Consider the following 540,898-nt stretch of genomic DNA (forward strand, 5'->3'; position numbering starts at 1 on the left):
TATGGAGCCCGAGAGGAAAGAATGGATGAGAAGCATCTCCAACAGCTCAAGGGTGACTTTTGCTAAAGGTCAAGGACGGTGGTGGGATTGGTGTACCAGTGCGCTTCCAGCAGGAGTGAGGATGGAGAAGGGGAAAGAGTTGATGCCAGGGGGAGTGCCCTATGTCAGAAGCAAAGCTGATGCAGTCGCCAAAGTGACCAGGGAGCCCCACAGTAGCCAGGCCTCACTGCAGAGAGTACCACGCTGGCTCCTAGCACAAGGTGATCCTAGAGGCAGACAAAAGAGCAGTGAGCCCTGCTAAAAACTACACAATTGAAAGGGAAAATTATATTAAAAAAACAGAGACAAACACAAGGCTGGATGTTCAGGAACCTGAGCAGACATCCCAACAAAATGTCCGGGTCCTTTGTGCAGTATCCAGCACTGAGTCAGGTCTTATATTCAGAATCCATTCCTAGAGACAGAGATGCCAGGCATCAGCAAGGAGGGCCCTCATCACCACAGCAAGTGCAGAAGTCCTTCTGGCCTTGGAAGCCACACGGTCATTGACTGGGGTAAGTGTACACTTGGCAGAGAAGCCACTCCCACATTCATAGGACCTAGAGTGGGACTGTCATCATGTCCAGCAGTCTGAAACATCATCATGGCCCGCCTGTTATTACTGTGATGCCTGAGATCTGTGTAAGGAATACACATCTGTCCCACGTCCTGCCCACAGGAGTGTCACCCATTCACTGGTCCTCATAGTGCTCATTTCACATCCACTGCATTTGCATATGAATGAAAAATCTTCACAGTTCGTAAGTTACTGTGCCTGCCGTGAGGGCTACCATAGAAGCGATTTCCAAGTTCACACTTCTGACACTGACCTTCATCCCCCAATAGTACGTGTAAAGAATATCATATCCTGGAGAAAATGACAGAGTACCAACCTACAACCCTCCAGGGCTGCAGGAGTGTCATCCCTATCCTATCTCCATTTAATTCCCAGTGTGGCCCATAGATTTCTATAATTGTACATATGACATTTCAGGCTCTGCAGACCATGATTTTTTGATACAACTGCTGTCCTAGCACAAAAGCAGTCACAGACGACTGGTGACTGATGACCTGCTTCTTGGGCAGATGACCCAGCAGAACCTGTGACGTCAGAGGTATCTGTCTGTGGTCGGATAGGTGGTATGTGCCGAATATGGCATTTTACTTGGAGGTTCACAACACAGACCCTTTATGTCCTGAAGCAAGGCCATGAGATTTGCAATGGGGAATACGACACCATTTAAATATGGCTCCTGGTATGGTCCTGGGGGCTGGTGGAGGTGAGGCCTCTGGTCATGAAATGTCAGCGTTGTCCATCATGATCTGGGCTCACCAACCCTTAATCAGTTCAGATAGACCAGCCATCAGATTATTAAAGAGATATTGTGGTTTGGCATTAGAAGGGCCAGAGGCAACAAATAAGAGAGAGCAGCAGGTGGCTTAGGCCTGACATCAGAATTGTTGTAGGACCACTATTCTCCAGGGCCTGCCCCCGTGGCTCAGCAGTAAGGAATCTGCTTGCAGTGTCGGAGCTGGAGTAGATGTGGGATCTAACCCTGAGTGAGAGAAGATCCCGTGGAGGAGAGCATAGCAACCCACTCCAGTGTTCTTGCCTGGAGAATCTCTTGGACAGAGGACCTTCGTGGGCTATAGTCCATAGGATCATAAAGAGTTGGACATGACTGAAGCGACTTAGCATGCACACCCTACTCTACTCATGCCAGAGGCTTCATGCAGTGTCCCCGATATCTCCATGGACCATGGAAACCGTTCTAGAGTAGAGGGAGTCAGGGGACATTAGCCCATATCTGCTGGACCCACACTCCTTTCACATTCACACCACCCAGAACATACAAGGCCGGACAGAGCAAGTTTTTGGTTCACCAACAGGCAGCTAAGGCATCCTTGCACTAGGCCCTAAGGGATGAGTCATCTATTACTATTACTATTACTATTACTATTACTATTACTATTACTATTACAGGGCAGTCACATTGTTCTTTTTTTTTTTTTTTGAGGTTGTCTTTGCCTGCTCTTGTAGCACAAATGTGGAGATGTAGAATGCACACAGACACCAAATGGCCAACAGTGTTACTCTCTGTCTTTTGAAGAAAAGGTTCTCCAACTCCTGCCTTAAATAATAGCGATTATAGACCACTGTCTTCATAGTCTCAGGGAATATGAATGTGGGACTGAAGGGTAGAAGTGGGGGTGCCCATTCCCACCCTTGTGCCCTGTGTCACACACTTTGGGAAACTCTTCTCCCATCTCTCCAGCTGGATGTCCTGGGGGCCAGGCTGGGAGGCTTCTGCTGGGGTGAATTCTCAGGCAAGAGGGTAGGGTGCCAGTTGACAGAGGGCAGGTTTAGGATCCCTTCACAGATGGGAAGTTCCTGGAGGCCCTGAGCTTCTTGGGATGGGAAGGGATATGGAAAAAAATAGTGTTGTAACCAAGCAGGACTCTAAGGAGGCTTCTTGGGTAGACTCCAGCCATCTCCCTGACCCCACCTCCTGCAGCGACCCCCCCCACCCCACTTCCTGCCCAAGTGGCGGACTCCACCTAGACCTTTGCCCATCTACCCGCCCCCCCCCGCCCCCCGCACCGGGCCCTCTGCCGCCCAGGCCCGCCCAACGCAACTGGTCAGACTCCACCCAGCCTTCCCCTGAACCCCGTGGGTTCTGTCCCTCGGGAGTGGCCCCCACCTGTCCTGCACTAGCTCCAGTGGCTCCAAATTCCGGAGAGGCGGCCCGCGGATTGGAGCAGCATTTCTTGCTGCTGCCCGGGCTCCCATTTCTCCCAGCTTCCCTGCCCTTTATGCTGTGATTCCTTTTTCACCCAGATCATGTCTTTTACATGCCAGGGCGGGGAGGGGTGCCGGGGCGGGGGACGAGGGATGGCAACAAGCTGGGGAGTGGGGGCGGGGAGCAGGAGCCCAGCGGGAAAGAGACACGCGGAGGTCTAAAAGCAGGGAGGGGGTCCCCGCTCGACGTTCCCGGAACCCCTGCGGACACCCTCATCCCTCTTGGGGTCTTAAGGCCCCGTGTCCGCTCCCCGCAGGTTAATCCATGAACTCACCGCCTCGTGTCGGGCAGACCGGAGAGCCAGGAGTAGAAGCAGGGCAGACAAACTAAGAGGTGCTTCGGGGTCAGTGGTCCAATCCATCACCATGTGGAAAGTGCTTTGGTCTGACTTCGCGGGGAGATCAGAGCTATTTATATTGAGAGCCCGCCCCGCCCTTCCACTCTCCGCCCGCCCTCCCGTCCACTCCCGCCGGTTCCCCGCCGTGTCACTGCCCCGCCGTGTCACCTCCCCGCCCTCCTCAGGTGACGCCTGGACGGTCCAGGGGAGCCAGGCGCTTCCTTCTCCAGCGTCTGGCGTCCAAAGCCTCGCATGGCCCCACCCAGCCGCCCCCTCCTGACTCACTCCTTGCTCCTCCGAGTCCTTCTCGCCCCTCAACCTTCCTCCCCATTCCCGCCTGTCTTCCTGCGGTGGTGGTTTACTGGCTCAGTCGTGCCCGACTCTTGTGACCCCGAGGACGGTAGCCCGCCTGGCTCCTCTAACCATGGGGATTCTCCAGGCGAGAATACTTCAGTGGGTCGCCATGCCCTCCTCCTTGGGATCTTCCTGACCCTGGGATCGAAGCTGGATCTCCTACGTTGCAGGCAGAACTTTACCGACTGAGGTAGGAGGGAAGCCCTGCTTTTTTTTTTTTTTTTTTTAAAGACTCAAGATTTTCACGCCATCCACCACCCCTCAACCATCTCCACCAAAGAATTCTGCGGATCTCTTGAAAGGGCCTGAAGAGAGCCCTTAACGGCAGTGTCATCAGCAATATGTTTTCTAGTACTTTCTGCCCCCAGAGTAGTCCTAGACCTTTTGTGGGCCAAAGTAAACTGCTCATTAGAAAGAGTTTGAGGACTGAGGCCAGAACCTGAATTTGCAGGTTCCTCGTGGAGACCGGGATCCAGCGCTGCCACCGCGCGCCCCCTGGCGGTCTCTTCAGGCCGCTCGTTCTACACTGGTAGCCTGTGTCAGACAGGCCTGAAAGACTTCACTTTCACTTTTCACTTTCGTGAATTGGAGAAGGAAATGGCAACCCACTCCAGTGTTCTTGCCTGGAGAATCCCAGGGACGGGGGAGCCTGGTGGGCTGCCGTCTATGCGATAGCACAGAGTCGGATACGACTGAAGTGACTTAGCAGCAGCCTGTGTGATCCATTTTATTCCCCCTCATAATTTACCTTTATGCAGCATCCAGCCAGCACTGAATATCTCACTTTCACATCTCAGGGCTATCCGCTGATGAAGAGTGAGATGATCCATCACTCTCTGGGACTGACAAGACCTCCTAATTCTTGGGAAGTGGTCTATCTATGACATAGTGATCTATCAATGACATTGAGAGGTCGACGTCTGTGACAGAGGGATCCATCTCTCTGTTATCACGGGGCTCTCGGCTTTTGCTAGCTTCAGGGGTGACTGAGCCCTGACCTTGGAAGGTCGCGCTGACACTTCAGCACGGGCAGTGCTCCATTTCATGTCTTGTCACTGAGTGAGGCTGGCTTCCCTATTTATAGATATGGAAATGGATGCAAGCAGAATATTAAGGAAGTAGCAAGAGCAATCAGGTGGAGTTTCATGTTCTTGGAAGGATGTTCATTGTTGACACTCATTAAAATCACCTCCCGGTTGATTTCACTCCCATCTGGGGCTACTCTGTGTCTGGGGGTGGCCAGGCCTGTCCAGAGTGGCCCGTCGTCTCCTATGTGGCTGTCCTGACCAGGGCTCTAACGCTGTCCTTTCATCTTTCTCTTGCTCTCCTAATCACTTGCCTCTTTACCAGCCTCCTCCACTGGGGATATGTGGTCCCCATGTTACCTCTTGCCAGAGATTAAACCCAGGGTCCTGTCCCCCAGGCCTATGCATGAGAATTTTCCCCTGACACATTGATCACCTAAACCCACTAAATTGGTGCCCCACCCAAGCCTGAGTCCTGTCCTCCTCCCAGCCCCCATGTATCTCTTGTCCCCAAATTGATACACACCAGGCTCTTGGCCTCCTTAATCAGTAGAAATCAATCAGAGGCCAGACAATAGAAATTAATCAAATTTCTTAATGAAGAGAAATTGAGGCAAGGCTTTATTGGGGCGACTACTGCAGCAGAGGGGAGTGAGAACAAATGACAGTTTCCTTGGGTGCCCACTCCCCGAGGGGGTGGGGCGAGCTGGTTCCTTCTATGGGGTGAGGGGAGGGGTGTGTCCAGGGGTCAGTCAGAGGGGTGGCTAGGTGACTGGCTGAACCCTTAATAAGTGTTGTTGTGTTCCGGGGGCATGTGAGGCATCCTGCTTTTGCTCTGGGCTCTTCAAAAGTGGCAGTTGGGTTTTTCATCTCTTTGTATCCTTTTTCCAGAATTTGCTTCAACTACTCACTAAGCTTAGGCGGCTGTGACCGGTGCACTAAGCACGGCCGAGAGGACATACCCCATGTCCGAGGTCAGGGGCAGTGGTCAAGAGTGCCAGGCTGCGACAGCACAGGAACGGCCGGGAGGAGCTACCCCACGTCCAAGGTCAGGGGCGGCGGCCAGGAAAAGCAACCCCACGTCCAAGGAGCAGTGGCTGGGTGGGCACAGGAGGGCCTAGAGGAGCTATCCCAAGTTGAAGGTCACAAAGGGCGGCGGTGAGGAGATATCCTTCATCCAAGGTAAGGAGCAGCGGCTGCGCTTTGCTGGAGCAGCCATGAAGAAATACCCCATGCCCAAGGTAAGAGAAACTCAAGTAAGATGATAGGTGTTCCAAGAGGGCATCAGAGGGCAGACACACTGAAACCATACTCACAGAAAACTAGCCAATCTAATCAGACTAGGACCACAGCCTTGTCTAACTCAATGAAACTAAGCCATGCCCCCAGGGCAACCCAAGATAGGCGGGTCATGGTGGAGAGGTCTGACAGAATGTGGTCCACTGGAGAAGGGAATGGCAAACCACTTCAGTATTCTTGACTTGAGAACCCCATGTACAATATGAAAAGGCAAAATGATAGGATAATGAAAGAGGAACTCCCCAGGTCAGTAGGTGTCCAATAAGCTACTGGAGATCAGTGGAGAAATAACTCCAGAAAGAGTGAAGGGATGGAGCCAATGCAAAAACAACACCTAGCTGTGGATGTGACTGGTGATAGAAGCAAGGTCCGATGCTATAAAGAGCAATATTGCATAGGAACCTAGAATGTCAGGTCCATGAGTCGAGGCAAATTGGAAGTGGTCAGACAAGAGATGGCAAGAGTGAACATCAACATTCTAGGAATCAGCAAACTAAAATGGACTGGAATGGGTGAATTTAACTCAGATGACCATTATATCTACTACTGTGGGCAGGAATCCCTCTAAGAAATGGAGTAGCCATCATGGTCAACAAAAGAGTCCGAAATGCAGTACTTGGATGCAATCTCAAAAATGATAGAATGATCTCTGTTTCCAAGGCAAACCATTCAATATCACAGTAATCCAAGCCTATGCCCCAACCAGTAACACTGAAGAAGCTGAAGTTGAACGGTTCTATGAAGACCTACAAGACCTTTTAGAACTAACACCCAAAAAGATGTCCTTTTCAGTATAGGGGACTGGAATGCAAAAGTAGGAAGTCAAGAAACACCTGGAGTAACAGTGCAGCCACCTTGTCATCATAACAGGAAGGCAGGCTCCAAATTCCTGGGTCTCATCTCTTGCCTCTAAAGTGAACCCAGGAAAACAAAGGCAGCCAAGGAAAGACTGACTCCTCAGGACAACAGAGCACCTGCCGTGCTTCCTGGGAGCACCGTCTCCTGCAGAAAAGAAAGAGGCCTTGGTCCAGGAGGCTGAGGAACTCCTCTCACTTTCCTGGGCCTGCCCCTCCCCAGCCCCCCCGGCCCCGCCCTCACTGAGGGGCTCCTATGTCCTCCACCCTCACCCCCACCCCAGGCCCAGCAGCTTCTTGTCACCTCCTCCTTCCTTCCTGCATCACAGAGTCACCCCAGGCCTTGACACCCCCTGCTCAGGCTCAGGACTGGAGCCAGTGAGGAATCAATCTGCTCCCTTTACTCAGGTCCGAATCCTCCCCGAAGGGGGCCTAAAGGACCAGGGAGCAGATCCCCAGAGGAGGGGCCTTGCTTCCTGACAGCCTCGGGGGGCTGCAGGGAAACCTCCTTCCTTCGCACCCCTCAAGCCTCTGAGCAGCACACACAGCTCTCAGGACCAGGGTCCCTGCCTCCCATCTCTTCCTGGTCCTGCCCAGCTGGGAGCCTCCACCCCAGCTCAGGCCCACCATCCCCAGACACCTCTGCTCAAGGCAGGGCTGCTCAGTGATGGAGCTCTGGGTCCCCAGGAGGCTGGTGACGTGCAGGCCACAGGCTGAGTCAGAGCGGCTGCTGCTCCAGGAACACAGGCCAGGCCTCAGCCCTTCCCACAGTCTCCGCTGTGGGGCTCCTGACTTGCCTGCTTGACCCATGCCACTGCCTGTGAGAACGGGCCTTTGGAGTTGGGTATGCAAAGGCCTTCCCACCCCTTCCTCCTGGGATGGGAGCCCGGCCCCTCTCATCTTGGCCCCTGGGTAGGTCCCCTCTTCACTGACACAGCATGTGGAGCCCCCATGCTGCTCTCAACTCCCCTTAGTCCTGCCCTCGCCCTGAGTGCCTGCTGTTCTCACACCACCTACCCTGGGCCCTGCCAGCCAGCAGTCTGTGCTCAGCCAGGGGTCTTGGCTAAACCCTTTTAACTTCCAGCAGGCCCCCAGCCACCCCCCACTTTCCACTGTCATCTGACAGTGAGGACCTTTCAGTACGGAGGCCTGAGCTTGTCTGAGTTCTTGCTCTCAGGTTATATGAGGCCTTGTTCACCTGCTCATTTGCAGGATGAGGAGGTTCAGTGAGGGGCAGGGCTTGGCTGGGATTTCCCTCCCCGTCTTCACGCCAGGCCCCATGCCCCTGCTTTCCCTCTGAATTCTGCCCTCAGTACCTCTTCTCGTCAAGGATCCAGGCTACGATGCTTATTATGACGAAAACGGCGAGAACCACAAGGATGATCTTGGTTATGTGGTTGCTGGCTGGGGCCGTGGGCTGCACTGTAGTGGGGACTGTGGTCGATGGTGCTGCAAGGAGTGTAAGAGTGAAACCCTTGTCCAGACCCTAAACTCAGCAGACCTCCTCACCCTCCTCACTCAGTACCCCTACTGTGCAGACAGCTTGCACCCATCACATAGAGGCCCCTATGATAGATCCTCAGGCGAGATGGGGAAGGGAGGAGCCCAGTCTTCATGAGGCTCTGACAGCTAATGGGGGAGCAAGGTTTCCAACACAGCCACTCAGTCCTGCTGTGACATCAGAGACGGTGACCTGAGGATGCAGTCCTAGGGAGCTGACAGCAGAGGCGGTATTGACAGATTTCCTGAAGTAGTATAGGTGACATTTGAAAGAAGATTCTGGAAAGAGGGTACAGTGAGAAATAAATCCCAGAAATCAAAGAGATGTCTACACGTTTGGGGTCAGCAAAAATCCATGTTCAGTCTTCCAAGGCCTGTGCTGTGAGGAGAGACATCAGGAGTGGAAGAGGAAGGAGGATGACAGAGCGTCCCCGGGCTATTGCTCTCCAAGAACAACTCACCTCTGATGGATCACATTCTCAAACACACACACACACACACACACACACACACACACACGGGAGTGGGTACATGTCACCATGAGAGGACGACCACTTTCTCCTACTCTTCTCACTTACCTGAGGTCTTTAACATTTTCTCCCAGCGCACCAAGAAAGCCTGAAGCCAGGCCGGACAGTCTCCCATCGAGACCATCCTGAAGAAGTCGGTCACAGCCCTGTCATTCTCCCATTTCTCTTTCATCCACCTCCCTCCAGGATGAACCACTGTGCAGTGTCCATTCTCCGAGTCAAAGAGGAGGCACAGTTGTCCATTGAAGCCAAACTCCCTGGATGCACTGGTGTGTCCATTGTCTTCACGCCAGCATGTCATCCTGGCCTGCAGGATCAGAGGGCCTGATCTCACTGAAGGAAAGAAAGAGCTCAGCCTCTGGGCTTGAAAGATTCTTACCCACCTGGGTCCACCTCCCCTGGCCCCAGCTAATCTGGCCCTGGTCTCTCCTGCAACAGCTGCTCTTTCCATTGGACTACTAGGGAAGGACAGTATCCAATTTTTTTTTTTAACCGGAAAACAGTGGATGCAGCTAAGCCCCCAGTCTACTGCTCCTGCATTTGGATTTTCTAACTCACCCTTGTCTGTGTGATTCTCCGGTGTACCATCAGGCATCTGCCCCTGGAGCAAGTCTCCAGTGTCTCTGAGTGTGACAGTCTGTGCTTCCCAGGCGCTCATATTTTTCACTTCCTCTCCCAATGGACTCATGTACTTGATCTGAGCTGTACCACAGTCATAGGAGAGAAAGACCTTTTGGTCAACTTCTCCTTGAACCTCACACCATAGCTGATTATCTCTGGGCCGAGGATCGATGGTGAAATTATAGGAAAGAGAATGAGGGTCTGTGAAGGCAAAACACAGTGAGGGTGAGGTTGGGGAAAAAAAGACCCTGAGGCCCCTTCCCCCAGCTATGTGAGAGCGGAGTAAAGTGCAGGGCAAGCTGACAGAGCAATGACATCCCACAACACACACCATACAGCCAGTGCCCCTCCTCTCCTTGTGGAGAAGGAGGAGTCCCCTGCCTGGCAAAGATCACACATCCTGGGTGTGTCCCCTTGTCCACCAGGTCCATTCCCAGCATCATAACCTTTCCAGAGACGTGCCAGGATGCTATGCAGGAAAAGTCTAGATGACAGAGGACTGTCAGAATCTAACCACAGGTCCTGTGAGAGATGGGGAGCCTGTGGGGATGGTCCTGAGGAAGCAGGATCACAGGGAGAAGGGCAAAGAGGCGACGGGTTAGCACACAACCCCAAGTTGGAGAAGGAAGAGTTAATAATTACGGGTCACAGGACTTAGCAAGGCTGGAGAGATGCTGCTGATCTCCCAAAGGATGGGTCTCAGAAGCCTGGAGAAAGGCCTGGCCCACATGGCATGAAAGAGAAAGTCCAGAACTTCCGAGGCAGGTGGTAGAGGAGGGGATCCAAGGCTCACAGAAGTGAATCTGCCAGGGCAGACATGATATGAAAGGGCAGGAAAGTGTCCAGGCCACCAGGCACCATGGGAAAGCCTGATGGAGTCTATGGAGCTAGAGAGGAAAGCGTGCATGAAAAGCATCTCCAGCAGCTCAAGGCTGACTTTTGTAGAAATCAGGAATAGTGGTAGGAGACCGTGTTGCCATGGGCTTCCAGCAGGAACAGGATGGAAAATGGGGAAAAATCAGATTCCAGGTGGAGCGTTGTATGTCAGGAGCAAAGTTGGTACAATGGTCAAAGTGATTAGTGAAAGTCGCTAGCCATGTCTGACTCTTGTGACCCCCATGGACTATACAGTCCATGGAATTCCACAGGCCAGAATACTGTGGTGGGTAGCCTTTCCCTTCTCCAGAGGATCTTCCCAATTCAGGGATCGAACCCAGGTCTCCTGCATTGCAGGCGGATTCTTTACCAGCTGGGACACAAGGGAAGCCCGAGAATACCGGAGTGGGTAGCCTATCCCTTCTCCAGCGGATCTTCCCGACCCAGGAATCAAACTGGGGCCTCCTGTGTTGCAGGCTGATTCTTTACCAACTGAGCTATCAGGGAAGCTGAAAGTGATTAGAGAGTCCCAATGCCAGCCAGGGCCTGACTGCCGAGAGCACAATGCTGGCTCAGAGCACAGGGTGATCTAGAGGCAGAGAGATGGCCAGTGCACCTGGATGCAAACTGCTTGACTGAGAGACAGAAACCAAGGAGAGACAAACACAAGACCGGATGATCAGCAGGCTGAAAGCGGCCATCCCTCCCAAACACCCCTACCAAAATTCCCAGGACTGAGCCACTTCTCAGAGGCATCACCAGAGAAAGGAGCCACATCCAGGTGAGGAGGGCCCTTTCATCACCACAGCAAGCGCAGAAGTCCTTCCATTCTCTCCCGATGAGCCACATGGTTATTTACTGGGGTAAGTCAGTCCAATACTTTGGCCACCTGATGCGAAGAATTGACTCATTGGAAAAGACCCTGATGCTGGGAAGGATTGAAGGCCAAAGGAGAAGCGGACGACAGAGGATGAGATGGCTGGATGGCGTCACCGACATGAAGGACATGAGTTTGAGTAAGCTCTGGGAGTTGGTGATGTACAGGGAAGCTTGGCGGGCAGCAGTTCATGGGGTCGCAAAGAGTCGGACACCACTGAGCGACTGAAGTGAGCTGGAACTACTCCCACGTTCAAATGGAACCCATTGTGTTACTAACGCCATGCACAGGACTGTGGCATGATCATGGCCCACATGCTGTGAAGTGATGCTCCAAGGACCAGGCAATTAATAGACACTTGTCCCAGGTCCTGCTAACAGTGCTTATCTCTGGGTCCACAGATCCACTCAGTGTCCATTGCACATGTCCTGGACTTCTGACATGAATGGACAGTCTGTGTTGTTAGTAAACTACCATGGGTGAGGGTACCATAGTCGTGAATTCCACATTCACTCTTCTGACCCTGACTCCCCATCTCCTGATAGTATGTGTAAACAACATCATCTCCTGGAGGAAATCATGGAAACGAGTAGCAACCTACAGTCACCCTAGGCCTGCAGAGCTCTGGTCCCTATCTTATCTCCACTGAATTACCACTGAGGTCCTAGGTCTCCTCTGATGGTACATATGAAACATTTCAGGCTTCACAGACCCTAAGTCTCTGCTGCAACTGCTGTCCTGGCACAAATATAGTCACAACTGATGAATGATGAGTGTGGCTGGACCTGCTTCTTGGGCAGATGACCCAACAGAACTGGTGATGTCATAGCTATCTGTGTTTGGAAAGGTGCTACATGCTGTATGAGGCATTTTACTTGGAGGCTCACAACAGACTCCTAGTGTCCTGAGGAAAGGACACACCACTTGCAGTGAGAAAGCCCATACCATTCAGTGTGGCTCCTGGTATGGTCCTGCGGCCTGGCTGAGATGAGGCCTCTGGTCATGGAATGTCAGAGTTGCCCGTCATGATCTGGGTTCACCAACCCCTAACCATTAGTTCAGAAGGCCAGCCATCATAGGATAGAAGTGATTATGTGGCTTGGCATAACCAGGGCCACAGGGAACAAATAAGATGTACCAGCAGGGGACCTAGGCCTGACACCAGAGTTGATACAGGGACACTATCCCCTGATCACATCTGTGACTTCATGCAGTGTCCCCTACGGCTCCTTGAACCAAGGAAGCCAGTCTACAGCAGAGGGGGTGCATTAGCCCCTAACAGCCAGATCCACACTCCTATCACAGTCCCACCACCAGAAGCTACAAGGCAGGACAGGGTACGTTTCTGGTTCATAAACAGACAACTGAGGCAGCTCTTGGATGATTCTCTAGGGGATGGGTCACTCATTACTGGGGTCCGAAAGCAGGACCGTGGACAAGTCTGGTACTCAGTTGATTTACACATTATATTTGGCTCCTGCTGCTCCACCTACGTGGAAGCTCCTTTTCCACCCACAGACAGATACCAAATTGCCTAAAGAGACCTCGAGATTTACTTTCTTCCAGAGAAAAACATGTGTCAACACCTACCTTAATCAATAACCATTATAGGCTGCTGCTGTCCCAATTCCTAGACACTATGAATGTGGGACCAAAGGGTAGAAGGGGGGATGCCCAGCCTCACCCTTGAGCCCTGTGTCACATTCTGGGAAACCCTGTTCCCGTCCCTCCTAAGTTAGGTCCTGGGCACCAGGTCGGGGGGTTTTGCTGGGTGAGTTATCAGACAGAGGGATAAGATGCCAGTTGAGAGAGGGCATGTCTAGACTCTCTTCAAGAGACAGGAAGCTACTGGAGGCCCTGGGCTTCTTCGGGCCATGGAAAAATGGGTAATAAATGGTCTTGTAACCAAAAGGGCCCTAGGGAGCCTGAGTGGGAAAGACCACCCCCATGCTATCTGTCTGCCTCTTGTTTGTAGAAAAGTTTTAGTCAGCCAGGCCTCCTGTGAGTCTCAAATGGTGGTTTAAGAGTTAAGGATTAAAACATGTGAAGATGGAGAAAGGAATACTCTTTAGGCTGGGAAACTGGTTACAATTTAGACTGTGAGCAGCCACATAGCAGTGTCATGAAATTCCCAGTTCCATGAAAGATAAAAAAGAGCTGACACAAGCCTCAAGTTGTTTCTACAGGAAGCAGACCTCCAGCACATCAAAACTGCTGGCTGCAAGCATGCAGACCCCCAGACTGGTTGAAACCATAAGCTTGGTGATGCTCAAACGTTCGCCTTGTGCCAACCAACCTGACTGTCCTCAAGATGCTGATGCACCCTGCAGCAGCCACCTCTGCCCCCTTTCTAACCTGGAAACTTGGAGGCGGTCTGAGGACATTAGGTCACTATTTTCCCGGGGCTCCTGAGCAAACCAACTTGTCCTTTTTCACCACTTGTTACCTTCACCAGTGGTACGATGTGGGTCATAACCAGCTTCAACTAGTAACAGCCTGAGCTGTCTGGGAGGAGCTTTAACTCCAGGGAGGCACTGATCAGAGGCTAGGCACTGAGCGCTTTCCTCATGATGCATATGTAATTAAAAAAAATTGAATTCTTTAATTTTTTCAAGTGTTTTAAAAAATCCATTTTATACTTAAGCCAGCCTTGAAGATAAGCACAAAATCTGTTTACTTTTTTTGTGTGTGTGTGCAACACAACTCGGGCACCCATTCTGTGCATAGCACTGTTCTAGGTCCAGTAAAAGGGATTCGTAACCTTAAACCATGATTGCACCTTCTGGAATGGTGTTATCCTCCATTTCCAGAAAGTAAAAATAAATAAAATCACCATTGTTTATTATTGACCTGCCCCAAATCCACTTCTGGCTCTCAGAACTGCTGCTGTTGCTGCTGCTGCTACTAAATCGCTTTAGTTGTGTCTGATGTTGTGCGACCCCATAGATGGCAGCCCACCAGACTCCCCCATCCTTGGGATTCTTCAGGCAAGAATACTGGAGTGGGTTGCCATGACCTTCTCCAATGCATGAAAGTGAAAAGTGAAAGTGAAGTCTCCCAGTTGTGTCCAATTCTTAGCGATCCCGTGGACTGCAGCCTACCAGGCTCCTCCATCCATGGGATTTTCCAGGCAAGAGTACTGGAGCCGGGTGCCATATGCTAAGATCTGCCAAATTTAAGATGTTTCAATGAATTCCGCTCCTACTTTCCCCCAAGTAAGAAGGCGGAACTCTTTATTAAAAAAAAATTTTAAAGGCAATTTTTCATGAAAGAGTAGTTTCTGTTTCTGTTGTATTTTTCTGTGTTTTTCCTTCTAGTTTTTAAGTTTTCTTCCTCCAACACTGCCTTTTCCTGTACAAGGCAACAGCATTTTTTCATCTTTCTTTCCCTAAGATGAAGTATTTTATCTTATAGACAATAATTACCAAGACTAGTGATAAATATTAAAAAAGAAAAAAAAGAAGAAGAAGAAGACAAAGAAAGAAACTTAAGGGTTTCCCTGGTGGTTCAGCAGGTAATGAATCCACATGCAATGCAGGAGACCTCAGTTCAATTCCTGGGTCAGAAAGATCCCTTGGAAAATCGAGTACTCCAGTATTCTTGAGCTTCCCTGGTGCCTTAGATGGTAAAGAATCCACCTGCAATGTGGAAGACCTGGGTTCGATCCCTAGGTTGGGAAGATCCCCTAGAGAAGAGAAAGGCTACCCATTCCAGTATTCAACCCTGGAGAATTCCATGGACTGTATAGTCCACAGGGTTGCAAATAGTTGGACATGACTGAGTAACTAAGCCCGGCACATTCAAGGGTGAATCAACTACGTTACTTTGATGAAGTACAACCTAAAAGACACTTGGCACTAAGTAGTCCAAGTATTTGTGTTGAAACAGTTTTAAAAAACTATTTATTTATAACACTGTTTAAAAATTTCTTGGTCAAAAAATTTATACAAACATTTTCAGTTCAACCTAATGAAAGTGATATCTAGAAAATATTCCACATCATTAAGTCTGTCTTAGGAAGTTTAGATGCTATGGCTTTCCTAAGGCACAGTGTTCTGGAGGACAATGTGCTTTTGTGGTGCTGGGTGATATATGTGACTGGCTGGCTCCAAGAGGGCCTCAGCAGGCACCTTTCCCCTGATGTTGGGGGACTGTGAGAGGACAGTCAGACACAGGCCTCCAGGGCGGCATGGAGCTCTGTGAGACACTGGGCCAGCTGCTGGAACTGGGCTTCTCCTCCAAATCTAAGGCCCAGCACAAGCCATCACAGCAAATGGTTCATCAGGACAGTTGATTGGCTGGGATATTTGATAACCTTCCATATCTCTAAAGAGTCGACATCCGTGTAGGGTGTTTGACCCAGAGCCATGAACTCCTACAGTATCACACTGAAGGCCCACACATCACTAGCACTGGAGAACTAAAATAAGTTATTTTTTTAATCTCTCTCTTTTTTTTTTTGTTTTGGTTGTATTGGGTCTTAGTTGTGGCACTTGAGATCTTTTTGCAGCATGAAGACTCTTAGTTGCAACATGCTGACTTCTTAGTTGTAGCATGTGGGATCCAGTTCCCCGACCGAGGATAGAACCGGGCCCCTTCACTGGGAGTGTGGCGTCTTAGCGACTGGATCACCAGGGAAGTCTGGAGACCTCATTCTTAATCAGATGTTCATGAGCCATCCATCGATCCCACTTTTTCATTGTCCCCCACACAGTAAGAGTCCATGGGGAGGGAACAAGACTCTGGAGAGGAGCTATCTGCACTCTTAACTTGAGGCTGTCATCAATGGCAGAGCTCCTAGCAGCCAGGTCTTTGTGGAGGACTTCTCTTCTGACCAGGTAATCCATTCCACAGGCAATCTGACCTTGTGGACCAGGTCCTGTTGAGAAACTGCCTGCGGATTATTGGCCTCTACTAATTTATGCTGCAGGCTCCCCTGGTAGCACAGACAGTAAAGAATCTGCCTGCAATTCAGAAGACCTGAGTTTGATCCCTGGGTCGGAAAGATCACCTGGAGAAGGGAATGGCCACCCACCCCATTATTCTTGCCCGAAGAATTCCTCGGACAGAAGAGCTTGGCAGCCTACAGTCCATGGGGTGGCAAGAGTTGGACAGGACTGACTGACTAATACACACAGACACACAATTTGCAATGCTGTGAAAACTATTTACGATTCTCCCAATTCATGTAAGGCAATATCACCTGCGGTTTTCTCTTTCTTCTATACACATAAGGGAAATAAGAGGAAGATTTCTGTGAAGATCTCATAGCATGCAGCATTCAGTAAGTATCATTGTCACCTGAATTTCAGAAGCTTAATCTCTGTTTTTACAATCGATTGCTGTTCTTTATTTGGATCTTTTTCATCTACATAAATCCCATGGAAAATACGCCCTAAACTACCTTCTTGGAGTATATCCTCTCCATGGATAGAGTTATCCTCTCCTTGGACATTTCGATATCCTTCACCTTCGCTCTGGCCTCCAAAAGAGTGGCACTTCTCAAAACACTCCTCTGCCCAGCTGCAAGGTAGGATAACGGGATGGAAGTACCACTGTTGGGTGTGTCTCCTCTCAGATACTGAGTCATCTGGGACATGGCTGAGACCACCTTTGGGAACTACTGGACACTGATGCTGTCTTGCAGTTCAATTCTTGTCATACTATGAAGGTGCAAAACAGTTAATATTATTACTACAAGAAATATAACTGCACGGCAAACCCCTGCTCTGATATAAAACACATGGGTAGAAGTAGCTGGAGCTGCATGAACAGGATCATAAACAGTTCTGCTAGTGGCATTGTCTAAGACCGAAGTTTTTTTGTAGCACATTTTCCTTCCTTTCAGATTTTTGAAGAAGGGAAGATTCTGAAGAATTTACTGTCAAGTTGAGCTGCGTTTAGTATCATAACCTCATCATCTACTTTGCAGAAAAGGAAAGCTAGAGCCAATATAGTGTGTGGAAATCCCCCCACCACGTGCCCCTCACACGCCCCAACCCTACCAAGCAGAAATGCTGACCCGGGACAGGTCCACGAAATCGTCTACTTGGAAACCTGCTTATATTCAACTTAGACTCTGCAGACCAAGGAAAGACAGGACATCTGTTTCGCTGGGTTAAAGGATAGACGTAGTGCCCAACAAGGCCACTTCTCTACTAAAAAGTTCTGCATCTAGACCACTGAGCCTAGGCACCAGGTCCCTGCTCAGGAAGAGGCTCGCACCGGCCCTGGGATCGCGGGTGAGGCCCGGGAGCTGGGGGTGGAGCGCGGGGCCAGTGGTGGAGCCAGAAGCGATGGCTGGGACAGGAGCACTCAAGCACGTTTAAGCCGGGAGTGCGCGCCGCCGCCGCTGGGCACCCGGGTCCGTTCCGCATTGATAACTTACGGCCGGGAAAGAGCGCTGGTCCTTCAAGGGCCGGGAGATGGAGGGAACAGAAGGGTCTCTGTTACACAGGTCGGGGCGGGAGGGTGTGCTTTTCGGGGCGGGTCTGGGTCTCTTCTCCGCGGGATGGCCGACTGGTCCCAAACGGCCCGGCTCCACGGCTCCCACTTCCCAGGGGCGGTCTGGACCCTTGGGGGGTTTCAACCCTATATCCTGCCGCGTCCCGGCCCCCTCTTCTCCCAGCGTCACTTCCCAAATTCCCGGCATTACTACTTCATCCAAGTCACCCCTGTTCTGGCCCGGAGAGCCGGCAAGAAGCCGGGAGGAGACTCCGAGGACTAAATGGGCCAGGGAAGGGAAGGAGGTGGGGGCGGCGGCGCCACCCTGTAAAAAGTTTCGCGAAACCCTACGGACACCGCCCCCATCCCCTTCCCGGCTCATAACCCATCCAACCTCCTCGCCTTCCCCCGCCACGGCCTGCGCAGGGTCATCCCCGCACTCACCGCTGGACGTTCCGCTCAACAAGACCATCGAAAGCAAAACGAGGAAACCAAGACTGGTCTTGGAGCTATCCATCTATCCCTTTGCCACCTGGATCCCAATTTTTCAGGAGCGCGAGGCTGCCAAGGCAGAACCCGCGCTCCTCTCCCGCTAGCCCACAGCTGCACTCTGGACCTCGGCTCCTGCCAGGACTGCCTGGCCCGCCCCTCCGCCCTCAGGCCCCGCCCCAGGTTTCCTAGCAGTAACCACTAGGAACCCCCTCTCCGGGGGCTGGGCGGTGCTCTCTTAACAGCTCACTCCCTCACTAGCCAGGCTTCCCTGGGTACTCGGCCGCCCACTTGCTTACGCGGTGCGCCAACTTGCAATGGTGATAGGAGACGTCTAGTTCTTGCTGCTGAAGCTGAAACGCCAATACTTTGGCCACCTGATAAGAAGAACTGACTCACTGGAAAAGACCCTGATGCTGGGAAGGATTGAAGACGGTAGAAGGGGACGAGAGAGGATGGTTGGAAGGCATCACCGACTCCATGGACATGAGTTTGAGTAAAATCCGGGAGTTGGTGATGGGCTTGCAGTCCATGGGGTCGTAGAGTTGTACACGACTGAGCAACTGAACTCTTGTTTCTCACCTTGTTCCTTCTCAGTCTTAAGTCTCTTGTTCCTTATCAGATCGGGGGCACTCAGGCCAGTCATCTGAGTTGGGAGGAGACAAGGAACAAAAGAAAATTCTTGTTCAGGCCACTGGGTCGGGTCAGTCAGCGGACAAGCTTGTCCCTAAGTACCTGAATGGTCAGGGCATCAGTTGCAGTGAGGAAGTCCCACCAGAGTCGCCATCTATTACAGAAAGGGGGACTTCTTGCAGGGTCTGAGAGTGGGCTTTTGTCTAACACTGAGAAGTGAATTGTTCCAGGAGACACGCATGCTGACAAGGCAAGAGGCTTTTTGGGAAGGGGCTACAGGGCGGAGAGCAGCAGGGTAAGGGAACCCAGGAGAACTGCTCTGCCACATGGCTTGTAGTCTCAGGGTCTTTGGTGATGGAGTTAGTTTCTGGGTCATCTCTGGCCAATCATTCTGATTCAGGTCGTCCCTGGTGTCAGAAATGTGCTCTGGTGAGCTTTATTGATATTTCTGAGAGTTTATTTGTATAGTGCTTACATTCCCTTAACCCAATTAAATCCAGCTCAGTTACAAATTCATTTTCATGTAAAGACAGAACCAGAGATCTCCTTGTTTACTGCTTCGGTTTTTAAAATGCTATTTTTTCCCCCTCACTCTGGGGGACCACAGATGGATCAGATGGTTCCTGAGAACCCAGGCGAAAGACTTACATTTTGGAAGGGAGAAATGGAAGCTCCCTTTTTTGTTTGCTTTGTTTTTAAAGCCTTCCAAAATGATTGTGAACAGTGACTGCAGCCATGAAATTAAAAGATGCTTGCTCCTTGGAAGAAAAGCTATGATAAAACTATACAGCATATTAAAAAGCAGAGACATCACTTTCCTAACAAAAGTACCTATAGTTAAAGCAACGTGAGAATTGGCTGAGAACTGAAGAATTGATGCTTTTGAGCTGTGCTGTTGGGCAAGACTTGAGAGTCCCTTGGTCAGCAAGGAAATCAAACCAATCAGTCCTAAAGGAAATCAGTCCTGAATATTCATTGGAAGGACTGATGCTGAAGTTGAAGCTCCAGTACATTGGCTACCTGATGCGAAGAGATGACTCATTGGAAAAGACCTGGGAAAGATGCTGGGGAAGATTGAAGGCAAGAGGAGGAGACGACAGGGGATGAGATGGTTGGATGACATCACTGACTCAATGGACATGAGTGTGAGCAAGCTCCAGGAGATGGTGAAGGACAAGGAAGCCTGGTTTGCTGCAGTCCATGGGGTCACAAAGAGTCAGACATGGCTGAGTGACTGAACAACAAGTAATCCATGCCCACAATTGTAGCAGAGCTTTGCAGGAGCAATTGGACAGAGAAAAGTACATAAAACAAAGATGCCTTTAAATGCATTGACTGAGAGAACCTCCCAATGACAGAAAATTAACAAATAAGAAACAAAGAGAGGATCTTTACTGGGAAGTGGCCTCTGGGGCACTTTGTCCAGCCCAGCCCAACTCATCTCTCAACTGGCCCTTCTGCAAGGGGGCCAGTGGGAACCTCAAGCCTGAGGTGGGAACACAAAGCAAACAAGTGGTGGTGAAAAAGATGACCCAGCAGGGAGTCTCTTGGATGCAAAAGGATAGGAGTGTAGGTATGAGGACCAAGGGGGAACAAAAGGGAGGCACAGAAAAGACTGAGAAACGGAAGGGAGCCATTGTTTTTTCAGCCCCTGCACCTGCGGGTGTCTATTTATTCAGGCACCAACCTGCAGGCTTCCAGAAAGGGCCAGTGAGGGAGGGAGCACCCTGTCCACTGCCCACTGGGGTGATCAAGCCCAGAAACCAGCCCCTTGAATATCGGCTGTGGGCCTGCAGCCCAGAGGTGGGATTCTCACCCACGCGTAAACCAGCATATAGAGAAATCTGCCAGTTCACTGAGTTCCCAACGGAACTTCTCTTGGCGGCAGGAAAATAGAAGTGAAAATATCGGTATGATCAGATGTGCAGCCACTATCTAATAAGAGGTTTGAACCTCTATCATTCTCACAATCTCCTATGAGGCAGAGCCTGCTGGACCAAGACCTGCAGGGTATGAGGTGGGTCTCTCCCACCAGCTTGTCACCCATCAAAGTGAGCCATTGATCAGAGGGAGCTTTGTCTCCTAAGTTGAGAGGAGTGATGCTGTTCTTGCCGAGGTCCACTCTCTCAGAAGGATAGGGCAGAGAGAGAAAAGGAGAGAGAGAGAAGTGGAGACATAACAGATGAGGGAAAGAGACAAAGGGTGAGGGGGAGCATGATGGCTTAATGAGGGCCCTGAGGCCCCCAGGGGCCAGGAAGTCAGACCAATCAAACTGGTGACTCTGAGCCGAGGTTCAGGTGGCCACCTGTCACCACGGGGAAATTGCACCCCGAGGTCACAGAGATGCCCAGATGCTCTGGCAGAAAGGGGACAGTAGCCCTTCATGGTTGCCACAGAGCATGTTAGCGACCAGGCTTCTTGGCCTCCTTAATCAATCAGTTCATTCAGTTCACTTCACTCAGTCGCTCAGTCGTGTCCAACTCTTTGTGACCCCATGGACTGCAGCATGCCAGGCCTTCCTGTCCATCACCAACTCCCAGTGTTTACTCAAACTCATGCCCATTGAGTCAATGATGCCACAGGGGCAGGGGCTCTGGATTCGGCAGACTTGGGTATGGCTGGGTGCTGCAGACATGGGTATGGCATAAGTCCTCTTGGTGGAGGTCGCCATTAACCCCGCCAAAATGCTGCCAGAACATACACAGGACTGGTGAAATAAACTCTTGGAGGGCACACACAGAACCTTAATCTATAAAAGTGGATAAAAGGCCAGATAAGAAATCCAGGTGAAGCTTCCCTGGGACACGTGCTGCAGTGTGAGGGCTCAAGCACCAGCAACGGGTCTCCTTGCTCATTCCCTTGAGGGGGGGCAGTGGGGGGTGGGCTGGCCCCTTATATGGGGTGAGGGTAGGGGCAGGCCAAGGGTTAGGACCTGAGGGATGGCTTAGGTGGTCTGCCGACCGTTACGGCAGTGCCCTGTGCAGGGATCATACCGTGTACCCTGCTTTTCCAGTTGGGTTTTTTATCTTTTCATTCATAATTAACCCCAACTTGGCATGCATACAGTTATTTTCAGTCCCTTATAATGTCTTTGTATTTTGTTGCTGGAGGAGATCATTGTCCAGGTGCAAGCACTAGAGCAAAGGTCCACAGATCCCAGGTTTCAAGTCCTGGCAGATCTCACTGGTGGTGTGGACATGTTTCTCATCCGCGCTTTCCTCTCGGGCTCCGTGGAGTCCATCAGGCTCTCCCATGGAGCTGGTGGACTGCACACGTTCCTGCCCTTTCATACCGTGTCCGCCCCGGCAGATTCACTTCTCTGAACCTTGGATCCCCTCCTCTCCCACCTGCCTCAGAAGTTCTGGACTTTCTGTTTCATGCCAGGTGGGCCAGGCCTTTCTCCAGGCTTCCAAGACCCATCCTAGTGGGAGATCAGCAGCATCTCCTTGGCCTTGCTAAGTCCTGTGACCCCCTAATTGTCAACTCTCCCTTCTCCAGCTTTGGGTTCTGTTCTCATTCTCCCCCACTGTGATCCTGCTTCCTCAGGAGCAGCCCCCAAAGGCTCCCCATCACTCCTCAGGACACTCGGAGACATTCTCACAGTCCTCTGTGTTTAGGCCTCTCCTTCTGAGCTGGCCTGGCCCACCTCTGGAAAAAATTGTGTCAGTTCATGCTAGGTGTGGAGCTTTTGAACAAAGTGGAGATAGGCATATCCAGGACGGTGTGGTTTTTTGTGTGATCAAGGCTTCCTCCTCTTCCTTAGCCAGTAACTGGGGTGTGTTTAGGGTGGAGGGTGGCAGGTGGGGCCGTCCTGCTCTGTCAGCCAGCCCTGCAGCCCTACTCTGCTCTCACATAACTGGGGGAGGAGGCCTATAGGTTTTTTTCTCCCAACCTTACCCTCACTATGTTTGCCTTCACACATGCTCACTCTCTTTCCTATAATTTCACCATCAGTCCTCAGCCCAGATCTGGACAGCCATGGTGTGAGGTTCAAGGCCAGGTGGATGGAAAGGTTTTTCTCTCCTATGACTGTGGTTTTGCTACCATCACGTTCATCAGTCCCCTGGGAGAATTCTGGAGTTGAGGTCCCTATCATTTTCTGAAAATCAGAGGGGAGCCTGGTTGATATATCCCCTAAAAATGTCTTAGAGATGATCGTCCTAAACAGGACTAACACTAACAACAAGGACCAAAAGGGACGATAATGACACGCTCTCTTGATTCCTGATGTCTATTTTTATCTTATGTTCTTTCTTCATTTGCATGGACCTGAACTCTTGAATTTGTATGGTTTCTGTGCTAGGGGAGTTTCCCTTTCAGTTCAGTTCAGTTCAGTTCAGTCGCTCAGTCGTGTCCGATTCTTTGTGACCCCATGAATTGCAGCACGCCAAGCCTCCCTGTCCACAACCAACTCCCGGAGTTCACTCAGACTTGCATTCATCGAGTCAGTGATGCCATCCGGCCATCTCATCCTCGGTCATCCACTTCTTCTCCTGCCCCAAAATCCCTCCCAGCATCAAAGTCTTTTCCAGTGAGTCAACTCTTCGCATGAGGTGGCTAAAGTACTGGAGTTTCAGCTTTAGCATCATTCCTTTCAAATAAATCCCAGGGTTGATCTCCAGTAGAATGGACTGGGTGGATCTCCTTGCAGTCCAAAGGACTCTCAAGAGTCTTCTCCAACACCACAGTTCAAAAGCATCAATTCTTTGCCACTCAGCCTTCTTCACAGTCCAACTCTCACATCCATATATGACTACTGGAAAAACCATAGCCTTGACTAGACAGACCTTAGTCGGCAAAGTAATGTCTCTGCTTTTGAATATGCTATCTAGTTTGGACATAACTTTTCTTCCAAGATGTAAGCATGTTTTAAGTTCATGGCTGCAATCACCATCTTCAGTGATCTTGGAGCCCCCCAAAAATAAAGTCTGACACTGTTTCCACTGTTTCTCCATCTATTTCCCATAGAGTGATTGGACCGGCTGCCATGATCTTCGTTTTCTGAATGTTGAGCTTTAAGCCAACTCTTTCACTCTCCTCTTTTACTTTCATCAAGAGGCTTTTTAGTTCATCTTCACTTTCTGCTATAAGGGTGGTGTCATCTGCATATCTGAGGTTATTGATATTTCTCCTGGCAATCTTGATTCCAGCTTGTGTTTCTCCCAGTCCAGTGTTTCTCATGATGTACTCTGCATATAAGTTAAATAAGCAGGGTGACAATATACAGCCTTGACGTACTCCTTTTCCTATTTGGAACAAGTCTGTTGTTCCATCTCTAGTTCTAACTGTTGCTTCCTGGCCTGCATAGAGATTTCTCAAGAGGCAGGTCAGGTGGTCTGTATTCCCATCTCTTTCAGAATTTTCCACAGTCTCTTGAGATCCACACAGTCAATGGCTTTGGCATAGTCAATAAAGCAGAAATAGATGTTTATCTGGTACTCTCTTGCTTTTTCCATGATGCAGCCGATGTTGGCAATTTGATCTCTGGTTCCTCTGCCTTTTCTAAAACCAGCTTGAACATCAGGAAGTTTATGGTTCATGTATTGCTGAAGCCTGGCTTGGAGAATTTTGAGCATCACTTTAGTAGCGTGTGAGATGAGTGCAATTGTGCGGTAGTTTGAGCATTCTTTGGCATTGCCTTTCTTTGGGATTGGAATGAAAACTGACCCTTTAGAGTCCTGGGGCCACTGCTGAGTTTTCCAAATTTGCTGGCATATTGAGTGCAGCACTTTCACAGCATCATCTTTCAGGATTTGAAATAGCTCAACTGGAATTCCATCACCTCCACTAGCTTTGTTCGTTCGTAGTGATGCTTTCTAAGGTCCACTTGAGTTCGCATTCCAAGATATCTGGCTCTAGGTGAGTGATCACACCATCGTGATTATCCGGTTCGTGAAGATCCTTTTTGTACAGTTCTTCTGTGTATTCTTGCCACCTCTTCATAATATCTCCTGCTTCTGTTAGGTCCATACCATTTCTGTCCTTTATCGAGTCCATCTTTGCATGAAAGCTTCCCTTGGTATCTCTAATTTTCTTGAAGAGACTTCTAGTCTTTCCCATTCTGTTGTTTTCCTCTATTTCTTTGCATTGATCAGTGAAGAAGGCTTTCTTATCTCTTCCTGCTATTTTTTAGAACTCTGCATTCAGGTGCTCATATCTTTCCTTTTCTCCTTGGCTTTTTGCTTCTCTTCTTTTCACAGCTATTTGTAAGGTCTCCCCAGACAGCCATTTTGCTTTTCTGCATTTCTTTTCCATGGGGATGGTCTTGATCCCTGTCTCCTGTACAATGTCACGAACCTCATTCCATAGTTCATCAGGCACTCTGTCTATCAGATCTAGGCCCTTAAATCTATTTCTCAATTCCACTGTGTAATAATAAGGGATTTGATTGAGGTCATACCTGAATGGTCTAGCAGTTTTTCCTGCTTTCTTCAATTTAAGTCTGAATTTGGCAATAAGGAGTTCATGATCTGAGCCACAGTCGATTCCTGGTGTTGTTTTTGTTGACTGTATAGAGCTTCTCCATCTTTGGCTGCAAAGAATATAATCAATCTTATTTCGGTGTTGACCACCTGGTGATGTCCATATATAGAGTCTTCTCTTGTGTTGTTGGAAGAGGGTGTTTGCTATGACCAGTGCATTTTCTTGGCAAAACTCTATTAGTCTTTGCCCTGCTTCATTCCGCATTCCAAGGCCAAATTTGCCTGTTACTCCAGGTCTTTCTTGACTTCCTACTTTTGCATTCCAGTCCCCTATAATGAAAAGGACATCTTTTTTGGGTGTTAGTTCTAAAAGGTCTTGTAGGTCTTCATAGAACCATTTAACTTCAGCTTCTTCAGCATTACTGGTTGGGGCATAGACTTGGATAACTGTCATATTGAATGGTTTACCTTGGAAATTAACAGAGATCATTCTGTCGTTCTTGAGATTGCATCCGAGTACTGCATTTCGGATTCTTTTGTTGACCATGATGGCTACTCCATTTCTTCTGAGGGATTCCTGCCTGCAGTAGGAGATATAATGGTCATCTGAGTTAAATTCACCCATTCCCATCCATTTTAGTTCGCTGATTCCTAGAATGTCGATGTTCACCCTTGCCATCTCTTGTTTGACCACTTCCAATTTGCCTTGATTCATGGTCCTGACATTCCAGGTTCCTATGCAATATTTCTGTTTACAGCATCGGACCTTGCTTCTATCACCAGTCACATCCACAATTGGGTATTGTTTTTGCTTTGGCTCCATCCCTTCATTCTTTCTGGAGTTATTTCTCCACTGATCTCCAGTAGCATATTGGGCACCTAATGACCTGGGGAGTTCTTCTTTCGGTATCCTATCATTTTGCCTTTTCCTACTGTTCATGGGGTTCTCAAGGCAAGAATACTGAAGTGGCTTGCCATTCCCTTCTCCAGTGGACCATATTCTGTCAGACCTCTCCACCATGACCCGCCCGTCTTGAGTTGCCCCACAGGCATGGCTTGGTTTCATTGAGTTAGACAAGGCTGTGGTCCTAGTGTGATTAGATTGACTAGTTTTGTGTGAGTATGGTTTCAGTTTGTCTGCCCTCTGATGCCCTCTTGCAACACCTACCATCTTACTTGGGTTTCTCTTACCTTGGGCATGGGGTATCTTTTCACGCCTGCTCCAGCAAAGCACAGCCACTGCTCCTACCATGGACGAGAGGTATCTCCTTACCGCTGCCGTTCCTGACCTTCAACGTGGGATAGCTCCTCTAGTGGTGGGTGCTCATCCACCACTCTTTGGGTTGCCCCTCCCAGCCGCCGGCCCTGGCCTTGGGCTTGGGGTGGCTCCTCAGGGTCACTGCTCCTGACCTCGGACATGGGGTGTTTCCTCCTGGCCACCACTGGCCTTGGATGCTGGGTAAGGGGGCTTCCCTGGTGGTCCAGTGGTAAAGACTCCATGCTTAGACTCTAGTGGTGGGGGTTCGATCCCTGGTTAAGGAACAAGACCCTACATGCCTCATGGCACAGCCAAAAAATAAAAATGATGCATCTTAATTTCTATCCGGGGAAACTGAATTTTAAACCTTACCCTTTAAATATAAAAACTAAAAAATTAATACAGTCCATTAAAGAAAATGCAGCAATATTCATTAAATTAGAAGTTCAAGGTGACACGGGGAAACAGAATACAGATTCAAAGGCAGAAAAGACCGTTCGTTGCTGAAGTGCACGATGAAGTGTTTGAGGCAAATGTTGTATTGTCTTCAAGTCTGAAATGCATCAAGAAATAAGATATATTGATCTTATGAAGATACAAACCCTCTAGCACCATGATCTTGGACTTCCTCCCTACAGAACTGTAGAAAAACCTATGTTTGTTGTGTAAGCCATCCAGTCTGTGGTCCTTTGTATGGCAGGACCAGCCGACTAGTATAGGCTCCTGTGCTGTGCTGTGCCTAGTTGCTGAGTCCTGTCTGACTCTTTGCGACTCCACATACTATAGCCGTCCAGGCTGCTCTGTCCACAGGGATTCTCCAGGCAAGAATACTGGAGTGAGTTGCCAGGCCCTCCTCCAAGGGATCTTCCCAACCCTAGGGTTGAACTTGAGTTTCTCACATTGCTGGTGGATACTTTTACCATCTGATCTACAAGGGAAGCCCAAGAATACTGGAGTGAGTAGTCCATCCCTTCTCAAGGGGATCTTCTCAACCCAGGAATCAAACCAGGGTCTCCTGCCTTGCAGGTGGATTCTTTACCAGCTGAGCTACTTGGGAGCAAAATATAGGCTCCTACCCTCCTACAGAGACTGGGAGATGCCAGCACGATATCCTTTAATACTTCACATTCAAAGAGATGGCTCCCAAGGCCCACACTCTAGAGGCTGCAGGCCATAACTACCGAACCCAATACTGTGACTACTGAACCCCACATGCCAAAGGCCAGTGCTCCACAGTAAGAGAAGCCACCTCAGTGAGAAGCCCATGCACCACCACTAGAGAGGAGCCCCTGCTAGCTGCAGCAGGAGAAAGCCTGCACGCAGAAACATAGACCCAGGGCAACAACAACAACAACAACCAACTCTGTAAACAGATGCCACTCCGGTATTCTTCCCTGGGAAATTTCATGGACATAGGAGCCTAGCTAGCTACAGTCCATGAAGTCTCAAAGAGTTGGACATGACTTAGGGACTAAACAGCAGCAACAGCAGCAAAGGAAGTTATACATTATTAGATAATACACAGTAGGAAAGCTCATGTCACATAGACTGGAAAGTCAATATCCCTCACTGATTCCTTTTCCACCAGGTGTATAGCTTCTCTTAGTTTCTCATTCTTCCTTTCATCTGGGTGGGCTTGGTCATAGAGTATGCTAGCACATTTAAGTATTAAATGGCCTTAATAAGTCACCTTAAGAGAAAGAAAGAAACAGATGGCTCCCAGGGCCTTGAGAAAAGAGTCCTGAGTTGTAAAACTGGTAAAAGAAAAAAATGACAATGACAGTATTTTGAAATAGAATGTTCTCAGAAAAAGGAAGTCAGAGGCCTAGAGCCTGGAATGAGTTCAAGCTTCATCTCATGTTTAGTGCAGCAAAAAGAAATATTAAGGTTACCCTGGTCACACTTCTCAAAATAAAGGCAATGGAAACCACACAGCAACTTGCCTAAGGAAGAAAAAGTCCTCAATAGTCAGGATAAAGGAGGTCAAACCAAAGTCTCCAGAATGTCAGTGAGATACAAAGACCAGCAAGTGATCACGATGATGATGATGATAAAAATAAAAGGTGAGTTTCATTCTGATATTTTCACAGACAAAAAATGTGGGTTAAACTTAATTTCTGTGTTAGAATAGAGGGATATTCCTCTATTATAAAACAGTAATAATGATAGAAATATTGTAATATTCCTCTATCATAAAACAGGAATATCCTGTTCCCTGACAATATTTCAGCCCATAATTTTACCATATATTGATGATCCTGGACTGGTAACATTTTCATTAACACTAGAAAACAAGCAGTAACTGAATATGTATTCATTCAATAAATATTTATTGGACTCTTGCTGAGAAGTAGGAACTTGGCAGGCACAGAGACAGCAGCTGCCCCTGTTGACCATCTCCTCACACAGTGTGGCCAGGATCTCTCTCTGTGTCAACCACACTCTTCCTCTGAACCATGGAGCACAGTAATTGAGTTCAGTGACTCTTTCCTCAATTCATCCCACAAGGATGACATGTAACCAGAACCGTTTTTAGATGTCTGGATGAGAAGTTAATTCACTACACACTGTGAAATTAACTCCATACAGCAGTTCTTCCAATTAACTAGATTGATGAAATCAGATGGAAGGGGGTTCAGTTATTCTGAGAAGTCATTTTCTGGGTGTTGAGTATAGACCATGGGAAAGTTTATGACCGGGGAGTCCAAGCCAGAATTCCCTCTTCTCCTCCTGCTTCTGTCACACCTGAGACAGGCTGGGACCTGGACTAAGGTCTCATCAAGCATCAAAATGTAAAGATACTATAAAGGGAGCAAAAGCGCTGCATTCATGCACAGTTGGGACAGTTATGAGCAACAAGATACAAAATGATCAAGCCCCAACTGCCACTACTGAGGTGTTGGGAGGAAAGGCAAGGTAGTGAGTATAAGCCGACATGCAACAGCACCAACGGGGTGGGCAGACCACCTAAGCCATCCCTCCTGCCTCACCCACGGATCCACCCCCACCCTCACCCCACATAAGGGACCAGCGTGTCCCCCTCAGGATCAAGCAAAGGAACTTGTTTCCCTTCCCTCGAACTGTAGCAAGAATTCCAATGAAACAGAGTGGGACCCTATGGTCCTTGCCCCACCATGTCCTCAGCCTGCCTTTTGTCCATGGAAAAGCTCTAGCCACACACTAAGATTAATCAGAGAAGTGAGAAAATGAAGAAACTAAGGAAAATAGTCAAAGGAGACCAAATAAGAATAATGTAGTCATTAAGTATCGTCAAGGACTTTGAGGTCCTTCTCAAGGGCTATTGATAATATTCTGAGCTCTATCCTGTGAGCTGTCTTATAGATACATAAATTCCCACCTGTTGGAAGAAATTAGCTACATGATGACCAGACTGTAGCCATGATTTAAGCTGCCACAATTCCAAGAATTGTCCTCAAGGAGATGAGAACAAGCCAACCATGGAACCAAAAATTAATTGAACTTGAAACAATCAAGATGACTTTGGTCAGACCATCCACGACCATTTGGAGATGACTGTCAGAGCTGACTGTGCTCTTTCTGTATGAAGCCCCCTCCCTCTGTCTATAAAAGTTCTTGCCCACTGATTGTCAGTTGAGGGGAGTCAGCCTTTGGACAGATGTCCATCCTTCCCACAGCCCCCTCACCTCCATATGTTGTTTAGTCGCTAAGTGTGTGATTCTTTGTGACCCCATGGACTGTAGCCTGCCAGACTCCTCTGTCCATGGGATTTTCCAGGCAAGAATACTGGGGTGGGTTGCTATTTCCTTCTGCAACGAATCTTTCTGAGGCAGGGATTGAACCCACACCTCCTGCACTGATGGGTGAATTCTGGGCAGACTCTTTACCACCAATCCACCATGAAACTCCTCTACCCCGGTCCCCTCTGCCATTGCTGGCATCCAAAATAAGGCAAACTTTCCTTTCCATCAACATGACCTCTTTAATGGCTTTTGAGCAGGAAGCAGCCAGACCCTAGTTTCAGGAACACCAATAAAACCTAGCTTGGATTTCTCGTCTGGCCTCATCAAATTCTATTGATTAAATATCTCAGAGGAGCTACCCCACGTCCAATGTAAGGAGAGTGGCTATGCATTGCTGGAGCAGCCGTGAAGAGATACCCCACATCCAAGGTAAGAGAAACCCAAGTGAGACAGTAGGCACTGTAAGAGGGCATCCGAGGTCAGACAGACGGAAACCACAATCAGATAACTAGCCAATCTGATCACGTGAACCACAGCCTTGTATTACTCAATGAAACCAAGCCATGCCATGTGGGACCACCCAAGACGGATGGGTCATGGTGGAGAGGTCTGACAGAATATGGTCCACTGGAGAAGGGAATGGCAAGCCACTTCAGTATTCTTGCCTTGAGAACCCCATGAACAGTATGAAAAGGCAAAAAGACAGGATACTGAAAGATGAACTCCTCAGGTTGGTAGGTGCCCGATATGCTACTGGTGATCAGTGGAGAAATAACTCCAGAAAGAATGAAGGGATGGAGACAAAGCAAAAACAACACCCAGTTGTGGATGCGACTGGTGATAGAAGCAAGGTCTGATGCTATAAAGAGCAATATTGAATAGGAACCTGGAATGTCAGGACCATGAATCAAGGCAAATTGAAGTGGTCAAACAGGAGGTGACAAGAGTGAACATCAACATTCTTGAAATCAGCGAACTAAGATGGACTGGAATGGGTGAATTTAACTCAGATGACCATTATATCTACTACTGTGGGCAGGAATCCCTCAGAAGAAATGGAGTAGCCATCATGGTCAACAAAAGAGACTGAAATGCAGTACTTGGATGCAATCTCAAAAATGACTTGGCTTCCTGGACTTACTTCTCATTATCTGGTTCAGCGGGACTCCTGGCAGTGAGTCCGGGATGAACCTGCCATGGGGCGCATGGAAGTTGGGTGAGTTACAACCTGAATGGGGGTGGTGGTGTGCACGGGGGCTCGTGAAACTTCTTGCAGGGAGGCGTCGCAGTCCTCTCCTCTTTCCCTTCCCCTGGGTCCTTTACTCCTCAGTGGCTCCCCTGGCCTACTTGCTGGCTCTCCAGGCCAGAACAGGGGTGCCTTGGTGAAGCAGTAATGAGGGGAGTTTGGGAGGTGACGCTAGGAGAAGAGGGGGCCAGAACGCTACAGGAAATGCTGCTGAGGCCCCCAGGGCTCTGCCCGGCCCCGGGAAGTGGGAGTCCTGGAGCCCGGGGAAGGGACCCAGAGCTGCCCTGAAAACCTCAAGCCCATGATCTGCTCTTCTGAGCCTTCGCAGCTGCCTGGCTCCTGTCCTCTGTCTCAGCCGCTGCTCTCCAGAGCGAGGCTTCAGCAATACATGAACCATGAACTTCCAGATGTTCAAGCTGGTGTTAGGAAAGGCAGAGGACCCAGAGATTCAATTGCCAACATCCACTGCATCATCGAAAAAGCAAAAGAGTTCCAGAAAAACATCTATTTCTGCTTTATTGACTATGCCAAAGCCTTTGACTGTATGGAACACAATAAACTGTGGAAAATTCTGAAGGAGATGGGAAAGCAGACCACCTGACCTGCCTCTTGAGAAACCTATATGCAGGTCAGGAAGCAACAGTTAGAACTGGACATGGAACAACAGACTGATTCCAAATACGAAAAGGAGTATGTCAAGGCTGTAAATCGTCACCCTGCGTATTTAACTTATATGCAGAGTACATCATGAGAAACACTGGGCTGGAGGAAGCACAAGCTGGAATCAAGATTGCCAGGAGAACTATCAATAACCTCAGATATGCAGATGACACCACCCTTATGGCAGAAAGTGAAGAAGAATTAAAGATTCTCTTTGATGAAAGTGAAAGAGGAGAGTGAAAAAGTCGGCTTAAAGCTCAACATTCAGAAAACTAAGATCATGGCATCTGGCTCCATCACTTCATGGCAAATAGATGGGGAAACAATGGAAACAGTGGCTGATTTTGTTTTTCTAGGCTCCAAAATCACTGCAGATGGTGATTGCAGCCATGAAATTAAAAGACTCCTTGGAAGGAAAGTTATGACCAACCGAGACAACATATTAAGAAGCAGAGACATTACTTTGTTAACAAAGGTCCATCTAGTCAAGGCCTTGGTTTTTCCAGTAGTCATGTATGGACATGAGAGTTGGACTATAAAGAAAGCTGAGTGGCAAAGAATTGATGCTTTTGAACTGTGGTGTTGGAGAAGACTGTTGAGAGTCCCTTGGACTGCAAAGAGATCCAACCAGTCCATCCTAAAGGAGATCAGTCCTCGGTGTTCATCGAAAGGACTGATGTTGAAGCTGAAACTTCAATAATTTGGCCACCTGATGTGAAGAGCTGAATCGTTTGAGAAGACCCTGATGCTGAGAAAGATTGAGAGCAGGAGGAGAAGGGGAGGACAGAGGATGAGATGGTTAGATGGCATCACCAACTCAATGGACATGGGTTTGGGTGGACTCAGGAGTCGGTGATGGACAGGGAGGCCTAGCGTGGTGTAGTTCATGGGGTCGCAAAGAGTCAGACACGACTGAGCGACTGAACTGAATTGATGATCTGTGCACATAGCTCCTTGTGGTCCCTTCGTATTACTGATGAACTGAAGTAGGTTCCTTCCCTACTGCTCTCTGCCCTTAAAGGACCACCAGGTCCCTTCTCTACTGCTTTCTGGTCCCTTCTTACTAATGCTGAAGGCAAGTAGGTAATTTCCCTACTGTTCTCTGGTCCCTTCTTACTAATGCTGAAGGCAAGTAGGTAATTTCTCTACTGTTCTCTGGTCCCTTCTTACTACTGCTGAGGGAAGTAGGCCCCTTCCCTGCTTCTCTCGGCCCTTGAAGGACCAGCACGTCACTTCCCTACTGCTCTCTGGTTCCATCTCGTTACTGCTGAAGGGAAGTAGATCCCCTCCTTTCTGATCTTTGGGCCTTTCTTACTACTGCTTAAGGGAAGTAGGTCCCTTAACCCAAATTGCTATTTCAAACTATTTCAGCATGTAATCAATATAAATATAAAATCAATATAAAATTCATAATGGGATACTGGACATTTTTTGTACCAAGTCTTCAAAATCTGGCATGCATTTTACAGTTACAATATCCCAAGTCAGACTTGCCACATTTCAAGTGCTCAAGAGCCAAATGTGGCTAGAAACTACTTACTGTTTTAGATTTTAGAACTATCAGGCAGGAATTTAAAATAGCCATACTTAGCATGTTTAAGGGTCTAAAAAAGATGGAAATTCAATGTAGCACTAGAAATTATATACACTTGATATATGGAATAACCTATGACTGTAAAACTGAGTAACTAAAATTAGGAATTCAATACATGCATCTAATAGCAGGTTATACATGGCTGAAGAGAAAATTAGTAAACTGGAAGGTAATTAAAAAGAAATGATCTGGAATGAGGTACAAAAAGTCCAAAGGGTGAAAAAATACAGAAGAAAGAGTAAGAGACATGGCAGACACGATGAAGTTTACCCCACATTTCCCTGGAATCCCAAAGGAAGAGGTAAAAGAAAACAAGGAAAAAGTCATATTTGAAGAGATGATGGCTCAGAATTTTTTTAAACTAATTTGAAGTCTGTTGTCAATTTGATTGTCTTTCCTTTACAGATAGCCTATATTTTATCAATAGTCACTTTTAATTTTTTCTCCTTTTTCTCTTTTAAGATCTTAAAGATATTTTGAAATTTCACTAGGGTACATCTAGTAATTAATTTATTCATGTGTATCTTTCTTGGGGTTTGTTGTTTCCAGAAATTGAGAATTAACGTCTTTCATAAGAATCTGGGAAATTCCTAGCTCTTTGAAAATTTCCTCTCCCTCATTTTTTTCCTTTCTGCTTTTGAAAGTCCTGTTAGATGTAGGTTGGCTCTCTTATTGTATAGCTTTCTCTTATATCTCTCTCTCGGTTTCAGAATGAAACTCTCTGCTGAATTTTGATTAATTTCTTCAGATCAATCATCTAGTTCATGGATTCTTTATGCTGCTTTGTCTAAAACGCTGGTTCACCGGAGCAGTGAGTTTTAACCATATATATATAATGGTTCCTACTGAGTTGGATAGACTTGTTTCACTTACTGTGCTTTGAGTCTTGATGCAATTTCTAAGTTTAAGCCATGAGGTTTTCTTTGGCTGGCCTTTATCTATGGGTAATGTCAGCAGCCTACTTGAGACTGTGTTCTTCTGGAGGAGTATTAGTTTAGTCCTGTAGACACACATGGATCTTTGCTAGCAGGAATCATTTTTATGTTAGTTTTGTGACCTGGAGATCCCTTGATGGGTCAGGCAGAGTAAATTCTAACCCTAAAACCAGGTAAAGACAGCCTATAGCTATTAATTCTCAGCAGAGGGTTTCTCGTTTGTTTTACACAGATCTCTCGGGCGAAGATAGAGAAGTATGCCTGCTGTCCCCTTTTACTGTTGTCTCTCTGTGGCCCTGAGATGTCTTTCTAAATCATCTTTTCACTCTCAGCTTTATACGGTGTCCCAGATGCAACTCCTCACCTTGATAAAGCCCATAGGCTGGTGCCTAGATAGGAGTGAAATCTAAACGCTTAGCATCCTGAGGCCAAGAACCTTCACCTCCTTTCTGTGCCCTTCCACCATCCTCTGGAAATCCCCTCCCCCCAACTTGGCTAACCACACTGTCTTTCAATTCTCTTTTCTTGTTTGGCCCTCACAAATTTCCCTCCCATGTAAACTCAGCTGTCCTTTAAGAAGGAGTTATGTGTCCCTCTTGCTTTGGAGACTCAGAACCAAAACTGTAAACTGAAAATATCTCAACTCTCAGTTAAAGGTGAATATTTCATCATGAATCTTACCCCATTAGAACACACAGGAATGGTTCTCATGTGTTCTTATTCAGCTTAAACTTCTAGAGAATAAAATCTAATCTGACTTCACTGTTGCAACATAAACATTAGAAGTTTCTCTATATATTTCCATTTTCCCATCTCGCCATCTGAGCAAGTAGTTTTCTGGGTTCTTTCCCTCCAGGGAGATTCACAGCAACGTGAAAAAGACTCCCTTCCCTCCACCCCAACCCCCACCCCTACCAAAATCCTAAACCCTGAGAGAAAGTCTTAGATGGTGTCTTCAAGAACTATCAAGAGAAGGTCCCCCCACCCCCAACTGGAGAGAGCCAATGGAGATGGCGATAAACCACTCAAGGAATCCTGGGCAAGTGTTCTTCACATGAGTAACAGCTGGGCACCATCTGAAACCTTCTGATGACTTAGAGCATTCTGTCTCATATTTCCTCTCCTTTTATTTTTACTTCTCCTTCTCCTCTCTTATTCCAGGGCATTACTTAACTGCTCACGCCGGGACCCAATCCATTCTCTTTCCCACCAATGGTTATGGAACAAATGAGTAAACCTGCCTTTGTGAGACAGAGAAGGCAATGGCACCCCACTCCAGTACTCTTGCCTGGAAAATCGCATGGATGGAGGAGCTTGGTAGGCTGCAGTCCATGGGGTCGCTGAGGGTCAGTCACGACTGAGGGACTTTACTTTCAACTTTCCCTTTCATGCATTGGAGAAGGAAACGGCAAGCCACTCCAGTGTTCTTGCCTGGAGAATCCCAGGGATGGGGGAGCCTGGTGGGCTGCCATCTATGGGGTCGCACAGAGTCGGACACGACTGAAGCGACTTAGAAGCAGCCAAAGCCTTTGTGAGAAAATGAGCATGACTTGCTGTAAATTCAGCCAAGGAGTGCCAGTGACCAGATTCATGTTCTCCACGAGAAGAAGCAGAGAAGCTAAGTACTATCTCGCAAAGACGAATCTTATGGCTCAGAAGGGAGACCAAAGGAGTCCTTTCCAAAAGAGAGAGAAGTGAAGGAGAATTCAAATTACCGTGGGTAGATAGGAGCTTTTCAAAGGAGTCTTTGAGAAATCAAGCACACTCCTTTGAGATAAGCTTTACTTTTATGAAAAGACAAAAAATATTTTGATAGTAATTAAAATGGATGGCATCCTGACAGGAACAAATTTCAGGCATTCAATATTGTGGGGAAAAAATAAGAGAAAATGTCTTACATAATACATAAAAACATCAGAAAAAAATGGAAAACAAAATTACTATCTGATTTGTTAAATATTAAAATAAGTGCAATTACGTGTTTAGCACATACCTGCTAATAAGGCAAAACATGTTCATGAAAAGCATATGTCACTAGCTTTCCATTTTATACCTTTTTTCCCCTGGATAAATATTACTGTCTCCCACTGACAATTTTCATTCATTATTGTAGAAATCAGTTTAAACAACATTTAAATGTTGTTCATCTTTGTTGCTATTCCTTGTTCCTTGTTTGTTAGTTCATCATGGGGAAGATGGGCTTCAGCCAAAATGTTTTGTAAAAGATGATCTGAAACTGATTGTAGCAGAAAAAATAACATGTGCTTTTCTCACTTCTGCTACTGTATCACGTGGTATCTGGTAGCTAAAACTGACAGCTAATTATGTAGTTTCAAGGTAAAAAGAAAAAAAATTCTCATATTACAAGGAAATGTCTAACCATCCAATGAAGTAACTGTGTAGTATGGATTTTCACTGCTCGCTTGTATTCATAGAGGCACAATCCTCCCAGTTCATCTTTTCCTATTGTGCAACTCTATGTTAAATGCAAAACTAATGATTTCTCCTCAACAGCAAAGTGTTACTATAATTCACGCTGTTTAGATATATTCTAAATTGTATTTTAAGTTATTTCAAACTGTTCATTAAGCTTCTCTGAGAGTCTTCAAACTATCTAGTGTATCTGATTTAATTTGGTTGAGTTCAGTTTTTAAAGGGTGCTGTATTCTACAATGTGACTTTTTAAATTTTTTTTTGTTTTTTTAGTAATCTATTTTTTCTTCCATTTTTGAGATATAATTGATGTACAAAAACATATACGATTAAGGTATACAAGATAATGCTTTGACTTATATACACCATAAAATGATTACCACAAGTTTTGTAAATATCCATCACTTCATTTAGATACAAAAGAAAAAAAACATTTTTTACTTGTGATGAGAATTCTTAAGATTTACCCACTTAAGAAATTTAACATATAACATTGTTGTTCAGTCGCTAAGTCATGTCTGACTCTTTGAGACCCCATGTACTGCAGCCCACCAGGCTTCCCTGTCCTTCACTATCTCCCGAAGTTTGCTCAAGTTCATGTCCATTGAGTCAGTGATACCATCCAACCATCTCATCCTCTGATGAGATATATCATACATACAGCAGTGTTAATTTCGTTTACTATACTGTATATTACACCCCTAGTGATTACTTACCTTATAATTGGAAGTTTGTACCTTTTGGCTAACTTCATTCAATTCCCCCTCTCCCAGCACTTCCACCCCGACCCCGCCTCTGGTAAACACAAACCTAATCTCTTTTTCTGAGGCTGTTATTTGTGTTTGAAATATAACTGACATACAACACTATGTTAGTTCCTGGCATACAGCATAGTGATTAAATTTTTCTATGTATTTCAAAATGATCACCGTAAGTCAGTAAATCGAGCTACTTTCTGTCACCATGCACAGATGTTAAACTTGACTGACTATGTTCCCCACATTGTACTTTTCATGCCCTTGCCTCATTTATTTTGTAACTGCAGGTCTGTTCCTCTTAATCTCCATCCCCTACTTCTTTCTCCCTCCACCCACCCTGACAACCACTTGTTTGTTCTTTGTATCTATGATTCTGTTCATTTGTTTTGTTTTTTAGGTTCCACATGCAAAGGCATACAATATTTGTCTTTCTCTGTCTGACTTATTCCCCTTAGCTTCCCTGAGAGCTCAGTTGGTGAAGAATCCGTCTGCAATGCAGGAGACCCCAGTTCGAGTCCTGGGTCCGGAAGATTCACTGGAGAAGGGATAGGCTACCCACTCCAGTATTCTTGGACCACCCTAATGGCTCAGCTGGTAAAGAATCCACCTGCAATGCGGGAGACCTGGGTTCAATCCCTGGGTTGGGAAGATCCCCTGGAGAAGGGAAAGGCTACACGCTCCAGTATTCTGGCCTGGAGAATTCCATGGACTATATGGTTCAGACACGACCGAGCAAAGAGTCAGACACGACCGAGCGACTTTCACTTTCACTTTCATGGTCCATCCATGTTGTCACCAACGGCTGTGGCTTTTTTAGGGGGTGGGGGCCCACACCATGCAGCATGTAGTACTTGCCTCGCCAGGGACCGAACCCATGCCCCTGCATTGGAAACATGGAGTCTTAATCCCTGGACCACCAAGGAAGTCCATATTTTTTAAAGTCTATAATCAACGTAAGTGTTTCCAGTGACTAAAAGTGAGTGGGCAGTTCATTAAAATATCTATCATACTTGTAATAAATATAGTATTATGTGGACTAATTTTATGAATCTCATAAACTATAAACACCATAGTAAGTGGAAGTGACTTCTAGTTCTGGCATGCACTTAAAAGATGCTTACTCCTGGGAAGGAAAGCTATGACCAACCTAGATAGCATATTAAAAAGCAGAGACATCACTTTGCCAACAAAGGTCTGTCTAGTCAAGGCTATGGTTTTCCAGTGATCATGTATGGATGTTAGAGTTGGACTGTGAAGAAAGCTGAGCACTGAAGAATTGATGCTTTTGAACTGTGGTGTTGGAATTGACTCTGGAGAGTCCCTTGGACAGCAAGGAGATCCAACCAGTCCATTCTAAAGGAGATAAGTCCTGGATGTTCTTTGGAAGGAATGATGCTAAAGCTGAAACTCCAATACTTTGGCCACCTCGTGCAAAGAGTTGACTCGTTGGAAAAGTCTCTGATGCTGGGAGGAATTTGGGGCAGGAGGAGAAGGGGACGACAGAGGATGAGATGGCTGGATTGCATCACCGACTCGATGGACATGCGTTTGAGTGAAGTCTGGGAGTTGGTGATGGACAAGGAGGCCTGGTGTGCTACAATTCATGCGGTCACAAACAGTCGGACACGACTGAGCGACTGAACTGAACTGAACTGAACTGAAGCACTATATAAATAAACTGTCAGAAATATCAATAAAACTCACCAGAACACATTTCTGACACCAGGAAGTTCCCTGAGTAAGAATGATTAGCCAGAGATGACCCAGAAACTAACTCCATCACCAGAGAACCTGAGTCTACAAGCCATGTGGCAGAGCAGTTCTCCTGGGTTCCCTTACCCTGCTGCTCTCCACCTTGTAGCCCCTTCCCAAAAAAGCCCCTTGCTTTGTCAGCATGGAACAATTCACTTCTCAGTGTTAGACAAAAGCCCATTCTCAGACCCTGCAAGGAGTCTCCCTTTCTGTAACAGATGGCAACTCTGGTGGGGTTTCTTCACTATGACCGATGCCCTGATCATTCAGGTACTTAGGGACAAGCTTGTCCACTGACTGACCCGACCCAGTGGCCTAAACAAGTATTTTCTTTTCTCCTTTGTCTCCCCCCAACTCCGACGACTGGTCTGAGTGCCCCGATCTGATAAGGAACAAGTTAAGGAAGAAGGATCATTGAAAAAGCAAGAGAGTTCCAGAAAAACATCTACTTCTTCTTTCTTGACTATGCCAAAGCCTTTGACTGTGTGGATCACAACAAACTGTGGAAAATTCTTCAAGAGGTGGGAATACCAGAGCACCTGACCTGCCTCTTGAGAAATCTGTATGGAGGTCAGGAAGAAACAGTTAGAACTGGACATGGAACAACAGAGTGGTTCCAGTTTGGGAAAGGAGTAAATCAAGGCTATATATTATGACCCTGCTTATTTATCTTATATGCAGAGTATATCATGAGAAATGCTGGGCTGGAGGAAGCACAAACTGGAATCAAGATTGCTGGGAGAAATATCAATAACCTCAGATATGCAGATGACACCACCCTTATGGCAGAAAGTGAAGAAGAACTCTTGATGAAAGTGAAAGAGGAGAGTGAACAAGTTGGCTTAAAGCTCAACATGGCATCTGGTCCCATCACTTCATGCAAATGGATGGGGAAACATTGGAAACAGTAAGAGACTTTATATTCTTGGACTCCAGAAATTACTGCAGATGGTGACTGCAGCCATGAAATTAAAAAAACTCTTGCTCCTTGGAAGAAAAGTTACGACCAACCTAGACAGCATATTAAAAACCAGAGACATTACTTTGCCAACAAACATCTGTCTAGTCAAAGCTATGATTTTTCCAATAGTCATGTATGGATGTGAGGGTTGAACTGTAAAGAAAGCTGAGTGCCATAGAATTGATGCTTTTGATCTGCGGTGTTGAACAAGACTCTTGGTGCAAGGAGATCCAACCAGTCCATCCTAGAGGAAATCAGTCCTGAATATTCGTTGGAAGGACTGATGTTGAAGCTGAAACTCCAATCCTTTGGCCACCTGATGCAAAGAATCGATTCATTGGAAAAGACCCTGATGCTGGGAAAGACTGAAGGCGGCAGGAGAAGGGGACAACAGAGGATGAGATGGTTGCATGGCATCAGCGACTCAGTGGACATGAGTTTGAGTAAACTGCAGGAGGTGGTGATGGACAGGGAGGCCTGGCGAGCTGCAGTCCATCGGGTCGCAAAGAGTTGGACACGACTGAGCGACTGAACTGAATTGAAGGAACAAGGGCGTGGAGGTCTCCTGTAACCAGTGCACGTTGGCGCCCAGGGTAAACAGGCGGGTAGGCTGGTTTACAGGAAGGCAAGCCTGTGAGTGAGGGAGCTGACGAGAGTGCCCAGCCCAGACCCTGGCGAGAAGCCTCCATGGAGAAACCTGGGCGGGGCCTGTCGGCGGAGGGACCGCCCAGGCAGTCAGCGCAGAGGCGGAGGTCCAGACCGCAGCTGCCGCCTAGCGGAAGAAGATCACAGGTTCTGACTTGGCAGCCTCGCACTCTTGCAAAATTGGGATCCAGGTGGCAAAGGGAGAGATGGGTGATTCCAAGAGCAGTCTTGTCTTCCTCGTTTTGCTTCTGATTGTCTTGTTCAGCGGGACGTCCAGCGGTGAGTTCCGGGATGAACCTGCAGGGGAACGCGAGGAGGTTGGATGGGTTCTGACCCGGAAAGGGGATGGGGATGGTGTCCGTGGGGGTTCGCGAAACTTCTTGCATGGTGTCGCCGCCGCTGCCTCCTCTTTCCTTCCCTCGGCCCCTTTTCTCCTCGGAGGCTCCTCCCGGCTTCTTGCCGGCTCTAAGGGCCAGAACAGGGGTGCCTTGGGTGAAATAGTAATGCAGGGAGTTTGGAAGGTGACTCTGGGAGAAGCGGGCGGCCGGGACGCGGCAGGAAATGCGGTGAACCGCCCCCACCCCCACCCCCCCCCCCACCCCCCCCCCCACCCCCACCCCCCCCCCCACCCCCACCCCCACCCCCAAGGGTCCAGCCCGCCCCTGCAAAGTGGGAGCCCTGGAGCCGGGCGGTTTGGGACCAGTCGGCCTTCCCGGGGAGAAGGGACCCAGATCCACCCCACAAAGCACGCCCTCCCGCCCCGACCTGTGCAACAGAGACCCTTCTGGTCCCTCCATCTGCCGGCCCTTGAAGGACCCGCGCTCTTTCCCGGGGGTAAGTTATAAACGCAGAGCGGACCCGGGTGCCCAGGCGGCGGCGGTGGCCGCGCGCTCCTGGCTTAAACGTGCTTGAGTTGCTCTTGTCCAAGCCGCAGCTGCTGGCTCCACCCTGGTCTCTGGGCTCCATGGCGCGGCTCCAACCGTGTTCCCTGGGGTCCACCCCCGGCCCCAGGGCTCCACCCCTGGACCCCGAGGCTCCGCTGCGCTACTCCCCGGGTAATCCCCGGGCTCCAAGGCGCAGCTCCTTCCCCGTTCCTGGGCTCCCCTGCTCGGCTCCACCCCGGACCCGGTCGGTGCGAGCCTCTTCCTGTGCAGGGATCATGTGCGCTGGCCCATTGGTCTAGATGCAGAACTTTTTTAATAATAGCCAGGACATGAAAACAACCTAGATGTGCATCAGCAGATGAATGGATAAGAAAGCAGTGGTACATATACACAATGGAGTATTATTCAGCCATTAAAAAGAATACATTTGAATCAGTTCTAATGAGATGGATGAAACTGGAGCCGATTATACAGAGTGAAGTAAGCCAGAAAGAAAAACACCAATACAGTATACTGACACATATACATGGAATTTAGAAAGATGGTAATGATGGCCCTGTATGCGAGACAGCAAAAGAGACATGGATGTATAGAACGGACTTTTAGACTCTGAGGGAGAGGGAGAGGGTGGGATGATTTGGGAGAATGGCATTGAAACATGTATACAATCATGTAAGAAACGAAGCACCAGCCTATGTTCGATACATGATACAGGATGCTTGGGGCTGGTGCATGAGGATGATCCAGAGAGATGATATGAGGTGGGAGGTGGGAGGGGGATTCAGGATTGTGAGCTCATATACACCCGTGGTGGATTCATGTCAATGTATGGCTAAACCAATACCGTATTGTAAAGTAAAATAAAATAAAAATAAATTTAAAAAAAGAGAGAGACAGAATTGATCTTGTTGGGCACTACGTCTATCCTTTAACCTGTTCTTACCCAGAGAAACAGATGTCCTGCCTTTCACGTGGCCTGCAGAGTCCAAGTTGAATATAAGCAGGTTTCCAAGTAGACAATTTCGTGGACCTTCCCCAGGCCAGCATTTCTGCTTGGGGGTGGGGGTGCGAGGGGCACGGGGTGGGGGGATTTCCAGGCCCTGTATCAGTGATTTGGCTCTAGCTTTCCTTCTCTGCAAAGTAGATGATGAGGTTCTGATACTAAATGCAGTGCTGCACTGACAGTGTTAGTCTGTCAACTGTCAGTATTAGTATTGACCGTAAGTTCTTCAAAAACTTCCCTTCTTCAAAAATTTGAAAGGAAGGAAAATGTGCTACGAAATGTGGCTTGTGCTGGGCCTTAGATTCGGAGGAGAAGCCCAGTTCCAGCAGCTGGCCCAGTGTCTCACAGGGCTCCATGCAGCCCTGGGGGCCTGTGTCTGACGGTCCTCTCACAGTCCCCCAGCGTCAGGGGGAAGGTGCCTGCTGAGGTCCCCTTGGAGCCAGGCAGCCACATACATCACCCAGCACCGCAGAAGCACACTGTCTTCCAGAACACTGTGCCTTAGGAAAGCCATAGCATCTGAACTTTCTAAGACAGACTTAGTGACGTGGAATATTTTCTAGATATCACCTTCATTAGGTTAATCTGAAAATGTTTGTATAACTTTTGTGACCAAGAAATTTTTAAACAATGTTATAAAATAAATAGTTTTTAAGATTGTTAGAACTGGACATGGAACAACAGACTGGATCCAAATAGGAAAAGGAGTACGTCAAGGCTGTATATTGTCATCCTGCTTATTTAACTTCTATGCAGAGTACATCATGAGAAACGCTGGGCTGGAAGAAGCACAAGCTGGAATCAAGATTGCTGGGAGAAATATCAATAACCTCAGATGTGCAGATGATACCACCCTTACGGCAGAAAGTGAAGAGGAACTAAAAAGCCTCTTGATGAATGTGAAAGAAGAGAGTGCAAAGTTGGCTTAAAGCTCAACATTCAGAAAAGGAAGATCATGGCATCTGGTCCCATCACTACATGGGAAATAGATGGGGAAACAGTGGAAACAGTGTCAGACTTTATTTTTGGGGGGCTCCAAAATCACTGCAGATGGTGATTGCAGCCATGAAATTAAAAGACGCTTACTCCTTGGAAGAAAAGTTATGACCAACCTAGATGCTGCTGCTAAATCACTTCAGTCATGTCCAACTCTATGCGACCCCATAGACGGCAGCCCACCATGCTCCCCCATCCCTGGGACTCTCCAGGCAAGAACACTGTAGTGGGTTGCCATTTCCTTCTCCAACGCATGAAAGTGAAAAGTGAAACGGAAGTCGCTTGGTCGTGTCCGACTCTTCGCGACCCTGTGGACTGTAGCCTACCAGGCTCCTCCATCCATGGGATTTTCCAGGCAAGAGTACTGGAGTGGTGTGCCATCGCCTTCTCCAATGACCAACCTAGATAGCATATTGAAAAGCAGAGACATTACTTTGCCAACAAAGGTCCATCTTGTCAAGGCTATGGTTTATCCAGTAGTCATGTATGGATGTGAGAGTTGGACTGTGAAGAAGGCTGAGCGCTGAAGAATTGATGCTTTTGAACTGTGGTGTTGGAGAAGACTCTTGAGAGTCCCTTGGACTGCAAGGCGATCCAACCAATCCATTCTGAAGGAGATCAGCCCTGGGATTTCTTTGGAAGGAAGGATGCTAAAGCTGAAACTCCAGTACTTTGGCCACCTCATGCGAAGAGTTGACTCATTGGAAAAGACTCTGATGCTGGGAGGGATTGGGGGCAGGAAGAGAAGGGGACGACCGAGGATGAGATGGCTGGATGGCATCACTGACTTGATGGGCGTGAGTCTGAGTGAACTCTGGGAGTTGGTGATGGACAGGGAGGCCTGGCGGGCTGTGATTCATGGGGTCGCAAGGAGTCGGACATGACTGAGCGACTGAACTGAACTGAAGATTGTTTCAACCCAAATACTTGGAGTAGCTTAGGGCCAAGTGCTTTTTAGTTTCTAGTTCATCAGAGTAATGTAGTTGATTCATCCTTGAATGTGCCGTGAGTAGTTGCTGACTCCTGTCTGACTCTTTGCGATGCCATGGACTTAAACAGTCCATGGAATTCTCCAGGGTTGAATACTGGAGTGGATAGCCTTTCCCGTCTCTAGGGGATCTTCCCAACCCAGGGACCGAACCCAGGTCTCCCACATTGCAGGTGGATTCTTTAACATCTAAGGCACCGGGGAATCTCAAGAGTACCGCAGTGGGTAGCCTCTCCATTTTCCAGGGGATCTTTCTGACCCAGGAACTGAGCTGGGGTCTCCTGCATTGCAGGTGGATTCATTACCTGCTGAGCCACCAGGGAAACCCTTACGTTTCTTCTCTTCCTTTCTTTTTTTAAAAAATATTTATCACTAGTCTTGGGAATTATTTGTCTATAAGATGAAATACTTTGTCTTAGGAAAAAAAAATGAAAAGATGCTCTCGCCTTGTACAAGAAAAAGCAGTGTTGGAGGAAGAAAACTTAAAAGCCAGAAGGAAAAAAAAGAAAAATACAATAGAAACATAAACTACTCTTTCATGGAAAGTTGCCTTTTTAAATTTTTTTTAATGCAGAGGAGTTCTGCCTTCTTACTTTGGGGAAAGTAGGAGAGGAATTTACTGAAACATCTTAAATTTGGCAGATCCTATCATTTCTCAGTGCCAGAAGTGGTTTTGGGTCAGGTCAATAGTAAATAATCCCTTTTACTATGCACAGAATGGGTGCCTGAGTTGTGTTGTGTAGAAAAAAAAAAGTAAACAGATTTTGTGCTTATCTTCAAGGCTGGCTTAAGTATAAAATGGATTTTTTTAAACATTTGAAAAAATTAAAGAATTCAATTTATTTTTTAAAAAAAATTACATATGCATCATGAGGAAGGCGCTCAATGCCTAGCCACTGATCAGTGCCTCCCTGGAGTCAAAGCTCCTCCCAGACAGCTCAGGCTGTTACTAGTTGAAGCTGGTTATGACCCAGATCCAACCACCTATGAAAGTAACAAGTTGTTGAAAAGGACAAGCTGGTTTGTCCAGGAGCCCTGGGAAAATAGTGGCCTAATGTCTTCAGACCGCCTCCAAGTTTCCAGGTTAGAAAGGGGGCAGAGGTGGCTGCTGTAGGGCACATCAGCATCTTGAACACAGTCAGGTTGGTTGGCAAAAGGCAAATGTTTGAGCACCACCAAGCTTATGGTTTCAACCAGTCTGGGGGTCTGCATGCTTGCAGCCAGCAGTTTTTATGTGCTGGGGGTCTGCTTCCTGTAGAAGCAACTTGAGGCTTGTGTCAGCTCTTTGTAATCTTTCAGGGAACTGGGAATTTCATGACACTGCTCTGTGGCTGCCCACAGTCTAAATTGTTACCAGTTTCCCAGCCTAAGGAGTATTCCTTTCTCCATCTTCACATGTTCTAACCCTTAACTCTGAAATCACCATTTGAGATTCACAGGAGGCCTGGCTGACTAAAACTTTTCTACAAACAGGAGGCAGACAGATACCATGGGGGCGGGTCTTTCCCACTAAGGTGCCCTAGGGCCCTTTTGGTTACAAGACCATTTATTACCCATTTTTCCATGATCCCAAGAAGCTCAGGGCCTCCAACAGCTTCATGCCCTCTCTCAACTGGCATCTTATCCCTTTTTCTGATAACTCACACAGCAAAACCCCTGACCTGGCCCCCAGGGCCCAGGAGGGACGGGAACAGGGTTTCCCAGAGTGTGACACAGGGCTCGAGGGTGAGGCTGGGCATCCCCATACCTACCCTTTGGTCCCACATTCATAGTGTCTAGGAATTGGGACAGTAGCAGCCTATAATGGTTATTGATTAAAGTAGGAGTTGACAAATTTTTTTTCTACAGAAGAAAGTAAATCTCAAGGTCTCTTTAGGCAGTTTGGTATCTGTATCTGGGTGCAAAAGGAGCTTCCACGTTTGTGGAACAGCAGAAGCCAAATATAATGTGTACATCAACTGAGAACCAGACTTGTCCACTGTCCTGGTTTCTGACCCCAATAATGAGTGATCCATTCCCTAGAGAATCATCCAAGAGCTGCCTCAGTTGTCTGTTTACGAACCAGAAACTTACCCTGTCCTGCCTTGTAGCTTCTGGTGGTGGGACTGATAGGAGTGTGGATCTGGCTGTTATGGACTAATGCACCCCCTTGCTGTAGATGGCTTCCTTGGTTTAAGGAGCCGTAGGGGACACTGCATGAAGCCACAGATGTGATCAGGGGATAGTGGCCCTGTATCAACGCTGGTGTCAGGCCTAGGTCCCCTGCTGGTGCATCTTATTTGTTCCCTGTGGCCCTGGTTATGCCAAGCCACATAATCACTTCTATACTATGACGGCTGGCCTATCTGAACTAATGGTTAGGGGTTGATGAACCCAGATCATGATGGGCAACTCTGACATTCCATGACCAGAGGCCTCTTCTCTGCCAGGCCGCAGGACCATACCAGGAGCCACACTGAATGGTATGGGCTTTCTCACTGCAAGTGGTGTGTCCTTTCTTCAGGACACTAGGAGTCTGTTGTGAGCCTCCAAGTAAAATGCCACATACAGCATGTAGCACCTTTCTGAACACAGATAGCTATGATGTCACCGGTTCTGTTGGGTCATCTGCCCAAGAAGCAGGTCCAGCCACACTCATCATTCATCAATTGTGACTGCTTTTGTGCCAGGACAGCAGTTGCAGCAGAGACCTAGTGTCTGCAAAGCCTGAAATGTTTCATATGTACCACTAGAGGAAACCTAGGACCTCAGTGGTAATTCAGTGGAGATAAGATAGGGACCACAGCTCTGCAGGCCTAGGGTGACTGTAGGTTGCTACTCGTTTCCATGATTTCCTCCAGGAGATGATGTTGTTTACACGTACTATCAGGGGATGGGGAGTCAGGGTCAGAAGAGTGAATGTGGAATTCACGACTATGGTACCCTCACCCATGGTAGTTTACTAACAACACAGACTGTCCATTCATGTCAGAAGTCCAGGACATGTGCAATGGACACTGAGTGGATCTGTGGGCCAGAGATAAGCACTGTTAGCAGGACCTGGGCCAGGTGTCTATTAAATGCCTGGTCCTCGGAGCATCACTTCACAGCACGGGGGCCATGATCATGCTACCGTTCCTGTGCATGATGTTAGCAACACACTGGGTCCCATATGAATGTGGGAGTAGTTCCAGCTCACTTCACTCACTCAGCCATGTCTGACTCTTTTTGACCCCATGGACTGCAGCCTTCCAGTCTTCCTTGTCCATCACCAACTCCCAGAGCTTACTCAAACTCATGTCCATCATGTCGGTGATGCCATCCAACCATCTCATCCTGTGTCGTCCACTTCTCCTCTGGCCTTTAATCTTTCCCAGCATCAGGGTCTTTTCTGATGAGTCAGTTCTTCGCATCAGGTGGCCAAAGTACTGGACTTACTTACCCCAGTAAATAACCATGTGGCTCATCGGGAGAGAATGGAAGGACTTCTGCACTTGCTGTGGTGATGAAAGGGCCCTCCTCACTGGGACGTGGCTTCTTTCTCTGGTGATGCCTTCTGAGAAGTAGCTCAGTTCTGGAAATTTTGCTAGGGGTGTTTGGAAGGGATGGCTGCTTTCAGCCTGCTGATCATCCAGTCTTGTTTTTGTCTTCGCTTGTTTTCTGTCAATCAAGCAGTTTGCATCCAGGTTCACTGGCCATCTCTGTGCCTCTAGATGACCCTGTGCTTTGAGCCAGCATTGTGCTCTCAGCAGTCAGGCCCTGGCTGGCATTGGGCCTCTCTAGTCACTTTCAGCTTCCCTGATAGCCCAGTTGGTAAATAATCCACCTGCAACACAGGAGACCCCAGTGTGATTCCTGGGTCGGGAAGATCCGCTGGAGAAGGGATAGGCTACCCACTCCGGTATTCTTGGGCTTCCCTTGTGGCTCAGCTGGTAAAATCCACCTGCCATGCGGGAGACCTGGGTTCGATCCCTGAATTGGGAAGATCCTTTGGAGAAGGGAAAGGCTACCGACCACAATATTCTGGCCTAGAGAATTCCATGGACTGTATAGTCCATGGGGGTCACAAGAGTCAGACACGACTAGCGACTTTCACTAATCATTTTGACCATTGTACCAACTTTGCTCCTAACATACAACACTCCACCTGGAATCTGATTTTTCCCCATTTTCCATCCTGTTCCTGCTGGAAGCCCACGGGAACACGGTCTCCTACCACTAACCCTGATTTCCACAAAAGTCATCCTTGAGCTGTTGGAGATGCTTCTCATCCACGCTTTCCTCTCGGGCTCCATAGACTCCATCAGGCTTTCCCATGGTGCCTGGTGGCCTGGACACTTTCCTGCCCTTTCATTCTATGTCTGCCCTGGCAGATTCACTTCTCTGAGCCTTCATTCCCCTCCTCTACCACCTGCCTCAGAAGTTCTGGACTTTCTCTTTCATAGCATGTGGGCCAGGCTTTTCTCCAGGCTTCCCAGACCCATCCTAGTGGGAGATCAGCAGTGTCTCCACAGCCTTGCTAAGTCCTGTGACCCCTAATTGTGAACTCTTCCTTCTCCAACTTGGGGTTCTGTGCTCACCTGTCACCTCTTTGCCCCTCTCCCTGTGATCCTGCTTCCTCCGGGGCATCCCCACAGGCTCCCCATCTCTCACAGGACCCGGGGTTAGATTCTGACAGTCCTCTGTCATCTAGGCTTTTCCTGCATAGCAGCCTGGCACGTCTCTGAAAGGTTATGATGCTGGGATCGGACCTGGTGGACAAGGGGACACACCCAGGATGTGTGAAATTTGCCAGGCAAGGGACTCCTCCTTCTCCACAAGGAGAGGAGGGGCACTGGCTGTATGGTGTGTGTTGTGGGGTGTCATTGCTCTGTCCGCCCAGCCCTGCACTTTACTCCGCTCTCACATAACTGGGGGAAGGGGCCTCAGGGTCTTTTTCCCCAACCTCACCCTCACTGTGTTTTGCCTTCACAGACGCTCATTCTCTTTCCTATAATTTCACCATTGATCCTCAGCCCAGAGATGGTCAGCCATGGTGTGAGGTTCAAGGAGAAGTTGATCAAAAGGTCTTTCTCTCCTATGACTGTGGTACAGCTAAGATCAACTACCTTAGTCCATTGGGAGAGGAAGTGAAAAGAATGAGCGCCTGGGAGACACAGACTCACACACTCAGAGACACTGGAGACCTGCTCCAGGAGCAGATGCCTGATGTTACACTGGAGAAACACACAGACAAGGGTGAGCTGGAAAATCCAAATGCAGGAGCAGTAGACTGGGGGCTTATCTGCATCCACTGTTTTCCGGTTAAAAAAAAAAGAATTGAATATTGTCCTTCCCTAGTAGTCCAGTGGAAAGAGCAGCTGTTGCAGGAGAGACCAGGGCCAGATTAGCTGGGCCCAGGGGAGGTGGACACAGGTGGGTAAGAATCTGTCAAGCCCAGAGGCTGAGCTCTTTCTTTCCTTCAGTGGGATCAGGCCCTCTGACCCTGCAGGCCAGGATGACATGCTGGCATGAAGACAATGGACACACCAGTGCATTCTGGGAGTCTGGCTTCAATGGACAACTGTGCCTCCTCTTTGATTTGGAAAATGGACACTGGACAATGGTTCATCCTGGAGGGAGACAGATGAGAGAGAAGTGGGAGAATGACGGGGCTGTGATGGACTTCTTCAAGAAGGTCTCCATGGGAGACTGTCGGGCCTGGCTTCAGGCTTTCTTGGTGCGCTGGGAGAAAATGCTGAAGACCTCAGGTAAGTGAGAAGAGTAGGAGAAAGTGGTCGTCCTCTCATGGTGACATGGACCCACTCCCGTGTGGGGTGTGTGTCTGTGTGTGTACGTGTGTGTGTGTGTGTGTGTGTGTGTGTGTGTGTGTTAGAATGTGATCTGTCTGAGGTGAGTTGTTCCTGGGGGAGCAATGGCCCGGGGACGCTCTGTCATCCTTCCTCTTCCACTCCTGATGTCTCTCCTAAGAGCATAGGTCTTTGGAAGACTGAACAGGAATTTTTGCTCATCCCAAACCTGTAGACATCTTTTGGATTTCTGGAATTTATTTCTCACTGTACCCTCTTTCCATAATCTTCTTTCAAATGTCACCAGTCCTTCTTCTGGAAATCTGTCAATACTGCCTCTGCTGTCAGCTCCTGAGGACTGCATCCTCAGGTCACCATCTCTGATGTCACAGCGGGACTGAGTGGCTGTGTTGGAAACCTTGCTCCCCCATTAGCTGTCAGAGCCCCCTGAGGACTGGGCTCCTCCCTTCCCCCGGTCTCGCCTGAGGATCTATCACAGGGGCCTCCATGTGAGGGGTGCCAGCTGTCTGCATAGTAGGTGTACTGAGTCAGGGGGGCGAGGAGGCATCTGCTGAGTTTAGGGTCTGGACAAGGGCTTCACTCTTACTCTCCTTGCAGCACCACCGACCACAGTCCCCGCTACAGTGCAGCCCACGGCCCCAGCCAGCAACCGCATAACCGAGATCATCCTTGTGGTTCTCGCCATATTTGTCATACTAAGCATCATAGCCTGGATCCTTTTCAAGAAGAGGTACTGAGGGCAAAATTCAGAGGGAAGTCAGGGGCACGGAGCCTGGTGTGAGGACAGGGAGGGAAATCCCAGCCAAGCCCTGCCCCTCACCGAACCTCCTCATCCTGTAAATGAGCAGGTGAACAAGGCCTCATATAACCTGAGAGCAAGAACTCAGACAAGCTCAGGCCTCAGTTCTGAAAGGTCCTCACTGTCAGAGGACAGTGGGAAGTAGGGGGGCAGCTGAGGGCCTGTTGGAAGTTAAAAGGGTTTAGCCAAGTCCCCTGAATGAGCACAGACTGCTGGCTGGCAGGGCCCAGGGTAGGTGGTGTGAGAACAGCAGGCACTTGGGGAGGGCAGGACTCCCGGGGGCTGAGAGCAGCGTGGGGGCTCCACTTGATGTGTCAGCGGGGAGGGGACCCACCCAGGGGCCAAGATGAGAGGGACTGGGCTCTCATCCCAGGAGGAAGGGGTGGGAAGGCCTTTGCAGACCCAACTCCAAAGGCCTGTTCTCACAGGAAATGGCATGGGTCAAGCAGGCAAGGCAGGAGCCCCACAGCAGAGACTGGGTGAAGGGCTGAGGCCAGGCTTGTGCTCCTGGAGCAGCTGCAGTTGTGACTCAGCCTGCACGTCAGCAGCCTCCTCTGGGGACCCAGAGCCCCATCACTGAGCAGCCCTGCCTCGAGCAGAGGTGACAGGATGGGTGGGCCTGAGCTGGGGTGGAGGCGCCCAGCCTGGGGGACCAGGAAGAGATGGGGGCAGGGACCCTGGTCCTGAGAACTGTGTGTGCTGCTGGCTCCGAGGCTGGAGGCGAGCAAAGGAAGGAGGTTTGCCTGCAGCCCCCCAAGGCTGTCAGGAAGCAAGGGCCCTTCTCTAGGGACCTGCTCCCTGGTCCTTTAGGCCCCCCTCGGGGAGGATCCGGACCTGAGTAAAGGGATTAATTCCTCACTGGCTCCAGTCCTGAGCCTGAGCAGGGGGTGTCAGGGCCTGGGGTGACTGTGATGCAGGAAGGAAGGAGGAGGTGACAAGAAGCTGCTGGGCCTGGGGTGGGGGTGGGGGTGGAGGACATAGGAGCCCCTCAGTGAGGGCGGGGCTGGAGTGGGGGGTGTGGAGGGGCAGTCCCAGGAAAGTGACAGGAGTTCCTCAGCCCCCTGGACCAAGGCCTCTTTCTTTTCTGCAGGAGACAGTGCTTCCAGGAAGCCTGAGAGGTGCTCTCTCTGCCTTTCTCCTGCTCTTCACTTTACATCCAGGACATCAGACCCCATGAATCCTCAGTGTTTTCCAGTTACGATGACACAGTAGATGAATCATCTCATGGGCTTTATCACATTTGACGAAATCCTACACAGCATCTTTAAAAAAAAAAAAAAAACAGGAACAATTTATTTCGCCACTTTCTCCTGGTGCTAAGTGATGGAATTTCTACACTGAAATGTTCAAGTACTCGAAGAAATCTCCACAAACAGGACATTTTTCATCGTCTTCTAGTTTGTGGATAATTAGACTCTGCCTTGTGACCTCGTTCTTGCAGATGATATTGCAAGAAAAATACCATCAGCTATTACAGGACTCAGGGATTCTTTCTGTGGCTGGAGAAATCACCTCAGCCTATTTTCAATAGAAGAGAGTTTTATTCATGACTATTTCGCTTAATAATCTATTATGCTGAAAGTGAAAGTGTTAGTCGCTCAGTTGTGTCTGACTCTTTGTGACCCCGTGGACTATAGTTTGCCAGGCTCCTCTGTCCATGGGATTCTCCAGGCAAGAACACTAAAGTGGGTTGCTGTTTCCTTCTCCATGGGACCTCTCTAACTCAGGGATTGAACCCGCGTCTCCTGTGTCTCCTGCGTTGACAGGTGGATTCTTTACCATCTGAGCCACTGGGGAAGCCTGTTTATTATGCTAGTGCTATTTAAATCAGCATCTCAGGACTCCAGAAAACTTGAAGTATGTAAGAGTTTTGTTTTCTAACCCACGAGAGAGGTCAATGTGTCACCATTTCTCCGTCTTATGGGATTCAGTGCACCTGGTGATTCTGAGGAAACAGGGTCTGAGAGGACACACGCAGCTCTGCTCACAGCAGCCGGAACCTAGAAGCCACCTAAATGTCCACCCACAGGTGAATGGATAAAGAAGATGTGGGACATATACACAGGGCAGTATTACTCAGCCATCAGAAAGAATGAGATAATGCCAAATGCAGCAACATGGATGGACCTGGAGATTGTCATATTGAACAACATAAGTCAGACAGGGAAGCAGAAGCACCTGTTGATGTCCTTTATACTCAGAATCAAAAAAGTCATGATGTAAGTCCTCTTACTTACAAAACAGAAAGAGACTCACAGACTTAGAGAATGAATTTATGGTTGCCAGCGGGAAAGGATGAGGGGAAAGGAATAGTTAGCGAGTCTGGGATCAATATGTACACACTGGTTTATTTAAAATGGATAACCAGCAAGGACCTACTGTATAGCACATAGAGCTCTTCTCAATGTTATGTGGCAGCCTGGGTGGGGTTGGGAGGGGAGCTGGGGAAGAATAGATGCATGTATGGAAGTGAAAGTGAAAGAAGGTTAGTTACACAGTCATGTCCGACTCTTTGGGATCCCATGGACTGTCAGCTGCCAGCTCCTCTGTTCATGGAAATCTCCAGGCAAGGGAGTACTGGAATGGGTTGCCATTTTCTTCTCCAGGGGATCTTCACTACCCGGGGATCGAACCCGGGTCTCTTGCATTGCAGGCAAATTCTTTAGCGACTGAGCCACCAGAGAAGATAGAGACATGTAAGTAAGTAAGTGTTCGTCGCTCAGTCATGCCGGACTCTTTGTAACCCCATGGATTGCAGCCCACCAGACTCCTCTGTCCATGAGATTTTCCAGGCAAGGATACTGGAGTGGGTTGCCATTTCCTTCTCCAGGGAATCTTCTCAACCCAGGGATTGAACCTGGGTTTCCTGCACTGCAGGCAGATTCTTTACTGACTGAGCTACAAGGGAAGCCCTGTATGTGTGTGTTAAATCCCTAGCCTAGCTTCTTTGTGCTGCTCATTCAGGACACCTGCACTCCTCTCTGGTTGTATATTTCCACCTTGCTTCCGTCTTAAATAAACTATTTCTGTATGTCTCCAGTAATAACTTTGGTATCTGTTTTTATAGCTTTTGCCTCCTTGAAACATTCTTGCTTTCAAAGATGGTAAGAGCCAAGGGAACTTTGCATCTCACCCCTGGTGTTTCAGTTCAGTCAGTTCAGTTTAGTCGCTAGTCGTGTCCGACTCTTTGCAACCCCATGAATCGCAGCACACCAGGCCTCCCTGTCCATCACCAACTCCCAGAGTTCACTCAGACTCACGTCCATCGAGTCCGTGATGCCATCCAGCCATCTCATCCTCGGTCGTCCTCTTCTCCTCCTGCCCCCAATCCTCCCAGCATCAGAGTCTTTTCAAATGAGTCAACTCTTTACATGAGGTGGCCAAAGTACTGGAGCTTCAGCTTTAGCATCATTCCTTCCAAAGAAATCCCAGGGCTGATCTCCTTTAGAATGGACTGGTTGGATCTCCTTGCAGTCCAAGGGACTCTCAAGAGTCTTCTCCAACACCACAGTTCAAAAGCATCAATTCTTTGGTGCTCAGCCTTCTTCACAGTCCAACTCTCACATCCATACATGACCACAGGGAATAGTGTCTAGAATTCCTCATTTTACACCAAGCTACGCAGGTTCAATTCCTGGGCAGGAAATTAAGATCCCTCTTTAGCACCGCTCACTGCAGTCCCTCTAGATCAATAATAAGGAAATATACATCTTATATTACTACACCTTATATTAAGGTGTAAATATGCACCTTAAATATACAGGTAGAGGGGCTTCACAATTTTGTCATGGGAGATTTCGCCTCTGCCAAGAGTTAAAAAAAAAAAAAAAAGGAGAAAGTCCTTCCAAAGTTAACCCGGTTCCTTCCCTTTCTGGGCCCTTTAATGGCTATTGTTGTTCTTTCTAGTCCTTGTTTATTTAACCTTTTGATTGACTTTGTGTCTGTAGGATCTACCGGTTTGAAATAACACTCCTGGTGGCTCAAGGACTACAGCCCCTTCCAGTGGAGGGTGGCCCAGATCCATGTAGGTCCTTGTGAGGGACTTCTGCACCTTGAGGGGAGGCTCAGTTCAGTGGTCTCTGTCCAATAGGGAGAAGTTTTGATAGAAGAAAGCTTCAGCCCCTTAACCCTTAAGAATACGGGTGTAGACCCCTCAGTGGGTAATGAGACAGGTTGGGACAGTTTGCTGCAGTGAGTGTACCGGGACCAAAGTCACATTAAGCATCAAAATACAAAGAAATTGTAAGGGGCTAAAAATAATTGCATGCATGTATAATTGGGGAAAATAATCAACAACAAGATACAAAAAGACTAAAAACCGAAGGCGATTTCAGAGCAACCAGGAGCAAAAGCAGGGTACTGGTCACGATTCCTGCACACAGCACCACCAAGGGGGAACAAATCACCCAGCTCACCCCCTCTGGCCTGGACCCAGGACCTACCCCCATCCTCATCTCATTTGCGGGACCGGCTCCCCTACCCTCTGGAGCCAGCAAGGGAACATGTTATTTGTTTTTGCTCCCTCATGAGTCCCAGTAAAGCTTTTCTCCCCCTGAATTTGTGTCTGGCCTTTTACCAACTTCTATTGATCGAGTCCAGGAGCCCTAGTCAGGGCGAGGGAGGGCTTTTGCTGAAGGTCAGGATGCTGCTCTGAGATGGTGTCTCCAGTGGGCTTCCAGCAGAAACAGGGGTTGAACGCATGCAGATCCCAGGTGGGGATGCACCGTGTCAGGAACAAAGCAGGCGCAATGGTTGATATGAGTAGAGAGATGGGACGGCTGCCAGGTCCTGACTGCAGAGTATGACGCTGGTTCCCAGCACAGGGCGATCGTAGAGGCAAACACCCAGATGGGCGGCCAACCTAGACACAAACTGCACGACTGAAAGGAATGAGACAGGGAATGCCCTGGGGCTCCACTGGTTAGGACTCCAGGCTTTCACTGCCAGGTGCCCGGTTTGATCACTGGTCAGGGAGCTAAGATCCCAAAAGCCAGGCAGCTGACCAAAAAACAAAAAACCCAAGAAACGAAAAGAAAATAGAACACAAGCTGGATGATCAGGACGCTGAAAACAGCCATCGCAACAGCTTGTCTGGATACTTTGCCCAGTTTCTAGAACTGAGCCAGTTATCAGAACCGAGAAGCCGTTACCTGAGAGAGATGCAGTTTCCAGCAGGCGGGCCCTCATCACCATGGCGAGGACAGTGCAGCAGTCCTCTGGCCTTCCCCATCCCTGGGAGCCATGTGGCCATTGACCCAGGTAAGTGCCCACTGGGAAGCAGAAGCCACCCCACATTCCTGTGGACCCAGGGCATGACTCACATCATGTCCAGGGACCTGAAGCATCATCACAGCCCCGCTGTTATTAATGTGATGCATGAGATGCAGGGTGCTGAATACATAACCGCCCTGCATCCTGCTTACAGGGGTCTCACGGTGTGTGAAGACCCACACAGTGGTTATTTCACATTCTCCAGATTTGAACCAGTGATGGAAAAGTCTCTGAGGTTAGGAATGGGGTGAAGGCTGCCATAGTTGAGAAGTATGAGTACATTCTCATATTGCCTTTCCTTTGCTACAAACAGAATGTTGCAAGAACACCTTTTTCTTGGTAAAATGACAGAGATTAGTGAACAATCGTAACCTGAAAGCATGCAGGGCTGTGATCCCTTCACATCTCCTTTTTATATCTGCCTGGTCTAAAGCATTTCTATCAATGTCTGGACACTAAATATTTCAGGATTTGCAGACCAGAGGCCTCTGCAACTGCTGAACTCAGCTGTGGAAGGTGTTCATGGAAAGGACATGAAGGAAGGAGTGTGGTGGGATCTGCCACTGGGACCCTAGGACCCTGCGGCACCCGTGACACAGAAGTCCATCAGTGGGGAAATTGTGCCAGGGGTAACCTGCCTGCCTGCTAAGCCACTTCAGTCATGTCTGACTCTGCGACCCTATGGACTGTAGCCCACCAGGTCCCTCTGTCCATGGGATTCTCCAGGCAAGAATACCAGTGTGGGTTGCCATGCCCTCACCCAGGGACAGCTTGTGACATCCTAATCAGAGCATCACAACCCAGCCCCTCAGGGTCAGAGGCACGACCACCCCACTTGAGTGAGGAAAGCCTAACATTTAAACATGGCCACTGATATGGTCCTGAGTCTGGTAGAGAAGGGACCTCCGGTCTTGATGAACTGGGCTCATCCACTTGGTAGTTATTACCGAGAGGCCAGCTGTCATAGGATAGAAGTGATCGTGTGGTTTGGCATAAGCAGGGCCACAAGGAGCAAAAAGATGACCAGCAGGGGACCAAGACCTGACACCAGAACTGTTGTACCTCCCAATCCTTTGCTCACCTCTGTGGTTACACAGGGTCCCCGTGGCCCCTTGGACCCAGGAAGCCACTCTAGAGCAGAGGAGGGGGACATTAGCCTGTAACTGCAGGACACACCCTCCTATCACATTCCCACCACCAGAGGCTACAAGGCAGGACAGGGCAGGGTTGGGATTTATAAACAGGCAGCCAAGGCAGCCGCTGGATAATTCCCCAGGTGATGAGTCGCCCAGTGCTGGGGTTCGCAAACCAGGGCAGTGGTCAGAGGGGTTCCTTTGGTTTTTCACGTTGTCTTTGCCTGTTGTCGCACCACAAACCTGGACGTGCACAGAGACAGACACCAAAAGGCCTGAAGAGACAGATTTGTCTTCTGTAGAAGAGTTCCCCAGCTCCTGTCTTAACCAATAACCATTACAGGCTGCCATCTGCACAGCCTGTGGTCGATATGAATGTGGAACCAAAGGGCAGAAGTGGGGGTGCCCTTCTTCACCCTCAGGCCCCATGTCACACTTTGGAAGAATGGGCTCCCATCCCTCTTGGGGACCAGGCTGGGAGGCTTTTGTTGGGGTGAGTCCTCAGGCAAGGGGATAAGATGTCAGTGGTGGAGAGTGTGATTCATGTCCCTTCACATGTGGGAACGTATTGGAGGCCCTGGGCCTCTCGGGATGCAAAGTTGTAGAATGAACTTAGTGAGCTGCGGGGGAGGAGCTGTGGCCACTAAGGGGATGTGTCTGGGGAAGGGAGAGCCCGGGCGGCATGGGTGGTTCATGGGTGGTAAAGTGGCCTGGGAGTCAAGGGCAGGGTGTCGTGTGGAGGAGAAGGGTTTGTGTGGACAGATGATATCAGTGGTGTGCGCTTTACAGGGGGTGTCCAGGTTCCTCCCCACAGGAAGGTCGCCTGTCCCAGCCCTACCATGTGGGCTCCCACTCTTGGAGGCATGGCTGAGGGGCTAGGAGCTTAGGGATAGTAGTGTTTCCTGCCATGCTCTCCTTGTCCTCTCGCCTCCCCACCTCCCATTGTCTGAGCATCACTGTTTCAACCAGTTTGCCCTTTTGCTGGCCTGAAAGTGGCCAATCAGCCCAGCAGCTGCCAACAAGGAAAGGAACTCACCTAAGGACTGAGGAGGAGGAGGCAGAGGCAACCCCATGCCCGTGGGCTCTCTAACCAAGGCAGCTCGGGTCCCGCTCTCTGGTTATAATGCATCATCCCCACCCTCTTCCAGCAGGTTCACCGGGAGCTCCCCACCTTGTGCTTTGTGGACACAGTTGGGCAGCAGAAGCAGGACCAGGAAACACAACTGAAGTTGGTGCCTACAGCCCTTGCCACCTGGAGCCCCGGGGTGACCCACCCTTGGGGAGGAGCCTGGTTGGCCAGTGGAGAAGGGAATGAGTCCCCAGAGTCCTCCCACTGGAGTCTCTCCTGGGGGCTCCCACCAGGCTCCCCACACCCTCTGTGGGACTGATGTTCCTCAAAATTTCATTGATCTGTCCTTCCCCTTTCTTCTATCCATCCCCTTCTCTGGATCCCTGTGTTCCTTGTGTTTTTTTTAGCAGCACTAACACCTGATAAGGGGCTTCCCAGGTGGCTGAGTGGTAAAGAATCCGCCTGGCAATGTGGGAGATGTCTGTTCCATCCCTGGATGGAGAAGATTCCCTGGAGGAGGAAATGGCAACACACTCCAATATTCTTGCCTGAGGAAATCCCATGGACAGAGGAGGCTACAGTCATACAGTCCACAGGATCACAGAGATACGACTTAGTGACTAAACAATAACAATTCCTGAGACAGGGTTTGGCGAGTCTTCAGCATATACACACTTGGGGCCACCTGCATGATCTCCTCAGGTCCTAAATGAATGTTCAGCCTCTATTCATTCCCATAGGTAGCGTTTCCCATTTACAAATGTGTAAGTTGAGGCATGGCAAGATGAAGAAACTAGCACAGTCAGAATTTTGTCCAGATTCCTGTTTCTGGAGGTATCTATAGTCCACATCCATGAGCCTGCCTCAGGTATTAATTGCAACCTCCCCAGCCCTCCACCTCTGACCTCAAGCCTGGGGATCTGGAGTGAGCCCTGGGGTCAGGGGCAGGCATGGGGTGAGTCTGGGTGCCCAGGTCCCTAGGGCCTGTGCTCCTCACACGGGGCCAACCCAACCCATCTCTGGCGGCAGCCTCTGACTTCCTCCTGTTCTTCCAGTCCTTCCTCCCTGTGGTCTGAGTCTACCAGGGGCTTCCGGGTTGCCTCCTCCAGTTGACTCAACCCAGGCTACCAGCCCTTCATAAGGGAGTCTCTCGCCATGCAGCTCACCTGGCCCCACCAAGCTCTTACCCCACCAAACCCAGAGTCCTGCCCACCCTTGTGGGTCTCTTGTCCACCAACCAGCCTCCCAGAACAGGTCCATCCCACACAGAGACTCTAGTGGGTCAGTTGAGAACCTTCTTGTTTCCTTTGCACCTGTTGATTCACAGAGTTTGCTGCTCTCTGTGGGCGGCAGCTGGGTGACCCCAAAGTAGAGCATGGTGCCGGACTGGGTGTGAGTCAGGGCTTCTTCCAGATAAGCCTGAGTGTGGCAATGCGGTCACACAACTCATCAGGATCCCAGGGACCTGCAGTGATTGTCTTAGCCTGGGCTGGTGTCACATGGAGCTGGGGCAGAGCTGAGAGATTGACTAGAGCCAAGCTTTGGCTTCTCCCTATACCCCACGCCCAAGGTAAGAGAAACACAAGATGGTAGGTGTTGTAAGAGGGTATCAGAGGACAAACACACTAAAACCATATTCACAGAAAACAAGTCAATCTAATCACACTAGGACCACAGCCTTGTCTAACTCAATGAAACTAAGCCATGCCCACGGGGCAACCCAAAACGGGTGGGTAATGGTGGAGAGGTCTGACAGAATGCGGTCCACTGGAGAAGGGAATGGCAAGCCACTTCAGTATTCTTGCCTTGAGAACCCCATGAACAGTATCAAAAGGCAAAATGATAGGATACCGAAAGAGGAACTCCCCAGGTCATTAGGTGCCCAATATGCTACTGGAGATCAGTGGAGAAATAACTCCAGAAAGAATGAAGGGATGGAGCCAAAGCAAAAACAATACCCAGCTGTGGATGTGACTGGTGATAGAAGCAAGGTCCGATGCTGTTAAGAGCAATATTGCAAGGGAACCTGGAATGTCAGGTCCATGAATCAAGGCAAATTGGAAGAGGTCAGACAAGAGATGGCAAGAGTGAACGTCGACATTCTAAGAATCAGCGAACTAAAATGGACTGGAATGGGTGAATTTAACTCAGATGACCACTATATCTACTACCGTGGGCAGGAATCTCTCAGAAGAAGTGGAGTAGCCATCATGGTCAACAAAAGAGTCCGAAATGCAGTACTTGGATGTAATCTCAAAAACGATAGAATGATCTCTGTTCATTTCCAAGGCAAACCATTCAATATCACAGTAATCCAAGTCTATGCCCCAAACAGTAACGCTGAAGAAGCTGAAGTTGAACGGTTTTATGAAGACGTACAAGATCTTTTAGAACTAACACCCAAAAAAGATGTCCTTTTCATTATAGGGGACTGGAATGCAAAAGTAGGAAGTCAAGAAACACCCGGAGTAACAGGCAAATTTGGCCTTGGAATGCAGAATGAAGCAGGGCAAAGACTAATAGAGTTTTGCCAAGAGAATGCACTGGTCATAGCAAACACCCTCTTCCAACAACACAAGAGAAGACTCTACACATGGACATCACTAGATGGTCAACACCGAAATCAGATTGATTATATTCTATGCAGCCAAAGATGGAGAAGCTCTATACAATCAACAAAAACAAGACCAGGAGCTGACTGTGGCTCAGATCATGAACTCCTTATTGCCAAATTCAGACTTAAATTGAAGAAAGTAGGGAAAATCGCTGGAACATTCAGGTATGACCTAAATCAAATCCCTTATGATTATACAGTGGAAGTGAGAAATAGGTTTAAGGGCCTAGATCTGATAGATAGAGTGCCTGATGAACTATGGAATGAGGTTCGTGACGTTGTACAGGAGACAAGGATCAAGACCATCCCCGTGGAAAAGAAATGCAAAAAAGCAAAATGGCTGTCTGGGAAGGCCTTACAAATAGCTGTGAAAAGAAGAGAGCCGAAAAACAAAGGAGAAAAGGGAAGATATGAGCATCTGAATGCAGAGTTTCAAAGAATAGCAAGAAGAGATAAGAAAGCTTTCCTCAGCGATCAATGCAAAGAAATAAAGGAAAAGAACAGAATGGGAAAGACTAGAGATCTCTTCAAGAAAATGAGAGATACCAAGGGAACATTTCATGCAAAGATGGGCTCGATAAAGGACAGAAATGGCTGGACCTAACAGAAGCAGAAGATATTAAGAAGAGGTGGCAAGAATACATAGAAAAACTATACAAAAAAGATCTTCACGACCTGGATAATTACAGTGGTGTGATCACTCACCTTGAGCCAGACATCCTGGAATGGGAAGTCAAGTGGGCCTTAGGAAGCATCACTACAAACAAAGCTAGTGCAGGTGATGGAATTCCAGTGGAGCTCTTTCAAATCCTGAAAGATGATGCTGTGAAAGTGCTGCACTCAATATGCCAGCAAATTTGGAATACTCAGCAGTGGCCACAGGACTGGAAAGGTCAGTTTTCATTCCAATCCCAAAGAAAGGCAATGCCAAAGAATGCTCAAACTACCACACAATTGCACTCATCACACATGCTAGTAAAGTAATGCTCAAAATTCTCCAAGCCAGGCTTCAGCAATATATGAACCGTGAACTTCCAGATGTTCAAGCTGGATTTAGAAAAGGCAGAGGAACCAGAGATCAAATTGCCAACATCTGCTGGATCATGGAAAAAGCAAGAGAGTTCCAGAAAAACATCTGTTTCTTCTTTCTTGACTATGCCAAAGCCTTTGACTGTGTGGATCACAATAAACTGTGGAAAATTCTGAAAGAGATGGGAATACCAGACCACCTGACCTGCCTCTTGAGAAACCTATATGCAGGTCAGGAAGCAACAGTTAGAACTGGACATGGAACAACAGACTGGTTCCAAATACGAAAAGGAGTCCATCAAGGCTGTATATTGTCACCCTGCTTATTTAACTGATATGCAGAGTACATCATGAGAAACACTGGACTGGAAGAAGCACAGCGGGAATCAAGATTGCAGGGAGAAATATCAATAACCTCAGATATGCAGATGACACCTCCCTTATGGCAAAAAGTGAAGAGGAACTACAAAGCCTCTTGATGACAGTGAAAGAGGAGACTGAAAAAGTTGGCTTAAAGCTCAACATTCAGAAAATGAAGATCATGGCATCCAGTCCCATCACTTCATGGAAAATAGATAGGGAAATAGTGGAAATAGTGTCAGATTTATTTCTGGGAGCTCCAAAATCACTTCACATGGTGACTGCAGCCATGAAATTCCAGGACGCTTACTCCTTGGAAGAAAAGTTATGACCAACCTAGACAGCATATTCAAAAGCAGGGACATTACTTTGCCGACTAAGGTCCGTCTAGTCAAGGCTATGGTTTTTCCAGTGGTCATGTATGGATGTGAGAGTTGGACTGTGAAGAAGACTGAGCACTGAAGACTTGATGCTTTTGAACTGTGGTGTTGGAGAAGACTCTTGAGAGTCCCTTGGACTGCAAGGAGATCCAACCAGTCCATTCTGAAGGAGATCAGCCCCAGGATTTCTTTGGAAGGAAGGATGCTAAAGCTGAAGCTCCAGCACTTTGCCCACCTCATGCGAAGAGTTGACTTATTGGAAAAGACTCTGATGCTAGGAGGGTTTGGGGGCAGGAGGAGAAGGGGACGACAGAGGATGAGATGGCTGGATGGCATCACTGACTCGATGGCTGTGAGTCTGAGTGAACTCCGGGGTTTGGTGATGGACAGGAAGACCTGGCGTGCTGCGATTCATGGGGTCGCAAAGATTCGGACATGACTGAGTGACTGAACTGAACTGAACTGAACAGAGGGGACCAGATGCCATGATCTTCGTTTTCTGAATATGATCTTTAAGCCAACTATTTTCACTCTCCTCTTTCACTGTCATCAAGAGGCTTTGTAGTTCCTCTTCACTTTCTTCCATAAGAGTGGTGTCACCTGAATATCTGAGGTTATTGATATTTCTCCCGGCAATCTTGATTCCAGCTTGTGCTTTTTCCAGCCCAGTGTTTCTCATGATGTACTCTGCAAAGAAGTTCAATAAGCAGAGTGACAATTTACAGCCTTGACGGACTTCTTTTCCTATTTGGAACCAGTCTGTTGTCCATGTCCAGATCTAACTGTTGCTTTCTGACCTCTATATAGGTTTCTCAAGAGGCAGGTCAGGTGGTCTGGTATTCCCATCTCTTTCAGAATTTTCCACAGTTTATTGTGATCCACACAGTCAAAGGCTTTGGCATAGTCAAGAAAGAAGAAATAGATGTTTTCCTGGAACTCTCTTGCTTTTTCCATGATCCAGCAGATGTTGGCAAATTGATCTCTGGTTCCTCTGCTTTTTCTAAAACCAGCTTGAACATCTGGAAGTTCATGGTTTATGTATTCCTGAAGCCTGGCTCAGGAGCTGGGCGGCTGCCACAAGGGACAGGAGCCAGGCGGCTGCGACGGTGCAGATGGGCAGATCATGGGATTCTGGTTTTCAGGGCGGCTCTGGGTCCCCTCCCACTTTCCAGGGCCGGGCTGAGCCCTGGGGGCCTCAACAGCATTTCCTGTAGCGTTCTGGCCCCTGCTTCTACTGTCACCTCCCAAACTCTGGCGTTACTGCTTCACCAAGGCACCCCTGTTCTGGCCCGGAGAGCCCGCAAGTAGCCCGGGGGAGCCACAGGGGAGTAAAGGACCCAGGGGAGGGAAAAGAGGAGAGGGCGGCTGCGCAACCCCGGAGGACGTTTGGAACCCCCGCGCACCCAACTTCCCCGCGCCCCCCAGCAGCTTCATTCCGGAACTCACCACTGGGAGTCCCGCTGAACCAGACAATGAGAAGCAAGTCCAGGAAGCCAAAACGGGTCTCAGGGCTACCAATCTCTCCCTTTGCCTCTGGATCTCGATTTTGCAGGCGTGGAGGATGCCAGGTCAGAGGTCTGCCTCTGGGGAGGCAGACACTGCACTTCTGGCACTGCCGCCATTGCTCCACTGGGACTCCCCGCCCCAGATAAGGCCGTGCAGTCATTAACCTGTGGCTTCCCCAGCCTGCTAGTTGGAAGCCAGGGTGTCGCCACTTCCTCCTCTTACCACTTGTTGGAGGCGTTTCGTGGCCTGATAGCCAGAATATTTCTAGTTAGATCATTTTGTCATTTTGGTCTCCCTAATTAATAGAAATTGATCAGAGGTCAGGGAAGAATTTCTGGCAAGAAGGTCATGGAGGGGAGAGTTCAGGGCTTCCTACTTCCCCATCTTGAGCTTGCCTTGGGTGATCACTGACCTTTTCATTGTATTGAGTTTCCTTAGGGTTTTCCATGGAGAAGGCAATGGAGCCCCATTCCAGTACTCTTGCCTGGAAAATCCCATGGACGGAGGAGCCTGGTGGGCTGCAGTCCATGGCGTCGCTAAGAGTTTTCCATACCATCTTATGAAAACTTGAAGGAACTTTTCAGCCAACCCAGTTATTGTTTCCAGTGCCAGTTCAGGTGGCAGACTTAATTGATAAACGTCGTCTGTGTCCTGACCGTTCCACCGACCTGCCCTTCTCTCATCCCTCTCCCTCTCCTCCGGCTTCTTGAGTCCCAGAGACACAACCGTATTGAAATTAGGCCAGTTCATCACTCTTCAAGTTTGCTTCGGTCCCATTTGTTTATTTTCCCTTCAAAATTTCAATGCCAGTGCATTTTGAAGAAGGATCCTGTGTAATTCTACAGGTTGTTTGCCCCTCCTTTTTTTTTTTTTGTAGAATTGTACAACTTTGAAAATTACATAAGTTATAATGATCCAATATTATTTGTCATTCAAAAACAAAACAAAACAACTTTCTCTTACTCCCAGCAACCATCCAGGGGAATTTAAGTTCCTGAAAGAAGGCCAATTCAAGATGGCTTCTACTCTGGTAGAAACAGAAAACAAAAATGAGAAAAAGCAATAAAACAATGGATCCTCATCAAACTTATATACTTGTGCACAGCAAAGGAAACCATAAACAAAACAAAAAAAGGCAAACTACAGACTGGGAGAAAAGATTTGCAAATGATGCAGCTGACAAGGGCTTAATTTCCAAAATATATGAAAAGCTCTTACAACTCAATAATAAAAACAGGGAACCCAGTCAAAGAATGGGCAGAAGATCTAAATAGACGTTTCTCCAAAGAAGGCATACACATGGCCAATAGGCATGTGAAAAGAGGCTCAATATCAATATTTATTATTTGGAATTAATTAATTTAAAAATCTTACTTTATATTGATTGGAGTATATAGTTGATTAAAAGTGTGTGTTAGTTTCAGGTGTACAGCAAAGTGATTCAATTAAGCATGTACATGTATCTATTTTTTTACAAATTCTTTTCCCATTTATGTAATTATGGAATATTGAGCAGAGTCCCCTATGCCACACAATAAGTGCTTGTTATCTATTTTAAGTATAGTAGTGTGTATATGTCAATCCTAAACTCCCAGTTTATCTCTTTCCATCACCTATCACCTCTGGATATAAGCCCAGGAGTGGGATTGCTGTATCATATGGTAGCTCTGAACCTGCCTGCAATGCAGAAGACCTGGGTTTAATCCCTGGGTCAGGTTCTGACCCAGATGGTAGGAGCCATTTGACTTTTTAATAAGTAGGATAGGCGTGTTATAAGGAAAGTGAGTAGGGCACAAGAGACCCTGACGCAGCAGCTTAGAGATGTTGAGTTTTAATCCCTGTTGATGTATTAGGGAAATAGGATATTGAGGTTGATTGGGAAACTTTGTTGAATCTTTTAGACAAATATAAATGGGAGTATGGTGGGAGGCGATGGAGGGGTTATCAGTATCCCAGATTATAGGGTTTATAGATGAGGAAGGTAGTGGGGGAGGTGAAGAAATAGTAGGTTTGAGAAGCAGTAGCCAGGCCATCTCAGGAGAAAGATTTGGAACAGTGAGGAAAGCCTTGAATTTGGAGAGTAGATCGCTTCCAAGGATTGGAGTGGGGCAATTTGGGAGTACGAGGAAAGAATGAGAGAATGGGGTATTTTGAAGTGTGCAAGGCAGAGGCTTGGTAATCTGTGGTGTAGGCGCTAAACCGTCAGAGATCTGAAAGACTTTAGTTTTTCTGGAATAAGCAGGTGTGGCAGAACAGGTGGCCCCTGTGTTGATAAGAAAAGAGATCAGCTTCCTTGCCACTGTGAGATACCCTGGACTCCGTAAAGGTGATGAGAGTTGGGGCCTGGGGTCCTGGGTACCTTCAGACTTCAGCGGCCAGTCCGAGGAGCCTGGGCAGAGCTGGGTCTGAGGACTCCTGGTCAGGACCAGGAGATGTCTGGATCCCTAGAGAGGCATTAGGGCATTAGGGATTAGTGTCCCTTGAGAGTCCCTTGGACAGCAAGGAGATCTAACCGGTCCATCCTAAAGGAAATCAATCCTGAACACTCATTGGAAGGACTGATGCTGAAGCTGAAGCTCCAATACTTTGGTCACCTGATGCCTTTTTTAGCTTTTTTTGAATGTCTGGGGATGATTGGGAAATAAAATGGGTATTCAGGACAACAGTACCTTCTTTTGAACTTGGATCTAATTTTGTATATTTTTGTAGGGACAGAATTCTAGCTAGGTTAACAGAACAATGCCTTCTGTTAATCTAGGTAGAATTTGTGCTGCACTTTCATCTGGTCTTTGAGTTATTTCTCTGAGTTTATCAAAGTTAACAGCCTTATGTCCTGCTTTTTGGAGGGCTGTAGTAAGGCAAGTCACCATGTGATTATAGGCTGTTCACCCAAGACGCCTTGCCTGGTAGGCCCAATCAAAGTTGTCCCTGGTTGGTAGTTAGGTCTACAGGTATAGTACCATCAGTTTGATGTATTTCATGGGCATGAGCCTGAAAAGCTTGACAGACTTGTTCTTTCTCTTCTGGGAGGAGGGTAGAAGAGAGTATAATGAAAATATCATGCCAGCTCAAGTCATAAGACTGGGTGAGGTATTTAAATTATTTTAAATAAAAGTGTCCCTTGAGAGTCTCTTGGACAGCAAGAAAATCTAACCAGTTCATCCTAAAGGAAATCAATCCTGAACATTCATTGGAAGGACTGATGTTGAAGCTGAAGCTCCAATACTTTGGTCACCTGATGCAAAGAACTGACTTATTGGAAAAGACCCTGATGCTGGGAAAGATTGAAGGCAGAAGGATAAGGGGACGACAGAGGATGAGATGGTTGGATGGCATCACTGACTCGATGGACATGAGTCTGAGTGAGCTCCAGGAGTTGGTGATGGACTCCCGGATTTCCCGATGGGAAGCCAGGCGTGCTGCAGTCCATGGGGTCTCAAAGAGTCAGACATGACTGAGCGACTGAACTGAACTGAAACAAGTGTCAGGGTCAGAGGAAAAAGAACCAAGATGTTTCTTGATTTGAGATAAATCGGAGAGGGAGAATGAGACGTGTACCCAAACAATGCCTTCTGTACCAGCCACCTCTACTAAGGGAAGGAGGGGAGCAGTAGAGATTCAGGGTCCTGTTTCTTTAAGGCCCTTTGCAGCCAAGTGTGAGGAGGGGATTTAGGGAGGTCGGGATGGGACTTGAGACTCAGGTAGCAGGGTGGATCAAAGCCCCAGAGCCCCTTCCAAACAGGCTTGGAGGGAGGGTGAGAAGTGGTGGTAGCCTGCACCTGAGAGCAAGAGGAGAGGGGGAACCTAAGGTGGGGGTTGGGGAACTGGGTCTGCTACAGTGGGATTAGAGGCGATTGGAGGTGCACTGTGGTCAGAAGGCTCAAAAGAAGAGGAGGAAAAATCCGAACAGGGATCAGGAGATATAGTATTGGGGGGATGTGGCCCAGGATGGCCTAAAAGTATCTGAGGAGTACAACAGGAAGTACAGAGAGGACCAAGGGTGGAAAGCAAAGAAAGCCTGAACATAAGGGATCTCTGACCACTTGCCATTGCGGCGGCCAAAGTTATAGAGGTCCCGTAAAGTACTGGAACGGAGAGTTCCGTTTTCTGGCCATTGGAACCTAATATCCAGTTGAGATTGTGACCAGACAGTGTTAGGGTGATAAGTGAGTTGCATTGGCCTTATCTCTCCTTGAAAACCCAAGGTTTTTAGGTTTTGGAGAAGGCAGCCTAAAGGGGTAGATTTTGTAGGTTGGGACTGAGAATTTCCCATTATAGACGAATAGGGAGGGAGGGCAAACTGGGGCGAGAGAAAAACGAGGAGAAAGGTCCCAGAGAAAAGGCATACCCACTCTCACGGGCTTCTCAGACAGCCAGACAGCGTCAGGGTCTACAGTGAAATCAGTTCAGTCACTCAGTCGTATCCGACTCTTTGCGACCTGATGGACTGCAGCACGCCAGGCTTCCCTATCCATCACCAACTCCCGGAGTTTATTCAAACTCATGTCCATCGAATCCATGATGCCATCCAACCACCTCCTCCTCTGTCATCCCCTTCTCCTCCTGCCTTTAATCTTTCCCAGCATCAGGGTATTTTCTAATGAGTCAGTTCTTCATATCAGGTGGCCAAAGGATTGGAGTTTCAGCTTCAGCATCAGTCCTTCCAATGAATATTCAGGATTGATTTCCTTTACGATGGACTGGTTAGATCTCCTTGCAGTCCAAGGGACTCTCAAGAGTCTTCTCCAACACCACACAACAGTTCAAAAGCACCAGTTCTTCAGTGCTCAGCATTTTATTTTTTTGAAATGGGCATCCCCTATTTCAAAGTGAGACCAGGTCCCAAAGGCTGAGGGGATCCTCTGCCTAGCTCTAGGGCTTCAAAAACCAGACCAGAGAAAGAGGATCCCAGAGAGCAGGAATTCACTCACTCCTGCAGCTGATGAAATTAGAGCCTGTGTGTGGATGTCAGTCCAGGAAGGCTAGTGGAGAGTCCCATCCTGGGGACTCCCTTCAGTTTCTTAGCGAGGTCCAAGGGAGGGAAGCACCAAAGGTGGGCTCAGGAGAGGAGCGCACCTAGCCGCACTGGGTCTTCCCTCCCATGTTTCAGCACCAGAAATGTAAGGCAAGCGCGATGAAAAAGAGTGAGCCAGGCATTCAAGCAGAGAAAGATTTATTATAGGAGGAAAGAAAGAAAGTGACTGGCTAGAGAGAGAAACCAGTGCTCTCTTTTTTACAGCCAACCCTTCTCATACCCTATTAATGGGAAATTGTGCCCTGGAGGAAGGGGGCCTCAGTTTGTCTTTAGCCTACAGCTGCGGTCTTATGGTCACTTAGTTGAAGGGGTCTCAGGGTCGGGTGGTCACGTAGTCTTGAGAAACTGGCACCAGCAGGGAAAACAGGATATCTCCTTAAGGAAGGTCCAGTCTGCCCCCCAGGGCAATGTGGCCACTGTGACTTCATCCCTTGATTGTCAGGTCACCACAATGGGCCATATATTAACAATACGCTATGAGCCCCTTGCGAACTGTAACATGTGCAATGTTTTTTCTAAGTTGGATCCCACCACAGAGGCCTATAGGTACATGTTCACACTTTTTATGGGGGGCCTCCCTTTTTGACCTCCAAGAAGCCTTCCTGCACATGTGCACACAGGGAAGTCTTCCTTAACCTCAGGAGTGGGCACCTCATCTCTGCTTCAGCAGAGCTCAACTTTTGCCACTAACTTTGTCCTTGGAGTGAGGACAAAGCTTGAATGTTATTCCACCTGACAAATACCAGGTGTCCAGCCCAGGGGCCCACTGTTGCCTCCCTCACCAGAACCCGGTTTGGTGCCACTTCTGGGGATCCACCCCTAACAGAAGCACAGGACGTGGAAGGGCAGGAGGGGCTGCGGCTTCAGGCCTGGCCTCCCATCCCTGTGTCCTTAGGTGAAGCTGAGGCTCTTGCCTCTGCCTTGTCTCTGGAGCATGGCTGCACGATGCTTTTTCTCTCTCCTGGAATTGGTCATTGTTCTGCAGAGCTGGGTCCCCTCAGCCAAAGAGGAGGGAACTCTGTCTTGGTGAAGGAAGAAGATGAGTCTTTCTCATCCTTCCCTCAATCTTCTGAGCCAGGTGCTTGGGGCTTTGCCTGTTTCTTTCTTCGTGTGTGTGTGTGTCTGTCTGTCTGATTTCCAGTTGTGTTTAGAGGAGCCTGTAGATTAGCCAGGAGGTACCAGGGAAGTGTCCCCTCCCAGTGTTTGAGAGAGAGCCTAGCCCTCTGTCAACAGAAATCACCAAGAAACAATTTATAATAAGAATAGAAAAGAGTTCTGTTGGAGCCAAACGAACAACTAGCCCAGCAGCCAGCTTTCAGATTACTCTGAGAGAATGCTCCAGAGAAGCAGGGTTTTCTGCACAGTCTTATATCTCGTCAGAACAAAGAACATTAAAGAAGTGAGGCTTATATTTCTCCAATGATTCAAGAAAGAACAGACCAGCATGTACACATCCAGTCGGTACAGCCTTGGCCCCTGGGAAGGGCGACTTACCCTCAAAGAAGGACGAGCATTGGAATCCCAGGAGGAAGGGCATTTAATTCTTCATTTTTAGCATGGACATTCTTTCCTTCTGGTCAGGGTGTCCTTTTCCCTAGTAATTAAAGCAGACGTACAGTGTGTGTTTGATAGGCCACAAACAGGCTGTTTTAACTAACATAAAATTCAGGTAAACTCATGTATAAGCCAGAATGACTTCCCTATATCCCAATATGTGAACATCTCTTTCATCACTGCTCTGGAATCTTGCCTCTTAGACCCCAAGGTAGACCCCTCCTGGCACTGCACCTTTCTCTGGATCTTCTGGAAAGCAGACCCTTGGTTTATAACTCCTGCCTCTAGTCTTCCTCTTCACTCTGCCTGTTGCTGTGTCCTGCCTTCTTCCCCAGGAGGCCTCTGGCCACTCTGCGCCCCGTGTTCATTTACCACGTTTTCCAGGATGTTCTGCCTCTTCACTATCTGCTGAACGTCCTGTGTGTCCAGACAGACTGTGAGCCTTTGGAGGATACATGTGTTAGTAGCTCAGGCATGTCTGATTCTTTCAACCCCACTGACTGTAGCCCAGCAGGGATTTTCCAGGTAAGAATACTCATGTGGGTTGCCATTTCCTTCTCCAGGGGATCTTCCCAACCCAGGGATCCAACTCGCGCCTCCTACATTGCAGGCAGATTCCTTATTGCTGAGCCACCTGGAAGCCCTGGCGGAGGACAGACCCTGTCTTGCACTGTCATAATTTTCTCCACACCCCACCTCATGCTCTGCTTATAGTAGCTGCTCCCCCAACGTCTGACCGTGGGAATGCACCTGGCACCCGTGAACACACAGTCAGTGATCTGCAGAATTTGCCATTTTTTGTGAACCTCAGAGAGTCAGAGGAGTTAGGGCTGAGGATTTGGGGGCTGAGACCACTGGGACCCAGAATGGAGGCCCCTCCCACTGGTGGCCCAGCCCTTCAGAGGTTTCCTTGTGGTCTCAGGGACACTGGGGACATAAAGCATCCTTTTCTCCCCACCCAGCGCTCACCTGAGTGTTCCTTTCTCAGCTGCTCACTCTCTGGACTACCTTTTCACTCTCCATACTCATTCCAAACCTGGACAGCCCTGCTTAACTTACATGTTCCCCCTTCTCTTACTTTTCTCCTGATATTCAATAAATAAGATGCATTCAGCTCATAAATCCAGACGGTAGCCCAGGTTTGAGAAGAAGATTTCAAGATGGGATTAACTTACAGGAATTTCATTGAAAAAAAAAACCCTGTGAGAGAAAAGGAGGAAGATTGAGGAGGCTGGAGAACCATTCAGATGGACGCAGTTCTGACCCAAAATGAAGGAGAGAGGGGCAGGAGGCAGGGTGGTGGCATCCCACACTGCCATGTCGTCTGGGGAAAGTTCCATAAGGCTCTCGAGAAATCCATGTCCCCCAGGAAGGGGCCTGCCTCAGCCCCCCAAGACTAGCAGGCTTACTTCTTGGCTGGGAGCAGACATGGGGAGAATGACCTTGACACAAACACGGCGATGGACTTCAGAGCTCAGCTTGGGGCTTGCGGTCAAGGAAGCACACTGTAGTTCAAGACCTAAGGTACACCTCAAGTCTGACAAGCAAAAGCCAGACAAAGTGCTCAGCTTGAGAAAGAATGAGTCTTTTGTAAATACTGGGGTGTTTCCCTGCTGGCTCAGTGGTAAAGAATCTGCCTGTCAATGCAGCAGACAGGGGTTCGTTGCCTGATCCAGGAAGGTTCCAGTGCCGCAGGGCAACTAAGCCTTTGTGCCACAACTATTGCTCTAGAGCCCGGGAACCACAACTCCTGAGACCACGTGGTTCAGCTACTGAGCCCTCGCACCTTGGAGCAGTGCACCACAGCAAGAGGAGCCACTGCAAGGAGAAGTCTGCGTACCACAACTGAAGAGTAGCCCCGGCTCTCCATCACTAGAGAAAATCTCTCCATAACTAGAGAAAAGCCTTCACAGCAACGAAGACCCAGCACAGCCACGACTAAATCAATAGATACATAAAATTATTTTATAAAATATTCGTATTGTAGGGGAGGAAAAATAATTTCCCCTCCATCCCTCTGAGTTCTAGGCTCTAATAAAAGATGGATTAACAAGAGAAAAAGAAACAAAAGTTTCAGTTCAGTTCCGTGGCTTGTGTCTGCCTCTTTGCAGACACATGGACTGCAGCACGCCAGGCTTCCCTGTCTATCACCAACTCCCAGAATTTACTCAAACTCATGTCCATCGAGTCAGTGATGCCACCCAACCACCTCATCCTCTGTTGTCCCCTTCTCCTGCCTTCAATCTTTCCCAGCATCAGGGTCTTTTCCAATGAGTCAGTTCTTTGCATCAGGTGGCTAAGTTTATTAACATGTATACCTCATGTATATATGGGAGATACCCACGGAAAAATGAGTATCTCCTTAGAATTCAGAGTTAAATACTACCTTTAATTGTACAGCACAGGGAATAGAGTCAATATTTTATAACTATAAGCAGAGAATAACATGTTAACATTGTGAATCACTGCGCTGTATACCTGAAACTTATATAATAGATAGCTCAATACCACAATCCAAAAAAATTTTAATAAATAATAAAAAGCAGTTTATATCATACACACACAAAATATCACATTAATAAGGAAATGAGAGAGGAGAGGGATGTAGGCTTAGGGGAGATAAAAGATGTTTAAGAAAGTGAGAAATGGAATATATTCTGCCATATCAGCAAATGAGGATGCTATAGTCACCAGTGATTGCTCAGCCTTCCTATGAGAGCTGGTGAGCCCTAAGGGCACTCAGGAAGAACACCTACGATCTAGCAGCCCTCAGGCTGCAGCCGTTATTTAAGGGGCTAGAAAAATTCACATTGAGATATCTGACCACCAGTTATTTGGGGCAAGAGTTAGGCCAAGGGGCCTGACCATCTTGGCTCAACCCCACTCTGGGGATCCCAGAGCTTTTTATATAAAACTAGATAAAATGGACAGGGAACAAAAGAGAAAAAAAATTCCAATACGCTTCCCCTGTGGCTCAGTGGTAAAGTATCTGCCTGTAATGCAGGTGACATAGGTTTGAACGCTGGGTCAGGATGATCCTCTGGAGAAGGAAACGGCAACCCACTCCAGTATTCTTGCCTGGGAAATCCATGGACAGAGGAGCCTGGTGGGCTACAGTCCATGGAGTCACAAAAAGTCAGATGCGACTGAGCTACTGAACAACAATAACGATAGAAACTAAAGTTAAAAGGTATACAAGCTAATGGAATTTAGATAAGAGTATATAAAATTGGTATATCTAAATGGATTTATAGAAAATGGTTAAATCTCTTGTTTAACTATACTATGAGATAGACATGTTTCACTGGAGAATAGTTCTCCTGCGTGGTATTATAAGACAAGAGATATAGATTGCCACCCAGGAGATAATAACTAAACATACTAACCAATAATGTTACCTGAGCCACACAAGAAAGGAAAAAAAAACAAAACAAAACTGGGAACTAACATACTAGGACTAATAAAAATAGTGATTTTGCTTTGGGTGTAATTTGTAAACTCAAAAGTATCTTTGCTAAATATTTTATATAAACCTTTGAAGGCATGGTAAATTAAACTCTAAAGTTCTAAAACAGACAATTAGTAAAAGAAATTTCAGTTTTGTTAAAGATCTTGTCACTGATTTTAATATCTTTAGGTGACAGAACTGTTCTTTAGAAAACTATAAAAGCAACTGGCTTTCTCTTAGAAATCTCTTACAAACCAAAGTGTAAATACAAGCCCCAAGGACTGAGACTGAGCCTAATTAGCTCCATCAGACAAGAGTTGAAACCAAGGGAAAAAGTGGCAGCTTTAAAATTAAAAGCGCTGGGAATGTTCTGTTAACCAAACCGCACAGATAGCAAAGCCTTAGTCATCTGAGCAAACAATGTTAATGTATTTCAGCTGTTCTTTGTAAACGAATAACTTTATATTATAATACCCGATTCATGGTTAAGCTTTTAAGTGAAGCTATGAGATCTCTGGTTTTGCCTGTATATTTCTGTGTACACATTATACATGTGAGATATCTCTATTTCTAAAAAGTTTTATCAAAATTCGATTTATAAAGAACTATTTAATTTCAATAAAAAGCACTTACATTTAAAGACAGTGGCTAAAGTAACTTTCAGGTTCATGTAAACTGGCAAATATTCAATATTAAGTTGATATCTGGTATTAATGTTTGTTTATCTAATTGATATAGACATCTCAAGAGTCATCAAAATTATGTAACTCCTTATTGTACCTAGATTTAATACATAAGACCTTACTAGATCTGTTATAAGAAAAATAACTTGATATTATGAAATCTGAAAGTAAATGTAAATGAGATAAAAACATTGGGATAAACTCTTTAAAATGATTAAATTTTAGAAATGTCTACCTAAAATAATCTTTCTAGATATTTGATAACTGAGTCTGAGCAAGCTCCAGGAGTTGGTGATGGACAGGAAAGCCTGGCATGCTGCAGTCCAGGGGGTCGCAAAGAGTCGGACACAACTGAGCAACTGAAATGACTGACTGGCTGAAAGTCCTAGAACTGTGCTAATTTAAGTGATCCAAGTTTATTAAATAAAATATACTGAAACATCAATTACTAAATAGAAAAACTAAAGGTATTTAGAAATATCAAAAAATGTTGCTATCACATCGAGATGTTCTCTATAAGAGAACAAAAGTTTTAAAACCTTATCACTGGTGTTTATGATAACCAATCTATAAAATGCCAATGTAAAAGACAGTCCATTGCTTAATTCTTAGCTTTTACTAAAAACTAAGGTTTTAAGTGTTGAGGATTCTAATTTAAACATGTCACTAAAGCTACAAGGAATAATACAGTAACATTTCAGTATATAGTAAGAAGTAAAATATATGTTTTCAGTTAAAAAAGATATGAGAAATGAGATTATATTTTATGCAGGAAAAAAATTAGCTGGTTGATCATATTTAGATGGAAAAATGAGAGACAGGATGAATACAGAAAGTGATGAGAGATTATGCAAAGGAAGCCTGAGGAGGAAAAATTTTATACATAGTTAGGATGAACAACACTTAAGTGCTAAGTGAAGTCGCTCAGTCGTGTCCGACTCTTTGCGACCCCATGGACTGTAGCCTACCAGGCTTTTCTGTCTATGGGATTTTCCAGGCAAGAATATTGGAGTGGGTTACCATTTCCTTCTCCAGGAGATCTTCCCAACCCAGGGACTGAACCCGGGTCTCCCGCATTGTAGGCAGATGCTTTACCATCTGAGCCTTGAAGCTAACTAAATGGATTTTGTTAAGTAAGGTAACACAAGACTGGAATTTGATTTCTCTTTCTGTTAAAAGTGCTCCTGTTTGAAAACAAATTGCATGAGTTTCTGTGCCCTTTGGTGAGCCATATTTACTGTTTTTGTGACTTTGGTGAAGTGAATAAGTACTGTTTCAGTGACCTATGATCCTGTTGTCTTTTAAAACTTTTTTTTAATATTTCTAACAAACTTCCCAAATAGTAAAATCTAACTAAAACTCCTTTAGCCTCCAGCTGACTCAGAGATGCTTCAAAAAAATCTCTGAGACATCTCAGAGAAAAATACTAAATTAAGTTTATTTTTAATTCAAAAACATTGTCAAGTTATTGAAGGTAAACTTTAGGTTGTATTGTATTGATAAATGTCATTGATATAGATATTCAAAAATTTATCCCTAACATCTGATATGTCCTGATATAATATTATCAGTCATAATTCTAGTTATTATCCTAAAAGGTTATATGTTACAGAAATATCCAAGTTTCCTGCTAATTACATTGTATTCAAAGTTTTAACTATACTATTTTAAATTTGTCTTTCATAGAGTTTTATAATTTTATATTGCTTGTACAAAATAAAGATTTTCAAAAAGACTCATAAAAAGAACCTGTTTAAACAAATGTCAGTTTCTGATAGCTTTTAGGTAATGCCACTAAACTGGATAATAAATGACACACTATAATAGAAAACTTGACTAATTCCTGCAGATCGATAGGAGTTAAGTACATGAGACTAAATAGATAAATATAATTTATAACTTTGATTTTAGAAAACATACTAACTTGAATCTGTCTTCCAGTAAACCTTTTTCTCTGATACTGTCCCAAGTTGATATATTAAGCCTTTGTAAACAAAGATGAAACATTTAACTTTTTCTCTCTACCTGATACTGGCAAAATTTGGATTCTCTAGCTGGCTCTCCTATGGATTTGATGGTTTATTACAACTGGATGACAACTAGTGATACTAATCTTGGTTTTAATTTATTTTTCATTTTCAAATTGTTTATGCCTGTGTCTCTACTACACTATGACTCTGTCAATGTTGCTATTAACAGCTGCTGCTGCTGCTGCTAAGCCACTTCAGTCGTGTCCAACTCTGTGTGACCTCACATAAGGCAGCCCACCAGGCTCCCCCGTCCCTGGGATTCTCCAGGCAAGAACACTGGAGTGGGTTGCCATTCTGCAATGTGTGAAAGTGAAGACGCTCAGTCGTATCCGACCCTCAGCGACTCCACAGACTGCAGCCTTCCAGGCTCCTCCATCCATTGGATTTTCCAGGCAAGAGTACTGGAGTGGGGTGCCATTGCCTTCTCCAGCTATTAACAGTTACATTACTTATATTCTATTTTATAAGACTGTTGTCTCTTAGAGTGTATAACCAGGCTTCCAACAAATGTAACAGTGGCTTAAAACAATTAATCAAATATTTAGTTCTGTATATGATCAATAATTATAATAGTGTGACTCTAGGTATGGGAAAAGAAAGGAAGAGAACTATCTCCTGGATCACAATAGGTTAAAAGACAGAGGACCCAGGAAATCTTTCATTCTCTATCAATGGGTCTAATCCAGAAACTAACACCTGGAGCGATATATCAACGAAAACCTTCACCTGACCTGGGATGAGCCTCCCAGCACCGTGGGACCAAAATTGGTCACGAAATGTCTCCCAAATATCGGTCGAATTTCTGACCAAGGGAAAGGACTGGAAAATGGAATATTTCCTGTTATGTCAGTAAAGGATGTCACAGTCATCAGCGATTCCGGCCCTCCAGAGCACTCAGGAGGGAAAAGAACACCTGTGTGATATGGCAGGAATCAGGCTGCAGCCACTTGCTACTGGGAGCCCTGAGGAACTTGGAGGGTGAAAACACAGACAAGTGGCCTCAGAGAGCTGAGATGCGTATGAAAGCAATGATTTCAGTGAGCCCAAACTCTTGCATCTTCCCATATATAGGAAAGCACTAAATTCCCTAACTTGAGATATCTGGTTTTCTTTAATTCACAAAAATACTTTTGATGTTCAGACTACCTGCCCTCTGTTGCAAACTTCTACATCACCTGAGTCCTCCCCGCTGCCTTCTTGGAAGAGTTCTCTCAAGGCTACTTGAGATGCTACCTCCGGGATTTATGTCTTAAAAAATTCCACCAAAGAAAACACAGCTCTCAACTTTTAGGTTGTGACTATTTTTTAAGTCAACAATGGTCAATTGGTTTTCAAGTCATGGGCAAAGAAGAGTGTTTTCAGCAAAAGGTGCTGGGGCAACTGGAGAGTCACATATACAAAACTAACTCAAATTGGATCATAGACATACATTGAAGAGATAAAACTATGAAAGTCTTAGAAGAAAAGATGAGTGAATTTTTGCCTTTGCATTTGACAAAACTCTTCTTAAATACAATACTAGCCACAAATGACAACAGAAAAAAAAAAAGACTTTTTCAATATTTTTCTTTAAAAATTGCCTTTTAAAGGATACCATGAAGAAAGTGAAAAAATGAGAGAAGATATTTGCAAGTCTTGTGTCTGGTAGGGCTTCCAGGTGGCTCATTGGTAAAGAATCCACATGCCCACGCAGGAGACACAAGTTCGATCCTGGATCAGGAAGATTCCCTGGAGGAGGACACAGCAAGTCACTCCAGTATTCTTGCCTGGCAAATCCCATGGATAGGGGAGCCTGACAGTCTACAGTCCACAGCATCACAAAGAGTCAAACACAATCGAGCGGCTGAACACAAGAACGAGCTCACATATATCTGGTAAGTGACCGACATCAGAATAGATAAAGAACTCACTCCATAATGGGTGTGCTCTCCGGACAAGCTCCCAGGGAGGACCCATGGCAGATGATCTAAAAAGTGCTGAGGAACCACAACGGATGAAAGGACACGCTGTCACATCTTACATCATTCTAGCCTCAAAATAACTTTACCATGAAAAACTAACTTTTGTGTTTTTGTTATAAACAAGTGGACTAGAACATTTCATTTAAGTCATAAACAAGTAGAACAACTTCATTTAAGTCAAAAGCAAGTGGATTTGAAATCAGATCAAACCAATACACAACAGACATTCCGTGTGGGAGGCAGTGTGAAGGGAGGGGTGCTGGGGAAGACCGTGTTCCTCGGACCCTGGAGGTTCAAGGTGAGCGTGGAACCACTGTTGGGGAGGAGCAGAGAGGGACTGTCCCTAGGAGTGGGGTGGTGCCCTGCACCCTCTAACTTGTCCCAGACTTGATCACAGACCATCTAGAAGGGCGGTGGGAGTAACTGCTGCCATGTATTTTATTTAGCTCATCTATTTCAGTTCAGTTCAGTCACTCAGTCATGTCCGACTCTTTGCGACCCCATGAACCGCAGCACACCAGGCCTCCCTGTCCATCACCAACTCCCAGAGTCCACCCAAACCATGTCCATTGAGTCGGTGATGCCATCCAACCATCTCATCCTCTGTTGTCCCCTTCTCCTCCTGCCCTCAATCTTTCCCAGCATCAGGGTCTTTTCTAATGAGCCAGCTCTTCACATCAGGTGCCCAAAATATTGGAGTTTCAGCTTCAACATCAGTCCTACCAATGAATACCCAGGACTGAACTCCTTTAGGATGGACTGGCTGGATTCCCTTGCTGTCCAAGGGACTCTCGAGACTCTTCTCCAACACCACAGTTCAAAAGCATCAATTCTTCTGCACTCAGCTTTCTTTCTAGTCCAACTCTCACATCCATACATGACCACTGGAAAAACCATAGCCTTGACTTGACTGACCTCTGTTGACAAAGTAATGTCTCTGCTTTTTAACATGCTGTCTAGGTTGGTCATAACTTTCCTTCCAAGGAGTAAGCGTCTTTTAATTTCACTTCTGCAATCACCATCTGCAGTGATTTTGGAGCCCAGAAAAATAAAGTCAGCCATTGTTTCCACTGTTTCCCTATCTATGTGCCATGAAGTGATGGGACCAGATGCCATGATCTTAGTTTTCTGAATGTCAAGCCAACTTTCTCACTCTCCTCTTTCACTTTCATCAAGAGGCTCTTTAGTTCTTCTTCACTTTCTTCCATAAAGGTGGTGTCATCTGCATATATGAGGTTATTGATATTTCTCCTGGCAATCTTGATTCCAGCTTGGGCTTCCTTCTAGCCCAGCGTTTCTCATGATGTACTCTGCATATAAGTTAAATAAGCAGGGTGACAATATACAGCCTTGATGTACTCCTTTTCCTATTTGAAACCAGTCTGTTGTTCTATGTCCAGTCCTAATTGAGCTGCCCTTATAAGGAATGCCATCTATGAAGGACTGACTTGGGGCAGCTGGTCAGGTGGCCAGGAAACACGGGATAGGATGGTAGAGAAGAGAGGGGCGGAGCCTGAGCGCCTGGAAACTCGCCGGGGCAGGACCGAGAAGTCGCCCTTGGCTCCTTAGCCTGCCTCCGTTCCAGGTCCTGGGTCCCCGAAATCACAGCGGCGGCGCCCAACTGACAACCGGAAAGAGCCTGGTCATCACCCCCAACCCTGGGCACTTCCTTACAGAGACTCACTCACCTGCCGGGCGGGCCTCCCGGGGCGCCGTCCCCCGACCGCCTCAGCTGGGCTCGGGGCCCCTCTTCCGCGCCCTCCCGGCGTCCGCGCTCCAGCGACGCCTCTCCGAACGCCGCCGGCCGAGCTTCCCCCGAGCCGGGGCCACGGGGCGTCGGGCTGAGATTCGAAAGGGCGAGTCACACTGAAAACCCCAAAACGAAACCCCGAGGAGAGTTTCGGAACTTTTGTGGTTGCGAACTCCAACCTCAACCTGAGCGAAACCTGACCTTGGCTGAACCGGCAGGCGAGGACCGCGCCCCGCTGATCGCAGGAGCCGGGTGCGGAGAGTACGAACCCTTGACGGGTCCCCACAAATGTTCTGTCTTCTCTTGCCACCCTGAAGCCACCAACCTGGAGCCCGCGGGGTTGAGCCACCTGCGCGGCGGATGTCGTGCTGAAGACGGGTAGCGCAGGGGAGGGAGCTGGGATAGGCGGGAGGGGGCCGCTGCTGCTGCTTGACTCGGGAAAATCCGTCAGTGTTTTACGGTGAGCTTGCTTCTCCGGGTCTCTAGGAGGATTTTGCCAACTTGCAGGTGAGCAAATGATAATAAATTCCCGGCTGTTCTGGAGCTCGGCTCCAACAGGCCTATTGGACCCTGTTGTACACCCTCCTCCGATATGGCAGACCTGGTGGGGTCGGCCGCTGCTAGTTTGATTAACAGAAGGGAATGACAACCCACTCCAGTATTCTTGCCTGGAGAATCCCATGGACAGAGTAGCCTGGCAGGCTCTACAGTCCATGGGGTCGCAAAGAGTCGGACACGACTGAGTGACTACCATGTAGGGAATCGTAATCATTACAGAGAAAGTTTGAAAGGTTAGGATGGGAAGTGGATGTAGGAGAAAAGAAGGGATAACTGAGCAGGAGATGGCAGCGGCAGTGGCGGTGGGGTGTAGGTAAGGGAGGAAGTGAGTTCAAAGAAAGATCAGAGCAGGAAGTGGTTCAGGGAATGAGCAGAAGAGCCAGCAAAAGGTGGGCTTTGCTTGCTCACACAGGAAGGGGCGTTTTGGAGGGAGGATAGTTATTCAAAGTGAATTTGGCTTTGTAATGTCATGACTATTTTTTTTAATGAGTAATTACATTTGAAACTTAAGAAATACTTCCTGGGTATAAGTGTTATTTTTCTTGTTTTTCAGCAGGGCTTCCTCAGTCTAGGACTGAAGACTTTGGGCGGTGCCAGGAGACAGAGGTATAGACACAGCCCAGGCTACCTTTTGCTGGTCACTCTCCTAAAGCTGCAGGGAGGAATGTCAGTGGCTCACACCGCAGGTCATCTTTTGCTGACACTGCTGCTGACAGAAGCCAGGAAGACTCTGGGCAGTGAGTGTCCTGGATCTGGGGCTCTGATCGGGGAAGAGGGGGACATGAGAAAATGGGGAGGGAAGGGGCTCCACCCTGGTGGGCACCTGTCCACCTGCTCTTAGGACAGGGTGTGGTTTAGCTGGACTGGCTGCCCAGGAGGGGACACCCTGCCTTCCGGGACCCCACCCAAGGCATGGTGCCTGGGCCTGTGCTCCTGTAGCAGCGTTCCCTCTCCTGGCAAGCCCCACCTCCTACTCCAGTAAGACTTTCCTGATGACCAGGGGCCCATCGTGAATGCGGCATGTGCCCTATGGCATCCTGCTCCCCATTCTGTCGAAAGTCTTGTCTGTTCAGATAGATTTGAAGTCTCTAGAAACCAGACACTGTCTTCTGTTTTTGCTGCCTCACAAGCTGGCATGTGCATACTTAGTCACTTGCTGCTGCTGCTGCTGCTGCTAAGTGGCTTCAGTCGTGTCCAACTCGGCGACCCCATAGACGGCAGCCCACCAGGCTCTCCCATCCCTGGGATTCTCTAGGCAAGAATACTGGAGTGGGTTGCCATTTCCTTCTCCAATGCATAAAAGTAAAAAGTCAAAGTAAAGTCGCTCAGTCGTGTCTGGCTCTTCGCGACCCCATGGACTGCAGCCTACCAGGCTCCTCCGTCCATGGGTGTGTCCAACTCTTTGCCAGCCTATGCACTCTGTAGGCACCTCTGTCCATTCTCCAGGCAAGAATATTGGAGTGGATTGCCATTTCCTTCTCCAGGGATCAATCCTGGGTCTCCTGCATTGCAGGCAGATTATTTACTTCCTGAGCCACCATATATCAGATAAATCTTCCTGCTAATAGTATATGGACGGAAAAGATCCATGGTGGCACCAAAGTGTTTAACTAAAGCTCAGACAGTTAAAGGAGAGGCAGGACTGAAGATGCAGCAGAGGAGGGGGTCTGGGATAGAGACCCCTCCCTCTGCAACCAGGCCCTGGAGGAGTAAACTCCCAGACACACCTGTGGTTTTCTCTCACAGATGCCCACTCTCTGTGCCTTGACCTCACTATCAAATCTCAGTCCAGACCTGGCCAGCCCTGGTGTCGAGTCCAGGCCTCCCTGGACACAAAGCCTTTCCCCAGTATGACAGTGACAGCAACAAGGTCAAACCTTTGGGTTTCCTGGGGAAGGAGGTAAACGACACGAAAGTGTGGACCGAATTGAGCCAAACACTGGCAGAAGCAGGAAAAGAGCTCAAGATGGTCCTGCCTGTCACCAAACTGGACAAAAAGGAGACAAGGGGTAAGTATGGGAAGGGGGTGGAGAGCTGGAGATAGCAAGAGAGAGTGCATGCAAGGTGGAGATTCCTGTGAAAGGACTGAACACGATCCAGCCTTAGAGACCCGCTGGACATGATGGGTAAGAGGGGGAGGTCATGGTCAGAAGATCACAGGCCCCTAGATGTGCAGACGCATTTGAGTGACTGGGGAGGAGGGACTGTGGAGAGTCCAGAAAGATTCATTGTGTGTGGGGGGCGCAGATCCTCCCATCCTGCAGGTAAAAATGTGCTGTCAACGCGAAGCTGAGCAATGCTCTGGTGCATCCTTGCACTTCAGCCTCAATGGATGGACAGTCCTCCTCCTTGACACCATGAGCGTAACCTGGACAGTCATCAATCCTGGAGCCACAAGCATCAAGGAGGAGTGGGAGAACAACCAGGAACTGGCAGAGTATTTCAGGAAGATCTCAACAGGAGACTGCAGCTATTGGCTTAGGGAATTCCTGGAACACTGGGAGAACATGCTGCTCCCAGAGCCCACAGGTAACTGAGTGGGGTGTGTGTGTGGGGGGGGGGGTGGCAGCTCTCTTCAAAGGTCTAGAGCCTTCATGTGTGGATGTGAGCACATATGTGTGTGTAATTGAAAATATGGTGGATGGATGGAGTGACTGATCTCTTGGTGGACTTCCTGTCTGGAGAGTCAGTCATGGGCATAGCGCAGAACTTGCCAGCATCCTCCTGTCCCAGCCCACCTCCCTCAGCACAGGAGCCCCCTTCCCCATTAACCAATGACCCAGACCCCAGGCACTGCACGATGGTCCCCAAATCTATATATGCATTATGTTTCCAGGCCTTCTCTCCCTCCTGTCATACTGGTCCTTTAACCAGCTCCAGTGTCACTTAATGAAGCCCTTATCCCTTCCCAGAGAGAATTAAGTGCTGCCAATTGTGTCCTCCTCAAAAAGGACTCCTCACAGTAAACATGTCCACCTGAAAGACAATCAGATGGACATTTACAGTCTCAGTGACTCAGACGGTAAAGAATCTGCCTGCAAGGCAGGAGACCCAGGTTCGATCCCTGGGTTGGGAAGATCCCCTGGAGTAGGAAATGGTAACCCACTCCAGTATTCTTGCCCGGGGAATCCCATGGACAGAGGAGCCTGGCTGGCTACAGTCCATGAGCTCTCAAAAGAGTCGGACATGACTGAGTGACTAACACAACTCAGGATAAATATTAGCTCCACAAAGACAGAGCACAAGCCCATTAATCTTTCCATACCCACACCTGAAGAGTGCCTTCACATGAGTCAGTAACTATATGGGGAACAGGTGCTAAGGACAACAGGTGCTGAGGAAGGTGTATTCTTAGATCTGACAAGGCTTTTGCTTTTTCATTTTAGAACCACTAATAATGGCCCCAGATATCAGCCAGTCTGCATCCATCCGATTGGTCGCTTGCATTATCCTATTGATCATCACCCAGTTAGTTCTAATTGCTTCATCGTCATGAATCTTATGAAGAAATCAGGGACCACAGCAGGTGAGAAGCCAGCCGGCCTCTGGCTCCTAGGCAGGCATGTTCTGGTCAGGACTTGGGAGAGGTGAGCCTCGGGTCTCACCAAGCCCCTGTCCACTGGACCCATCTTTACCAAGATGATGTTCCGTCTTTGTCTTGGGCCCACGCACTTCCCTGTAGGGTCGGGAACCACCCTGTTGTTGGGGTAGAAGAGGCTGGTGTGGGCAGCAGGACCGTGCAGTGGGAGTGGGGATGAAGACAAGTGTCTTCTCTTTTGGGGGCCTCGGGTACGAGATGTCAATGTGGTGGGGTGGGGTGTTGTCCTGAGATGTTACTCAGGCTTTCCCAGCCCTTTGATGAAAAAAACCTTTTGTTCTCTGATGATAGCACTATCTAGCTGAAATTTCCCCCAGTGTTCTAACAGCTATTCCATCATTTGGATGTTTCTCCTGGACTATGAGAAGGTACAATGTTAACCCAACTCTGGGTGGCAAACACTGACCCTTGATGACAGTCTGGCTGTTGATCTAATATACTACCTTCTACTCAGAGTGGGGTTTAACAAGAAGCTAAAGAAGCTTATGCTTAAGAATTCCTTCACTTTCCACGGCTGTTGATGGGCCCCTAAGATGTATTGACTTGGTCGTTTTGAGGATTTGCAAAAGTCAAATATTTGCTCACAATCAGTTAAGACTTCCAGTTCTATTCTTTCCATCAGACTTCCCTTCATGTGGGGTGGAATTGGGACGGGGGGCAGTGTTGGAATTTTTTTAATTCTGTTAAGAAGATAATGCATTAGGGATATACTTCTGTGATTTAATGAGACATAATTTATGTGTTCACACTCACTTTCATGTATAGTTAAGTTACCACATGCTTTTATGGGCTGAATGTTCTTAATTCATGTGATAAAATCCTCACCTCCAGGAAGACTTGTTGAAACCACTCAGTCGGTGGTGTGTGGTTATAGTCTGTGTTGTGACACAATAGGAAGTATACGTTTGGTCAGAGTCCTGGTTCCTGGAGCAGAGTTTCTAAAACCCACATTTTGGTATCATATTTGGTGTTCTGAGTGTAGAAAAATAGCTTTTCTTTAGAGACCTAGCAGATTAATACATATGCAGAAACCACAGTCAAGTGCTAACTGCCTAGATGTCATGACACAAAAGTATGAGGCTACCAGTTGATTTATCATGTAGATTAATATGCATATTAAGATACTAACAGTTAATGCATAAAGATGTATCCAGGACAGAAGAAAGGATAAAGTGTGATATAGCCAGAAATGGAACACTATAACGCAATCAATAAAGAATGAATTACTGCAGTAAAAACATAGATGCCTCATAAAAAGGATTTGAGAGGCAAGTGCTGGATACAAAAGAATAGATACGCTGTGGTACTCCTATTTGTTGTGTTACATGATTGTGCAGTTTAACTGAATTATCTTTTTAAGACGTATTTATTTTTGGTCATGCTGGGTCTTCAGTGCTGTGTGTGGGCTTTCTCTACTTGCTGCTCTCTAGTTACGGTACAAAAGCAGCTCACTGTGATGACTTTTCTTGTAGCAGAGCGCAGGCTCTAGGCTGCGGGCTTCAGTAGTTGGGGCACACAGGCTCAGCAGTTGAGGCTCCCAGGCTCCAGAGCACAGCCTCAGTATTTGTGGCCCATGAGCTTAGCTGTTTCACAGCATGTGGGATCTTCCCGGACAGGGATTGAACTCGTGTCTCTTGCATTGGCAGGCAGATTCATTACCAATGCGCCACCAGGGAAGCCCCTAATCAAATTATTAAAAAGACATTCTAAGCTTGCTTCTAAATCACATCTCCATAATTTATGGATGAAGATTAGATGTTCCATGACTTGCAACCAGGAAATTATGCATACTGGAAAAGATATTATTTAAAGGACTATCCACAACCTAGATGGACCCTTATCAGGTGCTCTAAACCAGCTCATGCACAACAAAACTGTAGAGAATTAGCTCTTGGATGAATATTTTCCACTTAGAAAGGGCGACTGTACTGAACTGGCTAACAGAGAACACTGCTGACCTCAGAAACACCTAAAAACAATGCTCAAACACAGAGGATGTTTGAGCTCATACATTCATACCAGGATGAGAAGAAGACAACATCAGAAAAAATTTTAACCTTTCAGTTTTCACTAATGTCTAGACAAACGAAGTTTTCTCCTGTCAGGAATATATTTGGTGATGCGGAGAATTCAATTATACACTGTACCTTTTTTGCCCAATGAGAATCACATGAATGTTTATTGAAACTCCTTTATTTTAGGGGCCCAAATGTGGTAAAGTCCTACCATTAGGTGAAGGAGACCTCACCTGGAAATAGGGTGTGTGCAGATGTAATCCAACCAAGGTGAGGTCAGCGTAGATTAGGTTGGGCTCTAATCCAAAGACTAGTGCCTTTATCAGAAAGCATGCCTTTAAAGAAATGTAGGCATGCAAAGAAGAGATGTGCCGGGAGCCAGCGTGAGGAATCCTGCCCATGGCAAAGGTCATGAGAAAGGAAGCCAGACATATGAAAAGGTGTGATCTGGCTTCAGGGGTTCCACCTAGGTTTTCCTGAACATCTACCCCCCAAAACCAGAGTCTGCCTGTGCTTTCCACTCTTCTGACATATCGGAGGGCCATCCCTGATCATCTTCCTCTCAAAGGAATTAACTTAGGGCTCCAGTTAACAGTCTCCTGCATATAAAAAGAATGTCTGGGTTTAAACCCCTATGATGGCTTTCTAATTTACCTGACCAGTCTGCCCAGACTTTTACAACTTGTGATTGTTTACGGTCCCTAACCGCGAGAGGCACAAAGCTTAAAGCATCTAAAGATACAGAGCCTTTTCTAAAGAGCTAAAAACTATATTGGTGATGGGTTTCACTGTTGAGTCAATCACTGCTGCCAGGCCTCCATATTCTTTATCTTTTAGGCACCTGAAGGATGTTAATCCATGTAATTGGGATATAGAAAAAGGAATATAGTAGTTTTGATGTTAGCAACACTAGACTTTTGAGTTAAGTACTTTTCTCTTTGTTATAAATCACTGTACTTCTTTCATTGTTATAAACTGTTGTGTCCTTGCTATGTAAGAATGTAACTTTATTTAGTGCTTTCTGAGAGTGGCACCAGACTTTGGGAAGAACAACACAAATAAGTCTTCTGGTTGACAGACCCTTATCAGAAAAGGGCCGTAAAGTGTTAACTGGCCCTCTGGCCAGAAGATGATGTAAATCACCTAAGACTTGTGTGTACAACTAGGTATACAGAGAGAAAGCCTGGTCTCGATAAGAGTCAGGGCTGCTGACGCTGCATAATTTTGTATTATCCATTGATCTCTATGTACAATCAAAAGTATAAAAGGCCTTTCCGGACAATAGAGGAGGGGCCAGTCACTGGAAAGTCTGGTTTCCCCTGTGTCTTCTTTACTCTATTTTCTGGCTGAATTCCCATCTGGGGCATGGAGGCTCGCCATGTCTACTTACTTGTCCTGGCTTCTAAGATCCACGAGAGAGGGAGCCCAAGGCGGGGCACCCTCTGCTATTCAAACGGGTGCTGGTGGCCTAACGTAGATGGTGCAAACCTCTTGTCCTGAGGTTTTATTAGTTCTCTGTGTAAACCAAGTTATTCAGCCTCTTTTCTCCACTAAATTTTCCTACTATACTATTTCTTCCTAACCTCTTTTTATATTTCTAAACAAGTTTTTCCTCGCCTACTCCGTTCCTGCTTCGAATTACCCTGGATCCACCAGGGCTAGACCCCAGCAGAGATGGATATAGGAAAACAAGACACACGAGTGTCATGGAAGGACAGAAGTAGACACTGGAGCTACGCAATGCCAAGTGTTTCTGGCAACCACCAGTGCTGTGCATAGTACCTCAGTCATGTCTGACTCTTTGTGACCCCATGGACTGCAGCCCACCAGGTTCCTCTGTCCATGGGGATTGTCCAAGCAAGAATACTGAAGTGGGTTGCCATGTCCTTCTCCATGCAACCACCAGTAGTCAGGAAGAGAAAAGATGGAGCCTCCCTTAGAGCCTTCAGAGAGGGCCCTACTGACAGCTTGATTTCAGACTTCTAACCCTCACAATCTTGAAAGAATACATTTTGGTTGTTTCAAGCCATAGAGTTTGTGGTCATTTTTATGAAGACTTCACTGTCCTGACCAGCTTGTGGGGGCTTAGGCTGCATTCCCAGCACAAAGGGAACTGGTGAGCAAGAAGGAAGGCAGGAGAGTGGTTTTAGAAAAAAGCCAAGAAACAGACCCAGGGATGTCTAGAAATGTGACACCTAGTAGACGAGGAAAGAAATACCAGCGAAGGGTATGCTGATCAATAGATGACAGTGGGAGAACAGACTAATCCTGTAGCTAAAAGATGATTTCTATTCAGCACAACACACAAACATTCATTTTAGGTTGACTAATGCATGAAGGTGACTGTTCGTGGGGGCTTGGGGCTGTATGCCTGCTGGAGCACATTTGCTGAATAGTTTCAGATATGGGGCTGGGCCATTAAAAAGGAGATGGCACGTTTCCAGGTAGGACCCAGGCAGAGACCTAAAATTCCTGCTTGGCCCTGGGGCGGAGTCCTGGCAGCCAGCCACTTCCCAGGACCATGCTGAGCTGTGTGTGGCTTTGTGGCAGCTGCAAGGCCCAGTATCTTGGGGAGAACTCGTCAGTGTGACTCTGTGTGTGTGTGTGAGAGAGAGAGACAGAGAGAGGGTATACGTGAGAGGAGGAGGGCAGAAGAGAAGAGTGGCTGTGTTAATTGCTCGGTCCTGTCTGCCTCTTTGCGACCCTGTACCCTGTAGCTTATTTAACTTCTATGCAGACTACATCATGAGAAACACTGGACTGGAAGAAGCACAGCGGGAATCAAGATTGCCGGGAGAAATATCAATAACCTCAGATATGCAGATGACACCACCCTTATGGCAGAAAGAGAAGAGGAACTAAAAAGCCTCTCGATGAAAGTAAAAGAGGAGAGTGAAAAAGTTGGCTTAAAGCTCAACATTCAGAAAATGAAGATCATGGCATCCGGTCCCATCACTCCATGGGAAATAGATGGAGAAACAGTGGAAAGAGTGTCAGACTTTATTTTTGGGGGCTCCAAAATCACTGCAGATGGTGATTGCAGCCATGAAATTAAAAAGCCCTTACTCCTTGGAAGAAAAGTTATGACCAACCTAGATAGCATATTCAAAAGCAGAGACATTACTTTGCCGACTAAGGTCCGTCTAGTCAAGGCTATGGTTTTCCAGTGGTCATGTATGGATGTGAGAGTTGGACTGTGAAGAAGACTGAGCGCTGAAGACTTGATGCTTTTGAACTGTGGTGTTGGAGAAGACTCTTGAGAGTCCCTTGGACTGCAAGGAGATCCAACCAGTCCATTCTGAAGGAGATCAGCCCCAGGATTTCTTTGGAAGGAATGATGCTAAAGCTGAAGCTCCAGTACTTTGGCCACCTCATGCGAAGAGTTGACTCATTGGAAAAGACTTTGATGCTGGGAGGGATTGGGGGCAGGAGGAGGAGGGGACGACAGAGGATGAGATGGCTGGATGGCATCACTGACTCGACGGACGCGAGTCTGAGTGAACTCCAGGACCTGGTGATGGACAGGGAGGCCTGGCGTTCTGCGATTCATGGGATCGCAAAGAGTTGGACGTGACTGAGCAACTGAACTGAACTGGGTCCTCTGTCCATGGGATTCCCCAGGCAAGAATACTGCAGTGGGTTGCCATTTCCTACTTAGGCGTGTGTGGGGCAGTGACACTAATTGTGATAGAAAGGTGAATGTGAAGAGAGTGAGGGAGTGCTGGAAAGAGTGTGTTGGATGTGTGGGCAGCAGCCACAACTAGTGTGTGAGAATATTGGGAACCTTGGTGTGTGTGTGTGTGTGACTGTGGACAGGCGAGCCTGGGACAGAAGGGGCGTGGACAGTGTGCGTATGCAGAGGGCCCAGAGAGGGGTGCCCTGGGGGACCCAGAGAGGAGAAAGACAGTGAAGGGAAATGGCCGTGAGGGGAAAGTTTCTGGATGGCAGTGGAAGTAGATGGCAGCCTTCAGTGTGGAATTTGTGTGAAGCAGTGTGTACAAACAGTGTGAGGAAGCCAGGGTCCCTGTGGGAAGGGAACGTGGTGTGACTTTGCAGAGCGTGGAGAGCCAGTGGGGCAGGCAAGCAGGCACTTGTGTGTGAAATAAAGTGTGGGGGTGGGGGATGGGGTGTGCACAGAGGGAAGAGGGTGTGAGGAGACCTGCATGGAAAGTTTCAGGAAGGGAGACGTGCACAAGGGTGGAAGGCGTATAAGTGAGAGGCATGGAGCCTAGGTGGGGAACACGTGTATGTGAGGGGCTGTGTGGGAGGCTGGAGAGTCAGGCTGGGCTGTGGGTGATGGAGGGCAGTGTGGACGGTGAGGGGGCTTGTGTGTGTAACTGTGGGGGCTGAAGTGTGGGAAGACAGGTGTGCATGGAGAGTGTGGGGTGAGCAGTGTGTCAGGACTGTTGCTGAAGGGGCCTCAGTGGTGACCGGCTCCCCAGGTTCTCCTTTCTCTGGGCCTGGACCCTCTAGCCTGGACCCCGAGGTTCCAAGGGAACCAAAAACTGGCAGGGACAGGGAAAAAGCTGATACCCTCTTTCATTTACTGTCTTTTTTTAGCTTGAAACACCACACAAGAATATCTGCCTTGTGACCGGTGTCAACTGGGGTCACCTGCCTTCACCAGCTGACGCCTCCCCCAGGCCCAGGGGCTGAACTGCCTTCCCACCCTCAGTTTCTAGTCAGCCTGGGGCTTCCCTGATAGCTCAGTTGGTAAAGAATCCACCTGCAATGCAGGAGACCCGGTTCGATTCCTGGGTCAGGAGGATCCCCTGGAGAAGGGAAAGGCTACCCACTCCAGTATTCTGGCCTGGAGAATTCCATGGACTGTATAGTTGGACCCGACTGAGTGCCTTTCACTTTGGAGCCTCTGAGCAATAGGATTCCCTTCAATCCCCTCCTGCCTACTAAGCTCAGGGGGAGGGACTCGTGTGGGGGGCACAACAGGTAGAGGAGGGGACCTAACCCTCTCCACCGTGCCCCTCCCAGCTCTCCAGGCCCAGACCCCTCACTGTCCCCCAACTCCTTCCTCCCCACCTCACCCTTCTCCCCACCTTCCCTCATTTCTTAAGCTCATCACAGGTGTTCCCAGCTCTCTCCAGCAGCTCAGGTGGGAAGCCAGGAGCCTGCATGGCAAGACCCCTGGACCCACCCTTAGACACTCACGGCACGTGTGTCCTGGACTCTGTCCAGAGGGAGCAGAAGCAGCTTCGACAGAAAAGTGGGGACTTGGGAGCCTGAGGTGTGACCTTGGAGACTACTCCCCAGCAGCTTTTAAATACAACCTACCCTTCCTCCCCTGCCCTGCTCCTCCCTCTCCCTTTCCCTCGCCAACCCAAACACACTCCATCCCACCCCTCCTGCACCACCCCTTGGCCCCCATCCAGGAAACCCTAGAGCCAATGCCCACTTGCCAAGTCCTCCCTGCTGTCCTGAGGAGGTCGCCCTAATACTTACCACTACTTTCCACAGGATGGTTCGTTTTTTCAGCTAGGTTGTTAACTGCGGGATACAAACAGGGTCACATTTTTTTTTTTTTTCACATGTCCTGCCCTTGGCACTCTCCTTTCCACATAACTGATTCCTCTCCCCAATGTGTGTTACGGCTGCTGTACTGGCATACGCATGTACCCTGGGGAAGTCCTCAGGCACAGTCTCTACACAACATCAAGGGTTAAATTGAGACACCAGTAAGTCTGGGGTCCTCTCTGCCTGTCCTGCCTTTCAGGGGACTTGAAACCCATGTCTTAGACACCAGGCTTTTAAGAGCTCCCTTCCTCCCTGTCTTAGTCCCATGGGATTGCTATAGCAAGTAACCATACACTGGGTGGCTTACAAACGACAGGAAAGTTTTCCCCAGGGTTCTGGAATCTGGCAAGTCCAAGATCAAGGCACTGGAAGATGTCTGGTTCACAGAGGGCTGTCTTCTCATGGTGCACTCACCTTGTGGAAGGGTGGAGGGAACACAGGGTCATTTTCTATAATGGTTCTCACCCATTATTTTGACTGTGTGGATCACAACAAACTCTGCTAAATTCTTAAAGAGATGGGAATACCAGACCACCTTACCTGCCTCCTGAGAAATCTGCATGCAGGTCAAGAAGCAGCAGTTAGAACCAGACATGGAACAACAGACTGGTTCCAAATTGGGAAAGGAGTACATCAAAGCTGTATATTGTCACCCTGCTTATTTAACTTATATGCAGAGTACATCACGCTACGTGCTGGGCTGGATGAAGAATAAGCTGGAATCAAGACTGTCAGAAGAAATAGAACCTCAGATACACAGATAGCACCACTATTATAGTAGAAAGCAAAGAGGAACAAAAGAGCCTCTTGATGAAAGTGAAAGAGAAGAGTGAAAAAGCTGGCTTAAACCCAACATTCAGGAAATAAAGATCATGGTATCTGGTCCCATCACTTCATGGCAAATAGATGGGGAAACAATGGAAACAGTGACAGACTATTTCCTGGGCCTCCAAACTCACTGCAAATGGTGACTGTAGCTTTGAAATCAAAAGATGCTTGCTCCTTGGAAGAAAAGCTATGACCAACCTAGACAGCATATTAAACAGCAAAGACATTATTTGGTGACAAAGGTTCATCTAGTCAAGGCTATGGTTTTTCCAGTAGTCATGTATAGGTGTGAGAGTTGGACCATAAAGAAAGCTGAGTGCCAAAGAATTGATGCTTTTGAACTGTGGTGTTGGAGAACAGTCTTGAAAGTCCCTTGGACTGCAAGAAGATCCAACCAGTCAATCCTAAAAGAAATTAGTCCTGATTATTCATTGGAAAGAATGATGCTAAAACTGAAGTTTTAATGCTTTGGCCACCTGATGTGAAGAACTGACTCACTGGAAAAGACTCTGATGCTGGGAATGATTGAAGGCAGGAGGAGAAGCGGACGACAGAGGATGAGATGGTCAAAAAGCATCACCAACTCAATGGACATGAGTTTGACCAAGCTCCAAGAGCTGGTGATGGAAAGGGAAGCGTGGCATGCTGCAGTCCACGAGGTCACAAAGACTCAGACATGACTGAGAGACTGAACTGAGCTGAACTGAACCCACCAATCACTTCCCACACACCTATCTTCCCATCACATTCAGGGCCAAAGTTGCAACAGACGAATTTTGTGGGGCACATGAAGAGTGAGTCAGCACTCCCCATGCCAGCTGGCACCTGAGTTTCCTCACAGACCCTTAACTTGGCTACAACTTCATTGTCACTCCAGCCCTGATGTGAGGTGGAGGCTCCACGAGGGCAGTGGAGAAACAGACTTTCCTTCATTATGACAGTAACAGGCCCAAACCCTTGCTTCTCTTGGAGGAGAATTAACGCCTTGAAGGCCTGCTCAGAACAGACCCAGACCCTGGGATAGACATGAGGCAAGGACTCAGAACCTGAGGCTGTTCAGCTGGAGAATTGTGGGCCCAGGGTAAGAGGTGGGAACCATGGCCTAGACACCATCAGGGGAAGGAGAATGTGTGTGTGCTTAGTAGCTCAGTCGTGTTCAGCTCTTTGTGACCCCATGGACTGTGGCCCACCAGGCTCCTCTGTCTATGGGATTATCCAGGCTGGAATACTGGAGAGGGTTGCCATGCCCTCCTCCAGGGGATCTTCCTAACACAGGGACTGAACCCAGGTCTCCCGCATAGCAGGCAGATTCTTTACAGTCTGAGCTATTTAGAAGCAACTTAAATGACAATCGACAAATGAATGGATAAAGAAGATGTGGCAGGGGCTTTCTGGTGGGCCAGTGATAGGAATTCGCCTGCCAATGCAGGGGACACAGGTTTGATCCCTGGTCAGGGACGATCCCACATGCCACAGGACGACTAAACCCATGTGCTTTGGAAGCCCAAGCAAAGTAGAACCAGTGCTTTGCAACAAGAGAAGCCACTGCAATGAGAGGCCTATGCAACCAACCCTGCTCTGTCTCCTAAAGTCTGTCCTTGTTGCCCAGTAGGTGCCCTGGATCCTGGGGCTGAGACGCTTTAGCCTTTACTGCTCATTCTCTGACATTTATTCTCCTTCCCCCTTCAAGGAACCTCACACTGGTCAGCATGGCCATATTGAAAAGTCTATGAGTTTGAGTAGGCTCCAGGACTTGGTGATGGACAGGGAAGCCTGGTGTGCTGCAGTCCATGGGCTCACAAAAATTCGGACACGACTGAGTGACTGAACTGAACTGAACTGAACAAACAATAAATGCTGGAGAGACTGTGGAGAAAAGGGAACCCTCCCACACTGTTGGTGGGAATGTAAATTGATACACGCACTATGGAGAATGGTATGGAGATTCCTTTCAAAACTAAAAACAGAGCTACCATGTGGTGGTGATTTAGTTGCTAAGTCGTGTCCGACTTTTTGCCACCTGAGGGACTGTTGCCTTCCAGGCTCTTCCATCCATGGAATTCTTCAGGCAAGAATCCTGGAGTGGGTTGCCATTTCCTTCTCCAGGGGATCTTCCTGATCCAGGAATTAAACCCAGGTCTCCTGCATTGCAGGCAGGTTCAGAGCTACCATATGATTCAGAAGTCCCACTCCCTGGCATATATCCAGAGGTGAAAGGTGATGGAGAGAGACAAACTGTGAGTTTAGGATTGACATATACACCCTACTGTACTTAAAATAGATAACCAGCAAGGACTTGTGTGGCATAGGGCACTCTGCTCCATATTCTGTAATAACATAAATGGGAAAAGAATGTGTGAAAAAATAGTTACATGTATATGTATAACTGAATCATTTTGCTGTACACCTGAAACTAACACACATTTTTCATCAACTGCTGCTGCTAAGTCGCTTCAGTCGTGTCCGACTCTGTGTGACCCCATAGACGGCAGCCCACCAGGCTCCCCCATCCTTGGGATTCTCCAGGCAAGAACACTGGAGTGGGTTGCCATTTCCTTCTCCAGTGCATGAAAGTGAAAAGGGAAAGTGAAGTCGCTCAGTCGTGTCTGACTCTTCTTGACCCCATGGACTGCAGCCTACCAGGCTCCTCCATCCATGGGATTTCCCAGGCAGGAGTACTGGAGTGGGGTGCCATTGCCTTCTCCATTCATCAACTATATACTCCAATATACAATAAAAATTTGTAATTAATTAAAATAAAAATATTGATATTGAGCATCTTCTCACATGCCTATGGGCCATGTGTAAGCCTTCTTTGGAGAAATGTCTATTCAGACCTTCTGCCCATTCTTTGATTGGGTTCCCTGTCTTTATTATTGAGTTGTAACAGCTTTTCGTATATTTTGGAAATTAAGCCCTTTTCAGCTGCATCCTTTGCAAATCTTTTCTCCCAGTCTGTAGTTTGCCTTTTTTGTTTTGTCTATGGTTTCCTTTGCTGTGCAAAAGTATATAAGTTTGATGAGGACCTATTTCTTTATTGCTTTCCCTCATCTTTTTGTTTTCTGTTTTATATAAATTTCAAAGGTTGTACAAGTATACAGGAAAAAAAAATGAGGGGCAAGCAACCTGTAGAATTACACAGAATCCTTCTTCAAAATGCACTGGTATTGAAATTGTGGAGAAAGAAACAAATGGGACCGAAGCAAACTTGCAGAGTGATGAGCTGGCCTAATTTCAATACTGCTGTGTCTCTGGGACTCAGGAAGCCGGAGGAGAGGGACAGGGATGAGAGAAGGGCAGGTCAGTGGAACAGTCAGAACATAGTCAACATTTATCAATTAAGTTTGCCACCTGAACTGGCACCGGAAACAGTAACTGGATTGGCAGAGAAGTTCCTTCAGGTCTTCATAAGATGGTATGGAAAAGCCTAAAGAAACTCAATACAATGAAGAGGTCAGTGATCATCCAAGGCAAGCTCAAGATGGGGAAGCAGGAAGCCCTGAGCTCACCCCTCCATGACCTTCTTGCCAGAAATTCTTCCCTGACCTCTGATCAATTTCTATTAATTAGACAGACCAAAATGACAAAATGATCTAACTAGGAAGATTCTGGCTGTCAGCCCAAGCACCGCTCAAGTACAGCTCCGAGGAGTGGGAAGAGGAGGGAGTGGCAGCAGCCCTGGCTTCTGGGCAGCGTCCAGTGCCTACAGCGCAGGCAGAGCCCTAGGGCGGCGCCTCCGCGCCGGGAACGCCGGCTGCCACAGACGTGCTGAGCTGCCACAGACGTGCTGAGCGTGCCTCGGAGGAAAGGACCCGCTTCTCTCACCCGGCATCCTTCCCTCCTGCAAAACTGGGATCCAGGTGGCAAAGGGAGAGATGGGTGGCCCTGAGACCCGCCTTGGCTTCCTGTTGCTGCTTCTGATTGTCCGGTTCAGTTCGGGGATGAAGCTGTGGGAGGGCTCAGGGAAGTTGGATGAGTTACGACCTGAACAGGGGTGGTGGTGTGCGCGGGGGTTCGGGCCCCTTTGCTCCTCGGTAGCTCCCCCAAGCTACTTGCCTGCTCTCTTGGGCAGAACAGGGGTGCCTTGGGTGAAGCAGTAATGCGGGGAGTTTGAGAGGTCCAGAACGCTACAGAAAATGCTGTTGAGGCCCCCCAGGGCCCAGCCCGCCCCTTGGGAGTCCTGGAGCCCGGGCGGGCTGGGACCCGTCGGCCTCCCCGCGGGGAAGGGACCAAGAGCCGCAAGCTCGAGATGTGTGCGCAGAGCCCCTTCTGGTCCCTACTGCTCTCGGCCCTTAAAGGACCAGCGCTCTTTATCACCGATCAGTTAACACCTGCAGGACGGCCAGGGCGAGGAAAGCTCGGCAGCCCTCAGGGGCTCCGGCTGGGGTGGGCGGCAACGGGCAGCCGAGCTTCTCCTGGGCGCTGGAGGCGGGAGCTCCGAGCCAGACGGATGTGCTGGCCTGTCTCCCGCGGACACGAGTCCCAAAGGCCGCCGCTGGTACCGCTCGGGTCTGCTAGGCTGCCTGCGGCCCGGCGCCCCTGCCCTGGAACTCCCACGCACTGTATCAGTGTTTGGGCTCCAGCTGTCCTGTTCTGGCAAAGTAGATTCTGAAGTTATGATACTAAATGCAGCTCAACTTGACAGTAACTTCAAAAAGCTTCACATCTTAGAGTTGAAACGAAGGAAAAGTTGCCATCCAGAAATTGAGGAAAGAAAACTTCAGCATTGGACAAAACGACGAGCAGAAGAACCCATTTATGATCCTGTACAGGCAGCTCCAGCCGTGTCTGCACGTGTGTTTTATATCAGCCTAGGGATCTGCTGTCCAGTTATGTTTCTTGCAGTACTAGTATTAGCTGTTTTGCATCTTCATCGTATGAAAAGGATTGAACTGGAAGATAGCATCAGCGCCAGCAGTAGTTCCCAAGGACTGTCTCAGTCCCAGTCATTCCCACATGTCTCAGTATGTGGGAGGCAACACACCCAACAGTACAACTCCCATCTCCAGTTATCCGACCCTCTGGGTAGAGGAGGAGGACTTGAGAAGTGTCGCTCTTTTGGAGGCCAGAGCTAAGGTGAATGATATCAAAATATCTTTCCAGAGAGGGGAACTCAAAAGATGTACTCTAAGGAGGTACCTTCTGATATACTTTCCATGGGGTTTATGTAGATGAAAAAGATTCAGATAAAGAACAACAAGCATTTGTAAAAACAGTTAGAGATCGAGCTTCTGAAATTCAGGGGACAACAATGCTTCCTGAAAGTTGTGAGCTATGAGATCTTCATCACAGAAATCTTCCTATTACCCATGTGTGAACAGAAGAATGGGAAAAGCCCATGGTGGATTGCCTTACATGAACTGGGGGTATCTTAAATTGTTCTTATGACAGTGCAAATATGTAGAGGCCAATACTCAGCAGGAAACTTCTCAACAAAACCTAGTTCACATGGCTGCTCAGATTACCTGTGGAATGAGCTACCTGGTCAGAAAGAAGTCATCCACAAAGACCTGGCAGCTAGGAGCTCTATGATTGATGACAACTTCAAGTTAAGAGCAAAGCCAATCCCTCTCCAAGTCTTGTTCCCCATGGACTCTCACTGAGGAACAACAAAAACATGGGATCGATGGATGGCTTTTGAAATTCCGGTTAAAAATAAGTTCTCCAGCCTCCCCTGGTGATCCAGTGGCTAAGACTCCATAATTCCCAATGCAGGGGCCTGGGGTCGATCTCTGGTCAGGGAACTGAATCCTGCATGCCACAACTAAGAACTTAGCATGCTGCTACTAAAAGGGCCCATGTGTTTATGACTCTGGCCAAATGCCCTTCAGTGGACGTCTACTCATTTGATGTGGCCCAGTACCTGAAAGAGGGTTACCAAATAGCCCAGACTATCAACTGTCCTGATGAAATATTTGCTGTGATGGCTTGTGCTGGGCCTTCGATCCAGAGGAGAGGTGGAGTTCCAGCAAAGGGCATGGTGTCTCACAGGGTTCCATGAGGCCCTGGGGGCCTGTGTCTGACTCTCCTCTCAGTCCCCCAGCGTCAGGAGGAAGGTGCCTGTCAAGGCCCACTTGGAGCCAGCCAGTCACATACATCACCCAGTACCACAGAAGCACATTTATCTTCCAGAACACCATGCCTTAGGAATGCTTTAGCATCTCAACTTCCTAAGACAGACTTAATGATGTGGAATACTTTCTCAATATTACTTTTATTAGGTTTAACTGAAAAAGTTTGTGTAAATGTTTTACACATAGTTGCCTTAGAGGTATAGGTACATTTTTACAAAATAGTTTTTAAAATTGTTTAAACACACATATTTGAACTAACAATCTTACTACCAACTGCTTTTTATTTTCTTAACTTCTACAAGGTAATGCAGTTGATTCACCTTTAAAGTTTTGCTTTCTTTCACTAGTCTTGGGAATGATTTATCTTCAACATGGAGTACTTTTTCTTAGGAAAATAAAAACCGTCCTGCAGCTATGGGCTAACGCCCCCGCTCCTTTATTACAGAGTAGCTATCTTGGTCCAAAGTGCCACAGAGGAATCCACAGGTGTGAGCAGAGGATAGTGGCCATATAACAATTCTAGTGAAACATCTAGGCCAGCTGCTGGTGCATCTTATTTGTTCCTTGTGGCCCTGCTTATGCCAAAACACATAACCACTTCTATCCTATGACGGCTGGCCTAGCTGAACTAATGACTAGCGGTTGATGAGCACACACCACAGTGGGCAACCCCAGTCCATGACCAGAGGCCTCATCTCTGCCAGGCCCCAGGCCTACACCAGGAGCCACATTTAAATGGTGTGACTTTCCCCACTGCAAGTGGCGTGACCTAGCTTCAGGACACTCGGGGTCTGTGTTGTGAGCTTTCAGGTAGAAAATGGCACATAGCAGCTTTCTGACCACAGATACTCTGACATCACCAGTTCTGCTGGGTCATCTGCCCAAGAAGCAGCTCCAGCCATGCTCATTCTTTGCCAACTGTGACTGCTTTTGTGCTGGGACAGCAAGTTGTAGCAGAGACCTAAGGTCTGCGAAGCCTCAAATATTTCTTCTATACCATTACAGGAAACCTAAGGCCACAGTGGCATTAAACGGAGATAGGATAGGGACCACACCCCTGCAGCCCTCGAGTGGTTGTAGACTGGTACTTGTCTCTGTATTTCCTCCAGGATATTGTGTACACATACTATTGGCTGATGGGGAGGTAGGGTATGAAGTTTGAATCTGGAATTCACTAATATGGTAGATTTCATCCCACGATAATTTACTAGCTACTCAGGTCTCCATGCCCGTCACAAGTCCAGGATATGTGAAATGACTGCTGTGAGGTCTGTGGACCCAGTGATAACCACTGTAAGCAGAATCTGAGGCTGCTGTCCATTGATGGCCTGGTACTCCAAGCATCGCTTCAAAACTTGGGGAACCATGATGATGCTACGGTTCCTGTGCACTAGAAACACACTAGTGCAATGTGAATGTGAGAGTAGTTTCTGCTTCTGCAGGTTCACTTACCCCAGTAAATAACCATGTGGCTCTTTGGGAAAGAATGGAAGGACTTTTGCACTAGATGTGGTGATGAAAGGGCCCTGCTCTTTAGAACGTGGCTTCTATCTTTGGTGGCTCAGATCCAGAAAATGGGCCTGGATCAGGATGGCTGCCTTTGGCTTTCTGATCATCCAGCCTTGTGTTCTGTCTCTCTTTAATTCTTTCAATGGTACAGTTTGTATCTAGGTTCCTGCCCATCTGTTTGCCTTTAGGATCACCCTGTGCTATGAGCCAGCATCATGTTCTCTGCAGTCAGGCCCTGGCTGGCACTGAGACTCCCTAATCACTTTGACCGCTGCACCTACTTTTCTGCTGCCCTAGAGCACCCCCACCTGGAATCTGATTTTTCCACAACTTCCATCCCTGTTCCTGATAGAAGCCCACAGGAACATAGTCTCCTCCCACCATCCCTGACCTTCTGCAAAAGTCATCCTTGAGCTATTGGAGATGCTTCTCATCCGTGCTTTCCTCTCGGGCTCCATAGAGTCCATCAGGCTTTCCCATGGTGCTGGTGGATTGCACACTCTCCTGCCCTTTCATACTGTGTCTGCCCTGGCAGATTCACTTCTCTGAGCCTTGGATCCCCTCCTATACCACCTACCTAGGAAGTTCTGGATGTTCTCTCATGCCATGTGGGCCAGGCCTTTCTCCAGGCTTCCAATACCCATTCTAGTGGGAGATCAACATGTCTCCCCAGCCTTGCTAAACCCGGTGACCCATAATTATAAACTCCCCCTTCCTCAGCTTTGCATTCTGTGCTCATCCTCCCCCACTGTGATCCTGCTTCCTCGGGAGCAGCCCCCAAAGCTCCCCATTTCTTCTCAGGACACTCGGAGACATTCTCATAGTCCTCTGTGTTTAGGCCTCTCCTTCTGAGCTGGCCTGGCACACCTCTGGAAAAAATTGTGTCAGTTCATGCTAGGTATGGAGCTTTTGAACAGAGTGGACATAGGCATATCTAGGGCTATGTGATTTTTTTGCCTGATCAAAGCTACCTCCTCTTCCTCAGCCAGTAACTAGGGTGTGTTTGGGGTAGGGGGCACAGACAGGGCCGTCCTGCTCTGTCAGGCAGCCCTAGAGGTTTACTCCACTCTCAGATAACTGGGGGAGGAGGCCTATGCGTCTTTTTCTCCCAACCTCACCCTCACTGTTTTGCCTTCACACATGCTCACTCTCTTTCCTATAATTTCACCATCAGTCCTCAGCCCAGACCTGGACAGCCATGGTGTGAGGTTCAAGGCCAGGTGGACGGAGAGGTTTTTCTCTCCTATGACTGTGGTCTTGCTAATATCAAGTTCATGAGTCCTGTGAGAGAATTCTGGAGCTGAGGTCCCTATCATTTTCTGAAACTTAGAGGGGAGCCTGGTTGATAAATCCCCTAAAAATGTAATGGAGATGATCATCCTAAACAGGACTAACACTAACAACAACAACCAAAAGGGATGGTAATGAAAGGCTGTCTTGATTCCCGATGTCTATTTTTATCTTATGTTCTTTCTTCATTTCCATCCATGGAGCAGAGCTCTTCAATTTGTACTATTTATGCAGTTGGGGAGGCTCCCTTTAGTGATCATTTATCTCTTACTGAGATAAAAGGTAAATATAAAATATATTTATAATATATATATTATATATATATATATATATATATATATATAAATGGTGGATCGGGGGGCTTCCCTGGTGGTCCAGTGGTAAAGACTCCATGCTTAGACTGCTAGGGGTAGGAGTTTGATCCCTGGTTAAGGAACAAGACCCTACATGCCTCATGGCACAGCCAGAAAATAAAAATGATGCATCTTAATTTCTATCCGGGGAAACTAAATTTTAAACCTTAACCTTTAAATATTAAAACTAAAAAATTAATACAGTCCATTAAAGAAAATGCAGCAGTATTCATTACATTAGAAGTTCAGGGTGACATGGGGAAATAGAGTACAGCTTCAAAGGCAGAAAAGACCATTAGTTACTGAACTACATGATGAAGTGTTTGAGGCAAATGTGGTATTGTCTTCAAGTTTGAAATGCATCAAAAAATAAGATACATTGATCTTATGAAGACACAAACCCTCCAGCACCATGATCTTGGACTTCCTCCCTACAGAACTGCAGAAAAACCTGTGTTTGTTGTGTAAGCCATCCAGCCTGTGGTCCTTTGTATGGCAGGACCAGCTGACTAGTATAGGCTCCTGTGCTGTGCTGTGCCTAATTGCTCAGTCCTGTCTGACTCTTTGTGACTCCACGTACTATAGCCCTCCAGGCTCCTCTGTCCACAGGGATCCTCCAGGCAAGAATACTGGAGTGAGTTGCCAGGCCCTCCTCCAAGGGATCTTCCCAACCCAGGAATTGAACCAGGGTCTCCTGCCTTGCAGGTGGATTCTTTACCAGCTGAGCTACTTGGGAGCCAAATATGGGCTCCTACCCTCCTACAGTGACTGGGAGATGCCAGCACTATCTCCTTTGATACTTCAGATTCAAAGAGATGGCTCCCAAGGCCCACACTTGCCAGGCTTCCCTGTCCTTCACCAACTCCCAGAGGTTGCTCAAACTCATGTCCATCAAGTCAAACTAGAGTCCATCGAGTCCCGGCGTGAGTTATAGAAGTCCAAATACTGAAGGAGCTGCATCCATTGTTTATGGGTAAAAAATTCAATTGGGTATTGGTCCTTTCCTAGTAGTCCAGTGGAAGGAGCAGGTCTTGGAGGAGAGAACAGGGCCAGATTACCTGGGCCCAGGGGAGATGGACATGGTGAGGCAAAGAATTTGTCTGAATTCTGCCCTTAGTACCTGAGCTCTTTCATTTCCTTGGTGGGGTCAGACTCTCTGACCCTGAAGGGCAGGATGACGTGCTGGTGTGAAGAGGATGGACGCATCAGTGGATCCTGGCAGTTCGGCTTCAATGGAGAAATGTGCCTCCGCTTTGATTCAGAGAATGGGCACTGGACAGTGGATCATTCTGGAGGGAGGTTGATTAAAGAGAAGTGGAAGGACAGAGCTGTGACCGACTTCTTCAAGAAGGTCTCCAAGGAGACTGTCGGGCCTGGCTTCGGGAGTTTATGGTGCGCTGGGAAAAAATGTTGAAGACCTCGGGTAAGTGAGATGAGTATAAAGAAATGGTAGTCCACTCAAAGTGGTATGGACCCACCCTGTGTGTGCGTGTGTGCGTGTGTGTGCCTCTGTGTCTGTGTGTGTTTTGGCAAAGTGATCCATTTACAGTGAGCTGTTCCTGAAATGGATGGCCGTAGAGAGTGTCATACTGAGTGATCTAAGTCAGAAAGAGAAGGAGAAATACCATATGACATGCCTTATATGTGGAATCTAAACAGAAATAGTACAAGAAAACTTACAAAACAGAAAGAGACTCACAGACTTAGAAAACAAGCTTATGGTTACCCAGGGGAAGGGATAGTTAGGGACACTGGGAAGGTCATGTACACACCGCTATATGTAAATGGGTAACCAACAAGCTCCCATGGTATAGCACATGGAACTCTACTCAGTGTTATGTGCCAGCCTGGATGGGAGAGGGGTTTAGGGGACAAGGGGTAAATGTATGTGTATGGCTGAATCCCTTCGCTGTTCACCTGAAACTACCATAGCATCGTTACTGACTATACCCCAATTAACAATGTTTTGGACGTGAATAAAAATAAAATAGAAGAATTGTAAAAAAATAAATTTAAAAAGTGAGTTGTTCCTGGGAGAACAATGATCCGGGATGCTCTGTCATCCTCCTTCCTCTTCCACCTCCTGACGTCTCTCCTCACAGCACAGGCGTTTGGATCACTGAACGTAGATTTTTGCTGATCCAAATCCTGTAGACCTCTTTTTGATTTCTGGGATTTATTTCTCACTGTACCCTCTTTCCAGAATCTTCTTCTAAATGTCACCAGTCCTTCCTCTGGAAATCTGTCAGTACCACCTCTGCTGTAGCTCCTGAGGACTCCATCCTCAGGTCACCGTCTCTGATGTCGCAGCAGGACTGAGTGGCTGTGTTGGAAAACTTGCTCCCCCATTAGCTGTCAGAGCCTCGTGAGGACTGGGCTCCTCCCTTCCCCTCATCTCGCCTGGGGACCTATCACGGGGGCCTCCATGTGATGGGTGCCAGCTGTCTGCACAGTAGGGGTACTGAGTCAGGGGGGTGAGGAGGCATCTGCCGAGCTTGGGTTCTGGACAAGGGCTTCACTCTTACTATCCTTGCAGCATCACCGACCACAGTCCCCGCTACAGTGCAGCCCTCGGCCCCAGCCAGCAACCACATAACCGAGATCGTTCTTCTCTGTTTTCGTTATAATAAGCTTCGTAGCCTCAATCAAGAACAGGTACTGAGGGCAGAATTCAGAGGGAAGGCAGGGGCACAGGGCCTGGCGTGAGGCTGGGGAAGGTGAATCCCAGCCAACCCCTGCCCCTCACTGAACCTCCTCATCCTGGAAATAAGCCGGTGAATAAGACCCCATAACACCTGAGAGCAGAACTCAGACCAGCTCAGCCCTGAGTTCTGAGAGGTCCTCACTGTCAGGTGACATTGTGGAAAGGGAGGTGCCTTCACTAGGCTGAGGGCCCACTGATGCTTAAAGGGTTTAGCCAAGTCCCCTGACTGAGCACAGACTGCTGGCTGGCAGGGCCCAGGGTACGTGGTGTGAGAACAGCAGGCACTCAGGGTGAGGGCAGGGCTCCCGGGGGCTAAGAGCAGCATGGGGGCTCCACATGATGTGTCAGCGGGGAGGGGACCCACCCAGGGCCCAAGATGAGAGGGGCCGGGCTCTCATCCCAGAGAAAGGGGTGGGAAGGCCTTTGCAGACCCAAGTCCAAAGGCCCGTTCTCACAGGAAATGGCGTGGGTCAAGCAGGGAAGGCAGGAGCCCCACAGCAGAGACTGGGGCAAGGGCTGAGGCCAGGCCTGTGCTCCTGGAGCAGCAACAGTTGTGACTCAGCCTGTGGCCTGCATGTCCAGCCTCTGGGGACCCAGAGCCCCATCACTGAGCCGCCCTGCCTTGAGCAGAGGTGCCTGGGGATGGGTGGGCCTGAGCTGGGGTGGAGGCGCCCAGCTGGGGGGACCAGGAAGAGATGGGGGCAGGGACCTTGGTCCTGAGAACTGTGTGTGCTGCTCCGAGGATGGAGCAGCGCGAAGGAAGGAGGTTTCCGTGCAGCCCCCCAAGGCTGTCCGGAAGCAAGGCCCCTCCTCTGGGGACCTGCTCCCTGGTCCTTTAGGCCCCACTCGGGGAGGATCCGGACCTGAGTAAAGGAGCAGATTGATTCCTCACTGGCTCCAGTGCTGAGCCTGAGCAGGGGGTGTCAGGGCCTGGGGTGACTCTGTGGTGCAGGAAGGAAGGAGGAGGTGACAAGAAGCTGCTGGGCCTGGGGTGGGGGTGGAGGACATAGGAGCCCCTCAGTGAGGGTGGGGCTGCGGAGGCTGGGAAGGGGCCACCCCAGGAAAGTGACAGGAGTTCCTCAGCCTCCTGGACCAACACCTGTTTCTTTTCTGCAGGAGGCGGTGCTCCCAGGAAGCCTGACAGGGGCTCTGTCGGCCTCAGGACTCAGTCTTTGCTTGGCTGCCTTTGTTCTCCTGCTGTTCACCTTAGAGCCAGGAGATCAGACCTTAGGAATCCCAAGTCTGTCTGTCAGTTATGACGACACGGTGGCTGCACCATCTCGAGTCTCTTGTCGCATCTGATGAGCATCCTCCTCAACATCTTTACTTTTTTCACATCTCCTTTCCCACTTTCTCTTGGTGTTGAGTGATGCAGTCTCTGCACTGATACTTTCAACTACTTGAACATGAGATCACCACAAACATAACACTTTCAACCTTCTGGTTTTCGGAAAATTGGACTTCTGCCTGCATCATGACCTTATTCTTAAAAATGATGATATTGGTGGAAAAATACATCTGCTATTACAGGACTCAGGGTTTTGTTTCTTTATCCAGAGAAACAACTTCATTATATTTTCAAAGGGATACATTTTTACATTGACTGGTTCCCTTCATAATTTATTACCCTATTGGTGCTTTGTCGTGTTCGACTCTGCGACCCCATGGACTATAGGCCACTAGGCTCCTCTGTCCATGGGATTTCCCAAGCAAGAATACTGCAGTGAGTTGCTATTTCATCTCCAGGGCATCTTGCTTATCCACGGATCAAACTTACATCGCCTGTGTCTCCTGTACCTCATTCGTTGGCAGGCTGATTCTTTACCACAAGTACCACCTGGGAAGCCTTTATAGAGATTCTTAAATCAACATCGCTATACTGCAGAAAAGTTAAGTACTTCATGCCTGTTTTCTTATCCAGGAGAAAAGTCATTAGTTCAGTTCAGTCACTCAGTCATGTCCGACTATTTGTGACCCCATGAATTGCAGCATGCCAGGCCTCCCTGTCCATCACCATCTCCCGGAGTTCACTCAGACTCACGTCCATCGAGTCAGTGATGCCATCCAGCCATCTCATCCTCTGTTGTCCCCTTCTCCTCCTGCCCCCAATCCCTCCCAGCATCAGAGTCTTTTCCAATGAGTCAACTCTTCGCATGAGGTGGCCAAAGTACTGGAGCTTCAGCTTTAACATCATTCCTTCCAAAGAAATCCCAGGGCTGATCTCCTTCAGAATGGACTGGTTGGATCTCCTTGCAGTCCAAGGGACTCTCAAGAGTCTTCTCCAACACCACAGTTCAAAAGCATCAATTTTTAGGCGCTCAGCCTTCTTCACAGTCCAACTCTCACATCCATACATGACTACTGGAAAAACCATAGCCTTGACTAGATGGACCTTAGTCGGCAAAGTAATGTCTCTGCTTTTGAATTTGCTATCTAGGTTGGTCATAACTTTTCTTCCAAGGAGTAAGTTTCTTTTAATTACATGGCTGCAGTCACCATCTGCAGTGATTTTGAAGCCCAAAGAAATAAAGTCTGCCACTGTTTCCACTATTTCCCTGTCTATTTCCCATGAAGTGATGGCACCGGATGCCATGATCTTTGTTTTCTGAATGTTGAGCTTGAAGCCAACTTTTTCACTCTCCTCTATTACTTTCATCAAGAGGCTTTTTAGTTCCTCTTCACTTTCTGCCATAAGGGTGGTGTCTTGGTATTTCCCATTCCTCCACATTCTATAAATAAAACCAATGATAATGCTTTATTTCTTGTGGAAACAGAGAAGTTAAGGATCATTCTTAAACTAACATGCAGTCCACCTGTGAAGTGATCCTTAAATTTTCTGGATTTTTTAATGTATATTTCACTGTATCCCAAAAGTAGGTCATGTGTTCACCCTACTATGCAGCCATCCAAGTGTTAGTTCCAGGCTGGGAAACATAGACTAAAAGCCATGTAGATAGAGGCCACCTCAGAGATACTGTGGGCTGGGTTCCAGACGAGGGCAATAAAGTAAATTTAACAATAAAGGGAATCACACAAAATTTTTCATTTCCACTGCACATAATATTGTGTTGACATGGAAGTCTGTTAAGTGTGCAATACCTTCATGTCTAAATAAACAATGTCCAGACCTTAATACACAACACTTCGTTTCTAAAATAAAATATGTTGAGCATCATCTGAGCCTCCAGTGAGTCACCATGTTTTTGCTGGTGGAGGGTCCTGTCTCAGTGTCTGTAGCTACTGACTAATCAGGGTGGTGGTTGCTGAGGGTTTCGGTGGGTAGCACAATTTCTGAAAATAAGACAACAGTGAAATTTGCCACATCACTTGACTCTTCCTTTCACAGAAGGATTCTCTGAGCAGCAATGCTCTTTGACAGCGTTTTACCCATAGTAGAGCTTCTTTCAAAACTGGAGGTAATTCTCTCAAATCCTCCTCCTGCCTTTTCAACTCAATTTATTCTAAACTTAAAAGACTCTAAATCCTTTGTTGTCATTTCAACAATCTTCACAGAATCTTCACCAGGAGTAGATTTTATATCAAGAAGCCACTTTGTTTGCTCATCCATTAGAGTCAACTCTCATTTACTCCAATTTTATCATTAGATTGCAACAATCAGTCCCGTCTTTACATTAGGCTCCACTTTAATTCTAACTCTCTTGCTATTTTCACCACATCTATAGCTACTTCTTCAAAAGTGAACTCTTGAACCCCTCAAAGTCATCTAAGAAGGTTAAAATCAACTTCTTCTAAATTTCTATTAATGTTGAAATTTCAACCTCTGTTCATGAATCACGAATGTTTTGAGTGGAACCTGTAATCTTGAATTCACTTTAGAAAGTTTTCAATTGACTTTGCCCAGATCCATCAGAGGAATCATTATTTGCGGCAGCTATAGCCTTACAGAAACTATTTCCTAAATGCCACGACTTGAACGCCGTGACTACTCCTTGATCCGTGGGCTAGAGAACGGATGCTGTGTTAGCAGGTGTGAAAACAACGTGAATCTCATTGCACTTCTCCATCAAGGTCCTTGGGTGCTTTCTCAGTGAGCAGTGATATCTTGAAGGGAATCCTTTTTTGGGAGCACTAGGTCTCCATAGTGCATTTACTATTTTTGGTAATCGGTGTTGTAAACAGAGATGCTCTCATCTCGACTGTGTTGTTCCGTTTGCAGAGCACAGGCAGAGCAGATTAGGCATAATTCTGAAAGTCACTAGGATTTTTGAAGGTAAGTGAGGCTTGGCTTCAAGTCATCAGCTGCATTAGGCCCTAATAAGAGAGTCAGCCTAGCCTTTGAATCTTTGAAGCCAGGCACTGAGTTCTCCTTGCTAGCCATGCAAGTCCTCGGGGGCATCTTCTTCCAATAGAACACTCTTTTCTCTACACTGGAAAGCTCTAATTTAGGATTGCCATCTTCAGAGATTATTTTATTAGATCTTCTGGATAAATTACTGCAGCTTCGGCATCAACCCTCTCTATTCTACTCTGCACTTTGTGTTACAAAGATGGCTTCTTTCTTTAAAACTCATGAACCAACCTCTACCGGCTTTCAACTCTTTTTTGTGTAGCTTCCTCACCTCCTTCAGCCTTCATAGACTTGAAACGAGCTAGGGCCTTGCTCTGGATTAGGCTTTGGCCTAAGGCAGTGTTGTGATCTTTCCTCCAGTCCACTGAAAGTTTCTCCATATCAGCAGTAAGGCTGTTTTGGCATCTTCTCCTTTGTGTGTTCACTTTGATTTCCTTTAAGAACATTTCTTTGCATTCACAACTTAACTATTAGGGGGAAGAGGCCTCGTTTCTGGCCCATCTTGGCTTTGACATGCCTTCTTCAAAAGCTTAACCATTTCTATTTTTGGATTTAAAGTGAGAGAGGCGTGATTCTTCCTGTCAATGGGACATGTAGAGGTAATGTTATTAATTGGCCTCATTTCAATATTGCTGTGTCTCAGGGACTCAGGAGTCTCAGGAGAGAGATGGACAGGTCAACGGAGCAGTCAGGACACACACACATATCGGATGGCAATGTGCCCATGGTTCCTGGCGCCTCAAAACAATCACAATACTAACATGAAAGATCATTGATCACACAAAGGCAAAATCTAGATGGCCAAGTAGGACGCCCTGAGCTCCACTCTCCCATGAACACACCAAAACTACAACCACGTACAAAACAGCTCTCTTTCCTAGAAAATGACCTGCAGCCAGCAGAACATCCCCTCTACAACCAGCATAGAGAAAGAACCACGCTGAGAAGGGCAGGAGCAGAAAAGAAGGGACCTAGTCAGGACCCTTTGGCCAGGTACTTTCCAACAGAGGGGTCATCACAAACTGGAGCATTCTGCCTAAGGAGCAGGAGGTTTTGGCCCTACATCAGGCACCCCAGCACTGGTGCAGTGCTGTGAGAACCAGCCCCACGTCCCTACTCCCTCACTAATGATTTAGAAACCAAGAGGGTTTATGATCTGGAGCACTGGAGGACTGTGGGAAATGGAGACTCCACTCTTAGGGACGATGGACACAGAATTACTTGCTTCCTGTCCCAGCAGAGTCAGCAGATTGCAAAGTGTCTGGTGCTCTGGCCAGCATTTGGAGACCATGCCTAGCAGTGGCTGGGGCTCACAGTCAACAGAGCTCCAGACAGGAGCCTCCCCGCAACCCATCCCCAGAACACGCACACATACATACACACACAGGCACATGGGGAGAAGCCAAAGCTTGGCTCTAGCCAAACTCTCAGCTCTGCCCCACCTCCATGTGATGCCAGCCCAGGCTAAGACAATCACTGCAGGTCCCAGCGATCCTGATGAGTTGTGTGACTGCATTGCCACACGAAGGCTTATCTGGTAGAAGCCCTGACTTGCATCCGTCCGGCACAAGGCTCTACCTTGGGGTCACCCAGCTGCCGCCCACGGAGAGCAGCAAACTCTGTGAATCAGCAGCTGCAAAGGAGACAAGAAGGTTCTCACTAGAATCTCTGTGTGGGACGGACCTGTGCTGGGAGGCTGGTTGGAGGACAAGAGACCCACAAGTGTGGGCAGGACTCAGGGTTGGGTGGGACAAGAGCTTGGTGGGGCCAGGTGAGCTACGTGGGGAGAGACTCCCTTATGAAAGGCTGGGGGCGACAGCTTGGGTTGAATCCCCTGGAGGAGGCAACCCGGAAGCCCCTGGTAGACTCAGACCACAGGGAGGAAGGACTGGGAGGACAGGAGGAAGTCAGAGGTTGCCGTCAGAGTTGGGCCGGGTCAGCCCTGGGTGAGGAGCACAGGCCCCAGGGACCTGGGCACGCAGACTCACCCCGTGCATGCCCCTGACCGCCGGCCTCACTCCAGATCCCCAGGTGTGAGGTCAGAGGTGGAGGGCTGGGGAGGTTGCAATTAGTACCGGAAGCAGTTTCATGGATGTGGACTACAGATACCTCCAGAAACAGGAATCTGGACAAAATTCTGACTGTGCTGGTTTCCTCATCTTGCCGTGCCTCAACTTACACATTTGTCAATGGGAAACGCTACCTACGGGAATGAACAGAGGCTGAACATTCATTTAGGACCTGAGGAGATCATGCAGGTGGCCCCGAGTGTGTATATGCTGAGGACTCGCCAACCCCTGTCTCAGGAGTTGTTGTTTAGTCACTAAGTCGTATTTCTGTGATCCTGTGGACTGTATGCCTCTAGCCTCCTCTGTCCATGGGATTTCCTCAGGCAAGAATATTGGAGTGTGTTGCCATTTCCTCCTCCAGGGGATCTTCCCCATCCAGGGATGGAACAGACATCTCCCACATTGACAGGAGGATTCTTTACCGCTGAGCCACCTGGGAAGACCCTTATCAGGTGTTGTGAAGTCACTCAGTCCTGTCCAACTCTTTGTGACCCTATGAACTGTACCCTATCAGTCTCCTCGGTCCGTGGGATTTTCCAGGCAAGAGTGCTGGAGTGGATTGCCATTTCCTTCTCCAGGGGATCTTCCTGACCCAGGAATCGAATCCAGGTCTCCTGCATTGCAGGCAGACGCTTTACCACAGAGCCACCAGGGAAGTCCCTATCAGGTGTTAGTGCTGCTAAAAAAACACAAGGAACCCAGGGATCCAGAGAAGGGGATGCATAGAGGAAACGTGAGGAACAGATCATTGAAATTTTGAGGAACATCAGTCCCACAGAGGGTGTGGGGAGCCTGGGGGGAGCCCCCAGGAGAGACTCCAGTGGGAGGACTCTGGGGACTGATTCCCTTCTCCACTGGCCAACCAGGCTCCTCCCCAAGGGTGGGTCACCCAGGGCTGCAGGTGGCAAGGGCTGCTGGCACCAACTTCAGTCGTGCTTCCTGGTCCTGCTTCTGCTGCCCAACTGTGCCCACGAAGCACAGGGTGGTGAGCTCCTGGTGAACCTGCTGGGAGAGGGCGGGGATGATGCATTATAACCAGAGAGCGGGACCAGAGCTGCCTTGATTAGAGAGCCCACGGGTGCGGTGTTGCCTCCGCCTCCTCCTCCTCAATCCTTAGGTGAGATCCTTCCTTGTAGGCACCTGCTGGGCTGGTTGGCCACTTTCAGGCCAGGTAAATGGCAAACTGGTTGAAATAGCAATGCTCAGACAATGGGAGGTGGGAAGGCGAGAAGACAAGGAGAGCATGGCAGGAAACACGGCCATCCCTAAGCTCCCAGTCCCTCAGCCATGCCTCTAGGAGTGGGAACCCCCATAGCAGGGCGGGACAGGCAATCTTCCTGTGGGGAGGAACCCAGACACCCCCTGAAAAGCACACACCATTCATCTCATCTGTTTACATAAACCCTTCTCCACACGACACCCTGCCTTTGACTCCCAGGCCTGTTTACCAGCCATGAACCACCTATGCCGCCCAAGCTCTCCCTTCTCTAGACATATCCCCTTAGTGGCCACAGCTCCTCCTCCGCAGCTCACTAAGTTCATTCCACATCTCTGCATCCCGAGAAGCCCAGGGCCTCCAATGCCTTCCCACATGTGAAGGGACATGAATCACACTCTCCACTACTGACATCTTATCTCCTTGCCTGAGAACTCACCCCAACAAAAGCCTCCCAGCCTGGTCCCCAGAGGGACAGGAGCCCATTCTTCCAAAGTGTGACATGGGGGCCTCAGGGTGAGGAGGGGCACCCCCACTTCTACCCTTTGGTCCCACATTCATATCGTCCACAGACTGTGGAGATGGCAGCCTGTAATGGTTATTGATTAAGACAGGAGCTGGGGAAATCTACAGAAGACAAATCTGTTCGCCTCTTCAGGCCTTTTGGCATCTGTCTCTGTGCACCTCCAGGTCTGTGGTGCGAAAACAGGCAAAGACAACGTGAAAAACCAAAGGAACCCCTCTGACCACGGCCCTGGTTTGTGAACCCCAGCACTGGGCAACTCATCACCTGGGGAATTATCCAGTGGCTGCCTCTGCTGCCTGTTTATGAATCCCAACCCTGCGCTGTCTGCCTTGTGGCCTCTAGTGGTGGGAATGTGATAGGAGGGTGGGTCCTGCAGTTACAGGATAACGCCCCCCTCCTCTGCTGCAGAGTGGCTTCCTCAGTCTAAGGGGCCACGGGCACCCTGTGAAGCCACAGAGGTGAGCAGAGAACAGGGAGGTACCACAGTTCTGGTGTCAGGTCTCGGTCCCCTGCTGCTCATCTTACTTGTCCCCTGTGGCCCTGCTTATGCCAAACCACACGATCACTTCTATCCTATGACAGCTGACCTCTCAGTAACGATTACCGAGTGGATGAGCCCAGTTCATCAAGACCGGAGGTCCCTTCTCTACCAGACTCAGGACCATATCAGTAGCCATGTTTAAATGTTAAACTTTCCTCACTCAAGTGGCGTGGTCGTGCCTCTGACCCTGTGGGGCTGGGCTGTGATGCTCTGATTAGGATGTCACAAGCTGTCCCTGGGGGAGGGCATGGCAACCCACACTGGTATTCTTGCCCAGAGAATCCCATGGACAGAGGGACCTGGTGGGCTACAGTCCATGGGGTCTCAAAGAGTCAGACATGACTGAAGTGACTTAGCAGGCAGGCAGGTTACCCCTGGCACGATTTCCCCCGCTGATGGACTTCTGTGTCATGGGTGCTACAGGGTCCTAGGGTCCCAGTGGCAGATCCCGCCATACTCCTTCCTTCATGTCCTTTCCATGAACACCTTCCACACCTGAGTTGAGCTGTTGCAGAGGCCTCTGGTCTGCAAATCCTAAAATATTTAGTGTCCGGCCATGATAGAAATGCTTTAGACCAGGCAGATGTAAAAAGGAGATGTGAAGGGATCATAGCCCTGCATGCTTTCAGGTTATGATTATTCACTAATCTCTGTCATTTTACCCAGAAAAGGGTGGTCTTGCAACATTCTGTTTGCAGCAAAGGAAAGGCAATATGAGAATATACTCGTACTTCTCAACTATGGCAGCCTTCACCCCATTCCTAACTACAGAGACTTTTCCATCACTGGTTCAAATCTGGAGAATGTGAAATAACCACTGTGTGGGTCTTCACACACCGTGATACCCCTGTAAGCAGCATGCAGGATGGTTATGTACTCAGCACCCTGCATCTCATGCATCACATTAATCACAGCGGGGCTGCGATGATGCTTCAGATCCCTGGACATGATGTGAGTCACACCCTAGGTCCATAGGAATGTGGGGTGGCTTCTGCTTCCCAGTGGGTACTTACCTGAGTCAATGGCCATGTGGCTCCCAGGGATGGGGAAGGCCAGAGGACTGCTGCACTGCGCTTGCCATGGTGATGAGGGCCCGCCTGCTGGAAACTGCATCTCTCTCAGGTAACGGCTTCTCGGTTCTGATAACTGGCTCAGCTCTAGAAATTGGGCAAAGTATCCAGACAAGCTGTTGCCATGGCTGCTTTCAGCGTCCTGATCATCCAGCTTGTGTTCTATTTTCTTTTCGTTTCTTGGGTTTTTTGTTTTTTGGTCAGCTGCCTGGCTTTTGGGATCTTAGCTCCCTGACCAGTGATCAAACTGGGCACCTGTCAGTGAAACCCGGAGTCCTAACCAGTGGAGCCCCAGGGCATTCCCTGTCTCATCCCTTTCAGTCATGCAGTTTGTGTCCAGGTTGGCCGCCCATTTGGGTGTTTGCCTCTAGGATCGCCCTGTGCTGGGAACCAGCGTCATACTCTACAGTCAGGACCTGGAAGCCGTCCCATCTCTCTACTCATATCAACCATTGCTCCTGCTTTGTTCCTGACACGGCACATCCCCACCTGGAATCTGCATATGTTCAACCCCTGTTTCTGCTGGGAGCCCACTGGAGACACCATCTCCGAGCAGCATCCTGACCTTCAGCAAAAGCCCTCCTGTGTTACCGACCTGGGCTCCTGGACTCGATCAATAGAAGTTGGTAAAAGGCCAGACACAAATTCAGGGGGGAAAAAAGCTTTATTGGGACTCATGAGGGAGCAAAAACAAGTAACATGTTCCCTTGCTGGCTCCAGAGGGTGGGGGAGCTGTTCCCACCTATGAGATGAGGGTGTGGGTAGGTCCTGGGTCCAGGCCAGAGGGGTGAGCTGGGTGTTTGTTCCCCCTATGTGGTGCTGTGTGCAGGAATCATGACCAGTGCCCTGCTTTTGCTCCCGGCTGCTCTGAAATCCCCTTGGGTTTTTGATCTATTTGTATCTCGTTGTTGATCATTTTTCCCAACTGCACATGCATGCAATTATTTTTAGCCCCTTATAATTTCTTTGTATTGTGATGCTTGATGTGACTTTTGTCCAGGTACACTCACTGCACCAAACTGTCCCAGCCTGTCTCATTACCTACTGAGGGGTTCTACACCCTTATTCTTAACAGTTAAGGTGCCAAAGCTTTCTTCTATCAAAACTTCTCCCTGCTGGACAGGGACCACTGAACTGAGCCTCCCCTCAAGGTGCAGAAGTCCCTCACAAGGACCTACATGGATCGGGGCCACCCTCCACTGGAACGGGCTATATTCCTTGAGCCACCAGGAGTGTTATTTCAAACTGGTAGATCCTACAGACACAAAGTCAATCAAAGGTTTAAATAAACAAGGACTAGAAAGGAAAGAACAACAATAGCCATTAAAGGGCCTAGAAAGGGAAGGACCCGGGTTAACTTTGGAAGGACTTTCTCTTTTTTTTAAACTCTTGGCAGAGGCAAAATCTCCCATGACAAAATTGTGAAGCCCCTCTACCTGTATATTTAAGGTGCATATTTACACCTTAATATAAGGTGTAGTACTATAAGGTGTATATTTCCTTAATATTGATCTAGAGGGACCACAGTGAGCGGTGCTAAAGAGGGATCTTAGTTTCCTGCCCAGGAATTGAACCTGGGTAGCTTGGTGTAAAATGAGGAATTCTAGACACTATTCCCTGTGGTCATGTATGGATGTGAGAGTTGGACTGTGAAGAAGGCTGAGCGCCAAAGAATTGATGCTTTTGAACTGTGGTGTTGGAGAAGAGTCTTGACAGTCCCTTGGACTGCAAGGAGATCCAACCAGTCCATTCTGAAGGAGATCAACCCTGGGATTTCTTGAAGCTCCAGTACTTTGGCCACCTCATGCGAAGAGGTGACTCGTTTGAAAAGACTTTGATGCTGGGAGGGATTGGGGGCAGGAGGAGAAGGGGACGACCCAGGATGAGATGGCTGGATGGCATCACAGACTTGATGGACGTGAGTCTGAGTGAACTCCGGGAAATGGTGATAGACAGGGAGACCTGGCGTGCTGCGATTCATGGGGTCGCAAAGAGTCGGACACGACTGAGCAACTGAACTGAACTGACTGAACTGAAACACCAGGGGCGAGATGCAAAGTTCCCTTGGCTCTTACCATCTTTGAAAGCAAGAATGTTCCAAGGAGGCAAAAGCTGTAAAAACAGATACCAAAGTTATTCCTGGGGACATACAGAAATAGTTTGTTTATTTAAGATGGAAGCAAGGTGGAAATATACACCCAGAGAGGAGTGCAGGTGTCCTGAAAGAGCAGCACAAAGAAGCTAGTCTAGGGATTTCACACACACATACAGGGCTTCCCTTGTAGCTCAGTCAGTAAAGAATCTGCCTGCAGTGCAGGAGACCCGGGTTTGATCCCTGGGTTGGGAAGATCCCCTGGAGAAGGAAATGGCAACCCACTCCAGTATCCTTGCCTGGAAAATCTCATGGACAGAGGAGTCTGGTGGGCTGCAGTCCATGGGGTTGCAAAGAGTCGGGCATGACTGAGCGACTAACACTTACTTACTTACATGTCTCTATCTTCCCTGGTGGCTCAGTTGCTAAAGAATTTGCGAATTTGCCTGCAATGCAAGAGCCTCGGGTTCGATCCCCAGGTCGTGAAGATCCCCTGGAGAAGAAAATGGCAACCCATTCCAGTACTCCTTTGCCTGGAGATTTCCATGAACAGAGGAGCTGGCAGCTGACAGTCCATGGGATCCCAAAGAGTCGGACATAACTGTGTAACTAACCTTCTTTCACTTTCACTTCCATACACGCATCTATTCTTCCCCAGCTCCCCTCCCATCCCCACCCAGGCTGCCACATCACATTGAGCAGAGCTCTATGTGCTATACAGTAGGTCCTTGCTGGTTATCCATTTTAAATAAATCAGTGTGTACATGTTGATACCAGACTCTCTAACTATTCCTTTCCCCTCATCCTTTCCTGCTGGCAACCATAAATTCATTCTCTAAGTCTGTGAGTTTCTTTCTGATTTGTAAATAAGAGCACTTGTATCACGACTTTTTTTTTTTTATTGCCTTTCTTAGGTACTTTTTTTTTTTTTTTAGTTTTTTATTTTTTAAATTTTAAAATCTTTAATTCTTACATGCATTCCCAAACATGAACCCCCTCCCACCTCCCTCCCCATAACATCTTTCTGGGTCATCCCCATGCACCAGCCCCAAGCATGCTGCATCCTGCGTCAGACATAGACTGGCGATTCAATTCACATGATAGTATACATGTTAGAATGTCATTCTCCCAAATCATCCCACCCTCTCCCCCTCCCTCTGAGTCCAAAAGTCCGTTGTACACATCTGTGTCTCTTTCCCTGTCTTGCATACAGGGTCGTCATTGCCATCCTCCTAAATTCCATATATATGTGTTAGTATACTGTATTGGTGTTTTTCTTTCTGGCTTACTTCACTCTGTATAATCGGCTCCAGTTTCATCTATCTCATCAGAACTGATTCAAATGAATTCTTTTTAATGGCTGAGTAATACGCCATTGTGTATATGTACCACAGCTTTCTTATCCATTCATCTGCTGATGGACATCTAGGTTGTTTCCATGTCCTGGCTATTATAAACAGTGCTGCGATGAACATTGGGGTACATGTGTCTCTTTCAATTCTGGTTTCCTAGGTGTGTATGCCCAGCAGTGGGATTGCTGGGTCATAAGGTAGTTCTATTTGCAATTTTTTAAGGAATCTCCACACTGTTCTCCATAGTGGCTGTACTAGTTTGCATTCTCACCAACAGTGTAGGAGGGTTCCCTTTTCTCCACACCCTCTCCAGCATTTATTGCTTGCAGATTTTTGGATCACAGCCATTCTGACTGGTGTGAAGTGGTCCCTCATTGTGGTTTTGATTTGCATTTCTCTAATAATGAGTGATGTTGAGCATCTTTTCATGTGTTTGTTAGCCATCCGTAAGTCTTCTTTGGAGAAATGTCTATTTAGTTCTTTGGCCCATTTTTTGATTGGGTCATTTATTTTTCTGGAATTGAGCTGCATAAGTTGCTTGTATATTTTTGAGATTAGTTGTTTGTCAGTTGCTTCATTTGCTATTATTTTCTCCCATTCAGACGGCTGTCTTTTCACCTTGCTTATAGTTTCCTTTGTTGTGCAGAAGCTTTTAATTTTAATTAGATCCCATTTGTTTATTTTTGCTTTTATTTCCAGAATTCTGGGAGGTGGATCATAGAGGATCCTGCTGTGATTTATGTCGGAGAGTGTTTTGCCTATGTTCTCCTCTAGGAGTTTTATAGTTTCTGATCTTACATTTAGATCTTTAATCCATTTTGAGTTTATTTTTGTGTGCGGTGTAAGAAAGTGATCTAGTTTCATTCTTTTACAAGTGGTTGACCAGTTTTCCCAGCACCACTTGTTAAAGAGATTGTCTTTACTCCATTGTATATTCTTGCCTCCTTTGTCAAAGATAAGGTGTCCATATGTGTGTGGATTTATCTCTGGGCTTTCTATTTTGTTCCATTGATCTATATGTCTGTCTTTGTGCCAGTACCATACTGTCTTGATGACTGTGGCTTTGTAGTAGAGCCTGAAGTCAGGCAAGTTGATTCCTCCAGTTCCATTCTTCTTTCTCAAGATTGCTTTGGCTATTCGAGGTTTTTTGTATTTCCATACAAATCTTGAAATTATTTGTTCTAGTTCTGTGAAAAATGTGGCTGGTAGCTTGATAGGGATTGCATTGAATTTGTAAATTGCTTTGGGTAGTATACTCATTTTCACTATATTGATTCTTCCGATCCATGAACATGGTATATTTCTCCATCTATTAGTGTCCTCTTTGATTTCTTTCATCAGTGTTTTATAGTTTTCTATATCTAGGTCTTTAGTTTCTTTAGGTAGATATATTCCTACGTATTTTATTCTTTTCGTTGCAATGGTGAATGGAATTGTTTCCTTAATTTCTTTTTCTACTTTCTCATCATTCGTGTAAAGGAATGCAAGGGATTTCTGTGTGTTGATTTTATATCCTGCAACTTTACTATATTCATTGATGAGCTCTAGTAATTTTCTGGTGGAGTCTTTAGGGTTTTCCATGTAGAGGATCATGTCTATCACAACTTTTTTGATTCTGAGTATAAAGGATGTCAACAGATGCCTCTGCCTCTCTGTCTGACTTATGTTGTTCAATATGACAATCTCCAGGGCCATGCACATTGCTGCATATGGCATTATTTCTTTCTTTCTGATGGCTGAGTAATACTGCCCTGTGTATATGTCCCACATCTTCTTTATCCATTCGCCTGTGGGTAGATGGTTAGGTGGCTACTAGGTTCCGGCTGCTGTGAGCAGAGCTGCGTGTGTCCTCTCAGACCCTGTTTCCTCAGAATCACCAGGTGCAATGAATCCCATAAGACGGAGAAATGGTGACACATCATGACCTCTCTCGTGGGTTAGAAAACAAAACTCTCACATACTTCAAGCTTTCTGGAGTCCTGAGATGCTGATTTAAATAGCACTAGCATAATAAACAGGCTTCCCCAGTGGCTCAGATGGTAAAGAATCTGCCTGCCAACGCAGGAGACACAGGAGACGCAGGTTCAATCCCTGAGCTGGAGAGGTCCCCTGGAGAAGGAAACAGCAACCCACTTCAGTGTTCTTGCTGGAGAATCCCATGGACAGAGGAGCCTGGCGGGCTACAGTCCAGGGGGTCACAAAGAGTTGGACACGATTGAGCGACTAACACTTTCACTTTCAGCATAATAAATTATTAAGGGAAATAGTCATAAATAAAACTTTCTTCTGTTGAAAATAGGCTGAGGTGATTTCTCCAGACACAGAAAGAATCCCTGAGTCCTCTAATAGCAGATGGTATTTTTTTTGCAATATCATCTGCAAGAACGAGGTCATGAGGCAGAGTATAATTATCCACAAACTAGAAGACGATGAAAAATGTCCTGTTTGTGGATATTTCTTCAAGTACTTGAACATTTCAGTTTAGAAATTCCATCACTTAGCACCAGGAGAAGGTGGCTAAATAAATTGTTTCTGTGTTTTTTTTTTAGAAATGCTGTGTAGGATTTTGTCAAATGTGATAAAGCCCATGAAATGATGCATCTACTGTGACATCGTATCTGGAAAACAGACTCAGGATTCATGGGGTCTGATCTCCTGGATCTAAAGTGAAGAGCAGGAGAAAGGCAGATAGAGCACCTGCCATGCTTCCTGGGAGCACCGTCTCCTGCAGAAAAGAAAGAGGCCTTGGTCCAGGAGGCTGAGGAACTCCTCTCACTTTCCTGGGGCGGCCCCTCCCCAGGCCCCCTCCAGCCCTGCCCTCACTGAGGGGCTCCTATGTCCTCCATCCCCACCCCAGGCCCAGCAGCTTCTTGTCAGCTCCTCCTTCCTTCCTGCACAGTCACCCCAGGCCCTGACACCCCCTGCTCAGGCTCAGGACTGGAGCCAGTGAGGAATCAATCTGCTCCCTTTACTCAGGTCCAGATCCTCCCCAAGGGGGGCCTAAAGGACCAGGAAGCAGGTCCCCGGAGGAGGGGCCTTGCTTCCTGACAGCCTTGGGGGCTGCAGGGAAACCTCCTTCCTTCACTCCCCTCCAGCCTCTGAGCCAGCAGCTGACAGCTCTAGGGACCAGAGTCTCTGCCCCCATCTCTTCCTGGTCCCTCCCCGCTATGCACCTCCACCCCACCTCAGACCCACCCATCCGCAGGCACCTCTGCTCAATGCAGAGCCGCTCAGTGATGGAGGCTCTGGGTCCCCAGGAGGCTGGGGTCGTGCAGGCCACACTGAGTCAGACCTGTTGCTGCTCCAGGAGCACAGGCCTGGCCTCACCCCTTGCCCCAGTCTCTGCTGTGGGGCTCCTGCCTTGCCTGCTTGACCCACACCACTTCCTGTGAGAACAGGCCTTTGGAGTTGGGTCTGCAATTATTGCTCTTGGGTGATATGGGGTCTTATTCACCTGCTCATTTCTAGGGTGAAGAGGTTCAGTGAGGGGCAGGGGTTGGCTGGGATTCACCTTCCCCGGCCTCACACCAGGCCCTGTGCCCCTGCCTTCCCTCTGAATTCTGCCCTCAGTACCTGCTCCTGAAAAGGACTCAGCCCAGGAAGACAGTTATGGCGAAGGGGAGGAGCACGGGGAGGATCCAGGTGATGTGCTTGATGGCTGTGGCCGAGGACTTCACTGTAGGAGGGCCCGTGGTTGGTGATGCTGCAAGGAGAATAAGGGTGAAGCCCTTGTCCAGACCCCAAACTCGGCAGATGCCGCCTCAGTCCCCCTGACCCAGGTACCCCTACTATGCAGCCTGCTTGCACCCACACGTGGAAGCCCTTGTGACAGGTCCTCAGGCGAGATGGGAGGGAGGGAGGAGCCCAGTCTCCATGGGACTCTGCAGCTAATGGGGAAGCAAGATTTCCAACAGAGTCACTCAGTCCTGCTGTGACATCAGAGATGGTGACATCAGGATGGAGTCCTCAGGAGCTGACAACAGAGGTGCTATTGACAGATTTCCAGGAGGATTGGTGACATTTAAAAGAAGGTTCTGGAAAGAGGGAATGGTAAGAAGGAGACTGGAATCATAGAGATGCTCTCATGTTTAGGATCAGTGAGAATCTGTGTCCAACAGTACAAAGGCCTGAGCTGTGAGGAGAGATGCCAGGAGGTGGAAGAGGAAGGAGGGTGACAGAGAATCCCCGGGCCATTGTTCTCCCAGGACAGCTCACCTCTGACGGGTCATTTCACACACACACACACACACACACACACACACACACACACACACACACAGAGGGGTGGGTCCATGTCACCATGAGAGAACTACCACTTTCTCCTACTCTTCTCACTTACCCGAGGTCTTCAACATTTTCTCCCAGCACACCATAAAATCCTGAAGCCAGGCCCGACAGTCTCCCATGGAGACTGTCCTGAAGAAGTCCGTCACAGCCCTGTCGTTCTCCCATTTCTGTTTCATCCGCCTCCCTTTAGAATGAACCATTGTCCAGAATCCATTCTTCGAATCAAAGAGGAGGCACAGTTGTCCACTGAAGCCAAACTCCCAGGATGCACTGGTGTGTCCATTGCCTTCACGCCAGCATGTCATCCTGGCCTGCAGGGTCAGAGGGCCTGACCCTACCGAAGAAAAGACAGAGCTCAGCCTCTGCACTTGACAGATTCTTTGCCCCACCTGGGTCCACCTCCCCTGGGCCCAGCTAATCTGGCCCTGGTCTCTCCTGCAACATCTGCTCTTTCCATTGGACTACTAGGGAAGGACAATACCCTTTCTTTTTTTTTTAACCCAAAAACAGTGGATGCAGCTAAGCCCCCAGTCTACTCCTCCTGCATTTGGATTTTCCAACTCACCCTTGTCTGTGTGTTTCTCTGGTGTAACGTCAGGCATCTGCCCCTTGAGCAGGTCTCCAGTGTCTCTGAGTGTGTCAGTCTGTGTTTCCCAGGCGCTCATACTTTTCACTTCCTCTCCCAGTGGACCAAGGTACTTGATCTGAGCTCTACCACAGTCATAGGAGAGAAAGATCTTTTGATCAACATCTCCTTGAACCTCACACCATGGCTGATCATCTCTGGGGTGAGGATCAATGGTGAAATTATAGGAAAGAAAACGAGCATCTGTGAAGGCAAAACACAGTGAGGGTGAGGATGGGGAAGAAAGACCCTGAGGCCCTTCCCCCAGTTATGTGAGAGCGGAGTAAAGTGCAAGCGGGCTGACAGAGCAATGACACCCCACAACACACACCATACAGCCAGTGCCCCTCCTCTCCTTGTGAAGAAGGAGGAGTCCCCTGCCTGGCAAATTTCACACATCCTGGCTGTGTCCCCTTGTCCACCAGGTCTGTTCCCAGCATCATAACCTTTGCAGAGATGTGCCAGGCTGCCTGCAGGAAAAGTCTAGATGACAGAGCACTGTCAGAATCTAACCCCGTGTCCTGTGAGAGATGGGGAGCCTGTGGGGATGCCCCTGAGGAAGCAGGATCACAGGGAGAGTGGCAAAGAGGTGACGGCTGAACACAGAACCCAAGTCGGAGAAGGAAGAGTTAATAATTACGGGTCACAGGACTTAGCAAGGCTGGGGAGAAGCTGCTGATCTCCCATTAGGATGGGTTTTGGAAGCCTGGAGAAAGGCCTGGCCCACATGGCATGAAAGAGAAAATCCAGAACTTCCAAGGCAGGTGGTAGAGGAGGGGATCAAAGGCTCAGGGAAGTGAATCTGCCAGGGCAGACACAGTATGAAAGGGCAGGAAAGGCCACCAGGCACCATGGGAAAGCCTGATGGAGTCTATGCATCTAGAGAGGAAAGCGTGGATGGGAACCATCTCCAATAGCTCATGGTTGACTTTTCTGGAAATCAGGGATAGTGATAGGAGACTGTGTACCTGTGGGCTTCCGACTGGAACAGGGATGGAAAATGGGGAAAGATCAGATTCCAGGTGGAGTGTTGTATGGCAGGAGTAAAGCTGGTACAACAGTCAATGTGATTAGTGAAAGTCGCTCAGTCATGCATGACTCTTGTGACCCCTATGGACTATACATTCTCCAGGCCAGAATACTGCGGTGGGTAGCCTTTCCCTTCTCCAGAGGATCTTCCCAATTCAGGGATCGAACCCAGGTCTCCTGCATCGCAGGTGGATTCTTTACCAGCTGAGAAACAAGGGAAGACCAAGGATACTGGAGTGGGTAGCCTACCCCTTCTCCAGCGGATCTTCCCGACGCAGGAATCAAACTGCGGTCTCCTGTGTTGCAGGCGGATTCTTTACCAACTGAGCTATCAGGGAAGCTGAAAGTGATTAGAGAGTCCCAATGTCTGCCAGGGCCTGACTGCAGAGAGCACAATGCTGGCTCAGAGCACAGGGTGATCTAGAGGCAGAGAGATGGTCAGTGAACCTGGATGCAAACTGCTTGAACGACAGACAGAAAACAAGGAGAGACAAACACAAGACTGGATGATCAGCAGGCTGAAAGCAGCCATCCGTCCCAAACATCCCTACCAAAATTTCCAGAACTGAGCCACTTCTCAGAAGGCATCACCAGAGAAAGAAGCCACATCCCAGTGAGGAGGGCCCTTTCATCACCACAACAAGTGCAGAAGTCCTTCCATTCTCTCCCAATAAGCCACATGGTTATTTACTGGGGTCAGTCCAATACTTTGGCCACCTGATGCGAAGAACTGACTCATTGGAAAAGACCTTGATGCTGGGAAGGATTGAAGGCCAGGGAAGAAGCAGACGACAGAGGATGAGATGGCTGGATGGCATCACCGACACGATGGACATGAGTTTGAGTAAGCTCTGGGAGTTGGTGATGGACAGGGAAGCCTGGCAGGCTGCAGTCCATGGGGTCACAAAGAGTCGGACACCACTGAGCGAATGAACTGAACTGGAACTGCAGAAGGAGAAACTATTCCCACATTCATATGGGACCCAGGGTGTTGCTAACACCACGCACAGGATTGTAGCATGATCATGGCCCCCGTGCTGTGAGGTGATGCTCCGAGGACCAGGCAATTAATAGACACCTGTCCCAGGTCCTGCTAACAGTGCTTATCTCTGGGTCCACAGATCCACTCAGTGTCCATTGCACATGTCCTGGACTTCTGACATGAATGGACAGTCTGTGTTAGTAAACTACCATGGGTGAGGGTACCATAGTCGTGAATTCCACATTCACTCTTCTGACCCTGACTCCCCATCCCCTGATAGTACGTGTAAACAACATCATCTCCTGGAGGAAATTATGGAAACGAGTACCAACCTACAGTCTCCCTAGGCCTGCAGAGCTCTGGTCCCTATCTTATCTCCACTGAATTACCACTGAGGTCCTAGGTTTCCTCTAATGGTATATATGAAACATTTCAGGCTTCACAGACCCTAAGTCTCTTCTGCAACTACTGTCCTGGCACAAAAGCAGTCACAATTGATGAATGATGAGTGTGGCTGGACCTGCTTCTTGGGCAGATGACCCAACAGAACTGGTGACGTCATAGCTATCTGTGTTTGGAAAGGTGCTACATGCTGTATGTGGCATTTTACTTGGAGGCTCACAACACAGACTCCTAGTGTCCTGAAGAAAGGACACACCACTTGCAGTGAGAAAGCCCATACCATTTAGTGTGGCTCCTGGTATGGTTCTGCGGCCTGGCAGAGAAGAGGCCTCTGGTCATGGAATGTCAGAGTTGCCCAGCATGATCTGGGTTCACCAACTCCTAACCAGTAGTTCAGATAGCCAGCCATCATAGGATAGAAGTGATTATGTGGCTTGGCATAAGCAGGGCCACAGGGAACAAATCAGATGTACCAGCAGGGGACCTAGGCCTGACACCAGAGTTGATACAGGGCCACTATCCCCTGATCACATCTGTGACTTCATGCAGTGTCCCCTACGGATCCTTGAACCAAGGAAGCCAGTCTACAGCAAGGGGGTGCATTAGCCCATAACAGGCAGATCCACACTCCTATCACAGTCCCATCACCAGAAGCTACAAGGCAGAACACGGTTTGTTTCTGGTTCATAAACAGACAACTGAGGCAGCTCTTGGATGATTCTCTAGGGGATGGGTCACTCATTACTCGGGTCACAAACCAGGACAGTGAACAAGTCTGGTTCTCAGTTGATTTACACATTATATTTGGCTCCTGCTGCTCCACAAACGCGGAAGCTCCTTTTGCACCCAGATACAGATACCAAATTGCCTAAAGAGACCTTGAGATTTACTTTCTTCTGTAGAAAAAAGTCTGTCAACTCCTATCTTAATCAATAACCATTATAGGCTGCTGCTGTCCCAATTCCTAGACACTATGAATATGGGACCAAAGGGTAGAAGTGGGGATGCCCAGCCTCCCCCTCGAGCCCTGTGTCACACTCTGGGAAACCCTGTTCCCATCCCTCCTAAGTTAGGTCCTGGGGGCCAGGTCGGGGGGTTTTGCTGGGTGAGTTATCAGACAGAGGGATAAGATGCCAGTTGAGAGAGGGCATGTTTAGACTTTCTTCAAGAGACAGGAAGCTGTTGGAGACCCTGGGCTTCTTGGGATCATGGAAAAATGAGTAATAAATGGTCTTGTAACCAAAAGGGCCCTAGGGCACCTTAGTGGGAAAGACCACCCCCCATGGTCCCTGCCTGCCTCTCGTTTGTAGAAAAGTTTTAGTCAGCCAGGCCTCCTGTGAGTCTCAAATGGTGGTTTAAGAGTTAAGAATTAGAACATGTGAAGATGGAGAAAGAAATACTCCTTAGGTTGGGAAACGTAACAATTTAGACTGTGAGCAGCCACAGAGCAGTGTCATGAAATTTCCGGTTCCCTGAAAGATAACAAAGAGCTGAGCAGACCCCAGCACATAAAAACTGCGGGCTGCAAGCACACAGACCCCCAGACTGGTTGAAACCATAAGCTTGTGGTGCTCAAACATTCGCCTTGTGCCAACCATTCTGACTGTGCTCAGGCTGATGTGCCCTGCAGCAGCCACCTCTGCCCCCTTTCTAACCTGGAAACTTGGAGGCGGTCTGAGGACATTAGGTCACTATTTCCTCAGGGCTCCTGGACAAACCATCTTCTCCTTTTCCACCACTTGTTAACTTCACCAGTGGTAGGATCTGGGTCATAACCAGCTTCAATTAGTAACAGCCTGAGCTGTCTGGGAGGAGCTTTGACTCCAGGGAGGCGCTGATCAGTCGCTAGGCATTGAACACCTTCCTCATGATGCATATGTAATTTTTTTTTTTTAATAATTGAATTCTTTAATTTTTCAAGTGTTTAAAAAATCCGTTTTATACTTAAGCCAGCCTTGAAGATAAGCACAAAATCTGTTTACTTTTTTTTTTTTTTTTTAATGAAACACAACTCGGGCACCCATTCTGTGCAGAGCACTGTTCTAGGCGCAGTAAAAGGGATTCTTAACCCTAAACCATGACTGCACCTTCTGGAATTGAGTTATCCTCCTTTTCCAGAAAGTAAAAATAAATAAAATCACCATTGTTTACTATTGACCTGCCCCAAATCCACTTCTGGCTCTGAGAACTGCTGCTGCTACTGCTGCTGCTGCTTCTAAGTCGCTTCAGTCAGGTCCGACTCTGTACGATCCCATAGACGGCAGCCCACCAGGCTCCCCCATCCCTGGGATGCTCCAGGCAAGAATACTGGAGTGGGTTGCCATGTGCTTCTCCAATGCATGAAAGTGAAAAGTGAAAGTGAAGTCTCCCAGTCATGTCTGACTCTTAGCGACCCCATGGACTGCAGCCTACCAGGCTCCTCTGTTCATGGGATTTTCCAGGCAAGAGTACTGGAGCGGGGTGCCATATGCTTGGATCTGCCAAATTTAAGATGTTTCAGTGAATTCCTCTCCTACTTTCCCCAAAGTAAGAAGGCAGAACTCCTCTTCATGAAAAAAAATATAATATATTTAAAATGCACTTTTTCATGAAATAGTAGTTTCTGTTTCTATTGTATTTTTCTCTTTTTTTCCTTCTAGCTTTTAAGGTTTCTTCCTCCAACACTGCCTTTTCCTGTACAAGGCAACAGCATTTTTTCATTTTTCTTTTCCTAAGACAAAGTATTTTATCTTATAGACAAATAATTCCCAAGACTCGTAATAAATATTTAAAAAAGAAGAAGAAGCAAGAAACTTAAGGGTTTCCCTGGTGGCTCAGCAGGTAATGAATCCACCTGCAATGCAGGAGACTCCAGCTCAATTCCTGGGTCAGAAAGATCCTTTGGAAAATGGGGAGGCTACCCACTCCAGTATTCTTGAGCTTCCCTGGTGCCTTAGATGGTAAAGAATCCACCTGTAATGAGGAAGACCTGGGTTCAGTCCCTGGGTTGGGAAGATCCCTTAGAGAAGGGAAAGGCTGCCCATTCCAGTATTCAGCCCTGGAGAATTCCACGCACTGTATCGTCCATGGGGTTGCAAATAGTAGGACACAACTGAGCAACTAAGCCCGGCACATTCAAGCGTGAATCAACTACATTACTTTGATGAAGTAAAAACTAAAAAGCACTTGACACTAAGCTAGTCCAAGTATTTGTGTTGGAACAGTTTTAAAAACTATTTATTTTATAATACTGTTTAAAAATTTCTTGGTCAAAAAATGTATACAAACATTTTCAGCTCAACCTAATGAAAGTGATATCTAGAAAATATCCCACATCACTAAGACTGTCTTAGAAAGTTCAGATGCTATGGCATTCCTAAGGCACAGTGTTCTGGAAGACAATGTGCTTCTGTGGTGCTGGGTGATGTATGTGACTGCCTGGCTTCAGTGGACCTCAGCAGGCACCTTTCCCCTGACGCTGGGGGAGTGTGAGAGGACAGTCAGACACAGGCCCCCAGGGCTGCATGGAACCCTGTGAGACACTGGGCCAGCTGCTGGAACTGGGCTTCTCCTCCGAATCTGAGGCCCAGCACAAGCCATCACACAAATGGTTCATCAGGACAGTTGATAGGCTGGGGTATTTGATAACCTTTCATATCTTTAAAGAGTCGACATCCGTGTAGGGTGTTTGACCCAGAGCTATGAACTCCTACAGTATCACTCTGAAGGCCCACACATCACTAGCACTGGAGAACTAAAAAAATTATTTTTTTAATATCTTTTTTTTTTTTTTGGGTTGTATTGGGTCTTAGTTGTGGCACTTGGGATCTTTTTGCAGCATGAAGACTCTTAGTTGCAACATGCTGACTTCTTAGTTGTAGCATGTGGGATCCAGTTCCCCGACCAAGGATCGAACCGGGCCCCTTCACTGGGAGTGTGGAAACTTGGCAACTGGATCACCAGGGAAGTCTGGAGACCTCATTTGTAACCAAATATTCATGAGCCATCCATCGATCCCACGTTTTCATTGTCCCCCACACAGTGAGAGTCCATGGGGAACAAGATTGTGGAGAGCGGCTATCTGTACTCTTAACCTGAGGCTATCATCAATGGCAGAGCTCCTAGCAGCCGGGTCTTTGTGGAGGACTTCTCTTCTGACCAGGTAATCCATTCCACAGGCAATCTGACCTTATGGACCAGGTCCTGTTGAGAAATTGCCTGCGGATTATTGGCCTCTACTAATTTGTGCTTCAGGCTCCCCTGGTGGCTCAGACAGTAAAGAATCTGCCTGCAATTCAGGAGACCGGAGTTTCATCCCTGGGTCGGAAAGATCACCTGGAGAAGGGTATGGCCACCCACTCCATTATTCTTGCCTGAGGAATTCATCGGACAGAAGAGCTTGGCGGGCTACAGGCCATGGGGTGGCAAGAGTCGGACAGGACTTACTGGCTAATACACACACAGACACACAATTTGCAATGCTGTGAAAACTATTTATGATTCTCCCAATTCATGTAAGGCAATATAACCAGGGGTTTTCTCTATCTTATATACACACAAGGGAAATAGGAGGAAGATTTCTGTGATGAAGATCTCATAGCATGCAACGTTCAGTGAGAATCATTGTCACCTGAATTTCAGAAGCTTAATCTCTGTTTTTACAAATGATTGCTGTTCTTTATCTGGATCTTTTTCATCTACATAAATCCCATGGAAAATATGCCCTAAACTACCTTCTTGGAGTACATCCTCTCCGTGGATAGAGTTATCCTCTCCTTGGATATTCCAATATCCTTCACCTTGGCTCTGGCCTCCAAAAGAGTGGCACTTCTCAAAACACTCCTCTGCCCAGCCACAAGGCAGGATAACGGGATGGAAGTACCACTGTTGGGTGTGTCTCCTCTCAGATACTGAGTCATCTGGGACATGGCTGAGACAACTTTTAGAAACTACTGGACACTGATGCTGTCTTCGAGTTCAATTCTTGTCATACTATGAAGGTGAAAAACAGCTAATATTATTACTACAGGAAATATAACTGCATGGCAAACCCCTGCGCTGATATAAAACACAAGGGTAGAAGTAGCTGGAGCTGCATGAACAGGATCATAAATAGTTCTGCTAGTGGCTTTGTCTAAGACCGAAGTTTTTTGTAGCACATTTTCCTTCCTTTCAAATTTCTGAAGAAGGGAAGTTTTTGAAGAATTTACTGTCAAGTTGAGCTTCATTTAGTATTATAATCTCATCATCTACTTTGCAGAAAAGGAAAGCTAGAGCCAATATAGTGCGTGGAAATCCGTCCCCACCCCCCCCCGTGCCCCTCGCACACCCCACCCCCACCAAGCAGAAATGCTGACCCGGGGCAGGTCCACGAAATTGTCTACTTGGAAACCTGCTTATATTCAACTTGGACTCTGCAGGTCAAGTGAAACGCAGGACATCTGTTTCGCCGGGTTAAAGGATAGACGTAGTGCCCAACAAGGCCACTTCTCTACTAAAAAGTTCTGCATCTAGACCAATGAGCCAGGGCACCTGGTCCCTGCTCAGGAAGAGACTCGCACCGGCCCCGGGGTCGAGGGTGAGGCCCGGGAGCTGTGGGTGGAGCCCGGGGCCAGGGGTGGAGCCCTGGGGCCGGGGGCGGAGCCGTGACGCACAGCCCGGGGGCCGGGGGTGGAGCCAGAAGCCACCGCTCTGACAGGAGAGAGCACTCAAGCACGTTTAAGCCGGGAGTGCGCCGCCGCCGCCTCCTGGGCACTCGGGTCCGTTCCGCATTGATAACTTACGGCCGGGAAAGAGCGCTGGTCCCTCAAGGGCTGGGAAATGGAGGGAACAGAAGGTCTCTGTTGCACAGGTCGGGGCTGGAGGGTGTGCTTTCCGGGGCGGGTCTGGGTCTCTTCTCCGCGGGATGGCCGACTGGTCCCAAACGGCCCGGCTCCAGCGCTCCCACTTCCCAGGGGCGGGCTGGACCCTTGGGGGGTTTCAACCCTATTTCCTGCCGCGTCCCGACCCCTCTTCTCCCAGCGTCACTTCCCAAATTCCCGGCATTACTACTTCATCCAAGTCACCCCTGTTTTGGCCCGGAGAGCCGGCAAGAAGCCGGGAGGAGCCTCCGAGGACTAAATGGGCCAGGGAAGGGAAAGAGGTGGGGGCGGCGGCGCCACCCTTTGAAAAGTTTCGTGAAACCCCGCGGACACCGCCCCCATCCCCTTCCCGGCTCATAACCCATCCAACCTCCTCGCGTTCCCCCGCCACGCCCCGCGCAGGGTCATCCCCGAACTCACCGCTGGACGTTCCGCTGAACAAGACCATCGAAAGCAAAACGAGGCTGGTCTTGGATCCACCCATCTCTCCCTTTGCCACCTGGATCCCAATTTTTCAGGAGTGCGAGGCTGCCAAGGCAGAACCCGCGCTCCTCTCCCGCTAGCCCACAGCTGCACTCTGGACCTCGGCTCCTGCCAGGACTGCCTGGCCCGCCCCTCCGCCCTCAGGCCCCGCCCCAGGTTTCCTAGCAGTAACCACTAGGAACCCCCGCGCCGCCGGGGCTGGGTGGGGCATCCTAACAGCTCACTCCCTCCGTAGCCCGGCTTCCCTGTGTAGTCGCCCGCCCACTTGCTTACGCGGTGCGCCAACTCTCAATGGTCAACAGGAGACCGCCTAGTTCTTGTTGCTGAAGCTGAAAGGCCAATACTTTGGCCACCTGATGCGAAGAACTGACTCACTGGAAAAGACCCTGATACTGGGAAGGATTAAAGACGGTAGGAGAAGGGGACAACAGAGGATGAGATGATTGGAAGGCATCACCGACTCGATGGACATGAGTTTGAGTAACATCCGAGAGTTGGTGATGGGCTTGCAGTCCATGGGGTCGCAAAGAGTGGGAGACGACTGAGCCACTGAACTTAAGGCTCTTGTTTCTCACCTTGTCCCTTATCAGTCTTAAGTCTCTTGTTCCTTATCAGATCGGGGGAACTCAGGCCAGTCGTCTGAGTTGGGAGGAGACAAGGAACAAAAGAAAATTCTTGTTCGGGCCACTGGGTCGGGTCAGTCAGCGGACAAGCTTGTCCCTAAGTACCTGAATGGTCAGGGCATCAGTCGCAGTGAGGAAATCCCACCAGAGTCGCCATCTGTTGCAGAAAGGGGGACTCCTTGCAGGGTCTGAGAGTGGGCTTTTGTCTAACATTGGGAAATTAATGGTTCCAGGAGACACGCATGCTGACAAGGCAAGAGGCTTTTTTGGGAAGGGTCTACAGGGTGGAGAGCAGCAGGGTAAGGGACCCCAGGAGTACTGCTCTGCCATATGGCTTGTAGTCTCAGGGTCTCTGGTGATGGAGTTAGTTTCTGGGTCATCTCTGGTCAATCATACTGACTCAGGGTCGTCCCTGGTGTCAGAAATGTGTTCTGGTGAGGTGTATTGATATTTCTGAGAGTTTATTTATATAGTGCCTACTTTCCCTTAACCCAATTAAATCCAGCTCAGTTACAAATTCATTTTCATGTAAAGACGGAACCAGAGATCTCCTTGTTTTACTGCTTCAGTTTTTAAAATGCTATTTTTTCCCCCTCCCTCTGGGGGACCACAGACGGATCAGATGGTTCCTGAGAACCCAGGCGAAAGACTTACATTTTGGAAGGGAGAAATGGAAGCTCCCTTTTTAGTTTGTTTTGTTTTTAAAGCCTTCCAAAATGATTGTGAACAGTGACTGCAGCCATGAAATTAAAAGATGCTTGCTCCTTGGAAGAAAAGCTATGATAAACCTAGACAGCATATTAAAAAGCAGAGACATCACTTTCCCAACAAAAGTCCCTATAGTCAAAGCTATGGCTTTTTCAGTAGTCATGTATGGATGTGAGAGCTGGACCATAAGAAGGCTGAGAACTGAAGAACTGATGCTTTTGAGCTGTGGTATTGGGGAAGACTCTTGAAAGTCCCTTGGACAGCAAGGAAATCAAACCAGTCAATCCTAAAGGAAATCAGTCCTGAATATTCATTGTAAGGACTGATGCTGAAGTTGAAGCTCCAATACTTTGGCCACCTGATGTGAAGAGATGACTCATTGGAAAAGACCTGGGAAAGATGCTGGGAAAGATTGAAGGCAGGAGGAGAAGGGGATGACAGGGGATGAGATCGTTGGATGGTATCACTGATTCAATGGACATGAGTGTGAGCAAGCTCCAGGAGATGGTGAAGGACAAGGAAGCCTAGTTCTTGCAGTCCATGGGGTCACAAAGAGTCAGACATGACTGAGTGACTGAACAACAAGTAACCCATGCCCACAATTGTAGCAGAGCTTTGCACAAGCAATTAGACACACAAAAGTACATAAAACAAAGATGCTTTTAAATTCACTGACTGACAGAACCTCCCAATGACAGAAAATTAACAAACAAGAAACAAAGAGAGGGTCTTACTGGGACGTGGCCTCTGGGGCACTTTGTCCAGCCCAGCCCAACTCATCTCTCAACTGGCCCTTCCACAAGGGGGCCAGTGGGAACCTCAAGCCTGAGGTGGGAACACAAAGCAAACAAGTGGTGGTGAAAAAGGTGACCCATCAGGGAGTCTCTTGGATGCAAAAGGACAGGAGTGTAGGTATGAGGACCAAGGGGGAGCAAAAGGGAGGTGGCACAGAAAAGACTGAAAAACAGAAGGGTGCCATTGCCGTTTCAGCCCCTGCACCTGCGGGTGTCTATTTATTTAGGCACCAACCTGCAGGCTTCCAGAAAGGGCCAGTGAGGGAGGGAGCACCCTGTCCACTGCCCACTGGGGTGATCAAGCCCAGAAACCAGCCCCTTGTACATTGGCTGTGGGCCTGCAGCCCAGAGGTGGGATTCTCACCCACATGTAAACCAGCATATAGAGAAATCTGCCAGTTCACTGAGTTCCCAACGGGACTTCTCTTAGTGGCAAGAAAATAGAAGTGAGAATATCGGTATGATCAGACGTCCAACCACTACCTAATAAGAGGTTTGAACTTATATCATTCTCACAAATCTCCTATGAGGCAGAACCTGCTGGAACAAGACCTGCAGGGTATGAGGTGGGTCTCTCCCACCACCTTGTCATCCATCAAAGTGAGCCACTGACAGCCAGAGAGAGCTTTCTGTCCTAAGTTGAGAGGAGTGATGCTGTCCTTGCCGAGGTCCATTCTCTCAGAAGGTTAAGACAGAGAGAGGAGAAGTGGAGAGATAATAGATGATGGAAAGGGACAAAGGGTGAGGGGGAGCGAGATGCCTGAGTGAGCACCCCGAGGCCCCCAGGGGCCAGGGAGGCAGACCAACGAAACCGGTGACTCTGAGCCGAGGTCCAGGCGCCACTTGTCACCACAGGGAAGTTGCACCCCGAGGTCACAGAGATGCCCAGATGCTCTGGCAGAAACGGGACAGTAGCCCTTTGTGGTTGCCACAGAGTATGTTAGCAACAAGGCTTCTTGGCCTTCTTAATCAATCAGTTCATTCAGTTCAGTTCATTCAGTCGCTCAATTGTGTCCGACTCTTTGTGACCCCATGGACCGAAGCACACCAGCCCTCCCTGTCCATCACCAACTCCCAGTGTTTACTCAAACTCATGCCCATTGAGTCAGTGATGCTGCAGGGGCAGGGGCTCTGGGTTCAGCAGACTTGGGTATGGCTGGGTGCTGCAGACATGGGTATGGCATAAGTCTTCTTGGTGGAGGTCGCCATTAACCCCACCAAGGAGCTGCCAGAACATACACAGGACTGGGGAAATAGACTCTTGGAGGGCAGGAACAGAGCCTTAATCGATAGAGGTGGATAAGAGGCCAGATAAGAAATCCAGGCGAGGCTTCCCTGGGACACGTGCTGCAGTGTGAGGGCGCGAGCACCAGCAAGAGGTCTCCTTGCTCATTCCCTTCGTGGGGGCAGGGGCGGGCAGGCTGTCCCCTTATATGGGGTGAGGGTAGGGGCAGGCCAAGGGTTAGGACCTGAGGGATGGCCTAGGTGCTCTGCCCATCGTTGTAGTAGTGCCCTGTGCAGGGATCATAGCCTGTACCCTGCTTTTCCAGTTGGGTTTTTTGTCTTTTCATTCATAATTAACCCCAACTTGGCATGCATACAGTTATTTTCAGTCCCTTATAATGTCTTTGCATTTTGTTGCTGGAGGAGATTATTGTCCAGGTGCAAGCACTCGAGCAAAGGTCCACAGATCCCAGGGTTCAAGTCCTGGCGGATCTCACTTGCACTGTTGGACATGTTTCTTACCGTGCTTTCCTCTCGGGCTCCATGGAGTCCATCAGGCTTTCCCATGGAGCTAATGGACTACACAGTTTCCTGACCTTTCATACCATGTCCGCCCTGGCAGATTCACTTCTAGGAGCCTTGGATCCCCTCCTCTACCACCTGCCTCGGAAGTTCTGGACTTTCTCTCATGCTGTGTGGGCCAGGCCTTTCTCCAGGCTTCCAAGACCCATCCTAGTGGAAGGTCAGCAGCATCTCCTCGGCCTTGCTAAGCCCAGTGACCTGTAATTAAAAACTCTTCCTTCTCCAGCTTTGGCTTCTGTGCTCATCCTTCCCCACTGTGATCCTCCTTCCTCAGGAGCAGCCCCCAAAGGCTCCCCATCTCTCCTCAGGACACTCGGAGACATTCTCACAGTCCTCTGTGTTTAGGCCTCTCCTTCTGAGCTGGCCTGGCCCACCTCTGGAAAAAATTGTGTCAGTTCATGCTAGGTATGGAGCTTTTGAACAGAGTGGAGATAGGCATATCCAGGACTGTGTGGGTTCTTTGCCTGATCAAGGCTTCCTCCTCTTCCTCAGCCAGTAACTAGGGTGTGTTTGGGGTAGGGGGCGCAGACAGGGCCGTCCTGCTCTGTCAGCCAGCCCTGCAGCCCTACTCCGCTCTCGCATAACTGGGGGAGGAGGCCTATGGGTCTTTTTCTCCAAGCCTCACCCTCACTGTTTTGCCTTCACACATGCTCACTCTCTTTCCTATAATTTCACCATCAGTCCTCAGCCCAGACCTGGACAGACATGCTTTGAGGTTCAAGTCCAGGTGGATGGAAAGATTTTTCTCTCCTATGACTGTGGTCTTGCTAACATCACGTTCATGAGTCCTGTGGGAGAATTCTGGAGCTGAGGTCCCTATCGTTTTCCGAGAATTAGAGGGGAGCCTGGTTGATAAATCCCCTAAATGTACTGGAGATGATCATTCTGAACAGGACTAACACTAACAACATCAACCAAAAGGGACAGTAATGAAAGGCTGTCTTGATTCCTGATGTCTATTTTTATCTTATGTTCTTTCTTTATTTCCATCCATGGACCGGAGCTCTTCAATTTGTACTATTTATGCAGTTGGGGAGGCTCCCTTTAGTGATCACTTATCTCTTACTGAGATAAAAGGTAAATATAAAATATATTTATAATATCTATATTATAAATATATATTTATATACATATGTATGTATATATTAAAATGGTGGATCGGGGGGCTTCCCTGGTGGCCCAGTGGTAAAGACTCCATGCTTAGACTGCTAGGGGTAGGGGTTTCCTGGTTAAGGAACAAGACCCTACATGCCTCATGGCACAACCAAAAAATAAAAATGGTGCATCTTAATTTCTATCTGGGGAAACTAAAATTTAAACCTTAACCTTTAAATATCAAAACTAAAAAATTAATACAGTCCATTAAAGAAAATGCAGCAATATTCATTACATTAGAAGTTCAAGGTGACATGGGGAAACAGAGTACAGATTCAAAGGCAGAAAAGACCATTCGTTACTGAACTACATGATAAAGTGTTTGAGGCAAATGTTGTATTGTCTTCAAGTTTGAAATGCATCGAAAAATAAGATACATTGACCTTAGGAAGATACAAACCCTCCTGCACCATGATCTTGGACTTCCTCCCTACAGAACTGTAGAAAAACCTGTGTTTGTTGTGTAAGCCATCCAGTCTGTGGTCCTCTGTATAGCAGGACCAGCTGACTAGTATAGGCTCCTGTGCTGTGCTGTGCCTAGTTGCTCATTACTGTCTGACTCTTTGTGACTCCACATACTATAGCCCTCCAGGCTCCTCTGTCCACAGGGATTCTCCAGGCAAGAATACTGGAGTGAGTTGCCAGGCCTTCCTCCAAGGGATCTTCCCAACCCAAGGATTGAACCTGGGTCTCTCACATTGCAGGTAGATTCTTTTACCATCTGATCCACAAGGGAAGCCCAGGAATACTGGAGTGGGTAGTCTATCCCTTCTCCCAGGGATCTTCCCAACCCAGGAATCGAACCAGGGTCTCCTACCTTGCAGGTAGATTCTTTACCAGCTGAGCTACTTGGGAGCAAAATATAGGCTCCTACCCTCCTACAGAGACTGGGAGATGCCAGCACTATCTCCTTTAATACTTCAGATTCAAAGAGATGGCTCCCAAGGCCCATGCTCTAGAGCCTGCAGGCCATAACTGCCAAACCCAATACCATGACCACTGAACCCCACGTGCCTCAGGCCAGTGATCCACAGCAAGAGAAGCCACCTCAGTGAGAAGCCCAAGCACTGCCACTAGAGAGGAGCCCCTGCCAGCTGCAGCTGGAGAAAGCCTGCATGTAGAAACATAGGCACAGGGCAACCAAAAACAAAAATCTGTAAACAGATGCCACTCCGGTATTCTTCCCTGGGAAATCCCATGGACATAGGAGCCTGGCTGGCTACAGTCCATGTGGTCTCAAAGAGTTGGATATGACTTAGGGACTAAACAGCAACAAAGGAAGTTATACCTTATCAGATAATACCCTGTAGAAAAGCTCATGTCACACAGACTGGCAAATTAGTATCCTTCACTGATTCCTTTTCCACTTGGTGTATAGCTTGTCTTAGTTTCTCACTCTTCCTTTCATCTGGGTGGGGTTGGTTGTAGAGTGTGCTAGCACATCTAAGTAAGCAATGGCCTTAATAAGTCACCTTAAGAAAAAGAAAGAAAGAGATGGCTCCCAGGGCCTGGAGAAAACAGGCCTGAGTTTTAAAACCGGTAAGAGAAAAAAGTGACAAGATTTTGAAATAAAATGTTCTAAGAAAAGGGAAGTCAGAGGCCTAGAGTCTGGAATGAGCTCAAGCTTCATCTCAAGTTACAGTTCAGTTCAATCACCCAGTCATGTGACTCTGCGACCCCATGAATCGCAACATGCCAGGCCTCCCTGTCCATCACCAACTCCCAGAGTTCACTCACTCACGTCCATCGAGTCAGTGATGCCATCCAGCCATCTCATCCTCGGTCGTCCCCTTCTCCTCCTGCCCCGAATCCCTCCCAGCATCAGAGTCTTTTCCAATGAGTCAACTCTTCACATGAGGTGGCCAAAGTACTGGAGTTTCAGCTTTAGCATCATTCCTTTCAAAAAACACAGGACTGATCTCCTTCAGAATGGACTGGTTGGATCTCCTTGCAGTCCAAGGGACTCTCAAGAGTCTTCTCCAACACCACAGTTCAAAAGCATCAGTTCTTTGGCACTCAGCTTTCTTCACAGTCCAGCTCTCACATCCATACATGACTACTGGAAAAACCACAGCTTCACTAGACAACTTTTGTTGGCAAAGTAATATCTCTGCTTTTCAGTATGCTATCTAGGTTGCTCATGACTATCCTCCCAAGGAGTAAGCATCTTTTAATACCATGTGCTTGGTTACAACACTATTTTTTCCGTATCCTTCCCCATCCCAAGAACCTCATGGCCTCCAACAACTTCCCATCTGTGAAGGGATCCTGAATCTGCTCTCTGTCAACTGGCACCCTATCCTCTTGCCTGAGAATTCACCCCAGCAGAAGCCTCCCACCCTGGCCCCCAGGACATAAAGCAGGAGAGATGGGAGAAGAGTTTCCCAAAGTGTGTGACACAGGGCATGAGGGTGAGCACGGGCACCCCCACTTCTACCCTTCGGTCCCACATTCAATTTCCTGAGACTATGAATACAGTGGCCTAAAATAGCTATTATTTAAGACAGGAGTTGGAGAACCTTTTCTTCAAAAGACAGAGAGTAACACTGTTGGTCTTGACAGGCCATTTGGTGTCTCTGTGCATTCTACATCTCCACATTTGTGCTACAAGAGCAGGCAAAGATGACCTGAAAAAACCTTAAGAACCATGTGACTGCCCTGGGCCACAAAACAGTAACAGATGACTCATCCCCTAGGGACTAGTGCAAGGGATGCCTTAGCTGCCTGTTGGTGAACCAAAAACTTGCTCTGTCCTACCTTGTAGGTTCTGGGTGGTGTGAATGTGAAAGGATTGTGGGTCCAGCAGATATGGGCTAATGTCCCCTGACCCCTCTGCTCTAGAGTGGTTTCCATGGTCCATGAAGATATAAGGGACACTGCACGAAGCCTCAGGCATGCGCAGAGAATAGTGTGTGCATGCCTAGTCGTTGCGGTCATGTCCAACTCTTTATGATCCTATGGAAGATAGCCCATGAGGGTCCAGGCAAGAACACTGGACTAGGTTGCCATGCTCTCTTCCATGGGATCTCCTCTCACTCAGGGATAGATCCCACCTGTACCCCAGCTCCAACATTGCAAGAGGATCTCTTACCACTGAGCCACGGGGGCAGGCCCTGGAGACAGTGGTCCTACAACAATTCTGATGTCAGGCCTAAACCACCTGCTGCTCTCACTTATTTGTTGCCTCTGGCCCTACTTATGTCAAACCACAATATTGCTTTAATCCTCTGATGGCTGGTCTGTCTGAACTAATGATTAGGGTTTGATGAGCCCAGATCATGATAGACAATGTTGACATTTCCTGACCAGAGGCCTCACCTCCACCAGCCCCCAGGACCATACCAGGAGCCACATTTAAGTGGTGTAGTAGTCCTCACTGCAAATCACATCGCCTTGCTTCAGGGCATAAAGGGTCTGTGTTGTGAACCTCCAAGTAAAATGCCATATTCGGCACTAGCACCTTTCCCACCACAGATACCTCTGACGTCACAGGTTCTGCTGGCTCATCTGCCCAAGAAGCAGGTCATCATTCACCACTCATCTGTGACTGCTTTTGTGCTAGGATAGCAGTTGTAACAGAAAACTATGGTCTGCAGAGCCTGAATATGTCATATGTACAATTATAGAAATTTATGGCCACACTGGGAATTAAATGGAGATAGGATTGGGACGACACTCCTGCAGCCCTGGAGGGTTGTAGGTTGGTACTCCTCTCTGTCATTTTCTCCAGAATACGATATTGCTTACATGTACTATTGGGGGATGAAGGTCAGTGTCAGAAGTGTGAACTTGTAATTCGCTTCTATGGTAGCCCTCACCACACGGTAATTTACTAACTGTGAAGATTTTTCATTCATATGCAAATGCAGTGGATGTGAAATGAGCACTATGAGGACCAGTGAATGGGTGACACTCCTGTGGGCAGGACGTGGGACAGATGTGTATTTCTTACACAGATCTCAGGCACCACAGTGATAACAGGTGGGCCATGACGATGTTTCAGACTGCTGGACATGATGACAGTCCCACTCTAGGTCCTTATGAATGTGGGGGTGGCTTCTATGCCAAGTGTACACTTACCCCAGTCAATGACTGTGTGGCTTCCAAGGCCAGAAGGACTTCTGCACTTGCTGTGGTGATTAAGAGGGCCCTCCTTGCTGATGCCTGGCATCTCTGTCTCTAGGAATGGATTCTGAATATAAGACCTGACTCAGTGCTGGATACAGCACAAAGGATCTGGACATTTTGTTGGGATGTCTGCACTCAGCGTCCTGAACATCCAGCCTTGTGTTTGTCTCTGTTTTTTTTATATAATTTTTCCTTTCAACTGTGTAGTTTTTAACCGGGCTCACTGCTCATCTGTCTGCCTCTAGGATCGCCCTGTGCTAGGAGCCAGCGTGGTACTCTCTGCAGTGAGGCCTGGCTACAGGGGGCTCTCTTGTCCCCTTGGCCCCTGCATCTGCTTTGTTTCTGATAGGACATTCCCCTGGGCAACAGCTCTTTCCCCTTCTCCATCCTCACTCCTGCTGGAAGCGCACAGGAACACCAGTCCCACCACCGACCCTGACCCTCAGCAAAAGTCACCCTGGAGCTGTTGGAGATGCTTCTCATCCGTTCTTTCCTCTCGGGCTCCATAGAACCTGGGGGACTGCACACTTTCCTGCCCTTTCATACCGTGTCCACCCTGGCACTTTCACTTCTCTGAGCCTTTGATTCCCTCCTCGACCACCTGCCTCGGAAGTTCTGGATTTTCTCTTTCATGCCATGTGGGCCAGGCCTTCTCCAGGATCCCAAGACCCATCAAAGTGGTAGATCAGCAGCATCTCCCTGGCCTTGCTCAATCCTGTGACCCCAATTGTGAATTCTCCTTTCTGCAGCTTTGGGTTCTGTGTGGGCCTTATGAGCAGAGTAGAGATAGTGTTATGTGGTTCCTCCACTTGCTCAGCCTATAGGTGGTGTTGGAGGGCAGGGGGGGTCTTCCTGCTCTACCAACCCAGCCCTGCAGCTTTCCTCTGCTCTCACATAAGTGGGGGGAGGAGGTAATGGGTCTTCTTCTCCAAAACCTGCCCTCACCTGTGTTTTCCTTCACAGATGCTCACTCCTTTTGCTACAACTTCCCCGTCGATCCTCAGCCCAGTCCTGGAGAGCCGTGGTGTGTGGTTCAAGGCCAGGTAGATGGGAATGCTTTTCTCTCCTATGACTGTGCTGGCGCCATGATCCAATCCACAAGTCCATTGGGAGAGGAGGTGAAAACTATGAACACTTGGGAAACACAGAGAGAAACACTCAGAGACATCGGGGACTTCCTCAAGGGGCAACTGCCTGACATTATACTGGAGAAAGACACTTCCAGAGGTGAGTTCAATTCAGTTCAGTTCAGTCACTCAGTCGTGTCCCACTCTTTGCAACCCCATGGACTGCAGCATGCCAGGCTTCCCTGTCCTTCACCAACTCCCAGAAGTTTCTCTAACTCATTTCCATCAAGTCAAACTCATGTCCATTGAGTCCAGAGGTGAGTTAGGAAGTCCAAATACTGAAGGAGCTGCATTCATTGTTTATGGATAAAAAATTCAACTGGGTATTGGTCCTTTCCTAGTAGTCCAATGGAAGGAGCAGGCCTTGGAGGAGAGAACAGGGCCAGATTACATGGGCCCAGGAGAGGTGGACACGGTGAGGCAAAGAATTCGTCAAGTCCAGAGCCTGAGCTCTTTCATTTCCTAAGTGGGGTCAGACCCTCTGACCCTGCAGGGCAGGATGATGTGCTGGTGTGAAGAGGATGGACGCATCAGTGGATCCTGGCAGTTCAGCTTCAATGGAGAAATGTGCCTCCGCTTTGATTCAGAGAATGGGCACTGGACAGTGGATCATTCTGGAGGGAGGCGGATTAAAGAGAAGTGTGAGAAGGACAGAGCTGTGACCGACTTCTTCAAGAAGGTCTCCATGGAGACTGTCGGGCCTGGCCTCAGGAGTTTATGGTGCGCTGGGAGAAAATATTGAAGACCTCGGGTAAGTGAGAAGAGTATAAAGAAATGGTAGTCCACTCAAGGTGATATGGACCCACCCTGTGTGTGTGCATATGTGTGTCTGTGTATGTGTGTGTTTTGGCAAAGTGATCCATCCTAGCTGTCCCTGAAATGGATGGCCCTATAGAGTGTCATACTGAGTGATCTAAGTCAGAAAGAGAAGGAGAAATATCATATGACATGCCTTATATGTGGAATCTAAAAAGAAATAGTACAAGAAAACTTACAAAACAAAAAGGACTCACAGACTTAGAAAACAAGCTTATGGTTACCCGGGGGAAGGGATAGTTAGGGACTCTGGGAAGGTCATGTACACACCGCTATATGTAAATGGATAACCATCAAGCTCCCACGGTATAGCACACGGAACTCTCCTCAGTGGTATGTGCCAGCCTGGATGGGAGAGGGATTTAGGGAAGAAGGGGTACATGTATATCTATGGCTGAATCCCTTCACTGTTCACCTGAAACTATCATAACATTGTTAATGGCTATACCCCAATTAACAATGTTTTTGGAGTGAATAAAAATAAAAAATGAATGTAAAAAAATAAATTTAAAAAGTGAGTTGTTCCTGGGAGAACAATGATCCGGGATGCTCTGTCATCCTCCTTCCTCTTCCACCTCCTGACATCTCTTCTGACAGCACAGGCATTTGGAAGACTGAATGTAGATTTTTGCTGATTCAAATCCTGTAGACAACTTTTTGATTTCTGGGATTTATTTCTCACTGTACCCTCTTTCCAGAATCTTCTTCTAAATGTCACCAATCCTTCTTCTGGAAATCTGCCAATACCACATCTGCTGAGTCAGGTCACCGTCTCTTATGTCGCAGCAGGACTGAGTGGCTGTGTTGGGAACCTAGCTCCACCATCAGCTGTCAGAACCCCGTGAGGACTCGGCTCCTCCCTCCCCCTCGTCCGGCCTGAGGATCTATCACAGGGGCCTCCATGTGATGGGTGCCAGCTGTCTGCATAGTAGGGGTACTGAGTCAGGGGGGCGGGAGGCATCTGCCGAGTTTGGGGTCTGGACAAGGGCTTCACTCTTACTCTCCTTGCAGCATCACCAACCACAGGACCCTCTACCGTGCAGCCCACGGCCGCAGCCATCAAGCACATCACCTGGATCCTCCCTGTAGTCCTCACCAGTTTCATCATAACTGTCTTCCTGGGCTGAGTCCTCTCCAGGAACAGGTACTGAGGGCAAAATTCAGAGGGAAGGCAGGGGCACAGGGTCTGGTGTGAAGCCAGGAAAGATGAATCCCAGCCAACCCCTGCCCCTCACTGAACCACCTCATCCTGGAAATGAGCAGGGGGATAAGACCCCATATCACGTGACAGCAGAACTCAGACAAGCTCAGCCCTGAGTTCTGAGAGGTCCCCACTGTCAGGTGACATTGTGAAAAGGGAGGGGCCTTCACTAGGCTGAGGGCCTACTGATGCTTAAAGGGTTTAGCCAAGTCCCCTGACTGAGCACAGACTGTTGGCTGGCAGGGCCCAGGGTAGGTGGTGTGAGAACAGCAGGCACTCAGGGTGAGGGTAGGACTCCCGGGGGCTGAGAGCAGCATGGGGGCTCCACGTGATGTGTCAGCGGGGAGGGGACCCACCCAGGGGCCAAGATGAGAGGGGCCGGGCTCTCATCCCAGGAGGAAGGGGTGGGAAGGCCTTTGCAGACCCAACTCCAAAGGCCTGTTCTCACAGGAAGTGGCTTGGGTCAAGCAGGCAAGGCAGGAGCCCCACAGCAGAGACTGGGGCAAGGGTTGAGGCCAGGCCTGTGCTCCTGGAGCAGCTGCAGTGGTGACTTAGCCTGCATGTCAGCAGCCTCCTGGGGACCCAGAGCCTCCATCACTGAGTGGTCCTGCCTTGAGCAGAGATGCCTGGGGATGGTGGGCCTGAGCTGGTGTGGAGGCACCCAGCTGGGAGGATCAGGAAGAGAACTGAGAACTGTGTGTGCTGCTCAGAGGCTGGAGGGGTGCGAAGGAAGGAGTTTGCCTGCAGTCCCCCAAGGCTGTCAGGAAGCAAGGCACCTCCTCTGGGGACCTGCTCCCTGGTCCTTTAGGCCCCGCTCAGAGGGGATCCAGACCTGAGTAAAGGGAGCCGGTTGATTCCTCACTGGCTCCAGTCCTGAGCCTGAGCAGGGAGTGTCTGGGCCTGCCCTGACTCTGTGATGCAGGAAGGAAGGAGGAGGTGACAAGGAGCTGCTGGGCCTGAGGTGGGGGTGGGGGTGGAGACATAAAAGCCCCTCAGTGAGGGCGGAGCTGGAGGAGGGGCTGGTGAGGGGCAGCCCCAGGAAAGTGACAGGAGTTCCTCAGCCTCCTGGACCAACACCTCTTTCTTTTCTGCAGGAGATGGTGCTCCCAGGAAGCCACTGTTTCCCCTGTTTCACCATCTATTTCCCATGAAGTGACGTGGCTAGCTGCCATGATTTTCGTTTTCTGAATGTTGAGCTTTAAGCCAACTTTTTCACTCTCTTCCTTCACTTTCATCAAGAGGCTTTTTAATTCCTCTTCACTTTCTGCCATAACGGTGGTGTCATCTGCATATCTGAGGTTATTGATATTTTTCCCGGCAGTCTTGATTCCATATTGTGCTTCTTTCAGCCCAGAGTTTCTCATAATGTTCTCTGCATAGAAGTTAAACAAGCAGAGTGACAATTTACAGCCTTGACGTACTCCTTTTCCTATTTGGAACCAGTCTGTTGTTCCATGTCCAGTTCTCACTGTTGCTTCCTGACCTGCATACAGATTTCTCAAGAGACAGGTCAGGTGGTCTGGTATTCCCATCTCTCTCAGAATTTTCCAGAGTTTATTATGATCCACACAGTCAAAGGCTTTGGCATAGTCAATAAAGCAGAGATTGATGTTTTTCTGAAACTTTCTTGCTTTTTCAGTGATGCAGCAGATGTTGGCAATTTAATCTATGGTTCCTCTGCCTTTTCTAAAACCAGCTTGAACATCTGGAAGTTCATGGTTCATGTATTGCTGAAGCCTGGCTTGGAGAATTTTGAGCATTACTTTACTAGCATGTGAGATGAGTGCAATTGTGTGGTAGTTTGAGCATTCTTTGGCATTGCCTTTCTTTGTGACTGGAATGAAAACTGACCTTTTCCAGTCCTGTGGCCACTGCTGAGTTTTCCAAATTTGCTGGCATATTGAGTGCAGCACTTTCACAGCATCATCTTTCAGGATTTGAAACAGCTCAACTGGAATTCCATCACCTCCACTAGCTTTGTTCGTAGCGATGCTTTCTAAGGCCCCCTTGACTTCACATTCCAGGATGTCTGGCTCTAGATGAGTGATCACACCATCGGGATTATCTTGGTCATGAAGATCTCTTTTGTACTGATCTTCTGTGTATTCTTGCCACCTCTTCTTAATATCTTCTGCTTTTGTTAGGTCCATAACATTTCTGTCCTTTATTGTGCCCATCTTTGCATGAAATGTTCCCTTGGTATCTCTAATTTTCTTGAAGAGATCTCTAGTCTTTCCCATTCTGTTCTTTTCCTCTATTTCTTTCTTTGCATTGATTGTTTTCTTATCTCTCCTTGTTATTCTTTGGAACTCTGCATTCAGATGCTTATATCTTTCCTCTTCTCCTTTGCTTTTTGCTTCTCTTCTTTTGGCAGCTATTTGTAAGGCCTCCTCAGACAGCCATTTTGCTTTTTTGCATTTCTTTTCCATGAAGATGCTCTTGATCCCTATCTCCTGTACAATGTCATGAACCTCCGTCCATAGTTCATCAGGCACTCTATCAGATCTAATCCCTTAAATCTATTTCTCACTTCCACTGTATAATCATAAGGGATTTGATGTAGTGTATAGCATGGTTTATAATACTGTTCAATTGACCCTTGAACAACACTGGTTTGAACTCTGTGGGTCCACTTGAACTCAGATTATTTTCAGTAAATGCAGTACTACCCAATCTGTCATTGGTTGATTCCGGAGTTGGTTGAATTCTCCAATGGGGACCCATGGATACAGAGGGCTGCCTACGGGACCCAGGCATCAGAGGACTGAGGTATCCTAAGTGGCTCTGGAACCAATCCCCAGCAGACACCTAGGGACAACTGGAATGTATCAATATATTGGAAAATTGCTAAGAGTGTAGATCTTAGACGTTTTCACCAAAAGGATAAAAAATATTGTAACTATGGGTGTGGTGATGGTTGTTACCTAGACGGTTATGGTTTTCAACTTCACAATATATACAAATACCAAATGATTATATAACATGGAGGGAGAATGAGAGCAGAAGTCCTGACGTGCAAGATTTCTCATGTGCGCCTGTCACCTCAGTCATTTCCAGCTCTTTGCAACCCTTCGGGCTGTAACCTGCCGGCTCCTCTCCATGGGGTTCTCCCGGCAAGAACACTCGAGTGGGTTGCCATTTCCTCCTCCAAGGGATCTTCCTGACCCAGGGATCAAACCCACATCTCTCAGGTCTCCTGCATGGGCAGGTGGGTTCTTCACCACGAGCACCACCTAGGAAGCCCAAGATTTCTCATGGAAACAAACGATTTAAGGAAAAGTTAGATCAGCTTTCCCCCAGACTGGAACTCTCAGACACTCCTCACGAACTTTTGGTATTTATAGGCTAAATGTCCCTTTGCCATGAGGAAGACATGGCAGCCCACTCCACCCCATGGGGCCTCAAAGAGTCGGACACCACTGAAGCAACTTAGTACCCTCTGCCATGGTGACTTCACACATTCTCAGGACAAGCACCCAGTGGTGCCCCAGGACAGATGATCTGGAAAGTGATTATGAGCCGCAACAGAGGAAATGGCACTCTGACACATCTTACATGAACCAAAACCACAAGAGAGAGAGTGTGGGAGGCAGTGTGAAGTGAGGGGTGCGTGTAGGCTGGGGAAGACCTGTATGCCTGGGACCCTGGAAGCTCAAGGTGAATAAGAGGGCAACTCTGGGTGAGTGGCAGTGAGGGACTGTGGCTAGAGAGGCTGGTGGTGCCCTTTGCCCTCTGACTTGTCCCAGCCTTGATCATAGACCTCCAAGAAGGTTGGTGAGATTAGTGAGATGGGAGGTGGGGAGGGACAGCTAGAGAGTAAACTAGCTGTCCGGGGTCGTGTACTTATGTGTGTGTTTCATCTGTTTATTTAGCTGGACTTATCATAACCCCATCAAAGAGGGACTGCAGTGTGGCTGCAGTAAAAATGTCTGTTTAGTGTTTAGGAAGCATGGGTGCGGGGAGGGGTTAGGGGGGCAAATTCCTAAAATAGCAGAGTTGAAGTAGTTGGGGAGAAGAAGCTGGAATTCTAGGAAATAGGGGGCACAAGCGACTGGGATACACGCTAGGCTTCTGAGTCCTGACACAGACGATTGGCAAGGCACAGTGTAAGCTCCTTGGGACCACCCTCTAAGTGTTAGTAGGGAATTCACTACTCCTTCAGGTACACATCTTCAGGTACAGACAAAAAAAGAGAGAGAGAGAACAGTCTCCAGTCACGTACATGAAGTCCAGTCCGTCCAGTTTCGCCAGAGGCCAGAACCGCGTGGTCACCACGCATGCTGGGCTGAGACCTCCTCGCGGGGCTCCGCGGCCCGGGCGCTCCCGCCTCTCCACGGGGCTGTCCGTTCCCCGCCCCGGGCCCCTCTTTGTCACCGACTGAACGCAGCCGACAGAGCCCTGGCCAAGTCGGGGCCGCGCGTTGCGACGGGCGAGAGCGATTCAAGCTGGAATCTCCGTTTCGGATTTCTCTTGGGATTTCGAACACCGACCATCTCAACCTGCGACCTCGGACGGAGCGGGCAGGCGAGGACCGCGCCCCGCCGATCACAGGCGTTCTACCCGGGAGCCGGGTGAGGAGGGAGGAGTGGGCGACGAGTGAGACCCCAGGGCGGGCCTTCCCACCGAGGGCTCCGTCTTCTCCCGCCACCCGGAAGGCACCACCCCTGAGACCACGGAGTTGAGCCACTTGCGCGGTGGATGCTCGGGGCCACGGGAGGGGGTGGGGACGAAGAGGGCTGCGGGGGGGAGATGCGAAGGCTGGGGGGAACTATCCGGAAGGAGAGTTTGCGGACTGCTGGTTGATAAGAAAGGACTGAGATTCCCACAGCTCCGCTTTCAGCTTTCAGCTTGCTGCTCAAGTGGTCTTAGGAGTTGGCAGAATGCCAAGTTAGGGCACTTCATTTATTGCTATAGTTATTTAGTTACAGCGTCCAGGCCTTTCTGGAGTTTTGGCTCCAACTCCTTGTACACACGCCTTCCATTGATCACATGCGGTCGCCTGCGGCCAGTCTGATTAACGCTGGAGTGCACTGGATGAGAGTGAATTTTGATCACTGAAGAAAAAGTCCGCCAGGTTAGGATGGAGAAGGAAGTTGGGGGGCGGGGGGAGGGATGCAGAATGACTGAGCAGAAGATGGAAAAAGAAGCAAAAGAGGCAGCTGGGGGTCGGGGGTCGGGGGTCGGGTGGGGCAGCTGTTATTGGAAGGAGGGGAGAAGCCAACACTACCCGGAGCATTTTGTTCACAAAAGTTAAGGGGTCTTCAAGGGTGGGGTATTAAAGTGAATTTTGCTTTTTAATGTCGCCGCTGTTTTTTCTGGTTGTTTTTGCTGTTTTTAATGAATTTGGATACTTGCAAGATACTTCCTTGGTATACTTGTTCTTTGCATTGTTTTTCAACAAGGCTTCCTCAGTCTCGGACTGAAGACTTTGGGCAGCGGGCAGAGGTATAGACACCCTCCAGGCTACAATTTGCCCCTTACTCTCCTAAAACTGCTGGAAGGAGTGTCTCTAGCTCACACTGCAGGCCGTCTTTTACTGATACTGCTGCTGATAGAACCCAGGAAGACTGGGCAGTGAGTGTCCTGGGACCTGGGGTTCTGGCAGGGGAAGTGGAGCATGGGAGGAGGGGAAAGGAAGGGGCTCCACCCTGGTGGGGGCCTGTCCCCCTGCTCTTAGGATGGTGAGGGTGTGGTTTAGCTGGACTGGCTGCCCAGGAGGTGACACCCAGTGTGCAGGGACTCCAGCCCAAGACTCCTGTAGCAGCTTTCCCTCTCCTGGCAAACCCCACCTCCTACTGCAGTAAAACCTTCCTGATGACCAGGGGCCCATCATGAATGTAGCCTGTGTTCTGGGGCCTTTTTTTTTTTTCCATTCCTGTTGAAAGTCCTGTTTGTTCAGATGGATTTTTAAGTCACTAGAAGGCAGAGATTGTCTTGTTTTTGCTGCCTCAGATGTTGGTACATGATGGTAAAAATATGTCAGATAAATCTTCCTGCTAACAATATTGGACCCAAGGGATCCAGGTGGCATCAAAGAGATTAAACCTCAGACAGTTAAAGGTGAGGCAGGACTGAGAATGCAGCAGAGGGAGGGGGTCTGGGATAGAGACCCCTCCCTCTGCAACCAGGCCCTGGAGGGGAATCTCCCAGCCATACCTGTGGTTTTCTCTCACAGACGCCCACCCTCTGTGCCTTGACCTCACTGTCAAATCTCAGTCCAGACCTGGCCAGCTCTGGTGCCAAGTCCAGGGCTCCATGGACACAAAGCCTTTCCTCCAGTATGACAGTGACAGCAACAAGGTCAAACCTTTGGGTTTCCTGGGGAAGGAGGTAAACGACACGAAAGTGTGGACTGAATTGAGCGAAACACTGGCAGAAGCAGGAAAAGAGCTCAGGACGGTCCTGCCTGTCACCAAACTGAACAAAAAGGAGATGAATGGTAAGTATGGGAAGGGGGTGGGGAGCTGGAGACAGCAAGAGAAAGAGTGCACGCAAGGAGGAGATTCCTGTGAAAGGACTGAACACGATCCAGCTTTAGAGACCCGGTGGACCTGATGGGTAAGAGGGGGAAGTCATGGTCGGAAGATCACAGGTCCCTAGATGTGCAGACACACTTGAGTGACTGGGGAGGAGGGACTGTGGAGAGTCCAGGATGATTACTTGTGTGTGTGGGGTGCAGGTCCTCCCTCCCTGCAGGTCAGCCTGTGTTGTCAGTGTGAAGCCGAGCAATGCTCTGGTGCATCCTTGCACTTCAGCCTCAATGGATGGACAGCCCTCCTCCTTGACACCATGAGCATAACCTGGACAGTCATCGATGCTGGCGCCACAGGCATCAAGGAGGAGTGGGAGAACAACCAGGAACTGGCAGAGTATTTCAGGACCATCTCAACAGGAGACTGCAGCTACTGGCTTAGGGAATTCCTGAAACACTGGGAGAACATGCTGCTCCCAGAGCCCACAGGTAACTGAGCGGGGTGTGGGGGAGGTGGCAGCTCTCTTCAAAGGTCTAGAGCCTTTATGTGTGGATGTGAGCACATATGTGTGTGTAATTGAAAATATGATGGATGGATGGAGTGACTGATCTCTTGGTGGACTTCCTGTCTGGAGAGTCAGTGATGGGCATAGCACAGAACTTGCCAGCATCCTCCTGTCCCAGCCCACCTCCCTCAGCACAGGAGCCCCCTTCCTCATTAACCAATGACCCAGTTCCCTAGCCGTGCTAAATGGCCCCCAGATTTATATACATATTGTGTTTCCATACCTTCTCTCCTTCCTGTTGTCCTGATCCTTTAACCTGCTCAAATGTCACTTAGAGAAGCCCTCACCCCTCCCCAGACCTAATTAAGCACTTCTCCAGCTGTGTTCTCCCTAAAAAGGACTCCCCACAGTAAACGTGTCCACCTGCAAGATTATCAAATAGTCTCCCTCAGTAGAAATATGAGCTCTGTTATGAGGACAGAGCCCAACTCCATTCCTCTTTCTAGCCCAATGGCTTCACATAATGAGCCAGCATCTATGTTACATGGACAGGTGCTGTCTGGGGACAGCAGATGCTGAGGAAAGTGGATTCTTAGATATGACAAAGCTTGTGCTTTTTTGTTTTACAACCGCTCACAAAGGCCCCCAATAACCAGCCTGCATCTATCCCGTTAACTAAATACATCCTCCTATTGATCATCATCTTCACCTGCCTAATTGTCATCATCATCAAGAAATGTATGAAGAAATCAGGGACCACGGCAGGTGAGAATCAGGCTGGCCTCTGGTTCCTGGGCAGGTTTGTTCTGGTCAGGACTTGGGAGAGGTGAGCCACAGGTCTCACCCAAGCCCCTGTCTACTGGCACCTAGAAGGATGCTCTTTCGTAGTCAGGGGCCCCCACACTTCCTGGTAGGTCTAAAATTACTCAGTTGTTGTGGTAGAAGAGGCTGTGCAGGCAGCAAACCCAGTTTCCCTCCTGTGGCAGGGAGGGGAGAGGCAGGGTCTAAACTTCAAAAGGCTGGGGTGGGGTGTTGTCTTCTTGAGATCACACCTACCGTTTCCCAGTTCTTTCATGAAAAAAATGTTTCCTTTCTGACAATACCATGATTCAGTTCAACAGTTTACCTAATGTTCTAACAGCTCTTCATTCCATCATCTGATGTTTCTTCCATTGACCATGAGAAGGTGGAAATGTTAGATGAGCCCTTGGATGAAGAAACTGATCCTTATGGACAGTCTGGCTGCCAATCTAGTATATTCTCTTCTACTCGGAGGTGTTTTTACCAAGAAGCTAAAGAACTCCTGACTTTCCATGGCTGTTGATCGGCCCTTACCATGTATTGACTTAGTCATGTTGAAGAATTTGCTAAGTAAGATGCTTGCTCATAATCAGAGTATCAGCTTTACCTGATGCTTTTCCATGAGTTCCCTCCATGTTAGGCGGAATTGGAGTGTTTGTTGGCACTTTTAAACTCCATTAAGAGGAAAATGCGGAGAAGGCAGTGGCACCCCACTGCAGTACTCTTGCCTGGAAAATCCCATGGACGGAGGAGCCTGGTAGGCTGCAGTCCGTGGGGTAGCGAAGAGTCGGACATGACTGAGCGACTTCACTTTCACTTTCCACTTTCATGCATTGGAGAAGGAAATGGCAACCCACTCCTGTGTTCTTGCCTGGAGAATCCCAGGGACGGGGGAGCCTGGTGGGCTGCCGTCTATGGGGTCGCATAGAGTCGGACACGACTGACGCGACTTAGTAGCAACAGCAGCAGCAAGAGGAAAATGAGTTGGGAATAAATATGTGTGGTTTAATGAGATATACGTTATGTGTTCTCACTTTTATGTACAGTTAAGTTACTTCATGCTTTTATGGCCAAAATTGTATTCCCCTGAATTCATGTGTTAAAACCCTAAACCCCCAGGACCTCAGAATATGACCATATTTAATAACAAGGCCTTTATATAAATAATGTTAAAATTAGGCCATTAGGGTCTACCCCTAATCCAATCTGATTGGTATTCTTGTAAGAAAATGGAGCAGACCTGGTATGTTACATGGAGGGTCATGTGAAGACACAGGGAAGAGAGGTCCATCTTCAAGCTGAGAGAGTCAATTCCTAGGCAGGTTGATAAGAATTCCAGGGTCCCTGAGGAGGAAAAAGGGGTCTGGAGCTCTAAAGAAGGAGATAGGGGTCTGGAATTCCCAAGGAGGAGGAAAGGACGATTTTTTTTTTTTTACATTCCTTAATAAGGACAGAGGATGAGATGGTTGGATGGCATCACTGACTCAATTCAGGAGTTGGTGATGGACAGGGGTATCTCCTCACAGCCACTTCAGTGCCTATCGTCTTACTGGGGTTTCTCTGACCTTGTGCATGGGGTATCTCCACACGGCCAGTCCAGCAAAGCGCAGCCACCGCTCCTGACCTTGGACATGGAGTACCTATTCACGGCTGCTCCAGCACCAAGCAGCCACCACTCACCCAACATTGCTGGGAGAAATATCAATAACTTCAGATATGCAGATGACACCACCCTTATGGAAGAAAGTGAAGAAGAACTAAAGAGCCTCTTGATGAAAGTGAAAGAGGAGAGTGAAATGGTTGGCTTAAAGCTCAATGTTCAGGAAACAAAGATCACAGCATTGCAGTCCCATCACTTCATGGGAAATAGATGGGGAAACAGTGGCAGACTTTATTTTAAGGTGCTCCAAAATCACTGCAGCCATGAAATAAAAAGACTCTTACTTCACTCCTTGGAAGAAAAGTTATGACCAACCTAGACAGCATGTTAAAAAGTAGAGACGTTACCTTGCCAACAAAGGTCTGTCTAGTCAAGGCTATGGTTTTTCCAGTGGTCATGTATGGATGTGAGAGTTGAACTATAAAGAAAGCAGAGCACCGAAGAATTGATGCTTTTGAACTGTGGTGCTGGAGAGGAATCTTGAGAGTCCCTTGGACTGCAAGGAGATCTGACCAGTCCATCCTAAAGGAGACCAGTCCTGGGTGTTCATTGGAAGGACTGATGTTGAAGCTGAAACTCCAATCCTTTGGCCACCTGATGTGAAGAGCTGACTCATTTGAAAGACCCTGATGCTGGGAAAGATTGAAGGCAGGAGGAGAAGGGGACGACAGAGGATGACATGGTTGGATGGCATCACCGACTCAATGGACATGAGTTTGAGTAAACTCTGGGAGTTGGTGATGGACAGGGAGGCCTGGCGTGCTGCAGTTCATGGGGTCACAAAGAGTTGGACACGACTGAGCAACTGAACTGACTGACTGGCCATTTGTTGAGATTTGTGCACTAAACTATAGGGGTGTCACATTTCAACAAAAAATTAATATCTCAGTTTTCACTAATATCTAGACAAATTGGAAGTTTTCTCCTGTCTGGAATAAAATCAGTTAAATCGGTTATAAAGATGTTGTACATTTTTCTTTTCTGATGAGAATCACAAATTTTTATTAAAACTCCTGTATATCAAGGATACAAATTATTTCAGACTTCTATTTCCCACAGCTGCAAAAGAATAAATTTTGATTGTTTTAAGCTGTTGAGTCTGGTAATTTTTATGAAAGGACTTAACTTCCAACCCAGCCAGCATTGGCTTGAGCTACATCCCTAACACCAAAGGTAGTTGGTGAGTCATAATGCAGACAGGAGACCAGTTTTAGAAAAGAGCAAAGAAATAGACCCAGGGATGTCTAGAAACTTGACGTCTAGTAAGTGTGGCAAGAAATGCCAGTGAAGGGTGTGCTGATCAGTACACAGGAAAGGGATAACTGGTTGATGATGTAAATAAGAAGGAATTTCTATTTGACACAATATACAAAAACTAATTTTAGGTTGATTAATACATGAATATGACTATTCGTGGGGTCTCAGGGCTGTACGCTAGTAGGAGTGTATTTGGTGAGTTCCTTTAGGTGTGGGGCTAGAGCAGCAAAAGAGAGAAAGCACTGTTTTGGGTAGGATCCAGGTTGTTGTTGAGTCACTTAGTCCTGTCTGACTCTTTGTGACCCCATGGACTGCAGCACGCCAGCCTTCCCTGCCCTCTGCTATCTTCTAGAGTTTGCTCAAACTCAGGTCCATTGAGTCAGTGATGCCATCCAACCATCTCATCCTCTGTTGCCCCACCCTCAATCTTTCCCAGCATCAGGGTCTTTTGCAATGAGTCAGTTCTTTGTATCAGGTGGCCAAAGTATTGGAGCTTCAGCTTCAGCGTCAGTCCTTCCAATGAATATCCAGGGTTGATTTAGTTTAGGACTGACTGGTAGAGACCTAAAATTCCTGGCTCAGCCCTGGGACAGAGTCCTGGCAGCCAGCTTTCTCCCCAGAACCACCCCGAGCTCTGTGTGGGCTCTGAGACTGCTGCAGGGCCCCCTGTCTTGGGGGAGGACTCATCAGACTATGAGTGTGTGTGTGTGTGTGTGTGTGTGTGTGTGTGTGTGTGTGAGATAGAAAGGGGGTTGTGCCTGAGAGAAGGGCAGAAGAGAGGAGTGTGTGTGGCGGTGACACACTTATTTGTGATGAGGAGGGTAAGTGTGAGGAGAGTGAGGGGCCACTGGGGAGAGTGTGTTGGGTGTGAGGGGAGCAACTACAACTCATTAGTATGTCAGGACGTTGGGTGTTTGATGGTGTGTGTGTGTGTGTGTGTGTGTGTGTGTGTGTGTGTGTGTGTGACTGTGGACAGCTGAGCCTGGGACAGAAGGGGAGTGGACAATATGTGTATGCAGAGGGCCAGGAGGGGGGTGCCCTGGGGGCCCCAGAGAGGAGAGAGACAGTGAAGGGAAATGCCCTGTGAGGGGGAATTTTCTGGATGGCAGTGGATGTAGATGGGAGCCTTCTGTGTGGAATTTGTGTGAAGCAGTGTGTACAGACAGTGTGAGGAAGCCAGGGTCCCTGTGGGAGGGGAGCCCAGCGTGTCTTGGGAGAGAGTGGAGAGTGTGGAGGGCAGGCAAGCAGGCACTTGTGTGTGAAAGAGAGTGTGTGGTGGAGGGTGGGGGTGTGCAAAGCGGGGAGAGGGTGTGAGGAGACCTGCCTGGAAAATTTCTCGAGGGCTTCTGTGCACAAGGGTGGAAGGAGTATAAGTGAGAAGCACGGAGTGTATGAGGGGTGTGTGAGTGGGTGGAGCTGGAGAGTCAGGGTGGAGTGTGGGTGACGGAGGGCAGTGTGCAGTATGAGGGGGCTGGTGTCTGTGAGGGTGGGGGCTGGAAGAAGAAACATGGATGGGGAGTATGGGGCCAAGGTGGGTGATGGCTGTTGTTGGAGCGGTTGCCATAACAACTGACTTCCTATGACTGGCCTTTCCTTGGCCTGGACTTTGGAATAAATTAACAGGCTTATTCCTGGCCTGGACCTGGAACTGAAGTTGTAGGGAGCCAAAATGGGCAGGGATAGTAAAGAAACTGACACCCCCTTGTCACTTCCTTTCAATCTTTTTTTCTTTTAGCTTGGAAATGCCACACAAGAATAGCTGACTCGGGACAGGTGTCAGCTGGGGTCATCAGCCTTCACCTGCTGACGCCTCCCCCAGGCCCAGGGGCTGAGCTGCATTCCCTCCTTCAGGTTCCAATCAGCCTGGAGCCTCTGCGCAACTGTCTTCCCTTCAGTCCCCTCCTGCCTACAAAGCTCACGGGGAGGGACTCCTGGGGGTGCAACAGGTGGGAGTGGGGACACCAAGGGAAGTGGAGTTTTGTGTGTGAAGAGAAGAGTGTGAGACACTGAATGGAGGTGGGGAAGAGGTCAAGAGGTGTTGGTGACAAGGGATGGGCAGTGTGGGGCAAAGACTGGAGGTGGAAATGACCCAGAAGGAAGAGGGGGTAGTGGGGAGGGGCGGGGCGCGAACCCTCTACCACTAGCACTCTGCTGTGCCCCTCTCCAGGCTGGGTCCCCCTCACTGTCCCCTAATCGCTCCCTAGTCCTTTCTTCTCCCTTCACCTTCCTCCTCCCCTTCCTGTCTTTCCTCTTACCACCCCCCACCCCATCGCAGATTGTCCCAGCTTTCCCCCAGGTCTGTCCAGCAGCTCAGGCAGGAAGCTAGGAACCTGCACAGAGAGACCCACCTCCCTCACCGGGCCCACCCTTAGATACCCACGGCCACATGTGTCCTGAACTCTTTCTAGCAGCAGGAGAAGCAGTTTCAGGGGAAACAGGGCTCAGGAGCCTGAGCCAAGTTCCTGGGAAACACTCCACCCCACCCACAGCATTGACTCCAGGAATTCTCTACTTCCAGAGTCTTCTACTCCTGGCATCCTCCCAGGCCCCATACAAGGACTTTATCTTGACAAGAGGCCACCCTACAACTGATCATATCATGTTTACTTCCCACCAGAAGGTTTTTGTTTTTTCAGCTCAGTGGTTAACTGCGGGACTCAGGAGGGGCTTTCTGTCTCTTGAGTCACTTGGCACTCTCCTCTTCACAAGGCTGACCCCCTCCCCAATATGTGTTAAGGCTACTGTAGTGGCATCAGCATGTTCCCTGGGGAAGTCCTCAGCCATCCATGTGGAGGTGTCTACAGCACATCAGGGGTTAAATGGAGACACCAGTGAGGATGGGGGAAGGGGAGGGAGGCTGTAAGGGAACCAAAAAAGGGCAGGGACAGGGAAGAAACTGACACCCTCTGTCATTTCCTGTCAATCTTTTTCTTCTTTTAGCCTGGAAATGCCACACAATAGCTGCCTGGGGACAGGTGCCAGCTGGGGTCACCTGCCTTTACCTACTGATGCCTCCCCCAGGCCCAGGGGCTGAACTGCTTTCCCTCCCTCAGTTTCTAGTCAGAAAATAGTGGCTACATGTGGTAGAGGAGCAGAACATTTGCAAAGAACTAATATTTTTATTAATACCTGATGCTGGGAAAGAAGGAGGGCAGAAACAGAAGAAGGCATCAGAGGATGAGATGGCTGGATGGCACCATCGATGCAATGGACATGAACTTGGGCAAACTTCAGGAGATGGTGAGGGACAGGGAGGCCTGGCTGCAGTCCATGGGGTCACAAAGAGTCAGTCATGACTGAGTGACTAAACAACAACAGTATTTTTATTGGTGGTTTGGCAGTAAAGAATCTGCCTACTATGCAGGAGACATGTATATGAGACACTGGTTCGATCCCTGGGTCGGGAAGATCCCCTGGAGAAGGAAATGTCAACCCACTGCAGTATTCTTGCTGGGGAATCCCGTGGACAGAGGAACCTGGTGGACTGTAGTCCTTGGGGTCACAAAGAGTCAGACACCACTTAGTGGCTAAACAACAACAAAATATTTTTATTAAACTGAAGACAACAGCATCTGGGAACAACATCCGCTCAGAATAGAGGCGAAGACGAGGATTTTTATCTTCTATTTCTTTTTCAACAATATCACACACCTCCACCATCCACTTTATGGTGGAGTCATAAACTCCACTGGGTCATCGCAGCAAGCCTCTCTCACCTGATTTCAGTTTGGTCACAGTCATTATTAGGAGGGCAGCCGGTACTCTGGGTGAAGACAGGGGGGCAGGCAAGGGAGGGACCCCTGCCTGCTGGAGAGTATGACCTCATTTAAGAATCAAGACTTTTTTTTCCTTTCTCTAGATTGGGCTGGTTGGCTCCTGTTATCTGACAGTTGATTCCATTCATTCCATCTTCTTAATTCTTTTACACCTGGAGGTCTTCACCTTTCTCTAAGCTCTTCTACCTAGGTTCTTAAGCCTGAACTCTTCCTACCATCTAGCTCACAGGTTTTTTCTCTGTCTGCTTCAACTCCACAACATGAGTGTAGACCCAGCCTGCTTGGCCCCAAAGCATCCAATTCCAGGGACTCTTCACCAATGTCTGAAATTTCTGGGCCTGAAGGAAACCAGGTGTCCTTGCAAGAGTCATCTGCTGAGACCCTTGACAAGGAGACTGGACAGTCCTGATTCTTCCACAAGCTCCAGAGTAAAACTATTGCCCATACCTGCCGAGAAAAGTGCACTGAAGAAGGAAGAGAAGGTCCCAGGTAAGAAAGAGAAGATCAGAACCATGTTCAATCAGACCCAGGTGTCTGTGCTCAACGACAGACTTCAGAGGCAGGAATCAGCCTCCAGCAGATGCAAGAACTTTCCAATATCCTGAAACTTAGCTACAACAGGTGAAGCCCTGATTCCAGAACCAGAAAAACAACTGACCGAGTAAAAGTGACTCTGTGACTCAGGGCCACAGAATTCCTGGGTTTCTGTTTCTGGCACAGGCCTGCTTGGTGACCTCTTCTGGAAACCTGCCTATACGGAGTGAACGGACCTAGGATATCCCACCTGGGAGCAGCCAAAGCTGAAACAGTTGGTCTTGAAGCAACCACCCCAGAAAGAGTCAGAGCTGGTATCCCCAAGCCTGGAAGAGCCAGAGTTGGAACAATCAATTCAACAAACATATCGAGGAATTCCTGCCGCCCCAGATCCAGGGCCAGCAAAACTGTCCTGTCAGCGATTTGGAAGGCACTTTGGAGACTGCTGGAGAAAGCTATAATGTAACATAGCAAACTGCTAAGCATATGAGTTCCCAGCAGCAAATCATGGATTTATCCAAAAATTACTCTATAAATGCAGAGTGATGGTTTTTATAGATAGCTATATTATTCTATCTTTAATATGAGCAGTGACTGTATTCTCTAGAATTTTTCTTCTTTTAGAATTTTGTACCTTTCTACCTTGGAGCTTCCCAGGTGACTCAGTGGTAAAGAACCCATCTGCCAGTGCAGGAGACACCAGTTCAAGCCCTCGGTTGGGAAGAGAGGAATGGAAACCCACTCCAGTAATCTTGCCTGGAAAATCCCATGGACAGAAGAGCCTACCAGACTACAGTCCATGCAGTCGCAAAAGAGTTGGACAGGACTTAATAATTAACGTGCACAAGAGACAACTCTACACATGGACATCACCAGATGGTCAATACCAAAATCAGATTGATTATATTCTTTGCAGCTGAAGATGGAGAAGCTCTATACAGTCAGCAAAAACAACACCAGGAGCTGATTGTCGCTCAGATCATGAACTTCTTACTGCAAAATTCAGACTGAAACTGAAGAAAGTAGGAAAAACCACTAGACCATTCAGGGATGACCTAAATCAAATCCCTTACGATCACACAGTGGAGGTGGCAAATAGATTCAAGGGATTAGATCTGATAGACAGAGTGCCTGAAGAACTGTGGACGGAAGTTCAACATATTGTATAGGAGGCAGGGATCAAAATCATCCCCAAGAAGAAGAAATCCAAAAAGGCAAAATGGTTGTCTGAGGAGGCCTTACAAATAGCTGAGGAAAGAAATGAAAGGCAAAGAAGAAAAGAAAAGATATATCCACCTGAGTGCAGAGTTCCAAAAAATAGCAAAGAGAGATAAGAAAGCCTTCATAACTGATCAATGCAAAGAAATAGAGGAAAACAATAGAATGGGAAAGACTAGAGGTCTCTTTAAGAAAATTAGAGATGCCAAGGAAACATTTCATGTAAAGATAGGCACAATAAAGTACAGAAATGGTATGGACCTAACAGAAGCAGAAGATATTAAGGAGAGGTGGCAAGAATACACAGAAGAAATATACAAAAAAGATCTTCACGACCCAGATAACCACGATGGTGTGATCACTCACCTAGAGCCAGACATCCTGGAATGTGAAGTCAAGTGGGCCTTAGGAAGCATCGCTACAAACAAAGCTAGTGGAGGTGACAGAATTCCAGATGAGATATTTCAAATCTAAAAGAGGATGTTGTCAAAGTCAGCTCAGTTCAGCTCAGTCACGCAGTCATGTCCAACTCTTTGCAACCCCATGGACCACAGCACTCCAGGCCTCCCTGCTGCTGCTAAGTCATTTCAGTCGTGTCCAACTCTGTGTGACCCCATAGACGGCAGCCCACCAGGCTCCCCCATCCCTGGGATTCTCCAGGCAAGAATACTGGAGTGGGTTGCCATTTCCTTCTCCAACGGATGAAAGTGAAAAGTGAAAGGGAAGTCACTCAGTCGTGTCTGACTCTTAGCGACCCCATGGACTGCAGCCTACCAGGCTCCTCCATCCATGGGATTTTCTAGGCAAGAGTACTGGAGTGGGATGATATTGCCTTCTCTGCCAGGCCTCCCTATCCATCACCAACTCCCAGAGTTTACTCCAACTCATGTCCATTGAGTCAGTGATGCCATTCAACCATCTCATCCTCTGTCATCCCCTTCTCCTCCTGCCTTCAATCTTTCCCAGCATCAGGGTCTTTTCTAATGAGTCAGTTCTTTGCATCAGGTGGCCAAATTATTGGAGTTGTCAAAGTACTGAACTCAATATGCCAGCAATTTGGGAAACTCAGCCATGGCCACACTGGAAAAGGTCAGTTTTCATTCCAATCCCAAAGAAAGGAAATGCTAAAGAATATTCAAACTATCACACCATTGCACTCATTTCACACACTAGCAAAGTAATGCTCAAAATTCTCCAAGCCAGGCTTCAATGGTACGTGAACTGTGAACTCCCAGATGTTCAAACTGGATTTAGAAAAGGCAGAGGAACCAGAGATTAAATTGCCAACATCTGCTGGATTATAGAAAAATGAAGAAAATTCCAGAAAAACATCTACTTGTGCTTCACTGACTATACCAAAGCCTTTGACTGTGTGGATCACAACAAACTGTGGAAAATTTTTAAACAGATGGGAATACCAGACCACTTGACCTGCCTCCTGAGAAATCTGTATGTAGGTCAAGAAGAAACAGTTAGAACCAGACATGGAACAATCGACTGGTTCCAGATTGGGAAAGGAGTTAGTCAAGGATGTATATTGTCACCCTGCTTATTTAACTTCTATGCAGAGTACATCATGCAAAATACTGGGCTCAGTGAAGCACAAGCTGGAATCAAGATTTCTGGGAGAAATAACAATCACCTCAGATATGCAGATGACACCACCCTTATGGCAGAAAGTGAAGAACTAAAAAGCCTCTTGATGGAAGTGAAAGAGGAGAGTGAAAAAGCTGTCTTAAAACTAAGCATTCAGAAAACAAAGATCATGGCATCTGGTCCCATCACTTCATGGCAAATAGATGGGGAGGCAATGGAAACAGTATCAGACTTTATTTTTCTGGGCTCCAAAATCACTGCAGATGGTGATTGCAGCCATGAAGTTAAAAGATTGAAGAAAAGCTCCTTGAAGAAAAGCTATAACCAACTTAGACAGCATATTAAAATGCAGAGACATTACTTTGCCAACAAAGGTCCATCTAGTCAAAGCTACGGTTTTTCTAGTAGTCATGTATGGATGTGGAAGTTGGACTATGAAGAAGGCTGAGCAGTGAAGAATTGATGCTTTTGAACTGTGGTGTTGGAGAAGACTCTTGAGAGTCCCTTGGACTGCAAGGAGATCAAACCACTCAATCCTGAAGGAAATCAGTCCTGAATATTCATTGGAAGGACTGATGGTGAAGCTGAAGCTCCAGCACTTTGTCCACCTGATTCAAAGAACTGATTCATTGGAAAAGACCCTGATGCTGGGAAAGACTGAACGCAGGAGGAAAAGGGGATGACAGAGGATGAGATGATTGGATGGCTTTACCGACTCAGTAGACATGAGTTTGGGCAAGCTCTGGGAGTTGGTGATGGACAGGGAAGCCTGGCATGCTGCAGTCCATGGGGTCGCAAAGAGTTGGACGTGACTGAGCGACTGAACTGAACTGAGCCAGCAAGTAAACAAAAACAACCTCTCTACCTTGTGTGCCAATTGTGTGCCTTTTGTATCAATTTGGGAGGGGTGGGAATTGTGGGGAGGGTATGACTGGAGTCCAATCAAAGGGATTTCAGAAGCTTTCAGACATGATAAAAAGTGTCTGGCTATGGATAGCTAAATTATAACACCATCTTTGGGAATCTCTAGGATCTAGAATCTAACCTCAAGAACAGGGAGCAAAAGAACAAAGATGTGTGACAAAGGATTATTCATATTTTCTGAGAGTGAGAGGCTTTCCTTGTTAAGAATTTCAGTTGTTAAGATGAAGGGCTAAGATACCATGTACTTCACTGTTGTTTCCTCTGTCCTGTTTGGCTATTTTACTACAACCTCTTATTTGTTCATTACTAATTTTTATAGAAAGAAGTTTTGTATTTTGCCACATCATAATAGATGTTTGACTAAAGAGGAAGTCAGGGATTGTTAATTTGTGCCAAGACCTAAGTTCAAAGCAATATTCATTTGACTGGCAGATACATGGATTTTGTGCCAAGCATCATGTTTAATGAAGCAGATAATCGAAACAGAAAGCACTGATTGATTGTACCACATGAAATCACTGAGCCAGCACTGTTTAGTCTTGTAATTCAAGCAGATTTGAGTGTGACTTTAAAAAAATCAGAATATCGTTGCTACCACCTGGCTTTTCATTTATACTTTAGATGCATGAGTAAAAGGAAAAATTCTTAGAAGAGATTAAAGTAGAATTTTTTAAAAGATAACATGTCTGATGTTTACAAAATTTTTGGCTCTAAACAACTGCGTGTGATGAATTGACAATGAATTTGAGGAAATGATTAAATGGTGAACGAGAGCCTGAAAACTTTTGGGAAAATAGCCACATAAAGTGGTAAAACCCAGGAAACTCCAAATTTAGCTCTCCAGCACTGAGCTGCGCCCAGTTACCATTTCCTACAACCTTGTCATTGCTTTGGGTTAAGTTCAGCTGTGAGACATGCAAGGGACAGCTAATTCCGGAAGATGCGTTAGGGGCAGGAAGGACAGGAGCACCTCGTCTAAAGTGTCAAGCGAGATGTGTGGTGTGCTGTCACCAGTCGCGTCTGACTCTTTCGACCCCGTGGACTGTAGCCCACCAGACTCCTCTGTCCAGGGGATTCTCCAGGTAAGAATACTGCAGTGGGTTGCCATTTCCTTCTCTAGGGTCATGCTAGATACTGGAGAAGCAAGAAACAAGTAAGAGGAGGGAGAAAGGTGGGGGGGAATAGAAAATAAAGCAGAAGAGAGACAGATTTCTGATATTCATCACTTGATTTGCTTTTGGAAATAAGTCATTTACAGCAATGCCATTTGTTTCTGATGTCTGTGCCCAATCAGTATCAAAAGGTAAAAAATTAAGGCAGAGGATAGTAAAAATCCACAACCACCAAGGAATCAAAGGAAGTCTTTAAAACTGTAATGTCTTTTTTTTTAAAGACCGGAAATTTTGATTGCAAAATTAAAAGAATTTTATTTTTAAACCTAGTTTAAGCAATAGAGAAATACATAATGAAGTGAGTATATTAAATAGTGAACAATTTAGTATATATTCCTACAAGTGTTTCAATATGTGTAATATGGGTGGTATTTGTATGTCAATTTTAATGGAGTATTAATACACTGTAACAGGATTATACCTACATTCTCTTCTGAACCTTTTATCCACTTGCCATTACATTTTTCAGCCTCTTTGCATGTCAAAATTTAGAAACAACTATTCAAGAACATTCCGCTTCCCTATTTTCCTTATTAAATGTATTAGCCAAGATTGAGATGGTTTCTTCCTCAAATATTCTCTGTCAAAACATTTCTGATAATGAAGAAAAGAATGAAATTCAAGTAGTTGAACCAGGGAAAGATCAAGTTTTTTGTTTTTTTCTAACATCTCAATAAACTGAGGAAAATTCTGAAAGAGATGGGAATACCAGACCACCTGACCTGCCTCTTGAGAAACCTGTATGCAGGTCAGGAAGCAACAGTTAGAACTGGACATGGAACAACAGACTGGTTCCAAATAGGAAAAGGAGTACATCAAGGCTGTATATTGTCACCCTGCTTATTTAACTTCTATGCAGAGTACATCATGAGAAATGCTGGGCTGGAGGAAGCACAAGCTGGAATCAAGATTGCCGGGAGAAATATCAATCACCTCAGATATGCAGATGACACCACCCTTATGTCAGAAAGTGAAGAAGAACTAAAGGGCCTCTTGATGAAAGTGAAAGGGGAGAGTGAAAAATTTGGCTTAAAGCTCAACATTCAGAAAACTAAGATCATGGCATCCGGTCCCATCACTTCATGGCAAATAGATGGGGAAACACTGTCAGACTTTATTTGTCTGAGCTCCAAAATCACTGCAGATGGTGACTGCAGCCATGAAATTCTAAGACGCTTACTCCTTGGAAGGAAAGTTATGACCAACCAAGACAGTATATTGAAAAGCAGAAACATTGCTTTGTCAACAAAGGTCCCTCTAGTCAAAGATGTGGTTTTTCCAGTGGTTGTGTGTGGATGTGGGAGTTGGACTATAAAGAAAGCTAAGTGCTAAAGAATTGATGCTTTTGAACTGTGGTGTTGGAGAAGACTCTTGAGAGTCCCTTGGACTGCAAGGAGATCCAACCAGTCCATCCTAAAGGAGATCAGTCCTAGGTGTTCATTGGAAGGACTGATGTTGAAGCTGAAACTGCAATCCTTTGGCCACCTGATGTGAAGAGCTGACTCATTTGAAAAGACCCTGATGCTGGGAAAGATTGAAGGCAGGAGGAAAAGGGGATGACAGAGGATGAGATGCTTAGATGGCATCACCGACTCAATGGACATGAGTTTGGGTGGACTCTGGGAGTTGGTGATGGACATGGAGGCCTGGCATGCTGCGGTTCATGGGGTCCCAAAGAGTCAGACACAACTGAGTGACTGGACTGAACTGAGGACATTCTGCTAAGTGAAATAAGACAGTCACAAAAAGACAAATACTGTGTTATTCCACATATACAAGATTCTTAGAGTAGACAAAATACTAGGACAGAAAGTAGAATGGTGGTTTTCATGGGTCAAGGAGAAGGTGAAATGGGGAGTTAATGTTTGATGGGCACAGAGTTACAGTTTTGCAATGATAAGGTCTATGGAGGAAGATGGTGGTGATGAATACACAACAATGTGAAAGCATTTAATATCACTGGAGTGTACACTTTAAAATATTTAATAGCGAAGATGGGATTTCCCTGTTGGTACAGTGGGTAAGAATCCACCTGCAAATGCAGGGGACATGGGTTCTGTCCCCGGTCCAGGAAGATTCCATGTGCTGCAGAGCAACTAAGCCCATGCGCCACAACTCTTGAGGCTGCATGCCACAACTGCTGAAGCTGGCATGCTTTAGAGCCCTCACATGGCAACTATTGAAGCCTTTGTGCCTAGAGCCTGTTCTCCACAATAAAAGAAGCCACTTCTATGGGAAGCCCGTAGCCCGTGCACTACAACAAATGTTCACCACATCTAGAGAAAGCCAGTGTGCAGCAACCAAGACCCAGTATAGCCAAAAATAAATTAAGTCATTAACTTAAAAAATTAGCTAAGATGGTAGATTCTGCTATGTGTATTTTATCACACACAAAACAGTTAAGGGGGCACAATTCTGGCTCATCACTGGTCCTACTTTCCTGGCAGCAGGCCTCAACCCTGACCCTTCCTGCACCTGGTTTCTGCTCTGAGTCAACTGGTTTACAGCAGGAGCAGCCACAGAGAGGCCATACCCGGGCAATGATGACCTGGGTGTTTGCCACTGGGCTGGTAAAAAGGATGGGGGCAGCTCTAAGTGCCAACAACGAGGATCTGAAAACGTGGACCTGGGACATTGCCTAAAGCTGGAAGACCCCTCATCCTGGTGTGCGTTGCCCAATAGGTCGCCCTGCTCTCCAGAGCCTGAGAAAGGGTACAAGCTTGTGTGCTGACACTTCACCAGAACTCCCCAAAACTTTCGGCAGGGACTGGAATTAACTCTTGATGGAATGGAAGAGATGGTACAAGCCAGTGAACAGAAAGGTGATGGGAAAACAAAAGAGGCAACCCTCTCCACAGAGAGGTGAAGAGTCCAACTCTGGGCTGAAAACCTGTGTGACCTTTCTGGCCAGCCTCACGTGGAGAGCTGCCCTCCTCACCCCAGACTGCTGACAGCTGGGCACTGCAGTCTCTCTCAGGGCCTGGACCTGAGAGATGTTCACACTCCTCACACTTTCTTCCTTCCTAGTCTCATTTTCTGAGGCCCTGGGCCAAGGTTCTCTTGTGGTGCCTCTGCTAAGGCCTCCATAAGAGAAGAGAATGGAGAAAGCTTGAAGACCCCTGTCCCCACTCGGACTCAGGCCCAGGTCTCTTTACACTGAGTTCTTCCCCTACCCCCACCTCAGGGTCCATAAAGCTGCTGAGCCTTTTGCTCTGGGCTCTCTGATCAGGGAGGCGGGCTCTACGCAGGCCATCCCATTGGGGAAAGTGAATGAGAGCTGCACTTCCTCTGGGTTCAGACTCTGGCCTGTGTTCTCACAGTAAGGGTGTTAATTTAGGTGTCTCTCAGCTCAGCTGAGCTCCTTATAAGGAGTGGTGGGTGTGGTCAGGGATCAGGAGAGCCTGGGGACTGAGCTAATCTTGGTCAGATCCTTGTTGCCTCAGCTTTGACCGATGTCAACAGGAGACATCAAGTAGGTGGTGTGAGTCACTGTGTGGATTGCCTCAGCTTCAAGACAACAGGAAGCAACACGCAGCCTGGTATGAGCCACGTGTGCCCCAGTAGCTGAGGGTTTTGCCTGCAGTCACTGCTCTCCCCCTCACCCTCACCCTGGACCAAGAGGAAGTGCCCACCCCAAGCCCGTGACAGAGGGCGCCACCAGGCAGGCTGCCACTGGGCTGTCATAGCTGCTCCGCTGGGCTCACCCACAGCCTCTGGGGTGTCCAGAGAGATTTCTCCCTGAACTACCCCCAACTTCACTCTCTCTCTGCGGACGCTCCTCCACACTCATCTGCAGCGGTGACTCCACTTCCTACTGTCCTAAGTGTCATATTGTCTTACAGAGGCGCAAAGCACGGAGGTGAAACAAAACTCAAGCCACAGCCAGAGCTGCCCACCCCTCCCCTCATGACTCCTTTCCGACTGGTGAGCTGGGTGAGTGGGCAGCCTCACTTCACCTCAGTTTCTTCCTCAGTCGCTCAGGGAGAGAAGCAGGACCACTCTCACCAAGGAGTGAGGAAAAAGTGAGGTCACATTTGCCAAGCCCTGGGTGCCCAAGAGCGGGCTTCCCTGATAGCTCAGTTGGTAGAGAATCTGCCTGCAATGCAGGAGATCCTGGTTCACTTCCTGGGTCGGGATGATCCGCTGGAGAAGAGATAGGCTACCCACTCCAGTATTCTCAGGCTTCCCTTGTGGCTCAGCTGGTGAAGAATCCGCCTGCAATGCAGGAGACCTGGGTTCAATCCCTGGGTTGCCAAGATCTAGGAGAAGGGAAAGACTACCCACTCCAGTATTCTGGCCTGGAGAATTCCATGGACTGTATAGTCCACGGGGTTGCAAAGAGTCAGACACGACTTTCGGTTTCACTTGGTGCCCAAGAGATGCTCAACAAATATCAGCTCTCCTCATTGACTGAAGAAGCTTCAGTTATTTTTAAACTCTCCAGGATCCCCCAGAGAGAAGCCCTCTACTCCCTTCTGACTAGAGAATCCCAAATCTCTCCCTTTGCAGAAATGCTGACTTCCTTTTCTTAAGCAATTTTTTTCTTTATTCACCTGGGCCCTTTTTCTTCTTGATGGACTCAGAATACTTTATTATAAACATCATATTTACAAACACTAAATATGCACATGGTAACACAGTGCACTGTTTGTGCTAATAGTAGCTTATATTTTATTTTATTTTTAATTTAAAAATGTTACTGAAGTATAGTTGATTTATAATCTTTTGTTAGTTTCAGGTATACAGCAAAGTGATTCAGTTATATATTATACATACATATATATAACATATAGATTATTACAAAACATCAGGCATAGTTCCCTGTGGTATATAGTAAGTCCTTGTTGTTTATCTATTTTATGTATAGTAGTGTGTATATGTAGTAGCTTCTATTTTAAATGCAAACTCTGAGCTCCACATAAAGGAGACAAGGAAATTTCTTTTTCTTTTTTTGGTTGCGCCTTGTGGTTTGTGGGATCTCAGTTACCTAACCACGGTTTGAACCCAAGCCATGGCAGGGAAAGCCTGGGATCCTAACTACTAGGTCAGCTGGAAACTCTGGAAATATATATATATATACTTTTTAGCTAGACTCAGATTTAATAAATTAATAAATTATTTACTCAAAAAAGAATAAGTTGGTGACAAATTCACACTCAAGTAGTTTTGACTGTTATGGGGAAGTAAGTAGCCTATCATTTGAAACCCAAGCAGCAAACATAGCATACACATAGGCTACACACATTTTGCTGTTTGTTAAATACATAGGCATATAGATAAATATGTTTACATCCTTCAGTAAGCTGTAAGAGCACAAAACTAGAGAACAAATCTTTCCTATATTCAACTTATTTGACCTGAAAATAATATACTTTCCATCTTTCAACATATATTCTAATTTCTTACCTTGCCTTAGAAAGTAAATGTACACAGTTCAACCTGTATTATTTCCATGCTAAATACTAGTTGCATGCATTTATTAAACAGGAGCATCCTTATGAGGGGATTTATGAATTTGTTCTGGGACAGAAAATGAGAACCAGATAGTGATTTCATCACCTTAAACTGAATTCCTTAGCATCCCCTCATGACGACATATGGCAAATCTTTAACCATAAAGTACATTCTGAGCCTTGTGTAGTTCAAAGTGCTAGGACAAAATCATACCATTCTCACTACCTTTGAAAATAAACAGAATTCTTATACTTACCTTAGATCTTGTTTGAACATCCCATTCAATTTATTGGAATTTTTAAAATGCTGCATTACAAATGTAATATCGAATGAAGAAAACAAGTTAAATCTTATTGAAAGCAATTATCAGTCTAAAAGCATCAGTGAAAAACTAAAATGGTACTTTTAGTCAAGGCATGAAATACACATAAAATCTAGCTATTTTCCTATTATTCTTTGAGCACTTTCAAGTTGGAAAATACATTACAAAAGACTGAAAGATTCTGCTAAGTTTACTCATTGAGTACTTTTGACACTGAAAATAAGAGAAAGATTAATACCACAGTTTTAACCACTGGGACAGAAGAATCATTAAATGATAGGATTGAGGACTTCTCTGGCGGCGCAGCAGTTAAAATCCACCTGCCAATGCAGGGGACACGGGTTTGATCCCTGGTCCAGGAAGATCCCACGTGCAGTGGGGCAACTAAACCTGTATGCCACAACTACTGAAGCCCTGTCTCCCAGATCCCACGCTCTGCAACAAGATAAATCACCACAGTGAGAAGCCAGCACACAGCTAGAGGGTAGCCACTGCTTCTCACAACTAAAGAAAGCTGGCACGCAACAATAACGATCCAGTGTAGCCGTAAATAAATAAATAAAATGAAATTTTTTTACGGAATTTTTTTTTATTTGGGATTTTTTATTTTATTATTTATTTATTTATTTATTTATTTTTAATTGGAGGCTGATTACTTTACAATATTGTGGGGGGGGGGGTTTGCCATATATTGACCTGAATCAGCCATGGGTATACATGTGTTCCCCATCCTGACCCTCCCTCCCACCTCCCTCCCCATCCCATCCCTCAGGGTCATCCCAGTGCACCAGCCCTGAGCACCCTATCTCATGCATCAAACCTGGACTGGCGATCTGTTTCACATATGATAATAGACATGTTTCAATGCTACTCTCTCAAATCATCCCACCCTCACCTTCGCCCACAGAGTCCAAAAGTCTGTTCTTTACATCTGTGTCTCTTTTGCTGCCTCGCATATAGGGTCATCATTACCATCTTTCTAAATTCATGCTTGTACCTCAAGACCTCTGCACCTCAGTAACGGCACCTGGGCACCCAGGACCCAGCTGGACCCTAACAGTTTCTCCTGACCCACAGTCCATGGGCTCAGTTTCTGTGCATTGCGGGAAATTAAGTTGTGGTAACTGCAGGCTTTGTACATGGAGGGAAGAAAACATCAGACATTGAGAGAAACAGGAATTCTGTGTTCAGAGGGGTGGAGATGCAAGACCACCTGGCCTGGAAGGAAAGTAGCCTCTGGGGACCAACTGCCCTGGGCTGAGGGTCTCTGACCTTGGATCCCGGCCCTCTTTCTGGCCCTGGCGATGCTCCCTGCCCTGCCCATAAGTGACATATCTCACATGCCAAAGCTCCCTGGTACTTTTCCTCAGGCCACTGTGAAGTAGGCTTCTGTTGTTTGCAACTCAGAGACTCTGATTTTTTTTTTTTTTCTGGCTGCGCTGTGTCTTCACCGATGTGTGTGAGCTTTCTCTACGTGCAGTGAGTGGGGGCTACTCTCTGATTTGGGCTTCTCATGTTGGCGGCCTCTCTTGTTGCAGAGCACCATTCCTACTGTGCTCAGGCTTCAGTAGTTGTGGCGAATGGCCTTAGCTGCTCTGTGGCAAGTGGGATCTTCCCGGACCAGGAATTGAACCCATGTCCCCTGCAATGGCAGGTGGATTCTTAACCATTGGACCACCAGGGAAGTCCAATCCACAGAGATTTTACCATGACAAATCCCATCACCAAGTGACGATATATACAAGTCTGTGCAGAGAATCCAAGGAGGAGGCCAGGGAGGTGCCCAAGGAAGCTGCTGGGATGAGAAAGTTGTCAGGCAGCCCCTGCTTTCACTCTCTCGGGACTGCGTGTCCCCCATGCTCTACAGGTGCCCCCTGCACCCCCTCAGCTGAGCAGCTTCTCTGCTCCATCACCCCACACAGGACTATGTGCACACACACACCCCTCGCCCAGCTGGCCTCCCAGCTTCACTTCCCTCACTGATTCCATTGTTCCTAGATTCTCTGTCCTTGGGAGACAGTGTTGATTGCTGGGCTCAGGCCAGGAATTCATTATGGTTCCATCAGCACTGGACGAGGTGGATCACCTGGGAGCTGGGGCTCCAGGCAGGTGGACAGAGCAGACGCTGTGAAGGGGGTGAGGACGGGGATGACCTTAATAACATGACTGCTGGGCCGGCAGGTTGTAGGGGGTTCAGGCTTCAGCTAGTTGCACATCTTCTAATCTTGGGGAAGCTCCCTTATTTCTCTGGGACCTGGTTTTTTCCTGTAAACTTAAAAGGTAGAACAAGAAATCATAATAATTATTATTTATTGAGCATCTTCCATGTGCCAGGTGCCCTTGTAAAGATTTTACATGCACTAGTTTCACTTGTTTATTGCCTGTAAAGCATGTAAGACAGTCACTAGAATGACAACCTCGTTCCAACCTTCAATAAGCTGATGGATAATGTGCAACTCTCAATTTGCTGGACTTTTACCTTTAATGATCTTATAAAACAGAGAAACGTCTCCATCTATTCAGATCACAGTCCTGACATTTGTATCCTCACATAAAATTTCTTCTGTCCATTCATAAAGTTTTGATGTTTAGGCTTTCAAATCAAAGCTATCTTATTTCCAAAATAATGGAAATGAGTTTATTTATTTTACAAATTATAATTTATAAATATATTTATAACTGACAAATAAATTACTTCCTTTATTATAGTTCAGTCACTCAGTCATGTCCAACTCTTTGCAACCCCAAGGACTGCAGCACGCCAGGCCTCCCTGTCCAGCACCAACTCCCAGAGTTTACTCAGACTCATGTCCATTGAGTCGGTGATGCCATCCAACCATCTCATCCTCTGTTGTCCCCTTTTCCTCCTACCTTCAGTCTTGCCCAGCATTAGCATCTTTTCAAATGAGTCAGTTCTTTGATTCAGGTGGCCAAAGTATTGGAGTTTCAGCTTCAGCATCAGTCCTTCCAATGACTATTCAGGACTGATTTCCTTTGTTACAAGTCATAGCAAAAAATTCAGTCAATACAAAGCCTTATAAAGTAAGAAAGTGAACACTGGCTTCACTCACTTCTCTTTTTGACTTACTTCACTCCTCTTTTTGACTTATTTCACTCTGTCTGACAGACTCCAGGTCCATCCACATCTCAAAAATGATCCAATTTTGTTCCTTTAAATGGCTAAACAATATTCCCTTATATATATGTACCACATCTTCAAATTCATCTGTCAATGGACACTTAGGTTGTTTCCACATACTGACATATAGCTGATTCACTTTGCTGTGTATCAGAAACTAACACAATATTGTAAAGCAATTATACTTCAAGAAAAAAAAAGGTAAAACATAAAATAAAATCATGTCTTCTCCCTGCTACTAGAAAAAAAAAAAAAAAAACTAATGATTTAAAAGAATTCCTTTGTTTATCTCCAAGGGTGTACTGAAGAGTGCACCTGGAGTCAAAGGCAATAAATTATTAACTGACAAAAATATTTTTTTAATTAAAAAAAAATAATAATAAGCCCAGCTTGCTTGGACCAGAATGCCCGCCCAGAAGTGAAGGCTGGTGAGGGAGGCGCTAGGCCCCTCTGGGGCACCGCCTTCTTCCCACAGCTACCTTCAGTTCAGTTCAGTCACTCAGTCTAGTCTGATTCTTTGCGACCTCATGAACCGAAGCACGCCAGGCCTCCCTGTCCATCACCAACTTCTGGAGTCCACCCAAACCCATGTCCATTGAGTCAGTGATGCCATCCAGCCATCTCATCCTCTGTCGTCCCCTTTTCCTTCTGCCCCCAATCCCTCCCAGCATCAGAGTCTTTTCCAATGAGTCAGCTCTTCCTATCAGGTGGCCAAAGTACTGGAGTGTCAGCTTCAGCATCAGTCCTTCCAATGAACACCCAGGACTGATCTCCTTTAGGGTGGACTGGTTGGATCTCCTTGAAATCCAAGGGACTCTCAAGAGTCTTCTCCAACACCACAGTTCAAAAGCATCAATTTTTCGGTGCTCAGCTTTCTTTATAGTCCAACTCTCACATCCATACATGATCACTGGAAAAACCATAGCCTTGACTAGACAGACTTCTGTTGGCAAAGTAATATCTTTGCTCTTGAATATGCTGTCTAGGTTGGTCATAACTTTCCTTCGAAGGAGTAAGCGTCTTTGAATTTCATGGCTGCAATCACCATCTGCAGTGATTTTGGAGTCCAGAAAGATAAAGTCAGCCATTGTTTCCACTGTTTCCCATCTATTTCCCATGAAGTGATGGGACCGGATGCCATGATCTTAGTTTTCTGAATGTTGAGCTTTAAACCAACTTTTTCACACTCTTCTTTCACTTTCATCAAGAGGCGTTTTAGTTCTTCTCTTTCTGCCATAAGGGTGGTGTCATCTGCATATCTGACAGCTACCTTCCCTGCCCACACACACACACACACACACACACACACACACCAAACAGAAGCGAATATGGGCGGGCCCGAGCTTGCGGGGTGCGGGCCCGGAGGGGCGGTGTTGGGCGGGGCTTGACATGCCCCACTTCCCGCGGCCGCTGTTCACCTCCGGGTGCTGTTCCCGTAGACGCACCCTCCTTCTCGCCGATCTGCCCCCGGCTCCTGGCAGAGAGTCGCAGTCTCGCCCGGGCTTCCAGGAAGGGACGAGGAGTGGTGCCAAGGCGGCGGGCCGGCTATGCCTCCAGCCGCTACGATTCCCGCCGGCGACCGCCCGCCTGCGGCCTCGGGGACGCAGCGGGGCCCCGGGGAGGCCGCGCTTTGAGGTCCCCGGGGCCTAGCGCCCGCCGCGATCGCGCCGTAGAACCCCGGGGCCGGCGCTCTCCCGTCTTCCGTCCCCCTCGCACTCTGACGGCCAGCGTCGCCTCGCTTCCTCCGCCGCCGCCCGCCATGGCCTCCGCCGCCCGGGGCGCGGGCTCGGGGCGCAGGCGCCCGCCGCCGCGTTGGGCACTGCCCGGCCTGTTGCTGCTGTGCTTGTGGCTGCCCGGTGGTCGCGCGGCCGGCTCGCCCTCCGCGCCGCTGTCCGAGCTGCATGCGCAGCTCTCGGGGGTGGAGCAGCTGCTGGAGGAGTTCCGCGGACAGCTGCAGCAGGAAAGGCCGCAGGAGGAGCTGGAACTCGAGCTGCGCGCGGGCGGCGACCCCCAGGAAGGCTGCCCGGGCCCCGGGGGCGGCGGCTACAGGGCCAGGCCCGACGCCATCATCCGCACCAAGGACTCGATCGCGGCCGGCGCCAGCTTCTTGAGCGCGCCGGCGGCCGTGAGGGACTGGCGGCAGTGCCTGCAGGCTTGCTGCCTCGAGCCACACTGCTCCGTGGCCGTGGTGGAGCTGCCCCGGCGGCCCGCGCCCCCAGCCGCCGCGCTCGGCTGCTACCTCTTTAACTGCACCTGGCGCGGCCGCAGCGTCTGCAAGTTTGCGCTGCACCGAGGTTACAGCAGCTACAGCCTCAGCCGCGCCCCAGAGGGCGAGCAGGAAGGCCTGGAAGCCGGTGGCCTGGCCCTCGCCCGGGCCTCACCTCCCCTGGGTAAGCACGCCATCCGAGGCCCGGGCCTGGTCGCTTGGGCCCTGCTGTCGCTTTCCTTGTACCTGCTGGTGGCTGTGTCTGGGAGACCTGCCTAGCAGGACCGCTGGGCCCTCCTCAGTCAAGTCAGAAATAAAACATCTGGCTTTGATGTCTCAGTCCTAGGGATGGTTTTTGAGAAACCCCCAGTAGATTGGGTGGAAGCGGACATGGTGGACTGCTTCTGGAATTCTTCTAAGCTTAGGGAGGAATGCTGATCCGAAAGGATTCACAGAAATTCGATTTAATGGAAGAGAAAAGTTCAGGGGGGAAAGTCTATTTTAGTCTCAGATTCTTACAAGATATGGTCTGTGTCAAGTAATTACAAGAGCAAAATCTAATTAGATGCCAGATTGCTCATAGCACACCCTTATCTCTTAGGTTGGCTCTCAGGGTCCATGATTCCACCTAAAGTTGCTTTCATCAGACAAAATTCGGAAGGGAATAGGTAAGGTTATTTTGAAGTGGGTCTAACTCTTTCCTATGAACTATGGTTCTTTTTTTTAAGGAGTGGGGAGAAAAGGAACTCGATTAATTGAAAATGAAGTTTAAAGCACCTCTCTTTTGAAGAGGAGCTAAAAAGGATGCTTTTCGTTTGATGGTTTTTATTCTGGGGATGATCAGAATGAGAATTAAGACCCAAACAGGAGGCAAAAAAAAAAAAAAAGTGGCAGTTGGAGATAAGATCTCAGGAACTGAAACCTTGATTGGGCCTGCTTGTGTTCAGCTGAGTGTGTTTGATTGCGCTCTGTTGCTGTTTGGTTTATGATGTCGCAAGAGTGGAACCATAACAAGACTAGAGGGGCGTAGCCTCAGCCACTTTGGAAATCTGGAGTCTCCATGACCTTTAGGTCCAAAGAGAATGGTCTGGAAATCTGTGTCCACAATGGCCCATCTCCCTTCCCACCTCCAGTGGAATAAACATCCAAGGTCACCCGAGATTTCTAGGCCTTGAGGCACACACTGCAAAGGACCCCAAAGTTTTCTCCCTAAAGTGGAGGCAGGAGGCACTTTCACATGCGTCCCTCAGCCTACTCATGGCTGTTAGACACACATCTTTCCTCTGCCCAAGCAGGGACTCAAAAATAAATCCCAGCACCAATGAAACAAAATCCCTTTCCCTTCTCACTGCACAACTGGAGGAAACCAGCATTGCCAAATGGAGCTTTCTTATAAGCCAGTGGAAACAGAAAGGAAAGTGGAAACAAGGAAAGAATATATCCGCCATGGGGGGTCGGGGGGAGGGACTTTAGTTTATTGTAGAAGTTTCTGGATCATTTTTTCTTCTACTCCTTTTTTTGACCTTCCTTTCTCTGGGCGGGGGGTGGGGGGAGTTTGTCTAGTAATTCACTTTGGAGATGCTCAAGAGTACACCCAGATGACCACTGGGCTTGGTCCTTATCCAGGAAAAGAGCCGCCCTGCTCACAAGTTCTTTGGATCCCAGGAATAGGGACACATGGAAGGGTGCTGCTTGGCCCAAATGCCCTCATTCTGTCTGCAGAGAGGGCAAAGGTCACTCTACCCGAGTGTCTTGTTTTTCCTACCTAGATCCTTAACCTCCTGAAGTTCCCTGTGCTTCTGAGACTAAGTGGTTCCTTCATGAATGTTTTTTTGTTTTTCTGAAGCTGTGAGCACAAGTAGTTTAAGGCTAAAGAAGCATAAAAATGGTTTAGAATTTTACAGAAAATGTTTTAGGGTCCATTTGAGGTGAATACAAGGACCATGAAAAAAGGGCAGGGGGCCAGGTGGGATTGCATGGTACACATTTTTAGCGGACCCCATCAGCCCTGTTTGTTGTTATAGCAGACCCCCTCAGCCCTGTTGTTTGTGGACATGTATTGAGTTTGATAAGTGGTACTGCTATAAGCTCCTTAGACACGTGAACTCACTCTGTCCTCACAAATCTGTCCTTTCCAAATCTAGGTTCTCTCATAATCCCCAGGGTACTCGAAGGCTTGGTGAGAGAAAGTAACCTGCCCAAAGGTCCCATAGCACCTGCTTTGTGGAGCTATGCATTGTAAGTTGTGAGCTGTGCTGTGTGAGTTGTTAGCTGTGTTATGTGAGTTGTGAACTATGTTGTGTGAGTTGTGACCTGTGTTGTGTGAGTTGTGAGCTGTGTTGTGTGAGTTGTGACCTGTGTTTTGTGGAGCTGTGAGCTGTTATGTGAGCTGTGAGCTGTGCTCTATGAGTCGTGAGCTGTGCTCTGTGAGTTGTGGAGCTGTATTCCGGGGCAACTTGAATGCTTTCTCCAACAGCATCAGGACACCTGGAAGCAGAGATGCCCTCAGTACAGTTTCCAGGGTGAGACTGACTAAGCAGCTACCTGGGATGATGGGAGGAGGTGGGAAGGAGTGGAGTATGCTGGAGAGAGAGGTGTGCTGAACTGACGCAATCTGCCTGCAGTCGTGTGCAAAGGGCAGGGCAGGGGGCTTGCAGTCCTGAGTCCTGAATTTGAGAGCCGGCTCTTCTCCATGAGGTTCCCTGCTCATCCTCTTAGGACTTGAGTGCTGGCCTTGCCTTCCAGCTGGGCTGTCATGAGGATCAAGGGTGCACATACTTTGTGAATTAGAAAGGCGGTTCCCACTTACCTGATGTCACTATGGGAGCTTGGCTGTATTGTGTGGCTGACTGGAGGACCTGGGGGGGGGGTCTATGTTTTCTGATGAAAGTGAGGAGCAGCAGGAAGGAGGGAGTGGAGCAGTTAGGACCTCAGAGGACCCAGAGAATACAGTCTCCAAGAGCTCAAGGGCCAGCACCCTTATGCTCTTTCCACTGGATATTCAGCCTGAAAACCAGGATCTCTGGGCAAACGCTGGGTAATCTGAGAAGTCAGGCTTGCATCTGTATTAGGGAAGTCAGTGTTGGACAGCACTCTGCCATCCCCTCTGTAAACCCATGCGTAGCCACCCCAGGCCTCTCTCTCATCTACTCCAAGAGCAAAGGAAAGAACTGACCTGGGAAGGTTCAAAGCTCATCCCTCCGTGAGTGCCTGACCTATTGCATGCTTCTCACATTTTCAACCTCTCCCTTTTGTGTTACAAATAAATATCACAAAAGAGTTGCAAATAATCATGTAATACTATTGAGATAACCAGTGGGAATACATTGAGACCTGCAACTCTGATCACACAGAAATTCCAAATGAGTTAAAGAATTAAATAATTTTTTAAAAAATTAGGCCATAGGTTACTCCATACATAGAAGATTTGAAGAAAATAAATCCACTATTACACATCTGGGGGGAAGATAACTTTCTAATCGATTAAAGAGATCACGAAGAGAAAGGATGTAGTATACACATGTTTTGAAAAACTTCATTATGTCAAGAAACAAAAGAAATTGCAAATAGAAGTTTGGGAAGATATGAGACCAGTGTATTTATTATATTAATAGTAAGCTTATGTGAATCAGGAGCTTCTCTGGTAGCTCAGCTGATAAAGAATCCATCTGCAATGCAGGAGATCTGGTTATGTGAATTAATAGGAAAAACAAAAAGAAGTAGGCAAAGGATATGAACAGTTTCCAGAAGAGGATATTTAATTGATAAACATGGAAAAATGTTCAACCTTAGAAGCAAGCAGAGAAATGCAGATAATACCAGCTTACTGTTCCCAGGTGGCACTAGTGGTAAAGAACCCGCCTGCCAATGCAGGAGACCTTAGAGACTCTTTCAGTCCCTGGGTCAGGAGGATCCCCTGGCGGAGGGCATGGCAACCCACTCCAGTATTCTTGCCTGGAGGATCCCATGAACAGAGGAGCCTGGCAGAGTATAAGTCCAGAGGGTCACGAAGAGTCAGACAACTAAAGCGACTTAGCACACACACATGCGCTGTTATTACACCGGCAATAATACGTTTACTGAAGAGTTACACTGGTATGCATGTGGAGAACTTCTAATCATACATGGTCACTGAAAGTGTACATTGAAATGTCTCTTTTGGAAATCAGTCAAGAAAGATATCAGAGAACCTTAAAATATTCATTCTCCTGAGATATGTTTTAAGGAAAATGATCCATGCTAAAGAAAAGTATGAGCAAAAAAATTATTGTGGCATTATGTATGATGATGAAGAAAACTGGTAACAAAGTAACGTCCAGTGGTAGGGGCTAGGGACTTAAAATGGCAACTGTGAAGTTTATACAGTGATGCAAGCAATGGTAGGATATATGAATAAATATCAATAAGTAAGAATATATCAATAAGTTAGGTTAAATTCAGGATGTAACTTTATATTTACTGTAAATAGAATATATGTGAGTGCTCCCAAAATATAGTGGGTTACGTGGAGCCTTTCAGTTAGACAGATCTGAGCTGACATCTCAATTGACAAATTTATCACTTGTGTGGTCTTAGGCAACTAAGTTAGCCAATCTGACCTAGTTTCCTCAGAGACTTGTGAAAATTGGGTGAATTTATGGCTCAAAAATGCTTCATGTGATGTCTGGTACAAAGAAATCACCCAATAAACAGTAGTTGTTACTTATTATTGGGTTTCCCTGGTGACTCAGTGATAAAGAATCTGCCTGCAATGCAGAAGACCCGGGTTCAATCCCTAGGTGGGGAAGGTACTCTGGAGAATGGAATGGCTGCCCACTCCAGTATTCCTGCCTGGGAAATCCCATGGACAGAGGAGCCCGGCGGGCTATGGTCCACAGGGTGGTAAAGAGTTGGACGCAACCGACTAGCTAAACACCAGCATCACCAACATTAATTGCTATTATTGGCAGCTCCGATGGGACCAACAATACACACCAAAAAGGAAGACAATCATATTGCGGTTGTAAATAACTTTATCCTGACATGTTGCAATTAAGAAAAATGCACTATGAAGAAAAAAGGTCACAAAAGCAAACAAACAGAAAAATCAAGATGGACTTTGACCTTTAATATCTAAGCCTCTTCTCTTGGTCTGGCTGGCCCCACTTCCATATCCTCAGCCTTGACTATTGGTGCCCATGCAATAAGACCCAGATTCCTCTTTCTTGTCAATAAGGCGTTGTTCAGAGCAACATATAGAAAATCAGAGTAGTTAATATACCTCTCTGCGTAAAGTGCCACCTTGATATGCTCCATCAAGATGGATGTGAGTTTTATTTCATCTCTGTGGATCATACCAAATATGCTTAATCTTCAAAAGAAATCAGTGTTTCCAGAGTACTTCACGCTGGCTTATTTCATTTTTATAACAAAAACTCAAAGTGACATTTAAGCTTGTTCTTCATTAAGTCAAAATTTTTCTTGAATGACGGCACACTCCTTTCCTCTTTTTGTTGTCATTTGCTTATTTTTAAGACCTGTTTCTGGCTTAAGTCGCCTAAGCCAAATCGCTCTGGGTTGTTTTATTTTTAAGATGTTATTTACTTGTGTGTTTATTTATGGTCGTATCAGCTCTTCACTGCTGCATGCGGGCTTTCTCTGGTTTCAGTGCGCGGGCCTCTCATTGTGGCGGCTTCTCTTGTTGCAGAGCTCGGGCTCTCAGGCTCTAGGGCTCAGTAGTTGTGGTGTATGAGCTTAGTTGCCCCACTGCTTGTGGGATCTTAGTTTCCAGACTAGGGATCGAACCTGTGTCCCCTTCCATGGCAAGCGGATTTTTTAACCACTGGACCACCAGGGAAGTCCCAGCTCTGACTTATTTTTAAATACATTATACAGTGTAATTTGCCTGGACTTAAACTGAGGAGGAAATACAGTTCTATTATTTCTGATACAAGGACCAATTTAGAGGATATGAAGATTTTACTGTGTTCATAAACCATATCTTTAAGCTTCCCTAAAGAAAAGTAAATGACTACAGTGATTTTTTTTTTCTTCCAGGAGGGCCAGGATTAGGTTTATAATATATGCAATATTTCCGAGCTTATCTGATTTTTCCATCTTAAGTATTTTTGGTTAAATCTTTGAGGGCCTAGGACTTCCCTGGCAGTCTGGGGGTTAGGATTCCACTCTTCTTCCGGTTCCCCAGTGGGCGAGTGTTCAATCCCGGTTGGGGAACTAAGATCCCACAAGCTTTGCAGCAAGGCACAAAAGATTCCAGAATTGTAATGTAGTAAACCATTGTGTGGAAAGTGATGAACCTTCCAGAAGCAAAGGAAAGTTCTCTATAGAACTAAAAGTGGGCCTATTAGTAAAGCAGTTGTCATCTCTCTGCTTCCCTGGGAGAAGCAGAATAAAGTCATCAGGCACTGGCTCTTTGCTCAAGGGGTAAAAACCAGACCAATTGTCTTCTAAGGCAGGGGTTGCTTATGTGGCATAATTTGAGTACTAGTCCTCATTGTTTTAAATGACTGTAAAAAATGGGACTCATTTTCTCAATAGGAATATGTACCCTTAGGCAACAGCAAGTGTGCTGATTCCTTGTGTTAGTCGCTGAGTCGTGTTCAGCTCTTTGTGATCCCATGAATTGCCACATGCCATCCATGCGTGCGATGGTGGGATGTCCTCCACTATCTCCTGGAGTGTGCTCAAACTAATGTCCATTGAGTCAGTGTAACTATCTAACCATCTCATCCTCTACTGTCCCCTTCTCCTCCTGCCCTCAACCTTTCCTAGCATCAGGGTCTTTGTCAGTGAGTCAGCTCTTTGCATCAAGTGGCCAAAGTATTGGAGCTTCAGCTTCTGCATCAGTCCTTCCAATGAACATTCAAGGTTGATTTCCTTTCGGGTTTACTGGTTTGATCTCCTTGCAGTCTGAGAAAATAATAGGATTACTGCTAGCTTCAAATGTCAGGCTGTTGCAGAAACCAGTACTTGAGAAACCAAGCACCACACTTGGAGAGCTGGAGAAGTCAGGTTTATTACACCAGCGGGCCCAGAGGAGTTAACACTCTAAGCTCTGAGCCCGGAACAAAGGGATTACAGAGTTTTTATAGACAGACTGTAGTGGGCAACACTAGCTATTAATAGGCTGGTTTAAACTAAGGGATTTCTCATGTGGGGGAACAGTGGTCAAGATGGGGAGGGGGATGCCTGACCTGGACAGGCATGATTAAGCAGGTTTGCAGGGGCTGAGTGATTGCAAAGAGCAGAACAAGGGTGAGCGAGATAAGCTCCAGTTCCTAGTATTGCAAGTCCCCATTTTCTGAGACTATGTGACCTACGTGATCTAGACTTTGCAAGGGGCAAGCTGAGTTACAGAGGCAGGAGAAGGAGGTTATGTAAAACTTTAACTTTTCCTCTTCAAGGCAGTGGGTATCTGGATTGGCCCTTAGAACTTTGCTTGGGGGGCAACTTCAGCTGTGCAGAAAGAGAGCACTGTCTTAGCAACATCATTCAAAATAAGTTAAGGAAGTCCAGCCCAAAATTCAGATCAAGTTTTGGTGCTAGAGGAGGAAGGAGATAGTGGAATAGTGGATGCCAAGAAGGATGTATTACAAAAGCCTGCAGAGTTGTTTCTTCCCAGGTAAATTACTAAGTTTTGGGGACTTCCCTGGTGGCCCAGTGGTTAGGACTTCACCTTCCAGTGCTTGGGAGGTGGGGGGGCGGTGTGCAGGTTTGACCCTTGGTGGGGGATCTAAGTCCCACAAGCCTCATGGCTAAAAAACCAAAACATGAAACGGAAGAAATACTGTAATAAATTCAACGAAGACTTTAACAATGGTCCACATCAAAAAAGAAATTACTAAGCTTCATCAAAATACCTGTGCATTTGCAAAAGTTTCCTAATAAGACGCTTAAATCAAGTAAAATACCCACAATTCTGCTCTTAAGAATGTGTTCTGTATCTGATGGCTTCTATCAACCATCCCTTGGAGCAGCTGTCCATCATGTTTAATATTTAGTGGACACAGTGAGAATTACCATGAAGGAGAAAAGCTAAATATCAATACACACTTGTTCGCTATTAATATTTTAGGATATCTCAAATTCTGTGTCAGCTTCCCTTATAAAAACTAGTAAGAAGCTGTGAACCTCTTCTGTTTTCCTAGATGAAAATTGGATTCCAAGAATTTCTGTGTGAATTTTATGTGAATCCAAGAACTTGCCTTAACTTTCCAGGTTTAATTTATTGCAACGAAAATAAGAAAATAACTTTCAGTTGCTATACATCCTCTTGGCAAAAATACCTCTCATAATAAATGAGAAAAAATAGGGAATCATTTGTCCTATGAATTATTTCTTTTCTTTCACAGAAAAGGACGAGTCTCCACTCAGCAAGGCTGGGCAGGATGTGGTTTTGCATCTGCCCACAGATGGTGTGAATCTGGACGGCCAAGAAAGCACAGATGACCACGCCATCGTCCAGTATGAGTGGACACTGCTGCAAGGTGACCCGACAGTGGACATGAAGGTAATTCATGTTGTAATTGTAAAGAAAACTAATGTTTCAGCAAAATGATCTTTCTACTTACGTTCCCCCAATGTCTGTAAATTGGCAGAAGTGTAAAATGGAGAAAGCATAAAAATGGTTGTTGAAAAAGTGTCTTATTATATCAATTTACTTTTCTTCTGAGAAAACTGTGATCCTGACCATGTGTTTTGTTCTTATTTTATATTTTTGGCCACACCGTTCAGCTTGTAGGATCTTAGCTTCCCAACCAGGGATAGAACCCAGGCCCTTGGCAGTGAGTGCATGGAGTCCTCAGCCCTGGACCACCAGGGAGGACCCTGGCCGTGTGTTTTAAAGCTTACCTTCTTTCTTGCCTTTTTCTCAACTTCTCCAGAGCACATAAAAGCTTCAAGGGGGAAGACTCATGCTTTGTTTTGTTGACTCGGATTGAAAAATGTTTTTAAAACATTTAAGAAATGTTAAAAGCATTATGTATTTTCCTTTCTTCTTTGTTTCAGTTCAGAGCCCAAGTAGAAAATATGAAAAATACAAAAGCGCATAGAGAGGAAAATAACAACAAAATGAACTTACTCTTTACATGATCCAGAAAGCAAGCTTCTCACTTAGCATTAGGCCTGCCTGAGTTAGTTGAGTTAATTAAGTGAGGAGAGTTTGACATCAAGGCCTCCTATCAAGTGCTCCTCACTGATTTTCATATGGTTTACCTGGGCTGGAATTGCAGCCGATGGGAATCAGCCTCTTGTCCAGTGCCTACCTACACTCAATTAAGATGTAACTGACATGCAACATTATATCAGTTTCAGATGTAGTACATCATGACTTGATATACATATATATTGTGCAATGATCATCACAGTAAGTCTAGTTAACATCTGTCACCACACAAAGTTACAATTTTTTTTTCTTGTGGTAACAACTGTTATGATTTACTCTGAATCTTCAGTTCAGTTCAGTTCAGTTGCTCAGTCATGTCCAACTCTTTCAGTTCAGTTCAATTCAGTCACTCAGTTGTGTCTGACTCTTTGCGACCCCATGAATAGCAGCACACCAGGCCTCCCTGTCCATCACCAACTCCCGGAGTTCACTCAGACTCACGTCCATCGAGTCCGTGATGCCGTCCAGCCATCCCATCCTCTGTCGTCCCCTTCTCCTCCTGCCCCCAATCCCTCCCAGCATCAGAGCCTTTTCCAATGAGTCAACTCTTTGCATGAGGTGGCCAAAGTACTGGAGTTTCAGCTTTAACATCATTCCTTCCAAAGAAATCCCAGGGCTGATCTCCTTCAGAATAGACTGGTTGGCTCTCCTTGCAGTCCAAGGGCCTCTCAAGAGTCTTCTCCAACACCACAGTTCAAAAGCATCAATTCTTCGGCACTCAGCTTTCTTCACAGTCCAACTCTCATATCCATACATGACTACTGGAAAAACCATAGCCTTGACTAGACAGACCTTTGTCAGCAACTTTCAAATAAGAGACAGTGTTATTGACTAAAATCACCATGCTGTACATTACATCCCATGGCTTTTTTATTTTATGACTGGAAATCTGTACCTTTTGACTCCTTTCACCTAGCCCTGCCCCCTGCCTCTGGCAACCACCAGTCTGTTCACTGTATCTCTGAGCTTGGTTTGGGGTTTTTTGCTTGTTTGTTTGTTTTAGATTCCATGTAAGTGTGAGATCATACAGCATTTAATTTTTCTGTCTGGTTTGTTTCACTTGCCATAATGACTTCAAGGACCATCCATGTTGTTGCAAATGGCAAGACTTCCTTCTTTTTGTACACCATATTTTCATTTTGCTCTTATCAGTTGATGGACGTTTAGGCTGTTTCCATATCTTGGCTATCATAATAACACGGCAGTGAACATGGGGTGCATATATCTTTTTAAAATTTTATTTATTTTCTTTTTGGCTGCTCTGGGTCTTCCTTGCTGTGCGCGGGCTTTCTTCAGTTGTGGTGAGCAGGGGCTACTCTCTAGTTTCAGCGCAAGGGTGCTCACTGCAGGGGCTTCTCTTGTTGTGGAGCACAAGCTCTAGAGTACTCGGCTCGGCTTCAGTAGTTGCGGTGTGGGCTCAGTTTGTGGCCCCATGGCACATGGAATCTTCCTGAACCGAGGATTGAACCCATGTCCCCTGCATGGCAGGCAGATTCTTAACCACTGGAACACCAGGGAAGTCCTGTATGTCTTTTCAAGTTAGCGTTTTTGTTTCCTTCAGATAAATACCCAGACGTTGAATTGCTGTATCAACAGAGTCTTCAGTCCTTAGGAAAGTGGCTTTTTATTAACCCTGCTGGGCCTCTTTGTAGATAAGAGTATTTCCTGGCTTAGGCAGATAAACTTCATCCAAATCACTCCAGTCAGAGAAGGTGGAGAAAAATCTGGGTTGGTTTGCCAGGGCTACCATAGCAGAGTATCACAGGCTGGATGGCTTAAACAATGCATTTCTCAAGTCCTGGAGGCTGGAAGTCCAAGGTCAAGGTGTCAGCAGGTCTGCCATCTTCTAAGGCCTCTCTCCTTGGCTTGCAGGTGGCTGTCTTCTCCTTCCTTCATCTTCACAGGCTCTTCCCACTGTGAGGAAATACTGATTTCTCTTCTCTTGGAATGAAAACAAGAACAGTAATCAGCTAGTCCCTTAAGACTGATTTAAGCACGTTGATTTAGCCAAAGACTATACAGTCGTAGAACTGGATCAGACCTTCAACCAGCATCTTACCCAGTCCCCTATCCATACAAGAGCCTCTGCTTTCACCTCCCTTCTAGTGGTCATGCAACCTGCCTGGTATTTCCAGAGATGAAAGCTCACTAGTTCGCATCATGTCCTGTGACATCTTGAATCAGCTCTCATTACTGGGCCAATAGGATGTGCCTCCCGGTTACTTCTGTGCATCTATGTTGGGTCTTCCTTTTGGAAAAGCACTGAACACATCTTTTTATTCTATGCAGCAGCAATTAAAGTTCGTTTTGTTTTTTTTAATGAATGTCACCACTGAAAATGGTCTTCTCAGAACTCAACGCTCCCAGTTCTTACGATGTTCCTCATTTGAATTGGCTCCTAGACTGTCCACCATCCAGCCTTTTTTAGATTTTCTCAGGTTCATCCTCGCCCTTCTTAAGATCTGAACCCCCTAGTTGAAACCCATACTTAAACTGTGGTTCTTCCTGACAGACTATTACCTCCTGTGATCCAGACATTGTCTCACTTCTATTAATGAAGATTCATTTACATAAACCATTTTAGTATCTGCTTCTCACTATAGGTTCGTGTTGAGCTTTCCATCAAAAACTATAAATATGCATGCTGAGTCATGTCCAACTCTTTGTGACACCACCGACTGTTACCCGCCAGGCTCCTCTATCCATGGGGTTTTCCAAGCAAATGCTGGAGTGGGTTGCCGTTTCCTTCTCCAGGGTAGGTTCATGTTGAGCTTTCCATTAGAAGGAATACGCAAAGCCTGCTTCATCTTTCCACACAAATTTCCATCTTGAGGTCTCCCCCATTCTGTGTTTGTGTAATTGATTTATTTGAACCTGACTGCAAGGCCATATGTTTACCTTTTTATACTTAAGTGTAGTTTTCAGCTACAACAGAAATAATTTTTGAACTTTGAGTATCATCCATTATATTGGGCTTGGCAAAAAAGTTTGTTCATGTATGGCTGAGTCCCTTCACTGTTCACCTGAAACCAGCACATTGTTAACTGGCTATATATCCAAATACAAAACTTAAAGTTTAAAAAAAATTTTTTTGTTTGGGTTTTTCTATAAGATGTTAAACCTGATGAAAAACTCAAATGAACATTTTGCCAACCCAATGTTTATTATTCCTCTGTGCATTGTGTCAGCTGCAAAATTAATACATTTTTACTGAAATTTCTGAGAATTAAGATTGATCAATCTTAATTTATTTAAGATTGATAAATCTTAAGCCTTAAAGAGGGCTTCCCTGGTAGCTCAGACAATAAAGAATCTGCCTGCAGTGCAGGAGACCCCCGTTCAATCCCTGGGTCAGGAAGATCCCCTGGAGAAGGGAAGGACAACCCACTCCCACATTCTTGCCTGGAGAATTCCATGGACAGACCATGGGGTCGCAGAATTGTACACAGCTGAGCGACTAACACTTTCACTTTTACTTCCAAGATTGATCAGAAAAGGATCATGAACAAGCCACTGATCAGACCTCTATGAGAGTTCCCTTGAGGTGGATGCTGACTATTAACTGGCACTCATGGATATATTTGTTCAAGCAATTGCAAATCTGTCTCTATGATCACCTAGATTTTCATAGTTGATATGAAAAGCTTTATTCTGTAGATTATGAATTGTGTGTATGAATGCCAAGTAAAAATAATGCTTATGATTCAGTATTAAATTTACTGAAGGTGTTTATAAAGAAGTAACAAAATTAGGCATTTAAGGCTGACTAAAGAGGAAAACGTGTGGGGCTTCCCTGGCAGTCCAGTGGTTAAGACTCTGCACTTCCACTGCAGGAGGTGGGGATTCCATCTCTGGTCAGAAGAACTAAGGAAAGAAAAAAGAGGAAATTGTGGACAATTCCCCAGCCAAGTTATAACAGTGATAGCACATAGACCTAAAACTCTAAAGCCACCATCTAATAACAAAGCCTGCAAGAGAGGAGCTATTTGCTCTCAAACTGCAACTGTCTTATAGTGGTTATTTATAATTATTTATAAATAATTATATATATTATATATACAAACATATATTGTATATATTATATAATTATATTTTATACATTATATTAATATATAAGTATATTTATAATTGTATATTTATATAAATATATTATATAATTATATACACTATAATATATATAATCACCATATATATAATTATATAATATATATAATAGTATATATTTATATATATACTATAATATATATAAATATATATTCGTGAGACATTCACGAATGCCCTCAAAGTTAACTCAACTCTCATTGGTCAGGCTTTCCACTGAGTGCCTATCCCAACCCCTTCTCGTGCCCTCCCTCCCTCTCTTCACCATCTGCAGAATTCTCACCCCTTTTCTCATCTTCCATGTACGATAGTCAATCCTCGCTTTGTTTTGCAATACTTTAAGACTAGTTTCTAGGACCTGTCCTTTCACATCCAAATCACCCATTCAGGTCTCAAAAAAACAAAAATAAATGAGGTTCTCCATCTTAAGAAGAATTATGCTGCCACCTTAATTATGATCAAATTAATAGCTAACCTTCTCAGCTATTCTCAGCACTTTAAATTGACTAAGCATAAGGAAAACTCGTGTTCTTATGGAAAAGCTCATATGGTTTCCTCATTTATGAAGGAAATGAGTAAGAGAGATGACTGGCCATGACCAAGAGGATCTGTTTGTTTTGCTTTGTGCTTTGACTGACCCTGCGGCTTTCAGGATCTTAGCTGCCTGACCAGGGATTAGACCCAGGCCACAGCAGTGAATGTGCCAAGCCCTAACCACCAGACCACTAGGGAATTCCCAAGAGGTTTCTGAATTTAAAGTTACATATTTTCTGCTTTCTAACAGGATATTCTACATCCATTTAACTGAATATTATTCTACAACACATTCTTAAATGTAAGAAGACACTTTTTTTAGATAGTCCATTATATGTTGCTGAGTTTCATGATTATTTAATGTAATACATTAAATCTGAAGTCACAATGTAAAATATGATACAGAGTATGACAGTGTTCAAGGAGATTTGAAATTCATAAATCTGTAGATTGATTTCCATTCATCAGATGTGGAAAATTGAGCTAAGCTGTCTTAAAATACCATGTGTGAAAGTGTTAGTCGCTCAGTCATGTCTGACTCTTTGTGACCCCATGGACTGTAGTCCGCCAGGCTCCTCTGTCCATGGGGATTCTTCAGGAAGAATACTGGAGTGGGTTGCCTTTCTCTTCTCCAGGGAATCTTCCCCACCCACGTCTCCTGCATTGGAGGTGGAGCCACATGTAACGGAAGCCTACTAAAGGATGGATGTTATTTACACTGATAACGTCATTATTAACTTAAAACCAATTGCACACTGGTGTGTCTGCTATAAATAATTACTTTTTACAAACAGGTAGGTGTATTATCTACACTGAAACATGTTTGGGAAGTGGAAATAATAATTACACCAGGACCACAGAGATCGACTGAGACTGTCTTGAGCAAACAGATACATGGGTCCCTCTTGATAAAACTCAAGTTTCATAAGACTGAATGATTAGTCTCCTAATTAATCTCATTTTTAGATCCCCTTAAATGGATTTAAATAGGGTTTTAAAACTGAGGCTTAGAGAAAAGGTTTTCTGGGAAAGGAACATAAATAGAAAAATATTGACTTTTTGTCCTAGGGGAAAGAGAACGCCAAATAAATGTCGAATTTCAAATTGTCTTCTGTCTTAAGTAGGAGATGTTTTGTGGTTTACCCCTCCTCAGTCAGATTCCCTGGGATATAATCTGGGTCAATACTGAAAATGACTACAAAAGGAAAGAATCATATATGTTAAGGACAACATTAAAAAACATATTGAAAGACTTTCTAAACATTTAGTTAGCAGGGTTTTCAAGGCAGCCTGGGTTGTTTAACTAATACACAAAGTTCCAGAGAACCCATGTGATCTTTGAAGAGTAAAGGCTATTAATAACTATATCTGTCTTCTGTTTTTCATTTATGTTTGTTGATAACAGGTCAAGAAAATATATAAAATCTATACTATCACAACAGAATTTATAAGGATTATGAAGGATTTCTTTAGAATTATTTTCAATGAGGGACAGAGTGATGAGTGGATAGGGATTTCAGTCATTTGTATGCTACCAGGATTTCTCCCCCTTCCTCTTTCCCTCCCCTCCCTCCTCTCTTCCTTCTTCCATTTCTTCTTCCTTCTGTCCTTCCTCTTCCTTCTCATCTTTATTTCTTCCTTTCTTAATATTCTTTCCCTTTACCTCCTGAAGCCTAGAACTATACTTTGTACTCACTAGGATGCTGCTGCTGCTGCTGCTGCTAAGTCACTTCAGTCGTATCCAACTCTGTGTGACTCCACCAGGCTCCCCCGTCCCTGGGATTCTCCAGCCAAGAACACTGGAGTGGACTGCCATTTCCTTCTCCAATCACTAGGATGCTAACACTCGCTAATTGATTGGCTCTTTTAAAAAAAGAAAAAAACGATTGACTATTTTGCTAACCTTTTAACCCTCAAATTTTTATCATCCTTCCTAGCAAGATCAGCATTGTTCCACACTCTGGCCTCACACGGATGTTAGGAAGGGCCACTAAGAGCTATCAAACAATTACTTTGCATCTCATCAAAGGAGATCCTAGACACATATCACCTATTGTTTTTTCTTGGCTACTGAACAATATCTAGTCTTCATGAAATAAACTGTAAATCCCTTTAATAAAAGTTATCCTAGATATTCTAGGCCATGGGGTAGGGGTAGAGGAGCGAGGGGGAGTAGACTCTTTCTAAATTTTAAAAAGAGAAATGATATTAATAAATAACTGAGAAAGCTTCCTATCACATTTCAACTATTTCTTTCCTCCCTCAGTGAGTCAGTTTAACAGTGAATGAAAGAAAAAGTCTAACGCAGCCTCTGCTTGGCTTTGGTTTTTGAATCCTTGATTCACCACTTCCCTGTGCCAGATGGGATAACAAAAGGCCTCTTTCAAGGTATTATCATGGCATGAACAGGGACACCCTTCCATGGCCCAAGACTGGGCTCTTGTCTAACACTCGGGCACAAATGTTCCAAGGAGACACAGGTGCTGACAAAGTAAAAGAACTCACTGGGAAGAGGTGCCCGGGTGGAGAACAGCAGGATAAGGGGACCCAGGAGAACTGCTCTGCCACTTGGCTCACAGTCTTGGCCTTTACGGTGATGGGATTAGTTTCCAGGTTGTCTCTGACCAATCATTCTGACTCAACGTCCTTCCTGGTAGCGCACACATTGCTCAGCCAAGATGGATTCTAGCGAGAAGGATTCTGGGAGGTTGGTAGGACATAGTGGTAAAGAACCTGCCTGCCAATGCAGGAGACAGAAAGAGACACTGCAACCCCCTCTAGTATTGTTGCCTGGAGAATCCCATGGACAGAGGAGTATGTCAGGCTGCCGTCCATGGGGTCACGCAGAGTTGGAGACAACTGAAGCTACAGTGCACACACACACATGCACACACGCACACGCACACACACACGTGCGCACACACACACGCACACACACGGTAGGACATACAGACTGGCATCTGCTCCCTTCTTCTGACCTTTGCTGAAGTCTTTCAGTTGGAGGTAGTTCAATAGGTTCCACGCTCCTTACTACTGTAGGGTAACTCATGCAAGTGGTTCCTGTCGAACGTGGCCAGAGTGAGTGGGCGGTTTCAGTCAGTGGTTCTCCTAACATTATTACTGTGATGAAAGGATGAAATGCAAATAAGACCCCTGGAACAGTGAGCAGCACAGAGTAAACAGTCAAAAAGCATGTTATTCTATTTATTCCGAGATCATCTTTCCTTCGATGGTATCCACGTGGTCTCTGGTAGTCCTGTCTTGCACCCAGACAGACTATGTTGGTGCCTGGGTAATGTTCTCTTAGAGATTCTCCCAAGGAACCCCAAATACTTACTCCCTGTGTTCAACAGTGCCCAGAAGGCCTTTAACAGGGAACAAAACCTCATACCTCCAGTGCCTGTGGAGGAAATCCTCCAAACTCTGGTCTTGAGGTAGGAGATAGATGGCCCTCCCCCTCATGTCCCCCATACCCACCCCTCTACACACACACCCAGGGTGAGCATTGGAGTTTGTTCCCTGTGGACAGAAACTCCAAAATATCATAGAGGGACCATCAAGAGAGGAGGCTGGGCCCCTGCCCAGATAAAAGATTAGAGACCACATATTACATATTTCTCATTCTTGAAATCAAGGAGACCCTCCCAACTAGAAAGCTCCTTGGAGGTCAAAACGGGAGTGATGTCAAATCTACCCATAGACCTCTTCGGTGGAGTCCATCTTGCCTGAGAGATGTGCGTGCACATGTGGGAGAATCCTGAAATATTCCTAATACGGATTCTCAACCAGGCAAATCAAAATGATCGGCCAAAGGACACCCAAATGAAAAAATGTCCCATAAAAGTGATTCAGACTGCCACTAGGGCATGACTCTCTCTCTGAATCCGCCTGTGTGTCCGTCCACAGGTACTGCATTCTTTTTCCTCCTAAGAAACACTTGTTTCACTGCTTCCCGTCTTTGTGGGGATTCTTTTCTGCCAAGCCGAAGGGGCAGGGCCTTGTCCCTGACCTCTGGTCTAGTGTCTAGGATTCAGCTCTCAAGGCCGTACCCCGACCTCAGTCTCCAGAACCAAAGCCCTGAATTGCAGGTGGAGGCCACCCCAGATCAGTCTGGGTCAAAACAGTATGTGGGGTTTTTTTTCCCCCTCCTTTTGGAGATACAGGATAATGTGTTTATTTCAGAATTACTTAAATTTAGTAACCTTAACAAACAGTGAGTTTGAAAGTAACAGTGACACTTTTGTAATTAAGTCCTATTCAGGCCCCTTTTGTATTGACTCAAGGAAACAGTTATAGTTCCACTGATTCATTTCCTGGGGACCACCAGTTTTCCACTGGTTTCCAGACACTCTCCCCCTCCCACACATACACACCCCTCTGGAGATCCAAGTATAATATGTTTCTTTTGGAATTACTTAACAGATTTAGAAGCAACAGTGACACTTTTATAAGTCCCACACAGTCCCCTTTTGTAATCACCCAAGGAAGCAGAGTTCCACTGATTCATTTCTTGAGGACCATGATTTTCCCACTGGTTTCTGGACAGTGGGTTTTTTTTTTTTCCTCTCTCTTTTTTTTTTTTTTTCCTAAACAGGACTTTTTTGAAAAGTGCAGTTTCTGTTTTTTTTTTTAAGACATTTATTTTATTTATGGGCTACTCTTCCTTGCGGTGCTTGGGGTTCTCACTGTGGTGGCTTCTCTTGATGCTGAGCATGGGCTCTAGGGTGTGCAGGCTTCAGTCGTTGATGTGTGTTCTCAGGAGCTGCAGCCTGAAGGCTCTAGACATGGGCTTAGTAGTTGTGGCACATGGGCCAAGTTGCTCTGAGACACACAGGATCTTCCTAGACCAGGAATTGAACTCATGTCCCTTGTTTTGGCCCTGGAGAAGGGAATGGCAATCCACTCCAGTATTCTTGCTTGGAGAATCCCATGTACTGAGGAGCCTGGCAGTCTACAGTCTATGGGGTTGCGAAGAGTTGGAATTGACTGAGTGACTAAGCACCCTTGCACTGGTAGGCAGATTCTTAACCACTGGATCATCAAGGAAGCACCCCCAAAGTGCGGGTTTTGACACTGAAAAGCCAGAGAATAGTGGTTTCCCGGGGGTGAGAGCAAAGACAGAAGGGGAGACAGAGAAGCAAAGAAAAACCACCATATGTCAGGGCACCAAAACAGATATGGACCTCGGCAAAATTTCACCTACATTACTGCCTGTCAGTGATTTTATTCACCTGAAAATTGAACTTGTGGGGGAGAAAGTGGTCTCCCGTCCTATTCCTCTGCCATCTTAGAGAGTATCTCCGTTTAGGATTTTAAATTGCTCAGCTGGAATTCCATCACCTCCACTAGCTATGTTCTTAGTAATTCTTCCTAAGGCCCACTTGACTTCACACCCCGAGATACCTGGCTCTAAATGAGTGACCACACCATCGTGGTTATCCAGGTCATTAAGACCCTTTTGTACACTTCTTCTGTCTGTTTTGTCACCTCTTTTCATCTCATCTGCTTCTGTTAGGTCCTTTTGATTTGTCCTTTATTGTGCCCATCTTGGCATGAAATGTTCCCTTGGTATCTCAAATTTTCTTGAACAGATCTCTAGGCTTTCCCTTTCTGTTTTTTTTTTCCCTCTATTTGCACTGATCATCTAGGAAGCCTTTCTTACCTCTCCTTGCTACTCTTGGGAATTCTGCATTCAGATGGAGAGATCTTTCCTTCTCTCCTTTGCCTTTCATGTCTCTTCTTTTCTCAGCTATTTGTAAGGCCTCCTCAGAAATCATTTTGTCTTCTTACATTTCTTTTTCTTGGGGATGGTTTTGGTCAGCACCTGCTATAAAATGTCATGAACTTCCATCCATAGTTCTTCAGGAACTCTGTGTACCACATATAATCCCTTAAATCTATTTGTCACTTCCACTGTATAATATAAGGGAGTTGATTTAGGTCATAGCTGAATGGCCTAGTGGTTTTTCCTACTTTCTTCAATTTAAGTCTGAATTTTGCAATAAGGAACTCATGATCTAAGCCACAGTCAGCTCCCGGTCTTGCCTTTGCTGACTCTGTAGAGGTTCTCCACCTTTGGCTACAAGGAATATAATCTGTCTGATTTCAGTATTGACTATCTGGTAATGTCCATGTGTAGAGTCTCCTCTTGTTTTGTTGGAAGAGTGTTTTGCTATGACTAGTGTGTACTCTAGACAAAACTCAAAATAGCCTTCTCCTGCCTTCATTTTGTACTCCAAGGCCAAACTTGCCTGTTACTCCAGGAATCTCTTGACTTCCTACTTTTTCATTCCAATCCCCTATGATGAAAAGGACATCTCTTTTGGTGTTAGTTCTAGAAGGTCGTGTATGTCTTCACAGAACCATAAACCTATGAAACAATTGAACATATCTCGAATAATCAACCTGACAAAAAAATTGCTGGGATCCTCATATATTCATATAACTGACAGCCTTTAAAATAAATCTGGATCAGGTGGTACAAAAATGCAATCATAGGAGTTCTCGTACATTGTTCGTAGGAGTAAAACTGAATCCTGTCTTGAGATGTATATTTCACTGTATCTCAACAGTAGATCGTTTGTCCATCTTACTACACAAACAACCCAATGTTAGTTCCAGATGGAAAATGTAGACCAAAGGACATGTAGATACAGCAAAACCTTAGAGATAGTCCAGGCTGTGTTCCAGACCAGGGCAGTAAGTTGAATATCATAATTAAGTGAATCACACAAATTTTTCATTTTCCACTTTGTATGTAGTTTAATTGACACTGTCCAACATCTGTTAAGTGTGCAATAGCTTTACAACTAAATAAACAATATACAGAATTTCATTAACAGCACTTTGTTTCTAAAATAAAGTAGTTTGAGCATCATCTCTGTCTTCACAAGTCAAAATCTTTTTGCTGGTGGAGGGTCTTGTCTCCGTGTCTATGTCTGCTGACTGATCAGGATGGTGCCTGCTGAGGTTGGGGTGGGTAGGGCAATATCTGAAAAGAAGACAATGAAGTTTGCCACATCCTTTGACTCTTCCTTTCACAGATTTCTCTGGAGCATGCAGTGCCCTTTAACAGTGTTTTTACCCACAGTAGAAGTTCTTTGAAAACTGGAGTTAATCCTCTGCAGTCTGCTGCTGCTTTTTTCAACTAAGTTTAGGTTATATTCTAAATCCTTTGTTGTCATTTCCATAAACTTCATAGCTTCTTCACCAAGAACAGTTTCTGTCTCAAGAAACCACTTCCTTTCTCATGCATAAGAATGAACCCTCATTCATTTCAGCTTTATGACTCAGTTGCAGCAATTCAGCCACATCTTCAGGCTCCACCTCTAACTCTAGCTTCCTTGTTATTTGCACTACATCTGCACTTACTTTCTCCAGTGAATTCCTGAACCCCTCAAAGTCATCTGTGAAGGGAGAAATTGACTTCTCCCATACTCACATTAATGTTGACATTTCAACCTATTCCTATGATTCACTGTTTTCAGCAGAATCTATAATCATGAATCCACTGTAAACGGACTTCCCTGGTGGCCCAGTGGTGAAGAATCTACCTTCCAATGCAAGGAATAATAGCTTGACACCTGTTCAGAGACCTAAGATCCCACATGTCGCCGAACAACTAAGCCCACATGTCGCAACTCCTGAGCCCAGGCAGCACCACTAGAGAATCTGTGTGCTGCGGTGAAGGATACTGCATGACCCAACAAAGACCCCGCATGCCTCAACTGAGACCAATGCAACCAAAAAAATAAATTAGCAAATGTTTTTTTGAAAGACTATATCGTTGTTGTTGTTGTTTTAATGAATTCAGTGCAGAAATTTTTCAGTTGACTTTGCCCAGATCCAAGAGAGGAATAACTATCTATACAGCTATAGCCTATAATGTACTTCCTAAGTACTATGAGTTGAACATCATAATTACTCCACGATCCATGTGCTTCAGAATGGATGTTGTGTTGGCAGCCATGAAAATAACATGAATCTCATTGTACTTCTCCATCCATTCTTGGATGCTTTGTCAATCAGCAGTAATACTTAGAAAGGAATCTTTCTTTCTGAGCAGTTGTTCTCAACACTGGACTTAAAACACTTGGCGCCAATGTTGTAAACAGGTATGCTGTCATCCAGGCTTCATTGTTTCACTTACAGAGCTCAGGCAGAACAGATTCAGCCTAATTCTAAAGGGCTTTAGAATTTTCCAAGTGGTAAGGGACCATTGACTTCCAGTAATCTGCTGCATTAGTCCTTATCAAGAGAATCAGCCTGTTTTTGGAATCTTTGAAGGCAGGCATTGACTCCTCCTCTCCAGGTATCAAAGTCCTGGTGGGCATCTTCTTCCAATAGATGGATGTTTTGTCTACACTGGAAATCTCTGATTCAGTGGAGCCACCTTCATAGATTGTCTTAGCTAGATCTTTTGGAAAACTTGCAGCAGCTTCTACATCAGGTCTAGTTACTACACTCTGCACTGTATGTTATGGAGATGGCTTCTCTCCTTAAACTCCATAATCCACCCCCTGCTATCTTCAGATTTTTCCTCTGAAGCTTTTTCACCTCTCTCAGCCTTCATAGAAATGAAGAGAGTTAGGGCTTTGAACTCAATTAGGCTATGGCTTAAGAGAATATTGTGGCTGGTTGGATCTTCAAGCCAAACCCATAAAACTTTCTTCTTATCAGCAGTAAGGATGTTTTGCATTCTCAGAAAGAGACTCACAGACTTAGAGAACATACTTCTAGTTGCTGGAGGAGGGATGATGGAAAGAGATCGTTAGTGAGTGTGGAAAGGTCATATACACCCTGCTCTATTTAAAATGGATAGCCGTCAAGGGCCTAAGTATGGCACATGGTGTGTCTGTGTGTGTGTGTGCTCTTTTTCTGTGTGTGTCCAACTCTTTCTGTCCTCATGGACTGTAGCCTGCCAGCTCCTCTGTCCATGGAATTTTCCAACCAAGAATACTGGAGTGGGTTGCTCTTTCCATCTCCAGGGAATCTTCCCAGCCCAAAGAGCGAACTCACAACTCTGCTCAATGTTACGTGACTGCCCTGTCAGGATGGGAATGTAGGGAAAATGGATATGTGTGTGTGTGTGTGTGTGTGTGTGTGTGTGTGTGTGTGTGTGTGCGGGTGAGTCCCTAACCTGTTCACCTGAAACCATCCCAACACTGTTTGTAGATCAGCTATACCCAACATAAAATAAAGGTTTTAAAAAATAGAGTGTTTTTTAGGTGGAGTAGTTGAAGCTATTCTGGGAAAAAGATACAAAGAGATGAAAAACCCAACTGCCACTTTTGAAGAGCCCAGAGCAAAAGCAGGATGCCTCACGTGCCCCCAGCCCACAACAACACTTGAGGGTTCAGCCAGTCACCTAGCCACCCCTCTGACTGACCCCTGGGAGCGCCCCTCCCCTCACCCCATAGAAGGAACAAGCTCGCCCCACCCCCTCGGGGAGTGAGCAAGCAACGAAACTGTCATTTGTCCTCTCTCCCCTCAGCTGCAGCAGGAGCCCCAATAAAACCTTGCCTCAATTTCTTTTGATTAAGAAACCTGATTTATTTCTATTGTCTGGCCTCTGGTTGATTTCTATTGATGAAGGAGGCCAAGAGCCTGGTGTGTAACAATTTGGGAACAAGAGACACATGGGGGCTGGGAGGAGGACAGGACTCAGGCTTGGGTGGGGCAGCAACTTGGTGGGTTCAGGTGACTGATGTGTCAGGGGAAGACTCTCATGCATAGGCCTGGGGACAGGGGCCTGGGTTTAATCTCTGGCAAGAGGCAACACGGGGACCACGTAGCCCCAGTGGAGGAGGCTGGCAAAGAGGCCAGTGAGTGGGAGAGCAGGAGAAAGGCAGAAAGACAGCATTAGAGTCCTGGTCAGGACAGCCAGGTGGGGGAAGACGGGGCTCTCCAGACAGGCCTGGCCACCCCCACCCGTGCATGCTCCTGGCACCTGGGCACAGTCTAGACCCCAGATGGGAGTGGAATCAACTGGGAGGTGATTTTAATGAGTGCTGACAACTAGCATACTTCCAACAACATGAAACTCCACCTGATTGCTCTTGCTACTTCGGTAAAACTCTGCTCACATCCATTTCCACATCTATAAACAGGGAAGCCAGCCTCACTCAGTGACAAGACATGAAATGGAGCACTGCCCGTGCTGAGGAGTCAGCGCGACCTTCCGAGCTCAGGGCTCAGTCACCCCTGAAGCAGAGGCCAAGAGCCCCATGATAACAGAGACGTGGATCCCTTTGTCACAGACGTTGACCTCTCAATGTCATTGGTAGACCCCCTTCCCAAGAATCAGGAGGTCTTGCCAGCCCCAGTGAGTGATGGATGATCTCACTCTTCATCAGTGGACAGCCCTGAGACGTAAACGTGAGATGCTCAATGCTGCTTGGATACTGCATAGAAGTAAATTATGAGGGGGAAGAAAATGGATCACACAGGCCACAGTGTAGATCCCCTGGAGGAGAGCATTGCAGTCCGCTCCTGTATTCTTGCCTAGAGAATCCCCATGGACAGAGGAGCCTGGCGGGCTACAGTCCATGGGGCACTGGGAGTCAGACATGGCTGACGCCACTTAGCATGCACAAAGGCACCAGAGTAGAACAAGCAGCCAGAGAGACCGCCAGGGGGCGCCCGGGGGCACAGGCTCCCCGTCTCCACGCGGATCCTGTAAATCGGGTTCCGGCCTCAGTCCTCAAACCCTTTCTAATGAGCAGTTACTTTGGCCCACAAAATGTCTAGGACTACCCTGGGACAGAAACTACTAGAAAATATATTGCTGATGACACTGCAGTTAAGGGCTCTCTCCAGGCCCTTCCTCAGATCCGCAGAGTTTTCCGATGGGGGTGGTGTTTTGGGGGGTTGCAGGGGGCAATCTTGAGTCTTTTAAGAAAAGCATGGCTTCCATCGAAGCTCAGTCAGTAAAGACTCATCCTGCAACGTAGGAGATCCTGCTTCGATCCCTGGGTCAGGAAACTCCCAAGGAGGAGGGCATGGCGACCCACTGAAGTCCTCTCGCCTGGAGAATCCCCATGGTCAGAGGAGCCCGGCGGGCTACAGCCCTCGGGGTCGCAAGAGTCGGACACGACTGAGCGAGTAAACCACCACCGCAGGAAGACTGCAGGCGGGAATGGGGAGGAAGGTTCAGGGGCGAGAAGGACTCGGAGGAGAAAAGAAACGGGGAGGGACCGGAGGAGAACGGAGTGAGTCACAAGGGGGCGGCTACGGCCCGGCGTCAGTGACGAGGGGAGGAGGCCGGGGCGGAGAACTGACTGAAATGCTGGGCGGGCTATAAATAGCTCCCGCAAAGTCGGATCCAACCAGTCTCCAGCTGGTGATGGGCTGGAAGGCTGGCCCCGGAGCCCGTCTTGGTTTCGCGGCTCTGGTGCTCCTCGTGGCTCCCCGGTTCTGCACGGCGCGAGGCGGTGAGTTCGGGGATTAACCTGCGAGGAGAGGACATGGGGCCATAAGACCCGAGAGGGACGGGGTGTCCGAGGCGGTTCGGGGAACTCCGCGGCTGGGCCGCCTCGCTGCTTTTAAAGGTCCCTGCGCTCCTTTCCCGCTGGGCTCCTGCTCCCCGCCTCCTCTCGCGGCTGGATGCCATCCTGCTGCATCCCCGCAGGAGGGAGAGAAGGCAGGGAGACCTGAGAGGCAGGTCGGCGTCACGAAATGCTGCTGCAGCTGCCCGGACTCCCCCGTCAGGATTCGGAGTCACTGAAGCGGGTGCAGGAAAGGTGGAGGCCGCTTCCGAGGGACCGAACCCACCGGGGTTCAGGGGAAGGCTGGGTGGAGTCTGACCAGTTGCGTTGGCCACAGGAGAGGCGGCGGGAGATGGACAAGGGTCGAGGCGGAGTCCGCCACTTGGGCGGGGAGTAGGGAGTCAGTGTAGGAGGGAGTAGCGGTGAGATGGGTGTAGTCTGTCCTAGGAAGCCTCCTTAGAGTCCTGCTTGGTTACAACACTATTTTTTCCGAATTCCTCCCCATCCCAAGAACCTCAGGGCCTCCAACCACTTCCCATCTGTGAAGGGATCCTAAACCTGCCCTCTGTCAACTGGCACCCTATCCTCTTGCCTGAGAATTCACCCCAGCAGAAGCCTCCCAGCCTAGCCCCCAGGACATAAAGCAGGAGAGATGGGAGAAGAGCTTCCCAAAGTGTGTGACACAGGGCATGAGGGTGAGGACGGGCACCCCCACTTCTACCCTTCAGTCCCACATTCATATTCCCTGAGACTATGGAGACAGTGGCCTAGAATAGCTATTATTTAAGACAGGAGTTGGAGAACTTTTCTTCAAAAGACAGAGAGTAAATCTGTTTGTCTCCACAGGCCATTTGGTGTCTGTGTGCATTCTACATCTCCACATTTGTGCTACAAGAGCAGGCAAAGACGACCTGAAAAAAATACAAAAGAACCATGTGACTTCCCTGGGTCACAAAACAGTAACAGCTGACTCGTCCCCTAGGGACTAGTGCAAGGGATTCCTTAGCTGCCTGTTGGTGAACCAAAAACTTGCTCTGTCTTACCTTGTAAGTTCTGGGTGGTGTGAATGTGAAAGGAGTGTGGGTCCAGCAGATATGGGCTGATGTCCCCTGACCCCCTCTGCTCTAGAGTGGCTTCCATGGTCCATGGAGATATAGGGGACACTGCATGAAGCCTCAGGCATGAGCAGAGAATAGTGTGTGCATGCTAAGTCGCTTCAGTCATGTCCAACTCTTTATGATCCTATGGACTATAGCCCACGAGGGTCCTTTGTGCAAGAGATTCTCCAGGCAAGAACACTGGAGTGGGTTGCCATGCTCTCCTCCATGGGATCTTCTCTCATTCAGGGATAGATCCCACATCTCCTCCAACTCCGACATTGCAAGTAGATTCCTTACTGCTGAGCCACGGGGGCAGACCGTGGGGAACAGTGGTCCTACAACAATTCTGATGTCAGGCCTAGGCCACCTGCTGCTCTCCCTTATTTGTTGCCTCTGGCCCTTCTTATGCCAAACCACAATATCACTTTAATCCTCTGATGGTTGGTCTATCTGAACTAATGATTAGGGTTTGATGAGCCCAAATCATGATAGACAATGCTGACATTTCATAACCAGAGGCCTCACCTCCACCAGCCCCCAGGTAAATACCAGGAGCCACATTTAAATGGTGTCGTATTCCCCATTGCAATCTCATGGCCTTGCTTCAGGACATAAAGGGTCTGTGTTGTGAACCTCCAAGTAAAATGCCATATTCGGCACTAGCACCTTTCTGACCACAGATACCTCTGATGTCACAGGTTCAGCTGGGTCATCTGCCCAAGAAGCAGGTCATCATTCACCACTCATCTGTGACTGCTTTTGTGCTAGGACAGCAGTTGTAACAGAAAGCCATGATCTGCAGAGCCTGAATATGTCATATGTACAATTATAGAAATTTATGGACACACTGGGAATTAAATGGAGATCGGATAGGGTCGACACTCCTGCAGCCCTGGAGGGTTGTAGGTTGGTACTCCTCTCTGTCATTTTCCCCAGAATATGATATTGCTTACATGTACTATTGGGGGATGAAGGTCAGTGTCAGAAGTGTGAACTTGGAAATCGCTTCTATGGTGGCCCTCACCGGCTGGTAATTTACTAACTGTGAAGATTTTTCATTCATATGCAAATGCAGTGGATGTGAAATGAGCACTATGAGGACCAGTGAATGGGTGACACTCCTGTGGGCAGGACGTGGGACAGATGTGTATTTCTTACACAGATCTCAGGCACCACAGTAATAACAGGCGGGCCATGACGATGTTTCAGACTGCTGGACATGATGACAGTCCCACTCTAGGTCCTTATGGATGTGGGGGTGGCTTCTCTGCCAAGTGTACACTTACCCCAGTCAATGACCGTGTGGCTTCCAAGGCCAGAAGGACTTTTGCACTTGCTGTGGTGATAAGAGGGCCCTCCTTGCTGATGCCTGGCATCTCTGTCTCTAGGAATGGATTCTGAATATAAGACCTGACTCAGTGCTGGATACTGCACAAAGGACCTGGACACTTTGTTGGGATGTCTGCATTCAGGTTCCTGAACACCCAGCCTTGTGTTTGTCTGTTTTTTATATAATTTTCCCTTTCAACCGTGTAGTTTTTAGCAGGGCTCACTGCTCATCTGTCTGCCTCTAGGATCGCCCTGTGCTAGGAGCCAGCGTGGTACTCTCTGCAGTGAGGCCTGGCTACTTGGGGCTCTCTGGTCCCCTTGGCCGCTGCATCTGCTTTGCTTCTGACATAGGGCACTGCCCCTGGCATCAGCTCTTTCCCCTTCTCCATCCTCACTCCTGCTGCAAACACACAGGAACACCAGTCCCACCACCGTCCCTGACCCTCAGCAAAAGTCACCCTGGAGCTGTTGGAGATGCTTCTCATCCGTTCTTTCCTCTTGGGCTCCATAGAACTTGGGGGACTGCACACTTTCCTGCCCTTTCATACCGTGCCCACCCTGGCACATTCATTTCTTGAGCCTTTGATCCCCTCCTCTACCACCTGCCTCGGAAGTTCTGGATTTTCTCTTTCATGCCATGTGGGCCAGGCCTTCTCCAGGATCCCAAGACCCATCAAAGTGGTAGATCAGCAGCATCTCCCTGGCCTTGCTAAACCCTGTGACCCCAATTGTGAATTCTCCTTTCTGTAGCTTTCGGTTCTGTGTTGGCCTTATCAGCACAGTAGAGATAATGTTGTGTGGTTTCTCCACTTGCTCAGCCTGTAGGTGGTGTTGGGAGCAGAGGGGCCTTCCTGCTCTACCAACCCAGCCCTGCAGCTTTCCTCTGCTCTCACATAAGTTGGGGGAGGAGGTAATGGGTCTTCTCCAAAACCTGTCCTCACCTGCATTTTCCTTCACAGGTGCTCACTCTCTTTGCTACAACTTCGCTGTTGATCCTCAGCCCAGAAATGGAGAGCCGTGGTGTGTGATTAACGGCCAGGTAGATGATTCATCCTTGAATGTGCCATGAGTAGTTGCTCACTGCTGTCTGACTCTTTGCAACCCCATGGACTTATACTGTCCGTGGAATTCTCCAGGGTTGAATACTGGAGTGGATAGCCTTTCCCGTCTCTAGGGGATCTTCCCAACCCAGGGATTGAACCCAGGTCTCCCACATTGCAGGTGGATTCTTTACCGTCTAGGAAAGAAGCTAGATGGCACCAGGGAAGCTCAAGAATACTGGAGTGTGTGGCCTCTCCCTTTTCCAGGGGATCTTTCTGACCCAGGAATTGAGCCGGCGTCTCCTGCATTGCAGGTGGATTCATTACCTGCTGAGCCACCAGGGAAACCCTTAAGTTTCTTTCTTTTTTTTTTTTTTAATATTTATCACTAGTCTTGGGAATTATTTGTCTATAAGATGAAATACTTTGTCTTACGAAAAGAAAAATGAAAAAATGCTCTCTCCTTGTACAAGAAAAAGCAGTGTTGGAGGAAGAAAACTTAAAAGCTAGAAGGAAAAAAGAAAAATACAATAGAAACTGAAACTACTCTTTCATGGAAAGTTGCCTTTAAATTTTTTTTTTAATACAGAGGAGTTCTGCCTTCTTACTTTGGGGAAAGTAGGAGAGGAATTTACTGAAACATCTGAAATTTGCCAGATCCTAGTATTTTTCAGTGCCAGAAGTGGGTTTGGTCAGGTCAATAGTAAATAAGAGCTTTTACTATGCACAGAATTCATGCCTGAGTTGTGTTGCGTAGAAAAAAAAAAAAAAAGTAAACAGATTTTGTGCTTGTCTTCAAGGCTGGCTTAAGTAGAAAATGAATTTTTTAAAACACTTGAAAAAATTAAAGAATTCTATTTATTTATTTATTTTTAATTACATATATATCTTGAGGAAGGCACTCAATGCCTAGCCACTGATCAGCGCCTCCCTGGAGTCAAAACTCCTCCCAGACAGCTCAGGCTGTTACTAGTTGAAGCTGGTTATGACCCAGATCCTACCACCTATGAAGGTAACAAGTGGTTGAAAAGGACAAGTTGGTTTGCTCAGGAGCCCCGGGAAAATAGTGGCCTAATGTCCTCAGACTGCCTCCACGTTTCCAGGCTAGAAAGGGGGCAGAGGTGGCTGCTGCAGGGTGCATCAGCGTCTTGAGCACGGTCAGGGTGGTTGGCACAAGGCAAACGTTTGAGCACCACCAAGCTTATGGTTTCAACCAGTCTGGGGGTCTGCGTGCTTGCAGCCAGCAGTTTTGATGTGCTGGGGGTCTTTCCTGTAGAAGCAACTTGAGGCTTGTGTCAGCTCTTTGTTATCTTTCAGGGAACTGGCAGTTTTGTGACACTGCTCTGTGGCTGCTCACAGTCTAAATTGTTACCAGTTTCCCAGCCTAAGGAGTATTCCTTTCTCCATCTTCACATGTTCTAATCCTTAACTCTTAAACCACCATTTTGAGACTCACAGGAGGCCTGGCTGACTAAAACTTTTCTACAAACAAGAGGCAGACGGAGACCATGGGGGCGGGTCTTTCCCACTAAGGCGCCCTAGGGCCCTTTTGGTTACAAGACCATTTATTACCCATTTTTCCACGGTCCCAAGAAGCTCAGGGCCTCCAACAGCTTCCTGTCTCTTGAAGAGAGTCTAAACATGCCCTCTGTCAACTGGCATCTTATCCCTTTGTCTGATAACTCACCCAGCAAACCCCCCCGACCTGGCCCCCAGGACCTAACTTAGGAGGGACGGGAACAGGGTTTTGCAGAGTGCGACACAGGGCTCGAGGGTGAGGCTGGGCATCCCCACTTCTACCCTTTGCTCCCACATTCATAGTGTCTAGGAATTGGGACACCGTCAGCAGTGGCACCCCACTCCAGTAGGAGCCTGGTAGGCTGCAGTCCATGGGGTCGCTAACGACTGAGCGACTTCACTTTCACTTTTCACTTGCATGCATTGGAGAAGGAAATGGCAACCCACTCCAGTGTTCTTGCCTGGAGAATCCCAGGGACGGGGGAGCCTGGTAGGCTGCCATCTATGGGGTCGCACAGAGTCGGACACGACTGAAGCGACTTAGCAGCAGCAGCAGCAGCAGCAGCCTATAATGGTTATTGATTAAGGAAGGAGTTGACAGATTTTTCTTCTACAGAAGAAAGTAAATCTCAAGGTCTCATTAGGCAATTTGGTATCTGTATCTGGGTGCAAAAGGAGCTTCCGCATTTGGGGAGCAGCAGGAGCCAAATATAATGTATAAATCAACTGAGAACCAGACTTGTCCACTGTCCTGGTTTCTGACCCCAGTAATGAGTGATCCATTCCCTAGAGAATCATCCGAGAGCTGCCTCAGTTTTCTGTTTATGAACCAGAAACTTACCCTGTCCTGCCTTGTAGCTTCTGGTGGTGGGACTGTGATAGGAGTGTGGATCTGGCTGTTAGGGGCTCATGCACCCCCTCTGCTGTAGACTGGCTTCCTTGGTTCAAGGAGCCGTAGGGGACACTGCATGAAGTCACAGATGTGATCAGGGGATAGTGGCCCTGTATCAACTCTGGTGTCAGGCCTAGGTCCCCTGCTGGTACATCTGATTTGTTCCCTGTGGCCCTGGTTATGCCAAGCCACATAATCACTTCTATCCTATGACGGCTGGCCTATCTGAACTAATGGTTAGGGGTTGGTGAACCCAGATCATGCTGGGCAAATCTGACATTCCATGACCAGAGGCCTCATCTCTGCCAGGCCCCAGGACCATACCAGGAGCCACACTGAATGGTATGGGCTTTCTCACTGCAAGTGGTGTGTCCTTTCTTCAGGACACTAGGAGTCTGTGTTGTGAGCCTCCAAGTAAAATGCCTCATACAGCATGTAGCACCTTTCCAAACACAGATAGCTATGATGTCACCGGTTCTGTTGGGTCATCTGCCCAAGAAGCAGGTCCAGCCACACTCATCATTCATCAATTGTGACTGCTTTTGTGCCAGGACAGCAGTTGCAGCAGAGACCTAGGGTCTGCAAAGCCTGAAATGTTTCATATGTACCATTAGAGGAAACCTAGGACCTCAGTGGTAATTCAGTGGAGATGAGATAGGGACCACAGCTCTGCAGGCCTAGGGAGACTGTAGGTTGCTACTCGTTTCCATTATTTCCTCCAGGAGGTGATGTTGTTTACACATACTATCAGGGGATGGGGAGTCAGGGTCAGAAGAGTGAATGTGGAATTCACGACTGTGGTACCCTCACCCATGGTAGTTTACTAACAACACAGACTGTCCATTCATGTCAGAAGTCCAGGACATGTGCAATGGACACTGAGTGGATCTGTGGACCCAGAGATAACCACTGTTAGCAGGACCTGGTCCTCGGAGCATCACTTCACAGCACGGGGGCCAGGATCATGCTACTGTTCCTGTGCGTGGTGTTAGCAACACACTGGGTCTCAAATGAATGTGGGAGTAGTTTCTCCTTCTGCAGTTCCAGTTCAGTTCAGTCACTCAGTGGTGTCTGCCTCTAGGATCACCCTATGCTCTGAGCCAGTATTGTGCTCTTGGCAGTCAGGCCCTGGCTGGCATTGGGACTCTCTAATCACTTTCAGCTTCCCTGATAGCTCAGTTGGTAAAGAATCCACCTGCAACACAGGAGACCCCAGTTTGATTCCTGGGTCGGGAAGATCTGCTGGAGAAGGGATAGGCTACCCACTCCTGTATTCTTGGGCTTCCCTTGTGTCTCAGCTGGTAAAGAATCCGCCTGCAATGCGGAGACCTGGGTTCGATCCCTGAATTGGGAAGATCCTCTGGAAAAGGGAAAGGCTACCCACTGTAGTATTCTGGCCTGTAGAATTCCATGGGCTGTATAGTCCATGGGGGTCACAAGAGTCTGAAACGACTGAGCGACTTTCACTAATCACTTTGATCATTGTACCAATTTTGCTCCTGACATACAACACTCCACCCAGAATCTGATCTTGCCCCATTTTCCATCCCTAGTCCTGCAAGAAGGCCACAGGAACACGGTCTCCTACCACTATCCCTGATTTCCATAAAAGTAAACCTTGAGCTATTGGAGATGCTTCCCATCCATGCTTTCCTCTCGGGCTCCATAGAGTCCATCAGGCTGTCCCATGGAGCTAGTGGATTGCGCACTTTCCTGTCCTTTCATCCGGTGTCCGCCCTGGCAGATTCACTTCTCTAAGGCTTTGATCCCCTCCTCTACCACCTGCCTCGGAAGTTCTGGATTTTCTCTTTCATGCCATGTGGGCCAGGCCTTTCTCCAGGCTTCCAAGACCCATCCTAGTGGGAGATCAGTAGCATCTCCCCAGCCTTGCTAAGTCCTGTGACCCGTAATTATTAACTCTTCCTTCTCCAACTTGAGGTTCTGTGCTCACCCGTCGCCTCTTTGCTCCTCTCCCTATGATCCTGCTTCCTCAGGGGCATCCCCACAGGCTCCCCATCTCTCACAGGACCCGGGGTTAGATTCTGACAGTCCTCTGTCATCTAGGCTTTTCCTGCATAGCAGCCTGGCACGTCTCGGCAAAGGTTATGATGCTGGGAACGGACCTGGTGGACAAGGGGACACACCCAGGCTGTGTGAAATTCGCCAGGCAGGGGACTCCTCCTTCTCCACAAGGAGAGGAGGGGCACTGGCTGTATGGTGTGTGTTGTGGGGTGTGATTGCTCTGTCAGCCCAGCCCTGCACTTTACTCCACTCTCACATAACTGGGGGAAGGGGCCTACAGGTTTTTTTTCCCCAACCTCACCCTCACTGTGTTTTGCCTTCACAGATGCTCATTCTCTTTCCGATAATGTCACCATCGATCCTCGGCCCAGAGATGGTCAGCCACGGTGTGAGGTTCAAGGAGAAGTTGATCAAAAGGTCTTTGTCTCCTGTGATTTTGGTAAAGGTAAGAGCAAGTACATGAGTCCATTGGGAGAGGAAGTGAAATGTATAAATGCCTGGGAAACACAGGCTGACACACTCAGAGACACTGGAGACTTGCTCAAGGAGCAGATGCCTGATGTTACACCAGAGAAACACACAGACAAGGGTGAGTTAGAAAATCCAAATGCAGGAGTAGACTGGGGGCTTAGCTGCATCCACTGTTTTCGGAATTTAAAAAAAAGGGTATTGTCCTTCCCTAGTAGTCCAGTGGAAAGAGCAGCTGTTGCAGGAGAGACCAGGGCCAGATTAGCTGGGCCCAGGGGAGGTGGACCTAGGTGGGGCAAAGAATCTGTCAAGCCCAGAGGCTGAGCTCTGTCTTTTCCTCCGTGGGGTCAGGACCTCTCACCCTGCAGGCCAGGATGAAATGCTGTTGAGAAGACAGCGGACACATCAGTGCATCCTGGGAGTTTGGCTTCAAAGGACAACCGTGGCTGCCCTTTAATTTGGACGATGGACCCTGTACAGTGCATCATGCTGGAGGGAGGCGGATGAAAAGGAAGAGGGAGAATGACAGAGCTGTGGCCGACTGCTTCAAGAAGGTCTGCAAGAGAGACTGTCGGCTCTGTCATCGGGCTCTCTTGGTGTGCTGGGCGAACACCATGGGCAAGTGAGAAGGGAGGAGAAAGTGGCAGTTCTCTCTTGGTGACATGGACCCACCCCTCTGTGTTTGTGAAAATGATTCGTCAGAGGTGAGCTGTCCTGGGAGAACAACGGCCCGGGGATGCTCTGTGACCCTCCTTCCTCGTCCACCTCCTGACGTCTCTCCTCACAGCACAGGCCTTTGTACTGTTGGACACGGATTCTCACTGACCCTAAACATGAGAGCATCTCTGTGATTCCAATCTCCTTCTTACTATTCCCTCCTTCCAGAACCTTGTTTTAAATGTCCCCATCCTCCTTCTGGAAATCTGTCAATACCGCCTCTGCTGTCAGCTCCTGAGGACTCCATCCTGATGTCACCATCTCTGATGTCACAGCAGGACTGAGTGACTCTGTTGGAAATCTTGCTTCCCCATTAGCTGTCAGAGTCCCATGGGGACTGGGCTCCTCCCTCCCTCCCATCTTGCCTGAGGACCTGTCACAAGGGCCTCCACGTGTGGGTGCAAACAGGCTGCATAGTAGGGGTACCTGGGTCAGGGGGGCTGAGGCGGCATCTGCCGAATTTGGGGTCTGGACAAGGGCCTCACCCTTATTCTGCTTGAAGCATCACCGACCACGGGCCCCCCTACAGTGAAGTCCTCGGCCACAGCCATCAAGCACATCACCTGGATCCTCCCCATGCTCCTCCCCACTTTCATCATAACTGTCTTCCTGGGCTGAGTCCTTTCCAGGAGCAGGTACTGAGGGCAGAATTCAGAGGGAAGGCAGGGGCACCGGGCCTGGTGTGAGGCCGGAGCAGGTGAATCCCAGCCAACCCCTGCCCCTCACTGAACCTCCTCACCCTGGAAATGAGCAGGTGGGTAGACCCCATATCACCCGAGAGCAATAATTGCAGACTCAACTCCAAAGGCCTGTTCTCGCAGGAAGTGGTGTGGGTCAAGCAGGCAAGGCCGGAGCCCCACAGCAGAGACTGGGGGAAGGGGTGAGGCCAGGCCTGTGCTCCTGGAGCAGCAGCAGGTCTGACTCAGTGTGGCCGGCATGTCACCAGCCTCCTGGGAACCCAGAGCCTCCATCACTGAGCCGCCCTGCCTCGAGCAGAGGTGCCTGGGGATGGGTGGGCCTGAGCTGGGGTGGAGGCGCCCAGCTGGGTGGGACCAGGAAGAGATGGGGGCAGGGACCCTGGTCCTGAGAGCTGTGTGTGCTGCTCAGAAGCTGGAGGGCAGTGAAAGAAGGTTTCCATGCAGCCCCCCAAGGCTGTCAGGAAGCAAGGCCCCTCCTCCAGGGACCTGCTCCCTGGTCCTTTAGGCCCCCCTCGGGGAGGATCCGGACCTGAGTAAAGGGAGCAGATTGATTCCTCACTGGCTCCAGTCCTGAGCCTGAGCAGGGGGTGTCAGGGCCTGGGGTGACTCTGTGATGCAGGAAGGAAGGAGGAGGTGACAAGAAGCTGCTGGGCCTGGGGTGGGGGTCGGGGTGGAGCCTCTCAGTGAGGGTGAGGCTGGAGGGGGCTGGGGAGGGGCCGCCCCAGGAAATTGACAGGAGTTCCTCAGCCCCCTGGACCAAGTCCTCTTTCTTTTCTAAAGGAGATGGTGCTCCCAGGAAGTGTGACAAGTGCTCTGTTGGCCTTTCTCCTGCTCTTCACTTTAGATCCAGGAGATCAGACCCCATGAATCCTCAGTGTTTTCCGGTTACGATGACACAGTAGATGCATCATCTCATGGGCTTTATCACTTTTGACGAAATCCTACTCAGCACTTTTTTTAAAAAAAACAGAAACAATTTATTTCGCCACTTTCTCCTGGTGCTAATTGGTGGTATTTCTACACTGAAATATTCAAGTACTTGAAGAAATCTCCACAAACAGGACATTTTTCATCTCATTCTAGTTTGTGGATAATTAAACTCTGCCTCGTAACCTAATTTCTGCAAATGATATTGCAAGAAAAATACCGTCTGCTATTACAGGACTCAGGGATTCTTTATGTGTCTGGAGAAATCACCTCAACCTATTTCAATAGAAGAAAGTTTTATTTATGACTATTTCCCTTAATAATTTATTATGATGAAAGTGAAAGTGTTAGTCGCTCAGTCGTATCCCACCTTTTGTGACCCCCTGAACTGTAGCCTGCCAGGCTGCTCTGTCTGTGGGATTCTCCAGGCAAGAACACTGAAGTGGGTTGCTGTTTCCTTCTCCAGCGGACCTCTCCAACTCAGGGATTGAACCCACGTCTCCTGTGTCTCCTACGCTGGCAGGCAGATTCTTTACCATCTGAGCCACTGGGGAAGGCAATTTATTATGCTAGTGCTATTTAAATCAACATCTCAGTACTCCAGAAAACTTGAAGTATACAAGATTTTTGTTTTCTAACCCATGAGAGAGGTCATGATGTCTCACCATTTCTCCGTCTTATGCGATTCAGTGCACCTGGTGATACGGAGGAAACAGGGTCTGAGAGGACACATGCACCCTGTGTTCATGGCAGCGCTGCTCACGGTAGCCAGACCTGGAAGCCACCTAAACATCCACCCACAGGTAAATGGATAAAGAAGATGTGGAACATATACACAGGGCAATATTACTCAGCCATCAAAAAGAAAGAAATAATGCCATATGTAGCAACATGCATGGACCTGGAGATTGTCATATTGAACAACATAAGTCCGACAGAGAGGCAGAAGCATCTGTTGATGTCCTTTATACTCAGAATCAAAAAAGTTGTGATATAAATGCTCTTACTCACAAAACAGAAAGAGATCACAGACTTAGAGAATGAATTTATGGTTGCCAGGGGGAAAGGATGAGGGGAAAGGGATAGTCAGAGAGTCTGGGATCAACATGTACACACTGATTTATTTAAAATGGATAACCAGCAAGGACCTACTGTATAGCACATAGAACTCTGCTCAATGTCATGTGGCAGCCTGGGTGGGGATGGGAGGGGAGCTGGGGAAGAATAGATGCGTGTATGGAAGTGAAAGTGAAAGAAGGTTAGTTACACAGTCATGTCCGACTCTTTGGGATCCCGTGGACTGTCAGCTGCCAGCTCCTCTGTTCATGGAAATCTCCAGGCAAGGGAGTTCTGGAATGAGTTGCCATTTTCTTCTCCAGGGGATCTTCCCGACCCGGGGATCAAACCTGGGTCTCTTGCATTGCAGGCAAATTCTTTAGCAACTGAGCCACCAGGGAAGATAGAGGCATGTAAGTGATTAAGTGTTAGTCACTCAGTCATGCCCGACTGTTTGCAACCCCATGGACTGCAGCCCACCAGACTCCGCTGTCCATGAGATTTTCCAGGCAAGGATACTAGAGTGGGTTGCCATTTCCTTCTCCAGGGGATCTTCCCAACCCAGGGATCGAACCCGGGTCTCCTGCACTGCAGGCAGATTCTTTACTGACTGAGCTACAAGGGAAGCCCTGTATGTGTGTGTTAAATCCCTAGCCTAGCTTCTTTGTACTGCTCATTCTGGATGCCTGCACTCCTCTCTGGGTGTATATTTCCGCCTTGCTTCCGTCTTAAATAAATGAATTATTTCTGTATGTCTCCAGTAATAACTTTGGTATCTGTTTTTACAGTTTTTGCCTCCTTGAAACATTCTTGCTTTCAAAGATGCTAAGAGCCAACGGAACTTTGCATCTCGCCCCTGGTGTTTTCCTCATTTTACACCGAGCTATCCAGGTTCAATTCCTGGGCAGGAAACTAAGATCTCTCTTTAGCACCACTCACTGCTATCCCTCTAGATCAATATTAAGGAAATATACACCTTATATTACTACATCTTATATTAAGGTGTAAATATGCACCTTAAATATACAGGTAGAGGGGCTTCAATTTTGTCATGGGAGATTGCGCCTCTGCCAAGAGTTTAAAAAAAAAGAGCAAGTCCTTCCAAAGTTAACCCGGGTCCTTCCCTTTCTAGGCCCTTTAATGGCTATTGTTCTTTCCTTTCTAGCCCTTGTTTATTTAACCTTTTGATTGACTCTGTGTCTAGGATCTACCAGTTTGAAATAACACTCATGGTGGCTCAAGGAATACAGCCCCTTCCAGTGGAGGGTGGCCCAGATCCATGTAGGTCCTTGTGAGGGACTTCTGCACCTTGAGGGGAGGCTCAGTTCAGTGGTCCCTGTCCAGCAGGGAGAAGTTTTGATCAAAGAAAGCTTCAGCCCCTTAACTGTTAAGAATAAGGGTGTAGACCCCTCAGTGGGTAATGAGACAGGTTGGGACAGTTTGCTGCAGTGAGTGTGCCTGGACAAAAGTCACATCAAGCATCAAAATACAAAGAAATTGTAAGGGGCTAAAAGTAATTGCATGCATGTGCAGTTGGCGAAAATAATCAACAACAAGATACAAAAAGACCAAAAACCCAAGGGGATTTCAGAGCAGCCGGGAGCAAAAGCAGGGTACTGGTCATGATCCCTGCACACAGCACCACCAAGGGGGAACAAACACCCAGCTCAGCCCCTCTGGCCTGAACCCAGGACCCTCCCCCACCCTCATCTCATATGCAGGACTGGCTCCCCCACTGTCTGGAGCCAGCAAGGGAACATGTTACCTGTTTTTGCTCCCTCATGAGTCCCAATAAAGCTTTTCCCCCCCTGAATTTGTGTCTGGCCTTTTACCAACTTCTATTGATCGAGTCCAGGAGCCCTGGTCGGTAACACAGGAGGGCTTTTGCTGAAGGTCAGGATGCTGCTCGGAGATGGTGTCTCCAGTAGGCTTCCAGCAGAAACGGGTTGAACGCATGCAGATCCCAGGTGGGGATGCACTGTGTCAGGAACAAAGCAGGCGCAATGGTTGATATGAGTAGAGAGATGGGACGGCTGACAGGTCCTGACTGCAGAGTATGATGCTGGTTCCCAGCACAGGGCGATCCTAGAGGCAAACACCCGGATGGGCGGCCAACCTGGACACAAACTGCACGACTGAAAGGAATGAGACAGGGAATGCCCTGGGGCTCCACTGGTCAGGACTCCAGGCTTTCACTGCCAGGTGCCCGGTTTGATCACTGGTCAGGGAGCTAAGATCCCAAAAGCCAGGCGGCCGACCAGAAAACAAAACACCCAAGAAACCAAAGAAAATAGAACACAAGCTGGATAATCATGACGCTGAAAACAGCCATCATAACAGCTTGTCTGGATACTTTGCCCAGTTTCTAGAACTGAGCCAGTTATCAGAACCGAGAACCCGTTATCTGAGAGAGGTGCAGTTTCCAGCAGGCGGGCCCTCATCACCATGGCAAGTGCAGTGCCACGGTCCTCTGGCCTTCCCCATCCCTGGGAGCCACATGGCCATTGACTCAGGTAAGTGCACACTGGGAAGCAGAAGCCACCCCACATTCCTATGGACCCAGGGTGTGACTCACATCATGTCCGGGGATCTGAAGCATCATCGCGGCCCCACTGTGATTAATGTGATGCCTGAGATGCAGGGTACTGAGTACATAACCATCCTGCATCCTGCTTACAGGAGTATCATGGTGTGTGAAGACCCACACAGTGGTTATTTCACATTCTCCAGGTTTGATCCAGTGATGGAAAAGTCTCTGTAGTTAGGAATGGGGTGAAGGCTGCCATAGTTGAGAAGTACAAGTACATTCTCATATTGCCTTTCCTTTGCTGCAAACAGAATGTTGCAAGACCACCCTTTTCTGGGTAAAATGGCAGAGATTAGTGAACAATCATAACCTGAAAGCATGCAGGGCTGTGATCCCTTCACATCTTTTTATATCTGCCTGGTGTAAAGCATTTCTATCAATGGCTGGACACTAAATATTTCAGGATTTGCAGACCAGAGGCCTCTGCAAGTGCTCAACTCAGCTGTGGAAGGTGTTCATGGAAAGGACATGAAGGAAGGAGTGTGGCGGGATCTGCCACTGGGACCCTAGGACCCTGCGGCACCCATGACACAGAAGTCCATCAGCGGGGAAATCATGCCAGGGGTAACCTGCCTGCCTGCTAAGCCACTTCAGTCATGTCTGACTCTTTGCGACCCTATGGACTGTAGCCCACCAGGTCCCTCTGTCCATGGGATTCTCCGGGCAAGAATACCAGTGTGGGTTGCCACGCCCTCATCCAGGGACAGCTTGTGACATCTAATCAGAGCATCACAACCCAGCCCCACAGGGTCAGAGGTATGGCCACACCACTTGTAGTGGGGAAAGCCTAACATTTAAACATGGCTACTGATATGGTCCTGAGTCTGGTAGAGAAGGGACCTCCGGTCTTGATGAATTGGGTTCATCCACTTCATAATCATGACTGAGAGGCCAGCTGTCGTAGGATAGAAGTGATCATGTGGTTTGGCATAAGCAGGGCCACAGGGAACAAATAAGATGACCAGAAGGGGACCAAGACCTGACACCAGAACTGTGGCACCTCCCTGTCCTCTGCTCACCTCTGTGGTTACATAGTGTCCCCGTGGTCCCTTGGACCGAGGAAGCCACTCTACAGCAGAGGAGGGGGGCCTTAGCCTGTGACTGAAGGACCCACCCTCCTATCACATTCCCACCACCAGAGGCTACAAGGCGGACAGGGCAGAGTTGGGATTCATAAACAGGCAGCCAAGGCAGCCACTGGATAATTCCCCAGGTGATGAGTCGCCCAGTGCTGGGGTTCACAAACCAGGGCCGTGGTCAGAGGGGTTCCTCTGGTTTTTCACGTTGTCTTTGCCTGTTTTCGCACCACAAACCTGGACGTGCACAGAGACAGACGCCAAAAGGCCTGAAGAGACGAACAGATTTGTCTTCTGTAGAAGAGTTCCCCAGCTCCTGTCTTAATCAATAACCATTACAGGCTGCCATCTCCACAGTCTGTGGACGATATGAATGTGGGACCAAAGGGCAGAAGTGGTGGTGCCCCTCCTCACCCTCAGGCCCCATGTCACCCTTCAGAAGAATGGGCTCCCGACCCTCCTGGGGACCAGGCTGGGAGGCTTTTGCTGGGGTGAGTCCTCAGGCAACGGGATAAGACGCCAGTTGGTGGAGAGTGTGATTCGGGTCCCTTCACAGGTGGGAAGGTATTGGAGGCCCTGGGCTTCTCGGGATGCAGAGATGTGGAATGAACTTAGTGAGCTGCGGAGGAGGAGCTGTGGCCACTAAAGGGATGTGTCTGGGGAAGGGAGAGCCCGGGGTGGCACGGGTGGTTCATGGCTGGTAAAGTGGCCTGGGAGTCAAGGGCAGGGGGTCGTGTGGAGGAGAAGGGTTTGTGTGGACAGATGAGATGAGTGGTGTGTGCTTTTCAGGGGGTGTCCAGGTTCCTCCACACAGGAAGGTCGCCTGTCCCAGCCCTGCCACGGGGGCTCCCACTCCTGGAGGCATTGCTGAGGGGCTTGGAGCTTAGGGATGGCAGTGTTTCCTGCCATGCTCTCCTTGTCCTCTCGCCTCCCCACCTCTCATAGTCTGAGTATTGTTATTTCAACCAGTTTGCACTTTTGCTGGCCTGAAAGTGGCCAGCAGCCCAACAGCTGCCAACAAGGAATGGAGCTCACCTAAGGACTGAGGAGGAGGAGGCGGAGGCAACACCACGCCTGTGGGCTTTTTAATCAAGGCAGCTCGGGTCCCGCTCTCTGGTTATAATGCATCATCCCCGCCCTCTCCCAGGAGGTTCACTGGGAGCTCACCACCCTGTGCTTCGTGGGCATAGTTGGGCAGCAGAAGCAGGACCAGGAACCATGACTGAAGTTGGTGCCAGCACCCCTTGCCACCTGGAGCCCTGGGGTGACCCACCCTTAAGGAGGAGCCTGGTTGGCCAGTGGAGAAGGGAATCAGTCCCCAGAGTCCTCCCACTGGAGTCTCTCCTGGGGGCTCCCCCAGGCTCCCCACACCCTCTGTGGGACTGGTGTTCCTCAAAATTTCAATGATCTGTCCCTCCCCTTTCTTCTATCCATCCACTTCTCTGGATCCCCATGTTCCTTGTGTTTTTTAGCAGCACTAACACCTGATAAGGGGCTTCCCAGGTGGCTCAGTGGTAAAGAATCCGCCTGTCAATGTGGGAGAGGTCTGTTCCATCCCTGGATGGGGAAGATCCCCTGGAGGAGGAAATGGCAACACACTCCAATATTCTTACCTGAGGAAATCCCATGGACAGAGGAGGCTAGAGGCGTACAGTCCACAGGATCACAGATATGACTTAGTGACTAAACAACAACAACTCCTGAGACAGGGGTTGGCGAGTCCTCAGCATATACACACTCGGGGCCACCTGCATGATCTCCTCAGGTCCTAAATGAATGTTCAGCCTCTGTTCATTCCTGTAGGTAGTGTTTCCCATTGACAAATGTGTAAATTGAGGCATGGCAAGATGAAGAATCTAGCACCGTCAGAATTTTGTCCAGTTTCCTGTTTCTGGAGGTATCTACAGTTCACATCCATGAAACTGCCTCAGGTACTAATTGCAACCTCCCCAGCCCTCCACCTCTGACCTCATGCCTGGGGATCTGGAGTGAGGCCGGGGGTCAGGGGCATGCATGGGGTGAGTCTGGGTGCCAAGGTCCCTGGGGCCTGTGCTCCACACATGGGGCCGACCTGGCCCATCTGTGGTGGCAGCCTCTGACTTCTCCTGTTCTCCCAGTCCTTCCTCCCTGTGGTCTGAGTCTACCAGGGGCTTCCGGGTTGCCTCCTCCAGGGGATTCAACTGAGGCTCAGACCCCCAGCCCTTCATAAGGGAGTCTGTCCCCACACAGCTCACCTGGCCCCACCAAGCTCTTGCCCCACCCAACCCTGAGTCCTGCCCACCCTTGTGGGTCTCTTGTCCTCCAACCAGCCTCCCAGCACAGGTCCATCCCACACAGAGACTCTAGCGAGTCCATTGAGAACCTTCTTGTCTCCTTTGCACCTGCTGATTCATAGAGTTTGCTGCTCTCCGTGGGCGGCAGCTGGGTGACCCCAAGGTAGAGCCTGGTGCTGGACTGGGTGTGAGTCAGGGCTTCAGATAAGCCTTCGTGTGGCAATGCAGTCACACAACTCATCAGGATCCCAGGGACCTGCAGTGATTGTCTTAGCCTGGGCTGGCATCACATGGAGGTGGGGCAGAGCTGAGAGTTTGGCTAGAGCCAAGCTTTGGCTTCTCCCCGTGTGCCTGTGTGTGTATGTATGTGTGTGTGTTGGGGGGATGGGTTGAGGGGAGGCTCCTGTCTGGAGTTCTGTTGGCTGTGAGCCCCACCCAATGCTAGGCATGGTCTCCAGATGTTTGCCAGCTCACCAGACACTTTGCAATCTGCTGACTCTGTGCTGGAACAGTGAGCAAATAATTCTGTGCCCATGGTCTCTAAGAGTGGAGTCTCCATTTCCCATAGTCCTCCAGTGCTCTAGATCATAAACCCTCTTGGTTTCTAAAACAGGAGTGAGGGAGGAGGGACGTGGGGCTGCTTCTCTGGTGCAGCGCTGCTTCTCTGCTGCAGCGCTGGGGTGCCTGATGTAGGGCCCAAACCTCCTGCTCCTTAGGAAGAATGCTCCAGTTTGTGATGACCCCTCTGTTGGAGAGTACCTGGCCAAAGGGTCCTGACTAGATCCCTTCTTTTCTGCTCCTGCCCTTCTCAGCGTGGTTCTTTCTCTATGCTGGTTGTAGAGGGGATGTTCTGCTTGTTTCAGGTCATTTTCTTGGAAAGAGAACTGTTTTGTATGTGGTTGCAGTTTTGGTGTGTTCATGGGAGAGTGGGGCTCAGGGCGTCCTTCTTGGCCATCTTGATTTTGCCTTTGTGTGATCAATGATCTCTCATGTTAGTATTGTAATTGTTTTGAGGTGCCAGGAACCATGGGCACATTGCCATCCGATATGTGTGTGTGTCCTGACTGCTCCGTTGACCCGTCCATCTCTCTCCTGAGACTCCTGAGTCCCTGAGACACAGCAATATCGAAATTATGCCATTGACAGGAAGAATCACACATCTCTCACTTTAAATCCAAAGATAGAAATGGTTAAGCTTTTCAAGAAGGCACGTCAAAGCCAAGTTGGGACAGAAACTAGGCCTCTTGCCCCAAATAGTTAGTCAAGCTGTGAACTCAAATAAAGGAAATCAAAAGTGCTCCTCCACTGAAGTCACGAATGAGAAGAGAGCAAAACAGCCTTACTGCTGATATGGAGAATGTTTCAGTGGTCTGGATGAGAGACCACAAGAGCTACAACACTACCTTAGGCCAAAGCCTAATCCAGAGCAAGGCCCTAGCTGGCTTCAATTCTATGAAGGCTGAAAGAGGTAAGGAAGCTGCAGGGATAAAAAGTTGAAAGCTGGTAGAGGTTGGTTCATAAAGTTTAAGGAAAAAAGCCATCTTCCTAACAGAGTACAGAGTGGAAGAGTGATGGTTGATGCAGAAGCTGCAGTAATTTATCCAGAAGATCTAATAAAATAATCTATGTTGATAGCTATGCTAAATTAGAGCTTTCCAGTGTAGAGAAAAGAGTGTTCTACTGGAAGAAGATGCCCCCAAGGACTTGCATGTCTAGCAAGAAGTTAGTTCCTGGCTTCAAAGATTCAAAGGATAGGTTGACTCTCTTGTTAGGGCCTAATGCAGCTGGTGACTTGAAGGTGAAGCTAAGCCTCACTTACCTTTTGAAAATCCTAGTGACTTTCAGAATTCTGCTAAATCTGCTCTTCCTGTGCTCTACAAATGGAACAACAAAGTCTAGATGACAGCATATCTGTTTACAACACTGATTACCAAAAATATTAAATTCACTGTTGAGTCCTACTACTCACAAAAAAGATTCAAGATATCACTGCTCGTTAAGAAAGCACCCAAGGGTCCTGATGGAGAAGTACAATGAGATTCACGTTCTTATCACATCTGCCTACACAACATCCGTCTGTAGCCCACATATCAAGGAGTAGTCATGATGTTCCAGTTATGGCATTTAGGACATAGTTTCTGTAAGGCTATAGCTGCCAGAAATAGTGATTCCTCTGATGGAGCTGGGCAAAGTCAATTGAAAACTTTCTAGAGCGAATTCACAATTATAAGTTCCACCCAAAACATGTGATTCATGAGAAGAGGTTGAAATAACAACATTAACAGGAATTTAGAAGTTGATTTTAACCTTCTTAGATGGGGTTCAAGAGTTCACTGGAAGAAGTAGCTACAATGTGGTGGAAATAGCAAGAGAGCTAGAATTAGAAGTGGAGCCTAATGTATAGATTGGACTGATTGTTGCAATCTAATGGAGAAGACTCTTGAGAGTCCCTTGGACTCTAGGAGATCCAACCAGTCCATTCTAAAGGAGATCAGTCCTGGGTGTTCTTTGGAAGGAATGATGCTACAGCTGAAACTCCAATACTTTTGTGAAGAGTTGACTCATTGGAAAAGACTCTGATGCTGGGAGGGATTGGGGGCAGGAGGAGAACGGGACGACAGAGGATGAGATGGCTGGATGGCATCATCAACTGGATGGACATGAGTTTGAGTGAACTCTGGGAGTTGGTGATGGACAGGGAGGCCTGGCGTGCTGCGATTCATGGGGTCACAAAGAGTTGGACACGACTGAGCGACTGAACTAAACTGAATGATAAAATTGGAATAAACGAGAGTTGACTCTAAAGGATGAGCAAAAAAAAGTGGTTTCTTGATATACAATCGACTCCTGGTGAAGATTCTGTGAAGATCGTTGAAATGACAACAGAGGACTTAGAATATTAAGTTTAGAATAAATTTAGTTGCAAAGGCAGCAGGAGGGTTTGAGAAAATTAACCCCAATTTTGAAAGAAGTTCTACTGTGGGTAAAACGCCGTCAAAGAGCATTTATGCTAAGAGAAAGCTTCTGTGAAAGGAAGAGTCAAACAATGTGGAAAACTTCATTGTTGTCTTATTTTCAGAAGTTGTGCTACCCACCGCAACTCTCAGCAACCACCACCCTGATCAGTCAGCAGCCACAAACCTTGAGACAAGACCCTCCACCAGCAAAAAGATGATGACTCCCTGGAGGCTCAGATGATGCTCAACATATTTTAATTTAGAAACAAAGTGTTCTGTATTAAGGTCTGTACATTATTTATTTAGACATAAAGTTACTGCACCCTTAACAGACTTCCGTGTCAACATAACAATACATTGCAGTGGAAATGAAAAAGTTTGTGTGATTCCCTTTGTTGTGAAATTCACTTTATTGCCCTGGTCTGGAACCCAGCCTGCAATATCTCTGAGGTCTGCCTGTATTTACATGGCTTTTAGTCTACGTTTTCTAGCCTAGCTCTATTCAGTCAAAAAAAACAAGACCAGGAGCTGACTGTGGCTCAGATCATGAACTCCTTATTACCAAATTCAGACTTAATTGAAGAAAGCAGGGAAAACCATGAGACCATTCAGGTATGACCTAAATCAAATCCCTTATGATTATACAGTGGAAGTGAGAAATAGATTTAAGGGCCTAGATCTGATAGATAGAGTGCCTGATGAACTATGGAATGAGCTTCATGACATTGTACAGGAGACAGCGATCAAGACCATCCCCATGGAAAAGAAATGCAAAAAAGCAAAATGGCTGTCTGGGGAAGCCTTACAAATAGCTGTGAAAAGAAGAGAAGTGAAAAGCCAAGGAGAAAAGGAAAGATATAAGCATCTGAATGCAGAGTTCCAAAGAATAGCAAGAAGAGATAAGAAAGCCTTCTTCAGCGATCAATGCAAAGAAATAGAGGAAAACAACAGAATGGGAAAGACTAGAGATCTCTTCAAGAAAGTTAGAGATACCAAGGGAACATTTCATGCAAAGATGGGCTCAGAAGGACAGAAATGGTATGGACCGAACGGAAGCAGAAGATATTAAGAAGAGGTGGCAAGAATACACAGAAGAACTATACAAAAAGGATCTTCACGATCTGGATAATCACGATGGTGTGATCACACATCTAGAGCCAGACATCTTGGAATGTGAAGTCAAGTGGGCCTTGGAAAGCATCACTATGAACAAAGCTAGTGGAGGTGATGGAATTCCAGTTGAGCTATTTCAAATCCTGAAAGATGATGCTGTGAAAGTGCTGCACTCAATATGCCAGTAAATTTGGAAAACTCAGCAGTGGCCATGGGACTGGAAAAGGTCAGTTTTCATTCCAGTCCCAAAGAAAGGCAATGCCAAAGAATGCTCAAACTACTGCACAATTGCACTCATCTCACACACTAGTAAAGTATTGCTCAAAATTATCCAAGCTAGGCTTCAGCAATACTTGAACCGTGAACTTCCAGATGTTCAAACTGGTTTTAGAAAAGGCAGAGGAACCAGAGATCAAATTGCCAACATCCACTGGATCATGGAAAAAGCAAGAGAGCTCCAGAAAAACATCCATTTCTGCTTTATTGACTATGCCAAAGCCTTTGACTGTGTGGATCACAAGAAACTGTGGAAAATTCTGAAAGAGATGGGAATGCCAGACCACCTAACCCACCTCTTGAGAAATCTGTATGCAGGTCAGGAAGCAACAGTTAGCACTGGACATGGAACAGACTGGTTCCAAATAGGAAAAGGAGTCTGTCAAGGCTGTATATTGTCACCCTGCTTATTTAACTGATATGCAGAGTACATCATGAGAAACACTGGACTGGAAGAAACACAAGCTGGAATCAAGATTGCCAGGAGAAATATCAATAACCTCAGATATGCAGATGACACCACCCTTATGGCAGAAAGTGAAGAGGTACTAAAAAGCCTCTTGATGAAAGTGAAAGAGGAGAGTGAAAAAGTTGGCTTAAAGCTCAACATTCAGAAAACGAAGATCATGGCATCCGGTCCCATCACTCCGTGGGAATAGACGGAGAAACAGTGGCAACAGTGTCAGACTTTATTTTTGGGGGCTCCAAAATCACTGCAGATGGTGACTGCAGCCATGGAATTAAAAGACGCTTACTCCTTGGAAGAAACTGAAGTGAAGCGAAGTCACTCAGTCGTGTCCGACTCTTTGTGACCCGAGGACTGTAGCCCACCAAGCTCCTCCGTCCATGGGATTCTCCAGGCAAGAATACTGGAGTGGGTTGCCATTTAGTTATGACCAGCATATTGAAAAGCAGAGACATTACTTTGCCGACTAAGGTCCGTCTAGTCAAGGCTATGGTTTTTCCAGTAGTCATGTATGGATGTGAGAGGTGGACTGTGAAGAAGGCTGAGCACTGAAGAATTGATGCTTTTAAACTGCAGTGTTGGAGAAGACTCTTGAGAGTCCCTTGGACTGCAAGGAGATCCAACCAGTCCATTCTCAAAGAGATCAACCCTGGGATTTCTTTGGAAGGAATGATACTAAAGCTGAAACTCCAGTACTTTGGCCACCTCATACGAAGAGTTGACACACTGGAAAAGACTTTGATGCTGGGAGGGATTGGGGGCAGGAGGAGAAGGGGACGACCGAGGATGAGATGGCTGGATGGCATCACTGACTCGATGGACGGGAGTCTGGATGAACTCCGGGAGTTGGTGATGGACAGAGAGGCCTGGCGGCTGTGATTCATGGGGTCGCAAAGAGTCAGACACGACTGAGCGACTGAACTGAACTGAACTGAACTTCTAGCCTAGAACTAACATTGGGATGGCTGCGTAGTAGGGTGAATATATGACCTAGTGTTGGGATATGGTGAAATATACATTTGAAAATCCAGAGAATTTAAACATCACTCCACAACTGGACTCCATGTTTGTTTAGGAATTCTCTGTTTCCACAAGAAATAAAGCATTATCATTGGTTTTATTTAACCCCATAACCAGGGGGAAGGCTCAAATACCATGACTTTTCTCCTGGATTAGAAAACAGGCATGAAGTACTTAACTCTTTTGCAATATTAATTTAAGGATCAGTAAAAGGGAGGAGCCTGGTAGGCTGCAGTCCATGGGGTCGCTAGGAGTCAGACACAACTGAGTGACTTCACTTTCACTTTTCACTTTCATGCATTGGAGAAGGAAGAGCAACCCACTCCAGTGTTTGTTTGTTTGTTTTTACTTTATTTTACTTCACAATACTGTATTGGTTTTGCCATACATTGACATGAATCCACCACGGGTGTACATGAGTTCCCCATCCTGAACCCCCCTCCCATCTCCCTCCCCATATCATCTCTCTGGGTCATCCTGGTGCACCAGCCCCAAGCATCCTGTATTCTGTATTGAACATAGACTGGTGATTTGTTTCTTACATGATAGTACACGTTTCAATGCCATTCTCCCAAATCATCACACCCTCTCCCTCTCCCACAGAGTCCAAAAAGTCTGTTCTATACATCCGTGTCTCTTTGCTGTCTTGCATACAGGGTTATCATTAACATCTTTCTAAATTCCGTATAGATGTGTTAGTATACTGTATTGGTGTTTTTCTTTCTGGCTTACTTCACTCCGTATAATAGGCTCCAGTTTCATCCACCTCATTAGAACTGATTCAAATGTATTCTTTTTAATGGCTGAGTAATACTCCATTGTGTATATGTACCACAGCTTTCTTACCCATTCGTCTGCTGATGGACATCTAGGTTGCTTCCATGTCCTGGCTATTATAAACAGTGCTGTGATGAACATTGGGGTACATGTGTCTCTTTCAATTCTGGTTTCCTCAGTATGTATGCCCAGCAGCGGGGTTGCTGGGTCATAAGGCAGTTCTATTTCCAGTTTTCAAGGAATCTCCACACTGTTCTCCATAGTGGCTGTACCACCAACAGTGTAAGAGGGTTCCCTTTTCTCCACACCCTCTCCAGCATTTGTTGCTTGTAGACTTTTGGATTGCAGCCATTCTGCCTGGTGTGAAATGGTACCTCATTGTGGTCTTGATTTGCATTTCTCTGATAATGAGTGATGTTGACCATCTTTTCATGTGTTTGTTAGCCATCCAAATGTCTTCTTTGGAGAAATGTCTAGTTCTTTGGCCCAGTTTTTGATTGGGTCATTTATTTTTCTGGAATTGAGCTGCATAAGTTGCTTGTATATTTTTGAGATTAGTTGTTTGTCAGTTGCTTCATTTGCTATTATTTTCTTCCATTCCGAAGGCTGTCTTTTTGCCTTGCTTATAGTTTCCTTTGTTGTGCAGAAGCTTTTAATTTTAATTAGATCCCATTTCTTTATTTTTTCTTTTATTTCCAGTATTCTGGGAGGTGGATCATAGAGGATCCTGCTGTGATTTATGTCGGAGAGTGTTTTGCCTATGTTCTCCTCTAGGAGTTTTATAGTTTCTGGTCTTACATTTAGATCTTTAATCCATTTTGAGTTTATTTTTGTGTATGGTGTTAGAAACTGTTCTAGTTTCATTCTCTTACAAATGGTTGACCAGTTTTCCCAGCACCACTTATTAAAGAAATTGTCTTTAATCCATTGTACATTCTTGCCTCCTTTGACGAAGATAAGGTGTCCATAGTTGTGTGGAGATAAATCCACTCCAGTGTTCTTGCCTGGAGAATCCCAGGGACGGGGGAGCCTGGTGGGCTGCCATCTATGGAGGTGCACAGATTCGGACACTACTGAGGCAACTTAGCAGCAGCAGCAGCAGCATAAATGGTTCCCAGGTGGTGCTAGTGGTAAAGAATTGGCCTACCAATACAGGAGACACAGGAGACAAGGATTTGATCCCTGAGTCAGGAAGAGCCCCTAGAGATGGAAATAAGAACCCACTTCCGTATTCTTGGTGTGAAATCTGATGAACAGAGGAACCTGGTGGGCTACAGTCCATGGGGTCACAAAAAATCGAGCAAGACTCAGTGCCAATAGGGTAATAAATCATGAAGGGAATCAGTCAACGTAAAATTGTGTTCCATTGAAAACACACTGAAGTTGTTTCTCTGGACATAGAAAAAAATCCCTGAGTCCTGTAATAGCAGATGTATTTTTCCAGCAATATCATCATTTGTAAGAATAAGGTCACAATGCAGGGAAAAGTCTAATTCTCCAAAAACTAGAAAAAGACTAAAAGAGTTCTGTTTGTGGAGATCTCTTGTTCAAATAGTTGAAAGTTTCAGTTCAGGGATTCCGTCACTCAGCACCAAGAGAAATTAGGTTTTAAAAAATTAAAGATATTGAGGAGGATGCTCATCAGATGGGACAAGAGACTCGAGATGGTGCAGCCACCGTGTCATTACAACTGGTAGACAGACTTGGGATTCCTAAGGTCTGCTCTCCTGGCACTAAAGTGAACACAGGAGAAGAAGAGCAACCAAAGAAAGACTGAGTCCTGAGGCCAACAGAGCACCTGTCAGGGGCTTCCTGGGAGCACCGCCTCCTGTAGAAAAGAAACAGGTGTTGGTCCAGAAGGCTGAGGAACTCCTGTCACTTTCCTGGGGCTGCCCCTCCCTAACCCCCCCAGCCCCGCCCTCACTGAGGGGCTCCTATGTCCTCCACCCCCACCCCCACCCCAGGCCCAGCAGCTTTTTGTCACCTCCTCCTTCCTTCCTGCATCACAGAGTCACCCCAGGCCCTGACACCCCCTGCTCAGGCTCAGGACTGGAGCCAGTGAGGAATCAATCTGCTCCCTTTACTGAGGTCTGGATCCTCCCCGAGGGGGGCCTAAAGGACCAGGGAGCAGGTCCCCAGAGGAGGGGCTTTGCTTCCTGACAGCCTTGAGGGGCTGCAGGCAAACCTCCTTCCTTCGCTCCCCTCCAGCCTCTGAGCCAGCAGCACACACAGATCTCAGGACCAGAGTCCTTGCCCCCATCTCTTCCTGGTCCCCCCAGCTGGGCGTCTCTATCCCAGCTCAGGCCCACCATACCCGGGCACCTCTGCTCAAGGCAGGGCCGCTCAGTGATGGGGCTCTGGGTCGCCAGAAGGCTGGTGAGGTGCAAATCACAGGCTGAACCACAACTGCTGCTGCTCCAGGAGCACAGGCCTGGCCTCACCCCTTCCCCCAGTCTCTCCTGTGGGGCTTCTGCCTTGCCTGCTTGACCCAAGCCACTTCCTGTGAGAACAGGCCTTTGGAGTTGGGTCTGTAAAGGCCTTCCCACCCCTTCCTCCTGGGATGAGAGCCCAGCCCCTCTCATCTTGGCCCCTGTGTGGGTCCCCTTCCTGCTGACACATCACGTGGAGCCCCCATGCTGCTCTCAGCCCCCGTGAGTCCTGCCCTCGCCCTGATGCCTGCTGTTCTCACACCACCTACCCTTGGGCCCTGCCAGCCAGCAGTCTGTGCAACTTCAACAGGCCCCCAGTCTTCCTGCACCCAGCCACCCCCCCCCCCCCACTTCCCATTGTCATCTGACAGTGAGGAGCTATCAGAACTGAGGCCTGAGCTTGTCTGAGTTCTTGCTGTCAGGTTATATGAGGTCTTACTCACCTGGCTCATTTCTAGGATGAGGAGGTTCAGTGAAGGGCAGGGGTTGCATGGGATTCCCAAATCCAGGAGGAAGGTGTGGGAAGGCGTTTGCAGACCCTACTCCAAAGGCCTCTTCTCATATGAAGTGGCATGGCAAGCAGGCAAGCAGGAGCCCCACAGTAGAGACTGTGGGGAGGGGATAGGCTAGGCCTCTGCTCCTGGAGCAGCAACAGTTGTGACTCAGCCTGTGGGACTCCCCTCCTTGTCCCCACACTAGGCCCTGTGCCCCTGCCTTCCCTCTGAATTCTGCCCTCAGTACCTCTTCTTTAAAGGATCCAGGCTACGATGCCCATTATGACAAAAATGGCAAGAACCCCAAGGGCGATCCAGGTGATGGGACTGATGGCTGGGGCCATGGGCTGCTCTGTAGGCGGGACTGTGGGCTGCACTGCAGGCTGGACCGTGGTCGGTGATGCTGCAAGGAGAGCAAGAGTGAAGCCCTTGTCCAGACCCCAAGCTCGGCAGATGCCTCCTCGCTCTCCTGACTCAGTACCCCTATTATGCAGAATTTACACCCATCATATGGAAGCCCCTGAGATAGATCCTCAGGCAAGACAGGGGGAAGGGAGGAGCCCACTCCTCACAGGGCTCTGACAGCTAATGGGGGAGCAAGGTTTCCAACACAGGCACTCAATCCCGCTATGACATCAGAGATGGTGACATGAGGATACAGTCCTCAGGAGCTACAGCAGAGGTGGTATTGACAGATTTCTAGAAGAAGAATTGGTGACATTTGAAAGAAGATTCTGGAAAGAGGGTACAGTGAGAAATAAACCCCAGAAATCAAAAAGATGTCTACAGGTTTGGAATTAGCAAAAATCCATGCTGAGTTGACCAAAGGCCTGTGCTGTGAGGAGAGACGTCAGGAGGTGGGGGAGGAAGGATATGACAGAGTATCCCCAGGTCATTGCTCTCCCAGGAACAACTCACCTCCTGATGGATCCCTTCCTCAAACACACACACACACACACACACACACACACACACACACACGGGAGTGGGTCCATGTCACCATGAGAGGACAATCACTTTCTCCTCCCTTCTCACTTACCCGTGGTCTTCAACATTTCCTCCCAGCGCACCATGAAAGCCTGAAGCCAAGCCCGACAGTCTCCATGGAGACCTTCTTCAGGAAGTCGGTCACTGCCCTGTCACTCTCCCACTTCTCCTTCATCCATCCGCCTCCAGGGTGATCCACTTTCCAGTGGCCATTCTCCGAATCAAAGTGGAGGCTCATTTGTCCATTCAAGCCAAACTGCCAGGATCCACTGATGTGTCTGTCATCCTCACAGCGACATGCCATCCTGGCCTGCAGGGTGAGGGGGTCTGCTCCCACCATGGGAAAGAAAGAGCTCAGCCTCTGGGCTTGACAGGTTCTTTGCCCCACCTGGGTCCACTTCCCGTGGCCCAGCTAATGTGGCCCTTTGCTCTCCCCAAAGGCCACTCCTTCCACTGGTGCTGGGAGCCAGCATGGGGTATCCCACCCGTGGCAAAGGTCATGAGGAAAGGGTCCTGACAAAACGCAAAGGCGAGATCAGGCCTCGAGGAAAACCCCCTGGGCTTTCTCAAACATCTGCCCCCCAAACCACAGTCTGCCTGCCTTATTGCATTATGCTCTCACCAACTCTTCTGACATTAACAGGGGGCTGTCCCCCCACCACCTTTCTCTGGAAAGAGTTAACTTAGAGCTCCAGCTAACAGTCTCCTGCATATAAAAGGAGTGTTTTGGCTCAGACCCCTCTTATGGCTCTCTAACTTGCCTTACCCAGACTTTTACAACTACACATGTGATTGTTTATACCCTCCCAACTGTGAGAGGCACCATAGAGCCTTTCAATGAGTTAAAAAGTTATTAGAGTAGCGCTGGTATATGATTTCACTGTTGAGCCAATACTTGTTGCTAAGTTCCCATATCTCTTACCCACTGTGCATCTGGGAGTATATTTGTTAACATAGTTAAAATGTAAAAAAAATAAAATAAAATAAAATGTAGCCTTGAAACTAACCACATCAGACTTTTGAGCTAATTGGTTTTTTCTTTGTTGTAACTTACTGCACCTTTGCTCCATGAAAAATGTTACTTTGTTTGATACTTTCTGAGGCTGACATAGATTAGACATATAAAGAAAAAACACTTCAAGGGAAAATAACTTTTCTGGTTGAACAGCCTTTATCAAAAGAGGGTCTTAAAATGTTTCACAGGTCTCCAAGGCCAAAAGATATTGTACACAACATCATTTGTGAAAAAGATATAATAGTCCTTTTAAAAATAAATCTATGAGGTCTTGCTCACCAAAACAGCTTGGTCTCCCGTGTCAATCATTCTCTCTCTCCCTCTCTTTTTTCAGGCTGATCCCTTAGAACATAGAGGCTCCCTGCGTTCACTTATTTGCCCGGGTTTCTAAGACCTAAATGGAAAGATGTTCTGCGTCTTCACTCCCTCGGGAGACCAGGAGGACACCTGTGGCCTCCATGAACAGGGCAAACTTCTTATATTGAAGTTTTATTGGCTTTCTATGTAAACCAAGAAATATCAGCCTCTTTCTATCTATTTTCTTATCTACAACATTCTTTTCTTATCTCTCTTGAAATCTATCGCCGACTCAGTCCCTGCTTCAAATTACCCTAAATCCACCAGGACTAGACCCTGACAAGTGGCGCCCGGAACAGGCTATAGGGAAGGACCAATATCCAATTATATTTTTTACTTATAAACAGTGAATGTAGCTGAGCCCCTAATCTGGCCCTCCTGTACTTGGACTTTCTAACTCACCTCTGGCCATGCGTTTCTCCAGTGTAAAGTCATGCAGTTGGTCCTTGATCCAGTCCCTGATGTCTCTGAGTGTTTCGACCTGTATACCCCAGGCCTTTATGGTTTTCACTTCTTCTCCTAGTAGACTTGTGAATATGATCTTAGCATGACCACAATCATAGGAGAGAAAAACCTCTCCATCCACCTGCCCTTGACCTCACACCACAGCTGTCTACGTCCGGGCTGAAGGTCGACGGTGAAGTTATAGGAAAGAGAGTGAGCATCTGTGAAGGCAAAGTGCAATAAGGGTGAGGTTGGGAGAAGAAGACCCATAGGCCTCCTCCCCCAGTTCTGTGAGAGCAGAGTTGGGTTGCAGGGCTGGGCTGAAAGAGCAGGACGGCTCTGCCTGCTGCCCCCAGCACCCTCACCAGGTACAGCTGAGGAAGACGAAGAAGCCTCAGTCAGGCAAGAACACCACAACCCTGCATGTGCCCCATTTCCACTCTGCTCACAAGCTCCCCACATGGCACTAACAGACACATACGTTTCCCAGGGATGGGCCAGGCTGGTTCAGAAGAAAAGGCCTAAATCCAGAGGACTGTCAGCTTCTCTCTGACTGTCCTGTGGGAGATGCAGAGGGTGAGGGGGCTGTTCCTGAGGAAGCAGATCACAGCCAGTGGGGGTGGGGTGGGGAGGATGAGCACAGAACCCAAAGCTGGGGAAGGGAGAGTTTATAATTATGGGTCACTGGGTTTAGCAAGGCCGGGGAGACATAGTGATCTTCAACTAGAATGGGTCTTGGAAGACTGGAGAAAGGCCTGGCCTACACAGCATGAAAGAGAAAGTCTAGAACTTCCGAGGCAGGTGGTAGAGGAGGGGATCCAAGGCTCAGAGAAGTGAATCTGCCAGGGAAGACACAGTATGAAAGGGCAGGAAAGTGTGCAGCCCACCAGCTCCTTGGGAAAGCCTGATGGACTCCATGGAGCCCAAGAGGAAAGCGTGGATGAGAAGCATCTCCAATAGCTCAAGGATGACTTTTGCAGAAGGTCAGGGATGGTGGGAGGAGACCGTGTTCCTGTGGGCTTCTATCAGGAACAGGGTTTGAAGTTGTGGAAAAATCAGATTCCAGGTGGGGGTGCTCTAGGGCAGCAGAAAAGTAGGTGCAGGGGTCAAAGTGCTTATGGAGTCTCAATGCCAGCCAGGGCCTGACTGCAGAGAACATGATGCTGGCTCATAGCACAGGGTGATCCTAAAGGCAAACAGATGGGCAGGAACCTAGATACAAACTCACTGGACCACTGAAAGAAATAAAGAGAGACAGAACACAAGGCTGGATGATCAGGAAGTCAAAGGCAGCCTCCCTACCAAACATCTGATCCAGGCCCATTTTCCAGATCTGAGTCACTTCTCAGATCTCAGCCACCAAAGTTAGAAGCCACATTCTAAAGAGGAGGGCCCTTTCATCACCACATCTAGTGCAAAAGTCCTTCCATTCTTTCCCAAAGAGCCACATGGTTATTTACTGGGGTAAGTGAACCTGCAGAAGCAGAAACTACTCTCACATTCACATTGCACTAGTGTGTTTCTAACGTCAGGCACAGGAACCGTAGCATCATCATGGTCCCCAAGTGATGAAGCGATGCTCAGAGTACCAGGCCATCAATGGACTGCAGTCCCAGGTTCTGCTTGCAGCGGTTATCACTGGGTCCACAGACCACACAGTGGTCACTTCACATACCCTGGACTTGTGACAGGCATGGAGACCTGAGTAGCTAGTAAATTATTGTGGGGTGAAGGCTACCATATTAGTGAATTCCAGATTGAAACTTCAGACCCTACCTCCCCATGCTCCAATCGTCCGTGTACACAGTCCTTTAGAGGGCTGCAGGGGTGTGGTCCCTATCCTATCTCCATTTAATACCACTGTGGCCTTAGGTTTCCTGTAATGGTACAGAAGAAATATTTGAGGCTTCGCAGACCCTAGGTCTCTGCTGCAACCTGCTGTCCCAGCACAAAAGCAGTCACATTGGTGAACGATGAGCATGGCTGGAGCTGCTTCTTGGGCAGATGACCCAGCAGCACCAGGGCCATCAGAGCGATCTGTGGTCAGAAAGGTGCTAGGTGCAATTTTCTACTTGAAGGCTCACAACACAGACCCTGAGTGTCCTGCAGCCAGGCCATGCCACTTGCAGCAGGGAAAGTCACACCATCTAAATGTGGCTCCTGGTGTGGGCCTGGGGCCTGACAGAGATGAGGCCTCTGGTCATGGACTGGGGTTTCGATCGTGATGTGTGCTCATCAACCCCATGTTATTAGTTCAACTAGGCCAGCCGTCATAGGATAGAAGCGATTATGTGTTTTGGCATAAGCAGGGCCACAAGGAACAAACAAGACCCACCAGCAGCTGGCCTAGATGTGATGCTAGAGATGTTATAATGCCACTATCCTCTGCTCACACCTGTGGATTCCTATATGGCACTTTGGACCAAGATAGCTACTCTGTAATAAAGGAGTGGGGGCATTAGCCCTTAGCTGCCGGACAGTGTTTATTTTCCTAAGAACAAGTACTGCATGTTGAAGACAAATCATTCCCAAGATTAGTGAAAAAAAGCAAAACTTTAAAGGTGAATCCACTACACCTTGTAGAAGTTAAGAAAAGAAAAAGCAGTTGGTAGTAAGATTGTTAGTTCAAATATGTGTGTTTAAGCAATTTTAAAAACTATTTTGTAAGAATATACCTATACCTCAAAGGCAACTATGTGTAAAAAAATTACAAAAACATTTTCAGCTCAAGCTAATAAAAGTGATATTGAGAAAGTATTCCACATCATTAAGCCTGTCTTCGAAAGTTCAGATGCTAAAGCATTTCTAAGGCATGGTGTTCTGGACGAGAAATGTGCTTCTGTGGTGCTGGGTGATGTATGTGACTGGCTGGCTCCAAATGGGCCTCTACAGGCACCTTCCTCCTGACACTGGGGGACTGTGAGAGGAGAGTCAGACACAGGCCCCCAGGGCTTCACGCAGCTCTGTGAGACACTGGGCCAGCTGCTGGAACTCCACCTCTCCTCTGGATCAAAGGCCCAGCACAAGCCATCACAGCAAATAGCTCATTAGGACAGTTGATAGTCTGGGCTATTTGGTAACCCTCTTTCAGTTATGCAGCCACATCAAACGGGTAGACGTCCACTTAGGGCATTTGGCCAGAGTCATAAATATGTGGGTTCTTTTAGTAGCAGCATGCTGACTTCTTAGTTGTGGCGTGCAGGATCCAGTTCCCCCACCAGAGATCAAACACAGGCCCCTGCATTGGGAGTGTGGAGTCTTAGCCACTGGATCACCAAGGAAGGCTGCAGAACTCATTTTTAATCAGACTTTCAAAAGCCATCCATCGATCCCATGTTTTTGTTGTTCCCCAGACAGTGGGAGTCCATGGGGAACAAGAGTTGGAGAGGGATTGGCTTTGCTCTTAACTTGAAGTTGTCATCAATGATAGAGCTCCTAGCTGCCAGGTCTTTGTAGATGACTTCTTTCTGACGAGGTAGCTCGTTCCACAGGCAATCTGAGCAGCTATGAGAACTAGGTTTTGTTGAGAAGTTTCCTGCTGACTATTGGCCTCTACATATTTGCACTGTCATAAAAACAGTTTAAGATACCCCCAGATCATGTAAGGCAGTCCACCATGGGCTTTTCCCCTTCTTCTGTTCACACATGGGTAATAGGAAGATTTCTGTGATGAAGATCTCGTAGCTCACAACTTTCAGGAAGCATCATTGTCCCCTGAATTTCAGAAGCTTGATCTCTAACTGTTTTTACAAATGCTTGTTGCTCTTTATCTGGATCTTTTTTATCTACATAAACCTCATGGATAGTACACCAAAAGGTACCTTCTTAGAGTACTTCTTTTGAGTTCCTCTCTCTGGAAAGATATCTTGATATCATTCACCTTAGCTCTGGCCTCCAAAAGAGCAACACTTCTCAAATCCTCCTCCTCTACCCACAAGGTCGGATAACTGGAGATGGGAGTTGTACTGTTGGGTGTGTTGCCTCTCACATACTGAGACATCTGGGAACGACTGGGAGTGAGACAGCCCTTGGAAACTACTGCTGGCGCTGATGCTATCTTCCAGTTCAATCCTTCTCATACGATGAAGATGCAAATACTAGTACTGCAAGAAATATAACTGGACAGCAAATCCCTAGGCTGATATAAAACACATGTGTAGACACGGCTGGGGCTGCATGTATAGGATCATAAATGGGTTCCTCTGCTGGTTGTTCTGTCCAATGCTGAAGTTTTCCTTCCTCAATTTCTGGATGACAACTTTTCCTTCATTTCAACTCTAAGATGTGAAGCTTTTCGAAGTTACTATCAAGCTGAGCTGCATTTAGTATCATAACTTCAGAAACTACTTTGCCAGGGCAGGACAGCTCGAGCCCAAACACTGATACAGTGTGTGTGGGGGGGGGGGGGCAGAGAGGGGGGCAGTCTGCAGGCAGCCTAGCGAACCCAGGCTGTACCAGCAGCGGCCTGCCGGATCCCCATTCCAGGGAGACAGCCCTGTACATCCATCCTGCTATGAGTGTCCGCCGCCACTGCCAAGGAGAAGCCAGGCCACCTGCTGCCACCCACCCAGCCTGAGCCCTTGATAGACAAATAGCTCCTACCCCAGCCACCCTGCTGGTGTTAACTGATCCATGATAAAGAGCGCAGGTCCTTCAAGGACCCAGAGCAAGTAGGAAAAAGACCTAATTTACATCAGCAGTAGTAAGAAGGGACCAGAGAGCATTAGGGAAGGGACCTGTGGCCCTCTAGGGCCGAGAGCAGTAGGCAGGGGCCTACATGCCTTCAGCATTAGTAAGAAGGGACCAGAGTGCAGTAGGGAAGGGAGGTACATCTCTTCAGGATAGTAAGAAGGGACCAGAGAGCCATAAGGAAGGACCTGCCATGCCTTCTTTTGCCAAGAACAGTATGTAAGGGAGCTACTTCCCTTCAGCCGTAGTAAGGAGGGAGCAGAGAGCATTAGGAAGGGACCTTCTGGTCCTTCAAGGGCCAAGAGGAGTAGGGAAGAGGCTACTTCCCTCAGTAGTAGTAAGAAGGGAGCAGAGAGCAGTAGGGAAGGGACCTGCTCATCTTCAAGGGCTGAGAACAGCAGGGAACGGGCCTACTTCCCTCAGCAGTAGTAAGAAGGGACTAGTGAGCAGTTCATAAGGGACCTGCTGATCCTTCAAGGTCTGGGAAGAGTAGAGGAGTGGCCTATTTCCCTTCAGCAGTAGTAAGAAGGGACCAGAGAGCAGAAGGGAAGGGACCTGCTGGTTTTCTTACTATTGCTGAAGAGATGTACCTCCCTTCCTACTGCTCTCTGGTCCCTCCTTACTACTGCTGAAGGGGAACTTCCCTCAGCAGTAGTAAGAAAGGAAAAGAGAACAGTAGGGAAATTACCTACTCCCCTTCAGCAGTAGTAAGGAGGGACCAGAGAGCAGTAGCGAAGGGAGGTACACCTCTTCAGCAACAGTAAGAAGGGACCAGAGAGTCACAACGAAGGACCTGCCGGTCCTTCCTTGGCCGAGAACAGTATGGAAGGGAGGTACATCTCTTCAGCAGTAGTAAGAAGGGGTCAGAGAGCAGTAGGGAAGGGACTGTCTGGCCTTCAGGCACGGAGAGCTGTAGGGAAGGGACCTACTTCCCTTCAACAGTAGTAAGTAGGGATCAGAGAGCAGTAGGGAAGGGACCTGCTGATCCTTCAAGGGCCGAGAGGAGTAGGGAAGAGGCCTACTTCCCTTTTGCAGTAGTTAAAAGGGACCAGAGAGCAATAGGGAAGGGACCTACTGGTCCTATAAGGGCTGAAAGCTGTGGGAAGGATCTACTTCTCTTCAGCAGTAGTAAGAATGTACCAGAGAGCAGTAGGGAAGGGACCTGCTGGTCCTTCAAGGGCTGTGAGTAGTAGGGAAGGATCTACTTCCCTCAGCAGTAGTAAGAAGGAACCAGAGAGCATTTCAGAAGGGATCTGCTGATCCTTCGTGGCTGAAAACAGTAGAGACGTGGCCTACTTCCCTTCCGCAGTAGTAAGAAAGGACGAGAGAACAGTAGGTAAATTACCTACTTCCCTTCAGCAGTAGTGAGAAGGGACCAGAGGCAGTAGGGAAGGGACCTTGTGGTCCTTCAAGGGCAGAGAGCAGTAGGGAAGGGACCTACTTCAGTTCATCAGTACTATGAAGGGACCTGAAGGGGCTCTGTGCGCAGATCATCAATTCAGTTCAGTCGCTCAGTCGTGTCTGACTCTTTGCGACCCCATGAACCGCAGCACACCAGGCCTCCCTGTCCATCACCAATTCCCAGAGTCCACCCAAACCATGTCCAATGTGTCGGTGATGCCATCCAACCATCTCATCCTCTGTCATCCCCTTTGCCTCCTGCCCTCAATCTTTCTCAGCATCAGGGTCTTCTCAAATGATTCAGCTCTTCATATCAGGTGGCCAAACTATTGGAGTTTCAGCTTCAACATCAGTCCTTCAAATGAACACCCAGGACTGATCTTTAGGATGGACTGGTTGGATCTCCTTGCAGTCCAAGGGACTCTAAAGAGTCTTCTCCAACATCACAGTTCAAAAGTACCAATTCTTCGGCACTCAGCTTTTTTTATAGTCCAACTCTCACATCCATACATGACCACTGGAAAAACCATAGCCTTGACTAGACGGACCTTTGTTGACAAAGTAATGTCTCTGCTTTTGAATATGTTGTCTCAGTTGATCATAACTTTTCTTCCACGGAGTAAGCATCTTTTAATTTCATGGCTGCAATCACCATCTGCAGTGAGTTTGGAGCCCCCCCCCCCAAAATAAAATCAGCCACTGTTTCTACTGTTTCCCCATCTATTTCCCATGAAGTGATGGGACCAGATGCCATGATCTTCGCTTTCTGAATTCTGAGCTTTAAGCCAACTTTTCCACTCTCCTCTTTCACTTTCATCAAGAGGCTCTTTAATTCTTCTTCCCTTTCTGCCATAAGGGTGGTGTCATCTGCATATCTGAGGTTATTGATATTTCTCCCGGCAATCCTGATTCCAGCTTGTGCTTCTTCCAGCCCAGCGTTTCTCATGATGTACTCTGCACATAAGTTAAATAAGCAGGGTGACAATTTACAGCCTTGACAGACTCCTTTTCCTATTTGGAACCAGTCTATTGTTTGAAGTCCAGTTCTAACTATTGCTTCCTGACCTGCATACGGGTTTCTCAAGAGGCAGGTCAAGTGCTCTGGTATTCCCATCTCTTTCAGAATTTTCCACAGTTTCTTGAGATCCACACAGTCAAAGGCTTTGGCATAGTCAAGAAAGCAGAGATAGATGTTTTTCTGGAACTCTCCTGCTTTTTCGATGATGCAGCGGATGTTGGCAATTTGATCTCTGGTTCCTCTGCCTTTTCTAAAACCAGCTTGAACATCTGGAAGTTCATGGTTCATGTATTACTGAAGCCTGGCGCGGGAGCGCGGGGGCTGCGACAGGGGACAGGAGCAAGGCGGCTGTGACGGCGCAGAAGGGCTTGTGGTTTTTAGGGCGGCTCCAAGACTCCCACTTTCCGGGGCAGCGCTGAGCCCTGGGGGGGTCGGGGGGGGGGGCTCAACAGCATTTCCTGTAGCGTTCTGGCCCCCGCTTCTCCTAGAGTCACCTCCCAAACTCCCCGCATTATTGCTTCACCAAAGCACCCCTGTTCTGGCCCGGAGAACCCGCAAGTAGCCCGGGTGAGCCACCGAGGAGTAAAGGACCCGCGGGAGGGAAAAGAGGAGAGGGCGGCTGCTCCACCCCGCAAGAAGTTTCGCGAACCCCCACGCACCCAACTTCCTCGGGCCGGCCGCCCTCCGGGCCCATCCCCCGCCCCCCGAGCGCAGGTTCATCCCGGAACTCACCGCCGGGAGTCCCGCTGAACCAGACAATGAGAAGCAAGTCCAGGAAGCCAAGACGGGTCTCGGGGCCACCCATCTCTCACTTTGCCACCTGGATCTCGATTTTGCAGGCGTGGAGGATGCCAGGTCAGAGGAGCCGATCCTTTCCGGGGAGGCAGACACTGCGCTTCTGGCGCTGCCGGCGCTGCTTCGCCCGCACGCCCCGGCCCGGGACAGGCCCCTGCGGTCATTAACCTGCGGCTTCCCCACACTGCTAACTCGCAGCCAGGGTGTTGCCACTTCCTCCTCTTCCCACTTGTTGGAGGCGTTTCGTGGGCTGATAGCCAGAATCTTCCTAGTTAGATCATTTTTGTCATTTTGGTCTCCCTAATTAATAGAAATTGATCAGAGGTCGTCAGGGAAGAATTTCTGGCAAGAAGGTCATGGAGGGGCAAGCTCAGGGCTTCCTACTTCCCCATCTTGAGCTTGCCTTGGATGATCCCTGACCTTTTCATTGTACTGAGTTTCCTTAGGGTTTTCCATACCATCTTAGGAAAACCTGAAGGAACTTTTCAGCCAACCCAGTTATTGTTTCCGGTGCCAGTTCAGGTGGCAGACTTAATTGATAAACGTCGTCTGTGTCCTGACCGGTCCACTGATCTGCTCTTCTCTCATCTCTCTCCCTCTCCTCCGGCTTCCTGAGTCCCAGAGACACAGCAGTATTGAAATTAGGCCAGTTCATCACTCTGCAGGTTTGCTTCGGTCCCATTTGTTTATTTTTCCCAAAATTTCAATGCCGATGCATTTTGAAGAAGGATTCTGTGTAATTCTACAGGTTGTTTGCCCCTCGGTTTTTTTTTTTTTTTTTTTGTATAATTGTACAACTTTGAAAGTTATATGAGTTATAATGATCCAGTATTATTTGTCATTCAAAACAAAACAAAACAAAACAACTTTCTCTTGCTCCCAGCAACCAGCCAAGGGGAATTAAAGTTCCTGAAAGAAGGCCAGTACAAGATGGCTTCTACTCTGGTAGAAACAGAAAACAAAAAGATGAGAAAAAGCAATAAAGAAACAGATCCTCATCAAACTTACATGCTTTTGCACAGCAAAGGAAACCGTAAACAAAACAAAACAAGCAAACTACAGACTGGGAGAAAAGATTTGCAAAGGATGCAGCTGACAAGGGCTTAATTTCCAAAATATATGAAAAGCTCTTACAACTCAATAATAAAAACAGGGAACCCAGTCAAAGAATGGGCAGAAGATCTAAATAGACATTTCTCCAAAGAAGGCATACACATGGCCAATAGGCATGTGAAAAGAGGCTCAATATCAATATTTATTATTTTTAATTAATTAATTTAAATGTATATTCATTAGAGTATATAGGTGATTAAAAATGTGTGTTAGTTTCAGGTGTACAGCAAAGTGATTCAATTAAGCATATACATGTATCTATTTTTCTAACAAATTCTTTTCCCATTTATGTTATTATAGAATATTGAGCAGAGTTCCCTATGCCACACAATAAGTACTTGTTATCTATTTTAAGTATAGTAATGTGTATATGTCAATCCTAAACTCCCAGTTTATCTCTCTCCATCACCTATCACCTCTGGATATATGCCCAGGAGTGGGATTGCTGTATCATATGGTAGCCTGAACCTGCCTGCAATGCAGGAGACCTGGGTTTAATCCCTGGGTCAGGTCCTGACCCAGACGGTAGGAGCCATTTGGCTTTTTAACAAGTAGGATAGGCGTGTTGTAAGGAGAGTGAGTAGGGCACAAGAGACCCTGACGCAGCAGCTTAGAGATGTTGGGTTTTAATCCCTGCTGATGTATTTGGGAAATAGGATATTGAGGTTGATTGGGAAACTTTGTTGGATCTTTTAGACAAATATAAATGGGAGTATAGTTGCAGGCGATGGTAAACCCTATCCCAGACTACAGGGTTTACAGACGAGGAGGGTAGTGGGGGAGGTGAAGAAATAGTAGGTTCGAGAAGCAGTAGCCAGGCCAGGTCAGGAGAAAGATTTGGAACAGTGAGGAAAGCCTTGAATTTGGAGAGTAGACCCCTTCCAAGGATTGGAGTGGGGCAATTTGGGAGTACGAGGAAAGAATAAGAGAATGGGGTATTTTGAAGTGTGCAAGGCAGAGGCTTGGTCATCTGTGGTGTAGGCGCTAAACCGTCAACCCCCACGACAGAGATCTGAAAGACTTTAGTTTTTCTGGAATAAGCAGGCGTGGCAGAACAGGTGGCCTCTGTGTTGATAAGAAAAGAGATCGGCTTCCCTGCCACTGTGAGATACCCTGGACTTTGTAAAGGTGATGAGAGTTGGGGCCTGGGGCCCTGGGCAGCTTCAGTCTTCACCGGCCAGTCCGAGGAGCCTGGGCAGAGCTGGGTCTGAGGACTCCTGCTCGGGACCGGAAGGAGATGTCTGGATCCCTAGAGAGGGATTAGGGCAGCCCACCTTCCAATGTGGCTTTATGCCACAATTAGGACATGGGCCCGGAGGGAGCCTGGGCTTTGGGCATGAGCAGGCCCAGGGCCCTTCTCTACCGCACTTGTAACAGGGCCTAGATGATTTCTTCTCTCTGTCAGAGGATTAAGGTTTGGAGCTGTGTAGAGCAGAGGTTAAGAGATGATATTTAGCCTGATCTCTTTGAGCTTTTACTAGTTTTGCCTGTTCTTCCCATTTATTGAAAAATTTTAAAGCCAAATTTTAAAGATCTCATTGAGAGGTTTGAGGGCCTTCCTCTCTGCCTCTTTTAGCTTTTTTTTGAATGTCTGGGGATGACTGGGAAATAAAATGGGTATTCAGGACAATAGTACCTTCTTTTGAAGTTGGATCTAATTTTGTATATTTTTGTAGGGACAGAATTCTAGCTAGGTTAACAGAACAATGCCTTCTGTTAATCTAGCTAGAATTTGTGCTGCATTTTCATCTGGTCATTGAGTTATTTCTCTGAGTTTATCAAAGTTAACAGCCTTATGTCCTGCTTTTTGGAGGGCGGTAGTAAGGCAAGTCACCATGTGATTATGGGCTGTTCACCCCAGATGCCCTGCCTGGTAGGCCCAATCAGGCCCAGGTGTCCCTGGGAATGGCACCTAGGTCTACAGGTTTAGTACCATCAGTTTGATGTATTTCATGCACATGAGCCTGAGAAGCTTGGCAGACTTGTTCTTTCTCTTCTGGGAGGAGGGTAGAAGAGAGTATAACATAAATATCATGCCAGGTCAAGTCATAAGACTGGGTGAGGTATTTAAATTATTTTAAATAAAAGTGTCCCTTGAGAGTCCCTTGGACAGCAAGGAGATCTAACCGGTCCATCCTAAAGGAAATCAGTCCTGAACATTCATTGGAAGGACTGATGCTGAAGCTGAAACTCCAATACTTTGGTCACCTGATGTAAAGAACTGACTCATTGGAAAAGACCCTGGTGCTGGGAAAAATTGAAGGCAGGAGGATAAGGGGACGACAGAGGAGGAGATGGTTGGATGGCATCACCAACTTGATGGACATGAGTCTGAGTAAGCTCTGGGAGTTGATGATGGACAGGGAAGCCTGGTGTGCTGCAGTCCATGGGGTCTCAAAGATTCAGACATGACTGAGAGACTGAACTGAACTGAAACAAGTGTCAGGGTCAGAGGAAAAAGAGCCAAGATGTTTCTTGATTTGAGATAAATCGGAGAGGGAGAATGAGACGTGTACCCGAACAATGCCTTCTGTACCAGCCACCTCTACTAAGGGAAGGAGGGGAGCAGGAGAGATTCAAGGTCCTGTTTCTTTAAGGCCCTTTGCAGCCAGGTGTGAGGAGGGGATTTAGGGAGGTTGGGATGGGACTTAAGACTCAGGTAGCAGGGTGGATCAAAGCCCCAGAGCCCCTTCCAAACAGGCTTGGAGGGAGGGTGAGAAGTGGTGGCCGCCTGCACCTGAGAGCAAGAGGAGAGGGGGAACCTAAGGTGGGGGTTGGGGAACTGGGTCTGCTACAGTGGGATTAGAGGCGATTGGAGGTGCACTGTGGTCAGAAGGCTCAAAAGAAGAGGAGGAAAAATCCGAACAGGGATCAGGAGATATAGTACTGGGGAGATGTGGCCCAGGATGGCCTAAAAGTATTTGAGGAGTAGAACAGGAAGTACAGAGAGGACCAAGGGTGGAAAGCAAAGAAAGCCTGAACATAAGGGATCTCTGACCACTTGCCATTGTGGCAGCCAAAGTTATAGAGGTCCCGTAAAGTACTGGAATGGAGAGTTCCGTTTTCTGGCCATTGGAACCTAATATCCAGTTGAGATTGTGGCCAGACAGTGTTAGGGTGATAAGTGAGTCGCATTGGCCTTATCTCTCCTTGAAAACCCAAGGTTTTTAGGTTTTGGAGAAGGCAGCCTAAAGGGGTAGTTTGGGACTGAGAATTTCCCATTATAGACAAATAGGGAGGGAGGGCAAACTGGGGAGAGAGAAAAACGAGGAGAAAAGTCTCAGAGAAAAGGCGTACCCACTCTCACGGGCTTCTCAGACAGCCAGATAGCGGCAGGGTCTAACTTGAAATCAGTTCAGTTCAGTCACTCAGTCGAATCCGACTCTTTGCAACCTGATGGACTGCAGCACGCCAGGCTTCCCTGTCCAACTCCCGGAGTTTATTCAAACTTATGTCCATTGAATCCGTGATGCCATCCAACCACCTCCTCCTCTGTCATCCCCTTCTCCTCCTGCCTTTAATCTTTCCCAGCATCAGGGTATTTTCAAATGAGTCAGTTCTTCACATCAGGTGGCCAAAGGATTGGAGTTTCAGCTTCAGCATCAGTCCTTCCAATGAATATTCAAGATTGATTTCCTTCAGGATGGACTGGTTAGATCTTGCTATCCAAGGGACTCTCAAGAGTCTTCTCCAACACCATACTATAGTTCAAAAGCACCAATTCTTTGGTGCTCAGCATTTTATTTTTTTGAAATGGGTGTCCCCTATTTCAATGTGGGACCAGGGCCCAAGGGCTGAGGGGATCCTCTGCCTAGCTCTAGGGCTTCAAAAACCAGACCAGAGAAAGAGGATCCCAGAGAGCAGGAATTCACTCACCCCTGCAGCTGATGAAATTAGAGCCTGTGTGTGGATGTCAGTCCAGGAAGGCAAGTGGAGAGTCCCATCCTGGGGACTCCCTTCAGTTTCTTAGCGAGGTCCAAGGGAGGGAACCACTAAAGGTGGGCTCAGGAGAGGAGCCCACCTAGCCGCAGTGGGTCTTCCCTCCCATGTTTCAGCACCAGAAACGTAAGGCAAGCGTGATGAAAAAGAGAGTGAGCCAGGCATTCAAGCAGAGAAAGATTTATTATAGGAAGAAAGAAAGAAAGTAACTGGCTAGAGAGAGAAACCAGTGCTCTCTTTTTACAGCCAAGCCTTCTTATACCCTATGGATGGGAAATTGTGCCCTGGAGGAAGGGGACCTCAGTTTGTCTTTAGCCTGCCGCTGGGGTCTTACGGTCACTTAGTCAAAGGGGTCTCAGGGTCGGGTGGTCACGTAGTCTTGAGAAACTGGCACCAGCAGGGAAAACAGGATATCACCTTAAGGAAGGTACAGTCTGCCCCCCAGGGCAATGTGGCCACTGTGACTTCATCCCTTGATTGTCAGGTCACCACAATGGGCCATATTTTAACAATACGCTATGAGCCCCTTGCGAACTGTAACATGTGCAATGCTTTTTCTAAGTTGGATCCCACCGCAGAGGCCTATAGGTAGGTACATGTTCACACTTTTATTGGCGGGGGAGGGGGGGGGCGCGGCGGGGGGCTCCCTTTTGACATCCAAGAAGCCTTCCTGCACATGTGCACCCAGGGAAGTCTTCCTTAACCTCAGGAGTGGGCACCTTATCTCTGCTTCAGCAGAGCTCAACTTTTGCCAATTACTTTGTCCTTGGAGTGAGAACAAAGCTTGAATTTTATTCCACCTGACAAATACCAGGTGTCCAGCCCAGGGGCCCACTGTTGCCTCCCTCACCAGAACCCGGGTCGGTGCCACTTCTGGGAATCCACCCCTAACAGAAGCACAGGACTTGGAAGGGCAGGAGGGGCTGCGGCTTCAGGCCTGGCCTCCCATCCCTGTGCCCTTAGGTGAAGCTGAGGCTCCTGCCTCTGCCTTGTCTCTGGAGCATGGCTGCGCAATGCTTTTTCTCTCTCCTGGAATTGGTCATTGTTCTGCAGAGCTGGGTCCCCTCAGCCAAGGAGGAGGGAACTCTGTCTTGGTGAAGGAAGAAGATGAGTCTTTCTCATCCTTCCCTCAATCTTCTGAGCCAGGTGCTTGGGGCTTTGCCTGTTTCTTTCTTCAGATGTGTGTGTGTGTGTCTGTCTGATTTCCAGGTGTGTTTAGAGGAGCCTGTAGATTAGCCAGGAGGTACCAGGGAAGTTGTCCCCTCCCAGTGTTTGAGAGAGAGCCTGGCCCTCTGTCAACAGAAATAACCAAGAAACAGTTTATAATAAGAATAGAAAAGAGTTCTGTTGGAGCCAAATGAACAACTAGCCCAGTAGCCAGCTTTCAGATTACTCTGAGAAAATGCTCCAGAGAAGCAGGGTTTTCTGCACAGTCTTATATCCCGTCAGAACAAAGAACATTAAAGAAGTGAGGCTTATATTTCTCCAATGATTCAAGAAAGAACAGACCAGCATGTACACATCCAGTCGGTACAGCCTTGGCCCCTGGGAAGGGCGTCTTACCCTCAAAGAAGGACGAGCATTGGAATCCCAGGAGGAAGGGCATTTAATTCTTCATTTTTAGCATGGACATTCTTTCCTTCTGGTCAGGGTGTCCTTTTCCCTAGTAATTAAAGCAGACATACAGTGTATGTTTGATAGGCCACAAACAGGCTATCTTAACTAACATAAAATTCAGGTAAACTCATGTATAAGCCAGAATGACTTCCCTATATCCCAATATGTGAAAATCTCTTTCATCACTGCTCTGCAATCTTGCCTCTTAGACCCCAAGGTAGACCTCTCCTCGCACTGCGCCTTTCTCTGGATCTTCTGGAAAGAAGACCCTTGGTTTATAACTCCTCCCTCTAGTCTTCCTCTTCACTCTGCCTGTTGCTGTGTCCTACCTTCTTCCCCAGGAGGCCTCTGGCCACCCTGCACACCGTGTTCATTTACCTCGTTTTCCAGGATGTTCTGCCTCTTCACTATCTGCTGAACGTCCTGTGTGTCCAGACAGACTGTGAGCCTTTGGAGGATACATGTGTTAGTAGCTCAGGCATGTCTGATTCTTTCAACCCCGCTGACTGTAGCCCATTAGGGATTTTCCAGGTAAGAATATTGGCATGGGTTGCCATTTCCTTCTCCAGGGGATCTTCCCAACCCAGGGATCCAACTCGTGCCTCCTACATTGCAGGCAGATTCTTTATTGCTGAACCACCTGGAAGCCCTGGCGGAGGACAGACCCTGTCTTGCACTGTCATAATTCTTCCCACACCCCACCTCATGCTCTGCTTATAGTAGCTGCTCCCCCAACGTCTGACCGTGGGAATGCACCTGGCAACCGTGAACACGCACTCAGTGATCTGCAGAATTTGCCATTTTTTGTGAACCTCAGAGAGTCAGAGGAGTTAGGGCTGAGGATTTGGGGGCTGAGACCGCTGGGACCCAGAATGGAGGCCCCTCCCACTGGTGGCCCAGCCCTTCAGAGGTTTCCTTGTGGTCTCAGGGACACTGGGGACATAAAGCATCCTTTTCTCCCCACCCAGCGCTCACCTGAACATTCCTCTCTCAGCTGCTCACTCTCTGGACTACCTTTTCACTCTCCATACTCGTTCCAAACCTGGACAGCCCTGCTTAACTTACATGTTCCCCCTTTTCTTACTTTTCTCCTGCTAGTCAATAAATAAGATGCATTCAGCTCATAAATCCAGATGGTAGTCCAGGTTTGAGAAGAAGATTTCAAGATGGGATTAACTTACAGGAATTTCATTGAAGAAAACCCCTGTGAGAGAAAAGGAGGAAGTCTGAGGAGGCTGGAGAACCATTCAGATGGACGCAGTTCTGACCCAAAGTGAAGGAGAGAGGGGCAGGAGGCAGGGTGGTGGCATCCCACACTGGCATGTCGTCTGGGGAAAGCTCCATAAGGCTCTCGAGGAATCCATGTCCCCCAGGAAGGGGCCTGCCTCAGCCCCCAAGACTACAGGCTTACTTCTTGGCTGGGAGCAGACATGGGGAGAATGACCTTGACACAGACACAGCGATGGACTTCAGAGCTCTACTTGGGGCTTGCCATCAAGTAAGCACACTGTAGTTCAAGACCTAAGGTACACCTTCTCAAGCCCGACAAGCAAAAGCCAGACAAAGTGCTCAGCTTGAGAAAGAATGAGTTTTTTGTAAATACTGGGGTGTTTCCCTGCTGGCTCAGTGGTAAAGAATCTGCCTGTCAATGCAGCAGACAGGGGTTCGTTGCCTGATCCAGGAAGGTTCCAGTGCCGCAGAGCAACTAAGCCTTTGTGCCACAACCATTGCTCTAGAGCCCGGGAACCACAACTTCTGAGACCACGTTGTTCAGCTACTGAGCCCTCGCACCTTGGAGCGGTGCACCACAGCAAGAGAAGCCACTGCAAGGAGAAGTCTGCGTACCACAACTGCAGAGTAGCCCCGGCTCTCCATGACTAGAGAAAATCTCTCCATCACTAGAGAAAAGCCTTCACAGCAACGAAGACCCAGCACAGCCACGACTAAATCAATAGATACATAAAATTATTTTATAAAATATCCGTATTGTAGGGGAGGAAAAATAATTTCCCCTCCACCCCTCTGAGTTCTAGGCTCTAATAAAAGACAGATTAACAAGAGAAAAAGGAACAAAAGTTTCAATTCAGTTCCATGGCTTGTGTCTGCCTCTTTGCAACCCCATGGACTGCAGCACGCCAGGCTTCCCTGTCTATCACCAACTCCCAGAATTTACTCAAACTCATGTCCATCGAGTCAGTGATGCCACCCAACCACCTCATTGTCTGTTGTCCCCTTCTCCTGCCTTCAATCTTTCCCAGCATCAGGGTCTTTTCCAGTGAGTCCGTTCTTTGCATCTGGTGGCTAAGTTTGTTAACATGTATACCTCATGTATATATGGGAGATACCCATGGAAAAATGAGTATCTTCTTAGAATTCAGCCTTAAATATTACCTTTAATTGTGCAGCACAGGGCATACAGTCAATATTTTATAACTATAAGCGGAGAATAACATGTTAACATTGTGAATCACTGCACTGTATACCTGAAACTTATATAATAGATATCTCAATACCACAATCCAAAAAGATTTAATAAATAATAAAAAGCAGTTTATATCATACACACACAAAATATCTCATTAATAAGGAAATGAGAGCGGAGAGGGATGTAGGCTTAGGGAGATAAAAGATGTTTAAGAAAGTGAGAAATGGAATATCTTCTGCCATATCAGCAAATGAAGATGCTATAGTCACCAGTGATTGTTCAGCCTTCCTACGAGAGCTGGTGAGCCCTACGGGCACTCAGGAAGAACACCTACAATCTACCATCAGGCCGAAGCCATTATTTAAGGGGCTAGAAAAATTCACATTGCGATATCTAACCAACAGTTATTTGGGGCAAGAATTAGGCCAAGGGGCCTGACCATTTTGGCTCAACCCCACTCTGGGGATCCCAGAGCTTTTTATATAAAACTCAATAAAATGGACAGGGAACAAAGGAAAAAAAAATTCCAATATGCTTCCCCTGTGGCTCAGTGGTAAAGTATCCGCCTGTAATGCAGGTGACATAGGTTCGAATGCTGGGTCAGGATGATCCTCTGGAGAAGGAAACGGCAACCCACTCCAGTATTCTTGCCTGGGAAATCCATGGACAGAGGAGCCTGGTGGGCTACCGTCCATGGAGTCGCAAAAAGTCGGATGCGACTGAGCTACTGAACAACAATAACGATAGAAAATAAAGTTAAAAGGTATACAAGTTAATGGAATTTAGATAAAAGTATATAAAATTGGCATATTAAAATGGATTTGTAGAAAATGATTAAATCTCTTGTTTAATTATACTATGAGATAGACGTGTTTCACTGGAGAATAGTTCTCCTGCGTGGTATTATAAGATAAGAGATATAGATTGCCACCCAGGAGATAATAACTAAATGTACTAACCAATAATGTTACCTGAGCCATACAAGAAAGGAAAAAAAAAAAAAACTGGGAACTAACATACTAGGACTAATAAAAATAGTGATTTTGCTTTGGGTTTAATTTGTAAACTCAAAAGGATCTTTGCTTAATACTTTATATAAACCTTTGAAGGCATGGTAAATTAAACTCTAAAGTTCTAAAACAGACAATTAGTAAAATAAATTTCAGTTTTGTTAAAGATCTTATCACTGATTTTAATATCTTTAGGTGACAGAACTGTTCTTTAGAAAACTGTAGAAGCAACTGACTTTCTCTTAGAAATCTCTTACAAACCAAAGTGTAAATACAAGCCCCAAGGACTGAGACTGAGCCTAATTAGCTCCATCAGACAAGACCTGAAACCAAAGGGAAAAGTGTCAGCTTTAAAATTAAAAGCGCTGGGAATGTTCTGTTAACCAAACCGCACAGATAGCAAAGCCTTAGTCATCTGAGCAAACAATGTTAATGCATTTCAGCTGTTCTTTGTAAACTAATAACTTTATATTGTAATACCCGATTCATGGTTAAGCTTTCAAGTGAAGCTATGAGATCTATGGTTTTGCCTGTATATTTCTGTGTACGCATTATACATATGCAATATCTCTACTTCTAAAAAGTTTTATCAAAATTAGATTTATAAATAACTCTTTAATTTTAATAAAAAGCACTTACATTTAAAGACAGTGGCTAAAGTAACTTTCAGGTTCACATGAACTGGAAAATATTCAATATTAAGTTGATATCTGGCATTAATGTTTGTTTGCTTATCTAATTGTTTATCTAATTGATATAGACATGTCAAGAGTCATCAGAATTATGTAACTCCTTATTGTACCTAGATTTAATACATAAGACCTTACTAGATCTGTTCTAAGAAAAATAACTTGATATTATGAAATCTGAAAGTAAATGTACATGAGATAAAAACATTGGGATAAACTCTTTAAAATAATTAAATTTTAGACATGTCTACCTAAAATAATCTTTCTAGATATTTGATAACTGAGTTTGAGCAGAGATGGCTGGATGGCATCACTGACTCGATGGATGTGAGTCTGAGTGAACTCCAGGAGTTGGTGATGGGCAGGAAAGCCTGGTGTGCTGCAGTCCAGGGGTTCCCAAAGAGTCGAACATGACTGAGCAACTGAAATGACTGACTGGCTGAAAGTCCTAGAACTGTGTTAATTTAAGTGATAAAAGTTATTAAATAAAATATACTGAAACATCAATTACTAAATAAAAAAACTAAAGGTATTTCAGGTCAGTTCAGTTCAGTCCCTCAGTCATGTCCGACTCTTTGCAACCCCATGAATCGCAGCACGCCAGGCCTCCCAGTCCATCACCAACTCCCGGAGTTCACTCACACTCACATCCATCGAGTCAGTGATGCCATCCAGCCATCTCATCCTCTGTTGTCCCCTTCTCCTCCTGCCCCGAATCCCTCCCAGCATCAGAGACTTTTCCAATGAGTCAACTCTTCGCATGAGGTGGCCAAAGTACTGGAGTTTCAGCTTTAGCATCATTCCTTCCAAAGAAATCCCAGGGCTGATCTCCTTTTAGAAATATCAAAAAATGTTGCTATCATATCGAGATGTTCTCTATAAGAGAAACAAAAGTTTTAAAACCTTATCACTAGTGTTTATGATAACCATTAGTCTATAAAATGCCAGTGTAAAAGACAGTTCATTGCTTAATTCTTAGCTTTTACTAAAAACTAAGGTTTTAAGTGTTGAGGATTCTAATTTAAACATGTCACTAAAGCTATAAGGAATAATACAGTAACATTTCAGTATATAGTAAGAAGTAAAATATATGTTTTCAGTTTAAAAAGATATGAGAAATGAGATTACATTTTATGGAGGAAAACAATTAGCTGGGTGATCATATTTAGATGGAAAAATGAGAGACAGGATGAATACAGAAAGTGATGAGAGATTATGCAAAGGAAGCCTGAGGAGGAAAATTTTATACATAATTAGGATGAACAACACCTAAGTGCTAAGTGAAGTCACTCAGTCATGTCCGACTCTTTGTGACCCCATGGACTGTAGCCTACCAGGCTTTTCCGTCTAAGGGATTTTCCAGGCAAGAATATTGGAGTGGGTTGCCATTTCCTTCTCCAGGAGATCTTCCCAACCCAGGGACTGAACCCGGGTCCCCCGCATTGTAGGCAGATGCTTTACCGTAGGAGCCTTGAAGCTAACTAAATGGATTTTGTTAAGTAAGCTAATGCAAGACTGGAATTTGAATTCTCTTTCTGTTAAAAGTGCTCCTGTTTGAAAACAAATTGCATGAGTTTCTGTGCCCTTAGGTGAGCCATATTTACTGTTTTTGTGACTTTGGTGAAGTGAATAAGTACTGTTTCAGTGACCTATGATCCTGTTGTGTTTTAAAACTTTTAAAAATATTTCTAACAAACTTCCCAAATAGTAAAACCTAACTAAAACTCCTTTAGCCTCCAGCTGACTCAGAGATGCTTCAAAAAAATTCTCTGAGACATCTCAGAGAGAAATAGTAAATTAAGTTTATTTTTATTTTAAAAACATTGTCAAGTTATTGAAGGTAAACTTTAGGTTGTAATGTATAGGTAAATGTCATTGATATAGATATTCCAAAATTTATCCCTAACATCTGATATGTCCTGATATAATGTTATCAGTCATAATTCTAGTTATTATCCTAAAAGGTTATATGTTACAGAAATATCCAAGTTTCCTGCAAACTACATTGTATTCAAAGTTTTAACTATACTATTTTAAATTTGTCCTTCATAGAGTATTATAATTTTATATTGCTTGTACAAAATAAAGATTTCCAAAAAGACTCATAAAAAGAACCTGTTTAAACAAATGTAAGTTTCTGATAGCCTTTAGGTAATACCACCAAACTGGATGATAAATGACAACTATAATGGAAAACTTGACTAATTCCTGCAGATCAATAGGAGTTAAGTACATGAGACTAAATAGATAAATATAATTTATCACTTTAATTTCAGAAAACATACTAACTCGAATCTGTCTTCCAGTAAACCTTTTTCTCTGATACTGTGCCAAGTTGATATATTAAGCTTTTGTAAACAAAGATGAAACATTTAACTTTTTCTCTCTACCTGATACTGGCAAAATTGGGATTCTCCAGCTGGCTCTCCTATGGATTTGATGGTTTATTACAACTGGATTACAACTAGTGATACTAATCTTTGTTTTAATTTATTTTTCGTTTCCAAATTGTTTATGTCCATGTCTCTACTACACTATGACTCTGTCAATGTTGCTATTAACAGCTGCTGCTGCTGCTGCTGCTGCTAAGCCACTTCAGTCGTGTCCGACTCTGTGTGACCCCACAGACTGCAGCTCACCAGGCTCCCCCGTCCCTGGGATTCTCCAGGCAAGAACACTGGAGTGGGTTGCCATTTCCTTCTTCAATGCATGAAAGTGAAAAGTGAAAGTGAAGACGCTCAGTCGTATCCAACCCTCAGCGACCCCATAGACTGCAGCCTTCCAGGCTTCTCCATCCATGCGTGGGATTTTCCAGGCAAGAGTACTGGAGTGGGGTGCCATTGCCTTCTCTGGCTATTAATAGCTACATTACTTATATTCTATTTTATAAGATTGTTGTCTCTTAGAGTGTATAACCAGGCTTCCAACAAACATAACTGTGACTTAAAACAATTAATCAAATATTTAGTTCTGCATGTGATCAATAATTATAATAGTGTGACTCTAGGTATGGGGAAAGAAAAGAAGGGAACTATCTCCTGGATCACAGTAGGTTAAAAGACAGAGGACCCAGGAAATCTTTCATTCTCTATCAATGGGTCTAATCCAGAAACTAACACCTGGAGCGATATATCAACGAAAACATTCACCTGACCTGGGATGAGCCTCCCAGCACTGTGGGACCAAAATTGGTCATGAAATGTCTCCCAAATATCGGTCGAATTTCTGACCAAGGGAAAGGACTGGAAAATGGAATATTTCCTGTTATGTCAGTAAAGGATGTCACAGTCATCAGCGATTCCAGCCCTCCAGAGCACTCAGGAGGGAAAAGAACACCTGAGTGATATGGCAGGAATCAGGCTGCAGCCACTTGCTACTGGGAGCCCTGAGGAACTCAGAAGGTGAAGACACAGACAAGAGGCCTCAGAGAGCTGAGATGCATATGAAAGGAGTGATTTCAGTGAGCCCAGACTCTTGCATCTTCCCATATATAGGAAAGCACTAAACTCCCTAACTTGAGATATCTGGTTTTCTTTAATTCACAAAAATACTTCTGATGTTCAGACTACCTGCCCTGTGTTGCAAACTTCTACATCACCTGAGTCCTCCCCGCTGTCTTCTTGGAAGAGTTCTCTCAAGGCTACTTGAGATGCTACCTCTGGGATTTATGTCTTTAAAATTTCCACCAAATAAAACACAGCTCTCAACTTTTAGGTTGTGACTATTTTTTAAGTTGACAATGGTCAACTGATTTTCAAGTCATGGGCAAAGAAGAGTGTTTTCAGAAAAGGTGCTGGGGCAACTGGAGAGTTACATGCAAAAGAATGAGGTTGACCCGCCCCCTTACACCATATACAAAATTAACTCAAATTGGATCATAGACATACACTGAAGAGATAAAACTATGAAAAGATGAGTGAATCTTTGCCTTAGCATTTGACAAAACTCTTCTTAAATACAATACTAGCCACAAAAGACAACAGAAAAAAAAAAGACTTTTTCCAAATTTTAAAAAAAAATGCTTTTTAAAGGATACCATGAAGAAAGTGAAAAAATGAGAGAAGATATTTGCAAGTCATGTGTCTGGTAGGGCTTCCAGGTGGCTCATTGGTAAAGAATCTGCCTGCCAACACAGGAGACACAAATTTGATTCTGGATCAGGAAGATTCCCTGGAGGAGGACACAGCAACTCACTCCAGTATTCTTGCCTGGCAAATCCCATGGATAGGGGAGCCTGACGGTCCACAGTCCATAGGGTCGCAAAGAAGCAAACACAACCGAGCGGCTGAACACAAGAACGAGCACACATGTATCTGGTAAGTGACCGACATCAGAATAGATAAAGAACTCACTCCATAATGGGTGTGCTCTCCGGACAAGCTCCCAGGGAGGACCCATGGCAGATGATCTAAAAAGTGCTGAGGAACCACAGTGGATGAAAGGACACTCTGTCACATCTTACATCATTCTAGTCTCAAAATAACTTTACCATGAAAAACTAACTTTTGTGTTTTTGTTATAAACAAGTGGACTAGAACATTTCATTTAAGTAATAAGTAGTACAACTTCATTTAAGTCAAAAGCAAGTGGATTTGAAATCGGATCAAACCAATACACAACAGACATTCCGTGTGGGAGGCAGTGTGAAGGGAGGGGTGCTGGGGAAGACCGTGTCCCTCGGACCCTGGAGGTTCAAGGTGAACGTGGAACCACTGTGGGGGAGGAGCAGAGAGGGACTGTCCCTAGGAGTGGGGTGGTGCCCTGCACCCTCTAACTTGACCCAGACTTGATCACAGACCACCTAGAAAGGCGGTGGGAGTAACAGAACTGTCGGAAGAATAAACAGCCTGATGCCATGTATTTTATTTAGCTCATCTATTCATTTCAGTTCAGTTCAGTCACTCAGTCGTGTCCGACTCTTTGCGACCTCATGAACCACAGCATGCCAGGCCTCCCTGTCCATCACCAACTCCCAGAGTCCACCCAAACCATGTCCATTGAGTCAGTGATGCCATCCAACCATCTCATCCTCTGTCGTCCCCACTCCTCCTGCCCTCAATCTTTCCCAGCATCAGAGTCTTTTCAAATGAGTCAGCTCTTCACATCAGGTGGCCAAACTATTGGAGTTTCAGCTTCAACATCAGTCCTACCAATGAATACCCAGGACTGAACTCCTTTAGGATGGACTGGTTGGATTCCCTTGCAGTCCAAGGGACTTTCAAGACTATTCTCCAACACCACAGTTCAAAAGCATCAATTCTTCTGCACTCAGCTTTCTTTCTAGTCCAACTCTCACATCCATACAAGACCACTGGAAAAACCATAGCCTTGACTTGACTGATCTCTGTTGGCAAAGTAATGTCTCTGCTTTTTAATATGCTGTCTAGGTTGGTCATAACTTTCCTTCCAAGGAGTAAGTGTCTTTTAATTTCACATCTGCAATCACCATCTGCAGTGATTTTGGAGCCCAGAAAAATAAAGTCAGCCACTGTTTCCACTGTTTCCCCATCTATTTGCCATGAAGTGATGGGACCCGATGCCACGATCTTAATTTTCTGAATGTCAAGCCAACTTTTTCACTCTCCTCTTTCACTTTCATCAAGAGGCTTTTTAGCTCCTCTTCACTTTCTGCCATAAGGGTGGTATCATCTGCACATCTGAGGTTATTGATATTTCTTCCGGCAATCTTGATTCCAGCTTGTGCTTCCTTCCAGCCCAGCGTTTCTCATGATGTACTCTGCATATAAGTTAAATAAGCAGGATGACAATATACGGCCTTGACGCACTCCTTTTCCTATTTGAAACCAGTCTGTTATTCCGTGTCCAGTTCGAACTGAGCTGCCCTTATAAGGAATGCCATCCGTGAAGGACTGACTTGGGGCAGCTAGTCAGGTGGCCAGGAAACACAGGATAGGATGGTAGAGAAGAGAGGGGCGGAGCCTGAGCGTCTGGAAACTCACCCTTCCAGGACCAAGAAGTCGCCCGTGGCTCGTTGGCCGGCCCCGGTCCCAGGTCCTGGGTTCCCGAAGTCACCGCGGTGGCGCCCAGACGGACAACCAGAAAGAGCCTGGTCATCACCCCCCAGCCCTGGGCACTTCCTTACAGAGACTCACTCACCGGCCGGGCGGGCCTCCCGGGGCGCCGTTCCCCGAGCGCAGCACCTCGGCCCGGGGCCCCTCTTCCGCGCCCGCCCGGGGTCCCCGCTCCAGCGACGCCTGTCCGAACGCCGCCGGCCGAGCTTCCCCCGAGCCGGGGCCACGGGGCGTCGGGCTGAGATTCCAAAGAGCGATTCGAACTGAAAACCCCAAGGAGAAATTTCGGAACTTCTCTTGTCGTTGCGAAGTCGACAGTTTCAACTTGCGCGAAAGAGACCTTGGCTGGACCGGGCAGGCGAGGACCGCGCCCCGCCGATCGCAGAAGCCGGGTGCGGAGAAGGAGTGGGCGGTGAGTACGAATCCAGGACGGGCCCCAGCAAATGTTCTGTCTTCTCTCCCCACCCCGAAGCCACCATCCAGGAGACCGCGGGGTTGAGCCACCTGCGCGGCGGATGTCGTGCTGGAGACGGGTAGCGCAGGGGAGGGAGCTGGGAAAGGCGGGAGGGGGCCGCTGCTGCTGCTTGACTCGGGAAGATCCGCCAATGTTTTGCGGTGAGCTTGCTTCTCTGGGTCCCTAGGAGGACTTTGCCACTTGCGGATGAGCTAACGATAATAAATTCCTGGCTGTTCTGGAGCTCGGCTCCAACAGGACTATCGGACCCTGTTGTACACCCTCCTCCGATATGACAGACCTGGTGGGGTCGGCCGCTGCTAGTTTGATTAACAGAAGGGAATGACAACCCACTCCAGTATTCTTGCCTGGAGAATCCCATGGACAGAGTAGCCTGGCAGGCTATACAGTCCATGGGGTCGCCAAGAGTCGGACACGACTGAGTGACTATCATGTAGGGAATCGTAATCATCACAGAGAAAGTTTGAGAGGTTAGGATGGGAAGTGGATGTAGGAGAAAAGAAGGGATAACTGAGCAGGAGATGGCAGCAGAGGGTGCCAGTGCTGGTGCCCTGTGAGTGAGGGAGGAAGTGAGTTCAAAGATCAGAGAAGGAAGTGGTTCAAGAAATGAGCAGAAGAGCCAACAAAACGTGGTCTTTTCTTGCTCACACAGGAAAGGGGGTTTTGGAGGAAGGATAGTTATTCAAAGTGAAATTAGCTTTTTTTTTTTTTTTAATACTTCCTGGGTATAAGTGTTATTTTTCTTGTTTATCAGCAGGGCTTCCTCAGTCTAGGACTGAAGACTTTGGGTGGTGCCAGGAGACAGAGGTATAGACACAGCCCAGGCTACCTTTTGCTGGTCACTCTCCTAAAGCTGCAGGGAGGAATGTCAGTGGCTCACACCGCAGGTCATCTTTTGCTGATACTCCTGCTGACAGAAGCCAGGAAGACTCTGGGCAGTGAGTGTCCTGGATCTGGGGCTCTGGTGGGGGAGGGGGGACATGAGAAAATGGGGAGGGAAGGGGCTCCACCCTGGTGGGCGCCTGTCCACCTGCTCTTAGGACAGGGTGTGGTTTAGCTGGACTGGCTGCCCAGGAGGGGACACCCTGCCTTCCGGGACCCCACCCAACGCATGGTGCCTGGGTCTGTGCTCCCTCTCCTGGCAAGTCCCACCTCCTACTCCAGTAAGACTTTCCTGATGACCAGGGGCCCATCATGAATGTGGCATGTGCCCTATGGCATCCTTCTCCCCATTCTATTGAAAGTCTTGTCTGTTCAGATAGATTTTAAGTCTCTAGAAACCAGACACTGTCTTCTGTTTTTGCTGCCTCACAAGCTGGCATGTGCATACTTAGTCACTAGCTGCTGCTGCTGCTGCTGCTAAGTTGCTTCACTCATGTCCGACTCTGCGACCCCATAGATGGCAGCCCACCAGGCTCCCCATCCCTGGGATTCTCTTTTTTTTTTTTTTTTCAAGGTTTCTTCTTTTTTTTTTTTTTTTTAAATTTTAAAATCTTTAATTCTTACATGCATTCCCAAACATGAACCCCCCTCCCACCTCCCTCCCCATAACATCTTTCTGGGTCATCCCCATGCACCAGCCCCAAGCATGCTGCATCCTGCGTCAGACATAGACTGGCGATTCAATTCACATGATAGTATACATGTTAGAATGGCATTCTCCCAAATCATCCCACCCTCTCCCTCTCCCTCTGAGTCCAAAAGTCCGTTATACACATCTGTGTCTCTTTCCCTGTCTTGCATACAGGGTCGTCATTGCCATCTTCCTAAATTCCATATATATGTGTTAGTATACTGTATTGGTGTTTTTCTTTCTGGCTTACTTCACTCTGTATAATCGGCTCCAGTTTCATCCATCTCAACAGAACTGATTCAAATGAATTCTTTTTAACGGCTGAGTAATACTCCATTGTGTATATGTACCACAGCTTTCTTATCCATTCATCTGCTGATGGACATCTAGGTTGTTTCCATGTCCTGGCTATTATAAACAGTGCTGCGATGAACATTGGGGTACATGTGTCTCTTTCAATTCTGGTTTCCTTGGTGTGTATGCCCAGAAGTGGGATTGCTGGGTCATAAGGTAGTTCTATTTGCAATTTTTAAGGAATCTCCACACGGTTCTCCATAGTGGCTGTACTAGTTTGCATTCCCACCAACAGTGTAGGAGGGTTCCTTTTCTCCACACCCTCTCCAGCATTTATTGCTTGCAGATTTTTGGATCGCAGCCATTCTGACTGGTGTGAAGTGGTACCTCATTGTGGTTTTGATTTGCATTTCTCTAATAATGAGTGATGTTGAGCATCTTTTCATGTGTTTGTTAGCCATCCGTATGTCTTCTTTGGAGAAATGTCTATTTAGTTCTTTGGCCCATTTTTTGATTGGGTCGTTTATTTTTCTGGAATTGAGCTGCATAAGTTGCTTGTATATTTTTGAGATTAGTTGTTTGTCAGTTGCTTCATTTGCTATTATTTTCTCCCATTCAGAAGGCTGTCTTTTCACCTTGCTTATATTTTCCTTTGTTGTGCAGAAGCTTTTAATTTTAATTAGATCCCATTTGTTTATTTTTGCTTTTATTTCCAGAATTCTGGGAGGTGGATCATAGAGGATCCTGCTGTGATTTATGTCTGAGAGTGTTTTGCCTATGTTCTCCTCTAGGAGTTTTATAGTTTCTGATCTTACATTTAGATCTTTAATCCATTTTGAGTTTATTTTTGTGTGCGGTGTTAGAAAGTGATCTAGTTTCATTCTTTTACAAGTAGTTGACCAGTTTTCCCAGCACCACTTGTTAAAGAGATTGTCTTTACTCCATTGTATATTCTTGCCTCCTTTGTCAAAGATAAGGTGTCCATATGTGTGTGGATTTATCTCTGGGCTTTCTATTTTGTTCCATTGATCTATATGTCTGTCTTTGTGCCAGTACCATACTGTCTTGATGACTGTGGCTTTGTAGTAGAGCCTGAAGTCAGGCAAGTTGATTCCTCCAGTTCCATTTTTCTTTCTCAAGATTGCTTTGGCTATTCGAGGTTTTTGTATTTCCATACAAATCTTGAAATTATTTGTTCTAGTTCTGTGAAAAATGTGGCTGGTAGCTTGATAGGGATTGCATTGAATTTGTAAATTGCTTTGGGTAGTATACTCATTTTCACTATATTGATTCTTCCAATCCATGAACATGGTATATTTCTCCATCTATTAGTGTCCTCTTTGATTTCTTTCATCAATGTTTTATAGTTTTCTATATATAGGTCTTTAGTTTCTTTAGGAAGATATATTCCTAAGTATTTTATTCTTTTCGTTGCAATGGTGAATGGAATTGTTTCCTTAATTTCTTTTCTACTTTCTCATTATTAGTGTATAGGAATGCAAGGGATTTCTGTGTGTTGATTTTATATCCTGCAACTTTACTATATTCATTGATGAGCTCTAGCAATTTTCTGGTGGAGTCTTTAGGGTTTTCCATGTAGAGGATCATGTCATCTGCAAACAGTGAGAGTTTTACTTCTTCTTTTCCAATTTGGATTCCTTTTATTTCTTTTTCTGCTCTGATTGCTGTGGCCAAAACTTCCAGAACTATGTTGAATAGTAGCGGTGAAAGTGGACACCCTTGTCTTGTTCCTGACTTTAGGGGAAATGCTTTCAATTTTTCACCATTGAGGATAATGTTTGCTGTGGGTTTGTCATAGATAGCTTTTATTATGTTGAGGTATGTTCCTTCTATTCCTGCTTTCTGGAGAGTTTTTATCATAAATGGATGTTGAATTTTGTCAAAGGCCTTCTCTGCATCTATTGAGATAATCATATGGTTTTTATTTTTCAATTTGTTAATGTGGTGAATTACATTGATTGATTTGCGGATATTGAAGAATCCTTGCATCCCTGGGATAAAGCCCACTTGGTCATGGTGTATGATCTTTTTAATGTGTTGTTGGATTCTGATTGCTAGAATTTTGTTGAGGATTTTTGCATCTATGTTCATCAGAGATATTGGCCTGTAGTTTTCTTTTTTTGTGACATCTTTGTCAGGTTTTGGTATTAGGGTGATGGTGGCCTCATAGAATGAGTTTGGAAGTTTACCTTCCTCTGCAATTTTCTGGAAGAGTTTGAGTAGGATAGGTGTTAGCTCTTCTCGAAATTTTTGGTAGAATTCAGCTGTGAAGCCATCTGGACCTGGGCTTTTGTTTGCTGGAAGATTTCTGATTACAGTATCAATTTCCGTGCTTGTGATGGGTCTGTTAAGATTTTCGATTTCTTCCTGGTTCAGTTTTGGAAAATTGTACTTTTCTAAGAATTTGTCCATTTCTTCCACGTTGTCCATTTTATTGGCATACAACTGCTGATAGTAGTCTCTTATGATCCTTTGTATTTCTGTGTTGTCTGTTGTGATCTCTCCATTTTCATTTCTAATTTTATTGATTTGATTTTTCTCTCTTTGCTTCTTGATGAGTCTGGCTAATGGTTTGTCAATTTTATTTATCCTTTCAAAGAACCAGCTTTTGGCTTTGTTGATTTTTGCTATGGTCTCTTTTGTTTCTTTTGCATTTATTTCTGCCCTAATTTTTAAGATTTCTTTCCTTCTACTCACTCTGGGGTTCTCCAACTCTTCCTTTTCTAGTTGCTTTAGTTGTAGAGTTAGGTTATTTATTTGACTTTTTCTTGTTTCTTGAGGTATGCCTGTATTGCTATGAACTTTCCTCTTAGCACTGCTTTTATAGTGTCCCACAGGTTTTGGGTTGTTGTGTTTTCATTTTCATTAGTTTCTATGCATATTTTGATTTCTTTTTGATTTCTTCTGTGATTTGTTGGTTATTCAGAAGTGTGTTGTTCAACCTCCATATGTTGGAATTTTTAATAGTTTTTCTCCTGTAATTGAGATCTAATCTTAATGCATTATGGTCAGAAAAGATGCTTGGAATGATTTCGATTTTTTGAATTTATCAAGTTTAGATTTATGGCCCAGGATGTGATCTATCCTGGAGAAGGTTCCATGAGCACTTGAAAAAAGGTGAAATTCGTTGTTTTGGGGTGAAATGTCCTATAGATATCAATTAGGTCTAACTGATCTAATGTATCATTTAAAGTTTGCGTTTCTTTGTTAATTTTCTGTTTAGTTGATCTGTCCATAGGTGTGAGTGGGGTATTAAAGTCTCCCACTATTATTGTGTTATTGTTGATTTCCCCTTTCATACTTGTTAGCATTTGTCTTACATATTGTGGTGCTCCTATATTGGGTGCATATATATTTATAATTGTTATATCTTCTTCTTGGATTGTTCCTTTGATCATTATGTAGTGGCCTTCTTTGTCTCTTTTCACAGCCTTTGTTTTAAAGTCTATTTTATCGGACATGAGTATTGCCACTCCTGCTTTCTTTTGGTCTCTATTCGCGTGGTATATCTTTTTCCAGCCCTTCACTTTCAGTCTGTATGTGTCCCTTGTTTTGAGGTGGGTCTCTTGTAAGCAGCATATAGAGGGGTCTTGTTTTTGTATCCATTCTGCCAGTCTTTGTCTTTTGGTTGGGGCGTTCAACCCATTTACGTTTAAGGTAATTATTGATAAGTATGATCCCGTTGCCATTTACTTTATTGTTTTGGGTTCGGGTTTATACACCCTTTTCATGTTTCCTGTCTAGAGGATATCCTTTAGAATTTGTTGGAGAGCTGGTTTGGTGGTGCTGAATTCTCTCAGCTTTTGCTTGTCTGTAAAGCTTTTGATTTCTCCTTCGTATTTGAATGAGATCCTTGCTGGGTACAGTAATCTGGGCTGTAGGTCATTGTCTTTCATCACTTTAAGTATGTCTTGCCATTCCCTCCTGGCCTGAAGAGTTTCTATTGACAGATCAGCTGTTATCCTTATGGGAATCCCCTTGTGTGTTATTTGTTGTTTTTCCCTTGCTGCTTTTAATATTTGTTCTTTGTGTTTGATCTTTGTTAATTTGATTAATATGTGTCTTGGGGTGTTTCGCCTTGGGTTTATCCTATTTGGGACTCTCTGTGTTTCTTGGACTTGGGTGATTATTTCCTTCCCATTTTGGGGAAGTTTTCAACTATTATCTCCTCAAGGATTTTCTCATGATCTTTCTTTCTGTCTTCTTCTTCTGGGACTCCTATAATTCGAATGTTGGAGCGTTTCATATTGTCCTGGAGGTCTCTGAGATTGTCCTCGTTTCTTTTAATTCGTTTTTCTTGTTTCCTCTCTGATTCATTTATTTCTACCATTCTATCTTCTATTTCACTAATCCTATCTTCTGCCTCCGTTATTCTACTATTTGTTGCCTCCAGAGTGTTTCTGATCTCATTTATTGTGTTATTCATTATATTTTGACTCTTTTTATTTCTTCTAGGTCCTTGTTAAACCTTTCTTGCATCTTCTCAATCCTTGTCTCTAGGCTATTTATCTGTGTTTCCATTTTGATTTCAAGATTTTGGATCATTTTCACTATCAGTATTCGGAATTCCTTCTCCGGTAGATTCCTACTTCTTCCTCTTTTGTTTGGTTTGGTGAGCAACTCTCCTGTTCCTTTACCTGCTGAGTATTCCTCTGTCTCTTCATCTTGGTTATATTGCTGCGTTTGGGGTGGCCTTTTATATACTGATAATTTGTGGAGTTCTCTTTATTATGGAGCTTCCTCACTTTGGGTGGGGTTCTATCAGTGGCTTGTCAAGGTTTCCTGGTTAGGGAGGCTTGTGTTGGAGTTTTGGTGGGTGGAGCTGGGTTTCTTCTCTCTGGAGTGCAGTGGAGTGACCCGTAATGGGTTATGAGACATCAAAGGTTTGGGGATAATTTTGAGCTGCCTGTATATTGAGGCTCAGGGGAGTGTTCCTGTGTTGCTGGAGAATTTGGGTGGTATGTCTTGTTTTGGAACTTGTTGGCCCTTGGGTGGAGCTTGGTTTCAGTGTAGGTATGAAGGCATTTGATGAGCTCCTATTGCTTAATGTTCCCTGAATTCAAGAGTTCTCTAATGTTTTCAGGCTTTGGGTTTAAGCTTCCTGCTTCTGGTTTTCAGTTTTATTTTTACAGTAGCCTCTAGACTTCTCCATCTATACGGCACTGGTGATAAAACATCTAGGTTAAATATGAAAAGTTTCTCCACATTGAGGGACACTCAGAGAGGTTCACTGAGTTACAAGGAGAAGAGAAGATGGAGGGGGTAGTTAGAGGTAACTGGAATGAGATGCGGTGAGATCAAGAGAGGAGAGAGCAAGCTAGCCAGTAGTCACTTCCTTATGTGCGCTCTATAGTCTGGACCGCTCAGAGGTATTTACAGAGTTATACGGGGAAGAGGAGAGGGAGGAAGTAGACAGAGGTGACCAGGAGGATAAGAGAGAGGAATGAGTAGGAGAGAGACAAATCCTGCCAGTAACCAGTTCCTTAGGTGTTCTCTACCGTCTGGAACACACAGAGATTCACAGAGTTGGATAGAGAAGAGATGGGGGAGAAAAGAGACAGAGGCCACCTGGTGGAGAAAAAGGAGAGGCCAGAGGAGGAGAGAGTGGTCAAGCCAGTAATCTCGCTCTCAGGTAAACTTGGGTAGTGAAGTTTGGGTTTTTAAATGTACAAAATTGACAACAAAAACCTAAGAGCAAAGATTAAAAATCTGTTTTTGAAGACAATGGTCTGCTTTTCTGGTTGCCTGATGTCCTCTGCCAGCCTACAGAAGTTGTTTTGTGGAGTTTGCTCGGCGTTGAAATGTTCTTTTGAGGAATTTGTGAGGGAGAACGTGATCTTCCCGTCCTATTCCTCTGCCATCTTTCCCCATCCCTGGGATTCTCTAGGCAAGAATACTGGAGTGGGTTGCCATTTCCTTCTCCAATGCGTGAAAGTAAAAAGTCAAAGTGAAGTCGATCAGTCGTGTCTGACTCTTCGCGGCCCCATGGACTGCAGCCTACCAGGCTCCTCCGTCCATGAGTGTGTCCAACTCTTTGCCAGCCTACAGACTCTGTAGGCTCCTCTGTCCATTCTCCAGGCGAGAATACTGGAGTGGATTGCCATTTCCTTCTCCAGGGAACTTGGCTCTCCTGCATTGCAGGCAGATTATTTACTGCCTGAGCCACCATATATCAGATAAATCTTCCTGCTAATAGTATATGGACAGAAAAGATCCATGGTGGCATCAAAGTGTTTAACTAAAGCTCAGACAGTTAAAGGAGAGGCAGGACTGAGGATGCAGCAGAGGAGGGGGTCTGGGATAGAGACCCCTCCCTCTGCAACCAGGCCCTGGATGAGGAAACTCCCAGACACACCTGTGGTTTTCTCTCACAGATGCCCATTCTCTGTGCCTTGACCTCACTATCAAATCTCAGTCCAGACCTGGCCAGCCCTGGTGTCAAGTCCAGGGCTCCGTGGACACAAAGCCTTTCCTCCAGTATGACAGTGACAGCAACAAGGTCAAACCTCTGGGTTTCCTGGGGAAGGAGGTAAATGACACGAAAGTGTGGACCGAATTGAGCCAAACACTGGCAGAAGCAGGAAAAGAGCTCAAGATGGTCCTGCCTGTCATCAAACTGGACAAAAAGGAGATGAGGGGTAAGTATGGGAAAGGAGTGGGAAGCTGGGGATAGCAAGAGAAAGAGTGCATGCAAGGAGAGGATTCCTGTGAAAGGACTGAACACGATCCAGCCTTAGAGACACGGTGGACCTGATGGGTAAGAGGGGGAGGTCATGGTCGGAAGATCACAGGCCCCTAGATGTGCAGACACATTTGAGTGACTGGGGAGGAGGGACTGTGGAGAGTCCAGAAAGATTCATTGTGTGGGGGGGGTGCAGGTCCTCCCACCCTGCAGGTCAAAATGTGCTGTCAACGTGAAGCTGAGCAATGCTCTGGTGCATCCTTGCACTTCAGTCTCAATGGACGGACAGCCCTCCTCCTTGATACCATGAGCGTAACCTGGACAGTCATCGATCCTGGAGCCACAAGCATCAAGGAGGAGTGGGAGAACAACCAGGAACTGGCAGAGTATTTCAGGAAGATCTCAACGGGAGACTGCAGCTATTTGCTTAGGGAATTCCTGAAACACTGGGAGAACATGCTGCTCCCAGAGCCCACAGGTACCTGAGCGGGGCGTGGGGGAGGTGGCAGCTCTCTTCAAAGGTCTAGAGCCTTCATGTGTGGATGTGAGCACATATGTGTGTGTAATTGAAAATATGATGGATGGATGGAGTGACTGATCTCTTGGTGGACTTCCTGTCTGGAGAGTCAGTGATGGGCATAGCACAGAACTTGCCAGCATCCTCCTGTCCCAGCTCACCTCCCTCAGCACAGGAGCCCCCTTCCCCATTAACCAATGACCCAGACCCCAGGCACTGCACGATGGTCCCCAAATCTATATATGCATTATGTTTCCAGGCTTTCTCTCCCTCCTGTCATACTGGTCCTTTAACCAGCTCCAGTGTCACTTAATGAAGCCCTTATCCCTTCCCAGACAGAATTAAGTGCCCCCAATTGTGTCCTCCTCAAAAAGGACTCCTCACAGTAAACATGTCCACCTGAAAGACAATCAGATGGACATTTGCTGTCTCAGTGACTCAGACGGTAAAGAATCTGCCTGCACGGCAGGAGACCCAGGTTCGATCCCTGGGTTGGGAAGATCCCCTGGAGTAGGAAATGGTAACCCACTCCAGTATTCTTGCCCAGAGAATCCCATGGACAGAGGAGCCTGGTTGGCTACAGTCCACGAGCTCTCAAAAGAGTCGGACATGACTGAGCAACTAACACAACTCAGGAGAAATATTAGCTCCACGAAGACCGAGCACAAGCCCATTAATCTTTCCATACCCGGACCTGAAGCGTGCCTTCCCATGAGTCAGTAACTATATGGGGAACATGTGCTAAGGACAGCAGGTGCTGAGGAAGGTGTATTTGACAAGGCTTTTGCTTTTCCATTTTAGAACCACTAATAATGGCCCCAGATATCAGCCAGTCTGCATCCATCTGATTGGTCGCTTGCATTATCCTATTGATCATCACCAAGTTAGTTCTAATTGCTTCATTGCCATGAATCTTATGAAGAAATCAGGGACCACAGCAGGTGAGAAGCCAGCCAGCCTCTGGCTCCTAGGCAGGTTTGTTCTGGTCAGGACTTGGGAGAGGTGAGCCTCGGGTCTCACCAAGCCCCTGTCCACTGGTTACCAAGATGATGTTCCATCTTTGTCTTCGGCTCCCACACTTCCCTGTAGGGTTGGGAACCACCCTGTCATTGGGGTAGAAGAGGCTGGTGTGGGCAGCAGGACAGTGCAGTGGGGGTGGGGATGAAGACAAGTGTCTTCTCCTTTGGGGGCCCCAGGTACGAGATGTAGACGTGGTGGGGTGGGGTGTTGTCCTGAGATCTTACTCAGGCTTTCCCAGCCCTTTGATGAAAAAAACCTTTTGTTCTCTGATGATAGCACTATCTAGCTGAAATTTCCCCCAGTGTTCTAACAGCTATTCCATCATTTGGATGTTTCTCCTGGACTATGAGAAGGTACAATGTTAACCCAACTCTGCGTGGCAAAAACTGACCCTTGATGACAGTCTGGCTGTTGATCTAATATACTACCTTCTACTCAGAGTGGGGTTTAATAAGAAGCTAAAGAAGCTTATGCTTAAGAATTCCTTCACTTTCCATGGCCGTTGATGGGCCCTTAAGATGTATTGAATTGGTCATTTTCAGGATTTGCAAAAGTCAAATGTTTGCTCACAATCAGTGAAGACTTCCAGTTCTATTCTTTCCATCAAACTTCCCTTCATGTGGGGTGGAATTGGGATAGGGGGCAGGGTTGGCATTTTTTAAATTCTGTTAAGAAGATAATGCATTAGGGATATACTTCTGTGATTTAATGAGACATAATTTATGTGTTCACACTCACTTTCATGTATAGTTAAGTTACCGTGTGCTTTTATGGGCTGAATGTTCTTAATTTATGTGATAAAATCCTCACTTCTAGGAAGACTTATTGAAACCATTCATGTCGGTGGTTTGTCGTTATAGTCTGTGTTGTGATACAACAGGAAGTATACGTTTGGTCGGAGTCCTGGTTCCTGGAGCAGAGTTTCTAAAACCCACATTTTGGTAGCATATTTGGTGTTCTGAGTATAGAAAAACAGCTTTTCTTTAGAGACCTAGCAGATTAATACATATGCAGAAACCACAGTCAAGTGCTAACTGCCTAGATGTCATGACACAAAAGTATGAGGTTACCAGTTGAATTATCATGTAGATTAATATGCATATTAAGATACTAACATGTTAATGTGTAAAAATGTATCCAGGACAGAAGAAAGGATAAAGTGTGATATAGCCAGAAATGGAACACTATAACGCAATAAATAAAGAATGAATTACTGCAGTAAAAACATAGATGCCTCATAAAAAGGATTTGAGAGGCAAGTGCTGGACACAAAAGAATAGATACGCTGTGGTACTCCTGTTTGTTGTGTTACATGATTGTGCAGTTTAACTGAATTATTTTTTTAAGATGTATTTATTTTTGGTCGTGCTGGGTCTTCACTGCTGTGTGTGGGCTTTCTCTATGCTGCTCTCTAGTTACGGTGCAAGAGCCGCTCACTGTGATGACTCTTCTTGTAGCAGAGCGCAGGCTCTAGGCTGCGGGCTTCAGTAGTTGGGGCACACAGGCTCAGCAGTTGAGGCTCCCAGGCTCCAGAGCACAGCCTCAGTATTTGTGGCCCATGAGCTTAGCTGTTTCTCAGCATGTGGGATCTTCCCGGACAGGGATTGAACTCGTGTCTCCTGCATTGGCAGGCAGATTCATTACCAATGAGCCACCAGGGAAGCCCCTAATCGAATTATTAAAAAGACATCCTAAGCTTGCTTCTAAATCACATCTCAATAATTTATGGATGAAGATTAGATGTTCCATGACTTGCAACCAGGAAATTATGCATATTGGAAAATATATTATTTAAAGGACTATCCATAACCTAGATGGACCCTTATCAGGTGCTCTAAACCAGCTCATACACAACAAAACTGTAGAGAATTAACTCTTAGATGAATATTTCCCACTTAGAAAGGGCGACTGCACTGAACTGGCTAACAGAGAACACTGCTGACCTCAGAAACACCTAAAAACAATGCTCAAACACAGAGGATGTTTGAGCTCGTACATTGATACCAGGATGAGAAGAAAACAACATCAGAAAAAAATTTAACTTTTCAGTTTTCACTAATGTCTAGACAAACTTGAAGTTTTCTCCTGTCAGGAATATATTCAGTGATGCAGAGAATTCAATTATACACTGTACCTTTTTCGCCCAGTGAGAATCACATGAATGTTTATTGAAACTCCTTTATTTTAGGGGCCCAAATGTGGTGAAGTCCTACCATTAGGTGAAGGAGACCTCACTTGGAGATAGGGTGTGTGCAGATGTAATCCAGCCAAGGTGAGGTCAGTGTAGATTAGGTTGGGCTCTAATCCAAACACTAGTGCCTTTACCAGGAGGCACGCCTTTAAAGAAATGTGGACACGCAAAGAAGAGATGGATATAGGAAAACAAGACACACGAGTGTCCTGGAAGGACAGAAATAGACACTGGAGCTACGCGATGCCAAGTGTTTCTGGCAACCACCAGTGCTGTGCATAGTACCTCAGTCGTGTCTGACTCTTTGCAACCCCATGGACTGCAGCCCACCGGGTTCCTCTGTCCATGGGGATTCTCCAAGCAAGAATACTGGAGTGGGTTGCCATTTCCTTCTCCCTGCAACCACCAGCAGTCAGGAAGAGAAAAGATAGAGCCTCCCTTAGAGCCTTCAGAGAGGGCCCTACTGACAGCTTGATTTCAGACTTCTAACCCTAACAATCTTGAAAGAATAAATTTTGGTTGTTTCAAGCCATAGAGTTTGTGGTCATTTTTATGAAGACTTCACTGTCCCAACCAGGCTTGCAGGGGTTTAGGCTGCATTCCCAGCACAAAGTGAACTGGTGAGCAAGAAGGAAGGCAGGAGAGCAGTTAAGAAACAGACCCGGGGCCTCTAGAAATGTGACACCTTGTAGACGAGGAAAGAAATACCAGTGAAAGGTACACTGATCAACACATGACAGCGGGAGAACTGGCTAATCCTATAACTAAAAGAGGATTTCTATTCAGCACGACACACAAACGTTCATTTTAGGTTGATTAATGCATGAAGGTGACTGTTCGTGGGGGCTTGGGGCTCTATGCCAGTTGGAGCACATTTGCTGAGTAGTTTCAGATATGGGGCTGGGGCATTAAAAAGGAGATGGCACGTTTCCAGGTAGGACTCAGACAAGACCTAAAATTCCTGCTCGGCCCTGGGGCGGAGTCCTGGCAGCCAGCCCCTTCCCAGAACCACCCTGAGCTGTGTGTGGCTTTGCAGCAGCTGGAAGGCCCAGTATCTTGGGGAGAACTGGTCAGTGTGACTGTGTGTGTATGTGAGAGAGACAGAGAGACAGAGAGAGTGGGTATGCATGAGAGGAGGAGGGCAGAAGAGAGGAGTGGCTGTGTTAGTTGCTCGGTCCTGTCTGCCTCTTTGCAACCCCGTACCCTGTAGCCCTCCAGGCTCCTCTGTCCATGGGTTTCTCCAGGCAGGAATACTGCAGTGGGTTGCCATTTCCTACTTAGGCGTGTGTGGGGCAGTGACACTAATTTGTGATAGAAAGGTGAATGTGAAGAGAGTGAGGGAATGCTGGAATGTGTGGATGTGTGGGGAGCGGCCACAACTAGTGTGTGAGAATGTTGGGAACCTTGGGGTGTGTGTGTGTGTGACTGTGGACAGGTGAGCCTGGGACAGAAGGGCGTGGACAGTATGCATATGCAGAGGGCCCAGAGAGGGGTGCCCTGGGGGACCCAGAGAGGAGGAAGAGAGTGAAGGGAAATAGCTGTGAGGGGAAAGTTTCTGGATGGCAGTGGAAGTAGATGGCAGCCTTCAGTGTGGAATTTGTGTGAAGCAGTGTGTACAGACAGTGTGAGGAAGCCGGGGTCCCTGTGGGAAGGGAACGCGGTGTGACTTTGCAGAGGGTGGAGAGCCAGTGGGGCAGGCAAGCAGGCGCTTGTGTGTGAAACAAAGTGTGTGGGCGTGGGGGATGGGGTGTGCACAGAGGGAAGGGGGTGTGAGGAGACCTGCTTGGAAAGTTTCAGGAAGAGTGACGTGCACAAGGGTGGAAGGCGTATAAGTGAGAGGCATGGAGCCTAGGTGGGGAACACGTGTATGTGAGGGGCTGTGTGGGAGGCTGGAGAGTCAGGCTGGGCTGTGGGTGATGGAGGGCAGTGTGGACGGCGAGGGGGCTTGTGTGTGTAACTGTGGGGGCTGAAGTGTGGGAAGACAGGTGTGCATGGAGAGTATGGGGTGAGCAGTGTGTCAGGACTGTTGCTGAAGGGGCCTCAGTGGCGACCGGCTCCCCAGGTTCTCCTTTCTCTGGGCCTGGACCCTCTGGCCTGGACCCCGAGGTTCCAAGGGAACCAAAAACTGGCAGGGACAGGGAAGAAGCTGATACCCCCTATCATGTACTTTCTTTTTTTAGCTTGAAACTGCCTTGTGACAGGTGTCAACTGGGGTCACCTGCCTGCACCAGCTGACGCCTCCCCCAGGCCCAGGGGCTGAACTGCGTGCCCACCCTCAGTTTCTAGTCAGCCTGGGGCTTCCCTGATAGCTCAGTTGGTAAAGAATTCGCCATCAATGCAGAAGACCCCGGTTCGATTCCTGGGTCAGAATGATCCTCTGGAGAAGGGAAAGGCTACCCACTCCAGTATTCTGGCCTGGAGAATTCCATGGACTGTATAATTGGACCCGACTGAGTGCCTTTCACTTTGGAGCCTCTGAGCAATAGGATTCCCTTCAATTCCCTCCTGCCTACTAAGCTCAGGGGGAGGGGCTCCTGTGGGGGGCACAACAGGTGGAGGAGGGGACCCAACCCTCTCCACCACACCCCTCCCACCTCTCCAGGCCCAGACCCCTCACTGTCCCCCAACTCCTTCCTCCCCACCTCGCCCTCCTCCCCACCTTCCTTCATCTCTTATGCTCATCACAGGTGTTCCCAGATCTCTCCAGCAGCTCAGGTGGGAAGCCAGGAGCCTGCATGGCAAGACCCTCGGACCCAGCCTTAGACACTCACGGCCCGTGCGTCCTGGACTCTGTCCAGAGGGAGCAGAAGCAGCTTCAACAGAAAAGTGGGGACTTGGGAGCCTGAGCTGTGACCTTGGAGACTACTCCCCAGCAGCTTTTAAACACAACCTGCCCTCCCTCCCCTTGCCCTCCCCCTGCCCTCCCCCTCCCTCTTCCTTTCCCTTGACAACCCAACCATGCTCCACCTCACCCCTCCCGCACCACCCCTTGGCCTCCATCCAGGAAAGCCTAGAGCCCATGCCCACTTGCCAATTTCTCCCTGCTGTCCTGAGGAGGTCGCCCTAATACTTACCACTACTTTCCATGGGATGGTTTGTTTTTTCAGCTAGGTTGTTAACTGCAGGATTCAGACAGGGTCACATTTTTTTTTTTTTTTCACATGTCCTGCCCTTGGCACTCTCCTTTCCATGTAGCTGATTCCTCTCCCCAGTGTGTGTTAGGGCTACTGTACTGGCATCCGCATGTACCCTGGAGAAGTCCTCAGCCACAATGTATACAGAGCATCAGGGGTTAAATGGAGACACCAGTGAGGATGTGGGAAGGGTGGAAAGACACTATGTCTGGGGTCCCCTCTGCTTGTCTTGCCTTTCAGGGGACTTGGACCCCGTGTCTTAGATACCAGGCTTTTGAGAGCTCCCTTCCTCCCTGTCTTAGTCCCATGGGATTGCTATAACAAGTAACCATACACTGGGTAGCTTACAAACAACAGGAGAGTTTTCCCCATGGTTCTGGAATCTGGCAAGTCCAAGATCAAGGCGCTGGAAGATGTCTGGTTCACAGAGGGCTGTCTTCTCATGGTGCACTCACCTTGTGGAAGGGTGGAGGGAACACAGGGTCATTTTCTATAATGGTTCTCACGCATTATTTTGACTGTGTGGATCACAACAAACTCTGCTAAATTCTTAAAGAGATGGGAATACCGGACAACCTGACCTCAATCCTGAGAAATCGGTATGCAGGTCAAGAAGCAGCAGTTAGAACCAGACATGGAACAACAGACTGGTTCCAAATTGGGAAAGGAGTACATCAAAGCTGTATATTGTCACCCTGCTTATCTAACTTATATGCAGAGTACATCACACTACATGCTGGGCTGGATGAAGCATAAGTTGGAATCAAGACTGCCAGGAGAAATATCAATAACCTCAGAAACACAGATAGCACCACTATTACAGTAGAAAGCAAAGAGGAACAAAAGAGCCTCTTGATGAAAGTGAAAGAGAAGAGTGAAAAAGCTGGCTTAAACCCAACATTCAGAAAATAAAGATCATGGCATCTGGTCCCATCACTTCATGGAAAATAGATGGGGAAACAATGGAAACAGTGACAGACTATTTCCTGGGCCTCCAAACTCACTGCAAATGGTGACTGTAGCCTTGAAATTAAAAGATGCTTGCTCCTTGGAAGAAAAGCTATGACCAACCTAGACAGCATATTAAACAGCAAAGACATTATTTGGTGACAAAGGTTCATCTAGTCAAAGCTATGGTTTTTCCAGTAGTCATGTATAGGTGTGAGTGTTGGACCATAAAGAAAGCTGAGTGCCGAAGAATTGATGCTTTTGAACTGCGGTGTTGGAGAAGAGTCTTGAAAGTCCCTTGGACTGCAAGAAGATCCAACCATTCAATCCTAAAAGAAATTAGTCCTGATTATTCCTTGAAAGGAATGATGCTGAAGCTGAAGTTTTAATACTTTGGCCACCTGATGTGAAGAACTGACTCATTGGAAAAGACTCTGATGCTGGGAAAGATTGAAGGCAGGAGGAGAGGGGATGACAGAGGATGAGATGGTTAAGAAGCATCACCAACTCAATGGACATGAGTTTGACCAAGCTCCAGGAGTTGGTGATGGAAAGGGAAGCCTGGGATGCTGCAGCCCATGAGGTCACAAAGAGTCAGACATGACTGAGAGACTGAACTGAACTGAACTGAACCCGCCAATCACTTCCCACACACCTGTCTTCAGATACCATCACATTCAGGGCCAAAGTTGCAACAGACGAATTTTGTGGGGCACATAAAGAGTGAGTCAGCACTCTCCATGCCAGCAAGCACCTGAGTTTCCTCACAGACACTTAACTTGGCTACAACTTCATTGTCACTCCAGCCCTGATGTGAGGTGGAGGCTCCATGGGGGCATCGGAGAAACAGACTTCCCTTCATTATGACAGTAACAGGCCCAAACCCTTGCTTCTCTTAGAGGAGAACTAATGCCTTGAAGGCCTGCTCAGAACAGACCCAGACCCTGGGGGAGACATGGGGCAAGGACTTAGAACCTGAGGCTGTTCAGCTGGAGAATAGTGGGCCCAGGGTAAGAGGTGGGAACCAGGGCCTAGACACCATCAGGGGAAGGAGAATGTGTGTGTGCTTAGTAGCTCAGTCGTGTTCAGCTCTTTGCGACCCCATGGACTGTGGCCCACCAGGCTCCTCTGTCCATGGGATTCTCCAGGGACAAATACTGGAGTGGGTTGCCATGCCCTCTTCCAGGGGATCTTCCTAACACAGGGATTGAACCCAGGTCTCCCGCATAGCAGGCAGATTCTTTACCATCTGAGCTACCTGAGAAGCCATACAACCAACTTAAATGACAACCGACAAATGAATGGATAAAGAAGATGTGGCAGGGGCTTTCTGGTGGGCCAGTGATAGGAGTTCGCCTGCCAATGCAGGGGACACAGGTTTGATCCCGGGTCAGGGAAGATCCCACATGCCACGGGACCACTAAACCCATGTGCTTTGGAAGCCCAAGCAAAGTAGAACCAGTGCTTTGCAACAAGAGAAGCCACTGCAATGAGAGGCCTATGCAACCAACCCTGCTCTGTCTCCTAAAATCTGTCCTTCTTGCCCAGTACGGACCCTGGATCCTGGGGCTGAGACGCTTTAGCTTTTACTGCTCATTCTCTGACATTTATTCTCCTTCCCCATTCAAGGAACCTCACACTGGTCAGCATGGCCATATTGAAAAGTCTATGAGTTTGAGTAGGCTCCAGGACTTGGTGATGGACAGCAAAGCCTGGCATGCTGCAGACCATGGGGTCACAAAAATTCGGACATGATTGAGCGACTGAACTGAACAAACAATAAATGCTGGAGAGACTGTGGAGAAAAGGGAACCCTCCCACACTGTTGGTGGGAATGTAAACTGATACACGTGCTATGGAGAATGGTATGGAGTTTGCTTTTAAAACTGAAAACAGAGCTACCATATGGTGGTGATTTAGTTGCTAAGTCGTGTCCGACTTTTTGTCACCCCAGGGGTTGTTGCCCGCCAGGCTCCTCCATCCATGGAACTCTCCAGGCAAGAATACTGAAGTGGGTTGCCATTTCCTCCTCCAGGGGATCTTCCTGACCCAGGGATTAAACCCAGGTCTCCTGCATTGCAGGAAGGTTCAGGCTACCATATGATTCAGCAGTCCCACTCCTGGGCATATACCCAGAGGTGAAAGGTGATGGAGAGAGATAAACTGGGAGGTTAGGATTGACATATACACACTACTGTACTTAAAATAGATAACCAGCAAGGACTTGTGTGGCATAGGGAAGTCTGCTCCATATTCTGTAATAGCATAAATGGGAAAAGAATTTATAAAACAAAATAGTTACATGCATATGTATAACTGAATCACTTTGCTGTACACTTGAAACTAACACACATTTTTCATCAACTGCTGCTGCTAAGTCACTTCAGTCGTGTCTAACTCTGTGCGACCCCATAGATGGCAGCCCACCAGGCTCCCCCATCCCTGGGATTCTCCAGGCAAGAACGCTGGAGTGGGTTGCCATTTCCTTCTCCAATGCATGAAAGTGAAAAGGAAAAGTGAAGTCACTCAGTCGTGTCCGACTCTTCGCGACCCCATGGACTGCAGCCTTCCAGGCTCCTCCATCCATGGGATTTTCCAGGCAGGAGTACTGGAGTGGGGTGCCATTGCCTTCTCCATTCATAAACTATATACTCCAATATATAATAAAAAATTGTAATTAATTAAAATAATAAATACTGATATTGAGCATCTTCTCATGTGCCTATGGGCCATGTGTAAGCCTTCCTTGGAGAAATGTCTATTCAGATAGTCTGCCCATTCTTTGACTGGGTTCCCTGTCTTTATTATTGAGTTGTAACAGCTTTTCATATATTTTGGAAATTAACCCCTTTTCAGATGCATCCTTTGCAAATCTTTTCTCCCAGTCTGTAGTTTGCCTTTTTTGTTTTGTTTATGGTTTCCTTTGCTGTGCAAAAGTATATAGGTTTGATGAGGACCTATTTCTTTATTGCTTTTCCTCATCTTTCTGTTTTCTGTTTTATAACTTATATAATTTTCAAAGGTTGTACAATTATACAGAAAAAAAAACAAAAAAACAAAAAAGGAGGAGCAAGCAACCTGTAGAATCACACAGAATCCTTCTTCAAAATGCACTGGCATTGAAATTGTCAAGGAGAAATAAACAAATGGGACCGAAGCAAACTTGCAGAGTGATGAGCTGGCCTGATTTCAATACTGCTGTGTCTCTGGGACTCAGGAAGCCGGAGGAGAGGGAGAGGGATGAGAGAAGGGCAGGTCAGTGGAACAGTCAGAACATAGACAACATTTATCAATGAAGTTTGCCACCTGAACTGGCACTGGAAACAATAACTGGGTTGTGAGCTACAGAAATCTTCCTATTACCCATGTGTGAACAGAAGAAGGGGAAAAGCCCATGGTGGATTGCCTTACATGATCTGGGGGTATCTTATGTTGTTTTTATGACAGTGCAAAGTTATAGAGGCCAATAGTCTGCAGGCAACTTCTCAACAAAACCTAGTTCACATGGCTGCTCAGATTGCCTGTGGAATGAGCTACCTGGTCAGAAAGAAGTCATGCGCAAAGACCTGGCAGCTAGGAGCTCCATCAATGATGACAACTTCAAGTTAAGAGCAAAGCCAATCCCTCTGCAGAGTCTTGTTCAGCATGGACTCTCACTGTCTGGGGAACAACAAAAACACAGGATTGATGGATGGCTTTTGAAAGTCTGGCTAATAATGAGTTCTCCAGCCTTCTCTGGTGATCCAGTGGCTAAGACTCCACACTCCCAATGCAGGGGCCTGGGTTTGATCCCTGGTGGGGGAACTGGATCCTGCACGCCACAACTAAGAAGTCAGCATGCTGCTACTAACAGAGCCCACGTGTTTATGACTCTGGCCAAATGCCCTAAGTGGACATATACCCGTTTGATGTGGCTGCATAACTGAAAGAGGGTTACCAAATAGCCCAGACTATCAACTATCCTGATGAACTATTTGCTGTGATGGCTAGTGCTGGGCCTTCGATCCAGAGAGAGGTGTAGTTCCAGAAGCTGGCCCAGTGTCTCAAGAGCTCCATGAAGCCCTGGGGGCCTGTGTCTGACTCTCCTCTCACAGTCCCCCAGCGTCAGGAGGAAGGTGCCTGTCGAGGCCCACTGGAGCCAGCCAGTCACATACATCACCCAGCACCACAGAAGCAGATTTGTCTTCCAGAACACCATGCCTTAGGAATGCTTTAGCATCTGAACTTTCGAAGACAGACTTAATGATGTGAAATACTTTCTCAATATCACTTTTATTAGCTTGGAATGAAAATGTTTGTGTAAATTTTTTACACATAGTTGCCTTTGAGGTATAGGTATATTCTTACAAAATAGTTTTTAAAATTGTTTAACACACATATTTGAACTAACAATCTTAGTACCATCTGCTTTTTATTTTCTGAACTTCTACAAGGTAATGCAGTTGATTCACCTTTAAAGTTTTGCTTTCTTTCACTAGTCTTGGGAATGATTTGTCTTCATCATACAGTACTTTTTCTTAGGAAATTAAAAACCGTCTGGTAACTATGGGCTAATGCCCGCGCTCCTTTATTACAGAGCAGCTACCTAGGTCCAAAGTGCCATACAGGAATCCACAGGTGTGAGCAGAGGACAGTGGCCATTTAACAACTCTAGCGTCACATCTAGGCCAGGTGCTGGTGGGTCTTGTTTGTTCCTTGTGGCCCTGCTTATGCCAAAACACATAACCACTTCTATCCTATGACGGCTGGCCTAGCTGAACTAATGACATGGGGTTGATGAGCACACATCACGATTGGCAACCCCAGTCCATGACAAGAGGCCTCATCTCTGCCAGGCCCCAGGCCCACACCAGGAGCCACGTTTAGATGGTATGACTTTCCCCGCTGCAAGTGGCATGGCCTAGCTTCAGGACACTCGGGGTCTGTGTTGTGAGCTTTCAAGTAGAAAATGGCACCTTTCTGACCACAGATAACTCTGATGTCACCAGTTCTGCTGGGTCATCTGCCCAAGAAGCAGATCCAGCCATGCTCATCGTTCACCAATTGTGACTGCTTTTGTGCTGGGACAGCAGGTTATAGCAGAGACCTAGGGTCTGCGAAGCCTCAAATATTTTTTCTGTACCATTACAGGAAACCTAAGGCCACAGTGGCATTAAATGGAGATAGGATAGGGACCACATCCCTGCAGCCCTTGAGAGGATATTGTATACACGGACTATTGGAGGATGGGGACGTAGGGTCTGAAGTTTGAATCTGGAATTCATTAATACGGTAGCCTTCACCCCACAATAATTTACTAGCTACTCAGGTCTCCATGCCTGTCACAAGTCCAGGGAATGTGAAATGCCTGCTGTGTGGTCTGTGACCCAGTGCTAACCACTGCACCAGAACCTGGGACTGCTGTCCATTGATGGCCTGGTGCTCCGAGCATCGCTGCAACACTTGGGGACCATGATGATGCTACGGTTCCTGTGCCTGACGTTAGAAACACACTAGTGCCATGTGAATGTGAGAGTAGTTTCTGCTTCTGCAGGTTCACTTACCCCAGTAAATAACCATGTGGCTCTTTGGGAAAGAATGGAAGGACTTTTGCATTAGATGTGGTGATGAAAGGGCCCTCCTCTTTAGAATGTGGCTTCTAACTTTGGTGGCTGAGATCTGAGAAGTGACTCAGATCTGGAAAATGGGCCTGGATCAGATGTTTGGTAGGGACAGCTGCCTTTGACTTCCTGATCATCCAGCCTTGTGTTCTGTCTCTCTTTATTTCTTTCAGTAGTCCAGTTAGTTTGTATATAGGTTCCTGCCCATATGTTTGCCTTTAGGATCGCCCTGTGCGATGAGCCAGCATCACATTCTCTGCAGTCAGGCCCTGGCTGGCATTGAGACTCCCTAATCACTTTGACCCCTGCGCCTACTTTTCTGCTGCCCTAGAGCACCCCCACCCGGAATCTGATTTTTCCACAAACTCCATCCCTGTTCCTGATAGAAGCCCACAGGTACATAGTCTCTCCCACCATCCCTGACCTTCTGCAAAAGTCATCCTTGAGCTGTTGGAGATGCTTCTGATCCACGCTTTCCTCTTGGGCTCCATGGAGTCCATCAGGCTTTCCCATGGAGCTGGTGGGCTGCACACTCTCCTGCCCTTTCATACGGTGTTGCCCCGGCAGATTCACTTCTCTGAGCCTTGGATCCCCTCCTCTACCACCTGCCTCGGAAGTTCTGGACTTTCTCTTTCATGCTGTAGGCCAGGCCTTTCTCCAGGCTTCCAAGACCCATCCTAGTTGGAGATCACCACATCTCCCTGGCCTTGCTAAGCCCAGTGACCCATAATTATAAACCCTCCCTTCCCCATTTTGGGTTCTGTGCTCATCCTCCCCACCCCCAGCCCCACTGGCTGTGATCCGCTTCCTCAGGAACAGCCCCCTCACCCTCTGAATCTCCCACAGGACACTCAGAGAGAAGCTGACAGTCCTCTGGATTTAGGCCTTTCCTTCTGAACCAGCCTGGCCCATCCCTGGGAAACGTATGTGTCAGTTAGTGCCACGTGGGGAGTATGTGAGCAGAGTGGAAATGGGGCACATCCAGGGTTGTGGTGTTTTTCACCTGACTGAGGCTTCGTCGTCTTCCTCAGCTGTACCTGGTGAGGGGGCTTGGGGCAGCAGGCAGAGCGGTCCTGCTCTTTCAGCCCAGCCCTGCAGCCCTACTCTGCTCTCACAGAACTGGGGGAGGAGGCCTATGAGTCTTCTTCTCCCAACCTCACCCTCATTGCACTTTGCCTTCACAGACGCTCACTCTCTTTACTATAACTTCACCGTCTACCTTCAGCCCAAGCGTAGACAGCTGTGGTGTGAGGTTCAAGGCCAGGTGGACGGAGAGGTTTTTCTCTCCTATGATTGTGGTCATGCTAAGATCATATTCACAAGTCTACTAGGAGAAGAAGTGAAAACCATAAAGGCCTGGGGTATACAGGTCGAAACACTCAGAGACATCAGGGACTGGATCAAGGACCAACTGCATGACTTTACACTGGAGAAATGCATGGCCAGAGGTGAGTTAGAAAGTCCAAGTACAGGAGGGCCAGATTAGGGGCTCAGCTACATTCACTGTTTATAAGTAAAAAATATAATTGGATATTGGTCCTTCCCTATAGCCTGTTCTGGGCGCCACTTGTCAGGGTCTAGTCCGGGTGGATTTAGGGTAATTTGAAGCAGGGAAGGAGTAGGCGATTGATTTAGAGAGAGATAAGAAAAGAATGTTGTAGATAAGAAAATAGACAAAAAGAGGCTGATATTTCTTGGTTTACATAGGAAGCCAATAAAACTTCAAGATAAGATGTTTGCCCTGTTCATGGAGGCCACAGGTGTCCTCCTGGTCTCCTGAGGGAGTGAAGACGCAGAACGTCTTTCCGTTTAAGTCTTAGAAACCCGGGCAAATAAGTGAACGCAGGGAGCCTCTATGTTCTAAGGGATCAGCCTGAAAAAGAGAGTAAGAGGGAGAGTGAGAATGATTGACACGGGGAGACCAAGCTGTTTTGGTGAGCAAGACCTCATAGCTTTATTTTTAAAAAGGACTTTTATATCTTTTTCACAAATGATGTTGTGTACATTATCTTTTGGCCTTGGAGAACTGTGAAACATTTTAAGACCCTATTTTGATAAAGGCTGTTCAACCAGAAAACTTATTTTCCCTTGAAGTGTTTTTTCTTTATATGTCTAATCCATGTCAGCCTCAGAAAGTATCAAACAAAGTTACATTTTTGAGTGAGCAAAGGTGCAGTAAGTTACAACAAAGAAAAAACCAATTAGCTCAAAAGTCTGATGCAGGTAGTTACAAGGCTACATTTTTTTTTTTTTTTTACATTTTAACTATGTTAACAAATACACTGGCAGATGCACAGTGGGTAAGAGATATGGGAACATAGCAACAAGTATTGGCTCAACAGTGAAATCTTATACCAGCGCTACTCTAATAACTTTTTAACTCTTTGAAAGGCTCTATGTTTTAGGCTTTCTGTGCCTCTCACAGTTGGGAGGGTGTAAACAATCACATGTGTAGTTGTAAAAGTCTGGGTAAGGCAAGTTAGAGAGCCATCAGAGGGGTTTGAGCCAAAACACTCCTTTTATATGCAGGAGACTGTTAGCTGGAGCTCTAAGTTAACTCTTTCCAGAGAAAGGTGGTGGGGGGACAGCCCCCTGTTAATGTCAGAAGAGTTGGTGAGAGCATAATGCAGTAAGGCAGGCAGACTGTGGTTTTGGGGGCAGATGTTTGAGGAAGCCCAGGGGGTTGTCCTCGAGGCCTGATCTCGCCTTTGCGTTTTGTCAGGCCCCTTTCCTCATGACATTTTCCATGCGTGGAATTCCCCATGCTGGCTCCCAGCACCAGTGGAAGGAGTGGCCTTTGGGGAGAGCACAGGGCCACATTAGCTGGGCCAAGAGAAGTGGACCCAGGTGGGGCAAAGAACCTGTCAAGCTCAGAGGCTGAGCTCTTTCTTTCCCACGGTGGGAGCAGACCCTCTCACACTGCAGGCCAGGATGACATGTCACTGTGAGGATGACAGACACATCAGTGGATCCTGGCAGTATGGTATGAATGGACTAATGAGCCTCCACTTTGATTTGGAGAATGGACGCTGGAGAGTGGATCACCCTGGAGGCAGATGCATGAAAGCGAAGTGGGGGAATGACAGAGCGGTGACTGACTTCCTGAAGGTCTCCATGGGAGACTGTCAGGCCTGGCTGCAGGCTTTCATGGTGCGCTGGGAGGAAATGTTGAAGACCACGGGTAAGTGAGAAGGGAGGAGAAAGTGATCCTCCTCTCATGGTGACATGGACCCACTCCCGTGTGTGTGTATGTGTGTGTGTGTGTGTGTGTGTGTGTGTGTGTGTGTGTGTGTGTTTGAGGAAGTGATCCATCAGGAGATGAGTTGTTCCTGGGAGAGCAATGACCCGGGGATGCTCTGTCACATGCTTCCTCTTCCACCTCCTGACGTCTCTCCTCACAGCACAGGCCTTTGGTCAACTCAACATGGATTTTTGCTAATTCCAAACCTGTAGACATCTTTTTGATTTCTGGGGTTTATTTCTCACTGTACCCTCTTTCCAGAATCTTCTTTTAAATGTCACCAATCCTTCTGGAAATCTGTCAATACCACCTCTGCTGTAGCTCCTGAGGACTGCATCCTCATGTCACCATCTCTGATGTCATAGCGGGATTGAGTGCCTGTATTGGAAACCTTGCTCCCCCATTAGCTGTCGGAGCCCTGTGAAGAGTGGGCTCCTCCCTTCCCCCCATCTGGCCTGAGGATCTATCTCAGGGGCCTCCATGTGATGGGTGTAAACTGTCTGCATAATAGGGGTACCTGAGTCAGGGGAGCGAGGAGGCATCCGCCAAGCTTGAGGTCTGGACAAGGGCTTCACTCTTACTCTCCTTGCAGCATCACCGACCATGGTCCCGCCTACAGAGCAGCCCATGGCCCCAGCCATCAGTCCCATCACCTGGATCGCCCCTGGGGTTCTTGCCATTTTTGTCATAATGGGCATCGTAGCCTGCATCCTTTACAAGAAGAGGTACTGAGGGCAGAATTCAGAGGGAAGGCAGAGGCACAGGGCCTAGTGTGGGGACAAGGAGGGGAGTCCCACAGGCTGAGTCACAACTGTTGCTGCTCCAGGAGCACCGACCTAGCCTATCCCCTTCCCACAGTCTCTACTGTGGGGCTCCTGCTTGCCTGCTTGCCATGCCACTTCGTATGAGAAGAGGCCTTTGGAGTAGGGTCTGCAAACGCCTTCCCACACCTTCCTCCTGGATTTGGGAATCCCATGCAACCCCTGCCCTTCACTGAACCTCCTCATCCTGGAAATGAGCCAGGTGAGTAAGACCTCATATAACCTGACAGCAAGAACTCAGATAAGCTCAGGCCTCAGTTCTGTTAGCTCCTCACTGTCAGATGACAATGGGAAGTGGGGGGGTGGCTGGGTGCAGGAAGGCTGGGGACCTGTTGAAGTTGCACAGACTGCTGGCTGGCAGGGCCCAGGGTAGGTGGTGTGAGAACAGCAGGCACTCAGGGCGAGGGCAGGACTCACGGGGGCTGAGAACAGCATGGGGGCTCCACATGATGTGTCAGAGGGAAGGGGACCCACCCAGGGGCCAAGATGAGAGGGGCCGGGCTCCCATCCCAGGAAGAAGGGGTGGGAAGGCCTTTGCAGAACCAACTCCAAAGGCCTCTTCCTCACAGGAAGTGGCTTGGGTCAAGCAGGCAAGGCAGGAGGCCCACAGGAGAGACTGGGGGAAGGGGTGAGGCCAGGCCTGTGCTCCTGGAGCAGCAGCAGTTGTGGTTCAGCCTGTAACCTGCCTGTCACCAGCCTCCTGGGGACTCAGAGCCTCCATCACTGAGCGACCCTGCCTTGAGCAGAGGTGTCTGGGGGTGGGTGGGCCTGAGCTGGAATGGAGGCGCCCAGCTGGACAGGACCAGGAGGAGATGGGGGCAGGGACCCTGGTCCTGAGAACTGTGTGTGCTGCTGGCTCAGAGGCTGGATGGGCACAAAGGAAGGAGATTTGCCTGCAGCCCCCCAAGGCTGTCAGGAAGCAAGGCCACTCCTCTGAGGACCTGCTCCCTGGTCCTTTAGGCCCCCCTCGGGGAGGATCCGGACCTGAGTAAAGGGAGCGGATTGATTCCTCACTGGCTCCAGTTCTGAGCCTGAGCAGGGGGTGTCAGGGCCTGGGTGACTCTGTCATGCAGGAAGGAAGGAGGAGGTGACAAGAAGCTGCTGGGCCTGGGGTGGGGGTGGGGGTGGAGGACATAGGAGCCCCTCAGTGAGAGCAGGGCCGGGGGGGTTAGGGAGGGGCAGCCCCAGGAAAGTGACAGGAGTTCCTCAGCCTTCTGGACCAACACCTGTTTCTTTTCTGCAGGAGACGGTGCTCCCAGGAAGCCCCTGACAGGGGCTCTGTTGGCCTCAGGACTCAGTCTTTGCTTGGCTGCCTTACTTCTCCTGCGTTCACTTTAGTGCCAGGAGAGCAGACCTTAGGAATCCCAAGCCTGTCTATCAGTTATAATGACACGGTGGCTGCACCATCTGGAGTCTCTTGTCCCATCTGATGAGCATCCTCCTCAACATCTTTAGTTTTTTCAAACCTAATTTCTCTTGGTGCTGAGTGACGGAATCCCTGAACTGAAACTTTTAACTATTTGAACAAGAGATCTCCACAAACAGAACTCTTTTAGTCTTTTTCTAGTTTTTGGAAAATTAGACTTTTCCCTGCATCGTGACCTTTTTCTTACAAATGATGACATTGCTGGAAAAATACATCTGCTGTTACAGGACTCAGGGATTTTTTCCTATGTCCAGAGAAACAACTTCAGTGTATTTTCAATGGAACACAATTTTACGTTGACTGATTCCCTTCATGATTTATTACCCTATTGGCACTGAGTCTTGCTCGATTCTTTGTGACCCCATGGACTGTAGCCCACCAGGCTCCTCTGTTCATCAGATTTCACAGCAAGAATACTGAAGTGGGTTCTTATTTCCATCTCTAGGAGCTCTTCCTGACTTAGGGATCAAATCCTTGTCTCCTGTGTCTCCTGCGTTGGTAGGCCAATTCTTTACCACTAGCACCACCTGGGAACCCTTTATGCTGCTGCTGCTGCTGCTAAGTCGCCTCAGTAGTGTCTGAATCTGTGCAACTCCATAGATAGCAGGCCACCAGGCTCCCCCATCCCTGGGATTCTCCAGGCAAGAACACTGGAGTGGATTTATCTCCACACAACTATGGACACCCTCCAGGGAGTCATCATCTTTTTGCAGGTGGAGAGTCTTGTCTCAAGGTTTGTGGCTGCTGACTGATCAGGGTGGTGGTTGCTGAGAGTTGTGGTGGGTAGCGCAACTTCTGAAAATAAGACAACAATGAAGTTTGCCACATTGTTTGACTCTTCCTTTCACAGAAGCTTTCTCTTAGCATAAATGCTCTTTGACGGCATTTTACCCACAGTAGAACTTCTTTCAAAATTGGAGTTAATCTTCTCAAACCCTCCTGCTGCCTTTGCAACTAAATTTATTCTAAACTTAATATTCTAAGTCCTTTGATGTCATTTCAACAATCTTCACAGAATCTTCACCAGGAGTAGATTGTATATCAAGAAACCACTTGTTTTTGCTCATCCATTAGAGTCAACTCTCGTTTATTCCAATTTTATCATTCAGTTTAGTTCAGTCGCTCAGTCGTGTCCGACTCTTTGTGACCCCATGAATCGCAGCACGCCAGGCCTCCCTGTCCATCACCAACTCCCAGAGTTCACTCAAACTCATGTCCATCCAGTTGATGCTGCCATCCAGCCATCTCATCCTCTGTCATCCCCTTCTCCTCCTGCCCCCAATCCCTCCCAGCCTCAGAGTTTTTCCAATGAGTCAACTCTTCACAAAAGTATTGGCATTTTAGCTTTAGCATCATTTCTTCCAAAGAATACCCAGGACTGATCTCCTTTAGAATGGACTGGTTGGATCTCCTGGAGTCCAAGGGACTCTCAAGAGTCTTCTCCATTAGATTGCAACAATCAGTCCAATCTTTACATTAGGCTCCACTTCTAATTCTAGTTCTCTTGCTATTTCCACCGCATTGTAGCTACTTCTTCCAGTGAACTCTTGAACCCCATCTAAGAAGGTTAAAATCAACTTCTAAATTCCTGTTAATGTTGTTATTTCAACCTCTTCTCATGAATCACAAATGTTTTGGGTGGAACTTATAACTGTGAATTCTCTCTAGAAAGTTTTCAATTGACTTTGCCCAGATCCATCAGAGGAATCACTATTTCTGGCAGCTATAGCCTTACAGAAACTATTTCCTAAATGCCATGACTGGAACATCATGACTGCTACTTGATAGGTGGGCTACAGACGGATGTTGTGTTAGCAGATGTGATAACAACGTGAATCTCATTGTACTTCTCCATCTGGGCCCTTGGATGCTTTCTTAATGAGCAGTGATATCTTGAATCTTTTTTGTGAGTAGTAGGACTCAACAGTGAATTTAATATTTTTGGTAATCAGTGTTGTAAACAGATATGCTGTCATCTAGACTTTGTTGTTCCATTTGTAGAGCACAGGTAGAGCAGATTTAGCAGAATTCTGAAAGTCACTAGGGTTTTCAAAAGGTAAGTGAGGCTTAGCTTCACCTTCAAGTCACCAGCTGCATTAGGCCCTAACAAGAGAGTCAACCTATCCTTTGAATCTTTGAAGCCAGGAACTAACTTCTTGCTAGACATGCAAGTCCTTGGGGGCATCTTCTTCCAGTAGAACACTCTTTTCTCTACACTGGAAAGCTCTTAATTTAGCATAGCTATCAACATAGATTATTTTATTAGATCTTCTGGATAAATTACTGCAGCTTCTGCATCAACCCTCACTCTTCCACTCTGTACTCTATGTTAGGAAGATGGCTTCTTTCCTTAAACTTTATGAACCAACCTCTACCAGCTTTCAACTTTTTATCCCTGCAGCTTCCTTACCTCTTTCAGCCTTCATAGAATTGAAGCCAGCTAGGGCCTTGCTCTGGATTAGGCTTTGGCCTAAGGTAGTGTTGTAGCTCTTGTGGTCTCTCATTCAGACGACTGAAACATTCTCCATATCAGCAGTAAGGCTGTTTTGCTCTCTTCTTATTCATGACTTTAGTGGAGGAGCACTTTTGATTTCCTTTATTTGAGTTCACAACTTGACATACTATTTGGGGCAAGAGGCCTAGTTTCTGTCCCATCTTGGCTTTGACGTGCCTTCTTGAAAAGCTTAACCATTTCTATCTTTGGATTTAAAGTGAGAGAGGTGTGATTCTTCCTGTCAATGGCATAATTTCGATATTGCTGTGTCTCGGGGACGCAGGAGTCTCAGGAGAGAGATGGACGGGTCAACGGAGCAGTCAGGACACACACACATGTCGGATGGCAATGTGCCCATGGTTCCTGGCGCCTCAAAACAATTACAGTACTAACACGAAAGATCATTGATCGCACAAAGGCAAAATCAAGATGGCCAAGAAGGACGCCCTGAGCCCCACTCTCCCATGAACACACCAAAACTGCAACCACATACAAAACAGCTCTCTTTCCGAGAAAATGACCTGAAACCGGCAGAACATCCCCTCTACAACCAGCATAGAGAAAGAACCACGCTGAGAAGGGCAGGAGCAGAAAAGAAGGGATGTAGTCAGGACCCTTTGGCCAGGTACTCTCAAATAGAGGGGTCATCACAAACTGGAGCATTCTGCCTAAAGAGCAGGAGGTTTTGGCCCTACACCAGGCACCCCAACGCTGCAGCAGAGAAGCAGCGCTGCACCAGAGAAGCAGCCCCACGTCCCTCCTCCCTCACTCCTGTTTTAGAAACCAAGAGGGTTTATGATCTGGAGCACTGGAGGACTGTGGGAAATGGAGACTCCACTCTTAGAGACCATGGGCACAGAATTATTTGCTTCCTGTCCCAGCACAGAGTCAGCAGATTGCAAAGTGTCTGGTGTGCTGGCCAACATCTGGAGACCATGCCTAAAATTGGCTCGGGCTCACAGCCAATAGAGCTCCAGACAGGAGACTCCCCGCAACCCATCCCCCCAACACGCACACATACATACACACACAGGCACACAGGGAGAAGCCAAAGCTTGGCTCTAGCCAAACTCTCAGCTTTGCCCCACCTCCATGTGACGCCAGTCCAGGCTAAGACAATCACTGCAGGTCCCTGGGATCCTGATGAGTTGTGTGACTGCATTGCCACACTCAGGGTTATCTGGTAGAAGCCCTGACTCACACCCAGTCCGGCACCAGGCTCTACCTTGTGGTCACCCATCTGCCGCCCACGGAGAGCAGCAAACTCTGTGAATCAGCAGGTGCAAAGGAGACAAGAAGGTTTTCAATGGACTCACTAGAGTCTCTGTGTGGGACAGACCTGTGCTGGGAGGCTGGTTGGAGGACAAGACACCCACAAGGGTGGGCAGGACTCAGGGTTGGGTGGGGCAAGAGCTTCGTGGGGCCAGGTGAGCTGTGTGGGGACAGACTCTCTAATGAAGGGCTGGGGGTGGGAGCCTGAGTTGAATCCCCTGGAGGAGGCAACCCGGAAGCCCCTGGTAGACTCAGACCACAGGGAGGAAAGACTGGGAGAACAGGAGGAAGTCAGAGGCTGCCACCAAGGATGGGCCAGGTCAGCCCCATGTGTGGAGCACAGGCCGCAAGGACCTGGGCACCCAGACTCACCCCATGCCTGCCCCTGACCCCCGGCCTCACTCCAGATCCCCAGGCGTGAGGTCAGAGGTGGAGGGCTGGGGAGGTTGCAATTAGTACCGGAAGCAGTTTCATGGATGTGGACTATAGATACCTCCAGAAACAGGAATCTGGATAAAATTCTGACTGCTAGATTCTTCATGTTGCCATGCCTCAACTTACACATTTGTCAATGGGAAACGCTACCTACGGGAATGAACAGAGGCTGAACATTCATTTAGGACCTGAGGAGATCATGCAGGTGGCCCCAAGTGTGTATATGCTGAGGACTCGCCAACCCCTGACTCTGGAGTTGTTGTTGTTTAGTCACTAAGTCGTATCTCTGTGATCCTGTGGACTGTATGCCTCTAGCCTCCTCTGTCCATGGGATTTCCTCAGGCAAGAATATTGGAGTGTGTTGCCATTTCCTCCTCCAGGGAATCTTCCCCATCCAGGGATGGAACAGACATCTCCCACATTGACAGGTGGATTCTTTACCACTGAGCCACCTGGAAGCCCCGTATCAGGTGTTAGTGCTGCTAAAAAACACAAGGAACCCGGGGATCCAGAGAAGGGGCTGGATAGAAGAAAGGGGAGGGACAGATCATTGAAATTTTGAGGAACATCAGTCCCACAGAGAGTGTGGGGAGCCTAGGGGAGCCCCCCGGAGAGACTCCAGTGGGAGGACTCTGGGGACTCATTCCCTTCTCCACTGGCCAACCAGGCTCCTCCTCAAGGGTGGGTCACCCCAGGGCTCCAGGTGGCAAGGGCTGCTGGCACCAACTTCAGTCGTGCTTCCTGGTCCTGCTTCTGCTGCCCAACTGTGCCCACGAAGCACAGGGTGGTGAGCTCCTGGTGAACCTGCTGGGAGAGGGCAGGGTTGATGCATTATAACCAGAGAGTGGGACCAGACCTGCCTTGATTAGAGAGCCCACAGGCGTGGTGTTGCCTCTGCCTCCTCCTCCTCAGTCCTTAGGTGAGCTCCTTTCCTTGTTGGCAGCTGCTGGGCTGATTGGCCACTTTCAGGCCAGCAAAAGCGCAAACTGGTTAAAATAACAATACTCAGACTATGGGAGGTGGGGAGGCGAGAGGACAAGGAGAGAGCATGGCAGGAAACACTGCCATCCCTAAGCTCCAAGCCCCTCAGCCATGCCTCCAGGAGTGGGAGCCCCCATGGCAGGGCTGGGACAGGCGACCTTCCTGTGGGGAAGAACCCGGACACCCCCTGAAAAGCACACACCACTCATCTCATCTGTTTACACAAACCCTTCTCCTCCACACGACCCCCTGCCCTTGACTCCCAGGCGTCTTTACCAGCCAGGAACCACCCGTGCCACCCCGGGCTCTCCCTTCCCCAGACACATCCCCTTAGGGGCCACAGCTCCTCCTCCGCAGCTCACTAAGTTCATTCCACATCTCTGTATCCCGAGAAGCCCAGGGCCTCCAATACCTTCCCACCTGTGAAGGGACCCGAATCACACTCTCCACCAACTGGTACCTTATCCCCTGCCTGAGGACTCACCCCAGCAAAAGCCTCCCAGCCTGGTCCCCAGGAGGGTCGGGAGCCCATTCTTCTGAAGGGTGACATGGGGCCGGAGGGTGAGGAAGGGCACCACCACTTCTGACCTTTGGTCCCACATTCCTATCGTCCACAGACTGTGGAAATGGCAGCCTATAATGGTTATTGATTAAGACAGGAGCTGGGGAACTCTTCTACAGAAGACAAATCTGTTCGTCTCTTCAGGCCTTTTGGCGTCTGTCTCTGTGCACGTCCAGGTTTGTGGTGCGAAAACAGGCAAAGACAACGTGAAAAACCAGAGGAACCCCTCTGACCACTGCCCTGGTTTGCGAACCCCAGCACTGGGCGACTCATCACCTGGGGAATTATCCAGAGGCTGCCTCGGCTGCCTTTGTATGAATCCCAACCCTGCCTGGTCTGCCTTGTAGCCTCTGGTGATGGGAATGTGGTAGGAGGGTGGGTCCTGCAGTTACAGGCTAACGCCCCCCTCCTCTGCTGTAGAGTGGCTTCCTCGGTCCAAGGGACCACGAGGACCCTGTGTAACCACAGAGGTGAGCAGAGGACAGGGAGGTGCCACAGTTCTGGTGTAAGGTCTTGGTCCCCTTCTGCTCATCTTATTTGTTCCCTGTGGCCCTGCTTATGCCAAACCACACCATCACTTCTATCCTACGACAGCTGACCTCTCGGTAATGATTACCAAGTGGATGAGCCCAGTTCATCAAGACTGGAGGTCCCTTCTCTACCAGACTTAGGACCATATCAGTAGCCATGTTTAAATGTTAGGCTTTCCCCACTACAAGTGGTGTGGTCATACCTCTGACCCTGTGGGGCTGGGTTGTGATGCTCTGATTAGGATGTCACAAGCTGTCCCTGGGGGAGGGCGTGGCAACCCACACTGGTATTCTTGCCTGGAGAATCCCATGGACAGAGGGACCTGGTGGGCTACAGTCCATAGGGTCACAAAGAGTCAGACATGACTGAAGTGACTTAGCAGGCAGGCAGGTTACCCCTGGCACGATTTCCCCGCTGATGGACTTCTGTGTCATGGGTGCTGCAGGGTCCTAGGGTCCCTGTGGCGGATCCCGCTACACTCCTTCCTTCATGTCCTCTCCATGAACACCTTCCACAACTGAGGTGAGCAGTTGCAGAGGCCTCTGGTCTGCAAATTCTGAAATATTTAGTGTCCAGCCATTGATAGAAATGCTTTACACCAGGCAGACATAAAAAGGAGATGTGAAGGGATCAGAGCCCTGCATGCTTTCAGGTTACTATTGTTCACTAATCTCTGTCATTTTACCCTGAAAAGGGTGGTCTTGCAACATTCTGTTTGTAGCAAAAGAAAGGCAATATGAGAATGTACTCATACTTCTCAACTATGGCAGCCTTCACCCCATTCGTAACCTCAGAGACTTTTCCATCACTGGATGTAACCTGGAGAATGTGAAATAACCACTGTGTGGGTCTTCACACACCATGATACTCCTGTAAGCAGGATGCAGGATGGTTATATACTCAGCACCCTGCACCTCATGCATCACATGAATAACAGCGGGGCTGCGATGATGCTTCAGATCCCTGGACATGATGTGAGTCACACACAGGGTCCATAGGAATGTGGGGTGTCTTCTGCTTCCCAGTGTGCGCTTACCTGAGTCAATGGCCATGTGGCTCCCAAGGATGGGGAAGGCCAGAGGACCGGGGCACTGTGCTTGCCATGGTGATGAGGGCCCGCCTGCTGGAAACTGCATCTCTCTCAGGTAACGGGTTCTCGGTTCTGATAACTGGCTCAGTTCTAGAAACTGGGCAAAGTATCCAGACAAGCTGTTATGATGGCGGTTTTAGGTGTCTTGATTATCCAGCTTGTGTTCTATTTTCTTTGGTTTCTTGGGTGTTTTGTTTTCTGGTCGGCTGCCTGGCTTTTGGGATCTTAGCTCCCTGACCAGTGATCAAACCGGGCACCTGGCAGTGAAAGCCTGGAGTCCTAACCTGTGGAGCCCCAGGGCATTCCCTGTCTCATCCCTTTCAGTCGTGCTGTTTGTGTCCAGGTTGGCCGCCCATCCGGGTGTTTGCTTCTAGGATCGCCCTGTGCTGGGAACTAGCATCATACTCTCTGCAGTCAGGACCTGGCAGCCATCACATCTCTCTACTCATATCAACCATTGTGCCTGCTTTGTTCCTGACACGGTGCATCCCCACCTGGGATCTGCATGCGTTCAACCCGTTTCTGCTGGAAGCCCACTGGAGACACCATCTCCGAGCCGCATCCTGACCTTCAGCAAAAGCCCTCCTGTGTTACCGATCAGGGATCCTGGACTCGATCAACAGAAGTTGGTAAAAGTCCAGACACAAATTCAGGGGGGAAAAAAAGCTTTATTGGAAGTCATGAGGGAGCAAAAACAAGTAACATGTTCCCTTGCTGGCTCCAGACAGTGAGGGAGCCGGTCCCACCTATGAGATGAGGGTGGGGGAGGGTCCTGGGTTCAGGCCAGAGGGGGTGAGCTGGGTGTTTGTTCCCTCTTGGTGCTGCTGTGTGCAGGGATCATGACCAGTACCCTGCTTTTGCTCCTTGCTGCTCTGAAATCCCCTTGGGTTTTTGGTCTCTTTGTATCTTGTTATTATTTTCCCCAACTGCACATGCATGCAATTATTTTTAGCCCCTTACAATTTCTTTGTATTGTGATGCTTGATGTGACTTTTGTCCAGGTACACTCACTGCAGCAAACTGTCCCAGCCTGTCTCATTACCCACTGAGGGGTCTACATCCTTATTCTTAATGTTTAAGGGGCTGAAGCTTTCTTCTATCAAAACTCCCTGCTGGACAGGGACCACTGAACTGAGCCTCCCCTCAAGGTGCAGAAGTCCCTCACAAAGACCTACATGGATCTGGGCCACCCTCCACTGGAAGGGGCTGTATTCCTTGAGCCACCAGGAGTGTTATTTCAAACTGGTAGATCTTACAGACACAAAGTCAATCAAAAGGTTAAATAAACAAGGGCTAGAAAGGAAAGAACAACAGTAGCCATTAAAGGGCCTAGAAAGGGAAGGAACCAGGTTAATTTTGGAAGGACTTTCTCTTTTTTTAAAAACTCTTGGCAGAGGCGCAATCTCCTATGACAAAATTGAAGCCCCTCTACCTGTATATTTAAGGTGCATATTTACACCTTAATATAAGGTGTAGTAATATAAGGTGTATATTTCCTTGTTATTGATCTAGAGGGACCGCAGTGAGCGGTGCTAAAGAGGGATCTTAGTTCCCTGCCCAGGAATTGAACCTGGGGAGCTTGGTGTAAAATGAGGAGTTCTAGACACTAAACACCAGGGGCGAGATGCAAAGTTCCCTTGGCTCTTACCATCTTTGAAAGCAAGAATGTTTCAAGGAGGCAAAAGCTGTAAAAACAGATACCAAAGTTATTACTGGAGACATACAGAAATAGTTCATTTATTTAAAGACGGAGGCAAGGCAGAAATATACACCCAGAAAGGAGTGCAGGCATCCTGAATGAGCAGCACAAAGAAGCTAGGCTAGGGATTTAACACACACATACAGGGCTTCCCTCGTAGCTCAGTCAGTAAAGAATCTGCCTGCTGTGCAGGAAACCCAGGTTCGATCCCTGGGTTGGGAAGATCCCCTGGAGAAGGAAATGGCAACCCACTCCAGTATCCTTGCCTGGAAAATCTCATGGACAGAGGAGGCTGGTGGGCTGCAGTCCATGGGGTTGCAAACAGTCGGGCATGACGGAGTGACTAACACTTACTCACTTACATGTCTCTATCTTCCCTGGTGACTCAGTTGCTAAAGAATTTGCCTGCAACGCAAGAGACCCAGGTTCAATCCCCGGGTCATGAAGATCCCCTGGAGAAGAAAATGGCAACTCATTCCAGAACTCCCTTGCCTGGAGATTTCCAAGAACAGAGGAGCTGGCAGCTGACAGTCCATGGGATCCCAAAGAGTCGGACATGACTGTGTAAGTAACCTTCTTTCACTCTCTCTTCCATACATGCATCTATTCTTCCCCAACTCCCCTCCCATCCCCACCCAGGCTGCCACGTAACATTAAGCAGAGTTCTATGTGCTATACAGTAGGTCCTTGCTGGTTATCCATTGTAAATAAATCAGTGTGTACACGTTGATCCCAGACTCCCTAACTATTCCTTTCCCTTCATCCTTTCCCCCTGGCAACCATAAATTCATATTTTAAGTCTGTGAGTCTCTTTCTGTTTTGTAAGTAAGAGCACTTATATCATGACTTTTTTGATTCTGAGTATAAAGGATGTCAACAGGTGCTTCTGCCTCTCTGTCTGACTTATGTTGTTCGATATGACAATCTCCAGCTCCATGCATGTTGCTACATATGGTATTATTTCTTTCTTTCTAACAGCTGAGTAATATTGCCCTGTGTATATGTCCCACATCTTCTTTATCCATTTACCTGTGGGTGGACGTTTAGGTGGCTTCCAGGTCTGGCTACCGTGAGCAGTGCTGCCATGAACACAGGGTGCATGTGTCCTCTCAGACCCTGTTTCCTCCGTATCACCAGGTGCACTGAATCCCATAAGAAGGAGAAATGGTGAGACATCATGACCTCTCTCATGGGTTAGAAAACAAAACTCTCACATACTTCAAGTTTTCTGGAGACTGAGATGCTGATTTAAACAGCACCAGCATCATAAACAGGCTTCCCCAGTGGCTCAGATGGTAAAGAATCCGCCTGTCAACGCAGGAGACGCAGGTTCAGTCCCTGAGTTGGAGAGGTCCCCTGGAGAAGGAAACAGCAACCCACTTCAGTGTTCTTGCCTGGAGAGTCCCATGGACAGAGGAGCCTGGCGGGCTAAAGTCCACGGAGTCGCAAAGAGTTGGACACGACTGAGCGACTAACACTTTCACTTTCAGCATAATAAATTATTAAGGGAAATAGTCATAAATAAAACTTTTTTCTATTGAAAATAGGCTGAGGTGATTTCTCCAGACACAGAAAGAATCCCTGAGTCCTGTAATAGCTGATGGTATTTTTCTTGCAATATCATTAGCAAGAACGAGGTCACGAGGCAGAGTTTAATTATCCACAAACTAGAATACGATGAAAAATGTCCTGTTTATGGAGATTTCTTCAAGTACTTGAATATTTCAGTGTCGAAATTCCATCACTTAGCACCAGGAGAAAGTGGTGAAATAAATTGTTTCTGTTTTTTTTTTTTAGAAATGCTGTGTAGGATTTCGTCAAATGTGATAAAGCCCATGAAGTGATGCATCTACTGTGACATTGTAACTGGAAAACAGATTCAGGATTCATGGGGTCTGATCTCCTGGATCTAAAGTGAAGAGCAGGAGAAAGGCAGACAGATCACCTGCCGTGCTTCCTGGGAGCACCGTCTCCTGCAGAAAAGAAAGAGGCCTTGGTCCAGGGGGCTGAGGAACTCCTGTCAATTTCCTGGGGCTGCCCCTCCCCAGCCCCCCTCCAGCCCCGCCCTCACTGAGGGGCTCCTATGTCCTCCACCCCTACCCCCACCCCAGGCCCAGCAGCTTCTTGTCACCTCCTCCTTCCTTCCTGCATCACAGAGTCACCCCAGGCCCTGACACCCCCTGCTCAGGCTCAGGACTGGAGCCAGTGAGGAATCAATCTGCTCCCTTTACTCAGGTCCTGATCCTCCCCGAGGGGGGCCTAAAGGACCAGGGAGCAGGTCCCCGGAGGAGGGGCCTTGCTTCCTGACAGCCTTGGGGGACTGCAGGCAAACCTCCTTCCTTCACTCCCCTCCAGCCTCTGAGCAGCACACACAGCTCCCAGGACCAGGGTCCATGCCTCCCATCTCTTCCTGCTCCCTCCCCGCTGTGCACCTCCACCCCAGCTCAGACCCACCCATCCGCAGGTACCTCTGCTCAAGGCAGGGCCGCTCAGTGATAGAGGCTCTGGGTCCCCAGGAGGTTGGTGAGGTGCAGACCACACTGAGTCAGACCTGCTGCTGCTCTAGGAGCACAGGCCTGGCCTCAGCCCTTCCCACAGTCTCTGCTGTGGGGCTCCTGCCTTGCCTGCTTGACCCAGGCCACTTCCTGTGAGGTTGAGCCTTTGGAGCTGGGTCGGCAATTATTGCTCTCGGGTGATATGGGGTCTTATTCACCTGCTCATTTCCAGGGTGAAGAGGTTCAGTGAGGGGCATGGGTTGGCTGGGATTCACCTTCCCCGGCCTCACACCAGGCCCTGTGCCCCTGCCTTCCCTCTGAATTCTGCCCTCAGTACCTGCTCCTGGAAAGGACTCAGCCCAGGAAGACAGTTATGACGAAACTGTTGAGGAGCACGGGGAGGATCCCGGTGATGTGCTTGATGGCTGTGGCCGAGGACTTCACTGTAGGGGGCCCGTGGTCGGTGATGCTGAAAGGAGAATAAGGGTGAAGCCCTCGTCCAGACCCCAAACTTGGCAGATGCCACCTCAGCCCCCCTGACCCAGGTACCCCTACTATGCAGCCTGCTTGCACCCACACGTGGAGGCCCTTGTGACAGGTCCTCAGGCGAGATGGGAGGGAGGGAGGAGCCCAGTCCCCATGGGACTCTGACAGCTAATGGGGAAGCAAGATTTCCAACAGAGTCACTCAGTCCTGCTGTGACATCAGAGATGGTGACATCAGGATGAAGTCCTCAGGAGCTGACAGCAGAAGTGCTATTGACAGATTTCCAGGAGGATTGGTGACATTTAAAAGAAGTTTCCAGAAAGAGGGAATAGTAAGAAGGAGACTGGAATCATAGAGATGCTCTCATGCTTAGGATCAGTGAGAATCCGTGTTCAACAGTACAAAGGCCTGTGCTGTGAGGAGAGACGCCAAGAGATGGAAGAGGAAGGAGGGTGACAGAACATCCCTGGGCCATTGTTCTTCCAGGACAGCCCACCTCTGACGGGTCATTTTCACAAACACAGAGGGGTGGGTCCATGTCACCATGAGAGGACGACCACTTTCTCCTCCCTTCTCACTTACCCAAGGTCTTCAGCATTTCCTCCCAGCACACCATGAAATCCTGAAGCCAGGTCCAACAGCCTCGCATGGAGACCGTCCTGAAGAAGTCCGTCACAGCCCTGTCATTCTCCCATTTCTCTTTCATCCGCCTCCCTTTAGAATGAACCATTGTCCAGGATCCATTCTTCGAATCAACGAGGAGGCGCAGTTGTCCATTGAAGCCAAACTCCCAGGATGCACTGGTGTGTCCATTGCCTTCATGCCAGCATGTCATCCTGGCTTGCAGGGTCAGAGGGCCTATTCCCACCGAGGAAAAGACAGAACTCAGCCTCTGCACTTGACAGATATTTTGCCTCACCGGGGTCCACCTTCCCTGGGTCCAGCTACTCTGGTCCTGGTCTCTCCTGCAACAGCTGCTCTTTCCATTGGACTACTAGGGAAGGACAGTATCCAAATTTTTTTTTTAACCCGAAAACAGTGAATGCAGCTAAGCCCCCAGCCTACTCCTCCTGCATTTGGATTTTCTAACTCACCCTTGTCCGTGTGATTCTCCAGTGTAACGTCAGGCATTTGCCCCTGGAGCAAGTCTCCAGTGTCCTTGAGTGTTTCCCAGGCGCTCATACATTTCACTTCCTCTCCCAGTGGACTCAGGTACTTGATCTTAGCTCTACCACAGTCATAGGAGAGGAAGATCTTTTGATCAACTTCTCCTTGAACCTCACACCATGGCTGATCATCTCTGGGCCGAGGATCAATGGTGAAATTATAGGAAAGACAATGAGCATCTGTGAAGGCAAAACACAGTGAGGGTGAGGTTGGGGAAAAAAGACCCTGAGGCCCCTTCCCCCAGTTATGTGAGAGCGGAGTAAAGTGCAGGGCTGGGCTGACAGAGCAATCACACCCCACAACACACACCATACAGCCAGTGCCCCTCCTCTCCTTGTGGAGAAGGAGGAGTCCCCTGCCTGGCAAATTTCACACATCCTGGCTGTGTCCCCTTGTCCACCAGGTCCGTTCACAGCATCATAACCTTTGCAGAGACGTGCCAGGCTGCTCTGCAGGAAAAGCCTAGACGACAGAGGACTGTCAGAATCTAACCCCGGGTCTTGTGAGTGATGGGGAGCCTGTGGGGATGGTCCTGAGGAAGCAGGATCACAGGGAGGGGGCAAAGAGCTGACGGGTGAGCACAGAACCCAAGTTGGAGAAGGGAGAGTTCACAATTAGGGGTCACAGGACTTAGCAAGGCCGGGGAGACGGTGCTGATCTCCCATTAGGATGGGTCTTAGAAGCCTTGAGAAAGGCCTGGCCCACATGGCATGAAAGAGAAATTCCAGAACTTCCAAGGCAGGTGGTAGAGGAGGGGATCCAAGACTCAGAGAAGTGAATCTGCCAGGGCAGACACGGTATGAAAGGGCAGGAAAGTGTCCAGGTCACCAGGCGCCATGGGAAAGCCTGATGGACTCTATGGAGCCCGAGAGGAAAGCGTGCATGAGAAGCATCTCCAGCAGCTCAAGGCTGACTTTTGTGGAAATCAGGGATAGTGGTAGGAGACTGTGTACCATGGGCTTCCAGCAGGAACAGGATGGAAAATGGGGAAAGATCAGATTCCAGGTGGAGTGTTGTATGTCAGGAGCAAAGTTGGTACAACAGTCAAAGTGATTAGTGAAAGTTGCTCAGTCATGTCTGACTCTTGTGACCCTCATGGACTATACAGTCCCTGGAATTCTCCAGGCCAGAATACTACAGTGGGTAGCCTTTCCCTTCTCCAGAGGATCTTCCCAATTCAGGGATCGAACCCAGGTCTCCCGCATTTCAGGCGGATTCTTTACCAGCTGAGCCACAAGGGAAGCCCAAGAATACTGAAATGGGTAGCCTATTCCTTCTCCAGCGGATTTTCCCAACCCAGGAATCAAATTGGGGTCTCCTGTGTTGCAGGTGGATTCTTTACCAACTGAGCTATCAGGGAAGCTGAAAGTGACCAGAGAGTCCCAATGCCAGCCAGGGCCTGGCTGCAGAGAGTGCAATGCTAGCTCAGAACACAGGGTGATCCCAGAGGCAGAAAGATGGTCAGTGAACCTGGATGCAAACTGCTTGATTGACAGACAGAAACCAAGGAGAGACAAACACAAGACTGGATGATCAAAATTCCCAGAACTGAGCTACTTCTCAGAAGGCATCACCAAGGAAAGAAGCCACGTCCCAGTGAGGAGGGCCCTTTCATCACCACAGCTACTGCAGAAGTCCTTCCATCCTCTCCCGATGAGCCACATGGTTATTTACTGGGGTAAGTCAGTCCAATACTTTGCCACCTGATGTGAAGAACCGACTCATTAGAAAAGACCCTGATGCTGGGAAGGATTGAAGGCCAGAGGAGAAGCGATGACAGAGGATGAGATGGCTGGATCGACATGATACACATGAGTTTGAGTAAGCTCTGGGAGTCGATGATAGACAGGAAAGCCTGGCAGGCTGCAGTCCATGGGGTCGCAAAGAGTCAGACATGACTGAGTGACTGAACTGAACTGGAACTGCAGAAGGAGAAACTATTCCCACATTCATATGGGACCCAGTGTGCTGCTAACATCATGCACAGGAACGGCAGCATGATCATGGCCTCCGTGCTGTGAAGTGATGCTCCGAGGACCAGGCAATTAATAGACACGTGTCCCAGGTCCTGCTAACAGTGCTTATCTCTGGGCCCACAGATCCACTCAGTGTCCATTGCACATGTCCTGGACTTCTGACATGAATGGACAGTCTGTGTTGTTAGTAAACTACCATGGGTGAGGGTACTGTAGTCGTGAATTCCACATCACTCTTCTGACCCTGACTCCCCATCGCCTGATAGTACGTGTAAACAACAACATCTCCTAGAGGAAATCATGGAAACGAGTACCAACCTACAGTCTCCCTAGGCCTGCAGAGCTCTGGTCCATATCTTATCTCCGCTGAATTACCACTGAGGTCTTAGGTCTCCTCTAATGGTACATATGAAATATTTCAGGCTTCACAGACCCTAGGTCTCTGCTGCATCTGCTGTCCTGGCACAAAAGCAGTCACAATTGATGAATCTTGAGTGTGGCTGGACCTGCTTCTTGGGCAGATGACCCAACAGAACCGGTGACGTCATAGCTATCTGTGTTTGGAAAGGTGCTACATGCTGTATGAGGCATTTTACTTGGAGGCTCACAACACAGACTCCTAGTGTCCTGAAGAAAGGACACACCACTTGCAGTGAGAAAGCCCATACCATTCAGTGTGGCTCCTGGTAGGGTCCTGGGGCCTGGCAGAGAAGAGGCCTCTGGTCATGGAATGTCAGAGTTGCCCAGCATGATCTGGGTTCACCAACCCCCAACCATTAGTTCAGATAGGCCAGCCGTCATAGGATAGAAGTGATTATGTGGCTTGGCATAACCAGGGCCACAGGGAACAAATAAGATGTACCAGCAGGGGACCTAGGCCTGACACCAGAGTTGATACAGGGCCACTATCCCCTGCTCACACCTGTGGCTTCATGCGGTGTCCCCTGCGGCTCCTTGAACCAAGGAAGCCAGTCTACAGCAGAGGGGGTGCAATAGCCCCTAACAGCCAGATCCACACTCCTATCACAGTCCCACCACCAGAAGCTACAAGGCAGGACAGGGTACGTTTCTGGTTCATAAACAGACAACTGAGGCAGCTCTTGGATGATTCTCTATGGGATGGGTCACTCATTACTGGGGTCAGAAACCAGGACAGTGGACAAGTCTGGTTCTCAGTTGATGTACACATTAAGCTCCTTTTGCACCCAGATACAGATACCAAATTGCCTAAAGATGCTTTGAGATTTATTTTCTTCTGTAGAAAAAAGTCTGTCAACTCCTACCTTACTCAATATCCATTATAGGCTGCTGCTGTCCCAATTCCTAGACACTATGAATGTGAGAGCAAAGGGTAGAAGCGGGGATGCCCAGCCTCACCCTCGAGCCCTGTGTCACACTCTGGGAAACTCTGTTCCCGTCCGTCCTAAGTTAGGTCCTGGGCGCCAGGTCGTGTGGTTTTTTTGGGTGAGTTATCAGACAGAGGGATAAGATGCCAGTTGAGAGAGGGCATGTTTAGACTTTCTTCAAGAGACGGGAAGCTGTTGGAGGCCCTGGGCTTCTTGGGACCATGGAAAAATGGGTAATAAATTGTCTTGTAACCAAAAGGGCCCTAGAGCGCCTTAGTGGGAAAGACCCGCCCCCATGGTCTCTGTCTGCCTCTTGATTGTAGAAAAGTTTTAGTCAGCCAGGCCTCCTGTGAGTCTCAAAATGGTGGTTTAAGAGTTAAGGATTAGAACATGTGAAGATGGAGAAAGAAATACTCCTTAGGCTGGGAAACTGGTAACAATTTAGACTGTGAGCAGCCACAGAGCAGTGTCATGAAATTCCCAGTTCCCTGAAAGATAACAGAGCTGACACAAGCCTCAAGTTGCTTCTACAGGAAGCAGACCCCCAGCACATCAAAACTGCTGGCTGCAAGCACACAGACCCCCAGACTGGTTGAAACCATAAGCTTGGTGGTGCTCAAACGTTCGCCTTGTGCCAACCAACCTGACTGCACACAAGACAGCCACCTGATGGTCTGATACGCCCTGCAGCAGCCACCTCTGCCCCCTTTCTAACCTGGAAACTTGGAGGCGGTCTGAGGACTTTAGGTCACTATTTCCCCAGGGATCCAGACAAACCAACTTGTCCTTTTCCACCACTTGTTAACTTCACCAGTGGTAGGATCTGGGTTAACAATCTTCAATTAGTAACAGCCTGAGCTGTTGGGGAGGAGCTTTGACTCCAGGGAGGTGCTGATCAGTGGCTAGGCATCGAGTGCCTTTCACCGAGATGCATATGTAATTTTTTTTTTAAATAAATTGAATTCTTTAATTTTTTCAAGTGTTTTAAAAATCCATTTAATACTTAAGCCAGCCTTGAAGATAAGCACAAAATCTGTTTGCTTTTTTTTTATTTTAACACAACACAACTCCGGCACCCATTCTGTACATAGCACTGTTCTAGGTGCAGTAAAAGGGATTCTTAACCTTAAACTATGACTGCACCTTCTGGAATTGTGTTATCTCCTTTTCCAGAAAGTAAAAATAAAATCACCATTGTTTACTATTGACCTGCCCCAAATCCACTCCTGGCTCTGAAAACTACTGCTGCTGCTGCTGCTACCGCTGCTGCTGCTGCTGCTAAGTCACTTCTGTCGTGTCTGACTCTGTGCGACCCCATAGACGGCAGCCCACCAGGCTCCCCCGTCCCTGGGATTCTCCAGGCAAGAATACTGGAGTGGGTTGCCATGTCCTTCTCCAGTGCACGAAAGTGAAAAGTGAAAGTGAAGTCTTCCAGTCGTGTCTGACTCTTAGCGACCCCATGGACTGCAGCCAATCAGGCTCCTCCATCCATGGAATTTTCCAGGCAAGAGTACTGGAGTGGGGTACCATATGCTAGGATCTGCCAAATTTAAGGTGTTTCAGTGAATTCCTCTCCTACTTTCCCCAAAGTAAGAAGGCAGAACTCCTCTTTATTTAAAAAAAAATTAAAAAGGCAATTTTTCATGAAAGAGTAGTTTCTGTTTCTATTGTATTTTTTCTCTTTTTCTTCCTTCTAGCTTTTAAGTTTTCTTCCTCCAACACTGCCTTTTCCTATACAAGGCAACAGCATTTTTTCATTTTTCTTTTCCTAAGACAAAGTATTTTATCTTATAGACAAATAATTCCCAAGACTCGTGATAAATATTAAAGAAAGAAGAAGAAAGAAACTTAAGGGTTTCCCTGGTGGCTCAGCAGGTGATGAATCCGCCTGCAATGCAGGAGACCCCAGTTCAATTCCTGGGTCAGAAAGATCCTTTGGAAAATGGAGAGGCTACTCACTCCAGTTTTCTTGAGCTTCCCTGGTGCCTTAGATGGTAAAGAATCCACCTGCAATGTGGAAGACCTGGGTTCGATCCCTGGGTTGGAAAGATCCCCAGAGAAGGGAAAAGCTACCCATTCCAGTATTCAATCCTGGAGAATTCCATGGACTGTATAGTCCACAGGGTTGCAAATAGTCAGACACAACTGAGCAACTAAGCCCGGCACATTCAACAGTGAATCAACTACATTACTTTGATGAAGTAAAAACTAAAAAGCACTTGGCAGTAAGCTAGTCCAAGTATTTGCGTTGGAACAATTTTAAAAATTATTTATTTTATAACACTGTTTAAAAATTTCTTGGTCAAGAGATTTATACAAACATTTTCAGTTCAACCTATTGAAAGTGATAGCTAGAAAATATTCCACATCACTAAGTCTGTCTTAGAAAGTTCAGATGCTATGGCATTCCTAAGGCATAGTGTTCTGGAAGACAATGTGCTTTTGCGATGCTGGGTGATGTTTGTGACTGCCTGGCTCCAAGTGGGCCTTGACAGGCACCTTCCCCCTGACGCTGGGGAACTGTGAGAGGACAGTCAGACATAGGCTTCCACGGCTGCATGGAGCCCTGTGAGACACTGGGCCACCTGCTGGAACTGGGCTTCTCCTCTGAATCTAAGGCCCAGCACAAGCCATCACAGCAAATGGTTCATCAGGACAGTTGATAGGCTGGGGCACTTGATAACCTTCTTTCATATCTCTAAAGAGTCGACATCTGTGTAGGGTATTTGACCCAGAGCTATGAACTTCTACAGTATCACTCTGAAGGCCCACACATCACTAGCACTGGAGAACTAAAATAAATTATTTTTTTAGTATCTTTTTTTGTTTGTTTGTTTTTGGTTGTATTGGGTCTTAGTTGTCACACTTGGGATCTTTTTGCAGCATGAAGACTCTTAGTTGCAACATGGTGACTTCTTAGTTGTAGCATGTGGGATCCAATTCCCCAACCAAGGATCGAACTGGGCCCCTTCATTTGGAGTATGAAGTCTTAGCGACTGGATTGCTAGGGAAGTCCGGAGACCTCATTCTTAACCAGACGTTCATGAGCCATCCATTGATCCCACTTTTTCATTGTCCCCCACACAGTGAGAGTCCATGGGGAACAAGATTCTGGAGAGGGGCTCTCTGCACTCTTAACTTGAGGCTGTCATCAATGGCAGAGCTCTGAGCACCCAGGTCTTTGTGGAGGACTTCTCTTCTGACCAGGTAATCCATTCCACAGGCAATCTGACCTTGTGGACCAGGTCCTATTGAGAAATTGCCTGCGGATTATTGGCCTCTACTAATTTGTGCTGCAGGCTTCCCTGGTGGCTCAGACAGTAAAGAATCTGCCTGCAATTCAGGAGACCAGAGTTTGATCCCTGGGTTGGAAAGATCACCTGGAGAAGGGAATGGCCACCCACCCCATTATTCTTGCCTGAAGAATTCCTTGGACAGAAGAGCTTGGCGGGCTACAGTCCATGGGGTGGCAAGAGTTGGACAGGACTGACTGGCTAATACACACAGACACACAATCTTCAATGCTGTGAAAACTATTTACAATTCTCCCAATTCATGTAAGGCAATATCACCAGGGGTTTTCTCTTTCCTCTATGTACATAAGGGAAATAGGAGGAAGATTTCTGTGATGAAGATCTCATAGCTTGCAATGTTCAGTGAGAATCATTGTCACCTGAATTTCAGAAGCTTAATCTCTGTTTTTACAAACGATTCTATGCTAGTTTAAAACTCAATCCAGTTGTTGGGTTGTGGCCAAATACCTGTGCCTAGTACTTCTGGGTTACCTTGGTGGATTTCTGTTCTCTAGGGCTCTGATTGGATACCCCCTAGGAAATTTATTTTAGATGAGTGTTCAGTCCTGTTCTATCTATTCATGATATTACTAGATGAGATCCTCTCACATGGCCTATTAATAATACCTGCTCTGATGCTGTCCATAGATTTAAGTTTTCTCTTAGGATCACTCAAACTCAAGCAGAGTGAGAAGCCTAGTCTCAAAAAAAAAAAAAAAATTTAACTTCTCATCTATTAAAAGGAAAACTCTCACAATTATAGGGTGGATCTACATGGTTAACACCAGGCCATGGTCATTTAAGTTTAAAGGCTCCTCTATGTTAGGAATGGTTAAATCATACTAAAAAAAAAAAAAACGATCAACCTGGCAATTACAAATGACTGCTGTCCTTTATTTGGATCTTTTTCATCTACATAAATCCCATGGAAAATACACCCTAAACTACCTTCTTGGAGTACATCCTCTCCGTGGGTAGAGTTATCCTCTCCTTGGATATTTCAATATCCTTCACCTTCCCTCTGGCCTCCCAAAGAGTGGCACTTCTCAAAACACTCCTCTACCCAGCCACAAGGCAGGATAATGGGATGGAAGTACCACTGTTGGGCGTGTCTCCTCTCAGATACTGAGTCATCTGGGACATGGCTGAGACCACCTTTGAGAACTACTGGACACTGATGCTGTCTTCCAGTTCAATTCTTGTCATACTATGAAGGTGCAAAACAGCTAATATTATTACTACAAGAAATATAATTGCATGGTAAACCCCTGCGCTGATATAAAACACATGGGTAGAAGTAGTTGGAGCTTCATGAACAGGATCATAAACAGTTCTGCTAGTGGCTTTGTCTAAGACCGAAGTTTTTTGTAGCACATTTTCCTTCCTTTCAAATTTTTGAAGAAGAGAAGTTTCTGAAGAATTTCTGTCAAGTTGAGCTGCATTTAGTATCATACCCTCATCATCTACTTTGCAGAAAAGGAAAGCTAGAGCCAATATAGTGCGTGGAAGTCCCCCCACGCCGTGCCCCTCGCACGCCCCACCCCCACCAAGCAGAAATGCTGACCCGGGGCAGGTCCACGAAATTGTCTACTTGGAAACCTGCTTATATTCAACTTGGACTCTGCAGGCCAAGTGAAAGGCAGGGCATCTGTTTCACTGGGCTAAAGGATAGACGTGGTGCCCAACAAGGCCACTTCTCTAATAAAAAATTCCTGCATCTAGACCAGTGAGCCAAGGCACCAATTAAATCCAACTCAGTTACAAATTCAATTTCATGTAAAGACAGAACCAGAAATCTCCTTGTTTTACTGCTTCGGTTTTAAAAATGCTGTTTTTTTCCCCTCACTCTGGGGGACCACAGATGAATCAGATGGTTCCCGAGAACCCAGCCGAAAGAGTTACATTTTGGAAGGGAGAAATGGAAGCTGCCTTTTTTCTTTGTTTTGTTTTAAAAGCCTTCCAAAATATTGTGAACAGTGACTGCAGCCATGAAATTAAAAGATGCTTGCTCCTTTGAAGAAAAGCTATGATAAACCTGCTGCTGCTGCTGCTGCTGCTAAGTCACTTCAGTCGTGTCTGACTCTGTGTGACCCCATAGACGGCAGCCCACCAAGCTCCCCCGTCCCTGGGATTCTCCAGGCAAACCTAGACAGCATCTTAAAAAGCAGAGACATCACTTTCCCAACAAAGGTCCCTATACTCAAAGCTATGGTTTTTTCAGTAGTCATGTATCAACGTGAGAGTTGGATCATAAGAAGGCTGAGAACTGAAGGATTGATGTTTTTGAGCTGTGGTGTTGGGGAAGACTCTTGAGAGTCCCTTGGACAGCAAGGACATCAAACCAGTCAATCCTAAAGGAAATGGGGCAGAATATTCATTGGAAGCACTGATGTTGAAGTTGAAGCTCCAGTACACTGGCCACCTGATGCGAAGAGATGACTCATTAGAAAAGACCTGGGAAAGATGCTGGGAAAGATTGAAGGCAGGAGGAGAAGGGGATGACAGGGGACAAGATGGTTGGATGGCATCACTGACTCAATGGACATGAGTGTGAGCAAGCTCCAGGAGATGGTGAAGGACAAGGAAGCCTGGTTTGCTGCAGTCCATGGGGTCGCAAAGAGTCAGACATGCCTGAGTGACTGAACAACAAGTAACCCATGCCCACAGTTGTAGCAGAGCTTTGCAGGAGCAATTGGACAGAGAAAAGTACATAAAGCAAAGATGCTTTTAAATTCACTGACTGAGAGAACCTCCCAATGACAGAAAATTAACAAACAAGAAACAAAGAGAGGGTCTTACTGGGAAGTGTCCTCTAGGGCACTTTGTCCAGCCCAGCCCAACTCTTCTCTCAACTGGCCCTTCTGCAAGGGGGCCAGTGGGAACCTCAAGCCTGAGGTGGGAGCACAAAAGAAACAAGTGGTGGTGAAAAAGGTGACCCAGCAGGGAGTCTCTTGGATGCAAAAGGATAGGAGTGGAAGTATGAGGACCAAGGGGGAGCAAAAGGGAGGAGGCACAGAAAAGGCTGAAAAACGGAAAGGGCGCCATTGCCTTTTCAGTCCCTGCACCTGTGGGTGTCTATTTATTCAGGCACCAACCTGCAGGCTTCCAGAAAGGGCCAATGAGGGAGGGAGCACCCTGTCTACTGCCCACTGGGGTGATCAAGCCCAGAAACCAGCCCTTTGTACATGGGCTGTGGGCCTGCAGCCCAGAGGTGGGATTCTCACCCACGCGTAAACCAGCATATAGAAATCTGCCAGTTCACTGAGTTTCCAACGAGTCTTCTCTTGGCGGCAGGAAAATAGAAGTGAGAATATCGGTATAATCAGACGTCCAGCCACTACCTAATAAGTGGTTTGAACTTCTGTCATTCCAACAAATCTCCTATGAGGCAGAACCTGCTGCACCAAGACCTGCAGGGTATGAGGTGTGTCTCTCCCACCACCTTGTCACCCTTCAAAGTGAGCCATTGACAATCAGAGGGAACTTTGTCTCCTAAGTTGAGAGGAGTGATGCTGTCCTTGCCGAGGTCCACTCTCTCAGAAGGATAAGACAGAGAGAGGAGAAGTGGAGAGATAATAGATGAAGGAAAGGGACAAAGGGTAAGGGGGAGCGCGATGCCTGAATGAGGGCCCTGATGCCCCCAGGGGCCAGGAAGGCAGACCAACCAAACCTGGTGACTCTGAGCTGAGGTTCAGACAGCCCCTTGTCACCACAGGGATGTTGCACCCTGAGGTCACAGAGATGCCCAGATGCTCTGGCAGAAAAGGGACAGTAGCCCTTCATGGTTGCCACAGATTATGTTAACAACCAGGCTTCTTGGCATCCTTAATCAATCAGTTCATTCAGTTCAGTTCATTCAGTCACTCAGTCATGTCCGACTCTTTACAACCCCATGGACCACAGCATGCCAGGCTTCCCTGTCCATCACCAACTCCCAGTGTTTACTCAAACTCATGCCCATTGAGTCAATGATGCCACAGGGGCAGGGACTCTGGGTTCGGCAGACTTGGGTATGGCTGGGTGCTGCAGACATGGGTATGGCATAAGTCCTCCTGGTGGAGGTCGCCATTAACCCCCCCCAAACAGCTGCCAGAACGTACACAGGACTGGGCAAATAGACTCTTGGAGGGCAGGAACAGACCTTAATCGATAGAAGTGGATAAGAGGCCAGATAAGAAATCCAGGCGAGGCTTCCCTGGGACACGTGCTGCAGTTTGAGGGCACGAGCACCCACAAGGGGTCTCCTTGCTCATTCCCTTGGTGGGGGGCGGGGGGGGGGCAGGCTGGCCCCTTATATGGGGTGAGGGTAGGGCGAGGCCAAGGGTTAGGACCTGAAGGATGGCTTAGGTGGCCTTCCCACTGTCGTGGCAGTGCCCTGTGCAGGGATCATACACCATACCCTGCTTTTCCAGCTGGGTTTTTTTATCTTTTCATTCATAATTAACCTCAACTTGGCATGCGTGCAGTTATTTTCAGTCCCTTATAATGTCTTTGCATTTTGTTGCTGGAGGAGATCATTGGCCAGGTGCAAGCACTAGAGCAAAGGTCCACAGATCCCAGGTTTCAAGTCCTGGCAGATCTCACAGGTGCTGTTGGACATGTTTCTCATCCGGCCTTTCCTCTCGGGCTCCGTGGAGTCCATCAGGCTTTCCCATGGAGCTGGTGGACTACACACTTTCCTGCCCTTTCATGCCGTGTCCGCCCTGGCAGATTCACTTCTCTGAGCCTTGGATCCCCTCCTCTCCCACCTGCCTCAGAAGTTCTGGACTTGCTGTTTCATGCCAGGTGGGCCAGGCCTTTCTCCAGGCTTCCAAGACCCATCCTAGTGGGAGATCAGCAGCATCTCCTTGGCCTTGCTAAGTCCTGTCCCCCTAATTGTGAACTCTCCCTTCCCCAGCTTTGGGTTCTGTTCTCATTCTCCCCCACTGTGATCCTGCTTCCTCAGGAGCAGCCCCAAAGGCTCCCCATCTCTCCTCAGGACACTCGGAGACATTCTCACAGTCCTCTGTGTTTAGGCCTCTCCTTCTGAGCTGGCCTGGCCCACCTCTGGAAAAAATTGTGTCAGTTCATGCTAGGTGTGGAGCTTTTGAACAGAGTAGAGATAGGCATATCCAGGACTGTGTGGTTTTTTGCGTGATCAAGGCTTCCTCCTCTTCCTCAGCCAGTAACTAGGGTGTGTTTGGGATAGGGGGCATAGACAGAGCTGTCCTGCTCTGTCAGCCCAGCCCTGCAGCCCTATTCCGCTCTCACATAACTGGGGGAGGAGGCCTATGGGTCTTTTTCTCCCAACCTCACCCTCACTGTGTTTTGCCTTCACGCATGCTCACTCTCTTTCCTATAATTTCACCATCAGTCCTCAGCCCAGACCTGGACAGCCATGGTGTGAGGTTCAAGGCCAAGTGAAGGGAGAGGTTTTTTTCTCCTATAACTGTGATCTTGCTAACATCACATTCAAGAGTCCTCTGGGAGAATTCTGGAGCTGAGGTCCCTATTGTTTTCTGAAAATTAGAGGGCAGCCTGGTTGATATATCCCCTAAAAATGTATTGGAGATGATCATTCTGAACAGCACTAACACTAACAACAATAATCAAAAGGGACGGTAATGAAAGGCTGTATAGATTCCTGATGTCTATTTTTATCTTATGTTCTTTCTTCATTTCCATCCATGGACCGGAGCTCTTCAATTTGTACTATTTATGCAGTTGGGGAGGCTCCGGCTCCCGTTAGTGATCAGTTATCTCTTACTGAGATAAAGATAAATATAAAATATATTTATAATATCTATATTTTATATATATATATAAATATATATATATATATAAATGGTGGGTCGGGGGGCTTCCCTTGTGGTCCAGTGGTAAAGACTCCATGCTTAGACTGCTAGGGGGTAGGAGTTTGTTCCCTGGTTAAGGAACAAGACCCTACATGCCTCATGGCACAGCCAGAAGCTAAAAATGATGCATCTTAATTTCTATCTGGGGAAACTAAATTTTAAACCTTAACCTTTAAATATTAAAACTAAAAAATTAATACAGTTCATTAAAGAAAATGCAGCAGTATTCATTAAATTGGAAGTTCAAGGTGACATGGGGAAACAGAGTACAGATTCAAAGGAAGAAAAGACCATTAGTTACTGAACTACATGATGAAGTGTTTGAGGCAAATGTTGTATTGTCTTCAAGTTTGAAATGCATCAAGAAATAAGACATATGGATCTTATGAAGATACAAACCCTCCAGCACCATGATCTTGGACTTCCTCCCTACAGAACTGTAGAAAAACCTGTGTTTGTGGTGTAAGCCATCCAGTCTGTGGTCCTTTGTATGGCAGGACCAGCCGACTAGTATAGACCCCTGTGCTGTGCTGTGCCTAGTTGCTCAGTCCTGTCTGACTCTTTGTGACTCCACGTACTATAGCCCTCCAGGCTCCTCCATCCACAGGGATTCTCCCGGCAAGAATACTGGAGTGAGTTACCAGGCCCTCCTCCAAGGGATCTTCCCAACCCAGGAACCGAACCAGGGTCTCCTGCCTTGCAGGTGGATTCTTTACCAGCTGAGCTACTTGGGAGCAAAATATAGGCTCCTACCCTCCTACAGAGACTGGGAGATGCCAGTACTATCTCTTTTAATACTTCAGATTCAAAGAGATGGCTCCCAAGGCCCACACTCTAGAGCCTCCAGGCATAACTGCCAAACCAAATACCGTGACTACTGAACCCCACATGCCTCAGGCCAGTGCTCCATAGCAAGAAAAGCCACCTCAGTGAGAAGCCCAAGCACTACAACTAGAGAGGAGCCCCTGCTAGCTGTAGCAGGAGGAAGCCTGCACTCAGAAACATAGACCCAGGGCAACCAAAAAAAAAAAAAAAATCTGTTAACAGATGCTACTCCAGTATTCTTCCCTGGGAAATCCCATGGACATAGGAGCCTAGCTGGCTATGGTCCATGAGGTCTCAAAGAGTTGGACAAGACTTAGGGACTAAACAGCAGCAACAACAGCAAAGGAAGTTATACATTATTAGATAATACACAGTAGGAAAGCTCATGTCACACAGACTGGCAAAGCAGTATCCTCCACTGATTCCTTTTCCACTAGGTGTATAGCTTGTCTTAGTTTCTCATTCTTCCTTTCATCTGGGTGGGCTTGGTCATAGAGTGTGCTAGCGCATCTAAGTAATCAATGGCCTTAATAAGTCACCTTAAGAGAAAGAAAGAAACAGATGGCTCCCAGAGCTTTGAGAAAACAGGCCTCAGTTGTAAAACTGGTAAGAGAAACAGTGACAACAAGATTTTGAAATAAAATGTTCTAAGAAAAGGGAAGTCAGAGGCCTAGAGCCAGGAATGAGCTCAAGCTTCATCTCAAGTTTAGTCCAGCTAAAAGAAATATTAAGGTTACCCTGGTCACACTTCTCAAAAAAAGCCAGTGGAAACCACACAGCAACTCACCTAAGGAAGAAAAAGTCCTCAATAGTCAGGATAAGGGAGGTCAAACCAAAGTCTCCAGAATGTCAATAAGATACAGACTAGCAAGTGATCATGATGATGACGATAAAAATAAAAGGTGAGTTTCATTCTGATATTTGTACAGACAAAAAAAAATGTGGGTTGAAACTTCATTTCTGCGTTAGAATAGAGGGATATTCCTCTATTATAAAACAGTAATAATATTAGGAATATTGTAATATTCCTCTATCATAAAACAGGAATATCCTTTTCCCTGACAATATTTCAGCCCATAATTTTACCATCTGTTGATGATCCTGGACAGATAACATATTCATTAACACTATAAAACAAGCAGTAACTGAACATGTAGTCAGTCAATAAATATTTATTGGACTCTTGCTGAGAAATGGGAACTTGGTAGGCATGGAGACAGCAGCTGCCCCTGTTGACCATCTCCTCACACAGTGTGGCCAGGATCTCTCTCTCTGTCAACCATGCTCTTCCTCTGAACCATGGAGCACAGTAATTGAGTTCAGTGACTATTTCCTCAATTCACCCCACAAGGATGGCACATAGCCAGAACCACTTTTAGATGTCTGGATGAGAAGTTAATTCACTACACACTGTGAAATTAACTCCATACAGCAGTTCTTGCAATTAACTAGATTGATGAAATCAGGTGGAAGGGGGATCAGTTATTCTGAGAACTCATTTTCTGGGGGTTGAGTATAGACCGTGGGAAAGTTTATGACCAGGGAGTCCAAGCCAGAATTCCCTCTTCTCCTGCTTCTGTCACACCTGAGACAGGCTCGGACCTGGACTAAAGTCTCATCAAGCATCAAAATGCAAAGATACTATAAAGGGAGGAAAAGTGCTGCATGCAGGCACAGTTGGGACAGTTATGAGCAACAAGATACAAAATGATCAAGCCCCAACTGCCACTACTGAGGTGTTGGGAGCAAAACAAGGTAGTGAGTATAAGCCAACACACAGCACCACCAACGGGGTGGGCAGACCACCTAAGCCACGCCTTCTGCCTCACCCACGGATCTGCCCCCATCTTCAGCCCATATAAGGGACCAGCGTGTCCCCCTCAGGATCAAGCGAAGGAACTTGTTTCCCTTCCCTCGAACTGTAGTAAGAATTCTGATGAAACAGAGCAGGACCCTATGGTCCTCGCCCTGCCATGTCCTCAGCCTGCTTTTTGTCTGTGGAAAAGCTTTAGCCACACACTAAGCTTAATCAGAGAATGAAAAAATGAAGAAACTAAGGAAAATAGTCAACGGAGACCAAATAAGAATAATATAGTCGTTAAGCATAGTCAAGGACTGTGAGGTCCTTCTCAAGGGCTGTTGATAATATTCTGAGCTCTATCCTGTGAGCTGTCTTATAGATGCATAAATTCCCACCAGTTGGAAGAAATTAGCTACATGATGACTAGACAGTAGCCATGATATAAGCTGCCACAATTCCAGGAATTGTCCTCAAGGAGATGAGAACAGACCAGCCATGGAACCAAAGGTTAACTGTACTTGAAACAATCAAGAGGACTTTGGTCAGACCATCCATGACCAATTTGGGGATGACTGTCAGAGCTGACTGTGCTGTTTCTGCATGCAGCCCTCTCCCTCTGTCTATAAAAGTTCTTGCCCACTGATCGTCAGTTGAGGGGAGTCAGCCTTTGGACAGATGTCCATCCTTCCCACACCCCCCTCACCTCCATTTGTTGTTTAGTCACTAAGTGTGTGACTCTTTGTGACCCCATGGACTGTAGCCTGCCAGACTCCTCTGTCCATGGGATTTTCCAGGCAAGAATACTGGGGTGGGTTGCTATTTCCTTCTGCAAGGGATCTTTTGGAGGCAGGGATTGAACCCACACCTCCTGCATTGATGAGTGGATTCTGGGCAGATTCTTTACCACTGAACCACCATGGAAATCCCCTACCCCCTTCCTCTCCACCGTTGCTGGCATCCAAACTAAGGCAAACTTTCCTTTCCATCAACATGACCTCTTTAATGGGTTTTGAGTGGGAAGCAGCCAGACCCTAGTTCAGGAACACCAATAAAACCTAGCCTGGATTTCTCGTCTGGCCTCTTATCAATTTCTATTGATTAAATACCTGAGAGGAGGTACCCCATGTACAAGGTAAGGAGCAATGGCTGTGCTTTGCTGGAGCAGCTATGAAGAGATATCCCACATCCAAGGTAAGAGAAACCCAAGTGAGACAGTAAGCACTAAGAGAGGGCGTCAGAGGGCAGACAGATGGAAACCACAATCACAGACAACTAGCCAACCTGATCACATGGACCACAGCCTCGTCTAACTCAGTGAAACCAAGCCATGCCGTGTGGGGCCACCCAAGATGGGAGGGTCATAGTGGAGAGGTCTGACAGAATGTGGTCCACTGGAGAAAGGAATGGCAAGCCACTTCAGTATTCTTGCCTTGAGAACCCCATGAATAGTGTGAAAAAGCAAAAAGACAGGACACTGAAAGATGAACTCCCCAGGTCGGTAGGTGCCAACATGCTACTGGAGATTAGTGGAGAAATAACTTCAGAAAGAATGAAGGGATGGAGCCAAAGAAAAACAACACCCAGTTGTGGATGGAACTGGTGATAGAAGCAAGGTTCGATGCTGTAAAGAGCAATATTGCATAGGAACCTGGAATGTTAGGTCCATGAATCAAGGCAGATTGGAAGTGGTCAAACAGGAGGTGACAAGAGTGAATATTGACATTCTAGGAATCAGCAAACTAAAATGGACTGGAATGGGTGATTTAACTCAGATGACTATTATATCTACTGCTGTGGGCAGGAATCCCTTAGAAGAAATGGAGTAGCCATCATGGTCAACAAGAGTCCAAAATGCAGTACTTGGATGTAATATCAAAAATGACAGAATGATCTCTGTTCATTTCCAAGGCAAACATTCAATATCACGGTAATGCAAGCCTATGCTCCAACCAGTAATGCTGAAGAAGCGGAAGGTGAATGGTCTATGAAGACCTACAAGACCTGCTAGAACTAACACCTAAAAAAGATGTCCTTTTCATTATGGAGGACTGGAATTCAAAAGTAGGAAGTCAAGAAACACCTGGAGTAACAGGAAAATTTGGCCTTGGAGTATGTAATGAAGCAGGGCAAAGGCTAATAGAGTTTTGCCAAGAGAACACACTGGTCATAGCAAACATCAACAACACAAGAGAAGACTCTATACATGGACATCACAGATGGTCAACACCGAAATCAGATTGATTATATTCTTTGCAGTCAAGATGGAGAAGCTCTATACAGTCAGCAAAAACAAGACCGGGAGCTGACTGTGGCTCAGATCATGAACTCCTTATTGCCAAATCAGACTGAAATTGAAGAAAGTAGGGGAAACCACTAGACCATTCAAGTATGACCTAAATCAAATCCCTTATGACTATACAGTGGAAGTGAGAAATAGATTTAAGGGACTAGATGTGATAGATAGAGTGCCTGATAAACTATGGACAGAAGTTTGTGACATTGTACAGGAGACAGGGATCAAGACCATCCCCATGGAAAAGAAATGCAAAAACGCAAAATGGCTATCTGGGGAGGCCTTATAAATAGCTGTGAAAAGAAGAAAAGGGAAAAGCAAAGGAGAAAAGGAAAGATCTAAGCATCTGAATGCAGAGTTCCAAAAGAATAGCAAGGAGAGAGACATAAGAAAGCCTTCCTCAGCGATCAATGCAAAGAAATAGAGGAAAATAACAGAATGGGAAAGACTAGAGATCTCTTCAAGAAAGTTAGAGATACCAAGGGAACATTTCATGCAAAGATGGGCTAGATAAAGTACAGAAACGGTATGGGCCTAACAGAAGCAGAAGATATTAAGAAGAGGTGGCAAGAATACACGGAACTGTACAAAAAAGATCTTCACAAGCAAGATAATCACGATGGTGTGATCACTCACCTAGAGCCAGACATCTTGGAATGTGAAGTCAAGTGGGCCTTAGAAAGCATCACTACGAACAAAGCTAGTGGAGGTGATGGAATTCCAGTTGAGCTGCTTCAAATCCTGAAAGATGATGCTGTGAAAGTGCTGCACTCAATATGGCAGCAAATTTGGAAAACTCAGCAGTGGCCACAGGACTGGAAAAGGTCAGTTTTCATTCCAATCCCAAAGAAAGGCAATGCCAAAGATGCTCAAACTACCACATAATTGCACTCATCTCACATGCTAGTAGAGTAATGCTCAAAATTCTCCAAGCCAGGCTTCAGCAATATGTGAACCATGAACTTCCAGATGTTCAAGCTGGTTTTAGAAAAGGCAGAGGAACCAGAGATCAAACTGCCAACATCTGCTGGATCATCGAAAAAGCAAGAGAGTTCCAGAAAAACATCAATTTCTGCTTTCTTGACTATGCCAAAGACTTTGACTGTGTGGATCACAAGAAACTGTGGAAAATTCTTCAAGAGATGGGAATACCAGACCACCTGACCTGCCTCTTGAGCAACCTGTATGCAGGTCAGGATGCAACAGTTAGAACTGGACATGGAAAAATAGACTGGTTCCAAATAGGAAAAGGAGTATGTTGAGGCTGGATATTGTCACCCTGCTTATTTAACTTATATGCAGAGTACATCACGAGAAATGCTGGGCTGAAAGAAGCACAAGCTGGAATCAAGATTTCCAGGAGAAATATCAATTACCTCAGATATGCAGATGAAACCACCCTTATGTCAGAAAGTGAAGAGGAACTAAAAAACCTCTTGATGAAAGTGAAAGAGGAGAGTGAAAAAGTTGGCTTAAAGCTCAACATTCAGAAAATTAAGATCATGGCATCTGGTCCCACCTCTTCATGGGAAATAGATGGGGAAACAGTGGAAACACTGTCAGACTTCATTTTTTTGGGCCCCAAAATCACTGCAGATGGCGACTGCAGCCATGAAATCAAAAGACGCTTACTCCTTGGAAGGAAAATAATGACCAACCTAGATAGCATATTCAAAAGCAGAGACATGACTTTGCCAACAAAGGTTCATCTAGTCAAGGCTATGGTTTTTCCAGTGGTCATGTATGGATGTGAGAGTTGGACTGTGAAGAAAGCTGAGCACTGAAGAATTGATGCTTTTGAACTGTGGTGTTGGAGAAGACTCTTGAGAGTCCCTTGAACTGAAAGGAGATCCAACCAGTCCATCCTAAAGGAGATCAGTCCTGGGTGTTCTTTGGAAGGAATGATGCTAAAGCTGAAACTCCAAATCTTTTGTAAAGAATTGACTCATTGGAAAAGACTCTGATGCTGGGAGGGATTGGGGGCAGGAGGAAAAGGGGACGACAGAGGATGAGATGGCTAGATGGCATCACTGACTCGATGGACATGGGTTTGGGTGGACTCCAAGATTTGGTGACGGACAGGGAGCCGTGGCCTGCTGTGGTTCAAGAGGTCGCAGTGATTCGGACAAGACTGAGTGACTGAACTGTATTGATGATCTGCACACAGAGCTCCTTCTGGTCCCTTCATAGTATTGATGGACTGAAGTAGGTCCCTTCCGTACTGCTCTCTGCCCTTGAAGGACCACCAGGTCCTTTCCCTACTGCCTCTGGTCCCTTCTTGCTACTGCTGAAGAGATGTACCTCCCTTCCCTATTGCTCTCTGGTCTCTACTTACTACTGCTGAAGGGAAGTAGATCCCTTCCCTACTGCTCTCAGCCATTGAAGGACCAGTGCTCTTTATCACAGATCAGTTAGCACTGGCAGGGTGGCTGGGATAGGAGCTACTTGTCTTTCAAGGGCTCGGGCTGGTTGGGCAGCAGCAGGTGGCCTAGCTTCTCCTGGGCAGTGGAGGCAGGCACACACAGCAGGATGGATGTGCAGGGCTGTCTCCCTGGGATGGGGATTGGCAGGCTGCCACTGTACAGCTCAGATTCACTAGGCTGCCTGCGGCCCAGGCCCTCCCTGCCCCTGGAACTTCCACATACTGTATCAGTTTTGGGCTCGAGCAGTCCTGTCCTGGCAAAGTAGATTCTGAAGTTATGACACTAAATGCACCTCAACTTGACAGTAACTTCAAAAAGCTTCACAGTCTTAGAGTTGAAATGAAGGAAAAGTTGCCATCCAGAAATTGAGGAGGGAAAACTTCAGCCTTGGGAAAAACAACCAGCAGAAGAACCCATTTATGACCCTGTACATGCAGCTCCAGCCGTGTCTGCACGTGTGCTTTATATCAGCCTAGGGATTTGCTGTCCAGTTATATTTCTTGCAGTACTAGTATTTGCATCTTCATCGTATGAAAAGGATTGAACTGGAAGATAGCATCAGCACCAGCAGTAGTTCCCAAGGGCTGTCTCAGTCCCAGTCATTCCCAGATGTCTCAGTATGTGAGAGGCAACACACCCAAGAATACAACTCCCATCTCCAGTTATCCGACCTTGTGGGTAGAGGAGTAGGACTTGAGAAGTGTCGCTCTTTTGGAGGCCAGAGCTAAGGTGAATGATATCAAAATATCTTTCCAGAGAGAGGAACTCAAAAGATATATATTCTAAGAAGGTACCTTTTGGTGTACTTTCCATGGGTTTATGTAGATGGAAAAGATCCAGATAAAGAGCAACAAGCATTTATAAAAACAGAGATCGAGCTTCTGAAATTCAGGTGACTACGATGCTCCCTGAAAATTGTGAGCTATGAGATCTTCATCACAGAAATCTTCCTATTATCCATGTGTGAACAGAAGAAGGGGGAAAGCCCATGGTGGACTGCTTACATGAACTGGGGGTGTCTTAAATTGTTTTTATGACTGTGCAAATATGTAGAGGCCAATAGTCTGCAGGAAACTTCTCAACAAAACCTAGTTCACATGGCTGCTCAGATTGCCTGTGGAATAAGCTACCTGGTCAGAAAGAAGTCACCCACAAAGACCTGGCAGCCAGGAGCTCTATCATTGATGACATTTTCAAGTTAAGAGCAAAGCCAATCCCTCTCCAAGTCTTGTTCCCCAAAGACTCTCACTGTCTGGGGAACAACAAAAACATGGGATTGATGGATGGCTTTTGAAAGTCTGGTTAATAATGAGTTCTTCAGCCTTCTCTGGTGATCAAGTGGCTAAGACTCCACACTCCGAATTCAGGGGCCTGTGTTTGATCCCTGGGGGGGGAACTGGATCCTGCATGCCACAACTAAGAAGTCAGCATGCTGCTACTAAAAGAGCCCACGTGTTTATGACTCTGGCCAAAAGCCCTAAGTAGACATCTACCCATTTGATGTGGCTGCATAACTGAAAGAGGGTTACCAAATAGCCCAGACTATCAACTGTCCTGATGAACTATTTATGTGATGGCTTGTGCTGGGCCTTCGATCCAGAGGAGAGGTGGAGTTCCAGAAGCTGGCCCAGTGTCTCACAGAGGTCCATGCCACCCTGGGGGCCTGTGTCTGACTCTCCTCTCACAGTCCCCTAGCATCAGGAGGAAGGTGCCTGTCGAGGCCCACTTGGAGCCAGCCAGTCACATACATCACCCAGTACCACAGAAGCAGATTTTTCTTTCAGAACAACGTGCCTTAGGAATGCTTTAGCATCTCAACTTTCTAAGACAGACTTATGGATATGGAATACTTTCTCACTTTTATTAGGTTTCACTGAAAATGTTTGTGTAAATTTTTTACAGATAGTTGCCTTTGAGGTACAGGTATATTCTTACAAAATAGTTTTTTTAATTGTTTAAACATACATAGTTGAATTAACAATCTTACTACCAACTGCTTTTTATTTTCTTAACTTCTACAAGATAATGCATGTGATTCACCTTTAAAGTTTTGCTTGCTTTCTTTCTTTTGGGAGTGATTTGTCTTCAACATACAGTACGTTTTCTTAGGAAAATGAAAACTGTCCAGCAGTTATGGGCTAATGCCCCCCTCTCCTTTGCTGCAGAGTAACTACCTTGGTCCAAAGTGCCATAGAAGAATCCACAGGTGTGAGCAGAGGATAGTGGCCATATAACAACTCTAGCGTCACATCTAGGCCAGCTGCTGTTGGGTCTTGTTTGTTCCCTGTGGCCCTTCTTATGCCAAAACACATAATCGCCTCTATCCCGTGATGGCTGGTCTAGCTGAACTAATGATTAGGGGTTGATGAGCCCACATCACAATGGTCAACTCTGACATTCCATGACCAGAGGCCTCATCTCTGCCAGGCCCCAGGAACATACCAGGAGCCATGTTTAAATGGTGTGACTTTCTCCAGTGCAACACTCGGGGTCTGTGTTGTGAGCCTTCAAGTAGAAAATGGCACGTAGCACCTTTCTGACCACAGATACCTCTGACATCACTGGTTCTGCTGGGTCATCTGCCCAAGAAGCCGCTCCAGCCATGCTCATCATTCACCAATTGTGACTGCTTTTGTGCTGGGACAGCAGGTTACAGCAGGGACCTGGGGTCTGTGAAGCCTAAACTATTTCTTCTGTACCATTACAGGAAACCTAAGGCCGCAGTGGCAGTTAAATGGAGATAGGATAGGGACCACACCCCTGCAGCCCTCGAGAGGCTGTAGATTGGTATTTGTCTCTGTATTTCCTCCAGAATATTGTGTACACATACTATTGGGGGATGGGGAAGTAGGGTCTGAAGTTTGAATCTGGAATTCACTAATATGGTAAACTTCACCCTACAATAATTTGCTAGCTACTTAGGTTTCAATGAATGTCACAAGTCCAGGGCATGTGGAATGACTGCTGTGTGGTCTGTGGACCCAGTGATAACCACTGTAAACAGAACCTGGGACTGCTGTCCATTGATGGCCTGGTACTCCGAGCATCGCTTCAACACTTGGGGGACCATGATGATGCTACAGTTCCTGTGCCTGATATTAGAAACACACTAGTGCAATGTGAATGTGAGAGTAGTTTCTGCTTCTGCAGGTTCACTTACCCCAGTAAATAACCATGTGGCTCTTTGGGAAAGAATGAAAGGGCTTTTGCACTAGATGTAGTGATGAAAGGGCCCTCCTCTTTGGAACATGGCTTCTATCTTTGGTAGCTGAGATCTGAAAAATGGCTCAGATCCGGAAAATGGGCCTGGATCAGGTGTTTGGTAGGGATGGCTGCCTTTGGCTTTCTGATCATCCAGCCTTGTCTTCTGTCTCTCTTTATTTCTTTCAGTGGTCCAGTTTGTATCTAGGTTCCTGCCCATCTGCTTGCCTTTAGGATTGCCCTGTGCTATGAGCCAGCATCATGTTCTCTGCAGTCAGGCCCTGGCTGGCATTGAGACTCCCTAATCACTTTGACCACTGCACCTCCTTTTCTGTTGCCCTAGAGCACCCTCACCTGGAATCTGATTTTTCCACAACTTCCATCCCTGTTCATGATAGAAGCCCACAGGAACACCATGTGCTATCACCATCCCTGACCCTCTGCAAAAGCCATCCTTGGGCTACTGAAGATGTTTCTCATCCACGCTTTCCTCTCGGGCTCCACGGAGTCCATCAGGCTTTCCCATGGAGCTGGTGGACTGCACTCTTTCCTGCCCTTTCACACCGTGTCCACCCTGGCAGATTCACTTCTCTGAGCCTTGGACCCCCTTCTCTACCACCTGCCTCGGAAGTTCTTGATTTTCTCTTTCATGCCATGTGAGCCAGGCCTTTCTCTAGGTTTCCAAGACCCATCCTAGTAGGAGATCACCATGTCTCCCCAACCTTGCTAAGCCCAGTGACCCATAATTATAAACTCTCCCTTATCTAGATTTGGATTCTGAGCTCATCCTCCCCACCCCCGGCCCCACTGACTGTGATCCACTTCCTCAGGAACAGCCCCGTCACCCTCTGCATCTCCCACAGGACACTCAGAGAGAAGCTGACAGTCCTCTGGGTTTAGGCCTTTCCTTCTGAGCCAGCCTGGCCCATCCCTGGGCCAACTATGTGTCTGTTAGTGCCACGTGCACGGCTTGTGAATAGAGTGGAAATGGGGCATATCCAGGGTTGTGGTGTTTCTTGCCTGCCTGAGGCTTCGTCGTCTTCCTCAGTCGTAACTGGTGAGGGCGTGGGGGAGCATGCGGGGCCGTGCTGCTCAGTCAGCCCAGGCCTGCAGCCCTACTCTGCTCTCACAGAACTGGGGGAGGAGGCCTATGGGTCGTCCTCTCCCAACCTCACCCTCACTGTAGTTTGCCTTCACAGACACTCACTCTCTTTCCTTTAACTTCACTATCGACCCTCAGCCCAGACCTGGACAGCCGTGGTGTGAGGTTCAAGGTCAGGTGGACAGAGAGGTTTTTCTCTCCTATGATTGTGGTCATGCTAAGATCATATTCACAAGTCCACTGGGAGAAGAAGTGAAAACCATAAAGGCCTGGGAAACACAGATCGAAATACTCAGAGACATCAGGGACCAACTGTGTCACTTTACACTGCAGAAAAACACAGTAACAGGTACGGTAGAAAGCCCAAGTACAGGAGGAGCAGATTGGGGGCTTGAAAATACAGTTAGATATTGGTCCTTCCCTAGCTGTCCAGTGGAGAGAGCAGCTATTGCATGAGAGACCAGGGCCAGATTAGCTGGGTGCAGGTGACATGGACCCAGGGGAGGTAGACCCAGGTGGGGCAAAGAATCTGTCAATCCCAAAGGCTGAGCTCCTTCTTTCCCATGGGGTAGACCCTCTCACCCTGTAGGCCAGGATGGCATGTCACTGTGAGGATGACAGACACATCAGTGGATCCTGGCAGTTTGTCTTGAATGGACAAATGAGGCCTCACTTTGATTTGGAGAATGGACACTGGAGAGTGGATCACCCTGGAGGCAGATGCATGAAGGAGAAGTGGGAGAGTGACAGAGCGGTGACCAACTTCCTGAAGAAGGTCTCCATGGAGACTGTCAGGCCTGGCCTCAGGATTTCATGGTGCACTGGGATAAAATGTTGAAGACCACGGGTAAGTGAGAGGGGAGGAGAAAGTGATCATCCTCTCATGGTGACATGGACCCACTGCTGTGTGTGTGTGTGTGTGTGTGTGTGTGTGTGCGTGTTTGAGGAAGTGATCCATCGGAGGTTTTATTGTTCCTGGGAGAACAATGCTCTGTCATATCCTTCCTCTTCCACTTCCTGATGTCACTCCTCACAGCACAGGCCTTTGGATGATTGAACATGGATTTTTTCTGATCCCAAACCTGTAAAAATCATTTTAATTTCATGGATTTATTTTTCACTGTACTCTCTTTCCAGAATCATTTTTCAAATGTCACCAGTCCTTCTTCTGGAAATCTGTCAATGCCACCTCTGCTGTCAGCTCCTGAGGACTCCATTTTCATGTCACCATCTCTAATGTCACTGCAGGACTGAGTGGCTGTATTGGAAACCTTGCTCCCCCTTTAGCTGTCAGAGCGCCGTGAGGACTGGGCTCCTCCCTTCCCACCATCTCGCCTGAGTTCTGTCTCAGGGGCCTCCATTTGATGGGTGTAAACTGTCTGCATAGTAGGGGTACCTGAGTCAGGGGACGAGGAGGCATCAGCTTACTTTGGGATCTGGACAAGGGCTTCACTCTTACTCTCCTTGCAGCATCACCAACCATGGGCCCCTCTACCATGCAGCCAACGGCCACAGCCATCAAGTCCAAAGCCTGGATCCTCCCTGCGCTCCTCACCACTTTCATCATAACTGTCTTCCTGGGCTGAGTCCTTTCCAGGAACAGGTACTGAGGGCAGAATTCAGAGGGAAGGCAGGGGCACAGGGCCTGGCGTGAGGACGGGGAAGGTGAATCCCAGCCAACCCCTGCCCCTCACTGAACTTCCTCATCCTGGAAATGAGCAGGGGGATAAGACCCCATATCACCTGAGAGCAGAACTCAGACAAGCTCAGCCCTGAGTTCTGAAAAGTCCCCACTGTCAGGTGACATTGTGAAAAGGGAGGGGCCTTCACTAGGCTAAGGGCCTATTGATGCTTAAAGGGTTTAGCCAAGTCCCCTGACTGAGCACAGACTTCTGGCTGGCAGGACCCAGGGTAGGTGGTGTGAGAACAGCAGGCACTCAGGGTGAGGGCAGGACTCAGGGGGGCTGAGAGCAGCATGGGGGCTCCACATGATGTGTCAGGGGGGAGGGGACTAACCCAGTGGCCAAGATGAGAGGGCCTGCGCTCTCATCCCAGGAGGAAGGGGTGGGAAGGCCTTTGCAGAACCAACCCCAAAGGTCTGTTCTCACAGGAAGTGGCTTGGGTCAAGCAGGCAAGGCAGGAGCCCCACAGCAGAGACTGTGGGAAGGGCTGAGGCTAGGCCTGTGCTCCTGGAGCAGCAGCAGTTGTGGTTCAGCCTGTGGCCTACACACCACCAGCCTCCTGGGAACCCAGAGCCTCCATCACTGAGCGGTCCTGCCTTGAGCAGAGGTGCCTGGGGATGGTGGGCCTGAGCTGGGGTGGAGGTGCCCAGCTAGGGGGACCAGGAAGAGATGGGGGACATGGACCCTGGTCCTGAGAGCTGTGTGTGCTGCTCAGAGGCTGGAGGGGAGTGAAGGAAGAAGGTTTGCCTGCAGTCCCCCAAGGCTGTCAGGAAGCAAGGCCCCTCCTCTGGGGACCTGCTCCCTGGTCCTTTAGGACCCCCTCGGGGAGGATCCAGACTTGAGTAACGGGAGCAGATTGATTCCTCACTGGCTCCAGTCCTGAGCCTGAGCAGGGGGTGTCAGGGCCTGGGGTGACTCTGTGATGCAGGAAGGAAGGAGGAGGTGACAAGAAGCTGCTGGGCCTGGGGTGGGGGTGGAAGACATAGGAGCCCCTCAGTGAGGGCAGGCTTGGAGGGGCGCTGGGGAAGGGCAGCCCCAGGAAATTGACAGGATTTCCTCAGCATCCTGGACCAAGGCCTCTTTCTTTTCTGCAGATGCTGCTGCTCCCAGGAAGCCCCAACAGGTGTTCTGTCGGCCTCAGGATTCAGTCTTTGCTTTGCCGCATTTGTTCTCCTTCTGTTCACTTTAGAGCCTGGAGAGCAGACCCAGGAATTGTCGAATTGAGCTGCAGGAGTTGCTTGTATATTTTTGAGATTAATTCTTTGTCAGTTGCTTTGTTTGCTATTATTTTCTCCCATTCTGAAGGCTGTCTTTTCACTTTGCTTATAGTTTCCTTTGTTGTGCAAAAGCTTTTAATTTTAATTAGGTCCCATTTGTTTATTTTTGCTTTTATTTCCAATATTCTGGGAGGTGGGTCATAGAGGATCCTGCTATGATTATGTCGGAGAGTGTTTTGCCTATGTTCTCCTCTAGGAGTTTTATAGTTTCTGGCCTTATGTTTAGATCTTTAATCCATTTTGAGTTTATTTTTGTGTATGATGTTAGAAAGTGTTCTAGTTTTATTTTTTTACAAGTCGTTGACCGGTTTTCCCAGAACTTGTTAAAGAGATTGTCTTTTCTCCATTGTATATTCTTGCCTCCTTTGTCAAAGATAAGGTGACAATAGGTGCGTGGATTTATCTCTGGGCTTTCTATTTTGTTCCACTGATCTATATTTCTGTCTTTGTGCCAGTACCATACTTTCTTGATGACTGTGGCTTTGTAGTAGAACCTGAAGTCAGGCAGGTTGATTCCTCCAGTTCCAGTCTTCTTTCTCAAGATTGCTTTGGCTATTCAGGGTTTTTTGTGTTTCCGTACAAATTGTGAAATTATTTGATCTAGTTCTGTGAAAAATACTGTTGGTAGCTTGATAGGGATTGCATTAAATCTATAGATTGCTTTGGGTAGTATACTCATTTTCACTATATTGATTCTTCTGATCCATGAACACGGTATATTTCTCCATCTATTTGTGTCCTCTTTGATTTCTTTCACCAGTGTTTTATAGTTTTCTATATATAGGTCTTTTGTTTCTTTAGGTAGATATATTCCTAAGTATTTTATTCATTTCGTTGCAATAGTGAATGGAATTGTCTCTTTAATTTCTCTTTCTGTTTTCTTATTGTTAGTGTATAGAATGCAAGGGATTTCTATGTGTTGAGTCTATACCCTGCAACTTTACTATATTCATTAATTAGTACTAGTACTTTTCTGGTGGAGTCTTTAGGGTTTTCTATGTAGAGGATTATGTCATCTGCAAACAGTGAGAGTTTTACTTCTTCTTTTCCAATTTGGATTTCTTTTATTCCTTTTTCTGCTCTGATTGCTGTGGCCAAAACTTCCAAAACTAAGTTGAATAGTAGTGGTGAGAGTGGGCACCCTTGCCTTGTTCCTGACTTTAGTGATAATGTTTTCAATTTTTCACTATTGAGGATAATGTTTGCTGTGGGTTTGTCACATATAGCTTTCATTATGTTGAGGTATGTTCCTTCTATTCCTGCTTTCTTGAGGGTTTTTATCATAAATGGATGTTGAATTTTGTCAAAGGCTTTTTCTGCATCTACTGAGATAATCATATGGTTTTTATTTTTCAATCTGTTAATGTGGTGTATTGCATTGATTGATTTGTGGATATTGAAGAATCCTTGCATCCCTGGGATAAAGCCCACTTGGTCATGATGTATGATTTTTTAATATGTTGTTGGATTCTGTTTGCTAGAATTTTGTTAAGGATTTTTGCATCTATGTTCATCAGTGATATTGGCCTGTAGTTTCTTTTTTTGTGGCATCTTTGCCCGGTTTTGGTATTAGGGTGATTGTGGCCTCATAGAATGAGTTTACCTTCCTCTGCAATTTTCTGGAACAGTTTGAGTAGGATAGATGTTAGCTCTTCTCTAAATTTTTGCTAGAATTCAGCTGTGAAGCCACCTGGTCCTGGGCTTTCGTTTGCTAGAAGATTTCTGATTACAGTTTCAATTTCCGTGCTTGTGATGGGTCTGTTAAGATTTTCCATTTCTTCCTGGTTCAGTTTTGGAAAGTTGTACTTTTCTAAGAATTTGTCCATTTCCTCCAAGTTGTCCATTTTATTGGTATATAGTTGCTGATAGTAGTCTCTTATGATCTTTTGTATTTCTGTGTTGTCTGTTGTGATCGCTCCATTTTTATTTCTAATTTTGTTGATTTGATTTTTCTCCCTTTGTTTCTTGATGAATCTGGCTAATGCTTTGTCAATTTTATTTAACTTCTCAAAGAACCAGTTTTTGGCTTTGTTGATTTTTGCTGTGGTCTCTTTTGTTACTTTTGCATATATTTCTACCCTAATTTTTAAGATTTCTTTCCTTCTACTAACCCTGGGGTTCTTCATTTCTTCCTTTTCTAGTTGCTTTAGGTATTCAGTTCAGTTCAGTTCAGTCGCTCTGTCGTGTCCGACTCTTTGCGACCCCATGAATCACAGCACGCCAGGCCTCCCTGTCCATCACCAACTCCCAAAGTTCACTCAGACTCACGTCCATCAAGTCAGTGATGCCATCCAGCCATCTCATCCTCTGTCGTCCCCTCCTCCTTCTGTCCCCAATCCCCCTCAGCATCAAAGTCTTTTCCAATGAGTCAACTCTTCGCATGAGGTGGCCAGAGTACTGGAGTTTCAGCTTTAGCATCATTCCTTCCAAAGTAATCCCAGGGTTGATCTCCTTCAGAATGGAATGGTTGGATCTCCTTGCAGTCCAAGGGACTCTCAAGAGTCTTCTCCAACACCACAGTTCAAAAGCTTTAGGTGTAGAGTTAGGTTATTTATTTGACTTTTTTCTTGTTTCTTGAGGTAAGCCTGTATTGCTATGAACCTTCCCCCTAGCACTGCTTTTACAGTGTCCCACAGGTATGAGTTATTGTGTTTTCATTTTCATTCGTTTCTATGTATATTTTGATTTCTTTTTTTATTTCTTCTGTGATTTGTTGGTTATTCAGCAACGTGTTGTTCAGTCTTCATATGTTGGATTTTTTAAGTTTTTCTCCTGTTCGATTCAGTTCAGTCACTCAGTCGTGTCCAACTCTTTGTGACCTCGTGAATCGCAGCACGCCAGGCCTCCCTGTCCAGCACCAACTCCCATAATTCACTCAAACTTACGTCCATCGAGTCAGTGATGCCATCCAGTCATCTCATGCTCTGTCGTCCCCTTCTCCTCCTGCCCCCAATCCCTCTCGGCATCAAAGTCTTTTCCAGTGAGTCAGCTCTTCACATGAGGTGGCCAAAGTACTGGAGTTTCAGCTTCAGCATCATTCCCTCCAAAGAAATCTCAGGGCTGATCTCCTTCAGAATGGACTGGTTGGATCTCCTTGCAGTCCAAGGGACTTTCAAGAGTCTTCTCCAACACCACAGTTCAAAAGCATCAATTCTTCAGCACTCAGCTTTCATCACAGTCCAACTCTCACATCTATACATGACCACTGGAAAAACCATAGCCTTGACTAGACGGACCTTAGTTGGCAAAGTCATGTCTCTGCTTTTCAATATGCTATCTAGATTGGTCATAACTTTTCTTCCAAGGAGTAAGAGTCTTTTAATTTCATGGCTGCAATCACCATCTGCAGTGATTTTGGAGCCCAAAAAAATAAGGTTTGACACTGTTTCTACTGTTTCCCCTTCTATTTGTCATAAAGTGATGGGACCAGATGCCATGATCTTCGTTTTCTGAGTGCTGAGCCTTAAGCCAACTTTTTCACTCTCATCTTTTACTTTCATCAAGAGGCTTTTTAGTTCCTCTTCACTTTCTGCCATAAGGATGGTGTCATCTGCATATCTGAGGTGATTGATATTTCTCCTGGAAATCTTGATTGCAGCTTGCGCTTCTTCCAGCCCAGCGTTTCTCATGATGTACTCTGCAGAGAAGTTAAATAAACAGGGTAACAATATACAGCCTTGTCGGACTCCTTTTCCTATTTGGAACCAGTCTTTTGTTCCATGTGCAGTTCTAACTGTTGCTTCCTGACCTGCATATAGGTTTCTCAAGAGGCAGGTCAGGTGGTCTGGTATTCCCATCTCTTTCAGAATTTTCCAGTTTATTGTGATCCACACAATCAAAGACTTTGGCATAGTCAATAAAGCAGAAATAGATATTTTTGTGGAACTCGCTTGCTCTTTCAATGATCCAGCAGATGTTGGCAATTTGATCTCTTGTTCCTCTGCCTTTTCTAAAACCAGCTTGAACATCTGAAAGTTCACGGTTCACATATTGCTGAAGCCTGGCTTGGAGAATTTTGAGCATTACTTTTCTCCTGTAATTGACATCTAATCTTATTCCATTGTGGTCAGAAAAGATGCTTGGAATGATTTCAATTTATTTGAATTGACCAAGGCTAGATATATGGCCCACGATGTGATCTATCCTAGAGAAGATTCTATGTGCACTTGAGAAAAAGGTAAAATTCATTGTTTTGGGGTGAAATGTCCTATAGATATCAATTAGGTCTAACTGGTCTATTTTATCATTCAAAGTTTGTGTTTCCTTGTTAATTTTCTGTTTAGTTGATCTATCCATAGGTGTGAGTTGGGTATTAAAGTCTCCCACTATTATTGTGTCATTATTAATTTCCCCTTTTATTCTTGTCAGCATTTGTCTTACATATTGCATGGTCCTCATTGGAAAAGACTCTGATGCTGGGAGGGATTGGGGGCAGGAGGAGAAGGGGACGACAGAGGATGAGATGGCTGGATGGCATCACTGACTCGATGGTTGTGAGTCTGAGTGAACTCCGGGAGTTGGTGATGGACAGGGAGGCTTGGCGTGTTGTGATTCATGAGGTCGCAAAGAATCAGACACGACTGAGTGACTGAACTGAACTGAACTGATGTTGGGTGCATATATATTTATAATTGTTATATCTTCTTCTTGGATTGATCTTTTGATCATTATGTAGTGTCATTCTTTGTCTCTTTTCACAGCCTTTGTTTTAAAGTCTATTTTATCTGATATGAGTATTGTTCCTCCTGCTTTCTTTTGGTCGCTATTTGCATGGAATATCTTTTTCCAGCCCTTCACTTTTAGTCTGTATGTGTCCCTTGTTTTGAGGTGAGTTTCTTGTAGACAACATATATAGGGGTCTTGTTTTTGTATCCATTTAGCTAATCTTCTAGAGAGGGCAATGGCACCCCACTCCAGTACTCTTGCCTGGGTAATCCCATGGATGGAGGAGCCTGGTAGGCTGCAGTCCATGGGGTCGCTAAGAATCGGACACTACTGAACGACTTCACTTTCATTTTTCACTTTCGTGCACTGGAGAAGTAAATAGCAACCCACTCCAGTATTCTTGTCTGGAGAATCCCAGGGACGGCAGAGCCTGGTGGGCTGCCATCTGTGGGGTCGCACAGAGTTGGACACGATTTAAGCGACTTAGCAGCAGCAGCAGCACCCAGTGTTTGTCTTTTGGTTGGGGCATTCAACCCATTTACATGTAAGGTAATTATTGATAAGTATGATCCTGTTGCCATCTACTTTAGTGTTTTGGGTTCAAGTTTATACACCCTTTCTGTGTTTCCTGTCTAGAGAAGATCCTTTAGCATTTGCTGGAGAGCTTGTTTGGTGGTGCTGAATTCTCTCAGCTTCTGCTCGTCTGTAAAGCTTTTGATTTCTCCTTCATATTTGAATGAGATCCTTGCTGGGTACAGTAATCTGGGCTGTAGGTTATTTTCTTTCATCACTTTAAGTATGTCTTGTCATTCCCTTCTGGCCTGAAGTGTTTCTATTGAAAGATCAGCTGTTATCCTTATGGGAATCCCCTTACGTGTTGTTTGTTGTTTTTCCCTTGCTGCTTTTAATATTTGTTCTTTGTTAATTTGATTAATATGTGTCTTGGGGTGTTTTGCCTTGGGTTTATCTTGTTTGGGACTCTCTGGGTTTCTTGCACTTGGGTGACTATTTCCTTCCCCATTGTAGGGAAGTTTTCAACTATTATCTCCTCAAGTATTTTCTCATGGCCTTTCTTTTTGTCTTCTTCTTCTGGGACTCCTATGATTTGAATGTTGGGGCGTTTAATGTTGTCCCAGAGGTCTCTGAGGTTGTCCTCAATTCTTTTAATTCTTTTTTCTTTGTTCCTCTCTGTTTCATTTATTTCTACCATTCTATCTTCTACCTCACTAATCCTATCTTCTGCCTCCATTATTCTACTGTTGGTTCCCTCCAGAGTGTTTTTGAGCTCATTTATTGCATTATTCATTATAAATTGCCTCTTTTTTATTACTTCTAGGTCCTTGTTAAACATTTCTTGCATCTTCTCAATCCTTGTCTCCAGGCTATTTATCTGTAACTCCATTTTGTTTTCAAGGTTTTGGATCATTTTCACTGTCATTATTCGAAATTATTTACCAAGTATATTCCCTATCTCTTCCCCTTTTGTTTGGTTTGGTGGGCATTTATCTTGTTCCTTTACCTGCTGGTTATTTCTCTGCCTTTTCATCTTGTTTATATTGCTGTGTTTGGGGTGGCTTTCCATATTCTGGCAGTTTGTGGTTCCTCTTTTTTGTGGATGTTTCTTGCTGTGGGTGGGGTTGGACGTGTAGCTTGTCAAGGTTTCCTGGTTAGGGAAGCTTGTGTCGGTATTCTGGTGAGTGGAGCTGGATTTCTTCTCTCTGGAGTGCACTGAAGTGTCCAGTAATGGTTTTTGAGATGTCACTGTGTGTGGTGTGACTTTGGGCAGCCTGTATATTGAAGCTCAGGGCTATGTTCCTGTGTTGCTGGAGAATTTGCGTGGTATGTCTTTCTCTGGAACTTGTTGACCTTTGAGTGGTGCTTGGTTTCAGTGTAGGTATGGAGGCATTTGATGAGCTCCTATCGATTAATGTTCCCTGGAGTCAGGAGTTCTCTGGTTTTCTCAGGATTTGGACTTAAGCCGCCTGCCTCTGGTTTTCAGTCGTATTCTTACAGTAGCCTCAAGACTTCTCCATCTATACAGCACTGATGATTAAACATCTAGGTTGATGGTGAAAAGTTTCCCACAGTGAGGGACACCTGGAGAGGTACACAGAGTTACATGGAGAAGAGAAGAGAAGAGGGAGGAGGGAGACAGAGGTGACCAGGAGGAGAAGAGGGGGAATCAAAAGGGGAGAGAGCAAGCTAGCCAGTAATCACTTCCCTAGGTGCTCACCACAGTCTGGATCCCTCAGAGATGTTTATGGAGTTACACAGAGAAGAGAAGAGGGAGGAAGGAGACAGAGGTGGCCAGGAGGATAAAAGAGGGAATCAAAAGGAGAGAGACAGATCCAGCTAGTAATCAGTTCCCTAAGTGTTCTCCACAGCCCAGAACACACAAAGAGATTCACAGGGTTGGATAGAGAAGAGAAGGGGGAGGGAGGAGATACAGGCGACCTGGTGAAGAAAAAGGAGAATCCAAAGAGGGGAGAGCAATCCAGCCAGTAATCTCACTTCCATGTAAAAATGGGTAATGAAGATTGGGTTCTTAAAGGTACAAAATTGATAACAAATACCAAAAGTAAAGATTAAAAATCTAAAGTAGAGGTTAAATTCTCAAAAATACAATATTAAAGAAAAAAACAAAGTCACAAAAATTATAAAATATATATATATATGAAGTTTGCTTTAAAAATTGGGTCTTTTTTTGCAAAGTAATAGTAGGTTATAAAAATGAAAATTAAAGGAGTAATACAGTCAGACACGACTGAGCAACTTCCCTTTCACTTTTTGCTTTCATGCACTGGAGAAGGAAATGGCAACCCACTCCAGTGTTCTTGCCTGGAGAATCCCAGGGACAGGGGAGCATGGTGGGCTGCCATCTAGGGGTCACACAGAGTTGGACACGACTGAAGTGACGCAGCAGCAGCAGCAGCAGCAGCAGCAGCAGCAGAGGAGTTAAAAAAAATTTTTTTTTTAATTTAAAAAATGATAATAGTAAAAATATACTTAGGACTTTTTCTGGTGTTGTGGACAGTGTGGGGTCAGTTCATTTTCAGATAGTTCCTTGATCCGGCTTACACTTCTCAAGATCTATCGGCCCATTCCTATGTAGTTGGTGCTAACTGCAGGGTTTTAATCTATTGCAACTGTCACTTCCAATTCGGTTCCCTCTGTTTATTTTAGCTTCCATTTGCCGGCCTCTACAGTGTCTAATTTCCATCCTGACACAAGGGGGCAGTGGTGGTCACTTTTTTTTAGGCTCACTTGTTCAGTCCTGCTATGGGGAGGGAGGAACACGGCAAACAAATATCACTGGCATCTGTGGGGAGTGCTCCCAGTGTCTCGGCCACATTGCGTTTGCCCCCACTCATGGCGTGTGAGCTTTCCCAGTCTACACTGCTCAAGCTCTAGGTTGCTGTGCCAGGAAATGTCTGAGGCCAGTCTTGGACTGAGTGCCCTTCCCAGGTCAAAGCTGCTCAGATTCAGGTTCTGGGGTACTCCACAAAGGCGCAGACTTGATTGGGCCTGCATTTTGTGCCCTTCCCCAGTCCAACCAGCTAAAGTGACCAGGTGCTTGGCAGGCTGCTACTTATCGCCTCCCGGGCCCAGCCGCTCAGTTTTCTGGGTATACAACAGATGCACCTTCTCAGGTGCGCCTATGTCTCCTCTGGGGAGCTGATCTCTGGCTGCGACCCTCCCGGCGGATGTCAACCGTCCAGAATCTCAAGGAGTCTTGGTTAACAAGGAAGCCTGCTTGCAGTTTGGTAGATGATGCCTCTTTGGGGCTGTGATTGCCCTCTTCCGGCTCTGGCTGCCCTCTCCTGCCTGTCTCCAGCGGGGGATAGGCCAGTCCACAGCCACCTAGCACTGATCAGTCCTTTGTTCTGTGAGCGGGCCTGGTAGGGTTTTAGGTTAGGGCTTTTTGCAGGATAGCTAGCTGTCCCACAGTCTGGTTTACTACCTCAAGTTAGTTCCCTTGGATTGCCCTCAGGGCATTCAGGCATGGTCCTTACTCTAAGCAATGCAGCCTCACTGCCCAGCCCCCGCTTGCTAGTGGAGGATGCAAGGGACTGCCCTGCTTCTCCACTGGGAGTTGCCTTAGGCACATAATCTGTGGCTTTTAATTATTTATTTATTTTTCCTCCCGGTTATGTTGCCCTCTGAGGTTCCAAGGCTCACCACAGATTAGCCGGTGAGAGTGTTTCCTGGTGTTTGGAAACATCTCTGTTTTTAAGACTCTCTTTCCCAGGATGGATCTCCAACCCTCCCTCTTTTGTCTCTCTCTTTATCTTTTATAGTTTTTTCCCTACCTCCTTTCAAAGACAATGGGCTGCCTTTCTGGGTGCCTGATTTCCTCTCCCAGCATTTAGAAGTTGTTTTGTGGAATTTGCTCAGCGTTCAAATGTTCTTTCGATGAATTTGTGGGGGAGAAAGTGGTCTCCCGTCCTATTCCTCTGCCGTCTGAGAGAATATCTCCGTTTAGGATTTTAAATTGCTCAGCTGGAATTCCATCACCTCCACTAGCTATCTTCTTAGTAATTCTTCCTAAGGCCCACTTGACTTCACACTCCAAGATCCCTGGCTCTAAAGGAGTGACCACACCATCGTGCTTATCCAGGTCATTAAGACCTTTTTTGTACACTTCTTCTGTCTGTTTTTGTCACCTCTTTTTCATCTCATCTGCTTCTGTTAGGTCCTTTTGATTTGTCCTTTATTGTGCCCATCTTGGCATGAAATGTTCCCTTGGTATCCCAAATTTTCTTGAACAGATCTCTAGGCTTTCCCTTTCTATTGTTTCCTTCTATTTGCACTGATTATCTAGGAAGCCTTTCTTACCTCTCCTTGCTACTCTTGGGAATTCTGCATTCAGATGGAGAGATCTTTCCTTCTCTCCTTTGCCTTTCACGTCTATTGTTTTCTCAGCTATTTGTAAGGCTTCCTCAGGAATCATTTTGTCTTCTTGCATTTCTTTTTCTTGGGGATGGTTTTGGTAAGCGCCTGCTGTAAAATGTCATGAACCTCCATCCATAGTTCTTCAGGAACTCTGTGTACCACATACAATCCCTTAATTCTATTTGTCACTTCCACTGCATAATATAAGGGAGTGGATTTAGGTCATAGCTGAATGGCCTAGTGGTTTTCCTACTTTCTTCAATTTAAGCCTGAATTTTTCAATAAGGACCTCATGATCTAAGCCACAGTCAGCTCCTGGTCTTGCCCTTGCTGATTGTATAGAGGTTCTCCACCTTTGGCTACAAGGAATATAATCTGTCTGATTTCAGTATTGACCATCTGGTAATGTCCATGTGTAGAGTCTTCTCTTGTTTTGTTGGAAGAGTGTTTTTGCTATGACTAGTGTGTACTCTTGACAAAACTGAAAGTAGCCTTTTCCTGCCTTCATTTTATACTCCAAGGCCAAACTTGCCTGTCACTCCAGGAATCTCTTGACTTCCTACTTTTTCATTCCAATCCCCTATGATGAAAAGGACATCTCTTTTGGGGTTAGTTCTAGAAGGTCATGTAGGTCTTCATAGAACTGTAAACCTGTGAAAAGATTGGACATATCCTGAATAATCAACCTGACAAAAAATTGCTGGGATATCCTCATATATTCATATAACTGACAGCCTTTAAAATAAATCTGGATCAAGTGGTACAGGAAATGCAATCACAGGAGTTTTTGTACATTGTTTGTAGGAGTAAAACTGAATCCTGTCTTGAGACATATATTTAACTGTATCTCAACAGCAGATCGTTTGTCCATCTTACTATACAACCAACCCAATGTGAGTTCCAGATGGAAAATGTAGACCAAAAGCCATGGAGATACAGCAAAACCTCAGAGACAGTAGAGGCTGTGTTCCAGACCAGGGCAATAAATTGAATATCATAATAAAGTGAATCACACAAATTTTTCATTTCTCAATTTGTATATAGTTAATTGATACTGTCTGACATTTGTTAAGTGTGCAATAGCTTTACAACTAAATAAGTAATATACAGAATTTCATTAACAACACTTTGTTTCTAAAATAAAGTAGTTTGAGCATCATCTCTGTCTTCACAAGTCAAAATCTTTTTGCTGGTGGAGGGTCTTGTCTCAGTGTCTATGTCTGCTGACTGATCAAGATTGATGGTTGCCGAAGGTTGGGGTGGGTAGGGCAATTTCTGAAAAGAAGACAACAGTGAAGTTTGCCACATCCTTTGACTCTTCCTTTCACAGATTTCTCTGGAGCATGCAGTGCCTTTTGTCAGTGTTTTTAACCACAGTAGAACTTCTTTGAAAATTGAAGTTAATCTTCTGCAGTCTGCTGCTGCGTTTTTTAACTAAGTTTATGTTATATTCTAAATCCCTTGTTGTCATTTCCATAAACTTCATAGCTTCTTCACCAAGAGCAGTTTCTCTCTCAAGAAACCACTTTCTTTGCTCATGGATAAGAATGGACTCTCTTTCATTTCAGCTTTATGATGCAGTTGCAGCAATTCAGCCATATCTTCAGGCTCCACTTCTACCTCTAGCTTCCTTGTTATTTGCACTACATCTGCACTTACTTTCTCCAGTGAATTCCTGAACCCCTCAAAGTCATCTGTGAAGGGAGAAATAGACTTCTCCCATACTCACATTAATGTTGACATTTCAACCTATTCCCATGATTCACTGTTCTCAGTGGAATCTATAATCATGAATCCACTGTAAAGGGACTTCCCTGGTGGCCCAGTGGTGAAGAATCTACCTTCCAATGCAAGGAATGATGGCTTGATAGTTGTTCAGAAAAATACCTGTTCAGATACCTAAGATCTCACATGCCACCAAACAACTAAGCCCACGTGTTGCAACTCCTGAGCCCAGGCAACAACACTAGAGAGTCTGTGTGCTGCAATGAAGGATCCTGCATGACCCAACAAAGACCCCACATGCCTCAATTACAACCAATGCAACCAAAAAATAAATTAGTAAATGTTTTTTTAAAAGATAATAAGTTTTTTCAAAAAACGAATTCAGTGAGGAAATTTTTCAGTTGACTTTGTCCAGATCCAACAAAGGAATAACTATCTACACAGCTATAGCCTATAATGTACTTCCTAAATCTATGAGTTGAACATCATAATTACTCCATGATCCATGTGCTTCGGAATAGATGTTGTGTTGGCAGCCATGAAAATAACATGAATCTCCTTGTACTTCTCCATCAGATTCTTGGATGCTTTGTCAGTCAGCAGTAATATTTTGAAAGTGATCTTTCTTTCTGAGCAGTTGGTCTCAACATTGGACTTAAAACACTTGGCACCAATGTCGTAAACAGGTATGCTGTCATCCAGGCTTCATTGTTTCATTTAGAGAGCACAGGCAGAACAGATTCAGCCTAATTCTAAAGGGTTTAGAATTTTTCAAGTGGTAAATGACCATCGACTTCCAGTAATCTGCTGCATTAGTCCTTATCAAGAGAATCAGCCTGTTCTTGGAATCTTTAAAGCCAGGCATTGACCACTTGTCTCTAGGTATCAAAGTCCTGGCAGGCATCTTCTTTCAATAGATGTATATTTTGTCTACAATGGAAATATCTGGTTCAGTGGAGACACCTTCACAGATTGCCTTAGCTAAATCTTTTGGAAAAACTTGCAGCAGCTTCTATATCAGGTCTAGTTACTACACTCTGCACTTTATGTTATGGAGATGCCGTCTTTCCTTTAACTTCATGAAGCACCCCCTATCTTCAAATTTTTCCTCTGCAGCTTTTTGACCTCTTTCAGCCTTCATAGAAATGAAAAGAGTTAGGGCTTTGATCTCGATTAGGCTTTTGCTTTAGAAAATGTTGTGGTTGGTTGGATCTCCTATCCAAACCCATAAAACTTTCTTCAAATCAGCAATTAAGGATGTTTTGCATTCTCAGATAGAGACTCACAGACTTAGAGAACAAACTTATAGTCGCTGGGGGTAGGATAGGGGAAAGATATCGTTAGGGAGTGTGGAAAGGTCATGTACACTCTGCTCTATTTAAAATGGATTGCCTTCGAGGGAGGGAAAGATGGCAGAGGAATAGGACGGGAAGATCACGTTCTCCCTCACAAATTCCTCAAAAGAACATTTCAACGCCGAGCAAACTCCACAAAACAACTTCGGTAGGCGGGCAGAGGACATCAGGCAACCAGAAAAGCAGACCATTGTCTTCAAAATCAGGTAGGAAAAAATATAAAAGACGAAAAAGGAGACAAAGGAGGTGGGGAGGGAGCTCCGTCCCGGGAAGGGAAGCCCGTCCCGGGAAGGGAATTTTAAGAAGAGAGGTTTCCAAACACCAGGAAACACTCTCCCTGCCGAGTCTGTGGCGAGCCTTGGAAACACAGAGGGCAACATAACAGGAAGGAAAAATAGATAAATAATTAAAACCAAGAGATTACAAGCCCACCAGTAACTCCCCCAGCGGAAAAGCAGCACAGACGCCTGCATCCGCCATTGGGAAGTGGGGGCAGGGCAGGGACGCGCGGGAGGCGCGGGCTGCAGAGCTTTGTAAGAATCGGGCACGAACGCCCCACGCTCCACCAGAACGATCTAACTTGGGCTAGCAAACCAGACTGTGGGATAGCTACCACGCGAAAAGCTCGAACATAAGACACCGCCAGGATCCAGCACAGAACAAAGGACGGAATGGAAAAAGCCGGCTGCAGACCATTCCCCGCCGGGGACAGGCAGCCAGAGCCGTAAGGACTGGAAAGGGGCAATTGCAGACCCGGAGAGACTTTACTTACCTAACTGCAAGCAGGCTCCTTTGCTAAGACTTCTGGGGGTGCTGGACGGTCGCAGTCTGCCTCACGGGGTGCGCCAGCGGTCCACCCAGAGAGCTGAGCGGCAGCGGCGGAAAAGGTGACAAGCCGCGGCAATTGCGCTCGCCAAACTCCTGAGCTACTCGGACCTGGGAAGGGCACAAAGCGCAGTCCCAGCCACATTTGTGCCTCTGAGGGCTGCCTGAGGGCCGAACCTGAGCGGCTTGGACCGGGGAAGTGCACGCAGCCCAGGGCCGGCCCCAGACGGTTCCCGGCTGAGCATCGTAGAGCCGGAGCGGTTTGTGCGCCGCGAGGAAGGACAGGTCAAGCGGGGCAGAGATACTGTGTACACACAACAGTGCTATTTGTTTGCAGCATCCCCCCTCCCCACAGCGCGACTGAACTAGTGAGCCTAAAAACCAGCAAACAGAAGAAGTTAAACAGAGGGAACCACCTTGGAAGTGAGCCCACACGGCCCATAACATCAGAGAAGAGCCAGATATATTTTTAATTTTTAATATTTTTAAAATCATTCTTTTTTTTTTTGCCTTTGCATTTTTTTCTTTTTTTTCCGAGCTTTTTTTAATTGTTAAATCATCTATTTCTCCTCTAATTTTTATTTCTATAACCTAGTATTACTATTTTTAAAAAAAAAAAGACTTTTTTTTTTTTTTAAGGCAAACACCATATATACTCTTTGGATGGTTGTTGGGGTTTTGTTTTGTTTTTTTTTTTTTTTTGTTTTTTAATAATTCTTTTTTTTTCTTTCTTCCTTTTTCCTTCTGCTTTTCTTTAATATTGTATCTTTGAAAATCCAACCTCTACTCCAGATTTTTAATCTTTGTTGTCAATTTTGTACATTTAAAAACCCAAACTTCACTACCCAAGTTTACCTGAGAGCAAGATTACTGGCTTGTCCACTCTCTCCTCCTCTGGCCTCTCCTTTTCTCCACCAGGTGGCCTCTGTCTCTTTTCTCCCCATCTCTTCTCTATCCAACTCTGTGAATCTCTGTGTGTTCCAGACGGTAGAGAACACCTAAGGAACTGGTTACTGGCAGGATTTGTCTCTCTCCTACTCATTCCTCTCTCTTATCCTCCTGGTCACCTCTGTCTACTTCCTCCCTCTCCTCTTCCCCGTATAACTCTGTAAATACCTCTGAGCGGTCCAGACTATAGAGCGCACATAAGGAAGTGACTACTGGCTAGCTTGCTCTCTCCTCTCTTGATCTCACCGCATCTCATTCCAGTTACCTCTAATTACCCCTCCATCTTCTCTTCTCCTTGTAACTCAGTGAACCTCTCTGAGTGTCCCTCAAGGTGGAGAAACTTTTCATCTTTAACCTAGATGTTTTATCATCGGTGCTGTATAGATGGAGAAGTCTAGAGGCTACTGTGAAAATAAAACTGAAAACCAGAAGCAGGAAGCTTAAACCCAAAGCCTGAAAACATTAGAGAACTCTTGAATTCAGGGAACATTAAGCAATAGGAGCTCATCAAAAGCCTTCATACCTACACTGAAACCAAGCTCCACCCAAGGGCCAACAAGTTCCAAAACAAGACATACCACGCAAATTCTCCAGCAACACAGGAACACTCCCTGAGCCTCAATATACAGGCAGCTCAAAATTATCCCAATACCTTTGATGTCTCATAACCCATTACGGGTCACTCCACTGCACTCCAGAGAGAAGAAACCCAGCTCCACCCACCAAAACTCCAACACAAGCCTCCCTAACCAGGAAACCTTGACAAACCACTGATAGAACCCCACCCAAAGTGAGGAAGCTCCATAATAAAGAGAACTCCACAAATTATCAGAATATAAAAAGGCCACGCTAAACGCAGCAATATAACCAAGATGAAGAGACAGAGGAATACTCAGCAGGTAAAGGAACAGGAGAGTTGCCCACCAAATCAAACAAAAGAGGAAGAAGTAGGGAATCTACCGGAGAAGGAATTCCGAATATTGATAGTGAAAATGATCCAAAATCTTGAAATCAAAATGGAAACACAGATAAATAGCCTAGAGACAAGGATTGAGAAGATGCAAGAAAGGTTTAACAAGGACCTAGAAGAAATAAAAAGAGTCAAAATATAATGAATAACACAATAAATGAGATCAGAAACACTCTGGAGGCAACAAATAGCAGAATAACAGAGGCAGAAGATAGGATTAGTGAAATAGAAGATAGAATGGTAGAAATAAATGAATCAGAGAGGAAACAAGAAAAACGAATTAAAAGAAACGAGGACAATCTCAGAGACCTCCAGGACAATATGAAACGCTCCAACATTCGAATTATAGGAGTCCCAGAAGAAGAAGACAGAAAGAAAGATCATGAGAAAATCCTTGAGGAGATAATAGTTGAAAACTTCCCTAAAATGGGGAAGGAAATAATCACCCAAGTCCAAGAAACACAGAGAGTCCCAAATAGGATAAACCCAAGGCGAAACACCCCAAGACACATATTAATCAAATTAACAAAGATCAAACACAAAGAACAAATATTAAAAGCAGCAAGGGAAAAACAACAAATAACACACAAGGGGATTCCCATAAGGATAACAGCTGATCTGTCAATAGAAACTCTCCAGGCCAGGAGGGAATGGCAAGACATACTTAAAGTGATGAAAGACAATAACCTACAGCCCAGATTACTGTACCCAGCAAGGATCTCATTCAAATACGAAGGAGAAATCAAAAGCTTTACAGACAAGCAAAAGCTGAGAGAATTCAGCACCACCAAACCAGCTCTCCAACAAATTCTAAAGGATATCCTCTAGACAGGAAACACGAAAGGGTGTATAAACCCGAACCCAAAACAATAAAGTAAATGGCAACGGGATCATACTTATCAATAATTACCTTAAACGTAAATGGGTTGAACGCCCCAACCAAAAGACAAAGACTGGCCGAATGGATACAAAAACAAGACCCCTCTATATGCTGCTTACAAGAGACCCACCTCAAAACAAGGGACACATACAGACTGAAAGTGAAGGGCTGGAAAAGATATACCACGCGCATAGAGACCAAAAGAAAGCAGGAGTGGCAATACTCATATCCGATAAAATAGACTTTAAAACAAAGGCTGTGAAAAGAGACAAAGAAGGCCACTACATAATGATCAAAGGAACAATCCAAGAAGAAGATATAACAATTATAAATATATATGCACCCAATATAGGAGCACCACAATATGTAAGACAAATGCTAACAAGTATGAAAGGGGAAATCAACAATAACACAATAATAGTGGGAGACTTTAATACCCCACTCACACCTATGGACAGATCAACTAAACAGAAAATTAACAAAGAAACGCAAACTTTAAATGATACATTGGATCAGTTAGACCTAATTGATATCTATAGGACATTTCACCCCAAAACAACGAATTTCACCTTTTTTCAAGTGCTCATGGAACCTTCTCCAGGATAGATCACATCCTGGGCCATAAATCTAAACTTGATAAATTCAAAAAATCGAAATCATTCCAAGCATCTTTTCTGACCATAATGCATTAAGATTAGATCTCAATTACAGGAGAAAAACTATTAAAAATTCCAACATATGGAGGTTGAACAACACACTTCTGAATAACCAACAAATCACAGAAGAAATCAAAAAGAAATCAAAATATGCATAGAAACTAATGAAAATGAAAACACAACAACCCAAAACCTGTGGGACACTATAAAAGCAGTGCTAAGAGGAAAGTTCATAGCAATACAGGCATACCTCAAGAAACAAGAAAAAGTCAAATAAATAACCTAACTCTACAACTAAAGCAACTAGAAAAGGAAGAGTTGGAGAACCCCAGAGTGAGTAGAAGGAAAGAAATCTTAAAAATTAGGGCAGAAATAAATGCAAAAGAAACAAAAGAGACCATAGCAAAAATCAACAAAGCCAAAAGCTGGTTCTTTGAAAGGATAAATAAAATTGACAAACCATTAGCCAGACTCATCAAGAAGCAAAGAGAAAAATCAAATCAATAAAATTAGAAATGAAAATGGAGAGATCACAACAGACAACACAGAAATACAAAGGATCATAAGAGACTACTATCAGCAGTTGTATGCCAATAAAATGGACAACGTGGAAGAAATGGACAAATTCTTAGAAAAGTACAATTTTCCAAAACTGAACCAGGAAGAAATCGAAAATCTTAACAGACCCATCACAAGCACGGAAATTGATACTGTAATCAGAAATCTTCCAGCAAACAAAAGCCCAGGTCCAGATGGCTTCACAGCTGAATTCTACCAAAAATTTCGAGAAGAGCTAACACCTATCCTACTCAAACTCTTCCAGAAAATTGCAGAGGAAGGTAAACTTCCAAACTCATTTTATGAGGCCACCATCACCCTAATACCAAAACCTGACAAAGATGTCACAAAAAAAGAAAACTACAGGCCAATATCTCTGATGAACATAGATGCAAAAATCCTCAACAAAATTCTAGCAATCAGAATCCAACAACACATTAAAAGATCATACACCATGACCAAGTGGGCTTTATCCCAGGGATGCAAGGATTCTTCAATATCCGCAAATCAATCAATGTAATTCACCACATTAACAAATTGAAAAATAAAAACCATATGATTATCTCAATAGATGCAGAGAAGGCCTTTGACAAAATTCAACATCCATTTATGATAAAAACTCTCCAGAAAGCAGGAATAGAAGGAACATACCTCAACATAATAAAAGCTATCTATGACAAACCCACAGCAAACATTATCCTCAATGGTGAAAAATTGAAAGCATTTCCCTAAAGTCAGGAACAAGACAAGGGTGTCCACTTTCACCGCTACTATTCAACATAGTTCTGGAAGTTTTGGCCACAGCAATCAGAGCAGAAAAGAAATAAAAGGAATCCAAATCGGAAAAGAAGAAGTAAAACTCTCACTGTTTGCAGATGACATGATCCTCTACATGGAAAACCCTAAAGACTCCACCAGAAAATTACTAGAGATCATCAATGAATATAGTAAAGTTGCAGGATATAAAATCAACACACAGAAATCCCTTGCATTCCTATACACGAATAATGAGAAAGTAGAAAAAGAAATTAAGGAAACAATTCCATTCACCATTGCAACGAAAAGAATAAAATACTTAGGAATATATCTACCTAAAGAAACTAAAGACCTATATATAGAAAACTATAAAACACTGATGAAAGAAATCAAAGAGGACACTAATAGATGGAGAAATATACCATGTTCATGGATTGGAAGAATCAATATAGTGAAAATGAGTATACTACCCAAAGCAATTTACAAATTCAATGCAATCCCTATCAAGCTACCAGTCACATTTTTCACAGAACTAGAACAAATCATTTCAAGATTTGTATGGAAATACAAAAACCTCGAATAGCCAAAGCAATCTTGAGAAAGAAGAATGGAACTGGAGGAATCAACTTGCCTGACTTCAGGCTCTACTACAAAGCCACAGTCATCAAGACAGTATGGTACTGGCACAAAGACAGACATATAGATCAATGGAACAAAATAGAAAGCCCAGAGATAAATCCACACACATATGGACACCTTATCTTTGACAAAGGAGGCAAGAATATACAATGGAGTAAAGACAATCTCTTTAACAAGTGGTGCTGGGAAAACTGGTCAACCACTTGTAAAAGAATGAAACTAGATCACTTTCTAACACCGTACACAAAAATAAACTCAAAATGGATTAAAGATCTAAATGTAAGATCAGAAACTATAAAACTCCTAGAGGAGAACATAGGCAAAACACTCTCAGACATAAATCACAGCAGGATCCTCTATGATCCACCTCCCAGAATTCTGGAAATAAAAGCAAAAATAAACAAATGGGATCTAATTAAAATTAAAAGCTTCTGCACAACAAAGGAAAATATAAGCAAGGTGAAAAGACAGCCTTCTGAATGGGAGAAAATAATAGCAAATGAAGCAACTGACAAACAACTAATCTCAAAAATATACAAGCAACTTCTGCAGCTCAACTCCAGAAAAATAAACGACCCAATCAAAAAATGGGCCAAAGAACTAAATCGACATTTCTCCAAAGAAGACATACGGATGGCTAACAAACACATGAAAAGATGCTCAACATCACTCATTATTAGAGAAATGCAAATCAAAACCACAATGAGGTACCACTTCACACCAGTCAGAATGGCTGCGATCCAAAAATCTGCAAGCAATAAATGCTGGCGAGGGTGTGGAGAAAAGGGAACCCTCCTACACTGTTGGTGGGAATGCAAACTAGTACAGCCACTATGGAAAACAGTGTGGAGATTCCTTAAAAATTGCAAATAGATCTACCTTATGACCCAGCAATCCCACTGCTGGGCATACACACCGAGGAAACCAGAATTGAAAGAGACACATGTACCCCAATGTTCATCGCAGCACTGTTTATAATAGCCAGGACATGGAAACAACCTAGATGTCCATCAGCAGATGAATGGATAAGAAAGCTGTGGTACATATACACAATGGAGTATTACTCAGCCGTTAAAAAGAATTCATTTGAATCAGTTCTGATGAGATGGATGAAACTGGAGCCGATTATACAGAGTGAAGTAAGCCAGAAAGAAAAACACCAATACAGTATACTAACAGATATATATGGAATTTAGGAAGATGGCAATGACGACCCTGTATGCAAGACAGGGAAAGAGACACAGATGTGTATAACGGACTTTTGGACTCAGAGGGAGAGGGAGAGGGTGGGATGATTTGGGAGAATGCCATTCTAACATGTATACTATCATGTGAATTGAATCGCCAGTCTATGTCTGACGCAGGATGCAGCATGCTTGGGGCTGGTGCATGGGGATGACCCAGAAAGATGTTATGGGGAGGGAGGTGGGAGGGGGGTTCATGTTTGGGAATGCATGTAAGAATTAAAGATTTTAAAATTTTAAAAAAAATAAAAAATTTAAAAAAAAAAATAAAATAAAAAATAAAAACATAAAAAAAAATAAATAAATAAAAATAAAATAAAATGGATTGCCTTCAAAGGCCTAAGTATGGCACATGGTATGTCTGTGTGTGTGTGCTCTCTTTCTCTGTGTGTCCAACACTTTCTGTCCTCATGGACTGTAGCCTGCCAGGTCCTCTGTCCATGGGATTTTCCAACCGAGAATACTGGAGTGGGTGGCTCTTTCCTTCTCCAGGGGATCTTCCCAGCCCAAAGAATGAACCCACAACTCTGCTCAATGTTATGTGACTGCCCTGTCAGGATGGGAGTGTAGGGAGAATGGATACATGTATGTGTACAGGTGAGTCCCTTAACTGTTCACCTGAAACTATCCCAACACTGTTTGTAAATCAGCTATACCCAATACAAAAGAAAAAGGGTTTTAAAAATAGACTGTTTTTTAGTTGGAGTAGTTGAAGCTATTCTGGAAAAAGATACAAAGAGGAAAAACCCAACTGCCACTTTTGAAGAGCCCAGAGCAAAAGCAGGATGCCCCTCATGCCCCCAGCACACAACAACACTTAAGGGTTCAGCCAGTCACATAGCCACCCCTCTGACTGACCCCTGGACACACCCACCCCTCCCCTCACCCCATAGAAGGAACAAGCTCGCCCCGCCACCTCGGGGAGTGAGCAAGCAACGAAACTGTCATTTGTTCTCACTCCTCTCAGCTGTAGCAGGAGCCCCAATAAAACCTAGCCTCAATTTCCTTTGATTAGGAAATTTGATTTATTTCTATTGTCTGGCCTCTGGTTGATTTCTATTGATGAAGGAGGCCAAGAGCCTGGTGTGTAACAATTTGGGAACAAGAGACACATGGGGGCTGGAAGGAGGACAGGACCCAGGCTTGGGTGGGGCAGCAACTTGGTGGGTTCAGGTGACTGATGTGTCAGGGGAAGACTCTCATGCATAGGCTTGGGGACAGGAGCCTGGGTTTAATCTCTGGCAAGAGGCAACACGGGGACCACGTAGCCCCAGTGGAGGAGGCTGGCGAAGAGGCAAGTGACTGGGAAAGCAGGAGAAAGGCAGAAAGACAGCATTAGAGTCCTTGTCAGGACAGCCAGGTGGGGGAAGACAGTGCTCTCAGGACAGGCCTGGCCACCCCCACCCGTGCATGCTCCTGGCACCTGGGCACAGTCTAGACCCCAGATGCGAGTGGAATCAACTGGGAGGTGATTTTAAAGAGTGTTGACAACTAGCATACTTCCAAGAACATGAAACTCCACCTGATTACTCTTGCTACTTTGGTAAAACTCTGTTTGCATCCATTTCCACATCTATAAATAGGGAAGCCAGCCTCACTCAGTGACAAGACATGAAATGGAGCACTGCCGGTGCCCGTCAGCGCGACCCTCTGAGGTCAGGGCTCAGTCACCCCTGAAGCAGAGGCCAAGAGCCCCGTGATAACAGAGAGGTGGATCCCTTTGTCACAGACGTTGACCTCTCAATGTCATTGGTAGACCCCCTTCCCAAGAATCAGGAGGTCTTGCCAGCCCCAGTGAGTGATGGATGATCTCACTCTTCATCAGTGGACAGCCCTGAGACGTAAACGTGAGATGCTCAATGCTGCTTGGACACTGCATAGAAGTAAACTATGAGGGGGAAGAAAATGGATCACAAAGGCCACAGTGTAGATCCCCTGGAGGAGAGCATTGCAGTCCGCTCCTGTATTCTTGCCTAGAGAATCCCCATGGACAGAGGAGCCCGGCGGGCTACAGCCCTCGGGGTCGCAAGAGTCGGACACGACTGAGCCAGTAAACCACCACCGCAGGAAGACTGCAGGCGGGAATGGGGAGGAAGGGGCGAGAAGGACTCGGAGGAGAAAAGAAACGGGGAGGGGCGGGAGGAGCAAGGAGTGAGTCACGAGGGGGCGGCTACGGCCCGGCGTCAGTGACGAGGGGAGGAGGCCGGGGCGGAGAACTGACTGAAATGCGGGGCGGGTATAAATAGCTCCCGCAAAGTCGGATCCAACCAGTCTCCAGCTGGTGATGGGCTGGAAGGCTGGCCCCGGAGCCCGTCTTGGTTTCGCGGCTCTGGTGCTCCTCGTGGCTCCCCGGTTCTGCACGGCGCGAGGCGGTGAGTTCGGGGATTAACCTGCGAGGAGAGGACATGGGGCCATAAGACCCGAGAGGGACGGGGTGTCCGAGGCGGTTTGGGGAACACCGCGGCTGGGCCGCCTCCCTGTTTAAAGCTCCGCGCGCTCCTTTCCCGCTGGGCTCCTGCTCCTCGCCCCGACTCGCGGCTGGTTGCCGTCCCCCTGCAGGGAAAAGACAAGATCTGGGTGAAAAAGGAATCCCATCAGGAAGGGAGGGAAGGCAGGGAGACATGAGAGGCAGGTGGGCGTCACGAAATGCTGCTGTAGCCCCCCGGGCTCCCCCGTCAGGATTCGGAGTCACTGAAGCCGGTGCAGGAAAGGTGGCGGCCGCTTCGGAGGGACCGAACCCACGGGGGTTCAGGGGAAGGCTGGGTGGAGTCTGACCAGTTGCCTTGGCCGCAGGAGAGGCGGCGGGAGATGGGCAAGGGTCTAGGTTGAGTCCGCCACTTGGGCAGGAAGTGAGGGGGTCAGTGCAGGAGACAGGGCCAGGGAGATGGGTGGAGTCTGTCCTAGGAAGCCTCCTTAGAGTCCTGCTTGCTAACACTATTTTTTCCGTATCCCTCCCCATCCCAACAACCTCAGGGCCTCCAACTACTCCCCATCTGTGAAGGGATCCTAAACCTGCCCTCTGTCAACTGGTACCCTATCCTCTTGCCTGAGAATTCACTCCAGCAGAAGCCTCCCAGCCTGGCCCCCAGGACATAAAGCAGGAGAGATGGGAGAAGAGCTTCCCAAAGTGTGTGACACAGGGCACTAGGGTGAGGACAGGCACTCCCGCTTCTAACCTTTGGTCCCACATTCATATTCCCTGAGACCATGGAGACAGTGGCCTATAATAGCTATTATTTAAGACAGGAGTTGGAGAACCTTTTCTTCAAAAGACAGAGAGTAACACAGTTGGTCTCAACAGGCCATTAGGTGTCTGAGTGCATTATACATCTCCACATTTGTGGTACAAGAACAGGAGGGAAAAAAAAGGAAAAAAAAAATAAAAGAACAGTAAAAGACGATCTGAAAAAAATACAAAAGAACCATGTGACTTCCCTGGGTCACAAAACAGTAACATATGACTCGTCCCCTAGGGCCTAGTGCAAGGGATGCCTTAGCTGCCTGTTTGTAAACCAAAAACTTGATCTGTCCTGCCTTGTAGGTTCTGGGTGGTGTGAATGTGAAAGGAGTGTGGGTCCAGCAGATATGGGCTAATGTCCTCTGACCCCCTCTGCTCTAGAGTGGTTTCCTTGGTCCATGGAGATATAGGGGACACTGCATGAAGCCTCAGGCATGAGCAGAGAATAGTGTGTGCATGCCTAGTCGTTTCAGTCATGTCCAACTCTTTATGATCCTATGGACTATAGCCCACGAGGGTCCTCTGTGCAAGAGATTCTCCAGGCAAGAACACTGGAATGGTTTGCCATGCTCTCGTCCATGGGATCTTCTCTCACTCAAGGATAGATCCCACATCTATTCCAGCTCCAACACTGCAAGCGGATTCCTTACCGCTGAGCCACAGGGGCAGGCCACGGAGAATAGTGGTCCTACAACAATTCTGATGTCAGGCCTAGGCCACCTGCTGCTCTCTCTTATTTGTTGCCTCTGGCCCTTCTTATGCCAAACCACAGTATCACTTTAATCCTCTGATGGCTGGTCTATCTGAACTAATGATTAGGGGTTGATGAGCCCAGATCATGATAGACAGCATTGACATTTCATGACCAGAGGCCTGACCTCCACCAGCCCCCAGGATCATACAAGGAGCCACATTTAAATGGTGTAGTATTCCCCACTGCAAATCACATGGCCTTGCTTCAGGACATAAAAGGTCTGTGTTGTGAACCTCCACGTAAAATGCCATAGACGGCACATTGCACCTTTCCCACCACAGACATACCTCTGACGTCACAGGTTCTGCTGGGTCATCTGCCCAAGAAGCAGGTCATCATTCACCACTCATCTGTGACTGCTTTTGTGCTAGGAGAGCAGTTGTAACAGAAAACCATGGTCTGCAGAGCCTGAAATATGTCATATGTTCAGTTCAGGTCAGTTCAGTTGCTCAGTTGTGTCAGACTCTTTGCGACCCCATGAATCGCAGCACGCCAGGCCTCTTGTCCATCACTGTCTCCCGGAGTTCACTCAGACTCACGACCATCGAGTCAGTGATGCCATCCAGCCATCTCATCCTCTGTTGGCCCCTTCTCCTCCTGCCCCCAATCCCTCCCAGCATCAGAGTCTTTTCCAATGAGTCAACTCTTCGCATGAGGTGTCCAAAGTACTGGAGCTTCAGCTTCAGCATCATTCCTTCCAAAGAAATCCCAGGGCTGATCTCCTTCAGAATGGACTGGTTGGATCTCCTTGCAGTCCAAGGGACTCTCAAGAGTCTTCTCCAACACCACAGTTCAAAAGCATCAATTCTTCGGCACTCAGCCTTCTTCACAGTCCAACTCTCATATGCATACATGACCACAGGAAAAACCATAGCCTTGGCTAGACGGACCTTAGTCGGCAAAGTAATGTCTCTGCTTTTGAATATACTATCTAAGTTGGTCATAACTTTTCTTCCAAGGAGTAAGCGTCTTTTAATTTCATGACTGCAGTCACCATCTGCAGTGATTTTGGATCCCCCAAAATAAAGTCTGACACTGTTTCTACTGTTTCCTCATCTATTTCCCATGAAGGGATGGGACCAGATGCCATGATCTTCGTTTTCTGAATGTTGAGCTTTAAGCCAACTTTTTCACTCTCCTCTTTCACTTTCATCAAGAGACTTCTTAGCTCCTCTTCACTTTCTGCCAAAAGGGTGGTGTCATCTGCATATCTGAGGTTCTTGATATTTCTCCCAGCAATCTTGATTCCAGCTTGTGTTTCTTCCAGTCCAGCGTTTCTCATGATGTACTCCGCATAGAAGTTAAATAAGCAGGGTGACAATATAGAGCCTTGATGTACTCCTTTTCCTATTTGGAACCAGTCTGTTGTTCCATGTTCAGTTCTAACTGTTGCTTCCTGACCTGCATACAGATTTCTCAAGAGGCAGGTCAGGTGGTCTGGTATTCCCACCTCTTTCAGAATTTTCCACAGTTGATTGTGATCCACACAGTCCAAGGTTTTGGCATAGTCAATAAACCGGAGAAGGGAATGGCAAGCCACTTCAGTAGTCTTGCCTTGAGAACCCCATGAACAGTATGAAAAGACAAAATGATGGGATACCAAAAGAGGAACTCCCCAGGTCATTAGGTGCCCAATATGCTACTGGAGATCAGTGGAGAAATAACTCCAGAATGAATGAAGGGATGGAGCCAAAGCAAAAACAATACCCAGACGTGGATGTGACTGGCGATAGAAGCAAGATCCGATGCTGTAAAGAGCAATATTGCATAGGAACCTGGAATGTCAGGTCCATGAATCAAGGCAAATTGGACGTGGTCAAACAGGAGATGGCAAAAGTGAACGTCGACATTCTAGGAATCAGGGAACTAAAATGGACTGGAATGGGTGAATTAACTCAGATGACATTGCATCTACTACAGCGGGCAGGAATCCCTTAGAAGAAATGGAGTAGCCATCATGGTCAACAAAAGAGTCCGAAATGCAGTACTTGGATGCAATCTCAAAAATGGCAGAATGATCTCTGTTCGTCTCCAAGTCAATGTCATATGTACAGTTATAGAAATCTATGGTCACAGAATTAAATGGAGATGGAATAGAGACGACACTCCTGCAGCCCTGGAGGGTTGTACGTTGGTACTCTGTCATTTTCTCCAGGATATGATATTGTTTACACATACTATTGGCGGATGAAGGTCAGTGTCCAAAGTGTGAACTTGGAAATCACTTCTATGGTACCCTCACCACACGGTAACTTACTAACTGTGAAGATTTTTCATTCATATTGCAAATGCAGTGGATGTGAAATGAGCACTATGAGGACCAGTGAATGGGTGACACTCCTGTGGGCAGGACGTGGGACAGATGTGTATTCCTTACACAGACCTCAGGCACCACAGTAATAACAGGCGGGCCATGACGATGTTTCAGACTGCTGGACATGATGACAGTCCCAATCTAGGTCCTTATGAATGTAGGGGTGGCTTCTCTGCCAAGTGTACACTTACCCCAGTCAATGACTGTGTGGCTTCCAAGGCCAGAAGGACTTCTGCACTTGCTGTGGTGATAAGAGGGCCCTCCTTGCTGATGCCTGGCATCTCTGTCTCTAGGAATGGATTCTGAATATAAGACCTGACTCAGTGCTGGATACTGCACAAAGGACGTGGACACTTTGTTGGGATGTCTGCACTCAGCTTCCTGAACATCCAGCCTTGTGTTTGTCTCTGTTTTTTTATATAATTTTCCCTTTCAACCGTGTAGTTTTTAGCAGGGCTCACTGCTCATCTGTCTGCCTCTAGGATCGCCCTGTGCTAGGAGCCAGCGTGGTACTCTCTGCATTGAGGCCTGGCTACAGGGGGACTCTCTGGTCCCCTTGGCCGCTGCATCTGCTTTGTTTCTGACATAGGGCACTCCCCCTGGCATCAGCTCTTTCCCCTTCTCCATCCTCACTCCTGCTGGAAGTGCACCGGAACACCAATCCCACCACCGTCCCTGACCCTCAGGAAAAGTCACCCTTGAGCTGTTGGAGATGCTTCTCATCCATTCTTCCCTCTCGGGCTCCATAGAACCTGGGGGACTGCACACTTTCCTGCCCTTTCATACCGTGTCCACCCTGGCACATTCACTTCTCTGAGCCTTTGATCCCCTCCTCTACCACCTGCCTCAGAAGTTCTGGATTTTCTGTTTCATGCCATGTGGGCCAGGCCTTGGCCAGGATTCCAAGACCCATCAGAGTGGTAGATCAGCAGCATCTCCCTGGCCTTGCCAAATCCTGTGACCCCAATTGTGAATTCTCCTTTCTGCAGCTTTGAGTTCTGTGTGGGCCTTATGAGCAGAGTAGAGATAATGCTATGTGGTTTCTCCACTTGCTCAGCCTGTAGGTGGTGTTGGGGGGCAGGGGGGCCTTCCTACTCTACTAACCCAGCCCTGCAGCTTTCCTCTGCTCTCACATAAGTGGGGGGAGGAGGTAATGGGTCTTCTCCAAAACGTGCCCTCACCCGCGTTTTCCTTCACAGACGCTCTCTCTCTTTGCTATGACTTCCCCGTCAATCCCCAGCCCAGTCCTGGAGAGCTGTGGTGTGTGGTTCAAGGCCAGGTAGATGGGAATGTTTTTCTCTCCTATGACTGTGGTGGCGCCATGATCCAATCCACAGATCCATTGGGAGAGGAGGTGAAAACTATGAACACTTGAGAAACACAGAGACAAACACTGAGAGACATCGGGGACTTCCTTAAAGAGCAACTGCCTGACATTATACTGGAGAAAGAGACTTCCAGAGGTGAGTTCAATTCAGTTCAGTTCAGTCGCTCAGTCGTGTCCCACTCTTTGCAACCCCATGGACTGCAGCACGCCAGGCTTCCCTGTCCTTCACCAACTCCCAGAGGTTGCTCAAACTCATGTCCATCGAGTCCAGAGGTGAGTTAGGAAGTCCAAATACTGAAGGAGCTGCATCCATTGCTTATGGGTAAAAAATTCCATTGGGTATTGGTCCTTCCCTAGTAGTCCAGTGGAAGGAGCGGGCCTTGGAGGAGAGAACAGGGCCAGATTACCTGGGCCCAGGGGAGGTGGACCACGGTGAGGCAAAGAATTTGTTAAGTCCAGAGCCTGAGCTCTTTCTTTTCTTTGGTGAGGTCAGACCCTCTGACCCTGCAGGGCAGGATGACGTGCCAGTGTGAAGAGGATGGACACATCAGTGGATCCTGGCAGTTCGGCTTCAAGGGAGAAATGTGCCTCTGCTTTGATTCAGAGGATGGGCACTGGACAATGGATCATTCTGGAGGGAGGCGGATTAAAGAGAAGTGGGAGAAGGACAGAGCTGTGACCGACTTCTTCAAGAAGGTGTCCATGGAGACTGTCGGGCCTGGCCTCGGGAGTTTATGGTGCACTGGGAGAGAATGTTGAAGACCTCGGGTAAGTGAGATGAGTATAAAGAAATGGTAGTCCACTCAAGGTGATATGGACCCACCCTCTGTGTGTGCGTGTAAGTGTCTGTGTGTGTCTGTGTGTCTCTGTGTGTGTGTGGTTTGGCAAAGTGATCATCTACAATGAGATGTTCCTGAAACGGATGGCCCTAGAGAGTGTCATACTGAGGGATCTAAGTCAGAAAGAGAAGGAGAAATATCATACGACATGCCTTATATGTGGAACCTAAAAAGAAATAGTACAAGAAGACTTACAAAACAGAAAGAGACTCACAGACTTAGAAAACAAGCTTATGGTTGCCCAGGGGAAGGGATAGTTAGGAACTCTGGGAAGGTCATGTACACACCGCTATATGTAAATGGATAACCAACAAGCTCCCACGGTACAGCACACGGAACTCTCCTCAGTGGTATGTGCCAGGCTGGATGGGAGCGGGGTTTAGGGGAGAAGGGCTACATGTATATCTATGGCTGAATCCCTTCACTGTTCACCTGAAACTACCATAGCATTGTTAATGGCTATTCCCCAATTAACAATGTTTTGGGTGTGAATATAAATAAAATAAAAGAATGTAAAAAAATAAGTTTAAAAAGTGAGTTCTTCCTGGGAGAACAATGATCCGGGATGCTCTGTCATCCTCCTTCCTCTTCCACCTCCTGACGTCTCTCCTCACAGCACAGGCGTTTGAACGACTGAACATGGATTTTTGCTTATCCAAATCCTGTAGACATCTTTTTGATTTCTGGGATTTATTTCTCACTGTACCCTCTTTCCAGAATCTTCTTCTAAATGTCACAAATTCCACTTCGGGAAAACTGTCAATACCACCTCTGCTGTAGCTCCTGAGGACTGCATCCTCAGGTCACCATCTCTGATGTTATAGCAGGACTGAGTGGCTGTGTTGGAAACCTTGCTCCCCCATTAGCTGTCAGAGCCCCGTGAGGACTGAGCTCCTCCCTTTGCCCCGTCTCGCCTGAGGATCTATCACAGGGGCCTCCATGTGATGGGTGCCAGCTGTCTGCACAGTAGGGGTACTGAGTCAGGGGGTGAGGAGGCATCTGCCAAGTTTGTGGTCTGGACAAGGCCTTCACTCTTACTCTCCTTGCAACACCACCGACCACAGTCCCCACTACAGTACAGCCCACGGCCCCAGCCAGCAACCACATAACCAAGATCGTCCTTGTGGTTCTCGCCGTTTTCATCATAATAAGCATTGTAGCCTGGATCCTTTACAAGAAGAGGTACTGAGGGCAGAATTCAGAGGGAAGGCAGGGGCACAGGGCCTGGTGTGAGGACGGGGGAAGGTGAATCCCAGCCAACCCCTCTCCCTCACTGAACCTCTTCAACATGGAAATGAGCAGGGGGATAAGACCCCATATCACCTGAGAGCAGGATTCAGACAAGCTCAGCCCTGAGTTCTGAGAGGTCCCCACTGTCAGGTGACATTGTGAAAAGGAAAGAGCCTTCACTAGGCTGAGTGCCTATTGATGCTTAAAGGGTTTAGCCAAGCCCCTGACTAAGCACACACTGCTGGCTGGCAGGGCCCAGGGTAGGTGGTGTGAGAACAGCAGGCACTCAGGGGGAGGGCAGGACTCAGGGGGGCTGAGAGCAGCATGGGGGCTCCACATGATGTGTCAGCGGGTAGGGGACACACCCAGGGGCCAAGATGAGAGGGACTGGGCTCTCATCCCAGGAGGAAGGGGTGGGAAGGCCTTTAAAGACCCAACTCCAAAGGCCTGTTCTCACAGGAAGTGGTCTGGGTCAAGCAGGCAAGGCAGGAGCCCCATAGCAGAGACTGGGGCAAGGGCTGAGGCCAGGCCTGTGCTCCTGGAGCAGCAGCAGTTGTGACTCAGCCTGTGGCCTGCATGTCCCCAACCTCCTGGGGACCCAGAGCCTCCATCACTGAGCGACTCTGCCTTGAGCAGAGGTGCCTGTGGGTGGTGGGCCTGAGCTGGGGTGGAGGCGCCCAGCTGGGGGGACCAGGAAGAGATGGGAGCAGGGTCCTGGTCCTGAGAGCTGTGGGTGCTGCTGGCTCAGAGGCTGGAGGGGAGTAAAGGAAGGTTTGCCTGCAGCCCCCCAAAGCTGTCAGGAAGCAAGGCCCCTCCTCTGGGGACCTGCTTCCTGGTCCTTTAGGACCCCCTCGGGGAGGATCTGGACCTGAGTAAAGAGAGCAGATTGATTCCTGACTGGCTCCAGTCCTGAGCCTGAGCAGGGGGTTCAGGGCCTGGGGTGACTCTGTGATGCAGGAAGGAAGGAGGAGGTGACAAGAAGCTGCTGGGCCTGGGGTGCTGGTGAAGGTGCAGCCCTTCAGTGAGGGCGGGGCTGGGGGGGCTGGGGAGGGGCCGCCCCAGGAAAGTGACAGGAGTTCCTCAGCCTCCTGGACCAACACCTGTTTCTTTTCTGCAGGAGGCGGTGCTCCCAGGAAGCCTGACAGGGGCTCTGTTGGCCTCAGGACTCAGTCTCTGCTTGGCTGCTTTTGTTCTCCTGCTGTTCACTTTAGAGCCAGGAGATCAGACCTTAGGAACCCCAAATCTGTCTGTCAGTTATGACGCCATGGTGGCTGTACCATCTAGTGTCTCTTGTAGCATCTGATGAGCATCCTCCTCAACATCTTTACTTTTTTCAAATCTCCTTTCCCACTTTCTCTTGGTTTTGAGTGATGCAATCTCTGCACTGATACTTCCAACTACTTGAACAAGAGATCACCACAAACATAACACTTTCAATCTTCTGGTTTTTGGAAAATTAGACTTCTGCCTGCGTCATGGCCTTATTCTTAAAAATGATGGTATTCGTGGAAAAATACCTCTGCTATTACAGGACTCAGGGTTTTGTTTCTTTATCCAGAGAAACAACTTCATTATATTTTCAAAGGGATACAATTTTACATTGACTGGTTCCCTTCATAATTTATTACCCTATTGGTGCTGAGTCGTGTTCAACTCTTTGCGACCCCATGGACTGTAGGCCACCAGGCTCCTCTGTCCATGGGATTTCCCAAGCAAGAATCCTGGAGTGGGTTGCTATTTCCGTCTCCAGGGCATCTTGCTGATCCAGGGATCACACTCACGTTGCCTGTGTCTCCTGTACCTCATTCGTTGGCAGGTGATTCTTTACCACAAGCGCCACCTGGGAAGCCTTTATAGAGATTCTTAAATCAACATCTCTATATTGCAGAAAAATTAAGTACTTCATGCCTGTTTTCTAATCCAGGAGAAAAGTCATCAGTTCAGTTCAGTCGCTCAGTCATGTCCGACTCTGTGACCCCATGAATCGCAGCACGTCAGGCCTCCCTGTCCAACACCATCTCCCGGAGTTCATTCAGATTCACGCCCATCGAGTCAGTGATGCCATCCAGCCATCTCATCCTCTGTAGTCCCCTTCTCCTCCTGCCCCCAATCCCTCCCAGCATCAGAGTCTTTTCCCATGAGTCAATTCTTCACATGAGGCGGCCAAAGTACTGGAGTTTCAGCTTCAGCATCATTCCTTCCAAAGAAATCCCAGGGCTGATCTCCTTCAGAATGGACTGGTTGGATCTCCTTGCAGTCCAAGGGACTCTCAAGAGTCTTCTCCAACACCACAGTTCAAAAGCATCAATTCTTCAGTGCTCAGCCTTCTTCACAGTCCAACTCTCACATGCATACATGACCACAGGAAAAACCATAGCCTTGGCTAGACGGACCTTAGTCGGCAAAGTAATGTCTCTGCTTTTCAATATGCTATCTAGGTTGGTCATAACTTTTCTTCCAAGGAGTAAGCGTCTTTTAATTTCATGGCTGCAGTCACCATCTGCAGTGATTTTGGAGCCCCCAAAATAAAGTCTGACACTGTTTCCACTGTTTCCTCATCCATTTCCCATGAAGTGATGGGACTGGATGCCATGGTCTTCGTTTTCTGAATGTTGAGCTTTAAGCCAACTTTTCACTCTCCTCTTTCACTTTCATCAAGAGGCTTTTAGTTCCTCTTCACTTTCTGCCATAAGAGTGGTGTCATCTGCATATCTGAGGTTCTTGATATTTCTCCCAGCAATCTTGATTCCAGCTTGTGTTTCTTCCAGTCCAGCGTTTCTCATGATGTACTCCGCATAGAAGTTAAATAAGCAGGGTGACAATGTACAGCCTTGATGTACTCCTTTTCCTATTTGGAACCAGTCTGTTGTTTCATGTCCAGTTCTAACTGTTGCTTCCTGACCTGCATACAGATTTCTCGAGAGGCAGGTTAGGTGGTCTAGAACAGATGCTGTGTTAGCAGGTGTGAAAACAACGTGAATCTCATTGTACTTCTCCATCAGGGCCCTTGGGTGCATTCTCACTGAGCAGTGACATCTTGAAGGGAATCCTTTTTTGGGAGCACTAAGTCTCCACAGTGGATTTACTATTTTTGGTAACCAGTGTTGTAAACAGAGATGCTATCATCTCGACTGTGTTGTACCATTTGCAGAGCACAGGCAGAGCAGATTTAGCAGAATTCTGAGAGTCACTAGGGTTCTCAGAAGGTAGGGTAGGCTTGGCTTCAAGTCACCAGCTTCATTAGCCCCTAACGAGAGTCAGCCTAGCCTTTGAATCTTTGAAGCCAGGCACTGAGTTCTCCTTGCTAGCCATGTAAGTCTTCGGAGGCATCTTCTTCCAATAGAACACTCTTCTCTACACTGGAAAGCTCTAATTTAAGATAGCCATCTTAGAGATTATTTTATTAGCTCTTCTGCACGACTTGCTGCAGCTTCAGTATCAACCCTCTCTCTTCCACTCTGCACTTTTTGTTATGCAGATGGCTTCTTTCCTTAAAACACATGAAGCAACCTCTACTGGCTTTCAACTCTTTTTTTTTCTGCGGCTTCCTCACCTCCTTCAGCCTTCATAGACTTGAAACGAGCTAGGGCCTGGCTCTGGATTAGGCTTTGGCCTACGGCAGTACTGTGATCTTTCCTCCAGTCCACTGAAAGATTCTCCATATCATCAGTAAGGCTGTTTTGCTCTTCTCCTTTATGTGTTCACTGGAGGAGCACTTTTGATTGCCTGTAAGAACATTTCCTTTGCATTCACAACTTGACTATTACGGGGAAGAGGCCTCGTTTCTGGCCCATCTTGGCTTTGACATGCCTTCTTCAAAAGCTTAACCATTTCTATCTTTGGATTTAAAGTGAGAGAGGTGTGATTCTTCCTCTCAATGGGACATGTAGAGGTAATGTTATTAATTGGCCTGATTTTGATATTGCTGTGTCTCAGGGACTCAGGAGTCTCAGGACAGAGATGGACGGGTCAACGGAGCAGTCAGGACTCACACACGTATCAGATGGCAATGTGCCCATGGTTCCTGGCACCCCAAAACAATTACAATACTAACATGAAAGATCATTGATCACACAAAGGCAAAATCAAGATGGCCAAGAAGGACGCCCTGAGCTCCACTCTCCCATGAACACACCAAAACTGCAACCACATACAGAACAGCTCTCTTTCTGAGAAAATGACCTGAAATCAGCAGAACATCCTCTCTATAACCAGCATAGATAAAGAACCACGCTGAGAAGGGCAGGGCAGAAAAGAAGCAATCTAGTTGGGACCCTTTCACCAGGTACTCTCCAACAGAGGGGTCATCACAAACTGCAGCATTCTGCCTAAGGAGCAGGAGGTTTTGGCCCTACATCAGGCACCCCAGCCCTGGTGCTTCGCTGGGAGAACCAGCACCACGTCCCTACCCCCTCACTCCTGTTTTAAAAACCAAGAAGGTTTATGATCTGGAGCACTGGAGGACTGTGGGAAATGGAGACTCCACTCAGAGACCATGGGCACAGAATTACTTGCTTCCTGTCCCAGCAGAATCAGCAGATTGCAAAGTGTCTGATGCTCTGGCCAGCATTTGGAGACCATGCCTAGCAGTGGCTGGGGCTCACAGCCAACAGAGCTCTAGGCAGGAGCCTCCCCGCAAACCGTCCCCCCACCAACACACACACAGACACACAGGGAGTGGCCAGACCTTGGCACTAGCCAATCTCTCAGCTCTGCCCCACCTCCATGTGATGCCAGCCCAGGCTAAGACAATCACTGCAGGTCCCTGGGATCCTGATGAGTTGTGTGACTGCATTGACACACACAGGCTTATCTGGTAGAAGCCCTGACTTACACCAGGTCCAGCACCAGGCTCTACCTTGGGGTCACCCAGCTGCCGCCCACGGAGAGCAGCAAACTCTGTGAATCAGCAGGTGCAAAGGACACAAGAAGGTTCTCAACGGACTCACTAGAGTCTCTGTGTGGGATGGACCTGTGCTGGGAGGCTGGTTGGAGGACAAGAGACCCACAAGTGTGGGCAGGACTCAGGGTTGGATGGGGCAAGAGCTTGGTGGGCCAGGTGAGCTGCGTGGGGAGAGACTATTTTCTGAAGGGCTGGGGGCGAGAGCCTGTGTTGAATCCCCCGGCAGAGGCAACCTGGAAGCCCCTGGTAGACTCAGACCACAGGGAAGAAGGACTGAGAGAACAGGAGGAAGTCAGAGGCTGCCGCCAGAGATGGACTGGGTTGGCCCCAAGTGAGGAGCATGGGTCCCAGGGACCTGGGCACCCAGACTCACCCCATGCATGCCCCTGACCTCCGGGCTCACTCCAGATCCCCAGGCATGAGGTCAGAGGTGGAGGGCTGGGGAGGTTGCAATTAGTACCCGAGTCAGTTTCATGGATGTGGACTATAGATACCTCCAGAAACAGGAATATGGACAAAATTCTGACTGTGCTAGTTTCTTCATCTTGCCATGCCTCAACTTACACACTTGTCAATGGGAAACGCTACCTACGGGAATGAACAGAGGCTGAACATTCATTTAGGACCTGAGGAGATCATGCAGGTGGCCCCGAGTGTGTATATGCTGAGGGCTCGCCAACCCCTGTCTCAGGAGTTGATCTTGTTTAGTCACTAAGTCGTATCTCTGTGATCCTGTGGACTGTAGGCAGCTAGCCTCCTCTGTCCATGGGATTTGCTCAGGCAAGAATATTGGAGTGTGTTGCCATTTCCTCCTCCAGGGGATCTTCCCCATCCAGGGATGGAACAGAATTCTCCCACTTTGACAGGCGGATTCTTTACCACTGAGCCACCTAGGAAGCCGCTTATCAGGTGTTAGTGCTGCTAAAAACACAAGGAACACGGGGGTCCTGACAAGGGGATGGATAGAAGAAAGATGAGGGACAGATCATTGAAATTTTGAGGAACATCAGTCCCACAGAGGGTGTGGGGAGCCTGTGGGGAGCCCCCAGGAGAGACTCCAGTGGGAGGACTCTGGGGACTCATTCCCTTCTCCACTGGCCAACCAGGCTCCTCCCCAAGGGTGGGTCACCCTGGGGCTCCAGGTGGCAAGGGCTGCTGGCACCAACTTCAGTTGTGTTTCCTGGTCCTGCTTCTGCTGCCCAACTGTGCCCACGAATTACAGGGTGGTGAGCTCCCAGTGAACCTGCTGGGAGAGGGCGGGGATGATGCATTATAACCAGAGAGCGGGACCCGAGCTGGCCTTGGTTAGAGAGCCCACGGGCGTGGTGTTGCCTCCGCCTCCTCCTCCTCCTCAGTCCTTAGGTGAGCTCCTTTCCTTGTTGGCAGCTGCTGGGCTGATTGGCCTCTTTCAGGCCAGCAAAAGGGCAAACTGGTTGAAATAGCAATGCTCAGACAATGGGAGGTGGGGAGGCGAGAGGACAAGGAGAGCATGGCAGGAAACACTGCCATCCCTAAGCTCCCAGCCCCTCAGCCATGCCTCCAGGAGTGGGAGCCCCCATGGCAGGGCTGGGACAGGCAACCTTCCTGTGGGGAGGAACCCAGACACCCCCTGAAAAGCACACACCACTCATCTCATGTGTCCACACAAACCCTTCTCCTCCACACGACCCCCTGCCCTTGACTCCCAGGCCACTTTACCAGCCATGAACCACCCGTGCTGCCCAGGCTCTCCCTTCCCCAGACACATCCCCTTAGTGGCCACAGCTCCTCTCCCACAGCTCACTAAGTTCATTCCACATCTTTGCATCCCAAGAAGCCCAGGGCCTCCAATACCTTCCCACCTGTGAAGGGACCTGAATCACACTCTCCACCACTAACATCATATCCCCTTGCCTGATAACTTACCCCAACAAAAGCCTCCCAGCCTGGTCCCCAGGAGGGACAGGAGCCCATTCTTCCAAAGTGTGACATGGGGACTGTGGGTGAGGAGGGGCACCCCCACTTCTGCCCTTTGGTCCCACATTCATATTGTCCACAGACGATGGAGATGGCAGCCTATAATGGCTACTGATAAGACAGGAGCTGGGGAACTCTTCTACAGAAGACAAATCTGTTCGTCTCTTCAGGCCTTTTGGCGTCTGTCTCTGTGCACCTCCAGGTCTGTGGTGCGAAAACAGGCAAAGACAACGTGAAAAACCAGAGGAACCCCTCTGACCACTGCCCTGGTTTGCGAACCCCAGCACTGGGCGACTCATCACCTGGGAATTATCCAGCAGCTGCCTCGGCTCCCTGTTTATGAATCCCGACCCTGCCTGGTCCGACCTGTAGCCTCTGGTGGTGGAAATGTGATAGGAGGGTGGGTCCTGCAGTTACAGGCTAACGCTCCCCTCCTCTGCTGTAGAGTGGCTTCCTGGGTCCAAGGGGCCACAGGGACCCTGTGTGAAGCCACAGAGGTGATCAGAGGACAGGGAGGTACCACAGTTCTGGTGTCAGGTCTTGGTCCCCTGCTGCTCATCTTACTTGTCCCCTGTGGCCCTGCTTATGCCAAACCACACAATCACTTCTATCCTATGACAGCTGGCCTCTCGGTAATGATTGCCAAGTGGATGAGCCCAGTTCATCAAGACCGGAGGTCCCTTCTCTACCAGACTCAGGACCATATCAGTAGCCATGTTTAAATGTTAGGTTTTCTTTTCTCAAGTGGCATGGCCATACCTCTGACCCTGTGGGTCTGGGTTGTGATGCTCTGATTAGGATGTCACAAGCTGTCCCTGGGGGAGGGCATGGCAACCCACATGGATATTCTTACCTGGAGAATCCCATGGACAGAGGGACCTGGTGGCCTATAGTCCATAGGGTTGCAAAGAGTCAGACATGACTGAAGTGACTTAGCAGGCAGGCAGGTTACCCTTGCCATGATTTCCCCGCTGATGGACTTCTGTGTCATGGGTGCTGCAGGGTCCTAGGGTCCCAGTGGCGGATCCCACCACACTCCTGCCTTCATGTCCTTTCCATGAACACCTTCCACAGCTGAGTTCAGCAGTTGCAGAGGCCTCTGGTCTGCAAATCCTGAAATATTTAGTGTCCGGCCATTGATAGAAATGCTTTACACCCGGCAGATATAAAAAGGAAATGTGAAGGGATCACAGCCCTGCATGCTTTCAGGTTACTATTGTTCACTAATCTCTGTCATTTTACCCAGAAAAGGGTGGTCTCACAACATTCTATTTGTAGCATTGGAAAGGCAATATGAGAATGTACTGGTACTTCTCAACTATGGCAGCCTTCACCCCATTCCTAACTACAGAGACTTTTCCATCACTGGTTCAAATCTGGAGAATGTGAAATAACCACTGTGTGGGTCTTCACACACTGTGAGACCCCTGTAAGCAGGATGCAGGACGGTTATGTACTCAGCACCCTGCAGCTCATGCATCACATTAATAACAGCGGGGCTGCGATGATGCTTCAGATCCTCGGACATGATGTGAGTCACACACGGAGTCCATATGAATGTGGGATGGCTTCTGCCTCCCAGTGGGCATTTACCTGAGTCAATGGCCATGTGGCTCCCAGGGATGGGGAAGGCCAGAGGACTGCTGTGCTGTCCTTCCCATGGTGATGAGGGCCCTCCTACTGGAAACTGGCATCTCTTTCTAGTAAAGGAGTCTCGTTTCTGATAACTGGCTCAGTTCTAGAAACTGGGCAAAGTATCCAGACAAGCTGTTGTGATGGTTGTTTGCAGCGTCCTGATCATCCAGCTTGTGTTCTATTTTCTTTTCTTTTCTTGGTTTTTTTGTTTTTTTTGTTCGGCCACCTGGCTTTTGGGATCTTTGTTACCTGACCAGTGATCAAACCAGGCACCTGGCAGTGAAAGCCTGGAGTCCTAACCAGTGGAGCCCCAGGGCATTCCCTGTCTCATTCCTTTCAGTCTTGCAGTTTGTGTCTAGGTTGGCCGTCCATCTGGGTGTTGCCTCTAGGATCGCCCTGTGCTGGGAACCAGCGTCATACTCTGCAGTCAGGACCTGGCAGCCGTCCCATCTCTCTACTCATATCAACCATTGCGCCTGCTTTGTTCCTGACACGGTGCATCCCCACCTGGGATCTGCATGAGTTCAACCCCTGTTTCTGCTGGAAGCCCACTGGAGACACCATCTCCGAGCCGCATCCTGACCTTCAGCAAAAGCCCTCCTGTGGTACCAACTAGGGCTCCTGGACTTGATCAATAGAAGTTCATAAAGGGCCAGACACAAATTCAGGGGGAAAACTTTACTGGGACACATGAGGGAACAAAACAAGTAACATGTTCCCTTGCTGGCTCCAGAGGGTGGGGGAGCCAGTTCTGCATATAAGATGAGGGTGGTGGCGGGTCCTGGGTTCAGGCCAGAGAGGGTAAGCTGGGTGTTTGTTCCCCCTTGGTGGTGCTGTGTGCAGGGATCATGACCAATACCCTGCTTTTGCTCCTGGCTGCTCTGAAATCCCCTTGGGTTTTTGGTCTTTTGGTATCTTGTTGTTGATTATTTTCGCCAACTGCACATGCATGCAATTATTTTTAGCCCCTTATAATTTCTTTGTATTTTGATGCTTGATGTGACTTTTGTCCAGGTACACTCACTGCAGCAAACTGTCCCAGCCTGTCTCATTACCCACTGAGAGGTCTACACCCGTATTCTTAAGGGTTAAGGGGCAGAAGCTTTCTTCTATCAAAACTTCTCCCTGCTGGACAAGGACCACTGAACTGAGCCTCCCCTCAAGGTACAGAAGTCCCTCACAAGGACCTACATGGATCTGGGCCACCCTCCACTGGAACGGGCTATATTCCTTGAGCCACCAGGAGTGTGATTTCAAACTGGTAGATCCTACAGACACAAAGTCAATCAAAAGGTAAAATAAACAAGGACTAGAAAGGAAAGAACAATAGCCATTAAAAGGCTTAGAAAGGGAAGAAACAGGTCAACTTTTAGAGGACTTTCTTTTTTTTTAAAACTCTTGGCAGAGGCGAAATCTCCCATGAAAAACTTGTGAAGCCCCTCTACCTGCATATTTAAGCTGCATATTTACATCTCAATATAAGGTGTTGTAGTATAAGGTGTCTATTTACTTAATATTGATCTAGAGGGACCACAGTGAGTGGTGCTAAGGAAGGATCCTAGTTTCCTGCCCAGGACTTGAACCTGGGGAGCTTGGTGTAAAATAAGGAGTTCTAGACACTAAACACCAGGGGCAAGATGCAAAGTTCCCTTGGCTCTTACCATCTTTGAAAGCAAGAATGTTTCAAGGAGGCAAAAACAGATACCAAAGTTATTACTGGAGACATACAGAAATAGTTCGTTTATTTAAGACGGAAGCAAGGCGGATGCACCCAGAGAGGAGTGCGGGCATCCTGAATGAGCAGCACAAAGAAGCTAGGCTAGGGATTTAAAACACACTTACATGTCTCTATCTTCCCTGGTGGCTCAGTTGGTAAAGAATTTGCCTGCAATGCAAGAGACCCGGGTTCAATCCCCAGGTCAGGAAGATTCCCTGGGGAAGAAAATGGCAACCCATTCCAGTACTCCCTTGCCTGGAGATTTCCAAGAACAGAGGAGCTGGCAGCTGAAAGTCCATGGGATCCCAAAGAGTCGGACATGACTGTGTAACTAACCTTCTTTCACTTTCACTTCCATACATGCATCTATTCTTCCCCAACTCCCCTCCCATCCCCACCCAGGCTGCCACATGACATTGAGCTGAGTTCTATGCGCTATACGGTAGGTCCTTGCTGGTTATCCATTTTAAATAAATCAGTGTGTACATTTGATCCCAGACTCCCTAACTATTCCTTTCCCCTCATCCTTTCCTCCTGGCAACCATAAATTCATTCTCTAAGTCTGTGAGTCTCTTTCTTTTTCGTAAGTAAGAGCACTTGTATCACGACTTTTGGGATTCCACATATAAGGGCCGTCAGAAGGTGCTTCTGCTTCCCTGTCTGACTTATGTTGTTCAATATGACAATCTCCAGGTCCATCCACGTTGCTGCATATGGCATTATCTCATTCTTTCTGATGGCTGAGTAATATTGCCCTGTGTATATGTCCCACATCTTCTTTATCCACTCACCTGTGGGTGGATGTTTAGGTGGCTTCCAGGTCCCAGCTACTGTGAACAGCACTGCTGTGAACACAGGGGGTGTGTGTCCTCTCAGACCCTGTTTCCTCAGAGTCACCAGGTGCACTGAATCCCAGAAGATGGAGAAATGGTGAGACATCATGACCTCTCTTGTGGGTTAGAAAACAAAAATCTTAAATACTTCAAGTTTTCTGGAGTACTGAGATGTTGATTTAAATATCAGTAGCATAATAAATTGTTTTAAGCCACTAGGTTTTAGAGTAATTTTGTATGCATAATAGAAAACTAATAGAGAGTATTTCAATATAATTTAGGTCTATAAATATTATAGAAGTCTTTTGCTAAAATCAATTGATAAATTGTTAACTTGATGGATGATACTCTTTCTGTCCAAGGATCTCTGATGGTTGTCACATAGGGCTGTGACTTGTGATAGTTTGTCTAATAATAATCACAAACTCAAAAAACAATAAGACCAATTGATAATCCTTTACAGAACATTCAAATTATTTAAATAACATTAAAGGGACATTTCCAGACAGTAGATAAGATCACAAATGTTTATTTTCTATTTGTGCAATAAATATCATTTTCTGAGAATTGTCTAGAAAAGACTTCATTACTTGGTGGTGGTGGCAGTAGCATTGTCACTAAAGATTTACTATTTGGAAATATCAATTTTTTTTTTTCATTTTCTCTGATTATCATGAATTCAATCAGAAGAGACTAATAAAAACAGTTGAATCCTAGCATAGACTTCAAAGCCCTAAGATAATCATGGCACTGTAGCAAGTAAGAAAGATAAATATAAAATATACTCTCGATGAACAGGTGAAGCAGAGGGGATTTTTTTCAAGGAAGTGAAATTTTTCTAAGTGATACTGTAATCGTGGATACTTGTCACTATACATTCATTAAAATCCATAGAATACACATCAAATGTGACACCTAATGCAAACTATGGACTTCGGGTGATAATGATGTGCTAATGTTGGTTCACTGATTTAAAAATTGTACCACTCTGGAGGTGGATGCTGATGGTTGGAGGGGCTGTGGGAATGGAGGGAGGGGATAAATGGGAACTTCACTGTACTTGTTCGATTTCACTGTGAAGCTACAACTGAACCTACAAGTGCTCTAAAAATGAAGTCTGTCAAGAAGAGGAGAAAAACAGTTTCTGCCATCTAGGATTTTTATCCTTTGTTTAACAAATAGTTGCTTGGGTTTCCTTTTTCTATTCTTTTACACTCCATCCTTCCATGTCTTTATGCTTTATATGTCTTATAAATGGCACACAGTTTGGATTTGCGGTTTTATCTAATCTAGGAAGCTCTACACTTAATGAGGAATGTTGAACCATTCATGCTTATGATTACTACAAATATATGTGGATTTCTTTTCATTATTTTGAGTGTTCTAGCTACTTCGATTTTTCTTTGCTTCATTTTTTTTTTCCTTTTGCTTCTTTCCCCCCCTCTTTTTCTGTTTTCTATTTACTTGGAAAATATACATCTTATTTCAATTATTTTAATAGAAAGATTTAACATACCTACCTGACTTTAATATTTTGAGTGTAATCACTTGCTTAGACTCTTCCTGACAATGCAAAGTACTCAGAATTCTGTAACTCAAGATATTTATCCCCAGTGCTCCAAGATAGGTCATATAATATTTAATTCTATTTTATTTATACTCTATACCACTTTATGCCCCCCTCTACTGTCATAATTGCTCTTATTATTATGGGGTTATTTTCAGACAGTCACTGGATCTTTAAAATTACCAACTTGTTTGCCAATTTCTTAGTTCAACATGACTTCTTAGATACCAATTCTACTTTCTAGGTTTCCTTCTTACAGAAGTGAATCTTTTAATTTTTTTAATTTTAAATTTATTTATTTATTAAAGGAAGGATAATCACTTTACAGTATTGTGTTGGCTTCTGCCAAACATCAACCTGAATCACACATAGCATCTTTTAATATTAAGGGTTTGTGAATGGTCGTCTTTCAGATTTTGTTGGGAAAAAATCTTTATTTCACTTTTAGTCTGAATAGGTAGTAGATGATTTTTCAATTTTCCTGCCAGTCATTTGATTGTTCTTCCTTTGTCTACATTATCTGACTCTTAATTCCCCCTCTACTTTTAAATTTTCTCCTTCCAAATTTCACATTAGCATATGTTGAGCATGTAAGAATGCAAGAATGAAGTGAGGTCTCATTTTCCTTTAACCTGTATTTCACAGTTTCTCTTCTTTTTATGTATATAAGCTAAATTCTGGTGAAATATTTAAATCTATGTTCTAATTCTCTATTTCTTTAATTATGTCTTATCATAATGACTCAACTTGCCTCAGCTATGACTAGCATTTATACAGTGAAATTATTGAGCTAACTAGAATTATAATGAAATTATAGTGGGAAAATGAGTGTTTATGAAACATTCATTTGTGTGGTGGAGGTGAAGAGATCTGAAAGAGCTAAGTCTTGACTTAGGATAGTGAAAAAATAATTAGATAATTACTACAGGTTAAAAAAGAATAGACATCAAAAAACTTAAGAAGTTGAAATGTTACCTTTAAAGAAGGAAAAGGAGTGCAATAGAGGCTGAGGACTAATATTTAGTCATAAAACCCCCAAAAGATGTCCTTTTCATTATAAGGGACTGGAATGCAAAAGCAGGAAGTCAAGAAACACCTGGAGTAATAGGCAAATTTGGCCTTGGAATATGGAATGAAGCAGGGCAAAGGCTAATAGAGTTTTGCCAAGAGAACACAATGGTCATAGCAAACACCCTCTTCCAACAACACAAGAGAAGACTCTACATATGGACATCACCAGGTGGTCAACACCAAAATCAGATTGATTATATTCTATGCAGCCAAAGAGGGAGAAGCTCTATACAGTCAGCAAAAACAAGGCTGGGAGCTGACTATGGCTCAGATCATGAACTTCTTATTGCTAAATTCAGACAGAAATTGAAGAAAGTAGGGGAAACCACTAGACCATTCAGGTATGACCTAAATCATATCCCTTATGATTATACAGCGGAAGTGAGAAATAGATTTAAGGGCCTAGATCTGATAGATAGAGTACCTGATGAGCTACGGATGGAGGTTCATGACATTGTACAGGAGACAGGGATCAAGACCATCTCCATGGAAAAGAAATGCAAAAAAGCAAATGGCTGTCTGCAGAGACTTTACAAATAGCTGTGAAAAGAAGAGAAGCAAAAAGCCAAGGAGAAAAGGAAAGATATAAGCATCTGAATGTAGAGTTCCAAAGAATAGCAAGAAGAGATAAGAAAGCCTTCCTCAGTGATCAATGCAAAGAAACAGAGGAAAACAATAGAATGGGAAAGACTAGAGAACTCTTCAAGAAAATTAGAGATACCAAGGGAATATTTCATGAAAGATGGGCTTGATAAAGGACAGAAATGGCATGGACCTAACAGAAGCAGAAGATACTAAGAAAAGGCGGCAAGAATACACAGAAGAACTGTACAAAAAAGATCTTCATGACCAAGATAATCATGACAGTGTAATCACTCACCTAAAGCCAGACATTGGAGAAGGCAGTGGAACCCCACTCCAGTACTCTTGCCTAGAAAATCCCTTGGATGGAGGAGCCTGGTGGGCTGCCATCTATGGAGTCACACAGAATTGGACACAACTGAAGAGACTTAGCAGCAGCAGCAGCAGCAGCAGAGCCAGACATCCTGGAATGTGAAGTAAAGTGGGCCTTAGGAAGCATCACTATGAACAAACTAGTGGAAGTGATGGAATTCCAGTGGAGCTATTTCAAATCCTGAAAGATGATGCTGTGAAAGTGCTCCCCTCAATATGCCAGCAAATTTGGAAAACTCAGCAGTGGCCACAGGACTGGAAAAGGTCAGTTTTCATTCCAATCCCAAAGAGAAGCAATGCCAAAGAATGCTCAGACTACCACACAATTGCACTCATCTCACACGCTAGTAAATAATGCTCAAAATTCTTCGAGCCAGGCTTCAGCAATACGTGAACCATGAAGTTCCAGATGTTCAAGCTGGTTTTAGAAAAGGCAGAGGAACCAGAGATCAAATTTCCAACATCTGCTGGATCATGGAAAAAGCAAGAGAATTCCAGAAAAACATCTATTTCTGCTTTATTGACTATGCCAAAGCCTTTGACTGTGTGGATCGCAATCAACTGTGGAAAATTCTGAGAGAGATGGAAATACCAAACCACCTGATCTACCTCTTGAGAAACCTATATGCAGGTCAGGAAGCAACTATTGGGAGCTGCATTAGGCATTACTGACAAAATGGAGGCACAGCCCCCAACTCCCTCTCCTTGTCCCACATGCACGGACCCAGGATGAAGGAGTTAAGCCTTATGATTCTGACTTGTTTTCTCCTTTCTCTGGTTGAGTTGGCTGGAAAGAATGTTAAGGTGCTTATTGTTCTTGACAGAAACATGAGAAAGCACAAAGCCTTCTGCAGTTGTGCCCAGAAAATAATCCATAAAGTAACCATTGACATTTGTTCAAGGATCTTTACAAAGAACCTTCCAGGATGAGCATGTAGGCCACAGCTTGAGGCCATGGGAAGGATTGTTATCTGAGACCTGTTTGTGCAGGAAATATTTATGGCAAAAGAAGTTTGCTGAGTTTATGGTCTAGGAATAATTAAGAATAGCTAGAAGCCTTTTTAGAAGATAGTGATTTTAAGATACTAGGGGCAAACAGGATTTCGAAAGATAAGAAATAAACTGAGGAATGTGGCTTGAGTTGCAATGTAATCACAAGATAAGTATAGGACACATAAGGGAAAGTAGATAATAGATAGTAAAGGCGATTCTGAAAGAATCACTGAAGCAGGAACTCTGTTTGAAGGGCAACAGTGATTTCTGGAGACAATAAATCTGGGTGAGGGGAACTGAAAATGCCAAACCTCTGACCTAATGCTTTTGTCAAAGTATAAAAGAAAACCTGAAGCTTGAAATAAACATGTAGGCCCGTACCTCCAGTCAGAGGCTACATCATTGTCCACTGACACTGCTCACCCCTTCAGGCTGATTCCCTGGCTGCCAGAGCTGGACTCCGGCAAGTGATGCCCTCGAACAGGGACATCTGAAGGGTAAGTAACTTCGTGACTGCAGTGCGGAGTGGTTAGGATTGTACTGTGGGTGGCCGGCACTCCTCTGCAGTTAAGGCAGGGTGAGGAGGGTACAAAAGGAATAAGAATATTCTTTAGGAAAATGGGTCTCTCTGCATCCAAGAATAGACAAATGTTTATTGAAATATTACTTCACATGTTAGCCCACAGAGGCATTATAGTAAGCACAGGAAGACTGTCTAAATTTCTAATTTTTGTCCAAGTGCAATGCCCATGGTTTCCTGAGGAGGATACCATAAATCTAGAAACCTGGACTAAGGTTGGAGATCAGTTACATTCATTTTATACTTTGCATGGGCCAGAAAATGTTCTTGTAGATGCTTTTGCTCTGTGGAATATGATTAGGGACATCCTGGACCCTCGGCATGAGGCTGTTAACAGCCTATGGGAGAGGCTACAGAGGTGGATGGTGGGTCTCCGCCTTCTGCGCAGATCATGTTTTCTGCCATTGACAAAAAAAAAAAAAGGAGGGAGACTCTGCTCTACCTCCGGAGGAGAGGGAAGACTTGCAGGATGCTGCGGCCAGGCACCCTAGCGAGGCCCTTCCTCCTCTATGCAAACCTTTAAAAATTTGTCCATCACTTTCTGATTTAAGGCGATCACCGCTGCCTCCGTTTGTGTCTCCCAGGGCCCAGGAGTTCCCCACTTTGCCCCCAAAGCCTCCCAGAGCATTGCCTGAGGCTTAGGAAGATAAAGAGTTTTCTGAAACAAAGGAGCTTTTGAAGCAGATGTATGCACAATATATAGAGCATGCTCCTTGGAGAAAACCCCCTCAAGGGGGCCTCACCCAGGCTAGAAGAGAAGCGGAACAACAGGGGGCCTTGGAATTCTCCATGGCCTTTCCAGTAGTCTTTACCAAAACAGAAGGGGGAAGGGATGAAGAGGGAAAATGGGAACTGGTCCCATATAAGCTACTGAAAGAGCTTAAACAAGCTTGTCATGATTATGGGTCTACCTCCCGCTATACACTCACCCTGCTAGATGCCTTGGCCGGAAGATGGATGACACCATATGGTTGGAGAACGGTGGCAAAGGCTTGCCTTCCTGGAGGAGAGTTCCTCCTGTGGTTGGCAGAGTATGTTAAGTTGGCTAGACTACAGTCAGCGGAAAACAAAACCTCTAATGATGCACAGCCCAGGACACTGGGATCTGCAGCATTAAAAGGAGATGGAGAATAGGAATCTAACCTAGCCCAAGCAAGGTTGTCTAAAGAATCACTGAATCAGATTATGGCCATAGGTATCTTGGCATGGAAATCTTTGCCCCCTTCAGATGGAAAGTTATCCACTTTGAGTAATATCAAACAGGGACCTGATGAGAGATATGAAGACTTTGTGGCCAGATTGAAAACTGCTGTATAAAGAACTATTAAGAGTATTGAGCCAGCAGAGATAGTTCTTAAACAATTGGCTTATGAGAATGCCAATTCTACCTGTCAGGCATTGCTTAGACCTGTTAGAAGTAAAGGAAGTCTTTGGACTTACATACAGACCTGCCAGAAAGTAAGAACTTCCTTTATGCAGGGGGTTGCCTTAGCCGCAGCCTTGAGGGGAGAAACTGCTGCCCAAGTTATTCAGGGAATGAGAAAAAAAAGATTAATCTTAAAGGAAACGATTCTACAAATAAAAAGTGTTTCTCCTTCTCTTGTGGCCAAATGGGGCATTTTTGTCGGCAGTGTCCTGTCAAGCAAGGACAACAAGTTGTGCCAATACAGACTAAAGCCAACCCTCCAAAGACACCTTGCCCCCGATGCCAGAAGGGGTGTCATTGGGTGAAAGACTGTAGATCTAAATTGCCTAAGGATGGGACTACACTCACCCGCCAAGTACAAGGAAGTAATTTTTCCCAGTTTCAGGGAAACGGGCAGCAGGAGCAGCCCCAGCCCCAGACAACAATAGGGGCAGTTGCGTTGAATCCCTTTATTCCCCTTGTTCCATCTCAGAACTCCTCAGAGCAACCCCAGGTAGCTCAGGACTGGACCTCAGTTCCACCACCGCAACAATATTAACCCCTGATGTACCTACCAGTTACTCTGATTCCAACAGGAGTGGCTGGCCCCCTGCCTGAAGGCATTGTAGGACTTGTGCTAGGGCGTAGCTTGCTTTCCCTTCAAGGAATTTCGGTGGTGCCTGTTGTAGTAGATTCTGATTATACTGGGGAAATTGAAGTTTTGATCTCACCACCTGCCAAAACTGTGCAAATTAGTAAAGGTCAAAGAATAGCACAGCTTTTGCTTTTACCTTATTATCAGACAAGAACCTTGACTCCTCAAGCTAGGGGCCCCAGAGGATTTGGATCTAGTGATCTAGCCTTTTGGGTGCAGGAAATTACAGCTTCAAGGCCTTTGAAAGACCTTTTAATTCAAGGAAATAGAATGTCAGGGCTGTTAAATACTGGAGCAGATGTTTCTTGCATTGCTGGAAAAGATTGTCCCTCGTCCTGGCCAACACGTTTGACCAATGCCGGCTTGGTAGGAATAGAGTCAGTGCCCTTGGTTGCTAATAGCTCACAAATTTTGACATGGTCAGATGAGAAGGGGGCCTTTCGTCCATATGTGATTCCTTCACTACCTTTTTCTTTATGGGGAGAGATATATTATCTCAGATAGGAATGCTTTTATACAGCCCAAATGAAAAGGTTACTAACCAAATGCTGCAAATGAGGTATAATCCTGACAAGGGGCTTGGTAAAGATCAGCAGGGAATTGTTTCTCCATTAGAAACAGTTTCTAACAAGAATAGAAAAGGTTTAGGATATTCAAATTTATCCTAGAGGCTGTTGCTCTTGCTGCCGACCCTATTACCTGGAAATCTGATGACTCGGTATTGGTGGAGCAATGGTCCTTTACAGCTGAAAAGCTGCAGGCAGCTGCGGATTTAGTTGTGGAACAACTGGCAGCCGGCCATATAGAGCCTTCTAATAGCCCCTGGAATACTCCTATTTTTGTCATTAAGAAGAAATCAGGAAAATGGAGATTGTTACAAGATTTGAGAGCTATAAACGCAACTATGGAAGACGTGGGGGCCCTTCAGCCGGGTCTCCCTTCCCCAGTAGCTGTGCCCTTTCAGTATAATGTGATAGTTACAGATCTACAGGATTGTTTCTTTACCACCCCCCTGGCTGTTCAGGATTGTAAAAAGTTTGCTTTCAGTCTCCCTTCAGCTAATTTTAAACAGCCCTATAGAAGGTTTCAATGGAAGGTTTTGCCTCAAGGAATGAAAAATAGCCCTACTTTGTGTCAGAAATTTGTATCAAGCTGTGCAGAATGTTAGAAGAAGGTATAACGATCTATATTTGATACATTATATGGATGATATTTTGGCTGCCCATAAGGATAGAGCCTTGTTGCAACAAATCTTATCTGAGTTGATTGAGGCCTTGGAAAACTGGGGTTTGAAGATAGCTCCAGATAAGATACAAGTAAATCCTCCTTTTTCTTATTTAGGGAGGTTGTTAAATACCCATACTGTGAGTCATGCCCCTTTGCAGCTGCGGAGAGATCGTTTACTAAATTTAAATGATTTCCAGAAATTATTAGGGGATATTAATTGGATACACCCACATTTAAGACTGACTACTGCAGATTTAAAGCCTCTGTTTGATTGCTTAAAGGGCTACCCTGATCCCAGTTCTAAGAGAAAATTGACTAGTGAGATGGAGTCGGCTCCTGTTAAAATGGATGAGCCTTTGAATGATTAGTTAATTAGGATTAATATTACCAGAGGATGGGATTTAATTATCCTCACCATCGAACATACACCTACAGGGTGCTTGTGGCAAGAAGGCCCATTGGAATGGCTCCATCTACCAGTGACCCCAAGAAAAATAGTTTTGTCTTATCCCAGCTTGGTGGCACAATTAATTATAAAAGGTAGAAAAAGAAGTGTGGAACTTTTTGGAAAGGAAGTAGCAAATATAGTGATTCCATTTAATAATGATCAACTGCAATTTCTTTTACAAAATAGTGAAGATTGGCAAGTTTCCCTGATAGATTTCAGGGGTCAAATTTTGTTTCATTTCCCCTCAAGCCCCCTTTTGCATTTTTTGAACACACATTCTGTGATTTTTCTGAGGAAATTTTCTATTCAACCTTTGGAAGGGGCAATTTTAGTTTTCACAGATGGTTCCTCTAATGGTACAGCAGTCACAATTATTAATGGAAAACCCCATATTCAGGTAACTGAAGAGACATCTGCCCAGAGAGCTGAGTTAAGAGCAGTTATTTGCGCTTTTCAACATTTGAGAGACCGTACCTTCAATCTTTTGACTGACTCCCGATATACTGTAGGGACTGGTTCCAAATAGGAAAAGGAGTACATCAAGGCTGTATATTGTCACCCTGCTTATTTAACTTCTATGCAGAGCACATCATGAGAAACGCTAGACTGAAAGAAACACAAGCTGGAATCAAGATTGCTGGGAGAAATATCAAGAACCTCAGATATGCAGATGACACCACCCTTTTGGCAGAAAGTGAAGAGGAGCTAAAAAGCCTCTTGATGAAAGTGAAAGGAGAGTGAAAAAGTTGGCTTAAAGCTCAACATTCAGAAAACGAAGATCATGGCATCTGGTCCCATCACTTCATCAGAAATAGATGGGGAAACAGTAGAAACAGTGTCAGACTTTATTTTTGGGGGCTCCAAAATCACTGCAGATGGTGATTGCAGCCATGAAATTAAAAGACGCTTACTCCTTGGAAGAAAAGATATGAGCAACCTCGATAGTATATTCAAAAGCAGAGACATTACTTTGCCAACTAAGGTCTGTCTAGTCAAGGCTATGGTCTTTCCTGTGGTCATGTATGGATGTGAGAGTTGGACTGTGAAGAAGGCTGAGTGCCGAAGAATTGATGCTTTTGAACTGTGGTGTTGGAGAAGACTCTTGAGAGTCCCTTGGACTGCAAGGAGATCCAACCAGTCCATTCTGAAGGAGATCAGCCCTGGGATTTCTTTGGAAGGAATGATGCTGAAGCTGAAGCTCCAGTACTTTGGACACCTCATGAGAAGAGTTGACTCATTGGAAAAGACTCTGATGCTAGAAGGGATTGGGTTGGGGGCAGGAGGAGAAGGGGATGACCCAGGATGAGATGGCTGGATGGCATCACGGACTCGATGGACATGAGTCTGAGTGAAATCCAGGAGATGGTGATGGATAGGGAGGCCTGGCGTGCTGCGATTCATGGGGTCACAAAGAGTCGGACACGACTGAGCAACTGAACTGAACTGAACTGTTTCCTCATATTGAGACTGCTAATATTCCAGAAAATAAGACTACCAGCTTCTCCTTGTTATCTGATTTACAGTAGGAGATTAAGCATAGAGATAAGAAATATTTTGTGGGACATATTAGAGCCCATTCTGGCTTGCCCGGCCCTTTACACAAAGGAAATGCTTTGGCAGATGCATTAACTAAAGTAATTGCTTTAAACTTACATGAAAAGATTGACAAGGCCAAAAATTCTCACACAATTCACCATCAAAATGCAGGTGGTTTAAGGTATGAATTTCATATCCCTAGAGAGGCAGCTAAACAAATAGTTAAGTTATATCCAAATTGTCCAACATCTAATCCATCTCTACCATTAGGAGTAAATCCCCAAAGCCTTAGGCCTGATGCTCTCTGGCAAATGGACGTAACTCATACACCGGCCTTTGGAAAACTGCCCTTTGTGCACGTTACCATGGATACATTTTCTTATGCTATTACAGCCTCTGCTAGATCAGGTGAAGCAGCAAAAGATGTAACTCAGCACTTGTTTTAGTGCTTTTCCCAAATAGGACTCCCTGAACAGATAAAAACAGATAATGCCCCAGCTTATACTTCTGCTTTTAGGAGATTCTGTCAACAATTTTGTATAGTGCATTCAACAGGAATACCTTATAAGCCCCAAGGCCAAGCCATACTAGAAAGGGTACACCAGACTTTTAAAAATCAGATAGCTAAATTAAGACAGGGAGAATTTAAGTATTCCTCTCCACATCATGTTCTACACCATGCTTTGTTTGTAATTAATCATTTAAATGTGGACACACAGGGGCAGACTGCAATGATGAGACACGGGATTCCTGAAGGGGCTACGGCTTGGCCCCTGGTCAAGTGGAAGGACCTCCTTACCAGAGAATGGAAAGGTCCAGATGTGCTGTTTAATTGTGGGAGAGGGTATGCTTGTGTGTTTCCACAGGATTCCACTTCTCCTGTTTGGATTCCTGACAGACTGATTCTACATGTCCAGTCCCATGAGATATCCAAGATCACAAAGACCAAGGTCACTGAGATCCCTGGAGTCCTGGAGTCCAGGACAGAGGGAAGATGGGGAGATCAGAAGCTCATCGAGTCTGGACCTGAGGGAGCCAAGGAGAAGCCGAAGGGCGAGTGACCCTTCACCTGAGGCTTCACCTCTAGTACATTGCTTCAGGCACCTGCCGCTTCAGGAGAGACACTCTGATTGAGTCCAGCCGTATTCTGCTCCATCTCATTGCCGTCATCGTACTCAAGCAACTACCTCCAGCATGGTGCCACCTTGGGGCCAGCTGAAACATCTCGCTCAGCAGGCTGAAGAATTAATAGAAAGGGGGAGACATGAGGCCACTCCTATGGTAATGGTTGTGGCTACGCTTGCTGTGTTGGCTTGCCAGCCGAGGCCCTCCAGTGCAAAGAGTTCGTTGGGCTTATTTGCCTAATTCGCCTTCTTTTCAGCCTGTTGATTGGATGAACGAGTCCATTCGTGTTTTTGTTAATGATACTCATCTTTTGGGTGGGGCTTCCATCTATCCTAATAATGCTAAAGCAGTATTCAGCGCTCCCTTCAATTTTTCAGGCATGTGCGTTTATCCACCTATTTGCTTTGCCATGCCTTCCTCCTTACAAGGATCAACTCTGGTTTTGAATGGATGTGTTAGCACTTACTTGAAAGGCATGCTTACTGATTCTCTGAGAAGCAATGTCAAGAGAGACTTTTGGCCCTTACAGCTGCTAATGCTGGGGGTGCAAGAAAAATTATATGATGCCATAAAATAGGCAGCCCCTCATTTAAAGGACTTTCCAAGCTGTGCACTCCCTCCTCCGGATTCTGATGAACAAGGACAAGAGGGCTGGAAAAGCATAAGCAGAATTTCTGGCTTTCCTTGTTGGAAAGAATCTATTCCCATTGTTGCCACCAGACATTTTCTGAACAAATGGGGGTGCCGCTATCTTTCAGATCAACAATTGAACTATATTTTTGAAGAATCTTTGAAAGTGGAGAGTGAAAAAGTTGGCTTAAAGCTAAACATTCAGAAAACGAAGATCATGGCATCTGATCCCATCACTTCATCGGAAATAGATGGGGAAACAGTGGAAACAGTGTCAGACTTTATTTCTTTGGGCTCCAAAATCACTACAGATGGTGACTGCAGCCATGAAATTAAAAGATGCTTACTCCTTGGAAGAAAAGTTATGACCAACCTAGATAGCATATTCAAAAGCAGAGACATTACTTTGCCGACTAAGGTCTGTCTAGTCAAGGCTATGGTTTTTCCAGTAGCCATGTATGGATGTGAGAGTTGGACTATGAAGAAAGCTGAGTGCCAAAGAATTGATGCTTTTGAACTGTGGTGTTGGAGAAGACTCTTGAGAGTCCCTTGGACTGCAAGGAGATCCAACCAGTCCATTCTGAAGGAGATCAGCCCTGGGATTCCTTTGGAAGGAATGATGCTGAAGCTGAAACTCCAGTACTTTGGCCACCTCACGCGAAGAGTTGACTCATTGGAAAAGACTCTGACGCTGGGAGGGATTGGGGGCAGGAGGAGAAGGGGACAACAGAGGATGAGATGCCTGCATGGTATCATTGACTTGATGGATGTGCATTTGTGTACACTCTGGGAGTTGGTGATGGACAGGGAGGCCTGGCGTGCTGCGATTCATGGGGTCGCAAAGAGTCAGACACGACTGAACGACTGAACTGAACTGAACTGATAGATCCACATGGAAAGATTCATTCATTGCTTATCCTTTAGCAATTACTAGGTGGCATGTTAATGGATGGGTTCCTCCTTTAGTGAGTTTAGATGGAACAGGTCCCGTGCAGCCTGAATTGTGGAGAGCATTGGCTGCTATGGCACCTGTGACTTCACATAGACCTTTAAATGAACAAAGATATATTGTACGGGCCTGCGTACATTCTCCCTATGCCTTTCTGTTGGCCAAAAATCGGAGTCATTTGGGAGTTTTTGAAGGAGAAACTGTTTATAATGTTGAATATGTGAATTGTCTTATATCAAATTGTGTTGATGGGATGATTATAGTAATTATAAGGCTGTGATGATTATAAAGCAGCCAGCATATTTGATGGTTCCTGTAAAATTAGAGGGACAATGGCTTGATGATTATGCATTGAAAGTTTTGTATGACTTAATGGCTTAATTTCTCAACCTAAGAGATTCACTGAAGCTCTGATTGTGGGAATAATGGCCTTGATTGTCATAATTGCTTCAGTTATGGTTTCTCCTATTGCCCTGTCAATGTCGATCAGCTGTCCAAAAATGTCTCTGTAGCTCTTACTACACAGGAAATTATAGATAGGAAAATAGAATATAATGCCAATGCTTTAGAAGAAGCAGTCCTGCTTATAGGGCAAGAAATTACAATTTTAAAAATTAAGTTGTCTTTAAGGTGCCATGCTGGATTGAAATGGATGTGTGTTACCCCTCTACAAGTGAATGATTCTGTACATTCTTGGGAATGTATTAGGAATCATATTTTAGGCGTCTGGAATCATTCAGATTTTAGTATTGATATTTCTAAGTTACATCAGGATATTCAGAGTATGAAGCAGGTGGAGTCAGACTTTTCCTCTCAATGGCTTTCGAATTCCCTTTTTAGAAATCTGAAGGGGTATCTTTCCCAAGGATCCTTTTTTACAGTAATGATTAATGTGGCCATGTGCCTATGCCTCTGGATTCTGATTTGTGTATTAGCCCCATGCCTTTTCAGAATACTCAACCGAAGTGTTTCTACTTTATCTACTGCATTTCCTACTTATGCTCTAAAAAATAAGAAAGAGGGAGATGTCGGGAGCCATGTTAGGCATTACTGACAAAATGGAGGCACAGCCCTCAACCCCCTCTCCTTGTCCCACAGGCACGGACCCAGGATGAAGGAGTTGGGTCTTGTGATTCTGACTTGTTTTCTCCTTTCTTCGGTTGAGTTGGCTGGAAAGAATGTTAAGGTGCTTATTGTTCTTGACAGAAACATGAGAAAGCACAAAGCCTTCTGCAGTTGTGCCCAGAAAATAATCCATAAAGTAACCATTGACATTTGTTCAAGGATCTTTACAAAGAACCTTCCAGGATGAGCACGTAGGCCACAGCTTGAGGCCATGTGAAGGATTGTTATCTGAGACCTGTTCATGAGGGAAATATTTATGACAAAAGAAGTTTACTGAGTTTAGGGTCTAGGAATAATTAAGAATAGCTAGAAGCCTTTATTTATTTATTTACTTTTTTGGCGGCTCAGGCCAGTGCACTAAGCACGGCCGAGAGGAGCTACCCCACGTCCGAGGTCAGGGGCAGTGGCTGAGAGGAGCCACCCCACATCCGAGGTCAGGGCGGTGACCGGGAAGAGTAACCCCACACTCGAGGCCAGGGGCGGAGGCTGTGCGGGCACAGGAGGGCCTAGAGGAGCTATCCCACGTTGAAGGTCAGGAAGGGCGGTGGTGAGAAGATACCCCTCATCCAAGGTAAGGAGCAGCGGCTGCGCTTTGCTGGAGCAGCCGTGAAGAGATACCCCACACCCAAGGTAAGAGAAACCCAAGTAAGATGGTAGGTGTTGCAAGAGGGCATCAGAAGGCAGACACACTGAAACCATACTCACAGAAAACTAATCAATCTAATCACACTAGGACCACAGCCTTGTCTCACTCAGTGAAACTAAGCCATGCCCGTGGGGCAACTCAAGACGGGCGGGTCATGGTGGAGAAGTCTGACAGAATGTGGTCCACTGGAGAAGGGAATGGCAAGCCACTTCAGTATTCTTGACTTGAGAACCCCATGTACAGTATGAAAAGGCAAAATGATAGGATACTGAAAGAGGAACTCCCCAGGTCAGTAGGTGCCCAATATGCTACTGGAGATCAGTGGAGATATAGCTCTAGAAAGAATGAAGGGATGGGGCCAAGGCAAAAACAATACCCAGCTGTGGATGTGACTGGTGATAGAAGCAAGGTCTGATGCTGTAAAGAGCAATATTGCATAGGAACCTGGAATGTCAGGTCCATGAATCAGGGCAAATTGGAAGTGGTCAAATGAGAGATGGCAAGAACTAAAATGGACTGGAATGGGTGAATTTAACTCAGATGACCGACCATTATATCTACTACTGCGGGCAGGAATCCCTCAGAAGAAATGGAGTAGCCATCATGGTTAACAAAAGAGTCTGAAATGCAGTACTTGGATGCAGTCTCAAAAATGACAGAATGATCTCTATTTGTTTCCAAGGCAAACCATTCAATATCACATTAATCCAAGTCTATTCCCCGACCAGGAAAACGTCACCATGCTTATTTAACTTATATGCAGAATACATCATGAGAAACACTGGTCTGGAAGAAACACAAACTGGAATCAAGATTGCCGGGAGAAATATCAATAACCTCAGATATGCAGATGACACCACCCTTATGGCAGAAAGTGAAGAAGAACTAAAAAGCCTCTTGATGAAAGTGAAAGTGGAGAGTGAAAAAGTTAGCTTAAAGCTCAACATTCAGAAAACGAATGGAAAAAAAGTTACTCCTTGGAAGAAAAGTTATGATCAACCTAGATAGCATATTCAAAAACAGAGACATTACTTTGCCAACTAAGGTCTGTCTAGTCGAGGCTATGGTTTTCCCAGTAGTCATGTATGGATGTGAGACTTGGACTGTGATGAAGGCTGAGCTCCGAAGAATTGATGCTTTTGACCTGTGGTGTTGGAGAAGACTCTTGAGAGTCCCTTGGACTGCAAGGAGATCCAACCAGTCCATTCTGAAGGAGATCAGCCCTGAGAATTCTTTGGAAGGAATGATGCTAAACCTGAAACTCCAGTACTTTGGCCACCTTATGCAAAGAGTTGACTCATGGGAAAGGACTTTGATGCTGGGAGGGATTAGGGGCAGGAGGAGAAGGGGATGACCGAGGATGAGATGGCTGGATGGCATCACTGACTCGATGGGCGTGAGTCTGGGTGAACTTTGGGAGTTGGTGATGGATAGGGAGGCCTGGCATGCTGCGATTCATGGGGTTGCAAAGAGTTGGACATGACTGAGTGACTGAACTGAACTGAGAAGCCTTTTTAGGAGATAGTGATCTTAAGATACTAGGGGCAAACAGGATTTAGAAAGATAAGAAACAAACTGAGGAATGTGGGATGAGTTACAATGTAATCACAAGTACAGAACACATAAGAGAAAGTAGATAATAGATAGTAAAGCTGATTCTGAGAGAATCACTGAAGCAGGAACTCTGTTTGAAGGGCAACAATGATTTCTGGAGACAATAAATCTGGGTGGGGTAAAGTGAAAATACCAAACCTCTGACCTAATGCTTTTGTCAAAGTATAAAAGAAAACCTGAAGCTTGAAATAAACATGTAGGCCCGTACCTCCAGTCAGAGGCTACATCATTGTCCACCGACACTGCTCACCCCTTCAGGCTGATTCCCTGGCTGCCGGAGCTGGACTCCGGCAAGCAACAGTTAGAACTGGACATGGAATAACAGACTGGTTCCAAATAGGAAAAGGAATATGTCAAGGCTGTATATTGTCACCCTGTTGAAGAATTGATGCTTTGAATTGTGGTGTTGTAATTGACACTGGAGAGTCCCTTGGACTGCAAGGAGATCCAACCAATCCATTCTAAAGGACATCAGTCTTGGGTGTTCACTGGAAGGACTGATGCTAAAGCTGAAACTCCAATACTTTGGCCACCTCACGCGAAGAGTTGACTCATTGGAAAAGACTCTGATGCTGGGAGGGATTGGGGGCAGGAGGAGAAGGGGACGACAGAGGATGAGATGGCTGGATGGCATCACTGACTTGATGAACGTGAGTCTGAGTGAACTCTGGGAGATGGTGATGGACAGGGAGGGCTGGCGTGCTGCGGTTCATGGGGTCGCAAAGAGTCGGACATGACTGAGCGACTGAACTCAATATGTTTTCAGTCCGAATAACTCAAAGACATTTTATGTCCCAAGGTGCATAAATCAGTCATTTTTTTCTCATATAATTATCATCAGTGGGCTCTTGACTGGCAGTCTATCTTGGTCGTAAGTTATTCTTGCAAAGCCATTCCTTACAGTGAAACATGAACAATTATCTTCCCCAATAAGAGGAAATTAATCTGAATAAACAACAAAGTCAAAGCCATAAGTGTCTCTGGACATTCTTGAAAACAGGTTTCGACAGTACTAAGATACTTTGCTTTAACAATTTTCCTCCTTTTTCACAACTGTGCAGTCACTATCTTTTTCTACTCTGCTCTTTTTTTTGAAGTGGGGTGGGTGGGGGTGGGGTGGGTGGGGAGGATCAAGCTTTTCATTGGCACAGAACTATTTGGAATGAACCCCAAAGACAGTGGAATGCTGGGTCTCTCCTCAAGCAGCTTCCTCCTCTCTTAACAGCATTTAACTACTCTCTATCAATGATCTCATCACAGCCGAGTTCTTCAGTCAGACGATTGACAATCATAAGTGAAAACTCTCCGATAAAAGCCAATTGATCAAACAGGGTCTTCTCAGAATGCATCTGAAACCCGCCATCCAGAGCTGCTTCTCTGGCTCTGGAGGTTCTCAGAAACATCCTGGTGGCTTCTTCAAGGGCCGCTGATACTCTGTAGCCCTCACCGCTGAGCAGCTCCTCTTCCGGAGAGTCATAGTCGTCCTCCCTGTCATCGAATTCCTCACCCTTGCCCTCGAATTCAGGGCCCGTGATCTGGCCTGGCTGCTCCCCAGGGCTGGGGCCCCTCTGGGGCCATTGGCTGGGCCGCCTCCTCCTCCGTGGGGCCTTCCTCCTCCAGCTGCGGCTGGCACCGGCCGTGAGGGAGGGGTTCTGGGATAACTCTGGGCTCCCGCCGCCTACCTTGATATGCAGAAGGTCACTCTCACCAGGCACCACATCCATCTGCAGGTCATTGCTCTCTTCATAGAGCTCCGACAGCTCTTTCATTTCAGACATAGTGTAAGCAGCAAAACCTCCCCGCAACTTGTTCGTTTTCCACCCAGAAGCTTGCTCTTTAACTGTTTCTCTTTATTTGGATATTTTTCATCTACTAAAACCCTATGAAAAATACACCCCAAAGTACTTCTTTTAGAGTTATCCTCTTCCTGGATACGTGAAACATGAACTTCCAGATGTTCAAGCTGGTTTTAGAAAAGGCAGATGGCCAGAGATCAAATTGCCAACATCTTCTGGATCATCAGAAAAGCAAGAGAATTCCAGAAAAACATCTATTTCTGCTTTATTGACTATGCCAAAGCCTTTGACTTTGTGGATCACAATAAACTGTGGAAAATTCTGAAAGAGATGGGAATACAGACCACCTGACCTGCCTCTTGAGAAACCTATATGCAGGTCAGGAAGCAACAGTAAGAACTGGACATGGAACAACAGACTGGTTCCAAATAGGAAAAGAAGTACGTTAAGGCTGTATATTGTCACCCTGCCTATTTAACTTATCTGCAGAGTACATCATGAGAAACGCTGGAATGGAAGAAGCATAAGCTGGAATCAAGATTGCCGGGAGAAATATCAAGAACCTCAGATATGCAGATGACACCACCCTTATGGCAGAAAGTGAAGAAGAACTAAAGAGCCTCTTGATGAAAGTGAAAGAGGAGAGTGAAAAAGTTGGCTTAAAGCTCAACATTCAGAAAACTAAGATCATGGCATCCGGTCTCATCACTTCATGGCAAATAGACAGGGAAACAGTTGAAACAGTGGCTGACTCTATTTTTCTGGGCTCCAAAATCGCTGCAGATGGTGACTGCAGCCATGAAATTAAAAGACACTTACTCCTTGGAAGGAAAGTTATGACCAACCTAGACAGCACATTAAAAAGCAGAGACGTTGTTTTGTCAACAAAGGTCCGTCTAGTCAAGGCTATGGTTTTTCCAGTGGTCATGTATGGATGTGATAAAGAAAGCTGAGCACCGAAGAATTGATGCTTTTGAACTGTGGTGTTGGAGAAGACTCTTGAGACTCCTTTGGACTGCAAGGAGATCCAACCAATCCATCCTAAAGGAGACCAGTCCTGGGTGTTCACTGGAAGGACTGATGTTGAAGCTGAAACTCTAATCCTTTGGCCACCTGATGCGAACAGCTGACTCATTTGAAAAGACTCTGATGCTGGGAGGGATTGGGGGCAGGAGGAGAAGGGGATGACAGAGGATGAGATGGTTGGATGGCATCACTGACTCAATGGACATGGGTTTGGGTGGAACTCTGGGAGTTGGTGATGGACGGGGAGCCCTGGCGTGTTGCGGTTCATGGGGTCACAAAGAGTCGGAGACGACTGAGCGACTGAACTGATAAAAACTGATCTCCCAGGATATCTCAGTATCCTTCACCTTAGCTTTTGTCTCCAAAAAGTGACACTTTTCGACTCCCACTCCTCTATCCCAAGGGTAAAATAACTGGAGATGGGAGTTGCACTGTTGGGTGTGTCGCCTCTCAGATACTGAGTCATCTGCAACATGTCTGAGACAGCCCTTGGGAACTACTGGGCACTGATGCTGCCATCCACTTCCATCATTTTCATACTATCAAGGTGATGTGAAGTCGCTCAGTCGTGTCCAACTCTTTGCGACCCCATGGACTGTAGCCTATCAGGTTGCTCCGTCTATGGGATTTTCCAGGCAAGAGTGCTGGAGTGGATTGCCATTTCCTTCTCCAGGGGATCTTCCAGACCCAGGAATTGAACCCAGGTCTCCCACATTGCAGGCAGATGCTTTTTGATCAAGGTGCAAAACAGCTAATATTTCAAAATATTACTGCAGAGTAAATGCCTGCACTGATATAAAACACACATGTAGAAGGGGCTGGAGCTGCGAACAGGATCGTAAATAGTTCTGCTAGTGATTCTGTACAAAACTGAAGTCTTCAAATTTTCTGTGGCATATTTTTTGTCATTTCAGCTTTAAGACCATAAAGCTTTTGGAAGACTACTGTCAAGTGGAGCTGCATTGGAAGATTAGAAGATTCTTATAACCTCAGAATCTACTTTGCCAGAACAGGAAAACTCAGTCTGAAACACAGAGACAATGCGTGGCCACTTCCCCGAAGTAGAAAAGTTGAAGAGGGAATTCCCACAAAATTGTTTACTTGGAAACCTGCTTTATGTTCAAACTCTGACTTTGCAAGCCAAGTGAAGGGCAGGGAATTTGTCTCGCTGGGTATTAACAGCTGAAAGGATTAGTGTTAGGTGCTCAGTCCTGTCTGACTCTGCGACTCCATGGGCTGTTGCCTGCCAGGCTCCTCTGTCTAAGGGATTCTCCAGGCAAGAAGACTGGAGTAGGTTGCCATTCCCGTCTCCAGGGGATCCTCCCAACTCAGGAATGGAACCTGGGCCTCCTGCATCGCAGGCAGATTCTTTACAGGAATAAGGTCATTTCTCACATAATGAAGTTATGCATCAAGACCCAAGAGCCAACACACCCGGTTCTCGCTCAGGTAGAGGCTCGCGCTGACCTCCCTCCCGCTGCCCCTTCCCCCCCGCCCACCTCCTCGCCCCTGACTGCTGGTGGCAGGGCGCGGAGAGCTGGAGGGGCGGGGGACGGGGTGCGGGGAGTCGCGGGGCTGGCTCGAGCACAGCAGAGCCAGCAAGAGCAGCACCGGCTGCAGCCTCAGCTCGCAGGATGCGCGGCCCCGGGAGAAGGTACCTCAGATCCGTCCCGCTCGGGACCGCGCCTCCGCCGCCCAGGAGAAGCTGGGCCGCGGGCCGTGGCCATCCCCGCCCTGAGCCCTTCACAGATCCGAGCTTCGGCCGTGGCCCAGCTCATCTCGTCCTAGCACGTGGCAGCCAGCCCCGAGCCCTTCACAGACCCGAGCTCAGCCTCCACTTCCCCGCTCTCAAGCTCGGCCCCGACTTCCCTGCAGCCCCCTGCGTTCTGCAGGTGAAATTTATCACCTGTAAAGAGCGCTGGTCTTTCAAGGACGGAGAGCGGTACCGATCTGAAGGGTTTGTGTGAGCAGATGGGGTGGGGGGAGGGCGTGCTTTTCGAGGAGATATCTGGGTCTCTTCTTCCGGGGACGGCCACCTGTCCCAAAGCCTCTGGTCCAGGGCTCCCACTTGGCAAGGGCAGGCCGGGGTCTTGAGGGCAGCATTTCCTGCTGCTTTCTCGCCACCTTTTCTAGGAACTTCACCTCGGAAACTCCCGGCACCACTATTTCACCAAAGTCACCTGTTTTCTGGCCCAGACGGTGGGTAACCAGCCCGGAGAAGCCCCCCCACCCCCCCAGGAGCAAAGGGGCCAGAGGAAGGGACAGAGGAGGGCGGGGGTCACACAGCACAAAGTTTCCCTAACCCCTGGTATACCCCAATCCCCTTCCCCGGTTGAGTCATTCCCTCCCACCCTCCATCCACAACGGAGAAGGTTCATCCCTGAACTCACCGCCTGAACGGATAAAACAGAAGTAGAAGCAGAAAACAAAGACTGGCCTGGGAACCCCTCATCCAGGCCATTGTCACCCCATCCCAATTCCACAGGAATGCGAGGTTGCCTGGTTGCCTGTCGGAAGTGGGGATTATCTGAGACCTAGCTGGCTCTGGCTGCTTTCTTTTCTGCCTGCTCCTTTCCAGCCGCACCCCTCTGGGGCCCGCCCCTTGTGCTGGGTCTAACCAGCTTGGCCAGGCTTGTCCTAAAAGACCCGCTGGCTCCTGATTACCAGTTGCTGTGCCCCATCCCTTCCCTCTAGAATCGTGGGCTCATAGCTAGAATCTTTGCAGTCACATAGCATTCACTCAAGATACCTCCACAGTGCAACAGAACCAGAATTTCTAATTTCAGAAGGCAGAACGGCCACCACATATCATAACACGGAACACAAACTATGCACTTAGGCCCAGCTGCCCTAATTGGTCTCCCCTTTAAATCAAAGGCTACAGTCTCTCAGAAAACCTCCTACAAAGACCCAGAACTTCAGCTCCAATACTAACATAGTAAACTGAAATAGCTCGGGTCTTGAAATGTTGCAAAGGGAGGAAGGAGGCCAGGTTGAAAGAAGAGGGGAAGGAGGGGGGACCGAAGGGGGCCTTGTGGACATCACCTGCCACCAGGCATTGCAGGACTTTTCCCTGGGCTTCCAGGCAGGGAGGATCGGAACTCAGCCCTCCAGAAACCAGACAGCAGACCAGAATTCGAGTTCTCTGCTCACTGGAAGTCATCAGGCTCCAACCCTTCAACTAGATGCCTGCATTCAGGGCCAGGACAAAAGAGGAAAGTACAAAAGGAGGGACTGAAAAGAGGAAAGGGGGAAAAGGTCAATAAAGTCTCTTTCTTACCCAGTCGGGGCACTAGCCAGTTGTCTGCATCAGGAGGAGAACAGGGACAAAAGAGTCCTTGTTTCTACCACTGGGTCTGGTCTGTCAGCATACGAGCTGGTCCCTGAGTACCTGAGAGGTCAGCTGTGTTGAAGAAATCCCACCAGAGTTGCCCTTTGTTGCAGGAAGGGGGAGCCCTTCCCAGGAACGAGAGTGGGTTCTTGTCTAACATTTGGAAATGAATTGTCCGAGCAGACACAGGCACTGACAAAGCAACAGACTTCATTGGGAAGGGGGCGCCCAGGTGGAGAGAAACAGCGTAAGGGAACCCAGGAGAACTGCTCTGCCATGTGGCTCACGGTCTCGGGTTTTATGGTGATGGGGTTAATTTCCAGGCTGTCTCTGGCTGGTCATCTTGCTTGATCCATCTTTGGTCTTAGGATCCGTTCGGGAGGTGCAGGCATCTCTCAGCCAAGATGGATTCCAGGGAGGCTTCTGGCAAGCTGGTAGGACACATGTACTGTCGCATCCTCTCCCCCTTGGACCTTCCCCCAGTTCTTCTGGTTGATGGTATCTTGTAAGTGCTGCATTCCTCACCAGGACTTCTGGTTGTAAGATAATTCACGCAAGTGGTCAGTATCAGCCTGGCCAGGGCCCGTGGTTTTGGTCAGTGGTTCCCGTAACAGAGCCTTGGTGGAGGATTTTCCCCCTCACGTTTGTCTCATTCAGTCAGTCTTTCGTGCTGCTTCCAACCAAGATTTCAGCATCTCTGAATTCACTTCTTGGGGCTATCTATCCGGTGATGAAGAGTGAGCTCATCACCTGTTGGGACTGACAAGCCCTCTTAATTCTTTGAAAGTGGGTCCTTGTCTTTGGACCTTTTTTTTCACTCCAAGAGACTGCCAATGACATCAATGTCTGTGACAGAGGGCTCCATCTCTGTTATCATGGAGGTCCTGGCCTTTGCTGGCTTCAGGGGTGACTGAGCCCTGAACTAGGAGGGGCATGCAGAGTCCTCAGCATGGGCAGTGCCCCGTTTCGTGTCTTGTCACTGAGTGAGGCTGGGTTTCCTATTTATAGGTGCAAGCAGAATTTTAAGGAAGTAGCAAGAACAATCAGGTTCTTGGAAGTATGCTCTGTTGTGGACACCGATTAAAATCACCTCCCAGTTGATTTCACTCCCATCTGGGGTCTGCAATTTGTCCGGGTGCCAGGAGCATGCACGGGGTAGGGTTGGCCAGGGCTGTCCAGGTGTCAGGAGAGGCTCGTCTTCCCCCACCTGGCTGTCCTGACCAGGACCCTTACACTGTCCTTCTGTCTTTCTCCTGCTCTCCCAGGCACTTGCCTCTGCACCATCCTCCTCCACTGAGGCTACCAGGTCCCCCATGTTGCCTCTTTCCAGGGACCCTGTCCCCCAAGCCTATGCACGAGGCCCTGACACATCCATCACCTGAACCCACCAAGCTGGTGACCCACCCAAGCCTGCATGCTGTTCTTCCCCCAGCCCCCATGTGTCTCTTCTCCCCAAACCATCCAGGCCCCCTCCTAAATAGAAACTCAAGTGAATCAGTGACATGAAAGTGAAAGCCACTCAGTCATGTCTGACTCTTTGCGACCCCATGGATTATACAGTCCATGGAATTCTCCAGGCCAGAATACTGCAGTGGGTAGCCTTTCCCTTATCCAGGTGATGTTCCCAATCCAGGGATTGAGCCCCGGTCTCCTACATTGCAGGTGGGTTCTTTACTAGCTGAGCCACAGGGGAAGCCCAAGAATACTGGAAGAGTAGTGCCTTTTCTTTATAATTGGTCATCTACAAATCCAGCTGTCCCATGGCCCTGCACCAGGGCAGAGACAGATCCTGTATCCTGGTACAGGTTCTTCTGCCTCCCCACAGCTGCGGCACAGTAGAATTTATTGGCAATAGATGCCTTGCCCATCAGTTGATGAATGTGTAGAGTAGGAGGGCTGTGACTCCTATTGTTTGATGAGGAAAGGGCTCAGTTCTGGGGGCCAGCGTGAGGAACTCCGCCCATGGCAAAGGTCATGAGGAAGGAGGCTTGGCATACGCAAAGGCATGATCAAGCCTCAGGAAACCCCCTGTTCCCAAGCATCTAACCCCAAAACCAGAGTCTATTTTATGCTCTGACCTACACCTCTGACTTTACGGGGGGCTCTCCCCCATAACCGTTTCTCTCGGAGAAGGAGTAAACGTGCAGCTCCAAGGCAATAAAAATTCTTGGGTGTGACAAGAGTGTTTCAGCTTATGGACTCCTCTGAAGGTTATCTAGCCCACCTGTATAGGTTCGTCCAGCCACATGTGATTGTTTATAGCCTCCCAACCTGAGAGGCATGAGATGTTTTAGACTTACTAAAGGCAAATTCTTTTGGGGAGTTAGAAATTATTAGTATAATGGGTTGGTTAGGAATTATATTGGTGAAGGGTTTTTCATTTGTTGTGTCAATAATTGCTGCTAATTCCCTGCTCTGGGTGGGACAAGGATGTTTCAGGTCAAACCTCTCTGCTGACAGACTAGCTTGTGTGACAGGATTATCCATACTGCTGCCACTACGCACATGATTGTTTACTACCTCTCAACCATAAACAGCACAGAGAGTTTTGGAGTATTTTGAGTCTTAATTAGCACAGGGCTTTTTCTTCTTGTTGAGTCAATGATTGCTGCCAGGCCTCCATATCCTTAGGCACCTGGGAATATATTAATCAATGTATTTGGAATATAGAAAAGGAAATATAGTAGTTTTTAAGGTTAGCAATACTAGACTTTTTGAGTTAATGGATTTTCTCTTTTGTAATAGATCACTGTACTTTGTTATAAATCACTGTGTCCTTGCTATGTAAAAATGTAACTTTATCATATCTTAAGACTAAATAGATCTTAAGGGGAGCATTGGTGAAAGGATTTTCATTTGTTGGGCTGATGTTTGCTGCTAAATCTCCATGTCCCCTGCCCTTATAATGAATATAACTAACATATAGGAGAAATAAGTATTAACCTTTAAGCATATAGGAGAAATAAGTATTAACCTTTAAGACTAATCATGTTAACCTTGGGTTAAATAAATTCCTTTCTTGATTGTAACTCACTACACCCTCACCCTATAGGAATGTAACTTTATTTGGAGGGTGGTGCCTGGTTTAAGAAAAACACCCTTGGAAGAAATAAGTTTTTGGTTATCAGAAAGAAAGGATCATAAAATGTCAGCAGGTCTCACTCATGGCCAGAAGATGATGTACCTTTTTTATACATTTATGTGTAGCACCTGATTTTGATAAAGGTCAGGACTGCTGACTCCCGCGTGACTCTGTATTCATCCCTATGTGTAACAAAAGGTATATAAGCAAACCCAAAAATAAAGAAATCGGATCAGTTTCCGGAAAGACTGATTCCCCCATGTCGCTTCTTTCTTGCTCCCGTTTTTCTGGCTGAATTCCCATCTGGAGCATGGATGCTATTCCACGTAATCCAAGTTATTCAGCCTCTTTTTCTCCACTAATTCTCCTACTACACTATCTGTTTCTAATCTCTCTATATCTGTGATTAAATATGTATTTTTCCAAAGACGCCGACTCCATCCCCACCTTCGAATCACCCTGGATCCACCGGGGCTGGACCCCGGCAGCTCAGGTCTTAGGATTGGGCCCACACAGCTCAAACACCTAATGGGGGAAGCATAGGTCATATATCCAGTCACTCCTGCTGTGATGGAAAATGTGGTTACTCATGAAGAAGGTAGTAGAGAGTGTTTCCAGAAGCTGGCGTGTCAGGTGATTATGAAGGTATTCCAGAAATAGAACAAGTGAGATGAGAAACAAAAGATTCTGGAAAGAGGGAACAAAAGAAGGAAATCTCTGGAATCAAAATGATTCCATAGTTGAGTCATTTTGATTAGTGAATATTCCAAAGGCCTGGGATGTGAGGAAGAAATGTCAGAAGGTGGGAAGAGAAAAGGAGTATGACAGAGCATCCCCCGGGCAATTGTCCTCCCAGGACCAAGTCGTGGCACATGGACCATTTTCCCAAACACACAGACACACACACACACACACACACACACACACACACACACACACACACACACACACAGTGGGATAGGTCTACCTCATTTCAAGAGAATTACCACTCCGTCTTGAGCATCTTAATTACCCATTGTCTTTGGCATTTTATCCCAATGAACGAAAACTTGCTCAAGCCTGCCCTTACAGTCTCCATTTGAGATTTTCATGAGGAAATCAGTCACAGCTCTCTGATTGTCCAGGGTCTGCCTCCAAGATGAACCACTGTTCAATTTCTGTTCTCTGAGTCAAAAGAAGAGGATTTATCCTTGGAAGCCAAACTGCCAGAATCTGCTGGAGCATCCACTGCTTTGCCCTGACACATCACCCTCCCTGCAGGGTGGGAAGTCCTACCTCCAGCAGGTGAGGTCAGTGTCTGGTCTAGACAACCTGTCCCAGTGCCCCATCACTCCTCTGCTTCTCTTCCAACCTCCTGGTCCTGCTCTATCCTCTCTGTTCCTGCAGGACCAACTTCCAGTCTGTATGCTGCTGCTGCTGCTGCCAAGTCGCTTCAGTCATGTCCAACTTACCCCATAGATGGCAGCCCACCAGGCCCGCCATCCCTGGGATTCTCCAGGCAAGACCACTGGAGTGGGTTGCCATTTCCTTCTCCAATGCATGAAAGTGAAAAGTGAAAGTGAACTCATTGAGTCGTGTCCAACTCTCAGCAACCCCATGAACTGCAGCCTACCAGGCCCCTCCGTCCATGGGATTTTCCAGGCAAGAGTACTCGAGTGGGGTGCCATTGCCTTCTCCGTCCAGTCTGTATGCAAACGCATAATTCTGTAACCCTACAATGATTCTTCTGCCTCTGCCCTGGGCCTTCCTACTTCCCGCCGGTTGTGACAGTTTCCAGCTTCATGTCAAGTTGGTGTGTTTTCTTTTGTTTTGAGTTCTCCCCCAGATTTTTCAGAGTCTGTGTCTTCCTAGGCCTTTCACCTTCATGTCCCGGAGGACCAAAGAATTTAACCTTCTCATTAAACAAAGATAGTAAACAAAAGTCTTATTGCCCTGGCCTGGACCACACCCTATGGTTGTCCTAGTTTGGGCTCAAGATTGGTGGGGAAGTCATCACAAAGAGAGTGAGAGTCTGTGACATAGAAATGCAGGTGATGGTTGGGGTTGGGAGTGTTAGGTAGGTAGAATAGGAAACAGGAGTCCAGAATGGTGGTGGCTGCAAGACAAGGAAGGGGAAAGCCTGCGAAAAGAGAACAAAGGAAGGTCTGAGGACCAGAGTGAGGACCTCAGGTAGAACAAACAGCACCCCTGGCTAGCCCAACTTACAAAGGGCTGGCCCAGGGGGGAGGAAAAAACATATAAAAAGAGGAGCCAAAGGATGGGGAGTCTCTCCAACACACCTGCCCACACTCCGCACATGCGTGCTCCTTCTGTCTCTCTTCTCTTCGCATCTTTGGGTCGGCATGCCCTCACGCCTCGAGCATGTATTTTCCTATTATTTTTTAAATAAAATTGAGCTGTAACACAGAGCTGTATCACTGATCTAAGAGCTAAAACATGGTCTGTTCAAGACCTGAGAACTATAACATGGTCTGTCCAAGAGCTATGACATGCTGAGGGCTCTAACGTCTGTCGCTTCAAATTTTTGTTGAGATGAGACAGAACTGAGGAGAATACACTCGCCTGACATCTATGGTGTCATGACTCGGGTTTAACCTGGCTGAAACAACCTCAGCGTGGTCCTGCAAGGAGGAGGCCAAGGACAGCAGGAACCCGACTCAGCAAAAGTTCTGGCGGTAGAAGCCAAACACGAAGAAAACCCAGCGCAGGGGAAGTGACAAGAAGCCCATCATGCTGGAAACTGGGACAGTGAAAAACGAACTCAGCAGAAAGCTCACGCAGCTCAGTCTCAGATTCCAGAAGACCTCCCGTTAAGGTAGGAGGTCCTTGCTCCTGCTGCTGGAGGGACATATGCCTAACGGAAATCTTAATTCCTTTACAATCTCTTGTTTCTTGTTTCCTCGAACCCCCCAGGAACAGGCGGGTGGCAGTGGGTGCAATTGAGGGACTCTGGAGAGGTTGCTCCTCAGTATGCCCCGAAGGCACTATCTGCTGAGCCCCAGTAGCTGTTACCCAAGCCACTGGGGGTTCTTCTGTTCTTAATCTTCTTCTTGCCAAGGAGCAGGCCACTGAAAACTGTGAGCACAGGTCAGGTATTTAGCAGATTTTCCGGCAGGCTATGAAGGGGATTTTCCCAGGTTTTTCCCACTGCTTTTTCCTCCTGTCCTTCAGCTCTCTCTCCCGGGACTCGAGCCCAGCCAAAACCTATGAAGCTCAGGCTCTGGTGTCTCATTGCAAAAATTCAGTGAGAGATAAAGCGATAGGTAAGAGGTAGATTTGGTAGGATTCAGAGAGAAGCACACTCTCCAGGGTGTGAGCTATTGCAGAGGGCTCTGGCCTTGGAATGTGGCCTGGCTAGGTTTTGTGAGTGGGATGAATTCATATGCTAATGAGTGGGAGGATCATCCCAACCTTGGGGAACCAAGTCTCCATCTTTTGACAGTGCCTCCAGTGCAGCTCACTGAAACTGAACTAAACTGGAGCTGTCCTGCCACCCATGGGTGTGTCATTTAGTTTACAGACTAGGGATTAAGGTTTACTTGAATTTGACTTTTCATATTGGACCCGATTGATTTTAATTGGTTTATGTTATGCCCTTGGGCTATGTCATGCTTTCAAAAGTTGTGCCCTGCCCCCTTTCCTCCTGTTTCATGCTCTTTTCCTGAACCCTGTCCAGGCCCACAATGTTGCCTCTACAATCTTCTGGAGGGACAACCAGAAAATCGCTGGCCCTTGGGAGGGAAATACTGTATAATATCCAACCCCTCTAGATACTCAGGCCTTCATCTTCCATGTTTCCTACAACATGTGCAACACCAGCATCTCTCAGTGAACCCGCTGGGGCTGGCGACAGGCACATAATGCCTGCTAGAAGTCCATCTGTTGGCATCCCTTCAAAGATGATTGGGCTTCCAGGGATAATGTTTGACACTTCGGGAGTTAGCCCTGCAGGCTGTTTGGGTCCACACCCTTACCAACCTTCTCCTAAAGTTACAAACGTATCCCCAGATCAAATCTCCATTCCACTTTTATGGAACATCTGGTCTGTTGCCTCTTAACAAATTTGTTCTTATGCCAATTACTAACTCCTACAGTCAGGACCCTGCCCCTTGTAGGCAATGTTGCTCCACCCAGACTATTATTAACATACCTTAATGCCCCTAACAGGGCCAGATAACCCATTCCTTTGTCATTACTTCTGTTATTACCTAAAGTGGGTCTATGACAACAAAATGTTTACCTGTGGATACACTCTAACCTGCTCTTATGGAGGACTAGGGGAGGAAATCAGTGACTTACAATCATTTAGAGCAGTAAGAGGATAAGGCTTATGACTGTTTCACAGGTTCCCAGTCTCAGGGCACAGGCTTGGATTGCTTTACATTAGGGTTTCTATTCCCATCTGCGGTCAACAAACTGGCAATAAGGTAAAATTATAACCCCTTAATCCTACCCAGCACTGGTCATGCAGGAGATCTTGGGGATGCCCAACTCCAGTCTGAGGGTCCCAGGAGGTCAACCTGCCTTGACCTGCCCAAGATCTGGTCCTTGAAAAGTTGTCATGCCTCAACTTGCTTGGGGATCCGCCAGTCCAGGGGTCCCAGGAGGTCGTCATGCCTTGACCTGCGGAGGGACCCAATCCCCGGGAGGCCATCATACCTCGACCTGCCCAGGGATTCAATCTCTAGGAGGGTGTCACACCTTAGCTTGCCTAGGGATCTGCACCCTGACCCAGGGATGCCTGGCTCTCGGGTTCCAACAGTACTGGGTAGGGTAAGCTTCAGAAAGACTCACCCCTAAGGAAGTCCACCCATGGAAATTGAAGAAAGCCTATTAACTTGTGGGGCTGTGCCCAGTCTCAGCAATAACTCAGGAGCCCAATGAGACCCCATTGCCTTTCTGGAAGGGCTAATAGAGGCCCTCCAAAAGTTTACCAATCTGGACTTAGGCTCTTACGAGGGACAGGTGATTTTAAAGGACAAATTCCTGTCCCAATGGGCATCAGATATCAGAAAAACGTTGCAACAGCTACAGCAGCAGGACCCTGCTTCCTCTTTAGATCAGATGGTCCAGACGGCTGCCAATACATTTTATAACAGAGAACAGGAGAAGGAGGCCAAGGCCCAGGAGAGAGATAGAAGGAAAGAGACAAGGCATGCCCAGATGCTGGCCGCCCTCCAGGGAAGCCCTATGGCAAACCCCGAGTTCTTAAAGGACAAGGCAAATTCCTAATCTGTAGACAGGCGGGGCATTGGGCCGAAGATTGTTCAAACTGTGACAAGTCTCCTAAAACGGCTTCCTTACAAAAACCATCAACTGGGACATTAGGTGGCACTCTGCCCTCACGAACCAAAAGCCTCAAGGTCAAGCCTTCCCTCAAGATGGTTCAACGGGACTGAAGCGTCCTGCTCCAGCCAGTCCACCTGTCACAGAAAACCATCACAGGGCTGGAGCCAAGGGTGCAACTGGATGTGGCAGGTAGGTCCGAGAATTTCTTGGTTGACACGGGGGCTACCTACTCTGTCTTGATCTCTTACTCTGGAGCCTTCTCCCAAACCTGTACCATTTTGGGTGCTGCAGGAAAAACAACTACTAAAAGATTCACCCGAGCACTTCTTTGTTGCTGGGATGAACAAATATATTCCCACCAGCTTCTGGTGTTCCCTGAGTGTTCTACTCCCTTATTGGGAAGAGATTTACTCACTAAACTGGGGACCACCCTGGTGATGGGAAGCTTTTCAGCTCCCAGAGCCCTATAGCTCCTGGTTACTACTGAAGAACCCATTACACCTTCAATAGAGAGGGACCAAAAACTATAGGAGGACAAAATTAACCCCTAGGTGTGGGACCAGGGGATTCCTGGACGAGCCCACCAAGCTGAACCGGTCATCATTGTCCTCAGAGATCCGACTCGGTTTCCCAACTGGAAACAATATCCCCTCAAAAGAGAGGCTCGGGAGGGACTACAGCCTTTAATAAATAAATTCCTTGCGTGTGGGCTATTGGTCCCCACCAATTTGCCATGTAACACCCCAATCCTCTCCATAAAGAAAAAGGACAGAACCTGGAGAATGGTTCCAGATCTCCGGATCATAAATGAATCTGTAGTCCCCCTCCATCCCACAGTACCCAATCCCTATGTAATCTTGGGAGAAATCCCACCCAGTGCCAAGTGGTGTACAGTCTTGGATCTCAATGATGCATTTTTTTTTTTTTTTTTGCATACCACTGGCTAAAGAATCACAGTATGTTTTTGCCTTGGAGTGGGTGGCCCCAGGAGAAAAACACCAACAGATGACTTGGACAGTATTACCTCAGGGGTTCAGAGATAGCACCCACATGTTTGGACAGGCTCTTAGCCGGGATCTCCTAGATCTGGACCTGGGACCTAATGGGAAAATATTACAATATGTAGATGACCTACTAATCTGCTCTCCAGATGAAAAAAATGCCCAACAACATGCAATTCAGGTTCTAAACTTTTTGGCAGAGAGGGGATATAAAGTCTCGCATGCTAAGGCACAGATGGTCGAGACAAAGGTCACTTACCTGGGAGTTCAGATTACACAGAGGTCTAGGAGGCTGTCATCTGGTCGGGTACAAGGAATCCTCCAGTTGCCCTTCCCCACAACTCTAAAACAATTGCAAGTTTTCCTGGGGCTAACTGGGTATTGTAGAATCTGGATACCCAACTATAGTGTAATTGCCCAGCTTATATGAAAGCTTAAAGGGACAAGATGATTCAATCCCACTGATGTGGGGAACTCCTCAAAAGAAGGCAGACACTACACTAAAACAGGCCTTAACTCAGGCACCAGCCTTGAGGTTGCCAGACCCAGGAAAAGCGTTCCAACTTTATGTCCATGAAAGAGAGGGACTAGCCTCTCTTTGAGTGTTCACTCAAAGGTTGGGATCTGAGCGCTGGCCTGGAGCTTATATATCCAAGAGGATCGACCCCCTGCCTTTGAAATCTTGCAGCTATTACAATCCTGTTCAAAGATGCTTTAAAACTCTCCTTTGGGGGCAAGCTAACTATTTTTACCAGCCACCAAGTAAAACAACTCCTAAATGGGAGAGGCCATTTATGGATGTCTGATCAAAGAATCCTCAGATATCAAGTAGTGCTGATGGAAAATCCAGGCCTCACTATATCCCCTTGTGAGATTCTTAACCCAGCCACCCTCCTGCCTATCCCTGAGGGCTCTCTCCCCTTTCACTCTTGTCTAGAAACCTTGGCTCACTGGACAAAACCCCGAGAGGGATTGTCAGAAGATCCTCTGACCAATCCTGAGGAAATCTGGTACACTGATGGAAGCAGCTTTGTCTTGGATGGAAAACGAAGAGGCGGGTATGCAGTAGTCTCCAATTTTGAGACCATAGAGGCTAAGCCTCTGCCACCAGGTACTTCAGCTCAATAAGCTGAGCTCATAGCCCTGACTTGAGCTTTAGGGCTGGAAAAAGGAAACAGAATAGCCACTTACACTGACTCCAAGTATGCCTTTCTGGTGCTACATGCACATGCTGCTATTTGGAAAGAAAGGGGCCGCTTGAACACCCGAGGGTCCCCAATCAAATATGGTGATCAGCTTCTTGACTCTTGGAGGCAGTCCATCTGCCCACTGAGGTTTCAGTCTCCCATTGTAAAGGACACCAAAAAGGGAGCACGGAAGTGGCACGAGGGAACCAAGCAGCTGAGCAGGCAGCTAAGAGAGCAGCATTAGAGAACAATGAACTAATAGGGGTTGCCACCCTAGTTCCACAGGCTAATTTGCCAGAAACTCCTTCACATACTGAAGGTGAAACACTTAAAGCTAAGAGCAAGGGCTTTCAAAAAGATCCTGTGGGGTGGTTCCAAAAGGAGGGACTCATTTTTCTGCCTGGGAACCTCCAATGGAAGTTGGTAAACTCCTTACATGCCACCACTCATTTAGGGGCAAAGGCCCTCCATAGATTACTAGAAAGGTCCTTCAGAGGAACAGGCCTCCAAACAACCATAAGGCAAGTTGCCAATTAAACAACCCCCAAGGAGCTCAAAGACCCCAGCTGGCCCAGCCCATCCAACAATGTGGGGCCTACCCAGGAGAGAGCTGGCAGATGGACTTCACCCAGATGCCACTTTCTCAAGGGTATAAATACCTATTAGTCATGTTAGATAGATTCACAGGATGGATTGAAGGCTTTCCCACCTGGACTGAGAAGGCTGAGGAGGTGATAAAAAAAAACTGCTCCATGAAATCATTCCAGGATTTGGTCTGCCCTGATCATTACAAAGTGACAATGGGACATCACTTACTTCTACAATCATCCAAGGGGTCTCTAAAGCATTGGGCATTCCTTATTATCTCCATTGTGCCTGGAGGCCTCAGTCTTCAGGAAAAGTAGAAAGAGCCAACCAATTCTTAAAATCAGCGACAAAAAAGATAACCCAGGAGACCTCCCTGGGATGGAAGGAGGCTTTACCAATCGCTCTCCTTTGCACCCATATCACCACTGAGGAACAGGTTGGCCTTAGTCCTTATGAGGTGCTATATGGGAGACCTTTTGTTTATGTCAATGACCTCTTCCTAGATCCAGAGGCTCAGACCCTCCAGTCTTATACCATGGCTATTGGGCAATTCCAACAGGATACACACTTGTGAGGTGTGAACCAGGACCCAAAAGATTCTAAGGAGTCACCACTATCTGCTCCAGGGACTCAAGTCCTAATTAAAGTCTGGAAACATGGGTCCCCAAAGGCTCAACTCTAGCCCACATGGAAGGGCCTCTACCCTGAAATACTTTCTACCCCCACAGCAGTCAAGGTACCAGGACATGACTCCTGGGTTTACTACTCACGATCAAGCTGTGGATGAAAACAGAAGAAGACACTCAACACACCTGTGAGCCCCTGGGAAGATCTCAGACACCTATTCAGGACTACAGAGGAGTGCCATTCTAATGAGCACCCCCAAAATCTGGTCTCTGGGGATAAGATTTCTCAGCTCAGCTTTTAAGAGCCGACACATCTCGGCAGGGGTTGTACTCCAAAACAGACAGGAGATAAGTCTTCTGATCCCTGAACAGGGAGGGACTTGAGCCATCCTGGCGACGGAATTTGGAATTGGCTAATGCCCCTACTAGTCCTTGTTATGCCATATTGATGCTGCTCATGATTGTTCCATGTATTATCAATTATCTAACCTGTGTTGTCTCTGCCACCAGGTCAACAAGCTACAACATGCAGTGCCCAGTTCAACAAAGATATATAAAACTACAGCCAAACACGAAAAATCTCCCTCACCCTTACATGGACACCACCGTAAGGACTCTGAGGCCTGAGACTAACAAGAGGGGGAGGCCCAATACTCCTCGCCATCCCAGTTCGGCAGGAAGAAGCCAGAAAGACCTTGACGCCCCTATTCCCAAAGAATTGGGCCTTCCATCTCTTGAGGGAGGAGTGTTAGGTAGTTAGAATAGGAAACAGGAGTCCAATATGGCGGTGGCTAAAAGACAAGGAAGGGAAAAGCCGGTGAAAAGTGAACAAAGGAAGGCCCAAGGACCAGAGTGAGGACCTCAGGCAGAACAGCACTCCTGGCTAGTCCAACTTACACAGGGCAGGCCCAGGGGGGAGGAAAAACCATATAAAAAAGGGAGCCAAAGGGCCGGGGTGCTCTCTCTTCCCCAGGCGTGTGTGCTCATTCCCTCTCTCTCTCTTCTCTTGGCTTCTTTGGGTCGGCATGCCCTTACGCCTCCAGGATGTATTTTCCTGCTATTTTTTAAATATAATGGAGCTGTAACACGGAGCTGTAACGCTGATCTAAGAGCTATAACACGGTCTGTTTGAACCTGAGAGCTATAACACGGTCTGTCCGAGAGCTATGACAAGCTGAGGGCTCTAATGTCCATTGCTTCTAATTTTTGTTGAGAGGAGACAGAACTGAGGAGAATACACTCGCCTGTCAGGAGGAAAGGACCCACAGGCATCCCTTCCTGATCCCTGTGAGAGCAAGTGCATCCCTCTGCAGGGCTGCACTTGGCAGAGCAAGGACTGTCCCTGCCCAGCCCTGTCATCACCAGTCAAAAGAGTGTCCTTTGCTGGCTTGAGGAGGGAGAGGAAGATGCGGGGAGATGGAAAGCATGTGGAGGCCACTCCTGAGGAAGCAGGATCACAGAGGGGGCGAGGAGCACAGAATCCAAAGCTGGATACCATAGGAAATCAAGAAACCTGGCAACCCAGGCGTGCCCATCGTGATCTGCACTCCTCAACCCAGTACTCATTAGGTCAGGTGGGCTCAGTGGCCATCAGATACACCCTCTCCTCACACCTTCAGCTTCACGAATCATCCCTCGTGGCCCCTTAGACCAGGAAGGCACTGCATAGCACACCCATGCTCCTAGTGAATCCACTGTGCCCCAAAACCATAGCCAGGGCTCTTCAAAGGCAGGCTGAGGAACCCCTCAGCAGGTTCACTAGAGGTGAGGCACCCATTTCTGGGACCCCATATACCCTAAATCTGAGGATGGTAAGCTAGAACAGTGACACCCCTGTCCCCCGCATTGATTTGCCTGTTGTCTTCAGCTGCTTTTGCTCTACAAAGGGGGCTGGGCCCCTGAGACAGAGACTGACACCAAAGGGCCTGCCTGGAAAAGTTTGCAGAGTCCTGCTTCAATCAAGTACCACCGTGATGTTTGTGTCCCCAGCAGGTAACTATACGGATCTGGGACCAGAGGGTAGAAGTGGGGTGCCCATCCTCACCCTTATGGCCCAAGCCCCACTTTGGGAAACTGTACTTCCATTCCTCCTACTTCAGGAACTGAGGGCTCCACTGAGGTTTGTCCTCAGGCAAAAGGGTAACATGCCAGTGTTTGGGGGAAGTGAGGGCTAACTCGCTTTGGTTAGTGGTTTTCCTCTGGCAAGTTTAAGGTAAAAGCAGAGGTGTCATGAATTTACCAAATGAGGGGGAGGGGGGTGTTTGTGTGTGTGACTGTGTGTGTACATGCATTCACTCACTCACTGGCTTTTTAAAGCATTTCAGGTCTTCTCACGGTTCTCCAGGGAACCACAGGGAGGAACTGCCTTGTCCTGCCCTGCCCAACTCAGGGGCTCCCGCTTTCTGAGGGGGTGGGGTGGCCTGCGGGCAGCAGCATTTCCTGCCATGCCCTTTGCTCTGTGGGCTACCTCTCCTCCACACAGTACTTTTAGGGGGCCAGTTTTTAAATTTTATCTGGCCTTGCCTTGACTGGAGGATGTCAATCAGCCCCAGGAGAATTTACAGGGAGGAAGAGCCTGCAGAGAGAAATGAGTCATGGGTGAGGAAACCACCAGCAAGAAACTCCTGGGGCACCGCGTCCTCGTCCTGGGTCTTAATGGATTCCCAGTCCAGAAACTCTAAAGAAATGGCTTCTATTAGTGATCTAGGGAGGTGTGAAGCTGATTCCTCCCAGGGCCCCAGGCCAAGGGCCCAACTGGTCCACACTTTGATTTCAGGCTGGGGAGAACCAGAGCAGCGAAACTCAGGGAGTCACCTCGGACTTCTGTCCTGCAGACAAGAAGTGTCTGAAAATAGTGGGTTTGATTTGAGCAGTTGAGTCTGTGTTATGGCAGAAATAGAAAACTAATACACACACCCTTCCCACTTAAATGAAACTTTGTCTGGATATAAAATTGTAGGCCTAAAACTCTTTTCAAGACTTTGGTGATAGAGCTCCTAGGGTTTCCCAGGTGGCTCAGTGGTAAAAACAATCCGCCTGCCAATACAGGAGACCTGGGTTCCATTCCTGGCTTGAGAAGATCCTCTGGAGAAGGAAACAGCACCCCACTCCAGTATTCTTGCCTTGAGAATTCCATGGACAGAGGAGCCTGGCGGGCTACAGTCTGTGAGGTCGCAAAGAGTTGGACACAACTGAAGCAACTTAGCATGCATGCACACACAGGCAGTCATTTAGTCCCAGTGGAGGTGGGGGAAGGCTTCAAAAACCTTTCAAACAACAGATCAATAGATGTGCTCATAGGTGGGACAAGTTCATTGTTTTTCTTTGCTTGCACTATTATTAGTCTTCTCTCTTTCCATCTTTAATGTAAACCAGTTACTGAGACATAATTTACAGACAGTTATAATTGAGATATAATTTATAGAAAGTTATTGAGATATAGTTTATAGAGTGCCTTCCTTTTGAATAAAGCAGCTTTAAGTCCTTTATCTTTGGGAGTATATTAAAAACATGTAGGCATTTGGCAACATTATAAGACATGTTCCCAGGCTATGGAAGTAAGAGCAGATGAATGATATTACTTCAAACATGAATCATCATCAGTTCAGTTCAGTTTAGTCACTCGGTCATGTCCAATGCTTTGAGTCCGCATGAATCGCAGCACGACAGGCCTCCCTGTCCATCACCCACAGGTTACTCAAACTCATGTCCATCATGGGTGATGCCATCCAGCCATCTCATCCTCTGTCGTCCCCTTCTCCTCCTGCCCCCAATCCCTCCCAGCATCAGAGTCTTTTCCAATGAGTCAACTCTTCGCATGAAGTGGCCAAAGTACTGGAGTTTCAGCTTTAGCATCAGCATTCATTCCCCTTCCAATGAACACCCAGGACTGACCTCCTTTAGAATGGACTGGTTGGATCTCCTTGCAGTCCAAGGGACTCTCAAGAGTCTTCTCCTACACCACAGTTCAAAAACATCAATTCTTCGATGCCAAGCTTTCTTCATAGTCCAACTCTTACATCCATACATGACCACTGGAAAAACCATAGCTTTGACTAGACACACCTTTGCTGGCAAAGTAATGTCTCTGCTTTATAATATGCTATCTAGGTTGGTCATAACTTTCCTTCCAAGGAGTAAGCATCTTTAAATTTATGGTTGCAATCACCATCTGCAGTGATCGTGGAGCCCCAAAACATAAAGTGTGACACTGTTTCCACTGTTTCCCCATCTATTTGCCATGAACTGACGGGACCAGAAGCCATGATCTTAGTTTTCTGAATGTTGAGCTTTAAGCCAACTTTTTCACTCTCCTCTTTCACTTTCATCAAGAGGCTCTTTAGTTCCTCTTCACTTTCTACCATAAGGGTGGTGTCATCTGCATATCTGAGGTTATTGATATTTCTCCCAGCAATCTTGATTCCAGCTAGTGCTTCTTCCAGCCCAGCATTTCTCATGATGTTCTCTGCAAAGAAGTTAAATAGGCAGGGTGACAATATACAGCCTTGATGGACTCCTTTTCCTATTTGGAACCAGTCTGTTGTTCCATGTCCAGTTGTAACTGTTGCTTCCTGAGCTGTATATAGTTTTCTCAAGAGGCAGGCCAGGTGCTCTGGTATTTCCATCTCTTTCAGAATTTTCCACAGTATATTGTGATCCACAAAGTCAAAGGCTTTGGCATAGTCAATAAAGCAGAAATAGATGTTTTTCTGGAACTCTCTTGTTTTTTCAATGATGCAACGGATGTTGGCAATTGGATCTCTGGTTCCTCTGCCTTTTCTAAAACCAGCTTGAACAATTGCAAGTTCATGGTTCACGTATTACTGACAGAAATGATCTTCACAATCCAGATTAATCATCATACCAACCTGTAAATTCTGTAGAGAATCATATTTCCATGTAGTCCTATTTTCAAGTGTGCAGAACTGAAAGAACTAATGATTTTGTCAGTGAAGCCCTTGATCTTTTAGACAAAGTGAATGCCAGAACTAGAAGTCACTTCCACTTACTATGGTGTTTATAGTTTATGAGCTTCATAAAATTAGTCCACATAATACTATATTTATTACAAGTATGATAGATATTTTAATGAACTGCCCACTCACTTTTAGTCACTGGAAACACTTATGTTGATTATAGACTTTAAAAAATATGGACTTCCTTGGTGGTCCAGGGGTTAAGACTCCGTGCTTCCAATGCAGGGGCATGGGATTGATCCCTGGCGAGGGAAGTTCTACATGCTGCATGGTGTGGGCCCTCATCCCCTAAAAAAGCCACAGCCGTTGGTGACAACATGGATGGACCATGAAAGTGAAAGTGAAAGTCGCTCGGTCATGTCTGACTCTTTGCGACCCCATGAACCATATAGTCCATGGAATTCTCCGGGCCAGAATACTGGAGCGTGTAGCCTTTCCCTTCTCCAGGGGATCTTCCCAACCCAGGGATTGAACCCAGGTCTCCCGCATTGCAGGTGGATTCTTTACCAGCTTAATTTCTTAAGTGGATAAATCTTAAGAATTCTCATCACAAGTAAAAAACATTTTCTTCTTTTGTATCTAAATGAAGTGATGGATATTTACAAAACTTGTGGTAATCATTTTATGGTGTATATAAGTCAAAGCATTATCCTATATACCTTAAACTTATATGTTTCTGTACGTCAATTATATCTCAAAAATTGAAGAAAAAATAGATTAATTTACTGAAAAAAAAACAAATTTAAAAAGTCACATTGTAGAATACAGCACCCTTTAAAAACTGAACTCAACCAAATTAAATCAGATAAACTAGATAGCTTGAAGACTCTCAGAGAAGCTTAATGAATAGTTTGAAATAATTTAAAATACATTTTAGAATATATCTAAACAGCGTGAATTATAGTAACACTTTGCTGTTGAGGAGAAATCATTAGTTTTGGATTTAACATAGATTTGCACAATAGGAAAAGATGAATTAGGAGAATTGTGCCTCTATGAATACAAGCGAGCAGTGAAAATCCATACTACACAGTTACTTCATTGGATGGTTAGACATTTCCTTGTAATATGAGAATGCTTTTTTCTTTTTACCTTGAAACTACATAATTAGCTGTCAGTTTTAGCTACTAGATGCCACATGACATAGTGGTAGAAGGGTGAGAAAAGCACATGTTATTTTTTCTGCTACAATCAGTTTCAGATCATCTTCTACAAAACATTTTGGCTAAAGCCCATCTTCCCCATGATGAACTAACAAACAAGGAACAAGGAATAGCAACAAAGATGAACAACATTTAAATGTTGTTTAAACTGATTTCTACAATAATGAATGAAAATTGTCAATGGGAGACAGTAATATTTATCTGGGGAAAAAAGTATAAAATGGAAAGCTAGTGACATATGCTTTTCATGAACATGTTTTGCCTTATTAGCAGGTATGTGCTAAACACGTAATTGCACTTATTTTAATATTTAACAAATCAGATAGTAATTTTGTTTTCCATTTTTTCTGATTTTTTTTTGTATATCATGTAAGACATTTTCTCTTATTTTTCCCCCACAATATTGAATGCCTGAAATTTGTTCCCATCAGAATGCCATCCATTTTAATTACTATCAAAATATTTTTTATCTTTTCATAAAAGTAAAGCTTATCTGAAAGGAGTGTGCTTGATTTCTCAAAGACTCCTTTGAAAAGCTCCTATCTACCCACGGTAATTTGAATTCTCCTTCACTTCTCTCTCTTTTGGAAAGGACTCCTTTGGTCTCCCTTCTGAGCCATGAGATTCATCTTTGCGATGATAGTACTTAGCTTCTCTGCTTCTTCTCGTGAAGAACATAAATCTGGTCACTGGCACTCTTTGGCTGAATTTATAGCAAGTCATGCTCATTTTCTCACAAAGGCTGCTGCTGCTGCTAAGTCACTTCAGCCGTGTCCGACTCTGTGCAACCCCATAGATGGCAGCCCCCCAGGCTCCCCCGTCCCTAGCATTCTCCAGGCAAGAACACTGGAGTGGCTTGCCGTTTCCTTCTCCAATGCATGAAAGGGAAAAGTGAAAGTGAAGTCCCTCAGTCCTGTCTGACCCTCAGCAACCCCATGGAATGCAGCCTACCAAGCTCCTCCATCCATGCGATTTTCCAGGCAAGAGTACTGGAGTGGGGTGCCATTGCCTTCTCTGTTTCACAAAGGCAAGTTTACTCATTTGTTTCATAACCATTGGTGGGAAAGAGAATGGATTGGGTCCCGGCGTGAGCAGTTAAGTAATGCCCTGGAATAAGAGTGGAGAAGGAGAAGTAAAAATAAAAGGAGAGGAAATATGAGACAGAATGCTCTAAGTCATCAGCAGGTTTCAGATGGTGCCCAGCTGTTACTCATGTGAAGAACACTTGCCCAGGATTCCTTGAGTGGTTTATCACCATCTCCATTGGCTCTCTCCAGTTGGGGCTGGGGGGACCTTCTCTTGATAGTTCTTGAAGACACCATCTAAGACTTTCTCTCAGGGTTTAGGATTTTGGTAGGGGTGGGGTTGGGGTGGAGGGAAGGGAGTCTTTTTCACTTTGCTGTGAATCTCCCTGGAGGGAAAGAACCCAGAAAACTACTTGCTCAGATGGCGAGATGGGAAAATGGAAATATATAGAAAAACTTCTAATGTTTATGTTGCAACAGTGAAGTCAGATTAGATTTTATTCTCTAGAAGTTTAAGCTGAATAAGAACACATGAGAACCATTCCTGTGTGTTCTAATGGGGTAAGATTCATGATGAAATATTCACCTTTAACTGAGAGTTGAGATATTTTCAGTTTAGAGTTTTGGTTCTGAGTCTCCAAAGTGAGAGGGACACATAACTCCTTCTTAAAGGACAGCTGAGTTTACACGGGAGGGAAATTTGTGAGGGCCAAACAAGAAAAGAGAATTGAAAGACAGAGTGGTAAGCCAAGTGGCGGGGGCAGGGGCGGATTTCCAGAGGATGGTGGAAGGGCAGGGAAAGGAGGTGAAGGTTCTTGGCCTCAGGATGCTAAGCGTTTAGATTTCACTCCTTTCTAGGCACCAGCCTATGGGCTTTATCAAGGTGAGGAGTTGCATCTGGGACACCGTATAAAGCTGAGAATGAAAAGATGATTTAGAAAGACATCTCAGGGCCACAGAGAGACAACAGTAAAAGGGGACAGCAGGCATACTTCTCTATCTTGGCCTGAGAGATCTGTGTAAAACAAATGAGAACCCTCTGCTGAGAATTAATAGCTATAGGCTGTCTTTACCTGGTTTTAGGGTTAGAATTTACTCTGCCTGACCCATCAAGGGATCTCCAAGTCACAAAACTAACATAAAAATGATTCCTGCTAGCAAAGATCCATGTGTGTCTACAGGACTAAACTAATACTCCTCCAGAAGAACACAGTCTCAAGTAGGCTGCTGACATTACCCATAGATAAAGGCCAGCCAAAGAAAACCTCACAGCTTAAACTTAGAAATTGCATCAAGACTCAAAGCACAGTAAGTAAAACAAGTCTATCCAACTCAGTAGGAACCATTATATATATATGGTTAAAACTCACTGCACTGGTGAACCAGCGTTTTAAACAAAGCAGCATAAAGAATCTGTGACCTAGATGACTGATCTGAAGAAATTAATCAAAATTCAGCAGAGAGTTTCATTCTGAAACTGAGAGAGAGATTCTGCTTTATTGACTATGCCAAAGCCTTTCACTGTGTGGATCACAAGAGACTGTGGAAAATTCTGAAAGAGATGGGAATACCAGACCACCTAATCTGCCTCTTGAGAAATCTCTATGCAGGCCAGGAAGCAACAGTTAGAACTGGACATGGAACAACAGACTTGTCCCAAATATGAAAAGGAGTATGTCAAGGCTGTATATTGTCACCCTGCTTATTTAACTTATCTGCAGAGTACATCATGAGAAACACTGGACTGGGAGAAACACAAGCTGGAATCAAGATTGCCCGGAGAAATATCAAGAACCTCAGATATGCAGATGACACCACCCTTATGGCAGAAAGTGAAGAGGAACTAAAAGCCTCTTGATGAAAGTAAAAGAGGAGAGTGGAAAAGTTGACTTAAAGCTCAACATTCAGAAAACGAAGATCATGGCATCTGGTCCCATCACTTCATGGGAAATAGATGGAGAAACAGTGGAAACAGTGGCAGACTTTATTTTTTTGGGCTCCAAAATCACTGCAGATGGTGATTGCAGCCATGAAATTAAAAGATGCTTACTTCTTGGAAGAAAAGTTATGTCCAAACTAGATAGCATATTCAAAAGCAGAGACATTACTTTGCCGACTAAGGTCTGTCTAGTCAAGGCTATGGTTTTTCCAGTAGCCATGTATGGATGTGAGAGTTGGACTGTGAAGAAGGCTGAGCACTGAGGAATTGATGCTTTTGAACTGTGGTGTTGGAGAAGACTCTTGAGAGTCCCTTGGACTGCAAGGAGATCCAACCAGTCCATTCTACTGGAGATCAACCCTGGGATTTATTTGAAAGGAATGATGCTAAAGCTGAAACTCCAGTACTTTAGCCACCTCATGCGAAGAGTTGACTCATTGGAAAAGACTTTGATGCTGGGAGGAATTGGGGGCAGGAGGAGAAGGGGACGACAGAGGAGATGAGATGGCTGGATGGCATCACTGACTCGATAAATGCAAGTCTGAGTGAACTCCGGGAGTTGGTTGTGGACAGGGAGGCTTGGCATGCTGCGATTCATGGGGTCACAAAGAATTGGACATGACCGAGCGACTGAACTGAACTTAACTGAAAGGAAAACTCCACTAGCACAGAAACCATACAAATTCAATAGTTCAGGTCCATGCAAATGAAGAAAGAACATAAGATAAAAATAGACATCAGGAATCAAGATAGCGTGTCATTATCGTCCCTTTTGGTCCTTGTTGTTAGTGTTAGTCCTGTTTAGGACGATCATCTCTAAGACATTTTTAGGGGATATATCAACCTGGCTCCCCTCTGATTTTCAGAAAATGATAGGGACCTCAAATCCAGATTTCTCCCAGGGGACTGATGAACGTGATGGTAGCAAAACCACAGTCATAGGAGAGAAAAACCTCTCCGTCCACCTGGCCTTGAACCTCACACCATGGCTGTTCAGGTCTGGGCTGAGGACTGATGGTGAAATTATAGGAAAGAGAGTGAGCATGTGTGAAGGCAAAACACAGTGAGGGTGAGGTTGGGAGAAAAAAACCTATAGGCCTCCTGCCCCAGTTGTGTGAGAGCAGAATAGGGCTGCAGGGCTGGGCTGACAGAGCAAGACGGCCCACCTGCCACCCCCCACCCTAAACACACCCCAGTTACTGGCTGAGGAAGAGGAGGAAGCCTTGATCATGCAAAAAACCACACAGTCCTGGATATGCCTATCTCCACTTTGTTCAAAAGCTCCACAGCTAGCAAGAACTGACACAATTTTTTCCAGAGGTGGGCCAGGCCAGCTCAGAAGGAGAGGCCTAAAGACAGAGGACTGTGAGAATGTCTCCGAGTGTCCTGAGGAGAGATGGGGAGCCTTTGGGGGCTGCTTCTGAGGAAGCAGGATCACAGTGGGGGAGAATGAGAACAGAACCCAAAGCTGGGGAAGGGAGAGTTCACAATTAGGGGATCACAGGACTTAGCAAGGCCAAGGAGATGCTGCTGATCTCCCACTAGGATGGGTCTTGGAAGCCTGGAGAAAGGCCTGGCCCAGCTGGCATGAAACAGAAAGTCCAGAACTTCTGAGGCAGGTGGGAGAGGAGGGGATCCAAGGCTCAGAGAAGTGAATCTGCCAGGGCGGACACGGTATGAAAGGGCAGGAACGTGTGCAGTCCGCCAGCTCCATGGGAGAGCCTGATGGACTCCACGGAGCCCGAGAGGAAAGTGCGGATGAGAAACATGTCCAACAGCACCAGTGAGATCTGCCAGGACTTGAAACCTGGGATCTGTGGACCTTTGCTCGAGTGCTTGCACCTGGACAATGATCTCCTCCAGCAACAAAATGCAAAGACATTATAAGGGACTGAAAATAACTGTATGCATGCCAAGTTGGGGTTAATTGTGAAAGAAAAGATAAAAAACCCAACTGGAAAAGCAGGGTATGGGGTATGATCCCTGCACAGGGCACTGCCATAACGGTGGGCAGACCACCTAAGCCATCCCTCAGGTCCTAACCCTTGGCCTGGCCTCACCCTATATAAGGGGCCAGCCCGCCCCCCACCGCCCCCCCCCCCAAGGGAATGAGCAAGGAGACCCGTTGCTGGTGCTTGCGCCCTCACACTGCAGCACGTGTCCCAGGGAAGCTTCACCTGGATTTCTTATCTGGCCTCTTATCCACTTTTATAGATTAAGGTTCTGTTTGTGCCCTCCAAGAGTTTATTTCACCAGTCCTGTGTATGTTCTGGCAGCATTTTGGCGGGGTTAATGGCGACCTCCACCAAGAGGACTTATGCCATACCCATGTCTGCAGCACCCAGCCATACCCAAGTCTGCCGAACCCAGAGTCCCTGCCCCTGTGGCATCATTGACTCAATGGGCATGAATTTGAGTAAACACTGGGAGTTGGTGATGGACAGGAAGGCCTGGCATGCTGCAGTCCATGGCGTCGCAGAGTTGGACACGACTTAGCGACTGAATGAACTGAACTGAATGAACTGATTGATTAAGCAGGCCAAGAAGCCTGCTCGCTAACATGCTCTGTGGCAACCACGAAGGGCTACTCTCCCCTTTCTGCCAGAGCATCTGGGCATCTCTGTGACCTCGGGGTGCAACTTCTTCGTGGTGACAGGTGGCCACCTGAACCTCGGCTCAAAGTCACCCGTTTGATTGGTCTGACTTCCTGGCCCCTGGGGGCCTCAGGGCCCTCATTCAGCCATCATGCTCCCCCTCACCATTTGTCTCTTTCCCTCATCTATTATGTCTCCACTTCTCTCTCTCTCCTTTTCTCTCTCCGCCCTATCCTTCTGAGAGAGTGGACCTCGGCAAGAACAGCATCACTCCTCTCAACTTAGGAGACAAAGCTCCCTCTGATCAATGGCTCACTTTGATGGGTGACAAGCTGGTGGGAGAGACCCACCTCATACCCTGCAGGTCTTGGTCCAGCAGGCTCTGCCTCATAGGAGATTGTGAGAATGATAGAGGTTCAAACCTCTTATTAGATAGTGGCTGCACATCTGATCATACCGATATTCTCACTTCTATTTTCCTGCCGCCAAGAGAAGTTCCGTTGGGAACTCAGTGAACTGGCAGATTTCTCTATATGCTGGTTTACGCATGGGTGAGAATCCCACCTCTGGGCTGCAGGCCCACAGCCGATATTCAAGGGGCTGGTTTCTGGGCTTGATCACCCCAGTGGGCAGTGGACAGGGTGCTCCCTCCTTCACTGGCCCTTTCTGGAAGCCTGCAGGTTGGTGCCTGAATAAATAGACACCCGCAGGTGCAGGGGCTGAAAAGGCAATGGCTCCCTTCCGTTTCTGTCTTTTCTGTGCCTCCTCCCTTTTGCTCCCCCTTGGGCCTCTTACCTACACTCCTGTCCTTTTGCATCCAAGAGACTCCCTGCTGGGTCACCTTTTTCACCACCACTTGTTTGCTTTGTGTTCCCACCTCAGGCTTGAGGTTCCCACTGGCCCCCTTGCAGAAGGGCCAGTTGAGAGAAGAGTTGGGCTAGGCTGGACAAAGTGCCCCAGAGGCCACTTCCCAGTAAGACCCTCTCTTTGTTTCTTATTTGTTAATTTTCTGTCATTGGGAGGTTCTCTCAGTCAATGCATTTAAAGGCATCTTTGTTTTATGTACTTTTCTCTGTCCAATTGCTCCTGCAAAGCTCTGCTACAATTGTGGGCATGGGTTACTTGTTGTTCAGTCACTCAGCCATGTCTGACTCTTTGCGACCCCATGGACTGCAGCAAACCAGGCTTCCTTGTCCTTCACCATCTCCTGGAGCTTGCTCACACTCATGTCCATTGAGTCAGTGATGTCATCCAACCATCTCATCCCCTGTCGTCTCCTCCTCTTGCTTTCACTCTTTCCCAGCATCTTTCCCAGGTCTTTTCCAATGAGTCATCTCTTCGCATCAGGTGGCCAATGTACTGGAGCTTCAACTTCAGCATCAGTCCTTCCAATGAATATTCAGGACTGATTTCCTTCAGGATTGATTGGTTTGATTTCCTTGCTGTCCAAGGGACTCTCAAGTCTTGCCCAACACCACAGCTCAAAAGCATCAATTCTTCAGTTCTCAGCCAATTCTCACGTTGCTTTAACTATAGGTACTTTTGTTAGGAAAGTGATGTCTCTGCTTTTTAATATGCTGTATAGTTTTATCATAGCTTTTCTTCCAAGGAGCAAGCATCTTTTAATTTCATGGCTGCAGTCACTGTTCACAATCATTTTGGAAGGCTTTAAAAACAAAACAAACAAAAAAGGGAGCTTCCATTTCTCCCTTCCAAAATGTAAGTCTTTCGCCTGGGTTCTCAGGAACCATCTGATCCATCTGTGGTCCCCCAGAGGGAGGGGAAAAAAAACAGCATTTTAAAAACCGAAGCAGTAAAACAAGGAGATCTCTGGTTCTGTCTTTACATGAAAATGAATTTGTAACTGAGCTGGATTTAATTGGGTTAAGGGAAAGTAAGCACTATACAAATAAACTCTCAGAAATATCAATAAAGCTCATCAGAGCACATATCTGACACCAGGGACGACCTGAGTCAGAATGATTGGCCAGAGATGACCCAGAAACTAACTCCATCACCAAAGACCCTGAGACTACAAGCCATGTGGCAGAGCAGTTCTCCTGGGTTCCCTTACCCTGCTGCTCTCCGCCCTGTAGCCCCTTCCCCAAAAAGCCTCTTGCCTTGTCAGCATGTGTGTCTCCTGGAACAATTCACTTCTCAGTGTTAGACAAAAGCCCACTCTCAGACCCTGCAAGAAGTCCCCCTTTCTGTAATAGACGGTGACTCTGGTGGGATTTCCTCACTGCGACTGATGCCCTGACCATTCAGATACTTAGGGACAAGCTTGTCCCGCTGACTGACCCGACCCAGTGGCCTGAACAAGAATTTTCTTTTGTTCCTTGTCTCTTCCCAACTCAGATGACTGGCCTGAGTGCCCCCGATCTGATAAGGAACAAGAGACTTAAGACTGAGAAGGAACAAGGTGAGAAACAAGAGTTCAGTGGCTCAGTCGTGTCCAACTCTACGACCCCATGGACTGCAAGCCTGTCACCAACTCCCGGATTTTACTCAAACTCATGTCCATGGAGTCGGTGATGCCTTCCAACCATGCTCTGTCGCCCCCTTCTCCTACCGTCTTCAATCCTTCCCAGCATCAGGGTCTTTTCCAATGAGTCAGTTCTTCGCATCAAGTGGCCAAAGTATTGGCGTTTCAGCTTCAGCAACAAGAACTAGACGGTCTCCTATCACCATTGCAAGTTGGCGCACCGCGTAAGCAAGTGGGCGGCCGAGTACACAGGGAAGCCTGGCTAGTGAGGGAGTGAGCTGTTAAGAGAGCCCCGCCCAGCCCCCGGAGCGGGGGTTCCTAGTGGTTACTGCTAGGAAACCTGGGGCGGGGCCTGAGGGCGGAGGGGCGGGCCAGGCAGTCCTGGCAGGCGCCGAGGTCCAGAGTGCAGCTGTGGGCTAGCGGGAGAGGAGCGCGGGTTCTGCCTTGGCAGCCTGGCACTCCTGAAAAATTGGGATCCAGGTGGCAAAGGGATAGATGGATGGCTCCAAGACCAGTCTTAGTTTCCTCGTTTTGCTTTCGATGGTCTTGTTCAGCGGAACGTCCCGCGGTGAGTGCGGGGATGGCGGGGGAACGCGCGGAGGTTGGATGGGTTATGAGCCGGGAAGGAGATGGGGGCGGTGTTCGCGGGGTTTCGCGAAAATTTTTACAGGGTCGCGCCGCCGCCCGCACCTCTTTCCCCTCCCTGGCCCATTTAGTCCTCGGAGTCTCCTCCCGGGCCAGAACAGGGGTGACTTGGATGAAGTAGTAATGCCGGGAATTTGGGAAGTGACGCTGGGAGAAGAGGGGGCCGGGACGCGGCAGGAAATAGGGTTGAAACCCCCCAAGGGTCCAGCCCGCCCCTGGGAAGTGGGAGCCGTGGAGCCGGGCGGTTTGGGACCAGTCGGCCATCCCGCGGAGAAGAGACCCAGACCCGCCCCGAAAAGCACACCCTCCTGCCCCTACCTGTGCAACAGAGACCCTTCTGTTCCCTCCATTTCCCAGCCCTTGAGGGACCAGCGCTCTTTCCCGGCCCTAAGTTATCAACGCGGAGCGGACCCGGGTGCCCAGCGGCGCCGGCGGCGGCGCACTCCCGGCTTAAACGTGCTTGAGTGCTCGTGTCCCAGCCATCGCTGCTGGCTCCACCACTGGCCCCGCGCTCCACCCCCAGCTCCCGGGCCTCACCCGCGATCCCAGGGCCGGTGCGAGCCTCTTCCTGAGCAGGGACCAGGTGCCGTGGCTCATTGGTCTAGATGCAGAACTTTTTAGTAGAGAAGTGGCCTTGTTGGGCACTACGTCTATCCTTTAACCCAGCGAAACAGATGTCCTGTCTTTCGCTTGGTCTGCAGAGTCCAAGTTGAATATAAGCAGGTTTCCAAGTAGACGATTTCCTGGACCTGCCCCGGGTCAGCATTTCTGCTTGGTAGGGTTGGGGCGTGTGAGGGGCACGTGATGGGGGGATTTCCACGCACTGTATTGGCTCTAGCTTTCCTTTTCTGCAAAGTAGATGATGAGGTTATGATACTAAACGCAGCTCAACTTGACAGTAAATTCTTCAGAACCTTCCCTTCTTCAAAAATCTGAAAGGAAGGAAAATGTGCTACAAAAAAACTTCGGTCTTAGACAAAGCCACTAGCAGAACTGTTTATGATCCTGTTCATGCAGCTCCAGCTACTTCTATCCGTGTGTTTTATATCAGAGCAGGGGTTTGCCGTGCAGTTATATTTATTGTAGTAATAATATTAGCTGTTTTGCACCTTCAAAACATGACAAGAATTGAACTCGAAGACAGCATCAGTGTCCAGTAGTTCCCAAAGGTGGTCTCATCCATGTCCCAGATGACTCAGTATCTGAGAGGAGACACACTCAACAGTGGTACTTCCATCCCATTATCCTGCCTTGTGGCTGGGCAGAGGAGTGTTTTGAGAATTGCCACTCTTTTGGAGGCCAGAGCGAAGGTGAAGGATATCGAAATGTCCAAGGAGAGGATAACTCTATCCACGGAGAGGATGTACTCCAAGAAGGTAGTTTAGGGCATATTTTCCATGGGATTTATGTAGATGAAAAAGATCCAAATAAAGAACAGCAATCATTTGTAAAAACAGAGATTAAGCTTCTGAAATTCAGGTGACAATGATACTTACTGAATGTTGCATGCTATGAGATCTTCATCACAGAAATCTTCCTCCTATTTCCCTTATGTGTATAGAAGAAAGAGAAAACCCCAGGTGATATTGTCTTACATGAATTGGGAGAATCGTACATAGTTTTCACAGCATTGCAAATTGTGTGTCTGTGTGTTTAGTCAGTCCTGTCCGACTCTTGCCACCCCATGGACTGTAGGCCGCCAAGCTCTTCTGTCTGAGGAATTCTTCAGGCAAGAATAATGGGGTGGGTGGCCATTCTCTTCTCCAGGTGATCTTTCCGACCCAGGGATCAAACTCAGGTCTCCTGAATTGCAGGCAGATTCTTTACTGTCTGAGCCACCAGGGGAGCCTGCAGCACAAATTAGTAGAGGCCAATAATCCGCAGGCAATTTCTCAACAGGATCTGGTCCACAAGGTCAGATTGCCTGTGGAATGGATTACCTGGTCAGAAGAGAAGTCCTCCACAAAGACCTGGGTGCTAGGAGCTCTGCCATTGATGACAGCCTCAAGTTAAGAGTGCAGATAGCTCCTCTCCAGAGTCTTGTTCCCTCCCCATGGACTCTCACTGTGTGGGGGACAAAGAAAAAGTGGGATCGATGGATGGCTCATGAACATCTGGTTAAGAATGAGGTCTCCAGACTTCCCTGGTGATCCAGTCGCTAAGACGCCACACTCCCAATGAAGGGGCCAGGTTCAATCCTTGGTCGGGGAACTGGATCCCGCATGCTACAACTAAGAAGTCAGCATGTTGCAACTAAGAGTCTTCATGCTGCAAAAAGATCTCAAGTGCCACAACTAAGACCCAGTACAACCAAAACAAAAAAAAAAAAAGAGAGAGATTAAAAAAATAATTTATTTTAGTTCTCCAGTGCTAGTGATGTGTGGGCCTTCAGAGTGATACTGTAGGAGTTCATGACTCTGGGTCAAATACCCTACACAGATGTCAACTCTTTAGAGATATGGAAGGTTATCAAATATCCCAGCCAATCAACTGTCCTGATGAACCATTTGCTGTGATGGCTTGTGCTGGGCCTTAGATTCAGAGGAGAAGCCCAGTTCCAGCAGCTGGCCCAGTGTCTCACAGAGCTCCATGCAGCCCTGGAGGCCTGTGTCTGACTGTCCTCTCACAGTCCCCCAACATCAGGGGAAAGGTGCCTGCTGAGGCCCTCTTGGAGCCAGCCAGTCACATATATCACCCAGCACCACAAAAGCACATTGTCTTCCAGAACACTGTGCCTTAGGAAAGCCATAGCATCTAAACTTCCTAAGACAGACTTAGTGATGTGGAATATTTTCTAGATATCACTTTCATTAGGTTGAACTGAAAATGTTTGAATACATTTTTTGACCAAGAAATTTTTAAACAGTGTTATAAATAAATAGTTTTTTAAAACTGTTTCAACGCAAATACTTGGACTACTTAGTGCCAAGTGTCTTTTAGGTTGTACTTCATCAAAGTAACGTAGTTGATTCACCCTTGAATGTGCCAGGCTTAGTTGCTCAGTCATGTCCAACTATCTGCAACCCTGTGGACTATACAGTCCATGGAATTCTCCAGGGTTGAATACTGGAATGGGTAGCCTTTCTCTTCTCTAGGGGATCTTCCCAACCTAGGGATCGAACCCAGGTCTTCCACATTGCAGGTGGATTCTTTACCATCTAAGGCACCAGGGAAGCTCAAGAATACTGGAGTACTCGATTTTCCAAGGGATCTTTCTGACCCAGGAATTGAACTGAGGTCTTCTGCATTGCATGTGGATTCATTACCTGCTGAACCACCAGGGAAACCCTTAAGTTTCTTTCTTCTTCTTCTTCTTCTTTTTTTTTTTTTAATATTTATCACTAGTCTTGGGAATTATTGTCTATAAGATAAAATACTTCATCTTAGGAAAAGAAAAATGAAAAAATGCTGTTGCCTTGTACAGGAAAAGGCAGTATTGGAGGAAGAAAACTTAAAAGCTAGAAGGAAAAAAAAAAAAACAGAAAAATACACCAGAAACAGAAACTACTCTTTCATGAAAAATTGCCTTAAAAAAAATTTTTTTAATAAAGAGTTCCGCCTTCTTACTTGGGGGAAAGTAGGAGCAGAATTCATTGAAACATCTTAAATTTGGCAGATCTTAGCATATGGCACCCGGCTCCAGTACTCTTGCCTGGAAAAGAGGAGCCTGGTAGGCTGCAGTCCACAGGATCACTAAGAATCGGACACAACTGGAAGACTTCACTTTCACTTTTCACTTTCATGCATTGGAGAAGGTCATGGCAACCCACTCCAGTATTCTTGCCTGAAGAATCCCAAGGATGGGGGAGTCTGGTGGGCTGCCATCTATGGGGTCGCACAACGTCAGACACGACTGAAGCGATTTAGTAGCAGCAGCAGCAACAGCAGCAGTTCTGCGAGCCAGAAGTGGATTTGGGGCAGGTCAATAATAAACAACAGTGATTTTATTTATTTTTACTTTCTTAAAAAGGATAACACCATTCCAGAAGGTGCAGTCATGGTTTAAGGTTAAGAATCCCTTTTACTGCACCTAGAATAGTGCTATGCACAGAGTGGGTGCCCGAGTTGTGTTGCACACACACGAAAAAAGTAAACAGATTTTGTGCTTATCTTCAAGGCTGGCTTAAGTATAAAATGGATTTTTTAAAACACTTGAAAAAATTAAAGAATTCGATTTTTTTTTTAATTACATATGCATCATGAGGAAAGCGCTCAGTGCCTAGCCACTGATCAGCGCCTCCCTGGAGTTAAAGCTCCTCCCAGACAGCTGAGGCTGTTACTAGTTGAAGCTGGTTATGACCCACATCCTACCACCTATGAAGGTAACAAGTGGTTGAAAAGGACAAGTTAGTTTGCTCAGGAGCCCCGGGAAAATAGTGACCTAATATCCTCAGACCGCCTCCAAGTTTCAAGGTTAGAAAGGGGGCAGAGGTGGCTGCTGCAGGGCACATCAGCATCTTGAGGACAGTCAGGTTGGTTGGCACAAGGCGAACGTTTGAGCACCACCAAGCTTATGGTTTCAACCAGTCTGGGGGTCTGCGTGCTTGCAGCCAGCAGTATTGATGTGCTGGAGGTCTGCTTCCTATAGAAACAACTTGAGGCTTGTGTCAGCTCTTTTTTATCTTTCTTGGAACTGGGAAATTCATGACACTGCTATGTGGCTGCTCACAGTCTACATTGTAACCAGTTTCCCAGCCTAAGGAGTATTCCTTTCTCCATCTTCACATGTTCTAATCCTTAATCTTAATCTAATCCTAACTCTTAAATCACCATTTTGAGACTCACAGGAGGCCTGGCTGACTAAAACTTTTCTAGAAACAAGAGGCAGACAGATAGCATGGGGGTGGTCTTTCCCACTCAGGCTCCCTAGGGCCCTTTTGGTTACAAGACCATTTATTACCCATTTTTCCATGGCCCCAAGAAGCCCAGGGCCTCCAACAGCTTCCTGTCTCTTGAAGAGAGTCTAGACATGCCCTCTCTCAACTGGCATCTCATCCCTCTGTCTGATAACTCACCCAGCAAAACCCCCCGACCTGGTGCCCAGGACCTAACTTAGGAGGGACGGGAACAGGGTTTCCCAGAATGTGACACAGGGCTCGAGGGTGAGGCTGGGCATCCCCACTTCTACCCTTTGCTCCCACATTCATAGTGTCTAGGAATTGGGACAGCAGCAGCCTATAATGGTTATTGATTAAGGTAGGTATTGACAGATGTTTTTCTCCGGAAGAAAGTAAATCTCGAGGTCTCTTTAGGCAATTTGGTATCTGTCTCTGGGTGGAAAAGGAGCTTCCGCATTTGTGGGGCACCAGAAGCCAAACATAATGTGTACATCAACTGAGAACCAGACTTGTCCATGGTCCTGCTTTCGGACCCCAGTAATGAGTGACCCATCCCGTAGAGAATCATCCAAGAGCTGCCTCAGTTGTCTGTTTATGAACCAGAAACTTACCCTGTCCTGCCTTGTAGCTTCTGGTGGTGGGACTGTGATAGGTGTGGATCTGCCTGTTATGGGCTAATGAACCCCCTCTGCTGTAGACTGGCTTCCTTGGTTCAAGGAGCCATAGGGGACACTTGCATGAAGCCACAGGTGTGATCAGGGGATAGTGTCCCTGTATCAACTCTGCTGTCAGGCCTAGGTCCCCTGCTGGCGCATCTTATTTGTTCCCTGTGGCCCTGGTTATGCCAAGCCACATAATCACTTCTATCCTATGATGCCTGGCCTATCTGAACTAATGGTTAGGGGCTGGTGAACCCAGATCATGCTGGGCAACTCTGACATTCCATGACCAGAGGCCTCTTCTCTGCCAGGCCCCAGGACCCTACCAGGAGCCACACTGAATGGTATGGGCTTTCTCACTGCAAGTGGTATGTCCTTTCTTCAGGACACTAGGAGTCTGTGTTGTGAGCCTCCAAGTAAAATGCCACATACAGCATGTAGCACCTTTCCAAACACAGATAGCTATGACGTCACTGGTTCTGTTGGGTCATCTGCCCAAGAAGCAGGTCCAGCCACACTCATCATTCATCAGTTGTGACTGCTTTTGTGCCAGGACAGCAGTTGCATTGGAGACCTAGGGTCTGTGAGGCCTGAAATGTTTAATATGTACCATTAGAGGAGACCTAGGACCTCAGTGGTAATTCAGTGGAGATAAGATAGGGACCAGAGCTCTGCAGGCCTAGAGTGACTGTAGGTTGGTACTCGTTTCCATGATTTCCTCCAGGAGATGATGTTGTTTACACGTACTATCAGGGGATGGGGAGTCAGGGTCAGAAGAATGAATTTGGAATTCATGACTATGGTACCCTCACCCATGGTAGTTTACTAACAACACATTCTGTCCATTCATGTCAGAAGTCCAGGACATGTGCAATGGACACTGAATGGATCTGTGGACCCAGATATAAGCACTGTTAGCAGGACCTGGGACAGGCGTCTATTAATTGCCTGGTCCTCGGAGCATCACTTCACAGCACCGGGGCCGTGATCATGCTAAAGTACTGTGCATGGCGTTAGTAACACACTGGGTCCCATATGAATGTGGGAGTAGTTCCAGCTTACTTCAGTCGCTCAGTGGTGTCCGACTCTTTGCGACACTATGGACTGCAGCCCGCCAAGCTTCCCTGTCTATCACCAACTCCCAGAGCTTACTCAAACTCATGTGCATCATGTCAGTGATGCCATCCAGCCATCTCATCCTCTGTCGTCCACTTCTCCTCTGGCCTTCAATCCTTCCCAGCATCAGGGTCTTTTCCAATGAGTCAGTTCTTCGCATCAGGTGGCCAAAGTATTGGACTGACTTACCCCAGTAAATAACCATGTGGCTCATTGGGAGAGAATGGAAGGACTTCTGCACTTGCTGTCATGATGAAAGGGCCCTCCTCACTGGGATGTGGCTTCTTTCTCTGCTGATGCCTTCTGAGAAGTAGCTCAGTTCTGGAAATTTTGGTAGGGATGTTTGGGAGGGATGGCTGCTTTCAGCCTGCTGATCATCCGGTCTTGTGTTTGTCTCTCCTTGGTTTCTGTCTCTCAATCAAGCAGTTTGCATCCAGGTTCACTGACCATCTCTCTGCCTCTAGATCACCCTGTGCTCTGAGCCAGCATTGTGCTCTCTGCAGTCAGGCCCTGGCTGGCATTGGGACTCTCTAATTACTTTCAGCTTCCCTGATAGCTCAGTTGGTAAAGAATCCACCTGCAACACAGGAGACCCCAGTTTGATTCCTGGGTTGGGAAGATCTGCTAGAGAAGGGATAGGTTACCCACTCCAGTATTCTTGGGCTTTCCTTGTGTCTCAGCTGGTAAAGAATCCACCTGCAATGCGAGAGACCCCAGTTTGATTCCTGGGTTAGGAAGATCCGCTGGAGAAGGGATAGGCTACCCACTCCAGTATTCTTGGGCTTCCATTGTGGCTCAGCTGGTAAAGAATCCACCTGCAATGCGGCAGACCTGGGTTCAATCCATGAATTGGGAAGATCCTCTGGAGAAGGGAAAGGCTACCCACCGCAGTATTCTGGCCTGGAGAATTCCATGGGCTGTATAGTCCATGAGGGTCACAAGAGTCAGACATGACTAGCGACTTTCACTGATCACTTTGACCATTGTACCAACTTTGCTGCTGACATGCAACACTCCACCTGCAATCTGATTTTTCCCCATTTTCCATCCTGTTCCTGCCGGAAGCTGATGGGAACATGGTCTCCTACCACTATCCCTGATTTCCACAAAAGTCAACCTTGAGCTGTTGGAGATGCTTCTCATCCACGCTTTCCTCTCAGGCTCGATAGAGTCCATCAGGCTTTCCCATGGCGCCTGGTGGCCTGGACACTTTCTTGCCCTTTCATACCGTGTCTGCCCTGGCAGATTCACTTCTCTGAGCTTTGGATCCCCTCTTCTACTACCTGCCTCGGAAGTTCTGGACTTTCTCTCATGCCATGTGGACCAGGCCTTTCTCCAGCCTTCCAAGACCCATCCTAATGGGAGATCAGCAGTGTCTACCCAGGCTTACTAAGTCCTGTGACCCCTAATTGTGAACTCTGCCTTCTCCAACTTGGGTTCTGTGCTCACCCGTCACCTCTTTGCCCTTCTCCCTGTGATCCTGCTTCCTCAGGGGCATCCCCACAGGCTCCCCATCTCTCACAGGACCCGGGGTTAGATTCTGACCATCCTCTGTCATCTAGGCTTTTCCTGCATAGCAGCCTGACATGTCTCTGCAAAGGTTATGATGCTGGGAACGGACCTGGTGGACAAGGGGACACACCCAGGATGTGTGAAATTCACCAGGCAGGGGACTCCTCCTTCTCCACAAGGAGAGGAGGGGCAGTGGCTGTATGGTGTGTGTTGTGGGCTGTCATTGCTCTGTCAGCCCAGCCCTGCACTTTACTCCGCTCTCACATAACTGGGGGAAGGGGCCTACAGGTTTTTTCCCCCAACCTCACCCTCACTGTGTTTTGCCTTCACAGACCCTCATTCTCTTTCCTATAATTTCACCATCAGTCCTTGGCCTGGATATGGTCAGCCATGGTGTGAGGTTCAAGGGGAAGTTGATCAAAAGGTCTTTCTCTCCTATGACTGCGGTACAGCTAAGATTAAGTGCATGAGTCCATTGGGAGAGGAGGTGAAACATATGAGTACCTGGGAAACACAGACTGTCACACTCAGAGACACTGGAGACTTGCTCAAGGAACAAATGCCTGACATTACACCGGAGAAACACACAGACAAGGGTGAGTTAGAAAATCCAAATGCAGGAGGAGTAGACTGGGGGCTTAGCTGCATCCACTGTTTTCGGGTGAAAAAAAAATTCGATATTGTCCTTCCCTAATAGTCCAATTGAAAGAACAGTTGTTGTAGGAGAGACCAGGGCCAGATTAGCTGGGCCCAGGGGAGGTGGACCCAGGTGGGTAAGAATCTGTCAAGCCCAGAGGCTGAGCTCTTTCTTTCCTTCAGTGGGATCAGGCCCTCTGACCCTGCAGGCCAGGATGACATGCTCGCTTGAAGACAATGGACACACCAGTGCTTTCTGGGAGTTTGGCTTCAATGGACAGCTGTGCCTACTCTTTGATTCGGAGAATGGACACTGCACAATGGTTCATCCTGGAGGGAGACAGATGAAAGAGAAATGGGAGAATGACAGGGCTGTGACCAACTTTTTCAAGAAGGTCTCCATGGGAGACTGTCGGGCCTGGCTTCAGGCTTTCTTGGTGGGCTGGGAGAAAATGCTGAAGACCTCGGGTAAGTGAGAAGAGCATGAGAAAGTGGTCGTCCTCTCATGGTGACATGGACCCACTCCCGTGGTGTGTGTGTGTGTGTGTGTGTGTGTGTGTGTGTTTGAGAATGTGATCCGTCAGAGGTGAGTTGTTCTTGGAGAGCAATGGCCCGGGGATGCTCTGTCAACCTCCTTCCTCTTCCACTCCTGACGTCTCTCCTCACAGCACAGGCGTTTGGATCACTGAACATAGATTTTTGCTGACCCCAAACCTGTAGACATCTTTTTGATTTCTTGGATTTATTTCTCACTGTACCCTCTTTCCAGAATCTTCTTCTAAATGTCACCAATTCCACTTTGGGAAAACTGTCAATACCGCCTCTGCTGTAGCTCCTGAGGACTGCATCCTCAGGTCACCGTCTCTGATGTCACAGCAGGACTGAGTGGCTGTGTTGGAAACCTTGCTCCCCCATTAGCTGTCAGAGCCCCGTAGGACTGGGCTCCTCCCTTCCCCCCATCTCGCCTGAGGATCTATCACAGGGGCCTCCAAGTGATGGGTGCAGGCTGTCTGCACAGTAGGGGTACTGAGTCAGGGGGGCGAGGAGGCATCTGCCGAGTTTGGGGTCTGGACAAGGGCTTAACTCTTACTCTCCTTGCAGCATCGCCAACCACAGTCCCCACTACAGTGCAGCACACGGCCCCAGCCAGCAACCACATAACCAAGATCATCCTTGGGGTTTTCGCCGTTTTCATCATACTAAGCATCATAGCCTGGATCCTTTACAAAAGAGGTACTGAGGGCAGAATTCAGAGGGAAGGCGGGGGCACAGGGCCTGGTGTGAGGATGGGGAAGGCGAATCCCAGCCAACCCCTGCCCCTCACTGAACCTCCTTATCCTGGAAATAAGCCGGTGAATAAGACCCCATATCACCTGAGAGCAGAACTCAGACAAGCTCCGCCCTGAGTGCTGAAAAGTCCCCACTGTCAGGTGACATTGTGAAAAGGGAGGGGCCTTCACTAGGCTGAGGGCCTACTGATGCTTAAAGGGTTTAGCCAAGTCCCCTGGCTGAGCACAGACTGCTGGCTGGCAGGGCCCAGGGTAGTTGGTATGAGAACAGCAGGCACTCAGGGTGACGGCAGGACTCAGGGGGGCTGAGAGCAGCATGGGGGCTCCACGATATGTGTCAGCAGGGAGGGGACCCACCCAGGGCCCAAGATGAGAGGGGCCGGGCTCTCATCCCAAGAGGAAGGCTCTCATCCCAGACCCAACTCCAAAGGCCCGTTCTCACAGGAAGTGGCCTGGGTCAAGCAGGCAAGGCAGGAGCCATACAGCAGAGACTGGGGGAAGGGCTGAGGCCAGGCCTGTGCTCCTGGAGCAGCAGCAGTTGTGGGTCAGCATGTGGCCTGCATGTCACCAGCCTCCTGGGGACCCAGAGCCTCCATCACTGACCGGCCCTGCCTTGAGCAGAGGTGCCTGGGGATGGTGGGCCTGAGCTGGGTTGGAGGCACCCAGCTGAGCGGGACCAGGAAGAGATGGGGGGCAGGGATCCTAGTCCTGAGAGCTGTGTGTGCTGCTGGCTCAGAGGCTGGAGGGAACTAAAGAAGGAGGTTTGCCTGCAGTCCCCACGGCTGTCAGGAAGCCAGACCCCTCCTCTGGGGACCTGCTCCCTGGTCCTTTAAACCCCCCTCGGGGAGGATCCAGACCTCAGTAAAGGGAGCAAATTGATTCCTCACTGGCTCCAGTCCTGAGCCTGAGCAGGGGGTGTCAGGGCCTGGGGTGACTCTGTGATGCAGGAAGGAAGGAGGAGGTGACAAGAAGCTGCTGGGCCTGGGGTGGGGGTGGGGGTGGAGGACACAGGAGCACCTCAGTGAAGGCGGGACTAGGGGGGCTGGGGAGGGGCCGCCCCAGGAAAGTGACAGGATTTCCTCAGCCTCCTGGTCCAATACCTGTTTCTTTTCTGCAGGAGACGGTGCTCTCAGGAAGCCCAACGGGCTCTGTCAGCCTGAGGACTCAGTCTCTGCTTGGACGCCTTTGTTCTCCTGCGTTCACTTTAGAGCCAGGAGATGAGACCCAGGAATTCGGAGCCTGCCTTCCAGTTATGATGACAAGGTGGCTTCACTGTCTCGTGTCTCTTGTCACATCTGGTGAACAGCCTCCTCAGTCTCTTTTTTTTCCCTAGCCTATTTTACCTCTTTCTCTTGGTGCTAAGTGATGGAATCCATGTACTTGAAATGTTCAACTACTTGAACAAGAAATCTCCTCAAATAGGACACTTTCTGTCTTCTAGTTTGTGAAAAATCAGACTCTTGTCTGTATGGCAATCTCATTGTTGCAAATGATGATAATGGGAGAAAAGTACCATCGGCTATTACAGGACTCAGGGATTCTTTGTATGTTCAGAGAAACAACTTTAGAGTATTTTCAACAAATAAAATATTATGCCTGAATGCCTCTTTTAGTCATTTTATTTCCTAATATGAATATTTAAGTCAGTATCTTGCTCTTGCAAAAGACATAAATACTTCAACTTTCTCTTTCTAATCAAGGAGGGAACTCGGGACAATTCACCCTTTCTCCACCTTATGGGATTAAATAGAACTGATGATTCAGCTACATTTATTGTGGAAGCCAAGAATAAAAAGAATGCTCTTAAAGTTACATGCGGTCTAGCTGTCAATCCCAATCCTGATACCTGGATCCAAAGACATATCCTGGAACTTGTGCAATGAGACCGTTTTTTATTTCATCAAGATCTGCACCCTCAGTAGTGACTCTCCTGTGCTCCTCTACACCTCCCCCTCTCAAAGGAGAGGCCAGACTTCACACCACACACTATCTCTGTTTTGAGAAGTAGATTTATTTCCCCATTGACAGAGGATCATAATCAGAATAGATAATGAATTACTACAAATAAATAAGATAAATTGTAACTTTCTGGCCACTGATTGAGCTGTTCACATATGATGAATTGTTGTTCAGTCGCTAAGTCTTGTCCAACTCAGTGACCCCATGGACTATAGCACGCCAGGCTTCCCTGTCTCTATCTCCGGAGTTTGCTCAAACTCATGTCCATTGAGTCACTGATGCCATCCAACTATCTCATCCTCTGTTGCCCTATTCTCCTCCTGCCCTCAGTTTTTCCCAGCATCAGGGTCTTTTCCAAGGACTTGGCTCTTCACATCAGGAAGGCAAAGTATTGGCGTTTCATCTTCAGCATCAGGCTTCCAATGAATATTCAGGATTGATTTCCTTTAGGATTGCCTGATTTGATCTCCTTGCAGTCCAAGGGACTCTCAAGGGTCTTATCTAGCACCACAATTCAAAAGCATCATTTATTCAGGGCTCCATCTTCTTTATGGTCCGACTCTCACATATGTGCATGACTACTGGAAAATCCATAGCTCTGACGGGATAGACCTTTACAGCAAACTAACGTCTTTGCATTGCACATTCTACTCCACATCTTTCTTCTTTCCTCTCAAACCAATTTTACCACTTGCCTTGATGGTCAGTTTTGCTTTCTTATCATGCATGTGTTCAGTGGAGGAGCACTTTTGATTTCCTTTAAGTACTTTTCCTTTGTGTTCACAACTTGACCAACTGTTTGATGTGAAAGGCCTGGCTTCTGCCCTGTCTTGGCTTTTTGAAATGTCTTTTTCAAAAGCTTAACTATTCTACCCTTGGGTTTAAAGACAAAGACGTCTGATTCTTCCTCTCACTCGGACATGTAGAGGCCACTGTTTGGTTATTCTTTTCTTCTCTTAAGCTTTTCTTCCAAGGAGCAAGCATCTTTTCATTTCTTAATTAAAATTAATTTTCATTTAATGGCTTCAGTCGCATTCCACTGTGATTTTAAAGCCCTAGAAAATAAAATCCGCCTCTGTTTCCACCTTTTTCCCATATTATTGCCATGAAGTGATGGACCTGGATGCCAAAATCTTAGTTTTTAGAATGTTCAGTTTTAAGCCAGAGTTTTCAACCTCCTTCACCTCCCCCAGGAGGCTCTTTAGTTCCTCTTTGCTTTTTGCCATTTGGGTGGTATCATCTGCACATCTGAAGTTGTTGTTATTTCTCCTGGCAATCTTGAATCCAGCTTGGGCTTCATCCAGCCCAGCAATACACATGATGTACTTGGCATAGAAGTTAAATAAGCAGAGTGACAACATATAGCCTTGACGTACTCCTTTCCGAAGTTCAACCACTCCATTGATCCATGTCCGGTTCTGACTATTGCTTCTTGTCCCGCATACTGGCTTCTCAGGAGACAGGTAAGTGTGGTCCGGTACTCCCATATTTTAAAGAATTTTCCAGTTTGTTGTGATCCATGCAGTCAAAGGCTCTAGTGTAGTCAATGTAGCAGAAGTAGATGTTTTTCTAGATTCCCTTACTTCTTCTGTGATCCAGCAGATGTTCGCAATTTGATCTCTGCTTCCTCTGCCTTTTCTAAATCCAGCATGTATATTGCAAGTTCTCCATTCACCTACTGTTGAGGCCTCAGTTCAGTTCAGTTCAGGCGTTCAGTCGTGTCCGACTCTTTGCGACCCCATGAATCACAGCACGCGCGGCCTCCTTGTCTATCATCGTCTCCCGGAGTTCACTCAAACTCATGTCCATTGAATCAGTGATGCCATCCAACCATCTCATCCTCTGTCATCCCCTTTTCCTCCTACCCCCAATCCCTCCCAGCATCAGAGTCTTTTCCAGTGAGTCAGCTCTTCTCATGAGGTGGCCAAAGTACTGGAGTTTCAGCTTTAGCATCATTCCTTCCAGGGAACACCTAGGAGTGATCTCCTTTAGAATGGACTGGGTGGATCTCCTTGCAGTCCAAAGGATTCTCAACAGTCTTCTCCAACACCACAGTTCAAAAGCCTCAGTTCTTCACTGCTCAGCTTTCTTCACAGTCCAACTCTCACATCCATACATGACCACTGGAAAAACCATAGCCTTGACTAGATGGACCTTAGTCGACAAAGTCATGTCTCTGCTTTTGAATATAATATCTAGGTTGGTCATAATTTTTCTTCCAAGGAGTAAGCGTCTTTGAATTTCATGGCTGCAGTCACCATCTGCAGTGATTTTGGAGCCCCTCAAAATAAAATCGGACACTGTTTCTGCTGTTCCCCACCTATTTGCCATGAAGTGATGGGACCAGATGCCATGATCTTCGTTTTCTGAATGTTGAGCTTTAAGCCAACTTTTTCACTCTCCTCTTTCACATTCATCAAGAGCCTTTTTAGTTCCTCTTCACTTTCTGCCATAAGGGTGGTGTCATCTGCATATCTGAGATTATTGATATTTCTCCCGGCAATCTTGATTCCAGCTTGTGCTTCTTCCAGCCCAGTGTTTCTCATGATGTACTCTGCGTATAAGTTAAATAAGCAGGGTGAGGCCTGGCTTGAAGGATTTTGAGCATGACCGTGTTAGCATGTGAAATGTGTACGATGGTATGAGAGTTTCAACATCCTTTGGTATTAGAATGAAAAACGACATTGTCCAGTCCTGTGACCATTGCGGAGTTTTCCAGATATGCTGACATATTGAGTGCAGCATTTTAACAGCATCATCCTTTAGGATTTTAAATTGCTCAGCTGGAATTCCATCACCTCCACTAGCTATCTTCTTAGTAATTCTTCCTAAGGCCCACTTGACTTCACACTCCAAGATACCTGGCTCTAAAGGAGTGACCACACCATCATGGTTATCCAGGTCATTAAGACCTTTTTTGTACTCTTCTTCTGTCTGATTTGTCACCCCTTTTTCATCTCTTCTGCTTCTGTTAGGTCCTTTCTATTTGTCCTTTATTGTGCCCATCTTGGCATGAAATGCTCCCTTGGTATCTCAAATTTCCTTGAACAGATCTCTAGGCTTTCCCTTTCTATTGTTTCCCTCCATTTGCACCGATCATCTAGGAGGCCTTTCTTACCTCTCCTTGCTACTCTTGGGAATTCTGCATTCAGATGGAGAGATCTTTCCTTCTCTCCTTTGCCTTTCACGTCTCTTCTTTTCTCAGCTATTTGTAAGGCCTCCTCAGGAGTCATTTTGTCTTCTTATATTTCTTTTTCTTGGGGATGGTTTTGGTCAGCGCCTGCTGTAAAATCTTGTGAACCTCTGTCCATAGTTCTTCAGGAACTCTGTGTACCACATGTAATCCCTTAAATCTATTTGTCACTTCCACTGCATAATATAAGGGAGTTGATTTAGGTCATAGCTGAATGACCTAGTGGTTTTTCCTACTTTCTTCAATTTAAGTCTGAATTTTGCAATAAGGACCTCATGATTTAAGCCACAGTCAGCTCATGGTCTTGCCTTTGCTGACTGTATAGAGGTTCTCCACCTTTGGCTACAAGGAATATAATCTGTCTGATTTCAGTATTGACCATCTGGTAATGGCCATGTATAGAGTCTTCCCTTGTTTTGTTGGAAGAGTGTTTTTGCTATGACTAGTGTGTACTCTTGACAAAACTGAAAGTAGCCTTTTCCTGCCTTCATTTTATACTCCAAGGCCAAACTTGCCTGTTACTCCAGGAATCTCTTGACTTCCTACTTTTTCATTCCAATCCCCTATGATGAAAAGGACATTTCTTTTGGTGTTAGTTCTAGAAGGTCATGTAGGTCTTCATAGAACTGTAAACCTGTCAAAAGATTGAACATATCTTGAATAATCAGCCTGACAAAAAATTGCTGGGATATCCTCATATGTTCATATAACAGACAGCCTTTAAAATAAATCTGGATCAAGTGGTACAGGAAATGCAATAACAGGAGTTCTCATACATTGTTTGTAGGAGTAAAGCTGAATCCTATCTTGAGATGTATATTTCACTATATCTCAACAGTAGATCATTTGTCCATCTTACTACACAACCAACCCAATGTTAGTTCCAGATGGAAAATGTAGACCAAAAGCCATGTAGATACAGCAAAATCTCAGAGATAGTCCAGGCTGTGTTCCAGACCAGGGCAATAAAATGAATATCATAATAAAGTGAATCACCCAAATTTTTCATTTCCCACTTTGTATATAGTTAATTGACACTGTCCAACATCTGTTAAGTGTGCAATAGCTTTACAACTAAGTAAATAATATACAGAATTTCATTAACAACAATTTGTTTCTAAAATAAAGTAGTTTGAGCATCATCTCTGTCTTCACAAGTCAAAATCTTTTTGCTTGTCTTGTCTCAGTGTCTGTCTGCTGACTGATCAGGATGGTGGCTGCTGAAGGTTTGGGCGGGTAGGAAAATATATGAAAAGAAGACAACAGTGAAGTTTGCCACATCCTTTGACTCTTCCTTTCACAGATTTCTCTAGAGGATGCAGTGCCCTTTAACCGTGTTTTTACCCACAGGAGAAGTTCTTCGAAAATTGAAGTTCATCCTCTGCAGTCTGCCACTGCTTTTTTCAACTAAGTTTATGTTATATTCTAAATCCTTTGTTGTCATTTCCATAAACTTCATAGCTTCTTCACCAACAGCAGTTTCTGTCTCAAAAGCCACTTTCTTTGCTCATGCATAAGAATGAATCCTCCTTCATTTCAGCTTTATGATGCAGCTTTATGATGCAATTGCCGCAATTCAGCCACATCTTCAGGCTCCACTTCTAATTCTAGCTTCCTTGTTATTTCCACTTCATCTGCACTTACTTTCTCCAGTGAATTCCTGAACCCCTTAAAGTCATCTGTGAAGGGAGAAATCGACTTCTCCCATACTCACATTAACGGTGATATTTCAACCTATTCCCATGATTCACATTTTCAGCGGAATCTATAATCATGAATCCACTGTAAAGGGACTTCCCTGGTGGCCCAGTGGTGAAGAATCTACCTTCCGATGCAAGGAATAATAGCTTGATACCTGTTCAGAGACCTAAGATCCCACATGTCACCGAACAACTAAGCCCACATGTTGCAACTGCTGCACCCAGGCAGCACCACTAGAGAGTCTGTGTGCTGAGATGAAGGATCCTGCATGACCCAACAAAGTCCTTGCATGCCTCAATTAAGACCAATGCAACCAAAAATATAAATTAGCAAATGTTTTTTTAAAAGACTATATCATTTTTTAAAAAATGAATTCAGTGCAGAAATTTTTCAGTTGACTTTGCCCAGATCCCACAGAGGAATCTACGCAGCTATAGCCTATAATGTGCTTCCTAAATATAATGAGTTGAACATCATAATTACTCCACGATCCATGTGCTTCGGAATGGATGTTGTGTTGGCAGCCATGAAAATAACATGAATCTCATTGTACTTCTCCATCACATTCTTGGATGCTTTGTCAATCAGCAGTAATATTTAGAAAGGAATCTTTCTTTCTGAGCATTGGTCTAAACATTGGACTCAAAACGCTTGGCGCCAATGTAAACATACCTGTAAACAGGTGTGCTGTCATCCAGGCTTCATTGTTTCGTCTAAGGACAACAGGCAGAACAGATTCAGCCTAATTCTAAAGGGCTTTAGAATTTTCCAAGTGGTAAGGGACCATTGACTTCCAGTAATCTGCTGCATTAGTCCTTATCAAGAGAATCAGCCTGTTCTTGGAATCTTTGAAGCCAGGCATTGACTACTCCTTTCCAGGTATCAAAGTCCTGGTGTGCATCTTCTTCCAATAGATGGATATTTTGTCTACACTGGAAATCTCTGATTCAGTGGAGCCACCTTCATAGATTGTCTTAGCTAGATCTTTTGGAAAACTTGCAGCAGCTTCTACATCAGGTCTAGTTACTACACTCTGCACTGTATGTTATGGAGATGGCTTCTTTATTTAAACTTCATGAACCACTCCTGCTATCTTCAAATTTTTCTTCTGCAACTTGTTCACCTCTCTCAGCCTTCATAGAAACAAAGAGTTAGGGCTGTGATCTCGATTAGGCTTTGGCTTCAGAAAATGTTGTGCTCGGTTGGACCTTCTATCCAAACCCATAAACCTTTCTTCATATCAGCAATAAGGATGTTGTGCATTCTCAGAAAGAGACCTACTTAGAGAACAAACTTCTAGTTGCTGGAGCTGGGATGGGGAAAAGGGATATCGTTAGGGAGTATGGAAAGGTCATGTACACCCTGCTCTGTTGAAAATGGATAGCCATCAAGGACTTAAGAATGGCACATGGTGTGTCTGTGTGTGTGTATACTCCTTCTGTGTGTGTCCAACTCTTTCTGTCCTCATGGACTGTAGCCTGCCAGCTCCTCTGTCCATGGCATTTTCCAACCAAGAATACTGGGGTGGGTTGCTCCTTCCTTCTCCAGGGGATTTTCCCAGCCCAAGGAACAAACCCACAACTCTGCTCAATGTTATGTGACTTCCCTGTCAGGATGAGAGTGTAGGGGGAATGCATATATGTATGTATACGGATGAGTCCCTTAGCTGTTCACCTGAAATGATCCCAACACTGTTTGTAAATCAGCTATACTCAATACAAAATAAAAAGGTTTAAAAAAAATTGTTTTTTAGTTGGAGCAGTTGAAGCAAATTCTGGAAAAAAGATACAAAGAGATGCAAAACCCAACTGCCACTTTTGAAGAGCCCAGAGCAAAAGCAGGATGCCTCACATGCCCCTGGTACACAACAACACTTAAGGGTTCAGCCAGTCACCTAGCCACCCCTCTGACCTGGACACACCCCTCCCCTCACCCCACAGAAGGAACCAGCTCGCCCCACCCCCTGGAGGAGTGGGCACCCAAGGAAACTGTCATTTGTTCTCACTCCCCTCTGCTGCAGTAGTGGCCCCAATAAATCCTTGCCTCAATTTCTTTTCATTAAGAAATTTGACTTATTTCTATTGTCTGGCCTCTGATTGATTTCTACTGATTAAGGAGGCCAAGAGCCTGGTGTGTATCAATTTGGGGACAAGAGACACATGGGGGCTGGGAGGGGGACAGGACTCAGGCTTGGGTGGGGCACCAATTTAGTGGGTTCAGGTGATCAATGTGTCAGGGGAAAACTCTCATGCATAGACCTGGGGGAGAGGACCCTGGGTTTAATCTCTGGCAAGAGGCAACACGGGGACCACATAGCCCCAGTGGAGGAGGCTGGTGAAGAGGCAAGTGATTAGGAGAGCAGGAGAAAGATGAAAGGACAGCGTTAGAGCTCTGGTCAGGACAGCCACATAGGAGAAGACGGGCCACTCTGGACAGGCCTGGCCACCCCCAGACACAGAGTAGCCCCAGATGGGAGTGAAATCAACCGGGAGGTGATTTTAACGAGTGTCAACAATGAACATCCTTCCAAGAACATGAAACTCCACCTGATTGCTCTTGCTACTTCCTTAATATTCTGCTCGCATCCATTTCCATATCTACAAATAGTGAAGCCAGCCTCACTCAGTGAGAAGACATGAAATGGAGCACTGCCCGTACTGAAGTGTCAGCGCGACCTTCCGAGGTCAGGGCTCAGTCACCCCTGAAGCTAGCAAAAGCCAAGAGCCCCGTGATAACAGAGAGATGGATCCCTCTGTCACAGACGTTGACCTCTCAATGTCATTGATAGATCACTATGTCATAGATAGACCACTTCCCAAGAATTAGGAGGTCTTGTCAGTCCCAGAGAGTGATGGATCATCTCACTCTTCATCAGCGGATAGCCCTGAGATGTGAAAGTGAGATGTTCAGTGCTGGCTGGATGCTGCATACAGGTAAATTATGAGGGGGAATAAAATGGATCACACAGGCTACCAGTGTAGAACGAGCAGCCGGAGGAGACCGCCAGGGGGCGCCCGGTGGCAGCGCTGGATCCCGGTCTCCGCGCGGAACCTGCAAATTCAGGTTCTGGCCTCAGTCCTCAAACTCTTTCTAATGAGCAGTTACTTTGGCCCACAAAAGACCTAGGACTACTCTGGGGCAGAAACAACTAGAAAACATATTGCTTATGACACTGCAGTTAAGGGCTGTCTGCAGGCCCTTTCCACAGATCCGCAGAATTCTTCGGTTGGGGGTGGTTGAGGGGTGGTGGTGGATGGCCTGGAAATCCGGAGTCTTTAAAAAAAAAAAAAGCAGGGCTTCCCTCCTGCCTTAGTCGGTAAAGCCTCTGCCTGCAACGTAGGAGATTCGGCTTCGATCCCAGGGTCAGGAAGATCCCAAGGAGCAGGGCATGGAGACCCACTGAAGTCCTCTCGCCTGGAGAATCCCCATGGTCAGAGCAGCCCGGCGGGCTACAGTCCTCGGGGTCGCAAGAGTCGGACACGACTGAGCGAGTAAACCACCACCGCAGGAAGACAGGCGGGAATGGGGAGGAAGGTTGAGGGGCGAGAAGGACTCGGAGGAGAAAAGAAACGGGGAGGGACGGGAGGAGAAAGGAGTGAGTGGGGGTGGGGGGGCGGCTGGGGGAGCCATGCGAGGCTTCGGACGCCGGAGAAGGAGCCGCCTGGCTCCCCTGGACCGTCCGGGCGTCACCTGAGGAGGGCGGGGAGGTGACACGGCGGGGCAGTGACACGGCGGGGAAATGGCGGGAGTGGACGGGAGGGCGGGGCGGAGAGTGGAAGGGCGGGGCGGGCTCTCATATAAATAGATCTGGTCACCGCGCGAAGTGGGAAGATCTCCTGGAGAAGGAAATGGCAACCCACTCCAGTACTCTTGCCTGGAGAATCCCAGGGACGGAGCAACCTGGTAGTCTACAGCCCATGGGGTCGCCGAGAGTCGGACACGACTGATCGATTTCACTTTCACTTTACTTTCCGCGCGAAGTCAGATCAAAGCACTTTCCACGTGGTGATGGGCTGGACCACTGACTCCGAAGCGCCTCTTAGTTTGGCTGCCCTGCTTCTCCTCGTGGCTTTCCGGTTCTGCCCGGCGCGAGGCGGTGAGTTCATGGATTAACCTGAGGGGAGCGGACACGGGGCCTTAAGACCCCAAGAGGGAAGAGGGTGTCCCCCGGGGTTCGGGGAACGTCGAGCCGGGACCGCCTCCCTGCTTTTAGACCTCCGCGCGCTCCTTTCCCGCTGGTGTCCTTCTCCCACTTCTCTCTCATCCGTCTCCCTCCAGAATGAACCACGGTCCAGTGTCCATTCTCCGAATCAAAGAGGAGACACATTTGTCCACTGATGCCGAACTGTCAGGATCCACTGATGTGCCCATCGTCTTCACACCAACATGTCATCCTGCCCTGCAAGGTGAGAGGGTCTGCCCCCACCGTGGTAAAGAGCTCAGCCTCTGGGCTTGACAGATTCTTTGCCCCACCTGGGTCCACCTCCCCTGAGCCCAGCTAATCTGGCCCTGTTCTCTCCTCCAAGGCCTGCTCCTTCCACTGGACTACTAGGGAAGGACCAATATCCTCCATTTTATTTTTTACCTGAAAACAATGAATGAGTTTAAGCCCCCAGTCTGCTCCTTCTGCACTTGGACTTTCTAACTCACCTTTGACCCTGTGGTTCTCCGACGTAACATCAGGCAGTTGCTCCCTGAGCAAGTCCCCGACGTCTCTGAGTGTTTCAGTCTGTGTTTCCGAGGCCTTTGTCATTTTCACTTCCTCCCCCAATGGACTTGTGAATTGGATCTTAGCACGACCACAGTCATAGGAGAGAGAAACCTTTCCATCTACCTGGCCTTGAACCACACACCATGGTTGTCCATGTCTGGGCTGAGAATCGATGGTAAAGTTATAGCAAAGAGAGTGAGCATCTGTGAGGGCAAAAGGCAGGTGAGGGCAGGGTTGGCAGAAAAAGGCCCATAGGCCTCCTCCCCTCAGTTATGTGAGAGCAGAGTGAAGGTGCAGGGCTGGCCTGGCAGAGCAAGCATGGTCCCTCCTGCTCCATCCCCAACACTCCATAGAGCCAGTGCCCCTCCCTTCTTTGTGGAGAAGGAGAAGTCCCCTGCTGGCAGAAATTGCACATCATGGATATCTCCCCTTGCCCACCAGGTCCATACCCAGGATTGGCCAATACACAGCCTTTCTGGATATATGCCAGACGGCTCTGCAGGAAAAGCCTAGATGGAAGAGGACTTTCAGAATCGAACCCAGTGTGCTGCCAGAGATGGACCGCATGTGGGGGCTGCTTCTGAGGAGCATTTCATTTCTAGAACGGAGCCCTGCCGGGAGCCGGCTTGGGGAATCCCGCCCATGGCAAAGGTCATGAGGTTAAGGGGCCCGACAAGCAAAGGCGAATCGGGCCTTAAGGGAGCCTCCCTGGATCTGCTCGTGCATCTGCCCCCAATACCAGAGTTTGCCTGCCTTGCTGCCTTATGCCTTTCACCTATACTTCTGACATTATGGGGGGCTATCCCCCACCACCTCTCTCTGTAAAGGAGTTAACTTAGGACTCCAGTTTAAATCTCCTGGGCATGACAAGGGTGTTTCCATCCAAAAACTCCTCTGACGGCTCTCTAGCCTGCCTGACAGGATTATCCGGCCACATCTGATTGTTTACAGCCTCCCAACCGTGAGAGGAATGAGATGCTTTAAACTTTCTAAAAACAGACTCTTCTGAGAAGTTAGAAAATTATTAGTATTAGCGAGTTAGTTAGAAATTATGTTGGTGAGGGGTTTCATTGCTGAGTTAATGGTTGCTGCCAGGCCTCCATATCCTTAGGCACCTGGGAGTATGTTAATCAATATAATTGGAATGTAGAAAAAGAAATATAGTAGTTTTGATGTTAGCAATACTAGACTTTTTGAGTTAATGAATTTTCTCTTTTGTTATAGGTCACTGTACTCCTCTTTCTTTGTTGTAAATCACTGTGTCCTTGCTATGTAAAAATGCAACTTTATCACTATCTTAAGACTAAATAAATCTTAAGGGGAAACAAGCTTTCTGATAGATTAACCTTTATCAATAGAAAGAAAGGTGGGGCCATAAAATGTTAATCGGTCTCCAGACCAGAAGATATTGTAAAACAAATGTAAGACCCTTGTAAGAACAAAGGTATGCTGAGAACACATTTATCTCTATTTACAGCTAAAAGTATAAAAAGTGGACCTGGAAAATAAAGAAAACGGACCAGTTTCTGGAAAGAATGGTTTCCCCTGCGTTGTCTTTTTCTCCATTTCTGGCTGAATTCCCATCTGGAGCGCACAGGCTCACCGAGTCTACTTTTTTGCCCTGGCTTCTAATACCCACGCCAGAGGGAGCCCAAGGCGGGGCACCCTCCACTATTCAAGTGGGCACCAGTGGCCTACGTAGACGGTGCAAACTCCTTGTCTCAGAGTTTTATTGGTTTTCCGCATAAACGAAGTTATTCAGCCTCTTTTCTCCACTAATTTTCCTACTACACTATTCTTTCCTAATCTCTCTTTTCTAATTAAATAGTCCTTTCCTAGACGCTGACTCTGTCCCCGCTTCGAATTCCCTGGATCCACTGGGGCTGGACCCTGGGAGAGCCCCTTTTCAGAATGCATCCCCAGAGAAGGAAGCCACGTTCCAGTGAGGAGTGCCCTTTGATCACCACAGTAAGTGCAGAAGTCCTTTCCTTCTTTCCCAGTGAGCCACATGACCATGGGCTCAGGTAAGTGAACCTGAAGAAACAGAAACGACTTCCACATTCATGTTGGACCTAGCATGTTACTAGCATTATGCACAGGGACTGCAGTATCGTCATGGCCTCCCTGTTTCTGAAGTGAGGCTCAGGGCTCCAGGCAGTCAGTGGACAGCTGTGCCAGGCCCTGCTAGCAGTGCTTATCCCTGGGTCCACAGATCCACACCACACTCATTTCACATGGCCTGGATTTCTGACATGAATGGACAATCTTTGTAGTTAGTAAAATACCATTGGGTAAGGGCTACCATAGTAGTAATTTCCACATTCATACTTCTGACCTGAATGTCTATCTCACAATAGTATCCATTCAGTTCAGTTCAGTCACTCAGTCATGTCTGACTCTTTGCAACCCCATGGTCCGCAGCACACCAAGCCTCCTTGTCTATCACCAGTTCCTGGAGTTTACACAAACTCATCTCCACTGAGTGGGTGATGCCATCCAACCATCTCATCCTCTGTCGCCCCCTTCTCCTCCGGCCCTCAACCTTTCCCAGCATCAGGGTCTTCTCAAATGAGTTAGTTCTTCCCATCAGGTGGCCCCTTACCAATATCTCCAAGCTAACCCAGTCCCAAAGCAACAGAAACCACTGTTTACTGTTATTCAAGCCATTTAGCTTGCAGTGTAATTTGTTATGTAACAATATATAACCATTATAATTTCTCAACAAGACCTGGAACTGGGCCTCTTCTCCAGATCGAAGGCCCAGCACAAGCCATCACAGCAAATGGTTCATCAGGACAGCTGATGGGCTGGGCTATTTGGTAACCCCTTTCAGGTACCTGCCCATCTCAAATGGGTAGATGTTTATGTAGAGCGTTTGGCACAAAGTCATGATCACATCGGATCTCTTAGTTGCAGGATGCTGCCTTCTTAGTTGTGCATGCAGGATCTGGTTCCCCAACTAGGGATTGAACCTGGGCCCCTGCATTGAGAGTGCTGGACTCTTGGCAACTGGATCACCAGGGAAGTCCAGAGAACTCATTTTTAACTAGACTTTCAGGGGCCATCCATTGATCCATTGTTTTCATTGTTCCCCAGACAGTGAGATCCCATGGGGAACAAGACTCTGGAGAGGGGTTGTCTGTACTCTTAACTCAAAGTTGTCATCAATGACACAGCTCCTAGCAGCCTGGTATTTGTGGATGACTTCCCTTCTGACCAGGTAGCTAATCCCACAGGCAATGTCAACAGACCTGTGGACCAGGTCTTGTTAAGAAATTCCCTGTGGCCTCTACTAACTTGTGCTGCCTGTGGTTTACTGGCCTCTACTAACTTGTGCTGCCATAAAAACACTTTAAGATTCTCCCAATTCATGTAAGGCAATCCACCATGGGTTTTTCTCCTTCTATACACACATGGGTAACAGGGAGATTTCTGTGATGAAGCCTTCATAGCTTACAACTTTCAGTGAGCATCACTGCCACCTGAATTTCAGAATCTTGATTTTTTTTTTTAACACAGAACAAGAAATGTTTATTATTTTGAATGCTGGTGCATAACCAAAAACAATCTTAATTAGAGGAGGAGACAGAGGGAAACTTCAAATACTGAGGTGGATTTCTGGGAAGATTTAAAACTTTTAAGCGTTGTTCATAATGTCTTTTTTTAGATGTAAGGCTTTCCTTTTACTGGACAATTTTCACTTAACAGTTCTTGCATTATGAAGTTCAACCAGTCTTTTGCCTGTAAAGTTAAATGAAAAAAGAGAGCAAGAGAAACAGAAAAGTCTCTAGTATATACTGATGTTTGAAAGAGTTTGTATTCTTTGTACCTTCATGTACATTTTACAGTCTAAATTTGAAACTTTATTAAGGATGTCTTAACTTTTGCCTTTTAAAAATGTTCAAGGCAACTAATTTTCTTGAATTAAAGATTACAGTAGCTTTAAAAATGATCAAGATAAACGTACAGACAAAATCTCCATTGTTCTTGGAAACACGTTTTAAGATATAGCACACATGACACATACCTCTTTGGGGACTAGATTATCCTTTGAGATCCTGAGGAATACTGGGTGGAAGATTTATTTTACAGCAAAATTTAGCCTTTGATAACCACAGCTTGGATAGCTCACAAAGTTGAATCTTTAAAGTTTTCTCAATACCCTTTAGTCCAAATAACTCAAAGACATCTTATGTCCTAAGCTGGATAAATCAGTCATTTTTTTCTCATATAATTATCATCAGTGGGCTCTTGACTGGCAGTCTATCTTGGTCGTAACTTATTCTTGCAAAGCCATTCCTTACAGTGAAACATGAAAGATTATCTTCCCCAATAGGGGAAATTAACCTGAATAAACAACAAAGTCAAAGCCATAAGTGTCTCTGGACATTCTTGAAAACAGATTTCAACAGTACTAAGATACTATATTAGGTGAAGTTGCTCAGTTGTGTCCGACTCTTTGCGACCCCGTGGACTGTAACCTACCAGGCTCCTCCGTCCATGGGATTCTCTAGGCAAGAATACTGGAGTGGGTTGCCATTTCCTTCTCCAGAGGATCTTCCCGACCCAGGGATCGAACCCAGGTCTCCCGCATTGGAGGCAGACGCTTTAACCTCTGAGCCACCAGGGAAGCCCAAGCTTTAACAATTTTCCTCTTTTTTTCATAACTGTGCAGTCACTACCTTTTTCTACTCTGCTTTTTTTTTTTTTTTAAGTTGGCAGGGGGTGGGAGGTGGGGTGGGAGGGAAGATCAAGCTTTTCATTGGCACAGAACTATTTGGAATGAACCCCAAAGACAGTGGAATGCTGGGTCTCTCCTCAAGCAGCTTCCTCCTCTCTTAACAGCATTTAACTACTCTCTATCAATGATCTCCTAACAGCCGAGTTCTTCAGTCAGACGATTGACAACCATAAGCGAAAACTCTCTGATAAAAGCCAACTGATCAAACAGGGTCTTCTTAGAATGCATCTGAAACCCGCCATCCAGAGATGCTTCTCTGGCTCTGGAGGTTCTCAGAAACATCTTGGTGGCTTCTTCAAGGACCACTGATACTCTGTAGCCCCCACCGCTGAGCGGCTCCTCTTCCGGAGAGTCATAGTCGTCCTCCCAGTCATCGAATTCCTCGCCCTCGCCTTCGCTCTCGAATTCAGGGCGCGTGATCTGGCCTGGCTGCTCCCCAGGGCTGAGGCCCCTCTGGGGCCATTGGCTGGGCTGCCTCCTCCTCCGTGGGGCCTTCCTCCTCCAGCTGTGGCTGGGCCCTGGCCGCGCGGGAGGGGTTCTGGGATAGCTCCGGGCTCCCGCCGCCTACCTTGATACACGGAAGGTCACTCTCACCAGGCCTCACATTCATCTACAGGTCATTGCTCTCTTCATAGAGCTCCGACAGCTTGTTCATTTCAGACATAGTGAATGCAGCTCAAACTCCCCGCAAGTTGTTCGTTTTCTACCCAGAAGCTTGCTCTTTAACTGTTTCTCTTTATTTGGATATTTTGCATCTACTAAAACCCCATGAAAAATACACCTCAAAGTACTTCTTTTAGAGTTATCCTCTCCCTGGATACGTGAAAGGTGAACTTCCAGATGTTCAAGGTGGTTTTAGAAAAGGCAGAGGAGCCAGAGATCCAACACTGCTGGATCATCAAAAAAGCAAGAGAGTTCCAGAAAAACATCTATTTCTGCTTTATTGACTATGCCAAAGCCTTTGGCTGTCTGGATCACAAGAAACTGTGGAAAATTCTGAAAGAGATGGGAATACCAGACCATCTGACCTGCCTCTTGAGAAACCTATATTCAGGTCATGAAGCAACAGTTAGCACTGGACATGAAACAACAATCTGGTTCCAAATAGGAAAAGGAGTATGTCGAGGCTGTATATTGTCACCCTGCCTATTTAACTTCTCTGCAGAGTACCTCATGAGAAACACTGTGCTGGAAGAAGCATAAGCGAGAATCAAGATTGATGGGAGAAATATCAATAACCTCAGATATGCAGGTGATACCACCCTTATGGCAGAAAGTGAAGAAGAACTAAAGAGCCTGTTGATGAAAGTGAAAGAGGAGAGTGAAAAAGTTGGCTTAAAGCTCAACAATCAGAGAACTAAGATCATGGCATCTGGTCCCATCACTTCATGGCAAATAGATGGAGAAACACTGGAAACAGTCACTGACTTTATTTCTTTTTGCTCCAAAATCACTGCAGATGGTGACTGCAGCCATGAAATTCAAAGACGCTTACTCCTTGGAAGGAAAGTTATGACCAATGTAGAGAGCATATTAAAAAGCAGAGACATTACTTTGCCAACAAAAGTCCATCTAGTCAAGGCTATGGTTTTTCCAGTGGTCATGTATGGATGTGAGAGTTGGACTATAAAGAAAGCTGAGCACCGAAGAATTGATGCTTTTGAACTGTGGTGTTGGAGAAGACTCTTGAGAATCCTTTGGACTGCAAGGAGATCCAACCAGTCCATCCTAAAGGAGACCAGTCCTGGGTGTTCACTGGAAGGACTGATGTTGAAGCTGAAACTCCAATCCTTTGGCCATCTGACGCAAAGAGCTGACTCATTTGAAAAGACCCTGATGCAGGGAAAGAATGAAGGGGCGAGGAGAAGGGGACGACAGAGGATGAGATGGTTGGATGGCATCACTGACTCAATGGACATGAGTTTGGGTGGACTCTGGGAGTTGGTGATGGACGGGGAGGCCTGGCGTGGTGCAGTGCATGACCTCTTCCTAGATCCAGAGGCTCAGACCCTCCTGTCTTATACCATGGCCACTGGGCAATTCCAACAGGATACACACTTATGGGGTGTGAACCAGGACCCAAAAGATTCTAAGGAGTCACTACTATCTGCTCCAGGGACTCAAGTCCTAATTAAAGTCTGGAAAGATGGGTCCCCAAAGGCTCAACTCCAGCCCATATGGAAGGGCCCCTACTCTTTAATACTTTCTACCCCCACAGCAGTCAAGATACCAGGACATGACTCCTGGGTTCACTACTCACGAGTCAAGCTGTGGATGAAAACAGAAGACACTCAACATACCTGTGAGTCTCTGGGAAGATCTCAGACACCTATTCAGGACTACAGAGGAGTGCCATTCTAATGAGAACGCCCAAAATCTGGTTTCTGGGGATAAGATTTCTCAGCTCAGCTCTAAAGAGCCAACATATCTTGGCAGGGGTTATACTCCAAAACAGACAGGAGATAGGTCTTCTGATCCCTGAACAGGGAGGGACTTGAGCCATCCTGGCGACAGAATCTGAAATTGGCTAAAGCCCCTACTAGTCTTTGTTATGCCATATTGATACGGCTTATGACTGTTCCATGTATTATCAATTGTCTAACCTGTGTTGTCTCTGCCACCAGGTCAACAAGCTACAACATGCAGTACCAGTTCAACAAAGATATATAAAACTACAGCCGACCATGAAAAATCTCACTCACCCTTACATGGACACCACCGTAAGGACTCTGAGGCCTGAGACTAACAAGAGAGGTAAGCCCAATACCCCTCGCTCTCCCAGTTCAGCAGGAAGTAGCCAGAAAGACCTTGACACCCCTATTCCCAAAAAATTGGGCCTCCCATCTCTTGAGGGGGGAGTGTTAGGTAGTTAGAATAGGAAACAGGAGTCCAAAATGGCGGTGGCTAAAAGACAAGGAAGGGAAAAGCCCGTGAAAAGCGAACAAAGGAAGGTCCAAGGACCAGAGTGAGGACCTCAGGCAGAACAGCACTCCTGGCTAGTCCAACTTACATAGGGCAGGCCCCGGGGCAGCGGTGGAGGGGGTGGGGGGAGACATATAAAAAGAGGAGCCAAAGGGCCGGGGTGCTCTCTCTTCCCCACACGTGTGTGCTCATTCCCTCTCTCTCTCTTCTCTTCGCTTCTTTGGGTCAGCATGCCCTCACGCCTCCAGGATGTATTTTCCTGCTATTTTTTTAAATATAATGGAGCTGTAACACTGATCTAATAGCTATAACATGGTCTGTTCCAACCTGAGAGGTATAACATGGTCTGTCCGAGAGCTATGACAAGCTGAGGGCTCTAATGTCCATCGTTTCAAATTTTTGTTGAGAGGAGACAGAACTGAGAATACACTCGCCTGTCAGGAGGAAAGGACCCACAGGCATCCCTTCCCAATCCCTGTGACAGCAAGTGCGTCCCTCTGTAGGGCTGCGCTTGGCAGAGCAAGGACTGTCCCTACCCAGCCCTGTCATCACCAGTCAAAATGGTGTCTTTTGCTGGCTTGAGGAGGGAGAGGAAGATGCAGGGAGATGGAAAGCATGTGGAGGCCACTCATGAGGAAGCGGGATCACAGAGGAGGCGAGGAGCACAGAATCCAAAGCTGGATACCATAGGAAATCAAGAAACCTGGCAACCCAGGCGTGCCCATCGTGATCTGCACTCCTCAACCCAGTACTCATTAGGTCAGGGGGTCTCAGTGATCATCAGATACACCCTCTCCTCACACCTTCAGCTTCATGAATCATCTCTTGTGGCCCCTTAGACCAGGAAGGCACTGCATAGCACACCCACGCTCCTAGCGCATCCACTGTGCCCCAAAACCATAGCAAGGGCTCTTCAAAGGCAGGCTGAGGAACCGCTCAGCAGGTTCACTAGAGGTGAGGCACCCATTTCTGGGACCCCATATACCCTAGATCTGAGGATGGTAAGCTAGGACAGTGGCACTCCTGTCCCCCGCATTGATTTGCCTGTTGTCTTCCGATGCTTTCGTTCTACAAAGGTCGGGCTGGGCCCCTGCGACAGAGACTGAACCAAACGGCCTGCAGGGAAAGGTTTGCAGAGTCCTGCTTCAATCAAGTACCACCGTGATGTTTGTGTCCCCAGCAGGTAACTATACGGATCTGGGACCAGAGGGTAGAAGTGGGGTGCCCATCCTCACCCTCACGGCCCAAGCCCCACTTTGGGAAACTGTACTTCCATTCCTCCTACTTCAGGAACTGAGGGCTTCACTGGGGTTTGTCCTCAGGCAAAAGGGTAACATGCCAATGTTTGGGGGAAGTGAGCGTTAACTCACTTTGGTTAGTGGTTTTCCTCTGGCAAGTTCAAGGGTAAAAGCAGAAGTGTCATGAATTTATCAAATGAGGGGGAGGGGTGTGTTTGTGTGTGTGTCTGTGCGCGTACATGCATTCACTTGCTCACTGGCTTTTTAAAGCATTTCAGGTCTTCTCAAGGTTGTCCAGGGAACCACAGGGAGGAACTGCCTTGTCCTGCCCTGTCCAACTCAGGGGCTCCCTCTTTCTGAGGGGGTAGGGTGGCCTGCGGGCAGCAGCATTTCCTGCCACACCCTTTTCTCTGTAGGCTACCTCTCCTCCATACTGTACTTTTAGGGGGCCAGTTTTTAAAATTTTATCTGGCCTTGCCTTGACTGGAGGATGTCAACAAGCCCCAGGAGAAATTACAAGGAGGAAGAGCCTACAGAGAGAAATGAGCCAGGGGTGAGGAAACCACCAGCAAGAAACTTCTGGGGCACCGCCTCCTCGTTCTGGGTCTTAATGGCTTCCCAGTCCAGAACCTCTAAGGAAATGGCTTCTATTAGTGATCTAGTGAGGTGTGAAGCTGATTCCTCTCAGGGCCCAGGCCAAGGGCCCAGCTGGTCCACACTTTGATTTCAGGCTGGGGAGAACCAGAGCAGCGAAACTCAGGGAGTCACCTCGGACTTCTGTCCTGCAGACAAGAAGTGTGTGAAAATAGTGGGTTTGATTTGAGCAGTTGAGTCTGTGTTATGGCAGAAATAGAAAACTAATACACACACCCTTCCCACTTAAATGAAACTTTGTCTGGATATAAAACTGTAGGCCTAAAACTCTTTTCAAGACTTTGGTGATAGAGCTCCTAGGGGCTTCCCAGGTGGCTCAGTGGTAAAAACAATCCGCCTGCCAATGCAGGAGACCTGGGTTCCATTCCTGCCTTGGGAAGATCCTCTGGAGAAGGAAACAGCACCCCACTCCAGTATTCTTGCCTTGAGAATTCCATGGACAGAGGAGCCTGGCGGGCTACAGTCTGTGGGGTCACAAAGAGTCGGACACAACTGAAGCAACTTAGCATGCATGCACACACAGGCAGTCATTTAGTCCCAGTGGACGTGGGGGAAGGGTTCAAAAACGTTTTCAAACAAGAGATCAATAGATGTGCTCATAGGTGGGACAATTTCATTGTTTTTCTTTTGTTCCACTATTATTAGTCTTCTCTCTTTCCATCTTTAATGTAAACCAGTTACTGAGACATAATTTACAGACAGTTATAATTGAGATATAATTTATAGAAAGTTATTGAGATATAGTTTATAGAGTACCTTCCTTTTGAATAAAGCAGCTTTAAGTCCTTTATCTTTGGGAGTATATTAGAAACATGTAGGCATTTGGCAACATTATAAGACATGTTCCCAGGCTATGGAAGTAAGAGCAGATGAATGATATTACTTCAAACATGAATCATCATCAGTTCAGTTCACTTTAGTCACTCAGTCATGTCTGACTCTTTGCAACCCCATGGACTGCAGCAACCCAGGCTTCCTTGTCCTTCACATCTCCTGGAGCTTGCTCACACTCATGTCCATTGAGTCAGTGATGTCATCCAACCATCTTGTCCCCTGTCATCCCCTTCTCCTCCTGCCTTCAATCCTTCCCAGCATCTTTCCCAGGTCTTCTCCAATGAGTCATCTCTTCACATCATGTGGCCAAAGTATTGGAGCTTCAACTTCAGCATTAGTCCTTCCAATGAATATTCAGGACTGATTTCCTTTAGGACTGACTGGTTTGATTTCCTTACTGTCCAAGGGACTCTTGAGTCTTGCCCAACACCACCGCTCAAAAACATCAATTCTTCAGTGCTCAGCCTTCTTATGGTCCAACTCTCACATCCATACATGACTACTGAAAAAACCATAGCTTTGACTATAGGGACTTTTGTTGGGAAAGTGATGTCTCTGCTTTTTAATATGCTGTCTAGGTTTATCATAGCTTTTCTTCCAAGGAGCAAGCATCTCTTAATTTCATGGCTGCAGTCACTGTTCACAATCATTTTGGAAGGCTTTAAAAACAAAACAAACAAAAAAGGAAGCTTCCATTTCTCCCTTCCAAAATGTAAGTCTTTCACCTGGGTTCTCAGGAACCATCTGATCCATCTGTGGTCCCCCAGAGGGAGGGGAAAAAACAGCATTTTTAAAACCAAAGCAGTAAAACAAGGAGGTTTCTGGTTCTGTCTTTACATGGAAATGAATTTGTAACTGAGCTGGATTTAATTGGGTTAAGGGAAAGTAAGCACTATATAAATAAACTCTCAGAAATATCAATAAAGCTCACTAGAACACATTTCTGACACCAGGGACGACCCTGAGTCAGAATGATTGGCCAGAGATGACCCAGAAACTAACTCCATCACCAGAGACCCTGAGACTACAAGCCATATGGCAGAGCAGTTCTCCTGGGTTCCCTTACCCTGCTGCTCTCTGCCCTGTAGCCCCTTCCCAAAAAAGCCTCTTGCCTTGTCAGCATGCGTGTCTCCTGGAACCATTAATTTCCCAATGGTTACACAAAAGCCCACTCTCAGACCCTGCAAGGAGTCCCCCTTTCTGTAACAGATGGCGACTCTGGTGGGATTTCCTCACTGCGACTGATGCCCTGACCATTCAGGTACTTAGGGACAAGCTTGTCCACTGACTGACCCGACCCAGTGGCCCGAACAAGAATTTTCTTTTGTTCCTTGTCTCCTTCCAACTCAGATGACTGGCTTGAGTGCCCCAGATCTGATAAGGAACAAGAGACTTAAGACTGATAAGGGACAAAGTGAGAAACAAGAGCCTTAAGTTCAGTGGCTCGGTCGTGTCCGACTCTTTGCGACCCCAAGGACTGCAAGCCCATGACCAGCTCCCGGATTTTACTCAAACTCATGTCCATCGAGTCGGTGATGCCTTCCAATCATCTCATCCTCTGTCGTCCCCTTCTCCTACCGACTTCAATCCTTGCCAGCATCAGGGTCTTTTCCAATGAGTCAGTTCTTCGCATCAGGTGGCCAAAGTATTGGCATTTCAGCTTCAGCAACAAGAACTAGGCGGTCTCCTATCACCATTGAGAGTTAGCACACCGCGTAAGCAAGTGGGCGGGCGAGTACACAGGGAAGCCTGGATAGAGAGGGAGTGAGCTGTTAGGATGCCCCGCCCAGCCCCCGGAGCGGGGGTTCCTAGTAGTTACTGCTAGGAAACCTGGGGCGGGGGGGAGGGGGGGGAGAGGGAGGTGCAGCTGTGGGCTAGCGGGAGAGGATCGCGGGTTCTGGCTTGGCAGCCTCGCACGCCTAAAAAATTGGGATCCAGGTGGCAAAGGGAGAGATGGGTGGCTCCAAGACCAGTGTCGTTTTGCTTTCGATGGTCTTGTTCAGCGGAACGTCCAGCGGTGAGTTCGGGCATGACCCTGCGCGGGGCGTGGCGGGGGAACGCGAGGAGGTTGCAGGGGTTATGAGCCGGGAAGGGGATGGGGGCGGTCTCCTGGGGTTTCGCGAAACTTTTTACAGGGTGGCGCCGCCGCCCCTACCTCTTTCCCCTCCCTGGCCCATTTAGTCCTCAGAGGCTCCTCCCGGCTTCTTGCCTGCTCTCCGGGCCAGAACAAGGGTGACCTGGATGAAGTAGTAATGCCGGGAATTTGGGAAGTGACGCTGGGAGAAGAGGGGGCCGGGACACGGCAGGAAATAGGGTTGAAACCCTCCAAGGGTCCAGACAGCCCCTTAGAAGTGGGAGCCGTGGAGCCGGGCCGTTTGGGACCAGTCGGCCATCCCGTGGAGAAGAGACCCAGACCCGCCCCGAAAAGCACACCCTCCCGCCCCGACCTGCGCAACAGAGACCCTTCTGGTCCCTCCATCTCCCGGCCCTTGAAGGACTAGTGCTCTTTCCCGGCTGCAAGTTATAAATGCAGAGCGGACCCGAGTGCCCAGGAGGCGGCGGCGGCTCACTCAAGGCCTAACCGTTCTTGAGTGCTCTTGTGGGAGTGGTAGCTGCTGACTGCACCCCCGGCCCCAGGGCTTGCGTCACGGCTCCACCCCCGGCGCCAGGGCTCCACCCCCGGCCCCAGGGCTCCACCCCCGGTCCCCGGGCTCCACCCTCGGCCACCGGGCTCCGCGGCAGGGCTCCACCCCTGGCCCCGGGCTCCACCCCCAGCCCCCGGGCCTCACCCGCGACCCCGGGGCCGGTGCGAGCCTCTTCCTGAGCAGGGACCAGGTGCCTGGGCCCATTGGTCTAGATGCAGAACTTTTTTAGTAGAGAAGTGGCCTTGTTGGGCACCACTTCTATCCTTTAACCAAGCGAAACAGATGTCCTGCCTTTCACTTGGTCTGCAGAGTCCAAGTTGAATATAAGCAGGTTTCCAAGTAGACAATTTCCTGGACCTGCCCCGGGTCAGCATTTCTGCTTGGTGGGGGTGGGGCGTGCAAGGGGCACGGGGTGGGGGGATTTCCACGCACTATATTGGCTCTAGCTTTCCTTTTCTGCAAAGTAGATGATGAGGGTATGATACTAAATGCAGCTCAACTTGACAGTAAATTCTTCAAAAACTTCCCTTCTTCAGAAATTTGAAAGGAAGGAAAATGTGCTACAAAAAACTTCGGTCTTAGACAAAGCCACTAGCAGAACTATTTATGATCCTGTTCATGCAGCTCCAGCTACTTCTACCCGTGTGTTTTATATCAGCGCAGGGGTTTGCTGTGCAGTTATATTTCTTGTAGTAATAATATTAGCTGTTTTGCACCTTCAAAACATGACAAGAATTGAACTCAAAGACAGCATCAGTGTCCAGTAGTTCCCAAAGGTGGTCTCATCCATGTCCCAGATGACTCAGTATCTGAGAGGAGACACACCCAACAGTGGTACTTCCATCCCGTTATCCTACCTTGTGGGTGGGTAGAGGAGTGTTTTGAGAAGTGCCACTCTTTTGGAGGCCAGAGCTAATGTGAAGGATATCGAAATGCCCAAGGAGAGGATAACTCTATCCACTGAGAGGATGTAGTCCAAGAAGGTAGTTTAGGGCATATTTTCCATGGGATTTATGTAAATGAAAAAGATCCAAATAAAGAATAGCAATCGATTGTAAAAACAGAGATTAAGCTTCTGAAATTCAGGTGACAATGATTCTCACTGAACATTGTAAGCTATGAGATCTTCGTCACAGAAATCTTCCTCCTATTTCCCTTGTGTGTATAGAAGATAGAGAAAACCCCTGGTGATATTGCCTTACATGAATTGGGAGAATCGTAAATAGTTTTCACAGCATTGCAAATTGTGTGTCCGTGTGTGTATTAGCCAGTCAGTCCTGTCCAACTCTTGCCACCCCATGGCCTGTAGTCCGCCAAGCTCTTCTGTCCGAGGAATTCTTCAGGCAAGAATAATGGGGTGGGTGGCCATTCCCTTCTCCAGGTGATCTTTCCGACCCAGGGATCAAACTCGGGTCTCCTGAATTGCAGGCAGATTCTTTACTATCTGAGCCACCAGGGGAGCCTGCAGCACAAATTAGTAGAAGGCAATAATCCGCAGGCAATTTCTCAACAGGACCTGGTCCACAAGGTCAGATTGCCTGTGGAATGGATTACCTGGTCAGAAGAGAAGTCCTCCACAAAGACCCGGCTGCTAGGAACTCTGCCATTGATGACAGCCTCAAGTTAAGAGTGCAGATAGCCCCTCTCCAGAATCTTGTACCCATGGACTCTCACTGTGTGGGGGACAATAAAAACGTGGGATCAATGAATGGCTCATAAATGTCTGGTTAAGAATGAGGTCTCCAGACTTTCCTGGTGATCCAGTCGCTAAGTGTCCAAACTCCCAGTGAAGGGGCTGGGTTCGATCCTTGGTCGAGGAACTGGATCCCGCATGCTACAACTAAGAAGTCAGCATGTTGCAACTAAGAGTCTTAATGCTGCAAAAAGATCCCAAGCGCCACAACTAAGACCCAATACTACCTATATGTATATATATATATATATATGTATATATATATATATATATATATGTATATATATATATATATATATAATAATTTTTTTTAGTTCTCTAGTGCTAGTGATGTGTGGGCCTTCAGAGTGATAGTGTAGGAGTTCATAGCTCTGGGTCAAATACCCTACACGGATGTCGACTCTTTAGAGATATGAAAGAAGGTTATCAAATACCCCAGCCTATCAACTGTCCTGATGAACCATTTGTGTAATGGCTTGTGCTGGGCCTCAGATTTGGAGGAGAAGCCCAGTTCCAGCAGCTGGCCCAGTGTCTCACAGGGTTCCATGCAGCCCTGGGGGCCTGTGTCTGACCGTCTTCTCACAGTCCCCCAGTATCAGGGGGAAGGTGCCTGCTGAGGCCCACTTGGAGCCAGACAGTCACATATATCACCCAGCACCACAGAAGCACATTGTCTTCCAGAACACTGTGCCTTAGGAATGCCATAGCATCTGAACTTTCTAAGACAGACTTAATAATGTGGAATATTTTCTAGATATCACTTTCATTAGGTTGAACTGAAAATGTTTGTATAAATGTTTTGACCAAGAAATTTTTAAACAGTGTTATAAAATAAATAATTTTTAAAATTGTTCCAACACAAATACTTGGACTAGCTTAGTGCCAAGTGCTTTTTAGTTTTTACTTCATCCAAGTAATGTAGTTGATTCACCCTTGAATGTGCCGGGCTTAGTTGCTCAGTTGTGTCCAACTATTTGCAACCCCGTGAACTATACAGTGCGTGAAGTTCTCCACGGTTGAATACTGGAATGGGTAGCCTTTCCCTTCTCTAGGGGATCTTCCCAACCCAGGGATTGAACCTAGGTCTTCCACATTGCAGGTGGATTCTTTACCTTCTAAGGCACCAGGGAAGCTCAAGAATACTGGACTGTGTGGCCTCTCCCTTTTCCAGGGGATCTTTCTGACCCAGGAATTGAGCTGGGGTCTCCTGCATTGCAGGTGGATTCATTACCTGCTGAGCCACCAGGGAAACCCTTAAGTTTCTTTCTTTCTGTTTTTTTTTTTTTTTTAATATTTATCACTAGTCTTGGGAATTATTTGTCTATAAGATGAAATACTTTGTCTTAGGAAAAGAAAAATGAAAAAAATGCTCTAGCCTTGTACAGGAAAAAGCAGTGTTGGAGGAAGAAAACTTAAAAGCTAGAAGGAAAAAAAGAGAAAAATACAATAGAAACAAAAACTACTCTTTCATGGAAAGTTGCCTTTTTAATTTTTTTTTTAGTACAGAGGAGTTCTGCCTATTTACTTTGGTGAAAGTAGGAGAAGAATTTACTGAAACATCTTAAATTTGGCAGATCCTAGCATTTCTCAGTGCCAGAAGTGGATCTGGGTGAGGTCAATAGTAAATAATCACTTTTACTGCACCTAGAACAGTCCTATCAGAGAAGGCAATGGCACCCCACTCCAGTACTCTTGCTTGGAAAATCCCATGGATGTAGGAGGCTGGTAGGCTGCAGTCCATGGGATCACAAAGAGTCGGACACGACTAAGTGACTTCACTTTCACTTTTCACTAGCATGCATTGGGCAAGGAAATGGCAACCCACTCCAGTGTTCTTGCCTGGAGAATCCCAGGGACGGGGGAGCCTGGTGGGCTGCTGTCTATGGGGTTGCACAGAGTCGGACACGACTGAAGCGACTTAGCAGCAGCAGTAGCAGCAGAACAGTCCTATGCACAGAATGGGTGCCTGAGTTGTGTTGTGTGGGAAAAAAAAGTAAACAGATTTTGTGCTTATCTTCAAGGCTGGCTTAAGTATAAAATGGATTTTTTAAAACACTTGAAAAAATTAAAGAATTCAATTTTTTTTTAATTACATATGCATCATGAGGAAGGCACTCAATGCTATCCACTGATCAGCGCCTCCCTAGAGTTAAAGCTCCTCCCAGACAGCTCAGACTGTTACTAGTTGAAGCTGGTTATGACCCAGATCCTACCACCTATGAAGGTAACAAGTGGTTGAAAAGGACAAGTTGGTTTGCTCAGGAGCCCCAGGAAAATAGTGACTAATGTCCTCAGACTGCCTCCAAATTTCCAGGTTAGAAAAGGGGCAGAGGTGGCTGCTGCAGGGTGCATCAGCGTCTTGAGCACAGTCAGGTTGGTTGGCACAAGGCAAACGTTTGAGCACCAGCAAGCTTATGGTTTCAACCAGTCTGGGTGGTCTGTGTGCTTGCAGTTTTTATGTGCTGGGGGACTGCTTCTTATAGAAACAACTTGAGGCTTGTGTCAGCTCTTTGTTATCTTTCAGGGAACTGGGAATTTCATGACACTACTATGTGGCTAGTCACAGTCTACATTGTTACCAGTTTCCCAGCCTAAGGTGTATTCCTTTCTCCATCTTCACATGTTCTAATCCTTAACTCTGAAACCACCATTTTGAGACTCACAGGGGGCCTGGCTGACTAAAACTTTCTACAAACAAGAGGCAGACAGAGACCACGGGGGACGGGTCTTTCCCACTAAGGCACCCTAGAGCTCTTTTGGTTACAAGACCATTTATTACCCATTTTTCCATGGTCCCAAGAAGCCCAGGGCCTCCAACAGCTTCCTGTCTCTTGAAGAGAGTCTAGACATGCCCTCTCTCAACTGGCATCTCATCCCTCTGTCTGATAACTCATGCAGCAAAACCCCCTGACCTGCCCCCCAGGACCTAACTTAGGAGGGACGGGAACAGGGTTTCCCAGAGTGTGACACAGGGCTCGAGGGTGAGGCTGGGCATCCCCACTTCTACCCTTTGCTCCCACATTCATAGTGTCTAGGAACTGGGACAGCAGCAGCCTATAATGGTTATTGGTTAAGGTAGGAGTTGACAGATTTTTTTTTCTCCGGAAGAAGGTAAATCTCAAGGCATCTTTAGGCAATTTGGTATCTGTATCTGGTGCGAAAGAGTCTTCCATGTTTGTGGGGCACCAGAAGCCAAATATAATGTGTAAATCAACTGAGAAAAAGACTTGACCACTCTCCTGGCTTCTGACCCCAGTAATGAGTGACCCATCCCATAGAGAATCATCCAAGAGCTGCCTCAGTTGTCTGTTTATGAACCAGAAACGTATCCTGTCCTGCCTTGTCGCTTCTGGTGGTGGGACTGTGATAGGAGTGTGGATCTGGCTGTTAGGGGCTAATGCACCCCCTCTGCTGTAGACTGGCTTCCTTGGTTCAAGGAGCCATAGGGGACACTACATGAAGCCACAGGTGTGAGCAGGGACAGTGGCCCTGTATCAACTCTGGTGTCAGGCCTAGGTCCCCTGCTGGTACATCTTATTTGTTCCCTGTGGCCCTGGTTATGCCAAGCAACATAATCACTTCTATCCAATGACGGCTGGCCTATCTGAACTAATGGTTAGTGGTTGGTGAACCCAGATCATGATGGGCAACTCTGACATTCCATGACCAGAGGCCTCATCTCTGCCAGGCCCCAGGACAATACCAGGAGCCACACTGAATGGTATGGGCTTTCTCACTGCAAGTGGTGTGTCCTTTCTTCAGGACACTAGGAGTCTGTGCTCTGAGCCTCCAAGTAAAATGCCACATACAGCATGTAGCTCCTTTCCAAACACAGATAGCTATGATGTCACCAGTTCTGTTAGGTCACCTGCCCAAGAAGCAGGTCGAGCCACACTCATCATTCATCAATTGTGACTGCTTTTGTGCCAGAACAGCAGTTGCAGCAGAGACCTAGGGTCTGCGAAGCCTGAAATGTTTCATATGTACCATTAGAGGAAACCTAGGACCTCAGTGGTAATTCAGTGGAGATGAGATAGGGACCACAGCTCTGTGGGCCTAGGGAGACTGTAGGTTGGTACTCGTTTCCATGATTTCCTCCAGGAGATGATGTTGTTTACACGTACTATCGGGGATGGGGAGTCAGGGTCAGAAGAATGAATGTGGAATTCACGACTATGGTACCCTCACCCATGGTAGTTTACTAACAACACAGACTGTCCATTCATGTCAGAAGTCCAGGACATGTGCAATGGACACTGAGTGGGTCTGTGGACCCAGAGATAACCACTGTTAGCAGGACCTGGGACAGGTGTCTATTACTTGCCTGGTCCTCAGAGCATCACCTCACAGCATGGAGGCCATGATCATGCTACAGTCCTGTGCGTGATGTTAGTAACACACTGGGTCCCATATGAATGTGGGAGTGGTTCCAGCTCACTTCAGGCACTGAGTCATGTCCGACTCTTTGCAACCCCATGGACTGCAGCCTGCCAGGCTTCCCTGTCCATCACCAACTCCCAGAGCTTACTCAAACTCATGTCCATCGTGTCAGTGATGCCATCCAGCCATCTCATCCTCTGTCGTCAGCTTCTCCTCTGGCCTTCAAGCCTTCCCAGCATCGGGGTCTTTTGCAATGAGTCAGTTCTTCGCATCAGGTGGCCAAAGCATTGGACTGACTTACCCCAGTAAATAACCATGTGGCTCATCGGGAGAGAATGGAAGGACTTCTGCACTTGCTGTGGTGATGAAAGGGCCCTCCTCACTGGGACGGGGCTTCTTTCTCTGCTGATGCCTTCTGAGAAGTAGCTCAGTCCTGGGAATTTTGGTAGGGATGTTTGGGAGGGATGGCTGCTTTCAGCCTGCTGATCATCCAGTCTTGTGTTTGTCTCTCCTTGTTTTCTGTCAGTAAAGCAATTTGCATCCAGGTTTACTGACCATCTCTCTGTCTCTAGGATCACCCTGCACTCTGAGCCAGCATTGTGCTCTCGGCAGTCAGGCCCTGGCTGGCACTGGGCCTCTCTAATGACTTTTAGCTTCCCTGATAGCTCAGTTGGTAAAGAATCCGCCTGCAATGCAGGAGACCTGGGTTCAATCCCTGAATTGGGAAAATCCTCTGGAGAAGGGAAAGGCTACTCACCGAAGTATTCTGGCCTGGAGAATTCCATGGATTGTATAGTCCATGGGGGTCACAAGAGTCAGACACGACTAGCAACTTTCACTAATCACTGACCATTGTACCAACTTTGCTCCTGACATACAACACTCCACCTGCAATCTGATTTTTCCCCATTTTCCACCCTGTTCCTGCCTGAAGCTGATGGGAACACGGTCTCCTACCACTATCCCTGATTTACACAAAAGTCAACCTTGAACTGTTGAAGATGCTTCTCATCCATGCTTTCCTCTCGGGCTCCATAGACTCTATCAGGCTTTCCCTTGGCGCCTGGTGGCCTGGACACTTTCCTGCCCTTTCATTCCGTGTCTGCCCTGGCAGATTCACTTCTCTGAGCCTTGGATCTCCTCCTCTACCACCTGCCTTGGAAGTTCTGGACTTTCTCTTTCACGCCATGTGGACCAGGTCTTTCTCCAGGCTTCTCAGACCCATCCTAGTGGGAGATCAGCAGTGTCTCCCCAGCCTTGCTAAGTCCTGTGACCCATAATTATTAACTCTTCCTTCTCCTATTTGGGGTTCTGTGTTCACCCGTCACCTCTTTGCCCTTCTCCCTGTGATCCTGCTTCCTCAGGAGCATCCCCACAGGCTCCCCATCTCTCACAGAACATGGGGTTAGATTCTGACAGTCCTCTGTCATCTAGGCTTTTCCTGCATAGCAGCCTGGCATGTCTCTGCAAAGGTTATGATGCTGGGAACGGACCTGGTGGACAAGGGGACACACCCAGGATGTGTGATGTTTGCCAGGCAGGGGACTCCTCCTTCTCCACAAGAAGGAGTGTATGGTGTGTGTTGTGGGATGTCATTGCTCTGTCAGCCCTCCCTGCACTTTAATCTGCTCTCACATAACTAGGGGAAGGGGCTTCACAGTCTTTTTTTCCCCAACCTCACCCTCACTGTGTTTTGCCCTCACAGATGCTCATTCTCTTTCCTATAAATTCACCATCGATCCTCAGCCCAGAGATGATCAGCCATGGTGTGAGGTTCAAGGAGAAGTTGATCAAAAGGTCTTTCTCTCCTATGACTGTGGTACAGCTAAGATCAAGTACATGAGTCCATTGGGAGAGGAAGTGAAAAGTATGAATGCCTGGGAAACACAGACTGTCACACTCAGAGACACTGGAGATTTGCTCCAGGAGCAGATGCCTGACGTTACACCGGAGAAACTCATAAAGGGTGAGTTAGAAAATCCAAATACAGGAGGAGTAGACTGGGGGCTTAGCTGCATCCACTGTTTTCGGGTTAAAAAAAAAAAAAAAAAAAAAAGGATATTGTCCTTCCCTAGTAGTCCAGTGGAAAGAGCAGCTCTTGCAGGAGAGACCAGGGCCAGATTAGCTGGGCCCAGGGGAGGTGGACCCAGGTGGGTAAGAATCTGTCAAGCCCAGAGGCTGAACTCTTTCTTTCCTTCAGTGGGATCAGGCCCTCTGACCCTGCAGGCCAGGATGACATGCTGGCGTGAAGACAATGGACACACCAATGCATCCTGGGAGTTTGGCTTCAATGGACACCTGTGCCTCCTCTTTGATTCAGAGAATGGACACTGGACAGTGGTTCATCCTGGAGGGAGGCGGATGAAAGAGAAATGGGAGAATGACAGGGCTGTGACGGACTTCTTCAAGAAGGTCTCCATGGGAGACTATCGGGCCTGGCTTCAGGCTTTCTTGGTGTGCTGGGAGAAAATGTTGAAGACCTCGGGTAAGTGAGAAGAGTAGGAGAAAGTGGTCGTCCTCTCATGGTGACATGGACCCATTCCCGTCTGTGTGTGTGTGTGTGTGTGTGTGTGTGTGTGTGTGTGTGTGTGTTTGAGAATGTGATCCGTCAGAGGTGAGTTGTTCCTGGGAGAGCAATGGCCCGGGGATGCTCTGTCATCCTCCTTCCTCTTCCACTCCTGACGTCTCTCCTAACAGCACAGCCTTTGGAAGACTGAACATGGATTTTTGCTGACCCCAAACCTGTAGACATCTTTTTGATTTCTGAGATTTATTTCTCACTGTACCCTCTTTCAGAATCTTCTTTCAAATGTCACCAATACTACTTCTGGAAATCTGTCAATACCACCTCTACTGTAGCTCCTGAGGACTGCATCCTCATGTCACCATCTCTGATGTCACAGCAGGACTGAGTGGCTGTGTTGGAAACCTTGCTCCCCCATTAGCTGTCAGAGCCCCGTGAGGACTGGGCTCCTCCCTTCCCCCCATCTCGCCTGGGGATCTATCACAGGGGCCTCCATGTGATGGGTGCAAGCTGTATGCACAGTAGGGGGTACTGAGTCAGGGGGGCAAGGAGGCATCTGCCGAGTTTGGGGTGTATACAAGGGCTTCACTCTTACTCTCCTTGCAGCATCACTGACCATGGGACCCTCTACAGTGCAGCCCAAGACCCCAGCCATCAAGCACATCACCTGGATCCTCCCGGTAGTCCTCACCAGTTTCACCATAACTGTCTTCCTGGGCTGAGTCCTTTCCAGGAACAAGTACTTGCCGGGAGCCAGCGTGAGGAATCCCACCCGTGACGATGTCATGAAGGAGGAAGCTGACATACGCAAGGATGTGGTCAGACTTCAGGAGTTCCCCCTGGCACTTCCTGAGCATGTACCCCCAAACCAAAAATCTGCCGGCCTTTGTACTCTGCTTTTCCACTCTTCTGATATTCTCTGGAAAAAAAGTCAACTCAGGGCTTTAGTCTTCTGCATTTGAAAGGGATGTTTCAGTTAAACCCCCTCTGATAGCTCTCTAGCTTGCCTAACAGGTTCCCCAGACCTCTAACAGCTTGTGAATTGCTTACAGCCCCCCAACCACGAGAGGCACAAAGCTTAAAAGCACCTTATAGATACAGAGCCTTTTCTAAAGAGTTAAAACTTATATTGGTAGAGGGTTTTCACTGTTGACTCAATGATTGCTGCCAGGCCTCCATATTCTTTATCTTTTAGGCACCTGGGAGGATGTTAATCAATGTAAACGGGATATGGAAAAAGGTATATTGTAGTTTTGATGTTAGCAACACTAGTCTTTTGAGTTAATTGCTTCTCTTTTGTTGTAAATCACTGTACTCCCTTTACTTGTTATAAGTTGCTGTATCTTTGCTATGTAAGAATGTAACTTTATTTAGTGCTTTCTGAGAGTGGCACCAGACACTGGGAGGATCAACACAAATAAGTCTTCCAGTTGACAAACCCTTATCAGAAAAAAGGCTGTAAAATGTTAATTGGCCCTTTCTGGCCAGAAGATGATGTAAATCACCTAAGACTTGTGTATACAATTAGGTATGCAGAGAGAAAAGCCTGGTTTTGATAAGAGTCTGGACTGCTAACACTGCATAATTTTGTATTACACATTGATTTCTATGTACAAAAAAAGGTATAAAAGGCCTTTCTAGACAATAGGGGCTGGAGCCAGTCGCTGGACTGGTTTCCCCTGTCTCTCTCCCTCTCTTTTTCCTTTTCCTCTTTACTTTAATTTCAGGCTGAATTCCCAAATGGGGCATGGAGGCTCGCCAAGTTTACTTACTTGCCCTGGCTGTTAAGACCCGCGCGAAAGGGAGCCTAAGGCGAGGCACCCTTAGATATTCAAGCGAGCGCCAGTGGCCCAACGTAGATGGTGCAAGTTCCTTGTCTGGAATTTTATTGGTCTTCCACGTAATCCAAGTTATTCAGCCCTCTTTCTCCACTTAATTTTCCTACTATACTATTGTTTCTTAAACTAATCTTATATTAATAAACAAATAAGTCTTTCCTCGCCAATGCCATCCATGCTTCAAATTCCCTGGATCCACTGGGGCTGGACCCCAGCAGGTACTAAGGGCAGAATTCAGAGGGAAGACAGGGGCATGGGGCCTGACGTGAAGATGGGGAGGGAAATCCCAGCCAACCCCTGCCCCTCACTGAACCTCCTTATCCTGCAAATGAGCAGGTGAACAAGGCCTCATATAACCTGAGAGCAAGAACTCAGACACACTTAGGCCTCAGTACTGAAAGGTCCTCACTGTCAGACGACAGTGGGAAGTGGGGGGCGGCTGGGGGCCTGTTGGAAGTTAAAAGGGTGTAGCCAAGTCCCTTGACTGAGCACAAACTGCTGGCTGGCAGGGCCACCGATAGGTGGTGTGAGAACAGCAGGCACTCAGGACGAGGGCAGGACTAGGGGAGCTGAGAGCAGCATGGGTGCTCCACGTGATGTGTCAGTGGGGAGGGGACCCACCCAGGGGCCAAGATGAGAGGGGCCGGGCTTGCATCCCAGGAGGAAGGGATGGCAAGGCCTTCGCAGTCCCAACTCCAAAGGCCCGTTCTCATAGGAAGTGACCTGGGTCAAGCAGGCAAGGCAGGAGCCCCACAGCAGAGACTGTGGGAAGGGCTGAGGCCAGGCCTGTGCTCCTGGAGAAGCAGCAGGTCTGACACAGCCTGTGGCCTGCACGTCCCCAGCCTCTGGGTGACACTCCTGTGGGCAGGATGTGGGACAGATGTGTATTCCTTACACAGATCTCAGGCACCACAGTAATATCAGGAGGGCCATGACGATGTTTCAGACTGCTGGACATGATGACAGTCCCAGTCTAGGTCCTTATGAATGTGGGGGTGGCTTCTCCGCCAAGTGTGCACTTACCCCAGTCAATGACCGTGTGGCTTCCAAGGCCAGAAGGACTTCTGCACTTGCTGTGGTGAAAAGAGGGCCCTCCTTGCTGATGCCTGGCATCTCTGTCTCTAGGAATGGATTCTGAATATAAGACCTGACTCAGTGCTGGATATGGCACAAAGGACCTGGGCATTTTGTTGGGATGTCTGCACTCAGGTTCCTGAACATCCAGCCTTGTGTTTGTCTCTGTTTTTTTATATAATTTTTCCTTTCAATCATGTAGTTTTTAGCAGGGCTCACTGCTCATCTGTCTGCCTCTAGGATTGCCCTGTGCAATGACCCAGCATGGTACTCCCTGCAGTGAAGCCCTGGTACAGTGGGGCTCTCTGGTCCCCTTGGCCCCTGCATCTGCTTTGTTTCTGACATAGGGCACTCCCCCTGGCATCAGCTCTTCCGCCTTCTCCATCCTCACTCCTGCTGGAAGCGCACAGGAACACCAGTCCCACCACCGACCCTGACCCTCAGCAAATGTCAGCCTTGAGCTGTTGGAGATGCTTCTCATCCATTCTTTCCTCTTGGGCTCCATAGAACCTGGGGGACTGAACACTTTCCTGCCCTTTCATATGGTGTCCACCCTGCCACATTCACTTCTCTGAGCATTTGATCCCCTCCTCAACCACCTGCCTCAGAAGTTCTGGATTTTCTCTTTCATGCCATGTGGGCCGGGCCTTCTCCAGGATCCCAAGACCCATCAAAGTGGTAGATCAGCAGCATCTCCCTGGCCTTGCTCAATCCTGTGACCCCAATTGTGAATTCTCCTTTCTGCCGCTTTGGGTTCTGTGTTCGCCATGTGAGCAGAGTAGACATAATGTTATGTGGTTTCTCCACTTGCTCAGCCTGTAGGTGGTGTTGGGGGGCAGGGGGGCCTTCCTGCTCTACCACCCCAGCCCTGCAGCTTTCCTCTGCTCTCACATAAGTGGGGGGAGAAGGTAATGGGTCTTCTTCTCCAAAACCTGCCCTCACCTGCGTTTTCCTTCACAGACGCTCACTCCCTTTGCTACAACTTCACCATCGATCTTCACCCCAGTCCTGGAGAGCCGTGTTGTGTGGCTCAAGGCCAGGTAGATGGGAATGTTTTTCTCTCCTATGACTGTGGTGGCGCCATGATCCAATCCACAAGTCCATTGGGAGAGGAGGTGAAAACTATGAACACTTGGGAAACCCAGAGAGAAACACTGAGAGATACCGGGGACTTCCTCAAGGGGCAACTGCCTGACATTATACCAGAGAAACACACACCCAGAGGTGAGTTCAATTCAGTTCAGTTCCATCGCTCAGTTGTGTCCTACTCCTTGCAACCCCATGAACTGAAGCATGCCAGGCTTCCCTGTCCTTCACCAACTCCCAGAGGTTGCTCAAACTCATGTCCATCAAGTCCAGGGGTGAGTTAGGAAGTCCAAATACTGAAGGAGCTGCATCCATTGCTTATGGGGAAAAAGTTCAACTGGGTATTGGTCCTTCCCTGGTAGTCCAGTGGAAGGAGCAGGCCTTGGAGGAGAGAACAGGGCCAGATTACCTGGGCCCAGGGGAGGTGGACACGGTGAGGCAAAGAATTCATCAAGTCCAGAGCCTGAGCTCTTTCTTTTCCTTGGTGGGGTCAGACCCTCTGACCCTGCAGGGCAGGATGACGTGATGGTGTGAAGAGGATGGACGCATCAGTGGATCCTGGCAGTTCGGCTTCAATGGAGAAATGTGCCTCCACTTTGATTCAGAGGATGGGCACTGGACACTAGATCATTCTGGAGGGAGGCGGATTAAAGATAAGTGGGCGAAGGACAGAGCTGTGACTGACTTCTTCAAGAAGGTCTCCATGGAGACTGTCGGGCTTGGCTTCGGGAGTTTATGGTGCACTGGGAGAAAATGTTGAAGACCTCGGGTAAGTGAGATGAGTATGAGGACGTAGTAGGCCACTCAAGGTGATATGGACCCACCCTCTGTGGGTGCGTGTGTGTCTGTGAGTGTCTGTGTGCATTTTGGCAAAGTGATCCATCTCCAGTGAGCTGTTCCTGAAACGGATGGCCCTACAGAGTGTCATACTGAGGGATCTAAGTCAGAAAAAGAAGAAGAAATATCATACGACATGCCTTATATGTGGAATCTAAAAAGAAATACTACAAGAAAACTTACAAAACAGAAAGAGACTCGCAGACTTAGAAAACAAGCTTATGGTTACCCGGGGGAAGGGCTAGTTAGGGACTCTGGGAAGGTCATGTACACACCGATATATGTAAATGGATAACCAACAAGCTCCCATGGTATAGCACACGGAACTCTCCTCAGTGGTATGTGCCAGCCTGGATGGGAGCGGGGTTTAGGGGAGAAGGGCTACATGTATATCTATGGCTGAATCCCTTCGCTGTTCACCTGAAACTACCATAGCATTGTTAATGGCTATTCTCCAATTAACAATGTTTTCGCAGTGAAAAAAATAAAATAAAAGAATGTAAAAAAAATAAATTAAAAATGAGTTGTTCCTGAGAGAACAATGATCCGGGATGCTTGGTCATCCTCCTTCCTCTTCCACCTCCTGATGTCTCTCCTCACAGCACAGGCGTTTGGACGACTGAACATAGATTTTTGCTGATCCAAATCCTGTAGATATCTTTTTGATTTCTGGGATTTATTTCTCACTGTACCCTCTTTCCAGAATCTTCTAAATGTCACCAATTCCACTTTGGGAAAACTGTCAATACCACCTCTACTGTAGCTCCTGAGGACTGTATCCTCAGGTCACCGTCTCTGATGTCACACGGGACTGAGTGGCTGTGTTGGAAACCTTGCTCCCCCATTAGCTGTCAGAGCCCCGTGAAGACTGGGCTCCTCCCTTCCCCCCGACTGGCCTGGGGACTTATCACAGGGGCCTCCATGTGATGGGTACAAGCTGTCTGCACAGTAGGGGTACTGAGTCAGGGAGCGAGGAGGCATCTGCCGAGTTTGGGGTCTGGACAAGGGCTTCACTCTTATTCTCTTTTCAGCATCACCGACCACAGTCCCCACTACAGTGCAGCCCACGGCCCCAGCCAGCAACCACATAACCAAGATCATCCTTGTGGTTCTCGCCATTTTCATCATACTAAGCATCATAGCCTGGATCCTTTTCAAGAAGAGGTACTGAGGGCAAAATTCAGAGGGAAGGCAGGGACACAGGGCCTGGTGTGAGGCCTGGGAAGGTGAATCCCAGCCAACCCCTGCCCCTCACTGAACCTCCTCATCCTGGAAATGAACAGGGGGATAAGACCCCATATCACCTGAGAGCAGAACTCGACATGCTCAGCCCAGCGTTCTGAGAGGTCCTCATATCAGGTGACGTTGTGAAAAGGGAGCGCCCTTCACTAGGCTGAGGGCCTACTGAGGCTTAAAGGGTTTAGCCAAATCCCCTGACTGAGCACAGACTGCTGGCTGGCAGGGCCCAGGGTAGGTGGTGTGAGAACAGCAGGCACTCACGGGGAGGGCAGGACTCCCGGGGGCTGAGAGCAGCATGGGGGCTCCACATGATGTGTCAGTGGGGAGGGGAGGGGACCCACGGGGACCCACCCAGGGGCCAAGATGAGAGGGCCTGGGCTCTCATCCCAGAGGAATTGGTGGGAAAGCCTTTGCAGACCCAACTCCAAAGGCCCGTTCTCACAGGAAGTGACATGAGTCAAGCAGGCAAGGCAGGAGACCCACAGCAGAGACTGGGGGAAGGGCTGAGGCCAGGCCTGTGCTCCTGAAACAGCTGCAGTTGTGGTTCAGCCTGGGATCTGCACGTCACCAGCCTCCTGGGGACCCAGAGCCTCCATCACTGAGTGGTCCTGCCTTGAGCAGAGGTGCCTGGGGGTGATGGGCCTGAACTGGGGTGGAGGCGTCCAGCTGGAGGGACCAGGAAGAGATGGGAGGCAGAGACCCTGGTCCTGAGAGCTGTGTGTGCTGCTCAGAGGCTGGAGGGGCACAAAGGAAGGAGGTTTCCCTGCAGCCCCCCAAGGCTGCCAGGAAGTAAGGCCCCTCCTCTGGGGACCTGATCCCTGGTCCTTTAGGCTCCCTTCGGGGAGGATCCAGACCTGAGTAAAGGGAGCAGATTGATTCCTCACTGGCTCCAGTCCTGAGCCTGAGCAGGGGGTTCAGGGCCTGGAGTGACTCTGTGAAGCAGGAAGGAAGGAGCAGGTGACAAGAAGCTGCTGGGCCTGGGGTGGGGCTGGGGGTGGAGGACATAGGAGCCCCTCAGTGAGGGTGGGGCTGCGGGGGCTGGGAAGGGCAGCCCCAGGAAAGTGACAGGAGTTCCTCAGCCTCCTGGACCAACACCTGTTTCTTTTCTGCAGGAGGTGGTGCTCCCAGGAAGCCCAACAGGTGCTCTGTTGGCCTGAGGACTCAGTCTCTGCTTGGCCACCTTTGTTCTCCTGCGTTCATTTTAGAGCCAAGAGACCAGACCTTAGGAATCCCAAGTCTGTCTACCAGTTATGATGACACGATGGCTGCACCATCTCGAGTCTCTTGTCGCATCTGATGGGCATCATCCTCAACATCTTTATTTTTTGCAAATCTCCTTTCCCACTTCCTCTTGGTGTTGAGTGATGCAGTCTCTGCGCTGATACTTTCAACTACTTGTGCAAGAGATCACCATAAACATAACACTTTCAATCTTCTAGTTTTTGGAAAATTAGACTTTTCCCTGCATCGTGATCTTATTCTTAAAAATGATAATATTGGTGGAAAAATCCATCTGCTATTATAGGACTCAGGGTTTTGTTTCTTGATCCAGAGAAACTACTTCATTATATTTTCAAAGGCATAAAATTTTACATTGACTGGTTCCCTTCATAATTTATTACCCTATTGGTGCTGAGTCATGTTCGACTCTTTGCGACCCCATGGACTGTAGGCCACCAGGCTCCTCTGTCCATGGGATTTCCCAAGCAAGAATACTGGAGGGAGTTGCTATTTCCGTCTCCAGGGCATCTTCCTGATCCAGGGATCAAACTCATGTCACCTGTGTCTCCTGTACCTCATTTTTGGCAGGCTGATTCTTTACCACAAGCACCACCTGGGAAGCCTTTATAGTGATTCTTAAATCAACATCTTTATATTGAAGAAAAGTAAGTACTTCATGCCTGTTTTCTAATCCAGGAGAAAGTCATCATTTCAGTTCAGCCTCTCAGTCGTGTCCGACTCTTTGTGACCCCATGAATTGCAGCACGCCAGGCCTCCCTGTCCATTACCAACTCCCGGAGTCCACTCAGACTAACGTCCATTGAGTCTGTGATGCCATCCAGCCATCTCATCCTCGGTCGTCCCCTTCTCCTCCTGCCCCCAATCCCTCCCAGCATCAGAGTCTTTTCCAATGAGTCAACTCTTCACATGAGGCGGCCAAAGTACTGGAGTTTCAGCTTTAGCATCATTCCTTCCAAAGAAATCCCAGGGCTGATCTCCTTCAGAATGGACTGGTTGGATCTCCTTGCAGTCTAAGGGACTCTCAAGAGTCTTCTCCAACACCACAGTTCAAAAGCATCAATTCTTTGGTGCTCAGCCTTCTTCACAGTCCAACTTTCACATCCATACATGACCACAGGAAAAACCATAGCCTTCGCTAGACGGACCTTAGTCAGCAAAGTAATGTCTCTGCTTTTGAATATGCTATCTAGTTTGGTCATAACTTTTCTTCCAAGGAGTAAGCGTCTTTTAATTTCATGGCTGCAGTCACCATCTGCAGTGATTTTGGAGCCCCTCAAAATAAAGTCTGACACTGTTTCCACTGTTTCCCCATCTATTTCCCATGAAGTGATTGGACCGGCTGCCATGATCTTTGTTTTCTGAATGTTGAGCTTTAAGCCAACTTTTTCACTCTCCTCTGTCACTTTCATCAAGAGGCTTTTTAGTTCCTCTTCACTTTCTGCCATAAGGGTGGTGTCATGGTATTTCCCATTCCTCCACATTCTATAAATAAAACCAATGATAATGCTTTATTTCTTGTGGAAACAGAGAAGTTAAGGATCATTCTTAAAGTAACATGCAGTCCACATGTGAAGTGATCCTTAAATTTTATGGATTTTTAAATGCATATTTCACCATATCTCAACAATAGGTCATGTGTTCACCCTACTATGCAGCCATCCAAGTGTTAGTTCCAGGCTGGGAAATATAGACTAAAAGCCATGTAGATAGAGGCCAACCTCAGAGATACTGTGGGCTGGGTTCCAGACCAGGGCAATAAAGTAAATTTCACAATAAAGGGAATCACACAAATTTTTTTCATTTCCACTGCACATAATATTGTGTTGACATGGAAGTCTGTTAAGTGTGCAGTACCTTCATGTCTAAATAAACAAAGTCCAGACCTTAATACACAACACTTTGTTTCTAAAATAAAATACGTTGAGCATCATCTGAGCATCCGGTGAGTCACTATGTTTTTGCTGGTGGAGGGTCCTGTCTCAGTGTCTGTCACTACTGACTAATCAGGGTGGTGGTTGCTGAGGGTTTTGGTGGGTAGCACAATTTCTGAAAATAAGACAACATTGAAATTTGCTACATCACTTGACTCTTCCTTTCACAGAAGGATTCTCTGAGCAGCAATGCTCTTTGACAGCGTTTTACCCATAGTAGAACTTCTTCCAAAACTGGAGGTAATCCTCTCAAATCCTCCTGCCTTTTCAACTAAATTTATTCTAAACTTAAAAGATTCTAATTCCTTTGTTGTCATTTCAACAATCTTCACAGAATCTTCACCAGGAGTAGATTTTATATCAAGAAGCCACTTTGTTTGCTCATCCATTAGAGTCAACTCTCATTTATTCCAATTTTATCATTAGATTGCAACAATCAGTCCCATCTTTACATTAGGCTCCACTTTAATTCTAATTCTCTTGCTATTTTCACCACATCTATAGTTACTTCTTCAAAAGTGAACTCTTGAACCCCTCAAAGTCATCTAAGAAAGTTAAATCAACTTCTTCTAAATTTCTATTAATGTTGAAATTTCAACCTCTGTTCATGAATCACGAATGTTTTGAGTGGAACTTGTAATCTTGAATTCGCTTTAGAAAGTTTTCAATTGACTTTGCCCAGATCCATCAGAGGAATCATTATTTGTGACAGCTATAGCCTTACAGAAACTATTTCCTAAATGCCACGACTTGAACATCGTGACTACTCCTTGATCCGTGGGCTAGAGAACGGATGCTGTGTTAGCAGGTGTGAAAACAACGTGAATCTCATTGCACTTCTCCATCAAGGTCCTTGCGTGCTTTCTAAGTGAGCAGTGATATCTTGAACGGAATCCTTTTTTGGGAGCACTAGGTCTCCATAGTGTATTTACTATTTTTGGTAATCGGTGTTGTAAACAGATGCTGTCATCTCGACTGTGTTGTTCCGTTTGCAGAGCACAGGCAGAGCAGATTTAGCAGAATTCTGAAAATCACTAGGATTTTCAGAAGGTAAGTGAGGCTTGGCTTCAACTTCAAGTCACCAGCTACATTAGGCCCTAACAAGAGAGTCAGCCTATCCTTTGAATCTTTGAAGCCAGGCACTGAGTTCTCCTTGCTAGCCATGCAAGTCCTCGGGGGCATCTTCTTCCAATAGAGCACTCTTTTCTCTACACTGGAAAGCTCTAATTTAGGATAGCCATCTTCAGAGATTATTTTATTAGATATTCTAGATAAATGACTGCAGCTTCGGCATCAACCCTCTCTCTTCCACTCTGCGCTTTATATTACAAAGATGGCTTCTTTCCTTAAAACACATGAACCAGCCTCTACAGGCTTTCAGCTCTTTATTCTGCAGCTTCCTCACCTCCTTTAGCCTTCATAGACTTGAAGTGAGCAGGGCCTTGCTCTGGATTAGGCTTTGCCCTAAGGCAGTGTTGTGATCTTTCCTCCAGTCCATCGAAAGAGTCTCCATATCAGCAGTAAGGCTGTTTTGCTATCTTCCCCTTTGTGTGTTCACTTTGATTTCCTTTAAGAACATTTCCTTTGCATTCACAACTTGAATGTTAGAAGGAAGAGGCCTCATTTCTGGCCCATCTTGGCTTTGACATGCCTTCAAAAGCTTAACCATTTCTATCTTTGGATTTAAAGTGAGAGAGGCGTGATTCTTCCTGTCAATGGGACATGTCGAGGTAATGTTATTAATTGGCCTAATTTCGATATTGCTGTGTCTCAAGCACTCAGGAGTCTCAGGACAGAGATGGACGGGTCAACGGAGCAGTCAGGACACACACACATATCAGATGGCAATGTGCCCATGGTTCCTGGCACCCCAAAACAATTACGATACTAACATGAAAGATCATTGATCACACAAAGGCAAAATCAAGATGGCCAAGTAGGACACCCTGAGCTCCACTCTCCCATGAATACGCCAAAACTACAACCACATACAAAACAGCTCTCTTTCCAAAAAAATGACTGAAACCAGCAGAACTTCCCCTCTACAACAAGCATAGAGAAAGAACCACGCTGACAAGGGCAGGAGCAGAAAAGAAGGGATCTAGTGGGGACACCTTGGCCAGGTACCAACAGAGGGGTCATCACAAACTTGAGCATTCTGCCTAAGGAGCAGCAGGTTTTGCCCCTATATCAGGCACCCCAGCCCTGGTGCAGTGCTGGGAGAACCAGCCCCACGTCCCTACTCCCTCACTCCTGTTTTAGAAACCAAGAGGGTTTATGATCTGGAGCACTGGAGGACTGTGGGAAATGGAGACTCCACTCTTAGAGACTGTGAGCACAGAATTACTTGCTTCCTGTCCCAGCAGAGTCAGCAGATTGCAAAGCATCTGGTGCTCTGGCAAGCATTTGGAGACCATGCCTAGCATAGGCTGGGGCTCACAGCCAAGAGAGCTCCAGACAGGAGCCTCCCCACAAACCATCCCCCCACCAACACAGACACAGACACACAGGGAGAGGCCAAAGCTTGGCTCTAGCCAATCTCTCAGCTCTGCCCCACCTCCACGTGACGCCAGCCCAGGCTAAGACAATCCCTGCAGGTCCCTGGGATCCTGATGAGTTGTGTGACTGCATTGCCACATGAAGGATTGTCTGGTAGAAGCCCTGACTCACATCCGTCTGGCACCAGGCTCTACCTTGGGGTCACCCAGCTGCCGCCCACGGAGAGCTCCAAACTCTGTGAATCAGCAGGTGCAAAGGAGACAAGAAGGTTCTCAATGGACTCACTAGAATCTCTGTGTGGGACGGACCTGTGCTGGGAGGCTGGTTGAAGGACAAGAGACCCACAAGTGTGTGCAGGACTCAGGGTTGGGTGGGGCAAGAGCTTGGTGGGGCCAGGTGAGCTGCATGTGGAGAGACTCCCTTATGAAGGGCTGAGGGCGGGAACCTGGGTTGAATCCCCTGGAGGAGGCAACCCGGAAGCCCCTGGTAGACTCAGACCACAGGGACAAAGGACTGGGAGAACAGGAGGAAGTCAGAGCCTGCCGCCACAGATGGGCTGGGTCGGCCCCATGTGAGGAGCACCGGCCCCAGGGACCTGGGCACCCAGACTCACCCCATGCATGCCCCTGACCCCCGGGCTCACTCCAGATCCCCAGGCATGAGGTCAGAGGTGGAGGGCTAGGGAGATTGGAATTAGCACCTGAGGCAGTTTCATGGATGTGGACTATAGATACATCTAGAAACAGGAATCTGGACAAAATTCTGACTGTGCTAGTTTCCTCATCTTGCCATGCCTCAACTTACACATTTGTCAATGGGAAACGCTACCTACAGGAATGAACAGAGGCTGAACATTCTTTTAGGACCTGAGGAGATCATGCAGGTGGCCCCGAGTGTGTATACGCTGAGGGCTCGCCAACCCCTGTCTCGGGAGTTGTTGTTGTTTGGTCACTAAGTCATATCTCTGTGATCCTGTGGACTGTAGGCCTCTAGCCTCCTCTGTCCATGGGATTTCCTCAGGCAAGAATATTGGAGTGTGCTGCCATTTCCTCCTCCACGGGATCTTCCCCATCCAGGGATGGAACAGACATCTCCCACAGTGACAGGCGGATTCTTTACTGCTGAGCCACCCGGGAAGCCACTTATCAGGTGTTATGAAGTCGCTCAGTCGTGTCTGGACTCTTTCTGACCCTATGAACTGTAGCCTATCAGGCTTCTCCGTCCATGGGATTTTCAAGGTAAGAGTGCTGGAGTGGATTGCCATTTCCTTCTCCAGGGGATCTTCCTGATCCAGGAATCGAACCCAGGTCTCCTGCATTGCAGGCAGACACTTTACCGCTGAGCCACCAGGGAAGTCCCTATCAGGTATTTGTGCTGCTAAAAAAACACAAGGAACCCGGGGATCCAGAGAAGGGGATGGATAGAAGAATGGTGAGGGACAGATCATTGAAATTTTGAGGAACATCAGTCCCACAGAGGGTATGGGGACCCTGTGGGGAGCCCCCAGGAGAGACTCCATGTGGGACGACTCTGGGGACTCATTCCCTTCTCCACTGGCCAACCAAGCTCCTCCCCAAGGGTGGGTCACCCCAGGGCTCCAGGTGGCAAGGGCTGCAGGCACCAACTTCAGTCTTGCCATCCTGGTCCTGCTTCTGCTGCCCAACTGTGCCCACAAAGCAAAGGGTGGTGAGCTCCCGGTGAACCTCCTGGAAGAGGGCAGGGACGATGCATTATAACCAGAGAGCGGGACCCGAGCTGGCCTTGGTTAGAGAGCCCATGGGCGTGGTGTTGCCTTGCCTCCTCCTCCTCAATCCATAGGTGAGCTCCTTTCCTTGTTGGCAGCTGCTGGGCTGATTGGCCACTTTCAGGCCAGCAAAAGGGCAAACTGGTTGAAATAACAATGCTCAGACAATGGGAGGTGGGGAGGCGAGAGGACAAGGAGAGCATGGCAGGAAACACGGCCATTCCTAAGCTCCCAGCCCCTCAGCCATGCCTCCAGGAGTGGGAGCCCTCATGGCAGGGCTGGGACAGGTGACCTTCCTGTGGGGAGGAACCCATTCACCCCCTGAAAAGCACACACCACTCATCTCATCTGTTCACACAAACCCTTCTCCTCCACATGACAGCCTGCCCTTGACTCCCAGGCCATTTTACCAGCCATGAAACACCCAGGCTCTCCAGCTCTCCCTTCTCTCGCCCCCCAGGCTCTCCCTTCCTCAGACACATCCCCTTAGTGGCCACAGCTCCTCCCCTGCAGCTCACTAAGTTCATTCCACATCTCTGCATCCCGAGCAGCCCAGGGCCTCCAATAGGTTCCCACATGTGAAGGGACATGAATCACACTCTCCACTACTGACATCTTATCCCCATGCATGAGGACTCACCCCAACAAAAGCCTCCCAGCCTGGTCCCCAGGAGGGACAGGAGCCCATTCTTACAAAGTGTGACATGGGGCCTCAGAGTGAGGAGGGGCACCCCTACTTCTACCTTTGGTCCCACATTCATATTGTCCACAGACTGTGCAGGTCGCAGCCCGTAATGGTTATTGATTAAGACAGGAGCCGGGGAACTCTTCTACAGAAGACAAATCTGTCTCTTCAGGCCTTTTGGCGTCTGTCTCTGTGCACGTCCAGGTTTGTGGTGGGACAACAGGCAAAGACAACGTGAAAAACCAAAGGAACCCCTCTGACCACTGCCCTGGTTTGCGAACCCCAGCACTGGGAGACTCATCACCTGGGGAATTATCCAGAGGCTGCCTCGGCTGCCTGTTTATGAATCCCAACCCTGCCTGGTCCGCCTTGTAGCCTCTGGTGATGGGAATGTGATAGGAGGGTGGGTCCTGCAGTTACAGGCTAACGCCCCCCTCCTCCACTGTAGAGTGGCTTCCTTGGTGCAAGGGGCCACGGGGACACTGTGTGAAGCCACAGAAGTGAGCAGAGGACAGGGAGGTGCCACAGTTCTGGTGTCAGGTCTTGATCCCCTGCTGGTCATCTTACTTGTCCCCTGTGGCCCTGCTTATGCCAAATCACACAATCACTTCTATCCTATGACAGCTGACCTCTCAGTACGAGTGGATGAGCCCAGTTCATCAAGACTGGAGGTCCCTTCTCTACCAGACTCAGGACCATATCAGTAGCCATGTTTAAATGTCAGGCTTTCCTCACTCAAGAGGCGTGGTCGTGCCTCTGACCCTGTGGGGCTGGGTTGTGATGCTCTGATTAGGATGTCACAAGCTGTCCCTGGGGGAGGGCATGGCAACCCACACTGGTATTCTTGCCCGGAGAATCCCATGGACAGAGGGACCTGGTGGGCTACAGTCCATGGGGTCACAAAGAGTCAGACATGACTGAAGTGACTTAGCAGGCAGGCAGGTTACCCCTGGCACGATTTCCCCTGCTGATGGACTTCTGTGTCATGGGTGCTGCAGGGTCCTAGGGTCCCAGTGGCAGATCCCGCCACACTCCTTCCTTCATGTCCTTTCCATGAACACCTTCCACAGCTGAGTTGAGCAGTTGCAGAGGCCTCTGGTCTGCAAATCCTGAAATATTTAGTGTCCAGCCATTGATAGAAATGCTTTAGACCAGGCAGATATAAAAAGGAGATGTGAAGGGATCACAGCCCTGCGTGCTTTCAGGTTATGATTGTTCACTAATCTCTGCCATTTTACCCAGAAAAGGGTGGTCTTGCAACATTCTGTTTGCAGCAAAGGAAAGGCAATATGAGAATATACTCGTACTTCTCAACTATGGCAGCCTTCACCCCATTCCTAACTACAGAGACTTTTCCATCACTGGTTCAAATCTAGAGAATGTGAAATAACCACTGTGTGGGTCTTCACACACCGTGAGACCCCTGTAAGCAGGATGCAGGATGGTTATGTACTCAGTACCCTGCATCTCATGCATCACATTAATCACAGCGGGGCTGCGATGATGCTTCAGATCCCTGGACATGATGTGAGTCACACCCTGGGTCCATAGGAATGTGGGGTGGCTTCTGCTTCCCAGTGGGCACTTACCTGAGTCAATGGCCACGTGGCTCCCAAGGATGGGGAAGGCTAGAGGACCACGGCACTGCGCTTGCCATGGTGATGGGGCCCGCCTGCTGGAAACTGCATCTCTCTCAGGTAACGGGTTCTCGGTTCTGATAACTGGCTCAGTTCTAGAAACTGGGCAAAGTATCCAGACAAGCTGTTGTGATGGCTGTTTTCAGAGTCCTGATCATCCAGCTTGTGTTCTATTTTCTTTTCGTTTCTTGGGTTTTTTGTTTTTTGGTCAGCTGCCTGGCTTTTGGGATCTTAGCTCCCTGACCAGTGATCAAACCGGGCACCTGGCAGTGAAAGCCCGGAGTCCTAACCAGTGGAGCCGCGGGGCATTCCCTGTCTCATTCCTTTCAGTCGTGCAGTTTGTGTCTAGGTTGGCTGTCCATCCGGGTGTTTGCTTCTAGGATCGCCCTGTGCTGTGAACCAGCGTCATACTCTGCAGTCAGGACCTGGCAGCTGTCTCATCTCTCTACTCCTATCAACCATTGTGCCTGGTTTGTTCCTGACTTGGTGCATCCGCACCTGGAATCTGCATATGTTCAACCCCTGTTTCTGCTGGAAGCCCATTGGAGACACCATCTCCGAGCAGCATCCTGACCTTCAGCAAAAGCCCTCCTGTGTTACCGATCAGGGCTCCTGGACTCGATCAATAGAAGTTGGTAAAAGGCCAGACACAAATTCAGGAGGAAAAAAGCTTTATTGAGACTCATGAGGGAGCGAAAACAAGTAACATGTTCCCTTGCTGGCTCCAGAGGGTGGGGGAGCCAGTCTTGCGTATGAGATGAGGGTGCCGGCAGGTCCTGGATTCAGGCCAGGGGGGTGAGCTGGGTGATTTGCTCCCCCTTGGTGGTGCTGTGTGTAGGGATCATGACCAGTACCCTGCTTTTGCGCCTGGCTGCTCTGAAATCACCTTCGGTTTTGGTCTATTTGTATCTTGTTGTTGATTATTTTTCCCAACTGCACATGCATGCAATTACTTTTAGCCCCTTACAATTCTTTGTATTGTGATGCTTGATGTGACTTTTGTCCAGGTACACTCAACTGCAGCAAACTGTCCCAACCTGTCTCATTCCCCGCTGAGGGGTCTACACCCTTATTCTTAAGGGTTAAGGGGCTGAAGCTTCCTTCTATCAAAACTTCTCCCTGCTGGACAGGGACCACTGAACTGAGCCTCCCCTCAAGGTGCAGAAGTCCCTCACAAGGACCTACATGGATCTGGGCCACCCTCCATTGGAACGGGCTATATTCCTTGAGCCACCAGGAGTGTGATTTCAAACTGGTAGATCCTACAGACACAAAGTCAATCAAAAGGTGAAATAAACAAGGGCTAGAAAGGAAAGAACAACAACAGCCATTAAAGGGCCTAGAAAGGGAAGGACCCAGGTTAACTTTGGAAGGGCTTTCTCTTTTTTTTTAAACTCTTGGCAGAGGCGAAATCTCCCATGACAAAATTGTGAAGCCCCTCTACCTGTATATTTAAGGTGCATATTTACACCTTAATATAAGGTGTAGTAATATAAGGTGTATATTTCCTTAATATTGATCTAGAGGGAGCACAGCGAGCGGTGCTAAAGAGGGATCTTAGTTTCCTGCCCAGGAATTGAACCTAGGTAGCTTGGTGTAAAATGAGGAGTTCTAGACACTAAACACCAGGCGGGAGATGCAAAGTTCCCTTGGTTCTTACCATCTTTGAAAGCAAAAATGTTTCAAGAAGGCAAAAACTATAAAAACAGATACCAAAGTTATTGCTGGAGACATACAGAAATAGTTTGTTTATTTAAGATGGAAGCAAGGTAGAAATATACATCCAGAGAGGAGTGCAGGAGTCCTGAGTGAGCAGCACAAAGAAGCGGATTTAACACACGCATACAGGGCTTCCCTTGTAGCTCAGGCAGTAAAGAATCTGCCTGCAGTGCAGGAGACCCAGGTTCGATCCCTGGGTTGGGAAGATCCCCTGGAGAAGAAAATGGCAACCCATTCCAGTACTCCCTTGCCTGGAGATTTCCAAGAACAGAGGAGCTGGCAGCTGATAGTCCACGGGATCCCAAAGAGTCGGACATGACTGTGTAACTAACCTTCTTTCACTTTCACTTCCATACATGCATCTATTCTTCCCCAACTCCCCTCCCATCCCCACCCAGGCTGCCACATGACATTGAGCAGAGTTCTATGTGCTATACAGTAGGTCCTTGCTGGTTATCCATTTTAAATAAATCAGTGTGTACATGTTGATCCCAGACTCCCTAAGTATTCCTTTCCCCTCATCCTTTCCCCCTGGCAACCATAAATTCATTCTCTAAGTCTGTGATCTCTTTCTGTTTTGTAAGTAAGAGCATTTATATCACGACTTTTTTGATTCTGAGTATAAAGGACATCAACAGGTGCTTCTGCCTCTCTGTCTGACTTATGTTGTTCAATATGACAATCTCCAGCTCCATGCATGTTGCTACACATGGCATTATTTCTTTCTTTCTGATGGCTGAGTAATATTGCCCTGTGTATATGTCCCACATCTTCTTTATCCATTTACCTGTGGGCAGACGTTTAGGTGGCTTCCAGGTCTGGCTACTATGAGCAGCGCTGCCATGAACACAGGGTGCATGTGTCCTCTCAGACCCTGTTTCCTCCGTATCACCAGGTGCACTGAATCGCATAAGACGGAGAAATGGTGAGACATCATGACCTCTCTCATGGGTTAGAAAACAAAAATCTTGTATACTTCAAGCTTTCTGGAGTCCTGAGATGCTGATTTAAATAGCACTAGCATAATAAGTTGCCTTCCCCAGTGGCTCAGATGGTAAAGAATCTGCCTGCCAACGTAGGAGACACAGGAGACGTGGGTTCAATCCCTGAGTTGGAGAGGTCCGCTGGAGAAGGAAACAGCAACCCACTTCAGTGTTTTTGCCTGGAGAATCCCACAGACAGAGCAGCCTGGCGGGCTACAGTCCAGGGGGTCACAAAAGGTGGGATACGACTGAGCGACTAACACTTTCACTTTCATCATAATAAATTATTAAGGGAAATAGTCATAAATAAAACTTTCTTCTATTGAAATAGGTTGAGGTGATTTCTCCAGACACATAAAGAATCCCTGAGTCCTGTAATAGCAGACGGTATTTTTCTTGCAATATCATTTGCAGAAATGAGGTCACGAGGCAGAGTTTAATTATCCACAAACTAGAATGAGATGAAAAATGTCCTGTTTGTGGAGATTTCTTCAAGTACTTGAATATTTCAGTGTAGAAATACCACTAATTAGCACCAGGAGAAAGTGGCGAAATAAATTGTTCCTGTTTTTTTTTAAAAAAGTGCTGAGTAGGATTTCGTCAAAAGTGATAAAGCCCATGAGATGATGCATCTACTGTGTCATCGTAACCGGAAAACACTGGGGATTCATGGGGTCTGATCTCCTGGATCTAAAGTGAAGAGCAGGAGAAAGACCGACAGAGCACTTGTCACACTTCCTGGGAGCACCATCTCCTGTAGAAAAGAAAGAGGCCTTCGTCCAGGGGGCTGAGGAACTCCTGTCAATTTCCTGGGGCGGCCCCTCCCCAGGCCCCTCCAGCCCCGCCCTCACTGAGGGGCTCCTATGTCCTCCACCCCCACCCCAGGCCCAGCAGCTTCTTGTCACCTCCTCTTTCCTTCCTGCATCACAGAGTCACCTCAGGCCCTGACACGCCCTGCTCAGGCTCAGGACTGGAGCCAGTGAGGAATCAGTCTGCTCCCTTTACTCAGGTCCACATCCTCCCCGAGGGGGGCCTAAGGGACCAGGGAGCAGGTCCCCGGAGGAGGGGCCTTGCTTCCTGACGGCCTTGGGGGGCTGCAGGTAAACTTTCTTTCACTGCCCTCCAGCTTCTGAGCAGCACACACAGCTCTCAGGACCAGGGTCCCTGCCCCCCATCTCTTCCTGGTCCCGCCCAGCTGGGCGCCTCCACCACAGCTCAGACCCACCCATCCCCAGGCACCTCTGCTCGAGGCAGGGCGGCTCAGTGATGGAGGCTCTGGGTTCCCAGGAGGCTGGTGACGTGCCGGCCACACTGAGTCAGACCTGCTGCTGCTCCAGGAGCACAGGCCTGGCCTCAGCCCTTCCCCCAGTCTCTGCTGTGGGGCTCCTGCCTTGCCTGCTTGACCCACGCCACTTCCTGCGAGAACAGGCCTTTGGAGTTGAGTCTGCAGTTCTTGCTCTCGGGTGATATGGGGTCTTATCCACCTGCTCATTTCCAGGGTGAGGAGGTTCAGTGAGGGGCAGGGGTTGGCTGGGATTCACCTGCCCCAGCCTCACACCAGGCCCTGTGCCCCTGCCTTCCCTCTGAATTCTGCCTTCAGTACCTGCTCCTGGAAAGGACTCAGCCCAGGAAGACAGTTATGATGAAACTGGTGAGGAGCATGGGGAGGATCCAGGTGATGTGCTTGATGGCTGTGGCTGAGGACTTCACTGTAGGGGGGCCCGTGGTCGGTGATGCTGCAAGGAGAATAAGGGTGAGGCTCTTGTCCAGACCCCAAACGCGGCAGATGTCACCTTAGCCCCCCTGACCCAGGTACCCCTATTATGCAGCCTGTTTGCACCCACACGTGGAGGCCCTTGTGACAGGTCCTCAGGCGAGATGGGAGGGAGGGAGGAGCCCAGTCCCCATGGGACTCTGACAGCTAATGGGGAAGCAAGATTTCCAACACACCTACTCACACCTACTGAGTCAAGGGGGCAAGGAGGCATCTGCCGAGTTTGGGGGTCTGGAAAAGGGCTTCACTCTTACCCTCCTCGCAGCATCACTGATGCAGACAGCTGGCACCCATCACATGAAGGCCCCTGTGATAGATCCCCAGGCGAGATGGGGGGAAGGGAGGAGCCCAGTCCTCACGGGGCTCTGACAGCTAACGGGGGAGCAAGGTTTCCAACACACCTACTCAGTCCTGCTGTGACACCAGAGACAGTGACCTGAGGATGCAGTCCTCAGGAGCTGACAGCAGGGGCGGTATTGACAGTTTTCCCGAAGTGGAATTGGTGACATTTGAAAGAAGATATACTGGAAAGAAGGTATAGTGAGAAATAAATCCCAGAAATCAAAAAGATGTCTACAGGTTTGGGATCAGCAAAAATCCATGTTCAGTCTTCCAAAGGCCTGTGCTGTTAGGAGAGACGTCAGGAGTGGAGAGGAAGGAGGATGACAGGGCATCCCCGGATCATTGCTCTCCCAGGAACAACTCACCTCTGACGGATCACATTCTCAAACACACACACACACACACACACACACACACACACACACACACCACGGGAGTGGGTCCATGTCACCATGAGAAGACAACCACTTTCTCCTACTCTTCTCACTTACCCGAGGTCTTCAGCATTTTCTCCCAGCACACCAAGAAAGCCTGAAGCCAGGCCCGACAGTCTCCCACGGAGACCTTCTTGAAGAAGTCCGTCACAGCCCTGTCATTCTCCCATTTCTCTTTCATCCGCCTCCCTCCAGGATGAACCACTGTCCAGTGTCCATTCTCTGAATCAAAGAGGAGGCACAGTTGTCCACTGAAGCCAAACTCCCAGGATGCATTCATCTGTCCATTGTCTTCACGCCAGCATGTCATCCTGGCCTGCAGGGTCAGAGGGCCTGATCCCATTGAAGGAAAGAAAGAGCTCAGCCTCTGGGCGTGACAGATTCTTACCTAGCTGGGTCCACCTCCCCTGGGCCCAGCTAATCTGGCCCTGGTATCTCCTGCAACAGCTGCTCTTTCCACTGGACTACTAGGGAAGGACAATATCCAATTTTTTTTTTAACCCGAAAACAGTAGATGCAGCCAAGCCCCCAGTCTACTCCTCCTGCATTTGGATTTTCTAACTCACCCTTGTCTGTGTGTTTCTCCGGTGTAACATCAGGCACCTGCTCCTGGAGCAAATCTCCAGTGTCTCTGAGTGTGACAGTCTGTGTTTCCCAGGCGCTCATATTTTTCACTTTCTCCCCCAATGGACTCATGTACTTGATCTTAGCTGTACCACAGTCATAGGAGAGAAAGATCTTTTGATCAACTTCCCCTTGAACCTCACACCATCGCTGACCATATCTGGGCCAAGGACTGATGGTGAAATTATAGGAAAGAGAATGAGGGTCTGTGAAGGCAAAACACAGTGAGGGTGAGGTTGGGGAAAAAGACCCTGAGGCCCCTTCCCCCAGTTATGTGAGAGCGGAGTAAAGTGCAGGGCGGGCTGACAGAGCAATGACACCCACAACACACACCATACAGCCAGTGCCCCTCCTCTCCTTGTGGAGAAGGAGGAGTCCCCTGCCTGGCAAATTTCACACACCCTGGGTGTGTCCCCTTGTCCACCAGGTCCATTCCCAGCATCATAACCTTTGCAGAGACGTGCCAGGCTGCTATGCAGGAAAAGTCTAGATGACAGAGCACTGTCAGAATCTAACCCCGGGTCCTGTGAGAGATGGGGAGCCTGTGGGGATGCCCCTGAGGAAGCAGGACCACAGGGAGAGGGGCAAAGAGGCGACGGGTGAGCACAGAACCCCAAGTCAGAGAAGGAAGAGTTAATAATTACAGGTCACAGGACTTAGTAAGGCTGGGGAGACTTTGCTGATCTCCCACTAGGATGGGTCTCAGGAGCCTGGAGAAAGGCCTGGTCCACATGGCATGAAAAAGAAAGTCCAGAACTTCGAGGCAGGTGGTAGAGGAGGGGATCCAAGGCTCAGAGAAGTGAATCTGCCAGGGCAGACACGGAATGAAGGGGCAGGAAAGTGTCCAGGCCACCAGGCACCATGGGAAAGCCTGATGGACTCTATGGAGCCGGAGAGGAAAGCGTGGATGAGAAGCATCTCCAACAGCTCAAGGTTGACTTTTGTGGAAATCAGGAATAGTGGTAGGAGACCGTGTTGCCGTGGGCTTCCAGCAGGAACAGGATGGAAAATGGGGGGGGGGGGGAAGATTCCAGTTGGAGTGTTGTATGTTAGGAGCAAAGTTGGTACAATGGTCAAAGTGATTAGTGAAAGTCGCTAGTTGTGTCTGACTCTTGTGACCCCCATGGACTATACAGTGCATGGAATTCTCCAGGCCAGAATACTGTGGTGGGTAGCCTTTCCCTTCTCCAGAGGATCTTCCTAATTCAGGGATGGAACCCAGGTCTCTCACATTGCAGGTGGGTGCTTTACCAACTGAGCTATCAGGGAAGCTGAAAGTGATTAGAGAGTCCCAATGCCAGCCAGGGCCTGACTGCCGAGAGCACAATGCTGGCTCAGAGCACAGGGTGATCTAGAGGCAGAGAGATGGCCAGTGAACCTGGATGCAAACTGCTTGATTGAGAGAAAGAAACCAAGGAGAGACAAACACAAGACTGGATGATCAGCAGGCTGAAAGCAGCCATCCCTCCCAAACATCCCTACCAAAATTTCCAGAACTGAGCTACTTCTCAGAAGGCATCAGCAGAGAAAGAAGCCCCGTCCCAGTGAGGAGGGCCCTTTCATCACCACAGCAAGTGCAGAAGTCCTTCCATTCTCTCCCGATGAGCCACATGGTTATTTACTGGGGTAAGTCAGTCCAATGCTTTGGCCACCTGATGCGAAGAACTGACTCATTGCAAAAGACCCTGATGCTGGGAAGGCTTGAAGGCCAGAGGAGAAGCTGACGACAGAGGATGAGATGGCTGGATGGCATCACCGACACGATGGACATGAGTTTGAGTAAGCTCTGGGAGTTGGTGATGGACAGGGAAGCCTGGCAGGCTGCAGTCCATGGGGTCGCAAAGAGTCGGACATGACTCAGTGCCTGAAGTGAGCTGGAACCACTCCCACATTCATATGGGACCCAGTGTGTTACTAACATCACGCACAGGACTGTAGCATGATCATGGCCTCCGTGCTGTGAGGTGATGCTCTGAGGACCAGGCAAGTAATAGACACCTGTCCCAGGTCCTGCTAACAGTGCTTATCTCTGGGTCCACAGACCCACTCAGTGTCCATTGCACATGTCCTGGACTTCTGACATGAATGGACAGTCTGTGTTGTTAGTAAACTACCATGGGTGAGGGTACCATAGTCGTGAATTCCACATTCATTCTTCTGACCCTGACTCCCCATCCCCTGATAGTATGTGTAAACAACATCATCTCCTGGAAGAAATCATGGAAACGAGTACCAACCTACAGTCACCCTAGGCCTGCAGAGCTCTGGTCCCTATCTTATCTCCACTGAATTACCACTGAGGTCCTAGGTTTCCTCTAGTGGTACATATGAAACATTTCAGGCTTCACAGACCCTAAGTCTCTGCTGCAACTGCTGTCCTGGCACAAAAGCAGTCACAACTGATGAATGATGAGTGTGGCTGGACCTGCTTCTTGGGCAGGTGACCCAACAGAACCGGTGACACCATAGCTATCTGTGTTCGGAAAGGTACTACATGCTGTATGAGGCATTTTACTTGGAGGCTCACAACACAGACTCCTAGTGTCCTGAAGAAAGGACACACCACCAGCAGTGAGAAAGCCCATACCATTCAGTGTGGCTCCTGGTATGGTCCTGCGGCCTGGCAGAGATGAGGCCTCTGGTCATGGAATGTCAGAGTTGCCCATCATGATCTGGGTTCACCAACCCCTAACCATTAGTTCAGATAGGCCAGCCGTTATAGGATAGAAGTGATTATGTGGCTTGGCATAACCAGGGCCACAGGGAACAAATCAGATGTACCAGCAGGGGACCTAGGCCTGACACCAGAGTTGATACAGGGCCACTATCCCCTGCTCACACCTGTGGCTTCATGCAGTGTCCCCTACCGCTCCTTGAACCAAGGAAGCCAGTCTACAGCAGGTGAAGGTGAAGTCGTTCAGTCGTGTCCAACTCTTTGTGATCCCGTGGACTGTAGCTACCGGGCTTCTCCATCCATGGGATTCTCCAGGCAAGAAAACTGGAGTGGGTTACCATTTCCTTCTCCAGGGGATCTTCCTGACCCAGGGATCGAACCCAGGTCTACTCGCATTGGAGGCAGATGCTTTAACCTCTGAGCCACCAGGGAAGCCATCTACAGCAAGGGGGTGCATTAGCCCATAACAGGCAGATCCACACTCCTATCACAGTCCCACGACCAGAAGCTACAAAGCAGGACAGGGTACGTTTCTGGTTCATAAACAGACAACTGAGGCAGCTCTTGGATGATTCTCTAGGGAATGGGTCACTCATTACTGGGGTCCAAAACCAGGACCGTGCACAAGTCTGGTTCTCAGTTGATTTACACATTACATTTGGCTCCTGCTGCTCCACAAATGCGGAAGCTCCTTTTGCACCCAGACACAGATACCAAATTGCCTAATGAGACCTTGAGATTCACTTTCTTCTGTAGAAAAAAAAAAAAAATCTGTCAACTCCTACCTTAATCAATAACCATTATAGGCTGATGCTGTCCCAATTCCTAGACACTGTGAATGTGAGAGCAAAGGGTAGGCGTGGGGATGCCCAGCCTCCCCCTCGAGCCCTGTGTCACACTCTGGGAAACCCTGTTCCCGTCCCTCCTAAGTTAGGTCCTGGGGGCCAGGTCGGGGGGTTTTGCTGGGTGAGTTATCAGACAGAGGGATAAGATGCCAGTTGAGAGAGGGCATGTTTAGACTCTCTTGAAGAGATAGGAAGCTGTTGGAGGCCCTGAGCTTCTTGGGATCATGGAAAAATGGGTAATAAATGGTCTTGTAACCAAAAGGGCCCTAGGGCGCCTTAGTGGGAAAGACCCGTCCCCCATGGTCTCTGTCTGCCTCTTGTTTGTAGAAAAGTTTTAGTCAGCCAGGCCTCCTGTGAGTCTCAAAATGGTGGTTTAAGAGTTAAGGATTAGAACATGTGAAGATGGAGAAAGGAATACTCCTTAGGCTGGGAAACTGGTAACAATTTAGACTGTGGGCAGCCACAGAGCAGTGTCAGGAAATTCCCAGTTCCCTGAAAGACAACAAAGAGCTGACACAAGCCTCAAGTTGTTTCTACAGGAAGCAGACCCCCAGCACATAAAAACTGCTGGCTACAAGCACGCAGACCCCTAGACTGGTTGAAACCGTAAGTTTGGTGGTGCTCAAACGTTCGCCTTGTGCCAACCAACCTGACTGTGCTCAATACGCTGATGCGCCCTGCAGCAGCCACCTCTGCCCCCTTTCTAACCTGGAAACTTGGAGGCGGTCTGAGGACTTTAGGCCACTATTTTCCCGGGGCTCCTGAGCAAACCAACTTGTCCTTTTCAACCACTTGTTACCTTCATAGGTGGTAGGATGTGGGTCATAACCAGCTTCAACTAGTAACAGCCTGAGCTGTCTGGGAGGAGCTTTGACTTCAGGGAGGTGCTGATCAGTGGCTAGGCACTGAGCGCCTTCCTTATGATGCATATGTAACTAAAAACATAAATAAATTGAATTCTTTAATTTTTTCAAGTGTTTTAAAAAATCCATTTTATACTTAAGCCAGCCTTGAAGATAAGCACAAAATCTGTTTACTTTTTTTTGTTTGTTTGTTTTCTACGCAACACAACTCAGGCACCCATTCTGTGCATAGTAAAAGGGATTATTTACTATTGACCTGACCCAAACCCACTCCTGGCACTGAGAAATGCTAGCATCTGCCAAATTCAGGATGTTTCAGTAAATTCCTCTCCTTCTTTCCCCAAAGTAAGAAGGCAGAACTCCTCTGTATTAAAAAAAAATTTTTAAGGCAACTTTCCATGAAAGAGTAGTTTCTGTTTCTATTGCATTTTTCTCCTTTTTTTTCCTTCTAGCTTTTAAGTTTTCTTCCTCCAACACTGCTTTTTCTTGTACAATGCGAGAGCAATTTTTCATTTTTCTTTTCCTAAGACAAAGTATTTCATCTTATAGACAAATAATTCCCAAGACTAGTGATAAATATTTTAAAAAAAAAAAGAAAGAAAGAAAGAAAAGAAAGAAACTTAAGGGTTTCCCTGGTGGCTCAGCAGGTAATGAATCCACCTGCAATGCAGGAGACCCCAGCTCAGTTCCTGGGTCAGAAAGATCCCCTGGAAAAGGGAGAGGCTACCCACTCCAGTATTCGTGAGCTTCCCTGGTGCCTTAGATGGTAAAGAATCCACCTGCAATGTGGAAGACCTGGGTTCAGTCCCTGGGTGGGAAGATCCCCTAGAGATGGGAAAGGCTATCCACTCCAGTATTCAATCCTGGAGAATTCCACGGACTGTATAGTCCATGGGGTCCCAAAGAGTCAGACAGGAGTGAGCAACTACTCACGGCACATTCAAGGATGAATCAACTACATTACTCTGATGAAGTAGAAACTAAAAAGCACTTGGCCCTAAGCTAGTCCAACTATTTGTGTTGAAACAATCTTAAAAACTATTTATTTTATAATATTGTTTAAAAATTTCTTCGTCACAAAAGTTATACAAACACTTTCAGTTCAACCTAATGAAGGTGATATCTAGAAAATATTCCACATCCCTAAGTCTGTCTTAGAAATTTTAGATGCTATGGCTTTCCTAAGGCACAGTGTTCTGGAAGACAATGTGCTTCTGCGGTGCTGGGTGATGTATGTGGCTGTCTGGCTCCAAGGGGTCTTCAGCAGGCACCTTCCCCCTGACGCTGGGGGACTGTGAGAGGACAGTCAGACATAGGCCCCCAGGGCTGCATGGAGCCCTGTGAGACACTGGGCCAGCTGCTGGAACTGGGCTTCTCCTCTGAATCTGAGGCCCAGCACAAGCCATCACATTTCGTAGCACATTTTCCTTCCTTTCAAATTTTTGAAGCAGGGAAGTTTTTGAAGAACTTAAGGTCAATACTAATACTGACAGTTGACAGACTAATCCTGTCAGTGTAGCACTGCATTTCGTATCATAACCTCATCATCTACTTTGCAGAAAAGGAAAGCTAGAGCCAAATCACTGATACAGTGCCTGGAAATCCCCCCACCCCGTGCCCCTCGCACCCCCACCCCCACCAAGCAGAGATGCTGACCTGGGGAAGGTCCACGAAACTGTCTACTTGGAAACCTGTTTATACTCAACTTGGACTCTGCAGGCCACGTGAAAGGCAGGACATCTGTTTCGCGGGGTACTAACAGGTTAAAAGATAGACGTAGTGCTCAACAAGATCACTTCTCTAATAAAAAAAAAAGTTCTGCATCTAGACCAATGGGCCAGCGCACGTGGTCCCTGCAAAGGTAGAGGCTCGCACCCGCCCCCGGGGTCCGGGGTGGAGCCGCGCAGGGGAGCCCAGGAACGGGGAAGGAACTGCGCCGCAGAGCCCAGGGATCACCAGGGGAGCCGCGCAGCGGAGCCTCGGGGTCCTGGGGTGGAGCCCTGGGGCCGGGGGTGGAGCCCGGGGACCGGGGTGGAGCCAGCAGCGGCGGCTCGGACAAGGGATCACCAGGGGATCACCCTGGGCGGCTCGGCCCAGGGATCACCAGGGGAGCCGCGCAGCGGAGCCTCGGGGTCCTGGGGTGGAGCCCTGGGGTCCTGGGGTGGAGCCCGGGGACCGGGGTGGAGCCAGCAGCGGCGGCTCGGACAACAGCAACTCAAGCACGTTTAAGCCGGGAGCGCGCCGCCGCCGCCGCCGCTTGGGCACCCGGGTCCGCTCTGCGTTTATAACTTACCGCCGGGAAAGAGCGCGGGTCCTTCAAGGGCCGGGAGATGGAGGGACCAGAAGGGTCTCTGTTGCACAAGTCGGGGGGGAGGGTGTGCTTTGTGGGGTGGATCTGGGTCCCTTCTCCCCGGGAAGGCCGACTGGTCCCAAACCGCCCGGCTCCAGGGCTCCCACTTTCCAGGGGCGGGTGGAACCTTGGGGGGTTTCACCGCATTTCCTGCCGCGTCCCGGCCGCCCTCTTCTCCCAGCGCCACCTCCCAAACTCCCGGCATCACTACTTCACCCAAGGCGCCCCTGTTCTGGCCCGGAGAGCCGGCAAGAAGCCGGGAGGAGCCTCCGAGGAGAAAAGGGGCCGAGGGAAGGGAAAGAGGAGGAGGCGGCGGCGACACGCTGCAAGAAGTTTCGCGAACCCCCGAGGACACCACCCCCATCCCCTTTTCGGGTCAGAATCCATGCAACCTCCTCGCGTTCCCCCGCAGGTTCATCCCGGAGCTCACCGCTGGACGTCCCGCTGAACCAGACAATCAGAAGCAAAACGAGGAAGACAAGACTGCTCTTGGAGTCACCCATCTCTCTCTTTGCCACCTGGATCCCAGTTTTGCAAGAGTGCGAGGCTGTGACCCTCTTCCGCTAGCCGGCAGCTGCGGTCTGGACCTCCGCCTCTGTGCTCACTGCCTGGGCGGTCCCTCCGCCGACAGGCCCCGCCCAGGTTTCCCCTTGGCGGCTTTGCGCCTGAGTCTGGGCTGGGCACTCTTGCTGGGCTCGGGGGTGGGGCAGGTGGGGCCGTCCTGCTCTGTCAGCCCAGCCCTGCAGCCCTACTCCGCTTCACATAACTGGGGGAGGAGGCCTATGGGTCTTTTTCTCCCAACCTCACCCTCACTGTTTTGCCTTCACACATGCTCACTCTGTTTCCTATAATTTCACCATCAGTCCTCAGCCCAGACCTGGACAGCCGTGGTGTGAGGTTCAAGGCCAGGGGAACGGAGAGGTTTTTCTCTCCTATGACTGTGATCTTGCTAACATCACGTTCATGAGTCCTCTGGGAGAATTCTGGAGCTGAGGTCCCTATCGTTTTCTGAGAATTAGAGGGGAGCCTGGTTGATATATCCCCTAAAATGTACTGGAGATGTCATTCTGAACAGGACTAACACTAACAACAACAACCAAAAGGGACGGTAATGAAAGGCTGTCTTGATTCCCGATGTCTATTTTTATCTTATGTTCTTTCTTCATTTCCATCCATGGACCGGAGCTCTTCAATTTGTATTATTTATGCAGCGGGGGAGGCTCCCTTTAGCGATCATTTATCTCTTACTGAGATAAAAGGTAAATATAAAATATATTTATAATATCTATATTATAAATATATATATAAACATATATATATATTAAAATGGTGGATCGGAGGGCTTCCCTGATGGTCCAGTGGTAAAGACTCCATGCTTAGACCCTAGGGGTGGGGTTTCGATCCCTGGCTAAGGAACAAGACCCTACATGCCTCATGGCACAACCAAAAAATAAAAATGATGCATCTTAATTTCTATCTGGGGAAACTAAATTTTAAACCTTAACCTTTAAATATTAAAACTACAAAATTAATACAGTCCATTAAAGAAAATGCAGCAATATTCATTAAATTAGAAGTTCAAGGTGACATGGGGAAACAGTACAGATTCAAAGGCAGAAAAGATCATTAGTTACTGAACTACATGATGAAGTGTTTGAGGCAAATGTGGTATTGTCTTCAAGTTTGAAATGCATCAAGAAATAAGATACATTGATCTTTTGAAGATACAAACCCTCCAGCACCATGATCTTGGACTTCCTCCCTACAGAGCTGTAGAAAAACCTGTGTTTGTTGTGTAAGCCATCCAGTCTGTGGTCCTCTGTATGGCAGGACCAGCTGACTAGTATAGGCTCCCGTGCTGTGCTGTGCCTAGTTGCTCAGTCTGACTCTTTGTGACTCCACGTACTATAGCCCTCCAGGCTCCTCTGTCCACAGGGATCCTCCAGGCAAGAATACTGGAGTGAGTTGCCAGGCCCTCCTCCAAGGGATCTTCCCAACCCAGGAACCGAACCAGGGTCTCCTGCCTTGCAGGTGGATTCTTTACCAGCTGAGCTACTTGGGAGGCAAATATAGGCTCCTACCCTCCTACAGAGACTGGGAGATGCCAGCACTATCTCCTTTAATACTTCAGATTCAAAGAGATGGCTCCCAAGGCCCACGCTCTAGAGCCTGCAGGCCATAACTGCCACCCAATACTGTGACCACTGAACCCCATGTGCCTCAGGCCAGTGCTCCACAGCAAGAGAAGCCACGTCAGTGAGAAGCCCAAGCACTGCAACTAAGGAGGAGCCCCTGCTAGCTGCAGAAGGAGAAAGCTTGCATGCAGAAACATAGGACCAGGGCAACAAAAAAAAAAACAAAAATCTGTGAACAGATGCCACTCCAGTATTCTTCCCTGGGAAATCCCTTGGACATAGGAGCCTAGCTGGCTACAGTCCATGAGGTCTCAAAGAGTTGGACATGACTTAGGGACTAAACAGCAGCAAGGGAAGTTATACATTATCAGATAATACCCAGTAGGAAAGCACATGCCACATAGACTGGCAAAGCAGTATCCTTCACTGATTCCTTTTCCACTAGGTGTGTAGCTTGTCTTAGTTTCTCATTCTTCCTTTCATCTGGGTGGGCTTGGTCATAGAGTGTGCTAGCACATTTAAGTAATAAATGGCCTTAATAAGTCACCTTAAGGAAAGAAAGAAAGAGATGACTCCCAGGACTTTGAGAAAACAGTCCTGAGTTGTAAAACTGGTAAGAGAAAAAGTGAGGACAAGATTTTGAAATAAAATGTTCTACGAAAAGGGAAGTTAGAGGCCTAGAGCTGGGAATGAGCTCAAGCTTCATCTCAAGTTTAGTCCAGCTAAAAGAAATATTAAGGTTACCCTGGTCACACTTCTCAAAAAAAAGCCAGTGGAAACCACACAGCAACTCACCTAAGGAAGAAAAAGTCCTCAATAGTGAGGATAAAGGAGGTCTGCTTTATGTCTCCAGAATGTCAATAAGATACAGACTAGCAAGTGATCACGATGATGATGATGGTAAAAATAAAAGATGAATTTGATTCTGATATTTGCACAGACCAAAAAAAAAAACATGTGGGTTGAAACTTCATTTCTGTGTTAGAATAGAGGGATATTCCTCTATTATAAAACAGTAATAATAATAGGAATATTGTAATATCCTTTACTATAAAACAGGAATATCCTGTCCCCTGACAATATTTCAGCACATAATTTTACCATCTATTAATGATCCTGGACTGATAACATTTTCATTAACACTAGAGAACAAGCAGTAACTGAACATGTATTCATTCAATAAATATTTATTGGACTCTTGCTGAGAAAAGGGAACTTGGCAGGCACGGAGACAGCAGCTGCCCCTGTTGACCATCTCCTCACACAGTGTGGCCAGGATCTCTGTCCGTGTCAACCACACTCTTCATCTGAACCATGGAGCACAGTAATTGAGTTCAGTGACTATTTCCTCAGTTCATCCCACAAGGATGGCACGTAGCCAGAACCAGTTTTAGATGTCTGGATGAGAAGTTAATTCACTACACACTGTGAAATTAACTCCATACAGCAGTTCTTGCAATTAACCAAATTGATGAAATCAGGTGGAAGGGGGTTCAGTTATTTTTAAGAACTCATTTTCTGGGTGTTGAGTATAGACCGTGGGAAAGTTTATGACCTGGGAGTCCAAGCCAGAATTCCCTCTTCTCCTCCTGCTTCTGTCACACCTGAGACAGGCTGGGACCTGGACTAAGGTCTCATCAAGCATCAAAATGCAAAGACACTATAAAGGGAGGAAAAGTGCTGCATGCATGCACAGTTGGGACAATTATGAGCAACAAGATACAAAATGATCAAGCCCCAACTGCCACTACTGAGGTGTTGGGGGCAAAAGAAAGGTAGTGAGTATAAGCTGACACAAAGCACCACCAACAGGGTGGGTAGACCACCTAAGCCACGCCTTGTGCCTCACCCACGGATCCACCCCACCCTCACCCCACATAAGGGACCAGCGTGTCCCCCTTGGGATCGAGCGAGGGAACTTGTTTTCCTTCCCTCAAACTGTAGCAAGAATTCCAATGAAACAGCGGGACCCTACAGTCCTTGCCCCACCATGTCCTCAGCCTGCCTTTTGTCCTAGAAAATCTTTAGCCACACACTAAGCTTAATCAGAGAAGTGAGAAAATGAAGAAACTAAGGAAAATAGTCAACGGAGACCAAATAAGAATAATGTAGTCGTTAAGCGTAGTCAAGGACTGTGAGGTCCTTCTCAAGGGCTGTTGATAATATTCTGAGCTCTATCCTGTGATCTGCCTTATAGATGCATGAATTTCCACCAGTTGGAAGAAATTAGCTACATGATGACCAGACTGTAGCCATGATATAAGCTGCCACAATTCCAAGAATTGTCCTCAAGGAGATGAAAACAAGCCAACCATGGAACAAAAGATTAATTGAACTTGAAACAATCAAGATGACTCTGGTGAGACCATCCATGACCAATTTAGAGATGACTGTCAGAGCTGACTGTGCTGTTTCTGCATGCAGCCCGCTCCCTCTGTCTATAAAAGTTCTTGCCCACTGATTGTCAGTTGGCTGGAGTCAGCCTTTGGACAGATGGAGATGCCCTCACCTCCATTTGTTGTTTAGTTGCTAAGCCCGTGACTCTTTGTGACCCCATGGACTGTAGCCTGCCAGACTCCTCTGTGCATGGGATTTTCCAGGCAAGAATACTGGGGTACATTGCTATTTCCTTCTGCAAGGAATCTTTCTGAGGCAGGGATTGAACCCACACCTCCTGCATTGATGGGTGGATTCTGGGCAGATTCTTTACCACTGATCCACCAAGGAAGTCCCCTACCCACTTCCCCTCCACCGTTCCTGGCATCCAAAACAAGGCAAACTTTCCTTTCCATCAACATGACCTCTTTAATGGCTTTTGAGCGGGAAGCAGCCAGACCCTAGTTTCAGGAACACCAATAAAACCTAGCCTGAATTTCTCATCTGGCCTCTTATCAATTTCTATTGATTAAATAGCCAAGAGGAGGTACCCACATCCAAGGTAAGGAGCAGCGGCTGTGCTTTGCTGGAGCAGCTGTGAAGAGATACCCCACTTCCAAGGTAAGAGAAACCCAAGTGAGACGGTAGACACTAAGAGAGGGCATCAGAGGGCAGACAGACGGAAACCACAATCACAGACAACTAGCCAATCTGATCTCACAGACCACAGCCTTCTCTAACTGAGTGAAACCAAGCCATGCCTGTGTGGGGCCACCCAAGACGGGCGGGTCATAGTGGAGAGGTCTGACAGAATGTGGTCCACTGGAGAAGGGTATTGCAAGCCACTTCAGTATTCTTGCCTTGAGAACCCCATGAACAGCATGAAAAGGCAAAAAGACAGGACACTGAAAGATGAACTCCCCAGGTCCGTAGGTGCCCTACATGCTACTAGAGATCAGTGGAGAAATAACTCGAGAAAGAAGGAAGGGATGGAGCCAAAGCAAAAACAACACCCAGTTGTGGATGTGACTGGTGATAGAAGCAAGGTTTGATGCTGTAAAGAGCAATATTGCATAGGAACCTGGAATGTCAGGTCCATGAATCAAGGCAAATTGGAAGTGGTCAAACAGGAGATGACAAGAGTGAACATCTCTCATTCTTGGAATCAGCAAACTAAAATGGACTGGAATGGGTGAATTTAACTCAGATGACCTTTATATCTACTACTGTGGGCAGGAATCCCTCAGAACAAATGGAGTAGCCATCATGGTCAACAAAAGAGTCCAAAATGCAGTACTTGGATGCAGTCTCAAAAATGACAGAATGATCTCTATTTATTTCCAAGGCAAACTATTCAATATCATGGTAATCCAAGTCTATGCCCCGACCAGGAACACTGAAGAAGCTGAAGACCTACAAGACCTTTTAGAACTAACACCCAAAAAAGATGTCCTTTTCATTATAGGGGACTGGAACGCAAAAGTAGGAAATCAAGAAACACCTGGAATATCAGGCAAATTGGCCTTAGAGTACAGAATGAAGCAGGGCAAAGGCTAATAGAGTTCTACCAAGAGAATGCACTGGTCATAGCAAACACTTTCTTCCAACAACACAAGAGAAGACTCTACACAAGGACATCACCAGGTGGTCGACACTGAAATCAGATTGATTATATTCTTTGCAGCCAAAATGGAGAAGCTCTATACAGTCAGCAAAAACAAGACAAGGAGCTGACTGTGGCTCAGATCATGAACTCCTTATTGCCAAATTCAGACTGAAATTGAAGATAGTAGGGAAAACCACTAGACCATTCAGGTATGACCTAAATCAAATTCCTTATGATTATACAGTGGAAGTGAGAAATAGATCTAAGGGACTAGATCTGATAGACAGTGCCTGATGAACTATGGATGGAGGTTCGTGACTTTGTACAGGGGACAAGAATCAAGACCGTCCCCAAGAAAAAGAAATGCAAAAAAGCAAAATGGCTGTCTGAGGAGGCCTTACAAATAGCTGTGAAAAGAAGAGAAGCGAAAAGCAAATGAGAAACGGAAAGATATACCCATTTGAATGCAGAGTTTCGAAGAATAGCAAGAAGAGAAAAGAAAGCCTTCTTCAGTGATCAATGCAAAGAAATAGAGAAAAACAACAGAATGGGAAAGACTAGAGATCTCTTCAAGAAAATTAGAGATACCAAGGGAACATTTCATGCAAAGATGGGCTTGATAAAGGACAGAAATGGTATCGACCTAACAGAAGCAGAAGATATTAAGAAGAAGTGGCAAAAATACATAGAAGAACTGTACAAAAAAGATCCTCATGACCAAGATAATCACAATGGTGTGATCACTCACCTAGAGCCAGACATCCTGGAATGTGATGTCAAGTGGGCCTTAGGAAGTATCACTATGAACAAAGCTAGTGGAGGTGATGGAATTCCAGTTGAGCTTTTTTCAAATCCTCTAAGATGATGCTGTGAAAGTGCTGCACTGGATATGTCAGCAAATTTGGAAAACTCAGCAATGGACACAGGACTGGAAAAGGTCAGTTTTCATTCCAATCCCAAAGGAAGGGAATGCCATAGAATGCTCAAACTACTGCACAATTGCACTCATCTCACATGCTAGTAAAGTGATGCTTAAAATTCTCCAAGCCAGGCTTCAGCAATACATAAGCCGTGAACTACCAGATGTTCAAGCTGGTTTTAGAAAAGGCAGAGGAACCAGAGATCAAATTGCCAACATCTGCTGCACCATGGAAAAAGCAATAGAGTTCCAGGAAAACATCTATTTCTGCTTTATTGACTATGCCAAAGCCTTTGACTGTGTGGATCACAATAAACTGTGGAAAGTTCTGAAAGAGATGGGAATACCAGACCACCTGACCTGCCTCTTGAGAAACCTATATGCAGGTCAGGAAGCAACAGTGAGAACTGGACGTGGAACAACAGACTGGTTCCAAATAGGAAAAGGAGTCCGTCAAGGCTGTACATTGTCACCCTGCTTATTTAACTTCTATGCAGAATACATCATGAGAAATGCTGGGCTGGAGGAAGCACAAGCTGGAATCAAGATTTCTGGGAGAAATCTCAATAACCTCAGATATGCAGATGACACCACCCTTATGGCAGAAAGTGAAGAAGAACTAAAGAGCCTCTTGAGAGTAAAAAAGGAGAGTGAAAAAGTTGACTTAAAGCTCAACATTCTGAAAACGAAAATCGTGGCATCTGGTCCCATCACTTCATGGCAAATAGATGGGGAAACAATGGAAACAGTGGCTGACTTTTTTTTTTTCTGGGCTCCAAAATCACTGCAGATGGTGATTGCAGCCATGAAATTCAAAGACGCTTACTCCTTGGAAGGAAAGTTATGACCAACCGAGACAGCATATTAAAAAGCAGAGACATTACTTTGTCAACAAAGTCCGTCTAGTCAAGGCTATGGTTTTTCCAGTGGTCATGTATAGATGTGAGAGCTGGACTATAAAGCAAGGTGAGTGCTGAAGAATTGATGCTTTTGAACTGTGGTGTTGGAGAAGACTCTTGAGAGTCCCTTGGACTGCAAGGAGATCCAACCAGTCCACCCTAAAGGAGATCAGTCCTGAGTGTTCATTGGGAGGACTGATGTTGAAGCTGAAACTCCAATACTTTGGCCACCTGATGCAAAGAGCTGACTCATTCGAAAAGAGAAGGAAAAGGGGATGCCAGAGGATGAGATGGTTGGATGGCATCACCGACTCAATGGACATGAGTTTGGGTGAACTCTGGGAGGTGGTGATGGACAGGGAGGCCTGGCGTGCTGCAGTCCATGGGGTCACAAAGAGTCAGACATGACTAAGCTACTGAACTCACTCACTGGCCATTTGTTGAGATTTGTGCACTAAACTGTAGGGGTGTCACATTTTAACAAAAAATTAATATCTCGGTTTTTACTAATATCTAGACAAATTGGAAGTTTTCTCCTGTCTGGAATAAAATCAGTTAACTCAGTTATGAAGATGCTGTACATTTTTCTTTTCTGATGAGAATCACACATTTTTTATTAAAACTCCTGTAATCAAGGACACAAATCATTTCAGACTTCTATTTTCCACAGCTGCGAAAGAATAAATTTTGATTGTTTTAAGCTGTTGAGTCTGGTAATTTTTATGAAAGGACTTCACTTCCAACGCAGCCTGCATCTTCGTGAGCTGCATTCCCAACACCAAATGGTAGTAGGTGAGTTATAATGCAGACAGGAGACCAGTTTTAGAAAAGAGCAAAGAAATTGACCCAGGGATGTCTCGAAACTTGACATCTAGTAGGTGTGGCAAGAAATAGCAGTGAAGGGTGTGCTGATCAGTACACAGGAAAGGGATAACTGGTTAATGATGTAAATAAGAAGGAATTTCTATTTGGCACAATATACAAAAATTAATTTTAGGTTGATTAATACATGAATGTGACTATTCCTGGGGTCTCAGGGCTGTACGCTAGAAGGAGTGCATTTGGTGAGTTCCTTTAGGTGTGGGGCTGGAGCAGTAAAAAAGAGAAAGCACCGTTTTGGGTAGGATCCAGGTTGTTGTTGGGTCACTAAGTCATGTCCAACTCTTTGTGACCCCATGGACTGCAGCACGCCAGCCATCCCTGTCCTCCGCTATCTTCTGGAGTTTGCTCAGACTCATGTCCATTGAGTCAGTGATGCCATCCAGCCATCTCATCCTCTGTTGCCCCATCCTCAATCTTTCCCAGCATCAGGGTCTTTTGCAGTGAGTCAGTTCTTTGTATCAGGTGGCCAAAGTATTGGAGCTTCAGCTTCAGCGTCAGTCCTTCCAATGAATAGCCAGGGTTGATTTAGTTTAGGACTGACTGGTAGAGACCTAAAATTCCTGGCTCAGCCCTGGGACAGAGTCCTGGCAGCCAGCCTCTCCCAGAACCACCCCAAGCTCTGTGTGGGCTCTGAGACTGCTGCAGGGCCCCCTGTCTTGGGGGAGGACTCATCAGAGTATGAGTGTGTGTGTGTGTGTGTGTGTGTGTGTGTGTGTGTGTGTGAGATAGAAAGGGGGTTGTGCCTGAGAGGAGAAAGGCAGAAGAGAGGAGTGTGTGTGGCGGTGACAAACTTATTTGTGATGAGGAAGGTAAGTGTGAGGAGAGTGAGGGACCACTGGGGGGAGTGTGTTGGGTGTGAGGGGAGCAACTACAACTCATTAGTATGTCAGGACGTCGGGTGTTTGATGGTGTGTGTGTGTGTGTGTGTGTGTGTGTGTGTGTGTGTGTGTGTGTGTGTGACTGTGGACAGCTGAGCCTGGGACAGAAGGGGAGTGGACAGTATGTGTATGCAGAGGGCCTGGAGGGGGCTGCCCTGGGGGCCCCAGAGAGGAGAGAGACAGTGAAGGGAAATGCCTGTGAGGGGGAAGTCTCTGGATGGCAGTGGACGTAGATGGGAGCCTTCTGTGTGGAATTTGTGTCAAGCAGTGTGTACAGACAGTGTGAGGAAGCCAGGGTCCCTGTGGGAGGGGAGCCCAGCATGTCTTGGGAGAGAGTGGAGAGTGTGGAGAGCAGGCAAGCAGGCACTTGTGTGTGAAGGAGAGTGTGTGGTGGGGGTGGGGGTGTGCAAAGTGGGGAGAGGGTGTGAGGAGACCTGCATGGGAAATTTCTCGAGGGCTCCTGTGCACAAGGGTGGAAGGAGTATAAGTGAGAAGCACGGAGTGTATGAGGGGTGTGTGAGCGTGTGGAGCTGGAGAGTCAGGGTGGAGTGTGGGTGACGGAGGGCAGTGTGCAGTATGAGGGGGCTGGTGTCTGTGAGGGTGGGGGCTGGGAGAAGAAACATGGATGGGGAGTATGGGGCCAAGGCGGGTGATGGCTGCTGTTGGAGCGGTTGCCATAACGTCTGACTTCCTATGACTCGCCTTTCCTTGGCCTGGACTTTGGAATAAATTAACAGGCTTATTCCTGGCCTGGACCTGGAACTGAAGTTGTAAGGGAGCCAAAATGGGCAGGGATAGTAAAGAAACTGACACCCCAGGTCACTTCCCTTCAATCTTTTTTTCTTTTAGCTTGGAAATGCCACACAAGAATAGCTGCCTGGGGAAGGTGTCAGCTGGGGTCACCGGCCTTCACCTGCTGACGCCTCCCCCAGGCCCAGGGGCTGAGCTGCACTCCCTCCTTCAGTTTCCAATCAGCCTGGAGCCTCTGAGCAACTGTCTTCCCTTCAGTCCCCTCCTGCCTACAAAGCTCACGGGGAGGGACTCCTGGGGGTGCAACAGGTGGGAGTGGGGACACCAACGGAAGTGGTTTTTTGTGTGAGAAGAGAAGAGTGTGAGACACTGAATGGAGGTGGGGAGGTTGAGAGGGGTTGGTGGCAAGGGATGGGCAGTGTGGGGCAAAGATGGGAGGTGGAAATGACGCAGAAGGAAGGGGGGGACTGCGGTGAGGGGCAGGGAGCGAACCCTCTACCAGGAGCACTCGGTTGTGCCCCTCTCCAGGCTGGGTCCCCCTCACTGTCCCCTAATCGCTCCCTAGTCCTTTCTTCTCCCTTCACCTTCCTCCTCCCCTTCCTGTCTTTCCTCTTACCACCCCCATCCCAGATTTTCCCAGTTCTCCCCCAGGTTGTCCAGCAGCTCAGGCAGGAAGCGAGGAACATGCACAGAGAGACCCACCGCCCCCCACCAGCCCCACCCTTAGATACCCACGGCCACATGTGTCCTGAACTCTTTCTAGCAGCAGCAGAAGCAGTTTCAGGGGAAACAGGGCTCAGGAGCCTGAGCCAAGTTCCTGGGAAACACTCCACCCCACCCACAGCATTGACTCCAGGAATTCTCTACTTCCAGAGTCTTCTACTCCTGGCATCCTCCCAGGCCCCATACAAGGACTTTATCTTGACAAGAGGCCACCCTACAACTGATCATATCATGTTTACTCCCCACCAGAAGGTTTTTGTTTTTTCAGCTCAGTGGTTAACTGCAGGACTCAGGATCATGTGCTTTCTGTCTCTTGAGTCACTTGGCACTCTCCTCTTCACACGGCTGACCCCCTCCCCAATATGTGTTAGGGCTACTGTACTGGCATCAGCATGTTCCCTGGGGAAGTCCTCAGCCATCCATGTGGATGTGTCTACAGCACATCACGGGTTCAATGGAGACACCAGTGAGGATGGGCAAGGGGAGGGAGGTTGTAAGGGAACCAAAAAAGGGCAGGGACAGGGAAGAAACTGACACCCTCTGTCATTTCCTGTCAATCTTTTTTTTCTTTTAGCCTGGAAATGCCACACAAGAATAGCTGCCTGGGGACAGGTGCAGTGGGGTCACCTGCCTTTACCTACTGATGCCTCCCCCAGGCCCAGGGGCTGAAATGCTTCTCTCCCTCAGTTTCTAATCAGAAAATAGTGGCTACTTGTGGTGGAGGAGCAGTACATTTGCAAAGAACTAATATTTTTATTAATACCTGATGCTGGGAAAGATGGAGGGCAGAAACAGAAGAAGGCATCAGAGGATGAGATGGCTGGATGGCACCATCTATGCAATGGACATGAACTTGGGCAAACTTCAGGAGATGGTGAGGGACAGGGAGGCCTGGCTGCAGTCCATGGGGTCACAAAGAGTCAGTCATGACTGAGTGACTAAACAACAGTATTTTTATTGGTGGTTTGGCAGTAAAGACTCTGCCTACTATGCAGGAGACATGTGTATGAGACATTGGTTCAGTCCCTGGGTTGGGAAGATCCCCTGGAGAAGGAAATGTCAACCCACTGCAGTATTCTTGCTGGGGAATCCCGTGGACAGAGGAACCTGGTGGACTGTAGTCCTTGGGGTCACAAAGAGTCAGACACCACTTAGTGGCTAAACAACAACAAAATATTTTTATTAAACTGAAGACAACAGCATCTGGGAACAACATCCGCTCAGAATAGAGATGAAGACGAGGATTTTTATATTCTATTTCTTTTTCAACAATATCACACACCTCCACCATCCACTTTATGGTGGAGTCATAAACTCCACTGGGTCATTTCAGCAAGCGTCTCTCACCTGATTTCAATTTGGTCACAGTCATTATTAGGAGGGCAGCAGGTACTCTAGGTGAAGACAGGAGGGCATGCAAGGGAGGGACCCCTGCCTGCTGGAGAGTATGACCTCATTTAAGAATCAAGACTTTTTTTTTTCCTTTCTCTAGATTGGGCTGGTTGGCTCCTGTTATCTGACAGTTGATTCCATTCATTCCATCTTCTTAATTCTTTTACACCTGGAGGTCTTCACCTTTCTCTAAGCTCTTCTACCTAGGTTCTTAAGCCTGAAATCTTCCTACCATCTAGCTCACAGGTTTTTTCTCTCTCTGCTTCAACTCCACAACATAAGTGTGGACCCAGCCTGCTTGGCCCCAAAGCATCCAATTCCAGGGACTCTTCACCAATGTCTGAAATTTCTAGGCCTGAAGGAAACCAGGTGTCCTTGCAAGGGTCATCTGCTGAGACCCTTGATAAGGAGACTGGACAGTCCTGATTCTTCCACAAGCCCCAGAGTAAAACTATTGCCCATACCTGCCAAGAAAAGTGCAGCAAAGAAGGAAGAGAAGGTCCCAGGTAAGAAAGAGAAGATCAGAACCATGTTCACTCAGACCCAGGTGTCTGTGCTCAACGACAGACTTCAGAGGCAGGAATCAGCCTCCAGCAGATGCAAGAACTTTCCAATATCCTGAAACTTAGCTACAAACAAGTGAAGCCCTGGTTCCAGAACCAGAAAAACAAGTGACTCTGTGACTCAGGGCCACAGAATTCCTGGGTTTCTGTTTCTGGCACAGGACTGCTTGGTGACCTCTTCTGGAAACCTGCCTATACAGAGTGAACGGACCTAGGATATCCCACCTGGGAGCAGCCAGAGCTGGAACAGTTGGTCTTGAAGCAACCACCCCAGAAAGAGTCAGAGCTGGTATCCCCAAGCCTGGAAGAACCAGACTTGGAACAATCAGTTCAACAAACATATTGAGGAATTCCTGCCGCCCCAGATCCAGGGCCAGCAAAACTGTCCTGTCAGTGATTTGGAAGTCACTTTGGAGACTGCTGGAGAAAGCTATAATATAGTATAGCAAACTGCTAAGCATTTGAGTTTCCAGCAGCAAATCATGGATTTATCCCCAAATTACTCTATAAATGCAGAGTCAGGATTTTTATGGATAGCTATATTATTCTATCTTTAATATGAGCAGTGACTGTATTCTCTAGAACTTTTCTTCTTTTAGAATTTTGTACCTTTCTACCTTGGAGCTTCCCAGGTGACTCAGTGGTAAAGGACCCATCTGCCAGTGCAGGAGACACCAGTTCAAGCCCTCGGTTGGGAAGATCCCCTGAAGAGAGAAATGGCAACCCACTCCAGTATTCTTCCCTGGAAAATCCCATGGACAGAGGAGACTGGCAGACTACAGTCCACGCAGTTGCAAAAGAGTTAGACAGGACTTAATAATTTACATACACAAGAGACAACTCTACACATGAGCATCACCAGATGGTCAACACCAAAATCAGATTGATTATATTCTTTGCAGCTGAAGATGGAGAAGCTCTATACAGTCAGCAAAAACAACACCAGGAGGTGATCATGGCTCAGATCATGAAATTCTTACTGCAAAATTCAGACTGAAACTGAAGAAAGTAGGGAAAACCATTAGACCATTCAAGTATGACCTAAATCAAATCCCTTATGATCATACAGTGGAAGTGACATATAGATTCAAAGGATTAGGTCTGATAGACAGAGTGCCTGAAGAACTATGGACGAAAGTTCGTGACATATTATAGGAGGCAGGGATCAAATCCATCCCCAAGAAGAAGAAATCCAAAAAGGCAAAATACTTGTCTGAGGAGGCCTTACAAAAAGGTGAGAAAAGAAATGAAAGGCAAAGAAGAAAAGAAAAGATATATCCACCTGAATGCAGAGTTCCAAAAAATAGCAAAGAGCGATAAGAAAGCCTTCATAACTGATCAATGTGAAGAAATAGAGGAAAACAATAGAATGGGAAAGACCAGATATCTCTTCAAGAAAATTAGAGATACCAAGGAAATATTTCATGTAAAGATGGGCACAATAAAGTACAGAAATGGTATGGACCTAACAGAAGCAGAGATATTAAGAAGAGGTGGCAAGAATACACAGAAGAACAATAAAAAAAGATCTTCATGACTCAGATAACCATGATGGTATGATCACTCACCTAGAGCCAGACATCCTGGAATGTGAAGTCAAGTGGGCCTTAGGAAGCATCGCTTACAAACAAAGCTAGTGGAGGTGACAGAATTCCAGATGAGCTATTTCAAATCTAAAAGATGATGTTGTCAAAGTCAGTTCAGTTCAGTTCAGTTCAGTCACGCAGTCGTGTCCAACTCTTTGCAACCCCATGGACCACAGCACGCCAGGCCTCCATCACCAACTCCTGGAGTTTACTCAAACTCATGTCCATTGAGTCAGTGATGCCATTCAACCATCTCATCCTCTGTCATCCCCTTCTCGTCCTGCCTTCAATCTTTCCCAGCATCAGGGTCTTTTCCAATGAGTCAGCTCTTTGCATCAGGTGGCCAAATTATTGGAGTTGTCAAGGTATTGAACTCAATATGCCAGCAAATTTGGAAAACTCAGCCATGGCCACAGGACTGGAAAAGGTCAATTTTCATTCCAATCCCAAAGAAAAGCAATGCTAAAGAATGTTCAAACTGTCACACAGTTGCACTTATTTCACACGCTAGCATTCACTGGAGAAGGAAACGGCAACCCATTCCAATGTTCTTGCCCGGAGAATCCCAGGGATGGGGGAGCCTGGTGGGCTGCCATCTATGGGATCAGACAGAGTCGGACACGACTGAAGCGACTTAGCAGCAGCAGCAGCAGCAGCAAAGTAATGCTAAAAATTCTCCAAGCCAGGCTTCAATGGTATGTGAACTGTGAACTCCCAGATGTTCAAACTGGATTTCGAAAAGGCAGAGGAACCAGAGATTAAATTGCCAACATCTGCTAGATCATAGAAAAATGAAGAGAATTCCAGAAAAACATCACTTCTGCTTCATTGACTATGCGAAAGCCTTTGACTGTGTGGATCACAATAAACTGTGGAAAATTTTTAAACAGATGGGAATATCAGACCACTTGACCTGCCTCCTGAGAAATCTGTATGTAGGTCAAGAAGAAACAGTTAGAACCAGACATGGAACACAGACTGGTTCCAAATTGGGAAAGGAGTACGTCAAGGATGTCTATCGTCACCCTGCTTATTTAACTTATTGCAGAGTACATCATGCAAAATGCTGGGTTCAGTGAACCACAAGCTGGAATCAAGATTACCAGGAAAAATAACAATAACCTCAGATATGCAGATGACACCACCCTTATGGCAGAAAGTGAAGAAGAACTAAAGAGCCTCTTGATGAAAGTGAAAGATGAGAGTGAAAAAGCTGTCTTAAAACTAAGCATTCAGAAAACCAAGATCATGGCATCTGGTCCCATCACTTCTTGGGAAATAGATGGGGAAACAGTGGAAACAGTGTCAGACTTTATCTTTTAGGGCTCCAAAATCACTGCAGATGGTGATTGCAGCCATGAAGTTAAAAGACTCTTGCTCCTTGGAAGAAAAGCTATAACCAACCTAGACAACATACTAAAATGGAGAGACATTACTTTGCCAATGAAGGTCCATCTAGTCAAAGCTATGGCTTTTCCAGTAGTCATGTATGGATGTAAGAGTTCGGCCATAAAGAAAGCTTTTCCAGTAGTCGTGTATGGATGTGAGAGCGGGACTATAAAGAAAGCTGAGCACAGAAGAATTGATGCTTTTGAACTGTGGTGTTGGAGAAGACTCTTGAGAGTCCCTTGGAATGCAAGGAGATCCAACAAGTCCACCCTAAAGGAGATCAGTCCTGGGTATTCATTGGAAGGACTGATGTTGAAGCTGAAACTCCAATACTTTGGCTACCTGATGTGAAGAGCTGAATCATTTGAAAAGACCCTGATGTTGGGAAAGATTGAGGGCAGGAGAAGAGGACAACAGAGGATTAGATGGTTAGATGGCATCACCGACTCAATGGACATGGGTTTGGGTGGACTCCAGGAGTTGGTGATGGACAGGGAGGCCTGGCGTGCTGCGGTTCATAGGGTCGCAAAGAGTTGGACATGACTGAGAGACTGAACTGAACTGAGGACATTCTGCTAAGTGAAATAAGACAGTCACAAAAAGACAAATATTATATTTTTCCACACATACAAGATTCTTAGAGTAGACAAAATAGGACAGAAAGTAGAATGGTGGTTTTCATGGGTCAAGGAGAAGGTGAAATGGAGAGTTAATGTTTGATGGGCACAGAGTTACACTTTTGCAGTGATAAGGTCTATGGAGGAAGATGGTGGTGATGAATGCACAACAACGTGAATGTATTTAATTCACTGGACTGTACACTTAAAAATATTTAATTGCGAAGATGGGATTTCCCTGTTGGTACAGTGGATAAGAATCCACCTGCAAATGCAGGGGACATGGGTTCTGTCCCCGGTCCAGGAAGATTCCATGTGCTGTGGAGGAACTAAGCCCATGCACCACAACTCTTGAGGCTGCATGCCACAACTGCTGAAGCTGGCATGCTTTAGAGCCCCCACATGGCAACTACTGAAGCCTGTGTGCCTAGAGCCTGTTCTCCACAACAAAAGAAGCCACTTCAATGAGAAGCCTGTAGCCCGCGCACTGCAACAAATGTTCACCACATCTAGAGAAAGCCGGTGTGCAGCAACCAAGACCCAGTATAGCCAAAAATAAATTAATTCATTAACTTAAAAAATTAGCTAAGATGGTAGATTCTGCTATGTGTATTTTATCACACACACAAAACAGTTAAGGGTGCACAATTCTGGCTCATCATTGGTCCTAATTTCCTGGCAGCAGGCCTCAACCCTAACACTTCCTGCACCTGATTTCTGCTCTGAGTCAACTGGTTTACAGCAGGAGCAGCCACAGAGAGAGGCCACACCCAGGCAATGATGACGTGGGCGTTTGCCACTGGGCTGGTAGGGTAGGGAAGGATGGGGGCAGCTCTAAGTGCCAACAACGAGGATCTGAAAACGTGGACCTGGGACATTGCCTAAAGCTGGAAGACCCCTCATCCTGGTGTGGGTTGCCCAATAGGCCGCCCTGCTCTCCAGAGCCTGAGAAAGGGTAGAAGCTTCTGTACTGACACTTCACCAGAACTCCCCAGAACTTCCGGCAGGGACTGGAATTAACTCTGATGGAATGGAAGAGATGGCACAAGCCAGTGAACAGAAAGGTGATGGGAAAACAAAAGAAGCAACCCTCTCCACAGAGAGGTGAAGAGTCCAACTCTGGGCTGAAAACCTGTGTGACCTTTCTGGCCAGCCTCACATGGAGAGCTGCCCTCCTCACCCCAGACTGCTGACAGCTGGGCACTGCAGTCTCTCTCAGGGCCCGGACCTGAGAGATGTTCACACTCCTCACACTTTCTTCCTTCCTAGTCTCATTTTCTAAGGCCCTGGGCCAAGGTTCTCTTGTGGTACCTCTGCTAAGGCCTCCATAAGAGAATAATGGAGAAAGCTTGAAGACCCCTGTCCCCACTCGGACTCAGGCCCAGGTCTCTGTACACTGAGTTCTTCCCCTACCTCCACCTCAGGGTCCATAAAGCTGCTGGAGCCTTTTGCTCTGGGCTCTCTGATCAGGGAGGCGGGCTCTACGCAGGCCATCCCATTGGGGAAAGTGAATGAGAGCTGCACTTCCTCTGGGTTCAGACTCTGGCCTGTGTTCTCACAGTAAGGGTGTTAATTTAGGTGTCTCTCAGCTCAGCTGAGCTCCCTATAAGGAGTGGTGGGTGTGGCCAGGGATCAGGAGAGCCTGGGGACTGAGCTAATCTTGCTCAGATCCTTGTTGCCTCAGCTTTGAGGGATGCCAACAGGAGACATCAAGTAGGTGGTGTGAGTCACTGTGTGGATTGCCTCAGCTTCAAGACAACAGGAAGCAACACGCAGCCTGGTATGAGCCACGTGTGCCCCAATAGCTGAGGGTTTTGCCTGCAGTCACTGCTCTCTCCCTCACCCTCACCCTGGACCAAGAGGAAGTGCACACCCCAAGCCCGTGACAGAGGGTGCCACCAGCCAGGCTGCCATTGGGCTGTCATAGCTGCTCCGCTGGGCTCACCCACAGCTTCCGGGGTGTCCAGAGAGATTTCTCCCTGAACTACCCCCAACTTCACTCTCTCTCTGCGGACGCTCCTCCACACTCATCTGCAGCGGTGACTCCACTTCCTACTGTCCTAAGTGTCATGTTGTCTTACAGAGGCGCAAAGCACGGAGGTGAAACAAAACTCAAGCCACAGCCAGAGCTGCCCACCCCTCCCCTCATGACTCCTTTCCGACTGGTGAGCTGGGTGAGTGGGCAGCCTCACTTCACCTCAGTTTCTTCCTCAGTCGCTCAGGGAGAGAAGCAGGACCACTCTCACCAAGGAGTGAGGAAAAAGTGAGGTCACATTTGCCAAGCCCTGGGTGCCCAAGAGCGGGCTTCCCTGATAGCTCAGTTGGTAGAGAATCTGCCTGCAATGCAGGAGATCCCGGTTCAATTCCTGGGTCGGGAAGATCCGCTGGAGAAGAGATAGGCTACACACTCCAGTATTCTCAGGCTTCCCTTGTGGCTCAGCTGGTGAAGAATCCGCCTGCAATGCAGGAGACCTGGGTTCAATCCCTGGGTTGCCAAGATCCAGGAGAAGGGAAAGACTACCCACTCCAGTATTCTGGCCTGGAGAATTCCATGGACTGTATAGTCCATGGGGTTGCAAAGAGTCGGACACAACTTTTGGTTTCACTTGGTGCCCAAGAGATGCTCAACAAATATCAGCTGTCCTCATTGACTGAAGAAGTTTCAGTTATTTTTATACTCTCCAGGATCCCCCAGAGAGAAGCCCTCTACTCCTTTCTGACTAGAGAACCCCAAATCTCTCCCTTTGCAGAAATGCTGACTTCCCTTTCTTAAGCGATTTTTTTCTTTATTCACCTGGGCCCTTTTTCTTCTTGATGGACTCAAAATACTTTATTATAAACATCATATTTACAAACACTAAATATGCACATGGTAACACAATGCACTGTTTGTGCTAATAGTAGCTTATATTTTATTTTATTTTTAATTTAAAAATGTTACTGAAGTATAGTTGATTTATAATCTTTTGTTAGTTTCAGGTATACAGCAAAGTGATTCAGTAATATATTATACATACATATATATACCATATAGATTATTACAAAATATCAGGTATAGTTCCCTGTGCTATATAGTAAGTCCTTGTTGTTTATCTATTTTATATATAGTAGTGTGTATATGTAGTAGCTTATATTTTAAATGCAAACTCTGAGCTCCACATAAAGGAGACAAGGAAATGTGTTTTTTTTCTTTTTTTGGTTGCGCCTTGTGGTTTGTGGGATTTCAGATACCTAACCACGATTTGAACCCAAGCCATGGCAGGGAAAGCCTGGGATCCTAACTACTAGGTCAGCTGGAAACTCTGGAAATATATATATACATACTTTTTAGCTATACTCAGATTTAATAAATTAATAAATTATTTACTCAAAAAAAGAATAAGTTGGTGACAAATTCACACTCAAGTAGTTTTGACTGTTGAGGGAAGTAAGCAGCCTATCATTTGAAACCTTAGCAGCAAACATAGCATACACATAGGCTACACACATTTTGCTATTTGTTAAATATATAGGCATATAGATAAATATGTTTACATCCTTCAGTAAGCTGTAAGAGCACAAAACTAGAGAACAAATCTTTCCTACATTCAACTTATTTGACCTGAAAATAATATACTTTCCATCTTTCAACATATATTCTAATTTCTTACCTTGCCTTAGAAAGTAAATCTACACAGTTCAACCTGTATTATTTCCATGCTAAATACTAGTTGCATGCATTTATTAAACAGGAGCATCCTTATGAGGGGATTTATGAATTTGTTCTGGGACAGAAAATGAGAACCAGATAGTGATTTCATTACCTTAAACTGAATTCCTTAGCATCCCCTCATGATAACTTTAACCGTAAAGTACATTCTGGGCCTTGTGTAGTTCAAAGTGCTAGGACAAAATCATACCATTCTCACCACCTTTGAAAATAAACAGAATTCTTATACTTACCTTAGATCTTGTTTGAACATCCCATTCAGTTTATTGGAATTTTTTAAAATGCTGCATTACAAATGTAATATCAATGAAGAAAACAAGTTAAATCTTATTGAAAGCAATTATCAGTCTAATAGCATCAGTGAAAAACCAAAATGGTACTTTTAGTCAAGGCATGAAATACACATAAAATCTGGCTATTTTCCTATTATTCTTTGAGCACTTTCAAGTTGGAAAATACATTACAAAAGACTGAAAGATTCTGCTAAGTTTACTCATTGAGTACTTTTGACACTGAAAATAAGAGAAAGATTAATACCACAGTTTTAACCACTGGGACAGAAGAATCATTAAACAATAGGATTGAGGACTTCTCTAGTGGCGCAGTGGTTAAAATCCGCCTGCCAATGCAGGGGACACGGGTTTGATCCCTGGTCCAGGAAGATCCCACGTGCAGTGGGGCAACTAAACCTATATGCCGCAACTACTGAAGCCCTGTCTCCCAGATCCCACGCTCTACAACAAGATAAATCACCACAGTGAGAAGCCAGCACACAGCTAGAGGGTAGCCACTGCTTCTCACAACTAAAGAAAGCTGGCACGCAACAGTAACGATCCAGTGTAGCCATAAATAAATAAATAAAATGAAATTTTTTTAAGGAATTTTTTTTAATTTGGGATTTTTTATTTTATTATTTAATTATTTACTTATTTTTAATTGGAGGCTAATTACTTTACAATATTGTGGGGGTTTTTTTGCCATATATTGACCTGAATCAGCCATGGGTGTACATGTGTTCCCCATCCTGACCCTCCCTCCCACCTCCCTCCCTATCCCATCCCTCAGGGTCATCCCAGTGTACCAGCCCTGAGCACCCTATCTCATGCATCAAACCTGGACTGGCGATCTATTTCACATATGATAATATACATGTTTCAATGCTACTCTCTCAAATCATCCCACCCTCACCTTCGCCCACAGAGTCCAAAAGTCTGTTCTTTACATCTGTGTCTCTTTTGCTGCCTCGCATATAGGGTCATCATTACCATCTTTCTAAATTCATGCTTGTACCTCATGACCTCTGCACCTCAGTAATGGCACCTGGGCACCCAGGACCCAGCTGGACCCTAACAGTTTCTCCTGACCCACAGTCCATGGCTCAGTTTCTGTGCATTGCGGGAAGTTAAGTTGTGGTAACTGCAGGCTTTGTACATGGAGGGAAGAAAACATCAGACATTGAGAGAAACAGGAATTCTGTGTTCAGAGGGGTGGAGATGCAAGACCACCTGGCCTGGAAGGAAAGTAGCCTCTGGGGACCAACTGCCCTGGGCTGAGGGTCTCTGCCCTTGGATCCCGGCCCTCTTTCTGGCCCTGGCGATGCCTCCTGCCCTGCCCATAAGTGACATATCTCACATGCCAAAGCTCCCTGGTGCTTTTCCTCAGGCCACTGTGAAGTAGGCTTCTGTTGTTTGCAACTCAGAGACTCTGATTTTTTTTTTTTTTTCTGGCTGCTCTGGGTCTTCACTGATGTGTGTGAGCTTTCTCTATGTGCAGTGAGTGGGGGCTACTCTCTGATTTGGGCTTCTCATGTTGGCGGCTTCTCTTGTTGCAGAGCACCATTTCTACTGTGCTCAGGCTTCAGTAGTTGTGGCGAATGGCCTTAGCTGCTCTGTGGCAAGTGGGATCTTCCCGGACCAGGAACTGAACCCATGTCCCCTGCAATGGCAGGTGGATTCTTAACCATTGGACCACCAGGGAAATCCAATCCACAGAGATTTTACCATGACAAATCCCATCACTAAGTGACGATATATACAAGTCTGTGCAGAGAATCCAAGGAGGAGGCCAGGGAGGTGCCCAAGGAAGCTGCTGGGATGAGAAAGTTGTCAGGCAGCCCCTGCCTTCACTCTCTCGGGACTGCGTGTCCCCCATGCTCTACAGGTGCCCCCTGCACCCCCTCAGCTGAGCAGCTTCTCTGCTCCATCACCCCACACAGGACTATGTACACACACACAGCCCACTCGCCCAACTGGCCTCCCAGCTTCACTTCCCTCACTGATTCCATTGTTCCTAGATTTTCTGTCCTTGGGAGACAGTGTTGATTGCTGGGCTCAGGCCAGGAATTCATTATGGTTCCATCAGCACTGGACGAGGTGGGTCACCTGGGAGCTGGGGCTCCAGGCAGGTGGACAGAGCAGACGCTGTGAAGGGGGTGAGGATGGGGACGACCTTAAGAACATGACTGCTGGGCCGGCAGGTTGTAGGGGATTCAGGCTTCAGCTAGTTGCACATCTTCTAATCTTGGGGAAGCTCCCTTATTTCTCTGGGACCTGGTTTTTTCCTGTAAACTTAAAAGGTAGAACAAGAAATCATAATAATGATTATTTATTGAGCATCTTCCATGTGCCAGGTGCCCTTGTAAAGATTTTACATGCACTAGTTTCACTTGTTTATTGCCTGTAAAGCATGTAAGACAGTCACTAGAATGACAACCTCGTTCCAACCTTCAATAAGCTGATGGATAATGTGCAACTCTCAATTTGCTGGACTTTTACCTTTAATGATCTTATAAAACAGAGAAACGTCTCCATCTATTCAGATCACAGTCCTGACATTTGTATCCTCACATAAAATTTCTTCTGTCCATTCATAAGGTTTTGATGTTTAGGCTTTCAAATCAAAGCTATCTTATTTCCAAAATAATGGAAATGAGTTTATTTATTTTACAAATTATAATTTATAAATATATTTATAACTGACAAATAAATTACTTCCTTTATTATAGTTCAGTCACTCAGTCATGTCCAACTCTTTGCAACCCCAAGGACTGCAGCACGCCAGGCCTCCCTGTCCATCACCAACTCCCAGAGTTTACTCAGACTCATGTCCATTGGCTCAGTGATGCCATCCAACCATCTCATCCTCTGTTGTCCCCTTTTCCTCCTACCTTCAGTCTTGCCCAGCATTAGAATCTTTTCAAATGAGTCAGTTCTTTGATTCAGGTAGCCAAAGTATTGGAGTTTCAGCTTCAGCATCAGTCCTTCCAATGACTATTCAGGACTGATTTCCTTTATTACAAGTCAACGCAAAAAATTCAATCAATACAAAACCTTATAAAGTAAGAAAGTGAACACTGGCTTCACTCACTTCTCTTTTTGACTTACTTCACTCCTCTTTTTGACTTATTTCACTCTGTCTGACAGACTTTAGGTCCATCCACATCTCAAAAATGATCCAATTTTGTTCCTTTAAATGGCTAAACAATATTCCCTTATATATATGTACCACATCTTCAAATTCATCTGTCAATGGACACTTAGGTTGTTTCCACATACTGACATATAGCTGATTCACTTTGCTGTGTATCATAAACTAACACAATATTGTAAAGCAATTATACTTCAAGAAAAAAAAAAGGTAAAACATAAAATAAAATCATGTCTTCTCCCTGCTACTAGAAAAAAAAAAAAAACTAATGATTTAAAAGAATTCCTTTGTTTATCTCCAAGGGTATACTGAAGAGTGCACCTGGAGTCAAAAGACAATACATTATTAACTGACAAAAAGATTTTTTAAATTAAAAAATAATAATAATAAGCCCAGCTTGCTTGAACCAGAATGCCCGCCCAGAAGTGAAGGCTGGTGAGGGAGGCGCTAGGCCCCTCTGGGGCACCGCCTTCTTCCCACAGCTACCTTCAGTTCAGTTCAGTCACTCAGTCGAGTCTGATTCTTTGCGACCTCATGAACCGAAGCACGCCAGGCCTCCCTGTCCATCACTAACTCCTGGAGTCCACCCAAACCCATGTCCATTGAGTCAGTGATGCCATCCCACCATCTCATCCTCTGTCGTCCCCTTTTCCTTCTGCCCCCAGTCCCTCCCAGCATCAGAGTCTTTTCCAATGAGTCAGCTCTTCCTATCAGGTGGCCAAAGGATTGGAGTTTCAGCTTCAACATCAGTCCTTCCAATGAACACCCAACTGATCTCCTTTAGGGTGGACTGGTTGGATCTCCTTGAAGTCCAAGGGACTCTCAAGAGTCTTCAACACCACAGTTCAAAAGCATCAATTTTTCGGTGCTCAGCTTTCTTTATAGTCCAACTCTCACATCCATACATGATCACTGGAAAAACCATAGGCTTGACTAGACGGACTTCTGTTGGCAAAGTAGTATCTTTGCTTTTGAATATGCTGTCTGGGTTGGTCATAACTTTCCTTCGAAGGAGTAAGCGTCTTTGAATTTCATGGCTGCAATCACCATCTGCAGTGATTTTGGAGTCCAGAAAGATAAAGTCAGCCATTGTTTCCACTGTTACCCCATCTATTTCCCATGAAGTGATGGGACCGGATGCCATAATGAATGTTGAGCTTTAAACCAACTTTTTCACACTCTTCTTTCACTTTCATCAAGAGGCGTTTTAGTTCTTCTTCACTTTCTGCCATAAGAGTGGTGTCATCTGCATATCTGACAGCTACCTTCCCTGCCCACACTCACACACACACAAAAAACAAACAAACAGAAGCGAATATGGGCGGGCCCGAGCTTGCAGGGTGCGGGCCGGGAGGGGCGGTGCTGGGCGGGGCTTGACATGCCCCACTTCCCGCGGCCGCTGTTCACCTCCGGGTGCTGATCCGGTAGACTCAGCCTTCTTCTTGCCGATCTGCCCCGGCTCCTGGCAGAGAGTCGCCGTCTCGCTCGGGCTTCCAGGAAGGGACGAGGAGTGGTGCAAAGGCGGCCGGCCGGCTATGCCTCCAGCCGCTACGATTCCCGCCGGCGACCGCGCGCCTGCGGCCTCGGGGACGCAGCGGGGCCCCGGGGAGGCCGCGCTTTGAGGTCCCCGGGGCCTAGCGCCCGCCGCGATCACGCCGTAGAACCCCGGGGCCGGCGCTCTCCCGTCTTCCGTCCCCCTCGCACTCTGACGGCCAGCGTCGCCTCGCTTCCTCCGCCGCCGCCCGCCATGGCCTCCGCCGCCCCGGAGGGCGCGGGCTCGGGGCGCAGGCGCCCGCCGCCGCGTTGGGCACTGCCCGGCCTGTTGCTGCTGTGCTTGTGGCTGCCCGGTGGTCGCGCGGCCGGCTCGCCCTCCGCGCCGCTGTCCGAGCTGCATGCGCAGCTCTCGGGGGTGGAGCAGCTGCTGGAGGAGTTCCGCCGACAGCTGCAGCAGGAAAGGCCGCAGGAGGAGCTGGAACTCGAGCTGCGCGCAGGCGGCGACCCCCAGGAAGGCTGCCCGGGCCCCAGGGGCGGCGGCTACAGGGCCAGGCCCGACGCCATCATCCGCACCAAGGACTCGATCGCGGCCGGCGCCAGCTTCTTGAGCGCGCCGGCGGCCGTGAGGGACTGGCGGCAGTGCCTGCAGGCTTGCTGCCTCGAGCCACACTGCTCCGTGGCCGTGGTGGAGCTGCCCGGCGGCCCGCGCCCCAGCGGCCGCGCTCGCTGCTACCTCTTTAACTGCACCTGGCGCGGCCGCAGCGTCTGCAAGTTTGCGCTGCACCGAGGTTACAGCAGCTACAGCCTCAGCCGCGCCCCAGAGGGCGAGCAGGAAGGCCTGGAAGCCGGTGGCCCGGCCCTCGCCCGGGCCTCACCTCGCCTGGGTAAGCACGCCATCCGAGGCCCGGGCCTGGTCGCTTGGGCCCTGCTGTCGCTTTCCTTGTACCTGCTGGTGGCTGTGTCTGGGAGACCTGCCTAGGCAGGACCGCTGGGCCATCCTCAGTCAAGTCAGAAATAAAACATCTGGCTTTGATGTCTCAGTCCTAGGGATGGTTTTTGAGAAACCCCCAGTAGATTGGGTGGAAGCAGACATGGTGGACTGCTTCTGGAATTCTTCTAAGCTTAGGGAGGAATGCTGATCCGAAAGGATTCACAGAAATTCGATTTAACGGAAGAGAAAAGTTCAGGGGAGAAAGTCTATTTTAGTCTCAGATTCTTACAAGATATGGTCTGTGTCAAGTAATTACAAGAGCAAAATCTAATTAGATGCCAGATTGCTCATAGCACACCCTTATCTCTTAGGTTGGCTCTCAGGGTCCATGATTCCACCTAAAGTTGCTTTCATCAGACAAAATTCGGAAGGGAATAGGTAAGGTTATTTTGAAGTGGGTCTAACTATTTCCTATGAACTATGGTTCTCTTTCTTAAGGAGTGGGGAGAAAAGGAACTCGATTAATTGAAAATGAAGTTTAAAGCACCTCTCTTTTGAAGAGGAGCTAAAAAGGATGCTTTTCGTTTGATGGTTTTTATTCGGGGGATGATCAGAATGAGAATTAAGACCCAAACAGGAGGCCAAAAAAAAAAAAAAAAAAAAAGTGGCAGTTGGAGATAAGATCTCAGGAACTAAAACCTTGATTGGGCCTGCTTGTGTTCAGCTGAGTGTGTTTGATTGCGCTCTGTTGCTGTTTGGTTTATGATGACGCAAGAGTGGAACCATAACAAGACTAGAGGGGCTTAGCCTCAGCCACTTTGGAAATCTGGAGTCTCCATGACCTTTAGGTCCAAAGAGAATGGTCTGGAAATCTGTGTCCACAATGGCCCATCTCCCTTCCCACCTCCAGTGGAATAAACATCCAAGGTCACCCAAGATTTCTAGGCCTTGAGGTACACACTGCAAAGGACCCCAAAGTTTTCTCCCTGCAGTGGAGACAGGAGGCACTTTCACATGCGTCCCTCAGCCTACTCATGGCTGTTAGACACACATCTTTCCTCTGCCCAAGCAGGGACTCAAAAATAAATCCCAGCACCAATGAAACAAAATCCCTTTCCCTTCTCACTGCACAACTGGAGGAAACCAGCATTGCCAAATGGAACTTTCTTATAAGCCAGTGGAAACAGAAAGGAAAGTGGAAACAAGGAAAGAATATATCCACCATGGGGGGTGGGGGGGAGGGACTTTAGTTTATTGTAGAAGTTTCTGGATCATTTTTTCTTCTCCCTTTTTTGACCTTCCTTTCTCTGGGCGGGGGGTGGGAGGGAGTTTGTCTAGTAATTCACTTTGGAGATGCTCAAGGGTACACCCAGATGACCACTGGGCTTGGTCCTTATTCAGGAAAAGAGCTGCCCTGCTCACAAGTTCTTTGGATCCCAGGAATATGGACACATGGAAGGGTACTGCTTGGCCCAAATGCCCTCATTCTGTCTGCAGAGAGGGCAAAGGTCACTCTACCCGAATGTCTTGTTTTTCCTACCTAGATCCTTAACCTCCTGAAGTTCCCTGTGCTTCTGAGACTAAGTGGTTCCTTCATGAATGTTTTTTGTTTTTCTGAAGCTGTGAGCACAAGTAGTTTAAGGCTAAAGAAGCATAAAAATGGTTTAGAATTTTACAGAAAATGTTTTAGGGTCCATTTGAGGTGAATACAAGGATCATGAAAAAAGGGCAGGGGCCCAGGTGGAATTGCGCAGTACACATTTTTAGCGGACCCCATCAGCCCTGTTTGTTGTTATAGCAGACCCCATCAGCCCTGTTCTTTGTGGACATGTATTGAGTTTGATAAGTGGTACTGCTATAAGCTCCTTAGACACGTGAACTCACTCTGTCCTCACAAATCTGTCCTTTCCAAATCTAGGTTCTCTCATAATCCCCAGGGTACTCGAAGGCTTGGTGAGAGAAAGTAACCTGCCCAAAGGTCCCATAGCACCTGCTTTGTGGAGCTATGCATTGTAAGTTGTGAGCTGTGCTGTGTGAGTTGTTAGCTGTGTTATGTGAGTTGTGAACTGTGTTGTGTGAGTTGTGACCTGTGTTGTGTGAGTTGTGAGCTGTGTTGTGTGAGTTGTGACCTGTGTTTTGTGGAGCTGTGAGCTGTTATGTGAGCTGTGAGCTGTGCTCTATGAGTCGTGAGCTGTGCTCTGTGAGTTGTGGAGCTGTATTCCGGGGCAACTTGAATGCTTTCTCCAACAGCATCAGGACACCTGGAAGCAGAGATGCCCTCAGTACAGTTTCCAGGGTGAGACTGACTAAGCAGCTACCTGGAATGATGGGAGGAGGTGGGAAGGAGTGGAGTATGCTGGAGAGAGAGGTGTGCTGAACTGACGCAATCTGCCTGCAGTCGTGTGCAAAGGGCAGGGCAGGGGGCTTGCGGTCCTGAGTCCTGAATTTGAGAGCCGGCTCTTCTCCATGAGGTTCCCTGCTCATCCTCTTAGGACTTGAGTGCTGGCCTTGCCTTCCAGCTGGGCTGTCATGAGGATCAAGGGTGGACATGCTTTGTGAATTAGAAAGGCGGTTCCCACGTACCTGATGTCTCTATGGGAGCTTGGCTGTATTGTGTGGCTGACTGGAGGACCTGGGGGGGTCTATGTTTTCTGATGAAAGTGAGGAGCAGCAGGAAGGAGGGAGTGGAGCAGTTAGGACCTCAGAGGACCCAGAGAATACAGTCTCCAAGAGCTCAAGGGCCAGCACCCTTATGCTCTTTCCACTGGATATTCAGCCTGAAAACCAGGCTCTCTGGGCAAACGCTGGGTAATCTGAGAAGTCAGGCTTGCATCTGTATTAGGGAAAGTCAATGTTGGACAGCACTCTGCCATCCCCTCTCTAAACCCATGTGTAGCCACCCCAGGCCTCTCTCTCATCTACTCCAAGAGCAAAGGAAAGAACTGACCTGGGAAGGTTCAAAGCTCATCCCTCCGTGAGTGCCTGACCTATTGCATGCTTCTCACATTTTCAACCTCTCCCTTTTGTGTTACAAATAAATATCACAAAAGAGTTGCAAATAATCATGTAATACTATTGAGATAACCAGTGGGTATACATTGAGACCTGCAACTCTGATCACACAGAAATTCCAAATGAGTTAAAGAATTAAATAATTTTTTAAAAAATTAGGCCATAGGTTACTCCATACATAGAAGATTTGAAGAAAATAAATCCACTATTACACATCTGGGGGGAAGATAACTTTCTAATCGATTAAAGAGATCATGAAGAGAAAGGATGTAGTATACACATGTTTTGAAAAACTTCATTATGTCAAGAAACAAAAGAAATTGCAAATAGAAGTCTGGGAAGATATGAGACCAGTGTATTTATTATATTAATAGTAAGCTTATGTGAATCAGGAGCTTCTCTGGTAGCTCAGCTGATAAAGAATCCATCTGCAATGCAGGAGATCTGGTTATGTGAATTAGTAGGAAAAACAAAAAGAAGTAGGCAAAGGATATGAACAGTTTCCAGAAGAGGATATTTAATTGATAAACATGGAAAAATGTTCAACCTTAGAAGTAAGCAGAGAAATGCAGATAATACCAGCTTACTGTTCCCAGGTGGCACTAGTGGTAAAGAACCTACCTGCCAATGCAGGAGACCTTAGAGACTCTTTCAGTCCCTGGGTCAGGAGGATCCCCTGGAGGAGGGCTCGGGAACCCACTCCAGTATTCTTGCCTGGAGGATCCCATGGACAGAGGAGCCTGGCAGAGTACAAGTCCAGAGGGTCACAAAGAGTCGGACACAACTAAAGCAACTTAGCACACACACATGCGCTGTTATTACACTGGCAATAATACATTTACTGAAGAGTTACGTTGGTATGCATGTGGAGAACTTCTAATCATACATGGTCACTGAAAGTGTACATTGAAATGTCTCTTTTGGAAATCAATCAAGAAAGATATCAGAGAATATTAAAATATTAATTCTCCTGAGATATGTTTTAAGGAAAATGATCCATGCTAAAGAAAAGTATGAGCAAAAAAATTATTGTGGCATTATGTATGATGATGAAGAAAACTGGTAACAAAGTAACGTCCAGTGGTAGAGGCTAGGGACTTAAAGTGGCAACTGTGCAGTTTATGCAGTGACGCAAGCAATGGTAGGATGTATGAATAACCATCAATAAGTAAGAATACATCAATAGGTTAGGTTAATTCAGGATGTAACTTTATATTTACTGTAACTAGAATACATGTGAGCGCTCCCAAAATATAGTGGGTTACGTGGAGCCTTTCCGTTAGACAGATCTGAGCTGACATCTCAACTGACAAATTTATCACTTGTGTGGTCTTAGGCAACTAAGTTAGCCAATCTGACCTAGTTTCTTCAGAGACTTGTGAAAATTGGGTGAATTTATGGCTCAAAAATACTTCATGTGATGCCTGATACAAAGAAGTCACCCAATAAACAGTAGTTGTTACTTATTATTGGGTTTCCCTGGTGGCTCAGTGGTAAAGAATCTGCCTGCAATGCAGAAGACCCGGGTTCAATCCCTAGGTGGGGAAGATACTCTGGCGAATGGAATGGCTGTCCACTCCAGTATTCCTGCCTGGGAAATCCCGTGGACAGAGGAACCTGGCAGGCTATGGTCCACAGGGTGGTAAAGAGTTGGACGCAACCGACTAGCTAAACACCAGCATCACCAACATTAATTGCTATTATTGGCAGCTCAGATGGGGAAAGACCAACAATACATGCCAAAAATGAAGACAATCATATTGCGGTTGTAAATAACTTTTTCCTGACATGTTGCAATTAAGAAAAATGCACAATGAAAAAAGGTCACAAAAGCAAACAAACAGAAAAATCAAGATGGACTTTGACCTTTAATATCTAAGCCTCTTCTCTTAGTCTGGCTGGCCCCCCTTCCATATCCTTAGTCTTGACTATTGGTGCCCATGCAATAAGACCCAGATTCCTCTTTCTTGTCAATAAGGCGTTGTTCAGAGCAACATATAGAAAATCAGAGTAGTTAATATACCTCTCTGCGTAACGTAGCACCTTGATATGCTCCATCAAGATGGATATGAGTTTTATTTCATCTCTGTGGATCATACCAAATATGCTTAATCTTCAAAAGAAATCAGTGTTTCCAGAGTACTTCACGCTGGCTTATTACATTTTTATAACAAAAACTCAAAGTGACATTTAAGCTTGTTCTTCATTAAGTCAAAATTTTTCTTGAATGACGGCACACTCCTTTCCTCTTTTTGTTGTCATTTGCTTATTTTTAAGACCTGTTTCTGGCTTAAGTCACCTAAGCCAAATCGCTCTGGGTTGTTTCATTTTTAAGATGTTATTTACTTATGTGTTTATTTATGGTCGTATCAGTTCTTCACTGCTGCATGCGGGCTTTCTTTGGTTTCAGTGCATGGGCCTCTCATTACAGCAGCTTCTCTTGTTGCAGAGCTTGGGCTCTCGGGCTCTAGGGCTCAGTAGTTATGGTGTATGAGCTTAGTTGCCCCACTGCTTGTGGGATCTTAGTTTCCAGACTAGGGATCGAACCTGTGTCCCCTTCCATGGCAAGCGGATTTTTTAACCACTGGACCACCAGGGAAGTCCCAGCTCTGACTTATTTTTAAATACATTATACAGTGTAATTTGCCTGGACTTAAACTGAGGAGGAAATACAGTTCTACTATTTCTGATACAAGGACCAATTTAGAGGATATGAAGATTTTACTGTGTTCATAAACCATATCTTTAAGCTTCCCTAAAGAAAAGTGAATGACTACAGTGATTTTCTTTTTCTTCCAGGAGGGCCAGGATTAGGTTTATAATATGTGCAGTATTTCCGAGCTTATCTGATTTTTCCATCTTAAATATTTTTGGTTAAATCTTTGAGGGCCTAGGACTTCCCTGGCAGTCTGGGGGTTAGGATTCCGCTCTTCTTCCACTTCCACAATGGGCGAGTGTTCAATCCCGGTTGGGGAACTAAGATCTCACAAGCTTTGCAGCAAGGCACAAAAGATTCCAGAATTGTAATGTAGTAGACCATTGTGTGGAAAGTGATGAACCTTCCAGAAGCAAAGGAAAGCTCTCTATAGAACTAAAAGAGGGCCTATTAGTAAAGCAGTTGTCATCTCTCTGCTTCCCTGGGAGAAGCAGAATAAAATTATCAAGCACTGGCTCTTTGCTCAAGGGGTAAAAAACAGACCAATTTTCTTCTAAGGCAGGGGTTGCTTATGTGACATAATTTGATTACTAGTCCTCATTGTTTTAAATGACTGTAAAAATGGGACTCATTTTCTCAATAGGAATATATACCCTTCGGCAACAGCAAGTGTGCTGATTCCTTGTGTTAGTCACTGAGTCGTGTTCTGCTCTTTGTGATCCCATAGATTGCCGCACGCCATCTAAGCGTGCAATGGTGGGATGTCCTCTACCATCTCCTGGAGTTTTCTCAAACTAATGTCCACTGAGTCAGTGATGCCATCCAACCATCTCATCCTCTGCTGCCCCCTTCTCCTCCTGCCCTCAACCTTTCCTAGCATCAGGGTCTTTTTCAATGAGTCAGCTCTTTGCATCAGGTGGCCAAAGTATTGGAGCTTCAGCTTCTGCATCAGTCCTTCCAATGAACATTCAAGGTTGATTTCCTTTCGGGTTTACTGGTTTGATCTCCTTGCAGTCTGAGAAAATAATAGGATTACTGCTAGCTTCAAATATCAGGCTGTTGCAGAAACCAGTACTCGAGAAACCAAGCACCACACTTGGAGAGCTGGAGAAGTCAGGTTTATTACGCCAGCGGGCCCAGAGGAGTTAACACTCTAAGCTCTGAGCCCCGAACAAAGGGATTACAGAGTTTTTATAGACAGACTGTAGTGGGCAACACTAGCTATTAATAGGCTGGTTTAAACTAAGGGATTTCTCATGTGGGGGAACAGTGGTCAAGATGGGGAGGGGGATGCCTGACCTGGACAGGCATGATTAAGCAGGTTTGCAGGAGCTGAGTGATAACAAGAGCAGAACAAGGGTGAGCGAGATAAGCTCCAGTTCCTAGTATTGCAAGTCCCCATTTTCTGAGACTATGTGACCTACGTGATCTAGACTTTGCAAGGGGCAAGCTGAGTTACGGAGGCAGGAGAAGGAGGTTATGTAAAACTTTAACTTTTCCTCTGCAAGGCAGTGGGTATCTGGATTGGCCCTTAGAAGTTTGCTTGGAGGGCAACTTCAGCTGTGCAGAAAGAGAGCACTGTCTTAGCAACATCATTCAAAACAAGTTAAGGAAGTCCAGCCCAAAATTCAGATCAAGTTTTGGTGCTAGAGGAGGAAGGAGATAGTGGAATAGTGGATGCCAAGAAGGATGTATTACAAAAGCCTGCAGAGTTGTTTCTTCCCAGCTAAATTACTAAGTTTTGGGGACTTCCCTGGTGGCCCAGTGGTTAGGACTTGACCTTCCAATGCTGGGGGTGGGGGCCGTGCGTGCAGGTTTGATCCTTGGTGGGGGTTCCAAGTCCCACATGCCTCATGGCTAAAAAACCAAAACATGAAACGGAAGAAATACTGTAATAAATTCAACGAAGACTTTAACAATGGTCCACATCAAAAAAGAAATTACTAAGCTTCATCAAAATACCTGTGCATTTGCAAAAGTTTCCTAATAAGACGCTTAAATCAAGTAAAATACCCACAATTCTGCTCTTAAGAATGTGTTCCGTATCTGATGGCTTCTATCAACCATCCCTGGAGCAGCTGTCCATCATGTTTAATATTTAGTGGACACAGTGAGAATTACCATGAAGGAGAAAAGCTAAATATCAATACACACTTGTTCGCTATTAATATTTTAGGATATCTCAAATTCTGTGTCAGCTTCCCTTATAAAAACTAGTAAGAAACTGTGAACCTCTTCGGTTTTCCTAGATGAAAATTGGATTCCAAGTGAATTTTATGTGAATCCAAGAACCTGTCTTAACTTTCCAGATTTAATTTATTGCAATGAAAATAAGAAAATAACTTTCAGTTGCTATACATCCTCTTGGCAAAAATACCTCTCATAATAAATGAGAAAAAATAGGGAATCATTTCTCCTATGAATTATTTTCTTTCACAGAAAAGGACGAGCCTCCACTCAGCAAGGCTGGGCAGGATGTGGTTTTGCATCTGCCCACAGATGGCGTGATTCTGGACGGCCGAGAAAGCACAGATGACCACGCTATCGTCCAGTATGAGTGGACACTGCTGCAAGGTGACCCGACAGTGGACATGAAGGTAATTCATGTTGTAATTGTAAAGAAAACTAATGTTTCAGCAAAATGATCTTTCTACTTACATTCCCCGAAAGTCTGTAAATTGGCAGAAGTGTAAAATGGAGAAAGCATAAAAATGGTTGTTGAAAAAGTGTCTTATTATATCAATTTACTTTTCTTCTGAGTAAACAGTGATCCTGACCATGTGTTTTGTTCTTATTTCATTTTTTTGACCACATCGTTCAGCTTGTAGGATCTTAGCTTCCCAACCAGGGATAGAACCCAGGCCCTTGGCAGTGAGTGCATGGAGTCCTCAGTCCTGGACCACCAGGGAGGACCCTGGCCATGTGTTTTAAAGCTTACCTTCTTTCTTGCTTTTTTCTCAACTTCTCCAGAGCACATAAAAGCTTCAAGGGGGAAGACTCATGCTTTGTTTTGTTGACTCGGATTAAAAAATGTTTTTAAAACATTTAAGAAATGTTAAAAGCATTATGTATTTTCCTTTCTTCTTTGTTTCAGTTCAGAGCTCAAGTAGAAAATATGAAAAATACAAAAGCGCATAGAGAGGAAAATAACAACAAAATGAACTTACTGTTTACATGATCCAGAAAGCAAGCTTCTCACTTAGCATTAGGCCTGCCTGAGTTAGTTGAGTTAATTAAGTGAGGAGAGTTTGACATCAAGGCCTCCTATCAAGTGCTCCTCACTGATTTTCATAAGACTTACCTGGGCTGGAATTGCAGCTGATGGGAATGAGCCTCTTGTCCAGTGCCTACCTAAACTCAATTAAGATGTAACTGACGTGCAACATTATATCAGTTTCAGATGTAGGACATCATGACTTGATATACATATATATTGTGCAATGATCATCACAGTAAGTCTAGTTAACACCTGTCACCACACAAAGTTACAATTTTTTTTTCTTGTGGTAACAACTGTTATGATTTACTCTCTTCAGTTCAGTTCAGTTCAGTCACTCAGTCATGTCTGACTCTGCAACCCCATGAATAGCAGCATGCCAGGCCTCCCTGTCCATCACCAACTCCCAGTTTACTCAGACTCACGTCCATCGAGTCCGTGATGCCATCCAGCCATCTCATCCTCTGTCGTCCCCTTCTCCTCCTGCCCTCAATCCCTCCCAGCATCAGAGCATTTTCCAATGAGTCAACTCTTTGCATGAGGTGGCCAAAGTAGTGGAGTTTCAGCTTTAGCATCATTCCTTCCAAAGAAATCCCAGGGCTGATCTCCTTCAGAATAGACTGGTTGGCTCTCCTTTCAGTCCAAGGGCCTCTCAAGAGTCTTCTCCAACACCACAGTTCAAAAGTATCAATTCTTTGGTGCTCAGCTTTCTTCACAGTCCAACTCTCACATTCATACATGACTACTGGAAAAACCATAGCCTTGACTAGACAGACCTTTGTCAGCAACTTTCAAATAAGAGACAGTGTTATTGACTAAAATCACCATGCTGTACATTACATCCCATGGCTTATTTATTTTATGACTGGAAATCTGTACCTTTTGACTCCTTTCACCTAGCCCTGCCCCCTGCCTCTGGCAACCACCGGTCTGTTCACTGTATCTCTGAGCTTGGTTTGGGGTTTTTTGTTCATTTGTTTGTTTTACATTCCATGTAAGTGTGAGATCATACAATATTTAATTTTTCTGTCTGGTTTATTTCATTTGCCATAAAAATGACCTCAAGGACCATCCATGTTGTTGCAAATGGCAAGACTTCCTTCTTTTTGTACACCATATTTTCATTTTGCTCTTAACAGTTGATGGACGTTTAGGCTGTTTCCATATCTTGGCTATCATAATAACACGGCAGTGAACATGGGGTGCATATATCTTTTTAAAATTTTATTTATTTTCTTTTTGGCTGCTCTGGGTCTTCCTTGCTGTGCGCGGGCTTTCTTTAGTTGTGGTGAGCAGGGGTTACTCTCTAGTTTCAGCGCAAGGGTGCTCACTGCAGGGGCTTCTCTTGTTGTGGAGCACAAGCTCTAGAGTACTCGGCTCGGCTTCAGTAGTTGCGGTGTGGGCTCAGTTTGTGGCCACATGGCACATGGAATTTTCCTGGACCGAGGATTGAACCCATGTCCCCTGCATGGCAGGCAGATTCTTAACCACTGGAACACCAGGGAAGTCCTATATGTCTTTTCAAGTTAGCGTTTTTCTTTCCTTCAGATAAATACCCAGACGTTGAATTGCTGTATCAACAGAGTCTTCAGTCCTTAGGAAAATGGCTTTTTATTAACCCTGCTGGGCCTCTTTGTAGATAAGAGTATTTCCTGGCTTAGGCAGATAAACTTCATCCAAATCACTCCAGTCAGAGAAGGTGGAGACAAATCTGGGTTGGTTTGCCAGGGCTACCATAGCAGAATATCACAGGCTGGATGGCTTAAACAATGCATTTCTCAAGTCCTGGAGGCTGGAAGTCCAAGGTCAAGGTGTCAGCAGGTCTACCATCTTCTAAGGCCTCTCTCCTTGGCTTGCAGGTGGCTGTCTTCTCCTTCCTACATCTTCACAGTCTCTTCCCACTGTGAGGAAATACTGATTTCTCTTCTCTTGGAATGAAAACAAGAACAGTAATCAGCTAGTCCCTTAAGACTGATTTAAGCACGTTGATTTATCCAAAGACTATACAGTCGTAGAACTGGATCAGACCTTCAACCAGCATCTTACCCAGTCCCCTATCCATACAAGAGCCTCTGCTTTCACCTCCCTTCTAGTGGTCATGCAACCTGCCTGGTATTTCCAGAGATGAAAGCTCACTAGTTCGCATCATGTCCTGTGACATCTTGAATCAGCTCTCATTACTGGGCCAATAGGATGTGCCTCCCTGTTACTTCTGTGCATCTATGTTGGGTCTTCCTTTTGGAAAAGCACTGAACACATCTTTTTATTCTATGCAGCAGCAATTAAAGTTCGTTTTGTTTTTTTTAATGAATGTCACCACTGAAAATGGTCTTCTCAGAACTCAACGCTCCCAGTTCTTACGATGTTCCTCATTTGAATTGGCTCTTAGACTGTCCACCATCCAGCCTTTTTTAGATTTTCTCAGGTTCATCCTCGTCCTTCTTAAGATCTGAACCCCCTAGTTGAAACCCATACTTAAACTGTGGTTCTTCCTGACAGACTATTACCTCCTGTGATCCAGACATTGTCTCACTTCTATTAATGAAGATTCATTTACATAAACCATTTTAGTATCTGCTTCTCACTATAGGTTCGTGTTGAGCTTTCCATCAAAAACTATAAATATGCATGCTGAGTCATGTCCAACTCTTTGTGACACCACAGACTGTTACCCGCCAGGCTCCTCTGTCCATGGGGTTTTCCAAGCAAATGCTGGAGTGGGTTGCCGTTTCCTTCTCCAGGGTAGGTTCATGTTGAGCTTTCCATTAGAAGGAACACCCAAAGCCTGCTTCATCTTTCCACACAAATTTCCATCTTGAGGTCTCCCCCATTCTGTGTTTGTGTAATTGATTTATTTGAACCTGACTGCAAGGCCATATGTTTACCTTTTTATACTTAAGTGTAGTTTTCAGCTACAACAGAAATAATTTTTGAACTTTGAGTATCATCCATTATATTGGGCTTGGCAAAAAAGTTTGTTCATGTATGGCTGAGTCCCTTCACTGTTCACCTGAAACCAGCACATTGTTAACTGGCTATATATCCAAATACAAAACTTAAAGTTTAAAAAAAATTTTTTTGTTTGGGTTTTTCTATAAGATGTTAAACCTGATGAAAAACTCAAATGAACATTTTGCCAACCCAATGTTTATTATTCCTCTGTGCATTGTGTCAGCTGCAAAATTAATACATTTTTACTGAAATTTCTGAGAATTAAGATTGATCAATCTTAATTTATTTAAGATTGATAAATCTTAAGCCTTAAAGAGGGCTTCCCTGGTAGCTCAGACAATAAAGAATCTGCCTGCAGTGCAGGAGACCCCCGTTCAATCCCTGGGTCAGGAAGATCCCCTGGAGAAGGGAAGGACAACCCACTCCCACATTCTTGCCTGGAGAATTCCATGGACAGACCATGGGGTCGCAGAATTGTACACAGCTGAGCGACTAACACTTTCACTTTTACTTCCAAGATTGATCAGAAAGGATCATGAACAAGCCACTGATCAGACCTCTATGAGAGTTCCCTTGAGGTGGATGCTGACTATTAACTGGCACTCATGGATATATTTGTTCAAGCAATTGCAAATCTGTCTCTATGATCACCTAGATTTTCATAGTTGATATGAAAAGCTTTATTCTGTAGATTATGAATTGTGTGTATGAATGCCAAGTAAAAATAATGCTTATGATTCAGTATTAAATTTACTGAAGGTGTTTATAAAGAAGTAACAAAATTAGGCATTTAAGGCTGACTAAAGAGGAAAACGTGTGGGGCTTCCCTGGCAGTCCAGTGGTTAAGACTCTGCACTTCCACTGCAGGAGGTGGGGATTCCATCTCTGGTCAGAAGAACTAAGGAAAGAAAAAGAGGAAATTGTGGACAATTCCCCAGCCAAGTTATAACAGTGATAGCACATAGACCTAAAACTCTAAAGCCACCATCTAATAACAAAGCCTGCAAGAGAGGAGCTATTTGCTCTCAAACTGCAACCGTCTTATAGTGGTTATTTATAATTATTTATAAATAATTATGTATATTATATATACAAACATATATTGTATATATTATATAATTATATTTTATACATTATATTAATATATAAGTATATTTATAATTGTATATTTATATAAATATATTATATAATTATATACACTATAATATACATAATCACCATATATATAATTATATAATATATATAATAGTATATATTTATATATATACTATAATATATATAAATATATATTCGTGAGACATTTACGAATGCCCTCAAAGTTAACTCAACTCTCATTGGTCAGGCTTTCCACTGAGTGCCTATCCCAACCCCTTCTCGTGCCCTCCCCTCCCCTCTCTTCACCATCTGCAGAATTCTCACCCCTTTTCTCATCTTCCATGTACGATAGTCAATCCTCGCTTTGTTTTGCAATACTTTAAGACTAGTTTCTAGGACCTGTCCTTTCACATCCAAATCACCCATTCAGGTCTCAAAAAAACAAAAATAAATGAGGTTCTCCATCTTAAGAAGAATTATGCTGCCACCTTAATTATGATCAAATTAATAGCTAACCTTCTCAGCTATTCTCAGCACTTTAAATTGACTAAGCATAAGGAAAACTCGTGTTCTTATGGAAAAGCTCACATGGTTTCCTCATTTATGAAGGAAATGAGTAAGAGAGATGACTGGCCATGACCAAGAGGATCTGTTTGTTTTGCTTTGTGCTTTGACTGACCCTGCGGCTTTCAGGATCTTAGCTGCCTGACCAGGGGTTAGACCCAGGCCACAGCAGTGAATGTGCCAAGCCCTAACCACCAGACCACTAGGGAATTCCCAAGAGGTTTCTGAATTTAAAGTTACATATTTTCTGCTTTCTAACAGGATATTCTACATCCATTTAACTGAATAGTATTCTACAACACATTCTTAAATGTAAGAAGACACTTTTTTTAGATAGTCCATTATATGTTGCTGAGTTTCATGATTATTTAATGTAATACATTAAATCTGAAGTCACAATGTAAAATATGATACAGAGTATGACAGTGTTCAAGGAGATTTGAAATTCATAAATCTGTAGATTGATTTCCATTCATCAGATGTGGAAAATTGAGCTAAGCTGTCTTAAAATACCATGTGTGAAAGTGTTAGTCGCTCAGTCATGTCTGACTCTTTGTGACCCCATGGACTGTAGTCCGCCAGGCTCCTCTGTCCATGGGGATTCTTCAGGAAGAATACTGGAGTGGGTTGCCTTTCTCTTCTCCAGGGAATCTTCCCCACCCGCGTCTCCTGCATTGGAGGTGGAGCCACATGTAACGGAAGCCTACTAAAGGATGGATGTTATTTACACTGATAACGTCATTATTAACTTAAAACCAATTGCACACTGGTGTGTCTGCTATAAATAATTACTTTTTACAAACAGGTAGGTGTATTATCTACACTGAAACATGTTTGGGAAGTGGAAATAATAATTACACCAGGACCACAGAGATCGACTGAGACTGTCTTGAGCAAACAGATACATGGGTCCCTCTTGATAAAACTCAAGTTTCATAAGACTGAATGATTAGTCTCCTAATTAATCTCATTTTTAGATCCCCTTAAATGGATTTAAATAGGGTTTTAAAACTGAGGCTTAGAGAAAAGGTTTTCTGGGAAAGGAACATAAATAGAAAAATATTGACTTTTTGTCCTAGGGGAAAGAGAACGCCAAATAAATGTCGAATTTCAAATTGTCTTCTGTCTTACGTAGGACATGTTTTGTGGTTTACCCCTCCTCAGTCAGATTCCCTGGGATATAATCTGGGTCAATACTGAAAATGACTACAAAAGGAAAGAATCATATATGTTAAGGACAACATTAAAAAACATATTAAAAGACTTTCTAAACATTTAGTTAGCAGGGTTTTCAAGGCAGCCTGGGTTGTTTAACTAATACACAAAGTTCCAGAGAACACATGTGATCTTTGAAGAGTAAAGGCTATTAATAACTATATCTGTCTTCTGTTTTCATTTATGTTTGTTGATAACAGGTCAAGAAAATATATAAAATCTATACTATCACAACAGAATTTATAAGGATTATGAAGGATTTCTTTAGAATTATTTTCAATGAGGGACAGAGTGATGAGTGGATAGGGATTTCAGTCATTTGTATGCTACCAGGATTTCTCCCCTTCCTCTTTCCTCCCCTCCCTCCTCTCTTCCTTCTTCCATTTCTTCTTCCTTCTGTCCTTCCTCTTCCTTCTCATCTTTATTTCTTCCTTTCTTAATATTCTTTCCCTTTACCTCCTGAAGCCTAGAACTATACTTTGTACTCACTAGGATGCTGCTGCTGCTGCTGCTGCTAAGTCACTTCAGTCGTATCCAACTCTGTGTGACTCCACCAGGCTCCCCCGTCCCTGGGATTCTCCAGCCAAGAACACTGGAGTGGACTGCCATTTCCTTCTCCAATCACTAGGATGCTAACACTCGCTAATTGATTGGCTCTTTAAAAAAAGAAAAAAACGATTGACTATTTTGCTAACCTTTTAACCCTCAAATTTTTATCATCCTTCCTAGCAAGATCAGCATTGTTCCACACTCTGGCCTCACACGGATGTTAGGAAGGGCCACTAAGAGCTATCAAACAATTACTTTGCATCTCATCAAAGGAGATCCTAGACACATATCACCTATTGTTTTTTCTTGGCTACTGAACAATATCTAGTCTTCATGAAATAAACTGTAAATCCCTTTAATAAAAGTTATCCTAGATATTCTAGGCCATGGGGTAGGGGTAGAGGAGCGAGGGGAGTAGACTCTTTCTAAATTTTAAAAGAGAAATGATATTAATAAATAACTGAGAAAGCTTCCTATCACATTTCAACTATTTCTTTCCTCCCTCAGTGAGTCAGTTTAACAGTGAATGAAAGAAAAAGTCTAACGCAGCCTCTGCTTGGCTTTGGTTTTTGAATCCTTGATTCACCACTTCCCTGTGCCAGATGGGATAACAAAAGGCCTCTTTCAAGGTATTATCATGGCATGAACAGGGACACCCTTCCATGGCCCAAGACTGGGCTCTTGTCTAACACTCGGGCACAAATGTTCCAAGGAGACACAGGTGCTGACAAAGTAAAAGAACTCACTGGGAAGAGGTGCCCGGGTGGAGAACAGCAGGATAAGGGGACCCAGGAGAACTGCTCTGCCACTTGGCTCACAGTCTTGGCCTTTACGGTGATGGGATTAGTTTCCAGGTTGTCTCTGACCAATCATTCTGACTCAACGTCCTTCCTGGTAGCGCACACATTGCTCAGCCAAGATGGATTCTAGCGAGAAGGATTCTGGGAGGTTGGTAGGACATAGTGGTAAAGAACCTGCCTGCCAATGCAGGAGACAGAAAGAGACACTGCAACCCCTCTAGTATTGTTGCCTGGAGAATCCCATGGACAGAGGAGTATGTCAGGCTGCCGTCCATGGGGTCACGCAGAGTTGGAGACAACTGAAGCTACAGTGCACACACACATGCACACACGCACACGCACACACACACGTGCGCACACACACGCACACACACGGTAGGACATACAGACTGGCATCTGCTCCCTTCTTCTGACCTTTGCTGAAGTCTTTCAGTTGGAGGTAGTTCAATAGGTTCCACGCTCCTTACTACTGTAGGGTAACTCATGCAAGTGGTTCCTGTCGAACGTGGCCAGAGTGAGTGGGCGGTTTCAGTCAGTGGTTCTCCTAACATTATTACTGTGATGAAAGGATGAAATGCAAATAAGACCCCTGGAACAGTGAGCAGCACAGAGTAAACAGTCAAAAAGCATGTTATTCTATTTATTCCGAGATCATCTTTCCTTCGATGGTATCCACGTGGTCTCTGGTAGTCCTGTCTTGCACCCAGACAGACTATGTTGGTGCCTGGGTAATGTTCTCTTAGAGATTCTCCCAAGGAACCCCAAATACTTACTCCCTGTGTTCAACAGTGCCCAGAAGGCCTTTAACAGGGAACAAAACCTCATACCTCCAGTGCCTGTGGAGGAAATCCTCCAAACTCTGGTCTTGAGGTAGGAGATAGATGGACCCTCCACCTCATGTCCCCCATACCCACCCCTCTACACACACACCCAGGGTGAGCATTGGAGTTTGTTCCCTGTGGACAGAAACTCCAAAATATCATAGAGGGACCATCAAGAGAGGAGGCTGGGCCCCTGCCCAGATAAAAGATTAGAGACCACATATTACATATTTCTCATTCTTGAAATCAAGGAGACCCTCCCAACTAGAAAGCTCCTTGGAGGTCAAAACGGGAGTGATGTCAAATCTACCCATAGACCTCTTCGGTGGAGTCCATCTTGCCTGAGAGATGTGCGTGCACATGTGGGAGAATCCTGAAATATTCCTAATACGGATTCTCAACCAGGCAAATCAAAATGATCGGCCAAAGGACACCCAAATGAAAAAATGTCCCATAAAAGTGATTCAGACTGCCACTAGGGCATGACTCTCTCTCTCTGAATCCGCCTGTGTGTCCGTCCACAGGTACTGCATTCTTTTTCCTCCTAAGAAACACTTGTTTCACTGCTTCCCGTCTTTGTGGGGATTCTTTTCTGCCAAGCCAAAGGGGCAGGGCCTTGTCCCTGACCTCTGGTCTAGTGTCTAGGATTCAGCTCTCAAGGCCGTACCCCGACCTCAGTCTCCAGAACCAAAGCCCTGAATTGCAGGTGGAGGCCACCCCAGATCAGTCTGGGTCAAAACAGTATGTGAGGTTTTTTTTCCCCCTCCTTTTGGAGATACAGGATAATGTGTTTATTTCAGAATTACTTAAATTTAGTAACCTTAACAAACAGTGAGTTTGAAAGTAACAGTGACACTTTTGTAATTAAGTCCTATTCAGGCCCCTTTTGTATTGACTCAAGGAAACAGTTATAGTTCCACTGATTCATTTCCTGGGGACCACCAGTTTTCCACTGGTTTCCAGACACTCTCCCCCTCCCACACATACACACCCCTCTGGAGATCCAAGTATAATATGTTTCTTTTGGAATTACTTAACAGATTTAGAAGCAACAATGACACTTTTATAAGTCCCACACAGTCCCCTTTTGTAATCACCCAAGGAAGCAGAGTTCCACTGATTCATTTCTTGAGGACCATGATTTTCCCACTGGTTTCCGGACAGTGGGTTTTTTTTTTTCCTCTCTCTTTTTTTTTTTCCTAAACAGGACTTTTTGAAAAGTGCAGTTTCTGTTTTTTTTTTTAAGACATTTATTTTATTTATGGGCTACTCTTCCTTGCGGTGCTTGGGGTTCTCACTGTGGTGGCTTCTCTTTTTGCTGAGCATGGGCTCTAGGGTGTGCAGGCTTCAGTCGTTGATGTGTGTTCTCAGGAGCTGCAGCCTGAAGGCTCTAGACATGGGCTTAGTAGTTGTGGCACATGGGCCAAGTTGCTCTGAGACACACAGGATCTTCCTAGACCAGGAATTGAACTCATGTCCCTTGTTTTGGCCCTGGAGAAGGGAATGGCAATTCACTCCAGTATTCTTGCTTGGAGAATCCCATGTACTGAGGAGCCTGGCAGTCTACAGTCTATGGGGTTGCGAAGAGTTGGAATTGACTGAGTGACTAAGCACCCTTGCACTGGTAGGCAGATTCTTAACCACTGGATCATCAAGGAAGCACCCCCAAAGTGCAGGTTTTGACACTGAAAAGCCAGAGAATAGTGGTTTCCGGGGGTGAGAGCAAAGACAGAAGGGGAGACAGAGAAGCAAAGAAAAACCACCATATGTCAGGGCACCAAAACAGATATGGACCTCGGCAAAATTTCACCTACATTACTGCCTGTCAGTGATTTTATTCACCTGAAAATTGAACTTGTGGGGGAGAAAGTGGTCTCCCCGTCCTATTCCTCTGCCATCTTAGAGAGTATCTCCGTTTAGGATTTTAAATTGCTCAGCTGGAATTCCATCACCTCCACTAGCTATGTTCTTAGTAATTCTTCCTAAGGCCCACTTGACTTCACACCCCGAGATACCTGGCTCTAAATGAGTGACCACACCATCGTGGTTATCCAGGTTATTAAGACCCTTTTTGTACACTTCTTCTGTCTGTTTTTGTCACCTCTTTTTCATCTCATCTGCTTCTGTTAGGTCTTTTTGATTTGTCCTTTATTGTGCCCATCTTGGCATGAAATGTTCCCTTGGTATCTCAAATTTTCTTGAACAGATCTCTAGGCTTTCCCTTTCTGTTTTTTTTTTTTTCTCCTCTATTTACACTGATCATCTAGGAAGCCTTTCTTACCTCTCCTTGCTACTCTTGGGAATTCTGCATTCAGATGGAGAGATCTTTCCTTCTCTCCTTTGCCTTTCATGTCTCTTCTTTTCTCAGCTATTTGTAAGGCCTCCTCAGAAATCATTTTGTCTTCTTACATTTCTTTTTCTTGGGGATGGTTTTGGTCAGCACCTGCTATAAAATGTCATGAACTTCCATCCATAGTTCTTCAGGAACTCTGTGTACCACATATAATCCCTTAAATCTATTTGTCACTTCCACTGTATAATATAAGGGAGTTGATTTAGGTCATAGCTGAATGGCCTAGTGGTTTTTCCTACTTTCTTCAATTTAAGTCTGAATTTTGCAATAAGGAACTCATGATCTAAGCCACAGTCAGCTCCCGGTCTTGCCTTTGCTGACTCTGTAGAGGTTCTCCACCTTTGGCTACAAGGAATATAATCTGTCTGATTTCAGTATTGACTATCTGGTAATGTCCATGTGTAGAGTCTCCTCTTGTTTTGTTGGAAGAGTGTTTTGCTATGACTAGTGTGTACTCTAGACAAAACTCAAAATAGCCTTCTCCTGCCTTCATTTTGTACTCCAAGGCCAAACTTGCCTGTTACTCCAGGAATCTCTTGACTTCCTACTTTTTCATTCCAATCCCCTATGATGAAAAGGACATCTCTTTTGGTGTTAGTTCTAGAAGGTCGTGTATGTCTTCACAGAACCATAAACCTATGAAACAATTGAACATATCTCGAATAATCAACCTGACAAAAAAATTGCTGGGATCCTCATATATTCATATAACTGACAGCCTTTAAAATAAATCTGGATCAGGTGGTACAAAAAATGCAATCATAGGAGTTCTCGTACATTGTTCGTAGGAGTAAAACTGAATCCTGTCTTGAGATGTATATTTCACTGTATCTCAACAGTAGATCGTTTGTCCATCTTACTACACAAAAAACCCAATGTTAGTTCCAGATGGAAAATGTAGACCAAAGGACATGTAGATACAGCAAAACCTTAGAGATAGTCCAGGCTGTGTTCCAGACCAGGGCAGTAAGTTGAATATCATAATTAAGTGAATCACACAAATTTTTCATTTTCCACTTTGTATGTAGTTTAATTGACACTGTCCAACATCTGTTAAGTGTGCAATAGCTTTACAACTAAATAAACAATATACAGAATTTCATTAACAGCACTTTGTTTCTAAAATAAAGTAGTTTGAGCATCATCTCTGTCTTCACAAGTCAAAATCTTTTTGCTGGTGGAGGGTCTTGTCTCCGTGTCTATGTCTGCTGACTGATCAGGATGGTGCCTGCTGAGGTTGGGGTGGGTAGGGCAATATCTGAAAAGAAGACAATGAAGTTTGCCACATCCTTTGACTCTTCCTTTCACAGATTTCTCTGGAGCATGCAGTGCCCTTTAACAGTGTTTTTACCCACAGTAGAAGTTCTTTGAAAACTGGAGTTAATCTTCTGCAGTCTGCTGCTGCTTTTTTCAACTAAGTTTAGGTTATAGTCTAAATCCTTTGTTGTCATTTCCATAAACTTCATAGCTTCTTCACCAAGAACAGTTTCTGTCTCAAGAAACCACTTCCTTTCTCATGCATAAGAATGAACCCTCATTCATTTCAGCTTTATGACTCAGTTGCAGCAATTCAGCCACATCTTCAGGCTCCACCTCTAACTCTAGCTTCCTTGTTATTTGCACTACATCTGCACTTACTTTCTCCAGTGAATTCCTGAACCCCTCAAAGTCATCTGTGAAGGGAGAAATTGACTTCTCCCATACTCACATTAATGTTGACATTTCAACCTATTCCCATGATTCACTGTTTTCAGCAGAATCTATAATCATGAATCCACTGTAAACGGACTTCCCTGGTGGCCCAGTGGTGAAGAATCTACCTTCCAATGCAAGGAATAATAGCTTGACACCTGTTCAGAGACCTAAGATCCCACATGTCGCCGAACAACTAAGCCCACATGTCGCAACTCCTGAGCCCAGGCAGCACCACTAGAGAATCTGTGTGCTGCGGTGAAGGATACTGCATGACCCAACAAAGACCCCGCATGCCTCAACTGAGACCAATGCAACCAAAAAAATAAATTAGCAAATGTTTTTTTGAAAGACTATATCGTTGTTGTTGTTGTTTTAATGAATTCAATGCAGAAATTTTTCAGTTGACTTTGCCCAGATCCAAGAGAGGAATAACTATCTATACAGCTATAGCCTATAATGTACTTCCTAAGTACTATGAGTTGAACATCATAATTACTCCACGATCCATGTGCTTCAGAATGGATGTTGTGTTGGCAGCCATGAAAATAACATGAATCTCATTGTACTTCTCCATCCATTCTTGGATGCTTTGTCAATCAGCAGTAATACTTAGAAAGGAATCTTTCTTTCTGAGCAGTTGTTCTCAACACTGGACTTAAAACACTTGGCGCCAATGTTGTAAACAGGTATGCTGTCATCCAGGCTTCATTGTTTCACTTACAGAGCTCAGGCAGAACAGATTCAGCCTAATTCTAAAGGGCTTTAGAATTTTCCAAGTGGTAAGGGACCATTGACTTCCAGTAATCTGCTGCATTAGTCCTTATCAAGAGAATCAGCCTGTTTTTGGAATCTTTGAAGGCAGGCATTGACTCCTCCTCTCCAGGTATCAAAGTCCTGGTGGGCATCTTCTTCCAATAGATGGATATTTTGTCTACACTGGAAATCTCTGATTCAGTGGAGCCACCTTCATAGATTGTCTTAGCTAGATCTTTTGGAAAACTTGCAGCAGCTTCTACATCAGGTCTAGTTACTACACTCTGCACTTTATGTTATGGAGATGGCTTCTCTCCTTAAACTCCATAATCCACCCCCTGCTATCTTCAGATTTTTCCTCTGAAGCTTTTTCACCTCTCTCAGCCTTCATAGAAATGAAGAGAGTTAGGGCTTTGATCTCAATTAGGCTATGGCTTAAGAGAATATTGTGGCTGGTTGGATCTTCAAGCCAAACCCATAAAACTTTCTTCTTATCAGCAATAAGGATGTTTTGCATTCTCAGAAAGAGACTCACAGACTTAGAGAACATACTTCTAGTTGCTGGAGGAGGGATGATGGAAAGAGATCGTTAGTGAGTGTGGAAAGGTCATATACACCCTGCTCTATTTAAAATGGATAGCCGTCTAGGCCCTAAGTATGGCACATGGTGTGTCTGTGTGTGTGTGCTCTTTTTCTGTGTGTGTCCAACTCTTTCTGTCCTCATGGACTGTAGCCTGCCAGCTCCTCTGTCCATGGAATTTTCCAACCAAGAATACTGGAGTGGGTTGCTCTTTCCTTCTCCAGGGAATCTTCCCAGCCCAAAGAACGAACTCACAACTCTGCTCAATGTTACGTGACTGCCCTGTCAGGATGGGAATGTAGGGAAAATGGATATATATGTATGTGTGTGTGTGTGTGTGTGTGTGTGTGTGTGTGTGTGTGTGTGTGCGGGTGAGTCCCTAACCTGTTCACCAGAAACTATCCCAACACTGTTTGTAGATCAGCTATACCCAACATAAAATAAAAAGGTTTTAAAAAATAGAGTGTTTTTTAGGTGGAGTAGTTGAAGCTATTCTGGGAAAAAGATACAAAGAGATGAAAAACCCAACTGCCACTTTTGAAGAGCCCAGAGCAAAAGCAGGATGCCTCACGTGCCCCCAGCACACAACAACACTTGAGGGTTCAGCCAGTCACCTAGCCACCCCTCTGACTGACCCCTGGGAGCACCCCTCCCCTCACCCCATAGATTTAACAAGCTTGCCCCACCACCTCGGGGAGTGAGCAAGCAACGAAACTGTCATTTGTCCTCTCTCCCCTCAGCTGCAGCAGGAGCCCCAATAAAACCTTGCCTCAATTTCTTTTGATTAAGAAACCTGATTTATTTCTATTGTCTGGCCTCTGGTTGATTTCTATTGATGAAGGAGGCCAAGAGCCTGGTGTGTAACAATTTGGGAACAAGAGACACATGGGGGCTGGGAGGAGGACAGGACTCAGGCTTGGGTGGGGCAGCAACTTGGTGGGTTCAGGTGACTGATGTGTCAGGGGAAGATTCCCGTGCATAGGCCTGGGGACAGGGGCCTGGGTTTAATCTCTGGCAAGAGGCAACACCGGGACCACGTAGCCCCAGTGGAGGAGGCTGGCAAAGAGGCAAGTGAGTGGGAGAGCAGGAGAAAGGCAGAAAGACAGCATTAGAGTCCTGGTCAGGACAGCCAGGTGGGGGAAGATGGGGCTCTCAGGACAGGCCTGGCCACCCCCACCCGTGCATGCTCCTGGCACCTGGGCACAGTCTAGACCCCAGATGCGAGTGGAATCAACTGGGAGGTGATTTTAATGAGTGCTGACAACTAGCATACTTCCAACAACATGAAACCCCACCTGATTGCTCTTGCTACTTCGGTAAAACTCTGCTCGCATCCATTTCCACATCTATAAACAGGGAAGCCAGCCTCACTCAGTGACAAGACATGAAATGGAGCACTGCCCGTGCTGAGGAGTCAGCGCGACCTTCCGAGCTCAGGGCTCAGTCACCCCTGAAGCAGAGGCCAAGAGCCCCGTGATAACAGAGAGGTGGATCCCTCTGTCACAGACGTTGACCTCTCAGTGTCATTGGTAGACCCCCTTCCCAAGAATCAGGAGGTCTTGTCAGCCCCAGTGAGTGATGGATGATCTCACTCTTCATCAGTGGACAGCCCTGAGACGTAAACGTGAGATGCCCAATGCTGCTTGGACACTGCATAGAAGTAAACTATGAGGGGGAAGAAAATGGATCACACAGGCCACAGTGTAGATCCCCTGGAGGACAGCATTGCAGTCCGCTCCTGTATTCTTGCCTAGAGAATCCCCATGGACAGAGGAGCCTGGCGGGCTAAAGTCCATGGGGCACTGGGAGTCAGACATGGCTGACGCCACTTAGCATGCACAAAGGCACCAGAGTAGAACAAGCAGCCAGAGAGACCGCCAGGGGGCGCCCGGGGGCACAGGCTCCCCGTCTCCACGCGGATCCTGTAAATCGGGTTCCGGCCTCAGTCCTCAAACCCTTTCTAATGAGCAGTTACTTTGGCCCACAAAATGTCTAGGACTACCCTGGGACAGAAACTACTAGAAAATATATTGCTGATGACACTGCAGTTAAGGGCTCTCTCCAGGCCCTTCCTCAGATCCGCAGAGTTTTCCGATGGGGGTGGTGTTTTGGGGGGTTGCAGGGGGCAATCTTGAGTCTTTTAAGAAAAGCATGGCTTCCATCGAAGCTCAGTCAGTAAAGACTCATCCTGCAACGTAGGAGATCCTGCTTCGATCCCTGGGTCAGGAAACTCCCAAGGAGGAGGGCATGGCGACCCACTGAAGTCCTCTCGCCTGGAGAATCCCCAAGGTCAGAGGAGCCCGGCGGGCTACAGCCCTCGGGGTCGCAAGAGTCGGACACGACTGAGCGAGTAAACCACCACCGCAGGAAGACTGCAGGCGGGAATGGGGAGGAAGGTTCAGGGGCGAGAAGGACTCGGAGGAGAAAAGAAACGCTGAGGGACCGGAGGAGAAAGGAGCGAGTCAGGAGGGGGCGGCTACTGCCCGGCGTCAGTGACGAGGGGAAGAGGCCGGGGCGGAGAACTGACTGAAATGCGGGGGCGGGCTATAAATAGCTCCCGCAAAGTCGGATCCAACCAGTCTCCAGCTGGTGATGGGCTGGAAGGCTGGCCCCGGAGCCCGTCTTGGTTTCGCGGCTCTGGTGCTCCTCGTGGCTCCCCGGTTCTGCACGGCGCGAGGCGGTGAGTTCGGGGATTAACCTGCGAGGAGAGGACATGGGGCCATAAGACCCCAGAGGGACGGGGTGTCCGAGGCGGTTCGGGGAACTCCGCGGCTGGGCCGCCTCGCTGCTTTTAAAGGTCCCTGCGCTCCTTTCCCGCTGGGCTCCTGCTCCCCGCCTCCTCTCGCGGCTGGATGCCATCCTGCTGCATCCCCGCAGGAGGGAGGGAAGGCAGGGAGACCTGAGAGGCAGGTCGGCGTCACGAAATGCTGCTGCAGCCCCCCGGGCTCCCCCGTCAGGATTCGGAGTCACTGAAGCGGGTGCAGGAAAGGTGGAGGCCGCTTCCGAGGGACCGAACCCACCGGGGTTCAGGGGAAGGCTGGGTGGAGTCTGACCAGTTGCGTTGGCCACAGGAGAGACGGCGGGAGATGGACAAGGGTCGAGGCGGAGTCCGCCACTTGGGCGGGGAGTAGGGAGTCAGTGTAGGAGGGAGTAGCGGTGAGATGGGTGTAGTCTGTCCTAGGAAGCCTCCTTAGAGTCCTGCTTGGTTACAACACTATTTTTTCCGAATTCCTCCCCATCCCAAGAACCTCAGGGCCTCCAACCACTTCCCATCTGTGAAGGGATCCTAAACCTGCCCTCTGTCAACTGGCACCCTATCCTCTTGCCTGAGAATTCACCCCAGCAGAAGCCTCCCAGCCTAGCCCCCAGGACATAAAGCAGGAGAGATGGGAGAAGAGCTTCCCAAAGTGTGTGACACAGGGCATGAGGGTGAGGACGGGCACCCCCACTTCTACCCTTCAGTCCCACATTCATATTCCCTGAGACTATGGAGACAGTGGCCTAGAATAGCTATTTATTTAAGACAGGAGTTGGAGAACTTTTCTTCAAAAGACAGAGAGTAAATCTGTTTGTCTCCACAGGCCATTTGGTGTCTGTGTGCATTCTACATCTCCACATTTGTGCTACAAGAGCAGGCAAAGACGACCTGAAAAAAATACAAAAGAACTGGCTGTGACTTCCCTGGGTCACAAAACAGTAACAGCTGACTCGTCCCCTAGGGACTAGTGCAAGGGATTCCTTAGCTGCCTGTTGGTGAACCAAAAACTTGCTCTGTCTTACCTTGTAAGTTCTGGGTGGTGTGAATGTGAAAGGAGTGTGGGTCCAGCAGATATGGGCTGATGTCCCCTGACCCCCTCTGCTCTAGAGTGGCTTCCATGGTCCATGGAGATATAGGGGACACTGCATGAAGCCTCAGGCATGAGCAGAGAATAGTGTGTGCATGCTAAGTCGCTTCAAGTCATGTCCAACTCTTTATGATCCTATGGACTATAGCCCACGAGGGTCCTTTGTGCAAGAGATTCTCCAGGCAAGAACACTGGAGTGGGTTGCCGTGCTCTCTCCGTGGGATCTTCTCTCATTCAGGATAGATCCCACATCTCCTCCAACTCCGACATTGCAAGTAGATTCCTTACTGCTGAGCCACGGGGGCAGACCGTGGGGAACAGTGGTCCTACAACAATTCTGATGTCAGGCCTAGGCCACCTGCTGCTCTCTCTTATTTGTTGCCTCTGGCCCTTCTTATGCCAAACCACAATATCACTTTAATCCTCTGATGGTTGGTCTATCTGAACTAATGATTAGGGTTTGATGAGCCCAAATCATGATAGACAATGCTGACATTTCATAACCAGAGGCCTCACCTCCACCAGCCCCCAGGTAAATACCAGGAGCCACATTTAAATGGTGTCGTATTCCCCATTGCAACCTCATGGCTTGCTTCAGGACATAAAGGGTCTGTGTTGTGAACTCCAAGTAAAATGCCATATTCGGCACTGCACCTTTCTGACCACAGATACCTCTGATGTCACAGGTTCAGCTGGGTCATCTGCCCAAGAAGCAGGTCATCATTCACCACTCATCTGTGACTGCTTTTGTGCTAGGACAGCAGTTGTAACAGAAAGCCATGATCTGCAGAGCCTGAATATGTCATATGTACAATTATAGAAATTTATGGACACACTGGGAATTAAATGGAGATCGGATAGGGTCGACACTCCTGCAGCCCTGGAGGGTTGGTATGTAGTTGGTACTCCTCTCTGTCATTTTCCCCAGAATATGATATTGCTTACATGTACTATTGGGGGATGAAGGTCAGTGTCAGAAGTGTGAACTTGGAAATCACTTCTATGGTGGCCCTCACTGGCTGGTAATTTACTAACTGTGAAGATTTTTCATTCATATGCAAATGCAGTGGATGTGAAATGAGCACTATGAGGACCAGTGAATGGGTGACACTCCTGTGGGCAGGACGTGGGACAGATGTGTATTTCTTACACAGATCTCAGGCACCACAGTGATAACAGGTGGGCCATGACGATGTTTCAGACTCTGGACATGATGACAGTCCCACTCTAGGTCCTTATGGATGTGGGGGTGGCTTCTCTGCCAAGTGTACACTTACCCCAGTCAATGACCGTGTGGCTTCCAAGGCCAGAAGGACTTTTGCACTTGCTGTGGTGATAAGAGGGCCCTCCTTGCTGATGCCTGGCATCTCTGTCTCTAGGAATGGATTCTGAATATAAGACCTGACTCAGTGCTGGATACTGCACAAAGGACCTGGACACTTTGTTGGGATGTCTGCATTCAGGTTCCTGAACACCCAGCCTTGTGTTTGTCTGTTTTTTATATAATTTTTCCTTTCAATTGTAGTTTTTAGCAGGGCTCACTGCTCATCTGTCTGCCTCTAGGATCGCCCTGTGCTAGGAGCCAGCATGGTACTCTCTGCAGTGAGGCCTGGCTACTTGGGGCTCTCTGGTCCCCTTGGCCGCTGCATCTGCTTTGCTTCTGACATAGGGCACTGCCCCTGGCATCAGCTCTTTCCCTTCTCCATCCTCACTCCTGCTGCAAACACACAGGAACACCAGTCCCACCACCGTCCCTGACCCTCAGCAAAGTCACCCTGGAGCTGTTGGAGATGCTTCTCATCCGTTTCTTTCCTCTTGGGCCTCCATAGAACTTGGGGGACTGCACACTTTCCTGCCCTTTCATACCGTGCCCACCCTGGCACATTCACTCTTGAGCCTTTGATCCCCTCCTCTACCACCTGCCTCGAAGTTCTGGATTTTCTCTTTCATGCCATGTGGGCCAGGCCTTCTCCAGGGATCCCAAGACCCATCAAAGTGGTAGATCAGCAGCATCTCCCTGGCCTTGCTAAACCCTGTGACCCCAATTGTGAATTCTCCTTTCTGTAGCTTTCGGTTCTGTGTTGGCCTTATCAGCACAGTAGAGATAATGTTTGTGTGGTTTCTCCACTTGCTCAGCCTGTAGGTGGTGTTGGGAGCAGAGGGGCCTTCCTGCTCTACCAACCCAGCCCTGCAGCTTTCCTCTGCTCTCACATAAGTGGGGGAGGAGGTAACGGGTCTTCTCCAAAACCTGTCCTCACCTGCATTTTCCTTCACAGGGTGCTCACTCTCTTTGCTACAACTTCGCTGTTGATCCTCAGCCCAGAAATGGAGAGCCGTGGTGTGTGATTAACGGCCAGGTAGATGATTCATCCTTGAATGTGCCATGAGTAGTTGCTCACTTGCTGTCTGACTCTTTGCAACCCCATGGACTT

At 47.2% G+C, this 540,898-nt stretch overlaps 8 protein-coding genes, 3 long non-coding RNA genes and 14 pseudogenes across 19 annotated transcripts; 14 read left to right on the forward strand and 11 right to left on the reverse strand.

Moving 5' to 3' along the window:
• LOC101106498 (UL16-binding protein 1-like) overlaps positions 1-3,222 on the reverse strand; it is a 9,543-nt pseudogene extending 6,321 nt beyond the window's left edge.
• A 1,915-nt stretch (positions 3,223-5,137) lies between these two features.
• LOC114116078 (UL16-binding protein 2-like) lies at positions 5,138-18,169 on the reverse strand. 2 transcript variants are annotated; one of them, XM_060419813.1, is made up of 5 exons: positions 18,002-18,169; positions 9,298-9,441; positions 8,788-9,072; positions 8,026-8,158; positions 5,138-6,857 (listed from the first exon to the last, which is right to left on the reverse strand). In XM_060419813.1, the coding sequence occupies exons 1-5, from the start codon at positions 18,072-18,074 to the stop codon at positions 6,752-6,754; spliced, it is 741 nt and encodes a 246-aa protein (XP_060275796.1). In that variant the 5' UTR covers positions 18,075-18,169; the 3' UTR covers positions 5,138-6,751. The 2 variants fall into 2 exon arrangements, with proteins under 2 accessions (XP_060275796.1, XP_027828215.1); XM_027972414.3 differs by having other exon boundaries at positions 9,298-9,561.
• Positions 18,170-39,890: 21,721 nt separating this feature from the next.
• LOC132660259 (uncharacterized) lies at positions 39,891-42,178 on the reverse strand. The gene is made up of 2 exons (XR_009601674.1): positions 41,924-42,178; positions 39,891-41,362 (listed from the first exon to the last, which is right to left on the reverse strand). It is a non-coding gene; the product is annotated as an uncharacterized LOC132660259 (long non-coding RNA).
• On the forward strand, positions 41,154-54,570 carry LOC101103958 (UL16-binding protein 2-like). Of its 2 annotated transcripts, none has more exons than XM_027972415.3 (5): positions 41,154-41,344; positions 49,890-50,153; positions 50,381-50,665; positions 51,323-51,455; positions 52,615-54,570. In XM_027972415.3, the coding sequence occupies exons 1-5, from the start codon at positions 41,272-41,274 to the stop codon at positions 52,637-52,639; spliced, it is 780 nt and encodes a 259-aa protein (XP_027828216.1). In that variant the 5' UTR covers positions 41,154-41,271; the 3' UTR covers positions 52,640-54,570. The 2 variants fall into 2 exon arrangements, with proteins under 2 accessions (XP_027828216.1, XP_042109539.1); XM_042253605.2 differs by having other exon boundaries at positions 50,390-50,665.
• A 24,404-nt stretch (positions 54,571-78,974) lies between these two features.
• On the forward strand, positions 78,975-89,547 carry LOC114116135 (retinoic acid early transcript 1E-like; annotated as a pseudogene).
• An 8,203-nt stretch (positions 89,548-97,750) lies between these two features.
• Positions 97,751-99,898, forward strand: LOC114116136 (tyrosine-protein kinase RYK-like; annotated as a pseudogene).
• Positions 99,899-101,539: 1,641 nt separating this feature from the next.
• LOC121820184 (UL16-binding protein 3-like) lies at positions 101,540-108,980 on the forward strand (annotated as a pseudogene).
• A 9,529-nt stretch (positions 108,981-118,509) lies between these two features.
• On the reverse strand, positions 118,510-132,724 carry LOC114116137 (UL16-binding protein 3-like). Of its 2 annotated transcripts, none has more exons than XM_042253607.2 (5): positions 132,566-132,724; positions 123,833-124,096; positions 123,320-123,595; positions 122,554-122,683; positions 118,510-121,705 (listed from the first exon to the last, which is right to left on the reverse strand). In XM_042253607.2, the coding sequence occupies exons 1-4, from the start codon at positions 132,627-132,629 to the stop codon at positions 122,571-122,573; spliced, it is 717 nt and encodes a 238-aa protein (XP_042109541.1). In that variant the 5' UTR covers positions 132,630-132,724; the 3' UTR covers positions 118,510-121,705; positions 122,554-122,570. The 2 variants fall into 2 exon arrangements, with proteins under 2 accessions (XP_042109541.1, XP_042109540.1); XM_042253606.2 differs by having other exon boundaries at positions 123,320-123,601.
• On the reverse strand, positions 129,720-132,553 carry LOC121820198 (tyrosine-protein kinase RYK-like; annotated as a pseudogene).
• A 42,489-nt stretch (positions 132,725-175,213) lies between the features above and the next one.
• Positions 175,214-459,669, forward strand: LOC106991302 (low-density lipoprotein receptor-related protein 11-like). Its single transcript, XM_042253599.2, has 5 exons — positions 175,214-176,207; positions 184,375-184,532; positions 456,887-457,106; positions 457,341-457,625; positions 458,271-459,669. Exons 1-5 carry the CDS (start codon positions 175,577-175,579, stop codon positions 458,384-458,386), a joined length of 1,410 nt encoding a protein of 469 aa, XP_042109533.1. The 5' UTR covers positions 175,214-175,576; the 3' UTR covers positions 458,387-459,669.
• Positions 201,147-284,837, forward strand: LOC114116073 (UL16-binding protein 3-like). Of its 2 annotated transcripts, XM_060419807.1 has the most exons (5): positions 201,147-201,253; positions 279,375-279,976; positions 281,437-281,709; positions 282,362-282,494; positions 283,834-284,837. In XM_060419807.1, exons 2-5 carry the CDS (start codon positions 279,454-279,456, stop codon positions 284,018-284,020), a joined length of 1,116 nt encoding a protein of 371 aa, XP_060275790.1. In that variant the 5' UTR covers positions 201,147-201,253; positions 279,375-279,453; the 3' UTR covers positions 284,021-284,837. The 2 variants fall into 2 exon arrangements, 1 of the variants encoding a protein (XP_060275790.1); XR_006060655.2 differs by lacking the exons at positions 279,375-279,976; positions 281,437-281,709; positions 282,362-282,494; positions 283,834-284,837 and adding exons at positions 203,796-203,879; positions 204,696-204,725.
• LOC114116075 (uncharacterized) lies at positions 225,173-229,761 on the reverse strand. The gene is made up of 3 exons (XR_009601673.1): positions 229,582-229,761; positions 228,790-228,945; positions 225,173-227,447 (listed from the first exon to the last, which is right to left on the reverse strand). It is a non-coding gene; the product is annotated as an uncharacterized LOC114116075 (long non-coding RNA).
• On the reverse strand, positions 234,182-239,258 carry LOC105606004 (tyrosine-protein kinase RYK-like; annotated as a pseudogene).
• Positions 239,302-269,380, forward strand: LOC114116224 (uncharacterized). Its single transcript, XM_060419361.1, has 6 exons — positions 239,302-239,398; positions 256,010-256,485; positions 257,306-257,486; positions 264,811-265,074; positions 265,315-265,596; positions 266,437-269,380. Exons 1-6 carry the CDS (start codon positions 239,302-239,304, stop codon positions 266,481-266,483), a joined length of 1,347 nt encoding a protein of 448 aa, XP_060275344.1. The 3' UTR covers positions 266,484-269,380.
• On the reverse strand, positions 297,232-486,724 carry LOC114108720 (UL16-binding protein 2-like). 2 transcript variants are annotated; one of them, XM_060419816.1, is made up of 5 exons: positions 486,515-486,724; positions 479,295-479,558; positions 478,786-479,061; positions 477,782-477,914; positions 474,131-476,932 (listed from the first exon to the last, which is right to left on the reverse strand). In XM_060419816.1, the coding sequence occupies exons 1-4, from the start codon at positions 486,585-486,587 to the stop codon at positions 477,799-477,801; spliced, it is 729 nt and encodes a 242-aa protein (XP_060275799.1). In that variant the 5' UTR covers positions 486,588-486,724; the 3' UTR covers positions 474,131-476,932; positions 477,782-477,798. The 2 variants fall into 2 exon arrangements, 1 of the variants encoding a protein (XP_060275799.1); XR_009601672.1 differs by lacking the exons at positions 474,131-476,932; positions 477,782-477,914; positions 478,786-479,061; positions 479,295-479,558 and adding an exon at positions 297,232-297,407.
• On the reverse strand, positions 303,085-386,266 carry LOC114116223 (tyrosine-protein kinase RYK-like; annotated as a pseudogene).
• LOC114116182 (tyrosine-protein kinase RYK-like) lies at positions 315,662-318,692 on the forward strand (annotated as a pseudogene).
• Positions 382,796-383,444, reverse strand: LOC114116080 (EP300-interacting inhibitor of differentiation 1-like; annotated as a pseudogene).
• On the forward strand, positions 413,648-417,713 carry LOC114116208 (tyrosine-protein kinase RYK-like; annotated as a pseudogene).
• On the forward strand, positions 435,306-437,560 carry LOC114116193 (uncharacterized). Its single transcript, XR_003590214.2, has 3 exons — positions 435,306-435,418; positions 435,601-435,728; positions 436,475-437,560. It is a non-coding gene; the product is annotated as an uncharacterized LOC114116193 (long non-coding RNA).
• On the reverse strand, positions 440,681-441,568 carry LOC114116083 (EP300-interacting inhibitor of differentiation 1-like; annotated as a pseudogene).
• On the forward strand, positions 449,502-451,331 carry LOC105613971 (tyrosine-protein kinase RYK-like; annotated as a pseudogene).
• Positions 461,375-465,035, forward strand: LOC105613972 (UL16-binding protein 3-like; annotated as a pseudogene).
• Positions 486,725-496,400: 9,676 nt separating the features above from the next.
• On the forward strand, positions 496,401-499,653 carry LOC114116157 (homeobox protein NANOG-like; annotated as a pseudogene).
• An 11,666-nt stretch (positions 499,654-511,319) lies between these two features.
• LOC121820202 (low-density lipoprotein receptor-related protein 11-like) lies at positions 511,320-540,090 on the forward strand. 4 transcript variants are annotated; one of them, XM_042253611.2, is made up of 3 exons: positions 511,320-512,312; positions 520,467-520,624; positions 539,846-540,090. In XM_042253611.2, exons 1-3 carry the CDS (start codon positions 511,682-511,684, stop codon positions 539,996-539,998), a joined length of 942 nt encoding a protein of 313 aa, XP_042109545.1. In that variant the 5' UTR covers positions 511,320-511,681; the 3' UTR covers positions 539,999-540,090. The 4 variants fall into 4 exon arrangements, with proteins under 4 accessions (XP_042109545.1, XP_042109547.1, XP_042109548.1 ...); XM_042253613.2 differs by lacking the exon at positions 539,846-540,090 and adding an exon at positions 533,348-533,641; XM_042253614.2 differs by lacking the exon at positions 539,846-540,090 and adding an exon at positions 533,351-533,641.
• The last annotated feature ends 808 nt before the right edge of the window (positions 540,091-540,898 follow it).

Source organism: Ovis aries, chromosome 8 (genome assembly GCF_016772045.2).
Source record: "Ovis aries strain OAR_USU_Benz2616 breed Rambouillet chromosome 8, ARS-UI_Ramb_v3.0, whole genome shotgun sequence".
NCBI classification, from domain to species: Eukaryota; Metazoa; Chordata; class Mammalia; order Artiodactyla; family Bovidae; genus Ovis; species Ovis aries.

Coding starts and splice junctions, on each gene's coding strand:
- LOC114116078 (XM_027972414.3), bottom strand. CDS start 18,074: ATGGATAGCTCCAAGACCAGTCTTGGTTTCCTCGTTTTGCTTTCGATG. Junction 8,159..8,787: donor GAAAATGTTAAAGACCTCAG/GTAAGTGAGAAG, acceptor CACTCCTTGCAG/CACCATCGACCACAGTCCCC. Junction 6,858..8,025: donor TGGATCCTTGACGAGAAGAG/GTACTGAGGGCA, acceptor TCTTTTCTGCAG/GAGACGGTGCTCCCAGGAAG.
- LOC101103958 (XM_027972415.3), top strand. CDS start 41,272: ATGGGTGATTCCAAGAGCAGTCTTGTCTTCCTCGTTTTGCTTCTGATT. Junction 50,154..50,380: donor GGAGAAACACACAGACAAGG/GTGAGCTGGAAA, acceptor TCTTTCCTTCAG/TGGGATCAGGCCCTCTGACC. Junction 51,456..52,614: donor TGGATCCTTTTCAAGAAGAG/GTACTGAGGGCA, acceptor TCTTTTCTGCAG/GAGACAGTGCTTCCAGGAAG.
- LOC114116137 (XM_042253606.2), bottom strand. CDS start 132,629: ATGGGTGGATCCAAGACCAGCCTCGTTTTGCTTTCGATGGTCTTGTTC. Junction 124,097..132,565: donor GTTCAGCGGAACGTCCAGCG/GTGAGTTCGGGG, acceptor TTGCCTTCACAG/ATGCTCGTTTTCTTTCCTAT. Junction 123,602..123,832: donor AGAGAAACACACAGACAAGG/GTGAGTTGGAAA, acceptor TTTCTTCGGTAG/GGTCAGGCCCTCTGACCCTG.
- LOC106991302 (XM_042253599.2), top strand. CDS start 175,577: ATGGCCTCCGCCGCCCGGGGCGCGGGCTCGGGGCGCAGGCGCCCGCCG. Junction 176,208..184,374: donor CCGGGCCTCACCTCCCCTGG/GTAAGCACGCCA, acceptor TTTCTTTCACAG/AAAAGGACGAGTCTCCACTC. Junction 457,626..458,270: donor GAAAATGTTGAAGACCTCGG/GTAAGTGAGAAG, acceptor CTCTCCTTGCAG/CATCACTGACCATGGGACCC.
- LOC114116224 (XM_060419361.1), top strand. CDS start 239,302: ATGCCAGGTCAGAGGAGCCGATCCTTTCCGGGGAGGCAGACACTGCGC. Junction 257,487..264,810: donor AGCCAGGAAGACTCTGGGCA/GTGAGTGTCCTG, acceptor TTTCTCTCACAG/ATGCCCATTCTCTGTGCCTT. Junction 265,597..266,436: donor GCTGCTCCCAGAGCCCACAG/GTACCTGAGCGG, acceptor TTTCCATTTTAG/AACCACTAATAATGGCCCCA.
- LOC114116073 (XM_060419807.1), top strand. CDS start 279,454: ATGTGTCAGTTAGTGCCACGTGGGGAGTATGTGAGCAGAGTGGAAATG. Junction 279,977..281,436: donor GGAGAAATGCATGGCCAGAG/GTGAGTTAGAAA, acceptor CGGTGGGAGCAG/ACCCTCTCACACTGCAGGCC. Junction 282,495..283,833: donor TGCATCCTTTACAAGAAGAG/GTACTGAGGGCA, acceptor TCTTTTCTGCAG/GAGACGGTGCTCCCAGGAAG.
- LOC114108720 (XM_060419816.1), bottom strand. CDS start 486,587: ATGGGTGACTCCAAGAGCAGTCTTGTCTTCCTCGTTTTGCTTCTGATT. Junction 479,559..486,514: donor GTTCAGCGGGACGTCCAGCG/GTGAGCTCCGGG, acceptor TTGCCTTCACAG/ACCCTCATTCTCTTTCCTAT. Junction 477,915..478,785: donor GAAAATGCTGAAGACCTCGG/GTAAGTGAGAAG, acceptor TTCTCCTTGCAG/CATCACCGACCACGGGCCCC.
- LOC121820202 (XM_042253611.2), top strand. CDS start 511,682: ATGGCCTCCGCCGCCCCGGAGGGCGCGGGCTCGGGGCGCAGGCGCCCG. Junction 512,313..520,466: donor CCGGGCCTCACCTCGCCTGG/GTAAGCACGCCA, acceptor TTTCTTTCACAG/AAAAGGACGAGCCTCCACTC. Junction 520,625..539,845: donor ACCCGACAGTGGACATGAAG/GTAATTCATGTT, acceptor CTCTGTCTCTAG/GAATGGATTCTGAATATAAG.